Source organism: Chelmon rostratus, chromosome 10 (assembly GCF_017976325.1).
Source record: "Chelmon rostratus isolate fCheRos1 chromosome 10, fCheRos1.pri, whole genome shotgun sequence".
Classification (NCBI taxonomy): Eukaryota; Metazoa; Chordata; class Actinopteri; order Chaetodontiformes; family Chaetodontidae; genus Chelmon; species Chelmon rostratus.
This window is the reverse complement of record NC_055667.1, coordinates 5282514-5859229: the sequence shown is the minus strand read 5'-3', so window position 1 is coordinate 5859229 and position 576716 is coordinate 5282514. Positions and strand designations below refer to the sequence as shown.

Sequence of the window (576716 nt, the reverse complement as noted above, 5' to 3'; positions counted from 1 at the left end):
AAGGCTGAGAAGACTACCAACTATCTACTATCCGACTCAGTTTTTTTTTTTGCACAGCCATGGTGTATGTGATTGATATTCTCTATCCAGGTCAACTTGTCAGTGCTTCTCCAAATTAAGGTCAGAAATTTCTGCCGCCTCCTGAATAAAAGATGTTGCTCCTTGTTGCATTTTGTGCTGGGAAAACAGTGGCTCTTTTCCAGCAGAAGACATGCGCCTCCTCACATGTCTTCCTCTGATGGCATGCTGATCAGGATTCCCTCCAGAGCGCGCCTGTTCAACAGTTCAACAACTCCATAAAGAAATTCAAAATGTCATGCCTCAGCCAGCTGAGGAAGCTGTAGCTGCAGGTGACACTAGACTGCCAATGTCTTGGTTATGCCTTTACCTAAAGTAATAGATGCAGCGGTGGAGAACCAGAGGATGAAATCGGGCATCATGCGAGCTTCATCCTATACCCTGTTGTGATTGTCGTTCTCTTATAGAGCATCATCCAGGGTCCCAAAGTGTCTCTTCCTGGTAAGCTTTTAGAACACATACGATCTAGATGCAAGAATTGGGTTAGCAGCAGGGCAAGCCGCTAGCACGTGCTCTCCAGTAAGAAGTCAAAAGACAGAGAGTTTGTGTCTTGCAGCTTTGTGTCATCTTGCACCTTTGCAGTTGTAGACATGGTGTGGGCCATGGCATCTTCAGACGCTTGACCGCATCCCTGCACAGAACAAAGAAAGACAAGGTGTTGCCAATCCGCCTCAGATGGTAAACACACAGTACCAAGACCTCCTCCTCTTCCTCCCCTCTGTCTTATACTTAATGTTAGTTTTTTGAAAATATTCCAACTGTTGCAGTGAAAGTGAATAGTCAGCGATCAGGGTTTAGGTATTAACATTTGACAAAAAGCATAATGTGAGCAGCACTATGCCTCATACAAAATGTATTTTATAATGCAAATTAGGCATAAATGAACATCGATTTATACAGATATAAGTGCAAAAATGTTTGGATGTGTTCTGTGCAGCGCCTTTAAGAGCGTAAAGAGCATATCATAAATAAAAACAAACACATAATGAAAGCCTACACTGGCAAACTGCTGTAAATTAGCAGTTTGTCTAACGTCAAATTTAGCCAAGGACCAGCGTTGCTTGCCCTGTAACATGACGTAATGCTTGTATACTGTTACTGGAGTAGTTTGTGTTATTTGTGCAGTTTATGTTATTCCATCTTTCAGAATGATGCTCCATGCCAACCACTATTTTCCAGTGGACTTTACACATAGTAAGGACTATGTGTAAGATTTAAGTTGTAACTTATGCTTGCATTGGAACTATTTGAGCTGGTGCAACCCTTAAAAATGTTAGAGGCGCATTAACTCTGTCCTGAATTAGAAAATATGTAGGTTACTTTTGAACTAAGTGTAGCTGGTGCAACCCAGATATTGTACAGTATTCATTGGCTGCAGAGTAATAATGTAATGATATGATTCTGAAATTTAGTCATGATTTATTGCGATTAACAAATGCATTTAGATGGATGGACATCTCAGCCTTTCAGAGCCAGCCCGGTGGCTCTCGCCTCCTTTGCTTGATCAGTTTTGGATTTTTTGGTTGGCAGATGGCAGCACAATAAACCCCAATCCAAGCTTCAAATTCTCCTTAGAGGTGACATCACAGTCACTGCCTCCATCTTTTTCTAAAATCTGTGATTAGACTTTAATCCTCCAACTGAGACCAAAAAGATATTTTATAGTCCTGATAATGAGCTTAAAAAGGACAAGGAGGACCAGAATATTACACAGTGCTTATGGTCAAATGTCATGCAGTAAAAACACACTTATCCTCAGTGCCTCCAATAATGCATTGTTAAATCTGCAAATGGCAAAACATTTTTGGGTGACAGACTAACTTAATGTCTCTCACTTAGCGGAGCTGTGCGATGCCAAAGGGCGAGAGGGGGGGGGGAGAGAGAGTGAGCCTTGCACAGATTTGGGAGTTTGGACTTTTACCATTTCTTCAACAAACTTGAAACCAGAGGCAGCCCCAGGAAAGCAGAAAACTGACAATTTAATTCCTCTCAAAAGAAGGAAAAACACTCCAAAGCAGGTTAAAACCCGGAGCCCGGAGTCGCCAGAGGTGATTTGCGGTGATGTCATCCCGCGAAAATAGCTCCTCATTAGCACCTCTGAAGCTGGTCGTATGATTAATCGTCAGCAAAGATTTACAATCCAATTAGAGGGTGTCTGGGTGTGGAACAAATGACTCACCTTTGAGGGAAACACATCAATGAAGAGACCCAAATGGAATTTTTTGGGCAGTTTTTGTGCCTGTGGCTGATTGATGCCGAAGTGAATGGGGGATGTTTGTCAGATCCAGAGGCCATTGCTCACCGGGCTGGGCGGCCTGTCATCGAAACATGGCAAGTCAGTAGATTCACACTTTATTCTTCACATCAAACACTTTGCTGGAGTGATTTTACATCACATTCTGTCGGAGACCGGCGACAAAAAAGTGGGTCTTAGTTAGAGCGTGCCTGTGAGTGTGCGTGCGAATTCATTTCTCTGGGAATGACTAATTTAGCAGCGAGCGCTTCTCCGCTCTCCAGCCTAGCCTGAAGTTTTAATCCCCACATTTGCATGGCTAAACATAGATCAGCCTCCACACATCCAGGCTGGATATCGACTCGAGGAATATAAATGCTTGTTTTGACTGCACGTTGAAAATGTTGATTAAACATGCATGAGCTCACTCCTTCTCTGTCTCTGCGGCGGCCTCTTAAACACTACCTGTGTATGATACAGCGAGATGCTATATGCACAAGTTCCCAACTGAAGTGAGGCAACTTGAGTGTTTTTTTATTTTTTTATCCGTGTTGGGGCCAAGCCACTCTGTGTTCCAAAGAGTGATTCAATTCCTTGCAAATGGGCTTCTCCAAGAGCTTCTTTGCTGAGTTTAAGGAGAGAGCTCACAGATGCGGAACGGATGCAATAACCGCCGACTCGCTGGCTGATAGAATAGCTTTATCACACACTACTTGCACTGTTGAGCTGCGGTATTCTATCTTGCTGGTATTTTCACACACACAGAAATGTACAAACACACACCAAAGTGCCAAATAAAAGACGCTCATATACTCGGCAATGAAAATGCTGTTAGATTTGTGGGAACCTTCGTCCATCCAGTCAAAATATACTGATTTCCATTTAATTAAGTGGAAATAAAGCAGTGTGTGTGTGCGTGCGTGAGTGTGTGTGTGTGTGTGGCTGGTCACAGTAGCTGACATTTAACACATCTCAGCATCTGCCCCCCTCCTCCTGTTTGGCAGAGCTTCTCGGCTTTTGGTGACGAATGTGTCTGAAGAAATAACCCAAGTTAACTGTTAGCACAAATGAATGGATGACAATGAAAAATGAATCTGCATTCTTTTCTTTTTTTCGTTGTGAGGGGAAAACACCATAAGCATAAAGTGACAAAATGAAAGGGACTCCGATAAGCTGATGATATTCAGTTTGTGTGTTTACATGTGCAACAGTATCTGGGTCACGATCAGGGTTTTACAGTATTTGCTCAGACTGAAAGTCAGAAACTGCAGCATGTAAACACCTCATCCAGGTCTCTGATGTCCGTCTGTCATGTGTGCAGGTCCGTCCTTGAGTCGGGCTGCACAGTAGTTAGATAGTGAAACAAAAGAAATATGATTAATGAGCTGCTTTCAAGCTGTTTGCCATTGCTGCTAACCATACAGAGAAGCTCAACCCTGCCGAGTTCAGACAGACGGACACCAGACAGGGTTCACCCTCAGCTGTTAAGGTAACTCACACAAATGAATAGCTCAGAGTTTGAGGAATAAACTACCTGCACACTGATGTTAAGAAATACGAACGACTGTGGTGTTGCATTGTCTCGTAGGGTGATCCTGTTATTTTGTCCTCCTCCTGCATGAGAATTAACAAAACACTGATGTGACATATGACTATAAAGCAGAGCCACTTAATGTTGTGAAGAGCCATTTTCATTCACAAGTGTTTTATCTTACCATTAGGAGTTGACCTAAATGACGCTAAAAGCCTGTAAGACTTTCCTCTTAAGAGCCGTTCAGTTAGCTGCTGAGAGCAGCTTTTAGCAAGGAACAGAGACAGCTCCCAGGCTGGGGTCAAATATATGTATTTTTTTTTGCTCAGAAGGTTCATAACTGAGCGAAATGACCCAAAAGTATGTAAGTGGCAGCCGTGATAAGAACTGTTTGAATTTTCTAAATACTAAGGAAAGGTGCTTCACTGCTGCCTGTCCTATCGATGCACCATTGGGCCGTCCAGGACAGCTAACGATCAACATGTCGTCCACAGCCTGTATCTGCCAAAGCCACTTCAAGGCATAATCCAGGCAACATTTCAAGGTATTTACTCAGTTGTGCTTCTTAAACTATGATATGCAAAGACTTATAATCAGTATATTACACAATGTGTCTTTCAAGAAATGAAACGTTTTTAGCCAGAAGATGTTTTTCGTCCGACATGGTTGAAAGTTAAGAACGATGATATGAACAGTGGTAGATTTGAAACATGTTAAGTCTATCGACAATTATTCCCATACAATCATACTCATTTGGCTGTAATCCAGATATTGAACCTGACTTGGACATTCATGGGGATCAACCATGTGACCGTGAGTCTCAGCACAGAGGATCCATCCAGAATGAGTGAATCTCAATGTGTCCTTTGTGCTCTGTGCAGTCTTTTCATTGTACCGTGTTTCCACTGTATATCACACAAAAGCTAAATCTTTACTTTCTGTGCTGAGGAAGAGCCCCCCCCCCCCCCCCCCCACACACACACACACACACACACACACACACACACTGAGCCTGTTGTCCCACCACAGTCAGGTTTAGTCACGTTCATGGTGAGTCACCAAAACACCAAAAGAGCACAAAGCGAGATTTCGTCAGGATGCACTTGATAAGAATGGCACGTTTTTTTCCCACTTCACAGGCGCAAAGCCCCAGTATGCATCATGCATACCACAGAAAAACAGCCTTTTATGTTGACGAGCACGGGACAAATACTCTTATCTCGAAAAATCAGTCAGACGTTATGGTGAAATGATCAGTCTGTAATCTAGCCACTGTGGTGAGCACTCACCTTACAGCAGGTGGGTTTGAATGTACAGGGTCGTGCCTTTCTCTGTGGAGTTTGTATGTTCTTCCTGTGTTCCTATTTCTTTTACCATCAAAAGCATGTATGTTAGGTCAATTCTCCTCTTAGTGCCCTTTACAAAGGTGCTCGCTTAGAACTGGAGGTGGTCCCTGGGCGCTGCACAGTGGCTGCCCACCGCTCTCAACACTAAGGATGGGTCAAATGCAGAGATCAAACCTCACAGTACTGTACTGCGGATGGTTGCACTAAACTTGATTTGAAGCCCGAAACCCCAGATGGTGACCCCTACAGGCTGTAGGGTTCACTGCAACAGACAACAGGACAAATAGGATGGTTAGAAAGAACATCTGTGGAGCCTGAATGTCCACAACCAACATCACGTTAAAAGATGGCACTGAGAAGAAAAGCTCCAGGAGCTGAAGAGCAATACTGTGGGAGGGTTCATATACAGCATAACTACAGAAATAACTTCCAGTTTAATACTAATTTTATTAAAGGAAAACGCATCTGACATTAAGGATACACAGTGTATGCACATTATTACGCAGATAGATTACAATATTTTATATAACTTATACTCTGTATTTTCTTCTCCATTTGAATGATTTAAAAATAATAAAAATAATAACTTGCCTTGAGAAATGTCGATTTTCCGGTGTATCGATGATTGAAAATTGGAATACTAGTGTTTTTTTTTTAAAAAAAAGGCATACTGTATATATAATATCAAATAATTATGTACAGTATCTTCAACGGACAAGAAGGTCAAGTTCACCAGTTTTTACAATTCATCCTGAGCGAGACATGAATGTCTGTGGCAGATTTTATGGCAAGCCATTCACTGACATTTCATTCTGAACCAATAATGTCATCCTGCTGGTTGCAGGCCAGACGAAAGGTCAGGGGGTCAGCAGGGACGATGTATCCTCCGGAGACCTTGAATATCTGGACCACATTTCATGGCGATCTGTCAAATAGCTGTCAAATGCAATCCAGCAATGCAATCCAGTCACAGTTGGAGCACTTCTATGGTTGGATGAACATGAACCTCACCTGGTTTAATCATCAGTCTTAAAGATTAAAGATCTCCTCTGGACATGGTTAACATAGGTAATAGTTTTTCGACAAAAAAGAAGAAGTTCTATTATCTTGTTAAACTTAAAAGTTAAAGCAAAGGTTTTGCATTTGCTGATGGCTTCTTCTCCATAGCAACGGTGCCCGAGGCATTGCAGCGTCTAAAGCCGGCGGCCAAAATGACGGGCAAAACACGATTTCTCAGGAGCAAAGTTGAAATAAGTGAAAATGGTGGTTATAACACGAAGCTGTGGGCTTTTCCCAGCATGCAGGAGACTCGTGTTTCTATCTTAGGCAACACGGAGTATTTGGCTGAAAGAAACATTCTAAATGTTAACACGGAATGGGAAAAACACTTCCCGAACCAGTGGCGCCTGCAGCTTCGCAGCTCTTCAGAGATATCATGTGATGTGACAGCATTAGCTGAACAGAACAAAGAGGACAGACATGAACCCTGTCTGGTTCATCATGGCGGTTTACACACAGAGGTTCATGAATGCCTGTTGAGCAGTGTAATCAGCTGTTTTCAGCTGCTGTTAGCCAAGGCAACGTCCAGCATGGCTGTCAGAGCGCGTGTTATGTTGCCTCGTGATCAGCGTCTGCTCGTTTTTCATTACACAGATAATAATAAGACCGTGTTTAGCACATAAGTGTGAGTATGCTGTGTGTGATCTGGAGACAGTTCCTTTATTCCCACGCTGCTGACTGTCAGACATGTTCTTTAAAGCTGGCAGCAACTCGTGGGACCACAGCTAAGTCACCTCCTGGGTATTGATTTTCCTCTCCGTGAATGTTAAATGTTTATTAAAAGAGTTCAGCAGCGGCAGGAGAGGCATCGTGGCCGGAGGCGATATCCTCTCCTCTCACCGAGTACGCTCCCCCACTCTCTCCCCCACCAGCACGCCGTTCTCCCTCTTTGAGCGAACGCAGATTGAGTTCAGGACAGCTAGCCCAGAGCCGCCTTTTCCCACACGTCTCCGGGGCACTGCCCGCTTTCCTCAGCGCCCTGATGCGCCCCTCCTCTCGTCCACACAGGACCTTGATTACCTTCTCTCAGCCCAGCGGCTCTGAGTGGCCGGACGGGCAGGTCAGGAGTCCTGCTAACAATACGGGGAGCGGGGGAGACCGAGAGGGCTCCAGCTAGATTGACTGCTCGCCATCTGCGACCCGTTTTCTATCGGCTGATGGAAGATGACTTCTTTCTCTTTGGCTGAGTTCTCTTTCAACCAGGCGGGAGAAGATCAAAGAGGCAGAAGTGACAGCCAGAGTGAAACTCATTTTTGGATTTGAAGAGTTTATACAGTACTTTTCCTCCTTTAAACATGTTTCTTTTTCAAATGTCTCTGTCATTACTTAAGCAGACAGTGAAGGGCGGCAGATTCGCCCTTCATCTCACTGTGCTCCCTGTTTTCTTTGCATTAATCCACAAACTGAAAATGGATCTTTAAGCACGTATTGATACACAAATATTCCGTCTGATATTCTAAATTTCTCTACAGAGCTGTGTGCTTTCTCGAAGGAATAGACTTTTGAAATCAACGCGATCCAATCCTGAACTAACAAACTCCACCGGTCATTCATTTTTTCAGAAGCACACACTTGACCCCGTTTTCAACTTGAGCGGGTTAAATGAGATCAAAGCTGGTTGTGATGTTAATATTTTAGAGGGAGGGAGGAAGAGAAGCTGCGCTTCGCCATGAGCCGAAAGCTTTACTGTCAGTTTTGTTCATTGTAATGTTTGCTCCTGATGAGGAACACAGCCACTGGGGGATGATGGAATTAAGCAAGCCGAACTTACGCACTGTGACGCAACCCATCCTGAACGTTGCATGTGTACGTGAGCATTTTAACACGGTGGAGGGCATTAAAGTGAAGAGGAAGTTGTGTAAACATGTAAATACAGTTCAGATCAAATTAAACTTTACTGCTCAATTAAGTTGTAGAGGGGTTTTTATGATGAGTGACGCTGATGTTTTCATACAGCTTTACAGGCACGGGGTGAACTTGATTCACAGATTTCTCTGCCAGTCTACTGCGTGTCTCTGAGTGGGACCATTTCACCATGTATCATGTTCCATCATGAAATTAATTTGCTCTGTCTGACATATTCCCATCCAGATGCTAATTGCCTGCAGGCAACAGATGAGGTGGCTCACTGTGATTATAATCACAGATAAGATGGAGATTTTCATATTTTGCAGACAGCGTCCCGCCGCCTTGACCTTTCAGCTGTTTTCATGGGACTGCCCTGTTTATGATCGATACAGCAGCTGCCCTGCTGAGGCTTGGCCCGTGTGCTCAGAATCCTTTCTTTCTTTTGCCTCCTCCTCCTCCTGCTCATCGGCATGGTGGGGCTGAGTCAGTCAGGTTTGCTGTGTGTTTGGATGGCTCCGGGTTTTTAGAATGAATCTGTCAGAGCATCGTTTCCAGTGCTTTTCCATTTTTAGGTTTTTTCTGAGGCAGTTTGTCCTCCTGTCTGGTTTCACCAAGTGATGTGGCTGTGTCAAAAAGTCCCTTTACTGTGGTCACAAATGTCACAGTAAACTACATGATAATTCATCCTGTTCCTGAAATACGACTCTGTTTCCAAAAACGTCGGGATGCTGTGTTAAACATACATAGAGACAGAAAGTGTTCATTTGCGAAACACTGAAACCCCATATTTAATTAAAACAGCACAAAGACAACATATCAAATGTTGAAATTGATTTGTTTTTGAAAGTGATATCCTCATTTAGAATTTCATGCCAGCAGCAACACGTTTCTAAAAGTTGGGAAAGCGGCAATGAAAGACTGGAAAAGCAATGAATGCTAAAAGAAAACAGCTGGTGGAGCATCTCACAGCTAATGAGGATAACTGGCAACAGGTGAGTAACATGACCGGCTTTAAAAACAGCCCCCCAGGCTGAGTGTTTCGGACATAAAGGTGGGGAGGGGTTCACCACTCAACGTGAACTTGCAAAGAATTTGGGGATTACATTGTGTACAGAACAAAATGTCATTAAAAGATCCAGAAAGCCTTCTCTGGTCCTGAGCTCATTGGAGATGGACTGAGGTGAAGTGGGAAAACCAGTGGTCTGACAAGTCCAAATTTTAAATTCTTTTTGGAAATCATGGACGCCACATCTTCTGGGCTAAAGGGGAGAGGGACCATCTGGCTTGTTATCAGCACACAGGTCAAAAGCCAGCATCTGTGATGGTGTGGGGCTGTGTTAGTGCACAATTGTACAGGCACCATTAATGCTGAACCAAATATTCAGGTTTGGAGCAACACGTGCTGCCAAGTAGACAACTTCTTCTTCATGGAAGGTCTTATATCAGCAAGATGAGGCCAAACTGCATTGTACTTGTATTCCAGCAGCACGGCTCTGTAGTGAAGGAGTGCGGCTGCTAAACTGACCTGCCTGCAGTCCAGACTCGTCACCCACTGAAATCGTTTGGTGCATTATGAAACGTAGAATACAACAAAGGAGACCCCGAACTGTTGAGCAGCTGAAATCGTACATGAAGCAAGAATGGGAAAACATTTCACTTTGAAAATGACAGCCATTGATCCCCTCAGCTCCCAAACACAGAGTGTTGTTAAAAGAAGAGGTGATGCAACAGAGTGCTAAAAAACGACCCTGACCAACTTCTTAGAAACGTGTTGCTGGCATCAGATTCTATATGAGGACAGAATTTTAAAAAATAATAAAATTTCTCAGTAGGTGGGTTGATTGAACTACTCATCTAATCACTGAATATAAAAAAAAATGATCAATATGTCTTTTTTTTCCCTGTACAACCTTGATTATGCATCATAAAATACAGATAAATGTATTTTTGAAGTGCTGGGCCTGATTTATCCTAACAACCTGGTTTATTTTGTCCATGTAAACACAGTGAGCGTAAACCAGCGCCTTAAAATCAATTCATATTGAGCCTCCACTTCTTACCAAATTGCACTTTTGCAGTTTTGCAACTACAAAACCCCACAGATTCAAGAAGCAGCAAGTGAGAGAGTAATCTGTAGAGGCTGTAAAGACTCACACATCTCAGTAAAATAGCCTGTTATCTTTTGAATGAGCAGTAAAGTAGAATGAACACTTTTAATTGGTGCAGTGAGTCCAACTTTGAATCAGTGACTGATTCTTATACTGATGACATCCAGCATTATTAACGCATGCAGAACCGTGCATGCACCAGGAATACTGAGAGCTCCGCTGTCAGTATTGTTGGAAAGTTTGAGCTTTCAAAGTCATCCGAGCAGGTTTCATCAGCGGCAGCTGGTGAGAGCATTAATTGCCAATCAGTTGATCCTAGCAGTTTGCAGGGGTTAAGACCATCTCATCTACTTAATGTCATCCAGTGTCTCTCCCTCCTCACATTGATCGAATGTTGTTTAATTACCCACCAACTGTAGAGACTCAATGAACTATTAAATAACTTAATGATTTGGCACTTTCCCCCCAATAGCTCGGATCCAGCGAAGCGGCTCCCTGCACATATTATACAAATGACTACCGGCAGAGGCGTATCAGCCTTGTGCTCCTGCACTCGCACCAAACACATTGTAATTTCTATGAACCACAGAGGCCATGTACGCACCTCAGAGATCACAAACACTCCGGAGAGAACTGTTATCCTAAATTTGCTCTTTAAAGGGCTTTAAAAACACATATAAGACATTTATTTCTTCAGCACTGACTTCATCCGCCGAGCCTGTAATACTCTGAGCCTTTTAAATTCACCTGCATCGCACTGCCACCAACCACCCACCCACACCCCCCCCCAGAGGTGCTGTATCACCAAATTGGACAGGAGCGTTGCAGGCTTTATGGATTGGTGAGATGCCTACAGTCGAGCCCGCTGTGACCCGATGTGTCAACACTTACAGCAGGAATCGCAGCTACTGTTTCATGCCGCTGCTACCTGCTTTTTCTAACAGCTTAAGTGGAAAACCGAAAGTCGTGGATTATTAAAGGTGGGTAAAAGGCAGCCGGACTAAGTTGGTGCCACTGGAGAGATGTCAACCCGAGCCAAATGGTGGCCGAAGGCAGCTTTCATCTTACCGAGGATTCTTTTTAGTGCTTATCAGGCTGGAACCTTGGGAGCTCACACTGTATACTGTACACCAGCTATCTTGCCGGCCTGCATCACCACTAACAGTCACTCATTGCAAATGCATGAACATCTTACCATAAATCATTCAAACATCTCTGTGATCTTACCCTGGACTGAAAGGGAATGTATAATGTACACACTTACTAAAGGACCATACTGCTCGTTTTCTGTATTTCAGCCCATTAACTACAAATTGTGCATAATAACATCACCGCTGACCGCTTTCCCGAGCACACCGTTCTGGCAATTACAGAAATATGAAGCTTACATGAAGTTTTTGTTTTGTTTGTTTTCAGTAAGGTTAATGTATTATTGTTGCGCGCTAATGCCCTGGTTAATGCAAGGCATGCCTCATTTAACACTCCCCTTTTCACAAAGGTCATATTTGCTTATCATCTGCTTCCTGGGTTGAATTTTCCGTCGGTATTGCACAGGCAGTAAAAGCAATGCTTTTCTTTGACTGATGCGAGTGTTCCTGAGTGCAATAAAGACAGTTTTCAAAACAGTGCCTCAAGTGCTGCTCATATTGGGATTGTGCTCCTTATTGACTGGTGCGGCACTGTGCCTGTTTGAAACTTTCAGTACATTATTGCACACAAATGACAAAATCTGTCATAAATTACATTAAAGGCATTAAAGCCAAAGACTGAAAAACGCAGTGGTGTACAAATTGAGCTCACATTTTACCTGTAATTGATGAAACTAACTCAAATTGTCAATTTCGACACAAAGAAGAAGGTAAAATGATTAAACAGTTAATCTAAAGTTGCAGCAGCAGCCAGCTACCTTAGCTTAGCATAAAGACTGTAAACAGAGGGAAACGGTAACAAAATCTGCCTACTAGTACCTCTAAAGCTCTCAAATATGCGCTCACTTGCCTCTACAGTTACCCCCTGGTGCTGACATAGAATCAGTAAAATGGAGACTTGTTCATGCACTTTGGTTTTTGTACATGTTAAACAAAGAAAATATAAAGTGTCAATGACTGTAATGAACTCTACAGGTGCTGATAGCTGGATTTTATTCCTTTTGAAAAGAGCCAGGCTGATTGTTTACCCTCGCTTTATGCTAAGCTAAGTCTTCTTTCTGCCGGTGGTGGATTCATATTTAACCTGCAGACATTAGGGTGGTATTCCAACTAACTTTTAGCAAGAGACAAAGTAAGTGTAGTCCCTGAATGTCAAACTTTTTCTTAAAGTGTACTAATTTTACTCTATTAAAGAGTCTATTTTATAACATTTTGGAAAATCAGATTCTGATAATTATGTTGGAATATCTTAATCATATCTGGACAACCACGTTTTCATCTATCATCAGAACTGTATCAGCATTTCTTTCTTGATAACATATCTGAAATTAGTTCATGACTGTACGGAGTTTCACCTTGAAAAGTCATGATCCAGCTAACTATGAATATGCTGCACTTTAGTGTAATAGGGGTTGAGGACTTTGACAGCAGCAGTTTGAAAAACCTTTAAGGCAGCTGGCTTGTGTCAAACCAAGCTAACGCAGTTACAGTATCTATGTTGTGTAGACTGCAAGCAACCGCTTATAGTCTCAACAGCATTTAAAAGTTAAACATGACTGCAGAGTACTTTCTGTCTGATCTTCCCCTCTTCTTGTGTTGCTTTTTCTCCCATTCTTAATCCCTCTGATATATCATCCTTTCACAGCATCTCAGATTTCGCCTGCTCTGCTTTTTTTGTGCAACCCAGTAACGATCATTTTGCAGCAGCTCACTGACGACAGAGCACAAAAAGTGCATGTGGCTAGAGGTTGCAGATTTTGGTTGAAAACAGTTGTCGTCACCTGCCTGCGGTCCAAAGACAATAGGTAGCAGTTTTCTGGAAGCTGTCCAGAAGTGTTGGTCCTGTCTGTCCTAAAGTTCACAAAGACAGAGAAGGTGAGTCATCCATCCTCAGCCCTTTCCTTGATGCTGTGGCACAATCTGACCATCCATCCCTTCTCTCAGCGCCGCAGAAAGGCTATCCATTCATCCTCACTATGCTTCAGCATGACCATCCATCCATCTTCAGCAGGTTGCAACAAAACATTAGCATCAGTGCACCATACATCTTTGATGCAGAATACAAAGCAGCACATATAGGTTCCAAGTTTGTTCGGAGGAATATTATCTACCTTATTCAATCTATTTCATTTCCAAAGATTTCCAAGACCCAAATGTGATCAGAATGGTAATGAAGTCATTCTTTGAATTTCTGGAAACCTGGAGAAAATCTAAGTGTGTGAAGTATCTCTCCCGACTGTCAGGCAGAGATAGATAACTGTCTGAAGTTTGGAAAAGTTGAAGGAACTCATGCCCAGGGCAGTGATTCCTGGTGCTCCACCCTCACACTGCTGTTGGAGATTTCAAATGTCAGCATCTGAGGTTTGATTTGTCACATCCAGTGTTAGGAGAATATTTGTGGCCTGATGCAGTGCAAATCTACAGCGTCGCATTTAGAGGAGGCTGAATGTTCTGTTGTGGAATCACTTTTCATTGATGCTGATATAACAAGTGTGAGTTCAGATGAAGTGTCTGAGTACAAAATAATGAATCCACAATTGCTTAGTGGACTGCACAGTTCAGGATTGCTCCTATGCTGTATGCTTTATGAATGTGTTTGTCCATATACGCAGTATTATATATGCATCATGTACAGCAGCTAATGCTACAAATATACTAAGAAACTAAGAGGGAGAAAATGAAATAATACCCGACATGTGACTATTCATTATTCATTATTGATACTGATGATTACTCCACAGTCATGCAATAATGTTACTCAGGGTAACAGACCGATGATATTACTCTTCCTCACTACCATCCATAATAGAAGTTTCATCCTCAGTGCTCCTACTGTGAGCAATAACCTGCTAAAACAAAGGTAGTGGGACTCATTCCACACAGAGAAAGTTGCCACTTCAAGGCCCCTTCAGACACAATACCATTTGAGCTGGGGTCGCAGCTGGGTTCTTGTGGGCGGGCTTGCGCCACGACAGCTTTACGGCGCATCGAGCAAAGCGGCACTTGCTGTGTCGAGTGAAGGTCAACTTGGGTCAGCACAAAAGTTCAACCTGAGCTGCGTGCACCGCTTTGCTCGGCGCAGCGTAAAGCCATCGTGGTGCGGCAGGCCACCGGAAATAATGGGTTTCAGAGCGCCGCGGTGGAGGAGTTGTGTTTGAAAGGGCCTTAAGCCAAAACCTGCTCCATTCGAAACGAAATGAAGACTGAATGTATACAAAGGTTAACGGATGGTGTTGGATTTTTTTTTTGGCTGTTTTATCTCTAATCTGAGATTTATGGAGTGTGATGAAAAACCTGGTTGCGCGCAGCCCCGATCGAGGACTATGCAATGACAGCGATCGCAGAACCAGGAGATCAAAGTCACTCAGGAGTTCATAAAATTCATCACAAGAGAAATTTGAAAATAACATAAATGAAAGATACATAAATGAGACTACTGTTTTAATCATGACTCCTGCTGCATTATATCGTCAGCCGCCGCTGACGGCACCGAGCGCTCTGCGGCTGAGCGCCTCTTAGTCAGGGACGGAGGAAGTAATCCTGTGCCATCCTTGATTTTACACGGTTTGTATGGACTTCAAAGAAAAGTTTCTCGCTCTGAGTAAATCGAGTACCTTGTTACTTTACACCTGTCTGAAGTTGTTTTTTGCCACGCTGGCAGCAGCTCTGTGAGCGGCTGCTCCACTTTTGGTCGAGGCTAAAATATCTCGACTGTGATGGATGGATTGTTGTGCAATATATCTGTTTAAAATGGTCACTGTGTCAGGTCACCATTTAACTTTTCATCCATCAGGTCAACATAGCATGCTGACAGGCTAAACCAAGATATTGAACATGGTAAATATTATAGCTGCTGCATGTTAGCATGTTAGCATTGTCATTGTGTGAATGTTATTAGCGTTTAGCTCGAAATGCTGCTCTGCCTTGGCACGGTCTCACAACAGTGCAGGTGTGGCTACAGACTCTGAGCCCTGATTCCCAGCCTGGAGGGTGGTGCAGAATTGTGCTTACAGTGCGGTGAATTCATATTTCCACGTTGTTCAACACATCCTCTGAACTCTGAAGTCTTGTGAGAAGGCCGTCATATCATGATCCTGGATCGGGGTGAGTGAAAGTTATTTCAGTAAATGTAGAAATTAACACTGTGTGCTGTTGCCTTTTCTGACCGCTGAAGGTAATATTCTTGTAATGGAGACTTTTCAGCATTTATTCCAAACATTTGGTTTGAATCTCTTTGGGTGGTGGAGATGACAGTTACCTGTTGATGTATTATATTGGACTTTCTTGGACTATAAAAATGAAAATAAGCTCAAAATTGGTGGAAAAATAATCTTTAGACATATAAAAAAATAACAACAGGTCACCAGAATTTGGAAACAAGCATATATTATAGATATTCTAGGAATTTAAAGCACCTCCACACCATGCTCATATTCAATACGTTGAAGAGTGAAAGTCAGATCCTTTGGTTGGTGGTAGACAATGGTGCTGAATGAAAAGCTTCTGCTTGTGTGATATATTTGAACTAGGTCACTCACAGTGTGCAGAGCGGGCACAAAGTGACCATGCAGCTTGATGAAGAACACTTGAAATCAGCCCTGAGGCAATGAGACAGGTTCATTGAAAACAAAAGAACCATGAGGTACATTTACTGAGGATTTATCCAACGGTTTTGTTTACTAGCCTGCAGAGCAACAGGCAAAGAGCCAATAGCATGTGGCTTTGTGCATCAACGAAGTGAACAAATTGCTTGAAGGGAGACAAGCAACTTTGTCTTTGCCCTAGATTACTGAAATGTGTCTCCTCTGAATAGCCTCACTCTCAGTTTCATGTCATCTTCACTTCAAGTGCTACTTTTGAGTCAGGGTTGCCAATTTGCTCGACAAGACCAGACGAGACCTTTTGCCCCTGAGTGACACAAGCAGGTTCAAGTAATTTGAAACTTGCATCAGCTGGCGCACAGAAGTTGGGCTTACCAAAGCATCGTTTTCCCTCCGACATCATTCCCTAAAGATGTCATAGTAGTTCCTGCATACTCTCCCTCATCCTCTTCTTCCCCTGACTCCAGCCTTTTGCTATTGTAATGCAGGGAGGGAGAGCAGAAAGTATTGAAAGCCTTGTTTTCAGCAGCTGCTGTGTGTGTCTCTGTTGAGTTTTTCCTAATTACCTCCCAAAGGAGCCCTACTGCTGTCAGACAGAAAGAGAGGAGGGTGAGAGGAGCGAGGCAGAAGAGGGGAGACGGCGTAGGGGAAAGGATGGGAAGAAAGACAGTGTCGACGGGAACGGGAAGAGAGCAACACACAGTGAAAACAGGGCAAGCGCAGGGAAATAAAGGAGAGGCAAAAAGAGGAAGCATGCATGAGATCTTCCATTTAGCCTCAGTCTGTGACAGCAAGTGTAATGCCTCCATTTCCAGCACAGGATTTTTAAAAATGTATGCAGCCACTGTCTCCCACCGTCCCAAAAAACACTCCATCTAATAGGGTCTGTAACACTATCCTATGTGGATGTGCCAAACACAAAGGAACACTACCCAGGCACCTGTTGATCATATTAAAGCAGAAACTGGCTTAACACTAAATAGCTGTAGAAAGGAAGATATGAGAGCCTTATCTGCACTGACAGTGCTGCCTGTCATGCTATGTAAATTTTGCTCAACAGCCACTGCTGCGGCCACAAGTGGCAACTACAGTTTAATTGCACATTGAATTTCCCTTCATTTCCCAATCTCTCCTGAGTCACCTGCTTCAGAGACATTATCATCACACAGAAAGCAAAGTGAATTTCCACCTTCCACCACCACCATCGACTGCATGCATGTGACAGCTGGACTGTGTGTATGTTTTCTCCTCAAATAGCCAACTTTAGAGATGCCAGCTGTAAGATAGCTAGCAATGGACGCACCTACAACGCATGAAGGAGCAATGACGACAACCTTGGCAACTTCCCCTCTAGATATGGTGACAGCAAAACCACTTTGATGAGGGACTAATTGTGTTGAGTTAGTGGGGGAGAGCAGCAGCAGGTTCAGTCGACCAATCAGCACACAGAAAGACAGAAAGGTGAATGTGTGTACCTAACAACCAATCACTAATCGCCACTAGAGAACTCCTTCTCCTCTTTGTTCTGAATGACTGAACTTTACTATTAAGGTTTTTTTTTCTTTATAAGAATTAAGAAGAGTAAGTTTATTGTCTGGATCCTGTTTATCATTTTTTAGAAAGGAATGAATGTGATGACATCAATACGTCATCTATCATATTATAATCTAGTGTTTTTCTGCAGGCTTTAGCAACTTCCCACTGAAAATAGTCGGCAACACTGTGTGGGAGTGTGTCCGTCTATTGATGTTCAACTCTCACTCATCAGGAACTCAAGTTCTTTCTGTCATTCAGTGTCTCTCCTCTTCCCTCTCATCTCTGTATGTTCATGAGCGTCATAAAGCCCTGGGATACACACAGATTTCTCATTCAAGTTGAAGATTAGAGATTACAGCTAAAAAGATGTCATCAGGGGAGAGTAGGCTGATGTCAGGGTTAAGGGAGAAAGCAGGCTGAGATATCACGAGGGCTGCTGTGCTGGGAAAACTTAATGGGAGGAGTACTGTTTGTATGCTGACATATACAGTATAATCATAGTTTGACTTTGTAAAAAATCAGATGTTTAATTAGCAGGCGCTGCAGTAAATTCTTATTTGGTCGGATGGATGGAAGAAAACTTTGCTGAACGTTTGCATTGAGTCACAGAAGCTACTGGAACAGCAGCTGGATGACATCAGGCCTTTGGCTCTCCTGGTGAGTTATGGTGCGGTAACATCTTGTTTTACCTTCACGTAAAACCTAGAAATGAATTTCATCTGTGAGAGTAACACAAGTATTGAATATTCATAATGTCAGCAAACAGATTGTATGTCAGTTACACAGAAATATCTACCAAGGCACATTAGTATAGCTATAGCTGCAAAACCATTGGGGGGACTGAATCATGCAAGCGTTTAATCGCTTATGAGTTCAGTAGAAGTAAAAACTTGTTCACTTAAGTATCACACTTTTTTTTTTAATGATCAATTCCAGAATCAGTTCTTTGACCACTGAGGCTTGATGCTAACACATAATGGATGAATTATGAATTTATCACCGTTCATCAACTTTGGGCAGATTATCAAATGATAATGAATTACCATTACCAGAAATTCACACAACCACAACACTATTATCTTAAGCAACTCTGTTATACTTCACAGGCTTAACATAAACTAACATGTGCGCTCATACTTGCAGGCATATATTTCCTGTTTTGTGGAAATGAATCAATAGCTGTTGAGTTCACAGCTAACTCAGTCCTTGTTCTGCAGTTTACATGCTACAACTGACCAGCTAAAGCAACCGCAAAGGGTCAAAACTCAAACTCAGCCTGTCCCAGAGGGTTTAAAAATACACTGACCACTAGGTGGAGACATTGCGAACAAGGCGAGGGCAGCACATACATGCTGTGTGTGTTTGTTTGTGTGTGTGTGTATTACTTTTTTAAGGCACTATAGCCTCATGAGCCGTAACAACTAAATGTAGCCGTTTACTTTAAAAAGTACTTTATGTTCCACTTATATACAATATAAGTGCAGTATAGCAATGATGCTCCTGAAATAAAGAAAAGCTCAGAAAGCCTGAAATGTGATGTAGATAGATAGATAGACATTGTTTTTCGAGAAGTGTATGATTCAACGATATGATTTTTTTTTGACGTTCTAGTGTTGAAAAGGCAACAAAAAATTCAACAAATTATAATATCACAAGTTGTAGAATCACAATAGTTAAAAATCACATACATCATATTTACACATACATTCTGTCACCAAAGTAATTACAAGGGAGTTTACAGAGACTCTTAATATTATAAGAATCTCAAACCTTAAAGAGTAATGGCAAATTCTCAAATGGGCAAGTCCTAACATTGAAATTTACATTTTCAAACATAGTTATTTTTGATAAAACTTTAGATAAATAATTCAGAGTGGGCTTTAATTGTGTCGAACCCAAAGCATACCTGTCCAACAATGAGGCTCTTTGACCAGCATCTTGATATGCTGAACCTGTCAGATGGAAGGATTGTAAATAAAAGAAGCCTTTTGTGTGCATATAAAAAGTCTTTAATCCCTTTCTTCAAGGTGTCAATTGTTATGTCTCATCGTGTTTGTTAATGTGTTTTGTTCACCGGCGTCATGTCTTGTTATGCACTTCCTGTTTTATTGTGAAACCCTAACTCTCCTCTCATTTCAGACCATTGACCACTGTCTGTCTGCCCGCCACCCTGATTGTTTCCACCTGTTCCTTGTTACCTTGTGTATATACAATCTGCATCTCCCTTTGTCCTGTGCTGGATCGTCTTGTGTACCTTATCTCATGATCCAGTCAGTTTATGCCTTGCCCTAGAGAGCTTTGTCATTTTTGTTTTGCCTCGTAAGAAAACCTAGAGTCTTTTTGTTATTAAAACCAGTCTTCGTGCTCAAACTTCTTTCTGTGTTTTGAGTTTGCATTTGAGTCCAAAAAACCTTGAGCCTCAGAGCCTGTTATGAATAACAGGAGCGAAACAAAAGTGTCCCACTTACATGTTTGTTGAGTGTAGTTCTCCTTCAATGGAATCGAGGCCACTTAAGAAGAGACTCCACACTGCGGACAAGAAGTTGTTTATTCTGGGCTATTTTATTGGTGATGCAGATACACTGTATGTTCCACTTAAAGTACTTCTCATTGGAGCAGCTCCAGGTTTTAGATTCATTATTAACCCCCATTTTCATGACTGGAGGCTAAAAACAGCAAAAGGTCATATATGAAAACTACCATGAGGTCACATTGTTGCCTATTAAGCAGCACGTCCTTCTTGAAAAACCGTACAGGATTCTGGTCCTGGATTCTGGCACACACCATATGGTGACTCATACAGGATTAAGCTCAGAAAGTTATCGCAAATCACTGGGTATCCCAGGTAACATCAGTCTTTTGTAAAAGGGCCTCAGAAGGCTATATTAAAACTTTCCCACTGTGACAGATTTAACATGTTGGCTGTGAAAGTGAAGTGCTACTACTAAAGGGAATAATTTGTAAATTACATTTGAGGAGGGACTTCTCCTTGCTCAGCCATAATTTCTTCTGAGCAGGGCTGAAATGCTTCAGTTATATGTAATCTCTGTTGCAGAGTGATGTCTTGACAAAGCATTGGAAATGTAAAATAAAGCTCTTTAAAGGTACATTTTATTTCCCCAAACGCTCTGCTGTTATTAGCTGCCTTAATGTAGCTGTCCATGGTGCTGAAATCTGTCTACCAGACTGTATACATACAGTATGAAGGTGTAACATTACAGTAGGATTATTGTATCTCGTTAATTATCACGCTGTGAACATGCTGAAGTAGCACACAGTCACAGCCTCCAGTTTGTTACCTTGTGTATATTTCAAATGTTATTAAATCTAGCAGTGACAGTTTCTGTAAACTTCCCGGAGGAGACGTATTGTCAGTGAGTGCAGGTGTTGTCACTTTGTCATCAAATTAACATTCCCTTATGCAGCCCCTGTTGGCATCCGGAAGAAAATAAAGGACATATGCACAGAACAGAACAGAGAAGGAAAATGTAAGAAAGGGGGGGAAAAAAAACCTAATTTCCTTAATCGATGTTTCATTTTTTAATGAAAACATCTTTCTTGCCAGTGTTTTCCTAAATGAACCTATACTGGCATCGATAGGACGCACAGCAGACGTTTTGACTTGTCATAGATTCACGTGTGACGCTGTAATTGACTAAAAAGATGTTAAACAAAAACAGAAGCAACCAAGAAGAATAACTTACACATGTTGTACTATCTGCTGTAATAATAAAAACCTGCGTGTTAATATTAGGAGTTGTGCATATCCAGCTGTTGTGTATGAATATTTTGGCTGCTGTTTGATGCTGTTAAAATGGATGAGAGGAGCTGATTTGATTGGCAGTTACTGAAGTCCTGTCTCCATTTGCGGACATTCATCCTGCTCCACCCCTCTCCCAGTTTGCATTTAGATAGAGCAGGGCCAGTGTTTATCAAGCACCTCAATCGCTCTCTGGAACTGCACTGAAAGTGAACCTTGGACTTAAAGCTCTTGTGCATTAATCTCTACAGATATAGATATATCTATCTGCATATGCAGAATCTGTAGGCAAGGGACAAGATCCTGCTATGCAAGTCCAGCACTGTATATTTTATATACAGTAATATAAGCCAAATACAGACAACACAAGCCAACACAGAAACGAAATGACATATCCGATCGCATTATTTTACATTGGTTGTATTTGGGCCACATCTTGCGTGTATTGTGAATGTTGCACATATTGCTACACTGCTACTGTCATAGTGCTTTCAGCCTCTTGCTACTTCCATTTCAGTCATCTGTTCGCCTGCTCAGCCAGTACTTTTCCACTCACACTCCCCTTGCCAGCCACGCCCACCTGTCCACTCACCTGATCCTGATTCCCAATCAGCCCAGTACTTAAACTGCCCTCCGAGACTCGCTCAGTGCTGGATTGTTTCTTTTTGTCCATGCAGGACTCTCCAGCATTTACCCTGAGACTGATCTCTTGTTTCTGAACCCACCTGCTGTTGAGTATGTCTGTTAAACACCTCAGCCTTCTGTCTCAGACTGAGAGTTTTGCCCGGCACTTCTTGGTTCTTTGTCTGCTTGTGATCTTTTGCCGTTTGCTTCACCAAACATTTCAAGAGACTTTGAATCCACCTGAAAGACTGAACTGAGTGATATTTATCTGCTAACTGGATGCTCTGCAGAGTCTAATACACTGAGAGACTTTTCATTGAAGCTAGACTGTGGACAGAGTTGTCTTTTCTGTCACTGCCCATTCTGAAATTAATAAGAAATCCCTGTGCACTGGTGTTCCTGCACTTGGGTCCTAAAATGCATCTGTTAACTCACTCGCCCTACAGGTGGGAAAAATAATTCATCTCTGTAATTTAACCCAGTGTTGAGACATACACTGTCAACAACATAAACATACATATTCTAAATATACTAACTTGATGGATTATGATTGCAGCTTTTTTTTTTTTTTTTTTACCATATAAATGAATGAATCTGCTGATTATCTGAGGAGCTGTGTGAGCAGTCCAACTTTAACACCTTACAGCCAAAATTGTTGGTTGTAGCATCCCAAAATCCAAACTGTTTCTTTTACATCCTGTACAAGGTCAGTCAAAAAATGTAATCTGCCGCAACATGACTCTTAATATTCTCGCCATCTCCTGGGATGGCAGAACAATACAGGACACCTCTGGAGTTCAAACATCAACATCAAAAAATAGGCAGTCACACCCACCTGTGCCAGCCCTGTCAGCCAGTTTCAGGAGCACAGAGGCGTTTTATCGGGGCCACGTATCTGCGCCTCAGCTACGCTCAATCACTGTTCATCCAAATGCATGCAGATCAATAAGAATGAAGGTGTCACTACTCTTCACAGTTTACCTGACCGACTCTTCATAAATTAATTAAGGCTCATTACAATAGGCTATAGACAGACTAATTGAGTGGCCGACTGCTGAAATCACAGAGAAGTTCTTCTCATCAGTGTTGACAGTAAATACAGGACATCACTGTAAACTGTGCATTGATCCATTTATCCTGGCTTACATCCAGTGCCCAGACCCTGCTATGAGGAGAGTAAAGAGCACGTAGGTGACTTTTGAAGAAACACGCTCATTTCTCTGTGCGCGCAGCACTTGTATGAAGACATATTAGTACAAATTTGACCACTGTCTCAAAGCCATAAATCGGTCCTTATCCTCCTTACAGACATGAGACAAAACACACTGCAAAATCTGGAAATGCTGTAATTTAGGAATTAAATCCTCACTGAAATCAGGGAAAGCTCTAACACAACACCAAACAAACACAGAGCCCAGGATTTGGATTTGCACAAGCGTTGACTGGCTGCTGGTGGGGCTTTGCACTGCAGGGAAAATCAGTTATTGTATGGAAGAATCCAAGGTGGATTTCTCCTTTGTGAATTTACTCATAGAAATGAAATGGGATCAGGCAGAGGTATTTATTTATTAATATATCAAACGAGGGGCATTACCTCAGTGGCATATTATTTTCTCTTCTCCCAGTGCCCCCCCCTCCCCTCGACGGGCGGCATTAGTAAATGTGTGCTGACAGCAGAGGTTACCTTGAGCAGGCCGCTGGACCTGGGGGCTGTATGTCTTCATTTACCCCAGTATCTGCAGATGCCAGGGAAAAGGGAAAGTTATTTTCTGTGTCTGGCCCACAGGGAAAACTGAGGCTAACGATCTTGGCCATGTTGATTGTTACCTTGCTCCTAGAATAGCAGTTTTACTTTTAGGCGCAAGAGCCAGGGAGCGCGAGCGGGAAGGATGAGGAGCGATGGGTGGGGTGTGTCTACGTATATAGCAGGGGCAGAGGTGAGGGCTGGGGGTGGAGGTGTTTGGGTCATCAGCAAGACTCACACAGACACACACAGTGGGAGAGCTTTGAACCCATGTGGCAAGAGAAGCCAGGTGTGTGGTGTGATTACACTAAACCTGTGTGTCCACCTATTAATCATCCAGATTATTTAGGTCAGCCTTGACACAAACACCTTCCATGAAGTTACTATACAGTGTCCCATAATATCCAAGGGTTAGTATGTCACGAGGCTGCTAAGCGTGAGCAGGTCTGATGCTACCACACTTAGTTACAAAGTTACAAAAAAGAAAAAACAAATCCATCTAAATCATTCATAATGTATCGACAAAGATATTATGAGCTTGGAGAAAAAGTGCTGCAGGGCAGTCAAAAAGACAGAATTGGAGTAACCGCTGGCAGAAGCTCTAATAACCCCACTGAAATATTACAGCGACTTCCATACTGCTCAGCCAAGTGGTGACATGTCAGCAATAGAATCCTTTCTTTACCCCCTTCATCTTCCATATTTGTTATTCTGAAACAGACAGAGAATTCACGGGCAAACAATTTTCAACATCTGCGTTAACCGAGGCTGTTAATAGCTGAAGCTATTAAACTGTTACCTTCGAATAAATCTCCCGGGGAGGATGGCTTCCCCTCCGAGTTTTATAAGGAACTGAAGGATCTCCTAATGGAAAAAAAAACAATTTCCCCATTCGTTCTCCCAGGCCAATTATCAGTTATTCACAAAACAGGGAAAGACCCACTCAAGTGTGCCTCATGTCGGCCAGTTTCCCTCTTGAATGCTGATTATAAACTAGTGACCAAAATGATTTCCAAGAGGTTGAAGAGATTTCCCTGACTTGTGAATTCTGAATAATCCATGTTTATACTCAAAAGGCTTTCCTCTTAGAATGTTTTTTTTAAATATTATCCATTTTGCTCAGGAAAATAAAGAAATTTGGTTTTGATAATTAATCTGCAATGATTTAATAAAATCATTGCATTGTTTCTCTCAAGCTAGGATACTTCCCCATCTTTAAGGGCAACAGATGGGGAGGCCCACTTAGACCTGAACCTCTTGCACTCGCCATGCAACCTCTGGCTGAGGCAATCAGAGTAGACTCTATGCGGTTTTGAAATTGGACCTTTTACACACAAAATGTCCCTTTTTTGCCGCTGATGTATACATATTTTTTTTCAACAAATGCTGAAAGTGCTCCTGTTTAGTGGATATCTTGAGTTTGTACGTTCCTTTTAGGGCTATAAGATTAATCTTGGTGAGAGTGAAATACTACCCCTGTTAGAATTTAACTGACACTATTCAACATAGGTTTCACTTCAATACCTTTATTATAGTGGCAGACAAGGATCTGAAGAACATACACAGGTGAGTTTGTAGTCCAGAGTGGATTTAAAGACTTTGGCCACTTCATTAGGCCAAATTAATGTTACTAAAATTAAGATTTTGCCTACTTTTTTTCAGTTTCAATCCTTTCCTATTCAAGTGGTAATTTTTTTTCTTCACTGGACAAACTGACCAGATGGTTTACCTAGCGAGGTAAATCGCCCAAAGGTCACTATTTAGCAGAGATTATGCAACAGGAGGGTTGAAATGCCCTCATTTTAGATTGTATTATTTAGCCACACTGTCTAGATTTTTAGCTCAGCTGCTCGTTGGGGACCCCCACCCTCACCCTGAGCACCGAGAGGCTAGAAATAACAAGATCACTCCATTTAATATTTTATATAACAGGGATGGAAAGTCAGAATTATTGTCGTTAACCCTCATTGTTCATTTGGTCTAAACTTGGTCCAAAATACAACAGTGTTCGATGTGAGATGGTTTTTCTGTCTCCCAACGACTCCCTTGTGAAGAAATAGGTTTTGTCTTATGTTGTGCCAGAATAGATACTTTGAGTCTTCTTCTAAAAATGGCATCACTTGAACATTGTTATATTGATAGAATTTTAATGTCCTTTCAGTATTTAGTCAATAAATTTCAAAACCTTCAAGGACAGTGGACATTACCCAAGATGTCTCCCACCGAACTTCTTCTTCATCATGGTCAAACCAATGATAAGACCCATTTCTAATGTGTGTTACCTTTTCTGTCAATTCCTGAACTAGACCTATTCAGACTTTAGGTGTAGAGATTGATCCATACTTTGGAGGGTCCTATGTAGCATTGATGTTACATGTAGAATAAATTCACGATAATACTTAATCCAGTTCATATTTTACATCAGTAAATCTCATCCCTTCCAAGCTACACATGTTCAAACATAACCCCTCATCCCTCTGCTTGAGATGTGGTCTAGTTGAAGGCACTTTCCTTCATTCCATTTGACAGTGTAGTAAAGTACAAGAATTTTGGCAGGGGATCTGAAACGCCTTATCCACAATTCATGGAGTTACTCTCCCAATGGATCCTGAGATATGCCTTTTGGGCAACCTCTCAAATTCTAATCATACAGACAGTCATTCCATCAAGCTTCCAGAAATCCTACTGTCCATTATCAAAAAAAAATGTATTGCAATGGGATCTCCCAGTGCCGATTGGATTGTGGCTCTCATAAGTGAGCAGTTATGTAAAAGACAATTCTATTGTATTGTTGAGAACAGCGAGCCTTGCTACCAAGAGTTAAAAACAATCAAACAAACATCAACATCTCTAAGATCACTAATTAACACACTGTGTCTCTGTGTTTAACCGGTGTAAAATGTAAAAACAAGCAGTGTTGGTGCTAATGCATTACGAAAGTAACTACTTAAATACTGTACATCTGAAAGTATTTTCCAACACTAAGAACAACATTTGTGGTTTTAGGGGACCTACTGTACCTACTTTAACTATTTGTTAAAAGCCCTAACCACTCCAGAACAATCAGCCCAAAACCCCAACCCAAGGCATGTCCAAAGAAAGCTGTTCTTGAACCATTTGGAGGACATGCATGATTTTGGTCTCTTTTGAAATGTAACAGAGAGGTTTTATCCCCAGCAGTCAAAATCCCCACAAGTGTTACTGGCATTGAGTAATAGAAGTTTGAACAAACTGAATAAAAGGTTTTAATTTCCACCTGAATATCTATTTATTTTGCAAGAGGATTACGTTTGGGCCTCATCAGCTGAAGTTCAATAAAAATTGATCACAATACATCAGAAAATTCATATTTTAGACATTTTTCTAATGGCATGTCTGGGCCTTCTCCAGAAAGGCTATTTATATTTATCTAGATAAATATCTTTATCTATTTATGATGAGGCACTCAATATATAGGCCACCAATAATCTTGTGCTGCCCTTGTTATATGTCCCAATATAACTTAGCAGTATGCTAAACACCTTCTGTTCATCAAAACTCTGAAGACAATGATGTGTTGGTCCACAGGTTTATTGATTTGACAAGGTGTGAAACTGAGAACAAATAAAAGAATCATGCTTAGAATTCTTATTCTCTTTTACATGTTTTTAACATTGCATGCAGAAATTAAATTACTGTTTTTATCAGAAATCAAACAATTTCCTTTTAAACATCACATTCACTTAAAACTTATCTTTAAATGACAAATAATAAGTTGTAACAAACCACAAGAACACCTGAAAATATAACATAGCGACGATGCTTCGTATGGCATGAGATGTGAGCGGATGTTTTAAGATGGAAACAGGCTGCTGGATGAACACTTCTCCTTCACCATGTGCTTACACTTCCCTATTTACCTTTTCTCTTAAAGGGACAGTGTCGTCACACAAAACAACACATTCACAGAAGAACACTAACTGAAACCAGTAACAGAACAAATCTTATTTTGGTATACTCATACTTTGGTTACATGTTTAGGCCATTTTCTATACTTTCTCATTTCAAACCCTGTGTGATATCCCTATTTGCGCTATATTCCTTAATTTGGCTGTAAATTACATACTGAAGCGGCATATGGTAATTTTGGGAATTTCACTGGCTATACAAAGTGCCAGGCATCTACAGAATGGGTCGTGACTGGCTTGATTTTTACACTAAAGAATAGAACACCACCCTGCCTTTCAACACAGACTCTCATTGGGTATTGTCTGCTGCACAGATGAAATGGAAGATCTTAATTGGTCAAGTGAGGTGTCAGTCAAAACGTAGGATTGTGGCGGCCATCTTGAGACCAACATGTTGCCTATGCTTAGATGCTTACTGGGATAATAGGGAAAACATGGCAGATGAGTACATCTGCCGGCTAATTTCACATGATAAAACATCTTTCCATTGATTATTTTAGACCAAACATGTCACTGGATTGGATCGTCTGGACCTTTGCCCATGTAAAAAGACTGTTTTTGTTGGAGTGTTATCGATTGTTGGATTACTTTGAGACTTCATAGGTGAGTTGCCTCAGTTTTCCGACTTGTTGTTGTTGGTGGTGCGTTTGTGGTACCAGCTGTTCAGGCTGTATCTTGAAATGGTTTGTATCAATCAAATCACAACAATCTTAGCTGTCCAATGACTTATGGTATGACTATAAACTGATATGTAACAGCTGTGTACATAGATGGTCAATGTACTAAACACTCTGATGGCCCACAGACGGGCTGTGGAGTGTTACTTCAGCTCTTCAACTTCTTCACCAACAACTTATAAAACTCCTCTGCAGGAGTTGTCATACACAATTAATTTACTTTATCCTGTCTTACATAACATCACATTTCAAGCAAGATAATGTATGAATTTTGGTCTTCAAAGCAGTGGCTATTCAAATTAGTCCAAATATAAATACTTGAAAATATAATGCTATAGTGTATGTATGATAGATAGATAGATACTAATAAGACCAGTTCCTAATCAAATCCTTGACATTGTTCCTTGTTTGATGCTGACACATCATCCTTATCTGCTTTGAACAGAGCTCTACCCTCTAGCTCTTTCTTTTTCATTATAATGGAATAGATAAAGAGTGTGTGTGTGTGTGTGTGTGTGTGTGTGTGTGTGTGTGTGGACGGTAGGGAGCAGGAGTCTCAGCCACAGAGCCAAAATGAAGGGTTATTATAGTTAAATACAGGCTGACACTCTGACGGCTAATCCTCAGGGCGGCTATTATGAAAAAAACTAATAGGCACATCAGTAATCAGGGCAAAATTCATTGTCTTATCTCTGCCCGAAAAGCACCTCTAAATAGCACTATAACAATCACTGTAAGAGGATCTGTCCCAATATTTAGGAAGACGTGCAGATTGTACAATTGGTTCATGAGATTTAATAGAGTTAATAAACTCAATGAGTCACCTTGAAAAGAATTGATTTTGTTCAGATTTTACATCCTAATGACTTTACTTATCCTTGCTTTCGCTTACAGCTAACTGACCACAGGACAGGGAGTGGATTGCCTGTTGTTTTGGTTTTAAACTCTTTCAAGTCACTCTCACAGCTCTATTTAAGCTGCAGCAGGGCACTATTTTTTAGCAAAAAAGCTCTAATAAAGCCACTGTGTGCCACTTGCCAAGCACTAAGTGGTTGGCACACAAATTTAGCTAAGAGCTGGTGAACATAGTTGATTATTTAATAGCTAAAGAACTAGATTTTTTTTTCCTCAGGAGTTGGTGGAGACCAAAACAGAGCTAAAATCAAAATTCAATCAAAATGTGGCAATGCTGTGTTTACAGCTTTCTCTGCCGCCCTGAAGTGTCCACAAAATCAGTTAATGCAGCTTTACAGTACAAAAGTTGAAAGTATCTGTAACTATATGTAAAATATTTTTGAGGCCTCAGAATTTGAAATACCACCAGTCTCTGTCAAAATGGGTCAAACAACGGAGGTAATATTATATATATCACATTGGCAAGTTGTTATTTTAGAGCAACTACAGTGTGTGGTAACAGTCTGGGGAAGGCCCTCGTGTTTCAACATGTTTATCCCGGTGATGAACAATTTGATCTGGCTGGCCAGCTCAGAGCCCTGACCTCAGACCCTTTGGAGGAACTGGAAGTGCGAGTCAGGCCTCATCGCCGTACACCCGTGCCCCGACCTCACTAATGCTCTGATGGGAGTGAATCCCTGCAGCCAGATTCCAAAAACTTGTGGACAGTCTTCCCAGTAGAGTGGAGGCAGTTAAAGCAGCGCATCAGTGCCACTGGTTTCAGAATAACATGTTCTGTAATCAGACATGTGTGTAATTTTCAGGTGTCCACATACCTATGGCCATGGAGTGTATGTGAAACACTATTATTGCAAAAAGCCAGTCTTTGTCAGGCAAAGCGTGTTGACATATAACTCCTGTAGCCAAAGATGTTTCGTTGGTCATGAAAATGTAATGCTGAACAAACTGTATTGACATCTGAAGCATGTCTAGAAAATGTCAAGGGGGTGAACACAAGGCATCTTCATGTGTGTGTCCTCACATGCACAAGTGCACACAGTGTTGGAAAACATGCATCGTTCAAATCTATCCTGATGCACTGCTGTTAGCGCACTCAATTTATTGAATTGAGTTTAGTTTTAATTTGCATCTTAATTTGACCCTGGCAACTCTGACTATAGCTCAGGGTGCTTTTATTGCTCCCCACTTTGTAATCAGTCAGTTATTCATGAGTATTCTGAATACCAATGGTCTTACTCCTCCAGCTGCTGCGAGGTGGGAACATTTCAGACATCCATATTGTTCACAGGCTCAAAGTGTGTGGGTGTTAAAATTTGATAGCACACTTTTTTCTTTTTTTTTCTTGAAACCTGTTACAAAAACCAAAGATAAAGCTGAGAGTTTTGCCACTTTGCTGACAGATGCACTGTCACCCCTCAAGTGCTCTGAAGTATAAAATGCGATGACTTGATAACAGGTTGAGTAGAATGTGTCAAAGCCACAGTCAAGATTTGAGTTTACTCTCCGAGCATCATATGCTAAACACTGTTATGTGCGATATCTCAGTCTTGAGATTTTAAGCTAAGTTACTTTTTGTGTATTTTCACTCAACTTTAACTTACACTGACCTACATTCACCTAAATGCCTTGTGGCAAACCCCAGAGAGTGTGCCTGAATGAATAATTTAATGTGGGTGGGAGGTGCAACAGTGCTGCTGGAGTTTTTCCAGTCGAAAAAGCTAAAGTCACCGTTCCTGATCAATATTCAACTTGTCAGGTTGCCTGGCCTTATTGCATTGCTGGTCTATATTGCCAACTGTGGTGGGGAAATAGGTATAGCACCGCTGCATCCTCCACATTGTGTGATCTTGAGCCATGTCTATATTGCAGTGATGGTCGGCCAGCTCCCCGCTTTGATCCAGACCTGAAATATCTCAATAACTGATTGTCATGTCGATTGGTGCTGATATTCTGATATTCGTAGTCCTCAGAAGATGAATCCTACCTACCTTTGGGTACACCCTGGCTTTCAATCTGGCGCCACCAGCAGGTCAGAATTTTCACATTTCCTGTTAAATATTTCCTCATCTACTTGTGGGATTGGCACAAAATATTTTACAGTCATTGCTGGTTTCCACATGATGTAGCCTAAGTTTGTACCAGCACTTTGACATTTGTGCTTTTGAGTGGAATGTGTCTACAGCTCTTGGGTGGATTGGCACAAACACTGATTTTCCCCACAGGATGGATTTGGCAAATGATAGCCAGCTAACATGCTAAACCAAGATGGTGAACGTAGTAAACATTATACTTGTATTTAGCTTTAAGCACTTCCTGTCTTAGGTGCATCCTAACAGAGCTGTTACAGTGACCGTATTCTTATTCTTGTTGATTCTGATTAGCCTCATTGTTCTAAACTATACAGTCGCTACTTTCCCTTAAGTATTTTGCTTTGGATTCTGAACAGTCAGCTGAGCAGGAACAAGATTTGTGACTGTCTTACTGTGAGGTTGACTGCAGAACCCCCACAGCTATAAGTTTCTCTGCAGTAAACTATGAGTGTTTCTATCTGCACACAAATTACTATTCATCCTCTCCACTTTTTTGGCTGTAAGAATAGCTTTATCTGTTCTAAAGCTTTGCGAAAACCAGCTGAGGTGAAATAGCCATTCGTTTCAGTTGTGCTCCACATATGAATGAATGAACTCCTGGCTCCGTGCATATGGTCCCTTGCTTCTGGAAGATGAGTATTTCAGGACATGGCTCCTGTCTATGTATTGCCCTCATGCATGCGAGGGCAGGCATTCAGTGGCATGATAACTCACTCTGCTCGAATTACTGTCCACATCGCTCTCTGGCTTTACTGACTGACTGGAAAACCCAAAGGACGGCCCCTTCTGCTGGCGATGCCTGCCACACGCTAAGCCCCCATCTATCACCCTTGGCCATTTTCAGAGATTTTGTCCTCTTTCCCTTTCCATGCCTCCCTCTCTGGTTCTCCACGAGTCCCCTAGGCAGCGGCAGGTGCACTTGGGGGGCTATGGATGGTCTTTGCCAGGAGCTTGAATGAAGCCTTTATAGACTGGCTTTCAATGCCCCCCCTGTTTCCCCCTGTGCTATCATAGGAAAACCACTATCATCGCTGTTATGATCTACAGCCCTCCGATCGTGGCTTCTCCCCAGCAGACGATAGGCTTACAAAGACCTCCTGGGGGGTTGTGATGCTCCATTTCAATCAGGCTCATGAATCAGACCCCCCACCCCCCGACACCCCACCTCCTGCCACACACGCACACACTCACCACAGAGACAGAAACTGCATGTAACTTCAAGGCAGCCAGGCTGCAGTGACAGAGAACAGGATAGACACAGGAGTCTGACACCCCAGCTTTCAGTGGAATTACTGCAGAATTAAGCTGGTGAACTGAGAGGAGAGGAAAAATGAGTCAGCACAGCCTGTCATTGTCACTAGTCTAGCCTAACACCAGGGCCGATGTAAACCCAGAGATGCCAGTTAGCTCTTTAAAAATCTGCCACATTTTATCTAAACAAACATGTTATGCAACTGTCACCGATTGCTATGCAACAGTGATCCAGGCTATTTTCAGCTCATGGAAGCTTTCACATTTGCTGTTCTAAACATTCAGCGTCTTTATCTGACACACAGGATGTAATGCATCCAACATATGTGGTTCGTGGGACATTATTGCAAGAACTGGATGGTTCGCATGAGCAGGTATAGTCACCGTGGCAGAGAAAGAAATGAATGTTGGCCAGAATCCACTGGATGTGTTTTGTTCTGACATCTGCAATATGTATTGGAGCCAGCACAGTACCGTTTGATTTGATGTTTGCTTTGCCTACCGGGTGCAGACAAAAATAACCTGCTCACCAAACAGAACACTAAATGACTGAATACTGGATGATTCTGCTGCTTGTTTTTAGCCATGATAGCAGCATGGGCTGTAGGGATGGCAAGTCAGTCTGCCATTCAGTTGGTTCAACACTTTGATGCAGACAGAAATACCTCAACAGCTTTTTACCACAACATTTGATACAGACATTGAAGGTTCCCAGAGTGATTTATGGTGTTGAATGGATGAATGGATTGCCTTGAAATTTGTTGCAGACATTCCGGACATGTTCCCTTCAGCATGAACTTCAACAACTTTGGTGACCCATTAACTGTTCATCTGGTACCTCTATCAGGCAAAAATTTCAGTACACTTCACATCCTCGTGGCTTAGTGGGCTGTACTTTGTGTTTCATGCTAATTAGCTAACACGCAAAACTAAGATGATGAACATGGTAAACATTACAGCTGTAAGACACCTGCATTGTGTCATTGTGTTCGCATGCTCATGTTAGCATTTAGCTCGACGTACACTTGCCTAAGCCTCACAGAGCCACTGGCATGGAAGTCTCTGAGTCTTGTTTGAACATTCAGGTAGCCAGATATATCATATGTCGATACATATATCTGATGACACCTCTCCACGTAACTTCAGTAAGTTGTGTGTCTGTTAGCTTTTGCAACCTGCCACATGATTAACACTTCATCGCAACCGACACTCCAAAATCTTTGCATTAGATATTCATTGCATTCAGATATTTAATCAGTACACCTACAACAGCCCTGTAATAGCACTAACTCTCTTGAAGGTGATAATGTTGAGTGTTTGTTGAAAGTGTTTTAGAGACTTATTACTGGTGGCACTACAAACCTGGCTACTAATTTCGAAGGTGACACATGTTTTGACAGCAAAGACAAATAATGTATGTCTTAGCTGCAAACACTCTTCACAGTCCAGAGGTAGTCACTAACAGTAAAAATAGATAAAATTTTTGTTTCTTTTTTAATTCAATTATACCAAACTAATACCTTTTCATGCATTAACGTGTATTCATGGCGACATGAGATCCAAACAAATCATCTTTAAATCATGTTATTAAAAAATAACCTGTTGTCTTTAGTTTCATTTGGATGGTGCACAGTGCTTTTAGGGTGTGTAGGAGGAACATTATACTGGCTAGGACATTTGTGTGACTCCTGCTAACTGATCTCTTTGAATAGTTTGTCCTGAAGCTTATGAAGAGACAAACTGATTATTGACAGCTGATGAGTGAACAGTCATTTGTATTTGGCCATTATAGAACATCATTAAATAGCCAGAAGCAAGGGCTGAAATGAAATGGAAAGCATAATGGCATTATGTTTGTGTTGGGATCCAATAACATTTCTGTAATTTGCACTACAGTCTGGCTCCAGTTAACAGTCATGGTCAGCTGGGTCAGCGCGCACTGATGCAGCTGAGTGCTTCTGCCCTTTTGAGTTTCAGGTCATCTCAACTATCAATTGTTCCAATCAATTTGAATCTGCTGGAGAAAATCGTAAAAATCCCTTGTGTCTTTAAATGCCTTTCATTTCTGTACTGTAAAACGTTTGATAAAACTCACGGTGAGCAGTTTGTCTAGGGAGACGGGCAAACCAGTGTATGCCTCTCTATTTAGTTGTTATTTCCATGAAAAGGTGTTGATTGGACCAATTTTGTTCTCTGAGAAGTGGCACCACACATTACTCAAAATTAAGGAAAAATATCAAATCTTATTTTATTTTGTACAGCTCTGGATCGAATCAGCTTTGAAAGCAGTGTATTGTTACAAATGCTCGTGCATCATATAAGTATAGCATTGTTGACAGTGTATCTGGACACATATCAAATCATGTGAGTGGGAGTGAAATTTTAAATATATAGTGGTGTAGAAAGTTGGTGTTTCATTAGATGGCTTTTTATTTGCCGCCTTTCTTTGATGTGTGCTGACAGGCGTTATGGTCAGAGCAGGACAAACTGCTCATCATGTGTGGATGAAGTGCGAGCACAGAAGGAGAGGGTTAATCCTATAAGGTGCTTCCAAAGTCACTTCCTCATTCACTTAGAAATGAGCGCTCCCCTTCATCCTTCGTTGTAAATTCATGAAGGTCCTTTAACCATATGCAGGGACCACTTCCCATTTCATCTTCATTGCCGATGCCGTCTTAACGGAAAAAGCCCTTAGACGGGCAATTTGTTAATTATTAATTGACCCATCCACTTATGACCCATGCACTTTGTAGCGATGACGAAGACAGGCTTTTAGCCCCCACAATCTCACCCCCTCACATCCACGGCATGCTTTAGATTCAAGACCTTGACGAAGAAACAATGCAAGCTAAAGCCAAATTGCTGCGTTGCCCTTTGCACCAACAGGGGGTTGGGAAATATATTGACTTGAACTTTCTGGGAACAAATGCCCCCCACCCACCCACAGTGATTCACAATGATCTTTTATCAAACAACGCAGCAACATTGCCCTCCATCAAATTGGTTACCCATCAGCCATCACTTCAATCCAGGGGTTTTAGCTTTGGCACTGGCGCTCAATCACTGGTGCCTCAGTGGATTTCCCAAATGCACTGATCCTGCCAAAGACTCCATCGCCTTATTAAAGTGCAGTCACAGAGGCAGTGCTGTCCTGAGGTAAGATGCCTAAGTGAGGGGAATGAGCAGCTACTGACAAGCGAATTCATTACACCACTTTTGTTGATGGTGTTGTAAAATAGAGTGTGAGATGCTGCACAAAGGTCATCCACTCACACGTTTTTGTTGTTGGGGAGGGATCTGAATGACTGAGTAAGCTAGTAGCGATGCCTTGACCCTTCACTTGCATCCGGCAGGCTTATTGATTTTTCACAGAGAATCTTGTTGTGCTGGAACTCTGCGGGACAGGTTATGTGACAAGTACCTTGATGGTTAGGTTTTGTGTCTTGAATTGCAAGATTCATTTAGCGCAATCGTTGTGAGGAGAGGAATTTAAAAAATGATGAAAAACTTCACAGTAAAAAATGGGATAAGTGCTCACTCATTACTTTGCTGATATGTTACAAAGAATGTGCTTCATCTTATTTTTATGACTTTTTTGATGGAGTAAGTGGCTGCATTGGTGAACAGGCACTGTCTCAGCCTTGGAAGAAGCATCTCTTTTGTTGATTGGGCATCTACTGAGATGACTAAAGGAATACAACACTTGTCACTATTTGCTACTCCTGGGCCACAAGGGGGCAGAATGCAATAAAAATCAACTTCTTTGATATAGAGCCAATGTGAGAGCAGGAATTCCGGGTTCTGTTCAATTAGTGAAAAAAAAAGCTAATTTAAACCACATTGACATTTGCAATAAGGTAAATCGCTAAAGAAAATCCTGCATCAAGCCTCCTTTAACAGAAAAGACAAATTTCAGGCATGTGCGTGGAACTGTATCGTCAGGGTGGGCTGCCCAACATGCTTGCATAATGTAATAAATAGAATCAAGGATACGTAAACCTGCAACAAGCTCAGCTGCTGACTTGGATAAAACTTCAAAAAAAGATCTAACAATGCAAGAAAGCATACAACATATGGTCTCATTGTATGCACTGCTAGCTGCTTTCTTTGTGGGGTTTTATTCAATTTGGTGTTATTGATGCATCATCTGTCAGATGGTGTCAGACGTCCATCCTGTCCGTCTCATCTGTTACCCCCTCGAAATTCGCATCTGTCAGTGCTTTCTCTGCACAGACGATTTGTTTTTATCTCCTTGCACAAGTTGGTAGCAGGTTCCTCGCTGCTCTCTGCTGCCATGAGGACAATGGGATTTTGATTGAACAACATAATTAAACCAAGGACTTGCAGCACAGTGTACAAGATAGCGTGAATTCTGCATAAATGCCCCCGGGTATGTACAAATAACAGATACAGCCTTACTTTCACTATTCACTACAGGATGTTGTGTCCTTATTGTTGTGTTTAAGATGCTTTTTTTTTAACTATTTAAAGTGATGAAAAGTGATATGTTTGGTATGCCCTGTTTTGTTTGCTCCTGTTTAGCAGCTCCATTTAAATTAGCAGTGTTAAGTGAATAAAACATCCACAAGCACGCACTCAAACAGATTTTACCAGAGATTATTATTTGAAAGATAAAATGTTATTGTTATTAATGCTACATATCACATAATTCTGGGGGCAGCAAAACAAATAATTGGTGTATTAATAAAAAAGTTAGGCAATAATTGATTTTCCATCATTCTGTGAGCAACCATGGTCAGATTTGATCCTGCATGAGTCTGCAAACAGCAGGGCATTGTGAAACCAAAAGGAGTTTGTTACCTTGCTGAGAAGCTGAAGTTGGTTTGCATCCTGTTGCCCGCAGCTCTTCATCTAACAGCTCACTGGGGCTGCTCCGCCTTGTTCCATTACTCCCTGCAATGTTTTCAAGTGATCCGCTGTCAAAAATGCCGAAAGTGACCTTTGTCTTGTTTTTTTAGGCACATTTTTGATGAACAACAGCAATAAGTGCAGAGCTCACTGACAAACACACTGCATTTCCTGTGACTATTTAAGTCCTGTTTCACCAGTTGAGTGCCTTTAATGTGAAGCTGCAGGAGTAAATGTTCAGTTTGCGTTAGCAGTAACATAATACAGCATTTTTTTCTGCGAATGCCACCATACTGCTAATATGTAAATACTGCAGTTCTTTCATCAGTGGAGCATAGGCTCAATCACCATTGTGTCACCTCATTCTATGACAGATAGTGACTTACAGCCATTTATTTAATTGAAAATCAAGATTACATCTTTAACACTCAAAAGCTAATCTATATCTGATTGGGTGTGGTTTAAGCAGATTTAAATAACAGTGACATGACAGCTGTCATCAAATTCAGGTTCAAATTATACTGAACTGTGATTGGGGCACAGGAATAGATGACTACCCTTTCGTCAAATAAGCCCCACCCACCCTAAACCAGTGAGAAGTAAAGTCACAAAAACGGCTCTAAACCTGCACGTTCAAACAAGACCTGACCTCCTACGTAAGAAGCCGATTGAAAAAATCAGGGCTTTTTAGTACCCTTTAACTTTTCAGAAAAACACAAGGCTGCAAAATGAGCAATATCCACAGTAAAACATGCTCGGTGCTCGTATTTGCCAGGAGCACTAATTGGTCTCAGGGCTGTGCTGTGACTTTGTCCCAAAGGTAGAATCTGTCACGACTCGCACCATTAAATTTAAGGTACACTCTGACACAGTACAGGGTGAGGCTGTGGAACTGAATTGATCTTGTTATGTTTTTGATGTGACCACTGGAAACGTGTAGCTACTGTAGCTTGTTACTGTACACACAGTTGTTGCCAGACTGAGTGGATTTCCTGAAGGAGCTGCAGAGCCCGGTACATACTGAGCTTGAAAAAGAATCAGGGCTGAGTTGCCCTTTGTGAACATGACAGCCGTCACAGTGCCCACTGCTTTGCCTCGTGTTTCATTTTACTTTGATAAGCAAATAGTAAAGTGACCTCACTGAAATTGCACATGACTGCACAGAAAGCAGCTTGCATGAGATAATTCAGTTACATAATTGGAAAGACAGAATGAATTGTAATTTCACAACATTTCAAATTTTTGATGTACAAACAGAGAAGCAATATCCATACATTATCTATACACCGCTTAATCCTCTGCAGGGTCACGGGGGGGCTGGAGCCTATCCCAGCCATCTCGGGCGAAGGCAGGGGACATCCTGGGCAGGTCGAGAGAAGCAATATGTTCAATAAAATTTCAATAAAAACTCATATTGCAACACAAAGGGCTACTTGAGGGGTAAATAAAATGCATCTGCGATGCACAATGCAGAGTCCTTTTAATGCACAAGCTGTTAAGACTTTGCAGAAAGTACAGTATGTGGTATATTGCCATATTCAGTCTGCAGTGGATTAAACAATCTGCAACGGATTAAACTGCCACTACTCTGGTCCAAACCTCACATTACAAAACAAATGCTGACATTTTGAACACACAGCAAAATGTATATAACCCAGGGACTCATTATCCACATTAAGATGCTTAATTGATCCCAGAGTGATGACAACGATTGGTTGCGCTTGTGTTTTAACTCCTTGTGTATAAAATGCAAGCAGTGCAAAATCAAGTAATTGCCAGGCAGCTGCAATGCAATAAATGCTTAATTGGTCTGTTCGCACTGTTACATAGAGCAACACATATGACACTCTGCACAATGGTGCCATTCTGCCAGAAGCCCAAAGCACAGCAAGGTGAGAAAAGAAACTAGGCTGCAATTACGGTGCGAACTTGTTATGTGGGCTCTCAGCATAATTAATCAACCTTTACTCCATGGGGGTCAAGAAAAGGCTACAGTCGTCACAAAAGTATTGAAAGAAGCTTTAAGATGAAAAGCGACCAACCGACTATCTGTCAGCCACCTCTAACCTTTCCCCTTCGGTACCTTTAAACTCCGTAATTATACAATCCTGTAAAGAAACTAATTTCTGAAATAAATTGGCTCCAGACCACGAGCCCGTTGCATGTCAACTTTCAGCTGATGATGTCATTTATTTGCAGGGGTTCGGCTGGTGAGCACAACATTAGTGGATTTTGGTTTCATATGTATCTTTGCAGGAGGCTCCGTCTGTCTTACAAACAGAAGGAGGAGGGGGGGGGGGGCTTGTTGTAAATGTAAACATCCACGCTTGCCAACTCCCTGCCAGCGAGTATCGAATGGCAAATGCTCGAAGTGGGTGATGCATAATGAGAGCTGACGTGTTGATTGGATGAACGTACAGAAAGTCTTTGTCATGGTTTACTATAAGAATTGTGATTCATGCTTTCGGTGAGTGGGCTGGAGAGCGGACCACACAAGCAGTCGCATGCATCACAAATAAGTAAGAAGTCGGGGAAGTGTGAGTGTGTCAAAACTGAAAACTAAAGGTGTCCCTCAAGATTAAACACTGGATAAATTCTGTTTTGTGGATTATTTCTGAAAAATTAACCAAACATCTGCATAATATTATACAATTAGGGGAAGAGTGAGCTTCTTTTCTGTGGTTTTGGGGGCTTTTTGTTGTAGTAATGCCAAAATTAAGCCTGAAAAACCAAAAAACAAAAGAAAAAGGAAAAAGCATACCATTACCTGGTGTGTCTCCATCTGGCATATTGATGTTAATTAACACAGCTCGGCAGTGATGCTTTTCACTAAGGTGATTATTGTTTTTCATTCATGAGTAGTGTAATTACACTTAGATAAGTATAATTGAGTAATTTCATTCCAGTTACTAATCCCAGTGAGGCTCTGTTACTGCAACATGTTGGAGTCGGATTGTTTGCTATCTTAACGGGACTTTGGAAGAGTTGATATCAGTTTTGTCTCTGGAGGAAGTTACCCTGCAGTTAAAGTGGGAAAATTTAGCTCCCTGGCAACTAGTTTTCTTATTTATATGTTGTTTCCTCAGATAGCTGCTTAGCCAGGAATCTAAGATTTGCTCAGGGTTTGAACCTTTTTTTTTACCCTGCAGCTTTTTACCCTTCCTGGACAGATGAAGTGCTGTGTGCAGTCACCGGGGCTAAGCTAGATGTCGAAGGCCAGCAACAAACTCAAAATAGATGTCTGCCTGTTTATTAGACCTCAATTTGTTTCTACTTGTAAGTGTGTTAAATACAGATAATGCAGTATGTATGTGATGCCTTTGGAGATGCTTAAAGACACCTTTGATGGAGTTGGTCTGAGTAACAGAAGTCATACAATGTCTACGCAGGCTGCCTACTGAAACCTCTGTTGTTGTGAGTGTGAAAGCATGGTCGCAATGATTCGGTCTCACTGGTGATTGACTCAGTTCTGACAATTGATTTACAAATACATGGATTCACTAATGTCCACCATGTTCACCAGTTGTATCTGTCTGCTGTTAGTGCTGGCCAGGTAGAGCATATCCATCACAGTGGATCAGAACTTTAGTTTATCAGAGAGGAAATTGAGTGAAAAGAGGCTAATGCCGAATCAGATGACATGAATCTAGCCCAATTGAGACATTTTTAATAATTTTGTCATGGCCGACCACTTACCATGGCCGATTGTGAACGACATTTGGGCGTCTATACCCGTGTAGTGTGACATGCTGAATGACCTGGGAAACCCCACGACACCCCATTGAAAAGACCAGCATGTCATAATTTTTTTTTATTTCGACACCGCTCGTGTGACATTTTCCACGACATGTTCCTAAATAATTACCAATCAGGTGCTTTCTCCAGAGCGCAGTCAGGTAACCATAGCGAAGAGGAGGTGGAGGAGGAGGAGGAGGGATGCTGAGGTGGCTGCTGTCAGGTGGGACAACGAAAGAGAGGAAAAGTTTGTTGAGCTGTGGCAGCAGTACCCCTGCCTGTTTGATGTTTCCTTGAGGGAGAACCATGGCTGAGTCAAAAAAGACAAATGTTGGCGAGAAATAGTGGAGCACTTCATCAGCCCGGCGAGTAGCTGGCTCTCCTGTCATAACATCATCCCCGGTCCCCGGTTTTTTACAGTACACAAGACCACCAGCATCACACACAATGCCTCCATCAGTTTGATCGACAGTCTCCCTCCCCAATGACGTCTGAACTGTGTGATCGTGAAAATAAGGCGTGCTGTGATTGGTTGGGGTTTTACATGTAGACTTGAGAGTTTATGGCCCTGTGTATCTGTATCGTTAGATCTGACGCGGCGACCATCGTCAAAGACAAAGAAAGTCGATCTTCGTGCGCGTTGTGGGAATACCTGGGAAGATGCTGGCAGAGGAAACAGCTTCTTCTTCTTCCCTTGGAGTCGAGTTAAATGTCTGCTACATCAGAATTTCTTTCTCTTTTTTGATAAGAGGCAAAAACCTCACGAAGCGGATATAAAAATACTTCAAAATGTGCTTAAAATGCATTGATGGAAACACTGTAGCATTGTAGTTATTGATCAACTGTTAATATAAAAATGCTAAATGTAGCAGCTGAGCGTGCTCATAATCTGCCAGGAAAACAAAACCTAAGAGCACATTTTGCATTAAATCGGCATTTTGCTGTCCACATGGCATGAATTTGCCTTGCAAATCAAATTCCGAGACTTCCAGACTGATTACAGCTTGAGTTTTTGTGCTTCCTCAGCAGTTTTGTGGTTTAAAAAAATCCATACATGTATGTGACTGCAGACCTGGAACTGACACAGTTTAGGTGTCTTTCTTAAGTTCTTCACTCTTGCACTCTGCTGCTCCTCCTATAGTTTTTAGCTCCATTATCCACTCTGTACCTTAACGCAATCAAGCAAGATGCTAAATTAGCCTGAATTACACTTAGTAGAGCACTTAACGACCTTGAAATAAGCACTGAGCCATATGCAATTAATGTTATTAATGCTGAGAGCAGGCTTCCTCCGATTAGGAGCGTGTTTGCAGAATGTGAGACTTTGGCAGGATGAGAGTCATTCTGACAAACTCAACGGAAAGTCTCTAATCAGCGTGTCAAATCTTTTGCACCATCTCACACCGAAAAGTTTCATATAAACTCTTGTCGCGAACAAGACTGAACAGCATGTCGCACAGTTTTACAACTTCCACCTTGTGCCTGGGGAAAAAAACGGTGCTGCTGTCATCCACTGGAATATTGACAGCCTGAGACTCCACTAATCAATGCCTCTGAACATCGAACAAATGCACACAATTTTTCATTTGCTTGTTAGTAAAATCTTAGACATGAAGAATTTTGTTTGTTTCTTTTAAACTCTACGTACTTTTTGTGCATTTCATGTGTCACAAGTTAACTGCCTGCAGTGACTGTGGGCACAAAGTCAGTCTTTTTGATTCAGAAGAAGTAATAAGATTTAAATGTGACAGTCAGAAGCATTAACCAACAAGGTCAGAAAAAAGAAGTCGTCATTATCATTTCATGGCTTGTCTTCGGCCTTGCCTCTTCTGGTTTGACACCTCTGCTGACTGTGGTAGATGAAATGGCCACACTGGAAATGATTATTGTGGCCTGAGTGATAGAAATATCTGCAGAGGGGCTGAAGAGGCAAGCCTGACCTTCTGTCTGTGATTGCTAAGAGATGGACCAAGGACGGGGCATATTGACATGTTAACCTTGCATCAGAAAAAGTGTTAGTGTTGCACCTTTTTAACCAGGTGGAAAAAGAGAGACAGAGTTCTCTCCATGTCATTAGTTTAGAAATGGCCCTTTTTTTGACATTGTGTGGTAAATTTCTGTGTCTCCAGGCAGCAATGAATTGTTTTATCTCCTCCTAAACAATTCTCCGAGCATGTGATTCATTGTTCTTCCGTTGTCAGGTGGGTCTGACCTCGGAAAATCTCAACATCAGTGAATTAGCTCTGGCTAATGGGATACTTTGCACTCACATAACATAATGTTTTACATGACTCAGCTATTATGCAAACTTTCTGCTTACTAAAAGAGTTACTGTGCATCGGTGGGCATATTTACTGTACCATCCTCCAAACAGGAGATGAAGCTGGTGCAAGCAGGCACTGAAATATTCGTGGGTTGTTTTCACGCTGGCTGAACTCAGGCTGTGGAATTTGTTAAGCAGTGATTATTGTAGAATTCCTATTTACTCTTCATTAGATACATAAACTTTGCGATCACATGAGATGGTGTATGAGTTTATACGAGGTGCTTGGGTGTTAAAAACGATGTTGCTTACGTCGATGCTGCACAAGGGCGGCCTCTTGACAGGAAGTAAATTCCGGTGGTTTAAGGATGATGAGAAGCCCTGAATGTGAAGAAGGCCTCATCTGTCTCTTTGGTCATGTTTGCTGAGCTCGTGTTTTCTACCTTAATAACTCAACCCCCACGTACAGAGAACCGGACCTCCCTGACAGGGATCAGCTCCATCCGCGGCGCAGAGAGCAGGGGATGGAACGGAGACGGGCCGCAAGAGATGAGAGAAATCATGGAGTGGTAAAAACCACAGAATCGCTTTAGTGAAGTGGCTACTTGCTCTGTGAATTGGCTTTTCAAAGCTGGGACGGATTGTCGAGCAGACGGCAGAGATGAAGGAACTCTGGTAACATTCACAGAGGGGGTATGAGTGCACTAGATCACACAGCTGTCTGTCGGTCAAGAAGAAATTACCTGTACCCACAGAAACCACAGACGACAATACTGAACACCATCCAACGTTAAGGTATCAATAGCATAACAACATTAAAAACCTAAAGCTATGATACCATCAGCAGTGTTTATTAATTCATGCATGTGTTGCTACAGGAAAGTCCTTTAAAATGAAAAAGGGTTTATCACCCTGGGAGAATGAATGCACTAAATACATTTTAGTAATTGTCCTATTGTATTATGAGACATCTTCTGTACAAAAACAACATGGAAATATTTCATGTTCTGGGCAGCCTTTTATATATGTGTATGTTTTATGAAAAAAAAAAACTTTTGCAGAAGGGAGAGGTCGGGGGTTCGACAAAACAATTAAAACTGACCTTCTGAGAACTATTAATATTTGCAGAAAATAGACCAAAGTTTTGCTCAAGGTGAAGTTCAAGATTTTTGTGACCTATATGATATTGACATTTGGGAGTTTAAATAATGATTTCATATTTATTTATTTAAATAAGGACTAAAAACTACATGATGATGATACTATTTCAAAATGACCTCAAATGTATCTTTGGCATTTCTGTCCTGCAAAGTCTTGTTATTTATTGGCTAATATATTCGTAAATATATTAGCCAATAAATAAGTCTACATTTAGGAAATATCAGCTAATACAGTTTCAATAAAGTTGATGGGATTTTTCTTTGGTGAGTTCTACAAAACAAAACAGAGACCTCAGGACAACACATGAAGAAACTGAAGAAATAAAACCGGTGGTAAAACACAAAATGATAAATTCTTTATGCATAAAAAGGGTTGATGTAATGTATAAACTACTGGTACGGTTGTTAAGATCTCAGTCAACAGCAATGGATGGAAGGTGGACAAATTCAGCATAAACTAAAGCAAACACACGTTCTTATCAAATCAGTAAAATTCAGTGTTCATGCACAGTCCAAACTATTTCACAGATCTGTGTCTATAAATCAGAAAGAAAAACTTTGATCGCACCGCAGCCACGCATCTCTCGGTGTACTGCTGAGCTGATAGAAATCTGTGGTGTTGACATCTCCGCTCTAGCATTTCAGCGGGATTGCTCTGTGCTGAAAAAAAAAAAAAAAAATGATGACAGAAGAGTCAAAACAAATTGATGTGCTCCTAATCTGCATATTGATTGGGAACTTCATCAGGCATCCCTAATGAGCACACAAAAAAAGACTTTGAAGATGAGATTGGTGATTATGATGAAGTTGCTATTCAGAACCCTTCTTGGTCCTCCAAATCCAGAACCGCACACATAAACATAATCAATTACAGTGTTTCTCCTTCAGATCTACATGAGGGACCGCTCTCTGCAGATGTTTATTAGGCGGATGTTTTAAAGCTGATTTAAATGATAACAACCTCATGTCATGTTTAAAATGCTCTAACTATAGTACATCAGCACTGTGTCTGTTTTTACAGTTGTTGCTAAATGACAGAAACATACAGCATATCACTTTCCTCAATATGATGGTAAGCAAATATCCTATGAAAAGAAAGAACAAAACTAGGTGTGTACAGCCAAGTACTTTGGTGCAGTGGTGCTTTGAGTTAAATGCTAACGTCAGCATGCTAAAATGCTTGACAATGTTCACATGCTGCTAGGCAAGTATGATATTTCTCACGGTCACCATCTTAGTTTGGCATGTTAGCATGCTATTTGCTAATGAACAACATAAAGTACTTCTGAGGCTGATGGGAATTTCTGTAGCTTTGCACTTTGCTTGGTCATAAATCCGGCCATACTTTGACCTGACGATGGCGCTAGATGAAAAGACAGAGGATAATCAAGTAATTAAATATCACGCTGAAGGAAACATGTTTGTTTGTACCAAATTTAATGGAAATCCATCCAATAGAAACATTTAACACAGAGCCAAATGGCAACCTCTTGGTGGAGCTAGGAGAAGAGTCAGAGGTTCAACAAAAGTCAGTAGGATTCATCCTCTGGAGGCCACAAATGTCTGTGCAATTGTCCACACTATAGTTGTTATATGATATGTTGCTCTTGAACAAAGTGGCAGACTGGACCAACCTACATTGCCATCTGTAGAGCCACACCATTAGGATGGGCCATGGCTAAATACAGCGACAAACCATCCTCATTGCATCATAAACACAGCAAACGAAAAACAGTCGACCCTGACAACCCATATCAACACATCCCACAGCTCTGGGAGTTTCTACTAAAGAGAGCTCGCATTTTCTTTGAGAATTGTAAGGATTTGTGGCATGCAATGCTTTTAGTGTGTCCTCATTCCCTTGTGTGCTGTAATCCCATACCTAAGAAAGGCTTTGTCTCTCTGGGCGTATGTGTTCCCTGGTGTCCCTGAGTCAGCCATGGCTGCTGCAAACCAATTAAGTGCTGCTCTGGAGTCCCATTCCCACCTGACTGCCGGCCAGCATTTTCACTTAGCACACCTTCTTCTTCCCCAACAAAACACTGGCACTGTATAAACTGCGGTTACATTATACACCCGGGCCTGTTACGGTGTCGCCATCACTGTCATGGCTTCCTGGTAATGAACTGCGTTATCTGACCTCGGTGTATAAATGAAAGAGTGCTGCACGTTTCAACAGACAGATTCATTTTGTTTTCTGAAATTGCCTTTGACCATAATGACATCCTTTAATGACAACGCACAGAACGGACTGTTCATCTCGAGCTGAAAAGCAAGTTAGCACAAACATTTGGAGCAGAAGCTTATTTACAGTTTGTTCATTAATGGTTTTAGACCAGTGAAGGAAATTAGCAGCAGCCACCAGCCAAATGCTTGTAAAACATGACAGTGCCTGGTGGAGAATAATGATTTACTATAGGGGGTGGCTGCTGAATTTGAATATTTATTTGTGAGTGACTGGTTGATGTTCACATTTTAAAAAGTTAATTTCCCACCCTGGTTTGCACTATACATAGCTACAATGGAATAAAAGCACAATGAAATATGCATTAAATTGAATTTGCACTGAAAAACTGTGGAGTGACAGGGCCGCTCATGGCTGCACAACTGATTACTTCCAAGAAATTGCTTAAAACTGTATTTAAAAGCCTAATCACTTTTGAGTTGTAGAGGTAAGGAAAGTGATGAAAGGCTGGGAGGTTTTGCAATCAGGCACTTTTGAATTCCCCACAGAAGCATCCATTGAGCCAAAAACCCTAAAACCCTGATCATGTTTCTGAGAGCCTTGGCAGCCTGGCCATTTAAGACATCATAGATAAGTTCAATGTTTGCAAATCTAATGGCATAGTGAGTTAAACTCCTTTAAGATATTCAAATGCAACTGTTTTCCAGTCCAGACTTTTTATAGCTCAGTTGTGCATTCAGAGGTTTGATGTGCTTGAGACCATGAAGTTCTGGAATAACTTGATTGTGAAAAGATCATTGAATGCATAAACATATGCACAGCAAGGAACTGTAAACAGTGGTCAATGAATATAATTGTGTATACATTAAATTTGCTTTGGCTGCTCCGGTCACCATTTCTACTGCGAATATAATATTACATTAAGAAAGTGGACCCAGAGACTTGTTATCCATGCAGAAACTGAGAAAAAAAAAAGGTCAGGAGCATATAGAAGCTCAAGGGATGCTGTAAATTAAAGAAATAAAACAAATGAATGTGCTCAGTTTGTACGCACAGTTGAAGAATGAGGCTGTCAGCCGTGCCTCTATCTTTTTCCTTGTGTTCTCCTGTTGCTGTGACACCTGTGCACTCCTGTCAGTCTCTGTGAGTAAACATCCCAAGTCTCTTAAATTGCATTCACGTTGTCCTCAGTTGGCATCTCTTCCTTGCTTCTTAGTCCCTCCCATCGAGGATGCACGGAGAGATCCGTGTGCGGTGAGGAGAAACAAGAAAACATGTTTTTAGAGGAATGAGACATATTTTCCTCTGCAGCGTCACTGGAAGATGTCAATTTCTGGTGATGCCGGCAGCTGATCGCAGCGGGATCAGTTGTCCGTCGACAGCTGTAGAAGCTTTTGTTGAATTTGTGTCTACACACATTTGTACTGTACTAATACAAAAGAAGGGCAGGGGTGCCGCCCAAGGGGGGGCAGGGAGGCCATGGCCATCTTGATGCAATTTTCTGGCCACCCCACTCGCCCCCTCCACTCACTGCATATGAATAATGAGCTTCTCATGTGTTGCCCAATCACCAGCACCTCACCGATGATGTTGTGATGTATCAGATCAGTCCGATCAGCTGCAAAGTCCAGTCAACAACTGATAACCAGTGAGGGGGCATGCAGTAAAAACGCCCGTGAAGGCTGCTCTTATGTATCCTAGCTCATGTTTCCTTGGAGATCTATCCTCGCTCCTCACAGAGCTTTCACCTGCCTGTCTGTCTGCTGCTTGCCGGTTATCCTGCAACAACCTCCAGCTGGTGATTTTAATACGATGATAAAATAGTCGCTTAGCATGATATGACACTGAATAGACTGTCTTTTTGTGGTGATAGTGTTTACCCTATGAGGAAAGTGACAGCTAAGCTAAAGGGAGGAAGTGACATGATGTCCAGGCCAGATGACAAACAATGCACAGTTGGTTCACAGTCGGTTCAAGTCCTGCCTCTCACTAGGCAGATAGCCAATCACTCTTTAGGATAATGGGGCACTTGGACTGGCCAATCAGATTTCAGGGTGGCCAGCTCTTTCACCTGGACAAATGTATGCACAGTTTTCTTAATGGAGAGTGTTTTCAAATCAGTTGACTGTACGTACTAAATATGTGTCAGTGATAATACCAGATTAAGAGTATGTCCCAGAGTTGTGATCGGTTAGTGGAGGCATGTCTTACATTGATGAAACATGCAACTCAGAAAGTATTATCCTGTTTATATAATAGCCACATAAAGTAGGCTGGGTGGATAGATAAACTGTTGTTCAAGATATACATAATCTGTGCATCAGCACAGGTGAATCTTTCATCATTTTTACATCAAATTGGAAGACTTTACATTTTCACTGGTTCTTCAGTGATGTTTGATGACTTCAGATTTGACAAAAGCTGGACCAGGTGTGAGCTTAGATTTAGATTTATTTGTCCTTTACAAGGAAAATTGTCTCCACCCCCCGGACAGCCTCAGGGTTCAGATGATTGTAGGCTTGTGCTGGATAACTCCTGCACTCAACCTTTTGTTTTCAAGACTGCCCCGTCCCTGGTTTTGAAGTGTAGGTGGAGATATAATTAAATTCACTCAGGGTTTGTTTCGGGGCCTTGTAGAATTGCAAGTCAGTGTTTTAATCATTTTGTAAAACTAAATCCATGAACAATTTCATCACTTTGTAATCTTTTATTCTTCTCTGTGAAGTGAGGTCTTCCACTTAAATCTTCCTGCTGTTCTTTGATGTTTTCTTCCATTTCTTTCTCATTAGCAGGGGTCCGTTCTTGGGATGGTTATTCAAGATGTGTTTTAAGTTCATCTGTGTGTAGAAATACCCAGCTCCATTAAAGCTCTTTAGCTTCATCTGAACTGTAATACCGCCACATTAATTTAGAATGGCGAGTTAAGTAAACCTTACTCAAAACCGCAATATCTGGGTGGGTAAACTTGTGCAAAATTTCTGATCAATCCAAGACCGACTCCGTTAGAGGAAGAAGGCATGGCCCAAAAGATTCTCTTTTGCTCCCTGTACAGCCATCTCAACCTGTCCATTACTGTGGGCCTAACAGGGACAATAGTGACGTGAATAAAATCATTTCTCACTGTACCGTCTGAACTCCTCTGAAACTAGCTGTCGTCTGTGATCGCTTGCTATTATCCTGGAATAACATACAGTGCAAAGGTGGCCATTAGCCTTTCTTTGATCTCGCTACTAATTGGCATGGGTAAGCGTAGGATCTCCTAGAACATGGAAGACCAGTCTACCAGATAAGACTTTTTGCCGAGGTCTGGAAGGTAGTACAGGTAGCATTAGTGGCCCCTTCCTCAGTGTGCTTCTGTCTCTCTCTTCTCTCTGCAAAACGTGCTCTGAGTTACTTTTGTTACTATGTCCCGTTATGTTTGTTGACCCTTGTGAATCCTTTGTATTATCTCGGTTCTCATAGAGGAGGGAATCACAATGTGGTTGCCCCTGACCACTGAACCATTCTCTGTCACCTCTCCTCTCACCTTGAAGAAGTCCCTGAATACCTCAGATATTTTCCTTTCATAAGCTGGCCAGTCCGACTGGATGAACTTCACTCCCCGGGAGCTGGAGATCTATAGTTATTGTCTCATATTATGTGGTCTCTGACTCTTGCATCTTCTGTGGTGTAGCTGGTACATGGCTCAGGGCTGAGTCTAACCGTGCAGCCAAGCCATTGCTGGCAAAACTTTGCACTGGGCCACTGCAGAGAGAGTCAGCTCCTGCTAATGTCTTTCCTGGTGTGTACACAGCCTCTCCATTAAAACATGTGAGTCTCATCAGCAGCCCCTGGCACCTGATCGGGACATTGTCAAGGTCTTTATTGTTCATTAAGGGTACCTGGGGCTTTTGATCAGATCAGTGATCAGTTTAAAGCTGTCAAGTCCAATCAAGTATTTCTCAGTGCTCACATGTCCAAAGCACTAGTTAAGCATTCTTTCTCTGTTTGAGTGTACCTAGTCTCTGCATCCCTGAGTCTCCTGCAACAGCCAGTCCTGTCCTCACCATGCTGCTGCAGCAGGACCCTCAAAGCCTGTAACTGTAACTGACACCACAGTGGGCCTTTTAGCGTCATAGAAGTAGAGTACAGGAACAGATGATAAGGCAGACTGCAGTCTCTGGGAGGAGGTCTGCTGTGAAGGTCCCCACAGTCATTCCACCTTCACCTTCAGCAGTTCATAGAGTGGCTGTCCTGCTGCAGAGCGTCAGGAATGTTTATTCACTTAAGACTCTGACGCTGCACCTGTCTTAAAGGTTAGGGGTGCATTTCTGATGTCAGGAGTAATGATCCATTTATCTGTGGCTTTTTGCCTCACTGTTAACATCAGCCACCTGCATCCCTGGAAGGTTGGATGGGAGGCTAATTTGTTTGGCAACTTCCTCAGACTGGCGCAGCTGCTGGATGAGGTGCTAGCATCAAGTCTGCAGCGAGCTGGAACTTTTGCGATTACTGCTTTTTTCTGACACCCACGACCAGTCAATCACGGATGTTGATAAAAGCACATCCTTTCATGTATTAGGGTCCATGTTGGAATGAAGAAGTCATCAAACCTCTTCAAAACGGCCTTGTTGTCTTTCCCATGATCCTCATCTTCAGGAGCCAAATTTCTGTTCAGCTTTGCTGCCCATGCCTTATGAGCAAACAGACCTAGACTTCCCTGTCCCCTCTGTTTAGCTTAGTGTCTTGCCTGAAATCTAAAAATCTTTGCTTCCACTTCGGCCATTCTCTCGAGTGGCCAACTTAAATTCTTCTGGAGGATTCAACTTCCACATGTCGTTCCAGTCCAGTTACCTGCACCACATCTGACAACATGTAATGTCTGCTGGACAGCAAGCAAGATGAGGGACACAAATCTGAAACAGCAATCAAACACTAGCAACACGTAGTCTCCCACTACATGTGGATGCCTTTGAGGTACCATCCGTGTTGTTGGAAATTCTATACACTGATGGGAGGAAGACTTGAACAACTGGCCTTAGATAGCAGAAACAAATTAGCATTAAAGGACCAGTGTTTAACTTTCTACATTGTTTTCTTAAGCATACATAGGATACCTTATTTTTTACATTTTTGTACATTTTTAAATTCTTTTTGTGTTTGCCTATTGGCATAGTTGTAAGTTATGGTCTTAGGAGGTCTCCACTTCCATTTGCTGATAATATGGCAGAAATGTAATATAGTAATCATCAATATGTAATCATTCGTGTATAATCACCAAAAAACTGCTGTGCTTTCATTACCTCAAATTGAGCTCTTTATATCTACAGAGGGAGCGGGTCCTCCTCCAAAGAGTCTGTAATATTGCACCACCATGTGTCTTCCATAGACCAGAATGGACAAACCAAACACTGGTTCTTCTTCTACAGAGCACATTTTACTAGTTTTGTGGCCAGCGTAGTTTGCAGAAGGCAGAGGAATGATCATGTCATCCTGTTTTAGGCATGACGGGCAATGTTCCCACATCAATTATTAACTCCAAATCTCTCAGGGAAGGAAGACACCTGTCACATAGCACTAACTCTCACAGATGCCTGTTCTGTGAAAGGAAATAAGATGCACCAATAATTCACGCAAGGTGTCATGGGAAAGGGACGATGTGCATATTGTACACTGCAAGAAAGTGGTGGATACCTTCCAGCCAATCAGAGCAGAGAATTCCCTGTCACAATAGAATGAATAAATAACCATCACATAACCATTGAGATGCAGATTCCTTATCAATATGTACCCTAATTACCTATCTTAAGTGTTTATGTGTTACCTTATTGTCTGTGCCTGACTTCAGGAGAAACTGGAAATATTTCCCTGTTTTGCTCAGGAAAGGAGAAGCAATGCACTTAAAGGTTACCAGCTAAAACAGCTGTCCATGGTCAGCAACCAGGGTGGGCACAAAGTCAGGAGAGTGGAATTTTTTCTATGCAGAGATAATCTGTTCACCATGGCAACAACAGTGCTGTGTAGCCCAAGGCCAGCTTACTGATTTGGCTTCACAGTGCCAGTATAGTGGGCAGCCAGTCATTGCTTGGGAAGAAATAACTGTCACTGCTGCATCGCCACTCAATGGCACTCTCAGCCCACACTCATTTCCTGCTATTCACATTTGTAAAGTGTTGTACCGGCACTTGGCGACAGTCAATTGCATTTAAATTTCATGATATCTGCCTACTCAAAATAAATGAAGACATATCCAAAAAAGTCACTCTCATGACATACAGTAATCCATCTAGCAGATTAGGATCGATTTTTAATGGGTGTCATTTTTAAATCCATTTTCATTTTAACCCCTCTGCCAGTTTTATATTGTATAATCCCTGCCTTTGTGGTGTTTGGTAACCATTATTTAGCCCTCAGGGAATGTTGGAATATGAATCATAGCATGCCCAATTTTGTCAAAAAAGAAGCCTGAAAAGCCCAGGACAAACTCATTCTCATAAAAACCGCAACCTGGATGACTTCCTCTCCATTTCAAGGGCTCCTTAATGGGTCACTAAAGGTCAAGTGCAGCAAGTCACCTGAACCTAAGCATTGACATTTACCACTTGTACAGGGTTTAGGGATCTGAGGGACACATGAAAGAGATAATGCAGCAACAACAACAACAAAAAAAAGACCTCCCATGGGGAATCTAATCCCTTTTATTTAATATTTAATTTGTCTTCATGTTACCGCTGTAACATAATGTGGGATTTTCTGCTGCCAGACTGTCAAAATGTCTTGAAATACTGTCTTGAAAATCTACTGCACCTATAATCTGAACATTTTCTTTCCACATTTGTTAACCAACCAAATCGGACAAAGAAATTCTTTCCTACTTTCCAGCAGTCAAAATATTGCATACATAAATGCATGAACCCCTAGTGGGAGTACAACAGACATCTCTATGAATGCCAACAATTTTCACTAGATAAAAGGTAAAAACTGTAGTCAAAAGTGAAAAATAAAGTACACTGAATCGTCCTCCCACTACTTTTACATGTGCACAAAGATGTCTACTGTGAATCTACTGTGTGCCGATGAGGGGAATTTACAACACTCTAAACTCACAAAGACAGGTTTAGAGACAAAAAACCTTCATCCGTAATGTTGCTATCTATAATGCGAGCAAAGAATTGACAAATATGAAGAATAGCAATAATAAACTAGACAATGCCGGCGCTGCCGAAATTTTGACAGTGGCACGATGGGGCCGCTGATGTTATCTATACCACTGTTTCTCAAGCCTGGTCCTGGAGTACCACTGCCCTGCATGTTTTAGATGTATCCCTGCTCCAGCACACTCATTTGAATCAGGTGTGTTGGAGCATGGGGATACATCTAAAAAATGCAGGGCAGTGGTACTCCAGGACCAGGATTGAGAAACACTGATCTATACTAAATCTCCATTACATAATCTAATTTTCTGTTTCAATCTTCAAATAAATGACTGGTAAAATGGTATGTGTACTTTCTCTATTTCTACTATTTTAATTTATGCCGAATTAAAAATTAGATTAAAATTACAACAGACCGTGCCCTTGATGTTTATGTCTGCATTCTGCATGTGCTATGAATTTGAATTAGGCTGTGGGTAAACATACTTTAGTTTATTTACCCTGTAATGGTCATTTGTTTTGAAGGGTGCCTATTTGTCCTATGTGATCACTGGATATAGATTCAGCTTTAACCACCCTTTTAGTTACTTGCTACATCATTTCTTATAATGAGATTCAATTAACACAGTCGACGAAACAGGATGTCAGTCTTCATCCCAGCAGTTCAGGACACCTATTGGCTTAATAACAGCAGCGAACAGAGGCGGGTTGCGCCAAAACCTGCAGTGGGGAGCGGTGAAGAAAAGGGATCTTTTACAGCTCCCATTGTTATTAATAGAACCTTATTAATTACTCACTGAGGTATCAAATATAGCACAGACAACAGGCCTCGGCTCAGCTGGAGAGCGCCAGCCATGCAGCGCTGCTGACTGTGGAGCTGGCCCAGGAACAGCTGCTCAGGCCTCAAACACCTGAGTCCACAGTGGGCCAAGCAGACACAGCCCATCCTGCCCTCCATCGGCTGTGGATTAGCACTGGATTTGCCTTATCCTCGGCTGTGCACGAGTCAATGGCACCACCAATCTGCAAGCCTCTGAAGATCCATACAGGACATTCATTTGTTTTTTCTCTCTCGCAATGGTGGATTAAGAGTATTTGCTGGCTTTCCAGTGGTGTGCTTCATTACCTTGAAGTTGCTCTCCCTTTCTTGAAAACGATTTTCTTTACATTAAATGTTTCTCAAGTAGATTTACTGTGCACACCCTGAGACCCTCCAGATACGCACTAGTGACCTTGAGGTGTGAACATTCAGAGTTTTACTTGGGTCACCTGCCGCGTTGTGTTTTTGTAACCTCCACGGCAATCCTGTTGTGATCACAGGATTGTGTGGTCATGTGACTTGTGTGTGGTCTCTACAGTGGCCTCCAAGTTTCAGTATGAGGTTGCTGTGCCCAAAGCAGGGCCGACACCCTAACAGAGCCTCAGCGAAGCTCCGCACAGCAAAAAACCAGAGGTAGCACTGTAAGCACACAGAGCCACTGCGAAGCAGAAACTTTAAGTTCTTTCCTAGAGGTGAGAAAATGTCATTCAGAATCACATTGACATTTTTAGTTAAACAAAAAAAAAAAAAAAAAAAAAAAAAACCAGCCCTACATCACCTTACTCAACAGTTGTTATCTGGTTCATTCCATTTGTTTAGACAGGAAACAAAGACAAAAAAAATCACATTGTTCTTTTTAAATATTAAAGACAATTGAGTGTTAAATGTTATGAGCTTGTGGCCAACTCTGTAACAATGATGCAAACAAATGGATGCAAGACTGGGAGGACCAAACTACTTTGTGAGACAGCACAGACAGACAGCTTAAAAGTAGAAAAGATGCCAGACAAGACCATTAATTAATTCTGTATTAATTATTTGTGATTTAGTTTTATGAAATCAAGATTATATTAGATACTTATTTAACTCTGACGAAGGATGGTAAACCACCAAGAACAGAAAGGCCAATGACATAAACCTTCATGAGGTACAGAAGCAAGTGGAAAAGCAGCTCGCTCATAGATGATATCAGGCCTCTCTGTAAAATAAAAGCTTCAAGATTTCAATTAAAGTACAACACATACAAAAGGTGTGATTGGCTCCATCAAAAGAACAACAAAGGCATTTTTTAACATTAGTATAATTGATTGGTACACTAACATGGTACCATAAAATCAGACCGTGATTGAAACGGCTGTTCGTTTATCACATAACGGTGCTGCTGCTGAGCAGATCAGATTGACAGCTCAACAAAATCAATTAGGGATGCACATTAAGATGATGATCACAGGAAATAATTAAAAGGGAAAAGAGAAAATTACACATGCATTATAGCAGTGTCATAGAGAGCTGACGAACAGCAAAACGGGGCTCATTTCTCGTGGTGAGAAGAGGCTGAGTTGGAGGTAAAACAGTGGCTTTGTTTGAACAGAGAGGATAAAGACGAAGCTGATATACACATATCCTTAATTCTGATTGGTGCATTAAAAAATACCTGAGGTCACTTTCTTCCAGTGAAGTCTCACTTAGCACAAACAGGTGAGAAATGCATAACCAAAATACAGAAATCTCACAGTTTAAATAACATTATTATTTGACTGTTGGCTGTAAATTGTGTATTCATCCTAGCAAATACACTATCTTGCCATATTTAACTAAAAAGGGTTTGCTGTTAACCACTTAATGGCCTTGTACATCTACAGAAAACATTGCAGAGAAAAACAATGCACACAGTTTATTCCAGAAACAAGCCTGAACTGAGGGTGCCCCCACTCCCACCAGAAGCACTCTAGCTTTCCTGTTTGAGTTCGTAAATCTTGTATGACCTATAGATGTGGCCATCAAAATACTGTCAGCAATGATGGTCACCAAAATGCTGTAGGCCTCACGGCAGATGTTATAAATACACATCTTGCCTCTCAGGTACAGCAAAATGCTTTTATGATTTGACAGAACTGTATGTACATGTCCCCTTTATCGCAGGGTTAATGTGCCAGACTGCATTAGAGCTCCACAATCCGAACGTACTGAATATGCATCAGGCAGAGGAGGGCATGTACTGTGTGGGTGCAGCATCTGTGTCTTCTTTGTTTCTGATGAGTGGGCCATTTTCTGATGCCCAGTGACAAGCACCGCGGTTCACATCACAGGCAGGTTTCCAACCATGTGGCGCACAATGGCAAACTCGCTCATTATGCTGTTGAGGAACACAAAGCTCGCAACGACACGGACAAGGAACAGCAAGGCAATGTGTCATACTTGACCTCTGAATTGGACATTGACAGTGTTTGGTCTGTGTTCCGCTGTCATTTATCCCGTATGGTCACCTCCCTCAGTATGTCAACATGGAATTCATGAGAAGACTTCCTAACAGGAAGGTGTGAAGAGCATCCAGAGAATTGATTACCTTCAAAATATGATACACCTACTGTATAGAGAGCAAATCTGCAGTGTAGCTGTTTGGTGTTCTCCACAAAAGACTCTTTGAGAATTGTGAAAATAACAAATAGGACCGACCACTCACAAAAGACCCTCTCCCGCTCATTGAAATTGCCTGTGCGCCGCAGCCTTGCCGGTTGCCTCAGATTCCATTTCTGTAACCTTTTGTGGAATGCGATGGAGGATCAATGAAATTGCAATGGCTAAAGTGCTACGTATTGATCGCGGGTTGTCTGTGGCTGTAGTCAATAACCTGTAGATGTAACTGGGGACCAGGGGCGGGACAATCAACACAATCACATAAGGCCTCTACAATGTGTTTTCCACATAGGTTTGCCATTAAGATGATTGCATGGCTTGTGAAACGCTCAATAACAAATCTAAAGGAGACCATAATGACAAAAGTTACTTTGGGAACGAGTTTCACAGTGCTGAATGCCACTGTGCTTGGAAAAGGGACATTATGTAGAGATTATGTGTGTATGTGGCAAAGTTATGCCTCATTTCGAGGAATTGTAATCACTGTTCCTACGGTGGCAAGTTTACATACATTAGTCAAACATAACTGATCGCACGATCAAATTGTAGAGTGATGTTGAGAATATTACCTGGCAGTCAGCCAAAATATCTAGCTAAGTAGCATTAGTATTAGATATCATGGATGCAGTATGTTGCAGTTAGCGTGGCCCGAAGAAATATAGGCGAATGAGCACACATAGTTTGTGTCTTGAATTATTTAATTTACATACTTTTCACTTTCACATTCACTGCTCGCTCGAATGCTACCAGCAGCCACCTGCAACTTTTAAGGCGGAATATGTTCTTGCATGTTAAATAATGCTTGAGTTGACATCGATCAATACATCTTAAATGTCAATGTGACAACTTTTCTATTCCATTTGTTCATTGGCTCTGGTGTGTGACAGCTTTAATGATCATTGGATCTTGAAGCACTTTAAAAACGTATACGAATTTCAGCCAGGCTACGCAAACTGCGAACTGCAGCACTACACCTATTCCTTTAGCTGATGATTATGGTTGGGTTACTTGCTTGAAACCAAACTCCTTCACTGCGCAGTTGCAATCATATATTCAATTCAACACCTCACAACTGGCTACGTAATTGTGACTGAGGCTGGTTGAATCCAATTTAAGTTCAGTTCAAACCTGGTTTTATTAATAAGTCTTTAGGTTTTTAAGTGTTCTCAGTGCAGATAATAAAGTCTATGCAAAGGCCCTGGCCCTTTGAGAAACATATGACCAGTAAATTACCAAAAAGCCATTTTTTATAGGTCAAATAGCCTTATATGTGTGCAAAAAAGTATTTCTTTTAATTAATTGTTTTGGTTAGGGTTTTATTCAGATGCACAGTAAATTCACATAGCAGTGATAGTCATGTTGAGGAATCATTTTTGTCAGTGATAGCAAACGCGTTGGCCTGTTGGTTGGTTGTTTGGTCGGCCCATCCACCACTCCAAATATCTCAATTATTGTAAGTAATGCCATGACATTTTCCTTGTTCATGGTCATCAGAGGATGAGTCCTACATACTTCAGAGATCCCTTAACTTTTCATTTGGCGCCACCATTAGGTAAAAATTGGAATTTCTTCAATATTTTGGGTTAAGACCATTTATATAGTTACCTTGTGAGGCAGCTGGATTCACTTGAATATGGGCACACAGGAGATCATGGGAGCTGAGAATCCATCTCGCCAGGCTTCAAGCTATGCGTTTGTGGCCAAACCACAGTCACTTCTAATCAGGACCAATCATGTCCTGTGAGGAACTAGCGGCAGCTACGGCCATGGTTTTCGTTCGAAAACAACAGTGGCGCCTCCTAAAACGGTTCATGTAGATGCTCTAAAGCGTCAGTTCTATCAGAACTGGAGAGTATTTCTTCACTGAAAGAAGAGCAAAGAACGGCGCTGAAGGCTTCTCTCCATGGGAGTCCTACTACAACATATGGTTCATTGATTTGATTGGTTGAAGTTAGCCTGTGATAGACAATGATGGACAGATGGTTCATCCAATCATCTGCCAAGTTTTTTTTGAACGTGCCTGCCCTTTTCCAGTTTTCAAGGACGACTTCCCAGATGGTTCTGTGTAACAAACCATCTGGCGCGTCAGGTTATATACCTAGCAGAGCTGAAATAAAAAGATCCACAGTAGGTGCTACCTGTTGTGCAGATCTGTTTGTTTCATGTATACTACATATTTCTTTGATCCAGCACCCATCCTGATGGGAAATTGGATATCGTCTTTTTCAGCATTTCTTAATATGATCATATACCTGACAAACTAATGACATTTCCACCAACCTGTGGTTTGTCTTTAGTGCTAATTGGCAAATGTTAGCATGCTGTCTCGCTAAAGTGATATGGTTAATGTTGTGTAAATTATACCTACTAAACGTCAACATGCTAATGTTGTTATTATGAGCATGTCAAAACGCATCAATTACTACGTTGTAGATGCTTGCATTTACCTTGTGTTTAAATGATGACATTTAGTTAATTAAAGTTCATTAAATGATCCTTTTTAGTGCTACCTAAACAGAGATCGCACATTAGCGGATGGCTGGTTGTAGAGGGAGGGCCTCAATGACGCATGTAGGTTTAAAAAGCTTTTGCTCCACTTTACCAGACTAAGCTTGAATTTGCATGACCCCATCCACCTGGAAACCAGAGTGTCACAGGAGGTTAACCGACCTAAGCCCCGCTGAGTCAGGCCTCCACAGAACGTCTAGGATTGTCAGCACTCTGAGGTTAACAGTCAAATCATGTCAGAGGTGCTTTAAATCTCTTTTTCAGTCCCTAAAGACTCCAACGTCTCTAAATCTGTAACTGGCAACCCAAATCAGTTAGCAATAATCAATCTGTCAGCTGGTAAATCTTCTGAATGTGGCCTAACAGTAAAACAAAAATGCAGTGAGCAGCTCTGATGTGGACAGCAGGCCTCGGCCGGAGGAACGTTGGCCTTTTGCTTGAGACACACAACCACCAACTAGATTACTTTAAGTTAATTAGATTTTTCCTCATCAGATATACAATCTCAGAGTTGTTTATCACCACAGAAGCGACATGTTCCCTCTAATTATTATGTAGTATTGTTTGTGCGAGTCCGTGTTCAACAGTGGGTGCAGTTTTTTTTCCGAGGCAATTATCTCTCCAGTGTGTTTATCTATCTTACTGTTTCTCCAAGTTGAGCCTAATAAATATGTATGATTAAAGTAACCAGGTCTTTTGTTACTTCATGTAGAACTAATTAGAATTTAATGACAGTTTTTAATGCTGCTGAATCCGGTTGGCAACCAATTAATCACAATTTTATGAGCAATATATCGCTACGTTTATCACTTAGGTGATGATAATATGAATACATTTGTGAACGATGCTGCTGAAAAACCCTTTGCTCCGCTGATGGCCTGTGACTTTGAGGAATGCTTCTGTCTGGTCTGTTTAATCCTGTTGGTTGAGCCAAATATTACAGTAAATACAACCTTGTTTTTTTCTTTTGCCATTCAAGAACAGTTGCTTGTTTACCACTTAAACTTCTAATGAGCCTTCTTGATTGTTAGACTGATTCTCCCCCATTTCAGCCCTTAAAAAGTAGCCGAATTGTAAGCAAACTGAAATTGGACCGACACTTGACATAACAAGAAAAAACACATTTAAAGGCTGTTTCTTTTTGTAAGAGGACCAGTTCATCTTGTAGGAAGTACTAAATCATAGCAGGGCAGCAGAACATGTGTCCATTGCATAGATTTTACACTGCATGTCCAAGCCACTGGGGATCGGCCTGCTCACATCATCAAAATGTAAAACCTGATCTTGAAATATCGGCCAGTGACCCAATCAATATCACAGCCCAGGCTGCAGATGCATAAATGAACTCTGGCTGTTGTTGGAGTGCAATATATTTACAACCAGGGATTTAATTACTGAGCTGTTTTTCTTGTTGCAGGCTATTTTATATGTTTAAAGCTAAAGGCACTTTGATGAGAAACATGCGAAGAGAGAGGCACCTAAATGACTTCACTGTTTGTTACAGAGTGGGAGAGATGTGAGGCGAAGGCACTGCGTGAAAGCAGCCGTCCAAAACATCCATAAATCTGCCTAGAAATCACAGAGAAAGACGCTCCTTATATACACTGAACTGAGAATGAGCAGGCTTAAAGTTTTTCCTCATTATCAAGGAATAATAATAAAGCAAAACTTCCCATCTGTAGACTACAGAACAGATTTTCCATTTCATTTCTGACATTGTTAAAGTTCCACACTTTGGTCAAGTGATGACAACTGAGCTGCCTCCATGACAACTGTGCAAAATCCGTCTGTGTGTTGTTTTGTTCAGTTGTTAGGGTACGAGGATGTGCTGTTTTTGTCAAACTACTGTTTCCAAAATAAAGAATTAACTTTGATGCTCAAGTGCATCGATGTAGTCTATTTGATATGTGTAGACATGCATAACATGCATAGTCCTAATCATCTGGATTTATTTTAAATAACCTACAGAGTCAGACATCCAAAGGCCATCATATCATATTCATGGAAATAAATAAGGTTTGATGACTTGGCTTGATGAGGGTGAGCACTTCAGACACATCATGGTGCTTTTATGATCAAAGTCAGCAAGGGCTCAGTCTGTGTTTTCAGGGGGTACACATCTGACATCAGCCAAAGAGCGTTTGGTTGGGTGGCATGTGGGGTAAAGACTAGATTGCAGCAATGATGGCACAAAGACAGTACGGTTACAGGAGGCCCTGGGTGTGAAGTTATTTAAGGAAGAAATGTGATGTGAATTAAAGACCTGCAAAATATCACAATTTCTTTAAAACTGCCACTGTCAGTAGTTTTTGTTGTAGGAATTGTAGTTGGAGAAATGTAGAGTAACGGTGAAGCCAGTGGGATTTGTGAACAGATTCAAGCTGCTGGAAGATTCGCAGCTATAACCACTCCAAGTTAGAGTAGCCTGATTCTTTAATGCCGTGCTGGCATAGTTTGCACTGAATGATTCAGCATAGTCTGATAGTAGCTGCACAGTTAATTGGCTGTAGAGGCTTACACTGGCCACAGTATTAATGTTTGGGCAGCTGGGTGTTGTGGTGGGCGATGGTGGTCCAGGTCTGCTCCTGTATGACAGGCGCTGTGTGGAGCAGGGTGTTCTGTCATGGTCAGTGCTTCCACTCTGGATAAAATAAAGCTTAATAAAAACTGTAAATCTGTGCATAATGATTTTCCGCATTCTGTCTCAGTCTCGTCGGTGCATTGATTCATGTGCAGCACCCTTGCTTTTCTGTCGGGATTGTAAACTCTAGTTTAATGAGTGTATTTGTTGCAGAGAAAACACAAAATCATGCAATAACACAAACTATAGACTTTTCTTCACAGCATAGTCCGGAGCTAGAAAATGCTATATACAAACAATCACATGCAGAAGGTAAGTACCATGTACGGCACCTTAAATCACACACACCAGACTGCACATGGTCAATTTAGTTCTTTTGTTGTTCAGTCCCACCAGTGTTGGAAACACATCACAATTACTGGATTCGTGGTGAGGAGACAATGAGGATGTGCAGCAGCACAGCAGGGACAGGAGGGTCCCTCAACCAACAGTCACTAAATTTTATAAAGGATCCAGCCACCTCCGTAGTGTTCATGTGCACACATACTGTGCTGTAGGAATTTGGAACATACAGCCACAGAGGAAATCTGGTCGCATTTAAATTTCATATTATATTGATAGAAAATTTCCCCAATACAGTATATTATGTATGTAACGCAATTTCACATTAAATTCAAGCAATGTGAAGTCACAAACCCACAACTCACACAGTGACCTCCATTAAAATAAATAAAGCCAGTGTAAAATCTTTATATCAGTGACATTTTGCAGGTGAATCATACCCATTAAAGGAAAATTGTGGTATTTTCACCTTATTCTGTGCAGGACACAAATGTAAAGTTAGCTTGACCCCCAGTCAGAATGGCGACAATCATGATACTTAGACCCAGGAATTTACCTCAGATGCATTAGATAGTATACAGATGTAGTACAGGCCATTATGGAACATTTTAAAGACAATTTAATAATTAATTCATAAAAAGCTATAATACGTGCAATGTGGAGCCATTGAGCTGTCCAATTACTTAACACAGGCCTACTGCAGTGTGCACTGCACACGCAAATAAGAAAAGATGTGCGTTCCACAATTCCACAGAGGAAAAGAATCGCTGGTCCAAAAGTTGCTCTGTGTAATCCATTACAATTGTGGAACAGAAAGGATATAGGCGGATACAACTTATATATTATCCCTTAATTTAGGGACTTGGAGAGGAGGCAAAAAGAAGTGTTTAGGACCTCTATGGAGTAATCCCAAAACTGGGTGTTTAAGTGAACCTGTTACATGGAGCTATGACACATCCAGGAGTGTGACTGTATGTATGACTGAGCCTTGTACCACATGCTTCTATCCTCTGAACCGGGCAGGTCAAGGTCGGTGCTGATGACAGTTAGCTGACTGATTTGGCTACGTTGTTCCTGTGAGCTCCTCTTATACCATGTGAGCCCCGTGTGTACATGAATTAATACATATCGCCATGGGCGTATATTTATCCTTTCAGCAGTGTGCAGGTCATTTTATGCACTCACAACTCCAAGATGTTCTTTTCATGCTAGAGGACATGACTTCCTGAGGAATGATTTACCCACAGAGACATGTGAAGTAATTTATCAGTCAGACCATTACAGATCCCGCTCTTCGATTTGAGTCGTCTCCACACTGCTGTTTACCTTTTCCCATCCTCCAGGGCACGGTGTGTGGGGAATTGCAGAAAAAGAAGGATCCATTTTTCTCCATCAGATAGCACTATTTCAATTTAGGAAGCTTTGTTTCCATTTTAGCTATCTGAACTGCTTCACTGGCTGAGGGAAAAGTTTGCAAATCTTTGTTGATGAGACTATTTTCAGTGGCAGAACAGAAACTGCCAAGTGAATCCTCTTGATAGCAAAGATTAATTACTATTGAGAGTGCTGTTGGTCTTTTTGCTGTCTTGATATGCATGCAGGGGCATTTGGTGAGAAAATATATTTTATTATGAGATAAGTGGAGACGGCGTCTATCATGGTTCAAATCTGTGTCCTGCAGGGGTATGTTGTACCAAACATATTAACATTTCTGCAGCGTCTGAGTTGTGTTTGAATAGGGAGCATGTTTGGGTATGGCATGTTAACCTGGTAAGAACCACTCAACTAATTTATAAACACATTCAGTTCAAATGAAGTTACCCAATATATTCAATATGTCACATGCATATTGCGTGCTGCTCACTGCTCCAAGCTGATGAACAGGAAGTGAGAAGTTTCAGGGCTTCTCAAAGTCTGGACCTCAGTCTGCGTCAGGGCCGAATGGCAAGTCAGCCTGGACCCGGCCCACTCAGTAAGTGGTCAACTGGTGGCCTGTGAGCCACATGTGGCAGGTTAAAACGTCCAAGAAAGGGGGAGTGTCTAATCTTACTCACCAGTGGAAGAGGGCCAGTGGTCCTGAGAGTGACCATTGATTAGCCTGCCCCCCCAGGGAAGAAGCCAAAAGTCCATAATCCATAGTTCACATGTTCTGCAGAATCATGTTATTCTCTAACTCCATCCTCTCCACTCTCTGGACCCACTGGCAAAACCTCTTGGCTCCCAGGCTGTCCATTCCCTGGAGCACTGGCTGAACTACAGCACGTAACCCTGGGATTGTCAGAGAATCACTGAGGTTGTCTATTAAATACAAGAGGCATCACTTTGATTTTTGTTGGCCAACTGATGTATTGAGCCAGAAACTGATTATTTTTTTCTTGGTGTCCTTGTTGAGATCAGGATTCATCCATCGATAGTTGAACTGTGGGTTTTGTATTGAGCACTGTCTGCCTTCTTGGTGGAGGTCTGAGAGCATTTTCTACTTCAATATCTAGTTTTTTAGCATTCTGTTCACACTGATATAGAAAACTCAAAATAATTTTGTAAGAAAGTGATAAAAAATAATCAATAATAGACTAACTAGTCCTTTTTTTTTTTTTTTTTTGAAAGTCCGACCCTCATGCCACCTGCTAACTTCTAACCCTCGGGCAAATGTAGTTGAGGACCTCTGCCATACCATATACCTTGTTATGAAAAGGCTACAACAACTTAGGAAGAATGTAATGTTTTCTCTTTTGAAATAATTTTCAAAAGAGAAAAATTGGTGAATAAATTGTGAGTGATTTTAGCGTCGCTGGAGGACATTCACGGTGATCCTGTCCCCACATGAATGTAATGTTAGTGTGGCCGATTTCCTTATGGTTGACATCATTGCCATGGCAACATTGACTGCTGTCGTGTGTGACATCGGAGAGTTTGCTATCAGCTCCTACATCATAGATACAGAACATGTCTCCTTTTCCCCAAGAACACAATTTCTACCATTAGGGTAAATGTCATTGTAAGAATACGTCTGAACCTCGTCTTCCTCTGTTTGGTGCTGGTCCAATCACAAGAGACGGGATTTGAATTAATTGAATTGTTATCACCAATCATTTTGGACCTCTGACCTTAAATACATAGCAATAAATAGCTTTGACTACTATGTTTGAAAACCATGTTGGTAGTAGTAGTTTCAGGGTGTAGTCTTCTTAAAGTGCCCTGAACAACCTATATTAATATCTTCATGGTCATACAATTGGTTCAGTTCATGTGCAGACCTGCAGGAAACTTGCTGGCCTGGGTTATGTTTTTAGTGATGCATTTCCATGTGTACTTTTCAGAAGTTTTTATTTAACCTGAACTGCTTGTTCATCAGGTGTAAACTACAAATAAGGAATACTCTGGCCTCCGTGTATTCTCCCCCCGCCACTCGTCCAATCCTTCGCTGCTCCTTTTTAAATTAAAAAGGTGCAGTTCTTTTTCAGATCTGAGAACGTGCTCGCCCATTTCATTCCAAACTCGTTCATCACTTTACTCCAAATCTGTTGTGTCGGTTATTTCGCTTTAGTCTCCTCACATTTACAGAGTAGATTCATGAGGCCTCGTGGGAGAAGAGCAAGTGTTTCACTCAAGTTGATAGATTTTCATCTCACGTGAGTGCATCTGTGCTCAGTTTGTGCCACCCTGAGTGCATCAGTGTGCATTCTCACCCACTGGTGTCTTTTTGTTGACTTTGTATGCAATCGAACTGCCTCGACCGTACGCTGTCTGAACACATCTTGTCGCTGTTGGTTCATTCATTGAAGCCACTAAGTGTAACGCCGTTTTCGACACATGTTGCCGCATGGTGCTCTGCCTTATCTGTGTCCCGTAATGAGTAAATGCTTGCAGGTTTGGTGGCATGTGGAAGTAGATGCTACGTTTTCTACTTGTGTTAAATCGATGCTGTAAGATGAACAGTATTACTGTATGCTCCAGACATGGATTGCTGAGGTCCTTCAGGAGCAGAGTCTGCAGTGTTGGCAGTGGAGATGACACCTGCAGGCAATAAATTGACTGTGGGAATGTCTTGGACGTCCAAGGCACCCGCTCCATTAGATAGCTACTTGCTGTGTTGGCCTTATACCTTCATTTTTATTGAAAAATATCTTTCGGCTGAATGTGACTGATACATTGACTTTTCCTTTTAAGACATATTCTCTACCGCTGCTTTCTGTCTGCACGGGACTATTTTTCACCTCAGATTATATTTTAAGATGACGAGAATCATTGCTGTATTTGGCCTAAAACTGCAAACTGCAAAACAATCCAGTTTTGTGCCTGTTGGTGGTTTGATTTCAAACCATTTTAGCTATGCTTTTTGATAAAAGGTATTTTCTGTTTCATTTCCTATTTTAGATTTTCCTTCAGAAACTGTGACTTGCCCCCTAAAGATTTGAGACCTGACATGGACTTGCCCCCAAGAACTTAAGCCTTGATACTGGACTTGAACTTCATCCTCAGGACTTGAGACTTGACTTGGGCGTGCCCTCATAGACTCGTGACTTTACTTGGACTTGCTCTGAAAGACCTGAGAACTGGCTTGGACTCACACTCCAAAGACCTGACTGAGGCCAGCGCTCAAAGACACAAGACTTGACATATGTGCACTCTTTGAAGACTTGAAATTTGAGATAGACTTGAATCTAAAAATGTAAACAACTCAGCCCCAAGTGACCAAAAAATTAATTTAGGCAGCTTTAAACTGACCTCTTCTCCACTGCAGTGCCATTATCTGCTGTTCTGTTGAAAGATTTTCATGTCTGTTCTCTTAAGTAGTCCCCTTCTGTCCTCTGGACCCCATTTTTGTTTCACTCTCTCTGTTTAAGTTTCTTCAATTAAAGCTTCTCACACCACTGAGCCTTTGGGTTGATGCCACTGAATCTGATGTAAAGCCTGTAAAATGAAACATTTGATCAAGCGAGGCCATGAAAGCAACACGGTCAGTCTGAGGAACATGTGTCAGAATCAGTGGAAATATAATTAGAGCTGTCGCATTACGTTCGGATCGCTGACATATTGAGCCCCCCCGACTGCATTATTCATACATGTTATAATTCTCACCCATATGGATGCCATTCTTACTGCCAGTTTTGGCACTGTGGATTATGCCGCTTTCCCATTGTGGCGGGGCTGAGATATTGCACTGATAAATTAAGTGGCTGTGTCATTTGTGGAGTATAAATGGAATGAACCCAGGAATAGAGAGGTCTTTCATCTTTTCTGATAAGACTGTCCTGATTACATCTAAATGTAGAGCAACATTTAGAGGACTATCAATCAAGTGGAACCATGAAAAAAGGGGGTGGGGACTGAAGGAATTATGCCCCTAAATGGCCTCCCTCCCTTTAATTTCCTGTGACAGTGTGCATTAGCTCTCATCACCACCTTACTGCCATTAGACTGGCAAATGATTATGGCTACTGCCTCCACCAGCAGCAGTGAGGGAGCTAATGTAGCGTTTTCATGGTGTTTTCGTCTCACATCCTGCCCCTGTGATGCCGCCTTTGCATCTCTGCCTCTTTTAAGTGTCTTTTTAGACTTTTTCCAGTCTATCAGATTCCATTCATTTTCACTCTTCTTTCACTCAGAGCCCCATCTGCCTCTCGGGCCCTCAGGGCGAGCCTTTAAAAAGCTGTACGTCTTTTCCGTGTCCTCTCCCTGCTAAGTACAGTAACTGGGGTCAGTCAAGCTTCAAACTAACTCCGTGTTTGAGCTTCCTCACACAAAGGAGAGGACTGCTTGTAAGTGTTGTGACGTGTTTGCTTCAGCTCTGGTCCTCGCGGTCTTTGAGGGAGGATGGATTTTCATCGCTCGCCGGATGAGAAGATGGCGTGTTTGTGTGTGATTGAGGTAGAGAGAGAAGGACATTTCCCATGTGCCAGAGAAAGATGTGTGATTATGCGAGGTATCTCTGAAATTGCAGGAGCCATGAATTGCATCAAAGACTATGTTTCCCATCATTGACGATGAGGTTTGTCCCAGTTTAAATCCCCACCGGACGCCTAATTAAGATCTGCAGCTCGTTAGCATTGTCATTTACTTTTTCACACGCTGGCATTCACAGAATACCATTGTGCTGTAAGCCCACCATTATGCACTTGTGAGTGTTTACGCTGCAGACGTCTTTTATTATGGAATTTACAGTGTATGTCCATTTATCACCACTGTAACTAATGGCCTCGATGATGGATTGCAGTAATACCGTGTCTATCACTAGGTCCTTAAGTCCTCTTACTGTATATTGTGTTGGTAACCCATCCCATCTATCTTCCCCATCCCAGCACCCTGCTGGGTGATACACAGCACATTTTCCGTGACCACGGCCATACACTGTGTCATGCTTAATGGGGACTTGCTGCTGGTGTTGACAGGGGAAACGCACAGCAGAGCCGTGTGCTGTGTTGTTTGGTGGGTGACATCAAACTCTTCCTCACTTGATTTGTCTGTCTCCACAGAGAGTTTTGAGTTGTTTTTTTTTTTAATAACTCGCTGAGAAGTCCTTGGGCAGAACCGCCAGCCTCCTGCCTCATGACCAACATGTAAAGACTGCAGCCTTCAAAAAACAGCGCCCTCTATGGTTAGATTCCCAAAGAAAGCAGTTCATCTGTATCAGGCACAGGTTTCCACGCATACAAATGTCACTCATTTGAAATGACGAACAAAAACAGGTAAATGTGTGGTGTCTGATCACAGGACTATTTGTCCATCTATCTGAGGGCAAGCAGTCCGTCCACACAGTGTCAGAATCATCTGTGTCAAAATCAAGCTCAAACGTCTCGCATACGTTTTTAAAATGACTTTTTCAAGCTACACCTCTTGTTTGCAGATGGAGAAAATGCTTGCTAAATAGACCCCGAAGGAAAGATAAGCACCTCTAAAAACAGGAGCGTGCTGAATACTTTTTCGCAGAGCTCCACGTCTCAGGCCTCCTTCCTGTCTCAGACAATGTAAACATCAGTTTCTGACAAACGGTACGTTGAGCAGTACAGTAATATAGCATGAGAGTCAAAGGCTAAATGTCATGTCTGCAATCGAATGTGTCCCACAGTCATAATGAAATTGTTCGCCGTGAACTATGGACCACAGATCATGTCAAGTGACAGCCTAATGCCCTCATTACAATAACAGGAACAGTAGCTCTCCTGGTCACTCAACAGGCACTGATAAGACAAGGCTTTGCACTGATAGAGCATAACAGATGTCTGTCTTGTTGAACTAAAGGCATATTTCGCTCTAAATCTAAATACGAAAGTCAGAAATGTTGAAAAAAGACAGCTAGAAAAGGAATCAGATCATATTTAAGCCTGAATAAAGACTTACATAACACATTTTCTATACTCAACCCTAAATCTTACAACACCTCAGGCTTTACACAAAAGACCAAAATTTACGCACACAAAGTTTCTTATATCCGAACTGATGGTGCAGGTACAGGAAGTCTGAGGAGCTTAGCTCCAGCTTGGTGGCTTCTGCATCCACAAAGGCTCACTCTTGAGAAATGGCTCACCACAGCACCCATCCAGTCCGCCCACACAAGGATTAAAAAGTGTTAGGCGTAGCATTATGTTTCCTAAAATTAAGACCGCATTTCACCCGCATCCCGTTGCATCCTGCAGCAAAAACAATTTTGTTGTAGTGTGTCCTGGGATTTACAGTGAAATCCAAGTGCTGCAAACTTTGAGACTATATTTAAACCTTCCTGACGGCAGCTAGTGACAAATGTACATGTAGTTATGTTAGTGTACAATGGGGAACAACGTTAATGTCTTCACTCACTAAGTGATTCTGATGCCATTGCATGCTCACATTTGCGCTTCTTGCTTGCTTTTATGAAATAGATCTGACAACGGTTCCCATCGTCCCACCAGGAGGGTGGAACAAATATATCCACTTTAAAATCTGTCATCTAATGACGTCTAAGAACTTTTGGGAGGCTAACAGTAACTTTGTAAATGTTACCAGTCGTACAGGTAAAGTAATGCTCTGCTTTAACAGTGTTTATTTGTCCTTTTAAAGAGTCCCCTGCTCAGACTTTTATGAGTGACAGTCTCATTCACAAGTCAGTTTGAACATCTACCTTTCATTTGCAACTCTGTATTTATAAATTACAGGCATTTCTTACGCTGTCATCTCAGTCAGTCAGCTGGATGTTCAGCCTATTTGCTTCTACCAATCTCATTACGCAACAACCTCCGTTACTGTAAACAATTATCTCGTTTTGTCAGACCGTGGAGCTTCTTCCTTTCCGGGCCGCTCTCAGCTGTCATTTCACTGCTGCATTTCCACACCTCACTTCCACCCTTTCGCCTCCTGTGTTCTTCAATCATTCAACTCCGAGGGCCAAATGTGTGCACGCAAAAGCCGTGCAAATGCCGCTTCCCCCGCATACACCCTTATTTGTAAAGACCAAGAGAGTGCAATGAGAGTTTCCGCACCTCACACATACTACAGATTAGGCACACATGGTGATCAGAGGGTGATACGATCAGGTGAAGGTGGAAAAAGATGGTGACATGCTGAATCTAATAATAAAACCTAGGTTGTTTAGCTTAGTGAGGCTTGTATGCTTGTTCTTTTGCGGTCTACTGAGCAATCTGATCCTGCTAAATAAAGGCACATTGATTACTTTTGAGTGACAAATTTGATTGGTCCCCGTGTTCATAATCATATTTATCCCTCATTGTGAAAGATTTAAAGCACTGAACCTAAACCATTGATTATATTCTGACATTTGATGATGACGGCTGAAGTAAAACTGTCGATGATGGTTTAAAGAACATGAATTATTAACATGGGCATTATTAATAGCCTCAGTCATGAAATAATGGTTGTACATAAGGATGGCTGCTATTGCTAATGCAACACAGATGGTAAAATATCACTGCTGCTTTTCCAGTCTTTTGCATGACAGGTCTAAAGAAGATCTGAGTGGAAATCAGAGTCAGGCACATGTGCCCAACTCCATAAAGACTAAGATTTCTAGAATGTGGTGACAAAAAATGACCAAAATGATCTTTTGGAGATGCATGCAGCACACAGCCAGGTGACAAATAGATTGAGTGTCCACAATTAAAGCCACAAGTCACAGCAGCTGAACAGTTTCATTGTATAATGACGCCAAGGAGCATTCTGTGGGCAGTAGCAGTGACTTAATACGGTGAAGACAGAAAACAGAAAAGAGTGACAACGCTCCTGTCAGTTTGATTGACAGTTGCTTCACCCGCCTCCCCGATGACATCTGAACTCATGCGTGATCGTGAAATAAGGCGTGCTGTGATTGGTCAGAGTCATACGTGCCAGTCACCCAACCAACACGCGGCAAGAGTTTCTGCCTCTGTGATCGTTAGATCTGACACGATGACCATCGTCAAAGACAAAGAAACCATGCCGTCTTCAATTCATCTAGTGGTGTAAAAATTAAATAAGATTTATTTTTTTTTGGAAAGGCATCTACCAAGGCAGCCTTAGGATGTCTGTATTCGGTACATTTTGAGTCTGTTGGATCAAAGCAGTAGGAGGCTGGTTGTGTGCTCTGTGAGTCTCAAACACACACAGTCTAACATGACAGGAGCAGGAGGAGCGCAGCGCCGACCATTGTCAAGTTTCCAGTAAAATGTTAGCAGTGTGGGACGGGAGAATTCACAGGCTGAGTTATTTTACAGACCAGTTGCTCAGAAGGATTCACAGGAGACTTATTTTGGGTTTAGTTGGGTTATTAGGTTTTCACACAACAACAGTCTTTTCATGAAAAATGGTAATGTAATGGGCTTATTGGTACATTTACAGGCTTTGGGCATGAAGCCCGATGAACTCAAGTCTTTTCCATTATGAACCGGATGAGTCATCCGAGCGTCTCACATACCTGCTTCGTTCAAAATACATCAAAACGTCTTGATGTGTTTCTCGCAGGCGCCAAGTTGTCTCTGTTATGTATTATAAATGTGACAGTGCATTGCTGTTCTATTCAGCCGTCATCAGGCTGACAGGTAGGGGACATCATTACGACTGGCTTCAAAGGGAGAGGGGAAAAACAACATGTCTGGCCTTTGAAATACAATTCCACAGGCGGTCAAAGTTAATACCCCTAACACCAGCGAACAGACACATTTTAATCATCATGTCCCCATCTCATATCTTGTCATGTATAGGAGATAAGATTAATAGAGATGGCCAACAGCTGCCACCCAGGGGTATAATGTCGAGCCTGTGCCCTCAAGCTTGTTGGCAGCACAGGGATAACAGACTGTGACAATAAGAGAACTGAAGAGCAATGAATGTGATTTCAAAGCGTGAGGCAGACAGAATATGAGCCGCAGTTACAAGGAGCGAGTAAAGAAAAAGATGTCATCGGCGACCAAATGAAACGCTGCCTCGTAATCCACTCTGCTCACTGTCGGTTAGAAATGACTTCAGATTTCCAACACATGTAATAATGGCGTAGAGGTTTTAAAATATCAATACGTCACAGCCTGATCGGCTGTGATATGGGGATAGAACAGTGACTGAATGAAGGCATCACAAATAAAATGTGGCACTGAAAACAAAGCCTGGACTGAGAAAAGGAAACACTGGGACTGGAGCACTTTCCACAAGTAAATAAAAAAACACAGACATTAAACATTATTTCACGTCCTTTTGATATTTTTGTCTTTTGATGTGTTTTTCAAAGACAATCTTCTGGTTTTGTCGTCATGTCTGTTTATTTTTCCATTGCCTCACAGCTATTTATTGGCCATCACAGCAGCAGCAGAGACTGACTGCATGCAGCACCTTTATTGGCATAATGGGAGTGTTTACTTGGATGGACCGGTGGCTAGCAAGTTATCCAACAAGATAGAAATGCTAACTAAAATAACTTTGGTGTCTTTTAAAGGCGTATTCTCTGACTTCAGTTGAGACTACAGGCAGCAGAAAACAGGGAACTGTTTCTGCCCAGTTTCCATTATTGGAGCTAAATCTAGGCTAAGCCCTCTGAAATTGATATTGATCTCATCTGACTGAGTTTAATGACAAACCATTGCATCTCTGTCAGACTTCCTTTTAACCTGCACTTTTTGCAGCGCAACAAGCTGTAGGTCAAGCACGGCGTTGACACGCATCAACTGACAGGGCTGAAATGTGTTAACAAACAGAGCAGAGTTATCTGTCACTGAGCTGTATTTTCAGCCACCTGACAAATGCAAGTCCAGTTATCACTCCTTAACTCCGTTTTGGTCTCCATAACTCCAGATGAATACTTCTTAAGCTGCTAAATGCTGCACTGTGTTGGCCACGTGGTCTCTAACTGTTGTGTGTGTCATCTGGTGCTGGGCCAGTAGCGTACAGGACTTTGTCAGAGCATTTTCATGGAAATGCTGCCTGCTGCGGGTGGAAACAGCATCGAGGAGAGCGAAGCAAAACTGTAAAATTGTGGGCTGGAAAACAAGGACCTAAAAGATAAGAGATGTAAAAAAGAAGCGTGACTGGGAACTGCAGCGTCAGCCGATAACTCTTAACATGGTGATAATGTGTTGATATGAAAGGCCTGTACAGTATGCAGCCTTTTCATCTGTTTTACATATTTTCCAAGAGCATCAGCGAGTGAATCCAGCTTGAGCCCTCAGGGCCGGTGACAGATGGACAGTAACTGATACACCACAGGTCAGACTGTTGACCCAGGTACTGCAAGCCCTTGTCCTATTGTGTGGGGAAATGGCTCACAGAACATCGTTCGTCATTTTTTATAGTCGGCCTGCAGATCACCATTGGCTCAGACAATCATCAATTTTAACGGCCAAATAAAACTCCTGGAAAAATGCTGACAACAAACAAAAACACATATAAAAGAGACAGTAAAAACAGGGAAGTCAAGCACTAAAGAAGATATTTGTATTATGGCAGCTCCCTACCCTGAAAAATAAGTCTCAGTGTACTCATGGTGATAGATAGAGCGCTGTAGAACGTGGTAAATTCAGAGGAAGTGTGAAATTATTTTGAGAGCTCAAGAAAATAGCATTTCCAGCTAGCAAATCCCTGGCCAGAATTTTGCCTTGGAAAAAATGCATTTACAGTAAAGAAATCTGCCATGGTATCATTCCTCTGCTTGCAAGTAAGTGAACCTCCCAACATGAAAATTTCCCCTCAGTATCTCTTCTCTATATAATGCTTTAAACACCTTCATTCAGTGTGTAGCAGTATCTCTGTGTGGGTTACAATGACCAAAGCGTTATTTGGTGTTTGTGCCCTGAACCCCTCTGCTGTCTGGTAATTGTGGCGATGCATCTCTCCTGCCTGGTGATCTCTGGTCTCTGACTGTGCCCTAATGGGGATTTTCAACTGTGACCGGGGCAGAGGCCTCTGATTTCACAGCCCTGTCAGCCCACATTACAGCATTTCTAATAACTGTCTTTCTCGCAACAGACACTCAGTGTATATTTTTCGAGGTGAGATGCCAGCTGTGGAGGCCAGCAACAATGAAGTTAACTGTGAGGCTTTATACACAGTACACCTCGCCGCATGTGAATTCCCCTCTACTCTGTGACAGTGGAATGATTCTATAGAAATGTGATCTATTACTGACTTCTAATGAAAGAATAGGCTACTTATCAGATGACAGCAACTTCACCAGTGAATGAATCAAAAAACATGTCAAAGGGACGTTTAAAAAGCTTTTTTAGCGCTGAAAGTGAGAAGGAGAAAAAGAGAAGGTATTTGGGCATCTTGCAGAAATGTCCCTTTAGCTTGTGTGCCTCCATGATGGTGAGCCGGTGTACCTGTCTGACAGGTGAGCTGAGAGGGTCAAGGAGACAGGCAGTGTTGTATTAGTAGTGCAGAAGATTTCGCATCGCACCATTTAGCATCCAAATGAACCGTTCTTGACATTTCTTGCTTACGATGAAATGATTCCATTGTTGCATGCAACATTCTGACCATTACATGCACAGACAGGAGCCGACGCCACCTTTACTAGGAAATATAAAATATTTTAAGAAAGAATTAAATAAATATTTTCTCCTTTTGCTTACTTACTCTTCTCAAAAAGAGCACAGGACATTACATGGCAGATCTGTATCTGTAAAAAAAGACACAGATACATTCTGCACACTGCAGCGTACGCCTTGTTCAGTTCTTTATGGCAGTGTGCTTAAACCATCACTGCTCTGCTCACACCTCCACCCCAGCATCCACCTGTAGGCTCTGAGTCTCCTGAGTCTACAGTCATCACTCCCTGCTGTGCTGAGCTTGATGTTTGGACAGTCACAGACGCCAAATATCAACACTGCTCCATGTATGTTAGCTGAATGAAATAACTTCATTATTGAACTAATCTGCTTTGGGACTAATCCCAGTTTTCTCCTTTCATAGAGATTAAACATATCATGATGTATTAACCTCATAGACTGCGTTTTTAAAAGTCATTTTTTGGATTATATTCCATTGGTATGACAAAGGATAGCTCTTGTTTTCTATCATATCCATAATCTACATCAGTTTTCCTCCGACTCTCTGTGACTGACTGCAATGAGTGAACAGAGCAGTGCATTCCTTTACATTGTGTAGTAGCAGTCTGGATCATGCTCCTGTACTGTTTCAGCTCAGTTACCTTCTAAGTGACCCTCCACTATAAATGCTGAAGAGCCTTTTCTTAGAAAAGGACAAGAATTATTTCAGAATCCCTCATGAAATCCCCTCCTAAGCTGTATCAATATTAACTGAACTTTTGCAGCACATGAGCAATCACGTCTGCAGGCCTCAAGCTTGAGAGGTCATCTCAGTCTGGTTTATTTCGAGTAAAATAAAAGGCCTTAAGAGATATCAGCCCAAAAACTCCTTAACACCCTTTCATCTCCTTTGTATCATCCCATCCTGATTGCAGTGCAAGGTGCTGATTTAATCATCCACATTGACCAGCTGCTGGCTGGTATTTGACTTTGTCTCCTCTGCTCCCTGTCAACAGTTTATTTTCTGCCTGGGCTGAGTGGCAGCTACTTTGCCTTCTGCCACATGCTTGTCAGCATGCAGAGACTTGCTGTGTCAATATCTCTTAGTCCCAAGCAGATACACATCTAAAGGGCAGCGCTGTGAGCTGGGGGGTTAATCAATTTTATCTGACCTTAATTTATACAGAGTAAATAATGAACTGGCCTCCCTGTATTAAACATTAATAGAAAAATCATTCAGCAGCGGGACGGGATGGGTGCAGGTCAGGCAGGACGGGGGTTTTCTTTGGCTCTTGCAAGCTTTGCAAGCGACAAAGAGCAGTGGTTTCCAAAGTGGAGTTTTAGGGAGCAGCACGATAGGTAGATAGATTATAGTGTCACATACCCAGGGGTGGACACAACTTTTTTAGTCCTCAGGTGAGTACCAGGAGATGGTGTTTGGTGCTCACCCCATTCACAGCGTGGTCTTAATAAACACAATCTTCCTCGCTGTCCTCTGTGTCTCCCTCAGCGTGCCCAGCTTCAGCTTCCTGCGCAGTAGATGATGAAGATGCACCTCCCCGTCCCTGGTCGATTAGCCGTCCCCATCCACAGGTCAACAGCTGGCTTGGGGTTAAATGTGCATCAGGGCTGAGAGGCGAGTGTGTGACGAACGAGATCTGTAGCTTTAACCTCTTGACGCCTGAATTTATTTAGAATTATATTAAAAAATGAATTCTTTGTGTTTTTGCTTTCAAATTGATCCTAAATTAAGAGGAGTTTGTTAATTTTTCTGTAGCACATACAATAGATAGAAATTTAGGTAGGTTCACCAACTAGAATAGGGTTCAAACAAACAGTATATGTCCACTTTTTTCAATGCTTAAATGTTGTAAAAACATCTTTTTTGTGTATTCAAAATTCATTTATTTCATCAAAACAGCCACAAACTTACATTACATTGTAACAACTTTGACCGGTCCGACGAGAAACCAGTGGTTGCAGAAGGTTCCTAGGTGTGTGTTGAATATGCACATGCATTAGAGGAATGCATGCGCGATTCGGCTGCAATGTGGATTGAAGCTGTATGATGCAAACTCACGACAATAGGCGTTAAGGGGTTAATTATGTTGAGATGTGAGAATCCCCTCTCACATGCTGCACCGCTCAATGGCAGTCTCAGAGACGATCTAACCACCTTGTTGATCCTGGAGTAATTCACTATTTGGACCAAGTCACACTCAGAGCACGCTGCCAAGTGTTTTGCAGCTCGCTTTAAGCGCATGCATTCTCTCAACGGAGTCTCTGTCAAGTTGCAGGGTGGTTTTTCCAATCCATCAAAGAGCAGACCCCAAAATCCAATGGACTGCAACTTAGCTCTTTACTCCCCACTGATAGCTTGTGTGATGCTCTGCATTATCCGTGTTGCCCCTTCACATTGATATGCACCTCCGACATTCAGTCCTAGCCGCTTCAATGACGCAAAATCCTCAGCATAGGAGGACGTAGGACCTGTGTATTTAGCCTGATAAAATGCTAGGAGAAAAGCATTACTCAGAGCTTGCTGTTTCTTTTCACCATTTAGCAAGTGGGCGACTTTTCAGCTTGACTGGCTTGTTTGTTAGCAATAGCTTGTGCCACATTCATGTGCTCCTTACTCTGTTGTGTTTATCAAATATTAAATGAATAAAAGTCTTTGAGGCCGTATAAAACACACTTCTTTTGTCTGCTAGCGTGGATGCTCGCTGCAGTCCACGTTTCGACACGGCACGCAGTGTGTGCAGAACAAATGAGATATATTCTGACTCAAAGACAGGAAGTTAGCCTAACTCTTATGCACTGATCATGCACCATACAGAAACAGGGTTTTGCTTGTGAATCAAATGAACTCATTCCTCCTTAAGAGTCATTCAAAAAGAGATCAATAACAATGCGTCAGCAAAACTAACAACATCAACAGCATCATTTTCACATATATCACTGGGGAAGCCCTGCACTGGAGGACGTTTTGCTATTGACTCTACATTTTTCACTTCAACGTGGGAATTTTTGACAGCACAGAAAGTAAATACAGTGTGCTTGGCAGCAAATAAGGTTTTCAGCCTTTCTTATGTTGGACTTTGACTTGTCGTAGTAGGAAAAGCAGAGTAAACTGCGTCAAACTTGTAAACTTGAGTCAAAGTGTTAGAATATATATAATATATATATAATATATAGTCAGGAAGTCAGGACAATCAGAGACCGACATACAGATGTTCATTATGTCCATTACAAAAAAAGACACTCAAGAACACTAAAAATCTCATTGTGCATTTAGGCATTTATGCAAGTAAAGTTCAGTATGTAAATACCTATTATAGTTATAGTCTATATAGTAAGTGTAATCACTGAACATAATGAACATAGAGGGTTTTTTTATGCTGAGACTTTCAGGATTGTAATTTTTCATGTGTACAGCGATGAAATGCTCCATCACTTGTGAAAGCTACAAACTAACTTCTTGCATTTCATGCATTTCAAGGCCTATAGCCAGAGGGTATGCATCTTCCTCTGCGAAAACACTTCTGCAAAGGAACGTGTTAAAAAAAAAGGAAATGGATGCTTTCGTACTAAGATCAGGTTGCAGTGTGAATGCTGAACATATTCAGCCGTTTATCTGCCTCTGTGGAGGGTATAAGCAAGCCACAAAAACAGCTTAATCTGAGTTGTGGCTTCGCAAATGTAGCCACTTACCTTAAATTGGCGATCCTCAGGATTTCAGTCTTGGTTAATTTGGTGACACAGCAAGGGCAGTTTAATATCACAGCAAAAAGTCGGCTCGCTATGGAAAACATAGATAAAAAAGAGTGCAATCATTTGCAGATAAGTTATGTTTAAGTAACTTGCCTTTCCAGGATGCTCCTTTCATACCCAATCATGATGCCATCACCTGTTACCAATCAACTTGTTTACCTGTGGAATGATCCAAACATAAAATACTGTAAATTGTCTGTCCATATTGGCTATATTGGTCTCAATTGAGAGTATATAAAAAATATATGACAATTGCATTGTACATGTTTTACACAATGGCTGCTGTGGGCAGCTCAGGCAGTTTTCCACACAACGGCAGGGCACTGTGAAGTCGGACAGCACAACTCGTGACAGCTCGTATTACTTGTCCTACCGCGCACCATTCTAATAACATCACTCCATATATTGGTGAATGAAGTGTTACAGATACAAGGTGGGTGCAAATGCAAAAATAACATCCAGGATGTTTAAAATCTTTCCACTTTAACACAGAAAGTCAGATAAGTCAGATAATAATTTTAAGGTTCTTTTATTAGTTTTTAAATGTCTTAATGGTCTTGGGCCCACTTATTTATCTGACATGCTTTTATCATATCAACCCTCGCGGGTCCTGAGGTCCTCCGGCACTGGACTTTTAATTATTCCTAGAGTTAATACAAAAACCCACGGGGAGGCTGCATTCAGCCATTACGGCCCTCGACTATGGAATAGCCTGCCGGAGAGCATCAGGACTGCAGAGACTGTTGATGTTTTTAAAAGGAGGCTCAAGACTCACCTTTTTGGTTTGGCCTTTAACTGATCTCTTTTAAACTTTGAATCCTTCTATTATGCTATTTTTACTTCTTATATTTCCTATGACTTGTTCTTAGTTATGCACTTTATCAGTATTACATCTTAAAATCTTATTACTTTTATTTATTACTTACTATTTATTAGTTATTTATTTGTCTATTTTTCCTCTACATTTTTTACTTTCTTAAAGCTTTTAATTTTTGTGCATTATACCTGCTTTAATCTTGAATTTATTTGGTTATTTATCTATTTATTTATTTTTTCTTTAGTCTTTTAATTTCTAGCTTCAGTGTTTCCTCATGTGGGGGCCTCCACACTGGGGTGTATGCCCGGTCTGCCCACGGGGGCCGTTGCTTGGAGGCCACCTGGGCCCGAGGGACTTGGGTGGCTCTGCATTAAGTGCGGAGTCTGCCCCTGTCCATCGGCGTCTGGGTGGTCTCTGTGGCGGCGCTCCCGGTGGCCGCAGGCTATGGCGCTTCCCAGTGTGGATGGCTCCCATAGGTGTTTCCTCACATGGTTCCTCAGTGCCCTGCCATGTCTCAGCACTGTGTGTGTGTGTGTGCGTATGTGTGTGTGTGTTTTGTGAGTGTTTGTGTGAGCGCATGTGTGTATATCTGGAAGTGGGATATTGTCTGTCATATTATGCTTTTATTCTCTCTGTTGTTGTATTCTTTTATCTTGTGAAGCACTTTGTGTTGCATTTTAAATGGATGAAAAGTGCTTTATAAATAAAGTTTGATTTGATTTGATAAGGAGTTACATGTTATTTTGTTACCAATCAGAACAGATATCATTATCATCTTGTGCTGCGACTGCACATCCTGTAGTTCTTCTTAATCCCTTAACCTTTCAGCGTTTGTTTACCTCCACAGCCATGTTCATGTTCCCTAAACCTGCCTATCAACTACATAATCCACAAGATGTAATATCATTTTGCTATAGTTGAGTGAATTTTTGGTGAAAAGCCTCTTCTTTGTCCATGTAAAACTATTCCAAATGAGGGCTGGCGCCATGTAACAATGTGGTTCTGCTGTGCTTTGAAAGAATGATTGTATGCTAAGAGGGCTTTGATTGGCCTCAGTGAGAGCTGCGTTGCTGCTGTTTTCTGACGCACATTCGCAAGATGAAAGGGTAGAACAGGAGGAGAAGAAAGTCAGATAGGAGAGAGAGGAATGGGAAACCGTCACAAAAACAAAGGAACATATGGGGTGGCAGGGCCTCAAATTGGGTGGTTGGGTAGGTTTGACTTGGTCCTCGGTTATAATTTAAAATTTTGACTTGCCTGAAATGGCCAGTGCTCTCTGTAGAATTGGATTTCCCTGTTATATCAGCACAGAGCTTGAATAAGTTGACTTGTTCGTGATACCCGAAGTATATGCACTCAAAACTAAGGAATTTCCACACAGTGAGGACAGTGTATTATTCATATATTGGACTGTGGTTTCCACTGATAAGCTAACAGACTGTGGTCCAGGACCTTTTCCTTTGCAGGAAAAAGGATTTTTCTTTTTTTCATGCAGCTGTTTAAGATTCATGGCAGGATCACAGCATTCACTGATGTCAGTCTGAAGGCAACATCCCAGCTTTGCTGCACCACCACTACCTTTACAGCTGCAGCAGCATTAACCATGTTTGATTCATTTATGCTGCTGGTCCCACGACACTGACGATAAGATGATTCATCATCCCGGCTTTGCTTTTTTACACTGAACCAAACAACGGCAGCGTGACGCCGCCGCAGTGTATGATTTTAGATTTTGCACGCAAATTAGGCATGACGCGCAACACAACAGCGTCAAGGCTAGCTGCTTTTTAAATACCCCAGTGATGGGTTGCACACATAACATGTCATGAAGATGTCACAGCGGCGAAGCAGACTAACGGCACGACATGCCCGTCTTGAACAGGCTGTGTGAAAGGGGCCTTTGGTTACGCTGGCTTATCTATTTATCAGAGACAACTCTGCGGGAAATACATGGTTGCTGTAAACCGACACAGGTGGTTGCAGGATGTCACTTACAGTGGGACTGCTGATTATTTTCAAAGCAAGCACACTAAAGGTCTACTTGGTATTTTTCAGTGTCAAAAGTTTTCTTATCTTAAGTCTGAAAGTTGGAAGAGCCTGGCTTTAGTGAGGATTTGGGGAGAGCCATTCAACCAAAATCTCCTCTTGAGTCAGGGCACTGCTGGGCGCATGCCAGAGTACATGTAGCATGACTATGCAAAGAGAGGACATCGGCCTTTGGGAAGAAGAGCAGTGCCAGCCTGGGGCAAAAAGCAAAAAACTTTTTAATTGAACGAGCTGCAATGAATTCATTGTCTAGCTGTATAATCCTAAAGAAATACAATCAAAACATTTAGGAACAGTTTTTAAAACTTTTTTCAATGCATGTCTAGCCTGAGCAGGGCCCTGACGCCCTCTGTTGGCCCGCCGCCACCGGTCGGCCTTGTGGAAGGCCGACCGGATGGCAGCACTAGATAAGCCCTCGATTTGTACTCCCCACGCCACAAGCCTTGGCTGTTGCTACAAGCTTGAACTCAAGTTCTAAATTTACTCGGAAGAGATAGCAGAGAGAGCCAAGCTGCACAAAGACATCTGTAATATAGATGAAACAAGCCAAACATCCAGATCACTGACAGGATTGCTGGCGAGGCGCCATGCCAAACAGGTCACAGCCTGGTGACAACAATGGTGCTCGTCCCCGTTTTGGATCCATCTCCTCTCGCTCTGTCTTCCTGAAGAACATTTTCTCGGCCTGTTTCATCAGGGACGCGCCACCAGGATGTCAGAGTGATAAATAGGTCTGGTTACATGCCAGAAGAAGCCGTCTGCCTCTGTCACTCGTAAGCAGACCACATCAGATCTGGCTCTGTAGCCAAAGAGGCTTGTAGCTGCCTGAACAGCAGGCAGTATTTTTCCATTTAGTTACGGAGAGATTAGTTCGGAAGATATATTAGTTTTCACACACAGTACGTGGAACAAATACAAGCCTTTTATTAAAAAGTGAACTATTGTCCAGTCAGTGTCTGGATATGATGCAGTGTGTCTGACTGCAGATTCATTGCAGCACTGATCAATAGCGTGCATGTTGTCTGTGAGAAGCCGCATAATATGAACTGATTTATATGAACTGGCTACACCCAAATACAGAACACATTATTATTTCTTCTTCTTCTTCTTCTTCTTCTTCTGTGTTTTAGTGCAGAGTTCAACATTTAGTATGTTTAGTATGTATTTAGTAGAAGTATATTTTGTCACGTTCAAAGATATTACACTTTGGCTCAAAATATCATTAACGTGAAGCATACAAGACAACAATTGTTTTATATATAAAAATACTTTTATTTGTTTATGGATACATGCATTCAACGCTGGATTATAGTTTTGACACCATCAGGGCTGCATGCCTGTCAAGATAGACTGTGTTCAGGGTCAGATTTTGTGAACACTGGCCAGAAATTATGAATACTGTCTTTCAGAATTACGCCCCATGCTTGGAATTTTGTAATGAGGGGCAAAGCCACTCGGTCTGTAGTGGGAGAGGAATAATATATTTGTAATTCATATGTATAGAAAAGGTTCAGGGGAATGCACGTGTTCAGCCCTCAACAGAGATGAGAAGGAAGTGAGATGGCTGGCTTAAACCCCTGGGTTTAATTCAGAACGTCAAGACTTTTTTTTTTTAGAAAAGAAAATGAAAAGTGAACAGTCAATTGAACAGTTACACTAATTACTAGGTGAATAAATAAAATAAAAAAAATGCAAATAATACAAAATTAAATTAAATAAATAGGTGGTATCTATTTAGTTTGTCAATCTACTTTATATTGCAGTAATTAGCTGTGTATACTTTGCATAACTCACCAGTTTTGATAAAAATAATCCTAATAATTTACATTAATTAAAGCTTTTATCAATTACTTTAGCAGTGAGAGTTGACCAGCTAGATCAATCAGCTGCAGTGATGGTGATGCAGTGCTCTTAATTCACTCATACTAAAAGGAGGAACAGTTTCACTCCAGTCTGCCAAGACAAAGGGGGCCAAAGCAATTTACATCAGTGGGAGAAGATAAAAAAGACAGATGGAAGGGAGAGAGAAATAAGCAGGGAGTGTTTTGCTGGAGGAGTTTGCAGGGAGGTTTCTCTAAGGGTTCTCCACATGAAACTCAAATTCAAACCTCTTGCTGTTTGTTCTGAAACAAGGTGGGAGGGGCTGGCGACGGGTAATCCACCCATGATAACAGGAGTACAAGATGAAGACAACGCACAAACAGAGGAGGGAAGATGAAGGGCTGACCAAACCTTTGGCAAAGGCGAGTTGGTTCTCTTCTTTGCTGTGGTCGTGGGTGTGTAAATGGTCAAAACTGTCAACCATCAGATTTATGTTTTTACATCTCATAACTCAGCCCAAACACTGGGGGGCCATGCAAAGCTGAGGAACCGTGACCGAAAGCGTTTGGTCGGCTTGGTGTTCAATCTGGTTGGTGGAACAGCAGAAAGGTTTTGATCAGCTGATTTTGGGGCCTGGCTGGGCTAGAAGAAGAAGAAGAAACTGGAGCCAGACCATGGATGCCTTGCAGGTAATTAAAATTTTAAAATGAACACGAAGTTCTGCCAACTAACTCACTCAACTCATTAAATTAAGTTTACTTGATCAGCATATTAGAAGATTTCCCAGCATGCATTGTTTGAGAGTTAAAACTCTGCAGAGACTCTTTATTGCAGCTTGAAGAAAACATATTTGATGGAAACCTGCTGTCTGTCTTGTTTCTTTTCATAATCGTGAAAATGATGGAAGCGGCGATGAACATCAATATCACATTCATTCCACAGTACAGGTGTAACGTAGCAGTCACTGTGAGGAGCCTCGCATGTTGCCTTTGGAATAATCGCAGAACAAAGTGGCTCCAACAGGAGCAGCTGCAGTTCTTCATGTCAAACAGAAAGTGTCAATGAAAAGCAGAGTGACTGAATGGTTGCTGATTCAGCTTAATGTCTTAAAGAGGCCATGTTATTCTCATTTTTACTTGAACAGATTTACAAGCTTTAATGTTCAAAAAACATGTTATTGTTCTCATACTGCTGCTGATTTCCGTTGGAAATGCTCACACGGGCTTAAGCAGGGATGGCTCGCTGTTTCCCCTCAGCTCTGTCTGTGTTTTTAGCTTCCAGCTAACTACCTTGCTACTACTAACTACTACTCTTGTTATGTAGTTGGCTGCAAATGAGGCCTTGTGTTCACACAGTTTCTCTAGGCCGTCAAATTAGCATCACAAAACTAGTCCAGCATGGCTGCTGTCTGTGCAAGAAGCCATGTTCGATAATAAAAGCTGAGCTCGTGCCGCAGTATAGAGACACAGAGAGAAACATGAGAAAACAGTTGCCGGCATCAAACCTGGTACTCTCCAGCACACGCCGGCTGCTCACCGAGCGCCTGCTGTCGACCAGCACCAGTGAACAGAGCAGCTGCGTGTGCAGCTCATGAGCGCCTATCAGAGCTTTTGGCAGTTCTGCATCCTCCACGTGCCATGTACTGTTGATCACTCACAGGTCTACTACGCAGGTAAAACACAGTGTGTTTAATTCCAAGCATCACAGATGCACATGTTGAATGTAAGCTGTTGTTGAAGAGCAGATCTTGGCTGGAGGATAGAGAGGATTATCTTGATGGTCACTTGTTTATTAAAAACTGGAAAAGAACTTGATTTATTATTCACGGTGAACCGATCAGGTTTTCATTCTCTTAATGATTAAAATATGGGAATGCTGTGGATTGGAGCATGCAGTGTCTGTGGCCAGTGCCTCTTCCCCCTCTGTGTGGGTGTTACTGTGTGTTAGCACAGACAGTCTCATTTTTTGTTTTTGAGGGCGACCGGTTGCCCCCCCACTATCCGACTGAAGATTTCGCTGTTGGACAACTATATCAGCCATTAGGAATGTGCTCGACTTCCGATTTTAAAAATACGACCTCGCAGCCTCTTTAAAGGCAGCATCTATGCTCTTTGCAGCAGGAATCAGTGGAATTTATGTGGAATCAGAGGATAATTTTTCTGCCGGCTCAGAAAAAACCCTTGTTTACAGCAGCATGAGAAACCTGAAGGATCAGTTTCTTTGTGTAACAAAGAGCTAACCTTCGAGCAGGCTGCTTCTTTGACCTGAGCAAGAAGAGGGCTGAAAAGAAGAAGGAAGAAAGACGGTGATTGGAGCAGAACAGCAACATCCCCCCACCTCCCTGAAGTCCTCTCAACCCCTCAAGGCTGCCCGTACCGGACCCAGATGGTCTGTCTCTGCTTAATAACCCGCCTATTTTTCCATCAGCAGGGAATGATGGGGACATACAAGGCCAGGTTAACTCAGGTTAACCTGGGAGTATTTCCACTGGGGTTAACTGCTCTGATCCCAGACAATTCCGAACACCTCCCAATTAAGGAACCAACTATAGCCATCCACTTTTTATCCCCAACACAAAATCTTTTCCCCCCCAAAGGTCCGAGGGAATATCGGGTTGCTGGGAGGTAAATAGATGGTATAGTGTGGCGGGTCTTTTTTTTCTTTTTTTGTTTTCCCATCCAACAGCAGCCTCTGTGCTTAAGGGATTGATTATGGCTCCCATCAGACCAGTGTTTGCACACTCTCTGATCCCCTAATAGAAGTGAAGGTAGCTGCAAAAAGAGCACAGCATTTAGCTCTGACGCTTGTGTGTGAGGGGAAGGGGATAAAGACCTCAGTGGAGGAGATGAATAACCCCTTCTGCTCTCTCAGAGGTGCCAATTGAGTACCAAGTTAAGAGTTTAAATTAAGAGATTCTCGGTGCGTCAAATGAGCTCCTAAATAAGCAAAGCCCTTTAGTTCTCTGTCATTTGGGTGCATGAGTTGAGGGGAAAGAGCATGTTCTTTTTTCCAGTGATGTTATTCGAATCAAATTCCAGATCTCCTTTTTTTATTCTCCGCCCTTTTTCGACCACAAACCTCCAACACGTCAGCTTGTGGTGCTTTAACTTTTTAAAGAAGATCCTTCTTTTCCCCTTTTCTTTGGACGTAGTTGTCATCCAGCTCACTAATTAGCTGTCACGAGTTCTTCAGAAAATCCATTTATTCCTCACTTGCATGAATATTGCAGGCTTCCATTTTTAAAAGCACTTGCTATGGATTGCTGAACGTTATCTTACCTCCAGAGACCTCTCCGTCGCACATCGAACAGTTCAGCCTGGCGTGTTTGCATTCTCCGCCATGTGCAACATACAAATATTTGTACTGCAGACTACCTTACTCAGCCGTTCAACACTCGAGATGTTTAGCATTTTGCTGCATCGTCATGCTGTCATGCTGTCAACATGACACAAAAATCCGCGCAGAAAGCTTGGGAGCCGGCTCTCGAACATGCTGCTTTATCCCAGCATTCACTGTGTTTGAAGGCAAAGAAACCTGTGGAGACACAAGGTGCCATTCAGTGCAAAGGTCTATTTCCTGTTTCGCTCAGAAATGTATACAGTGCACACTTGCCAACCCTCCCAATTTTCCAAGGCGCCTCCTGTTTGTCACTGCCCTCACCAGGTTTCCTCCCAGGGTCACAATTCTCCCGTATTTCTCTCAATTTCTGATGAGTTTTCACACCTTTTTGTGTATAAGCCCTGCGTTAACAACGCAGCCACACCAGATCTCGTTTCATGCGATGCACGTGACGTGACGCAGAGAGCTGCTCGTGCTTCGTCCTCCCCAGCGAGTGAGAGACAGCGAGTACAAAGAGATGGAAATACTCGAGCAAAACTCAGACATCCTGGAAAGAAGAATTTCTGTTTCCTTCAGACAGTTTTACGGAAAGAGTCTTGTACTTTTTCCATCAAGCACGGGGGTTGCACCGGCATGAATCACCATCGAGAGGCAGACTGGGATGGTTTTAGGTTTTGTTCGGTTATTTCCTGTTTTATGTTAAAAAGAGTATCTCCTCATGTTTTGTTTTACTTCCTGCCTTTTGTCTCTTTCCCCGTGACTGCAGATTAGTTTCACGTGTCCCCTCATTAGTCTCCCCTCCCTTGAGTATTTAGCCAGTGTGTGTCCCCTCTTTTAGTTGTTATCTGTCATCTGCATTTGTTCCCTGATGTGTTTTTAGTTTGGTCATTTGTATTTCTTCCTGCTTTCGGGGATTTTGCCCCTGCCTGCTCCTGCAGTTTTTGCCTGCCTGTTCTTCAACCTGCCTGCTGAACGTCACTTTCACTTCTTGAGCCTGTGTGCATGTTCTCTCTCTGTCAAGTCGATAAATGGTTTATAAATGCCAGAATCATTAAATTGATTGCAAGAGTGCACATTCTGTGATGTGATGTCACAGTGCCACTATTTTCGACTATCCGTGTCCGACCAGTTGGCTCGCCTGCAGTGGAAGGTCGACATAATGGAGCAGAGAGTCAGGACCGGCACCAGGCCAGGTCCCACCCCGCCGACCAGCTCTTCAGTGCCAGATGTGTCTTCAGGACACGTCTCCTGGCGGCCCCGCTCTCTGCCCCCCTCTTTGCTCCAGAACGCCAGACCGGGCCGCTGGCTTTGATTCCCTCCTTGAATCAGGTGTAATTTAAACGAGGGGCTGAGGTGTGTGGTGGAGCAACAGCATGCAACGCGACCATTTCTGTACCTAGAAGCTTAGAGAAAATGAAATATAGTGGTGTTGGGTTAGGTTTATTTCCACCAGGGGTTGTGGGCACAGGTCCTCACTTTTCATATTAACTACTTTTGTCATAGTTACATTTTCAGTTTGGTTTCCTCACTAAAACCTCTGCAAGCCTTTCTTCCTCTACAGCCATCATAATTCAGATAAGAGAAGATAAAAATACTGAGTGCTCATCTTGTCACTTTTAGTTATTACTATGCACTCACAGAAACTGACCTTTACTAGCAGCAGTGAGCATTTTGCAGACTTTAATTGCCCTGGGTTTGCCTCTTAGGCTATGTGCAGGTTACTGTCAGTATTCTCCTAAAACTGAACATCCATCAGACATAAAGCAGTAAAGCACAGTGCTCTTTGTAATAAAGATTCAAATACAACACTCGTCTATTTTCAAGTGCGATCCCTATTAATGAAAGCTAAATATGATTTTGATCGGAGTTAGTTTATTAATAATCCCAATGTGCATATCACTTCACTTTTATTTCATACTTACACTTTATTAGACTTTCATTAATTTGGGACATTAATTCCTCATTAATCAATTTCATAATAATTCTGTTATTTGCTAGATCAATAGGAATATATATATTAAATACTGAAAAAAGCATTCCTATGTTTTTGTTTGAAGACCCTCTGACTTCATGTGTGTCCCCTTCACATACATACACATACACCTCAACTACATAGTTGCTTTTCTTCTCATACTTTATCTTTAGTTAATAAGCCCACTACCACATTGCATTTTCTGAAGTGAGAGTGTCTGTATTAAATGTATCTGCAAAATGTTTATTAGCAACGCCTCAATTTTCCTTCAATATCTGCTCTTTGCATTGGTTTCATTAAATTCAGGCAGCTAAAACACTTGGTTAAAGTTCAGGAAAGACTGCGGTTAAAGAAAAAAATGTCAGCAACGAAGCCCAGCATGAAAAGGGATGCGGGGTTGTCGGACTGCAAAAAGCTTTACATACATCACCACCAGCTCCTCTCACTGTGGCCGCACAGTGACGTCACTTGATAGAGACGAGGCTGTTCATCCAGCTCCACCCCGGCTGAATTAAAACAAACAGGCTCTTTGCTGGTGCATTCAACACTTCCATTGCCCGGTTCACTTTAGCCTTACAGGAGTCTCTCTCATGGAACACGGGCATTTATTTACTCCTGTGACAGCAAGTGCACAAAAGCACCTGTAATTAAAATATACTGTGGGAGGATAATTCAATAGGAAAAGTGCACTGTCGCCAAAATGCAACACCTATTAAGTAAGAGTCACCGTCTTTAATATAATGTCTTGAGTGTTTAATAAAGATAAAGCATGGGTTGCTCATGCTATCAGACCGCTCTCGCTTCCTAATTGATCCAACAGAAATTGTCCACCTGAACGTAATTGGATGAAAAGCTGTTGATCCATGACGCAGCCACGGTCTGCTGCTCAGGAACCTCTCTGCTGAGAAGCCACTCTGCCGAGGAACCGTCTTCTCCTCCTCCGCAACACCCTTTCATACATTTGATTCGGCTACAGCGGCCCTTCAACGCACACGCTGTTCACATCAGCTGAACATTAGGAAAATAACAATTTAGAGTAAGTACAGCTTTTCAAAGGAGTGTTTTCATGTCAAAAACTAGAATTTTTTTTCCCCCAACATACTGAGCCACCACATGTGAATTAGTTCACTGATGGTTGGGGCTGCACAATGCTCCTCCTTCATCCCCTGTCAGCACTGGTGTTTGTAATTGAAAATAGCTTTAATTACGTTCAGTGGAGGGGTGGTGGTGGTTGCTGTGAGTAGAGTCAGGAGGCTGTTCAGCACAACATGAGGGTCTCCAGGCTGAGGAAAAGTAAGCCAAACAAGCACAGCAAATTACTGTCATTCTCCTCTGACTGTGTGTGTGTGTGTGTGTGTGTGTGTGTGTGTGCTTGCAAATCCATCTGCCTATGTCACTGCCATTCACTGCACTGAAGATTCACTGTGTGTGCGTCCCCATGTGTCTCCTGGGAGTGTCGTCCTGGGAAACTCGTGTGCCGTAACTCTGTGCGCGCCCATAAATCTGGGATTATTCTGCACAGATGACTGAACATGTCCATCTACTCGCGCATGATTCAGGCAAACTAGCCGTTCTCCCGATGCGCTCGCCATGGTCCCGATGATGACTGCGGCTCATTAAACCCCTCTCCATAACTGCCACCCACCCACCCACACACACACACATACAATATAAACACACACCCACATTTTAGAGAGAAATTGAGGTTGCTGTGTCAGTGGCCGGGCGGTGAGGAGCCTTGGACCAGGGGAGTAATTGAGATGGCCGGTGAAAAGGGGAGCGAGGCTTAGACAACCAGACACACAAATTCCTGGCTGCCGTCCAATTATACCCAGCAGCCTCCACTACCTCCTGAACTCCAATTACAGCCGGCAAAGCTCGGCTGGTCAGAGAGCCTGTCACCCCTCCCTCCCTCCCACAACTGCCGGCAAGAAATAGCAAAGTCAAAGACAATGTGTGATGTCTTCTGGTGCCTCAGTGTGTCGGAATGTGTGTGTGCGTGATGTTTTGAGCACAGCTAACAAAAAGTCACTGGTTTATTCAGAAATACCAGGTTGCTTTACGGAACAAATGAGAATGGAAGCTGCAGAATAAAGCTCATTACATTAAAGGACGCTTAGATTTTAAAGTCATTCTTTGACACAGAGACAAAAGGTGGACGACTGAGGAAGCGCTGGTGCACTGTGCGTGAGTCTTCTTCACTTGTACTTCACCACATTTTCTTTGTTACAGACCGAACCACGTTCTGTTAATGTGGTCTCTTTAAAGGGGTTGTATAAGTTTCAATGAACATCTCTATTTATAGCACCACAACTTAATTTCATGTAGAGACAAGATGAGAAAATCAGTTGAAAGTGCTGATGTGAGGCTTTTTTATGATTTAGAAGAGCAAAAGTACATGTAGACTTTCAATGAAAAGGGCACAGATATTTGGGACTCTGTAATAACATTTTGAGTGCTTATCACTAAGGAATTGCGCATTTTTATTATTGCCTCAGTAATTTTTTTACTTGCATTTTGGATTCCGGCATTTTCATATTGTTACACTGATAAAATGAGAAGTCAGAGTTAGCATACACGTGGGGTAAGGACAGTTTTAAAGCTGCAAAACAGAGATAATGTATAGAAAGATGGCAGAAATGAACGGAAGTGAATTCCAGAGCATTTGCTAATGCATTATGGATCAGATATAAGGTTTTATGATTGTTATGATGTTATGAAAAATCTCTGAGGCCAGTGTTTATTCTGGTCCAGTAGGACACTTGTTTCGTCTTTGTAACTCCTTAACTAACCCCCAATGAACCTTTTGACCACCAGTGCTCTGGAACAGGCCTACGGAGAGTTACTGCTAACAGTTCAGCAATTAACGAATAAACTGTAGCCTCAATGGATTTTTGATCCCTTTATCCATGACTTACTAACATTTATTACCAAGGCTGGGTGAAGTGGGCCACTTCCTCCGAACCCCTAAGGCCCCAGGCTGACAGTGTCAATTGCTTTGAGGTCATCTGATTACATTGATATTAGCTAAAAAGGTGACAAGTTGCTCCTTCATCTTTGCATCATCTTGAGGTCCTGTCTTGAAGAGGGACCCTATGTCATAATCATGCTTTAATGGTGTTAATGTTAATGCTTAAATTTAGAGCCAGATCCTCTGCAGCCTTTTTCCAAAAGATAGGCAATGAGTCTAAAAGCATTAGCTACACATCCCTTTGGCTGGTGGAGGAGAAATACCAGCCAAAAAGCATTTTTCATATCAGGAAAGTTGCCCTTAATAATGGGTGCCTCAATGCATCAGCAGTCTAATAATAATCTGATTATATACTTATGTAATACTCGCACATTTTGGATGCCTGACTGTTACTTCTATAGCATAGTGTCTTTACATTGAGGTGTTAGTGCTTGTGATGATGTGACGAACTGCAGCCAAGTACCCAGTGAGGTACTTGTATATGAGAACACATACAGCATGAGAAAACTGAGATCACCACTGAATACAGCATGTTACACTGAATGTCTCCATGCTAGACTGAGAGGTCACTTATCAGCGTATGCACTCATGATGGTGAATAAGGTAATTAATTATATATATTGGTGTTTGTTTTATATCGCTAAAGTTTTAACCTGCTAAACCATAAAATAGCTCTGTGAAAGCTGAAAGATGTCCATCCCAATATCATTCATATTCACACATTGCATTAAGCACTGTAGGAAGGCTTCATTTTCAGTCAGCCTGCCGCTACGTCACACTGGCAACAAGCTCCGGCTTTCCATCTACATTTTTACATTCATACATCTTAAGGCAATTATTGGGGGACGAGTCTGCAATCCTTCATGGTTCAGGGAAAGCTAACGCGATGCCGCAGCAGCTGCAGCAGCTGGTACAGTGGCTGAACTGCTGTGGGGGTTTCAATTTTCCTCGTCACTGTGCCAAGGATGTAACAAAGCAAAATAAAAGTTGCTATCAGAGACAACAGGAAACCACTTCTGACAATACGTCAGAAGTGGTTTCACTTCCCAGTTAACATAGAAACCAAAGGCTATGGAAAATAAGCCTAGAATCAGTTGAAGGCAAACATCTGAGCAAACTGTGTTTGTGTATGATCACTCATTTCAACCTATTTCAACAGCATGGCTACAGGTACGATATCTACATCCTCACCGGTCACTCCCCAGGGTCCTGAAGGCCTGATTTGATGAGGCCCCTAAATGTTTGATGAAGCTAAAGTAAATCCAGCTACTGATCTACATTGCTTGCTCTACATACTGTAGAGATGAGCAATATGCAGCTAAAACACACCAGGAGTTCTACTAATATCACATGCAGGAACCTTCATCCATTTGTACGTGTACAAGCCTTGAATCCACTGGTAGAATTTGGGTGAATGTCCCTGAACAGCTGAGTGTGTTTGCAAAAGCACAATTTATCAAGAGAGCAGAATGAACATGCAGTGTATAAGCTGCCATCCATTAAAGGTTCATTAATCAAAGCCACACTTCATAATACTGTGATGTTAATAATAGATCAAATGAGTACATGTGATGTGAAAGGAGTTGTGTGTTGAGATGAACCCATAGAGAATTATCACCCGAATCTGCTCAGCTATAGGTAGCTTTTTACCCTCTTTAAGCTCAGCATGTTCTTTGGCTCATAAACTCGACTGTCACCACCTGGTTTTCTGCCTCGGCAGGCAGATGAACCCACTGTGCACTGCCTGCCCAGCACCAAACAGCACACAGACAAGGTTATGGACTAGCTGGTGAAGGAAAAAGGCACGTAGCAGCTTTAGAGACAGACATTTCCCTCAGAGCTAATAGGAGAGTGAAAACTGCAATTAGATTCCTCAGGTGGAGAGAGACACGAGGCCACGAACGCTGATGTTTCACCGTCAACGTCTTATCAACTTAATTAGGTGCTGATATGTCCACTGCCCCCACATTGTCAAGAAGTGAACATCTAAAGCATGGGTGCAGCTTAAAGGTGCAAAGCTAAGATAATGGCTGACGTATTAACTAGCTAACACAACAAAGAAAGTTAACCAATGAGACTTATCAGGAGGGTCGTTCTCCCATTTGTGGTCAGCAACGCGCATGGCCACGACTGTGCAATGATTATCATTCATAGTTAATAAATAGTTTTATGGGAGCTCTGTGAGAGCGGTGTGGAAATGAACCAGCAGCAACGCTACCCGGCCATGTAGGACATTTGATGACAGTGGATCAAAGTGGCGAGAACTATGATTTATGACATATATTGGAGGCCCGTGCTGTAAAAAAAACCCCAATGATATCCACAGAGCAGATTAACAGCAGCAACCAAGATCCGGTGTTTTCAAATGTAAATGAGGCCCAGATGGAAACCGCTACATACATATAAATACTCTTGGGACTTTCAAGGGAATTGAATGAGTCGGAAATGCTCAGCAAATCTTAAAATATGTCATTAGCGTTTACAACTTCACAAAAGTTGCTTTATTGCTTTGTTGTTCTTCTTCGCCGACAAGGTTTATTGTTCTATTATCTCGCTTCCTGCCCCGACTTCAGTTTTCTTCTATTGAACAAGATCTTTCAGTCATGGCCCGAGGAGTCTTTGAAGCTTGCTGCCTTTATCAAATATAGCTGATCGTTTGCTGCGCATTGCTGTATTATTGTGTGGTTGTATGCACCCCCCCCCCTCATTTGTCCTTTGGGACTCATAACCAATCCCACCGTCATGACTGATGCCTTCATTTCCCAGTTTCCGCTCGCATCTAAAGCGATACTTGCTCTCCTTTTATGCTTACTCAAAGCACCCTGCCAGCGTTTGTGCATCAGCGCGATATTATTCAAAACAGGTTGTCGTAATGACTCCAATCTGAGTGAAGTAGCTTGGTCTCAATTTGGGCGAGTGAGAGTTTTATGAGGCTCTGGCTCTGGTCATTGCTTTTGAGAAGGGCTTTGAAAATAGTGGTCAAACTGTAAACTGAACTGAGACCATTTTAATGTTATTGGCCATCCAAATACCCCTTTGGGGTACTTTTGAATTCCTCGCTGCTTGTGTGTGTGTATGTGCTGTAGCAGATGGAAATGTTTATGACTTCTTGCATAAGGCGACGAATGTGAGCGGCACTTATGGCTTTGCAGTTCAGATACCATGTGCAGTGCCACTGCCTCAGCTGTGTTCAGCTCTGTGGACAGCTCCATTGGCTTTGCACATAAAAAACACTGAGCCTGAACTGGCCCATTTACTCTAAAGAACATAGGACTTTGGACAACTTTGGATTGCCATCACGTTTCGACTGTGTAAAGGGCTGTTCGGGAGTATTAGAATTTCAAACATGACCAGCATTAGGATGGTGGGGTAGTTATTTTGTCATAACCATAAACAACAATATCCAGCTCATGGAGGGCATTAAATTGTTAGCAGCAGTTGAGCTGTATTCTGGCTAATATGACATCCGCAGTGGTATTCTCTTAATTTTAGGTCTCACTCACACTGAACTCAGTTGAATGTAAGAGATGAAAACATAAAATGCCTCCATAACACTGCATTCATTTTTCATTATCCATCCGTGTCCCTGAAAGTGTACAGAAAAACACTTCCCCTTCATAGACTTCAACATCAGCACTTCCAGAAACCTTGGGTTTATCTTTGATTCACACATAGACTTTGAGAAACACATTAAGTCAGTGATTAAGTCCTGTTCTTTTCATTGAGGAAACACTGAACTACACCCCTTCTTTCCAGCAGCTGGAACAAATCAGGCATTGTTTTGTCTCCTCTTGTTTCGACTATTGTTGCCGCGCTTGTTTAAGCCAAGAAGCTGCAGCAAGATTACAGTTAGTTCAAACTTCTGCCGCACGATTACTAAGACTCCACAGCATTACTCTGGTGCTGGCTTTGCTGCACTGGCTTCCTGTCAAATTTGAAAATGAATTGCTTTCAAGGCCTTACACAGCCTGCTTTCATGAATCTGTATCTGGTTACTGGGCCTCTCAGGTCATCAGAACAGGGACTCTTGGTTGTGTCCCACTCAAAATCTAAGACATTCTCACTTCCTACAGTAGGCTTCGCTCAGGATAACAGCGTTCAGATGTCTGCTTACAAAAGTGCAACATGTAGGAATGCAAGACTGCCAAAATGTTTCACTGAATAATGAAGTGATGATATTTTGAGGTTGAGTAATGTTGCTTTCAGCAGATATCCACGCACAATGCCTTCATTAGTAATGCAGATAGTCAGCCAACATTTACAGGCACTCATTATGCTTTTTACTTGGCTGGAACAGTGTAAATAACTCCACAGAACTGTATCAGTTAACTGAGAGAGTGGCTTTAGTTCCAGAAGTCAGGCAGGCACAGTGACGCCTGCAGCTGTTCATACATACATCTGTATCAAATGACACATGATGAAATGGGTTTGTGTTTTCTACAGTAATGGCAGCCTATCAGAAGACTTACCAAGTACAGTTAGCGCTGTAATAATATACAAGCTATGTAGAGTTTGAATAGAGACTGGTTAACAAAAAATCCAACTCCCATGATCCTGCTCTTCTTCGCCACATCATTAAACTACATCTTTGATTGCGAGACCCCACACAGTGGAAATTACATATTGCACATGTACTGCACTGTACATCGCACTGTCCTTTTACTGCCTTATTATGATTGATGTTCCATTCTAACATATTAAGCCAACTAACAGACAATCAGACAGGCGAGAAGGACACCAGGAAGTCAAATGTATGAAACAAGAGGAGAGTTAGGGTTTCACAATAAAACAGGAAGTGCATAACAAGACATGACGCTGTGAACAGACACATCAACAGACACGACGAGACATGACATAACATCATCTGGAAAAATGCTATTCCACAAATGAAAATTTAAAAAGAGATGAATATATTTAGAGCAACAGAAAAACAATATTTCCTAATTCGTCTGCCTTCTCTGCTCACAAGATTTAGCAATTATGCTCATTTAACTCTTATTTAATGAAGGAATATCAATGACAAACAGGAAACATTCCCAGTGCAGCCCTGGTACAGTCGCCATGGCACAACCCTTTGCTGATGCACCACTGGAAGCTGTTTTGTGATTTCATGAAACAATATGAGCAGTACAGCAGCTTTGGGTGCCAGATGTCCCGACTTTTATTTTAGAGCTGTATTTACAGCAGTTTCCAGCATTGGGACACACTGCTGTATCAACAGCTATTTAACGTCAAAATATTTACTGGAAGGCTTTAGTGTGTGTGTGCGTGCATGTGTGTCACAAAGTTATATCTACAAATCAGGTTATAGTGCAGCGCTTTCGGAAAATGTCACCACAGTCCTGTTGTTTTTGGTCTTTGCAGACCCAGCTTCCCTGCTAGACGTCCCAGCAGGAGCCTAAGTGCCTAGTTTGCCAACTGGCATGTTCCTGCTCGCAGCCTGGACTGCAGCCTAATTATGCATCTTAGGTTCTTTGTTTTTGTCAGAGTCGCTGAGTAAATTCTCCTCTCAGTTCCCATTTCCATTGCTTTCCGCTGAGTGAGACTGACTGGCCAACTGGCGAGAATCCGAATTCATTGGTCTGATGGGCATATGCATATAGATGATGTTCTCTTTCCACCCACAAGGTGACCTTTCCAACACGTATACAGGGAAGCGAGGGGAGAGCAAGTTGTGCTTGTGCTGCTTGAGATGTGCATTAAACGCAGACTTATTTTTATAGCCCAGACACATGGAGATGAAAGATCCATCGAGCTCTCCTTTTTGATGTCAAACCATCTTCAGAAACTTTTGCCTGTCCAAACTTTTCAAAAAGCGGCTTTCTGTTGTGTCACTTCTGAAAAATTCACCTGTGTACTCTGAATATCTGTAGCATTATTGCAGGGGCTCTGCTGTGTCATCCAGGCTGCTTGTTTCCTGCTTGTTTCCTGTGACCTTTTCCCGTGCCCCAGCGTTATCCATCCTCACCCGTTAATGTACTGCAGTTGTTTGTGTCAGCGAAGGTCATTTCATACAATTTATGAGGCCAATTGAGGTGTCTCTGGCTGCTAGTTTGATTCCCGTGTTGAAAGAAAGTTTAGGTTTTTTGAAACTGAATTTGATGCTGTTGTTCATGGATATGTGAGTTAGTGTGATTTGATTATTGTTGATTTTTTTCTGTTTGTAGGTGACTTCAGGTTCATCTACAGCAGGTTCACAAACACAAGCCTGCGAAAGTACAGTTCATGAAACACACTTATACATCATTATTATGAGGTAGGAGTAAATGAATGCAAGCATGAAAGACTGCTGCGATGGAGGCAGTCAGAGCAGGGATGGTGGGGTGTTAGCATCGTAACCGGTCAGTCAGTCTCACAAAAACACAAAAATGAAAAACTTTGGCCGCTTTCTCCTCATCCTCATCCTTGTTGTCTAAATTCGCTGGGTTCCACTCTGCATCATCTTACAAATGAGATCGTAAATGCCAACTCCAGTTGCCTCCATGTTTACTTCTGTATGAGGAAGACTGTGCATGGAGCTCCAGCTACATTTACACTGCAAGATATTTTCTTACCAGGCATATTTTGTGGTAGAGAATTTCACTTGTTTCAAGTGTGTTTTTCTTAATTATCTTAATGATATATTATATGTTCTTGCTGTTCTTGCTGAGACAGTTCTGCATAACTAAATGCTTGAAGCACGAATTTCCAGAATTATAAAGCTGTTTGATCGACAGTGAGGAGTATAAAACTGCTTGCTGAAGTCAGAATTTCTTTGTATCCAGACAGATGTATTTGTCTTCAGTCTGCACTACTTTTTTTGTGGTGGGTTCTTTGAGACGAGATGTTTTTGCTTGTTTTAAACATGTAGGTGGAAAATTTCCTGCTTCTTTTGGCAAACCATCAGTCGACCAGCCAGTGGACGTTTCTGATATTGATTTAATTAAGCTGCCTATTGACAGCAATGGTAACAGCAAAAATAGTAACGTTAATGAGTGAACAACCAGCAAGGCAACTCAACATTTTGTTTATTTCAACACAGTATAAGATCACACAAGTCTTGTTCCAAACACAGGAATACGTAACTTCCAACTTCTTGACACATGCAGAGCTCCTGAATGGAATGTTGATGAACTGACTATTGAAAACTCTGTTGACTAAGACTCTTCTCATGGACTGATGGTTTAGTTGAGTATTAGGAGGCAGCCCTAAGTGGATAAAAGTAACCACCGACAGGACTCAGGAAGCGAACACTGGTCTCTGGAGTTACAGTCCTGCCCATTATCTGCCCCAGTCACTTCCCTATGACTCTGGTGCAGTACATAAACACAGCGCTTCATTCACTTGGTTTGTCAGCACAACAAAGCTGGCAAAATAATTTTGTAATATATACACAGATTTTCTGGAAGACAGGGTTCAAATAGGCCATACAATCACATCTGTTTTGTGAAAGGTTTTGATGGGATTTCATTTCATTGTTAGATAGGAAGATATTGTGGCAAGCCTCAGCTCTCAGATATGAGGAGCTCGGGCTGAGAAAGGCTGATCTCATTGCAGACAGGTTGTTTATTGGTAGTTTTATAATCAACATCTGTATGCATGTATAAAGGGGAGAAGCTCAATTTTATCTGCAGCAATAATGGAAGTGTGGAAACACTGTGGAGCAGAATGTAAAACACAATAACAAATAGAATGAAACCTACGTCAATGAGTGTGTGGCTCGTTTTCTACCTGCCTCACATAAGCGCACTGATCATGGATTTAAGTGTCTACTAATGCCGGCATTATTTACAAATGAGAGTGCAAGTTGACTTCATCTGAAATTAAAACATCAATTCTGCATTGGAAGAACCAGGTTAGATGGATCTATATATATATTTTTGGCCTCCAATCCTATTTGTTCTGATGACGTTTTCCTTGCCAGACACATATATTGCTTGAATGGACAAACAAAGAGCCAGAACTTGTGCTTTAAAAGGCTGCCACATGGTCTTAGCTTAAACCTGAGAGGATGAGATGGGATCTGTCATATAGTGTACGCTCGAACAGAAAATCACCCTGCTGGTGTTTATCCTAACAGACCAGGTGGCTGAGCAGGGATCACACTGAAGTTAAGGTGGGGTAAAAATCTACTTTGGAGTCTGAGTTGTGGCTCAGAGCAATGCATCAGCTTGTGAGGCAGCACCTCTTCACCGTTAGCTGAAGGTAAACATCGAGATCTAACAGCAAAGCAATTTATTTTCACAAAGACAGAGTCATAATAAGCTTCTATTTTTTACCACTTTGCTAAATACAACTGGGCAAAGAGCCTGCATCATAATCAAATTTACAGAGTACCTCAAGTACTCTTTGGAAGAGTTCAGAATTATTGCTGTTACATAATATACAGTATATCCTAAAACATATTGGAAGCCAATTCTGCTGCCAACCTTAGACCCTTTTCTTTAACAGAAAATATAAATCTGAAATAAATGCCAAAGTCAACGGACGGGAAAGTAAAAAGCAGTACCTCTGGGGCAGCTCCAGTCTTCACCCACTCCTCTGTGTCCCCTTGAGAGGATGACATTGCAGGACACCCAATGGAGCAAATTCTATAGCAATTTCTTCATTAAAATCTGAGCGGGAAGATGTCACAGCCCAGTCAGCTGGAGGATTTGCAGTCCGGTAAAAATCTTTATTCCTCCAACATGCACTAACCTTTGTCTTCTTACTGTGCTGAGGCTAACATGACAGCTCAGATAAGAATAAATCAAGAGACAGCGGTGAGAAAGCAGATAAGGAAATTGTGGCACATCTGGTAAAATACTGTGGTGACAGCGGCATCTGATCAGATATGAGTGTGTCTGGAAGTTACAAAGGCTTTCCTCAAACCTTTGCAACAGTAAAACAGAATTCCAACCTGAACTTCAAAAAAAAGGTGAAAAATAAAGTTGGATCCTGAGCTTTTCAGCAACATTCATGCATTCATGCAAGATGTACACCTGCACAAGCTGCACATCCCCATAAAGAAATAGTGAATGTGCCCTGTATCCCTATATGGGTTGTATTGTTATTTGATTATGACATTGCATTAGTGTTTCTTTTAAGATAACTCTAGTAAAATTAATATAGTCTGGGTTTCTTTAAGCTAATTCATTCACAGTTCACCTGGTCAGATCAGAAACAGCCAGGATGTTATAAATACTGAGGTTCAAGTCCCTGACCCCAAGGGGTTCAGTCATTCTCGAAACGCCTTTCGATGACCAAATTCTAATATATCAAGTATTCCACTTGAGAATACTCAACTGGAATACTTGAGAATACCCAACTGGAATACTGAGAATGTAAACCGCCTCCACCAGGTTACTAAAACCCCCAAGTTCCCAGGAAAAGGTACAGAGGACATGACCTCAGTGGCAGCTAGGGTCTTGAGTCAGAACCATCAGGGGTTTTCGTCAGTTGGGGAAAAAGCCAGGCAGTTTCTTTTTCTGTTCAAATTCACACAGAGATCCCATCACAGAGGTTTAGAGTTGGACAGAGTGGGTGCCGTGAACCTGTTTTCACTCCCAACTCCCCTGCTTGGCCAGGACCCAGTTTTTAAGGCTCTACGTATCCCTTTAGCGTTTAGCATTTTTCAATGTGCATGTACAACAGACTTCTATAGACAGACCGATCTCACTCCCAATATGTCAAATGATGTAGTATAAAAGGTGAGAAAAGTCTACATATGGAGGAGGTTGGGTTGGTTGGACTGGTCAAGCCAAGGCCAAGATTTTCACTCAGCTGACCGACACAATCCATGTGCAAAACTGACACTAGAGGGGTGTTCAGAGCGTCATAGTTTAAAGGGCAAGGCCTCTGACCAAGCGTCCGTTCGTGACGAGAGAGTTGGTGCTGTATGTGTGGTGTAACAGCCTCTTACAGGAAATGTCACAAAGATTAGTAGTGTTGCAAATTATTGCTGCCATTATTGGTCCATTCTTGTAAATTGCATCATTGCATCACAACAATTGCATTGCTGCCAATATCATTGAAGGACAGAAGAACAGTTCCTGTGTACAGTCATACAAGGTTTGTTGGTGTAGCTACTTCCTGGTTTCATAACTATACAGTAGCACAAGTGTAGTGTAAAAACAATGTCAGCAAAATACAATAATAATATAATATTCTGTACGTTCACTCATGTTTATTTGCTCCTTCTACAGGCCTCTTCACTTCTATCAATACATTTTCCTGCTTTCATCTTTTATCCCATCACTTTACAATTAAAGTGACAACTCCTTCCGAATCCTGAAGTAAAAGCACAACAACAAGTACTGCTCATCTCACTTAAACTCACAGAAGCCAATCACCGACCGCCATCCCATTAATCATTCTAATTAGTTACACACCGTAGTCCACACGCAGCCTCCAGCTCCTGATGCTGATCAAGTGGCGATGGTCAGGTGGGAACGTTGCTCATCCTTAAAATCAGGAATTGACTGCCTGAAGGAGTTTCCACCAAAAAACTCTGACTTAACATGTTTTTTCTTCAATCCTGTATGACACACATTTTCCCAGCAAGACAGTATATCTTTTGACAGAATAAAAACACGTTCTTCATCTTCTGTATGTTCTGTCATTACCATTAAAACAAACTCTTTCTCAGTTCAGTAGGTCACAGCTTGATTCAGTCTGGTATGACATGTAGCTTATTGTGGCTAATGTTAACAAACTTAACTCAGAAGATAGGTATCGGAGGGTCAGCTTGCTGAATGCATTTCCTGTGGCTGTGGTCCATTGTCAGGCTTGTTTATCTCAGCTTGCCTGATCCTGGTGTTCTCAAAGTGACTGGCTCAAAAGAACCTTGAGAAAGAGAGAAGAAATTCAAGGTCTCACCCTGTAGTTGGCAATTGTGGCCACAGCTCTGCTGTTTAACGAAAGCTGCATTGTCTTGCTTTGACTCTGGACTTGAATAAAAGCTAAATTCAGTGTGGCACTGTTGGGGAATCGGTAGTAGGTCAGCTTTTGAAAGGCAATTTCGTCCAAATATATAAAGATAAGCAGACCCCCAGGTGGAAGGTTGTATCCCAAGAAATGAATCTGAATTATGAAGGAGAGACAGTATCCAACCGGAAAGAAGAAAAGTTTCAAAAACTGGCAAAAAAGAGTTGAATTAAGTTGAAAAAAGTTGGACAAAGATTACATAGAGATGAGACATGGCTCTCGGAGTAATGGAGGCAAGCTGTGATCGTCTATCTCACGAAGAATCCCCTCAGTAAAATGATTTAACCAAAAAAGGAAAAGCATCACCAGTGCAGACGGCTCCCTCTATTATATGAAGCAATCACTGCTCACAAATCTTTCAGTCTAACCAGACAAATGGAACAGAGGAGCCTGCAACCTGCTTAGTATTGAACACAAAAACAACGAAACCAACTCCTCGTCGGAAATATAGACACTTGACAGCACACAAACCGGCAGGAAATTAAGCGGGAGGGAAAACGAGAATACAGTACCCAATGACACGTCTTCAAGAGGTAAACTAATGCTTATTTAGTCACCCGCAAACCAGCTTTTTGTCACAGCCTCGTCATCGTGTGCTCGGTGGGAATACACAGCAGCTTTGCCGCCGACGGCTGTGGCAGCCTATGAAAAGTTCTCCCTCCTCAAAATTAGCCCGCTCCCTCTTTGATCATGGGCCCTGACAGATCTGTGGCAGACAGCCGCCATCTTTTTATAAACAAATGAGTCATGCAGCTCGGTCTCTCGTCACCTGAGCCTTGCCTTGAGGCTGCATTCTGCGATGAACGCTTCAAGGTGGGGGGGAAACGGCGGTGTTTCTCTGTTTCACAGTGGCTGGAGCATATGGCATCACGTGGCAGCAATTCACAACAGCATCGCTGCAAAACATTTCATTCTGGCAGCAAAGAAAAGTGTTTTTCTCCTCGCTATTCAAAATCCATGAGCTAGGACTTCAAGTGGGACAAAGAGAAAATCATATCAGCAGCTTTTGCTCTGGTGTCTCTTCACTACAGGTTCAGCTGAAGAGGGGCTTTAAGACCGAAAGCTGTTTCCAAACCCATCCATACAGTATGAGCCACACTCCAATATGAAAACAGCTATTTGACACATCAAAGTGTGCTAACAGGTCTTGGGGGGTACAACCACGTATGAGAAAAAAAAAGTTAAACAAGAGTGAAAATAAAATGAGAACAAATGTAGAAATGTGGAGCTTAAAAAAAGGTGAGGTTATCAGAGCTCCTCTGTAGCCTGCTCCTCGTCTCTGCATGAGGCTTACGGCTCGAGGCTGCATTAGCCACCACTAGCGCAGCACACCTGAATCTCCAACTGAACTAAGGTAAACACCCGGTTTAAAGGATGACCGTGTTGACTAAAACAGATGTTAGCCCTGGTTCTGCTGTGTTAATTTTGATGCACTTAAAAAAAAACTAGCTTGAGTCCAACAGTGTTAAAGGAGCATTCTTTGAATCTATTAATCAGTATTTTTCTGACTGGAATGATTTGTCTCTCTCTGCAGATCTGCAGAGCTTTTTAGCCTATCGTGGCTCATTGCTTTGGTTTTACAGCCCATTTACTCTACTTCAGTCTTAGTGCTCTCATCATCCCTTAACCTCTGATGACCACACTCTATACTACCTGCACAGCAACAAATGGAAGACAAAGGTAGCAACTACCTAGTGAACATGGTGGAGCATGCAGCAGCTAAAGAGACATGTTTTTTACAGATGTTTGGTGGATATTAATAATAACAGTAATACCGATAATAACAATCCAAACGTGGCTAAATTTAGCAATTTGCTGAAAGAAAGCAGAGTTTCTCAGGAGTGGAAGACGAGTGAATGATGACCTTATCTTCACTGGTGGGTAAACAGTAAGGTATAAGGTGATAAAAGAGCAGGGCTATCAGCATAAAAAACCCTGCCATTTATAAAAGACATTAAGAAAAACTTAGAAGATTGTCATTGAAAAAAATATCTAAATGTAAAAATAATTAATAATTTTTCTTTAGTGGAAGTTTTCGAGTGTTTTTCAGAGTTTCCAATGCGTGTTTCAATGCCATTGTTTCATTTTCAGATCAAGTTTTGTTTTTAATGGCAAATTTTATTCTCACTGCCAAAATATAAAGTCACTCTTCTGACTCCGTATCTGTTTTATCTGGATCAAAAGGTTCAACAGGTTTTGGCATCTGGATTTTGGAGTCCCACAAGGATCCGTCAGGAGAGTTCTCCAAAGCATAAACATGCCACTGCCTTCTTCATCTCTCCCTCTTTTTAGGGTATGAATACAACCCGAAAGACTTGGTTATTCAGAGTGCACAGCAGAACACACTCGCTCTGGCAATGAAACATTTTGCCTTTTGAGGATTGCTGTCAGAAGTCACATGTGAAGATGACAGCATGGCCGGGCTTATTCCCATCTTCATACTTTCTTTCTTTCTTTCTTTCTTTCTTTCTTTCTTTCTTTTTTCTTTCCCTTTTCTCTCTCCTCTCCATTACCTGCCCCCATCCTCTCCATGTCCTCCACCAATACCCCCCCAACCCCCCCGTCACTGACCCTGAAAGACAGAGTGTCCTGTTCTGTCTGTCTACCATTGTCTACCAGCACAAGAATACCAATGGCCAGCGGCTCAAAGCAATCAATTCCTTCGAGGTAGATCCACTGTGTGCCTGACATCAGCCTCCCTGATTATTGTCTCCAAACGCAAGCCGATCAATAGCAGCCACCACCTCCGCCTCCCCACCACAAAAACCCTGGCATCGCACTTAAAGCCCCTGCTTTTTAAAGCGCTCCCAGCCTCATCGACCACAGTTGGAACCTGAGTCCCACAGAAACCTGAATTGTTGCCTCAGAATGACTTTGATGCGGTTGTTTTGTGAATAGAGTTGTTAGAAGGGGGATTATCTGTACTGTATTGAAGAAAATAACTTGACAGCCTTAAATGATCTCTGCAGGGCAAAAAAAAAAAAACCCTGGAATCACTAACTTCCTTGGCAGATGTGTCAAGTTGGCAGCGCTACGATGGTGATACAGCGGGCGCTCAAATGGGGGCATTAAGATTCTGCCAATGCTCTGCAAATCTTCACTGATGTGCTGGGTTACTGGGGGTGATGTCAAACCACTGAGCAGTACGAATGGTGTTCAATTGAAGCACAATAACACGATGTTACAACTTTTTATGATCTTTTTCCCTCATCCTGCCAAGAGGGTAATGAGTGGATTTTTTTGATCTACTTCTGCCAGTGGCTTCAAAACAGCTACTCAACTACCACGTTTCATGCTGCTTAAAACAGCATGATCAACTGTGGTGCTTTTTCCATCCGATATTTTCACTCTAAATAATGTCTCGGCCTAAGACGTGTTCTTGATATTCTAAAATGATGAGTGAACATTAGTGTCTGCTTGAAAGACCTGGATGGAGTGAGAGAGAAATGTTGCCAACATGTGCTGCGTCATACTGTATTAAACACATTCAACGCCTGAAGCAAACATGGGGCTGTGTTTCTGTAGAACCACTGCCGAGAGTTACCTGTCCTTTGTGGACATTTGTAGGTTCCCTTCAGGGGCAATTTATCAAAAAAGCCGACACATTAAAGTAACTGTGACAAGCCAAACCACAAACCTTGCCCTCGGCTTAAATGCTTGTACACTAAAAAAAATAAATAAATACAGCTGACCTCTATGATTACAGCTTCATTGATAAAACTTAACTGTGCTGCTGGGCGTCTATCCAAACAGTCAACAAGCCTAGCTCAGTCTAAAAGCGGCATATATAGTAAGAGAAGGTCTGGACTTCATGCTGTGGTGAGAGGCTGTCTGTAAGTGGATCACATTAATGTATACAGTTACTATTAATACTGACAAACATCAGAGGATCAATGATGTCCAGTATTTGGACCTTGAGTTCAGCTTTTTTTTTTTTTTTTTTTGCTGAACTACTCTTTCCATGTTCCAGGATGAACTGTGTGCTCTGCCTGCTTAGAGGAAGATTGTGGTAAAAGGAAACTGTTGACTGGAAAGCCAACATTCCTCACTCTGTTGACCTAACCATCCACCTTGACCTCTTTCATAAAGGCGTCAATGTGCTTGTAACAATCCAGTTCATGCGACCATGTCAAAAGACAAGTATGTCTACCTGCGCTGCACTTGAAGGGTGGACTAAGGCCCGGCATCGTAGCCTCTTCTTCTTCTTCTTCTTCTTCTTCCTCCTCCTTTATCTCTTCACGTTTTCTCTCTTACCTCAAAGGCATTCACAGTGTTGCATGTTGTACAAATGAGAAGTGATCGCAGTAGTTTCTTGGGAGAAAAGTTCACACCCTGCTCTAAAATCATTTTCCGTTTCTAACTTAAACAGCACCTGCCTTGCACTTTCCTAAACACAGGTGCTGAGGTGAAGAGTCGAGTGTGTCGCCGCCGCAGCAGGAGGTGCAGAAAGACCCAACTGTGGCTGATACTAACTGACCTTCAGCCATAGAGGAAAAAAAGAACAGCCATACATAACTGCAGCTGTAAAAATAATGACTGTAGGTCTGCTAATTCTTCACAACTTTAATTTTAAGATTTCCCATAACTTTGCTCACCGTAGTTCACCCAGACTGCCCCTACATAACCAGCAGAAAAATCACTTACATCAAGGCTAGACGTTGCCTAGAGATAAGATCATTTGCACATCAAAGCAGGGTCTATAAATAACGACTCATATGTGGTTTTCTGCTTAAGTCATACTTGATTGTGAGTCTGTCTAAGAAATGAAGCCACTGGTTGTCATTATTTTTCTGATTAGCGTGAGTGAATCTGTGTTCGTCCTGTGACCACTGACCAGGATTAGACTAATGAACCAAACGGAGCCCTTTAATGAGCATGATGGATATCCTCCAGTGATGGAATGCGCCGGCGATATGAAAGAATTTATTTCATTTGCACGCTTTTGAGCACAGGGGGACGAATGGAATAACAGCAACACCTGTTCGATATGATGCAACCCAAAACCCAGCACGGCGCTTCATTGCAGAGAGGGCGGTTGTACAGGATTGCACTGCATTGTGCAGTCGTTGCATTTGTCTGTACCCTGCATTCATTTTTCTCATTCAGTAAGATTGAAAAACTGTAATGGTTTTAGTTGATCATGATGGTCTAAATATTGTTGACCACATGAAATAATACTTAAAATAATCCCTCTTAAGTTGTTAATACTTGTCCCTTGATTGCATTAAATACTGTAATCTAAAGAAATGGCATCCTGTATAATATATCCCACACAATAGTGGGTGAGCTTCATCTGTTTCACTGACAAGGTGGAAATTGTGTCTTTTCTATAGTGCATGGTGATGTGCAGTAATGTGTCTGTGTGTACAGTATGCAACTGCAGCACAACATAATGCCAGGTTCAGATATGAGCTATCAGCCTGATAACAGCCCGATCAGACAACTGTAGGGCGCTGGGAGCAAAAATAATCACCGGATGTGACAATTGATTGTTTTATCCCTTGTCAGCAGCTTAAAAACTGAAAGCATTACTCAAACCCTAACAGCCACCTGTTGAAAGTCACAGCAGCTGCCAGAATCAAAAGGTTAATCAAAAGGTTAATGATACCAAGACCTCTGTTACCACAGAAACTCTGTGTCTTCAGTTGATTTGAATATTGTTACTGTTGTGCCTGTGGTCGCATAAGTGTACGGTCGAGTGCATGACTGACTTTTTTTCTCCACACCTGGGCAAGAGAAAGATCTGGACAAAACCTCTCTCTATTTATGCTGTATATAAAGATATCTGTTTTTACTGAAGTGGAGGACTCTGCTGTTACGTTGACTACACACTAATTATCTTCACCCAGAAGGCTGTTTAAAAAAACAGCGAAATGCTCCTTCACGGGACGCACCTGAATTCGTGGAGTGTGAATTTATGCATGTCCTCATATGTGTGGCTGCGCATATGCAAGCTCGTGTTCGCCTGTTTGTTTGTGTGTGCGGGAGCGTGAAGGGAAGCAGGATGGCCTCAAAGGCACATTGTGTATCAACTGGTGACATGCAGCTAGGTGAAAGAGCGGCCTCCAAATCCCTGTTTTAACAGGGGCATGCAGCTGCCCCGAGGACACACAGAGCTGTACACAAACCCCGCAGACAAGCCGTGTCCAAACATTTCTCATTTTGTAACCGTCCAAGCTAAATAACCCTGCGCCGAGCATTGCTGAATAATTGCGTTTGCCCTGTGTGAAGCCCGCCAGGAGAGCAAAACATTTATAATAACTCCAGCACCGCAACATCACACTTCAGAGCTGCGGCAAGTGTTAGTCATGTTGTATTGTTAAAGCAACCAGACAGACGTGTTGAGCTGTATAGCTCTCTCACCACTGGAGGAGAGGGAGTCTGTGCTGATGCACTTGACTGAATGCAGAACTGTCTGGCCTGCCCGACAGACAAGCACCTTGAGGGAGGGGATGTTTTCAACTTTGTGCACATAGACTGTCTCAGTTCTTTGTTAGTGGTGTCTGTTAACTGTGTGGCTCCAGCGGGCACAGCTGTGTCACCATTAGGCTGCAGCGCTGTTTTGTTCTGTCCTTCACATGGCTTCAAATGCATTTGTTGATGTGCTTAGATTTTGTTGATTTGTTCATTTTTCCTTAATTTGTGTGCTTCTGCCATGTGTAAGCAGGCTGTGCAGTAAATGTCCGCACAAGGTGTTTTATTTTGAAAATTGACTCTCTGTCGTTCCTTTGTCTGATTTCTTGCCTGGTTTGATCTGCTCTGAGCTTCTGTCAAAAACCGGCTAGCCGCATATTTTAAGCGGAGCAGAGCGGAGGGCCGTTTCTGCAACATGTCTGAAACGCCCTGCAGCGCGCCTGGTGGAATCACAAGCGTTGTCTGGAATGGCTGCGATCAGCTCCGGAACACGATGCAGGCCATGCCCGGTGGAATCGAGCCATTACAGGCGAGAGAGAGACAGAGTGATGAATACCACATGGTATAACACAGCTACTGTGCTGTGAGTGACAACTATGAATCAAACAACTATGTGTAATGTGAACGGGGTCACATGCAGTGACACATGCACAAATAATTTGCATCCAACTCTACAGCTCCATGGAATGGTTTAGCCTGCTACAGCTCAACAGAATCAGCTTTATTATCCAAGTATGCATAAATACATATAGAGGGAATTTGACTTTTTACATTCTTATAGCTTGTTGTTTAATTGGGTTTCCAACATACAGACAACAAGAATCTCTGCCGTCATCAACTTCATTTCCAGCAGCGGTTGGCAATTCTGCTTTCAGCAGCCAGCTTTCATAAATCACCTGCCCAGCAGCAGGGCAGGCGGACAAGGTTACTGACTACCTGGTAAATAAAGTGGATCTAGCTGCTGAAGAGTCTTTTTTTTTCTCTCAGGAGTCTAAACCAGACCTAAAATCACAGTGACTACTGTGTTTTTATTTAACAATATATCTCCGGCAGTGGAACAATGAACAGCTCTCCTGCTGCAACATACTGGGGAAATTGTTACCCAAAACTCTGTCCAGATGCAGGTCCCTTGAAATGAAATGCACAACAGATCAAGTTATTTTCTTTACCTGATGAGTTGGCTTGGTGCTGCAGTGTGAGTTAATCGCTGGTCTCGTTTGTTAGCGCTGGAGTTTTGGGCTCCACTCCAACAATGTTAGCTAGTCGCTGTGTGAAGGGTTTTAAACAATCCACACACACGCACATGCACACACACACAAAAAAACATTCTCTGTTTGTTTTTAAAGGTTACTACAAGATAATTCTAGCATGTGCACACTGTACACAGTCCCAGTGCCAGAGGAGAGTAAGAGGCCCTGACGATCAAAATCTTTCTCCTTTTTTTTTGACTTTGCAACAATGGATTCATATGCAATAGTTCAATTCTACGTACATGTATATATTAAAAGACTACCATGAGATGATGCGCCTATTTACTGTATATTTTAACGATGACCCTTGAAATTCCATTCAGTCGATATGAATTAATTGTAAGCCGATTGTGTAGCCTGTTATTTATAAGAATGGCAATGTATGCTAACGTCATGTAGTCTCACCCCACTATGAAACACAATTCAAACACAAACAGTCAGAGGCCTGAGTCAGTTATTGGTGCAAAACAAAGTCACTGAAACAGCACCTTGCGACCGTTACATCAGCGCCATAAACAGCACCACACATCAAACAAGCAAGGCCACGACGGCGTGCAGCTCAGGGGACGTTTGATTCTGCTCTCACATGTCTAATATTGGCAAACATGCACTGAAAAAGACCCAAGATTTTTAACCACCGAAAGCTGGGAGACAATTCAGGAAAACAACTTACACAGAAAATTACACAGCAAATATGATTGTGGCCTATTTACTACACTCCAGTGGCTCAGGCTGGGCCTAATAAAGCTGCAGCCAGCGTTTCCCACATGACTGGAATCTCCACAGTAAACTGTCGTTCCTCTCTGTCTTGAATCTCTTGGTCAAATCTTTCTCTAAAAGGAAGTTGAATTAAATGAGCTTTCCAGGAGTGTGAAATGCTTTTTCATCTTTCAAAGTGAGAAAAGAGCTCTCACAGCCGTTTACCAGACACATTGAATCCAATGATGCATGAGCCCTAAATTATCTCCCAGGGAAACAGTACGCAGCATCGTCCTTCACAGAGTACTTAAACCAGGATCTGTTTGGTACCATGAGCTGGTAAAAGTCCTGAGGTCAGCTGTTCGGGTTTATCCACTCCGACCGTCGTCGTCATTGGGAGAAGGGCTGCTTACAGATGCATCCCAAACACATTTCCCCAAGTTCTCTAAGTGGCAGAGCTGAAGGTCCGGTTCATTGTCATCTGGATGACAGGATGTAAAAGACGAAGAGGTGGCCTGGAGGGTGAAGAGTGACCTGAAAGAGGTTGCAGTGTGGCACCCAGTCACACAAAGAACGTTGTGTGATTCATGCACAAAACTGTAAATTGGATCATTTTACTGCTAAATACAATCAACTTGTTTCATGACAAAAACCGTAAAAGCAGCACAGTAAACTGCATTTGGATTGGAGAGGCAACCGCACAAGCAGCCAGTTGGGGAAAGTGTCAGGGAGGGCTGGCTGCCTCACCACATTCAGTCTGGATGTGGCCTGAAGCTGAGGCATGTTGAATCCATGTAAGTGGCTTAAAATACACATTCTCTAGGGACGATGGATCTCTTCTAATGACAACTGTATATTCTATGCGATGTTATTTCTTCTCAGACATGGAATGCAGAACGCTGCTGGCTCCATCTATCAGGAAAATAATGGCTTTTTGGCATTCGAACATAGGTACATTAATGTTCTGTTAAGGCTCCCTTCAAACATGATTTGAAGACTATTGCTGCTAGAGCTGCATCGCCTGCTGGAACGCTTTGGCACCTGGTGCATGAGAGGGAGCATAAGAAATGTGTTACAGTGCTCCTTTGAAGGCACAACAAGACATGCAGATTTCTTTCAACTTTCTGCTGTACCTTTCTGTTAATGCCAGTCAAGTCTACTTCAACCATGTTGGAAGTGTTACGGAAGCATTTCTAAGACTGACCTAGAAATACTGCCAACATATTTTTTTTTTTAATGGAATGGTAGGACTGTTACGAAGTTTACTGATAAAAAAGGAAACATTCTTCAAAAAAAGTGCAAAGTTGTGACTTGTAGCAGAGCGTTATTCCACTATAGTATTGATCTTTTACTTTAAAGATTTTCCAACTCTGATTGGTAACTGCAGCAAAATAACAGCAGACAAAACGATGGTGCAGAAATGCCGGCCAGGACTAATTACTGTAATAGCTCAGTGTGCCAGTATTGTGTGAAAAGCACAGTATGTCTGTTTTTCTGCAGGCAGGGTGCTGTTATGTGTAGCATCATGCATAGTTACAAAAGGAGATAACAAGATGTTGCCACTTGCAGTGGAAAGGAGTCCATTAAGGTTGTCATCTGACAAGGAAAAGCACGGTGTGATATTAGGTTGCAAAGAAATAGCAAAAGTACTGGGATGAGAAACCAGCAGCCCTCTGAAGGTATTTCCCTCTCAAACTCATATTCATGGCTTTACATTAGGTTTAATGGTTTGGATGTGAGACAGAGGGAACCCTGTTTCTCCACACGCCAAAGGAGTGGAGCTCGGAGCAGACAGGATATTTACTGCTTTCATTTTGTTTTGAGACAGGGGCTTATTGCTTATTGTGTTCTATTATTACTGCCTCCAACTGGGGCTAATTTATTTAGATTAAACAGCACTGTTGTTTCTTTAATGCCTTTTGTCTAAAAAAAAGAAAGAAAGAAATGGGGAGGGGGTGGGGTGGGGTGGTGTCATATCATCTGAGGTTGGCCGAGGAACAAGATGTTACCAAGAGATTGTTTTATAGAGTAGCAGAGAAATGAGGCATTACCAAGTTGATTCCAAAACATGGAGAAAACAGCTCTGACTGTTTAGCCTTGAGGTGTTTGTAACATCACCAAACACAGTTCTGTATTCTTACAGAAGATTATGCATCAGTAATAATGTAAGCTACTTACCCATCTGCAAATATACATGAGGTATGCAGATACCCCCTGCATGTAGACACATGGCTTGGATAATAACATTTACGTCCATTCTTAAAGCTCGCAAACTCCAAACCATCTCCAACATCTTCACAAAAGGGAGCGTCACACAGTTAGTCTGAGAATACCCAAACATTTACATGTGAGAACATGCGTTCATTGCCATGCAGCCCATGATCGTTGCATAGCACAGAACTGACAGTCAAAGGGACAGTCAACAGTTTGTTGAAAAAATAGCAAAAGGATAAAGTTTTACAAAGACAGTGGCTGAACATTAATTGAGATGAGTGATTCCTGTTTTGTTTCTGTTTTTAATAGCATACTTGAATTAACAGAAATTCCTTGTTGGATGGATGCTAATGCTAATACTAGCATGCTAATGTTCACTGATGTTAACTTGGTTAACAAGTTGGTATGGTAACATCTGCTGATTAGCACAACAAAATATTAGTATAAAATATAGCAAATATCCCATGAAAAGTAATAACAAGGTTACTAAAGCCATGCTAGCAGCTCCTTGTCCATTTTCTCATGCAATGACACATTTATGACTGATCATGTCGATCAAAGAGGACACTGACAGTGCATGGACAGACAAGTTGGAGCAGCACAGTGCAGCAGCAGCACGGTGCAGCACTGACTTATTCAGACCATCAAGTGGAAAAGAAAAAAATATGCACATATGTTTCATATTGCAATTTATTCCCATGCATGATCTAGTCTCAGTCAGCACAGTTTCTCTCCTCCTCTCAGTGTTACTATGGTTACGGCGAATGCCCTGTGTCGCTCTAAAACTTTCTCATGATTCCATGATTTTAGGTTTGTACGTCTTTTAGTTGAGAGAGGAGCACACACATACTACTCCAACATCAAAATAGACCTTTCATTATTGTAGAACTTTGACTCACTTTTCTGCTCAATTTCACATCTATGACAAATTGAAATGTTCATTTAAAAAAAACAACTATTATTGGGAAGTAAATTCAATTTGAAAATCTAATCATCAAATGATCGTCACGCATTGATATTTATCATAGCTCTTATTTATCAGACAATACCATTGGTTGATATTTTAATGTAGCTGCCGGTGTGCCAGAAGATCAATTGCCTTTGTAGCCTTCTCAGTAAATATGTGTAAAAAGTATATGTGTGTGTGTGTGAATAAAAAGTAAATATATTAATGAAAAAATGTGTAAAAAATGTGCAAAAGCACCTGTGACATAATTAATAAATTGATCTTAGAACTCTTTCCTTCTGTTTCTAGGCTGGCTTTCTAGTTTAATAAAATTTAGTTGTTTTCTGGGTAGTTTTCAGTCGCTTTCAGCTTGTACTGTGCTTTTTTTGTAGGCAGTATGTGACTTTGACTGTTGTCTACTCTGTACGGACCACAGGGAGACTTGCGACCACTTTGTGGAAGCTAATGGGGATCTGAGAAAGGAATAAAGAATGGACCAAATAACCCTGTCAGCTCCTCTGCCTTTGAACAATGTGTTTTTCTCCTTCATTTACTTTTCATACAATGTTACTTTTTGTCGATGTAGCTACTTGCCATCCCTCCAGACTCTCCTCAGAGTCCCATTTTTCAATGCCCTGTTCCTCTCTGACCTCCCAACCCCACATTTCTCCAACAAAATAAGTCCATAAATTCACTAGAATGCAAGAAAACAGCCTCTGAAGTTAACAGTTCTGTGGGGGAATATCCCTGATACCCTGGTTGCCCATTCCCACTCCTGTAAAAGTAGTTGAAAAGTACCTATCCAAGGAATGCCCAAAGCAAATTGAAAGCTGTTCTTCAGCCATCTGGAGGACATGCATGGTTTTGGTCTCTTTTGAAATGCAACACTGTGAAGTTTTATTCCCAGCAGTCAGAATCACTGTAAATGCTACTGGCATTGAGTGATACAAGTTTGAACACACTGAAGCAGAAGGGTTTTATTTCTGCCTCAGTATTTTTTTTATTATTATTATTATTTTGCAAATACATACCTGCAGATGACTATATTTGGACCTTATTAGCTGCAAGACACAATGGGAGATCAGAGCCGAGCCACAGCAAGAAGCCTTACACTAGTCCAAGATCAATAAAAATAAATAACAAACGGAAAATAATTATTTTACAGAATGTTTTTCTAAAAGTATGTGTCGTGTTTTCCAAAAAAAAATGTATTCAATATATTTATCTAGATAAATAGCTAGATTTATATTCAGGCAATCAATATTTACGCGACTAATATTATATTGAGGCCATTTATGATATTTATCATTTGAAACCCTGTGTAAAATCCCTATCTGCACTGAATTCCTTGATTTGGCTGTCAGTTACTCACTGAAGCGGCATATCCTCATTGGCTATACGAAGCGCCAGTCATCTGTACAATCTGTTGCAAATGGATGGATTTTTTCACCGAAGAAGGGAATTAGAGTTCATACTCTGTCAATATGAGCTCTTGCCGGCTATTGTCGGCTACAGAGATGAAATGAGTGCAGCGTCCTGTCATGATCCCGTTGATTAAGTGTTGTCATTTCCTGTTTTATGTTGAAGGTTCACCTGATGTGTCATGTTTTACTTTACTTCCTTTGTTTTCCCGTGACACAAATCAAACAGTCACCAGACTGTTTGATTTGTGTCACCTGTGTCTCGTTGGTTGCCCTCCCCTGTGTATTCCCCTCAGGCTTTGTCAGTTCGTCTTCGTTCCTTTGTGTCAACCGTTCCTGTCTGTGTGACTTGTATCTCTGGGTTTCTGGGATTTTTGAATTGGATTTAGTTTCACTGTACTTTGCCTGCATTGGACTCTCTTAGTTTGGAGTTTGTTTGCCTTATCTGATTTTTGCTTTTTTCTCTCTGGACGTGTTTAGTCTCTCATTTTTCTCTTCTCTCCCTTGTTTTAGATTATGTTTGCCACATTGGACCATTCTGCGGTTTTGATACGTCACCTGCCTGTAAGTCTTGGATTTGAGTTGTATTATCCTAATAAATTTGATGAACTGCACCAGCCTTGCTGTGTGGTCTGCATTTGTGTTCGATCCTTGTCTGTCTGTGACAGTACAAAACTGGCAAAGACTGAGGGGGAAACATGGACTTAAATACACAGGGGAGGACAACAAATCAAACAATCACTACAGCGGGAAAGTAAGCAAAAGATGACATATGAGGCGAACCTTCAACATAAAACAGGAAATGACAACTAAATCAACCGGATCAAGACATGGCCATCTTGGCATATTATCATGCTAACATTTGCTAATTAGCACTAAACACAAACTACAGTTTAGGTTGATGGGAGTTAGTTTTGCAGGTAATTGATCACAAGTCAAAGTATTTACCAAACTCAAGCTTTGGTCTGCTGATGGCGGTGAATGAAAACTCAGATCGGTGGTAACTATTCATGACTATCAGTAGCAGATTTCATGGCAGTCCTGCAGGTTATGCCATGTGAAAACTAGTTGTTGAGATGTGTCAGCCCAGTACCGCAGTGACCCTTTAACACTGGATCACAAGTTTCAAGTAAAGACTTTGTACTCTTAACATCCCAACAGAAAACAGAATTTTTTTGTGATCTTGAAAATTTGTCTGAGATTCAAATCATAGCCCACGTTGGTCAGTACCTGCCATGAGGCCTGTGGACGGACCCCTGCTGTCATATGGCCTCATAACGCCTCTTAAAGTAGCTGGATAGAATTTCATACTTTGAACCTTGATTCACATCCCTTCTTCCCAGCCAGAGCCGCCAGACTTAGCGTGGCCTGCTGTAACCCCTGACCATGAATCCCGAAGTCACTGAGTAAACTAACAGCATTTGGTATGTGACTAGAAATTCAAGCCCACACACACACGCACACACACACTCTCCCCTGACTCTCTCACCTCAGAGTGTCTCAGCTTTTCTCACTCAGTGAGTTGTATTAAATAAACAGTGGCTGTAAGCTGCTGGGCTGTTACTGCTAGCATTCTGCCTTCGCCCACCAAACTTGTAGGATTAATCTCTCTTAAGGTCTTCACCAATAGACTGAAGTGAGCGTTTTGCTTCTGAACACACGATAGTGGCCGCACATTTAAAATATCTACAGCGAATGGTGTAAATCAAGATTTGTCGTGGACCCGTTAATGCGTGTTCAGATGTTTAATCAGTGGACACTCAGTAATGCGGTCTGGGCAGAGCTCCTGTTTGGCCCCAGAACAGCCTGAATTCTTTGTGTCGTGGATTCAACAAGGTGCCGGAAACATTTCCTGGAGATTCTCCAAGTTGACATGCCTCATGCGGTTGTTGCACATTCATCCTGCTAAACTTCTGTCCAGCTTGCTCAGAAAGTTGCTCTATTAAGTTGAAAGCTGGTGTCTGTGGAATCAGCTTGAGATCTCATGTGCAACAAGGTGCATTAGTAGCCATTAGATGATGGGGAGGCCGTGGCCTTATAGAGACGCACATGGTCGGCAACAACAATCTTTCCCCTGCAGCTTACATTTGCCTGTCTCTTTGGCTCAAACAGTTAAACTCTTGACCATCTCGACATTCTTCAGTTAATTACGTTAATAAAGCACATAACTGGCAGTTTGGATATTTGCATCAAAGTTCTGATCCTTAATTTTGTAGTCCTGCTTGATTTGTCGACACCGAACATATTGTTTCCTGTGGCTGCCTCACAATAATATCCACCCCTTGTTTCACGAGTTGAATGCTGTTATTGCGAAGCAGCAGCAGCTGCTGCTTAATTTTCAACATGCATTAGCAGTAACATAATACAGCTCTCGTACTCCTGTGAAACAGTGAACAGAAAACATTTAAAGCTGATACAAAAGAGATCAAATAAAAAACAGACGTGTGTGTACGTGCACGCGTAATCTGAATCCAGCACAGAAACGGCAGACTAACTCTGGCGACTAATAACTAAGAAGTAATTGCAGACTGTAAATGCATCGAATGCTCATTTGGGAAAACATGCAGACCATAAAATATAGCAAAAACAGGATTTTATTTCAGGAAAATCTTTTTCAGCTGTACCTAATAAAGCAGTTACTGAATATACATACTATGTATAAATGCAACATTTCCTTGATATGCACTACCTCACAGTTTATGGAGGATTTAATGGATAATGGGCTGTAGTCTGCAAATTATTCTGCAAATATTCTACAAATAAAACATGTGAAAATGTTTCTTTAGACAAATTTATGAAGTCAAACTCCCTCTTATTAACTCTGTTGGGGAAAAAAAAGTATTAAGCACTACTGTTTAAAATGCACTAATGAACATATTCCCAATGGAGTCGTGGTTTCCAGCCTTTCTAAACTGTTGTTGAGGCAATAATCGAAGTGTTATTGCTTTTGAATTGACGCATCAACAAAAGTAAAATGTGCCAGAGAGCACGAGAGGAAACACAAATCCAGTGCCAACCTCCAGCAGGGAGTCAAGGATCATTGATGTTTCTGCTCAACAGCATGTACACTTTCTGCGTGGCCAAAAAAGAGCCACAGATAACTGACTGACCACTTTGTTCATCTAAATATTTTATAGGCCCGCTGACGGTCCAGTTAACGTCGATTAAAGTGAAATTAAAACGCCATGAGCTGGATGATTATGCTCAACTGAAAAGTGGCTGGTGTCAGCAGTGATCGAATGCACGACGCGTTGGTTCCAATAATATTGGAGGGGGTGAAACAATGCTGAGTTTAGGTTTAACTCGTCCTGTCAAGAGTCCACCAATCCTCATCCCTCTGCCGTTTGCATCTTCTGCTTCACTGTACTATTTCAAGAACTTCTCTGTGGGTGAAGCGTATCAAATTTTACACAGTCGGTGTAAGAAAATACCATGTATTCTGCTATGTCTACCACTGGATAAACAACGAACCAGGACTTTTTCTAAAGCCTTTTTTATCTCTTGTTCTGTCCTTGAGTCTGTAACAGTCAGTGTCTAAACATAAGAAAAAGCACATGAAAATAATCCCTTAGACCCAGGAGCAGCACACACCGTGCAGGCAGGGATTATTGATCCCATGTCATGAATAGGTAATAGTGAGAAAGCATCTTACTCCAAAAACAAAACAGTTTTTCCTCTCTAGAGGAAGTCAGACAGTGTTGTCTGGCTTTGTCATTTCAACAGAGACAACAGACCTGACTGGATGTGTAATGGACGCTTGCTGCTTCTCAAACATGGTGAAACTCTCCTAATGACATATCTGGCAGAGGGCTTTAATTTGGCTCCAGATGTCCCAGCCGCAGCATATTTTCTTGTCAAATAATCATCTGCTGATTACGGTTTCAACAAGTTTTATTTTTCAGGGCCATATACACAGTTCAGGGCATTCGTTAAACATAAGGGAATCTCTCAAAAAAGTTTTTCTTCTCGTAAAACCTTTGAAACCAAGACTAATTTCACAAGAAAAAAATACAATTGAATGATCTGTCTTTCGCAATAGACCTGGTAGTTTTGCTGCTGCCTTGCTAAGTGTAATATAAGGGGTGGCTCATCGTGGCCAAGATGAACTAATGTTATCACGCTTAAGATATTTGCCACTGGACACTTGGTTTGGTAGATGTTGAACATTTAGCTAGTGTAGAATGTTTTTAATTTGCCAGATCATCTCACTGAACAGGTTTATACGTTTAACCTGAGAGGCGCCGTTGCTTCTTCTCTCCTCCGTCCAGAGAGACCTGTTCCTCTGGCCATCAAGCAACAGGTGAAACAATACTTATTGGGTTGATGCTATAGATTAATAGGAATACTTAAGTGGCTTAGATGAAAAAATGAATTTGCTATCAATATAGTTACAATATATAACTTCTTCACTTCTACTTGGATGATTTATTTCGGCTTCCCTTCCCTCTCTCCTGCAGAATGGAGCCTTGAGCCTTATTTTCAGTATTTTTCATTGCAATGCGTCTGATTAAGGTGTCATGCTTGATCTGGTATTATGGGCCTCGTTCACAAATTGTATGTTGCTGACTTCACTCATTAAGTTACTTTTTCTATTAACGTTCATCACCGTTTTTTTTTAATTGATTTAAAGTATTTAGCCTATAAGCAGTCACATTCATTTGTTCATTTATTTATATGTGTTTAGTTAGTGGTTATTTTGTGCAGTTCTCTAGCAACCTTCAGATTGAGACAAACCTAATTAACTGGCTATTAGATTTTCTCTATCAAACGATGGAGCCCCAAGGTAAATTTAATGTGAGTCAGATTCGGTTATTAAATACAAATACTATTTCTGATAGTGGTGAGTGTAGCTCTGTTAGTGAACTCTGCCAGTGAGTGTAAATCTGCCTGAAGTGCCTGAGTGTGTCTGCATGTTTACGCCACATTTAGAATTTGCTGTTAGTGTTTTAGCACATCTACAGCCATTTTTATTTTCTTTTTTCTTGGGTACACAAGACCGCCAGCATCACACGCAACACCTCTGTCGCTGTGATTGACAGTTGCTTCACCCGCCTCCCCGATGACATCTGAGCTCGTGCATGATCGTGAAATAAGACGTGCTGTGATTGGTCCGGGGTCACACGTGTAGTCTTGCCAGTCACCCGACCAAGACACGGCGAGATAGTGAATACCCTTATGGTTCAAATAGGTTAAGATAGGAAAATGCTTGATTGCTTGGAGTCCCTAAAAGGACCCATGTTACAGAAAATGCTGTCTGCATGTTCTGGACCTGTTTTGAAAAACTGCAATTACTAAACATAACTCCCGCCTTGACAATCCCCCTGTGGCTGAAATAAGTCAAGAAATGAAAGTGCCTGATTGCTTTGACTCCCTGTTACAGAAAAATAAATAAAGAAATAAAAATTAAACTCATTTCCTAACCTTTAGCCCACATCTAGAACCGGATGATCAGAATTAATAAAGCTTGCATTGTTTCTTACAGTAATTGGAATTAATTGTGACGACCATAATCAGTTTGTGAGACCTCTATTCCCAGACATAATATACTCGGAAACTACTAATTCAATAATTCAGCTCCCTTCTAGGAAAGCCATCTACGACCAAACAGTGCCTGCTAACATCAGCAGCCATACCTAGAGCCTAGAGGCTCAGTGTCTCCCTTTAAACGGGAGGTATTAATCTCAGAGTTTGACAGGTTAAAACACTCCTCTGTGCAACTGAAAACACTAAGCGATTGAACTGCCTCTGTGCATTGTATACCGTATATAAGCATCCCCCCATTTCAAAGTAAACCCCTTTCACAAATCCCAGAGTGAAATCCTAAAGGGCCAGCCCCTGGCTCTGGCCCTGGGCTGTATAGTCATCCATTTAAGTGCACAATTAAAAATTAATGTGACCAGAGGGCAAGCTAGAGGAAACTGGACAGGAGGAAAACTTACAGTTTATAATGACAGAGTTGTAGTAAAGAGGATTCAGATCAGCTCAGAATTTCCCATGAACAAAGTTATAGCTACTTACTTCAGATCATTTCTTTTGGCTTCGCTCTCAGCTGCTGAATGAAACCTTAAGCCTTATTATAATATTTCCGTAAAGATTTCACCCACTTGTTCTTTTGCTTTTGCTTTAATTGATGCATCTGATTAAGATGCCATGCTTGATCTGGTCTGATGGTGTCCATTCACAAATCTGCTATGTTGCTGACTGCAGTCATTCAGTCACTTATTCATTAATTGTTCATCGATGTATTCCTATTCATTTATTTATTTATTTATTCATGGAAGCATGAAGCCTAATAAATGCCATTTGTTCATTTTTTTCATAATTATTGTGTGTACTTCACATTTATTGTGTGTGTAGTCTTTGAAAGTGCTTACTTTGTAAGAATTGCAATCACTGTACATGAGAGCTCCATGGCGACCTTCAGATTGAGACTAAATCAAGTAATTCCCTATCAACTTTTCCCTTTCAAAGGGCTGCACCCCCAGATGAATGTAAAAGAAGTTAAATTCTGTTCTTTAGTATAAATACTGTTTCTGATAGCCAGAGGTAAATGTGCATCCGACACGTGTATTTTAACAAAGTTCTTTGTTATAATGATTTTAAATCATTCAAGGCTAAATATGGCATCTGAACCTCACATTGTGTGTTTGTGTAACACCTTTGCCTAATTTATAAAATTTAACAGGTAATCTGGATCTTTCGTTTTTGTTGTTTTTTTTTTCCTCCAGACCCCTCTCCCTTGAAGTGGAGTCACTCATGTCTTTGCATTGACTATATATGCAACTATGCTGTTCCCACACAGCAAATGACGCTTTTACATTTAGGCTGTTTAATTAACAATCAGGATAGCCAATAGACCACCCTACATATAATTATATAGAGTTATTTTTTTGTAACTCAATGGTACGATAATTTTAGCCAAACGAGCATGTATTAGACCTATATGGGACACTGTCAACTCAGCAGATCACCTTTGTTTTCGAGCGGTGGCTGGTGCCTCTCAGGGTCGGTGTGAGAGAGATATGTCTCTATGGATGAAACCTGGCACAGAGCATCATCAGGCTGTTTCAACAGGAATCCCCTTGTGCTCTCTTTATTCTCCTCCTGAGGGTCATTGTGATTCTTTATATGCTCGTTGAAGGTTATTGTTACAGAATTAAGCCCCTTTTCATCTCCTTTGATGAAGAACGATGTGGGTTTGAGCTGCCGATTGCCCTCATTTCCCCTGAACCTAAAACCACACTTTGACGCATGATGAACTCTCATGTGGAGTTCTTTGTCTCTGATGCCGATGGCTACACTGTTGCACACTGTAACACCCTCACACCAACCTCCAAACTGTTTGGCGACCCATTTTACTTGCTTGATGTTGTTCTGTCCATTTTTTATTTCCAGTTCACAGACTTTATTTTTACATGGCTCTGCATGTGGTCTTTTAGGTTCAGCAGGTGATTTTTCTCCTGGAGGTTTGCACTGCTCAATCCACTCCTCCTCCTCCTCCACTACAGAGATCTATGAATGTTTCCATTTTGTAGCAGTTTGCTAGCTGGCTCACTAGTTAGGGTAATGTTTTTTCCCCCTCACACGCAGAGTGTTACTGCATTGTGTAAAAGAATTAGAAGTCATTGCCATTGTATACTGTTATTACATCATGGCTGCATCCCAATCAGACTGCTTGATTTGAGCTCTTTCATAAAGGATATGACTACATGTGCTTGGGGACATTTCATGAAGCTGTTGTCCAGAGACAGTTTGTTAGCAAATGACTGCATTCTGTCTTTATTCACATTTTCAGGGTTGTATAAGCTTGCGATAGTGTGCTGAGGCATGTCAGGCACAGCAAAGTGACTGCATCTGATGCTTTGTGTCAACAGCAACACATGGTCCTTTCATCCTAAATATGTCCTCTCTCTGACTTCAGGGCATTCCAGGGGCCTGCCTACGGCCCAGCCGGCCCCCTCGCAGCCATCCGCAGCTCCAGCTATCGTTCTGTTTGCACTCTTAGCTTGTTGAAGGCCATTTTAGATTCTGCCGCATGTGTTGAGTGTCAAAGAAAATTTCCCTGAGTGCATTCTGCCCTGATGGCTCCGGCAGTGTGCGGGTGGAGGTTGTTTCTGCTTGCTTTCCCCCCTTTCTGTCTCTGAGGAATGCCAAAGTGTCACATACTGTCCATAATTAAGGCATAAGAGCCAGCTAGGTTGATGTTTGCAATAAGAGTGTCTCTGCAGAGGTTGTTTTTTTTTCCTTTAACACCCAGCTTCACAGTCTTACTAGGACTTGACAGCTGGTCACTGGCAGCTGGCCTCATCTTCACCTCTGTGGTAGCTATTAGACCAGAATGTATGTGTTATTCATTTCACTCGCCCTCATTTTTTTTTTTTTTTTTTTTTACAGCTGGGCTGAGTCTTTGGACCCTGTAACCTTAAAGTTGCAACTATAACTTCTATAACCTTTACATCACCCAGGGGTGCAGGACCTGTGCTCACATCATATTGCAAAGCCTCCTGATATTGCCTTGGCCTAGTTACAGTTCACCATCCCAATAAACTTTATTTGTAAGTGTCTGACTTATTAATGAAATAAAACAGCATTGCGGTGTCACTGGATGTGGTTTGTTGCATAGGCACGGGGAACAATATCACTAAATGACAGAAGAGAAGGAGAGAAAAGAAGTGAAGCAATATTGTACTAGCTCCAGGCCTCAGGCACTTAATACTGGTGGGTGAATTTGGTTGCCAGGGCAACAGAGCATCCAGCATTGCAGAAGTGCTTAAATACATTTTTTATGAGATTGTATAAAATGGGGGGAAGAAGGTGAACTGAGAGCAGTGGTGTCACAGTGTTCTTGCGTAACTGCAGGAGAGCTATGGCGAGCGCGGCAGCAGGTGGGCAGGGTGGTTCCTATATCTTCCACTTCACACGGTCACCGTGGCGGCGTGCTACTGTTGTCAATTATAACAGGATCATTTCATAATCCAGCAAAAATAAATAGCCCCAAGGCATTGTAAGCAGGAGGTAATCGTAGAAAATCCCCCATGTTAATAGCAAGTGGAAAAAAAATCTAATTGGCTGTTATGTTGTGTTTGTCTGATATCCTAATTGGTATGCATGCTGGAAGTGTAAAGGGAATGGATCCTGTGTTGACATATGGAATACACTTTAAGCTACATTACAATACAATTATTCCCAGGCAAGTTTTTTCCTCCCGCCGTGTGCTCTGTCGAATAATTTCCCAGCTTCAAAGGTACATCAAAAGCCTCAGTGGCTGCAACTTAAATCTCACAGTTGGCTGGCCATCAAATTGTGTACATCAGTGATGATGATAATGTCTGGTAATAATGGTTGTAACGGATGTCAAAGAGGAAATACGGGCGACATTACAACATCAAAGACAGCAGCTCTAGCAGTTTGAGACAGGCTGAGAGAACCAGGATGAAAGACAAATTCGCAGGCCTTTCCAATCTCCCTCGCTCTTTTAAGGAGCCAAAAAAACAGCTGTCAGATGGCTTCCAGCTCTGTGGCAAAATGTTTTGGTTCACCATGCAAGAGTCCCTGATATGATCCCAAAAACTGCATTGCTCAGTGAAAGCTTTATTCAGCGCTGGATGATCAGAGAATCCATTTCCAGCTCGCATCCGCCTCAGATCACCTCCAGTATCGGGAGCACTCAGCCAATAAGTTGCAATAGGGATCTGAAGATGTTTCCCAGAGGCGGAGATAAAACTACTAATCCTTTTGCTGACAAAATAAAGTGAAATTGCTACTTGATGCCGAAGGATAAGTTTTATGTATCTAGACTGAGTGATCTACTATAGTCTGGCTGAAGCCATATGGTGTTCCACAGGACCCATCCTTCACTTTCACAATCCAGGAAGAGGTGTCTAGGGCTGGGATAAGTAGCTGGAAGGCTCCCCTGTGTCTGTACTCTCTAGGTGGATTGTAGCCCCTCTGAGTAGCTTGTCCCACTAATTACACCGAACCAACCCCCACGCCCACTCACTGCTGTCCTGCGTTTTCAGATCACACCTCTCTGTAGCTGCCTCCTGTCCTCTCCTGTCCTGATTCTTTTCCTCCTGTCCTGATTTGTTCTCCCAGAGGCAATGACCATGACATGGCCACTGCGCTACATAATGAATTTTCGTCTCTTAGCCCTGTTCTTTCCTTCTGCTTCTCTACAACCACTCTCACTGGGATTCCCACTGGCCATTGTGCTAAATACACTTGGAGATATTTGGCTAACCCAGCTCACTTTCTTTCAGATTCCAGCTTTTTGCCCCTCACTTGTCTCTCCACCCCTCACATGCAATGACACAAATCCCTAAAATTAGTGGAACTCAAGAAGAGATGCACAGAAAAAGGAAGAACAAATGGTTTAATAGAGCCACCCTATTAATCTTCATAGGTTCTCAGCCCAGACTGTCTCAACCCATTGTCTTTTTTTAATCAATGCTTGCCATCGTTTTCGTCTGCTTTTGACAGCAAAATTTAACTATGTGCAGGGAAAGCTGGTAGTGTCTGAATGCACTTTTAATGTTCTGTAAATACTTTTACAGACTTAATTACTTTTTGCTCTCATATTTTCTTCAGCTCATTGTGCCTTTTCTGGAAAAGTCCCAGACTCTTGTCTGATGTCTTTTTTTGAATAAACATAACAATGCGTGGGTGGTCTTGAGTTCAGCTTCTCGGGCATCACTTCCTCACAGTCTGATCCATCTATAATCAAAAGCATTTCAAAGCTCGTTGGGGTTGATACAGAGCATGGGAGGAATTATACTGACTAGGTCTCATCCCAAAGTTGAGTTTGCACATTGATGACTTAGATAACATGTATTTCTTAAAATCGGGGTCAAGCATAAAGCAGTTCTAATGTTGAGAAACTAGTCACATTTACATTTCAGTTTTTATTATGGCTTCATGTTCTCACCTCTTCCTGGATTTCCTGGGGAGCTGTCCTTGGCCTTGTCCTTGGTGGCTTTTTTCATCGGCTCTGCCATCTGAAGAAATATATCTGTTAAATACAAAGAGCTCATGTGATATCTTCTGACTGTTCACTGTTAAAAAATGGAATAACTCATCATAGATCATGGTGCAAGGGCTAAAAAGGATACACTGTCCTCCACATTTGTCCAAAGAAGGCTGCATGTATCAAAAAGTTTGTAACAGGCCCGGTCTTGTGTGTTCAGTCTTGAAACCTGGACTACAGCGCCTGCAGAGTTGGGATGCAGTCACAGTTTGCCACCCAGCTGAAGGGGAAACCTAACATCCATCCGACACATCACAGTACAATGTCATGTTTAAACGTAGTTCATATCTGCAAACCAAACAAGATCTGCAGATCTCGCAAATCCAGTTATAAAAAGTCATAAAGATATAAACAGTTTTTCTCCAATAACTTTTTTAGCTTAATATGGAGAAGTAAAAAAAAAGCTTGTGAAGTTCTAGTATATTGAACCAGTTTACTGTAATAGATTTTGGCAGATAGAGTGTGGAGCCTGAGGGGGAACAGAACATCAGACAAATGATATATCAGACCTCGGAGAGATAAGTGTTGGAAAAGTTTGTGAGAAGTTCAGATTCACTGATATATTGCTCAGTCTTTGGCCTTGCACTAGATTCAAAACAACATTTATCTTAAACCAGGCTCAGACATACAGTATGTCAAGCCATCTCAGTGATACACATACATTTTCAGGCCATTGCAGAGCAATAATGATTAACTGAAGAAAAGATCCCGGCTGACGAGTTACCACTGGAGAAAAAAGAGCACTTCACGTGGCAGACGGTCGATGATGTGAAAGCAGCAACAACAGATTCTGATTTAGCAACAAAAACTATTTGTTGACGACATTCTGTCACAACAAAAAGCGAGACTAAGTGGTAATGACATTTCAAAACGAAAGCTACAACATGAACTGTGTGCATGTGAATCTTGACTTAGCTCCTTTGTCACTAACCTAAACTAGAACAACACCTATAGCTACAACTGCACGCATCGAAGACAGCTGCAGCTTTGGAGAACTTTGAAAATAAAAATAATAAAAAGCACAATGAAAGTCAGGCTGAAATTCAACAGATAAGAATTGGACCAAAACTAACTGTAATCAAATCAGCATCATGGTCATTAAGCACAAAAGAAAAAAAAAAAAGAAAAGATGATCTGATCAATTTGTCTGTCTTTCTTCTATGCCATGCAGCTCTCCCCCTGTCTCTCTCTCTCTCTCTCGTTGACTGAAACTTCCCTGTTGTTTCCAGTCTGTGGTAAAAAGCAGAATAAGGGCCAGAATTTGTATTAACAGCCACAAAAAGCAAGCAAGGCTGAACCAAAGAGATTTGTCTATTTCAGCACCAGGGACAGCGCCATGCAGCTAAACAGCGCTGCTCATGGCTCTGAAGTAACAGCGCCATGTTTCAGAACAATGTTTGAATGCTGTCTGTTCTGCATTGCCATGAGACACCTATATCTTGGGCAATAGGGTACACAAAGCTTAAACTGGGGGTGCAAAAATCACAACAGCACCCTTGTGCTACCAGGCATGACTCAACCACTTAAGTGTCAGTATCCTGTAACGATGTGGTTTTGGGTACTTTGACAAAATGTTCTAATCTAATCCCACAAGCACTAGTTAGCTGCTCTGTGTTTAGAAGCATACCGCCACCCGGTGGTGCAGTGAGTCTCTGGTTTATGTGCTGCCTCTGTTGGTTTTTGGGGGAAATTGCATTGACTTACATGAATTTCCTGGCAAGTTACTCTAACCATAACCATAACCATAACCACTACCCCAACCCCAACTACTGACCAGAAATCATCTGTCTTTTAATTGGGGACACGTCTTTTGTCCTCAGTTGCACCAGCTGTCCCCCATTAACTAGTCTTGAGTCTAAAATGTGACCCTGAAAGTCACACACACACACACACTTTTTGGCCCCTCCCCCACTTCACATCTGAAATGAATCTGACACCCTTGGTCCTGGTTCAAAGATATTGAATTTATAATCTTAAATTATTGACATCATATGAAAGTTTAACAGCGAATGACGTGATATGCTAGAACAGAGGTGGGGAACCTTTTTCCTATCAAGAGCATTTCAATTTTTCATAGGGGTGACACACCTGAGAAGCTTATTATGCATATGCGATTCACTCACTCAAATGTCACACTAATCTCTGTGTTGCCTGGAACTGCTGTTTTTGGCAAGGCCTCTGATGTCACATTGTAGTGATGATGAAGAGCAGCAGGTTGTTGCTTTGCAGCTCAGTGATTTCATGTTGGAGGTTGTCAGGAACATCAGCTGGTTCCACATTAAAGGACAGCAAATATGTCCAGATCCTTTTGTTTACTTTTCATATCCTTACCTGAAGCTGCTGGAGCTTGAGGTTCAGCTCTGAGAGGTGCCTGGTAATGTTCAGCATGAAGGCCAAAGCGCACAAACGCTTGTAATCACTGAGTTTCCCCCTCCGGCATTCATCTCCATTGATTATTCCAGACACTTTGGAGCAGTTTTACTTTGCACGCTGCTCTCAGCTTTGCAACGGCACCAAGGTATTACTTCAGATATTCTCCTTCTGAATGAGGTTTCAGGTTCTTAGCTATTAGCTCACTAACCACAAAACTGTCCTGTATAACACTCTGTCGGAATGTTGTCTAGTGAAAGCTGCTTGTTGGGCATCCAAACTCCACCAAGGAGAGTTAGTTTTATCCAAACATATTTGACCTTGCAGCTCTTTGAAGCTTGTTTGTTTCGAGCTGTAACAACTCTTCAGGTTTTTTCATCATCACAGACTAACAGTACGGAAGCCGAGAACGGCCACTGTTTTCTCGTGATAACGAATTATTATTTTGTTATCTCGAGATAACAAAGACCGCTTTCTCGTGATAACAAATTAATTACTTCGTTATCTCGAGATAACAAAGACAGTTTTCCCATGGTAACGAATTAAATTATTTGGTTCTCGGCTTCCGTATAGCCTACACACAGAGCCTCCAACAAGACGGCAGTTGATTTGATGACAAGGGAACACAGAGCCGAGGCGGATTTCTTGCCGAGTTTGGCTCCGGACAACTCAGAGTTGAGTGAGGAGAGAGGAGTGCTCACAGAGCTAACATTAGCGCAGGTGCTGCTAACTTTATGTTAGCAACGGCAGCTGCAGTTAGCTCTCAGTTTAGTAAGGAAGCTGCTGCAGTCAGTCCACCAGGAATTGCCTCGGCATTGTAATGGTCTCTGTCATCGTTGCTGAAGGCTGTGTGTTGCTCCGGTCCGGAGTTATTCATTGTAAACGTGCTGTTTGTTAGGATGTCTTACTGTTAGCAGCTAATTTGGCAAGATGTTTGCACAAGCGTACTCAAAATACTATTAAAACTGTCTAAAAAACAGCTATCACAGAACAAAACTTGGTCGACATGAGTGAACACAGCATAGAGCAGTGGGAACGTGAGTGGGAACAGCGCTCGTTAGGTCTGCTGACAGCAAGGTTTGCTTTGCTAGTTACTGTGATTTTAAACACAAGTTGTTGTTCACAATGTATCGTTCATCATAAACAATCGATGCTTAGCCTGGCGGGGGGGGGGCAAGAAAAGCCTGGCGGCCCTCTGATTATACTACTTCCTCTGATTATAGACACATTTTAAGTTGATCACTGTAATGCATTGTGCCGCACTAACCATAATGTAAACACACTCATCACATCACTGCTAACAAACACTTTATCAAGCTACATTGTGCTAAATTAGCACTCGTTAGGTATTTGTCTGTGTAGAAACCCCGAAATCGAGAACCAGTCTATGCTGCGAACCAAATTAATTCGTTATCACAGGAAAACGGTCTTTGTTATCTCGAGATAACAAAGTAATTAATTCGTTATCATGAGAAAACAGTAAAAAAATATATTTATACAGACCTGGCCGTTCTCGGCTTCCGTAAACTTAGACACACTGGTTTGCCATTTACTTCTCTTGGAAAGTCTTTTTGCTGACAGGTGCCAGGATACATGATATCAAGAGCATGGTGTGTGTGTTGCATTCAGGGACCACTTGGAATGTGATCCAACTTACATTACCCACCCGCACAGAGCCATCTATTTTGTCTTCTCTTAGGGCATAATTAAACAGAGATTTCATCATAAAAAGGACAATTAATACTTACCGGAACAAAATGAATACAGTGTCCAGTGAGTGGCAGGATGAGAAATAGAGGGCAAAAAACATAGCGTATTCTTTTGGACCAACTATATTATCAGCCTAATGCGCTGTATATTCTTGCCAAAAACAAAAACAAAGTCGGGTGCCAAAATGAACACTGGTTCTGAAAGCAAACTCTGTGTTGTGTTCAGCTGCAGCTTTTACCATCTACAGAATCCTCATAAAGCTTCAGTGTGTATTATTGGTAGGTCATCCACATCTCCAAGGGCCAGAGTTTTAGTAATAAGACCACGGATTTGTCAGTCATCCCCCTGTCAGATGAAATGATGTAACCTTTTTTCATTCTCCCAACAGGGAGGTCTGATGACAACTGCACTGTGCTCGAGTGTTCCCCAGCACTCGTCACTAAGATACTTCAACTGTTCTCTCTCTGGCCACTTGGTGAAAAAAAAGGCTCCTTAGTACATCCACGGATGTCAGGAGGTACTCTTCTTTTGAGAGTGTCTGTCTACCCAACAGGCAAATCCAAAGAGCGATGCACTTTTGGAATGATAATCACCTCACAGTGGATTTTTGGACACCCTGCAGCCTCGCTGATGGACGAGCTATCGAATCAGAAAGATGACAGATGTTTCCCTGAATTAACACATTCCCCTCCAAAATTCCCCTGCTGCTTCAAAGTCCAGCGTATGAGTATGATTTGTTGTCAAAAGGGACAGCAGGAGTGACATTTTTTCTTTTCAAGTCCCTTTTTAATCAACTTGCACAAAGGTGTCAGCTGACAGGAGGCAGGAAGAGGTGGGAAAGCCAGTGTCAGATTTGAATCCCTCACTGACATTGATTTAATTGAGATCTCTTTGAGGTGAACCTCCAAATAATGAGATTTAAATCAAATTCAGCCTTTAGATTTGGAGTTTCAAAGAAAACTAATGACATATATAGAGGATTAAACATGAATAATAATAATGTGACTACAGGCTTAATTAGTATCTTTTAGCTCTGCAGGGTCACAGAGAGACAAATGTCACTGTTCAATCAAAATGTAGCTCAGATATCTTTATGAATCGCTGCCCAGAATTTTAAAGCTGCATCAGGCAAGAATATGGTAAAACAAAGCCCTCACTCTTAATAACCAAGTGACCAAGTGAGATCCTGTAGATTCACCCTGCAACATCCAGGTTGTGAGCATGCTGTGTGCATGTTAGTGACATCATGTTGGAAATAAACTCAAATGTAAATTACGGTATTTGTTTTATTTTAACTTTGTGATGGCCTAATTTAGATGTTATTGCAGATACCTGCTGTTAACCCAGCCTTAGACTTTAGCTGATCATTAGCCTGTTAATGCCAATAATCTGACGAAATACACACAGTTAATTGTGAAACATCCTAATATTAAGTTCAATAACTTCAAAAGTCACGAACCATGGCAACAACAGCCATGGTTCATCACTTTACTTTTTTGCATCCCCTGGAAACAGATCTGTTGTCCTCTGTGAGACTTGCAGGGTCTTCCTGTGTTTGTTATGTTGTATTTGCAGAGTGTTCATGTATTTTCAGCGCTCTTGTCTATTTGACTGTGTTGTGAGTATTTGCAGCTTGTCCTTGTATTTGCAGTGTGTTTGGTTGAGTTGTGTGTCGCGCATGTGTTGTGAAATTAATGATGTTTTCTTCATTTCCTGAGCTCTCTCAGCCACTAAACTAAACAGGCAAATATGAACACTGCAGTTTTACAGATTAGACAACTGCAATTAAAATAAACTCCTGCGCCCACTGAACCTTGTAATGCCTCTGGACCTCCTTGTTGCTCGACCTGTAACAAATAAATGTTTCCAGTGTTTCTTGCTCGTCCTCCACCACATCAGCCCCTCTTTTTTCAGCTTTTATCAACCACATCACAATTATTGGGCTTTGTAGAGAAACATCTGACGCTCAGTGTGTAGTGTCAAGCGATATAGCCACCAATCCAATGGCTAAAGCCAGCAAACGAGAGGTCATGTATGTGAGATCAAAGACACGGCTGGACAGTTGCTAATGTGCACATATGCAGCAAACTCGATGGGGGTTCTACTATAAGTGGTCTGCATGTGGTTATTGACTGTGTTGCGGGTGAATTGCCTCATGTTACGCTAGCTCACCGTCACCATCTGCAAAGTGAAGGACGGCTCAAATTTTTCCATCAGTGTTAAAAACATTCAGTGTTTTAATCACAACCAACAGAGAGTGAATGTGACCCCTGATATGTACATCGTGTGATGACAAACTGTTGTAAGCTGCGATTAATTATTCATCGAGTAATATTATAGAGACAATGTGCATTTAGCAGCAGGTGTACACAATATGTGACATCACCATGCTTGTAAAAGGTACGTCATGGTTACAAAATGTGGAAAGAAGATTTGACTGGATGCGTGGAGTCAAAGCACTGATGCAGATTTCAAACCCCATCATGAGCCACGCCGTGTTGTCCACCACTGGAGAGCGTGTTGTATGGATGAAAGTGCTATATAAATAAAGTTTGATTTGTACGTTCTCATTGACTCTCAGCAGGCAGGAAGTACACGAGGTCCAGCACCATTTAGGGACATAGAGTCATGGCTCAAAAGTTTTCTCCTATTTTGTCAAGCAGTAGTCTCAACAGACGTCAGAATCCAGCTGAACTAGTCCACTATTTAACTGAATTACTAGTCAGATTGTACCTTATGAGCATGTTCTTCCTTACATACTATAAAGCAATGACATTGTTAAGTGGAGAAGGCTGACTAGTTATTACCAGTTTTTACCAGCTATATTGGTAAATTTCTGCTCCCCTATGAGCCAAAGCGCAGCCTCAGATCTTCGGACAGGGCTCAGCTGGCTGTTTTTAAGTACTGGCTCAAGACTAAAGGTGGCCCAGCTTTTACATTCAGAGCCCCTTAGCTCTGGAGCTCCCTGCCTGAGAACCCGAGGCGAGCGGAGTCAGTGATATCTTTAAAATCGCTTCTTGAAAAAAGCCTTTTATTAATGCTACCAGCACTCTGTTTTTTAAAAAATCTGTTTTTTATCATCATTGTTGCTCCTATCTTTATTGTTGGGTATTTTATTCCTTTTTATTTTGTATTCTCATAGTTATAGTAAAACTTTTGCGCTCCTTATGAATGCTGGTGGCAAATACGTAGAGCAACATGTAGAACGTGTGCAGGGAAGAGATGCTGTTAGATTTTCTCTGCAGAAACACCAAAGTTCTATAACTTTCTTCCTTTTCTTTAAATTTAACAAATGAGTGTCAGACTTTGGCTGATGTCCAGTCTCGGTGAGTTAACATGTTTCAACCTTTTCAATTACTTGCTCAGCAGGTTATAAGGAGAGAATGTCCGAAGACTTTGATGGTGTAAGCCGATTTTCTCCTTCGCTTCAATCCTAATTGAGTTTCATCGAGCCACTGATTGGATCCTGATAGGACTCTGCCATCATCTGATTGCTTGCCAGCTGTAATTTCTCTTTTTAATCTAATTAAATCAATTGGCAATGTTAAAGAGATTTATTACTACTAAGTCTTTTTCACAATTCCTCTGAGCTCGGGCCTTTATTCATCATAATCTGGACCCTACACTCAATTAATACAGTACAATGACATTATGTTTAATTACTACAAAATTGCTTACATTTAATTATTTCTGCTTTATTGTGCATCTACAAAGAATGATTATTTAAAGGCCTTAAATTAAATCCTTTTTTTATATTATTATTCAAGAACAGATGCTTGCACGTACCTCAAAAGCAGACTGATTGTAATTGGTTTAAAAACAGTCTTGAAATGGTGTTATCTATTGTTTGTTTAATCAACTTTTGAAGCCAGTTGGAAACCAGCCGCTGAATACTGCGAACCTCAACTGTGCCGCCGAGCCTCAAAATGGAGGTTAAATTGGCAGGCGAGCTCACAGTGGTTTACGATGCCCTGAAACACAAAAACAATCACTTCGTTTTGTCACGCTTAAATTCCTCTGGAACGATACTTCAAATTCCCAAGACGTGCAGTCTCTACATCAGAAACTCATTACACGCTGATTAATAGGCAATTAGACAGCAGAGAGCATGTGAGTCAGTTCAAGAGATATCGCACACCCTTTGTTATGCTAAATAATAAGCTAAAAAACAGGGATTTTTGGCTCTGTAGACTGAGGTATGCTGGTTTATTGCTGTCATTATATCATAATTTTCCCTCGCGCTTCAAAATGCTCTCTGAATGTACGAGCAGTGTTGGCTTGAGTTAGACTGCAATATTAGTTTACTGAGTTATACCAAAATTTAACTTTTATTAAAAGTCATCTGACTTCATCAGCCAGTGTTGTGTCACATTCCTACATATGTATGGATATCATAAAGTTTGTTTAACTTCACTCTTTATGGGAAGCAGCCCTTAAATGATTTCTTCTAATGCAGTTAAAATGTTCAATTAATTCCGGGGAGTTTGGCTTTTCTGTTTCAGGTGAGGACGTCTTAATATCAAAGAAACTGGGTTTTGGATTTGGGCATTGCACCACAGGAGTGCAGGGCGTGCCAACGAGATGAGCTGTAATTGAGTGTCAAACAATTTATGCTTCATTATCCCTCCTAAATATTAAGCTACATTAAACAACTCGTATAACTACATTTAGCTGATGACTTACAAAATGATGGACCGTGTTACTTTGCTCTGAGGCATTCAAGACCTGCTTTAAAAAAACAAAAGGGGCTGCACTGGTGGGGCATGTTGTTCCAGGTACAGGTGATGATGGAGCTATGTGTAGAAATGCAGACAAATGTATAAGTGTGTGTTACCCTAGAATGAGCTCTACATATCTCCAGAGGGGAGCGGGTCTCTTAAACAGAGTCCACCATCGTGCACCACCATGTTTCTACAGTAGCTTAGAACAGACAAACAAAGACCTGGTTCTGTACTGTAGGGTTGTCTACATGCTTGGAAAGGGAGGGGTATTCAGTTGGTTGCAGTATGCAACCCTCCTATGTACCGGTCCTTGAAGAGATCCCAAATTTCTGCACATCAGTTTGTAAAACCATGTGGAAGAGTTTACAGTTCTGGAAAATTTAGTAAGTAAATTGACAAATGAGATCTGAAAAAGGTGAAAAAACACTCTGAGGATGTCAAGGTTTGTTTCCATTGTTGCATTTAAAAGGCAGAAAAACGGATTTTGATTGTCAGGGATCGCCCATGAAAACCAACTGCCGTGCTAGCTACTCTCCTCTGGCTCTGGAGTAACACAAATATTTGAAAAAAGTCTGCCAACACTTGTGTGTGTTGTATCATTTGAATGCCAGAAATAAAGCACGAATTTGATCCTATCGAAGAATTTGAAAGAATTATTGACACCAACAAGTAAAAGTTGTAAAAGTATTCCATCACCCAAACTGCAGCAGTGCATAGCCCTGATACAGTATATTGGGAATGTTAGCGGCCTTCAAAACCCAGATGAACACTGGTTTGCACTGAAGGCAGTAGCAGTTTCTAAGCGCCGGTCCCTATCCTGCGTGTCTGTCTGCAGACTCTGTTGTAATGAGGCCCAGGGAGGCTTAAAGCTGCATATTCCACATCCCTGTGGTCCTCCGAGCTCGGCCCCTTCATCTCGGCCACTAATCCTTCCTTTGCAGATTCCCAAGGTAAGGTAAACTGAGGGAACAGTGCAGTGGTTGCAGTTCAGCAGTGCATGTTAGGGAACACTTCTGATATGGGTTATTGTAATTCATCTCGCATGGGGAAAGCTGACTTCGGGATACACAGACGTTCTGGATGTTAAAAGACTTGGCAATGCAGTTACGGTGGACAGTTTTGAATATTTTTTGAGTCCCATTTGGGGATTAGACAAAAAAAAAAAAAAAAACGTGCATGACTTTGAAGCACTTGTTGGAAGTTTTCTTTTCGTCAAGTGTTCTTGTTCTTCAGTTGTGCGAGGAAATCTCTCAGATCTGCAGACTGGGGCCACGAAGTGAAGGCAGCGTTACGTTGCTGTTCATGAAATCACACTTGAATTTGTTTAGCAGTGTGTTTGTGGGCCTTATCGTCTTGTACCTAAAGATAACCCTGATCCTTCAAAATACTGCAGACACGCCACAACAGAGACATACGGAAAATTAGATGTTGCCGTCTCTGCTCGTCTGTGTCGAGTGTTAAGGTGTATCACATGTCAACAGTACACAGGGGTAGGCTGGTAGCAAAGAAATGCTGTAAACAACAGACAGCAAGAATATACACAACCAGAAAAACAAATATGGACGAGGTCGAAGACATCATCTTTTATTGCTTTATTTATCTATTTTTTTTTCATTGCTGTATGAATATTAGATGTTTCCATAAGCAAACAGAGATATCAAGAGACTCCTCTTCAAGGGAAGCAGATGAATGGTAAAAATAAATCCCACGTCAATCCTTCACTTGCAGTAGGAATGTTTGTTAAAACTTTATGTACTATTGATTTGGCTTCATCGCAATGGCAAGGCACAAGTTAAATGAAAATATCACCTGATTTGCACCAAAGCAGGCTTCCCATACTTCACATTCCCAGTTTGTCTGTCTGTTGGTCGGCCACGACAGCTTCACTCACAGTTATTACAACCATATGTGGCAAAGTACAATGTTGAGGTGCGGATCTTTTCTTGTGTATTTCCTGTTTTAAGAGCCAGCGCCGTGTACAAAAACTTGATTTCTTCTCAGGGCACTAATAGAACAGGTATGAAGCAGTCAGCCAAGAGTTTTTCATTTCAGCAACAACATTTGTCCAGAATGGCACAGCCCAGCTTAGAGTTAACTTCTGAGCCTGGGACGTCACTTGTAAGGGGGGATTTTTTTTTACCTTGCTGTGTTAGGTAACTTTCGCTTAATTAAAGTCTCTGAATACCTTCCCTGCCACTGATTAAAACGTGGCGGCAGAGCTCAGTCATGCTGTGCAGCCACTGCGGGACAAAGATGAAGCCCTCCACCTAAAGCCCCCAGTGCTCTCATCTGTCCCTGCTCTTAAGGTGGATCTATACAAGCAACGACATTTCCTGTACATGTGCAGTCCAACACGCTGGGTGGCCAGTGCAGATTAATTAGGAAATATTAGTGCAATCATTTGTACAGTATGTGACCTCATTTCCAACAATAACAGCTTGTTGTTTGCCCCCATGTTTTCACAATGCAGGACAACTTTGATGATTTATGAATGAATCATCATGTGTTTTTATGAGCATGCTTAACTAATTCAGGCCTTGCCTTTGATGGAAGAGCACTGGGACAGTTATCACATTACATAACCTCTACCCAACTCATTCAAACACTTACAGAGTGCACGGCGTGTGTGGAGGTTTGTGCGCGCAACTTCAGAAAAACTGTGCCTGCTGCGAAGCAGGAATTTCAGGCACACACGTTTCTGATCTCCCCCTTGACAAATCACTTTGATGGTGATTCGCTTGTCTGTTTGCATTCACAGCAACTGTCCTGAATTTTGCACAAGTCAATTTTCCCCGCTTGTACGCATGTGGCGCTTTAAAATTGTCTCATTTCCTGCCTCAAACTGTCAGGGGGCAGAATCCAACATGTCATAGTTTAAATAATTATACCTCAGTAAGTGGCATGATGACTTTGTAGCTGCCGCTCAGGCTTATGCTGATTTATATTTAAATGATCATTTACGATGTACCTCGCCTTTGTGTTTTGCTCCATTTTTGTCATATGGTTACTATGGAAACAAAGACAGGAGGAATGCATTTGTTTTACATTTGCTTTTTTTAATTCTGGTGGCGGCTTCAAGTGTTAAGTAAATTCTGGGCATCAGAGTGAGGTTTATTTTGCTGGGTCTCGCCCTTGTCAAACTTCCTGATGTCCACAATCCACAAACTATCACGGCTGTAATATAACAGCAGCTCACGGACGATGAATTCCATGTACTTTGATATATGAGATGATGCATATCAGGATAAATACAGTACATATGTTAATCAATACCTCCTCTATTAGCTCCTTAATTACCGTGACAAGTGCAAATGCTTACAGTTTATTTAATGTTTAATCAGGTTGACACATTAACCCACCCTACCCCTCTGTTCTCTCCACACACACACACACAAGCAGACCATTAGTTTTGAGCTGACCCCGCTCTAATTCACAGTAATTCTTTGTGACATTTAACTTTACAGTGTTGGTCATCCCTGGCATCTAAAAATAAACGGCACACACCTCTAAAATACCATCCAGAGCAAAGTTATGCTGCTGCTTGAGTTATTTCATAATGCATCAGCAGATAAGAAGCTTTTAGAGCGGCTACAGTAAAGTGGACTGTCGCACTGACTGCCAAATGTATCCTGAAGGAATTATTAAATTGTTTATGCTGAAAACAATCATAAAACACAAGTGAAAGAAACTCTTTAAAGTTGCATATTACCTTAAGGTTCTACATTAATCATCCTGACATCAACATTACCACATTAATCTAAGACGCTATGATGATTACAGTAAACACACACGACTGTTTTCACAATAGTCTTTATTTTGCACTCTGAGATCCCTCTTGAAGTGACATGAAATGTGCTGCACTGCTATGCAACGCAGAGGCTGCACGCTTTCAGTGAATAGCAGCGACAGATGGCGGAAGGGCTGAATGCATGTTGGTTGGTGGCAAAACTTCAGCTTTGTGGTGGTCTTCAAAACAAACATATACTGGAAGTGATGGAGGATGGGAGGTAGAATGATGGCTGGCAGGCAGCAGGGAGGCTGTTGGGGAATGTCTGCATGCCTGAATTTTTACAGACACTTGCACTGACAATTAAAGATAAGGGTAACCAAGGTAACCAACACTCGTCATATTGGATATTGGATATACATTTGTTTACTTATTCTTCAAATGATACTAAAAATACTGAGCAACACAGCTTGAACCTTTGTGCGACAGCATTTCTCACCTTAAATACATTTATTTGCATTGTAGTAAAATCAGCACCATACTTGGCACTTTTTTCTATGCTACCTCTATAAAAAATGTAGGACAATTTTCTAATAACTTACATTTAAAAATAATAACCTGAGTCTACCCGAACTGTACAAAGCCGTTTATAAACTGTGCTCTCTGACTCATAATCTGTACCCGTGGATTTCATTTGATTGATTTCCACTGGGTCCATGTCAGGACTGTCTCATGCGGTGTGTCCCCGCACTTTTAAGTACTGTGTTGACCAGTAGTCATTGCTGAGCTGCTGAGCTGCAGAGAAAATCACTATTTTATGATCACAACTTTGTCGGACAGAATTAATGAAAATGCAGGATAATGACAGCAGCTGTGCTGTGAGATTGACTGTACTGACATTTAAAACGAGTGATGACACAAGAGGCTATAACATCAAAAGGCTGCAGTATTCAATCCAGTCACAAAGCATTTGTTACTATCTATCTATCTAAATGAGCTGCAAACGTGTAGGTTATTTATGCTTGTCAAACATGATCGATGTCAGCGAAACATCTCTAAACTGTGTTGTAAAAGTTAACCATAGCATGAAAGTTCTGAAATGTTTCCAGCGGACACTGAAAGCAGGACTCAACCATAACGTGACTGCCAGGTTTGCAAATTGGTACAGCTTTGTACACTTTTTTTTCTCAGCTGACACCATGAAGCTTTCCAGCGCATAAAGGCCTTTCCCTGACCAGAAGGATATCTGAACCCAGTATAAACACTGAGCTTTGTGTAGCAGAATGTAGGGTCCATACAACACATGACTGCAGACGTCATTTTACAACTCCAGCGTACTGTATCAAATTCTTAATAAACTGTATTCCCAAATCCCACATCCTTTTCAGCTGGAACTGCTACCCTACTTTCAGCCGTGCTCGTGGTGTCAGCGAGCGGTAGAATGAACAGAACAGAGCCTTCATTTATTTCCCTCGTCACCAGCGCCCGCATGAATGGCACTCACTCTGTCAATTACTATGCCCTCTGTCAGTAATAGGAGAAGGGTGTTAATCATTTATTCATTCGTGAAGGAAATTCTCATTTTTCTGGAGGTCGTAGGTCAGACTCCGTCACAGAAAGGCACCCTGGAGATGGGGTTCAGCGTCTTGCTCAAAGACACTCATGTATTGAATGAGGAAAACTGGTAGCTGGGACCGATAATCAGGAAGAAAGATCTGTGAACATCAAGATGTAAAAAGAAAGATTATATACACCATCTCCTCTCTCCCCTGATCAGCAGCTGAAACTGTGGCGTTCCAGCAGAGTTAGCAGCAGTCCTCATGGCCTCATTCTGTCATCCTTCTTCCAGACCTTCACAACTGACCTGGTGTCTGTTCTAATATGAATTATCAGCTCCTCCGATCACTGTTAAATCAATCAATGTTACAGTGCTTATACACTTAAACAAACAACAAACAAACAGACTAATCTTCAGTTGTGCCACTGACACCTTTCTGCTGTGATTGTATTATTCTAACCTCCTCAAATGTTCACCGATATCTTCAGGTGGATCCTCTCTCATAATTAGTTGAAACCAGTCTGCAAGGTCGACATTATAAGCACTGCCTGATCCTGCATCACACTGTGCTTTATCAATGTTTGAAATGAGGCCCTGCATCAGCACAGTGGCTTGCAGTTACTGCCTGCTCGATTCATGTAATATCCTGTTTGCTGGCCTCCCAGCATCCACTCTGAAACACTTGAAGCTCGTGCAGAATTCATCGAAATACCTCCGCACATCCAGTCCAGGATTCACTCCGAAGCCTCAGCCTGCAGTCACTGCTCAGCCGTCCTTTCCAGCCAGGTATTCACTCTGACCGGCCCGACTCTTTCCATTCACGCTGTTTCAGTAGTTAAGTGATTTGCCGTTGTCAGTCAGAGCTGCACATCCTCTCCAGAAAGCAGTCTCAAATTAGACTCAGTCAAGACCTCCTACAACACCAATTCCAAAAAAGTTGGGGCGCTGTATAAAAGTGAAATAAAAAACAGAATATGATCACTTGTTAATGAAATGCTAGAGTCTTCCTGAGCCTATAATATGTCCAGGATATCCCATAATATCCTTTATACAATCATGTGTTCCACAAAGTGAAACCATGCTTGTGAACGACTCGAGGATGCTCCTTTCACACCCTGTCATAATACCTGTGAACCTGTTTACCTGTGGAATGATCCAAACTATCCCAGTCTTTAGTTGCTCCTGTTCCAACTTGTTTAAAATGTGTTGCTGTATCAAATTCAGAATAAGCTGATATTTACAAAAATCAATGAAGCCGATGAGGTCAAACATTAAATCTAGCAAATGACCACATTCTGAAAAGTTTTACACAGTGTCCCAGCTTCTTTGGAGTCAGGGTTGTATATGGCTGAACTGTGTATGTTACATGAAAATACTGTATTGTCACTATGAATGATGATCATGATTAATCTAAATTCTAAAAGCTTTTTGGTTTAGATCAGGCATGTCAAACTCATTCCATAAAGGGCTGTGTGGCTGCAGGTTTTTGTTCCAACCAAGGAGGAGCACACCAAGCCAACCAATCAACATCAAGGGATCACTTAGTTATCAGCTGAAGACTGAGATCAGCTGATTAATTGATTCCAGCCAGGTGTGCTCTTCCTTGGTTGGAACGAAAACCTTGCAGTCACACGGTCTTTTATGGAATGAGTTTGACATACCTGGTTTAGATGAATGATTGTGCCGGTGAAACACCAGATTATGTGGAAAATCAAACTACCCTTGAAAACATTGCAGTTAAAATAAAGCATTTTCCACACTTTAAACTTTGTACGAACACTGTAGTACACATGGTAGATTAGAGTTAATGCTCACTGAGGACTAGTGATACACAGTTCGTAGTTATATGTGCTGGCGCTGTAGTTTAATCCGGGGACCTGTTTGGCTCATGAAAAATAACATTCTGATTAATAGCAGATGTGTTGCTTGTTGGTGTAATAGAGTGAAGCGCACCAAGCACAGCAGCGAATCTTCATTGATTATTTAAATCTCCCAACATGCCGGCAGGATCGGTCAGGATCTAATGTTTTTTTTAATGATCTGTGTTCTTCTACATATCCAGAAGATCACACACACAGTCCAGGTTCAAAGAGTGAAAATGTTTGGAGTAAAGCAGCTGCACTGGTAAATCCTGGACTCCATTAGAGCTGTCTGAATAAACTGATCTCAGAAGCTAAAGTCTGAAATCTCTTTCCTTTTCTTCTGGCTGGCTTCACATAGATTTATTTTAAAAGAGCAACAGCCAATAAGAAGTCTCCTACCTTTGGCTTGCGGGACCAATGGTCTGACTTCAGCACTCAGTCATTCAGTCAGTCAGTCATGCACAACTGCGCTTGGAGAGCAGAGAAATGGCCTCTGAGCCTCTTTCTGAAACAGGTTTCCAACTTTCTCTGCCCTCTCCAACCGTGAGCCCTTCTTAAACCAGAGCTGTAGCTTGCCTGGCCGCCCCCAGCCGTGACTCATTCCGACTTTAGATAACAGCATCGAATAAATGCTTAAACTCTACACTGACACCTTCAATGTAAGTAATTTGGGCTACATCATGAATGATTTTATTTCCACTAATATCCTAACAAGCGAATATTTGTCTCACTTGAGCAGCGTTTGGGCTTTTTGGAACATAACTTTAAGGGTACGTCTGCCTCTGTGAGAACAGCCTTTAGTGAGAAACAGACGGCCATGAAGGAGACTGTCTTAGCCTTATGGCTTTCTGTGGCACGTCATTAGTCTGCCTAATTAGATAATAATGACTGCTTTCCATTACAGGCTAGTGTAGTCCACATGACGCTCAGAGCTCCAGACCTCCTTACCCGTGCCAAGGCGAGTCAACTCAGCTGACAAAGTAGTTCAGAGATCACTCTCTCGCCCACATCCCTCTGCTTTTATGTCTTTGTGATTACTGACACAAACAGTCCCTCTTCTTCTCTTTTTGGCATCGTAAACTGCTGCCAGCATCAAGCTCAAGCTGAAATGCTCTTCTGACAGACAAGCAGGCTGCAGCTACTGCTGGTGCTGTACCACATTTGCTCTCAGCAAAAAGATGTGAGGAACGTCGCGCATGAAAGACAGGGTTTCTCAAATACTTCATATCTCTTGAGACGAGGCTTGATTTCTGCAGAACACACACGCTATAAAGCGCTCTCAATCAAGACAAATGAAAAGGAGGGTCAACCATGGTCCCCTGTCAGTGAGCATCTCAAGGCAAACAATCAGGTGTATTTTCAGCAAAGCTATATTCTTTTGTCTCTTCACACATTGTTTCTTATAATTTGCGATGACTGAATTTCCTGCAATATATATCTCAGCCCACAGAGATGACTAAGCTCTTGTGCAAATGATGAAAAAGTGGCTAAAATGAGTTTGGGAGGCTTTACTACTCACAGTATCCCTGCCTTCAGCTCATTTTAAATAGTGTGTGCAACCAGGCTGTGTGACTGTGTTTTTTCACAAGTCTCATTTAAAAATACACAAATTATGCAGCAACATGAATGTATTTTACAGCTGTCGTCAATGCACAAGTGAATGTAGGGTGGAAAACCGCCATGATTATAGATCTCTGTAGGATTTCTTTTGTTAGTGGCTGCAAGCTCATGAACTCTTAACCCCTTTCCCAAAGTAACTTTCAAGTCCTCAGCTATTCATGTCCTCAGAGAAGTCAGGGGAGATGAAGTCTAGGTCAGAGCTGCATGGGTGAAAATGAACAGGGAAAGTCTTTCACAAGTCAGTCACGTCACTCATCACAGAATGCACCAGGTCTGCACTCATGTTTACGGCCAGCTACAGGTATTCAGAGAGGGCTCATTTCATGGATTCTTGTACAAACTTGGGTGTACTCAATAAGAACAAAGGCACGTGTAAAGCCCTTTTCATTATGTACAATGTCCTTCTTCTTACTGGTTATGGATTATGGACACCAGTCTGTGATTATGCATGTTTCTGTAGCGTTACTAGGGGCAAATATGGTTAGACCATCGGGGTTATAGGTTTGGTGACCCACCTTCAAGTGACACTAAGAAGATGATCTGTTCCCATATATGATGCTCAGCTTTAAGGGGCTAATAAGGCTTACCGTTGCCTACTCTGGTGGTCTTATGAGAGAAAACCCTTCCGCTCCACAATATCTTTCAAAGAACGTTTACGGATTATGAATACATTTGCGCCCCCCTACGCCTGCGGGGTTTGGTGAAGGGGAGTTTTGCGGCTTTGTTGTTACTTAGGCTGCTTTTTCGCGTATTGTTGAAAGTGCTACTTTTAGCAGCTCCAGCGTCTTCATTTTAAATTTACACTACTGTCATGATGCAAAGCACACAAAGCTTATAACACATTTATAAACTTGGAGTAAAACACCTCATCATTTATTATTACTGAATCAACTGTGCAGTATGTGTCAGTCTATACGTTATGGTTCAACACTAGATTCAAAGTTTCTGGTGCTACTCGTCGGATTATGGGTGAATTGGAGTGCATACATAAACAGCTGTATTAACAATGAACTTGGTTAAAGCTTCTGCAATGTTGTCATTGTGCTGTAGATTATATGCTAAGATGTGCTATAGTCATACAATTGATAGGAGAAAACCTACAACTATTGTAGACTGACACATAAAGGAGTGCGTTCAAAATCCTCTGTGCAGCAGGGAAGTGATGTATTTACAGAATCATTCAAAGAAGTCCATAGCTACTGTGTGTTAGTGGAGTTGACGGATCTCTTTTCATCCGACATCAATCAAATGCAACGAGGAGATAGTTCATTCTGTAAGCTTTACACTTAATTCCAACCCATAGTCATTATGACCACAATGTATAACCGCTATTCAGATTAGGCAAGTGAGGAATGCGTGAAGAATCAAAGCAGTTTGAATACAACGGATGCTTTGCAAACCGGCACTGCCTGGATGGAAGGAGAGCACACATGCACAGCAGCTTTCAAGTAATCAGCGTGACGGTATCAGAGGGATTAAACTGTGTCTTTAAGATGAAATATGAGTACTTTGAAGAGAGTACATGTGCTTGTGTGAATATTTCATAAGCGTGAAAGGCACCTGGGGAACCGGTGCTGGTGTTGATTCAGCAGATTCACTCTGGAGCGAGATCCATTGGAACAGGTTATAAATAAGCTCTCGTGTCACTGGCTGGAGCTGTGAGGCAGTGCACTCAGATTGACCCTATTTAAGGTGTCAGCAACACAGCAACGGACCTCATCACCTAGAATCACTCTGGATGATGGAGTCTGACCTGCTGTGCATATACAGGTTATATAGATATAGATATAGATATACAGATTATATAGATCAGAAGTATAACATAGGTATGAAACACACTCCACCAAAACTTGTCTCGTAAATACTATGTTTATATACTGCTACATGGTTTTGCCAAAGGATTTAGTTTTACTGTAATAACATAACATATAGTCTGGCTTCAGTCGTTGGTTATGAAATACATTGGCAAACGAAAGATGGCAGCGTGGTCTGATTTGCTGCAAGCAGGGAGAGACAGCACTCTATACCCGTCCTTGAACTGCATGTAGCACTTGTCCAGGGTCCGCTCACCCCTGGGGCCGTTATGTGTTGCTGAAAGTTTGGCAGCAGCAGTCTGAGGTCAGCCCTGTTGAAATCCCTGGCCACTGGGCAGCGTCTCCATGTTCAGCTTGGTAGCTAACGAGGGCATCGTGCAGCTCAGACAGAGCGGTGGAATGCAGATGGCACTGAAGATCACTGAGGTGAACCCCCGGGGGAAGACAGACCAGGCGCCATTTGTTGATCAGGAGCTCTAGGTTGGGCGAACAGGAGCTTGCGAGAGACACGATGTTCCTGCTGTCGCACCAGCTTTTATTTACTATGAGACATATTCCTCTGTCCATTGATTTTCCGGAGTCTGCTGTTCTGTCCATCTCTGTCTATCTTCTGTTCTGGCCACGGGCTTAAACTAAAAATGTGCATAATGGATGGAAACCCACCTAATATGTGTGAAGTCCAGAAAAACTGCATTGACAAAGCAGTCATGGATTGAAACTAACCAACAGGGATAGCACTAGTTGAGGGATGTCTTGCTTCAGACAGAAACCTACACACGCACAGGCAGACATCATGAAAACACACGCAGAATTTCCAATCTCATGAACATTACAGAGAAAATGTGCATCAAGTTCATATTAGTCTCCAAGCATGCGTTCATTACTGCAATTGTCATGTTGAATAAATGTAGTCAATATATGGCTGCAAGGAATGTAATCAGTGTATTCATGACACATAAATCACCACTGTAAATATTCATTAACAAGACCTAATTACCATTTCAAAGTCAGTGATAATGGCCATGGCGATATGGGGACAAGAGAGGCCCTCAGTTTGAATCAAAACAATTTAAGGGGTTGATTTCCTGCAATGAGTGTCAATTCAGCTGATGAAATGAACGTTACGCTTCAGCAGCCTGGGAGTATAAAAAATGACTCTTGTCCACTTGAAGGAAAAATTCTCCATCTCTGCACTGCAAATGTAACCGATCCTACCTGGAAAACAGGGGGAAAAAGGAGCGGGTCGCATCAGGCAATCAAACAATCAATCATAACTAGACACGAGAGGGCCAGTGATCATCCCTATACAAATTCAACATTTCAAAAGCACTAAATCACAGCAAATCACCCCAGCTGACAGAAAGTCATCCCACCCACCAGCAAAATAGTTCAGCTAGTGTTTTTCTATTTAAATGCAAATTAAGTGACAGGTTTCTCACAGGCATAGAGCCCCTGGCCATGGCGATTAGTCTAATTAAATATTTCATTTATAAAAGCAGAAGAATTGCTTGTGGTGTCAAGGAGGTTCTTCATCCAGGCCAAACAGCAACAAATGCACATATATTCAAGATTCAAGATTGCCTTTATTGTCATTGAGCATGGACATGTCAACGAAATTTGCATTGCAACCCCCATGTTAGAAAGAAAGATAATAAAATAAAATAAAGATAATAGAATAAAATAAACTAACATGCAATAGAAATATGCATAAATGCAATAGAAATATGCTAAGATGCAGCTGAATATACTAAAATCTATATACCAAAATGCAGCTGACATAAGGTAGGTGTGTGTGTACTTAAATGTTAAGTACACAGAAGGTGCAGATGGAGGTGGAAGTGAAGGTGTAAAAGTGCAGTGTGCAGAGGTTCACAGTTCTCACAGTCTCTCACTCCAGTGAGGGGCTGCTGGGGGTGAAAGCTCTAACAGCTCTGGGTAAGAAGCTGTCCCTCAGTCTGTTAGTGGTGGTGTGGATGTTCCTGGCAGGGTGGGGTTGTGGCTGGCGACCTGAGTGTTTGGCTTGTAGTCCATCATGGTTCTGATGCCTCTCCACTTGTTCTGTGGGTTGTTGGTATTGAAGTGATCTTCAATTTTGTTTTTGTACCAAAGCTTGGCCTGCTTAATTCCTTTCTTCAGCTCTGCTCGAGCCCTGCTATAAGCCAGCCTGTCACCAGCTCTGTAGGCAGTATACCGGGCTTGCAGCAGGGACCGCACTGTGCTGTCCAGCCATGGTTTCTGGTTGGGAAACACTGTGATGGTCTTGACGGGGAGGACAGCATCAGTGCAGAACTGAACATAGGACAATACAGATGATGTGTACTCCTCTAGGTCTGCCTCTTCTCTGAACACAGTCCAGTCTGTAAAGCAGTCCTGAAGTGCAGAGGAGGCCTCCTCAGTCCATATCTGTACTGTCCTGGTGGTCGACTTTGTTCTCCAGGCCAGAGGCTTGTAGGCAGGAATAAGTTTCACTGAGATGTGGTCTGACATGCCCAGGTGTGGAGCTGCGACAGCCTTGTAAGCAGCAGGGATGTTGCAGTAAACTTGATCCAAAATGTTGCTGTCTCTGGTGGGAAGGTTTATGTACTTATGAAATCCGGGAAACACCGCTTTCAGTTCAACGTGATTAAAGTCCCCTGCCACAATCACAGCCGCCTCCGGGTTGTCGTTCATCTGCCCGCTGATTAGGCAGTACAGCTCCTCTAATGCTAACTTAGCATTAGCCCACGGTGGGATGTAGCTTGAACGGTCGACATTTCACCGCCAGGTATTCCAAATCAGGAGAGCAGAATGTGCTGAAGGTGTGTGTGGCTGTAGACCAGGCGTTGTGTACATACAGCGCCAAGCCTCCGCCTCTGCTCTTACCTGAAGCTGCAGTCCTGTCCGCCCAGAAACGGAGAGCGCCCTGCTATCTCCACCACTCCACCAGGTCTCTGTGACAACGGTAACACAGCTGTCCATCCGGTGAGAGACTATCCTTAGACGGCCCTCGTCGATTTTGTTGGCGAGAGACCTGGTGTTAGTGAGGAAGAGACTGGGGAGAGCCGGTCCATGAGGGTTAGCTTGTAGCCTAGCACGCAAGCCGGCTCTCTTTCCCCCCTTTTGTTTACAGTGCCTCCTCCATCTCCCTGGCAATAGTGGGGGGTGGGCTCTGGGGTCCGTAGCAGCTCCAGTGGAATAAAGTCCAGTTTAGGGGGTGTGTGGAGTCCGAACTGTACTCCAAAGTTCAACAGTTCGGACCTGCTGGACTGAGTCAGAGCTTCCAGAAGAGTAGTGAACATAGATATGAGTAAAAACAAACAAACAGAAACGTAAACACGGGAGCTACGAGCCGCTGCGTACAGTTCAGTCCACGTGATACAGACATATAGGTGACATAAAATTGTCAGGTGCAGCTCCCCAATTTCTGCTGTTTTCACAGATCTGTTTTGGATCTCATTAAACATGTGAAGACCTCCAATTTATAAATGATCTGACAAGCACTTTCATTGAAGCATACAGAAATCTTTACATTATGAATTCATCTTACGTCACCCATTCCATCACTGGACTCTACAAAACTGCTATCGGTAGCTGATTCTTATAGTGTGGCCGTATCTGCTGAGAGACCATCCTCGTCAGGTGAATATTTCCTGTTGCTAAAGCACATTCTTATGTCCACTGCAGCAGAAAAATACCACTGCGAATACTTTAACTAAGCTAGCCAAATGGGCATTATACTGACCAGACCAGAGGCTGACGTTGCTCACGTTGCTACACACAAAACAAGTCTAGAGGATCAGAAGCAGAGGATGCACTTAGACCATGTGATCAGAAACAGATTCAATTCTTCTTTCATCCCACAATAGAAACATGATATTCCATATGCTAATGTTGCAAGATAGTTGAATACAAAAGAAACATTTAGATTAAGCACATATGTCCAATCCAAACAATGATGGCAATAATAAATCACAACCATAATACATAAACTCTGCAGAGTAGACACAAAGAAGAATAAAAAGCAAAAAAGAAGAATTAGATTGCATATGTGTGTGGGTATTATGTAAGCAATACAAAGAGCACCGGTTTTCCTCAGTGCAATGGTGTAAATGAGGAGGTTTATGAAGATGATGCGAGGGTGTGATTAATGCTTTATTAAGTCAACTGTATGTGACTGGAATGCTGTGACTAAGGGAGCTAAAACTGCTAAACGTGCTACAGTCGTCATAGCTTTCATTTATCATCATCTTATCTCTCTTTTAATAAGAGTTTCCAGAGTTTCACAGTTATATTGTGTTCCCCTCAGCTGCAGAGATGGAATGGACTCAATTTAACCAATCAGTGTCTTGAAAAAATGACTATAAATGAAAGTATTGCTTTTGACTGGGCTTTCTTATCACTTTGTTAGGGAATTGTGTCTTCTAATTCAAACTTTTCTCATGTTTTTTCATATATTTAATATGGAATTCCACTCTGAGTTAATTGGTAAGTAGGTAGGCTGTCTAAGCTCACCCTGCTCAAGCTTTCACCTAGAGCCAATTTTAAGGTCAAAATAAGCCAAATACCCACTATTTGTGCTTCAGGTGAAATGAACCTCTAGATTGCAACTTGTGGTGGCCAGTCATTACCGTCACCAGTGTCATGCTCTGCCACAACATGGATTTTGCATGCATTCATTAAACATTTTAGCATATTAAAAGTAAATGAAGGGCTACACTGATACTCACAGAATCGGAGTTACATCCAGTAACTACTATTGTCCTCACTTTCATGCTGTCTCCGGTCACATAAAGACGTGGAACGGAACATCATGAGCAACAAACGCCAAGTTCTCTGTGGGCTGCAAGAACCAACACAAAAGACTTCATCAACTCACATTATCCGAGGAAATGAAGACCCAGGGGATGAACTTGATGGAAGTGTGGAAAACAGTTGTAACATTTCGCTGCTAATGTGGCAGGAGCATCTATTGTGGACCCACACGCTGGAACAATATTAAATATTGAGAGACAGTCAAGAGAAACTGTTTATCATTTAAAACCAGTTTAATTACCTGAGCATTAGGTTGAATGGTTTTGGTTTTTGTGTAGCCTCACATAGCCAGAGCGAACATTATCGCCTCACTTCACTCAGCAACACAAGCTCAGCTGGATCTGTCGTTACAGGAAAGCCTCCTCTGCTGTGTGCTGCGTCAGGATGTGTGTCTGTGCTTTCTAGACATGTCCCATGGTACACTGACTGCTGTACTTCTGTAATATTGTTAGGCTGCCCGAGCGATCAAATAGGAGGAGATGGATGATGGCTGTGTGTAAAAAATTCATTTTTTTTGATCGCACCAGGTACACAAGTTTACCACACACAGACTGCTCCTTATATGAGGGTGTATATACCATTTACAGAGTCCAACACGGATATCCACACGCAGAAGTGTACAATTACTTACAATAACCCAGAACAAAAAATATAAACAATCTGTATCACCTACATTTTGCCTAGACCTATAAATACAACTAAATATCTTACATAAATAAATACATTTAACCCTTCTGTTGTCTTCGGGTCAATTTTGACCCGTTTTCAAGTGTTTGCATATCATAACTATGGTTTTCTCTCATATAATTGCTTGAAAATGACATGGATGGTTCCATACTATGCTCTTTGCAAGTAGAATTAATTATGACTATATAATTTGAATTATGTGTGTTTTATTAAAATTTATAGAATCTGTGGTCTTCATGGTCAAATTTGACCCGGCCACAATAATTGGTATAATGGATCATACTATTGTGCTCTCCAGTACAATAAACGCACACGCACACACACGCACACACACACATTTATACTTCATGCTTTATAAACAGTCAAACCACACCGGGTCAGGTGTGACTATTTGCTGCCATTACAAAATTTTACATTATTTCAAAACAGTGTCCTGGCTAAACTTTGACATATGCCAGTCTGTGATAATACATCAATTTATGTGCCTCAGATCATAACCATAGTAAAAATAATCAGAATTTCTGTTTTTTTTTAAATCAAAAATGAAGTGTAATTTTTTATAAATTACATCTATTATATCATACATTACAAAAATAAGTGTAAAATATATGTTGATGTGTTGGAAACAAGTTACTAAAAAGGTTCAACACAGATTTTGATGATTATTTTATACTTCATGCTTTACAAGCAGTCAAACCAGACCGGGTCAATTTTAACCCGGGAAGACAAAAGGTGCATAGTAGATGGGAAGACAATACGAGGGTTAAACAATCGGACCTCCCACATGGTCCCACTCCCGTTGTTACCCTCCCGGAACTAATAAAAGGTGTGCAAGCCCCCGGGGAATTCTTATACCTGAACACCCTGGGAGGAGGAGAACAGGTGGAGCGCATGACGCAAACAGTTCGTTTTAAAGTTACATTTAGCTCAGCATGAATTTTCACACTATACCCCGCTGTGCACATGTGACTCAAGCCGACTGCAACATCAAACAATCAGTCAATAAGCATGTTTGTTAGAATATCACATGTTTATTTAACCTGTGTTCTCATACATATATGCCAGTCTGTTTATCAGTTAAACATCCTCACTGGTAATCTATTCTATTGACTGCAGATCTAGTAACGGCGACTCGTCATTACAAATATACAGTGCAGGCCAAAAGTTTGGACACAACTTCTCATTCAATGCGTTTTCTTTATTTTCAGGACTATTTACATTGTAGATTCCCACTGAAGGCATCAAAACTATAAATGAGCACATGTGGAGTTATGTACTCAACAAAAAAAGGTGAAATAACTGAAAACATTTGCACACTCTTGGCATTCTCTCGATGAGCTTCAAGAGGTTTTCACTTCACAGGTGTGCCTTATCAGGGTTAATTAGTGGAATTTCTTGCCTTATCAATGGGGTTAGGACCATCAGTTGTGTTGTGCAGAAGTCAGGTTAATACACAGCCCAATTGGACAACTGTTAAAATTCACATTATGGCGAGAACCAATCAGCTAACTAAAGAAAAACGAGTGGCCATCATTACTATTACTACCAATGAAGGTCAGTCAGTACAGAAAACTTCAAAAACTTTAAATGTGTCCCCAAGTGGAGTCGCAAAAACCATCAAGCGCTATGACGAAACTGGCACACACGAGGACCGCCCCAGGAAAGGAAGACCAAGAGTCACCTCTGTTTCTGAGGTCACCAGCCTCAGAAATCACAAGTTAACAGCAGCTCAGATCAGAGACCAGATGAATGGGTTTTATTCCTAACCTCTGTCTAACTGAGAATGAATCACATTACATTACTAATTAAACCACATTATGAGGCAGGTTACTCCTCCCTATACCTCACTTTATTCCTACTAGCCAATAAACACACTGTTCTTTTTTCTTTCTTAAAATATGCATTGTTAATAGAGTGAAAAGAGGTAGAATCACGTTTTGAATGGAGTATCCCTTTTACTTTAAGACTGTGTTATAATCTCTTTACCGTAAAAAAAAAAAAAAAAAAAACGAATACTGACATGTACATTTTAGGTCACATCACCATTATCTGTAATCGTCAAGGCGTGTGACATGCAGAAAAACAATTCAAGAAACTACAAATGTAATCCACATTTATCCACACCTGAGACAGACCCCCCTTCCTGCTGCTGCATTGCTTTTTTGGTTTGTGTGCACATGCATGTGTGTGCGTTCATGCGTTTGGCAAATTACAAAAAAGATGCAGGCAATTAATAAGAGCAAACTTTGCTTTGTGTCACAGCACATTTTAGTGTGTCTTTATCCTTACTTTTCTAAAGAGCAAACCAGAGTTTGATTCACAGAGGACGCTATCAAGTGGCTTTGAACAATGTTGCCAGACTCCTGGCAGAGTGGCTTCAAGTGATTCTTCTCAGTCCCCTGCAACCTCAGACTTAAAGCTGTGCAGGAATTTTTGTGAGCAGGACTTTTTTCTTAAGCCTCAAGGCGGCTCTGCAAATCTATCCAACGATTCTTCTTCCTTTAAAACCAGGCTGGACATCCTTAAATGCCACATGTGTGTGAACACAAACGTGAAATTTCATGGCTGACGACAACACGAGGAAGAGGGGATGAATGAAGCAGTACAAAGTGTACTCGAGTGTTCCCCGTCTGTTTGCTGATGAGATATTAGCATTCATATTTTGTTTCAAGAGGGAGGAGAGCATGGCGATGCCTGCAGAGCATGAAGTTCTCCCGCCTCACCAGCCTTCCCCCTCTTTTTGAAAACTTTCCTCTCCTGGATCCTCGGGAGATGTAATTACTGTGCAGTCAACTTGTAAGACCCATAGTCCCGGGGAATGCATCTCCCTTATCGACCATTCGTGGTTGTTATTTTTAACGGCTCGCATCAGAAAATGGCTGTTATGCAGTTTTCCTGTGTTAAAATGTATACCGCGCTGTCACAGTCAAGAGAAGTAAGTAGTAATTCACAAGGTGTGCGCAGACAAAGTATTGTGGGGGATTTAGTGATTCAGCAGGACTAATTTTGTTTAGACTTGAGTTGTGACATTTAAAGGGTTACACTATGACTGAGAATATCATGTGTAATATCACACACAGATGGAAATATTGATCAGTGAGCAACCATGTGCCATACATCGCCATGCCGTAATATTTCAGCTTTTATTTTCCAAGCAAAGAGCAGAGAGTTGACACAATCTCTTTAATGGTGCTGCAGTCAATACAGAACTGACTTCCCTAATAATTTGTGCCTCTCCATGGCTCATTGGTTTCATATTGAGTTTTATAATTTTGTGAGTCATATGGCAACAGTGGAAAATGATTGTTCTGGTCTCTGCAGACTGACTGTAGAAAAAGCCTCGCTTTTGTTCCTTTCAAGTATGTTTCTCCAGTGTTCCTTCACCTTCTTCTCCTTCAAAAATCAATCTATAAACCCTGAAGAGGATAATGCGCATGTAGTCTGTATGCATTAACTGTGGATTGGCATTCATTGTGTTTCATATGCATTTAAAGGAGCCAATTCCAGGCAGAACACTGCATGCAGTTATGGTATGACATTGGTTATTAAGTGATGGAAACACAGTGCTTATGAATGCTAAGGGTGTGTATTCCATTCTAGGAGATGCCAATTCCACAAAACCATCATTGAGGTCATGTCAGTCCTAAACTCCTGTGCTCACCCTAGCATCGTGCAAACATCTACTGTGACATCGCAAACGTTTTCTCTCCCTTCGGACGCTACGGAATACTTTAGAAATTATTCAGGGTGTTGCGTTATGCTGATGAGAATGTGAGTTGCGCCACTTAAAAGCTCCAACGCATGTTTTATTAATAACATATGCAAAACACGGCCGTCCAAAGCTGTGAAAACTGTGCAGAGAAAAAACTGACACTGATTTATATCTCCTTGTCAGTTTATGCGACAAGGAGATATAAAGAACACTCCTTTGTGATGAAGAGTGATTTTTTTTTTTTTTAAGAGGGGCTCAATAGAAATCTAGTGCTCAGAAAAGTAGTATTCAGACCCCCTTTTTTTTAATCCGAGACATCATCAGAATTATGGTTCATTTCTGTTTGGAATAAGACCATGTGGAGGTAGGAGAGGAGCTTTTGAAGACTTGAGCCAGAGACACACTCTGCACTGGCTTAGATGCTGCCTTTCAGTATGTTCCTTGATCTCGCAGCTTACATAATATAATTAAGTAGTTTAAGCTGGGTTTATTGACGCAAACACTGAACGCAGCAGTGTCATGGGGGGGCTCTGATGGGATTCCCCCTCCAGCCCTTCACCCACCACACTCCCCCATTTCCCTCCTCAGAATGTGGATTGATAACAAGAGGGGGAAAAAAAACAGTCTTCCTTGCATCACTGTGCCAGGGATCGCCAGGAGGAATCGGTTTATTCCGCAGCTCCGCGCTCTCGTTGGTCTGCCAGCCTCACTTCCTGCTGGCTGCTGCAGAGGAACAGCGAGCAGGTCGCCCCCCAGATATCGTCACAGGGAGAACGGGGCAGCAGTTAAAGCGCAGTGAATACACACTGCGGGATCCATTCCATTTGATTATTGCGCCATTTGAATTATTTAACACAAATGCAGAATTGCTGGTGGTAGTGGGCGGAGGCGGAGTATCAGGAATAAGTGAAGAGAGATGAGGAAAAAATATAACTGTGCAAATCAAACCCTGAGTGCTGAATTTTAACGATGAAATGCATTATTCATGACTAATCACTTCTGGCAGTGATTGCGTGAACACAAATTGCAAGTGGCGGGGAATTGACAAATGCGCAACAAACACGACGCATTTAAAATGTAAATACTTCTATTAAGCCACCAACATACACGAGATAAAGTTGAAATAATCAGAGGTGCTGTGACTTTTGATTTACAGACACTCAGCGGGAGGCTGTCACGTCTCCACAACAATACAGGCTCCTTATCTCTCCAGTGGAGAATGAAGAAGACTGACAACTTTGCAGAAGACACTGATAGCCTTCTGCATATGCATTCAAATTTCTGCTCCAATAAACAGAGCTTTCCAGGGAAAAAAGGCGCTGTCACAACCCTACTAATATTAATTAGTTTTGCCAAATACGTTTTAGAGGAAACATAACTTCGCATGAAGCACTTTTTCCAACTCAAGTGTATGAAGTCAGGGTGGTTGGTCATAAGAAGCACAAAACTTTGGCATTGGAGTTCCTCATTTCCAGTTCCTATTGTTTCTAGGTTAAAGCCACAAAAACACTTAAGATTAAGGTTTTGGCTAAATAATGAAAAAGTCAATATATCTAGCCTGTCATGCTTCAAGTCAAAGTCACCTTTTTCAGTATATAACCAAGACCATGAAGTGCCTTAAGTTGCCTATAACCAACCATCACAATGTTAATTATTCTTTATTTAAAGACGCACTTATGAATATTTCAATGACAACGTGCACAGTCAAAGAGATGAACCCACAGAGAATGATCACCTGACTCACCCCACAGCTCTGTGGGACGTTTACTTAACTGCTATGGTTCACTCAAACCTTTCTCTGTTTCCAGTGAAAAAGCTCGCATAATTCAACTTTAACCTGTCCAGAACCAGCAGCAGACAGGCAACGTTAGCAAATAGCTATTGACCATAGTGGAGCATCTAACAGTGAAAAATCAACATATTTCCTTTAGGAGTTGGTGGAGAGTTAGAAAGGAGAGCTAGAAAGGGAAGTGAATATTTAACTTTGTCAGGTGGTCGGAAAAATGACTTGATTGCTAAAGCTGGTCCATGTCTGCTGAATGTGTAAAATGATCATTCTTTTCTAATGTGTTTGCCATAATAACATTATAAGATGACAATATGTTAATATTGTGTTTACATCTTGTTCCAATGCCCCCAAGTGGCCAGAAAATGCATTGACAGCGAACGCTATGCAGATAGGTTCAATGTAAAAATGTTCCTCCTTATTGTGAGAAAAAATGTAAAAGTTCAAGTAAGAACATACCAGTAAGTCAAATAATTAATATTACAGTCCAGTTGAGATTTCCTGAGGGGATGCATCTCCATGACTCCATCCAGGATCAAACATTGCACCTTACAAACATCCTCATGACACTGGTGGATTCCTAAAAGCTTGTTCAGAGACATGAGAGCCCAAAACTTCAAGATTAGACCTCAACATGTAGCACCCAGGATATATAAAACCCCTATCTGGGTCTGGTTTGGATGTCTCATGTCAGTAATCAGAGAAATGTGTGGCGGGACTGGAGAGGTGGATGAACCCTGAAGGTGGGAGGCGAACCTATTTTAATCCGGAGGAATTAGCTGTGAAGATGCAGAGCTTGTGAATGTGTGAACGCCCACGTCACATGTCAGGGAAAATGAAGTGTGCTCTGTCGCAACTGTGTTACTGGAGAAAGAGGGCTGTCAAACGAGGAGCGACATACCTACTCTATGTTTATGGTTTGACAAGGCTCTAATTGCGATTACTGTATAGGTTTCATTATGAGTGACTTCTGGGAAAACACTCTGTCGTGGCGAAAGGTGAACAGCAGCATTTAGAGAGCGTAATCAGAAAATTCAAAGGTTTTCAAACCTTCTTCTGCTGTGCAAAGATTGACCGATTAGCCCGTGTGTTTGCCATGTAATGCCCTCACTAAAAACCCATTTTCCATTCATAAAAAGGTGCTTATCTTCAAATGTCATTTAAACACAGAGGAGTCAGAATCATCTGGCCAATTCATCAGAGAGGAAATTACACAGTCGTAATGGAACAAAACGTGTCCGGGCTGACAAGGACATGGAGACAACCCGCGATACTTTCTTGATAAATTATAAGACTCGGTTCTTAATCCAATCTTATCGTGTGCTGTACCTTGTTTCAACATTTAACCCACATATGCCTGTGGAGCACCGGGAAAACAGGCAATTACATAAGGATATTAGATGACATTAATCATTCAGGTAGCAGAAATGTTTGCTTTGATTTATAGTGAGTGGCTTTTGAGTTAAAGATGGTGGAGATTGTTCCATCAGCAAACAATTCAATCACTCAGTGGCATTTTCTCATAGAGGGCACAGGGGATAAGGATAAGGAGAAGGGGCGGGTGGTGTACATGGAGTAGTCGGGGTTGAATAATTAACCGAGCCTTGGGGGAGGTCTTTGCATACTCTTCAGCATCACAGCGAGGGCCGAGAGAAACGACCGTCTCATTCCTCATTCATGAAAATGGCCCGCTTCCTCCCCAGTCATATGGCTCCAGTCTAAAAATACTCCAGAGGTCATTTGCCTGGCTTATTACGATCAATATTTCTTTGCCGCCTCCCCCCTAACCAGCTGCTCCCAGGTGGGAAGCCGCTGCGCTCAGAAAAGCTACGCAGCGCCGAGGGGGTTCAGTAACGGTACGAGGCAAGTGCACGAGGGTCAGATCTGAACGGCAAGCCGTGACAGGAAACAGATTGCTGATTTGACTTAACAGAGGTCAAAGAGTTGCCCACGTTACAGGCGAGGTTAGACCAATATATTGGTTTCTTAAGAGTGTGGCAGGCTGCTGTTGAATAGCGATTAGCAGAGTATGAGCTGCTCAGTGCTGCCTGCACTGATATGACAGAAGTGAGGATTTGATTTTATTTGACAGTGTCAGGAGAGTCGCTCTGTCAAGTCTTGCCTTCAGGAACCTACCAACACTGTGCAAGAGTTTCAATGTTATAGGATGATCTAAATGTTGGATTCTAAAGGACTCAGATTTTAATGTACAAAATGGCCAGTTCCTTTGTGGAAACAACATAGTAGCAGATGTACCACTGTGAAATTAAACCTAAATCCACAGGCAGGCGCAGTCTATGAAAGGTTTCAGAGTGGGTGTGCTCGGGGCCTGTGGGACTTCATTTGTGTGCAGGTGGCAGTGCCGGTAATTGGCATGTTTGCAATAGAAACCATACAGAGATAATTGGCCCGGCTTATGTTTCTCAACGTGATGCCGAGTGCCGTGCAACGCTCTGTGCTTACATGCGTTTGCGATGCACTAGGCGTCAGAAGAGAGTAATTGTCAGAGTTCAGGGTCACTCAGGAAGCAGCGGGGAGGCCGATGTGACTAGCAGGAAGTCTGAGGCATTCAGTGGTACACATGCTGCCCAGATGGCTTGGCTAAAAAATTCCTGTCCAATTGTTGCAGGTACAACTTCCTCGGTTCATTTCCAAGTCTATAAAAGAAATAGCATCCTGATGGCAGAATCAGTGTCATGTATTGCTATCATCATGTAGTGTAATGTGGCCGAGAGGTTAGCTCTATGGCCTCACAGCGGTGAGATACGGCCCTTTCTATGTGCACGTTGCTCGTTTTCGCGCTCTCCTGGGTTTCCGACCACACACAATATATAGATTGTGCACTTATGAAAATCCTGTTCCTCACCACATGCAGCAAACCTGCAGAGGCAGTTGACTGTTCTATCATGTAAACTACCGTCTAATGGTACCCAATTGACTCCGTAATGAGTGATCCAACTGAGATAAGTCATGGTCCAGTGTAACACACTCCCCCCAACTTGCATTTGCTGTATATATTAACTCAGCTCAAGAAAAGTGACATAAATAAGAGCAACAGATGCTGAAATGTACTCAACCACAGTAAACAAATGACTCAACAACAGTAAACAAATTACTCAACAACAGTAAACACATTATTCAATAAGAGTAAACAAATTACCCAACAGCTGTTAACAAATTACTCAACAGCTGTTAACAAAATACTCAACAACAGTAAACAAATTACTTAATAACAGTAAATACATTATTCAGTAACAGTAAACAAATTACTCAACAGCGGTAAACAAATTACTCAACAACAGTAAACAAATTACTTAATAACAGTAAATACATTATTCAGTAACAGTAAACAAATTACTCAACAGCTGTAAACAAATTACTTAACAACAGTAAACACATTACTTAACAACAGTAAACCAATTACTCAACAGCTGTTAACAAATTACTCAGCAGCAGTAAACACATAACCACACAGGCCGTGCAGGAAGTGTCCATGAAAACATACCGTTACAATTCTGTTGCCTGATAGAAACCAACTCCAAACTCCACACCCCCAGTTTGTAACGCAGGCTCTCTGTTCTATATTTGCATTCTACGAGACCAATCCGAGATGAGATATGATGTCATCAGAGGTATTCTTCCAGACTTCCTCCCTCCAGAGCCGCACAGGCTGTGCAGTACTCATGATGAATAAATCAGTTGCATGTGTAAAATCGATGCCCCTGTAAGTCTGTCACTGGCAGAAACGAGTTAAGCTCAAACATCAAAGTCAGAGTGTTGGCTTCTGCTAGTAACAACATGGAGATTTTCAGAATGGTCACCAAAGAGTCTTTACCAGAGTGTTTTGTTTTTGTTTTTGTTTTTGTTTTTGTTGTTGTTTTTGTTTTTGTTGTGTGTGACCCTGTTTGCTTCTTATGTTCCATCCACACCCGTCCTCCAGGGATTTTTTCATACCTTAAGTAACATCAGGGTCAGCCACAGTTTCACTAGCTTCTCTTACTCAATGTAATCCACTTATTGAAGGTTTTCATTTTGTATGAATAAGTTCCTCAATAAATCCCTGAGATTTACTAAACATATCATAAGATAAATGAGTCTTAGAATGTGGATATGAATCTAATTATATGAATGTGAATAAAATAATAACACTGACTTTTCTTACAGAATTTGAAGCATGTCTGACTTTAATAAAGCTACACAATTAATGTGCTACTCTTAAAGAACTTGCAGCCCAATTATCTGTGGTAGTGTGTGTGTTTCTCACTCGTGCATGATATCCATGTTCAGCAGCTTTCTCTGCTGTCTGAAAACAGTCGACGCTGCTCACTGTCCATTCTCATATGTGTCTGTCAAACTGCCAATGTTTAGACTGTGACCATCTCGGTATTGTTGGAAACACCGTTTGGACGTCTCTGTCTGGACAAATGGAGTGAAATGTATGACTTACTGTTGAACAGGTTTATGTTTCAGGGTTGGATTTTTATTTATTTTCATTGTTATTAATATTTTGTTAATATGTGGTTTTCTTACATCTGGGACAGAATCTGTTCCAGTTTCACTTTGGCTCCACTTCCTTGCGTGGACCTAGATTTTCTTTAATTTGTTGACTAAATCTGCAGTACCTTTAATCCTAGTGTTGTTTGCAAAGGTCCATTTTTTTATTGAAGTATCATTTTAATTATGTTGTGGAAAACATTCATTATAATATTTGCGCTTATCCTTGAACGTCAATTGAAGTGCTCCTCTGAGTAAAAAGAGAGGGAAAAAAAAACTTAATTTCCTGATGCATGCAACATGTGTTGGTCTGACCAGAGCAGTTACCTGATACTTGGATTTCTTTTGAGAGCCAACAAAGTGGCCCATTGGGTCTCTTATCTACACCGTTGTGAGAGCAAGTGATCCCATTTAGGCTGTTTCCCTGGAGAGGCCACACAAACTCTAATGCTCTGCTGAGCATCTGCTGTAAGTGAAATGTTTGCCCTGTGACAGACAATTCTCTGCAAAGCCTCATCTCCACAGCAGCACCTTATGCTGGGTGCTTTGCTGCCAAGCCCCTCCAAAACCCACTGCTCTTATTCATTTACTCCTGGAATGGTTTGACAGTCAAAGCCAAATTACTCTTCACTATATTGCTCTTGGTTTCAGTTCATGTACCGCTGTATAATTCGAATGACTTGTCAGGCATAGACACATTCAGTGGCACAAGTATTTTGAGTCTGAGTCCCACCTCAAAGGACATATTTGATCAGGCCCATGCAGACTTTCTGGTTGTGAGGTGTTACACACTATTAGCAGACACGATCGACTTGTACGTGCCTGACGTTCCGTGAGGATAATAGCTGTCAGTAAGCGTAACTGTCCGTGGTGGTGATCATAAAAAGAGGAAGGTTGTGAGAGGTCCCGATGTGAGATAAATATTTCATGGCGATTTTAATAAAAGGCTTAACAAGCTGAATTATTGAGGGGACAAGTCTCGAGTGAACTGCACCCAGAGCTAAACGGGTGTATGTTTAATTATTCAACCGGACGCGTTTAGCTCCAAAAAAAATCTCATCAAGCTAACAAGTTGGATGACCTCCTCACTGCTTCCCAAAACCCTTCATCGAGAAGTGAAATATGTCTGTTCCTTGTCCGATATTGATTCACATATAAAACTATAACGGATGGATCCATGAGCTATGTTTCTCTTTCCTTCTTTTGTTGAAAAGGAGCAAAGGATCAAAAGGCTAAATCTGTCATATCATTTTCTACAACATCACACTCTACAAAGGGGATATTTGCAGTAGCAGCAACAGCATGGGAATGAAAACCCGGCATTGATTTTTGACTTCTGACCTTCCATGTGATCACCGTAATTGAATCGTGACCAATCAGAATCACAAAATTAGTAAATGGAAGATGCCCAACGCCTGGTTCACTGCTAAGAAAGGAATCGAGAAGAAGCTTGAAGTTTGCTGCTTGCTGAAAATAAACCAGAACAGTGAACAGTGGTAAGGGTGGAGGGACAGCCCAGGGCAGGCTCCAGAAAATTTCCCCTATTTTCAAATCCCAATGTTGACAGGTATGCAGCAGGAATACAGGCTTATTTATACATTTGGCCTCATTTTGTAAAACCTTTTAAAGTGTGAGTACAATTCATATGCAAAAGGTTTTATTTCACTAATGGAAAAACTGAAGAATAGCCCTTAATGTATAGATCTTTAAAAAAATTAGGCAAATCTATTAATCTAGATTTAAAATGTTTACAGCAACATTTGTTATAACTTCATGGCCTGTCGGATGTTTAAATGTGTTGTGATGTTGTATAGCTACTTGGCTCATCTTGCTAATCATAATGTAGGTCCAGTTTTAGACGTACAGGTTGTCTGTAGGTGAATGAGCCAAACAAACACAGGACTTTGACTCAGGAGACTGCTGTGTCCCTTGTGAAACCAAAAGTGAACATTTCCTAATTAATTTTAACTTGCATAATGTACTTACGTAAGTAAGTTTTAACCCAAACCATGATCTTACCTAACCAAGCAGTTGTGTTGCCTGAACCTAAGCAAACCAACACAATGTTAACTACATGACAGCGACAGTCCAGTATGATGAAGGTATTGTTCAACCTAAACTTAAGCAAACTGCGACCATTTCACAACATTAACCGACAAAAGTCCAGTAAGCTCAAACAGTCAGACGTCATTTGACCTATTCAATCATTCATGTATGAGGATGGGTTGGTTTTAAAATTGACCCTCCAATTACTGCTACGATATTTAGCACACTGGATATTACTCGATCACCAATAACATGCAATACAGTTTTCTTTCTTTTTAAGGCTTGAAAACAATCGGTATTTTTAGCTGAGCTGGTTGCAGTGGCTCAGCTGAGTCCATCATTTAGTAGTTGAAAATATGTCGACAGAAGATCTTGAAAATACTCAGAGCAGTGGGCTGAAAGTGGAAAAAATTCTGGATAAAAGCCTGGTAATGATCAACAGCCCCATCAACTCCCCATAGACATGTGAGTCATTCTGTGTTATGAGTCAGTGAAATAAACTGCACCTTTACTCCAGCAGAACTGTTCAGTGCCCATTCTGCTCAACTTGGACATCCTAAAGTGGCTCTTATCAATATATTTATATTGACAGTGGGCCAAATGATTGTATGTAATGTGAAAGATGTTTCTCATAGTGATCAACCCATGAGCACTTCAGCATCTTTCAGCTCCCTGTTTTGGTTTTTACAGCCCACAACTGTTCTGATTCAGGCTCACCATGTCGTCAACCTGCGTTCCAGCAGAAGCAGGCAGCTGTTTTCAGTGAAGAAGCTCTGACAAACAAACAATAGACAGATTTTTCTATTTTCTCAGGAGCTGGTGGAGACCAGAGCAGAGCTAAAAAGAGACTAAATATTGACTTAATTTGCCAGGTCACTGGAGTGAATGCTGATGTTGGTCTGTTCCAGTTGTCCTGAAGCTTCACTGTTTTGGTTCACATGACCGGTTTTGTTGCTTCTTTTTCCTCTTGAGGATGATTGGCAGTTGTCAAAAAACTGGTCTTGTTTCTCGTTGCGACTGCATTTTCTTTTTTTTTTTCAAAAGTTAATTTCAAATTCGCCAATTTAATACTTAGATGGAGGCACGGCTAATGTTGTGTTAACAACTTGTTTCTGCTGCCTTGAAGTGGTCAGAAAATGACCTCATCACCTACTGTCTGACTCCTTTGGGTGTGAAAGTGCGTATATTTGCTGCATGGTATGAAAGTGACTGCCATCCATCTTTTCTGGTTTTTAGTATTTTCTCTGCTTCACACTTGTAGCACGCGCCTACCTGCCAAAGTGATTAGAATTCAGAAACACACTTTCCATTATAAAGCCCTCGAGATGATGTCAGCATAATCAATAATGCCATTACCTTTCAATTAGCTGCAATCAAGCAGAGTTTAGTAGATTTACACTGCAATAATATCCCTCAATAAAATCAAGAAATCCTTTCTGAAAGTCAAGGGATGTACCTGCCTCCTGCAATCTGCACTTCAATCTGCTCTTTACCATCCCTCTGACATCATTAATGACATCTCAGTGCATCAGCGCTAAAGTGTCTCTTCCTGTGATCTCTCCTATACCTTTGCTTTTTTCCTCTTGATCAACCACAGTGATGAATCTGTGCACTTTCTCGCTCCGACCAAACATCATTTTACACCAGAGGAGGGCCAGTATTTGGAAGTCTTCCAGGTATTTCAGAAGTGCGTGCTTGATTGTGGCATTAACTGCAGACCAACCCACCATAAAGGCAGAGATTTTACATCACCTTAAAACTCCTTTTCCTGGGACACATCATGCTTTATTACTTTTACTACATTTGATGTACATCGGACCCTTCGCTGCCATCAAAAAGAAAACTTTCCCAAAGTTTTCAGAAGGCAGTTTTTAAGGAGTGCACATCGGAGGGAGAACACAATCCACTTTGATCACAACATCTGTGCTGTGGTACTTCTGTTCCCTGTCATGTCATGGGAGCAGCTGAATGCTTTCTGTGAGAGCCTCTAACCAGGACGGGGCGTTCTCCTTATTTATCCACCATGGTTTCCCGCTGGCGTGAAAGGGCTGCCGGTTAATTTTTAATTTCATCCTTTGAAACACATCAGTAAAGTGGGTTTCCTAATTAACCCCGTTGCCTATGCAGATTGAGGCCTGAAACAACACAAGCCTCCAAAGTGTTGCCTGTTTTACTAAGACCTAGTTCCTTCACCTAAAGCCTTAGCATCATCACTCAGCAGCAGCAGCATAAACATCCCCCAGAAAGAAGCTATCCAAACATTGATGTTTGTTCCATTGGTCAAAAACAGAAAAACAGCCACATAATGGCAAAGTTTACTTTAGTGAATGATCTCTTTCTTTTATCTTTGTGGGTAAGATTACTGCCTCCTTCAGCCCCCCTGCTGTGAATTGGCCTTTTTCATCCCCCTTCCCTCCTTTTTCATACCTGACAGCAGAAATAACAGGCCTGACGATGGCCGCGTGTCTGCTGTATGAATAGAAAACACAGCTCACATCAACCCATAGACCTTGTGCAGAAGACACTGCCATCCATTATGCTGTTATCTCCTGTTTGGGAATTGAATCGGGTGAGAGGAGTTATACAGTAATCATGCTGCCAGATTCTATTAATTTTGTGTTCCAGTGAGCATGATGCAAACAGCCTGTTGTCCTCGCTGCCACAGCATTTAAACCTGTCCCAAAATGCTGAAGACTGTGTGTTGAAATGTGACATTTTATCCTTGGTGTCGCGATGAAAAGAATATTTAATCAAAAGGCTACTTTGAATCTGTGGAGCTGGACAAAATACAGAAGAGAGGGGGGAAAGAGACACAGGAGGGGAGAAGGTTTGTCACCTTGTTATAGGTGTTTTTTAATCAATACTTTACAAAGCTGGAAACACTGCAAGGTTAATCAACATATTGGCTCCTCAGTCATACTTGGCATAGGCATAGACCTTTTGTTTTCCCTCAGTGGTCAAAGAGATTTTACTGAAATGAAAAAGGTGACCTTACTTTTCTTATATCGCAGACTTTGCACTGCTCTTAAATCCCATGGTGTTCCAGGGAATAGCCATTTGTTAATCATCCCCTTCTTCTTATTGTATTGACCCAGTCTCAATCCACTGGCTTGATCCTGTTTATCTACTCCAAACTTGTTTTATCCACACTTTACTTTTTCACCAGCGACATCTGCGTGGAACAGAAAGCACGCGCTAAGAAGTCAAAGCGTATGCTACTAAAAAAAGCAAGATGGAACAATGTCTGTAAATCCTTAAATCCTCAAAGAACATCAGTTAATACATTTCAAAAGCATGCATCGATTCTAATTTAGTTCACATGGCAGATTTTAAGCAGGCACCATCACCCTCGGCTGAGTTGGGACATCTCCATATGTTTTCTGATTGCTCGATGACTTGTGATCCTACGTGAGAACCCTCTTAAATAAACTTTTACAACAACTGTTTGGAACATTAGGGAACATGACATTTCTGATTAGGAAAACAACTTTCAAATCTAGGGCTGAATGACATTGGTGTCAAAACTATTCAAAAAACCAAAGCCTATAAAATATGATAAAAATCCCATGGCTAGGCATCACCTTTACTACACCCTTTATGTTTGCTCATGAGGGGCTGTTTTCCTAAATAACTTATCAAATGTATGTTGGCTTTCCTGTGGATATAATAAAAATGGCTGAATGGGGGGAAAATACTGGATGTGTAGAATGAAAGAGGCAGTTGAGAGTGTAATGAGAGTCTGATGAAAATGTTACAAATCATTAGCTGTGACATTAAGCATCAAATGTATCTCATCAATGTGTAAGACTCTTAAATGACAGTGAAACAGAACTTTCCAGAATTTTATGTTGTCTGTTTTATGCATTTTTAACTAACAGGGGGGCTTTGCAGGGAGCTATGGAGCCTGTTACTGAACAGGAGCATAGGTATGATTTGCGCTTTCGTGTGGTCGTACTGATTGAGGACAACCAATTACTGATCAGCTGGAGATTTTAGAAAAACAGTCAGAAAGGCGGAGGTTTGATGCAGCAGCCAAGAAAACAGTTGTGGGAGCGAGAAGAGAGACAGACAAGGCCTCAGAAGGCAACGATGAGGAGAGGACAGATTTATTTTTTTTCACAGGACCTGATTTAAAGGAGTTAATGGTCGACCTTCTGTAAAGAGTCCTGCTGATTGTACTGTTGTAGGGGGAGGAAAATTAGTTTCAGCGTTTCACATATTAGCCTAACAAAAAATAAATATTGACAGATTGGGTTTTTTTAATTATTGATTCACTGATCAACAAACAAGTTGTGTCAGTTTGACTTTGGTGAATAAAACTGGGGCCGCTTGACAGCAAATTCCCAAGCTGCCTTTTGTTGCCAGTCCGTTCCTGCAATGAGCTTGCATTAACGTCATTATCATATACTTAACATTTGAAAGTTTTTCAACAATCACTTATTTAAATATTATTTTGTCATCCCTGACATTATCCAACAGTGTGTGTGTGTGTTTTAATGCATTATAGGAGGCAAAGTAGGTGCCAGGAATATTAATAAACAACAGAGCAGAAACATTTTAATATTTTTATCCTATTTTAATCATCAATACAAGTTAAAGGGTGGATGTGATGAGACATAAATTGCTGATCATTTCATTTGGCTGATTTCAGCCACCCTGACCAGCCTTTACCACAGGCTATGGGCCATGTATGATATATAGAGCACAGCAAGAATTAGCTGTAACTCTAGTTTGGTCAGACATTGAAGCTGAATTGTGTCGAATCAGCTTTGGATCACAGTGCATCGTACCATTACAAATGTATCAGGGACAGGGACAGCTCCCGACACTTTACATTAAATAGTTGATCAGATGCCAATGAGATACTGAATGTTTTGGAGGAAAAAGCTTTTATTCCACTGAAAAATGAAAGTATGCCATTTGTGTCACAGACCCAACAGGGATGTCCTTAAGGAACTCTTTTTATTTGACCAGCAGCAAGTCGATCATTATTATTATTACTATTTCTTGCAGGTAATTGCAGTTGCAGGTAATCAACATGTTGAAAATGCCTCATATTTCTTGATTATTGCAGGAATATAACAATGGAAAACGCTGACGTTAATATTTTGCATATAATTACAGCACAAAAGGATATGACTGGCAATTTTAGCTATTGTTGGCACTGTCACCCAGTGCAACTATGAGGCCTACTGATGTGTTCTAATGTGTTTTTCATTTACTAAAGAATATGGCAGCCTTATCCTTTTGCCATCCAGATGAAATTTAGACATTTTGGCCTCTGGCCCAACCAGCTGATGTTCCTGCACCTCCAACTTGTCCCAACCTGGATCTTGCACCGTATTGTTTCTTTCAATACCTTGGCTTTAGCTATGATGGTGGCTAACGTTCCTCAGTGAAGTCAAATTCAGCCTGAACAGAGAACTCCTCTTCCAGTTGTAGGATCCTGAAGATGGCGTTGTTCATATGCTCAGGAGGGCTTTCTTGCCTGCGTCTCTGTGCCCCTGGATCAGAGACTTTCTCACCAACAGGCCTCAGGTGGTGAGAATAGGGAACATAACATCATCCTCTCTGGTCCTCAGCATGGGCACGCCACAGGGTTGTGTGCTCAGCCCAGCCCTCTTTACCCTGTTTACTAACGACTGTGCTGCCATCCACCCCACCAACACAGTCGTGAAGTTTGCGGACGACACTACAGTAGTGGGTCTCATCTCAGATAACAACGAGACCCACTACAGAGAGGAGATACGCCAGCTCACCCAGTGGTGTTCAGCCAACAACCTGGTGCTGAACAAAGGGAAGACCAAGGAGGTCGTTGTGGATTTCAGGAAGTCCAGGAAGTCGGATCACGCCCCCCTCCTCATGGACGGAGAAGTGTTGGAGCATGTGGACAACATCATGTTCCTGGGCCTTCACATCACATCTGACCTCTCCTGGTCCATGAACACCTCCCGCCTGGTGAAGAAGGCACAACAAAGGCTCTTCTTCCTCAGGAAACTGAAACGAGCTGGACTCTCCTCTTGGTTGCTCGTCAATTTCTACAGGGCCACAATTGAAAGCATCCTCTGCCTTAGTGTGACAGTGTGGTATGGCAGCTGCACAGCACAGGAGAGGAAACAACTGGTGGTTAAAACTGCACAGGGCATCGTGGCCTGCCCCCTTCCTGACCTAGACTCTATATATGAAGGCCGGGTCAGGAAGAGGGCAAGATCCATCGCCATGGACCCCAGCCATCCAGGCCACAGACTGTTTGCATCGCTTCCATCAGGAAAGCGGTACAGGAACATCCGCACCACCACTAACAGACTGAGGGTAAGCTTCTTCCCCAGAGCTGTTAGAGCTATCACCCCCAGCAGCCCCTCACTGGAGTGAGAGACTGTGAGAACTGTGAACCACTGCACACCGCACTTTACACCTACACCTACACCTACACCTGCACCTTCTGTGTACTTAACATTTAAGTACACACACACACTAAATTATATACATTTTAGTATATTGGCACATTTCATTTCATTGGCATATTTTATTGTTTACTGTTTATATACATTTTAGTAAATTTCAGCTGCTGTCAGTACATTTCACTGGTATATTTTATTCTGTTGGTACATTTCACTGATATATTTTATTGTTTTTTGTTTAGTATAGTAGTATTATATATAGTAGTATTTTATTGCCTTAGTATATTTTCATTCTGGTATATTTTTAATTGCATTTACGAATATTTTTATTGCATGTCGGTTTATTTTATTGTAGTTATCTTAATTTTATTCTTTCCAATCTTTCTAATCTTTCTTATTATCTTGTTTCTAACATGGGGGTTGCAATGCAAATTTCATTGACAAGTCATGCTCAGTGACAATAAGGAATCTTGAATCTTGAATCTTGCCCTGAGCTGGCTTGGAGTCCTTCAATGATTAGTGCCTATCCATCCTCGACCAAACTGCACCGTTCAAAACCAGGAAACTAAACTCAGATGACCTCTGATCAAGAGACTAAGAGACTCTGCAGAAAATGACAATGAATGGTCAAAACATATACAATACCACGTAACTCCCTTAAAAGTTAATGCTAATTTTTCACAGAGTAGTTAAGGAGGCCGTAGAGGATAACTTTTCTGACCTGCTGTCCAGAAATAATCATAATCGTTATCAGTGGTCCCTCCACTTCTTTTCCTGTTCCTGACGCTGAGCGGTCCGGAAAACTTCTTGCTCATTTTGTAAAAAAGGTGGAGGATATCAGGTCCCACATCCAGCCTGACCCTCACATTCTTTCCATTCCCCATGTTAATGCTGCTGCTTTTACCCAGTTTCAACCCATCAATATGTCAGTGTTAGAGAGTACAGCCACTCGTATGAACTTAGATATCATCCCCACTTAGCTGCTCAAAGAGGTTTTGCCCACTGCTAGCCCTGTTATTTTGCAGATTTTTAATAACTCAGTTACCTCTGGTTCTTTCCCAGACAGTTTTAAGCATGCCATTGTTCACCCATGGCTAAAAAAAAACTTAACCTGGACCTTCTGTCTTTATGCAACTACAGACTAATCTCCAAAATGTCTTTTTTATCTAAGGTTCTGGACAATGTAATTTCATCCCAACTGATATCTTTTGCTAATACTAATAGTGTTTTTGACTGTTTCCTGTCCGGTTTCAGAGCACTTCATAGTACCAAGACAGAATTTGTTAGCTTATTAATGACCTACTGCTAACTGCAGACACAGGTGACTGCTCGATTTTAGTTCTTTTAGATTTAGGTGCTGCCTTTAACACAGTTTATAACATCTTTTTTACATCATTTGGAGACCTGGGTAGGCATCAAGGGCTCGGCTCTTAGCTTATTATGCACATACCTCTCCAACAGAACTTTTTCTGTCACTCTGAGTAACGCCTCTTCCTCGACGGCTCAGCGGTGTCCCTCAGGGCTCAGTTCTTAGTCCCCTTCTTCTTAACTCGTTACAGTTAGACCAAAACTCTGCAGCAAGAATGGTCACTAAGATCTCATATCGCTCTAACATCACCCCGATACTGATATCACTGACCTCATGAAATGTAGGATTCAATTCAAGATCCTCCTCCTCATCTGTAAGGCTCTGAATAATCTTTCTCCAGAGTATATTAGTGAACTACTAATGCCCCATACTGCTGCTAGGCGCCTCAGGTCCCCTGAATGAGGCCTGCTAGTTGTACCTCGCTCGAGACTGAAAACACAAGGGGACTGAGATTTCACTGTCCGGGGTCTCAGGCTGTGGAATAATGTCCCCCTGAGAGTCAGCTCAGCTAACTCTTATGTGTTCACACAGCTGAAGATCTATCTTTTCTCTAAGTATTCTTGAGTCATGTACACTTTTATGGGTTGCAATGCATCTAATTGATTTTTGGTTTTTATTTTGGCTATTATGTCCTGTTATAAAGCTTATGTTGTACTCATCTTTTGTTCTTTTGTCCTTTTGTAAACCACTTTGTAACTTTTTGAAAGATGTTACATACGTACATTTTGACTTACTTACAAAGTGGTCCTCTACTGCCACTGTATGATGCTTGAGTGCCTCTCAGTTTTATCCAGTGTATCAGTGCTTTCAAGTTATACTGTGTGTTTTGTACTTAATCAGCTTTGCCAGTCAAGAACATAATGTTCTCAATAATAATGTGTGGTGGTCGTGTAGCTGTGCTGCCTTGTATCACTGCTTGGTTCTGTGCATGTTCACAGAGTTTGTCTTCTAAAAAATGTATTTTTGAAAACTAAACACCCAAGATCCTTGTGCCAAGCCAAGTCATGAGGGTCTGTGACTTCCACAAGGTAAAAGGTGTTGTTCAGCTTGATGAACTGGTGCCGGTTCTACAAACCACAGTCAGACTGTTGGTTGCAGCTCTTTCTCTAACAGCTCACTGCAGCTGATTCTTCCTCCTCCATTCCTCCCCTGCAAGATTTAAAACAGAACGGCTGACAAAATAGCACAGATCATATTTATGTTTTGTGTGGACCAATTGTTATTCTGCAATGGCATTGCCAACAGAGCTCTGCTACCTCAGTACATTGCATCTCCTTTAACTGCTGCACAACAAAAGCTTTCTGCTGGTATGCTGATGGGAAGCTTTTAATATGGACATGTTCTTTCTCTAGCAGTAACTTCACATAAATCTGCACCGCGTCTGAAATGAAGAAGAAAAGTAAGGTGGGATTTGAAAGTACATAGTGGTAGTAGTAGTAATAGTCGTAGTAGTTAAAACAACGTAAGTTTATTCTATAAAAGCTGAAGACAGCAAAACCATTAATAACAATGATTTCTCTCCAGTCTCCAGCATAATCACGCATGCTTGGCTTCGGTTTGAGGGAGGGGGTGGACACAGGTTGGACCTGCTTACAAGCCGTCCAACTGCAGCACACCTCAGTGTGTTTATCTCCTGCTGTGAGGCCACAGTGGAAATGTTTGGGTGCAGCATGGTCTAAGCATGGTGGGCCATGTGAAGCACGGGAAATATGCTGTATCAATTCTATGAAAGTTTGCTGTACTGTTCCACTGTTTGCTGTTTTATATGTTTAATATGGAAAGCGTCCCATGTGTGGAAATGTGTTTTGGTCATTGTAATCATGTTTATTGAATTTATGAATTCAATAAAAACAAAGGCCATGTGACTTATTTGCTTATTTGGTGCACATATAGAGTGACTCTATAGTAGGCAAACCACAATGAGATCCGCACAATGTATTAGTGTAATACAGCTAAAAGAAAGGTGCACTGAGGAATATAATTTTAGGATCCCAGAAAGTCATGTTGTTTAGCTTGTAAACATGTTAAACTTTTAGGTAAATACATCCTATCGACATCAAAACTGATGCTGAACTCTCTGAAACACATTTCAGGCTACAAATGAGTGTCCTTACATCAGTGTACTACGAGGTGACATTCATCACCACATCCAAAACAAATATTTTTGCTTTTTCAGCCTGAATGTTTGTCTGATCTTTTGATTTCTTTTATGCATGCTTGGATGAAAAGAATACCCAGCTGTGTACATACTTGCCAATGTAACCTTGAGACATAGGACTGCTGTTTGAGGAGTCAAATTGTGTACCTACTGTACCCCCGCTGCTGCACTGAAAATCACATGCTGATGACTCAAAGCCTCTGAAGGTTACTTTTTCATAACAAGGAAGAAGAAGAACCTCAAACAAATGGAAGGGCAAAAACAGTCTGTGTTTACTCAGCCTTTCGAATTGCAGGAAGGTGCAGCAGCTCTTGTCCTTTTCACTGCTAAATCGCTGCCACGGAGAGGGCTTCAATTACTTTTGTGTAATCTTACCTTGATTTGGTTTAGTTTTTAAGTAGATGATTACCAGAATTTTAACTATTGCAAATGTCAGCTCAGTGAAACGTACCCTGAAATAACAGATTTATATCAATTCTCACCACTGGATTCGGTTGAATTTTACTTCATTCCTTTTCTAAATGTAGGCCTGCAGCAATGTTGCAGCAATTGCATCTAAACTTTCCATCAAAGCTTGAATACACTGATCATCAATGCTTAATAACAATTCCAGTTATTCCAAAAGCAATCACACAAAAGCACAATATGGATCTGCTTCACACCCCTACCACCACCCCGCCCCGCCACTCCGCTTACACACATTCACTTATATTAAATTTTACATTATTAGAAAGCTCTGGAAACATAACGTGGCCATGTGAAGGCTTGTACTCATAATGTCAAAGTTTGCGACACGTAAAGTTTGATAAATAACAGAGTACTGTAGTCTATATGGTTAAATATGTTCCACACATGCTCGCAGGCTGCTGCTAGTGAGAGTTATAACATAACTACACAGGTTGTGGATGAAATAAATTTAAATAAAACATGACGGATCCTCATATTCTTGTATTATTGCTCTTTGCTCAGGTAAGGACAGTGTGTCGCTGTTGCTCCACTGTTGTCTGGTGTGTGAATGGAAACATATTAAAGATGCTAATGCACATTTGACAGCATCACCTAAACGATTATTTGATTGACATGATTATTTTCGTCCACTTCGCAAAAATGGATATCCAACAAATGGCGGCATGTTGAAATAGTAATGCATGTACAACGATGGCTTGGACAAATGTTTCCAAAGCTGCCTCTTTTTTTTTTTTTTTTTTTTTTTTTACAGTCAAGACATTTTGACTTTCCTCAGTAGGAAAAGGCACCGGTGTGAATAATAATATGAGAGGGGTGTTTCATAAAACCAGATTACCCGTTGAACCAGGCTGTCAAAGTGTCAAAAGTTATCTTAAAAAAGAAATAAAATCTTAAAGGCAATAAGAATATCCAACAGAGTGAAGAGGCAGACTAACTTTCTGGGAATAGATTGACAAGAATTCAATAATGTAATCATTCATCTATGCAACAAGCAAAATAGCTTATGTGTGAAATGTAATGACACTGTAATACTGGCCTCGTTCATCTCAACAGAGCTAATGTGTTCTCAGCTATATCAGTGGAAACTGAGAGTCTTTGAAGTAATCCCAAACAAGAAGGAGAAGAAAAGGAAAGGGAAGCCCTGGGAGGCACTGAGGATTATTGAGTGACACCTGCCACAGATATGGATCAAAACCAGAGGGGGGGATTCCTACTGGCTGACATCTGAAACCTGAGCAGAGACCAGGCGCAGCATGAAGACTGACACTACACAAGCTGAGTTAATATTCATTCAGCAGCTGCGTTTGAGGTTTTCAGCCTCTTTCTCAGTGTGCGTTCAACAGTCTGCAAAGTAGCTGTGTTTACGTTTCTGCAGGTGTGTGTGTGTGTGTGTGTGTGTGTGCTGGCAGGTAATTGTTTCCATGTGGATATAAATAAAAGATTTAAATGTTGACTTTGCCAGCACAGCCTGTGTTTCCGGTCTTCAATTCATCAGATTTTTATCTGTTTTGTTTTAAGCAAAGGGACTGAGCGGATAGGAAAGTCATCACCACCCTCAGCTTTGTTCAGCCACGTACCGTTGCTCTAATAATACGCCTCATATTTCAATTTCAATTTCAAACAAATTTGTTTTGTTGATTGTTTTTTTTTCTTTCTTTTTCTTTTTTGCACCATTTGAGGTGTTTTGTTGCACAGAAACCCCTCAGGGACTCAGTAATCAGAATCAGTAATGCTTTTCCGTGAAACTTATGCTATGATTTACATGATGAAGTAAAAAGCTGAATGTCAGTGTTGCAGCTACATATGAAGGAGCTGTAAGTGGCTAGCCATGTCCCCCAAAGAAACGACAACATGAGCCGTTGTTCAGACGACCATGATCTTTCTCCAACCTGAGGGTACTCCATCGATTTTATACATCAATATTTGTTTACAGGTCTTGCAGAGCACTGCTGCATATGTGGATAAAAGTTGTATAAAGGGAGCCGCAAGACGTCTGATGAATTGGCTCAAGTGACACCTGATTCAGGGTTGACTTTGAGTGTGAGAATGAAAGAAATACCTTTTTTATAGGCCAGCAACCTCACGTTCATGCATGTATTGTTGAAAAAAAAAAACAGACTTAGAGCATAAATAAATGCTCCAGGTCGCGGTTACACCTGTGAGACACAGCTGAGGAGTGAGCCTGCACGGGCAGACAGGTGCATAGATTCAAATTAGAGTGTATCTGTTGAGGAGTGCAAGTAAAATGTGTCTGACAAAGCTTGTCAGCAAGAGTTCCTGTAAAAGCAATAATAAACTAACGTTGCCATGGAGACCAGGTTATGCTTAGGCTATAGTAGATATAGCATTGCAAACCATCATATAGTGCTAATTTAGTGTGGTCAGTAACCCATTACTCCACACAGACACTAATACTGTAAAGTAGCATTACTATGAAATGGCAGTAACTAGTAATATACTACATTTTGAAAACAACTCACCTACACATTGTGTAGGCGTCAGGTTTTGACAAGGAAGAAGGACGTGGAACGAAAAAGTCGATATATTTGACTGCCACCCTACCCTTTTAATCAACTTCAACTAAACACAACCAAACCATAACCTGAATAGTAAATATGCATTTTTTCCCCTCTTCCAGAGATGAGAAGATGATTCCTCTCATGTTATTATCCTAAATATGAAGCTATATCCAGCAGGAAGTTAGCTTAGCATAAAGACGGGAAATGGGCAAAACTGTAAGCCGGTCTTTGTCCAAAGGTTTAAAAAAAAGCTGCGATCAGAACCCTTTGAAGCTCACTTATTAACACATTATATCTCATTTCTGTGATCCGTACAGAAAGATGCACAGCGGAGATTACATGTCATAGTTTCACACACCAGACGATTTCTTGGTCGGGAGCAGTGACCTCCTCGAGTCTTGTGAGGTTGCCAGGGAACCAGAGGAGACTAGAATATGAATGTCTTTGTGAGGGTGATTTGTTTTGGTAAAGCACTGACATGGGTCAGTCTGGAAGGCAGTTACAAATGTTTTTTGTCATTTAATTTGGATGACTTGGTGGGTTTGGCATGGCTGTTTTACACGAAAGTGAGCAACTGAGCAATGTTCAGAGAACAGATGGATTAGGGGTTACTACCAGGACATTCTGCAGGTTACTCTGCATTTTGGCAACTTTAATGGAAGCTGAAGTTGGAGTCAGTTGTAACCTTGTGGTTTTGGCACCCGCCAACTGCCGCTCGATTTGCTCGAGAAACATGGTTAATTGAAACTCATGAGGTGGGGATATATTTTTCACTGTATTGATTGCATTTCACATTTGCGAGGGTCCTTCATTTCATAAAGTATCCCAAATGCCTCAGCCATCATTAAAATGTGTCCGACTCTTATTAAGAAAAAGACCCAAAATCAATAGAGCCAACAGTTATCGTTGTGACTGGACCAGTGCAGCTGCTTTTCTCGGCTTGGCTGTGTGTGGTTGGGAAATCACTGAAGTCTCATTAACAGAGAGTTATTCCATACAGGCAGCATTATATACAGCAATTACTGCAGTCTTTATGTTGTATACGTACTGAAGCTTTTAGATGTAATAGCGCCTCATTAATCTCTTTTACTTTATTTCCAAAAAGTCTTTTTGCTTCTATTGTTCTGTTGCCAACATTTTGTATTGATGAAAGAATAAAGTGAATACACAGTACAATCACGGAAAACATGCACCCTCAACCGAAGTGATGATATTTCAGGAGATATTTGGCAGCTGGAAACCTGCCCCCCATGTGTCATTACACTGCTACTTATCTCACCATTCTCCTACAGCGTGTGACTAATTTCAGCCTGAGCTGACTTGGAATGTCATCGTCAAAGTCAAACCTCCAGCTTTTGACAATTTGCTGCGCACTGCAGAGACCACAGAAATCCAATCCAAATCCAATTTGGCCTGTGATTGATTACCGTGCCCACTACTTAATTAGGTGGGCAGCTAGGCTAATAACTGATGTAGATACCTAGGAGCTATTTCCTTCAGTTTCCATGTAAACACACTATTGACCTTTGCAGCCACGTATGGCCATGTGGCATCGCTCATCTGTCACTGGCTTGTAAAAGAACACATCCGTCCCTAATTCCACTAATATGCAGATAATCTGCTAATTCATCTCCCGTGCCTGGAATCCTTTTGTAAATGAATTTAAAGATTTCACTCCACTTTGCACTGTAATTGTTCTTCTGATTTGTGGAGTGACCTTTGAGGAAAACCCTCTTGACCACATGGCAATGATCGAGCAAGGGCTTTAAAGGAGACAGAGGAGGCCGTTTACTCATATCTGGAAGCAATCCTGTGCTTTTATCAGACACATGACAGCCTCCTGGATGACAACCAAGGTGAGCTAGATAAATACATACAGCTAATTCAAGTTCAGAGGGAGCACCCGGTCGCATGTGACGTAGCTTTAGACAAACAGTCAATCTGCCACGCTGACCTGTGATTGTCGTGAGTAAACGGACTCAAATGCAAGATCATTTGCCGCCCCCCCGCCAAACACTGCGCACACAGCAGCAGCCGAAGCGTGAGAACCACTCAATAAAACCATCTAGAGCCAGGTGTTTAAATTAATGCACCACTTTCCATGCACAGTGTGGTCAAAAGGGAGGTGAGGATGTGTGGATACTTGCCTGCCTGCTGCACATGATGTGAGAATGTCATGAAGAAACGGGGGCACAGAGAAGAAGAAAACCACAGAGGACCTCTAAACAACCCTTTATTTGAATCCTTCATGTTTTTAGTGCAGCATAGGTCATATGTCTCACTAGGATTCAATATTTTGTAGGAGTGTGTCTATTTTAATGTGCTTTCCAATGTGAATTTATTTAAGCTCAAGTGAATGGGTTTACCCAATACATACAGTACATTCATACTGGAATAGAAAAAACACTATAAATTTGACATCCTCATTTTTCATCATCAATCAAAGGGATACTATAGCTGTAGGTTTTTTAATTAAGCTTATAGAGGATTTTTCAATTCGATGATGCACGTGTAGTCCTGCCTTTGTGCTTACGCACGGAGTCCCGCTGCAGTGTTTGTTTGGAATCAATCATGCAGACTTAATACCGCACGGCCAGAGCTGCCAGTTGCTGGCATGAGTTACAGCATAAGATCATTCTTGTTGGATATCCATTTTAAAGGGGCGCTCCACCAATAGCACATATAAAAATCAGTTTACTTGTCATGGGGAGTACCACTCAGCCTGTGAAAACATTGTGAAGTGGTGGGTCACACACAGGATTTTCACTAAGGAGAGTGGAGCTCATGTCCCATGTGAAACCAGAGGTGAAAACAAAAGTCAACGATTTTATCTAAAACCTCACAGAGTCGTTTTGGTGCCTACACCCAACCAAACATTAACCATTTTGTAAAGTTACCACAGCTTTTAGGTGCTTTACTCATACTAAAGGTCTCATAGCTAGGATATCTTGACCTCTACAAATTGAGATTTCAGACAGTGGCATAGTCCAGTTGTAGTATTATCACGGCCACAAGCTTCAAAAAGGTGGGTCTTCATCTAATATGAGCCTGTCAAAAGGCAGACGCCAGGAGCCAGAGTAGTATAAGAAAAGATAAGAACGGCACACTATGGATTAGTAGAAAATTACCGTCTCCTGTAAATAAATTCTGGAACAACAAGAACTAAAAGGTCAAGCTGGAGCCACAGTGAAACAGCCATCCCGGCACTGCGCGAGCTATGAAAGAAAAACATCTGGACTTTCTCTTGTCACCGTGCGTACATATCTCCAAAACACCCACATCAACAGCCGACCTCTGTTTTGTAGTCATATGTTTGGAGTGCTGAGTGTTCTTCTTGAGTGACAAAACCATTTCATGCAGACTGGAGAGCATTCATTTATGCAGACTCTTGACTGATGTCAGCTGGACTGACGGGGGATGAAAAGCTGCAAAGAAAAGATGGGGGCATCATACCCAGCAGCACCGAGGTGCCGGCACATCAAAGAGAGAAGCGAGGCTTTTTGATACAGAGGGGAGGATAGCAGGACAAGCTTCAGCCCTGACAGTTCACCACAGTGTGCTTTTGTAGATTACTGTTTGGTCTTTCCCAGGCGAACGCCGCACAGAAGGTAAGCGCAGACGAGCTGACACAACACACATCGGGGTATCTCTCCACATTAGCTGAGAGAAACAGCAGAAGTCAAAACAAAAGTTGTGTCAGATGTTTGCAGGGATGTAACTCAGGGTCAACGCACAGCAGAGAGGAGCACTTACACTGTTAAACTTTGATGATTCGATCAGTCTCTCAGCGGGTTCACTCTGCGAAAAACTTTATCAAAGCACCATGTAAAATAAAGCCACGCGGTATAACATACAGCGCAAGGCAGTGAAAGTCACACTCCCAAGTTCTTCATGTCTGTTGTACTGAAAGAGAGCAAAATGCAAAGTAAAAATAGTGCCATATATGTGTGTGTGTGTGTGTGTGTGTGTGTCCTATGTTTTATCCTTGCTAATAAAACATATGCTAAATGAATTTATTATGATATCTTGCAGCTGGTTTTTGAAATTTTCTGCCAATTATGCTGTTAAAAAATGTTACCTTTACCCTCATTATGTTTTTTAGACACATGGCCGCGTCTCCTGGATAATTATTCAACTCTGGGTTAAATCAGTGCCAGACATATGTGCATATTTATACCGTCTTTATGAAAAATCAAGTTTGTTTTTCCCTCAGTTTGCCATGCTGAATACCAGTAAATACCACCCATAAATACTGCCCAAGAGTCTCAGTGGCCATTGCAACTGTATTACAAAGAATTCAGCCAGAGACATAAAATCTTCAGTTTTTTTTCTTTTACTGAATAAACCTGAATTATTTTTCATACGGCTGATCAGTGTGTGTACTAATGATTCAACAAGGCAGGTTCTCGTCGCTTCTAGAATGTAAGCAAGTCGCCCTCCTAAAATGTTGTTATAAATATAGAAATAAAATAAAACCTAATATATAAATACGTTGCTGATATATTTTCATGTAGAATTAATACGTGTTCATATCAAAATATTGAATGTCCTGTAAAACAAACTGTATGTGAAGCCTAACCTAACCACGTAGTTTTGCCATCTAAATCAAACCAACATCACCTGAAATGTTTCTCAGCAAGCTTTATGTTGAAAGTGTGTCCAGAGGTTGCATATTTCTTATTGCTGCCTAGACCATGGAGTGACAAGGTGTTGTTTTCGCCTTGACACAAAATGTGAAACAGATACGGGAGACTGGCATGGACCAGTATTCCACGCTTCAGCATAATACCATCATGGACACATGAGACCCCAAACACTCAGACTTCCACAGCGCCTTATTGTCCTTCCTCATCAGACATTTGCAAAGCTTGTCTTTAAATGTTTTAAAACCTTTGCTTACAGAATTGTACTTTTCTTGTCCTCTTTTTACTGTTGCATTTTGCAGCACTTTAAGTGACCTCGTGCCATCACTACAAAGGTTGAAAACTTCATGTATTTTCACAAGGATAGAAGTACACGCACACACAACATGTCTGTAGAGAGAGCAACTGCAAGGACTGCACTCAAACATGCAGCCTGTCAATTAAACGTAACTGACATGTTTTCCACTGAGGAAAAAAGCTGACCTCCCTGGGCTCCATCTACCCCCCACAACTCACACACATCCGTCTCCACTTATCTCAGGGGATCGTGAGCACACCAGCCTTCAATCTACAAATAAGCCTGCTTAATTATAGGTAACTGCTGGCTCCGCTTAAAGCCATGAATCATATTCCATAACGCTGCCCGCTATCGATTTGTTATATCTCATTGTGATAGCTATCAACTGTTTAAATACAAGCAGCAAGCTGAGAGGCTGAGGGCACCCGAGCCCATTGGTGTAAGATGGATGGCTCCACAAGGCCTGAATCAATATGTACCCCACGCAAGCTGGGAACCAAGCTAAAGACTAGCTGTTCACTTCAAAATGAAGGAGAAGATTCTGATTGGTCAGGTTGTTTGAGGCAGCCCACAGCTCTGCCGCATTTCAAGATTATCACACATGTGCTGTTGATACAAACACACGTTTATGTGTCTGACACATGAAAGACTCAGCCAGTGCTTTTCCCAGGGGAACAGTGAATGGTACAGATGAAAGATTTGATACACATGTTCCCTGCATGAAAAGTAAAAAATATGGCTTCCCACCATGAAAGTGTTCTGTGGGAGACGTGACTCAAAGAAGGAAGCCATAAAAAGGCATGGTTAACTGTAACAGTGCAAACTGTTCCTGTTTCAATCCCAAGTAATTATTTCTGACATTGAGTATAACGGATCCTCACAGAAGCTGGGTTTAGGGATTTTCAAGTTCTTGCAGTTTTAAGCTTATCTGAAAGGACCAGTCTGTAAGATTTAGGGGGATCTAATTGCAGAAATAGAATATAATATTCCTAATTATGTTTTCATTCATGTATAATCACCTGAAAATAAGAATCTTTGCCTTAGAATGAGCTCATTATATCTACAGAGCGAGTAGGTCTTCTTCTAAGGAGTCCAACATGTTGCACCGCCATGTTTTAACTCAGAATGGACAAACCAAACACTGTTTGGTTCTAGAGAGCCCCTTTCATGTTTCATGTAAGTGTCACGGCCACCATAGGCTCTCCAGGAGGCTTTGAAAGGAAGGGGTGAGGCGAGGAGTATTCAGTTGACTGCTAGATGCCAAGAAATTTGCAAAAAGCAGCAGACCAGGTGGCGAAGAATGTTGAACCTCCAGCTGCTAAAGACCAACGTGTAATTTCCAGGACAAAGGGAAGGAGAATATATACTGGACTTAAATTTGTCAGATAACCACAAAACTCAAAATGAATGCCAAGGTTCACTGTTTAAATATCCAAAAAACAGTCCCTTCCTAGAGTTACTACATTGTAAAGGATGTGAGACAAAGTTTTAAAAAAGCGCACAGGAAGAGTGATTAAATAACTCTTTTTTTTTAATCCTTATTTCTGTCCAGTTCCTATATTCTTGTCCTGATCCAGATGCATCCTCTCAACCAGCAGAAATCTGATATTATTCCTTAATTGAGGTCACTACTAAATTACAAGCCGCTGCTGAGTGTCTGAATCGAGCTCCGTCTGGCTGGGGCTGAATCTGTGTGAAGAGTAATGCAATGCAGATTGGAAGCAAACAGTTTAACAACAGCGCCACAGCTCGTGTTTTCAGCTTCACCTGCAAAACGCAGACAGAAACGCGTCACCGAATGGGAACAGCCCACAGACAGACAGCAGAGGCTGCGATAAGGTAAGAGCTTCTGGCTCCTGTAAGCAGCCTTCCAGTCTTTCATCTGATTGCGTATGCATATCAGTGTCACACACAAACAAACACTTGCATTGCCTCCAGAGCTCACTGTGTTTCTGGGTTGCCTTTGTGTGTCTTCCATGAGATTGTAGCCGCACTCGCTTCCAGCCCTCCAATACAATACTCCCTCAGTAGGAATAATTTAATTTGTTGCGATTTTCCACATGGAACATTATCAACGTGAACAACACTTGAGCAATCACTCAGTAATTTTGTTCAGGCTATCCAGAGAGATTAAGGAAATCACATCTCGGAGGAAACGCGAAGAGCGCGAGGCTCAACATGCTGTTGCAGCGTGTGACTTCGCCGAACACCGCGCTTAATTTGCGTCACTCCCAAAAGTTGGTGGCGATTTCTGCTCCTCCGCCCATTCACAGCGCCTCAAGAGGAGGCTGGTAATCACTCCAATTAACGTTCTTCTAATTAAGGCTTTGCTCGGTAGTGCCTTAATGGATCGCACAATGCTGACAAATTAATCCATGCTCAGAAAATAAATCTGATTTGACAAAGCACAAAATCATTAACCTCATGACCCAACGACGGCATCCAACAGAGTGTGTAAGAAGCTGTGATTGGCTGCAGCTGGGGACGGGGCTCTTGTTTGTTGCTGTGATGTTTTACAGGTGTTATCATGTAAGGATTTGCTATATGGCAAAAAAGTATATAGTGTGCTTTTTGTTCTGGGGCGGTTTGTCATGGTTTGGGTGAAGGAACTCTTAATGCTATTTTAGACAATGGTGTGCTACTAGCTTTGTAGCAACAGTGTGGGGAAAGCCCTTTTCTGTTTGACAATGCATGCATGACGATACCCTCCTGCACGAGATCGATGTGGAAGAACATGAGTGGCCCGCAGAGAGCCCTGACCTCATTCCCATCCAACACCTTTGAAATGAACTGAAATTCTGATCGTATGCTTCTCACCCAACATCACTGGCCAGCCTCAGTAATACTCACTAATTATTCCAAAACTGTGTCGAAACCTTTCCCAGTGGAGTGGACGCTGCATGTTAATGGCCACGGTTTTGAAATGAGATGTTCAACAATCACATATGAGTGTCACGTTTGGGTGTCTGTTTACTTTTGGCCATGTTCTGTGTTAAAATGATGTCTGAGACAGTGTGCGGTGGCAGATTTCTTTTTAAAGCAGTCAGAAACACAAAGAGTTAATGTGAGGTTTTGGTGTCAGCCCTGAGAATAAAACATGCGGGGCTTCTTCCGAGCCTCACCATTTTGTGTCAGCGTTGAACAGTCATACAGTTCCACGGCATTGTTCTCTCTCTGTCTCGCTCTGTTTTCCTCAGACTCGCTGCACTGCTGCTGCCGCTCTCTCTCCACCTACATGTTTACAGCGCAGAGACGCCTTTTGTTGGAGGCTGCTAAAAGCCATTCTGGGAAATACAGGAAATTGCTAACTGAAGCAAAAGTTGACAATGCAGGTTGAGGGGAAATGAGTACACGAAAAATGTAAATCACGACACCTCAGCGGCTGGAACACAAGCTGGAAATCAGACAATTGTGATGTAGAACAATGTCGGAGCATCTGAGGGTGGATTCATGTCACTCAGGCTGGATCACCGAGCAAGTACAGAGGGCTCCAGACCCACAGGGACCCCAAGTCCCAGTTTCAGTGCATGACAGGGGCTCTTGGTAATTTGATTATTTTCAGATTTGTTAGGCATTTTTCACCTTTACAGTACAACATCGACCATCCTGCATAATGACCCTGTCTTGTAGAGGTGCTCTGTGTGAAAACAGATACTCTTAATTACGTAATGTCATGAAACTGCAAAGAATGGTCTTCTGTTCCTGTCTATACTTCCAAAGAGTTTAAGGCGACAGGCATATACACAATGCACAGAGGCCATGGTGCTACTGCATCAGATAGCAAAATTTGAACCCGGTCACCCCAAACAAACATGGTGGGTAATCTGTGACAACAGCCCAATGGGAAGACCAGAACTTTATGCATGTTATTATCCGTAGATCTAATCCTAAAACCAGACAGACAGTCAGAGAGTCTTCCCCCGCACTGCGATTACTAAATTAAGCAGTGAATATCATGCGTTGTGGTGCACATGGCTCCCGACCAAAACAGGTCAGCCAGAAAGGGAGCAGAGATCCACATCATGCTTCTGACTGCTTCCCCAAAGTCTCATAGTTTAGTTACTGCAGGCGCAGCATAGAAAATCCCTTTATTCAGCAGATAGGAGGGTTTCTACCTTCTGAAGAAACTGGATTCATAAGCCACAGTTGAAAAAAGAGGGTTTTTAAGCTTGTAAAAAGTCAGACAAAGGTAAGTAATTTGAAAAAGGACTCACAGACCTGTCCAGCGAAATATGACGATCCATTAAAAGTGTTCTTGGCCTCATGCTGTTGCTTATTATATAAAAAATGAGCTGTAATCACACACAGCAGTATTATGATTTGTTGAATTAGTTTGTGTAAATCGGGTCAACGGTCATTGAGACATACATCACAGAATCAGGGAGCCAAACAGATGACTCACATTTTGCTGAGGTTTGGGTCTGAGCCAGTGTGTGCTGGTCATAATGGGAGCACTTTTGAATTATACAAATGTCATTAGCATATATTCAGATTTCTACGAGCACTCTCCCCCACACTTTGCATAGCTTTGTAAAATTAGCCGCTATCAAGAGATTGTTCCAGTCTCTGAAATTTTTCAGTGAATGTGACCTTTAGCGATGTTTGCCGTGGTAATCTGGCAGCGGAGGAATCCTCGCGCGATCATGCCCTGCACTCACACACACATGCGTTCTCAATAATTCAATGTGCTCCCAGGAGACGCTGGCAGAGCAGTGATCTACAATGTGGCCCATATTGTGAATAGCACTTAGACCTCATCCGAGATATTGTTTGTTTGGTGCATAGTCAATATGGTGGCAGCTCTATCTCCGTGATTGATAAGGTCCTCGGTATGAGTCCCAGCTTTCCATTAGAGGAGAATGCCTCCCGCTGATTTATGCTGTCATGCGAGAAGCTCATTTCCCCATAATCCTGTTTTTTAACCGTGTTTACAGTTGGGCTCCGTTCTCCTCAACCAGAAGCTCCTTTCGACAATCCTCCTCCTTTCCTTTGTCGTCTAGCGTTCCATCATTAAAGAGTCGCTAGCTGCCGTGCTCTTGGGAGGCACATTAGGTGTTGAATACACTTCTTCATTTCATTTATTTACTCATTTGGGCAGAGCGCGGCTCACCGTGCTAGGTGGGTTTGTGTGGTCGCGGGCTGACACACACTCTTCACTTGGCGTAGCGCCACGAGGGACGCCAGCGAACAGCTGTTCCTGGAGCGGTGGGTTCTCCCAGCAAGGCAGACGGAGCTACCGGAGCTACAGCGTGTGTGTTTCTCTGTGTCTGCTCAGTAACTTAACAGCCAAGAGGCCATATGGACACTCTAATATTTATTTATTTTTCTCAGGAATAGATGAACTCTTGCTATCATTAGCAAATTCAGCTAAACGCAGTGTCTTTCCATTTCGGTGTCATCTCGGTATTGAATTGTAATTACCTTACAAGACATTTTGGTTCCTATAGCAATCACGGCTTTTTACAGTGTGCTTTTTTTTTTTTTTTTTTTGAGAATTGAACAATCACCTGAGTGAATGGAATTGTTCAGTGACTGGAAAATTTCAAACTCTGTCCCCTTGAGCTCTTGCTGCTGCTGCAGCGCCACTTTCTGTTTTCAAGCAAAGCAACGTGGATGCAGAGAGAAATTACAGCAGCGAGGGTAAATTGCTTGGATATTTAATTCTGTATGGATGGGAGAGTGCAGCGGACTGCAGGGAGCCAGGAATTGTAAATGCTTTTTAGTATACTGACGCGTGTCCCTTCTTGACTTTCTGAATTCATTGTGCACATTTGTGATTGTAAATAATGTGCGGTGTTGCAAACAGCGAACTCCCAGGGCGAGGAAACTCTTCCCTGATGCAGCCTGTGTTAGTCGGCGAGAGAAAGCCCGGCTAATTGAATTCTCCGGTCCAGCGGTGAAGATGGCCGTGCACAGCAGCCAAAGTGCTGCAGATACTTGACTCATGACAGAGGTCAATTAAAGACTGGAGGCCCACCAGTGGCCAAAACAGCTGACTGGAATTTATAAACATCACAAATTTACGCTGTCCCACTGAGTCTCAGAGGAGACGCAGAGCAGAACAAGCTCACATGTTCAAGTTACTATTTGACACTCTTCTTCATGTGGTTTACTGTTCTTCCACCCCTCTTTTTCCATTTCCCTGTCTCACTTATTTTGTTGGCAATGTAATTTCTCCCAACATTTCTGATCCTTTATCTTCTTCACCTAATAAAGGAATTACAGTAGGATGCTGTGATGGATGGATGGATGGATGGATGGATGGATGGATAGATAGATAGATAGATAGATAGCACAGCAACAAAAGGTACACAGGTCATAAGGCTCACATATGAAAGATATTAAGTCACAAGCAATGTTAACACTAACACACAAACATCCAACACACAAAATATTCAAGAGGACATAAGTGGAAGCCTGTCTTGCCACTAAATCTAAAAACAATATATTCAAAATCAATTGAAAAGGTTTATAGAATACATATAAAACTATCATCTTATAAATAATACTGAAACCACGACCCATATATCAGGAAATGGGCAAGTATCATCATTTAATGGGCTTGTGCTAATCGACTTATGGTTTAGCAAGACTAAGAGTCTATATTCACTCGAGCAGCTCTGTGTGAATGCAGTTAGCGTGACTTTGAGCTAAATGCTAACATCAGCATGCTGACATGCTCACAATGATGATGTTTTACATGAAAATCCATCCTGACAAGAAAAACAATAACAGAGGTTGTCTGTGCAAGTAGGTTACAACGATTCACATGTTCGTCTATGGTGAGGCAGTGACCTCTAGTGGTTGTAGTAGCTGACGGGAGTGAGGGAGGAAGTCAGGTGACATAGTATAAAGACAAAGAAAGTCTGGATATGGAGAAGGTGAGGTGGATGGATCAGTCAAACAAACAGTCACCCAGCAGACTGCTGCTCATGTCCTTAACTTATATAACATACATAACAGTAACATACTTAAATCAAAACCTGATCTTTTCCTAAACCTAGCCAAGTAGTTTTGGTCCCTAAACCTAAACAAACTGCAACAATTTTAATGTCAATCATCAATCACGATGAAGGTGCGGTATGACAAAGGTCCAGTGCCTCTGTTGCTGGTGATCATTTATGTCATTTTGGGAGTCATTTACGATCAACTTATTCAGCCGTTTTAGTATTAATTAGTATGCTAGTAATTGAAAATAATTTGGGCCTAATGATGGCGCTAGAGGACATCAACCAAGTTATTAGAATTCATTCTGTGGGAAAGACAAATGTCTGCACCACATCTATCTAATAGCTTTCAAGATATTTCCTTCTGTGGTGGATCAAGTGACCAACTGTCTGACCAACATCAGGATCACTTGAGCCTCATCTCTAAGAATCGCCTTTCATTGGTCCCATGAACTAATGTGATGCACAATCTTTTTGGTTATGTGGCCAATTTACCAATATATTTATGCTCTATCGTTGGTTATCTCTTGGCTATCAACACAGTTGTTGCCAGACTCTTGCATCAGTGGCATACTTTTCTTGCAGGCTCTTCATAAATGTTTTGCACGAGTCTAGCTTGTACAAAGGCCTCTGCAGGTTTTTCTGTCTTCCCTTGAAGTGTCAGAGACACTGTAAACTTTGGAATGATTTTGAGACTGCACAGACGACTTTGACTCTTCCACTGCCTCAGTGTGCTGTAATTGCAGAAAAGACTGCTTTAATTTCCTGCACACAGTGTATGATGCGCACTGTGAATTATATCTTGTTTTACTGGGGCTTCATATGTTGTGCCGAGCTCATTTCACCTTTTATAAAGTTTTGACTCTCAAGTTTGAAAGGATGTGTGAAGACATTAATATCCAGCTTAATGCAAAATAAAAATGCGTGTGGTTGTTTATGAGATTTCCCTTGTTGCTGGAAGAACCGTTGCCCTCAGGTGGTGTGTAAGCATTACATAACAGCCAATATAGGGCAGTGTGGGATGGAGCTGCAGAAGACTCGAGACAAGAAAGCAAGCGGTGGCTTTCTCCTGAGACCCACATGAGAAAACAGAGAAATGCTCATCGTGATGCATTGACAGAGGATGTTTGACTATCACATAATTGAAAGCAAAATATGGAGTAAGGAAATAGAAATAAGACATTATTTTTGAATAGATAACAGTATTGTGAGGTTGTGGGTGTGAAGTCAAACTCCCTCCAGTAGCGGCTGTGACAAACGGATGTCAAAAACCTCGGTATTTGGGAGTTGTTGAATGTGCTCGCAAAACTTTTGAGCATGGAGGAACGCACGAGGCGTCGTAGTATTTCATTTGACGAAGCCTTTTGAACTCAACTGAGTCATTCTTTTCCCTGTCTCACTGAGACAATCAATGAAGGCCAGGCTAAGAGGAGGAGAGTGTCCATGTTTTATTCAGTCTCACAGAGTGATATCAAGCCTTGTTGGAAACCCCCGTCTTCCTCCCAGGGGAAGAGTGTTGTGGTGTGCTAATGGATTTTGCAACAAGGGTGCAACTCTGGGCGGTTTGGAGATGCAATTATGCCGGTAATAGTGGTGCCACTGCAAAGTGAATGCATCAGCAGGAGCGAAAATGATCGTATACAAGATCCCAGCAGTGTGCAGCATGACAAGTTTAATTGCGTGTCTCTAATCCTAACCTCAAATAACATTCTCTGTGCACTGCTAGAGACACACTGCATTGTCACGATGACATAGATGGACGATTATTTCAAGATTATCATCATTTCCAACATCAAAATTTGATTATGACAAGGTGGTTGTAGAAGGAAGTCATGTTTTATTCCACTGAAAGACTATAATTCATGTAATGCATCATAACAGTCCATTTTCTTTGTTATTTGGGATAAATGTTGTGAGGAGGAGGCTTTTACGGTGTCAGAGGATGATTCTCACTGTGTTCACTCCTTGTACAAAATGTACCCTGAGCTGGAAAAACACTTAAGACACAAGAGGGGGAAAAAAAAAGCTGGTGAATATTTCACTCCGGAGTTCATGTTTTGTTTTCGAACACGACATATTGTACCAAGGACTGAATAATGCAGACAACCTTCAAAGAGGCAATAGGTAATAATAATTCAAAGGACAATAACAGCGAAATGCTTGACATGAAGTTATTGTTTCTTTGATGTGGAGGTGCAGATCTCCTCTCCAAACATGTGTTCACATGATAAGCGCTGTGCCAGGAAAGGGAGCTGCACACACAGCCATGCTCATAATCTGCCTATGATGCTTTTTCTCCATTGGAGCTGTTATAATGACGATAGAATCAATATAAAATGAGGTCAGTGGAAGAGGAGTCATTTTGTGAAACAGTGTCATTGGTGAACTTGATTCAATGATGATCCATGTGTTTATACCAGCCATGTGTCGCACATGGTCCACAGTGTCATACAAATAACATTCAATTCAAAGCCAATCTGAAATGATTTGATTCAGCTGCCTTTTAACATGCATCCGGCCCAATTTCAAGAGAATTTGATATTTTTACTTCAGAAAAATGAAAGTGTATTAGTTTTGAGTAGCTGCATAAAAAGGAACATTAACCTTTTTTGGGATTTTTTTTTTATTCACCTGAAATGAAAAGACAGTAATCTGCACAGCTACATAAACCAAAGTACCGGACAAAAAATTCAACCCGGTTGTGGCACTAAATGAAAAGTTGCTGGATGTTACAAGAGTTAATTTAACTTAAAATCAAAAATGTCTTGGGCTCACCACAATCATTAGGATTCATCCTGTCAGAAACACGAATGTCTATAATAAATTTCATGCCAATCCGGCCAAACCTGTCAACACTGGGATTGAAAATCTGAGAAATGTCCCGCCACTCCTACCATTGTCTACATGTAGATTATATATACACAAAGTTACACATAGTGAATCCTAAAATCAAGACAAGACAAACACTTGCTTTAAAATGTCAGCACAAAGAGGATTGTGTTAAAGTCGCAGGCGGAGCATGTGTCTGCACCCCGTGGGCGTGTTTATGCCTGACAGATTTGTCACTTTTCCTTCCGTGTGATACACTAAAATCCCTGAGGCGTATTACTTATTGGCACAACTCCATCAAGTTGCTTCTTCTTCTTCTTCTTCTGTGCCATTTGAATGGATAACTCCTCCTCAACAGATGTTACAGCTAATGTTCTACGCACTGCCACCTGCTGTCCCGGAGGGGAATGTAACAAACACATCAAATAGGCGGTTATGCCTTCTGTCAACGCTACAGCGAAGAAAGGTTAAAAATACAATAGATTTAAGGGAAAATATGCAAAGGGCAGGACAGCGGGAGAGAATGGTAAAATATGGGAGAGTAAAAGAGAGAGCTGACAGGTCTGAATCCATCCCAAAGTTGAGGAGGATCTCCTTCTTAACCAAAAGTGTCAACCTGGTGGTCGCGTCAGTAAAACGTTAATCGGTAAAGAAGTGAGAGGATGGCCATGAGAAGCAACTGGAAACCTCGTTAGAACATCGCACCGTGCAGTGGCTAACATCTGACTGAATGCACCCAAAGGGGGAGCAGCCGGGGAGTCTCTCACTGAAAAAGTTGAACACTGTTAGTCAAGGTGAGTGCACCTTCACTTTTTTTTTCAATAACACTTACTTCTTCTATTCTATATTCTGTCCTTTATTCCAATGATACTTAACTTTCAAAACTCAACACTATTTGTCAAAAACCAAGCTATGAAATTCAGTGCAGGGAGGAAAACGCTTAAGCTTTAGGAAGCTGTTCTATTGTTTGTGTGTTCATAAATGGGTAGTTTTGGATTACTCACAGGTTCTGAAGCATAAAGCCACCTGTCAGAATCTAAAGATGAATACAGAACGGCGTTTGAAGGCCGACACTTCTTTGGCAATAGCAGGGTGCATATATGCTATTATTCAGTCTCACTGAAATTTACCAGTTTTATGACCAAAACAAAGGCGCTGATACTGAATTCATGTCATTTTACCTTTGGACGGATTGACATTAAAATGACTTCAATCTCAAGGTATGAGTCCGGTCTCGCCCTTACTGTGGACTATGCAATTACTGTCAGGGCTGCACTCAGAGCAGTGAAAAGTGCTGGAATACAAGCTGTTCTTGGCGTCATCTTCTGGGTGTAAGAGCAGCAACTGTCAGTAAAGCGAGAGTGTTGTTACTACAATACCTCTGTGTTCAACGTCTTTGAGATATCCTTGATTAAAACTGACATTTTTTAAAATGATGTGCCATTAGTCAGCTTCTTTAAATCTGAACATTATTGTAGGAAGAATTATTACTTAACCCATAGAATATCAAAATTTGAGAATACAATCACCATCATGATTTTAGGTCTACAGACTTATAGAGAATAAAATTTACATGCTTTCTACATTCAAGCAGCCATTATCTTCCATGTATTTCAGTACATAATGGAGATCAGTCAGCAGATGCTTCAAAGTTACAGTATGGGTGCTGCAGTGCAACTGACAAACAGAAGCAGCCGTGATGTTCACTCTGACGGATGAGTCGGGTTGATTTCACACTGTAGTGAAATAAATAGAAAGCAATGGCTGCCCATTAGGAAGGAACCAGACAAGAGACAAGAGCAACACCAGCAGCTCTGTGAGGCTGTACTGCTCATTGTAATGACTATCAAATCACACGATGGACACACACACACACACACACACACACACACACACACACACACACACACACACATTGTGAAACATGGAAATTTGTTATTATAAGTAGCTAAAAGTCCAAAATGAGCCTACCACCCGTTACCCACTTGGTTCCCCCCAGTGTGTGACTGACGTGTGATTTCGCCCTTGGATGACAGGTGAGATCCTCTGTAGCTGAAAAAAGGATGGCGGTCACATGCTCACAATGTCAATGCTTGTACAGAAATAGCAGGAAAGGATTACGTTGTTCTCCATCTTAGTTAAGTTTGTTAGCATGCAACATAAGATACAGCAAAGGCTGATGGGAATGTGATCCCTCTTTTGATGGTGTTTGAAAGTTAGACCAGATTATAGCATAAGACCAAAGTCACTATATTGCAATCCATTCAATGGAGATCATGAGTGAGTTTAATCACAATGCAATTCAATAGTTAATGTAGTCAATGTATTTTACTCTGGACCCAAATGGTAGGACAACTAACCAACATTGTAACCCAGGAGCCATGCTGCTAGCGAGGCTAATAGGTAATTAAAAACATTTAAAGCATAATGATAATTACAAACTTGTACAGCAGACTTCCAAAAATCGCCAGCAGCAATGTAGAGGCGATTGTAGTAAATGGATTAAATGTGCAAAATACTCAACGTGCTGTATCATAATTGAATGCCACTGTCTGAAGCTGAGTAGAAAAACAGACAAGAGCAAATCACCATATTGGTCTAACCCAAGTATAGAGTTATCAAAGGGAATGTAAAATTGCTTCGTGGCTGTCATTGCGGCAAGACAGCGGCTGTACCTGAGGCTGCCTACAGGCCAGGTCTGCTCCACTGGAGTTTCCCCAGGGCTTCTCCCCACCACCTGCTCTCCCAGCTGTGATGGAGCAGCTCCAAAAGCCCTCTTTAATATTCTGCCATCCACAAGAAGGGGAAAGGAACTTTAGTCTAGCTCCATTTGTTTCTGTAACTCAATAAGTGACATGATTGAAAGGTACAGAGAATGAAAGAGGATTGTCTGGGGAGCCTGAGAACGTGGCTTATCGGAGGATTATAGACACTCCTGTATTTTGACAGGCAGACAGCGGAGAGCAGATACCACACCTCCATAGCATCTGGAAATGGAGGGAATTTTATGATGTTGACGATACAAGGCTTTTCTGAGGTCTCACCTGATCCCCCGCTGCCTCTGGTTATTGCGTCTCTCCAGCCACACACTCTTCCCCCATGGGTGCCTGTACAAGCCGTCCGTGAAACTCATACATAACAAACATGCCTTTTCATGTTTGCTTGTGTTCTCCCATTTGAATGCTTATCACAGGTGGGATTGTGCTTCCGCTGTGTGAAACACTGACATTTGACTTGACTTGCTCATTACAAGAAGGCACATGAATATTAAAACGCCGTCACAGCTCGGTGCCGGTGACTGGCAGCTCCATTTGGAATTTGCTATTCTGTCACAAACAGGACGGAGACAGAGAGCATGGCAAAGATCAATAACTTCTCACTGTGCTGTTTATTCCTACCAAGAGTTTACTTTTACAGCACTGTCAAAAATGAGGCCCTGCGATGTGCGTTATTCACAGCAGGAATCGGTCTTTTCTATGTGAAAACACTGGCTGCTCTACATGCTGTCAGCTCAGCTGGTCCATTAACTAGCTGTGTTGGACAGGGTGCACTTCACTCACTTGAATATACTGACCAAGCATACTTCACAAAAGAGCAACCAATTAAGCCGCTGCTCTTAATTAGATGAAAGGGTAGCGCATTGATTGATAACGGTATTTTACTTCTTTTATCCTGAAATTATACTCTCATCTGTCTACTTAAAACTGTTGTGTGTTGCTGTGTTCAGGACATTTCTGGGCTGCAACATTTGGGCAGTGGGTGTGCAGCCCGCAGCCAATCACAGCGCACAGGTGAGGTCGGGACTTAATAAAAAGCCAGTGACCAGGTGCCAAGAGGAAGCTCTGAGAGTGGCTCACAGGAGTCCAGAGTGAATGTATGTGTCTTTGCTTCCCCTCGTGTTTTCACATTGACTTCAGATCTTTCCGCCTGTAAAATTCTCAGCGGAAGGCAAAAGACAAGAGTCATTTTTCTGGCGACGTTGTCACCAGCAGTGGTTGACCTGTTTTTGTTCTTGTTATCGTCAGCTGAAGACATCTGTATGGAGCCTGACAGGTATCACAGGGGAAAAAAGTGAACGCATGAATCACTAGTATCTGCTCTTGTATTTAAAAAGCACATATATGGTATGTACAACGTATGTGGGGTTTTTTTTAAGTGAGTCAATGCATGTCGAAAATAGCAGTTATTCTTTGTATTAATACTTTGCTGTTAGCTCAACTTCCGGTTCATCATTAAATAAAGCTGAAATAAGCCTCCTCTTATCTCAGGGTTTCTGCAAGTATTAACAAGCTACATTTCAGACTTTTATGACCATTTGAATGCAAGAAAAAGACCAATTTCATGTCCATACTGACCAAACAAAAAACCATGGAGGAAAATGTGAATTACTTGCAAAGTAAATGAACATTTAACATGGACATTGAACTGAGCATGACTACATAGCACAGTGTCTGCAAGAGTGTGTGTTTACAGGAACTAGGCTACAGTAATCAGAGCTCTTCTCCTCCTCGCTGTTCTTGAGCTCAGCTCAACTTTTCCTGGCAGCCCCTCCACAGAGCATTTCACTTTGTTCTGAGCTGGGCCACCCGATTGCCAGCCTTGCCCTCAGCCTCTTCTGCAAACCGGTCTACATCTCTGGCCAAACTTTCAGAAACCTCTTGGACGGTTTTCCTTTTCGATTTTCAGCTCCTGCAGGTGATCCTCTGTAGTCTCTCTCTTCTGGCTCAAATTTCTAAACGTGTACATAGTTTCACTTACCTCCAAAGTGGCATGTAGGGCAGTAGTGATAGCAGCCTGGCAACCACTTAACTACATAACCTACATACCTGTGGTAGAAGCACAAAAATCAAGGGAAAATGACCAAATCAACAAATATAACAAAATAGCAGAACACACATTTCTGAAACTGCCCGGTGGTGTAGAAGCCATGCAGAAAACTGAACTAAACTGCACCACAGACGTGAAGTAATCGAGCCGTGGCTCGTGGAATCAAGCAGTCACAGTGTGATCAACATAGATTTTTCCCAAAAACACATTAAAAAGTGTTACTGTTAATGTAACACCAACTTCAGAATCCAATCAATTTTCAAGAACTGTCCTCCAATGCGAGAGGGCGTGATGAAGTCAGTGGAGTCTGCATTTCCAGCTCGCCTCTCTTCTCCCTGCTGGTGCAAGGCTGGACGAGGCCCTAATGGGGGCAGATGAGAGGCTGAGCTCAAACGAGCAGAGATGCCAACCCTGTGTTGTTGCAGAGAGCTGGCTTGTTATTGAGGGAATTACTCTTTCACAGCAGAACTTTGGGGGTGAATGGGGTTGAAATATTTTGTATGTCTGCCTCAGATGTCTGCCTACCTGGGGAGAAATTCAACTTTTTTAGCCCCTGGGCCAAAGCCAGCAGGTGGGTGAGACACCTGCTGGGTAAGAGTGGGAGGCTTAATCACAGGCTGACAAAAATGATATAGCGAATCGGTGCAGTTGTTACAGCTGAATGAGAAGAGGCACTGGTGAACAATGTGCCTCCTGCCTGAAAACACTAAGGAGTCAGTATGATCGTATTCAAAAGCCACGTTAGACCTCATTAGCATACAAACATTCACTCCCAAAAGCCTGGGGTGAGGCTGTTGTGACTTTTGCTTCATGCAATTGGATAGCTATTCATTACTGTACATACTGACATAATAATTCTGTACTGTCTGCACGACAACTCCCCGGAGCCAAAAGGACACATCGTGTTCGGCACACTACATAAACTTGCTGATTGGTTGCCATGACCTCTACATCAGTGCTTTCTTTAAATTACAGAAGCTCCTAAATATAAGAAATAAATAGAAAATAAGCCCCAAACTACTTTGTTGTATATTCTTACTGCAAACAACTTTTTCAGGCAGCAGAGGAATCAGCAGAATCTGAGTTCAAACATGGATATTTTAGGAGAGTTAGTTATGGTGCACCAAGTCAGCTTTGCAGCAAAGGGATTCACTGTATAGTCTCCTAAAGAGAAATTCAACTTTAAGGGTTGATCTTGCATTGCTTTAGACTCATAAGTTGCACTGGAAACAGTTAGACACGCTAGGTTTTTCATGCATCTTTTAGCAGCATCAGTAGGGGTGAGGCTGCTTGGCTTCACAAAAGACCACCTTTAACATTCAGTAGATCGAGATTGTCAAAGCTCGGCAGGGGAGATGAGTTACCTTTAAAGGTATGGGGAAAATATTTTTACAGTCCACCACTTTAAACACTTCTTTATGGGCTTTACTCTTCGTGACTAACACAATGTTCTCCTCACTGATGTTCTGCATCACTGCTTTGTAAGGAAGTTCCACAGCTCATTCTTAACCCTGGACCCCCTATCAGGTTTATCAGGTCCTGGCTGTAAGTGGCCCTGAAATGGGCAAGGTTTGCCTCCACTGACAATGTTGAATGCTAATACATTAGAAAAGCTGAGAAAGAATAGACTGGCTGATGATTGCTCAGTTTAATAACTGAACATGGTTAAAGGCTAAAGAAAGCTAAAGAAATCCCCAAATGTTGTTATACGCAGATGACATGTTACTATGTGTTCAAGCCTGACGCCTCAATTATTTTCACCATTCCAACAAGCTATTTTGGTAAATACAGGAATCTGGGGAATTCTCTGGCAAGAATAAAAAAGAAGTTTACTCAATGAAGTTTAACAACTGGCCCAAACTCCCCTTGTCTATGTGTTCACCAAATCAAACTGGAATGTCTTGTCTCACCTGCGTACCCACATTTTCAGATCTCTCTCTCTGAAACAATGACAGTGAGTCATGTCTACAGCTTCCCTCAGAACAAGGTTGATTTTATATCTCAAAATACGGTTACAGCTTTTGACTGGCAGTTTTTTTTGTTACAGAACACTATGAAGGTACGGAGGCTGACAAAGTTTGAGGCTTTATTGTAACTGGGCCTCGTAAACCTGTGTCCCTGAATTATGATTTCCTCACCTGGCCTTGAACTTAAATCCTCTTTCCTATGGCCAGATAAACAGATTATAGTAAGTGGGGACTTAATAGAAGATAACACTGTGGACGTTGGAAGAATTTAAGGAAAAGATTAACCTACCTGACTCCCGCTTTTTTTAGATATCTCCGGGCTAAGAGTTTGATTTTGTCTGTTCTTGAGCCCTGCAGGGGTTGTTTATTTCAACCCTTGTACACAAAGTAAACAAAATGGCACCAAAATGATTCGATTTTACAGAACATGGGAACTGTGGGAAGAGGAGATAAACATGGCAGAGATAGTATGTGCAGTATGCATCAGTAGAGCTGTGTTTACTGACTTGTTTATTAAAAAAAACAGCTGAAATACAAATTGTGAGATAGACATCATGTTGTCTGAGTGAAGTGATGTGATATGGACTTATTGGACTCACATTAGAATGGTTTGTGCTGACTGCCATGAACTGGTAATATTTCATATTTACCACCTTGTTTGTGTGTGACCAACAGCATGTTTTGATGTCGTATATACGTGTTGACTTTACTGAAGAGGATAAACATTTGGAAGTACTTTTCCTTTCAATTCAGCAATTTACAGCCAGTGAAACTCAGTCTGAAAGGCAGTGGTTGCTGCACGTTCTCCTCAGTGACATCATTTGTTTAAGACAAGTACACCAATGTCTCAAAATGAATGCAGCTATGATTTGTTGATGTTGAAATTCTATATGTAGATGCCATATGCTGAAAGTATTCAGCTGGCTCATTCTAGCCTGCCAAAGAACTGCCAAATAAAGAGCTACAGCTTCCAACAAAGAGACGGACTGCAGTGAGTCTGCAGTTAAGTGGTTCACCTGTGCTGTACTGGAGACATTTTGCCCAATGCACAACCCAACACGGCTGACTGTCCTTCCTGTCTAAAGAGTAAATAGTTGTAAATGCAGTTTAGGATATTTAGTCATGCATCCATAGTCACAGTCAATTTTATTCTTAATTCTTTTTCTGCCACAAACTCGCAGCTGGTGTTTTAATCCATTATTCAGGAGGATGTTTGATTAATGCCACATTGAAAACAGGAAGCTGTTCTGTTTCACTAACACAGTTGTAGAAAACTAGCTAGCTGGCATTACAACCCTCTATTACAGATAAATGAGCTGTTATTCATGTTACGGATCACAAAGTGACTTTGAGCCGCCTCAAAAATGCACTCAACAGATTGAATTTGCTGCTTTTCTCGGGAAGTGTCAGCAATTTTAATGGCACCATTTATACAGACGAGCATTTGATTCAACAATCCGCTCTATTATTCATTTTTACAGCCTTGGACAGAACAATCAATATCTGTGAAGATGAACTCTGTCTCCGAAGCGCAAAACTGAAACCACAATAACACGTCATCCTGCTGCAAAATGTTAATTTGTTGTTTTAATATCCCAATTTTACTTTCTAGTTTTATGAGGTGAAAACGGGGTAATGCATCATGTAAAATCCCCCCAGCCACACTCTCCCTCTACTCCCAGATACCTCAGATGTACCTCAATTAGCTGTTCTCCTCTCATGCTCTACCTCTACCTAGTCTTCTGTGTTTATGTCTCTCAGCTCTATGTTGATTTGCTGGATCTGATGAAGGCGACAAGACTGAAACACATTCAATTAATTCTGAATGCACTTCAGAATATAAGACTCCTTCTATAAGGTCACTTTCTGACATGTTGTCGATAGTATGAAAAAAAGGGAGAAGAGGTGATGTTTTCCCATAACTATGGCTTTCATATATCATAATGATGACTCAGCATCTCATATTCATTAGATAAATTCTTAATTACTAAAAGAAGATCTCATCAAAAACAAATCTTGAGCTTGTCATTAAAGATCTTTTTAGAAATGTTGAGATACAAATCTCCTAAAACATCTCCTGTATTTTTCCTTCCAAGAAAACAATTGAATATACTATGAAATAAGTACAGATGCAAACATCAAGCCAAAACTAGCCACTACTTTGATACGCAGCTTGCAGCCTTTGGTCAGTTTTACCAACGCAGATATCACACCATCTTCTGTCGTTTTCATTCTGCATGCTCGCCATAAACATGCGTGTCTGTCAAATGGTCAAAGAAAATACGATCAGCCTTACCAATTCTTGGCACACACACACAAGAACACCCTCGTGGTGTCATTAAGTGACTATTTATTTCGATGCAGCTCTCTCCATACACACACCAACGCCGAGCAGCGCGCAGTAACATACTTTATGCCTGACAGAGAGATCTTAGCTGAGCACATGTGAAATTTACATACAAGCACGATGGCTTGAGAATATAATTCGCATTTTTCCAATAAACAGGGTGAATTGTAGAGTCAGGGGCCAGAGACTGGTGTGTAAGGGAGAATGAAAATGAAACAAACCTGCCCTTCAGCAGGCCCGATGTTCACGAAATATACATGATGTGAACAATAAATGTTTAAAGCTGTCACTTGTTTTCTCTTTCTCTCTCTCTGCAGTAAAGCAGAGTCAGAGCAGCTAAAGCTACAGCAAAACCTTCAACATGAGTTCAGGCACAGATCAGATGTGAGGTGGACATCTTCACAACAAAGGCTCTGAAGAAAAACATCAGCTGTTAGTGCTAGGATGGCCGACCGGCAGCGGCGAGCGCAGGCAGAAAGAGAAGCCGCGCTCAACTTGTCATCACTTTTTCAAAGTTTGTTTGTGGCCAGCCGAAGATCTACTGAAGTTTCAGTCCAAAGAAGAGGCACTAATGCTGCGGCTGCCTGCAGTTCAAAGTCAGCACACTCCAGCTACAAAAACATATATTTTCCCACTTACCTGTCATGATGTCTGGCCATGCAGATAGCTTTGCCTCCTGCCTCCATCCCAACACAATAAAGGTTTGTTTGTGCTCCTCAAAGCATTGAACAGTTATGTTTGAAAGAAGTAAACGCAGCAGTGACACAGTTGTAACAGCCTTTGGCGCCTGTCCCCACACTGGGTGGGTTCTTGCTTTGTTTTTTCCTTGGACAGGCCACTCATGAATTAAACATTTCAGTCTGGCTGAATTTCAACTACACCACTGACGTTTATCTACTTTTTCTTTTTCATTTGCTAATGTTGTCGACAAGTTGTCCAATCTGCAGGTTACTAATTGACATCTTGACCGTATTTGGGGGGATTTCTCTCAACAAGATGAGATTTTTTTTTGTCTCAGTGTACAGATCGATCCCTCCTGTGCTTCCCATGGCTGTACTCTAAGAACCAATACTGTCTCAGAAATGTTTTGGATTCATAATCTTAATCTACACTGCAGACGGGGGGACTTATAAGGCTTCTGTAGGTATCGTTTGGCCTTGAGAGAGCTGTTATTCAGCTGTTATTGTTGGGCTGCACCTCTCCAAAATGCTGTCTAGGTTTGGTCTGAATTTGGTGCACAAACATCATGAAGTAACACTTCATGCTGTCACGGCAGACTGACAGTTACAGATCTACCGTCCACTTTGTACACCATCACCCATTTGCGGCTGCCAAAAGTTATTTGGAAGCTTGACAACATGTTGACGGTGGGAGAAATTTTAGTGAGAGGTCAAAAATGTTTGACGTCTTGAAATCATAACGAGTGCCACTGTTGAGATCGGACTTGCGTGAAGCTTTTCTATTTAGTGCGTGTGCATAACAGAATCTGTGATTTCACTCTCATCAAACCAGCTAACCAGACAGGAATCGCCTTCTCTTCCTTGTATTTTAGCAGCTACTCAACCAACATTCAAGCGTTTCCTGTTTAACTCACTAAAATAATGAAGCTCTTAAAACCACAGGGCCTCTCCACAAAACAGAGGCTCAAGATTAAGCAGTAATGCAGGACTCACCTCACTTGATTTTATACTATAATGGTGCAATTTCTCAAAATCTTCAGGAAAATTAGGAATTAATGAAATTGTCTACAAGACTCATGGTGAACCAGGGGCTTCTGGGGCCTCTGTGGCTCTGCCACCAACCTTGACCAGTTGGTAATGATGACTGACTAAAATATGAATATCTACTAAAGCCCCTGAATACCTGGCTTCCAATCCTACATTTGTTTTTACAGCATTAAATGTCCATAAATTAGACACCATCAAGGTTTAAAAATAACATCTTTATGTATTATTTATTATATTTATTATATTTGGTACATTGAAACTGACTCCACTCCACTTTTTTTTCCACAACGTGCGCACAGCCGGAGCAGCGTGAGCGACATGTTAGCAGAGCAGCAGTGGCACCGGCAGATGCATTCAGGCACGGTAATGAGTGTAGGTCACTCAGGTTTTGGCAGCACGCAGTCATTATAGTTACTCGCTGGAAGATATTGATCATCTTACAGCATTAATGTGAATAAGTCATTTGGGGCCTTGACTCTCTCGCTGTTATCAAGACATAGAGCTCTGTGGTTGTTCTGCAGCACGCAGATGTTATATATCAGTGCTATAGTAATCCATCGGTCACACGCAGCCATGACCATTAACAGAGCTGGCGAGCACTCATCCTGCATACGCCACCACTGCTGTGCTGTTACCCTCCACCCTCCTCATCTATGAGCACTTATACATTAGTATTAATTAATTCTGTGTTGGATAAGTAGGGGTATGTAGTGCAAGTTGTCTTTATAATTGCTACTTTGAGCACTCTGGGATCAGAGCCACACACTTTATCATGATGAGCGTGCCTTGACTGGAAGGATCAAAATTGGCATCGCACCCATTTAGTACTTTGTTTTTATCACGACCTCCAGTAAACCTGCTCTCCATTTCTAATCAATAAAGAACAAATCGTGCCTGTTCATTCATAAAATAGCTGTGTGTAATGAGACTGTTTAGACAGCGGAGGTACATCTTTTCTCCCCCCTTTTTTAAGACTATATGAGTTTGGGTAACATTAATTAAACCTTGGTGTAATTATGCACACAATGACACAAAGTTACACCAATTAATGAGAGAGCCTTCATTTCACGCATATGAACAGCGCAAATGTATTCGTGCATGTTGTTGTTCAAAATAAATGTTGTCATTTGCTGTGTTGCTTTGACGACTTTGAGGCCAAGTGTAAATTTATTCAGTAATTAAATGGCAGGTGCTGCAGCTGACACAAGATAAACTATACAATTTGTTTAGCTCAACTTCACTAAGCAATTTAATGCTGATTTCTCATTATGTCTTAGTCAGAGAGTTACGGTGCCCACATGTTGTCGGCGGTGGCAGCCAACAAGGCGAAGGCTCCACCTTTGGCACTTCGGTTGAATGTGACGTTGCCAGAGTGTTGAGTGGATTTCAGTTTGCCCCTGCAGCACGACGCTCTGTGCCCTATCTCGCGGCTAGCAAATAGCAAATTATTTATTATCTGAAGGCAGCTTTGTGTAGAAATCCTTGTTGGAGGCCTGTAACACCATCAAGTCTCCAAAGCAGGTGTCTTACCATATGCTGCATTAATTACACAAAAGTCTTTAATGACTTATAACACTGCTCGTTACTGAGCTGTATGGCAATATGCCCTCTATCCCTTTTCTCTGGCCCTGGTGTTATTTATAGCACACATTACAGCCTCAATAGCCGTGGAGAGACATGAGTGCCTGGTATAAAGCAGAGAAGTGAAATTTCATGTTCAGGGAGGCCCGGGGAGGGTATGAGATAGAGCAAATCCAATTGTTTTCAAATTATTCCCATGTAGAACAGCATCTGAGGCAGGCCAAGAAAAACCAAGTAGTCAGACGGGATTATTTTTTCCACCGCTGCGTACGAGCATCCAGGACATTAAAATTACCCCAACTCAAGGGCAGGATAATGGTCATAGGGCCTGATCACCGGCCGTGCAATTATTATCAAAGTCCCTCCGAGAGCGGACGTGTAGTTGCGGATGTATCTTTCAGGTCTGCTCACTCTGTATGCAGTCAGAGTGTATGTAAGAGCGGGTACATGCTGTGTGCACGAAGAGGATCCACTGCTCCCTGTGAGGAGGACTTTCAGCACCATGGACAGCAGCGCTGCAGGAGGCAGCCGAACACGACACGCCAGCTCCCGACCAGCGCTCCTCTGACACGACCACTGCGCTAAAACCACAACCAAGCCGCTTCTGTTGTCGAGGGCGAGTTCCTGGCTTTGCTCTGCATGGACGACACACTGGACAAGAGCTCTGAATGGATGCTATGAAGCCCGGAGTGTTTACTGCTTCCTACACTGCAGCTAGAAAACCCACATTTGGGCAAAAGGGGAGGAAGCTTGGGTGGAGCTGACGTGGGACAGGAAACAGGCAGCTGAAAGTATGGATGGACTACATGAAGTGCAAAAATTGTACTTTCTGAAGCTCATTGAAGAAGAGCAAAACACAGCTGTTCTCAAGAGCTGGAAACCAGTTCTAATTCATGATTGGTCAAAACTAAAACTTGAGGAACAGAGGCTAGATAAGTACTGGCAGCTGACCAGCCTCCTTCCAACATAGGAAAGCTACATCCTTAATGAATATTTGGACAAAAAAAAACTCTATTTAATAAAAAACACAATTAAGGATGCAACATCTGCATTAATGGAGGATGTTTTTCTAGATTCATGGTGTCATTGACTTGACTATTTTAGAGAGACGTCAAATTTAATTTTCAATAAAATGATTTAAGCTCTAAAACCCTGTAAAAGCCACAGCCACTGGTGGTCTATGACATTGTGATAATGGCTCACAAAGCTAATCGTGGCTGGATGGCAGGGAGCTTGCTAGCTTAGTTTGCTGGTGACAGAGCTGGGTCAACAGCGGCTCTCTCAGTTCATTTTGAGAGATGTCCAAACTTTACCAGAAAGCCTTTGTTACAAGCGAGCGCGTGGAGTCTGAAAGATGTGAGCATTTACCAGACAGGCAGGCCCCCACAAAAAGATGCTCCTGGCTGCATTATGGGAAATGTAGGATCCATTGACCCATACTAAGTACTAGAAGCCAGGATAAGAAGCTTCAGCAATTTTGATTCTGACCATTCTGTTTTAATTTGTCTCTTGTGAGTCCTCCAACTTTATGGAAGTGGAGCAGCAAATCACTGGAGCAGCCATTTAAAACTGGGCTTTTATGTGTTTGACTGAGATGTTCTACTAATTTGAAATTAGCATTTAGATCACGCGACATTAAAACTCTCCATTAAAGCCAAGTAACCCAGTGATGAACACACACAAACTGGAGCTTATCATGGGGTATAGAGTGTGAATACTGTATGAGAGCATCTTATTTTACGTAGCCACAGTGCAGCAAGGTGCTGATAGCCCATAAAACTACATTAGTCAATTCACTGAGTCTTTTATTTCAATGTGGGGACACCCGCTGTTTTATGAACTGTGAGCTTGTCCAAACACATTGGATCATTTTCTGTCTGAAGGCTGGATGAACCTCCGCCGACCCCGAGCACTGGGGGCCGACCGGGGGGCTGTGGATGGTGATGCTTGGCCCGCTGCCCGGAGCCAGGACATGCAGTCTCTGTGGGCTCGGGGCACAGAGACTGGGCTGACCTTAAGGAGCGCGGAGTACTCTCAAAGTCTACAGTGAGAAAAGGATCAAGTACCGACTTCTTAATTTAGGACAGCAAAGTGCAAGATCAATGTGGCGTCAGGAGACGAGGTGCCGGAGCGCAAGAGATGTGGAAGAACGACTGCGAGGTCACAGAGGGGGTCCGGAGCTTGAAGGAAATGGCAGCTTGTCCACGGGCGGCAGGAAAAGCTGCACACAAATGGAAAAGGACAGCTGATGACAACACAGTCAGCAATGCTAGAATAATTCACATTAGACTATTGCCTGTAAAATCCACAAGGCATGCTTTGCTTTGTCCCGTAGCAGGCAGGATTCACCACTGGTTCAATGATGTGGACCTCCACAGCTCTGACTAGTCCTGAAGACTGTCACGCAATGCTGCAAAAATAAAATGAAGTCAAAACAGTAAAAAAGCTCTCGGTCATTTTAACGATCGACTGTTCAAACCTTCAAACTTGCCAGGGACACTTCAGCGGAGTCACGTAGCTGTGCTGCTTCTCATTTCTTCTGTTGGATTCGTCTTCAGATCTAGAACTACCTCTCTTCCAAGCAGGAACTAAACATACATTAACATGTAGCCATTGTCACAAGTCCTGGTTTTGTTTCCACTGTTATCTGTCCACTTGTTCCCTGGAAATAAATCTGCTCAGGAGACGGTACTAAACGTAAGATTCACATCAACATTAACAAACAGTAAAAGCCATTTTGCTGCTGCATCTGTATCAGGTAGGATAATCAATAACCAATTTGCCTTTTTAATAGCATACTTTTAGAATAATCTGTTTGTAAAAGAAATGGGCTGTATTTATATAGCAACCACTCATTCACACACACATTACGTTACAGTACACTGATGGCAAAGTGCCACCTGCTCGTTACGAGCAGTAACCGTTCACACGATGACACAGCATCAGGAGCAATTCAGGGATGAAACCACTGACCTTCCAGTAAGGCGGATGGGCCATGGTTGTGAGATGTTCAGGTTACAGGAAGCCCCAGGACGGGGTTTTTAACTTCCTGCAGTGGAAAAGGGCGAGGTGAGTAGCTCACTCCCTGTTCTTCACTGCACAAAAGTGCTGTTAACCACACCATTCAATCTTTACGGTGAAATCTTCTCACCTTATTTACAGATTCTTCCAACAATAAGCTTTGGAAATCTGCATTAAAGCAGACGTCACCAATTCTTTTTGGAAATTTGGAGAGACCTCCACCAAAACTAGTCAGTATGGCTGACACAAGCAGATGTCTGTTTCCACCTCCAGCAGACGGGACAACATTAGCTTTTCTTTGGAGCCGAATCTCCGGCCACCTGATGAATGCTGATGATGCTATGCTTTGGTCTTCACCAACTCCCGTGAATAAAAAAATAATCTTTTAATTATGTCTTTAGCTGCTAAACTCGGCTGCTAAATGCTGCACTGCTGTCACCGGCTAGCTGCTTACTCAATCAGTCTGCTGTTTGGTGCTGGGCAGGTAGCATACGGACAATTTATGAGAGCGTTTTCCACTGAAAACAGCTGCCCGCTGCTGCTGCTGCTGCCGGAAACTACGTTAATGGAAGCACTGAGACAGAACCAAACAGGAACGCTGCGGGCAGTAAAAGCAAACCAGTGAGCTGAAAGATGCTGAAACACTCCGCAAAGGTGAGAGGAGGTGGGTGATAATTACCTGTGGGTTCATCGCTATGAGCCGTGCTTCACATTATGCAGTCATTTCAGACATTGTTTATACAGAAATGCATTTATTCAGATTTTGCAGTGAAAGCAACCTTACAATACCGACCACCTACCACCCTTTTACACTGTATGATGAGCACAGCACCGTCAGGTATGTTGATTAATCTTTAAGCACCATACAGCTCAGCTAACAGGCTTGCTGAGAGCCGACAGTCACTGACAGCTGAACCTCCTGCAGGACTGGGTCAGCGATGAAGCTTTTTGTCTTGCTTTAACAAGTGCTTGGAAAGGGGCCACGATTTAAGGTGAGAGCTTTCCATTCTGGGCTGGATTTTATGGAAAGGTTGTGAACCGCCTCCACTCTGCTATAAGAAATTACCCGAGCTCTGACCCTTTGTTGATGAGGTGGACACACAGACGAGGGCCCCATTCATCTCCCAGGGACCCGCCGCTCACTCATGAATATTTACAATATTTCTTATGCGGCGCGCTTCGGTCAGTAGGACTGCACTTAATAATCAACATTGACGCTACAGGCTCATAACTGCATATTTAAGTTTTGTCTCCTAGCCTAATCTGATAAGGCTAGGATCAATTTTCCGGTCACAGTGGAACACAGGGACTCTGAAAGGCAGCGCGCTAACGGATGATCTTTGTCTGCGTCTGACACATGACGCTTTGACTTTAAATGCAGCGTGTAAACGTAAAAGGACGAGGCGGAGGCGGGAGGCGGCTTTGTAGTGTCTCTGATGTGACTGATTATGTTTCTGTACATCTCAGCCTCGCTAAGTGGCTGCTCACTCTGATGTGCCGTGGTTACAAAGCGAGGCAGAGAGGTCTCCAGCAGGTCTGAATGTGTGAAGTCAAAGGCAAAATAAAAGGGAAGAGCTCTTGGCTTTGAACACAGCGCTCACTCCTTCCATTGTGCTGCTTTTCCCAATTACGGCAGGCCATTCTGCTGACAGACGGAAAGTGCACTGTGACGCCCAATCAGGACTCCATATTTCACCCCCCCCCCCCCCCTCTCTCATTTCTAACTGATAGTATATTAAAGCAGAAATCCGGTGGCTGATTTTCAAAGAGACTTGATTAGACCCAGGAAATGGGACATGATTTCCCATTTAAAATTCATAACAGGCTAACACTTAAGTAATTCAAATCCCCTCTACCGGTGGTGTCTGCATCAGATTGAATAATTTCACCTTAACTGCATCAATCCATTTCATTTCAATTTGATAGCAAGCAAACTGAGTCGCAGCACCCTTGTGACTGTGTTTTCTGTAAAAGATTTGCAAATCCAAACACAGGCCCCGAGAGTGTACTGCTGCTTGTAATTACATTTGGTTGACCTTCCAGTTGGCTGTAATTGAAAAAGGGCGGCTTAAATGAAGATGCTTTTGTGCATATTAATTTTACATTAGTGTTGATGTTGATGTTCCTACTCTGTTACCTGGGTTGTGATGAATACAGCAGTGCACTATGATGGCGCTGTCTGTCAGATCTAGTGATCCCTGATGAAAAGAGCAGAATATAAATGCAACATTGCTTATAAATCAGTCCTTCAGAAGACTTCAGTTCAAATCAGCTAAACCACGACCATATGTAAATATCACTTTAAAAAGGACATCAATGTTCCATAAAGAAAAAGTATGAAAGTTTAGAACAAAGAAATATTGCTCCTCTTATAAAGGACAAGTGGTATTCATAAGCAATAAAACACATCTTTGCTCAAGTCCATGTACTGACATCTAAAGTTTTCTGACTTTTCCCTGGACTGTTGTAACACCACACCCAAGCACGTACCAGAGAAGCACTTTGTGTCATCACAAAGCTAAAACAAGAAAACAAGGGGGGGCCTGATCTTGATTTAAAACCATTTTTCTGACTAGAAGTGCTGAAAGATGTCGTGAATCTGCAGCATGGCTCCGGTGATGATAGCATCGGCCTGTCGGCCGCAGCAAACGAGCCGAGCAGAACACGACTCTGTGAGTTCGTGCTGTGATGACCTGCTGGCTAATAGCCATAAATAAGTCATTATATGCAAAGCGGGACTGCCATGGCGCGACACCTGAATCAAAGTTGTAAATATATACAGCAGACAGAAGCATCAGTGTTTTGTGAATCTGGGGGTGCTGCCTAAAGTCTAGTTCAACTACTCGACTGGTCCAACTGTAGATTTAGAGTAGTCATGAGAGGATTTGGCCTCTGCAGCAACATTTCCATTAAGACTTCTCTTTACAACAAATCATCAAAGACACACTCCTTCCTTATCTTCCAACTTAACTCAAAGAGCATCAGCAATGTGACTTGTCTTTTAAGATCAGAGTCCCCAACCTGGGCGCCCTCACTGGGCCTTATCAGGTCCTGCAGTTTGTCAAAGCAGCGTGTGGCGCGCACAGACCGTCCCTCTTCTTCCACAGCGTCCAACGTCTTGCGCTCTTTGATTGAAATAAAGAATTTGGAGGGCACCTTGTACTCGTGTCTTAAGAATGCACTCTCACGCTTGGCTTCATGAAAAACCTCTAAAGATGACAAAAACATTCGTTCCCCCAATGCGGCAAAACTCAAGCAGCGAGGAATCCACTCATGTGGATCAGACCTCTCTATTTAATGTGGGTGGCCGCACGGTTATCAAAAAGGAATATGTTACAATCTTGGTGTTACCTTTGATCCAAACCTCTCATTTAACAAGCCCCAGAAAGCAATATCCCACAGAGCATATTTTCATCTCAGTAATATCTCCACAATCTGTAATTCCCTTTCTACCTTCCCTAATGTAGTTAGACCGGCCCATGCTGCTGCAGCGAACTGTACTGTGGTGGTCCCATCTCCGGATGCAGAAAAGCACACATATTTAAATCATAAACTTCTCGATTTCACATCGTCATTCACTTTGTGTAACTGCTTCTGTCATAAAATCTTTAACAGGGCACTGGCCCTCAATATATCTTGGGTTTATTATCCGATAAACTCACATGAACTCTCCATTTTACAGCTGCAGGAATTATTGTTACCCCGTGCCCAAAGCAAACAGCTAGCAATGGAAGTTTCTCCTTTCTCACGGCGGCAGGACTTCTTTATTTAATTGGCACAGCTTTCAATCTACCTCGCTCTCAGCTGCTCTCCGTCTCCTTTCTCGACTTGAGCTAATTTACAGTTTCAATTTAGGCATTTAGCTGACACTCCCATTCAAGGTAATTAACAGCGTGGGAGCAAGTCGCGGAACACGTCGCTGGACATCATTTTTAGCCGTTACTGTTAATGCACCGCTGGCCCAGTTATAGGATGATCTCTTACCTGAAGACCACCACAACATTATTTTGGGCATTATTCCTCAGCTATACAATAAATTAGCAGCAACGAGCACTGACATAAGGAGGACAGTTATTGTATATTTAAACTTTCACCAGTATATAGTATGCAGGCATAATGATAAATAAAAGAGAAAGCACAATGGCGACATTCAGCTCAGTCTTTACAGGTACTACAATAGTGGGATGTTCAGGCAGAGCGGCCGTCACCGCTCCATTATTCTGTCTGACAATGCCTTCCGTTTTCTGTGGGGGGTGGATTTGATTGTACCTGAGCCAGATCTACACGGATGCTGCATTTCCTGCATCGTGGCATTATCAGTGTTGTGATGGACACAAAGAAACAACAGAGGTGTCGTTTTATGTACACAAGACAAATGAGCCAATCAAGAAGACGGAAGCAACAACTGTCATCATTATCCTCGTGATAATGCGAGGACGACCGGGTGAAACAGGTGGGCTGGGACAGCTGTTGTTAGCTAATGCCGCTGATGATAAACTAAAAAGTACATTCATTCGGGGTATATTCTATTAGATGCAGATCAACTTATGGTTTCGAAACCAAACAGGCAGAAAATGAATGCTGATAAACAAGCCAACACTTTAGATTATATAAACTACTCAGCAGCAATTCAGTCTGTAAACAGTGATGGACCGTTCACAATCTACAGTTTGGAAAGTAGTTTGTTGAGCCTTTCTTTCCTGTTCCTGGTAAGTTTCTTTAAAACCTTGTGTTTCTGGCTTTAGAGCAGCGTCGCCGTGTTCCCTCTGTGCTCGGCAATGTCAACAATCTCAATCCGACCGACGGCAGCCGTTAACAGGAACACCAGACCTACATGAGTCACCGAAGCGGGTTAATACGAAATAAAGAGGAGGAAGACGGGCAGAAAGAAACTGTTTATCCAGTGTTTATTTGTTGATGGTGTTTATTCCCTTTTCCAGCCTGACCTATTTCTAAATGAAATTCACTGTATGCTCACTGTGTACATTCAGTACAGACAAGTAAATAGAACAAAGTTGATTGATCTATTTTAAGGAGAAAGGTTGAGCTTAAGGACAGTATTAGTATTTCTTAAATTATTGGTTGCACAGGCTGCGTTATTTCTATTTATGATCATTTCAGATGGGAGGTCACAGTTTACCACCTTATTTATTGACTGCTGCCTTGGAGGAAAGAGAGACTGGTGAGAACAACAGTGGGGATTCGCTGCATGTGTAAGTCTGCCATCTACTGAGGAGCGTCTTCAAGCTGGATGTGTGTTTGCTGTTTTGGGATCAGTGACGCTCCCTCAGCCAAACACGCTTCCTTTTGTGCTCGCGGCTCAGGGAGGGTCCTGCTGAGAAGGGTAACGAGGTAATTGAATTTCAATTTGTTAAGGAGCTCCATTTCGCTCTTCACGTCTAATCTGACCCAGGTGCCCCCCTCCCTGAGATAAAACAAGACAGCTGCTTTAACTTTAGCGCTCCTTTCATTTCCCTTGCTTTCTTCTTCCTGTTTCATTGTTAGAAATTCACATTTTCATGCTGTTGAAGACTTTTCACTGGTTACATCAATTCACTGTTCTAAAGAGTCATTTAAACCTGTGGGTTTAATCTTAAGCATGTTGCAGTCCCAGCTACACCCCTATCAGCGATGCCACAGCAGGTGTTTCGCCTTTGACAGCAGTTGTGACATCACAGATTAGGGCGTGGCGAGAAGTGAACAAGCTCTGATTTGTCTTCTATTATTTCCATGAGATTTGTCAGTGAGAAGCGACTCCTCTGCTGTAATCTCTCTGTTTTCTGTTTAATGGTCTACAGCTTGAATTGCACTGCAGAGACACACACAGACTCTCCTCCCTCCTCTGTGAGAGCGCCGATCCAGGCCAGCGGTGTACATGAGGAGGAGGGCTGGTTGCTAGGTTGCATATTCCTCCAGTTACAAAGCTCTTTGATACCTGCGTCGCTGTGTTCTCTCATAGACACGCACCCACTCACATGGCTCAGGCCAGGCACCTACACACACACACACACACACACACACACAGACATGCACCAGCAGGTAGGCCTGGTTTTCTCTCTGTCAGGGCAATAACAGGTACCCTTCACCCAGCGAAATATCAAGGCAGCCTCCCTGCTGCAGGGCAGCGAGACAGCAGCCGTCTAACCACACTAACAAGGTGAACAGACAGTGTGAGCTGTTGTGGCGGGTGTCTGTGCTCCTTCAGGAGGAACCGCCAACAACTGGACTGGCACCGCTAATAAGGTGTCAGCGCCGCTCCGCCCCTCCCTCAGAGAGCAACCACGCAGCCCTCGACGAAGGCTGCTGCTCCGACCGGGACGCAGGTATCAAAACCGCAACGCAGAACACACCTGACTCATCAGCCTACAGTGAATCTGTAAAAGTAAGGCGCCAACGGAAAACAGCATCCCATCCCTGCCAGACACGCTGCGGATCCTTCTGCCCAAATTGGGGATGGATGGCAGCACGAGATGTTCTCCACACACAGGCAGCGAAGCATGGAAACATGACGGCTGTTCACCATCTCCACCCCAACAGACACGGGGAACAAGCTGTGAGAAGAAAAGTTCAGTCACTTGTGCTGTCTTTTGAAGGATAGGTTCAGATATCTGAAGCCCATCTTAATACATGCTGCGAGTATGAAAGCGCTCTCTGCCGCTGTGACCAACATATGAGAAATAAGGGACCGGATCCACAGCCCTCATTTTGTGCAAAAATGCACATTAAAGTTGAGCTGAAGCTTATATGAGGATTTAGCCTGGTTCCAGATGTCTGAATCACTGCCCACATCTCAGATGTGCTCCGTGATTCACAGTTACCCCCGGTTGGAGGAACAATCAGAGCTTGGTAGGCAGAATTAAGAATGGAGACGTCATCCTCCTACATGGCTAGGTAGCTACCTAGCTGCACCCGTTTGTACTAAAAAACCCAGAACTTTGAATGCACATTTACACTGAATGAGGGCAGGGCATGTGGTCCCCTACTTTTTTCACACAGTTGTGCTAGAAAAAGATCACCTCTGAGCCTGTGCGAACAGGAAGACCCACCAATAACTCTGTCACCATACATGTATGCACGCATTGTATTAAGACACACTTAAAAGAGATCCGACCCCCCTCCTTTAAGCACAGATGCACAGAGCATCTTTTAGAAAGTCAAAGGCCACTACAGGGAACAAACGATTGAGTGAACACAGCTCTAATGTGCATTTCTGAGAGCTGTTAACATATTACCATAAAACAGAGAAGACAATGAGGCGTCTGCTTCAGAAGATGTTAGGAAAGGTAAAGATGAAGTGCATCCGGCTTGGTTGCCATCTTCTTTTTATTGGCCTCTGCTGCTGTGCTGAGGCTTATTTTGCAGCCTGCATTTTAATGAGAGAGAAAGGGAGGAGGGAGGGGATGGAGGGAGTCGGGGGGGGGGGATTGTGTAACTGTGTTACATAACACAATGTGCATGGCCTCCTCTCCCTCCCTGTATCTCAGACAGCGAGACACAGCAGAACGGGGAGGAAGGAGAGAGGGAGGGCTTTAAAAGGGTGCTGGTGTTAATGAGGGCGATCTGAAGAGATGTGTGCCTTGCTGGAAAGTCATACCTCATTACGGCACTGTTTCTAATAACGGCAGTGATGAGGAGAAGTTGTTTGGGAGGCGAGGGGATGCAGAGAGCGGACCCCTGGCTTGTCTGAGATTAAAACTCAACCATCGAGTGGCATTCAAGAGGGTTTGCTGGGTAATTAAAGTCGATAAAACGTTATTGCTTTCACCCTCGGACACCGGGTGCATGGTTGTCAGACATTTGCCGGACAATTCAGAAGTGAAAGATCACGATTGGGATTTAGCTTCGTCTTGCTTTGCTGATAACAAAACAAAAATCACAAATGTATTCAGTGACTTTTGCAGATTATTCCTTTTTGTCTCTTTCTTGCACCCTACTTTTCGCTTGTGAGCATAAAAGTACTTTTATGTTTAGTCTCCGCTTTGCTTCGGTGTGTAGCTTAGGACTCTAAGCGTTGTGTTCACATGTCTGTTTACAGCTTTTCAGAGAAAGTAGCTTTGTTTGCTTGTTTTGAATTCAATATGTTGCCCTTATTTCAGTGAAGCTCATCAAGCCAAACCTTCTCATTCATTCACACAGTGCACAATACTACAGCTTGGACAAAAGACTGAAAAACAATCGGAATAATATATGTGATAAAAAAGTTTATTCTCATCATAAATATATCTACTACAAACTACAAATGACAGCTCATTCGTAGAGAAAGACAGAAAGCACACATCTGCCAGCATCATCGGTTCATGAGTAGTTGACTTTCACACAGAACGTCTCCTCCGTCTTCTCCTCCAGGTTGTTCACGTAGACCAGTATCTCCACCGAGCCGGCACTCTGGCTGGGGGCGAATCGAAGTCCGATGGTGTAACTTTCTCCCCCGCTGATCTGAGCACAGTGAACACAGCAAACAACACGTCATATTCATCTGAGCACTGGGGACGGGTTGTCGCTCCTCTCTTTCTCTTCTGCTGGTTCTCACAGTGACGATCTTTGCATTTATGATCACTTGTAGTGGGAATATCTGAGAGTTTACGGCTTGATTTGATATTGATTTCTGGGATCAATATTCAGTTTAAAATCAGTTTCATCAGTTCAAGTGTTTATATCTATCTAAGGTAAAATGCTATTATTTGTTCAAGGATGAATCTGCAGAAGAATGCTGAAAGAATAGTCTGAACTTCCCCTCCTATGATACTGAATGCATTATTGTTAACTGATGTGATGTCACCAGTGCTAGGTAGAAACATTTTTTGTGGAAATTAGTAACTTATCAATAAGAAGTTTTCAGTTATTGATCTCAAACTTGTTAAAAGTAGCTGATTCCTTCCCTAAAGTGTCTTTCAATTAACTTTGGCATTACAGAGGTAGAGAAGAAGACAATGAAGAAATGAATAAATCAAAGAAGGAAAGAAACATCTTATTGTCATTAATAGACCAAATAACAGCCACAGTAATCTGACCAGGTTATCTTCCAGTATACAGGTTCCATCAAACACACCAGGGTTCTGCAGACCTGGACCCTTTCTCCAGGCGAGATCAGACAAGACGCCACGCTCAGGCTCCTTCACAGTGCCCATGTAGTAAGAGTCCCTACCTGCTGCCCGGAGAACTTCAAAAATAAATTTGCCCATAAAATAAAGATTCCCACTGATGTTAGAAAGCTTCGGGGTCTTTCTTAAACAGGAAAACACACATCTAACTTGAGAAGTACAAGTCGTTCCTTCCTGTTTTATCTGTGGCCACTTGTCCTCTGTCAGCGTCCTCTTTGCACTAAAGCTCAGAGGTGTTTGCCTCTTCAACAGCGTTCGTCTCACTGACTGCGGAGCTTTGAACTTTGTTCACACTCTCTAAAGCAAAAATCCAACAGATTTGGTGTCATTACTCCGGTTTGGGTAAAAACTAAAAACATAAATAAAATGTTTTAAAGAATCTACCAGCTTTAAGTAGGGCAGCAGGAATAGCACTGCATTAAAATACTGAAGTGTTGACATTGCATTGTTTTATTGTAATGTAATAAGTGTTCTGTATATGAAGCAGAAGCTCACCCACACAGTGTTAGTGTGTATCCTCACTGTGGGCTTCCACTGATATAATGAGGCTTGTCTGAAACCGCAACATTATTACATGAAGAAGCCCCAAATGGTTTGTATTCTTCATTCTTCTAACAGCCTGACATCGCACTCTTTGTCTTTAGTCCAAATTACCGTCTCTCCAGCCAGAGAGCCATTCTGATCATTCTTTTATATTGAAGGCGCACAATGCTTAATGTTTTACTGCTTTTCTTGTCAGGGCTCATGGCGTGCAAAAGGTCTTTATTTGGTCATTTTTCTGTTCTTCCCAGTATTTCAATCAGACCAGAACTGTCTTCTAGTATTTTCTGTAATAGCCGGCAACAAATGTATAGGTCAATTTTGGGGATTTATGCTGTAATCTTCCCCAAAAGCACAGCAGTATTGATCTCTGCTTTGCTTTTGCTCCTGACAGCTGCTTTTATCATGGCGAGGTAGTTACATAAAAAAAAAAAGGAAAGTGGCTCCACATTTGCTTAATGCTACGGGCACAGTAAATTCTTTATAAGACACCTGGAGCCTCGCTGACAGGATGGCAGAAAAACAATGGCTGTTTTTCACTCTCCCCACCTCCTTCTGTCTAACTGATGCAGTGTCTTCTGGACAGCAGCAGCCAGACTCTTTAATAGTTTATGCGGAAACAGACTCTCATTGCGTCCCGTTCATTCATTTGTTAATTCAAAATGCAGCTCTTCCATTTGTTTTGCCACTTTATCACACCTCAGCGAATGAAAGGCAATGACGGCAGTGGCTATGGTACTTCACTTCTGCGTGTGTGAGTGAATCAGCCATTAGATACACTGGGGCTGACAACATAACAATACAACAACAGCATAATGACTTTGACATATTCCTCCTGTTTCCTTCTGCAGGCAAACAAGGAAATCATTCACTTGTCTAACAGCTGAGGAATGAACTGTCAACATGAGAGGCTAGAAATCGCTGATGTCTTTTACTCACCTGCCAAGACGACAGGAAATTCCTTCATATCTGTCACAGTTAACACTAAAGGTTACCTTTCCACACTAAAGGTCTTATTTATCACAATCTCTGTGTCGGTCAAAACTTTCTCCAAAAAGTTTACAGTGTCAGTGTGTGGCAGCGTGGCCAATTCCTGGTTTTAGCCGAGAGTGAACCAAAACTGATCCTGAAGCTGATACTAGGCTAAAATTTCACTGTGTGACATTGCAGAAATAATCCAAAACTAAAGTGTCTCCTACTCACACCGACTCAATAAGTCTATATTGTGTTCTGGCTGCAGCACAGCTCCATCATAACTCTGTCACGGTAGAAATCTCCACCAGAACCAAGACAGTAAAGGCACGTCTACACAGGCTGCATTTCAGACGTGTTTTTCAGATGTTTGTCTCATGCGGGCCTGATGGAACAGATACGCTTTTATTTTAATCAATACAGCAGTCTGCACAGGCCACACAGAGGCTCATGCTTCACTGGTGCTATATGCATATAACCGCACCCCCCTCCCATGAGAATTTTATGCCTCGGGTATATTACTTTCCATCTATGTGCATAACTAAACTCATTGTGAGTTTGCTCTGTACGCTGCCGAAACGCAGGTTGCCGACACTCAGGACTGTGCCTGAACGCATCCTGAGCAGACGCAGGTGGAGGACTGAAGCTGCCGCCGCCTCTCTGCTGTCATCTGACTCACGCTGTACAGGCAGTGCAGTCACTCAACGACCTGTTCTTTGGCAGCTACGTTTCCAATAAGGTTTACAGGCATATTGCCAAATTGTGTTTTATGAGCATACTGAAAACACATTCATGGCTCATTTAAGTTTGATGAACAGAAACTTTGTAGCTGTACTTTCCTCATTTTAATTGCAGTATTACAACAGGTCATTTTCTTTATTTTGCGACTTCCTTTGTTCGGAAAAAATGAAATGCATCATTTAATATTGTTTTCATGTCAACTGTCTATAAATATTGCCAATGCGGAAGCTGTAGCCCTGAGTGGCTTTGGAGGGTTTTACTGTGTTACAGAAAATACACTGACAAAGTGAAAGGCTGGGTGTCACTGTGAAGAGAGGAGGGGAGAATGTGAAACTATGCAACAAAGGCAACCTAATCATACTCACAAAAAGCCCTGGGAAGCATCAAAAACTGATTTTCAGGCAGTGAAAAGACTAGTCATTGTTGCTTGCTGTTTGGAAAACACTCTGTGAAACAGTCCTGACAGCAGTAGCGAGCACTCAAAGGAATTCCATCTTCTAATTAAAAATGCTTTGAATTTTGACTTGTTTACATATAGATGAAATATAATTAAGTGAAAGTAGGCGGAATAAGACCTAAAAAGCTTACATTGTTGTTTGTTAATTTACAGTGATTTGCTAGAAGCTGTCTGTCTTCTGCGTCTCAGCTTTCTGACATTATCACCGGTGGTTTGGACTTCATGGTAAAATACTGGAAAATGCCAAAAGACACCTCAACTTCTAGCTTTGTCGCAAGTCTTTGTCATTTCCATTATTTTATTCTAAACAGGATTAAAACAAACTGGTCCCATTGGTCAGCTAATTATTTACAGGTGATTAGAACATTAGTCCCATGCAGCTACCTGTACTGATTTGGCTCTTTTGTCAAGAATGAAGGTTCCCTTTTGAGTTAATCAAACTATTGATTAAATGAGAGTGAGAGGACCGCATGACTTCCTGTCTTATCTCACCTGGAATTTATCCTCTTTGAACTGGAGCAGGTCTGGATGGTCAGAGCGGAGCAGAAATGTGCGGCTGCTGGTGTAGGGGTTGGTGTAGGTGATTTTCCTGGAGCTGCCACGCCCACTGCCAACCGGGACACATACTTCAAATGCCTGCGCGCGCACACACACACACACACACATGCAGGCAGACAGACAGACAGACAGACAGACAGACAGACAGGTTGGCACTAAATCTTTAGGCCATGTCTCGAAAAAATCCAATGCGCTAATGATATCAGATTTTTTTTTTTTTTGAAGTTTACACTAGTAAATGCTGTAAAGCTTGCACGTTGTGCTTCAAAACCACCTTTTGAAAGACATGTTTGAGTGAGTGAGATTTGAAACAACCGACTTAGGTGTCGTGCTGCCGTGTGCCGCAACGACGCTCCGCCACTTTTTCAGTGAGGACACAGAATATTCACAGTTCACATAATCTGGGTGAAATTCATATAAGTTTTTCCAAGATTGATCCAATCATCACTAAAGCTGTCATGCACAAACAAAATTACATGGAATGGAAAATAAAAAAAATGTCATAGTGACATTCAAGATGACTGATTCATGACGCCAACTCATGCCCTGACTAACATACAAGGAAATAGTCCACCTTAAAAGCTAACGTTTACAAGTGAAGATCAAATGGCAGCAAAACGTCCTTACATTCTTCATAAACGTTACAAAGCCAGCCTGTTAAACTTGTGCTGCATTCACAATGCCTGCAGGAAATGAAAGCATACTTAGCTACATTTTCATAGCTCATTAGATGAGCTTGACCTGCACTGTAACATTTTCCTCACAATGGATATTTTGAATTAAGGAAATCAAATAATTGACAACACAAACGACTTCTGTTCATTCATGTTTTTAGCCTTGTGATTGTGGGGACAGTTGTATTTGACAAAGGTATGTAAACTTGCCACCGCAGGAGAAGTGATTACATGTCCTTCACTTATACTACAAATAGCATTACACCTCTGGGATTAGACTAATGTAGGCATCACATTGTGCGCAAAAAAAATTAGACACTTAGCTGTAATGTGAACATAACCTTCGATAGTCAGTTAGTCGGTTTAGAGAGCAGGCAGCAGTATAGAAGAGGTTGGCTTTGAGTGCTGGCCTGGGATCAGCTGTCCTTAGCCTTTCCTTGACACCATCCATAAAGGGAATGGGAATGTCCAGCTGACCCTGGAAATCACCAGAGCGGTTCAATAAGCACTCAGTGTGACTCTGCGTCACCGTGTGTTAGATGTCCCTTTAAGGTTGAGCTGTCCATCATATCACTGCTCTTCAGAAGACTTAAGTGATAACTGATCTCATGTCATGTCGGCATTTACCATGTGAAAGTAAGGCTCGCCAGTTGGAGAGCGATGGCCACACTGTTTGATCTGCGAGAACTGCAGTGCAAGAGCTTAAACCGAAGAGGAAGACACAACAAATGTGGTAAGAATGGAAAAAAGACTGCTCGTACTGCACCTTGGACAGTACGGGCCGGTGGACGTTGAGACAGAGCAGCCAGGCGGTGACGAGCCGCCGGTGCTCCACATCCACTGCGTTCACATACAAGAAGCGGCTGCCCGCTCGCCATGGCTGCACCTTCAGCTGGAGCTCCTGGACCGCTGCGGGAGGCAAAACAAACACACCCTCTGGGTCCACCTGCAGAGAGGGTGTTGAGAGGTGGGGTGGGGTTAAGGGCAGTAATTGGGTAGGTTTTACAATTAATAGAGAGAAATAGAGGCATTGACCAAGTCACAGAAAGAGGTTACAAAAAAGTATAGAAAAAGACAGAATTAAAGGGAGAAGGTGGTTCCAGAGTCAGAGGAAAATAAAGGAGGTGTACAGATTACAGGAGAGAAAGGGTGAATGAGGTTCAGAGTAAGAGAGAGGGTGCAGACAATGAAATGAGAGGAAGTCACAGAAAAGTGACAGAGAGACAGAAGGATGTGAGAATGAGATTTACTGCGCAGCTCCTTTTCAATCTGTTGAAAAAAGCAAAGCTATTCTCTGGCGGTGAGCTTTATCCTGTTTTATAAGACTCCTCCAATACATTCCACAGTGAGCTAACCTGCCGAGAGTCAGATCAAAGCATCTGCTGATGCATACGGTGAAATCTTTAAAAAAAAAAAACCCATCCGTCGCTTTCTTAGCCTGTTTCTTCAGGGTGAATGTGATTGGGCCGTACTGTACGCACCCATGGTGGCTGTGACAGTCCATTATTTTTCTTTTTTTTTTTAGGAATATGAGTGAGTAATATGCAATGCCCCTTTTACTGCAGCTCTGAGTGAGAAGCACTGTCAGACTCTCTCCCCTCTTGGACCAAGTTATGCATAAGAAACGACCTATTTTAAAATAGAGGGCAATCTGACACTCCTGGAACAAATTTTCTATGTTCAGAAAGCACATGACCATTGCTAATTTTTCAGATGGTGTCAAATTGTGTCCCAACATGACATGATTGCAGGAAGTAATGGGGGAACCTAATAAAATGAAATGACACGAAAAGACCAATTTTTCTGACAATTTGCATTTCTACATTCTTGATAATGACTCAACCTGGGGTTATTGCAAAAGAGACTGTTGCTGCTCCATTGTTTCCTGCTGCTGAGAGAACAATTTGCATGAAATCACTTTTGGATATGTGGTTTGAAAATTGCTAATATAGGAGAAAAATGTCAAGACCAAGGCATCTTCTGGATCTGATTGGATTTGGAAGATTCGAGGTATGATTTGAGCTATTCTGATTCCACTTTTTCTCTTCTCTGTATGTCACTTCCCGTGTGTCAGCTGTGTTTTGTCCCAATTAAAAAACTGAAATCATTAAGAAAGGGAAGACGAAGACGTAACTTGCACCAACGCCTCGTTTTAGATGAGTTGGCTGGGAACATGTGCGAGTATGGAGGATGTACATTTGCCCCAAACATGGAGCTCACCACCTTAAACTACTACGACTGCTCGTCGCACACTCTTGATCTCTTTTCAAATCATAACTCTGAACGAGACTTATGCATGTGACTACAGTGCAGATGGGTTTCCAGTATTTCTGGCAGTCATGAAGAATCAAATACAGCTCTCCACTAGAGGTCTTCATGGGTCCAAAATCCAAAAGTTGCCCACAGACAACCTCCCAGAACCTGTCATACAGAAATTGGGCAGACCCAAATACAGAGAAAACACCAACGCTGGCGGCAGCACGATGCTCCACCAATTAATGAGCAGCTGGTGTCCAAAAGAGCAGCGATACGTGTCAGTTTTCCTGCACATGTGCCTGAAAAAGACACATTTTGTACTGCAGTGGTCATGGTGCACACAAGATTAGAGCTGGTGGAGGATCTGCTCGGATCCACTCGGTTGTTAGACATATTGATAAACAGATTGGGACACACAGTGATACAACAGGACCCTCCCAACACAATTAGACTAAGTGTAATTTGGACCTGGCGTGACTCGGGTACCAGCTGAGTTTAGTTCTGTTTCAGCATGTGTTTAGATGGCGGGGTGTGGCCCAGACTGGAGTTGTGGCGAGCTGACTTCAAACTCCAAGCATGAGGCAACGTCATCATTTCTTTTGGGACCACAATCAATTGACAGTACAATTAAGCTGCTGTCCAATTAACCGACACAAAAAAGTGCATTCAATGTTAAAATGCCCTTGAAGACGTGTACCTGAACTTCCTGGTGGTGTGATGAGAAACACTTGACCTTGCGAATGGCCTGCCTCCCCCTGAGCACCAGTGATTGACAGCTCCGCTGACCAGTCACACAGCTGACATCCACCCGCTCCAGGAAATGCACGTAAATCTGCCAGATCTGGGAGGGCGCTGCCATCCACTTGTCACTACAGAGAAAAACATCATCAGGAACAATTACGCTGAGGTCCTCTGGAGACACAGCGGGAGCAGCAGGAGGTCGGAGATGAGGAGGGCTGATCTACGGCAGTGCTGGCATTTTAATAAGCAGCAGCACCATCACCATCGTCATCCTCCTCCTCCTCTCGCTGCTGAGAAGAAGGGAATTCAGTCTCAGTGTCCCTTGCTGACTCTGAGAGCTGTGAGTGGGAGGCGATGTAGTCACCTACTCAGCCCTGCTCTGTGACAACAGCACTCAAGGAGCATTTGGGGATATTTGGACTAAAATTCAAGTGGTACGGCTTTTTAAAGGCAGACACTATAGCACTAGCATTGGATTGACAATGCTGGTGAGTAATACATTCAGGTTTTTTTTTTAATATTACACCTGCCACACTACAGTAGGTGGTCTTGTAATGCTTGATTTTATGGGTTTGGTAATTTCTTAATAACGTCAAAACGCGGTCATGAAACACGTCTGAATTATCAGCCGGCCCTGAGCTGCAGACACAGGGGACCTCAAAACCCCCAGGCTCACCATGCATCCATTGGTTTGGGTAATTTGAGTAATTGCTAATTAGTATGTTAATTTTTTACCACTAAAGTAAAACATTAACTACAAAGGGTCCTCCATTATTAGCTCATCTTGTGGCCTGGTCTTGTGGAAAGGGCCATATGTCAAAATGGGTCCCTCTACAAGACAAGAGGCCATTTAACTCCTCCTCTTTCATTCTTAATTTACATTGGGCTCAGATGGTGCATATTCCTGAATAACTCTGTGTTTAATCTACTTACCACACTACTACACACACTACTACACACTACTACTCGAACAGAGGAGGACTGGATGAACCCCGTGCTCTCAGGAATATAATATGGAGACTGCTGTGTGCACCATGTTTATCCTCTAAAATTTCTTGTTATTGCGCCCATTTCCTATACACATTTACATATGACTTTGATTGGACAGAATCCAACCAAAGTTTTCGACCGGTAGTAGTGCTATGGAGGAATGTTTTTTTGAGCAGACTAACCTGTTGTGGTTGTATTTCGAGCACTCATTGAAAACCTTAGTCAGGCTTCAACGAAACATATAATGTGCTTTGATGGGAGACACTGAATGTGAATGTAATTGTGTAAATTTACCAGAAAGGTCCAAAGGGTAACTTAAAACAAAAGTTTCTAACAGATAACTAATCTAACGTAGATCAGTTCTGCAGTAAGTATGTAACCACTCAGAACGTCATCATACCCGACTTTTAATAAGAGGCAGACAGTGACCCTGAATATTAACAAACCCATACATAATATTGCTCTAATCCTGATGGAGATTTTAAAAACTAGGGGACCAGTTCTGCAACTTCAGGCAGTCAGACCACCAAACCTCCATCTGATTAGTTAATTAATTCAAGCCTGCATGAACAATTTAATTAGTCCAAAATAGAATGCTTCTTTAGGCTAAGCTGTGTGTGTGTGTGTGTGTGTGTGTGTGAGACTGTGTGTGTGTGTGTGTGTGTGTGTGTGTGTGGGGGTGTGTGTTTTGTGTGTACAGTAAATAATACATACGTGAACACCATCACAAAGAACATTTTTATGTGTGGACTGGGACTCCCTGGCACTTTCAAGTACACATCCTGAGGCTCCCCTGGCACCTAGACAGAAGCAGTGGAGAGATGGTAAGATGGAGAGGTAAAGGGAAAAAAGAGGCAGAAATAAAAGAGACCCCACATTAACACTTTAAAGGTGCACGGCATGGTGTAGGGGCAGGCCTTTTAGGTAACAAAACAGCTTGCAATTGATGACAGGAAAGCCAGAATAAAGCCCCCCCCCCCAGTTCAGTCATCAGCTCCCTTGCTGATATTAGAGTGGGGCATTAGTAAACCTAAGAAAATAATGTCATTCTCTTACCAGCATCCTTGTCTGGCAGATGATGTTAGGGTCACTGCAGCGGACAGAAATGTGAGTCCTCACATCTGGGCCTCCAACTGGTTAACCCCGGTTAAAGAGAAAAATGTAGTAAACATCTCAGCTAGACGGCCTATTTTAGCAGTTTTAATGAATGAAATCAGTTCCTCATCTAGCTGATCTCAAGGACAACTTTAATGTGATATAATTATACATACTAGCATATATTCGCATAAACATGCATATTATGCTGTGCTATTTTCTTCATCTTATCGATTTCATTTTTTTCTTGCTTTTCATTTCCTGCTCTGGAAATAGAGACGCCTCTCTGTTGTTATTGCTCTTTTTCGTGATCGAAATTCTATTATATTGCAGGATTTGTTTTGGTCGATATTTTAGTAAAAAACCAATAAAATGAAGGTACAATACATTATTCATTCCCATCTGGTGTACTGTAAATATGTTCTCGTGTTTGTGCACATTTAGGGACGCGTTCTGCTCCTCTGGGAGCAGCAACAATATGCAAATAAATAAGATGCAATAAATCCTGCAATCTAGACACCATCAGAGGAGGAAGGGTAGAAGCTGTGACACAGGGAGTAATGGCTGATGGGGGGTTACCTGCGCTGGGGTCATGCCAGGGCGGCAGGCGGATGGCTTTCTTGAGGAAGCAGAGCTCGGGGTGGTAAAGGCGGAAAGTCTGATCGATAACGTGAGGTGTCGGCTCCACATTCACCTGGCAGATGGCCATCGGCTTGCCGTCCTCTGCACTGAATGTAACCTGTGGTGGGGGGGGGGGGTGAAAGGTCAGCAGTATCAGCAGCATGCCACTGAAAACAGCATTTATGTCATCGTGGGGCAGGAAGCTCCTTGAGCCAAACTAATATAGCGGTCATAGATGGGTAGAAGCTCCTTACAGGAGAATTACAGTTTTACGACGACTTGGTTCTTATCTTCATATCATTTCTGTCGCAAAACTTCAAGCAGTTTTGCAACATTGTCTAAACCAGTGGTTCTCAACCATAAGCTTCCAACCCCTTAAAAATCCTCTTAAGTTATGGCCTTACTGCACGCTGACTCTGCTCATGCACTGTGAGCAGCTGTTTCATTTAAAGAATGTTTAAACTGGGAAGAGTATCAAGTATTAATTTCAAGACAAGTTTTTGGGCAGAAATATATATGTATTTTACTTTCTTGAATTAGATTTATCTTTGGAACCCTTGGGAGGGCCCGACCCACAGGCTGGAACCACTGATCCAAACCACTTGATTAGGAGGTAAACATGAAAGTGAACACACGTGACATGGGCACACAAGTACAGAATGTTAAGGTTGAAGCAGGATGTAAATTGTGATGGATGTTTACAGCGGATACGTTTACCATTGTCATCTTCTCTTCCAAATGACGAGTGCTTGTGCTCCACCAGACTTCTTGATAGTGACTACAGATAGGAATTCATAGTCACAGTAATGAATATAAGACCAAAGTTGGACTAATAATTGGATTTTTTTCTTTAAGCCATGGTTCGCAGGTCATGTATATTTTGAGTTATTTTCTGGCTGCAACAGGAACTAATTTATTCATTAGTTCATCTGTACTTTCTCTCCCTTTTTCTGTGTGTGTGTGTGTGTATGTGAGAGAGAGAGAGTGTGTGTGTGTATGTGTGTGTGTGTGTGTGTGTGAGTGAGACTGCCAAACAATACTGGCTGTGTGTCATTAGACATTAGAGAACACCTACATTCTAATACCTTGACTGTATTTAGTGAAATACAGAAGTGGGATTGCCATGTTTTCTTCCTGAGGCACTTCAGCTCTAAACAACATATACAGCTTTTTCAAAAACAGCCTTTGAAAAGTTTTATTTAAAAATTCACCAGAGAGCATGATGATGATGGAGCACGATGTACACGAGAATATAAAAGTTGGCTTCAATCCGACTACTGGAACCCCCAGACATGCAGAACGTGCTTTGAAGTTTGCTGCATTAAAATAGCCCTCAGGATCTGTGCACAAATGTGTTCATACATATACACTAATTATATATGGTTACATAGGATAGCTGATATATACACAGATGGCGACATATGTAAACTTATTAGAACTGCTAACTCTCTCACTCACCATCATACCCTACACTGTCTTAAACTAGTGTTGCTGCCTTGATGTACATGATATAATATGTCATATAGGTGGAGTTGAGATTAGAGATTATAGGCAACATATAGCTGAAATGCAGGATTTGATATATAAAAGAATGTTACTAATGAGCTCCAAAAAAATAAAAACAGCTGCTTCATTACATACTATAGCACTGAGGGTAGAGGTTTTTTTTTTTTTTTTACTATTTCACACAATACTTTGGTATAAAACTATTCAGAGACATGACAACGTGGCCAAAGCATCACAATATCAGTCAGTCTGTGAGGCTTTCTGTCCGACATTTGGGCTCACATATGGTTTATATACCCCGACAACTATGGACAGATAGTCATGAAATTAGCTGTGGATATTCATGGTCCTAGAGGATGATTTTCATCGTAATGGTGACCTCCTGACCTTATCGCTAATGCTACTGTCAGAGTTTACCGTGAATCAACACTTTGGTCCAAGACAAATTTATCTAGAAAATTTATGTAGTGATTCACATGAAATGTGCTGTGAATATTCATGTCTCCGGTGGATGAGTTAGTATGTTTCAGCAGACCCCCTGCCTTTGCAAATGTGCAAAAATTAGACCAGAATTTTCCCTTGTGCAAAAAAAAAAAAAAAAAAAAAAAAAAAAAATTCCTGGCCCAGATTGCTAAGAAATGAACTGAGCTCACTCATGGTCCCCTGAGGATAAATAATTTCCAGTTTGGAAATCCCACAAACATTATGTCAACATAAGGCCAAAATCTGCCCCAAATATATTTCAGAATCTAACTGGCAGGTTGCCATCAAATTCACACATTTGGAATGACCTCATGGCCTTTCCTCTACTGCCATCATCAGGATAACTTTATAGTTTTAACCTCACTACAGATTAACAATGTTCAGGTGTTCACATACTGGAACAGAGATTCCACCCCAGCAGTTTGTACAGTTACTTCTTACATACATTTATAGAAATAGACAAAGTAAATCTACACAATGCTATAATACAAGAAAATAAGAGAGCCCCTAGTAATAAAGAGGACCTTCATTACAACTACTACAACAGATTTAAATATTTAAACATGAGTAATGGACCACACTATACGTCTACATTTTCACTGATTCACAAACTCAGAAGCTGATCCCTGCCAAACAGCAGCTGTCCAAATGGTTGATGGGTCAGATTTGCGGGCCCATGCTGACCTGCAGGAGTGGCCCAGATCTGGCTCTGGTGATGTGTGCTGACTGACAGCGGTGCCAAAGCTGGCACCCTGACAGCTCTGCTGTTGGGGCTTGTCAGTTTTAGCGGGACACAGATTTGATCCAGACCCGACCTCTTTGACCTCTTGACAGGATTTTTGCTCAGAGCAGCAGTGCTGACACTGACACACAAATCCACACACGCACGTACCGTGGGCAGACATACGCAAACGCTTGGCAGACTGGCAAATATTTCATCACCCTGTGCAACGGGAGCGCTTCAGGGTACTGTACGAGACATGAACAACAGGATTATTGCAGGTTAGCGCACAGTGATGGCTATCTCCTTTTAAGCAGCATAAATGTGCCGATAATGTAAGTCTAGATACGAGGTCACATCTGTCGAGCGAGGGCAGAACTTCTATTTAAATGGATTCATGAGGAACAGAAGTTAATTTTGGGGACAGCTGTAGCATACAAGGGCAGCAGAGCACATTACGTCACACAGAGTACAGAGCGCATCATCTTCTGAATAAGCCCATGCACATAGTTTCTCCTTCCTCTAAACTTCTCACTTAAGTGCATCAATTGGGTAATTTAAATAGTCTTACTTCGGAGTAATACTATATATACATGGTTCATTTAAAGTAGATTAGCCAGACGTGTCAAGCTGTCCTCCAATCGGAGATAGTTTAACTCTCCAGCCTGACGTTTGCCGGCTGGAGAAGATAAACTATGTTCAGTAAGATAAAAGTGATTTCCAGCATATAATTTTGCTTGACAATCTTGTCTGGCTAGTGTAACTTTTTAAATAGTTGACACTTCAAAGCATTCTTTGTGTCTGAGCTGCGACTGTGTGAGAGAGGAGAGGAGGGAGGAGGCGGTGCACTGCCAATCCGCAGAGAGTTGCCTGGGAGTATGTGTGTGTACACTGCTGTTAGACTTGTATGTACCAGAAGGTTAACCCAACTCAGCTGCAAATCAGAAGCTTCGCACTGCACACTGAGTTTAGGTGGCTTTATCTTCCTCTACTCTGCTGAATTGAACAATCAATTTTTATACCCTAAGATGTTGAAAATGTTTAAAATGGACTATGTTAGAGCTTTTACCGTGGCAGTAAACATTCTGTACATCTACAGTGCATCTCAAAGCCATAGCTTACTATAATTCCAGCCTGGAGACAAACAACCTAGGGATTGAGAAGCAAAAGACGACAGAAGCAGATAAAGATGTTCCAATACACAGAAAATATTGCACAGTGCATAAGTAGCACTCTGTACCTTGATAGTCTTGGCAGAAACAATATTGGACAGATTCTTCTTGGCCACCTGAGAACCCTTGCCTGTAGGTAGGAAGCTTGGTCCCTGTGAGGATTTGATTAGAAAAAGAACAGTTATCAAAATTGATAATCTACCAGAAAACAGCAAATGACTGCAAAGAAAACATTACATCTGCATATCAGGCAAGAAAACTGTAAATGATCACAAGCAGAAGAGCACCAGAGGGTGTGAAACCCCCTCGTCATCTGCAGGAGATAAGAGCACAGCCTACATAAATGATTTTGAACAGCCATTCTGCCATCAATCTGCAGTCACGTCTGAGTTGTCATTATATGTGTATGGCTTGCCCTTGGAATTGATCAGCTTTTATTAATAATCCTTGAGGTGTTCTGACATTTATATCAATGAAATTTAAACTTTTATCACTCTTCCACCTTTTATTCATACGCCAAAAGCGCATCTTTGGACCGCTCAAGGCCAATCAATTTTAAAAGATTTTTTTGGAAATGGAATCAATAAACAGAGTTACTGTTTTATCTGCAGACAGTAACTTTGATCTTTCATCTCTGGTGATGGAAATATGCAGTGACTAAGAACGAATCCAAGCTTTTTCAAGGGTTCAAGCAGAACATCTGCGACTGCTGAAACACAATCCCATTCATCATTTCAACATTTCCTAAAACATGGTTTTAAAGGTTGATCAGTCCTAACCGTTCCATCAGCATCAAGCTCTGCTCTCCATTGTACCTGAAGGGCCATGGTGTGGTCACACAGGAAGCTCTGGTATTTCAGGGGAATATGGACGCTCTCCTTGGGCCGGAGGTAAACCCTGGGACCTGGGGTACCCTCCTCCAAGTGGAACATGTTCTCCTCCAGTGGGGTTGGAGTTTTGGTTAGTGCTTTGAAGTAACCCCACTCTTCTGTGTTAGTGATGACACTGGGTAGAAAGATTAAAGGACCGGAGTGAGATGAAAGCCGGCTCTTGTCTCTCTTTAAAGGATCCATCCAGGATCAGAGTTGGACTTGTTACACCATCAGGAACGCTGCGCTATTCATTACATCCTGCAGTATGATAAGACGGTACTGAGAGGAACAAACAACATACCGATCTTTGCCTGACTTCAAGTCTTAACAGGAGTTGTGCAAAAAATACTGACCGTGGTGGGAGAGAAAAGGTTGCTGGATTACTTAAATCAAAGAAAATCATTTGTATCATCACAGAAACATGAATGTTCTCAGTAAATTTCAGAGCAATCTGGACATTTGATTTTGCGGTATATACAGGAAAGGTCATAGAGTGTGGTATGGGAAATTTTAGCCTGATGGTGGCATCAGAGGGTGATCAGTTTTTAAAAAGAATGGTTGAAACTGATGCTTGGTTGAAACAGAGGCTAAGATATCCTGACATCTAATGCCAAGTATGGGTCAAGCTCCAAGATCACTGGATACTACACTTCCAATGATCCTATTCTTTAGTGAGACCCTGCCTGCCTGGTAAACACCTTTGTCTTTTTAAGGTCTGTCAGAGCAACAGGAGACATAATACAGTGCAGCTACTTTCAACAGGCAAAGCAGTACTCCCTACAACTAGTAAATTCATCTCCGTGGGTTTGAAATGCCCCTTCAGAATTCCAGTTTCTAGAGTTTATCCCTCCAACTTCATCGACACATCTAAGCTCACTCGGTATCAAAGGATGATGGGCAGCTCTACGGGAAATAAATCATGAGTGGGATAGGAAGATACGTGTTTATATCTCATAAATCCAGTCAGCAAATAAACTTAATGAAAGCACCTTTCAAAACATAATGACATTTTCAAAAGTTATTTAAAAAACACGGCACATATATTACACATTCATGCAATTCAGATTACACAAACACGTTGTGTTGAGTGCAATAGCGATGCCATTTATCTTTTCGCATTTACAAAGATGTACTGAACTGTCACGAAGCAAAGCAGTAGCAAAGCAGTCTCTGCTGACAGATAACCTTAAACCTGCAATTACTGATTTTTTTTTTGGTCACTTGGGGGCAGGGGAAACAAGTTGTCAACACATATCATCTCATTTTAAGTTGATATGACAAATTGTTGCTTATTTACATATCCAGCAGTTATAGAGCAACATTATCATTCATTATCAGCGTTGCGTCCATGACCCATGTGTGAACAGGGTAAGTCCAATACTCACTCTCTTTTCACTTGTTTGTTGGTCCCTACCACCTCCTGAGGGAAATGTCTGGCTGTTTAGCTGCTAAATGCTCCAAAATGTTCACCAGGTAGTTGGCAACTGTGTGTCTGCTGAACAGATCGTGTACAGTGGGTCTCTTTTTTAACTTTTTCACTGAAAACAGCTGTCTGCTGTGGCTGAAAATAGAGCTACGAGATAGGTGAGAGTGAACCAGAACGGTGAAGTTGTGAGCCAGCCAGCTAAACAGTGAGCTGAAACTCATTTTGGTGATAATTCTTTGTAGGTTCATCACTTCAAGTGAGCCCTTTCAAACTGTGACATTACTATTTGATACACTATTATGACAAAAATATTGATCCACTTAGCCACTTTAAAGTGCTGGGTATTTTTGTGGAAACAGGATGTTTGACGAAGGGAATATCGTTTATCTTCGATATGTTGCCATGGGAAATGATGGGAAGTATTCTTACATACGGATCAAATCTCTCCAAGCACAGCATCTAAAACAATACAATCCCTCTAGTACAAACAAACCATACTGATATGTGACTCTTACAGACTGATTGTAGTAATGTTACAGTTGAGCAGTCAGCACAAAAACACAATGCTTTCCGTTTAATTAATTAATTATATTAGATTTCACAAAAGTGTATAAAGGTCAGTGAAAGACCTGCCTCCAATCCCCAACAAATGGATTTCCAGGGAGAAAGCAACAGGAACAGGTAACACATTCCAACAGAGGGAGGTCTCGTCTCCACTCTTTCCTCTTTCCTCTTGAATGCAAAAAATTTCACGCTCAAACGCATAAAGGGAAGTGCTGCTTTAAACATCAAAGGTTCCTACCCATGGGCATGGAGAGGAGAATTTCCCTCAATAGGAGCATGAGTTTATGCATTTTTCAGGGGCCCACCTCGCTAACATTAGGTGAGATGCAACAGTCAGTGCCATGAAACTTATTTGGAGATTCCCACCTGTGCACGTGGAATGAAACATTTTGCCTGTGGCTTATTACGACAACAAAGAGACTGTGTGTGTGTGTGTGTGTGTGTGTGTGTGTGTGTGTGTGTGTGTGTGAGAGTGTTTAACTTGAGCTTCCAAAAAGAAAAAGCATGGGTTGATTCATTTTTAAAGAAAGAAAATAGAACAAGGTGGGAGGTGAAGAGGACAAACTGCCTCCGATAAATAGAGAAAACCAGAGAAGGAACAAAATGAACATGATCAAGAGAGAGGAGTGAATGAATTGAGTTGAGAAAGTACAGAGAAGAAGACAGGAGGTAATGAGAGGGGGGAAACAGCGAGAGAGAAAGCAGCAGCATGGAAAGCAGCAGAGGAGCTGGAGTCTGCTATCTCTCTGTCAGCCAGCAGTCATGGCTCACACTAAGCTCTGTGAGGCCAAGTGTAAAAAGTAGCCATGCAAAATGAATGGCAACAGGTAGCAAACGTGTCCTCCATGTCAAGAGGAGCCTCCAGGCTCTAAACCACTGCAGACATCAAAGCTACAGCTAGCCTAGCCTCTCTCTCAGCGCACGCCCTTCAAAGCCTGGTGCTGGATTTCAGGTTGAGGGTCAGGCTTTTTTCTGTTTGTTTCTGTAGAACAAAGGGCTAACCCAAGGCCTCGCTTGCGCTCTCAAGAATGCACCTTGTCAAATATTGGTTGAAATATTGACAAGGAAGTAACGGCAGAGTAGCCTCGGTGCACTGACCAAGCTACGGTTCACGCAGCAGGATAACAGGGGTACAGGGGCGGCTTTTATTGTTTGTGTACAAAATCTCTAGCCTTTCAAAGACTTGACAGGTCAGTTTAAACATGCATCTAAAACATGCAATATATACAATATCTGTGATTACCACGAATTCAGATCCAGGGTTTTCTCAGGAATTCTCACCAAAATCAACTTCCTTTGCCACAGAAGATATTTAGAGCATGTTTTTGTGTGCATCTGTGCGATAGCATCCCTTAAACTGTTGTTTGTACTCAGACTAAGCAAACACTAAAACCTGACCTTGAAATGCATTATTACGGTTATATAACTGCATCCTTAAACTGCAGCTGTTTCCAACAGCGACGTGTCATCCTGAAATGGCAGCTTACTGTTCAGCTGTGTAGCAAAATATTTTTTACAGTGAATAAAGAAAAGAAAACTATGCACGCAGTTCAACAAGTGGATTAAACAGACATGCAGGCTCCCATCCCGAAACCAGAGTGCAGAGCTGCATTCAACAGGTGGAGTATTGAGTGCAGAACATCAGTGTTACAACTAAAGAAGAGAAATCCCAAACTTCCTGGTAAAAAGTGATATAGACCCAGAAAGCATTCTGTCATCTTAATATCATTCAACTCTGATATTGACCTAGGTAATAATGACTTGGTTGAATTCTCTTTGTATCACCTCCTCATCTATTCCACAGAGACAACAATACAGCAGATCAAAATCACACTTCTTCATATACCTTCAAGCTGGCAGCTTTGCTTCCAAGCATTTACCTACCAAGGCCAAATAAGGATTCTACATATGAGCTATTAAATTTGAATCCATTTGACAGGGGTTTCATTTCCAACACATACAATATTATCCCAAAAAAAATACGGGAAGCCTGGGAATGGGATCTAAAAATGGTAATCCCTGAGGATATTGGGCTAAATTGCATCTCTGCTAGACTTCCTCTTTTTGTATGAGACACGGGTTAATTCAGTTCAAGGTGTTCCACAGAACACATTACTCCAATGATTGACCACTGACATTAAATATACCAATCTGTTAACCCCACCTGTCCTAGATTCAGTAACCTAGTTTCGTTTGGCCACATGCTCTGGTCCTGTCTCTCTCTAGTCATTTCTGGTCAATAGGCAGTTTCACCATATAGCACAGGTAGGTAACTGCCCAGGGCCTCGTCCACCAAAGGGGCTCGTGAATTTGTGTTTCCTTTTTTATTCAATTCATTAAACATGTTCCTTTCTTTTCACACCAAACAAAAACCTGGATGGCCTGCAATTTTTTGTCATTGAATTCAGACAAAACTGAAGTTATCGTATTTGGGCCTAAACACCTTAGAAACTCACTATCCAAAGATATCGTGACTATGGATGGCATAGCTCTGGCCCCCAGTACAACTGTAAGGAATCTGGGAGTCATCTTTGATCAGGATATGTCATTTAATTCCCACATAAAACAAATTTCAAGGACTGTGTTTTTCCACCTACGTAACATTGTAAAATTCACTTTCTGTCTCAAAATGATCCAGAATTGTTATTGCAATTCCTTACTATCAGGCTGTCCCAATTCACTGCACTGGCTGCCTGTAAAATCTCGAATAGAATTTAAAATCCTTCTCCTTACCTACAAAGCATTAAATGGTCAGGCACTATCTTATCTTAAAGAACTTAAAGTGCCCTATTACCCCAGTAGATCATTGCGATCCCAGAATGCAGGCTTACTGGTGGTTCCTAAAGTCTCTAAAACCTGAATGGGAGCCAGAGCCTTTTGTTATCAACCTCCCCTCCTGTGGAACCATCTTTGAGCTATTGTCTGGGAGGCAGACACCCTCTCTACATTTAAGAGCAAGCTTAAAACTTTCCTCTTTGATAAAGCTTACATTTAGGGCTGGCTCAGGCTTGCCTTGGACCAGCCCCTAGCTATGCTGCCATAGGATTAGGCTGTCGAGGAACTTCCAACGACACGCAAACCTCTGTTCTTCTCTCCCTCTCCATCTGTATGCCTTCCTGTCCTATTAAGGCATGTTACTGACTTGGCTTCTTCCCCCGAGTCTTTGTGCTTTCTTGTCTCACAGCTCCAAATGGAGAGCGGCTGAGCCTGGACTACCTGTTCACCTGCCTGCATTGTTATTAGCTATGCTACCATTGTCATTAGATCATTAGTGCCGTACTATGTTCATATACTATCTGCTATTAATATGTTAATACATAACATACATAAATATATCACACAGGCATATACCATGCCATATGTACTTTGTATACCTATAAATCTATTTGAGCTTTCAAAACTGTCATTTCTGTCCAACCCCGAACCTCTCTCTATATCTCTCTCTCTCTCTCTCTCTTTGTCTGTCACCCACCCAACCGGTCGCAGCAGATGGCCGCCCACCCAGAGCCTGGTTCTGCTTGAGGTTTCTGCCTCCTAAAAGGAAGTTTTTCCTCACCACTGTCGCCAAGTGCTTGCTCATGAGGGAATTGTTGGGTCTCTGTAAATAAAGAGTTTGGTCTGTACCTGCTCTAAATGTAAAGTGTCGTGAGACAACTTTGGTTGTGATTCGGCGCTATATAAATAAAATTGAATTGAACTGAAATGATCATCTGTACCAGAATAAAAATGGACGATTCCACCTGGACTTTCGACCGTTGCATTTGCGCCAAATTAAATGAGGCAGTTACCAGAGCAACATTTTGGAAACACCTCAATCTTAACTTAATATAATATCAACTCATAATCCTACAGAGCAGACTCCCTGAAAACACGATATGCAGCACGTCCAAATATATAACAATACGAACTGCATTTCACTTTGTTTCTGTAACTGCCTTTTATTTAGAAATTATTTGCTGTTTAGCCTTTGTGTGCTGAATATTAAGATGCTGTGTATATTTGCTGCTTCTGTTTACTTCCGATTTTTTCTACTGCTGAATATGGTCGGTTATTTGTACGGAGAACTTAATATATATTGATGTTATTAGAGATTAAGATGTTATAGATACTGTGCTTGTGCTTGTTTTCACTGGTGGTTTCCTCTGCTGAACATGGCCTGTCATTTAACTTTATCTGCTGATACTAATCATGTGACTTCTTTCACAGTGATCATGGACGGTCATATAAAACAAGCAACATCTGCACATCGGCCGTGGGGGAATAACTGGATGGTTATCACACATCAATCACTGGCACAAGCCTGATGTCAGTCTGCCCCTCGCACTGACCGACGGTTCACGACTGAAGGTCATGTGAAGTTCTTCGGTTAGTATTCTCATCCGGGTCTGTCCTTTAGTTCGGTGGCTTTGTTAACTTAAAGGTGCTGCCTTGAACTGGTCCGAATCACTAAAATTGCCCCTGGGCCCTGAATATTCAACTGCCTGTCAGTTCCATGTAATAGATCTCTTGAACCCAACCCACTCACCACCATCTTTGGAGTGGAGACTCATGCCACAAATGCGTAAAATAAAGCAATAGCATTTAGTAGCCCCACAGCATGCAGCCTAATTCTCATGAATTGAAAATCCAACACACACACCCCTTCAAGAACAGGATACAGGAGGCGTCCTTGCTCCAGCGTGAGAAAATAAGACATAGACTGAGTGGTTTCAGGTTTTCTAATACCTGTAAAGGAAAATACTCTCTGATACACCATGCTATATGCCATACTACAAGTAAAGTTTATACATCAGATTTATTCTTTTAATCATTTTTATTTAGCATTATTTATTCATAGCATTGAATTTTTTCCCTTTTCTGTATTCTCTTCTCTAGATTTTATTGTTCTGTAAATTCTGCCAATTTCTTGAAGTTAAACAAGGGCAAAACTGAAATTCTACTACTCAGCCCCAAAACAAAAAAAGAAATGCAGTTAATAATCTGGGGAAATTAACTCCCTGTAGTGAATCTGCTGAAACTACAAGTTTTGCCGTTATCCTAGATTCAGATCTAAGGTTCAAGTCTCACATCAACAAGGTGACGAAAACTTCATGTTTGTTAGAAACAAAGCACGACCATTTATAAATCAAAAGATGCTGACAAACTGATTCATGCCTTTATTTCAAGCAGACTCGATTACTGTCATGCTTTATTTACTGCCCCCCCCCCCCCCCAAAAAAAAAAAAACACTGAGAGGCTTCAGCTCATTCAAAACTCTGCAGCTCGGCTATGAACCAGAACCAAGAGGAGAGAGCACATTAGTCCAGTTTTAGCTGCTCTGCCCTGGCTTCCTGTAACATTCAGAATTGATTTTAAGGTCCTCCTCCTTGGATATAAAGCTCTTAATGGACAAGGACCAAACTACATTTCTAACTCCCTTGTTCACTATTTGTCTTTGCTGTTTTCAGGCAACAGATATAAGAAAATCAGGGATGCAACCTTTGTCCATTATGCCCCAAATCTCTGGAACACACGACCTACAGACATCAGCAGCTCGCTCAATATATTTTTTTTATTTATAAACTCTTGAGCTTTGTCTCACGCTTATGCACTGCTGCACTTCCTTCACAAAGTTGTTGATTTTATGCATTCTATGTGCTATATCTTAATTTCCATTAAACTCCAATTGAAACTGCAGGAAGCAAATTTTTTACAATTTACGAGGAACCAGCAACAGTAAATGGACATGATTTGTACTGAAAGATGGGAAGCACGTGTTCTGGGCAGTGCTGTGCCTGGTGAACTGTCAGAACCTGACTGAGCGACCTGAATTTGACTCTCGAAACCCACAGTGCTGCAGTAGAAACACATCAAATGAGAGGCCTCCTTGCTAATTTACACATTTCTGGCTCTTGGTGGAGGTGGCAGACGGTTTGGTGTAAAGTGTCACGCTCCCTCATCAGGAAATAAATAAATAAACTAGCAGGGTGCTAAGCCGACGAGAGGACAGATGCAGGGATTGATGACTCTCAATTAGACCTGTTAGGCTCGGTGGCCGGGCTAATGCCATAATGATTCATCCATGGCGCACTCCAGCCTTTGTTGATCAGCGTGATATATGTTAATCCAAAGCTCAGGCATGAGCAGAATCCATAACAAAAGATTCAGTGTGGGGGGATTAACAACGACGGTAACTGAAGGAAACAAACACGACATGGATACCAAGAACGGGTGATCCAGGAAACGTCACTCATAATGGCTGCTATGCGTGGATTAAAGGGGCTTTTTAGCATCTCACCAGCATTATGTCTGCATCTGTGTCAAGGACAACTGATTGTGGTGCTGAAGGAGCCGGAACGTTCTTTGTTTATAGGCCGACAGTATGTGCAAGAACAATCGAGTGAAGCGTAGCAAAAGCCTGAATCTATCTTCTTTACTCATGCAGACACACACATGCAAAATGTGGCCGCTATTTGTACTGAACAACTCATAATTTATCATGTTTATTTCTAAATAAAAACACACACGTCAAAACTGTGAACAAAATTTAAATGTGCAAGGCACACACGCACACACACGAACACACACACACACAGACACACAAAACATGCTGTCTCAACATTTGAAAATTCTCAGACTAAATAATGGACCCGCCGCACACAAATAGGATGTGCCAAAACAGTTCATAAAACCAATTTCAAACCCTAAAACAGGCACACGTGCAAACACACATGTTAGTACACACCTACATGTGCATGCATCACATCAAAAGGCTGTGACTCAGACTCCCACAACCTGAATAAAACACACAGTCACACAACCAAACGTCTTCATGACTTCATCTTGACTTTATAGTGTTGATTTTATATTTTGAACATCTGAAAACTTTTTCTTGGATGGGATAGGATGGATAGGTTTGCTGCTCCATAATCATAGGCATCACCATCCCTTCCTTGATATTTCTTCACGTGGAGCATTTCAGAACCTGTTTATGAGCTGAAATTGCTAATTTTTCTGTTTCCACTCCACTGCAAGAACCATACAGGCTACACAAAAATACTGATAACAGCTAAAGCTGGACAGAATTGCTGAGACCAGTCCAGCCCAGTGCAGCATTACAACTTTAAAACGTAGAGGTGACAAGGACAAAGGCAATGAATGTGAATGAAGTTTCATGGAACTCCAATTTAACTTTTGTTTCAGTGGCGGCCTTGGTTTCAAGTGGCCTTCCAAAAGCAGAGCTATGACTTGGTTGGTAGTAAATGAACTCAATACAGAATTAGACGCCACTCTTTAACTTTCTAAACACGGCTCCAACAATAGCTTCGAAACCATGCATTAAGATTGATGACAAGGGTGTAGAAGGCCAGCTTTTTTCTTCTTTCTCTTGTGTTATCAATGGATAATATCCAGTCTAACATTATTTTACTGCTCTTAACTGTTTGCGTTACAAAAGACCACCAGCTTTCGCATCAAGACTGAAAGTTTTTGAGGAGTGAGTGAAAGGCTAGACCATCACGTGCAAGAACAAAGCTCATCTCCCGTTGGGGAGGGTCATGTGCGAGGACGCAGCATCGCTTCCTACAGCAGGATGAAAAAAGGTTCTAAGAACCATCTTCAGAGATAAACCATTACCTTTGGAAACACATCACGAACGTGTGAACACAGTTTCACGGTTGGGGCACGGCTTGTTACTGTCTGATAATGGAAAAACACACGCTGTACAGCACAGAACAACACAACTCGGTAGGTGTGCTAGACTGGGGACACACCTACAGTATAAACATGTTAAATCCACCCAATTTGAAAGATGAAACACATGACTAACAAACACATTAATGGTTTTCTCAGATTTCCTCTTTGTCAGTGGAGAATATTATCACACTAAACAAACATTTGGGTGGCAGCCTGACACCACCTCACTGTCAACTCACTGTTTGCGGAGTCTTACCTGAGCTCAGGGTCGTCACTGTGAATGGTGACCGTCTGAGGTACATTAAAGGGATTCTTAAGAACAAATTCCATGTACTCAGCAGAGCCCAGGCTGGTATAGAGCACGTGATGGGTGGTGATGGCCTGGCTCAGCATGTTGGCGATGCCCTCCGCCTTGCTGCGGTCTCCGCTGGGTTTGATCTGATGGAGTTCTTTGGGTGGCCGGGCTTCCTTAGTCCGATCCTAACACACAAGAACAATGGCAAATACTAAGACATATTTTGTGCAAGGAGAGATTATTACCGACATTTTGGGTGTACTCTCTCTCTGGTTTAGATAATCTGGCTAAACTGCTGGCTAGTTTAAAACCCTCTGATATCTTCGTAGTGATGCTGTGTTCCCGAATCTCAGCAATTACTTTGGTAAGTACAATATTATCAGAACTGAAGTAAAGTAAGAAAATAAATCTTGGTGGAATAAAACAGAGTTTTCTCTGTGACATTTCAACAACACATTCTTCATGAACAATAACTCTATGGCTACATTCCGATTATAGTTGGAACATTGTGGAGTTGGAATCAAAGCTCGGCAAGCAGGTAAGCTTAGTCTTGCACACTTTGCCTCATTGTTTAAGTCTTGTGAACATGAAATGACCTTTTCTGAACCTTTAAGAGAATATTTTCAGTGGTTTGTCAACAAACGTCCACACATCCACAATTTCCATAAGCCTTAGAACACTAACTGCAGGTATTTGGCTGCAGGTAAAATAAACAGACACACTGTCTCTACTTTGTTTTTCTTTTTGGGATACTTATACAGTTTATGAAAACCAAAAGGAATCCATCAATCATTAAATTAAGCCCAGAAAAAAAGTCAAATCCAACTTGACTACTCTTAAAATCTTCTTCCTCCATGAGTGCTTGGCTGTTATGGGGGTGTGAACAAACCGAAACACAGGTCTTATCAGAGGAAATTCAATGCGTAAAATGTCTCAGGCAGGCATGCACCACAGCCAAAATCACATTTAGCATGTGTGCCCATGGGTGAAAGTACAAGATGAGCCTTTGGGTAGGAGAACAATTAACACCTTCTGGTACAGTTGCTAAAACACAGAGGGTTGGAGGGCACGTCGCCATGAGAATTGTAACACTGGCAGGCTGTTTGGGAGACGCTGCTCGCCTCTACGAAAGCTCCCCCATGACATGTTTCAGGGCCAGACTGAAAGCTGCTCTTGCGCTGTCTTTGTTGTCCGTTTGAGACTTAAGTGAAGACGACACAGGGGCAGGGCACTGCGGCTCCGCTTTACAGTTAAGCAGCTATTCTTGTCTCCCCATTGGCTAAGTGCAAAGTTTGACCTCACCGTGATCTTAGTCGCTTTAGCATCTTCCTTGCCCTCTCGCTGATGCACGGCAGCCATGCAGTCGAGCTTGCGGCGCTCGCCGTCGGGCTCGTTTAGACCGTGCTCTCCGAGCACGACGGTGTCAGCTCCGATCCCGCGTCTGAACGACGGCACGCGACCTCCATCTATTTCCAGTCTGTGTGCCAGCGCGGTGTTCTTCGCTGTGAAGGAGAAAACAGGCCACAATCATGAATATATTTACTGAACAGAGTAGAATCTAATCTCTTTGCCATTTTGACCATATGTTCTAAAAACCCTCCAAATGTCCAAGGGAGAGAGTTGTGACAGATTAAAGTATTGTTGGAGCACCAGAAACAACAGCTTGCACACAGACAACAGTCAAACAACTGGCACCGCTACAACTGGGCCAAAGCCCTACTGCTGGGAAAACAGACTTGCTCTCTCCTCACCAATTATTTTCACATCCATGGCAACGTATCCTCTGCAAGCACCAAAATATCTAATTAAAACACCTGATTCATCTACTCCTCACCAAACAATCCATCCTCATTTGGGCTGAATCATGCAAATTACCCATGTTCTTTAAAAGCTCTGAAAAGAGAATGTGCCTAATCCTGCACTTTGAACAACACAAGCATTATGAATTTTTTAACAGCCTAAATTCCCTCATAAACTGTGAACTTATTCTGAGATCAGACAGAAGTTCTTGTATGGCTGCTCGTGTTTAGACGTTTAACATCTCAGAACCCGAGCTTCTTTTAAGAAAAGGGTTTTGTAGAAAAGTAAGGAAACAAGAAATGCAACAGTACAGTAACTTGGATGTGTAATTGCCACCAATTATGTGGAAATGTGTAAAGCACTGTTCTGCTCATCTCCCAACTTTCAACAAATGTAATTGGCTGAGAGGACGCAATGTACCTTAACTTAGGAGAGCAACAAGCAAACTGACACATAGAAATAAGACAAGATCTTCAGCATTTTGACAGTACACCAGAAGCTCAACCAATCAGCAAACAGCCCTGTATCCTCAACTAGTAGTAGAGTATTTGAATAAGAACAACACATCAGAAAGAGATGGAAAGGAAATGCATTCACTAATGTATGAAGAGAATTATATTTGCTACATATAAAGCATCTGCAAGAGTAAATTTCCATTTTTGTGCTCACACATACATGTTTTTAAATTCTCTTCTCTCTCTGTTTTCCTCTCCAAGTCACTCTTTAGCCCCAGACATTTTTCTTAAGTCTCCTTATCACAGAAGCATCCGGTCGACTGCCAGTCACCAAACCAGATAGTGTCTGGCTACACCGCTGCTGTGGGACAGGTGAGGGACTGAGCGTGCACTCACGACGCAGCTTCACTGTGGCTTACTGCTGCGACTGGACTCCAGTGAAAGCAATTAGGCGCATTGTATGTTTAAACGGCAAGGGAAGGAGTTCAGTGTGCAAGAGAGACAAGAGTAGTGGTGGTGGTGCTGGTGGGGTTGGGGCGGAGGAGGAGAGTGAGATAGGTAAGAAACAAAGCAAACAGTGAACAGACAGCGTTTGCACAGTAGCCAGAGCTGTGAATAAATGCAATGAAAAACAGTTTAGAGAATACATTCGGATTGAACATAAGCATGCATGGTAAACATGTTTTATACAGTATGTTTGTTTGTTCGGGCTTCCACATGCAAATTTTGTATCAATGTATTAGTATGTAGTGTGCTATGAGCAAATGTTTGTGAAATATAATTACACAGTGTTTCCAAAGTCTGTGCTCCTCAGAGCGGCCTGTAATTCTAGACCTGCCAGACTTACTTTATATCATTATAAGCAATTATCTGCTTGTTTTCAACTTCTAATGTGATGCCTTTTACAGTGTGTGTGTGTGTGTGTGTGTGTATTTGAGTCACAGTCCACATTTTAAGTACAAATTTAGGAATACACACCAGTTGACTGGCGACAGCTTCTCTAATTGAGGAAAAAATTGGTTTCCCCAGTGTGTGTGCGTGTGCGCACATACACACACATGCACAAAGCACAAACAGGACTGTGGCTAGCCACCAGAGATGCTTCTGCAAGCTCAATTAGGCAGAAAATTGAGTGGTTCAGTGGTGCAGCCAACAGACAGAATGTGAAATGGATCCGGTTGAGCTGATCAAGGCAGGAGCATGGTCACCGCCCAAATAAAAGCCACTAATTGCTCCGCGGCGTAGAATACACACATGTGCATGTGTTTAGACATACGCTGGAAGGTGAGTGAGGAAAACGTGTGCACGGTAAATGAGAGTGAAGTTAAATGATATGTTTATACATCGACACAGACAGGGTTCAGTGGGCTGTGGATTAAAGTGCTTGCCATTGAGTTGGAGGATGTTTCTGGAGGACAGGCTTCCTCCTCTGAAGCCACCAGTGACTTCGCGAGGTGTGATGATGTGCGAGTGAGATGGCATCACGTCTGCTGCCCTCCTGCTGCTAGGATCTACTGGGCACCCTGTCGAAGACAAAGACAGTTTTTAGTTTGACATCTAGTATCTGATTATACTTACACGTGAGCCACCCAATAAGTCACTCTTAATAAATGCAAACTCACACACTCACTTTTAGGTTGCAGATTCTCCACTAGAGGGAGCTCCGTGGTGCTACACATGCCAACAACTGACACTTACAGGCAAGAGAAATAGCTACTTCAAGTTTGACACCTGCCACTTGCAGGCAATGAGTGTTACAGGTCCAGTTTTGACTGTGCTTTTGCAGGTCTACACTTGTATCACCTGTGAGTGAAAATTGAATAATCAGTAATAAAAGGGAAATTGCTGTACCACAGTAATTCAGAGTGGACAATAGCTGCTACAACAGAAACACAACTCAATACGTTACTGTAAACATCTAAGAATCAAGCATACCATTATTATAGTTTGTCAATTGATCAGACAAGTTTTTTTTGTTCTCTGCATCTGACCATGTAATTTTTTTTGATGATTTTGTTGAACAAACAAAAGGATGTCCTGCCTTCACCTTCCTTGTTGACAGGTGGGGCAGGTCAGCCTGGAACTGCTGGGACTGAGGCGTTGAACCTGGGTATTACCTGGATGTCATGCCTCATGCTTTCCAAAGAAGAATAGCAGCAGCTTGTTCATGAGCAAAAAAACTAACCAACGAACAGGCGCCCCTACAGAAGTTTCAATGAAGAATGATAGCCTTGCTTGTTGTTTAAGACAAGATAAGAAAAAAAAATATTAATTCCCATCTGGGGAAATTCGTGTGTTGCAGGCAGCAGGCAATAGTAGTAGTAGTAATAGTTGTTTGATCACATGTTATGTCTGAGGCTATCTCTGTATCACTATCAGGATAATAACTGGTGGAAGCACAGTTGACTCTGAAACTCTTGATTTGATTCATTCTATTTAAAGACCAAATCAGTGTAACTCCAGCAGTGACTTGAGCTGCGGGAGTTTGCCACTTCTTGAAGTAACGAGCCAAACTGAGATCTGAAGCCAGATCTGGCCAGACCCCCCCCCCCTACATAAAGACAAGCCTACAGCGGTTAATTAGTAGCCTGAAATTGCCAGGGAGGTCTGGACACAGAGAGCTTGTGATGCTGCCATGCTGATTGATGGTTAGTGTTGGCTCCTGTCTGGTTTGGCTGCGTGCTGAGTGTCAGAGATGCAGTGAAACACCAATTTTTCTGGAGGCGGGGGCTGACCACAGCATTACAGGGCTTTCCTTTAAAGAAGAGCTTGAGTTTTGAAATTTCTAATTTTCTAAGTCATGTCATTACAGCTTTATAAGTCATTGTTTGGATGGCTAAGCTGACAGTTTTGGGTTATCCTGCAAAACCTGCCTCTTGACAACTAGACTGCCTTCAGTTTTCAACCTTATTTGTCTCCCTTTCTTTTCCTAAAGGGCAAAATCATCACATTCCCCATCTTTTTTAAAGGCATGTGGATAAGTAAACACTCCAGGGTGCACTTGTACAAAGACAGTGAATGATGGTTGATATTAAGTTTTCTTCTAACATTAATTCATCCTGCACAGTCCCTACAGTACAGTAGTTGTGGGAAAGGCTTGCTCATGCTTTTGAACAGTGTTTTATACACATAATACTTGTTATGAAAGTGTGACAGGTAATTGCTCACAACCACAACACCAGCCCGCAGCCATGCACCATCTTCACAAGAGCATTTTCAAATACCACGGGTCAAAAGACTTGTTTTGTGCAATTTACAGGTACACCGAGGCTCACACTTGGGATGCGTATTATACAATTTACAACAGTTGACTGAAGAAGTAATTAAAACTAAAGTTTACAGCTCTTTAAATTACAGTGCACTTTGACACAATGCTCCCATTACTCCCATCAGTGTCTAGGCTTTGGACCATCACAACATACCCAAATTAGGTGCTTAATTGTAGTGTAAGAAGTTTGAGCATTTCCTAAGAGGCTCTGGGATACCTCATCCGGGATGCTTTCATTTGAAATATGGTGAGTGCTGCAATTAAGTGGCTTTACTGGCCAGAACTGACACCTCAGTGAGCCTGTAGGAGTTGTAGAAGGGGAGGCAAAAGTACCCTCCAAATCTTCCAGAGGCAAAGTCCTTCATCAACAAACTGATAATGGGCGGCAGCTAAATGAGTAATGGGGAGCTGATGTTGCCATGCAAACAGACACAGACAGCGCAGTTCTGCAGATTAATGGGTGAGGTGTCTGCCGTCCCAATGCATTCCCCTCATCATCCATCACTCTTCCGTGGCCACACGACTCAGCCGAATGTATTTGTTTGAGTTATATTTCCCAAATATAACTGTGAAGACATTACGTCCGCCATCACATGAACATCTCAAATCAATAACAGAGCCATAGAGATCTCATTCCCAACACCTCATTATGGGCCTCTCTCAGCCTGCTTTCTTTTGTGTTGAGAAATGCTTTGATGATGGATAGAATTATGAAATAAGCCTGCAAGGACACGATAAGATGAACACCCAGCGCTACTCTCCCACAATAAAAACACATGGACTGACGACAAACCCACCCGTGACCCTCTGATTTAATCATTCAATCATTTTAATTAATCGGCTATCGCTAGAACCATCATTAGGCTCATCAGATAATACCTACTTTAGTGCTAATCCAGGTTGACGTGGATGTCTTGCTCTCGGTCACATTATCCGTCCCTAACTGCTGAATCACACTGGCAGATTGTTTAGACAGTGCTGATGATTCCCATCGCTGAAATGAAAGCTAATACTCCGGGTCTGTGTTGCAGAGAGGAAGCCCAGCCCGGCGCTGGCTGCTCTGTGGTGTCTGTGTGGAGGAGAGTAATTGTGAGCAAAGTGCCAGGGGGCTGAACTCTATCAAATTTATTGACTACCTCTCTCTGTTGCATGACAATAACACTACTCGGCACAACCCCACCTGCCCGCCCCCTTTGCTCTGCTGGCAGTTCTTGAGGTTAAGGCCACAACAAACCACTGATTTACTGGCCCTCAGAACAAATGGGAGCAAGCGCCGAGGGGGTTTCAAAGTAGTCTGCAATATTCGATTTCTTCTGGCTCCCCGTTCCAGGCCACTGACCTTTCAGAATAAGCAGATTCCCCCTCACCTCAGGGCTAAAAGCAAAGTTGATAAAGTTGGGCCTTAATTCGCCAACAGCAAGAGCTTTTAATGAGTGTGACATACTGTATGTGCAACCCTTCGGGAAGTCACCTAGTTAAACTAATTGTTAGGTAAATTTCACTGATATTTTGTTCCACTAGTGGCAGCTTTAGGGTGGATTCTCTCTACTCTCTCCTGCTGCAACAGCCAGTCTCTTCAGGGCTTATCTGGCTGCTGCAGATGAGAAGCACTGTGAGGTCTGGAGAAGGTTCTAATCTGTCTCCTCTACTGTGCTGAAGCAGATACATGCACTCTGTTTGTGTGTGAGAGAGTGTGTGCATGTGTGTGGACAGAGCAGAGGAGAGCAAGAGAAAGTGAGAGTTAAGAGAGAAATGATACAGACACAACTCAGTCAGCAAAATGATTTTATTTCAATAGGCTTTTCCTTCTGTCACATATGGGCCTTTTTACTGTTGGCAGATATTACCGACATGTTTCCAGATTGGGTATTGAAAGCATTCACTGTCTTAATCTTTGGCAATGAAGCCAAAATTACCTTTTTATGAAGCCAAACTCAAACGATATGTGTGTAAGATAGAGTTGGACCATCAAATTATACTATTATATAAACTGCTGCAGCCTTGGCTCAGACATACTTGCTTGGGTTCAGTCACAGAAAAAAAAAATGTAAGTCATTATCAGCCAAAATAAGCACTAATTTTGCTGTATTAAAGCTGCCCTAATCAATATTTTTCTAAAAATGGATCACATGCCTGTGTGTAATGTGAAGGGGATCAGTCATCGTGATGAACCCACAGGGAATTATTATCAACTCTGTAGTTGTATGCAACTTACTATCTTTCAGCTCACTGTTTTGGTTATCCAGGCTGTAATTTCCTGTGAAAATGGCTACATTCCTAAGTTGCTAATAACAAAAATGTTAAATGTAAAATTTTTGCTTCTGACATGTTCCCTTGGGGGCCAAGACTTCTGGTCTTTTCAACTCGCATAGATTTATCTTTGCCTCTAGGCCAGGGATGTGATCCTGCCCGTGAGGCAATTCATAAATACAACATTTTTTCTAGACAGCAGTTGCCTTTTTTCAAGAAATAGTAGGCTCAGGCAAAAAGACTATCACTAGAAACTGGTTAAAGCCCAAAGCACCTACAATTGAAGAATGGACCAATATTGTACAGGATATTTACACATTGGAGAAATTGACATTCACCCTCAAAGGCCAAAGGGAATCTTTTTTCAAGATCTGGTCAAAATGGACAGAATATGTAAAACCTGTAATCTCTGTGAATTGAATTTGATTGTCATATGAAAGGTTGTCATGCCATACATTACTGTTTTGGTTTATGTTAACATACACACTTTAATGTGTTTTTTTTTTCCTGATTTGAATAATTGGAGGGGTTCCCCCACTCCCGCCCACATGTTATATTTGTTCTGTTATGTTACTAAAAACCTGGATTAGCATCCTGCATCCACAACGCTGATGTGGACATTGAATTGTATCCAGAACTAAAGTTCAGTACCATCTGCTTTTCCAAATAAAAATTGAATTGGAAAAAAAGAAAATAGTAGGCTGAAATGTCCTTCTGAGTGGTCCTGGCACGCAACACGCATGTAGCGACTGATCGCGTGTCAATGCACCATGGCAACTGTCAAAAAAAGAAAATAGCTGCAGAGTGTCACGCTTTCCAAGATAAATGGACAAATAATAATAATCTTTTGATTAAGTAAAAGGCAAGCCAATGTGTCCAACTCAGCTGGTGGGGGCGTGTTTGCAGAGATGAAAAAGGCCAAAGTTGACAGTCATTACACTTACAAACTTGTTAAACTGGATGAGCTGCAAGGACAAATGCACTTGGATAAAGCTACCGATCTTTGGCAGAGTTTGGGCTCCCAACAAGCAGCAGACGGAGACAGTGTTATGAAGGAAGGTTTTGTGGTGAGTGAGCTGATATCTCAGAAGCTGAAATCTCAATCAGAAAGAGAATTTGTGAAGGTGTGACTTGTGGCCGCTGTGGAGCTGCTGGTACCGGACAAACTGTTTCAAAGTGTTAGTTTGTCTGGAATAATTCATAGAGATGAAGGAAAGTCGTGGAAACCAGGTGATAGCAAGAATCTGCGTGATTTGACCTTCATGGTGGGCATGACATGTAGCAATGACCTACTAGTGTGAGCACTGCTTTCAAAACTCTTGCAAAGACTCCGTCCTGCTCAAGACTTAATGATCAACCTTGGAAAACCATCTGCCAGTCGCATCAGCATCATCATCATCATCATCATCATCAGTACCATTTGACATCAGACACCTCTTCAAAAAAAAAAAAGTAGTTCCAGTTACTGAAGAGGATGATATATGCGTTCCATCATTTAGCCTGGCGCTCGAAGGATGTTATTGAATTGGCCCTTGATAGGAAAAATGTTTCCCTCTGCGCTGGGCCGGTAACTAAGGGTTGTTACCAAAATTATTAAGGATTATCCTCCAGGAACCATGAACACCTGTATCAAATCTTATGGTAATTTGGCTCGTACATGTCAACAGAAGCTTACTCTGGATACAAGGATTTACAACATTGCCTTCCTCAAGTCCCACTGCTGGCAGGAAAATGGTAATGTACACACGTAGACACAAATAAACAAATACATCTGCAGAACATGTGAGACAGAAATGTTCAGGGCAAGTGTGAGCATACAGAATCCCAATGAAGGAACCATTGCTTCTGTGTTCTGTAGATATTTACCCCTCTGTCATATGCTTTGTTAACTTGTTGTACAGCCTCACAGCCGTAAATCTATGAAAAGAGCTTGTCTTTCCTTGCTTCTTTCATTCTTTACTTTTTATTTCATTAATCCTTTACTTTCTAAAGACCTTTGTGACCTGTCTGTCATCTACCTGTGTTGTGTTTGCTTGCCTGTTTGTTTTAGGAGGACAACATAGATTAATCACCTTTAACAGACCATCAATTACACCACAGTATCAGACTTTGGAAAAGCTCTGGGCTTTACATCATATTGACATCAGGGATTATAAAGACCATTCAGTGTTTTCTATCTTCTATCTTTGGGACAAAGTTGCTCACACATACTGATGACTCTGCTTTGACTCAGCAGACTGTGGGCCAAGTAATCATTTCGAGAAGAGCTACGAAATAGTCATACCAGCATCCAAATGTCGAGCTTTTGCACAGTTTTCAATTGTTTTACAGTTAAACATCTCTCTTTAATGCATTCCACCTCTATCTTCATTTTCCACTCAGAGTTCATGTGGATTTAGCAGATGAAATCAATAAAGCATCGTAGCTTTCCTCTGGATTCACCAGTCGATCAGTTTCACGGGACGAGCAGGTGGTCGTCATGGCTTATACTCTCCTCATCTGCTCCTACAGTTCTCTGTATGGGAGCAATGTTTTCCTTCCTCGAGACCCCATGCCGCAAAACCAAACACCACATGTTCCAGCGACGATTTTGCAACTCTCTATTATTCTGATTAAGCCACTTCCTTTAGTCCTTTACTAGACTATTAATAAAAGCTGCTTTACAGAATGATTGAATAGGCCTGACAGCGCATACCATTACCATTTAATTAATTACATGTCAATCATACCTTGTGATAATTAAAAAGGATATCATTTGGTGTTTCACTCTTTTTCATTTGGAAATGACAGTCTGCCACTCATTTTTTCCAATAAAGTCTAATTCTGATGAATTCCCAGCAGGAAATAAAGACATGATTAATAACACGCATGACTTAAAAAAAGAAAAGGGAGAGAGCCACATGTAGTCAGGACTGAACTGCTTGTGAATTTTAGTGGCATAGCTGTGGGGGTCCACATGATTATACAAATAAATACAGCATATCTGATGATTTGAAATCATATAAATTTGAGATGACTATTACAGCATGTCTTACATGGTAAATGTACAAGGATGGACATTCTCACGGCAGTCCATCAGTACAACAACAGAGTCATGCTATACTCACCACTCTGCTGCTCTGACTTTCTCCTTTCAACATAACTGCTGCTTTCATTCCCTAATTCATTTCAATCACTTCCCTTCTGCCGCCTTCTGAAACTCAACATTTCCTCTAGATATTTCAAATTAAAAGCCGAGTGGGAATGGGAGGAATTATGCCCTATGAGTCACTGGAAGGCTTTTAATGTGATACATATGTGTGGTGAAGTGTTGAGTATGATTGACGGCCGCTTAACAGCAATAACCCTTCCAGCAAATTCAAAGCAAATAGAGAATGAAGTCAGCACAGCCTGCTATGCTACACTGTTATACTGATGGAATTAGTGCTGTAGAGATGTAGAGTATGCTGCATTGATCAGAAGAACAGGTAAACATGGAGGGAGTCCTGAGTTTTCAATGACTGGATTGTTAATAAATATAATAGAAACATAAGAAATTAGAAACAAAGGCCTCTGTCTTTTATGTGCCTGTTTCAAATAGGCCCTGGTCAATATTCAAAGGTCAACAGAACACATTAAACTAGTCAATTCATCTTATAATAATGCATGGCTAAAATTAAATCAGCACATTCATCTGAATGTAAAAGGTCCTCACTGAAATTTCAGCCTCATTGAAAAAAGCTTTTACTGCTATGTCTCCTGTTCCTGTCACACTGCCACACACTTTTTTTCTTTTGTCTCGCACTCTGCGTCATCGACCATTTTCAAGCAACCTCCCTTCACCTCTCGAGCTGAAATCCAGGAACTGCATCTGCACAATGTCAACACATAAATGCAGCCGGCCTTTAAGCTCGGCCGGCGTGCATTTTTGAGCCCATCCGGTGGGGATTTAGAACCGGCAGAGACGCCATGTAATCCTTCTATTAAACTTGAAAATCAAAAAAAAATTGGAGTTAGAGGGTTCTCACATGATGTTGGTGATATACTGTACCTGTCTGCCTCTCATTTCGCTCACCCTGTGTCATCAACCAACCTGTCCACGCTCTGCTACACCTGCCTGTCTATATGTCTGCGTGTATGCATGAGTTCATGCCTTCTTGGCATGTATGAGTGATCTGATATGCACACATGCGCGTGTGTGTGTGTTTGTGTATGTATGTTCTTCCTATTAAATTTCTGTCAAAGTCTTCATACAACAAATCCATTTGTCATACTGTGGGTAACTTCTGACCCCCCCCAACACCAGTGAGTTTTAATGACCGAGCTTCGCATCCTTTACCACCCACCAAATAAGAGCGCTGATTTATTACAGCTTGATGACTGACGCAGAGAAAGAATGAGACGCACAGAGGATATAGAGGTGGTGAGAGAAGACAACAAACAGCCAGATAGAGGGTGGAAGAGAGAACGTGTGATAGAAAGGTAAGAGGTAGATGGATGAATAGGAGAAAACAGGAAGACGGTAATAAAGAGCGAAGAGAGAAGTGTGAAAGGCAGCGACAGATGGAAGCAGAAACAAAGAAAAGTGCTTGCGAGTCCTCCCTCACCAAATTGATTCTGACTGTCGGCCAGGCCGCCTGATGGATATCTGAGCCTTGATTGGAATTTACATGCCAGACACAACCCTCCTCCTTCCATCCCCAGCACACCTAATAACCCACTGCGCTCTCAACCTGCTTTGAGTGATAAGTGCTGGCATATTTAGCCCCAACAATGGCACTCTGCAGAGTTTCTGAGGCTGGGAGAATGATGCATTGTTTATGAGAGGGAGTATCGTTTCAACAGTTGATTAATGGCAAGCAAGCTATCATCAGCTGGCATCGCGCTGTGGGGGCGCGCCAGACCCAAATTGGATGAGTGCAAGGGAAGAGGGAAGGTGTTCAGTTGCTAGACGGAGTGGAACTATCACATCAAGATATTTCATTCTGGCGCAGTGTTTGCTTTGCGAGCCTGCACACCTCCAGAAAATGGGAACTTTCAACAGCAGCAGCAGCAGCAGCCCTGGGGATTCACTGTCATTTTCCAACTCTACACATCAATAAGAGTAAACAGACAACATTACTTCATAATCTGAGGCTCCAACTGGAATATGACCTGAATATAAAACACTCTTGTAAATATTTCAGAGGTAGAAAGAGATTTGGGTGATACTGAAACTGGATTTTTCTTTTGAAAGCTACGACAAATACAAGTTCTTCCTTTCGTGGCCTTCATCACATTTACATTCATGTTTTGGTAATGCAGCTACTCAGCCATTCACAACAGCCCTCTCATCCCATGCATCCCATCACTCTCAGCCCTCTTCTGTGTCCCACTGGGGGCAGTACTAGATTGGGTCTATTTGATTTACAAGTTTCACCATGGGGGTATGCGCTAACAGCAACACAAAGTGAGACAACAATCTGGCTGGTCAGATGAATTTTTGCCAAATACTTTCATTCATCAGGCCCTAGTACTAATCACAGTACACATGTTCTCCCATACCGTATATCCATTAACAATCATGACTTCAGCATGGCAGTTCTTATTCGTCTAGTCTGTGGACCTTGAGTTGAGATCATGTGTCACACCTACGGAAGCTGTTTGGCTGGCCTGTCCATCTGTTCATATTCTATGTTGTTGTTAGCCATGGCGACGGCAATATTTTGGCCAGCAAAGTAGGACTTCAACAATAAAAAAAACAAGAAAAAACACATTTCAAAAACATGCAACATACCTATGTTGCCTGTGCGTATGTGCAGCCGGCCCCTGACAATGGTGTGGACTGTCATGGGACTGAGGGATGACCGCTGGCCCAAATCTGTGCTCGTCAGCAGGGTGTCCTCTCCCACGTAATCTGTGGTCAGGACCTCGACCTCATGAAGGGCCTGCACTGCCGCTTTACCTTGACGCAACATGTACTGGGGATGCAAAATAGGGTGTGAGGAAAGAAAATAAAGTGAATTTATTAAGAAGTATGCCATAAACACAAATGCACAGATCAAGACATGAGGGGGAATGACTAAAGGAAGCCAGACTAGCAAAGAAAATGAGAGCACATATACACTAGGAACGGTTAGGAGAATGAGTTATTGCCAAATGAGGGTCAAGTTGAAAACAGCTCTGCCCTGTTGTAAACTACTTCTTTAGTTATTTCTCATTACATGCTTTACAAAATTCATGTTGCAAAACAAATCAATTCTACATCAAGTTTGGCAAAAGCATTTCGGTCCAATCAATAGATAGCAGAGCTGAAAAGACCAATTTAAAAAAAACTTAATCTGTGGTTTGTTTTTCATTAAAGGTGAAAATAGAGAACTTGCTTGGGTCAAATCCTGGAACACAGAGTACACAGGGAGCAACACAAATAGCACTGGGTTAGTTCAAAACAAGGCTGAGCTTCATACTAGTGCATTTCTTTCTTTTTTTTTTTTTTACAGATTTTAAACTCATGACCTTTTCCGAGTAAAAAACACTTTTTAAAAACAGCCACAACATTTGCACATCTCATTAAATAAGGCATTTGTGCCTTTTCCAGTTGACAAAGAGTAAAACCATTTGTAACATCTATTATGACATGTTTTGTGTTGTTAAGGACACCTGGGTAATAAAGTGTTTTTGCATTTGACATCCAATTATCAGTAGTAGTTTTCTCTGCAACGTCTGGTTCACTCTATTAAATGTGTTAAAACAATCTGCAAGCACTGCATGAATCCACGACAGATGCACTGCGTTACGATGGAGGTCGACCATGCATGTGTAAGAGGTATGTGTTTTCTTTTTTAGTAATGCTCAGCTTATTGTGATGAACTCCAGCTGAGTGGGGTTCAGAGGTTGTGTTGAAATACCACAACTAGTAATCACAAATGATCACTTTCATCTCCATGGATTCGAATCATTATCTTCTACCTTGAGCTCGATGGCAGTAGATCCTATCAGGAGCAACGAGTCGCTGTCCCAGATGTCGATGTGCATGGTGTGGAGGGCGAGGTAACGGAGGAACCAGCGCTTCTCTCCTGGCCTCAGGAAACCCTCACCTACTCTGAACTGCACCTGCAGGCCCGGAGAGCCTAGACAATAAGAGGAATAAGGGAAAAACACAGACAAATTGAACTATACAAGAGAAGGCTCATGAGTGCTGCACTGTCTAATGGAAATGTGAGCACCTTGAGCACAGGGAATACAGAGACAGGACAAAAATGTGTCACTATCCAAATATTAATGTACTGCAATGTAACACCATCCTTGCCTTTGCTGGCATATTGCTGTGTTTCTAGCCTTGCTAATGCCATCAACTGCCAGTCAGAGGAACAGCATTAAATTGCTGGCTATCAGGCATATCGCTTAAATATCGTGAATAAATTGCAGCACCCGCACATAAAAACACTGCTAATCGCGCTATTAGTGGTTGAAAACTCCACAGTGTACCTATAATTTAGCCTCGTTCAAGACTTCTGAATCACTTCCTACATGTTTGGTTGGTTCAGCAATTCAAGTCAGTGTGGTGTTGTGTTACATGACGCCTGTTTTTCCATCTGAAGGAAACAGGCGACAACTGGCAACTGGCTACAACCATTAATTAAAGAAATAGAAAAGTATCACAGAAAGTGACAAGGTGCATCTGCATTGGTTATCCTAACAGTCGGCAGGCAGAACAACACTTCCATCAGCATTTTTCTTGGATTGTTGCACTTCGATTGGTCAGGGCAACAACCTCCAAGCCCAAGTTTGGATGCAGAGATGAAAAAAAATTAGTTGATTTATCAATTATTTGATCAAAAGAAAAATGGCAGCTATTTTGATGATTGATAAAACACTTAAGTCATTCTCTTTAATCCAAACAGCCCCCATTCCAGCTTCTAAATTGTGGAGATTTGCTGCATTTCTTTGTCTGATGCATAGGTGCTGGAGTGTTAATAATGCATTATTGTAATGTAATGTCATGTATTATTAACTTTCAACAGCCAATTAATTGAGACCATAATCAGCTGATTCACTGATAATGAAAATAATTGTTGCAGCCCTGGTTGGATGTCATCAGGGTTATCAGGGCTTAGACACCACTGTTATAAACCCTGGGTGTGGAATCTGAAAGGCATGCAAAGTGTGTTGAATCCTGTTTTTGGAGCTTGATCCGTACCAGGGAATAAAAGTCAGGGTCCCTCATCTTTATGGAAGGGCCACACTAAATCCCCCTTTAATTTATCACCCATTCATGTGATAAACTGCAATGACGGCAAATTAATATTTAGCACCTCAAAAGTGCTGTACAGTCTGAAAAACTGAACCAGTGTATTTATGTCTCTACCGACATCAAAGCATGTGCTGTAAAGACGCACGACCTGCAGACGTCACGGATCTGATCACTATTTTAACTTATCCTTCCATCCAGATGGCTTTGCATTTGGAGCAAAGCCATAATACCTGTAACCAGCTGCCAGACTTATGGACAGATCTGAACTAGTGCAGCACCCATCTACTGGGAGTCATTAGGTCTGATGATTGCACTGCATGGGAGTACAATAACCAGGGAGTATGAGGCCATTTCATCAAATCAGAAGCACCCTAGGGTTCCTATAATTCAAGGAGATAATGGCGCATAACACACTAAAAATCTCAATAGTGATTTTATAAGCAGCAGGATAAAATCATGGCTTTAATCAGCACATCAACAATCAACACTTTTGGACCTTTAAGAGGGCTGGATTTTCCTTTCTGGTTTTCTTTTCTGAAGAAATACTACACACACAGTTGGAGCGCTGAGCCTGCTCTACGGACAATGGATTGCCCTAAATCTCATTAGACATGTATTATTTATAACGTCGGCCATTTGTTATTTTGCCCACTCCTGCCTGTCACATGCAGGCGCAGCCACACCAGCCACTTCATTCTGATTAAATCAACTCAGAGTAAAAGCCAACACTCATTTTGGGAATGTAAAACAGCTGCCCTGTGATTCTGTGATGAGGGCTCTGCCTTGTACCGGCTTCAAATCTGACTCATCCTCTAACTCCAAGCGCTTCAAATGAAACTGACCCCATCAGTGATCCAACTCAGCTGGTGAGTGGGTACCATGTACAGTCAGCTGCAGCCAAAGCCCGACCTGCAGCGGCTTGTTATTGCTACAGCGTGTGTTTGTGTGTGTGTTAAAGGTGCGAGCGTGTGACCGTGTGCCAACTCGACTTCCAGGACACTCCCCCACAGCCCCCCCCAGCTGCATATCAAAGCCCCCACGCTGTCTTTCTCTCCGTGAGGTGAACGGGCCGAGAAGCAGGATGGACAGAAGCGGAGTAATGAGGACCTTTGGTGACAGCCCCACTGTTTAAAAGAGACCACCAAGCCCCTCTGACTCTTTGCACACATGAACTGATAGAAAACTCTTTTCTTTTTTCAAACGCATGCACGCACACACATTCTCGCATTGTGGAACTAACTCTCTGCTTCTGTGAGATGCACTGAAAAGCATATACTGTAGTGAGGTTCTGCTTCCGTCTCACCAAGGCAGAAAAGCTTCCGAGACAACATTTAGTCCATCACAGATGCGAAACCTCTGCACTGAAAGGCAAAATAAAATTCACCTGGGTGGACTGCAGCTGCTTTAAGCCAGCTGAGGTAGGTTAAAATCCACCCACACTAGAATGTTTTTTTCTGATCAGATATCAGAGATGATACAAAATATGCTTTTCTTCTAAAAAAAAAAAAATGTTCTGAATAGGGGAACCTTTGTTTTCTCTAAAGTACTCAACAATGACAGCGACAGCCACCAAAAGGCCATAATAGGCTTGTTTGGCAGTACTCAAAGACAAAGAGACAAGAGAAGATACACAAAGACCAAAGCAGTCTTTATACTTCTGTGCTGCTTAAGAACTCCCTTTCCTTTAACCTAACCTACACAGACTCTCCAGCCCTCCCAACCACCCGCCAACTCTCTCCACTTGGACCATTAATTCTCCCAGCATGCTCTGGGCTTGTGTGCAGCGGACGGGTGGCAATAAGAACACAGAGGGAGAGAGAGGATGTGCCGTGTGTGTTTTTGTGCTCACAAGCGGGGAAGAGCTGACATATCTGGCCCAAGGGTTTTACAGGATTGTGTGCGTGTGTGTGCAGCTAGGTCTGTACCGAGGAGCGGCACCGAGTCCCCCCCACCCCCGCCCCTCACTCACACACACACACACACACACACACACACACACACACACACACACACACACACACACACACACACACACACACACACACACACACACACACACACACAACCTGGATGGCCTGCCTGGTGTGTACACAGCAGACCAGGCAGGCTGAAAATCCTGCCGGGGATCAACAACTCTCAACAACGCTGTGAAGGCTGCAGGCACAGAAAACAGTGAGGATGCACAGAGTGTACAGACAGATGCAGAGACTGACGCAAACCAGAGCATCGCTGTAGACTAAGGCCACATTTACAGATTTATCCGTGGGAACACATGGGGCCATTTAGGGTTTCTCATTGCAGTATCAGGGATATGGTGCATTTCATTTGGTTTGATATTTACTTTTAAATTACTCAACACTGACTGTTTTCTACAGGAACACATAAAAGCAATAATCCAAGACTTTTCTGGATGCATTTGCATTTTTCATTTGCTAAAGCAAGCTGCCCACACATCGCCTGATATATTATCAGATGAAGATGGTAAATATGAGAAAAACAACAGCATCAGTTCTTTCATCAAATGCCCAATGATGATATATGCTTATGTTCATATGGAAAAGATCTCTCGTGGCAGGAATTAAGACTCTTGCCTGTTGGGAGCAAGGGAGGAAAGTAAGGTGATGTTATTTTAGAGCCCAAAGTGCAGAGGATGGAGTTTGGAGTATCTGATGATTATGTATTCTGCTGAATTGACTAAAGCTACACTAACAAATGTTTTGAATGCATTTCCTTCCTCATAAAACATCTGCAATGCTGATTTTGCCAAATGTTTCAAATTCAGCATTGTTTGCATCTATGTTTACTTGCTAACAGTCTAGCTTTTCCCCGCTGTCGTTGGCGCATTGCAGCACATCCTGGCGTTTTATCCACACCTGTAGACCAGTGGAATAGTGTAAACCCATCGAAGGAATGTGATCGCATGAACATGCGCCGATGGCATAAACGAAACAGGGATCCACTCATGTCAAAGGAGAAGCTACTCCTTACAGCTGCAAAATCTAAAAACTAATTGCAAATGTTAGGAAGGCGGTTCGAGGAAATGACTTAGATGTTGAGAAAAACATTTTGCTTTTACTATGAGAAGTTTCTCAAATTGTTGGTCATGCTTCCATCAACTAGGTGCATATTAGCTTATTAGTAGCATATTGGCTCTTTATTAGTCATTAAAAAGAACTTGTTAATGCATTTTTACGTAGCATAGGGTAATTCACGTCTAACAACTTCCTTACTTACTTACTCACTTACTACCAATAAGCAGTAATTAGGATGTTAATGAGGGAAAACCTTTAGTTAGTGGCCTAGCATTTGTCATACAGAATAAGGCATTAATAAGTGCTTTATAATAACTAATGAAGAGCCAATATGCTACTAATATGTATGCTGATGAGCAGCAGGCTCATGGTGAAATACTTGTATCCTAATGTAAAGTGTTAACAATAATTTGTACTCATCCTATTGGCTTTATGACTCCAGTTACTGAAGGTACAGAGCCAAGAAAAGGAGTTTCTGGCGAGTTTTAACCCAACACAGAAACCCTATACACGCATGTTTGGTGCATTGTAAGCTGGCTATAGCTAGCGTCTGATCAGCTGGTGCATTGTTTGTGGTATAAGCTGAAAACTATATTACTTGATCTTAACAGATGCCCCAAAACCAACTGGCAAGTCACAGACATGTCAATCAAACACAGTCTGTACAAGCAGTCAAGAGAAGAGTTCCTATCAGACGAGTGAACACAGCTGTGTGGGTGGGCCCTGGCTGCGTCGGCCATATACAGGGTTAGTCCAATGCCTGGCAAGTAACTGCTAAAAATAGCACAGTTCACATATTGATCTGTTGTTACCATTAGCTACTCAGAACTTCCAGTGTGTCCCACTGCTCCTTTTCAAATCTTGTTGCAACCTCGAAAAAACACAACCAGCAGGAAGCAAATTGCATTTTCTTTTGCTCTCTGGCGAATTCTTTTAATTGTTCAGTTTAACCGTTTGAATTGCTTGTGCATAGTTGTAAACATGCCACACCTATTGCCTAAGCAAAATCAGTCGGTGAGACAGATCATTTTAACTTACATAAGATGAACAGCAGGATGCCAAACGGCGGCTCATCCTCTCTCAGTCTCTGAGTGCTTAGTGCCACAGTGGGAGAGAGTTAGAGGGCTGATTGTCTTCTGGGCTGTGCATCGTAAAATGACTGGGAGAAACATACTGTCTATAATGGGGGAAAAAGGGAAACTGCATATGCTTTCAATGGTTTTGAAGGAATCCACAAATAGTCAATTCCTTCTAGGTTGTCCCAATAGTTGAAATAAATGAGGCTCTACAGTCTCAAGGGGTTGAGCCAGACTCTGCAACTATTTTGAGTGGTGGACACCACAGAGGTAAGTACTACATGGCAAAAAGAAAAATACAACCAACCAAACAAACAAAACACGGCTGCTTATTTTACATTTTCTCAGGCAACACTGAACACCAACAGCTCATCTCAACAATGAAACATGGAGGGAGTAGCAGACAGCACCGCCTCAGGGTACGAAGGCTCATGAACCACTGGGAAAAAATAAAATAAAATCAATCAGCCCCATGCTACACATGTTACAGAGGAAAATCATTTTGCCTGTTTTTGGGTCACTCACCTTCACAGTGACCCTGAGCACAGCAACAGAAAGGCTTAAAATCCGTCACAGAAGAGCTTAAAAGTATTGACAACCAGGAGTGTGCAACGGCAAAGTCATGACCTTAAATCTACTGAAGAACTGTGACTAGAGCTGAGCCATTCACACAGTTCTAAAATGTTAATGACCCATCGCTGCTCTTCTGCCTAGACGGCAAAAGCTTTAGGCAGTATTACGTTTTTTGGCCACTTGGGGGCAGAACAGTGACATTTTCCTCATGAAGTTGATCTGTTGATTGTGTTAGCAACCAACTCCTTATTTGTTCCATTGTTAATAATGAAGTATTGATTAGTGCAGCTTCAATGTAAGACCATATAACCTTACTGAAGAGCAGTAACTAGGGACACAAGTGACAATTAGGACAATGGCACATCGAATGTCACTTAATTTCCTAAAACTGATAGACAGACATTATCAGTCGGTATCCTGACTAAAATCAGGTGAAATGAGAGCTGGCTTGCTATACGCTAGTGGTCCCATCATGAGGCTGTAGTGGCAAAACCCTTGAGTGTGCACAATTAGGCAAGGATGTATTTTATTGCTTAGAAATTCAATGTTTCATTTCTAACATGAAGACTGCTATTAATTATTGTTTAATCATTAATTAATAAAAGGAAAAAAAAACCTTGCATAGTCTCACTTAATCAAATAATGTCAAAAAAGCCTCCTTGATGTCTCCAGTAACGAGGATTGTTTTATCTGACTTGTTTTATCTGGAGTGCTTTGTCTTTGTCTTTCCTGCTTTAGCATCGAAATGAGAAGCAAAATCGAGTTAGCTTCCAGTTTCCGCTTATTTTCTCCCTCATGCTCTCGATTTATCTTCTGTTACTCTGGTTATATGATATTTGTTTGAACATCAATAACAGTAAACAAAATAGCTGTCCCTCCAATAAAATCCGAGACAGAGAACCTAAAATGGTTTTTGTGTAAATGTCTGTTCAGTCTGTGTTCATAATATGATTTATTTAATAGATAAAGTTTGTAACATTGGGAGCAATTAGAGCACAAATTTAGATAATATCCAAATGTTCACAAACCTTTCTCATATCTGCTTGTAATAACATTACAGCAAAAGCAGTTTAAATGTCACAGCAGAAGCTTGTCTGAATCCCCTCAGATGAGCTAAACTTCTGAGTTGTAAATTCATGATTTAATCCAGCACAATGACACCTTCACAGATAGGGTAGCTCTTATTTGGACATGAACAGCACTTTTGTTGGTGGTTGCAAAAGACAGATGAGTCAGATTTTGGATACCTGAGGAAACAATTACCTGATTAAACACTAAGAGAAGCTGTGTGTGAACAAACTGTTAAATGATAACTGCAGTGCTTAATCCCTGAAATAAGAAAGGGAAGCTTTGGTAGTTCCACAGTTAAGAGTAAACAGGTGGAAAGGCGCCCAGCCTGAGAATATATATGGAAGGATCCGTCTGAATGTGAGAGGGCTTTGTGTAAACGCACACTGGATGACACAGACTGAGCGAGCTGCAGAGACAGACAGAGAAATACTGACGGAGTTAGACTGGAGTGTATGTCTGGGGAATGTAGAATATGGGTAGGCGTAGGATTGGGGCGGGGCGGGTGGTGGGGGGTTGTTTGTGTGTTCAATATCACGCTCTGTCAGAAGCTGTAATATCTCTTCCATTTCATTAGTTGTTACATGAATAGACTTGACATCAATCAGCGCCCGCTCGGCTGATTGAAAGAGAAGTGCCTCAGCATCAGAGAACATCATGGAGCATCATGGAGCGAGCTTGCAGTTTGTAGACACTGATTGTACAATGTAAACCTGGAGAGGCGTAGAGACAAATCACAGCCCGGCTTTTATCCAGAATCTGTAACAGATGTAAGACTCCAACACTGTTTGGAATCAATTCCAGGGGCTTACAAGTGTGGGCTTGCAGTATGTTTTTATATAAAGTACATAAATGCATTTTCCCACCTTTCGACACAGACACGACCCGCCAAACAGCCTGAATTTGTCAGTTCATTTTCTCAACCGTATCACCACACGTTGATGCCATTACTCAACATATTTCGCTAACGTAGATTGGTTATCTCAAGCAAGTTTAAAGTCTCTGCAGTGTCATACCCTGCTAATGTGAATGGAAGTCAATGGCTGACGACGGGGAAGCAAAAAAAGTATTAATTCAAAAAGCTGTGGTCCATTTTAACTGCACAAGTCGTCATTTTTCAGAAGTGGATCCTCACCAGAGTTGACGGTGCCGTCTTTGTTGATGGAGGCCAGCACACAGGGAAGTGGATGGCCAGCCTTCTGTTGAGCCTTGTCATTGGTCAGTAGTTTGAGCTGTTGCGATGTCACTGGTGGAAAGCGATAGAACTGGAAGGTGAAGTAGATGTTGTCGGGCCAATCAGCACCAACCCCCACCATTGGTATTCTGTCAAAAGACAGAGGTTGATAAATATTCAAAAAGTAATGAACACTTAAAGTCCAATGTCTGAATGTAATACGACAATGCTGCGTGTACATAAATGCACAAGTGATTGATTTACTACCCCCGCTATTATCAATTAAACACTAACTGTGATACTTTTATTACAAAACCTATGTGGGGAGTAGAGTGGCATGCATATCTGAAAAGTCATGGTTGAAAATGTCATTAACATCCGGGGAGAGTAAATCGCATTTCAGCTAATGATTTACCTCAGACAATTCCAGGAAAGAAAAAAATCAAATATGCATGTCTTGCACGTCCGACCAGAGCCGGTAATTCAGCTTTACAGCTACTTAAAAGTGAAAACCCAATAATCAAAACGAGGATTGGAACTTAAGGGGGTAAATCAAACCTTAAAAGTGGCTATAAATTGGACTGGTGATTGAGTAGGTACAAACTCAGCACTACACCTTTGATTCACAATAAGCTGATAGCTTGGCTCCTTCTTAAAAACTAAAGGCAGCATGAAACCTGGTTATTAGACCTGTGGAGGACTTGTCTGTGTATAAATCTGGTTATATTCTGTTGACACAAAGGGAATTATTGTATGTGTTTCCGTCCTTACTGGGAGGAAGAAAAGTGTTTGTGACGAAAAGAGCTCCTGGTGTCGTGTATTCTTTTTCAGTGTGAGTTCACACACATCAAACTGCTGGCGGCCCACAAAAGGTCCCGGTGAGCCTTCGAGCTCTCGACCTACCATTGAACGCATTAAATAATGAGCTTCTTTCTGCTACCGTCTGATAAACAGATTAGCAATCAGTCATCGGGTATTCAATCATGAGGAAAAAAGACGAGGCATTTGAAAACAAATAGGGAGTGGCTGGGAGGCCCCCCCATGACCACATCAGGGCCGCAGACTTCAAAGTGGAATCTAATAAGAGCAGTGTGTGACCTCCCAGTCAATCACACGCTCTGATATTCCACTGTTAAAGATGCTGCCGTGCTGCATCCTCACAGAGGGGCTGGCATTAATATTCATTCAGCAAACAGACAATATTGATAATTATGGCGCCCGGGTGAGAGATAGAAATTACATTTCCATCCACAGGTTCCCTGTTTGCCTGAGTGCTGCTGCCGCTGCCTAACCCCTGCCGCGCATACTTGTGCTAATTATGAGGAAACCCCCAACCCCTTCTACAACCAACCACATAGATAACCAACGCATGTTCAAGTTTCAGGTTGCTTAAGGTCACCTTGAGGAGGGAAAAAAAAACAAAAAGTGCGATTTCATACTTTCACAACAAACAAATGAAAGTAAAAATCCATACCTTCTGATATTAAAATATCTGCTTTATTTCACTGTCTCCAGCTGATAATATGACACTTTGTTTCAACTTACCCAGAGGCTGTAAATATTTGCTGTTATAATCTTACAATAACAAGATTTTCACTATCAAACTTCCTTCCAACTGGCCTGCAGAAAGGAAGTGATTTAATTGCCAGCTTGTATGTGACAAACAGTGGAGTGCTGCTGTGCTGGGGAAAGCTGGAGGAAGAGAACATGCAATTACTGACTGCTCTGTTCTACCTGAAGTCTTCAGCCCAATGCGTGCATGCACAACTATGGTAACATGGTGGATTAAAGTGGAACCAGGAAGTGAGTCTGTAAACTGTGACTGTTTGGGTAATAATTTTATTGTTTCCCGTCATTTTTTTCCTTCAAATAAGTTATCCTGTAATGGGCTCAAATTTCATCAAGACGTCACAATACTGCCCGTCCGTTCAATTAAGTTTGGTTTAGTCTTAAAGGTCCTGTGTAAGATTTAGGGGGTCTATTGAAAGAAAAGGAGTTTGTTTTCATTAGTGTATAATCAGCTGAAGAATCGTGCTTTCGTCAGCTTGGAATGAGCTCTTCTCTGCTTCCACAGGGCCCGCCATATTGCACCACCAAGTTTCTATAATAGCCCAGAACGAACAAACCAAACAAACCAAATGTAGGGAGCTCCCGTTGTGTTCTCCTACATGGTTGGAAAGGGAGGGGTGAGGCGAGGGGTATTCATTTGGTTGTAATTTGCAACCTCACAGCTAGGCACCACTAAATCCTACACACTGGACCTTTAATGTGGCCGCAATTTAAACAGTAGAGCTAACACAACACTGCGTCTGATTTACATATGTCTAGTTTCCAACATACACCAGCATGAACAGGAAAAAACAAACAAACAAAGAAAAACAGTTAGGTAATGTTACCATTAAATTACAAAACTGTCCACCAAAACAGATTGACATAACAAGTAATCTGAAGATATCACTTTGGGTGATCGTGGAGGATAATATCTGACATTTCAGAACTCACTCAAAAACAATGAGTACGTGAGAATTCAAGTCCTTGTTGTCTGTGGTTAGCCATCCTCAATGGCACCTGAGGCTCACAGCTGACACATCATACAGACAGAGAAAGTAGTGACAGAAGGGCAGTCGACATGTTTTGATCTGGGGAACTTGGTTGTCCTTCCAATAAAAACTCTTTTGATCTACAAGATTCATGCAGGTAACATATTTCTTATTAATAAGTGTGAATTTCACCAAAAAGGCGAAGTGTTTGCAGCACTGCTACATGACTACATGGCATCCCATGGACTACCAAATCTAAATTCAAGTCAACGAGTCCGCTGTCATTTCTCCATCTCTCAAGTTTGAGCACCCTCTGGTGAATCTACATGAAGTTAATGGCATCTGTTATCATGCAGGAAGAGCCAGAGCATTTTATTCCAATTCTAATTGGAAACAAAGCAGCAGATCTGTCCATTGCATATAACACTGAGAACAGCATTATGCGTCACATGTCTCTCAGCAGCAAGAAATGACATTGCATTGAGGACGGCACACAGGAAGTCATGGCAGCATGGCAGCGAGTCTATGATGAACAAGACAAATGTGAATCGGGTTTATCATACTGCTGACAGTGCTGATGACAAGATAGAAGGACACAAAGAGTGTTGTGCCCCCCCCCACTGTCAGCCCCTGACAGAGGGGACACTGGCTCCAGGGTTTTTGTGATGGGCCACTGACAGATGTGCTATTCAGCCCATGTTGACAGGAAATGCGTTTGTGCTTTTCTGCAATTTGTGAGCGTATGTCTGCACGCTGCGTATGGTTATGCACTTGACATGTGTTGAGGATGACTGGAAGGACTTTATGTGTGCATGGTTAAAGTGCATTAAAGTTTTGGCTGCAGTTAAATGAAAAAAAAAGAAAAAAGAAAAAAAAAAAGAAAGAGAAATCTCCAGGCAAGCGGTGGCCTCATCCTTGCCCCTCGACCATAATGTATAAGGGATGTATCTATTCCTGTACACGTTGAAATGGCCGGTGGCTCAGTGTGCAGTATGATGTGTAGAAAGTGCTGTCAAACCAACAACGGTTCTGACATTTCTGGAAACATAAATTACCATATTTACAGTAACACATAATCTATCATAGCATCTACACTGATATTTATGACAACAGCAAATACACTGTGCAGTACATGAGCTGCTATCAGTCAATAGTAACACTGCAGCCTCTAGTGACCCAGCACGGTAGGCCTCACCTGGTAAATGCCAGAAACTGGAAGACCAGCAGGTTTCCCTGTAGAAGATCAGTCTCTTCACGCTTGGGGTCAAAGGGCAAAGGCTCTGTGGGGTCCAGGACTTCTGCCACCTGCCCGCTACAGTCCACGATGTCAGGGAAGCCAGCGGAGTAGAGGTGGGCCTGTGAGCTCCTGGAGCTGACTGAGAGGGAACTAGAGGAGAAGGGTTAAATTGGAGCAAGGTTCAAGTATCAAGAGCGCACATCCATCATTCACCAAGCTGAAAAGACTTGAGTGAACGCCGCTCCCGATGCTTTACGAGCAGCAGGAGGTAATGTGTTCAGTCCCTGGTGCACTGGCCTCAGTTGGGTGATTTGTGGTTGTAAATGAGGCAGAAAATGTTTTTTTGGATCTGAGTGGAATAATGTGCTGCTTTATCATTTCAGACCCAGCTCAGTTTATCTTGGATCAGCTCCATTCTGACTCAAGATGTTTATCTTCAGGGAGATAACTTCAAGTTACTCACTTCATCAGGGGGCTGTGGCTCAGGAGGTAGAGCGGGTTTTCCTCTAATCAGAAAGAGCCAGGGCCCCTCCAGTTAGCATGTTGAAGGGGTCTTAGACAAGATACTGAACTCCAAATTGCTAATGATAACTGTGCCACTGGGGTGTGAGTGTGCATGTGAATGGATGAGCACAGAATCACTGTGGGACACTTTGGATAGGAAGCATTGTATCGCTCCCATAGAGCAGGTGGCACCTTGTATGGCTGCCTCTGCCATCAGTTTATCAACGTACGTGTGAATGGATGAATGTTGACACGTGTTAAGTGCTTTAAGTGGTTGGTAGACTAGAAAAATGGCATATAAATGCAGTCCATTCACCATTCATCTTGTGAAGCTGTACCTGAATTTCACTACCTGGTTGGACGCAGTGAAACAATGATTAGAGCGCGTGAGGATGTCAGCGATATCCGTCAGGCAGCGGCACCACAAGAACGCTACGAGGGAGAGAGACCGGGTGCCAAAAGCACTCCCTCAGGATTTTCAAGCATAATTGGCAGTTATCTCTAATCATGGTGGCCACCTGTTTTTCCACAACTATGGTAACATTCATAACTTATACTTTCAGCACTGACACCAGGCACTCTGGATATGATAAACACAGTGCACAGATGGCTGGCTAAAGTGCAAGCACAGGAAAGTGAACAATAATGTTTGGGTTTATCACAACCGTAACGCTGCCCGTGTCCAGTTTTGTAAACAGTGGAGCCCACAGTGTCACGAGGAGGAAGCCTTGATCAAACTAATTAAGGCAGCAACAGTGAAGAAGACAGTCGATTGGGTTTTCCTCTGCAGCTCTGTCAATTTCATGCTTTCCCTCTCTTCCCCATCGCTCAAAGTTATATCTTAATTTAGCCCCAGTGGATTAATATTCAAGCCATCATTTTTATTTCAAAAGGGGCTCAATCAGATATGCACAGCAACTTCAATTAAACCTCTTTATACTTCATTGTTCTACTCAAAGAAGTGGGTCATTCCACATCGAAAACAGTCAAAAAGATGTTTTGGCTCCGAGTGAAGAGGCAGAGATGTTTCAGCCCACTGAACTGAACAGCATCGTGTCTGGATCCAAACTCTGGGATTGGGAAACTGTTTCGATGCCAGCTGCTTATTTACAGACTCTCTGCACTAATGCAAAGCCTTGTTTCTGAATCACTGTGCCCATTATTTGCAGGATGTATTTCCTCATTTCGTGTCCCACCTCAACATACCTGGCTTCATTACCGCTGCCATTATGATATCCTCTCCAAACTCTATTATTAGCTGCAAAGTCAACCGTGAACTCATTTCAGTGCAACTCTAAATCAACTTCAAAACCTCCTTACAGCTGGATTTAATGATGACTTTTCACACGAACAAACAACGCTGAGACGATAACAAAAGTTGGATGTAAAGGCTGCCAAATTGATCTCTTTAAATTGGCTCTGAGCTGAGTCCTCCTATATAATAGCATTATGCTACCCGTGAACACATGCTGCCAATTAGTGAGCCGATCGATATCCTTCTGTAGACAGCAGGACAGTGAAGTGTTTCAGTAATGAAGGACTGTACTAGAGTTCACACCGAGATACCAGGCCAGATAAAAGCACACATGTTAAAAGGATGTTTTAAAGTGCTTTAGTTCAATAGTGTCTCCTATCAAACATCAGTAACACTCATGTTACCCTCCTGTGCTGTGGTGAAATGGTGAGTCACACCAGAAACTGTGAGGAGGTGCTGATCAAAGAAAAACGAAAGAGAAAAGGAACAAAATGTGTTTCAAACTCCAGCTCCATGTGTATTATACCAGGTGGCCAAATCAAACTAGTTTCACATATCTGGATAATACTACATGTTCTTTTTACACTTTGGTGCTGACCACCAATTCAGTATACAGCTGCTCATGATGAGTATCATCATACTGGCCAGCGCTTAACGTTTTACATATAACAGCCAACCTTTTTATTGCAATTCATGTCACACAGTGAATACCATCACCAACATAAGGTGGTATTATGCTTAATTCTCATACAGCATCAGTGATAGCTTTGGGTTTCAAAGAGCAGAATGGTGAAAGCTACTGTATTCAAGACCAGCTTATGCAAATCACTAACCTTACCATGAGTAATGATGAATCAGAGGCAAAGAGGAGAGCATGAAATAACATGTTAAAAGGAAACAAGGTCCAGGATGCTGCCCTGAAATGTATTACAATATAATAAGACACAACAAAAGCCATTACTTATTTTTTTTTTACTTTTCAACTCTTTCCATGCAAATATCACTGAATGTAAAAAAAACTCACAGAAAGACATTTTCTGGATTTAGACACAAACAATTTTCAATCATCCTTTTGAACCTGACTGTATTTGTTCAATACAGCCTCAACAAAAACTGTCATTGAGGCATTTTGCAAAATAATACGCATTTGACTTCATGAAGGAGATCATTGTCCACACCTGAAAAGGCCAATAGAGGGGACTCACCTGGGCACATTCATCCCCAGGGTGATGACAGGGGCATGTACGGGGGTGAAGGGCAGCTCCTGAAGTTGTTCTCCCTCCTGAGCTGAAGGTGACACTTCTCCGTCCCGCTGAAGGTTCACTTCCAGGTGCGCGATGTTGCTGACACCTGAGCAGGCCTGGACCAATGGGATGATACAGATACAGAAAATTAATTTAAAAAAAAAAATGAAGAGGTCATTTGAAAACTGCTTATGAAAAAGAATTCAAACAACACTTAGGGTGGACGGTTTTTAGTTTAAGTGATTAAAGATGTCAGGAAATGTCAAGTGAAGGTGTCTGCAGTTGGGAATGGTGTTTCCATTGATCACTTATGAGATGGACATAGTAAACTAGAGAGTACCAGAAAGATTTCCTCCAACAGAGAGGTCTCTTTAGTCAACACAAACTATTTAAAGTCAGGTGCAAGATTTCTTCCTCACCTTCCCACTGTACAGTTTACAGTATATAAATGAGATGTTTTTGCACTGTCGCTGCAATGTAGCAGCACACCTTGATTTCTGCTATTTTATATCCACGTTCTGTTGGTTTTTTTTCCACCAAAAGTCCCTGAGAGGACCATCCAGTGCCTACCATCCCATCATACAGAATGACATACAGGCAAGACTTATATCATTACAGGTTGATTATGCAAAAATGTGGGCAAAGTGCAACAACATGAAACGCTTGCAGTGTCGCACAGTTACAGGCAGAAAGGAACCCCAAAAGAGAACTCCACTAAACATAATTGGCAGCTGGATGCATGGAAATCACAAGTAAAATTATATTATAGAGGCTTGGAGCAAAGCAACATGGCAGAAAGAAAGCCAACGAGCCAAACACTCACAGTACAACACACTTACAGTAGATTTAAACGCCTCTGACACACAGCAGCCACATGTCACAGAAGACATAACGAGCTTACCCTGTTCTGTTTACTAGGCCCTTGTGAATGTCTGTATTGATTGTGAGCGCCCATTAGAAAGATACGAGCCAGTAAACATCTTTGTCCATCAATATACAGTCCTAAGATTAGCCAGCAATACTTTCCTCTCAGTGGTCTTCTCAGACACTTGACTGCACATCTCTGCTGAACCAAACAATGCTGCAGCTATAGAATCCATTACTTACTGTCTTTTGCAATAAATACATGGATGAACAATAATTTCTTGACGTCAAATGAAGACAAAACTGAAATCCTTCAACTTAAACAAAAAAGAAATGCTGTTAAATAATCTGTGGAAATTAACTCCCTGGAGTAAATCTGGTAAGTTTTGGTGTTATCCTACATTCAGATCCAAGTGTCAAGTCTCACATCAACAAAGTGACGAAAACTTCATGTAAAGTACGACCACTTTTAAATCAAGAAGATGCTGGCAGACTGATTCATGCCTTTATTTCAAGCAGACTCGATTACTGTAATGCATTATTTACTGACCTCCTGAAAAAAAAGGAAAAAAAAAAACACTGAGAGGCTTCAGCTCATTCAAAACTCTGCAGCTCGGCTATGAACCAGAACCAAGAGGAGAGAGCACATTAGTCCAGCTTCAGCTGCTTTGCACTGGCTTCCTGTAACATTCAGAATTGTCCTCCTTCTCCTTGGATACAAAGCTCTCTCTGGATTACAATTTACAAGGAACCAGCAACTGTAAATGGATGTGTTTGGAACTGAAAGAAGGGAAGCACGACATGTGAATCTCAGAATCGATACTCTGCTATTCATATTCCAATGTGTGGAAAACTAGGAGACGTCTGAGGCAGAAGGTGTGACTTTGTCTCAGCAATGACTCCCTACAAGCTGTCCTACCAATTATAAAATCTCTACTAACAGTATGTTATTGAATTGAGAGATTTCCTGAATGTAACTCTCTGCATGTTTCTTTTGTGATAAACTATTTTATTGCTACTGTGGATAGTGGATATCTGCTTTTCTGCCCTTGTTATCTGCAAAGACCTCTGTGGTACATGTGTTTGTTAAAAATACTCGGCTTGAGGAAAATACATCACCAAGAGAGAGTGGTAAGGTGTACCAATGCACTTTCTCAAGTCACTGAAGGGCAGAATATCTCGGATAGATTGTAAAGAGATGAATCAGCTCAGGTGGTATAACGTTTTTCTGGTACCTGAATTTGGATATCTGGTGATACGGAGTACCGATCCAGTACCAGTGTTTAATTAATAAGCTGTATGCCTCACTCGAAGAGATTGGGATCACTCCATTATGTGTAAGGCAAATCAGGTTTAACATTTCTTTGTTTCTTTGTAAAACAAAATGTAACAAATAAATACATAGATATACATTTACAGAGATGCTATTCATTATTAAAAGAATCGTGCACCAACAACTCAAGCTTAAAACAATACTGCTGAAGAACAAATGTAAAAATTCAATCACAATTAAGTCACAATTAGTGCAAACAAACTCAATAAATGAAATCATAATTCACATAAACAAGTAATTGCAGAAAACAAAACATTCAAAATATACAGGAATCAAAATTCTCTATAAGATTCAAGATTGCCTTTATTGTCATTGAGTGTATAAGCAGTTAGCGCTAGACAAAGATGTAGATGTAAACACAGAAATGGATTAAATAGATCGGCCCCATTGTCACCAATACCCGGTCTATTTATGAAAGGCTATTTAAGTCTGATATCCCATATCACTATGGCACATCCCTATCCATGTCTCAGTACTTTTCCATTACCCTACCCTGCCTGTGGCCCAGAGCCCTTTAATTCCCAGTGAAGATGCACATCTTTAAAAGTGAGTCTATGTAGTTATATAATTTATTAAAAAAAGAAAGAAGAAAAAAAAAGGCTAGGCTATTTCCAAAAACAGCTACTTTCAGCTTTGAATTACACATTCAGAGCACGAGTAAGTATTCATGGCAGGAGGACAGTGTATGTGGGATTGACTCAAAATAAACTACAGTTCACTGTATGAAGCAAAATGTCAGCCTGTGCACCAGTGTGGTTCCCTGATGTGCTTCAGATCGTTTCTGGACAACAAAGCACAGAGAAATAATCAGGCTTCCAAAACATAGACATTACTTCCTAGTCGGATCAATTCATTGTTGGTTTTGGTCATGGGATTTGTTGACAATAAGAAAATACTGTCAGCCTTAACCTTTGAAAACTTAAAGACTTAATATTTTAAGTATTTCATTTGGTAGCACTTATTTTCAATGAATGAATGGAATTGAATAGCTGGTGTAACCTACAGAATGTTTGAGTCAGTGCACAGCAGGTCAGTTCAATATGCAAAAATGGGAAATCTGCCTACGGACAAGCATACAGTTCAACATATCTTGAGAACAAAGTTTCCAATAATAAATTCAGCCTGAATTGCTACTTGCTTGGGTTTGAAAAGAGCTTTCAAGGACATTGCAGTTAATTAATATTTAATAACTGCATTTAATGTCAAGGTAGTCAATGACATTCTACTTCTTAACAGTATCATTTCTTGTTAACCATTTTTGCTTCTATGTTCTTCACAATATCAGCTTTTTAGGAACAGAAGAAGATCTGTAATGCCTGTGGATCAATTCAACATTTCAGGCTTTTTGTTTTTTTTTGGGAAACAATGATTCCCTCTCCACCGTCATTGACAGACACGCAGCTGGAGGGGTATTAGCACAGATAATTAGCTAAGGAGTGCTAATGGTGTCATTTTCCAGTCAAGTGTTTTTTATTCTGGCGTTTGTTACACGCATGTGGTTCAGCCGGCCTATCAGGGGACATGCAAGCCTGCGCATTATTGGGCTTTCCATCAAACATGGTAATAACCTCGACCAAAGTCATGCTGCAGCATGCACGTCCATGTTCCTCCTCTGATCAAACAGCCTGCAACAAAACAACCCTAAGGGATGCCGAGGCATGTTGCAGAAGCTTTAGCATGTTTAAAAGACTCAAAGTAGTGGCTTTATACAGTATCTGAACCTGCAGCTGTGAAGCCTGTGCTGTGTGATGACATGTGAGTAACTACTTTTCATAGGCAGTTGTTTTCAGTTACGGACAAGGACAAATGGAGGCATACACAATGAATTCTGCATGCAAAGAGAATGTCACAGAAACTCACTGTATCATAACTGAGAAACTAATAGGAGCCAGTGGACTAGGGATGTACAGTAATGCATCATACTTATCCACAACTTTAGTGTTGACAGTGTTTTTCAGCTTCCAACAGAGCGTTATACAGTACCGGCCGCAGAGTATGAAACAAGGAACCACGATCAAGCAACTGTCGCCTGAAATTAGAAAAATAAACTAAAATATATAAAATCATATCAGGAAATGTCCCTTACTGAATGAGGAGGTACAGCATTTGTTCGTTTACTAATAAAAAGTTTAAATCATGAGGCATGAAATACACCCCATGCTAAATTTAATACAGTGGGGGGTTTTGCAGCTACAGCCTTCCTTGGCCTGGTATCACCAGTATGTTATGTGGCTAATGTTAGCAAGTTTTAGATAGATAGAATATTACTTTGCAACTGATATTACTGAGCCAGTTTGTTTTATGACTCTTCTTCACTTGTGTTACTCTTACACACTGTCTAGCATTGATCAATATGCCACAATTTCCATTTGTGCTAACAGTGGCAGCTGTTAAGTTAAGTTACACTGTGTAGACTCCCTTTAACAACAATAGTCTGCAGATGAATTCCCTGAGCTCATTAATAATATCAGCTAAATTGTTGGCGTAGCAAAACAGTCCAGTACTTTGCCCTCTGACCTATAATGAGAGATAAAAAGGGATGGAAAAAAGGGCCACGCAGACAACTAAAAAACAATGTGCTGCCCTAACATAACACAATATGCTAATATATTAACTTTGCAGCACAATGAATGGCTGGTGAATCAGAACAAAAACCCCGGTGTACTAGTTCAAAGGTTAATTCTAAAATTACCACAAAGAATTTTATCATATTATGTAAATCTGTGCGCAATTCCAACACAACATTGTGAAAAATGGCTGCAATATCTTGGGAGTGCTGCCAAGAAGTAAGGACATTTCAGATTTAAAACTTCTCCAACTCTGATAGCTGGAAGTCAACGTGTGCTGTATGTGCCAAACTGATCTGCACAGCAGATGAGGAGAAACCGATGTGTTGTCGGATATACAGTAGATAATTAAAGTAGGTATATACTGCACATGGTAATAAACACAATAACTATCTGTAGGCATAAACAGCTTTGTATATATGTATGTTTTACACTATATTAGCACACTGATTAAAAATATTACAAATGATTCTCATTTGACTCTGAAATCTAAAATACAGGATGTTGTAAACTTTTGACTACCAGCGCAGCTATAGATAGATGAAACAGTGGGGTCTAATGTAATAGATAAGTTGTTCTGACAGTTCCACAGCACGACCTAGTCAGTCTTTCAAAAATTGAATTGGGCCTTTTTTTAGACGTATTGTGTGTCTGATTATATTGTTATCTCCAGTAAGCCTGATCCACAGTTCCTGGATTATTCCTGCAATATGATTCATAGCTTAAGCTACTGTATATGGATTTCAAGCATGAAATATGGTAGAAACCCATTAAAGCTACTGCTGTCTAGTTAGAATATGAGCAAAGTGCTGAGGTGTACAAGCAGGTGGACTGCACGGCCAGGACGGCTTTGAAACAGCCTCACAATCTGCTTTGATGACAAACGGGAATGAAGAAAACTTGCGAATGAAGGAATGAGACAATGATTTACTGTATACACATAGAATGTTCCACATTATCTGTTTAAATGCTGGACAAACTACTAAGACTAAATTACAGTTCCTGTAGCTACAACTAAATTCCGAGAAATGCAGTTAGCGACTGAATCCAAACGTCCCTGCACCTGTGGGCTGATGAACTACTGAGTCCAAAGACTGCACAATTCATCAGGTCTGCAAGGGGCCTCAAGCACACTTTCTGCTGACACTCAGAGAGTCAGCCCTGGGTGTCGACCAGACTGTCGTGGTAAAGTGAGTGAGATAAGAATGAGGGCAAATATCCCGGTTCACTCGTTGATCTACGTTTCAATCCTTGCCTAGGGACATGAGCTTTTGGTAATGACCAAAACAATTAGACTGCAGTTACAAGCAACCGAAATGAGTTTTCATCGCAGGGTGTCTGGGCTCACCCTTAGGGACAATGTCAAACATTTGGAAGTTGTCTTGAGTAGAACTGGTGCTCCTTTGAATTGAAAGAGGAGGAGGTCTGGGCATCCAGTAAAGGACAAAGGACGCCTCCCTGTGACAGACCCAGGACATACTTGAGGGACTATGTATCCCTCCTGGCCTGTGAACGCCTTGGAACATCACAGGAGGAGTTGCAGGAAGTAGTGTACCTGTATCTTGGCATAACCATTCAGAAAGTACTCAGAGAGGGACCAAAGCCCAGTGCCCTCACAGATTTCACATGACAGTGAGCAATTTAGACACCCCAAAATCTGCAAGGTCCCAGTCCCAAGGGTAACTCACATGTTGGATGTCATCTGTCTCCTAAAGCTATTTGTTGCATACTACAGGACTAACATATTTCCAGCAGAGCTACTTTGCATGAGATGTGGCATGAAGAAGAGCAACAGAGATCACCTGTACTGTTAAGACAGAAACAGACTACAGCACCACCCATTGCTTTAATGTGTGAGTGAACTGAAATCCCAGTACTGCTTAAACAAGAGCAATGTGTTCCTGTAGTGAGATTTTCCTACATCAAGACATCGTACATACCATATGATAAGATACAGATTGACTTTGATAAGCAGAAAAATATTCAGGGTTAATCCTGGGATTACAGCGTTATGATTTCTTCTCCATTCTGTGAGATTTTACCTCACTTTCTACTGTGCAGTGTGCTGATTCCCAAATATATGCATCTTTGTGGGTGAGCATGGTTTAAATTGGCAAAGACAAGGCGGCTTTCAAAGGGAAAATGACTCTGCCTGCTGATTCTCAGCAGCGAACACCTACAACTGAGGGTAAAAGATTACCCTTGTGTCATTTCAGGAAATTATTCAGAGCTATTTAACATCAGCACGGTATGGCTGACTTCCTCATTTCTGCTATCCCCTGGCTCAAATAATAGGAGTTTGTTCAGGTGCACAAAGCTTGTTAGCAAGTAGAGCCAGTCAAATATTTTCTCAGATTTATCATCTGGATGCTATTTCACAGGGATCTACATGGTTTCAATAAGACTGCGCTTGGTTGAAACAGCAGCATTTGCTAAAGACTGTTCACACTGGATTTGACCTGGTGTGGTGGTTCATAGAAAAGTTCACTAAATAATTTTAATATAATTTTAAAACTATTTTATTTAACCTATGTGGGCCTGTACCTAAATACTACTGCCGTGACCCCACACAGGCCATGAATTACATTTCAGAGTTGGAAAAGAGGCAGAAAAGATGCGGCTGAATGTGGAAAACAGGGTTAATCATAATTAAAAGTGGCCCTGGACAAGGCAGATTAAACATATTCTCCCAGAGGGCAAAACACAAGGTTATGCAGGATACTGGATACCTTAAGAAAATTGAAGTACCCCTTTGTAGAATGATTTGAAAAGCCAAGTCAAAGCATAATGTTTCTTTTGATTAAAAAGATGAAAAGGAGCAGCTACAGCAATTCCAGCAGCTCCAGTAGCTCCAAAGACAAAGAGTGTGCTGGGCTGGCGCTCAGTTTAGAGGTTTTGTGTGTGTCTCCATGTGTGTGAGATTGGGAGCAGAGAGCTGTAAAGGTGAGTGCATCTTTGAACCCTATTAAGTGACTGTCTGCATATCCTCGAGGATGTTTAAAGGCTTACCATGTTGTGTGTTGCTGTGTTTGAATGTGCACCTTGTGTGTCAAGGCACCTATGACTCTCTTTTGCTTCATGCTTGTGCATTTTCCCCAGCGTGTACGTATGTGTGTGAGCACAAGGCTACGTGTGTGTGTGTGTGTGTGTGTGTGTGTGTGTGTGTGTGAGCGTACGGGGGTGGAAATCTTACGACATGTGACAGCTGGTGGGCCGATGCCAACGGGGAAGGATGGAGCAGAGAAGGAAACGACTGTTGCCATGGCAACCCCGAGCTGGAGTGGCTGATAGTCGGGTAGCGTGAAGTAACTGCCAGCTGAGACAGTGAGAGCTGCAAAGAAACAATGCAAATGATTCGCTGTTATTATTATGGTTATGAACAACAGGGCTCAGGACGATGCTTTACGCCGGAGAGACACGTGCGATCTCAGATGACAACAACGGACCATTACACTGCTTTGGCACTTATAAGCCCTTCTCGCTCCACCCGCTTCTCCACCCACGATCCTTCAACACTGTCATCCCCAAGCAGGTCGAATTCAGAACTGCTTTTCTGCTCCCTTTTTGCTGCTGAAGACGTTTGATTGGAAACAAAAGAGAATGTAGCTACGAATCTGAGATCCTTACAGTTTTCTTAAGGGTCATACAAGGGTGGCAAACAGATGTCAATCATTACAGATGGTGGACTTTTGGATTCCACGATTGTCCCACCTTCCAGCACACTAGGTGATAGATCAATCAGCAATAAAACAATAGTTTGATTATTCTACATTCAGGCAAACCAGAGTTCATCTCGTTAAGTAAAAGAGAAACAAAGCTACAATGTTTAAAACAGCATCATTGACTTTCTGGTGCACAATATTCCTCAATAATCCGAATGTGTCTTTCAGTTTGTTCGCATCTAACAGTCACAGTGTTTGTGAGCGTTATCGAATCTGTTATGGTCAAAACGAATAGCTCTCTGGGAGACAATAAAGATACTGTATTGAACCCTATTGAGCAGTAAATCAGATGTTCACTTACCCGTTGACCTGTTAGACACATGCACTCACTGACTCTGCTATGCTTGCGAGGACATTACATTCATTTACATGAATTCCTATCAACCCTAAAAGGGATCAAACACTCCCATTCACTCCACATCTGTTCATCCATATCAGAGAAAAAAAGGATGCAATCCACACATGTCATGCACCTCATGATAAACCACTAGCATAGCGCTAACATAAGGAACTGTTGCTGTGAGCTGAAGGAGGAGAGAGCGATATGATTTGCTTCAGGCTGAGACAACTTTGTGGTTTAATGGCAATGGTTAGAGTGGTTTCCATAGAAACAAGTGTCAACCTGTTCCACAGCATCATAGATAGCTGCAAAATTGGAAACAGGTAACTTCTATCTATATTATTTTATATCTACATGTTTACCTTAACCTTGATCACAGATACGAACCAAATCATAATGTCTAACACCCTAAAGCCCAGTTCTCCCCTTGAATTTATCCTTTAGTAGTTTTAAAGTTGGAAAACTCATCTTATTCCACACCGTCTGGCAGCATCATATATATTCTGTATCAGCTTGTTCCAAATCTCCATTGAAGATATATGATGTTTACTCTGTAGGAAGTACTTAGACAGAGGACTCCACGTTTTTGATGACTGCACCAGTCCATCAAATAGAAATATTCTAGATGTCTTGGGAGTCATTTTCTGCACATTTCCCCAAAATTCACCCTGACAATTTGGTTGCTGCTTGGAAGTGTCAGGCTCTTCACTAGGATTAAAAAAGTTCTGTGGGTTTGAGCAATGTTTGGCTGTGCAGCCTGAGCTCGTAATGACTGAACCACAGGCAGGTCAGTGAGGTTGAGGGGGTTAAGCTGACCGCAAAAGCAGCTTCTCCTCAACAGGCGGTTGGGTCACCATGCAGGGAAAGTTGAGGTAAGAACATCTAGTACAACTAACACTGCTTGCAATACGCCATAATATATGATGCAACTAGACAGTCTTAGTATGAGACCAAACTAGGCTTGACTGGAGTCTTCCTGTGTTGAGTTTGCAAGTGTCCTCCACACTCCAGAGGACATTCTTGATAGAACTGCTTTAGATCACAATTCAATGAACCACATTTACAGAAATTCTTATCAAAAAGGATTAAAAGGCAAATATCTGTTGAATATTTTAAACTCTAAACTATCTTTATCTGCCTTGAATAGTTTAGTTGAGTTGAGTTTTTATTTCTCTGTCATGCCAAGCATCTGGCCTACCTCCAATGGGATTACAAGATAAAGAATATGTAAGGGATAATGCCCGACGAGGTGTCCATTATCAGAAATGAATGGACGACGCAGAGGCGTGAACCGTCCTTAACTAACTGAATTCAAGATGAACACAGGTGTTTGCCCTCAACAGCTTTTTACAGTTACCTTTTAAACCCTTTCTTTTTGGAGTTTAAATACTTTGGGTGGAGCATTGTTTTAAAAGGAATGGTACACACTATATGTCTTTGGAATAGAGCAAGCAAAGCAAATTGGTTTGACCAACTTACGCAAGGTTTCAGAGTGGATATCTTCATGTGAAACTGCTGGCCACTCCACAGTTCACACACTCGCAAATACTATGTTACTGTAGGTGTAGGTGTAATCCTAAAATGAGCTGTTTTGGCTGTTAGGACTGGTCAAAATGTCCTCACTATACAAAATGTCCTCAAATGTCAAGACCAGTGGGCTGTCACAAGCCAGTCCTCACAAGTGTTGCTAAGCCATCACACTTTACACACACACACATGCATCTCACATTGAGTCATCACATCCTGCACACAGAGAGTGTGAAAGACACCACACTCGCTCTGCATGTGAGGATCTCTCTCTCTCTTGACACACACACACACACACACACACCAAGAGAATACGCACAGAACGGCAATTAGTAGTGGCATTGCTGTGGCTGCCAATGTTCTGAACTCAGTCTGTTTGCCCTGACAGCCAAGCAGATCATCTGTTCACATTCTGGCTTCATGGGATCTGCACGTGTGTTTGTATATGTGTGAATACGTCCGCGGCATTATATCTGTCTACATGTACAGTATGCGTTAACCTCACTTCTCTCCTTTCTGTGTGTGTGGTGCGTTTTAATGTGTGTGTGTGTTTGTGTGTGAGAAAGACCTTCATGAACGTTCACTTGGCTGTCTCTTGACGATCAGTGTAAGTGTATGTGAGGGGGAGAGACCAAGGGGTTTAGCTCGTCCTGCAAAGACAGAAAGTCAGAGGCAGGTGTGGTTGAAAAGGGAGGAGGATGCAGAGGGACATCCAGTGAAAAAGATGGACAGATTACTGGAAATATTAAGAACAAAGGGTGGCGGACTCGAGCACACAAGAGAGGAAAATATTAGAGATGCATGAGAAAGGGGAGTACCAAGCCACAGTGTGAACAATGGGGGTTTGATGTGAGTAATGATGAGTGATAGCTGCATGTGTGAGTGTGACAAGTGAACATAAAAAGTGAGGATGCGCAGAACGGAGTGAAATGCTGCGAGAAAGACAAAGACAAAACTGAGAACAGATAAAAACTGGAGCAAACAGAGATATTAAACACGACAATCATTGATTTAAACATTTTAATAGGTTTTAGGAAGTTGAGCATAAGCACTGCTGGACCTGAAATTGAATTTAACAAGGTAACAAAAACCTGATCGAGCCTAAAATACGCTTAACAACAGAGCAACAGAACAGCATAAAATGGATTATATGAGAATATGTTGGTATCTGCTTTTATCAGTAATACGTCTGGGAAAGAGCTTCATAGTTAAAGGACAATATCGTGATTGTGGCCAGAATGCCGTTGCTTTTCTATGAGCTCACTACAGACTTGGATTTTGGTCAAGGCACTATCAAATATGGAAAGATGTGTTTTGTACCAAGCAAATCGCAAATCATCTGTTGGTCTTTTTTGAACGGCAAAAAGACAGCCCACGCTCCATTTTCTTCATGCATCAAAGTTTTTTCCTCAATGACACTGGCATGCAGAGAGCATATTAACCAGATAAAACCAGTGAAGAGCTGGCAGCCTTCAAATACAATATAACAGCTTCCATTCAGATTTTCCAAAAACAGACTATAAAGCCGCCGCACTGGTATAACTACGCAGAAAATTCAGTAATCATGCGGGAAGAGGTAAGAGGCTGAGCTGTGCCCTCTGAGGTGTGATTATCCTAAGGCAAACACCGACGTTAACAGGAATCCATTGCAGTTTCGGAGAAAACTATTTATGCTTTGTTTAACACAAAGATCAGTCGTTGATACCTCAACATTTACTTCATAGCATGAAAATCAGTTTCGACTACATGTTTACAATTATATTTACTCCTTTATTTTCTAGTGTTAAAGCAGAAGGAATCAGGCTGATGTGCTAAAACAGAGTCGCATGATAAACATTGCTGAGAAATCTTGAATCCACTTGTTTCGAAAAGACATTTGATACAAGGACAGGGCACTAACCTCCACTGTGTGAAGGAGATCTGGAGAAATTAGGTCTGACTGAGCCTCTACCAGCTGCCAAACAGCCCTTTGCCAGCGACAAACTGAAACATGGCCTCACCTCTAGCCCACGGACTGCAAGACCACCTGGGTCAACAGAACACGAGCATGACCCTGAAACATGACCGCAGCCCGATGCGAGAAATCATCATCAACTCAGGCAAACAAACTCAGCTGCTCTCCCAAATGCTGGCTATAAATACCACAGGATCCTTAGCATTCTGCACGAAAGCAAACACAGAGTGTCAAGGATCAATAATTTATGCGAGCAAGAGAAAGTTGTCAGCTCCAACAATGCCTACAGACAGAGCGGGAGCATACGGCTTGTTTACAGAGCCATTTCAGAGAAGGATGCCATTGATTAATCAACGCTCGACAGTCATGTTGAAGAGGAAAGGAAAATTCTGTTGAACAGGCAAAATCATTTTCGGATTGAAAGGAGTGTATTTTTATAACAGTATCTCTGAAAGGGTAGGCGACAGAGAGATAGGGAGAGACACAGAGACTGTATTTGTGAATTTTGCAGCCACACTTGAGTCGTGATGAATTATAGGGTGACTGCCAACAGCAGTGGCATGGCTTCACACAGTGTTTTCTGTTTCATTTCTTCATGCAGAATCCTGGATGGCCATCAGATAGATATCTATGCTGTGCACACCGAGCAGCCAGCACTAATGACTGCTCTTTTACCCCTTTATTTACTATGAATATGTATGGCAAGGTGAATGTATGGGACGCTTAAAGGAAAACTTACAGCAGTTTTAGTTTGGCCACTTGGGAGCAGCACAAAAAGCATAAAACACAACATCATAGTAAAATAGTTGTTATAACAAACGTCTGAGCGAACCTCTGTCTGTTCACACATTCAGCAGACATGCATGACAAGCATTCAACTGCAGTTGGGTTTTCATATACCCAATGAATGTAAGTCAAGTATTCACTCTCCTTTTGGCTTTGCTTTGAACTCCACCAGCTCCTGAGAAAATATCTGGCCTGTGGCTGCTGGATATTTGACAGCCTTCACCAGCTAACTTGGTCTGCCTGGCGTTTGGTGCCAGGCAGGCAGCTTACAGAGAGTTTATCAGAGCTTTTTAGTTAAAAACAGCTGCCTGCTGTGGTTGGACACCAGATGGATAAGAACGGTGTTTGCAGGTGAGGAAACCAAAACACTGAGCTACCGGAGGCTAGTAACCTCCTTTCATAAGATACAGGCATTTAGAAGATTAAATGATAGTCATTTAAAAATATTTCTTAGTGCAGTTTAAAGGCAAGATTAAACTTTTGAAGGAAGAAATTACACAATCTCCTTATGTAAAAGCTCAATGTTGTACCTGCAGCCTTAATTGGTCTGATATGACAGAGCTTGCCGTGCCTAATGTAGCTAATGTTAGCAAACTTTATATAGAAACAACTGGGAAAATAATGCAAAGGGTCTGTTTGCATGCTTGCATGTGGTTCCATTCCACTTGCTCTCAGTGAGGTCGGCTAATGGTGAGGTCTGATGTGCTATTATGCTTTAGTCTTCCCTTGTGGCCTCTGTTGTTCTGACATCATTTACATGCTTTCTTGCTTTAAATAAGAGCTCATCAAAAATGTTTTTTTCTGTCTTACAATAGATGCTTCACCTTTGCTGAAAAGCTAATTGATCTTTTTGGGCAAATTCGGTTGAACTCTAACCCTTAAACCTCAGAAAAATTACAGAAGCATCGGCTAATTTGCTGTGGAAACACTCAGAGGATAATTAAGGATATTCAAACAAAAACACACAGTTATATAACTACAATGAATTGTGCCTGTTTGGTGGGCCGGACGTTTTTTGAACTCACAGTTGAAAAAAGACACTGTGCGTGCAGAGCAATATATCCAGTTTAAGCACCACTGTCTTCCAGTGTCATCCCCTAAGAGCTGCCCAGTATGACCACAGTTGTCTCTCGTTACCCACGGGGAGCTGCCCACTTGCAGGCTTCCACCACCCTCGCTGCTTAATCAAAATGAAGGTCGATTTGTAGAGTTCATGGGTGCAGCGCTCCCATAGCTCCCAGCCCCTGTTGGTTCAATTTAAAATGAGTCGACAATACAGGCTGTGGCTCATTTTGGCCCACAGAGTTAACACTGAAACAGAGCTGATCTTTCTCCTCCTCCTCCGCTGTGTGGCACAGCGTTAGTGTGTGTGTGTGTGTGTGTGTGTGTGAGTCCCTGGCCTCATCCTGAGAGAAAGTAGCATCCATCACAACTCCCAGTCTCCACTGGCACTTCCACTTAGGCTGAGGGTTGATGGTAACGCCCAATAGCTTAGCTCAGCCAGGACAAATACACACAAAACACACACACAGCAGCACACACTGTCGGTATATGTTACATACGGTCGATGTGCGGTATCTTACTAAGAACGGGATATTAGTCAGTCACCGTCGCCCACCTCATATATGATGGATGGATGGTTATGATGCGGCTGAATCTATTACTGCAGAATTGATCAGTATATCAGCTGGCTGTGGGAAGCCTCTAATATATGCCGATGCTAATGTGACATTTAATCTGATGTGATGCATCTAGGCATGGTTATCATCATCAGTAATACCTTTACTTCCCCGATTGCTGTGGTGATTTAAATGTTTCGTGATTGACACACACAGATATTTTGAAGTCTTTCACCAAGAATAACATTTTCAACAGACACACACCCGCACACACTTCCATTTTTCTTTTTCGAAGCCAGCTTCATACATATTCAGTAACACTCTGGCTGCAGGATATTTTGATAGATCCAATCTTTCTGGAATCTGGTACAGGTGAGACAAAAGGTTGTGAAAAACAGAACTCTAAAAAATACTTCTAAACACGCCTCTTTGTACCAGTGATGCATCCTAATCACATTGTTGTAAATAGATCTGGGACAAATCATGCATTTTTTCTGACATTTTTTTTTAACTTATGGGCTTGACCTGCAATTTATGCCGGCAAATCAGACACAGCATGACTGTGGGTTAGTCGAGATTTATGATCTTTGTCTGAATAGCAAGGAAGGGGGGGCTGTATCCACATAGAGGGAACTGCTAGAGGGGCTTCCTGATTCTGTCATGCAGCCAGGAATCACTCCAGGCCGGCTGAGAACTGGAATCTATTCATATTGTTTTCCTTTGACGAGTACAGACAGGAGCCAGATAGCATTGGAACGCTCAAAAAAAGGAAGTTATTTTAATAATGTTTCTTCACTTGGAGGTAAAGCAGAGGAAAACATGTGTTTCGACACTTGGTCGTGAACAAAAAATCTACTTTCAGTGTGCAGAACATGCAGCGTGTGTGATTTTTCTCTCTGTTGCTGATCTATGTACTGTATAAAGCAGTTCTGAGCATTCCGTAGCACAGACGAGCACTTTGGGATGAAGCTTATATTGTGAAATTTAACAGTGGAACTTTTTTCAGGTACCGACTCTGTAAAGCAATCACAGTTTTAACTTACACCTGAACATAAGGTCAGGCATTTGCAGCTCTACCACATCATGTATAGACAGCATGAGGCCCATTTGAATCTACACTTAACACATTATCTCTACAGAACTGAAAACTGCACTGAAAGGATCAAATGTAGCTCTATTCATCAAGGGAAATCTGATTCTTGCTTTTACGTGCGTACATAAATAACAGTTGTAATCAGCATGGCCTGCAACTGAGGGAGCATATTATTATTATCAATACATTTAGCTTTTTATCACTAAACTTCATTGTTTAGTTGATAAAATGGCAAAGCAAATGATGCCAAATAGCCTCCAAAATGTATCAAAGCCGTAAGAAATGGCTGAAATTCAAACATTTATTGAAGTATTTATAATTATATGAAACGTGTTTTCACATAAAGCTGGTTTTACTTGATAATTACTTTAAAGCTGTGGTAATCAATACTTTTCACATTGACAATGGATCAAATAACGATGCTGATGTGCTCCTAATGGTGAATCCACACAAAAATGATCAGCTACTTCACAGTCCCCCGCAGCTCTACACAGCGTTTTAGCCTCTTTTAGTTCATTGTTTGGTTTTCTGGCCTTGTTTCCAGATGCAGCAGGCAGCTCTTTCAAAAAGCTTTGAGAAACCAAATGTATGCTACCTGCCAAGCTCAAAACAGTAGACGTACAAAGTTAAGGAAGGATTTTCTTACTTTTGAGAGAAATGTGAGTACAAAAAGCAGCTAAAATACTGGCAGTGGCTGTTCATTTGAGTAGGTGACAAGGTGTCTTACCCCGGGGCCTTGAGGAGACTCTGGTGGAGAAGCTGGTGGTACATATTTTTTACCTAAAAAACACAAGCAACACAAAAAAAAAAAAAATGACTCCACCTTGCACAGTGTAAACAGAAACAGTACAAACTAAGTGTAAAGTTTAGCTCTTTTATGTAGTGCTCTTGTTCATGGATTCACCTGCATATCACAAGGCTACGTGCTAACAACTCCGGTTCAGTGTTTAACAAGCTCCGCTGACATTGTATGGCAGCAGTTATTTTTACAGCGTGGTTAGACATTCAGTGGAAAATTAGCTGTGAGGGGGAATGGAAGTCGACAGTAAACTGTCATCTTTTCAGATTGCTTTCTTGTTTATTAGATTTGCAGTGAGGTGGCATCCTGGGGTATAAAGAATATAATGCAACGAGGAGTGCTGAATAAAGTAAATAACTACGCAGAAGACGGGGACACCAAAACTACTTACAGACAAATCTATCCAATTTGACACGGATCAGAAGGCACAGTTCAATTCAGATGTCACGCTGAGTTTAAAGTCCAACAATACTTCCTGAGGTTTTTGGTTGGTAGCCATGGTAATACTGAAATGAAAGTCTTTCCAGCATCTCTTTGTCCTCCTCTCCCACTCTTTCTCACTCTCTGTGCTGGGCTTGACTGGCCTTTTGGAAATTGCTTCAGTTGCCTGGGGTGTCTTACTGTAGCTCCCATCTGTTCAGACTACATGCACATAGAGTGGACACGGCGCAGGACTGGCTGGCTCTTTGTCACTAATGTACTCTGGCACCCACCCCCCCCCGGCAGCCATTTTGTTTTTAGGGCTTTCCGTTTCCTCACTGTTTTATGTCCCGAGCCGTTGGCAAATGTGCTCCACCTCATTAGCTGGACTGACGTGCAATTGGCCGTTTATTCGTGATCAATGAGAGGCCTTCTCGACAGCTGAGCAGCTGTATGAGAGGAATATACCAGCACCTACACGTGCACAACACACCAGGGATACAGAGGAATACATTTAAATATGCAGATACAGTGTAATGCATCATTAAAATTCATTAATGAACATCTGTGGAAAAACAGCAAGATGCCCATCACCCCCCCCCAGCTTATCATTAGAAGTGGAGAGTGATGGTCATGTAAACACTGTGGGTTCAACTGAATTACAGATTCATGAAAACGTATCGATGAGAATTTCCACCCCTCCACTAGAAGTCGAGTCCATGTCCATTCTGAATAACTCAGTGGTTCATTCTGAAAACATCAGATTAGCAAACTGTCGTGTTTCTAACACATTCAAAGGTGGTGAAACACAGCAAGCTCATCAAACATGCATCAAAGATACGAATTGCATATTTCAGACCGGCCATGAATTTCATATTGGTGTAAATAAGCGATCTGCAATGGAAAGCAGCACACTTCCGGGCATGTCCATGCACCCACACACACACACACACACACACACAAGATCTGGGAAAAACAAAGTCAAGGATGATTAAGGCACTGAAATCAAAGAATGACAGAGATTCATGATATCATTCTCCTCTGAACACTAGCCCAAATCATTCTGGCTTCTTGGGCGATCCTCTGAGGACACTTGAGCGCTGATTAAAATGTCATTAATAGACTTTGCCAAAAGCCTTCTCTACACACCCATGAAGTATGCCCTGATCAACACTATTCTTCTCTCCCAAGATAAGTTAACAGCATCATTAGCGGGGAAATCATTGAGTATAGAGCCAGGGTCCACTCAAGCTCTTTCTGCTGTCACCGGGATTGAGTGGCTGTGTGTCGTGTTTACTGCACTTTTAATCAATTTACAGACAGACGCAGAGCAAATCAGCAGTTTGGGTTTCAGAAAGAGATGCAGACAGTGGCACATCGTTTATCTCGGGCTGTGCGCGGGATGTGGAATATTTAATCATAACTTTGTTTCAGTGGGAGGCCTCTTTAAAGCTTGGGGTTCGGGAGTTATTTTTGGATATCGTGGAACGGTCACGCATAATTGGGAACGACGGAGGAAAAAGCTTCTGTTTGAGAATTTCAGCAGCATACACTTATAACCCCCTTAAAGTCTGAAGAGAGAAAAAAAATAAACAGGGACTTGTTTCAGGTTTGTTTTCACATTTTTAATCACCGCACATAGTAAGCAATGAGCAGCCAATGTGCTTGGTGACACGAGTGGCTGATGTGTGATGCTGCAAAAATGTTTTTCAAATGCACGCTGAAGCTACTCTGCCACAATGATCTCACTTAGAAGGAAAAACAGTATGTCATTGCCGCTGGGAGTCATGTAATTGAGCCTGTGAGAGTATTTTTAGAGATTTGCTGATTTTCCAGCACAATAATAAAAAAAAAAAGTTCATGGAGGTTTGGAGTTTGAGACAACGCAGAATTATGGGAGTTGGTGGATGAGTGAAACGCAAAACCCTCTCTGAGAAATAAGGCTCCATGCTCACATTGTAGAAGTATTTGCTACAACTATATTTATTATATTAAAACTATATCTGAGAAATTGTGCTTTAAGTGCTTTGTTAAAGCACAAATGATGCTTAATTAGTAAAACAAAGGACTTTAAATAAGCAAAGAAGAAACAAATTAGCTAAGGCTATGATCAAACCCAATGTGTTAGTCTCATTGCACCACCTTAAAGGATAATTCCACTTTATTACAACTTGGAGCCAATTTTTTATAGGTCTGAACATCATTAGGGACACGGGGCAACGTCCCGAGTCACTGGCTCCTACAGCTATTTCATAGCTGCAGGAGCCAGTGACTATATTTATTATATTAAAACTATATCTGAGAAATTGTGCTTTAAGTGCTTTGTTAAAGCACAAATGATGCTTAATTAGTAAAACAAAGGACTTTAAATAAGCAAAGAAGAAACAAATTAGCTAAGGCTATGATCAAACCCAATGTGTTAGTCTCATTGCACCACCTTAAAGGATAATTCCACTTTATTACAACTTGGAGCCAATTTTTTATAGGTCTGAACATCATTAGGGACACGGGGCAACGTCCCGAGTCACTGGCTCCTACAGCTATTTCATAGCTGCAGGAGCCAGTGACTCGGGGCGTAGATAATTTTGTCGGCTCAAAATGACCCTCGGCACATTTTGATATCTCTTACGGTTTTCGAGCTATGACCATCGAAGGCCGACGTAAGACGCAAACAACTGCGATAAATTTCCCATAAGAAATGAATGGGGAAATTTCCTCAAATTTCAGCCTTTTTCAATTGTCCGCTGCTCGGCCATACTTTGTCCTAGAGACTTCATTCAAACTTTAAAACGTAGATAATTTTGTCGGCTCGAACACACCCTGTGTCCCTTTCAAAATTTCCCAGGGGGAATTTTCTAGTTCTTATTGCTGTATTCATTCAATCAAGTAATTGCATTGATCTAAGAAGCTTTTGTGGTTATCTGATCATTAACCTTTAACCTAAAGCATTCAACACATTTTCACCTGACGGTGGTGCTACGGGATAAATCTGGGGATTACCACAGTGAGTAGTCTGATGGGGACATGAATGTGCAGCACGATTCAATTACTGACACATTTCACTCAAAACCACAAAGTCAACCTCATGGTGGCACTAGAGAAAAAAGTCAAGGGTCAGTGCGCCAATGTATCAGCTATTGCAATGAAAACCTAAAAACTGAAAACTTGATCTTCAACTGGTGGTGCTTTCTGTCTGTCCCGCAGGATATGCATGAATTCTGAAAATTACTCTGCAGTGGAAGAGGCACAGTCCGTCTTGAGAGTGATCCTCGAGTGGCTTGCACACCACGGGTAACAAGCCAAAAAGTCCATAATTCATAGCTCACCCACTCTACAGAATCAGACTATTCTCCAGCTCCATCCTCTTTTCTCTGTGAACCCACCATCAAACTGCTTGGCTTGCAGGCTGGCCGACAGCAGCACACTGGCTGAACTACAGGAGGTGGCTCCACAGATCCACTAAGCTTGTCTATTAGATGTAACAGACATCACGTAGGGTTATTTTCATTGACCAACTGTTGTATTGAGTCCCATCGTGAGTATTTTTGTTTGCTTACTGGGATTCCAGAGAGGGTTTTTTTTGTTGTTGTTGTTGAGATGAGGTCCCAGTCATTGGTAGTTGAACTGTGGGTTTTGTATGAAGCACTGACTTCCTCCTTGGTGGAGGTCTAGGAGCGTTTTCTTGTTCAGTATCTAGCGATCATTATGGATTTTCCTTGTTTTTTAGGAATCTGTTCACACTAATATACTCATAAAATAACACTAATTTTGTAAGAAAGTGATATTATTAAGCAAAAAAGGCTGATTAGGCCGAAATATATTCATATTTAATGTGTACAGACAAATGTTTGTAAAAGACTTCATGGCAAACCACCGAGTAGTTGGTGAGATACTTCAGTCTAAAGCAAAATGTTGAATGGGGTAAGACACTTGAATGGCTCAAAAGATGAGCAGTCCGATAAACAGACAGGTTCATCAAAGATAAAATCAATCAAAATGGAACTGTTTGTTGTAACAATCCACCACTTTCTTTTGACAGAGGGACTCAATGAATACTAGCTGTCACTGACTAAAAATAAAAGCACTAAAAATATCAGCCTTAGTATTTACCTTGAAAGGATTTAGTCAGAATTAAAAGAGCGAAAATACTGGCTGTGTGTGTGTGTGTTGTTGTCTATGTGAAGTTCCCCTCGTCGAGCAGACATAAGCATGAGGATGCAAAAAAATAAGGCTTGTTCAAGATCAAGGACCCCTAATGGACAGCCAAAGTCTTCTCCTAGCACTTTGAGTTTATCCCGTTATTCCCCTCAGACCCCAATCATGAAGTGTGCTAATCATGCAGAGAGCAGGTGGTGCAATTGAGATAACACTGCAGAGGTGGGGGCCGCATTATATGCACAGGACAGGCTAGTTTGATGCTTAGAATTTCATATGATTACACCTGGGTGTTGCTGCACGCTTGAGGTGTACCTACAAAACCGATTTGCAGAAACAGACCACACACTTTCTGCTCCAATAAGCAATAACCTTTGTCGTAGAGAAACAAAAATCTGGCTCCCTTTAAAGCTGTGAGCAGCAAAGAGCCCCTCAAATGCTTCTTGGAGGAGAACTCTTCATATTACCTGGCTTCGCTTCCTTTCCAAGTAATTAATATGTGCTTAAAAAGCCATTATGGATTAACATGATGATTTACCCTGTGAAGGCGATGAAGGTGATCTTCTCAGACGTGACACACCCTCCTGCTTTGTCCTCAGAGGGGCCTTCGGGCTGGACCCCTTCCTCTCCAGACTGGACGACAGCCGAAACGTTATCGTATCCTTCGCCTCCGAGACCTCCTTGAGAGGACAAAGTTTCAGACATTGCAGTAATACACACACACAGAAAAACAGTTTAAGAATGAACAGTTTGGATTCTGACAAAGCTGAAGGAGATTTGTGGTCGTGATGTGTAGTTGTTTTAAAATACCTAAACTGAGTGAAAATCCACTGCTAAGGTGCGAAAAGTTATGACAATATTTGCACCCTTCAGAATTTTTTATATTGTTATTTGTAATCTGACCTTGTTGAAGTGCTGTGTGAGGGCCTTCCAATAAACACAGCTCATCAAATATCTTAATGCATCACATAATGCCAACAAACGATGTGGAAGCTTTTGTCTTCCGGTAAACAGCTGAAGTCGGCACCTTGTCTTAACACCTTTCAACGCACTCTTTACAGTTTGTTCCTTCCAGAAAGATGTTTATGTATGCTGTTGTGACACCTGAGCGGTGCCTGGTGCTGAGAGCGGCGCAGGGCTCTGAGTGTTGGCAGACATCTCTGTGCTGTAGACCATGACTCCATGAGGGTTTGGCGCTGCACCTCCTCGCAGAGCAAGCTGTATCTCTTCCCCCTTCCAGTCAGCCGGCTCCTGGAAGGGGGACCAAATCCCCCAACGAAGGCACTGCAGGAAGGCCGCTCGGGATGTGGAGGTGGCAGACAGCTGTGTGGCGGAAAAAGTCACAATATTAGAGGACATTCAGACGATCACATGATTATTAATGGCTTCATACAAGGAAACAACCTTGATTAATTAATTAAAGAGCCTTTTTTAAAGTCAAAATCTTGTACTTTTCTTCTTTTGCCAGATCCTGGCCTGCAATTCTGTTCCAATATGTCCACGATGTCAAATGTCAAATGTTTACTGACAGCTTCCCTTATTTTGTCACAGCGTCAAAACAATCCATTTTTCATCAGTTTGAATGAGCAAGGCTTCAGGTAAGTGCTTGCAAAACAACAATCGAAAAAGTTTTGTCTGCATTTTATGTCACTATGGTCAAAATATGGATCCTGGAGTGTTCCATTGGAATAATCACAGACTTTTACAGTGTTTAATTATAGCCCATTAACAACCTGATGAATGTAATACAGCAGAATATTAGAAATTGAAGATGTATTAATGTAATGTAATTCAATGTGTCGAACACAGAACTAACTGTGAAAAGCTTTCAAATTTCACTGTGTGTTATTCTACAGGCATATTAAAGTCCATCTCAAAACTGACCCCCATTATCTGATCACAGCAACTGTAACTGGGCACCACAGGTCTGTCAAGCTTTTCTTTCTTAATTTCTCATAGAAACTACTGTCGGTGGCGGGAGGACGATAAATGATCAGAGAAATAAAGACATTTGTGGTGATAAAATGATATTTAGACCAAGACACTCCAATTCCTAACAGTTTGACCAATGGACTTCATTTCACTGGACACTCTCTTTCACATAAATCATAACTCAGCCTCCCCTTGAGCCCACTCTGTCTCTCTTGTAAATGCTAAATGAGGCACTTTTGCTGCTATGCTGCTGATGGGGTGTTTTTTTCGTGAAGCCAGAGTCTCAAGGAAGTCTAAATTAGAGTCTCTGTGATCAATGTTTCCACATTGACAAATGTTTAGGAGTGGGTTGATTGATGTTTTCAACAGATTTCCAAACTGAACTGATCTTTACAGGTCTTAAGAAGAATTTAAAGAGCAAGTGAGCTATGAATGCACCTGCTCTGCCTGCCGCCACCTCGGCTGCAAGACGTAACAAACACTCAAAATCAAAGAAATCAGCTTTCCACATTGCCCAGTATTAAAAAAAAGAATTTGCTGAGCTGCAAAAACGTGATTAAAGATGCAGATACAGATGTACGTACAAAATTATAAATGGTCTGACTTCTCTGCTCAGACAGTTTGTCAACATAAAAATCGCTGCATATCAGTTCACAACAAAGCTTGACTAAAAGGGAACTTTATCCCAGCAACTATTTGAGAAGTGGATACATACAGTCTATTTAAAGAAATGGTTGATTAGCACTCTGTCAGCACTTAAACTCAATTGTACCTTTCTGTCCTCAGTCAGTGCTGTGAACCTCACTTGCTGTCAGCTGTCACCTGTAACTACTTTGCTATCACCAGTCTGTCCTCATGTGCCTGCAAGCATGCCTGTTATTTTTGTTTTGCTTTTCTTGTGTCAGACTCAGTTATACATTTTACATATATTGTATGTGCTTTTTATGTCTGCTCTTCCGCTTTGCATGTTTCAGTTAGTGTCTAATAATACAGCAGAACTTATCTTATTAGTTTCTATTTCTTTTGATTTGCATGTCTTGTATTATGAGCCCCTGTACCTGCACCTGACAGTGTAATGTTATGGTGTCCTGAATGATGTTTTTAATATTATCTTTTCGCTTTATTATTGTTCTGCATGCTTATAAATGAGCTCAATAACTCTATTTTCAATCTTATATCTTGTTTTTAGGGTGACTTTGTAACATCTGTCCTGGGACTACAGATAAAAAATGGCCTCTTGGTATTTACAGCATTGTTTATTAATGTGCACTGTCTCCATTAAATAAACCAACAAAAGCAAATAAATATGCTGAAGTAGTGTGCATGTGGCTTCAGTCAGAGCAACACCGGCCATCTAAAGACTTGAAGGATGCTGTCTTTTTTATTGCCTTTTCAAAACTAAAAATATAAGAGAAAAATTAGCTTGTTAACTAGTTACCTGCAGTATGGAACTAGCATATCGTTAGCGAATTTCATTATTTTGCTGGGTTACAAGTTATGTTAGAAAAATCCCTGTTCATATCCGTTGTGTGGGTGTAGCAATGGTCACAGATGCTATGACAGAGTAATTTCAGAAACTGTCGTACAGTTGCATGCGTACATACACATACTGTTACTCACATATGTACTGATAGGTTTCCATTCTGTGATAGCTTAATTTAAAAGGTGCTCTAATTTGTGCATGCAGCTTGCCACAAAAGAATACAAGTCCGACCCGCAGAGCAGCTGGAGGAGCTCTGATCGTCCAGCTGATACGTGCTGGCAGGAGTCATGTCTCATACCTGTAATAACCTCTGGCTCTGTCTGTGCTGCTCCTGCTGTCTTTATCTTTCCCCTCGCAGGTCGGGATAGGGAGCCATCCAGCCTGATGTCTTGTACCTGGGCAGCCTGGGCCTATCGTAAGTTATTTAGGCTGGCTCCACAATCTGCCCGTCTCTCTCACCATCATCATCTATCTTTTTGTTCTTGTTTTTCCATTTGGTTTCGCCTTCACGTTACCACATATACATTCAACACTGCAATCACACAGACTACAGATTCATTTGTTTTGATATTGTTATGCTTTTGTGCTGGTTTAAATCAGCACAAGTAATTTCTGCTTTAAATCCTGTGTGGTCTCCTCTCCCTCACTGAGCCTGGGCTGTGACACACCAGAAACAAGAGAAATGCTAATGTTAATTTCATTTTGCTGCAGGATGGGTTTCAGAAGCGTCTATGGATTTCTGACATCCTGGTTTGCTTTTTGTTTAGTTTGGGGTTTTTCTGGCTGTTACTGTGGGTGTTTTGTATTTTTTATTGTAAGTGTTGTCATCATCCACAAAAGAGCAAACTACAAACTTTTGAGAGACCACCTACAGAGAGTCGGTGTTTGATATTCAAAAGATACAGTAGATTAAGTTTTCCTTCAGGCAATTACTTTTAAATACCATGCCCTTCATATGGAAACACGGCTGTTGCCATGCTGCCTCACAGACTCTGATGACAGTTGCTCACAGCAGCAGTTTGCAGCCTAATGAAAAACTACAGTTAGACGGTAGACTAGTACTAGGTACTATATATCTGGGGTTTAGACATTGCAAAGTCAAGGTTTAAGTGCCAAAAAAAATTAATATTACCCCCCCATCAACAACTGGATCTCTATCCATGTTCCTCAGACTACCAACAACATAAAAAATTTGTCTCCAAATTTCCATGAAGAAACGATCATCACCACTTTGGAAATTAGAGGAATAAAGGGTAAAATGAAACTGTCATGATTGTATATGGAGTGATAACATAGTGTGAGCATTGCTTCACGCAAACAAGTAACTAGAAGAAAATGCTACGAGGAAAAGCGTCATTTTCCCAGGATATCGTACCCAGTGGTGGACAGAATCCCATAGTGAAAGTGAGGCTTACAGTGAGCCATTCGAAATGCTGATGGGGTCATTATTCTAAAGCCATTATACTGTGCAATCAACATTTACTTCAAAATGATACGGTAAAGCAAAAAACGTACCTATTGCAAGTATAAATAATAAATTACAGCGTTCGCCATTTCAACTAAATCACTCAGGTACTCAGTTAATCACTTGAATAATTTAGAAAGCAATATGAAAATAGGTCAAATTTGCTACAAAGCCTTGAAACCAATGCACTGCAGGGGGTTACATATTAATATATATGATTTGGTCAATACACTTGGGCACACATACGGCTCAGGAGCAGCTTTGCTGTGTTTGAATATGATTTACAATCACTCCAATCGCGCCCCTGCTTTAGCCATCCCAGGACAAGCAACAACAAGAAAAAAAAGAAACCTTTTGCTTTAAATCATCCACAGAGGACTCGGAGGAATCGATTAATAAGCTGGTCAGCCTCAGACAATTGTAATCAATCATAGGTGGGACAGTACAGAATACAAATGCAGCCTGCTAGTCCACATCGTTTCAAGACAAAGTGGAGCTTATAATGGTTCACTCAATGCTTACAATTCCCCTGAGCACAGTTTTTACATGCAACACCATAATCCAATACTATAGATCATCATTCATATAAGTCTCTATTCTAAATGTCATGCAGAGTCCATTAGATGGTTTTATGGAGAGCAGGGACAGTCTGCAGTGGTCCTGAGTCAGATTGTGCCAACAAAGATGTTTTGCAAGTGCTGTTGAAATTAGAAATTAAATTTCTTTGTGTTATGAAACAGCACCGTTAGATCAAAATGTTCTAAAATACTTGTTACACAACTGGGAAAAATAATCATATTCAGCATCTGAGTCTTCAAATTCTGGCTGAGCATACTGCTAGATATGTTCTTGACATGCTGTACTTTATGATCTGTCCATGTACGAGACGGCAGCAGCAATACTAACAGCCAAGAGGAGCAGAACTGGTTTCCACTGAATTCAAACCAGACTTGAAACTCCAAACTCTGTTATAGCATCGAACCACCTGTTCTTTCAGAAGCACAGCTGAGCAGCTGACAGGAGAGCAGCTAGAAAAAGAAATGTCTTCACCAGGCTGAATAATATCAAAAAATCACTGGACAAAAACGGATTTCCAGTAAGCTCCGCGATGAGTTGACCAGATGAAAACAATGTTTTTCTTTATTGATTCATTCATTCTCTTTCTATTCTATTTCCTCCCGCCACCACAGCTCTATTTGCCCACAGAAACAGGAGAGTTAATTGTGATATACAGCAGTTTGCTGGCAGTAATAGTTCCCTGGAGAGGAAAACTAGAGTGGCATCACATGCAACTACTATAGGGAAGATAACACTGGTGAAACAACAAGGACCCTGGACAAGAGTCAGTGGACAGCTGGAGAAAGATTGAGGAGGTCATCCATATCTAAAAACCATCTTTGATCAAATGGGTTACAATTTCCTCTCCACCAGTCTCCATATGACAACGTTTCACTTCCTGTGATGACAACAGATCAAAGCAAACTCTGTACGCTGAAGACAACAGCAGGACGCAGCTGAAAAATAGTTTCGCTAGGTACAGAGGAAGTGTAGACTGATATATATGAAGCACAGTGTTGGTACAGGCGGAGCACTGAAGTCACACTTGATTGGCATCAACTGTTTGAAATACGCTTCACATCACATCATTCAATCATATTCATGCAGGTGGACATAACAGACTATATAACCTCACACTGTTATCTGTTACCCTGGTGATAAGAGTATGGGTATTTCCTAAAAGATTCAGCATTCAGTATGACGTCATTATAGAGACTGAGTTTCTGTCAGCACCGGCTCTGACTGATTCCCAGCATCCCTGCAGACAAAAGTCGTTATTCACACAGCCCAAAGAGGTCTTTGTCAGGTATACAAAAGCATAGATCATTTAAGGCTTTTAAACAAACAATCAAGGCTGCCTTTGTTTTTCGGGTGAGAGCCGTTTCAAAATGTCAGATTAATATGCATTATGCAAAGCAACCTCGCTGTCAACTTTGCTTGCTAACAAAGCCCAAAGTCAAGTGTTCAGATACTGGTTAATGGAGATGACATTTTGCACACTACAGCTAGCGGTGCACTGCAGCAGGGACTAACCGTGCTAAAGCTGCAAAGGTTAAAGACCAGTCAGCCTTGTAGATAAATCAGAATATTCACCGCTTTTTTGCTGTTGTTGTTGTTGTTGTTTTTCAAATACAAATCAACAGATCCAAACCCACAAATATTTTAAACTTGCATTTCCACAGCCATTATTTGGAAATGCCAAATCTCTTAAGTCTGCGGGTGGCGCTGGCCTTGCCTATTCAATTTGTGCCGCGCCTTTAAAACCTATATACAGTACATACAGATCAGGTCATATGCACAGTATTGATGTTGCTTCACCCATTTAAAACAGACCCAGACGCAGATCAATACTCCATTCCTCTCGAGAGGGAGTTTGTTTCAGACTATAATTTTACCCCCAAGTAGCACAGACATTAACAGCTATTTCTTTGAATTGTAACTCCAGAAATATATGGCAGCCATAAAACAGACAGCAGTATATTCCCCCTTGAGGCACTGCCTGTTTTCAATCTCATGGGGCTGAATTAATAACATGCTTTATACGAAACATTCAATCAAACAAGTCTATTTTCAAAGTGATGATTTTGTAAAAATGATCCAACTACAGAAAGATAATTTCATGGCACAGGGAGTAGCCAGTAAAAAATGTGAGGCAATTTATCTAATGTGTCTCTTCTTTTTTTCAAGCACTCTCTGTCTCTAACATGTCTGTGCTCCCACAGAACACAAGGGAAAGAACAAAATGAGTGTCTAGCACATGACCCAACATCACTTCTTGTATTATTCAATGAATATATTGAGTTGCAGGGATGATTCGGGTGCAGAAATGCTGGCTGAGCTCTGAGAGAATGAAGGAGACAAAGGACCAATCAGGGGCCTCTTCCACAGGGACGCCCACAGCCTAGCAAAAAGCTTTTATCTGTCCGACACTCAATGCTTATCGCACGCTTTCAGTCTTCCAATCATGTGAAACTGAGAACGACTCTATGTTCGAAACTACACTAACTCCGAACGAGGAAAAAAGGGGAAAGAAAAAATACATGAGCCAAACAGCCGACGAGATTTAAGCACCAGTGCTTCATCACCACACCATACCACAAACACATGCCTACTAACACACGTGAAGTGAACATCCGTGACTGGGATCAAACAAGTAATAACGGTCAAAATGGAAGGATTAAAAGACAAAAACCAAACCTGCAATTCTACAATCACAACAATAGCATGCAAACTTGCACAGAACTAAATTAAGTAAGAATTCCCTTTGAAACGCAAAGCCGGTAGTGACATGAATCACTATTAGGATTTCAGTGCAGTGGTTTTAAAGTGCTTCGGAATGGGGTGATCTACATATGAACTGCATAAAGCGCTGACAGCCTGTGCTGGCAAACAATAGGATTGAGGGAATCTCAAAGAGACTCTTTAGTTGTGGTTTGAGTAAACAAACAGGGATAATAGTTTCATTTAAAGCCGGGCAGAAAATTCACATTATGCATGTAATCCTTGTACGCAAACAGTCCACAACGTACGGAGGCATACATGAGCTTAAGAACAACAATATGCAGTTCCTTGATTATGTGACAGTGGAGATCAATGTTACATCAACATGCGGGTGGAGGCAGTTTAATGGCATTGTGGTGAGCATACAGTGCTGCAGGAGGTAGTTAGCTGATGTATGCATGTGCTGAAGGCCTCCAGTGAGAAGAAAGTTGCCTAGAGGGTCAAACACATTGACTCATTCTGAACACCACAGTAACTCAGTGAGTCTTAATCAATGGCGGAGACTGTTGGTGACAGCAAAGAGACATCAAATCAATGACATTATATTTCAGAGGAAAGAAAGTATGACTTTTTGCACTCGCACTGTTTTGGGCAGGAAACATTCAAATTAATCAGGGAATTTGCCATTTGAATTAAAAGTTGCTTTCAGAACTGTTTGCTATGGTCATTATGTCGGACAAGGCAGAATAATCAATAGCTAATTTCCCCAAAGTGTGATTACACTGTTGATTTGAGTGTTAAAGGCTATATGTAAAATAAGAGTCATTAACTTTGGCTCAGAGAGTAACCAAGCGCTTGTTTCAACAGTGCACTTGGGAGAAAAAAAAAAAACAGAAGCGGTAGCCTCAGGCAAAAACAAGGAAGCAGCAAACTTTTTCATAAAGTTGTACTGAAAACAATAACAGGCGATGTCACCGCACACATAATTGCTCCAACTGGCAAAGCGTTTTCTTAGGGAAGAATCCATCAACCTTGTTTAGAAGTGTAAAATATCGTGCTGCAGCATCTCCAGACAAATAAAAAAAGTGTCTCTGTATCAAACATACTACAGAGTGGAAACTAAGGTCTCATGTCTGTAACCTGGAGCAAGAAAGGTAATCATCAAATTTTCGGGGGGACACTGATGAACAGATAAAAAAAAAAGATGAAATTATCAAAAGGTGACAGATGGCGATTTTTGCACATCAAAGACCCCGTTCCCAGCAGACGAGAAGAACTGGAAGCAGAGACAAAACCAGTCAAATTCACCACCTCTTACTGAAAAAAGCATGAAAGGTCTTTTCTTATAAAAGTAAAAACACCACTAATTATGGAAATAGTTAGGATTTCAGAGCTGATTTTGCTATGCTCATTTAAATTTTACTAATATGCCCAAACATAAAAAAAAGCCAAGTTTGTGATAAGCTGAGATAAAGCAGCTCGCAGGAACACGGTTTTGGAGACGCTCAAAGAAAGTGGCAAGACGTTCAGCGACTCTGGGCTTTCTAGAGTACAGCAGGAATTAATCCTAAATTAGGGGGATGTGAGCATTGATGGAAGACGGAGTCTCACAGTTATTACTGTTACTTCAGTCTGTTGGGCTGTTCAAGTCATTATTTCAGCCAAGACCCTGTGACAGGCACCGGCCCACAGCTCCCGCTACTTATTCTCCACAATCAGATGCCCTGGAGGAAGTGAGGGGAACATGCACCGAGATCATTAACTTAAGAGCACTAAAGCACTCACATTTTCATCCTTCTGCACAAGCAGTCCAAATGAACCCAGCAGGCTACTGTGCTTTATTCAACTCACCAAGGCCAGATAGGGCTTGGGTAGAATTACGCTCAGTCTCACATCTAGCCTCATTGATGGCAAAACTTCAAGGAGATGTTCATGAAAGGCATGCTCTCTGCTCAGGCCAATTTACTGTGAATGTGCACTTTTTTTAAAATCATCAGTTGGGTGCTCTTCTTCCAAAAAAAAAAAAAAAAAAAAAAACCTGAGGACTAATACAGACAGAAGATACACATGCAGAAGCGATGATGCTTAAACTGCATACGCAGTGAACAAATCGTTGAATCTCTCAATTAGAATCTAATACTTATTTGGTTTTCTTCTGGAACAGTTGAACAGATTGTACTGGGACACATTGCATCAGAATGTTTTAAACCCATTGCCAGTGTTTTTGCTTTTAAGAAAATTACAGTTTAGACAAGAACCAAATAATTGCCGAGTGTTTTGGCTAGCGGCCAAGTTTTATGGACGTTAATGTTGTTTCGTCAGACACCACTGCTTGGAATATCTCAACAAATGTGGAATGGACTGACATGAAATGTTGTATAAAGGTTCCTGGATCCCAGATGATCCTAATAACTTGATCTCCAGATGTTTCCTCCAGCATCACCTGCAGGCTGACATTTCCAGGACAGCATGAAATGCCATGAAATTGCATCCAGACATCTTTTCCACACAGGATGAACTGCAATCACTTTGGCGATGCTTTAACTTTTACTCTTGCACCAGCTCAAAAAACTGCACAGTATTTTGGTTATAATACCTGTAAAACACTGCCATCAGCCTAAGCTGTACTTTGTGTGTAGTGTTAATCAGCAGGTAAAAAATGTGCGTGCTAACACACCGATTAGAACACTAACCTTGAATATTGTAAGCACTACCTGCTAAAATAGTATCTGTAGCTTCCTCATTTACAATAGCAGACTGCCTTTAACTCAGAACAGTAATATAAAGTACCTGAGATGATTATCTCATGTACTTGATGATTATCCTCAGATGGAAATTGAAATCACCAAAGATAATGATAATGCGAAAGATGACAAATAACTTGCTGAAAGCAAATGATAGTGGGTGAACATGCGAGATTGGTTAAAATCTGCCAACACAATATCTCAGCCATGCAGTCTCGAACTAATCTCACGGTGATATTGTCAGCTTTGATGTAACAAGACATATAAAACATCAAAGCTCTGTCAAACTTGATGTCTGCAGATATTTATCTGCTCTGCACATGAAATCTGATTGACATTTTGCAAACACAGAAAGCAGCATCTGTGTACCCTAGCATGTTTGGATCAACCAATTTAACATAGTATACTGTTTACACTTTGTCAAAGAAAAATCAGAGGAAATACAAGCTAGTGTGGTATGTTATACACATTCTACAGAAATATATACAGGGATATACAAATGGGATACTCAATGTTCAGCTATATTGGTTTCATCTGTCAAATCACAACATTTTTCTGGACTTGAAATGTGTAGAAAGGACTGCTGACTTACCAACAAGGCACATGACAAAACTGACTGCTTAAGTCACATGTCTTTGTTTCAAACAATACAGCATGAGGAAAGCACTGACACAATGATGGATACAACAACTCAACATTTTTCACCGTTTATTATCCAAAAACTGGATTTCACATCTCTATTATTGTATTTGCAATCTGCAATGTGGAACGATGAACAGCTAAAACTGAATTTTGCACAGCTGCTCAGGCCTGAAATGGCTTCAAAATGCCATTGACCACTTTATACAACTGCTGTTTTAAATGAAAATCATTCAAGTGTGGGCAGAAACTCCTCTCTATTTGAAGCAGGGCCTCAGTCTGAGGTGACCATCCACATGGCAACCATTAGATGTGCAAACATCATTGCCACTGCCTCCCTGGCTGCCAGGGCAATGCATCCGTCTGGAGAAGGATAGCACTGCTGGCAGGCACTGACAGGGTAAGACTCACTCTGGGCCTATCGCAGGGGGAGATTGATGCACTTCTCAGTGGGGGGAGAGCTGACATTCATTTTAATTAGGCGGGCGAAATATTGTCTCTGCGGCATGCAGCTTCCCTTGCCTTACCCTCAACTTCTCTTCTCGTTGTGAGAAAGGAAAAGGGACCTCCAGGGATGAATGACCTCCAGAATGGGCCACAAATCAGCTAAATATATCACTTCTAAATCCCGGCGACATTACTGTGCTTAAGATGTTTGATTAACATTTAATTAACATTTGTATGACATTTCAGATCAGAACCAAACAAGAATATAACTGGTTTCTTTGATGAGGTCCCCATCAGTGGGAGGACTTGGTGTTCCCATGTCATGTACTGTTATTAGTCAAGGAAACTAAGACTAAGGGATTGGTTCACAAGTTTAGGGGATAGTGTCATTGTAAACAGAGCATTTTAATGAGCGTGTGATTGGGGAGAGTTTCACAGGATGCTTTTCATTCATCAAACACCATTAAAGCCCGCAGGGACCCACAATAACCACGCGAATGCACATAGACACACACACACGCATGCACAGATGAACTGCACACAGCAACACACAAACAGCCACTTAAGGGAAGTCACAGGAAAAACACACAGCAATCTATACAGCATGTACCTGTCGGTGAGCCAATTAAAATCCAAACAAGTGTCTCTGTGGCACAGAGGAGAAGCGTACACCAACACCTTTAATAAACCCAGCCGCTAGCCATGTCACTGCTTTGTGCTCCACATACTGTTTATCTTCCATCCCCCGGCAGTGACATCTGAGACAGGGGAAGGAATAAATAGATAATTAAGAGAATGGGATTTGTTATATATCTCAACTAATGTAAAGCTTGTTTACAATGCGTGCTTGTGTAACATTCTTGACAACAATTATTAAACCATAGGATGAGAGTCAACAATAAAGTATGCATGTTGTAGATTTAATACTTACAGCAGAATTTTCAATATATAATTGAAGGACTTGCTTAGTATTTATTTACTTTAATTCTCGTCTTGTTTTTTTTTTCTGTTTTCTAGATTTCTGTTTATGCCTTATTTTGAAGTTATGTACAAAATCATTCTAAATGTTCGAATTAGCACATTAAACAGACTTCACTTTTTCTAAAAGTACAGAGACAAGACGGAACTGCAACTCTGGCAGCTCAGCAGGCCTGTCAAGCTTTGGACTTCTCCTCATGCTGAAGCAGTGTGCATGGGGCTGTGGTGAGAGTTGTACTCTGTAGTCTGAAGTTTTGCTTTGGATGTACTTTTTTTAAGCCTGTCCAAAGTCAAAAATCACAGAGCAAATGTGTAGAGAATTGATTAACTAGTATATTTTTCTGCTGCATTTTCTGCTTAGCTAACTAGCTTACTGAAGTTACAGGTTCCATTAAAAAAAGCCCCTTTTAGGACTAGTAAATCCCTATAATTATAGGCTGAAAATATTAAAAAGTTTATCAATTCATACAGCTAAAATTAGCTTAAATAAAAGGTTAGCTGCAGCTGATAAAATCTGCAAGTGATGTCATTTCAATAAACAAACTTGAGGGTCGCTGGCTACAAATAAGAAGCTTGATGTTGTCTACCACTGTCTTAAACAGTCGCTAAGACGGCAAGGCTTAGCAAACAGTTGTGGCAGATGTCAAGGAATGAGAAGAAAAACAGAACCACATTTTGAGAAGGGCTGGAATTATCTGTGCCAGTGACAAAACCCGCCATAATGTACATTTCCACAGCACTATTTCATCAACACAACGACAAAGGTTTTATTTGTTTGAATAACTGCTCTTAAATAAAGGCCCAAGCCACTATTTGGAAATGTGCAGAATATGTCAAAATAAGCTTCATTCATGGAGTGTTAATACATGTGCACGCACAAAATAGTAACACTGGTAGGATCCAGCAAGTGTTCACTTAAAATATCCATAGGTAGGAACAAGACCTACCAGTGGTTTGTGGAGAAGTCTAAGCTATGGAATACATGAGACTGTTTTCTTCTATCATTTTTATCCTAGGTCCAAAACAGTGTGGTCTAAGACAATAACAGCCAGTCAGATTGCTTTCCAGTACGGATACTTCATATTGCCACATACGTGATGCTTGATATACTCTGTGTAGCAGGATGTTCTCCAGTGGCGCCAAGCGTCTGTCCAGTCACACTTCAGAAACTGCTGTGATGCTCATGTCTCCAGTCCTGTATCCTCGGCACTCATCAATCTCATTGATTTGGGAATCACTCTCTGTCACCCCCCTGAGAGCCAACAGATGTTTTAGAAAATAAGACAACACTCACGAATGGTGCCCAATGTGTCCTGTAGGTGACCACCACAACAAACATCTTGGGTACTGACAACCATGTTTTCTTTCAGCTGGAATGCTGCTTTATATAGCATGCGACAACGGGCATGCTGCCAAACTCAGTCCTCCGTCTGCATATAACCAGATGAAAGCTCAGTAAAGGGCAAAACACTGAGTACGTTTAAAGGTCATGCATTAATGGTTGCACTTTCTCAGATGCACAGTAATCGGCTGTGCCATTCATCAAGCCCAATCTGGGTCAAAGGTGACACAACATGAACATATGATGTGGGTGACACATTCATTATTGGTTGTGCGCCGGCCCAGCTACTCAAACTGAGAACCCATTTCAATACATGACACATATCACAACTGCTACTATCCTTGTTCAGCAACACAACTTTGCTGTAGTGTAACAACTTGGGAGAATTGCCAATTACTGTTCTGAGGAAGTGATTCGCGTCTGACAGTCTCAGAGGTGTGACGGTGCTTAGTGAGAGTATCAAACCAAGTTTCTCCTCGTTACATGTCCCTCCCATCCCCTCGGTCTATCTGCCTATCTGCTTTGCTTCCATCCTTCTGAGACTGTGACCTACGAGCAGTCACTCATCCCCCATGTCAGTGTTGTGGATGACTGCAGCTGTCACGCCCCCTAATAAATTGTTTCTTGGCAAAAGGACAAAGCTGTGCGGGGTTAGCAGCGCCTCCTGCCTCCACTTCCCCCAGACCAGCCCCTCCATTAGCGATGAACTAGTGCTTGTCAGTGGAAGAAGGCAGACAACAATAAGTCCCATCGTCTTGCATTAGGCCATAAGCAACTGTATTACATGGCTCAATTGATGAGCAGGCTAATGGTGGTTGAGGAGAGGCAGCGATCGGAGCGGGCCAGAGATGTCTCAGATGAAGTTACGGCTGGGAGAAATTGGTGCTGACAGGCCACAATTAGGAGAGCCGTCATCGCCTGGCGTCAGCTGTCAGTGACCCAGGTATTCACACAGTGAGTAAATCATGTACTGTGGAAGGCGTCCACTTACACTCCTGAGTGGATCACTGAATGCATGATGTACTGCGGTGGATATACCGTTTTTTCCACTTTTCAAATAGATGAGTATGTCGAGGAGCTGAGAAAAGAGCAATTAAAAGTTGTTTTACAAGGATTTGCTCTTTTCAGCGCTCTTGTGACTTAAATGAAAGAGGGATTACTTCTGCACTGGTCGTAAATGGACAGGGACATATTGGAATTCAACACTGAAAATCAACTAATTACAGGGTCGGTTTACCCCAACTACACACCCAAAACCATTATGATAAACCCAAACACCTTTTCTCTTATACCTTTCATCCTTGATGTGATAGCAGGTGGCTGTATATGGGGGCACTGTACCTGTAACTGTACCTTACCTCTGTCTCTGTTTAAGGATTGTCTTTGGTATCAGCTGTGAATGGCCTCAATTTGCATCCAGCTGTTGTGGGCCCTGATAGATAAAGCTCTATCAACATTCAAGGCTAAAATTCTGTCGACACACAGAGAAATATGCAGGCGCATTCTTTTCATCTCAATTACTGTGGCACTGGGTGCACATTCAGAAACTTGTTTTCCATTGACACGCCTTGAATCGCCTGTTTGCTTTTCAGTACTTCCACCTGCTCCCCTAGCCTTTCAACGAAAAGAACAGCAAAGCAAGTAGCACAATGTCAGCAACTGCGCTGCGTTGGAGAAGCTCTCCAACAATGTCAAGGCAGCTGTAATTACGCACAGCTGTGTCCATTTATAACACCTGGATTATCATTAAATAATCACATTTATATGCAAACCAACAATGGCAGATACCATCATGAGATGTCAGAATGGCAGCAGGTGACTGAGCTTACAGCGCACATATCAAAACACATTTTACAAACAGCCTCACAATAAAGGATCAAATGAAAAGAACATAATATGGCACATCTATCCATCCATTATCTATAAGGTATAAGCCAAACTGTAGTATCATATTATCATATCCAATCCATGTTTCAAACTACAAATTAATATAGTACATAAACTAGCAATTACAGTTATAATATGGTAGGAGATGAAGGAAATTAAGGCTACGATCATCTTAATATTTTGGGGTGTAGTAATCACTGAGCATGGCAGCGTGGAGCAACTCTCACACATACTTTCATGTGGCCTTTCTTTTTCGCACACAGCTTCTCTGGGTTTCGTCTTCAGTAAACGGCAGAGCGACAGGGAAAAGTGTGGCTGGAGTGGACAAGGGAGGACAGGGTTCCCATGTGTGCAGCCAATCAATGCATAAGAAGGGGAGGATGCTGGGTAATACAATGGAGTCCTCGAGGAGGGAGGGAATAGACACAGAGAAGGAAATAGTAAAACAGCAAAAGGAAGGAGGAACCAGGAAGTGGACAAGATGTATTGGAATGAAAGAAAAGTTGATGGTTTGAAGTTCGCTGACCCCACACGCCCTCTGAGGACAGCCTATCAGACAAATTCCCAGTTCCTCTCCTCTCCCCAGCCTCCCTAATTTAAATTGTTATCTCCATCCCTCTGATTGCTGCTAAGGAGCATGAAAGAAGTCTGCTCAAAGGCTCTGAGAGAGACAGAACGCGACACAGAGACAAGACAGAGAGAGCGACCCAATCATAACTAACATCAAAAATACCAAAGAGGACAAATGACGACATAGCATGATTTTCTTTCTTCATAACCAAAGGCAATGAGGGCAGTGCAATTTTGTAAAAGGAGGCCATCCTCGCTCTTTGTCTTGCAGTGAGAAGCAGACTTGCTTTTCAACACAGTGAGGATTAAACATGTAGGCAGTCTCAGAGCACCAAGTGATTGCCTCTGGATTGCAGGGGTTATGTTTTAGGAGAGAAGGGATTTCAACAAAATTGTTTTACTCTTTTCACCCACCTTAGCCCCCTAAGAATACATCCAAAGACATAATTCTATTTAATCAGAGGAAAGAACAACAGTAAGGCAGACTACATGTTCCTGCCCTCCGCCCGTCCAAGCACAGCCAACAGCAGAGGAGGCAACCTCAAGTTGAACTACACAGCACCATCTAGTGGCAATGTATACAGTCAGAGTCAGAGCAACGCCGGCAACCATGGAGAACAAGTTCAGTACTCCATTATAAGGGACTCTAAATGAGACCGTCAAGGCATCTGTGTGTCACACATGGGTGAATCCACATGCACAATAACAGTGTGTTTTTACACATCATTTCTATACTCATGTGTGCTATTCTATAATCCTATAATTCTATATTATATGTTTAATCTTTTTCACAATTATATATCATATGTGTGTATACAGCACTGGTACCTAGCATTAATATTTCAGCTTTTAAGGCTATACGCAGCCATTCAAAAACTCAAAACACTCAACATATTAAGACATGTTTTAATTGCAAATTTTCAGCATGTATTTTTTCTATATTCTATAATATTTTGAATTATTTTATGTCATGAAGTGTATTCTATTCCATTATATTACCTAATGTGTGATTATACAATTAACCATTGACAGAAGAGGTATAGTATGCTGCTTGATGTTTATGATTTTATTTTTCCATGTATAGTTTACTCTCTTCTTGTTGTATCTGAATACATCTTTAGATTTATGGTTTTCTACTTTTCCTTTACTCTGTCGAACCTATTGTGTATCTTTATCTGGTTTGTTTTTTTGTGCTGTGTAACACCTAATCCTGGTCGCAGCCTCTTTGTTTGTTTCCCATTTACAGAGCCAGGACTATGTACAAAAAACAGATTTTCTTTCAGTGCACGCACAGAACGGACATCTAGTGGACCGTGAGGAGATATTCCCTGTATGTCAAACTCAGCAGATATCAACAATCTTTCTCCAAAATGATTCAGCCCACTTTTAAATAAAGTCCATCTTCCATCCAAAGCAACTTGGCTGTTTTTTCAGGTTTAAGCAGCCGTACAGTTCCACACGAGACCGAAAAGTGCAGCAATCAGACTTGAACCCTCACAATTGTTTTTCACAAGTGGTGTCAAGTGGTGTGAAGTGCTGTTGACAGTGTGCAGCTGCTTGCCCTGAAGGCACACCTTTGCTCAACACAGCTATAACACCTCAAATGCATCACATCTCTGACAGCTGTGATACAGTGCGTGGACATGTACAGTGTCCCGTCACGCTCTTCTCAGAGATGCAGAGACTGAAGTTTGAGCAGTCAGCTGATAACACAGGAGCCTTTTGCAAGATGCAGTGGGTGGTCGGGTGAGGTTTAGGGTGGCGTGGCTGCTGCCGTCTTCAGGAGGCAATATGTACCAAATCCTTATCAGTCAACACCCAAGATAGATCAAGCTCTTGCTCACGAATACCATATGCACACATCAGCACACATCAGCACTCACACACACACACACAACTCCACTCCCACACAGAGACAGAAATTACTCTCCCCCTGCTAAATATCTCTCGCCTCATCAAACATTCATGCCAGAGAAGGCGAAGGTGGTGAAGTAGAGTGAGATCTTTTTTTTGTCACCCACACAACAGTTTTTGCCTCGCTATTCTGGGATGATGTAGACAGGCATCAGTTGGTGGTTTTATCAGGTTTATTAGAATTTCTCTGTCCGATTTACCGCTTTTCATTAAAAGCAAAGGAAGCTTATCCCACTGGGAGCATGAGCGTTCTCAATACATGTCATGGCAATCTGTCCATTGGACTAAGGGATGGATTAGTGCTGGTAGGAACCACAGGAGAGCTCATGACCAAAATGGTAAGGGCTCATTCTTTTTAGAGCACAAACGTGCTCAACATTTCATGTCAATCTGCCCATTGGATGGCGATATCGCCATGAACTAGTGGACATTTTGGTTCAATGATGGCACAAGACGAAGACTCAGGAGGTCATCAACAGCATCCTGTATGGAACTTGCAACTCTACAGCAAATGACATGGGAACCTTACCATGATCAACACCGTTATTCCTTCTTCCTTCAATCCCTTTGTGATCGCTGCTGAACTGCACCACTCGCCTCCATGTTGGCAGCAATGGAACAGCAGTGTACTTTTGGAAAAGAGGCTGGCAAAGTGTAAGTGCAAGCTGAATCAAGTTCTGAACGGCTGAGATACGTTTGCTCAGGTTCACAGAGCTGACAGACTCATAACACACACCACATACCTGTGTGCTGATTGCAAATGCAATGCTTCCTTTTGTTGCCTGTTGCTATCAATCTCTTGTGCCAACTACATGTACTATGTACTACTTCAGCTTTACAACTTCCTTGTTCATTTGGAGTGTATATCAGCCTTTACACTACCCCACTGATAGGGCTTGTATTTCCAAAACCAACAACTGAAACAAATGCTCTCAAAGCGAGCACGCACTCATATGAATTTTAGCCACACTAGCAGCGTAGCTCTGGGAATGGCAATGTCAATTTTTTGGTCGGTTGGTCAGTCAGACTTTGGTGATCCCCTGACATTTAATCTAGTGCAAACAGCAGGTTGACATTTGTGGTTTTGAGTGAAACTGTTTGATGGATTGCCATAAGTTTTGGTACAGACATCAGTGTCCTCCTCAGAATGAACTGGAATAACTTTGGTGATCCCTTGACTTTTCATCTAGCACCGTCATCAGGTCAAACTATAAATTTGTTTTTGATCAAATTGATAGAAAATGAATATCAGCTGCTCACAGGGTTGCTAGGACGGCTGGAGACTCTTGGTTTTGTTTTTTTCCCTGAATCTGTTTTTTATTCAAGTCACGAGCTATCATTATAACAGAGACATTTAAAGCATCTGAGCAAAATAAACCAACACAACCCCAATGAGGACTTGTGTCGAGAGACTAGGTGTGTGGGAGATTGCTGGCAAAAACATTTGAAGCTATGAATAATTCTCTACATCTGTATGCTTCCCCATAAGCAGTGTTTACTGCAACTTTCAGATAGCACATATAGGTCCTCAGTTGTAACAATCACTCTCTGGTGATAATTCAAATCATGACAGCTCATGATCATAAGTAACATGGGCAAACTGCATGCAACAAAAAGGCTGATATCGGTGAGCTACTCTATGTTTCATGCTCTGAAACATGTCGAACTGCAGAAGACTGTTGTTTTTTTCCCTACAATATAATTCCCAACAATATCCATTATGTGTCAACAACAATCACTCCCATCCATGGTTTAAAAAAATAAAAGGGGGTGGGGGTGGGAGTCCATTTGCAAGAATAGGTGAATTAATCCATAAACACAAATGTACCATGGTGCGCCGATGACCGAGTGGCTGGTTGTTTTTCTGCGGCTTTTAATTGGTGATCTGGTGACCCCTTGCTTGTAGAAAGTACGACACCCAGCAGACACAATGCAAGCCCAGCCTTGGCATGCATTAAGTGCTGAAGGCTCACCCACACACATAATTACCTCAGTCTTTCTGAGGTTCTCCATGCCATGAGAGGTTGTTAAGTGGGGTGGCTTGAATTTAGAAATGACTCCCCTGGGGATGTGTAGACTGTGTCGGTCTGTCACAGGTGCCAGATACTGGTCTATGTAAGTCATGTGGACAGAGGGGAGACTAAATGACAATATTTAATGGACGTAAGATGTAGATTTTTTTTGCTAAAATCTGACATATTGATAATCTTCTCCCTACCAATAATGACCAAATGAGCACTCAACGGCAATGACTGACCATTATTCCATTTTTGACTGAAGCCTGATATCAACCATTACATCGACAAATCAACAAAATGGGTCAGTCAGCTTTCTTCAGGAGGTAGGGTCATGTAACTCCACAGGGCACATTTGAGAAAACATGCTCCAACCCTTCCTTTAAGCAATTAATATCTTTTTAATCAAGGTGTATTTTTTCAAAAGAAGAAAAAATTGTTCCTCAAACTATAGTTTGTTGCACAATTAAAAGACAGCAGTGGTTTCAATGAAAGACCCCCAAATTTAGGCATCAATGAGCCTCCACATGACCAAATATGTGGATAAACAGTGAAGATAAGGAGGAAGCAGCTAACTCGGCTCAAATCATCATGACTGGATTTGTTCTCCTCACTTCCATCTATCCTTCTATCTTTCACTCTTGTCTGTTTACAGAGGACTTATGGCCAAGGATGCCTTCAGTAATTTCCTCTGGGAGATGCTGGCAAGAGATGGATGGAGTGACACTCCAAGGACAAGAGCGAGGTGGTGAGAGAACAAATGCAGGATTAAGACAGGACAGTGGGGTCTGTGTGTGCGTGTGTGTGCAGATGTCTTTCTACATCTATTATTGTGAACACCTGTTTGGAGTTTTGTAACGTCAGAGGGATTGAAGAGGTCATTCTGGTCTACCCTGAATTCATCAAGCTAGGACTTGGGTTAAAGATTAGCATTAAGTAAGGTTTAGGACTCAGCGTATACTGCATGTGTGTCTGTGCGTCCCTCTTACCATCGTCTCTCGGCCAATTGGAGCGGAGAAGACACACTCCAGCTGGAAGATGATTGCCAAAGCTCGGTGGTTGGTCAGCCTGAGCTCCAAGCTGCTGCGAAGGCCCAGCGTTTGAGGGAGGGATGATGTTGCCGAGCTGAGGAGCAAAGACACACAAGCACATTTAGCGAAAGAGTGAAGCATGTGCTAAAAGAGAGCGAGAGAGAGAGGCGAGTAAAGAAGCTATGATGAGACCCAAACAAAGACTATTTGTGCTCTCAGAGCCATTAGTGCAGAAAATGACAATTGCTGAAGTAATATGTTGAGTCCACTTATTTCTTTTGATAAAGTTTTAGTTTTTATTAATAGGAAAATAAATCAATGTGCTGGACCATTTACACTCGCTGGTTAAATGTTCCCTGGCAGGCACTGGCCTCCTGTGTGAGCAGTGGAACAGCACTCTCCGTATTCGTCATTCACAGTTTGCATACACCATAGACGGGAGCATACTGTGGAGTGCTGGCGTGTCACGAGGTGGGGCCGAGCGCCTTTTCCTTTTTCGCTTCACGGACTCTCTGGAGAATGGAACAGGCAAGCACTTTTTTTTTCCCTCCATTTTTTCTGTCTCTGTCTGCTGTCTGGAAGCAGCAGGCATAACGCAAGCGAGGCAGAGTGTCAGTTTCCACTGGCAGCGCCCAAAAAGAGGCAAACATCGTAATTATTGCCTACTCTGGTGTTATCATAGTAAACCACTTCTACACAAGCATTTTCTTCAGAGAGAACGGAAAAATAAGGAATATAACAATGTTACATGGACGATGATGACGATAGTTGTTACACATATAATACAGGAAGTGAGCACGGATTGTTGGTCAGCCTGTGATTGTGTTGATTATTCATTTGCATTGTTTGCAGACACGTTGCCATGCTTATAAGACACCCGTATAATCATCCACATAATGGCCATATTAGCCAGTGTCTCATTTGAAGAAGAAAGCACAATACATGCTGATTCAGATAAGAACTGAAAAGGGGGATCATCTCTAACTGTCTGTTTGAGTTTTGCAGCATACTTCTTTGGGGCATTTGTGCCTTTATTTAATAGTCCTAAGATGCCTTTTACTTAAATGTGTGAATGATCAGCTCATGAAACTGTAGAAGACATCCCACCAAATCATACTGGGGGCCACATCTTAAATAAAGGACCTAACACTGGAAGAAAGGTGTGGAAGAGTATTATTAAACACATCCACTGTACTCAGTGGATGTGCTATTGATGGCAGCTGATACCATGTGCACAGCATTACACTTTCAATTGGCTGAGTATTTTGCAGACAGTACTGTCAGCACAAATACATTTCTTCACACCCCTCGAGGTGGACATCAGTAAGCCACGACAGATTACGTGCACAGAAGAGTAGCAAAATTATGACATTACAATATGGTCACAATACATTCCCTAATGTTTTCTTTTGATATTTTATATAGTGGTTTTGTAGTATTTTGCATATCATCCGAGGAGAGAAAGGTGATAGCATGGCTCTCTCGTGGCAGGATTTGCATATTCTCTCTTCATAACTTGCAGGAACAGAATCCTCACGTTACAGGCGTGACAAAAGCAGTTATGCTCAGTGTTGCACCCTGACAACTCATTAAACCCGAAACTGCTGGCTGTTTACTTGTGCCGGTCAAAGGTTCAGTCGCTCACAACATTTATGTCAGGAAGTGCTTACAAAGATTTAACAGGGTTCAATTGGGTATTTGTGACAGCTGGTGTAACCAAAACACAATGATTTCTAACACACAAAGTATGCAAAGGATCCGGCTTCTCTACAGCTGATCCATTAACAAAGTGTAGGGACCAGCTCTGATTCTGAATCTGAGGACGTTCAATTTAAGTTTGATAAAATAGGGAAGTGTGCCTTAACACTGTTATTCTACATGGAACTTTATGAAACTGCACTCATTTAATTCAATGTTTCTCATCCATATCCATCCATATGTGATGTGCAATGCATGTAAAGCAAAGCAAATTCTCCATTCAGTCTGTTGTGCTGCGCCTCTCCAGCTCTTTCTACGCCTGACATGCTAAAACCATTCAATCCATGTGTTTTACTGCTTATTTAAGGCAGACGCTGGTGACCTCGCGCCAGCAGATCCACTTTGACAAGGTTAGCGTCATGTTGTCCCAGTTAAACCCAGGGGCAAAGGCAGCAGGAGCTATATCTCCTTGATTGGTTATAAAGTGCAAATATGCATTGGAATGTATTGCAAGGCTGTTTTATGAGGGTGGAAGCTTGTATGGAACGGAACAGTGTGTAAATTATGAGGCTGGGGTTGGCTTACGACACGGAAGGTCTTATCAAGCATATAGTGTTTGTTCTTTGAGCAAGGTCAACGGAGTGACATACAAAGTTGCATACAAAATATAAACAAAATGCATTTGTTTCTACTCAATTCTCTATAGAATGTAACTGTGTTAGCATGCATCACTAAAAGTGCGTTTTTTGTATTTTAGACTTTCTGCTACTTGTCATCATGCGGCGCTGGACCGCCCATCAGTTGCCTTGCTCAAGGACACTTAGACATACATGGACAGAAGGAGCTGGGGATCGGGCAGTCAAACCCTGGGATTAAAGGACGACCAGCTCTCCCTCCTGAGCCACAGTTGCCACACAAGCCTCTGAACTTTACTGGAGGGATGAACTCCATTCTTCTGCAAGACACATGCTCATTTGGTGTGAGGTGGAGAGCGCTAAGTCTAACACAGTGCTCCAAAAAAAACACATGTGTGGGTTGAGATGTGCTGAATATTCAGGCCATAGCATGACTCACATCATTTTCGTACTCATCAAACCTTTTAGGAACCCCTTGTGCCCTGTATGGCAGCAGCTGCACTCTTTATGCTTCTTTACCCACTTCCTCAGATTTTTCCTAATTCCTAATTTGTCGGCCGCCTGTAGGAGTCCAGTTTGAGGAAAAAAAAGACAGCAGTATATGAAATAACTGCTCTCGAAACACTAAATGTGGTAAGGAAAGCACAATGTGAAACACACCAAATATACGCTGTAGATAGAATGAAGAGATGGAAAGAATGGAGCAAACAGGCACCAGGAAACACCAACCAACATTACAAACACATGAAATTCATACCAAATGATACCAGTTTTTGCTGATTTAACAGGATAAACCTTCAATCACTTGTCTATCAGCAACAGGACCAGCGCTGGGAGAGGCTGATGAAACACCATAAAAGTACTCCTGAAAATATTTTTGCACATCTGTGGATTTTGTCTGACAGAATGATGCTCCACCGTGTCCTGTAGCCTATAGAGACAGCTCCACTGTGGATAAAAACATGTGTTCCCTCTGCTCACCTGTCCTTGACCAGGCTGCTGTGCTTGGAGACGCTGTCTGCTCGGCCCCTGGCCCCCGAGGCCAGGGCTTCCAGCACCACCACCTGGGGCTTGTCGAGGAAACACCAGCCATTGTGGACGCCGACATGGAGCCTCCTTTCCTGAATGACAACCGTCTTCAGTGCACCTTCTGGTCCTGGCTGTTTCTGAGAATCAGTGAAAGGATTACAGTTTACATCACAGTTGTGAATAGACTATATATAGAATTAATTACTATCTCATATATGTTTGCAAGTCTGCTTGTCTGCCAGTAAACAGGACATCTCAAAAGTACTCAATTAAGGAAACATAGTCTATTGTGATGTATAGAAAATTAACATATCATATGTTAATCAGATACATATTATGCTACAAACAGTAAGGATGAGGACATGTCCTCTGTGGATCCCTTGTGAGGCAATTACAAGGACTCAGTGACAGAGAATTAAAATGAGGCAGTTCAATCAACCCTCTGACAAAACACAAACAACTTCCTGTTGTCCACACACACGCCTAAAAAGAAATGGACCCACATGAAATAACCTACTGCAACAATCCTGTCTAAGTGAGTGTTTTCATGGTCTTTTAAGGATAAAACTGGTTTATTCCAACCTGGGTCTTATATCTGTAGTTTATTTCATTGTTTCTATCTATTGGATGTTGATAAAATAAGTGTGTGTCATACAGTCACCACGGTTTTGTCTTCATTTTTCAAAATATAATGTACATGCTAATTAACCAAAGTTGAAAAAACAAGTCAACAGACAGTGGTTGAGACTCTGCTGCCACTAATAATGCTCAGCTGACTGACAACTCCTCAGTGACTGACTGTACACTCTCTAGCCTCAAAGTACAGAGCCACGCTGAGCTCGCCTCTCGTCCCACTCCTTCCCATTTGTTTCGTTTCAATCTTTTCCCTCTATCCATCACATCTCTCACTCCCACTCTCCCTCTCTTTTCTTGTCATTCTCTCTTTCTGTCCCTCTCGCTGCTTAAACCTTCTCCATATCCACCCACGCCTTCTCAATCAAATTAGCATATCAATTCAGCTTTGGGTTTTTCTTTTAAATCAGCAGGAGCGGGAGCAGCCGGCCAGCCTGCCTGGCTACTGTACAGCCCACGTACACCACAGCTCGCTGCTGCTCTCCTCATGTTACATCTCTGCACTGACAGACTCCATCCCCTTCGCTGCCTGCCTGTTTACTATCTACCCTCCTCTTGTTATCGTCGCTCATTCTCTCACAAGCACAAGCCGACATGTTCTCTGCGGTGTACCGTATTTTTCTTTTGGTGATGCGGATGGAAGATTAGAGTTCTTGTCGTAACCTCAAGTGATTCCTTCCCTTCTCCATTTCCTCTCAAAAATGTCTCCAGCAAGTCCTCATCTTAAGTGCCGTCGCACGAAAAAGCAGTGCTAGTACAAAATAGTGCAATTCCGGCAACAGAAGGGGGACAGGTGAAATCTGAAAATCTGAATTGATATGCTACGTTTTCATAATAAATAGACTGCAGCGTGTTTTGTGGAGGTTTACTTTTTATTTACCTATAAGAGGATGCAGTGACTCACTCATGCGATGCTCTATGTATAGTTTGTTTGGAATCGTGTCAGCTCTCATTTGGCTTTGGGAGTGTTACATAACTGTCTTCCAGCTGGATCACATAGGCTAAGGCTCCATTCAATTAACGTTTGTCGTCTGAGTGCCAAGACTAAGATGCGCCCTCGCAGAGGAGCGCACATCGCACGTGTCAATCTGGGACTCTGCACCGTGCCTGCACCGTGACGAGCAGGATAATTACTAATTACCAGAGAAAATCATGAAAAAAAAACAACATGCATCAGATCCCTGTGTGCACAAGTTTTTGCAAATGAAAAGGGAAAAAAGAAAACTGCATGTATCTTGTTGACAATATCAGGACATACTATCTTATTTACACATTCACATTTACTTATTTAAATACGTAGATTACAGTTCTGTGTGACTGGACTATCTTGTAATGGTGTATATACTGCAGAGAGAACAAAATGAAACTTCTGTAACACAGTTGATTTGATAGTTTGCTGTTGCTTTGCCAGGTCGTTTTTGCTGTTCGTGTTCAGTAAATACAGTAAATACCTATTTGTAGCTATTGTGTTCTGAGTCATACAATGGCGTATTCCAATTCCAATTGGCTGAATTGTAGGTGTGGGTTGTAGCAGCAGTGAGAATTTGGTCCTAAATCTCTGATATAGACAGACTTTTGGTGCAGGATGTCTTTGGCTGACAAAGCTCTGAATCGGCCATTGGTGGACCTGAAGTGCAATCTAACCAATATTTTATTGGGGACAAGCCCTGAATCCGAGTCTTTAGCTGTTTTCAGTTTGAGAGGCAGAGTTATTTCACTCTAACCAATGAGCAGTGACAAATCTGTGCACCTATGTCATGTCCAGTTGACAAATACCAAATACTGAACTTATCGTTGATGGAGGAAATATGATGTAATTTAAGAGTTGCTATTTACGTAATTCAACTAGCAGCTGCGTCCATCTCAAACGCATCATTTTTTGTTTGGAATGGATTCTGGCTCTGACACAGAAAAAATGATGTCTCTATCCTTAATCCTGCCCACAAAGATCAGATTGGTGCAGTTGTTTCTTCAACCAAGGAAACGGTCGCCAATGAGCAAAACACCAGACCTACGGTATTTGAGTTATAGGACCAGGCTACAAAGCCACAGTGGGACCATCATCCCCCAGACACCCCTCTTCTCTCCCTAGTTTGCATGCTATCATGTCTCTATCTCTCTCCCTTCATGTGTTTGTCTGTCTCTCCTATCTGTTTGAATGCTGTGCTGCCTCTTCTGTGTTTGTGTGGCCGGTCCTCTTTTCCAGGTCTCCATGGATCAGAGGAGGAGGTCCCACCTATTTGGTGACACCTGAAGTTGCTCATTGTCTTCCTGGATTCATACTCTTCACTTCTATTTTAAATCTGCATATATCTGTATTGTTGTCATTATAATTACCATGATGTATATCATGATTTTTTTGTTGATCTATTCTTTCCACACAGCATCTATGGGGGAATGATCCCTCTTCTGTTGCTCTCCCGGACGTTTTTCTCATTTTTTCCTGTTAGAAGTTTTTTGGGGAGTTATTATTATTATCTGGGGTCTAAGAACAGAAGGTACCGTACTTCAGGAAAATTGTGATTGGTGACATTGGGCTGTCTAAATAAAAATGACTAAACTAATTGCACTATATTAGCATACATCTCAAAATACAATGTGTGTATTTACTTGACTATGTATCCCAAGCATCTTAGACATAGAAATGTTCCCCAGGCTGAATAAAGCCCTACTTTACCTTACCTCTTATCTTGTGCTAGATCATTTTTGGCTAGCTGTATTTCATACAGCTCGTCTAAATTGTATAGTTTTCAAAGCGAAGCGTCACCTCGTCTTTACATTAACATATCCAACAAAAATCGTGCTTTCGGCGAGTGGCGGCAAGCAGCGCAAGTATGACAAGACATCTGTAAATAATTGCTTCCAGTGACATCCAGATTATAATTATGATTGTGTCATTTCCTACACCGTCTGTCTGCTCCCGCCTCTTTCCTCCACTGCAGCCAGAGCTGTGGGAGATGACAGGGATACGGCTTTGTCTCTTGTTGGACAGGTCTGCCACGAAGTGTTTCAGAGTGAAAATAAAAGAAAGACAGAGAGAAAGTTGTTTATAAGAGAACATCAGTTACAGCGCTGCTTTCTGCTCTCTGCATCCCTCTCCTCACTCCCCTCCTCCGAGCTTCTCTTTCATTTATTTTTTTGCTCTTTTTTCTCACTCCGTCAGTTCCCCTCTCTCTCTACCTCTCTTGCTCGCTATCCTCTTTCTTCTTCCTCTCGCCTCTGTCTGCTGCCGTCACAGATTTCTTCCTCCCTCGCCTGAAATATGAATATTTTAGAGCTAAGAAGCTTAAAGGGAACAATGAAATGGCCCCCAAGTTAAATTATACTCCATTTCCAGAGTCACAGAAGAGGGACTTTTCTGAGTGATGAGCGCACCGGTGCCACGTGGGTGTGTCTTTCGCTTCTTCACACACACATAAGCTTGTTGTTTCCTGCTTTTATGTCAAATTTGTGATATTCCCACAGATCTTGCTTTTTGAATTGCTAAGCCAGGCAGTGGCACCATAACCGATCGACATGGTTCCCTCAGTGATCACAAGGTACCTGGGTTAGAAAGAAGAGCAAGTTATTTGTAGCTAATGTGTGTAAATACATAAAAAAAAAAAAAAAAAAGTATCATTAAAGGAAAAAGAAGGGGGAAGCAGAATGAGACTAATTTGCATGCTTTTGGAGGCAGTTTGTTTTAGAGCTTTGTTAACAGAGTAAACAAAAGCAGTGTGTTGTAAGAGAAGAGTTGGGGGTGGGCTTTTTGTCTCACAATTAGACTCACTCCATTGTGGGTGCTGTAAAAGGGAATCTAAACATTCTGCTTAACCACCCATTTCCTGTTGGAAAAACAATAAAGTGAAAGAAAACGCACCGAAGTCAGAGCATCACTATTATCTGTGATGGCTACTCCCATGGCTGTTATCGTGCAGCGCATCAAGAGCAAGCCAATACCGACTTTATACCAATACAGCCTTGAGGGCTCAACAGAAATGTTTCTTAAAGTGTAGAACCCAGATTTTACTCTTTCTGCAGTCTCAAGGAAAAATGACCATATTCCTTTGAAATCTGTGTTGGGGATAAAGGGCTCACCAGCAAGTCAAAGATAACTCTGCATGGTGGAAAACACACCTTATCTTGGAAAGAAAAACCGTACTGAAAATACAGGCAAGATATTTCTATGGAGGATTGTAGTGCATGCTGTTTGCTGAAGAGGTTTGCATTTGATTCCAGTCCACATGAATGGCATTAACTCAGACACATTTTTGTCTTTTTTATTTTGGAGGCTGTGATTTTTTTTTTCCTTCCCTCATCTGAATATCAATCCAAAATAAAATGACAAAAAAACCTCTGAAGTACAGAAGTGGGAGATTATTTCCTTACTTGAGTATTCACACCTGAAAATGCATTATCGTTGTCAAACATTAACAACAAAGATTCTTTTAGATTCAATTTACCGGTCCAACTGCTTTTGGAGGTAGCGGGAGACAGAGGGGTGAAGATGACGTGCTAGTAAGCAAAATTGATTTCGTTGGGGACACTGTCATTTGAATAAAATGGAACTGCTGAAAAAGAAAGGAAGTCATTTAGAGGAAATTTAGAAATAATAGCAGTTGGAAGAGAAATGTAAAGCAGGCGGCAGCTGCCTCATTGTGCAAGTTTGAGGAAAATGAGTGTAGATTTTCAGAGGAGGATAAATTAGTTTCTGAAGGTTATTTCATTGTGCTCAAAGGGCAGGATATGAAGTGAGAGAGCAAGCTCTCTTTAATAGCTCCAACTGGGACATAAGAAGCTCCAGAGAGGAAATGGGTCTTGACCCTGTAATCACTGAGTAGGGACTTCATAAATGGTCGCAGCAGGGCTTAGTGGCAGTGATCAATACGCGAGTCAGAAGTCCCAATATGGTCTCCTGAAACCTGTTACCTATGACCAGAATAGTAATATTCTCGCATCCGACGCCAAAGAGCATCTTCAAGCAGAGACAGGTATTCTAATGTTTTGGCTTTTCAACTGTTGGTCGGACAAAGGAATTTGAAGATGAACACGAACAAGACGTCACCGAGGACAACTGAGAAGAGCATTTTTCAGTATTTTGTTCAAATAACGAGTGTTATATATATATATATATATATATATATATATATGTTTAAAAATGGGGATAACAACAAAATCTTTCTGACAGTGTCTTCCAGAGGTCATTGATAGTGGTGTATTCACTTGTATACGAATAAAGTGACAGATTCATTGTAGTTGTGCTGGGGGGGAGTACTACGGTTGGAGTTTGCTCACTGACTCTCTACAGCTGTGTACAAAATCACCGCCTATTTGTACCTACTGCACAACACGTAGTACAATGTGTCTCTCACTGTGGCATTTATACGCATGCTCAAAAATCCCCAAAATGGTGCAAAAGAAGTAGCACCCATAGAATGTGCACAACTACTAAACTACTAAAATCCTGCAATACAGTGCTTCACTGATGGTACGTAGGAAAAATGACTGACAGGATTGAAGACACAGTGTAAAGCTCTCCATTGAAACCCAGTTAAATAGATGCCTTTCCAATTCTTTTAAGGAAAGAACATAAACTCACAGATGTATGGAATCTAAACAGATCCAACTGCACGTATCTGGACTGAGCTTGAGTCACAGAGCTATTCTGTGTCATCATCATCTCACTGGGAGGAAAATATCTTCATGTTCATTTGGAAGAACAGAGTTCAGCTGGAATATATAATCAGCAAAATAAGAATTCTATGACTCATGGGCTAATTACATCTTTTCTGACTTATCTTGACAACATAATTAATAATGTTTCTTCTCGTTTCTGATAAGCACCATTATCTCACATTATATTTGATTATCTGTTTGCCCCATCTTATATAGATGCTTACTTGCTTGTGAGTGCACACAAACACACAGAAATCCAGTATTAAAGAGGGTATGCAGGGTACGTGTGATGCCAGTCCACAAAGCTGCACACTTACGCATGTTCAAAAATCTATAACAACCAAAATGGTTCCTAAACTTATTCAACTACTAATCTAGCAATAAAATGTAGAAACGCCTTAGCAGAGATGGGTTTGATTTGCCTATTATTTGATTTTATTACACAGGATTTTGCCGGGGACTGCTAGTACAATTTAAGTGCCCACTGTTCTGACCCAGCTCAATGGGCTTCTAGCTGGCTCGACCAAGTGGTTCTGACTTAAAGTGCAGCGACCTGAACACCTGGACATTTATCATAGTTTATTTCACTGTACTGTTTTCTTTGAGTTTTCATTTATCAACCTCTATTTATGATGACAAAATGGCCCAAATAAACTCTTCTGTTCAGCTTGGAGTGCACACTCTGAGCCCTCTTTAACAGTTCAAAGACATACTGCACTAAACTTTCCCTAAATTTATGACACATGCTCATAAACATGATTTTGAATTTCCAGTAGTTTGCCACAAATAATTCTGATATTAGTTCGGCTTGATTTGTTCTCACCAGCACCAACTCCTGTGTTTGGCAGTCTCTTTAGGTTGGGGATCTGTGTGGATTGCAAGCTTGTACGTAACATATACAGAGTTTGCCTATTGTTCTTCATAGCACAGAGGTTTAATAGAGAGTTTGATCCGTCTGGAGTCTAACTGGCTCAAAACACAAAGTTATGTCACTATGCTTCATACATTTCACTTCACTCCGCTTCACTTTAATGGCCAGATGACCTTAATCAGTGGAATTTGTTTTCAAGTAATGTGACAAATTGCTTAATACACACAGTGTCATTGTGTTTTCTATGTATACATCGCATTTGTATAACTATTTGCCAAACACAATACAGATGTTTGTTCATGTATAGTGAATTTAACATATAAAAAAAGTAAGCATTTGCTTATTGGGTGTAATAAAATGATTTTTAGACATTGACTTGGTTTTTCTTCAGTGTGCAAGCCCAAACAACACTTCCATTTACTGGGTTTTAAAAATAGTTTATTTAGACATTATTAGGATTTCCACAGCTACAGTACTGGGGTTTGTGGGAAAACAAATAATGAGGAAGTCGAGGCGGAGAGTCAGACTTTTCTGCATTCGTCACAGGACATGATCTTTGTCATGGTTATTGACTGCACGAGAATTGCTGGTGACTGTAAGTATTTAATTTTGGTGAAATATGACCGTGTTTCAGTCCTTGCCATTTAATGTCTTCCTTTATATATATAAATATATATATAAGATCAAGCACTAATAGCTACAAAAGACTTGCCATGATAAAAGCTAAAGACACCTGGGTTTGCGTCATAGCTTTTGCAAAGTAGATTTTGTCTTTCTGTATTGAACCATTAAAAGCTGTCAGCTATTTGTCAGGAAGTTCGTGTATGCATACCGTGTGAAATGAATGTGTAGGCTGTTGTAAAAGGTAATAATAACTCTACAGATGGAAACTGTCATCTCAAGAGGTGTGTGTGTGTGAGAGAGGGAGAGAAAAAGTAAGAGAGTGTGAGTGAGAGGAAGCAGGTGAAATTATGTCCCACCTGAGTTATGTACAAGCCAATTACCCAGTGAGTTACACAACTCTGGCATGTTTGTCGTACCTCAGAAAACAAGGAAACAAAAGAAAAACGCCTCTCAGAGTTTTTGTGACTGCCACATCTTTCACACAGTCATAGAAGATGCTAGTTGGCTGTTATCTTGTCGTTTTCCATGTTTCAACCAACTGATAACACGGCAGTCAGGACACTGACCTACACGTGTGTGTGTGTCTGTGTGTGTGCGTGTGTGCGTGCGTATGTGTTGCTGCCCACACAGAGGATGTTAGCTCCCCCATATTGAGGGTGAGTCATCCATGGCAAGAAACAGTGGCAGCATCATTAGCATGCCACTCTCATCCTCCCACTCCCCTACTCCTTAACAGATTTTAACTGGCACAGCGCTTCCACCGATAAATCACTGTTGCTCTACTGCTGCAACACTCCCATAATTCACAACCAAAAATATTAAGGCAAACACATACTTATACACGCCCCCTTCCCATTTCCCTTGCTATCTCATACCACTTGTCCCTAAGCATAACACATCTCAAGCCAGTTTCATCCACTGCACATACCACGCCAGCGGCACATTATTGCTTCCACTTAAAATGAAAATGAGTACAAACAGGACACAAACATGCAATATAACAACCTTGAAGGACAAGGCTGGAATAAGTCCACGTAAAGAAACTTACATGCATTAGTCCATCGCTAAATACTTTCTGACTTCCTGCCATATTTGTAGCACTCAGCTCCAAGCCCATTTATTCCGACTGAAGACAAAAATCTCACATCAATCACTGTGATTGATCTTTAAAAAAAAAAAAAACGACCCCACAATTTCCTAAAACATCTGGCCATTGTAGTTTTTTTTAGCAAAAGTTACTCAAATAGGAAGAAACAGCACATTTGGGGACTATTTTCAGCTGAGGAATAACATCTCTGTGGAGCGCTCTATTGTGCTCTATTGAGTATTTACAACAGTCAGATAGTGTATGTGGAAGTGACTCAAAATAAATTACTGTGCCACAGGGACCAGCAGAATTCACAAACAACAACCAGCTATATTTGGGATGAGATGACCATAACCTGCCTTCTGTTGGACGATGTCACTAGGATGTGACCTGCAACTTGCGCTATAAAGACCCATGTCACGCAAGGTAAATTAGAAAAAACTTTGCCGTATGGCATGCCGTTCTTTCACAGCATTTGCCCTGAGTAAAGCTGCAGTGACTCCCTTGTCAGTGACTTCCAGTCATGCAAAACTTGCAATAGTTGAGATCCAACCAGTGATTGATGGATCCTCCTTTAAAGTTTATGAATCTACCTTCCCTCATTTAACCACTGTGCATTCTCTGTCTTGTCTGACTTATAGGGTCCATAACCAGTCGTAGTCTATTTCACCTATTCATCAGATTGTCAATCATTACGTAGACCTGCATTTCATGAATATTTGATGTGAGCCAAGTACATTAAACCCCGTTCCTCTGCAATGCATGGATTGCAATGGTTACAGGCCTAATTATGATAAGGAGAAGGCAGTCAGCTCGCACATTCAGAGGTGCAGCCAAACTCGGTGTCCTAAGGGAACGATGTGTGAGACGCCTCCTATTTGAGAAATGTTCAACCTCCTTTGTCTTTTTTAGAGTACCACGTCCACAGGGGCAGTCCTACTTTGAGTGAGTTTTCTTCTTTTAGGACAAATGAAAACTTCCTGGAGCTTTGTTGCCAGAGTCTTTCTCCATTTATTAAATCAGCCTACGGCATTTTGTTCTGCCTGCGGCGTGGCATTGGTCCTCGCCTGCTCCTTCTCCTCCTCTTCATCGTCTTCTGTCCTCCCGAGTCTTTTGATCACAAGCCAAGATGTTACATAATTTCTGACAAGATCTCAGACCCTTTCATCAGGAGCGATAAATTTCATTGAAGATGTAGGTGAACAGTTGCTACGGGTCATTTGTAGCCTTTGACTCCACTCAAACTTGGGGAAGACAGACATGTTCAAGGAACATTTTTTAACTGGAGGTCAGAGTGTGTTTGGAGAGGTTCAAGAGCACAGTTCAAAATAGCCTTGTGCTCATTAAAGTATGCTATGAAAGCTATGGAAAGTAGCAACAGTAGTTCACATGAAAAGCACATCAACTAGGGCACCGGCTGTTTAATATATGGGAAAGTGGACTGTAAAGAGAAGCCACACTCTCTTTTAGTTTGAGAGGCTAAAAATAGCAATGCTTATGGGGAGATTATGTGAAGACTGTATGTCAGACTAGCAGCCAGCATAAAGGATTCGTCTCATGCTGCACTGTACATTCATCCACTGCCCCATTCCTCTTCATTTTCCTCACTCCATTTCTGCCTTAATACCAATTTAAGCACAGACAGGCTGGTATGTCACACACACACACACACACACACACACACACACACACACACACACACACACACACACAATGCTAAAACTGAGTTGGCGGGTGAGGTGTCAGCATCACTTCAGAGACAGCTTGATGACAATCCAGCTGGAGTCACACTTTTAAAGGTCACACACAGATCACAAACACTTCTTCTTTCTCTGTCTATCTCTCTCTCTTTCACACACACACACACACACACACTTTAATTAAAAGCTGCAATCAAGCTGACTTCTGCATGTATTAACACCTCTCACAGACATGAGAATGTCGTCATACCACTAAAGTTATAACGGTCTACGTAACTTAGGCTGGTTGTGAAGACCTTCAAAGAACATCTCACAAAGGAGAAAAAAAACTGTGAACACCAAAATGAGAATGCAAATGATTCTTGCTTCATGCATACATAACATGTCACTTACCTCACAGTGGGAAAAAAAGACAAAGTTCTTCCCTACTTTCCATCATTGGTATTAATTAGACAGAGTTGCTGCCAAAACCCACTGCCATGCTGTGTGGATGTCAACAGAAAGAGCTGAACTGTTTACCAGTTGATTTACATTCCAAACCTTGCCTATTGTCATGATGTCTGGGTAGTGAGTACAGCTGTCAATGGTTAATCATTAATCTGTGAACTACTGGGAATATTTTTTTCCGGTTATGCATGGTCCATAAATTACTATAAAACACACACACACACACACACACACACACACACACACACACACACAGTGTGATGCACTCCAGTCTGAGGCCATCAACCAGTTAGTGTACCATATGATTAAGACCCATGTGTTGCCAATCAGAGTTGTAGAGAGCGAGGAATTCAACTCGGTACCTCAAGCCTTAGTATATTACGCCATCAAGAGCCACTGTGACTAAATGGATTGAAAAAAATTAGATGGATGAGCTAAAAGTCAAGCTAGCCAGGGCAGACAAGCTAGTTCAAGCAAGCCGAGCAAATTAAAGGAATTTGTGAGCAAGCACACAAATAAGATGGAGAATCAAGTATAATTTAAAATGCGAGGTAAGGAATAACCTAGGGTGATATAGCTTTTAAATATTTTCAATAGACAATGCCCCCCCCCCCCCATCTGAATCTCATTCCAGCGTGTAACTTCACTACAGTGTTGTTCTTCATTACAGTGTCGTTGAGGGTTAAATTTTATACGCTGAGTCTGTATTTTGATAATACATTGCATGCTCATTACAATTCTATTTACTATATATATACACACACATACAAGCCTGGTCAAGTTCTTAGTCCCACTCACAGTCCCTAGAGACTTTACTGGCCCTTGTCCTGAGGATGGTGCTGGCAGATGGCTTTGTACCTTTGGGAGTACAAAGTGTGCCTCAGCAAATGTAATGGCAATATGCCTGGTAAATTAGGATTTTTCTTGTGACTCCGTTTATTAATTAATGAATTTATTCCCCTCTCTCTCTTCCTCCACTTCTTGCACACATAACTCACGACACTGTTATATTGTTGATCATTACTAGGTCTCACTGCAGGGCAGCGTAGATGTTAGTGGAGGCTGATTCTCCGTAAAGCTTCCCTTTAAATGTAACTACATTTAAATGGGCTTGACAGTCCGCAAAGAATGGACTCCCTCTTGAGAAGCTGTGGGCACTTCTGGAAGGGAATCAAAGTTGGACCAATGAAAGGACAGCATCCTACCAAAATCGTCGGAGGGTGGCCCGAGGCAGGGGTCACCATTACATGCTCAATAATATCCTAAAAGGAATAGCTGAAAAAGGAAACAAACCTAAACTGACCACTAACCAAAACACCCTAATTTTCTCCTTTTGTTGATTCTGTTCTTGTATGTAATTATGCTCTCCTCGTGGACTGTGTAATAAATACAGGACAGAACCACTAGAACATCACTTATGGGTTTGTAGACCCACGCTTTGGAGCACTGAGATGACATTATGGCCATCACCAACTTGGTTTTTTGTAGCCAAAGTGACCATATTTGGATGATGGAGCTGGGGAGGATACGCATTGCCACGCCACATCAAGTGAGAAGTAGGGTCATTTTCTCATAAGCTTACATGTAGACTGACATAAACAGCAAGGAGGGGCCCTTACATAATGATTTTGTAATCTGAACACCTTGTCAAAAGTTGTAAGGTTGTCTAAATGATGTCAAATTATTGCTTTTCTTTCATCAATTTGCCTTTCTAATGATGAACAGCTATTTGTGTGACTCTTCAGAGGCCATTTGATGTTGATCACATTTTTCTTTGTGCTTGCTGTTTCCCACCTGTAGGAAACACATATTTTGGAAATTTGTGTAGTAAAAAAGTGGTCTATTTAATCTTGCTGAATGTTCTCAGATCACAATTTTGGTGTTATTTTGGCTTAAAAACCATGTACTGTGAAAGGGAAATAAATGTTTTCAGTATAAAGATCATATTTTGCAAGAATGAATGAATAAATGTTGGAAAAAAAACAATCATTTTAACTTAGTCTTTTGCAAGTCCACAGCATTTTCAAAATAAATTACTGCAATATAATTGCAAACCCTCGAAACAATCATTTTCTTTCACTGTTAACTCTACAGTACCATGGAGACTTTAAACCACCTTTTTATGGCATTGGCTCTTTCATGCAGATTGTTCACTCATCCATCAAAATAAGCACCTAAGCCCAAAGCCACCTGCACTTCCGTAAAACAAATGTTTGGGCAGTTATTCCATCTTAGGTACACTTAGCATGAATTTACAAGGTAGAGGCACAAGCACCTTCCAATTAATAAACTCTAAACACTCCCTCAATCCCCTGTGTTTGAGGATCCAACCCAGCAGTATCAAACAGCAGCAGGAAAGAGATACGGAGTGACAGTGTTGTCATATCAATTCTCATCCGTAGCAAAGACACGTCTCACTTAGGCTGAAGTGAACAGATAGGGCCCGTGCAAAGCCAGTGTACAAATAATTGCTAGTCCATAGTTGCACCTGTCAAATACGGTTAACCATCTGGGTTTCCATAGACAAGGAAAAGGAAAGAGAATAGATAAGCTCCATTTAGTTTCAGAGGTGATGTGTCTTAAATTGCAGTGGCAGCTGTTAAAAGGCTTGTGCTTGCACACTAAAGAAATGGAAAGTGAGATAAAGGAAAGCATCGGGCTGGAGAAAATATCTTGGCAGAGGTGTGTCAAGGCCACCGTGGCCATCTTTAATTTGGGGAGTGAAGTAAATTGCGACAAAAGAAGGATAAAATGTTAACAGGATTGTCTATATATAAGATGATTTGTTTTTCACTTGTAAGCATACCATAAACAGTTAAAGGATGTGAGATGAAGAGGATACTTATTTGCTTTCGGAGTGTGTATACCTCAAGATTTCGATTTCGATTTTTTTCAACTAAACAAGCATGTTCTTAGGTGCACAAGCAATTCAAAATGTTTGTGTGTGTGTGTGTTACAGTAGCCTGGCCGTACTGTATTATGGCAGTCAGCATTGATCAGCTGCAGCAGCTGGCTCTCAAACTTCTCCAGGGACGGCTGGAGTGAGATGGTCAGTCTGTTCAGGGTGAAGGGCAGCATCTTGAGCAACTGAGGTCTCAGCAGAGCATCTCCTGGCGACAGTACATAAGAAAATAGCATCAACATTCAACTATGGCATGGTGTTTACATGATTATATCATATTCACAATACTTCTGTGTCTAAAATGGGATTTTTCTTCCTGTGGTTTGTTTTCGGTCGGGCAGGTCTGTTCCGTGGGGACTGCCGTAGAGGATAAACAACAGGAAAACCACCATCTAGCAAAATAAATGTGTGAGACCAGCTGTGAAATATATTTCCGTATTTTCCTATTCGTGACCCATTGGCAAAGTTCCCTGACATTCTCCATCATCCCCAGAAAATTTATCATGGCATCCCAGCAGTTCCAGAAACCTAAAAGAGAGAGGTCAAGTGGAAAATACATGGTTCGATACAGTGTTATAGCCACGCTGATTCTACTTATGTGTGTGCGTTATCTTAGAAAGTGAGCTTCTCCATGTTACTTTATCAGTCGTGTCAACTCAGAGCCAAAGGCTTAGTTTCTAGAATCACTTGCTGTTTCACAGCAGCTTTACTTATTAATATGACTGCCTCACCCTGGACTCCAGAGACGCTTCACTTCAAATGCTACACACTCCTAGAATGTATGTTCAACCTTCACCTTTGTCGTTTGTATTTTTTTAACCACGCTCGCAGCTGCTTCTGCGGACGACAACATCAATCTGTTGGTCAGCTGGTCGGTCCACCACTCTGGTGCAGACGAAAACGACAGATGAGACAGAGTTCATCTGGTTTTCATACAGCGCCACTAAATGAGATGCAGGGATCGCAAGGGGAAGTATTTTCTGCTGCTGAGCTTAAAATATTTGTTGAAGAAATAAGAAGGCCTATAGGTGAGGAAAGACTGATTTTGAGTAACATATTTAACTCTTGGTTCAACGTCTGTATAGAAGGTAGGGTTTCACCCTCGCAAAGCTGTGATAGTAACTTAAGTCTCCCATCATAACAAGGCTATTTGAGACAAACACTGTGAGACTGTAAACTACTAACCACTAATCAAGCTGATTTTTCCGTATGCAAAATAAGTTCCATCAAGCATTCAGTTATTTATTGTCACATGTCGGACTTCTTCATGGATATATTCATGAGCTGGATGGGGAAACCCTTTTTGGCAGCAAATGTTTACACAGTCAACCCTGACTCTTTGATTGTGAATATATTTGGTTCAGAACTTCAGCAGCAGCTCCATCCAAATGACTGCTCCATTGATTTGTGGTGAGCTGCCTGATGCCAATCACTGGAATACTTTCGCCACAGAGAGAGATATCAATGCCTGTGTCAAACACTCTAACAAAAATGCTTTCCGTCTGGATACTTGGCATGAATTGAATTAACAGGTTGAAGAAAGCATCTCAGCCGATGGATGAAGCAAGCGAGCGTGTGAAGTCCACAATCACCCCTTTCAGACACAACAAAGAGCAAATAGCCGGTGTGATTGTAATCTCTTCAAGAGTAATGTAGTCATCAAGCATTTCATTGCAGAACTTGTCTCTGGAGTGCAGAGTTGGACTGTTCTGAATGCAGCGTGAATATCAAACTGGTGGCTGTGGTTTTAAAAGGCAGCTTAGGTCTCTGCTGCTCACAGCCCCAGAACATGAAGAGGATTAGCCGGCTACCATACCTCCCACTGACTCCCAGTGATTACAGCTCTGCACTGTCAGACTTCATTACATTGCCCCTTAGAAACTTACTTTCTAAGCACTGCAGACATTTCAACTTCTGATGGAACTAAGTTTCCAGAAAAGGCCACTATCAATTACCATGATGAATGTCCTGTATGTGATTTTGACAGCTGGATAAAGGCAAGTGAGCAGCTGCTGAAATACATTTGTTTGAATTTACGTAAACTTTTTGTTCACTTCAACTATTTGTTGACCTGTTTGGATCATAGACTAATTGTGCACCACGATCGTCTGTATAGTATCAGTAGTGTAAGAATCAAAGCAGCTCCACTATTGATCACTGAATCTCGTATAAATCTTTAATGAGCTGCACATAGCTGCAAAGTAAACACAGACTTCAGATCTGCACAGGCAGCCTACATACAGCATACACTGACTGTTTCACCAGCCTAGATTTTTATTTGGACTAATCAGACTACCTCTTGTTCAGCGTGTTGTCCTTTACATTCACTCAATTAATATGTGCTCCTTTCAGACAAGGGTTGTGTCAAGAGAAAAAGCTGAGAGAAACTGAGGAAAAATGTTGCGGGCAACATGGGCAACATGGACTATAAAAGATGGAGAGCTGGAGGTGAATGGACTTCATAAGAGTGAGTTTAAAGTCAGACGAGCTTTGGCTCCACACTGAAACCCAGATCTCACGGGTTGTAAAATAATTCTTATAGCAAAACACAGTTTTAGCATTTGCTAGCAACTAATTTTGGTCAGTTTATTTATTATTATTCCTCCCGCTCACATACGTGATGTTAACAATCATGATTCCAGTCATAAAAAACTAAAGGTCCAGTCTGCAATATCTATGGGAATCTGTTGCAATTGGAATTGGAATATAATATTCATCAGTATGTTTTCATTAGTTTAGAATCACTTGAAAATAAGAATCCTAGTTTTTGTTACCTTCCACATATCAGTGTGTAAGAGTAGCATAGCTCCATTACAGTCTTATAATCTTGTCAACTAAGGCCTTCCAATTGAAGGAAATGAGGGTCAAAGATTCTAAAACTTCTGAAAAGAGTGAATGTGTGTGTGTGTGTGTGTGTGTGTGTGTGTGTGTGTGTGTGGGTTAGGGATCATTCTCTGATAGGAAGTCTACCTGTTGGGGAAGCTGCAAGCCCAGGGATGTTCTCATCTCCTGATACAAGCACATTCTCTGGAAGGAGGTGCGTCATGGAAACCAGCGCTGGATGTTTTTTGATCACACAGTCAAAGCACGCTCCATCAATGGTCATCAGGACACTGCTGTCTGCAAAGACATGAAACAAATTGCTGTAAAATTGTTTTACAATTTTATATTAATTTCACAATATACAGACAAACTGCTACTCTGAATCTAAATGAGTTAGATAATGATATTCCACCCCACCATCATCCCCGACCCACCCGAAGAAACGTCATCTACCTCCTTGGTGCGTCAGTCTAATATTTCCCCAGAAGCAATGAGTCACCTGACAACATGGCACCTAACTCGCAGACACTTCCATTTTTCAATATTCCATTTGGGCGTTGGTGACCTAGGTGCAATGTTCCATTACACTGCAAGCATCGTTTTCCAGGCTAAACTGAAATGACAACCATTCAACCTGGAAAATGCCCTCCTCCTGAAGAGCGCTGCAGTGTAGATGAGGCAAAAGGTATGAGCAATGAGCTAGACATTGTCATCTTTCAAGCAGGCCATCCAATGACAAGTGACGACCCACAATTCCTGCCATCAACACAAAGCACAGAGCACTTGGAAGGTGAGCAAAGTGGTGTTTGATGCGCTGTGTATGTTGGCTTCCTTCAAGCCTGAACAGCATCACACTCTGTCACTCTGACAGGGTTAATGATTGTACCTTCAACAACATCAGTGACAATCAATACACGAATGCTGTTTCAGCAAGATGACAGTGAGCAATCTGTGGGTGAGGCGTTATAGGTAGTGAAACGCTGGTGATGTGACTGATGTCTGAGAGCATTTAAGTGCTGGGATGTGTTTTGGAAAATGATCAGCATGGCAAACAAAGACTTAAGATGATGATAGTTTGTTGTAGTTTCCTTCCTGTACGTACTGTAGGATAGCAGCATGACAACAGTATGGCACCTCTGAAGAAGCAGACAACCTTGTCTAACTGATAAAATTATAAGCACCTGTATAATTTAACACAATCTAATACAACAGTTCTGCAATAAATACTATACTAATAAAATGTCTTTGTTATGTTGTCAAACTAAAACAGATAAACTCCTTTGTTTCCAGTGTAAAAACAATGGCAGGCCTGACAAGATGCAAGCAGCATTAGAACTTCAGTTTTATAAGTGGAGAACTCACAGTCTTAACAGTCTTCATAGGTGGTGTAGACTAAGCATGTATAATCATATATGCAGTATTTGGCTAAAAGGATTAAGATTGTTGCCAGTCTCCAAGCTTAGAAACACAATATTGTTTCTACGCTTGGTGCCTTCCACCAGACATATGTTGTGGGAATCTCAGAAGTGTGACACGCAGAGGATCATCTACACATTAACAAGAAAGAGCCATTAAAGAAGCCTGCCTTCTTTCTGGCTTTAAGTTTTGTAGAAAATGATTCATTTCCAGCAGGACAATCACCCTAAAGACGCATCAAAGCGATGCCAGGTCTGTTTGATGTAAAAGGAAGAGCGAGAATCGCTGACTTGCAAGGATTTCCATCGACCACCACATACCTAAACCCCAAACATTTTAGGGAAAACATGAAACGAGTAAAGATGAGACACATTTTAACAACACAAGACACTGCTGGATCCTCTGAAAGAGTGCTTCAGTGAAGAGAATTTTCAAATTCTGCAAACACTTGGAGAATCAATACCAGGGTTCAAGCTGTGATCAACATAAAACAACGGGCAGACAGACAATTGACAAAATTATGAAAATCAACAAGACAATAAAGGCCAGACTATACTTTATACCACATTCGTCTAAGAGCATATATGTGATGTAACTTTGCCATCAGTCCAAAGTAATTCTGACCAGCAATCAAACTATACAGCCACAGCATCAGCATCAGAGTTATAATAGAAAGCACTCCACATCCCCCAGTTTGGAAAAATGCTGAATGTAATCCACACAGCAGCAGTTTTTCTCTCAGTAAACTGTGTGTATCAGCATTTAGAACGTCAGTGCATTTTTTTTCGAGTTCTGACTGCCTTCCAAACATTGCCCATAAGAAAAGAAGTTTAACGCCTGGAATATAGACATAAAGTTCAGACTTCTGTAAGGAAGAAAACAAGTTGTTCTGATATTGCCCACTGGTAGCCTCACAATGGATTCTGTTCAAAAAATGATTGAAGACATGAAGTGCACTTCAAAACAAACTGGTGAATCCACCACTAACATATTTATGCTTCTGCTTAACATTTAGGAACCACAAAAGCAAAACGTCTGTAATCTTTTTACTAAGAAAATAAAAGCATAACAAATGGATCATTGTGGGATCAGCTCAATGGCCCAGGTGAAAAGAAGATTACATTTAGATGTTAAGATGTTAAATTTACTTGCAATAAATACTTGAGGGAGAGGGACATTTTGTTAATAAAGGAGTTCCTTTTCGATCATATAAAATGAAAAAATGCGGACAGCAGATGAGTTTACAGAAAGGATGGGTAGAATGTCCATTTCTGCTGTAGACAGCTTTTCATCAATTTTCAGGGCACAGCCAGCGCCTTTATCTTTAAAGTCAATGAAAGGGGATTGAGAGGGGAAGAAGATGGAGTATATCACTGTGTTCTCCTCCTCTCTCTGTCCATGACTCATCCTGGCCAGACCCTCTAACTCTCTCAAACATATAACTTACTCCAAAAAAAGTGCTTACGTCTAAAGCCAAAAAAGGGAAAATGGTTTGGGTAAATCTTTGAGGTTGCAGCACAGCGTCAACTCTGTTCTACAAACGCTTTCAGTGGCGACAGCAGCTTTCATGGAAAAGGTGCTTCTTACCATGAAACACAGAAAAAGTAGGGTGGGTATGAAGGGAGAGAAAGGGCGGGAGAAATCAAACAGAACTTTCTTGACACAGATGGTGCCCAGGTGTCGACAACTTTCTCATCATTTATTTCTTGTTATTCATTATGCATCAAGCTTGGGTTTCAGTCAGATGCTGTGCATAGATTAGAAAAAATACCCCAAAATTTCCTTACAGCAGTGGTGTGGTACCTCAGAGTCAGTTGAGCAGCAACTTGGCAAAAGATGTGAAAGCAAGGAAGTGGGGGAAAAATAACCCAAAAAATGGCTCAGCATCAGACGAACAGAGGCAGTGGTTTTGGGAGATGGGTGAGTGGGAAAGAAGAAAGTAATAAAGATGAATACCAATGGGGTGATTTTTGAGAGAGGGTTTTACTGCCAACTTCGGTAAGAGTGAAGGGATTTAAAGAGGTGACTTACAAGATTCATTCGTTTTCTACATTTGGCACTAAGAAATCACCACTTTGGTACTGCTCACTGCTCAGAGATCACTTGTCAAACACTGAAGTGGAAACCCCAGCCTTCATCACAACGCACAACGAGAACAATTCAATATTTGGTGATTTGGGTTGAAATGATTAGGTGATTAATTGGTGGAGGAAAAACTGCATTCAACATTCCCAGTTTCTACCTTCTTGAATAGGAGAGTGAGCTTTCTGTGCTTTACTTTTCTGCAGACTACTGTAAATTTTTGGGTTTTGGACCGGTGGTCAGACATATCAAGCAAGCTGAAAAACGTCAACTTGGGCTCAGGAAAATTCTGATGTGTATTTTTCACTGACTTCCAGACTGACACTGAATTTCTGAGGCCGAGACTGATAGCTATTTGAGAATTTACTCATGTACAACCAAGAATCCAAATGATGCTGGGAACACTGTAAAACGTAAAATAATAATAATAATTCGTTCCTGAGCCCATGTATTAATCTCCTTTATACAATCAAGTGTTCACAAAGTGTTGAACCTCGCTCCATCCTCGCTTGTGAACGACTGAGCCTTTCCAGGATGCTCCTTCATACTCAACCATGTTCCAAACAGTTAATCTTTAGGAGCCCATTAAATAGAAAATAGCTGATGGGAAAGTTCAGAATCCAAAAACTAAACAAACAACAGCATGCAGCAATACATGTGTGTCACATGTCACACAGACAGCATGTGGCTTAGTTAGACCAAAAACATCATTGCTGTTGCGTAAAGATGATGTGTAAAGAATTTCCATGCCATCGGGCAAAAGCTGAATTGGACAGTAAGTGAGTCGTTGACAAGACCTGAACCGCAGTCAATATAAAGTACCGGGTCCCAGTTGAAGCTGGTGCTTCAGCCCCAATGCCGAGCTGTCATTTCTTGTTACATGCTTATCAGTCAACACACATGCTAATACCAATATATATATCTTTGATGAGATCATATCAGACAGTATATCACACCAGCCTGCTCTAATTTATAATTAGCACCACCAAGCAGTGATTAGGAGATTTTAGGCAGCACAGATGAAGCCATGCTACCACAAGCGAGAATGTGGCAGTGCAAGAGAGTCTGCGATGAGTCTCATCGATCTGAGGAGCGTCACCATGTCTTTTGGTGAAAGGAGAATTCCAGTTATTCAAACTGGGGTCTTTATTTCATAGCTCTGACCACCATTTTTATCCGTTACAATAATATTGCACCCAACAAAGTAAAGCAATGATGAAAGGAAGAGAAGCACAAGCGGTCAGACGAGTCAGCAGCTAAAACAGATTATCTAAAACACTTCATCTGTGTGCACCCCAAATGTTCATAATTCTTCTTTGCAAAAGAAAACCATGCGTGTGCACAACTACTGTAAGTACTGTAGGTCAAAGTTGAAGAAAAAAGTTGATCTGTGAACTATGGTAGATGTTTACCACAGAGAATTTAGGTAATTCTTTTTAGGTGAAATTATTTTCTGGTCAAAATCAGTTCGGCTAACCTGGGGATTTGTTTAAAACTTGACTGCAGAGGTTTCTGGCTCCATCAACCTTCAATTTAGCAATGACACCGTGTTCTAAGACTGTAACAAGTCATTTGGTGAGAACAATGTTATTATAAGAACAGGTATGTTGCCCAAGACTATGATAACAAGGTCTAAGTGGTAAGAAATCAGAATAATCCTTTAGCAAAGTTAAACTTTGTGTTAATGTGCCTGTCCTCCTTATTCAATGAGGGTTTTTTTGCTACTCAAGATACCTACACAGTGGTAGGCGGGTCTTGGTCTGTTTCAAATGAAACTGTTGGTGGAAATGCTGGCAGATGGTTTTTTCGAGGGAATTTGCCAAAAAAAAGGTTTCAAGGAGTGGTTATAGTCTGCATCAATACCGTTCTCTATCTAATCAATAACAAAGGTGAACCTTGTACATGAAGACACACATGGAAGAGCTTTTGTTGATTAAGTTGTAAAGGAGAGTTTGGCCTGGCTCAATGCGAGCCTAAAGTGGAACGCGTTCCAAGTGGAGGAGCCACAACAGGGGAAAGTGCTGTTTAACTTCATTCTGTTTGTTGGAAGTTTGAAGTTCACCCAAACAGCAATAAAGCTTGGCGTAGGTGGTGAAAACAAACACTTTCGTGGGATGCCTTAGAGTTAGATATGCAGGTAAAACCCCTTTGAAAGCACTAGCAAACCTCTTTATCTTAGCCACAAAGAGGCTTTTTGGGATGTCAGTGGCAAAATTTGTCATGGTGCTACCTTTCTGTCCCCCTCACACAGACAAGCACACAATAAATTGATTCATCGTGGTGTTGCTTCAAATTAAGATATGCTAATGTGAACACAATGTACCATCTGTTTGTCCTCTCATCACACTAAGAGAGCCCCACAACAGCCCTCCACCCTTCTCATTCCATTTTTGCTTCTCTCTACTGCTTCCTCTTTTCTCCCAGTTGGCCGAGAAGAGGAGCTTAGATCAAGCCAATGAGCTTACTGCTTCCCTCCGTGCTTGTTTCCTCCTCCTTTTTTTGCCTCCCATCCTTTAAGACTTTCAAAAGCCCCAAGGCAACTTCCTTCCCTCTATCTTCTCTCCTTTTCCCATTTCCTGCCTCTTGACCCTGACTCCAGTTTTGACTTCTCTGCCACCACCACTCTACTTCTTTCTTGCCCATTTCACTGCTTATTTTTCTGTTTCAATTCAGATTGACTTCTTTCAAAGTTATAGTTCTGCATTAAGGTTTTCTCCACTGATCTATAGCACTTTGCTCAGTTTGTAATTAAAATGTTAAAACTGTGTTTACCCTGAGGAGTAAACTTACCTTTATTTTCTGCTGCAAAGTAAAAAGTGTTATCCAAAAATCCCCTTTTCAGAGTAATAAAAAAGCTTGTGCTTTTAGCAGCACCACTTCGTATTTGTTGACTGTTTTTTTTAATCTAATCTATCCATCTAATTATATAATTGAGTGATGTCAATTTAAAAACACGAAAATTGACAAATACTTCCTACTTTCTTCCTTCCTTCTTTCTCTTCTTCATGTATTAATTTCCCTCTATCTAGTCCTCTCCATTCATTACCCTGACCCAGAGGGAGGGATGTGTGTGTGTGTGTGTGTGTGTGTGTGTGTGTGTGTGTAACTCAGCTGGTGGCAGAGAGCCTGGCTGCAGTACATAGACACATGTAGTGTTTGGCACCCACCTACTATATATACCCTGCTCTGGCAACCGACTACATCCCCCACACACACCACACCATGCACATATACAAAAACATGCACACACCCTGGCAGTGGCGCTTCTCTGCCATGAGTTACACATTTCCAAAAGGCCTGTTGTGAAGCTGGCACTACCATTGAAACACTACAGACTCTGTTATGACAGAATTGTGGAAGACCTCAAAAAATGCATCCATTAAAATAAAATTTCTGTACGAACATGCCTCTTTGCTTCCTCATTTCCTTTTACATGCATACAGTACCTATTTTAAAGGATAAGTGTGATATTATTCTGTATGTTTCTCACTGTTAACAAATGTGCTAGTCCATCTCTCAGTATTTCCCCTGTTCTCTAACGTATGGGGATGAGAATCTTTGGGAATCTCACAATTTGATTCTCAATTCATTATGTAGAAAAGGGGGCACTACTTGCTTACTCTTCCTCCAGCGTACGCTCATGAACTGGCAGTGAATCTAACGTTGTGATAAAGGTCAATTTGGCCCAACAGAAATAAACAGAACCAAAGCGTGTGTGGGAGTACACACCTTTGGAAAATTCTCCTGCTTGCATGAGAACAATTAGATGAAAGTGTAATTTACTGACCACTACCTCTGAATCTGGCTGTAGAAGTACAGAAAGAAAAGGGTTCTCTGCTGTGCTGCTTCTTCTCTTATTAATGTCCCCAGCAGTAACACCACAGTAGCACCAGGGAAACATATTGTTATCCACAATGTTGCACTGGCGGCAATATTTAGAAATCAAGGGGGGCGAGATATTTTCTTCCCCTGACCAGAGTTGGGTAAACATCTATAAAGTGAGCCCCAAGCCCCATTAGTTCTGAAATATCAATCTGTAAAAACAGGTCACAAACCTATAGTTTCAAAAAGGCTCAGTAATAACCAGCAGTGACCATTAGTTCTAAGCAAATGTTACTAAACAGTGCATTTGTTAGGAACTACTTTCACCTGAGGTTAAATACATTAGTGAGTATGTCTAACACTAGGAGTAGTGGGATCAAGTCAATGTGAACTACAGTGTGTGTGTGTGTGTGTGTGTGTGTGTGTGTGTGTGTGTGTGTGTTTATGTGTGTGCCTGTTCATTGTAATGTCACATACAATGACATAGCTCCCTGATGTGTTTTTAACACAACAATTCTACAGCAGTAAGATATGAGGCTTTAGCTAAAAATAGGTGTTAGTAGCATTAATTAATTGTTGGTTTTAGGTCTTTTCAGAGGATTTGTGTGCAACAAGTAAAATACAGAAAATAACTAGGCTTATCTTAAGCATTTCACTTACCAGCGGTGGTGAAAGTCAGAAGGTGAAGCTGAAAGGAAGCACATAAAAAGGAGAAAAGCCCTCGAGGAAATCCAGCTATATGCTGCGAAAGATATTCTCATGAGCAAAGAACATGGTGTTTATTTTTTGCTAATGTTAAATGAACTGCAATTTAAAAACCTTTCATACTGTAACAGTCAATTTGCCTCTCATTCACACACGCTTGGGGTTCAGTGTCTTGCTCAAGGGCACTTTAAGATGTCGTCAGGAAGGGCTGGGGATCGAACCAATGATCGTGCAATAAACGGACAACCCGGGCTACCTCTGGAGCCTGGAGCACAAAAGTGTAGTAAGCAGTTGGCATGTAACACAGCTTGTTTAGAAATTGGATTGCCTCTTTTCCATTGGCTTTTCCATTTAACTCTAGTTTCCAGTCAAGGCTGTGTGTGAGTTTATTTGTGGGTCCAAAAAATGTGTTAAATTTTGGCAAACTGTGTGTACCAATTGATTTATTATCGTAATGAAAAAGTAGCACAATATAAGTGATTTAGCATGAGCATGTAGACATTTTAGGGCTAAATTGTTTTCTTTGTTCAAAACACAGGAATGTTTTGTTGATGTTCCAGTTTACATGCAACAACATGTCGTCATGGCATCGGCTACTACACCGAAAACCTAGCTCTTGCTGCCAAGTTTCAAGTTGATGACAACTGTGGATCAGACAGTCAGTTATTCTGTGAGGCCTGCTGCTAACACATAATTGACTTGAGTGGGCTTTTGTGTAGAAGATTTTGCTTCTCTTTGTGCCATGCTGCGCTTTGTGCTGTTGTACCTTTCACTTGAGAAAACATATTGTAAAAGAGATGTGAGGCTCAGATGGAGGCTCAAAGCCAAATAAGCAGCATGTTTCAAAATAAACAAAGGATAAGCACTTAAGATTTGGTTAATGCTTGCCTTGCATTATATAAAGTTGTGAAAAGCGAAATAATCTTTTTTTTTTTTCTTTCCACCTGGTATCCATGTTGCCATGCCCACATGACACCATTTACTCATTTCTTTTGGAATACATATCTAACGTTACCCAACATACAGACAACAATCATTCAAACCACCATTTCAAAGGTGGAAGAGAAGTGGCTTGTCCCGCGACAGTTCGTCCCAAACATTTCAAGGCTTCTATAGGAACAAAGAACAATACTCACAGAGATTCCCAAAAGCACAGATTGAACATCACACAGAGGCAAAACAATCTGACATTAGTAGCAGAAACAATGTTTTTTAGAAGCTCTAGAAGCTGGGCCCTATGGGAAGGCAATGACGGTCGGTCCAGTTTGAACCTGTCTGTCAATCACGGTGACACAAAGTAAACACACATGATAAGTACACTGATAGCAGTCTTTATTCCGACTGTGAGAGGAACCCAGTGAACACATTTTCCATGCAAAAGTGTATCAAATGATTGCCGGTGCATGTTGTGATGCAGCAAACAACTGTCAGTGGAGTGTGGAGACAAAGACCACACGTTGCAGTGCAAACAGTGGACAGAATGCTGACCTACCTGTGTACTCAAGAGGATAGAGTACAATTGCTGGCCTCGGAACAGAAAATAAGCACCATATATACAGAATCTGCACAGTATGCACAATGCTGAAGATGTAATAGGAAACACATTGAGGTTTAAGTCACCAAAGACACAAAGGGACGAATAAAACCTCATGCTAGTCTATAAGACTGCCAATCAATATTAGCTTCTTACAACAAGTTCTTTACAATGACATAAAATCAACAAAAAGAAGAGTGTGCTGTCTAACCTCAAGCTATATGTATGAGGATGCCTCAGACAACCTGGGGGCCGTTTCGATCATGTCAACACCAGCATTTGCACTGCATAAAAAATTACATTAAATCCCATTACAAGCCTAAATACTACAGTGGTCAATGTAATGTGCTTAGTTGCATATCTTATGTGAAAGTTTGGTGCTGTGATGTTACTGTGATGTGGTATTACATTACATTTTGCTCATTGTGATAGAGAATCATAATGTATGTAGCTTGAACCTACAAGAAACAATGGCATATACCATACATATCACATTACAATAAAGCGTCGTCCATGTCCATTTTAGGATGATATCTTCAACCAGCAGCTTGCTTTACGACTACAAGGAAGCACACTCCTTTGAAATGACAATGGTGTGTGACTCTTGCTATCCCTTTAATATGGCAGACATGTGGAAATACATCTATTTATAGTTTAAATTCATTCACTTTTATTCAATTCAACTTCTAACCTCAACTTCATTTGCAAGACATCAAGAAGTATTCTTCTATCCGGAGATACGGTATTTTCAAAAACAAAGTTGGGGAAACTGAATAATGTAGAATTTATAATGAATGAAGAATAAAAATAATGTCAACCTCCAGGGCATGTTTTCTCATTATAATTCTTTCACACGATCAGACATGAATGGCCGCTACGAAGAAATGTACTTATTTCACTCCAGCATAAAACGGCCTTAGATATTTGTTTCACTTCACAAATTCACTCTCAAAATGCTTCACACATCAAGCAGCAGACACCGAGACTATGTGTCTCTGTCACAGTGGATGAGAATAAAAGCGATATCAAGAACTGGAAAAGGGTTCTGACCATAAAAGAGCAACAGAAAGAGTGGCAGCAATATGGCCCTTAAGACAAAATAGCAGCGTTTCACTAAACAACAGGCATGTGGTTAATAATTCAGTGAGCATAAAAGTCCGTTTGAGAGAAGGTTTTCTAATATTCATGTGACATGATAGCCAAGACAGGAACTCTGGCTCTCACTGGGCACAGTGTTATTCATACTGTGAGGCACTACAGTGTTTTGTAATTCATAGCTTTGGTTTTTTAGGCCAAGCGAGGACAGATCTAGACCAGCCCTGAGCTTCAGTAGCTAACTCAATAATTCAAGAAGATTTGTTCTCAGCTGCTAAACCGATGTTAGTCTAATATTCAAAGATAATCCATTCAATGGTTGTGAATTCCCCAAAACAACTTACACCCAAAGCCAGAATAATAACCAAACTGTCAACTTCCGGCAAGGAGATCCACATTTATATTCATTCATTTAATCATAAGTAATAACTTTCTTCATTATCTTCTATATATGTAATTGTTAGCTGTCAGGGAGAGTGGGAGAATGCAAGGACCTTTAAAATCACTCAAAACATGGAGGACTTGATAATCACAACACACTGAGCGTGGCTCTCTTAGAATACTTTCATTTCATTTTAAGGCAAATGCAAGGGGCAAGCCTGTTATGACTCCTCTGTTGGACTGACCTTACAGGACAGCTGACCCTTCTTCTCAGATATACTTGACAGATAACTTTTCTTGATGCTTTTTCACATTGTTGTTGATCCAAACACTGACTGCTGGTGTCCTATCTCCGCACTAATTATGTTTTTCTCTTCTTATGTTTTCGTCTTCACATTTCATTGCCCATTATACTGCTCATTATATTGATTTCTCGCAGCGCCTACTGCACACTGGGGGTATCTTTTTTTGAGTTGCAGTATTCATTTTGTTTTTCCTCATATGGTTCGCTCTGAGATTTCAGAGAAGGTTTTTCAGCGAGGTTTTAGGATGGCCGTGCCAGTTGATCTGGGTTAGAGAAGTTAAATGTTTTGCTATTCAATCCACTTTATTTTAGCATAAGCCATCACTGCGATACCTGATGCCTGATCATTTCACTTTTTGTTAATGTAGATTCATTCTCTGCCAAGCTAAACTGACACAGCAGATATCATCCTTAATGGATAGGAGAGTCTCCAAAGGTTACGCCTGATGACATAATACCTTCAGACTTGATGAAGTGTAAGTGAATCACTGGTATGACATTACCATTGGGACAGTTCGGTTTGCTATAACATGGCAAAGTGCCACTGCACCTTTAATGGTCAACAGTGTTGTCATGCGTAGCCGCAGGTGATGTGGTTGCCCAGGTTGACACTTCAGAAAACATAAGTTCTTACTGCCCTGAAAATAAATACTGTTAAACCCTGCATACATGTACTGTGACCCTCTCAGCTTCCCTGCCCCATTACTCCAGGAACAAAGACTTGAAGTGAATAGACTTAATACATTCTTGCAAAGCATAGTATATAAAAGGGGTCCTTACAGTCAACAGTGTCCTTCAGCAGGGGGTGAAGGAGGCTTCTGGGTGATCCATGGTGTAGGTTCAGCCTGGGAGATAAATGAAGCCAATCTGAATGACTGACTCAATGACGGGAGCTGCTACAGGTGCACACATAACAGAAATGTGTGTCTATTGTTATGCTAGCAATATTTAATTTTTCGTATAAAACTAGTGTCTCTCAACCAAACCATCTCCTGGCTACCCCCTCTAAATCCTGACTGCTGACAACAGAGCATTGTAGCTATGCAAGCAAACAGAAAAAAATGGACAATCATCACAGCTGAGCTACACATTATAGAAAAGGTTTAAGGTATAAGTATACGTACTAGACCAAAAAAGCTGGCAGTCCTGGGATGATATTTAAGCAGCAATGCCCATACCACCACATACATACCTGTCCTTCAACCATCTCCTCATGAGAAACCTCATTAATGCCTGGCTGGTGTAATTAAGAATGGACTAATCACCTTCTGTCCCCATCAGCAGCCTGAGCTTCTGGTCTGTTGGTAAAAAGCTCCAGGAGAGTGAAGCCTCGCCCCAGGGCATGCTGGGAGCTGTCTGGCCTGGGCGACAAGGACACCAGCTCCAGAACCACCACCGTGCTGGGCAACCGCAGGGACGTATGGAAGTACAGGACCTATATATAAGACACAGAGAGAAGAAAGATTATCAATCCTCCATCTCTGATTTGTTCAGAATGCAGCACAGATTTGATCTAATGCCAGTGTCTGTGATCTTGACCCAAGACACACTGAATTAAAAATCATTGCTGTTGCACTTTCGGTCTGATCCGGTTTGTGTTCTAATGACATCATGGACCCAGATACCATCTTAGCATCACAGGATTTAACTAGTAGATGGAACATGTAGTTTATAAGAGAAACTGTTACAAACAATTACTTGGCAGACCTCCACACTTCTCCACACTTAGTATGTGCTCTTTTAGTGCAGGAGAGACAACATGTGGCAGAAAGAGATAAAATCAAGACGGGTTATATGGCATGTACCATAATAATGGCCAATAGCAGCATGATGACAATCACTTTGGACAAAATACATATAAATTTGACACACTGAGGTCAATCTCCATACTGCAGGTCTATCAAAGGAATGAGCCAAACATCCAGGGTTGACAAGAATACCTGATATCCCTGGTGAGGATGTGACACCAAAAATCCCACATCAAGAGGCCGGTATGTCCCCCTGGTTAGGAGACTCTTTAGGATTATGTGTGGGGTTTGACCTCGCTATTTTTACACAAGTTCAGAGGAAGACAGCCAAGCCTTTTGGGAGGCTGTTTGTAGTCCGTGCCAGGTAGATGCAATTGTTCACAGAGTCTGATCTGCCATTCAAAATGGAAATAATAGGCTACAGCAGAGCCACACTGATTTATATGCACACAGTCCTGAATATGATAAAGAGACCCACAAATTCTCTCTGATACATTGGTCCCCGAGCACAATAAAGCCTGTTATTTTTCAAAACCATAAAGAAGAACATGACAGTGTCAACAGAAAAAAATGGCATAAGTAGACATGAGCTACCTTGAAATACAGAGTCAATTTCTCCCGGCCCACTGTGGCAGAGCCTGTTCATCTTTAGACCCAGCTATCAGCTACCACAGAGCCGTATATTCAAATTCAGAACCTTGGAGGCATTCCTATTTCGGCCACATCAGTCTTATCTCTGTGCAAGGTGAGTTTAAATTACTAGTTTTTTCAAATACAAACATTGCTGCATACAAATGCAAAACGTGGGAGGAGGAAGATACTCTTGAAGCTATGGTTTGTTTCACTTATCTGCTTGCTTGTTTTCGTACATGCAATTGACTTTGCCTCGCCGATGACAATGCTGAGATTTACAAAACAGCTTAAAAACCGGTGCGTCTGCTGAGATGAAAATAGTGGTCATTGAACATTAACGGGCCAATGAAAGAGAATGGGATGAGTAACAATACCGGGTATCTGAACACAGATGATCTGAATTTGCGAGGACATTTTTATTGCTGAGCTTTCGATGGAAAATTGGAGAGAAATTAATTTTGAAATATTAATTCAACATCTATGTTCTAATCTGACATTTGACTAATTTCTCAATAATGTTACTGCATATTTCTCATGTACTCAGCATTTATTCTGTGTGTATGCCAAGCTGGAATTCAGATAGATATTCTAGCAGCAGCAAACACGGGCTGAGCTGAGAAAGTAAAAATATCCCTCATCCCAAGATGCATGTCATTCAGTATTCATGGAGTGAAAACTTAACTTTCACTCAGTTTATTTATTTATTTTCCCCCAACCTTAACTCCCAAATCAAAGCTACATCTTTGAATGAACTTCTCTTGAACTTACCCCAAGCAGTATAAACAAGAGACTGGGGGGGGGGGGGGGTCCTATTATTTCTATCATGTTCACCCAAGTTTCCTACCCCTGTGATAATGTGGAATTTGCATTGCGGTCAAAGACGTAGTCCCAAGCCTCAGAGCAATCCAAACGTGGACATTGTTCATGACGGATTTCCAATTCAAAGGTAGAATTCCTTTTTCATCTGCCTCACTGCTTTGATATGCCTCCAAATTCATTCTGTTCCAATCTCAGGAAAATATAAATAAATAAATCCTCTGTCCCCACAGACCAAAAATCTCCCTTGCTCAATTTGTAATAATTCAGATTTTCAAAGGATGTAGTCAATATTCAAGAAAACAACAATGACTGGATGAATATTTGCAGACAGACAAGCTGAACTAAGGATAAAATGGTGTCAAGTGTTTTGAATAAATATTTCTACCTAAATTTATCTCAGATACATGAGCTCATTTGTACAGTTTTCCCAGTGATGGTACAGCACGCTTTTATCTTTTTCCAATACAAATTCTCGGCTGGAGACTTCTTCGCTGACCTGTATTTAGATCCTGCTTCAGAGCAGAGGTGGTTCTTCATCCTCGACCAACTGTATCGACTGAGTTGGTTGCATAGCCAGCAAAGTGCGTCAAATGTGCAGTTATGCAAGTGGCAAGAAGGCCAAAGGCATTATTAGCTTCAGCTTCAAGTGCTTGTGTTTACTGCTATGTTCCTGTTCTTACTATTGATCTGATGAAAAAGAAACCTCACTGTTCTCTCATCCACACAGCTTTGCCATCACTTGTTATGCTCTGCTATGAAGGCAATCCTCTTGGTATGTTGATCTCTTGTTCAGCACAGTGGAAGCCTCCCAGTCTAGTTCTAGCAACTCAATACTAAATACACTTTTTTATCATTATTATTTTTGGGGGCATGAAAAGGCTGAATGAATCTTGATATCATCATCATATGCAGGAGTTGTGGGAAGATCTTTAACAGCAGCACCTTGTGTGTCTCATCTTTTCTCAGGTTTTGGTAGATTCCATTTCAGTAACGTTTAATTTTGTGCATACCAGAGAAAATTTGAATGAACATGATTAAAAAAAACAAGTTTTAACACCATAACACCATGAGTACACTATTTCCTGTGCTGTTTCAGTCCTGTAGAAACACACAGTGTGTTTCAAAATCCCACTGTATGCTGCATTTAGTGATCTCCATTGTATATAATTCTCCGAGGCAGTGCTGCAAATAAGATATGAATGTGCTGTAATGTTTTGTAATAACAGGAAATGAGGCAAGGCCAGCAGTCAATTGAGTTTCGTTTTGTTTCACAGTGGATAACTTACTGATATTTGCAAATGTTTGAGTGAATTAAGACATTTGGAGAAAAAAATGAATTGTGAATTCTGATGTACATACTTTTACAGCCAGAGCTATGGGAACATATTTGTTCTAGCATTCAAATACTCAACACTGACACTTACCTCAGTTTGCCTGGGTAAAGCTCCAAATTTCTACTATTGCAAAACCAACATAATGCACTACACTTTCTTTCCCAAAGCTCTACGTTAAGACGTTTTTATGAGATCTTGCTCCTTCCCAAAGCCACAGGAGCACTGGGAGATGTCGTTGAGAAAACAGCTTGCATTTGCAGCAATGCCAGGCGCGGCATATGTCGGACCTAATGAGAGGTTATACGCCGCAGCGACTGTCAACAAAGCAGTAATCGATTCTCACAGGGGTAAATATCCAACCCCCCATCACCCCCCCCCCCCCCCCCCACAAACACATACACAACTTGAGTAAAGAGGAACGAATGGCAATGGGGTGACATTAAAACATCATCAGCACACAGGCATGTAGCTTCCCTGTCACTACAAACAACCAGTTGTCTGCAGCTTCTGGAGGTTTCGTTGAGTGCCTTTTGTGGGTGACAGAGAACTTCACCATGACAGGAAAGAGGCAAATGATCGCAGTGAGGGAGCAATGTAGAAAAGAGAGAACGAGGGAAATTAATGGCAGGTATGACTGCATTGCATTACAGTCACAATATAAATGTGTGCATGTTTATCCAACCTATGCCACATACTGTGAAGTGTATGCAAACACGCTGATTGAGGACAGAAAAAGTCACTAAACACATACCAACACATTTGTAATAATGTTCATTGTAATTAACATTATTACTATTCTTAAATGTTTGCCCTTCCTTGTTGGACTACACAATCTTTGTCATTATTACTTGATTGTAATTGCTTTAATACAGCTTCAGTACTTATACTATCAAATGTAGAATGAACAGAGATTGTGTCGTTTTAAACACGGGGTATGGAAAAAGTATTCAAATATCCAAACTTTTGACAACCGTAGTTACTATTAGAGCCATTAAACTGGATCCAAGTGTGGGGTGGTACTCATGCACTGCCATAAGTCATTATGGATCTGTTTCATAAAAAACATGTGGATCTACTTAAGGACATATAAGAATAGTGGAATCATTTGATGTTACTGTCTGATTTATTGAATAAAATCAATGCACAAGTTAAAATATATTCATACCTATATTTGGTTTAAAGGCTGTTTTAGTACTACACTAAACCATAAAGCTGACTATTATTGACTACTGAAAAGTGATAACAGAAACTGTATTACTCAGTAACTTGGAAAATATAAACAAAAACTTGCATAATAGCTTCATAGAGTCCTATTACTGACTATTGGTGCTAAACAAGCAATTATGAACCTCTCATAGTGCTATCAGAGTGTAAAAGATGAGGCTAATTCTTCCTGTTCTCTCGAGGTGGTCATTCAAATGCTCGACTTGTGGGACACTGGGCAAGCACTGAAGGGAGGAATCACAGGCATTGCACAAAACAAAGAGGCTGCAAATGGGCACTGGTTTTGCCTAGAGAGGTCCAGAGCAACTGGAGTGTAATTGACAGGGCCCTGCTGTTTGACCCCTGGAGGCTTCCCAAAAGCAAAGCAAACAGGGCATTTCCATTTTTTCAACATGCTGGCTGGGAGGCTGGAAGCACTAGTGTCACCTACCTGTGACTTAGATAATAGGCTTGCTCCACATGTCTGCATGCCTGTTTTAACCATTTACATTACGCATCTACATGTATGAAAGCATGTGTCTGCTTGTGCATGTGTCTCTAAAATGAATAAAGACTGATCATACCGTATACAAAAAAGCACATGCATACACAATCAGGCTTTAATGCATTATATAAATGTACATATAACTGTGTGCTTTTGTTATATACCATGTGCCTTCACCCTGGGACTTTGTTTTTAAAGGCAAAAACTCAAAGTCATAGCTCAGCTCATGAAGTCCTATGAAGCTAATTTAAGTGAGCACATGCATGCAGGAAAATTCTTGGCTGTAACGCTCTGATACTAGTTTTGGCAGCATAGCCAACGCCTTGAAGTGGAGGGGGAGGAGAGAGGGCAAAAAAGGGAGAGAAGGAGACAGAGAGAGAGAGACAGAGAGAGAGAGAGAGAGAGAGAGAGAGAGACAGTAAGTCATTTGACAGGCACAGAACCAGCGGGTATCAGCATCACAAATCCTCTCGGTGTGAAATTTTGTAACTGTCACCAGCACAGGAAGAGATGAGAGATGGCGGTGTGGATGATAGAGAGGAAAAGAAAATGACAGCTATGGAGGCCCCAGGCTTCTTTACGGTCAAAAATGTCACAGGATCACAGATAGGACTGAGTATACATATGTGTGGCAGTTGAATCGAATAGACTTTCAACAAGCTTCAACAAATGGACCTGATGTGAAACTGACCCGTGGAAAACCTACGAAAAAACAGACCCAATCAAAAAGGAAAACAGGCCATCAAAACCATTGTGCATTAGACCTAAGGATAAATAATGCCAAACTGAGTGAAAATGGCAACAATGGCAGCAACATCAGCCACCAATAATGAACAGAATAGCAATACATGATCCAAGAATCTTAAATTTTTTGTGCGATTCAGATAGGCCTACTGCTGTGCTCGTCACAGTTTAGCTTTGTTGGTAGGATTAAGAATGGAGGCCTCACCGTTGTGTGCCAGACCCAGAAACACATAAATAGCCACAACTAATGACTGAAAAAAGAGTGAATGAAATTGACACAGACAAACTGGCTGCTTTAAATTTAAATGTAACAACTGTTAAACACTGTCGGCACTTTCGTCTGCACCATAGCAACTGCTTCTGTGCCACCTCAAAAGGTCATCAAGGGCACAGATATGTCAGTCTACTGCTTGTTTGGGGCTATAATAATACCATCTTGTGAACAGAAAATTTAAACAGGATGTCTGGCTGATTGATGAAGTTAAACAAAATGACAATTACTCTGATTATCAGGCTACTCTGGTGCCCAGTCAGGCCTCAGTTAAAAGGAGCTGAGTGGTGAAGATCTATGCTTGGGATTCCTCATCTAGTCTATAAAACACTACCATTTTACTGTATCCATAGAGTCTCATTCACTAATATGCCCACAGAAATGATCTTTTATCCTTTATGCTCATGACTGTAAGGACAGCCATTTTGCATGATCGGGGCTATTGAAGTGAAGGAGGTAGCTATTGAACTTGGAACTTACTGAGAAGTTGAAGACAGAAAAAAAGAGGCTTGGGCTGTATTAATGGAAGCAGTGAGTGCCGTGGCCCCTGAGGTGTGCAATGTGGCTGACGTCAAAAAAAGCTGTTTGATATTAAAGTTGTCATAAAGACAAAACAGAGAAAAAAAAGGAAAAGAACAGGTGGAGGACAGAGAAAAGCTGATTTATCAGCCAAAGATGAAAGGACTGCAGCAATTACTGGAGAAACAGCCCAATTATGTGGAATCCCTCCAAGGAATGAGGGTGACAGTGATGCGATTTCTATCCAGCAAGGACTTTCATCGAGCAGTGATTCTCATTTTTCAAAAATCTCCATTTGAGGCTATTTTAAACTACAGAAAACAGCTAGTGATGCTATTTAGAAGTGACCAACATTTTATTTTCATTCTAGATTAGGATGCCTGTCCTGCATGTGTACAGTTGAACCTCAATACGTTTCTGGTACTGACCAAAATGTGACCATAGCACCAAGAACTGAAAACTCTCAAATACTGAAAGTTGGCATTGGATGTCATTTTATTTGTTGTTTACTTACTGTTTGATCTGATAGTTCCTGATTGAAAAATTTTCAGATGATAACAAGACCTAGTGGGTATCAGCCGCAATTTAAAGGTAGAGAATAAAAACATTATGGTAACCAATTAATTAATTACTTGTAGGTAGAAGAGTCATGTACAGTAGTACTACCCTGACAGCCCATCCTCACCAGGCAAAGCGTCATACTGGTTGTCTAGATTTACTTTTTTGTTAGGCTGCAATCTCTAGTGGCTGTAGTAATTACAACAGAAGCAAAGTAAGTGAGTCCGGTGACATAGTATAAAGAGCAAGAAAGTCTGCAATTGGAGAAAGTGGGGTGGAAAGGTTGGTGAGACCGCTGTTCATGTCCTGTGTGAAACTTAAAGTCAGTGTTGACTCAGCAAACTGTGACTGTTTCGCAATGTTTACCATGTGATGATGAATGTCTGGTTCAACAAACATCCAGTACGCCTATTGCTGGTACTGTCCAACGGTCATGTGTCGATTTGGGAATGGCCCTATACATTGTTTTGGGAGTCATTAGTAATCGACATTTAGGTATGAGGACATGTCGACTCAGAATCAGAATAGGATTTATTGACCAAGTCTGGGTGCACAAACAAGGAATTTGACTCTGGTTTAAACATTGCCCTCAATGTACTTGCATGGGAAAAAAGGACATACAGCTCAGTGAGGAGAAAAAAAGAGAGAATGATACGTTAAGTAGTGCAAAAATATAAAATAAACAAATATATACAAAGAATGAAGAGGCATTAAAATGGTATTTATGTTGACAGCGACAGTGATGAATGAACTGTCAGTCACTGACAATATTCAGTGAACATTCGAATATATTAATTTCTATCATTTTGGGCCTTCTACAATAATAAATTATACATATAGTATTAAAGTTAAGTTTCAGTTTTTACTATAGACATATTGTACACAGGGTGTTGTCAGATTTGCAAGCACGCAATACTAGCAATTAAAAGCATTCTTTTTTAGAAACGTGTGAGAGACGTAGTTTACTGATGAATTTCAAACTCTTTCCAGTACTGCATCGCCAGCAAAGCAAAGTAAAACACATTCAGAGAGGATGAAAGTGCATGAAAACTCCAGGTCTGCTTACAAGCTTTTCTGGCTCGTTCCACCACATCTCATGGTCTTTAAAGGCAAAGTGGCAAAACTTCTCATCTCTAATCACCAAAGACTCTGGTTGAAGAAGTCTAGCCTGAAGTTTCTCTTGCTAAACTGGCTCTATGTCTACTATCTCACAGCGCTAGATCTATGACTAGTATCATGGCTGACCATCTTGCTACACTACAGCAGCATCAATTACACATCAATGGCACATCGATGCCACACACTCCTGTGCATTTTTTTTTTGCCTCCATTTGCTCTCATAAAATGTACTCTTAATCATGAGACACTCAGCGGCTTTGTAGCTTATGGGTCCTCTCGATGTCAACCCAAGAAGCAACATTAAAAATAAGTCAAGGTGAAGCAGGAAATGTTTGTTCTTTGTGCTGCTGTTTGGTGGAAAGCTTAAATTGTGAAGCAACAAAACCAAGTTGTTAAGCTTACATTAACAAACACTATCTACAACTCTTCAGAGCTTCAGTCCCAGTTAAGTGGCTTGATGATTAGTGATTAGTGGGAAAGAAATATTGGTTTTATTTATTGAACATGAAACTGGAAATGTCAAGGAAATTTTGCTCTTAATTTTTGCGATATCGACATGAGTCAAAGCGTTGGTCAAGGGGGAATTTCGACCTGATGACTGTACTAAAAAATGTTGGGGAGGAGTCACCAGAATCTTCAGATAACACCCCGCTAAAGACTATGAATGTCCAGCCTCCACAGCAAGCCCATCAATGTTCACAAATCAATTGTGTAATTTAAAACAAATGCCACTTGTCTGTTGTCACCTGAGAGAAACAAGCAAATTCTTTCTCTCCAGATACAACACAGGGAAGGCAGACACTGATAAAGATGGATAATGGCTCCAAACGGACTCAGGTATGACAGATAAAGCTGAAAACTGACTTAAGTCCTGAAAGCAGAGGGAATGCCGACTGTGAGTTACATGTCTCCTGACAGTTTATATGCCCTGGATCATAGCCAACACTAAGCTGCAGCAGATGAGAAATGAACTAGATGAAAGAACAGTAGTAGTGTAGTAACTCTGACATTCCCCTTATAGTGCTAGTTCAAACCTATTGTCAGCACCAACACTGACTCCAGTTTCCCATAATACATGCCTGCACACAGTGAAAAGCCCCTAATCAGCACAACTCCCATAACCTTTTCCCTGAGTCCCTCTTCCTCGATTTTAGTTTCAGTGCCTCTGGTGTTGACTGCCTTGTCCTTGACTCCAACAAAATCCAAAGATCCTGCATTCGACAACATCCCCAGCTTTGCCAACAACAGATCTCAGCGCTCACTGGGTAAAGTCTTAGTTTGTCACCCAGGTTTTGGTCTCCTGACATTTTGTAAATCCTGTCTGAAATGCCTCACAGACAAACCGCCGGCACTGACTGCGTATGCTGGAGATGCATCACAATAGGGGAGGAATGCTGGAAATATACAATGATGAAAGGATCAGAGGAACACGGCCAGACTTCAGACTCAAAAAGGTAAAGTTGGAATTGACATGTCAAAGCCAAGAACAACAAAGTACAAGAGAGACAGAATCTCTTTCTTCCCCTCTGTCTCAGTGTCGTTCTTTTCCTCTCTACCCCACACACAGGCAATGCAGACCCACAGGAGAGCTGATTGCAGAATTACAGGGACGAGCTCAGTGTGTGTGTGTGTGCTTGTGTGTGTGTGTGTGCTTGTGTGTGTGTGTGTGTGTGTGTGTGTGTGTGTGTGTGTGTGTGTGTGTCCGTGCATGTGTGGAAAAAGGGACTGGCAGTTAGAGAAACAAGATAGGGATTGAAGAAGAAGAGTCAAGTAAGAATTGAGTCAGTACACACCACCCACAATAGAAATAAGTCTCTCTCACACACACACACACACACACACAAACACACCTAACACCTCCTCGAGGCTCTCGTCTTTCCCTAATGTCACCTCAGCAGTAGCTGTTGTGGCCCTTGAATTTTCCAGACAGACAGACAGACAGACAGACAGACAGATGCACACGCACACATGCACGCACCTACAGTATATAGCTGTGTATTATGGGGTGTGCCACTCCAGTGTGTAAAGCTGTTAAGCAGCAGCTGCTTTGCTAGATGTTTGGTCCCCTTGGAGCTGAAATATTGATCAGTTCTCAGGCAAGGCAGCAGAGTCTGCGCCCCCACCATCCCCATGTATAATTGAAGTGTATATCTCTTAGTGTGGCATGCCAGTTGGGAGAAGGAATTAAGCCCCGAGGTAAGCTGAAGGCCTGTCTGTGCTGCCATAGCGGCTCCTTTGTCCATCAATCATATGGCTTTTCACACAGGCGGGTTTCATAGGCTTGCTACATTTACTGAAGGAAGTGCCATGCCTTGTAAAAGAAAATAAAGAATGGAAGACAGAGCATAACAAGACTCAATATAGGTTCATGTTTTACTGCTGACCATTTATCTGAGCACTTGGCAGTTCAACAGAGGGGATACCAGACTGTGTTGGGCCATTTTGGGCTAACGGGCATTCATACAGGAGCAAAGTTCAATATGTTGAAGGATAAGGCAGGTGTTTTGTTGTCAACAAATTTCATGAAAAGACCTATGTTCATAACAATCAGTCTTGGAGACCTAACTTTTTAAATATGTTATTAGCAAGCATGGAGCAAGTGCAGAGCCTAGTCAGGATAACTGCAGTCACGTGAGCCATCGCGAAACCCCGGCCAAGACAGCCACTGCAGCCACCACGGGGAGCACTCTGTGTGTGTTTGTGTGTGTGTACACACACACACACACACACACACACACACACACACAGTACAGGCCAAAAGTTTGGACACACCTTCTCATTCAATGCATTTTCCTTATTTTCAGGACTATTTACATTGTGGATTCTCACTGAAGGCATCAAAACTATGAATGAACACATGTGGAGTTATGGACTTAACAACAAAGGTGAAATAACTGAAAACATGTTTTATATTCTAGTTTCTTTAAAATAGCCACCCTTTGCTCTGATTACTGCTTTGCAGTCTTGGCATTCTCTCGATGAGCTTCAAGAGGTAGTCCCTGAAATGGTTTTCACTTCACAGGTGTGCCTTATCAGGGTTAATTAGTGGAATTTCTTGCCTTATCAACGGGGTTAGGACCATCAGTTGTGTTGTGCAGAAGTCAGATTAATACACAGCCAACAGCCCTATTGGACAACTGTTAAAATTCATATTATGGCAAGAATCAATCAGCTAACTAAAGAAAAAGGAGTGGCCATCATTACTTTAAGAAATGAAGGTCAGTCAGTCCGGAAAATTGCAAAAACTTTAAATGTGTCACCAGGTGGAGTTGCAAAAACCATCAAGCACTACCACGAAACTGGCACACACAAGGACCGCCCCAGGAAAGGAAGACCAAGAGTCACCTCTGTTTCTGAGGTCACCAGCCTCAGAAATCACAAGTTAACAGCAGCTCAGATCAGAGACCAGATGAATCCCACACAGTTCGAGCAGCAGACCCACCTCTAGAGCAACTGTTTAGAGGAGACTGCGCGAATCAGGCCTTCATGGTCAAATAGATGCTAGAAAACCACTCCTAAGGAGAGGTAACAAGCAGAAGAGATTTGTTTGGGCCAAGAAACACAAGGAATGGACATTAGACCAGTGGAAATCTGTGCTTTGGTCTGATGAGTCCAAATTTGAGATCCAACTGCTGTGTCTTTGTGAGACGCAGAAAAGGTGAACGGATGGATTCCACATGCCTGGTTCCCACTGTGAAGCATGGCAGAGGAGGTGTGATGGTGTGGGGGTGTTTTGCTGGTGACACTGTTGGGGATTTATTCCAAATTGAAGGCACACTGAACCAGTATGGCTACCACAGCATCCTGCAACGACATGCCATCCCATCCGGTTTCCGTTTAGTTGGACGATCATTTATTTTTCAACAGGACAATGACCCCAAACACACCTCCAGGCTGTGTAAGGTTTATATCTACCAATACATTTGCCACACTGGTAATATGTTTACAATTTCCTGCTAACGTGTACTCATGCTCATGCAAAATAAGGAATGAATGAGACATAGTACATATTTACAGCATAGAATGCTAAAAGAAGCTCAATATTGAATGGAGTGAAAACTTCCAAACACCGACTATATCCAATCATCATACCCATCATACTGGTAGAAAAAACACAATAACAGCACAGCAAATAGAGCTGTGTATGATGGACATTGCATCACAGAGCAGAAATATATATCCTGATTCACATTACCTGCTGTTTAACACACAGCCGATGAAAAAAAAACATTCTGCTTTAAATCTGACTGTTTACAGACAGACGGCATAATTACACAGCCGTAGCTACAACCAATATTTACAAACCAGGTGTGAAGCATAAATCTCAAAATGAAACTGAACACATACATAGGGAGGCAGTGCAGATTGCTGTCAATGGCTCTCTGTGGCGCTGTGCATTTTTGTGTATGCCATGTCCCCAACTTGACAGTCTCTGAAGCTTTCCACGTGAAAAAAACACGCTTTATCTGTCTTTTTATCAAACCTCCACAGTTAAGCCAGTTATGCAAATCTACAGCAACAGGTTGAAGAACCCATAGGCTACAAAGTGCAAGCCATGCATACAAAATAAAAGGTGATAATTGCACCATTACAGCAAACACCACCCACACGGTTACACATTTAGTTATCCTAATAAATGGTTGATTTGATAAAATAATAATTCTCTGCCAAATTGCTTAAACAACCTGCTTAAAAGAAAAACAACTAGTGTTTAAGGCTGTTTTCTAAATTATTGTGATAACGGCCCTAAACTTAGATGGTGGACATGGTGAAAAAGTATACCTGCATACCTCGGCATGCTATCATGCCGACTTTACAAGCTCAAACCACCATATATTGTGCATGGTCACATTTCTCGTCAGTGGCTTTACTGTCTCAATTGTCTGACATCAGAAGTCAAAACCCCACAGTTGTTTTTCCTGCCTCGACTACCACAAGACATGATTCTGAACAACAAATATTGAGTGGAGCTTGAGTTTGAATTGTTTTGCCAAAGTAACATTTCCAAGGTCAAGAATGAGCATTGGAGCTTAAAGGCTCTGCACACTCGCAAAGTTGTTTCCAGTTAACTTAAATAAATGCATCTCTGCTCAGGTTGACGCTGGGCAGAGATATGCTGGCAATGAGATGATGTCACCAATCTCAATATACAAATAAGAGTAAACGAGAGTTGCCATAACAGGTGCATCTAGAGGGGGAGAGAGATGCACTTTTGTGCTGAAAATAGGTCTAATCAGGCAAGGAGAAAACACCTGTGTGGGTGGATCATGGGTGTGCAGGGCAACTAGCATGATTTCATACTGTTGCTACTCATTTGTTAATGTGATTACTGATTACTTTTTCTTTTGATGAACAGTTACTTTTGTTGGCAGTAGGGATGGGTACCAAAGACTGGTCTTAATTTGGTACCAGTTCCTGATTTGTCAGGGTTAAAATACTGCTCTAGGGCAGTCGGTGCTTCTAGCACAACATCCTTCATTCATTCATTCAATTAATGAAAAGTCTTCTAGCCATCTGCTAATGATACGTTTGTAAGCACTGTGCAACTACATCGTGGTGCTGTTTACAACAACAGGTTCAAATGTGTGGGCAAAAGAGTGGGCTATCTTTAACAAAGTGAATGAAAATCCAGCAAATGCTGAGCATGCATAACAGTTGTTGCACAATGAAAAACTGTTCATTTCTTTCAGATAATGTCCCTCTTTCATTTACAGAATTATGAACAAGTATCAATAAGAGTATCAATATACATGGAAAAACAATGAGCAGTGCCAGTGAGGAGGCAGAACTAAAGCCCCCTATTTGTATAACTTGTCTTTATAGCATATTTCAAATTATTCTGATATGGAGCCTTTAAAATCCCTTCGAAAGGCTGTTTTTTCCTCAGTTTCACTACTTTTATTTACTTCTGTCTAACTCAAACCCCACATTTTATGTCTTTGCTTGGCTACTCAGAAATGCCATTAAGTGGCATGTCAGTATTACCATACTGCGGTGCCCCAGAACTGATAACTTTTACTACAGTTTAAGGGTTCCAGCCTAAACATGTTCTGTAGTTGTTGTTTTTTTTTTTTTTTTTTTTTTTTTTGGGGGGGGGGGGGGGGGGGGGGGTTGCCTATACCCCCACATCTTTTCAACACAAAGCAGATATCTGCATGCATCAATTACGTTTAAAGGGTTATCATAGCACTATGGTGTTGGTACTCTAGAGGAAGATCAGAGAAGCAAAGTCGCTAAACGAATTCACTAAATGTCTAAATCAGTGGCCCCCTCCATCACACATCACAGATCTTTGCTTGTGTTCAGCCAAAGACTCCTAAAAACTTATCAAAAGGGAGGAACCTAAATCATTCCCTAACACTTCATTCTTTTCTCGTGGATTGAAATAAAGAGCTGACAGGGGAGTTAGATAATCTCACCTTTTCTTTATACACTGGAGAAAAGGGCAGAGCCTCATCCCATGTGACAGCTGCATGGACATGCTTGAATAGATGTGAATCATGTGTGCAATCATACGTGAGAGACTGCAAAACACTGTATGCATATAGCACACAACAAATATACCAGAGTCAAAAGAGAAGTTTTTCTTCAGCTGAGCCAGCCTTTCTAGGGTATGTGTCTCATTTTACAGACCAAGGCAAAAATGGGAGGGGTGGAGGCTTTAACTTTGTTAAAGCACTGACAGCTTAAATTTGGCAACTTATTGTATGCTTTAAGGAGAAACTTGTACTTTACAGGATGAATGTGACTACTGCTACTACTGCTATTCATTACTCCAAGCCCAAGTCTGAACCATATGGGATTCTTCACTTTGAAACCAGTTTGCTCTTTAAAGAACAACTATTCAAGAAACAAAAGCGGAGGAATTGCATGACTGATGTTCAAATGTTTTCCCATCGGTGAAGCACTGTCTTCTGCTTTTCAGTGCTTTGAAGTCATATAATAAGGCTGTGTGTGTGCGTGTTGGTCCTTACGGTGGTGAGGGATATTGTTTTCATGACATTGTAGGGACTCAAGACATGATAGTCCACTCTGCTTTGTTCTGCTACTCCCTTTATTTTAAGGTTAGGTTAGGGTTAGAGGGTTAGCGTTAGACATGTGGTTAAGGGTGAGAGAAGGGACAAAGGAGTAAAATAAAATATGCATGTGTGTGTGCGTGTGTGTGCGTGTGTGTGTGTGTGTGTGTGTGTTACTCCCAGTTTATTCTGTGCAGAGCTACCAAAGTCATGCCAAATAGCATTTGGAGACCGAGAAAAACAGAGGTTGCACGGACAGGAACAAAACGTGGCCTTTTCTCTAAAGCCCAGCTGTCGGCCTGATAATGTTGCACATATGAGAAGAAACCACTGGCTCCCTGTGAAGACAGGGAGTTCAAATGGAGTGATCACAGTGAGAGACAATGCAGAAAGATGCACATTTTTCTGTGCCTCCTCCAGTCTCTCATCTCCTCTGTATGCGCTGTCTGAGGCACAACATTGCCCTCTACTGTCTACAGCTTTTGCTACCTTAAATTGAGTCTAGCAAGGAGACCTGTAAAAAAGCTGTTAAACAATCTGAATCATCACGATGATGTTAGAAAACCAGCCACTGGGAAGAAAGTTAAGGGTAGTATGGGTGATTGAGGACATACTGGACTGTGTACCACGATAAAAAAAAAAAAGCTACCATGAAGACACAGGCTGGTTCACAGGCCGCAGACTGACATGACAAAATGGTCTCAGTATCACAGACCAGTCAAAAGAAATAACAAAAATAAATATAATACTAAGTAACAATACACTACAATAATATAAAGTTCCTTCTGTGCATCCAAGCCAATAGACAACTAAAGGCCTAAATTTTCAATATGATTTCCCTTTGTTGGGCTATACTTGCTGCATTCAATACATATACACAGCTTTCACAAGACTTGAAAAGCATAAAAGTATTGACAAACCTATCAAAGTGCCCTGAAACATGCATGCTACTTTCAAAACAAAAGCTTAATAAGTCAGATTTGACAACTCAAAAACAGCTTGTAAAAGCACACAAAAAGCAACAGACGCCGTCATTGTCAAGACGTCTTGCCTCTGCTGAAGAAGAAAGAAAATCCAGAGACAATGCAAGAAAATAGATTTCGTAAGAGTTCTCTCTTTAATCACTTCGCATCTTTGCTTTCCAGCCGATATTAAAACCAATCCATCATGGCTGACTGGGGGGAGGTGGGGGCCTTGCAATTTTCACTGTGCTTCTGTAACTCAGGAGAGGATCCCCCCTCTGACATTATTTGGATATCAAACAGCAATTTGCCACTCATAAACACCAGCATGAATACGAGTGCATCGGGCCAAATCCAATAAAAAAGCTGGTGCAGCTCTTGCGGCACGACACAGAGAGGGCCAGGCCCACTTTATCATCCTGATAGGATATGATGTGGTTTATATTATTACCCTGGATGGATAATGGGATTAGGACGCTTATTGGGATACCAAGTGGGTTTTTATGCAGGCTATGACTATTATGGTGGATCAAAGTAAGGCCGTACACTGTGAGAGATTGTTCGATCAAAAGAACATCAAGCAGAGGAAAGGACAAAAAACAGATGGTGACAAAACTGGAAATCAGAAATTGCCATGGCTGTGACTCATTGATGTCTCTGTAAAAAAGACTTATGCAACACTCTGCATTTATCAGCCAGCTACAGCTCATGGTATTCTTTCCATTAAAAAGACTTTCTCAAAACAGCTTGTACAACAGCTCACACTGTAAGCAGATCAGGCATCTTCAACACAGCAAGCTGCAGAGGAGCTCAGCAGTGCTCTGACGCAATCATAAAACAGTGGGTGACTGGCCGCCAACCGGGACATACAGACTCTTTCAGATGTTCGATTGAGAGGGAACACAGATATCCAGCTGCTCCCCTGATATCTCTTAAAAATAAGAAAATGACTTGGAAGAGATGGTAAACATGATGCTGGGAGACACTTCCTCAAGGTATAAGACTAGGGGTATGTAGGGGTACATACCATTACTATTCAACGTATTTACTCATTTCATTTGACAAGTGCGAGAAAAAAAAAAAAAAAGTCACAGTGTGTCATGTCACAGCGTGTCATGTCACAGCGTGACATCACAGCGTGACGTCACTGACATCACCATGTGATGTCACACTGTGATGTCACTGTTATCTCTGATTTCACTGTGATGTCACTGTGATGTCAGTGTGTGATGTCACAGTGTGTGATGTCACTGTGATGTCACTGTGATGGTCATTTCTAATTATATCATTCTGAGATATTAAAATCATCGTTTGTGGGGATGCATGATAATTATCAGGCTGATAACAAGAAATTATGACATCATTCCGATAAGTCCGATATCATCACGAATAGCCCCGATAACATATGTGTTTTTGTCAGCATGGCAGTGCCTCGCTCCCACTATGAGACCCGAATGGCCTGCAGTGAATGCTGCGTTCAAGTGACGTTGGCATAATCAGAAAAACTCTTCTCACTGGGAAAAATCAAGAAAACCCCCTCATGCCAGAAAACAACTTGTTAACTCGGTCATAATTTTGCTAGTTGCTGACTTGAATTAATATTTGCAGTTTGCAGTTTGTGATGTCAACGCGTGATGTCACCGTGTGATGTGATGTCACAGTGTGATGTCAGCGTGTGATGTCACTGTGTCATGTCACAGTGTGTCATGACATACCATTACTATTCAACGTATTTACTCATTTCATTTGACAAGTGCAGTGAATGCTGCGTTCAAGTGACGTTGGCATAATCAGAAAAACTCTTCTCACTGGGAAAAATCAAGAATACCTCCTCATGCCAGAAAACAACTCGTTAACTCGGTCATAATTTTGCTAGTTGCTGACTTGAATTAACATTCGCAGTATTTTTTCACATGTTACACACAAGAAATAGAAACATGAACTTAAATAGGCCGAAAGAATGACTGGCAAACGAGGGAACGGAACAGTGTGTGATGTCAGTGTGTGATGTCAGTTTGTGATGTCACCGTGTGTTGTCACCCTGTGATGTGATGTCACAGTGTGATGTCAGCGTGTGATGTCAGTGTCATGTCACAGTGTGTCATGACATACCATTACTATTCAACGTATTTACTCATTTCATTTGACAAGTGCGAGAAAAAAAAAAAAGTCAGTGTGTCATGTCACAGCGTGTCATGTCACAGCGTGACGTCACTGACATCACCATGTGATGTCACACTGTGATGTCACTGTGTGATGTCACTGTTATCTCTGATGTCACTGTGATGTCACACTGTGATGTCAGTGTGTGATGTCACAGTGTGTGAAGTCACAGTGTGTGATGTCACAGTGTGTGATGTCACTGTGATGGTCATTTCTAATTATATCATTCTGAGATATTAAAATCATCGTTTGTGGGGATGCATGATAATTATCAGGCCGATAACAAGAAATTATGACGTCATTCCGATAAGTCCGATATCATCACGAATAGCCCCGATAACATATGTGTTTTTGTCAGCACGGCAGTGCCTCGCTCCCACTATGAGGCCCGAATGGCCTGCAGTGAATGCTGCGTTCAAGTGACGTTGGCATAATCAGAAAAACTCTTCTCACTGGGAAAAATCAAGAATACCCCCTCATGCCAGAAAACAACTCGTTAACTCGGTCATAATTTTGCTAGTTGCTGACTTGAATTAATATTTGCAGTTCGCAGTTTGTGATGTCAACGTGTGATGTCACCGTGTGATGTGATGTCACAGTGTGATGTCAGCGTGTGATGTCACTGTGTCATGTCACAGTGTGTCATGACATACCATTACTATTCAACGTATTTACTCATTTCATTTGACAAGTGCGAGAAAAAAAAAAAAAGTCACAGCGTGTCATGTCACAGCGTGTCATGTCACAGCGTGACGTCACTGACATCACCATGTGATGTCACACTGTGATGTCACTGTGTGATGTCACTGTGTGATGTCACTGTTATCTCTGATGTCACTGATGTCACAGTGTGATGTCAGTGTGTGATGTCACAGTGTGTGATGTCACAGTGTGATGTCACAGTGTGATGTCACAGTGTGAGATGTCACAGTGTGTGATGTCACAGTGTGTGATGTCACAGTGTGTGATGTCACTGTGTGATGTCACAGTGTGTGATGTCACTGTGTGATGTCACAGTGTGTGATGTCACTGTGTGTGATGTCACTGTGTGTGATGTCACTGTGTGAAGTCACTGTGATGGTCATTTCTAATTATATCATTCTGAGATATTAAAATCATCGTTTGTGGGGATGCATGATAATTATCAGGCCGATAACAAGAAATTATGACGTCATTCCGATAAGTCCGATATCATCACGAATAGCCCCGATAACATATGTGTTTTTGTCAGCACGGCAGTGCTTGGCTTACTATGGACTGCCCTTCTTCAGTTTGTTTACATAGACAAGTCTAAGTAAGGGATCATGTATCTTCCTTCAGGATGACGCGACGCTTCTCCGTATGAAACTGCTCACTATACGTTATCCCGCTTAGAACACGGCTTACTACTAAAGCATTCAATAGTGTGACACAAAATAGTGATTAAAACATATTTTATTGATTTAAAATGAGTCTACTCTTGCCTGTCACCGCTCTCACTGCGCAGCGGCTCTGAAAGTAAACACGTACGTTGCGTAGCAACCGCCTCTCACTGTGCGCAGGCCAGCAGGCAGGAAAACTTATTTCTTTACAGATATTCAGCGAAATCATGTCAAATGTGGAGAAGTGATGGGATATCCCAGACCTGAGAGAGACGTAGCTGGAGACAGAGTTTGGTTTACCGCTATTTTTTCGGACTGATGGATAAAAGTCCTGCATCAGCTGATTTCTGCTTTCAGCGTCAGACATAAAAAAATTTGTCTCCAGTTTTGTCTCCACTCAGCAGTCTTTTAGCAAACCGATCGTCCATGCTGTGTTTCTCTTGGTGTTTTTTTCGTGTCTGTCGGCTTCAATCTGGTCAATCACTGCGTCCTCTTTTGTGTCTTAATATCACTCCTGCTGTCGGTCCAGTTGTTCTCCGGTTGCTCTTTACTTTTCTCATCTTTTTTGCTGGGGACATCAATCTCCAGCCAAGTGTTTGGTCCTCTCCAAACAAATTAAAAATAATGTAAGGAAAATGCTCCATATTATGCCACTCAAATCAGCTGGCGATTTGTTATTGAGCTTGGTACATTAAGGGATTGCCCCTTTAGTCTGACTGTTAGGAACACGCGATTGACCAATCAGAATTGAGTATTTAAGAGCGCCGTCTTCTAACTTCTGTCAGTACGATATGCACTGTGCATTATTTTTGTTGTCATTGAGGAATGCACTTTTTCAGTTTGTTTAAATAGAAATGTTTGAATCTAACTTGTGCCAGTGCATTAATTTTCTATGTATATTTATTTTTTGTAAACTTCTGGAATACACTTTTTTAGTTTGAAATCCTGATCCATGTATTTGCATCATTTCAAGGGGCCTTTATTTTTTATATCAGTAAGTAATGCACCTTATTTAAATTGATGTGAGATATCAAATAGGTTTGTTTGATAGCTTTAAGAACATGTTTGAGAGGCTTACCAATCGTTTTTCATTGGAAAAATAAATATCTCTTCATTTAAAGAGTCAAAACTGTTTTTGGTTTTGTTCGTGGTATTGATGTCATGATGTTAGGTATATGTGTGTGTTATCGGTTATCGGTATCAGCCTTTAGGAGCTGAAAGTTATCGTGCATCCCTATATTTTCTTTAGTTTCTTTTGGAAAGCTGTTTGTGCTCTATGCTTACCAAGTGCTATGTAAATAAAATGTATCATCATTATTATCTGTTTATTGGATAATGGATAATTATTAAACATTATTGTAAAAAATTCACGACATGTGTCAATGATTTTTTTTTCTGGGGCTGACCCCCAGGCTTCACAGCAACGTTGACTCCATGGCAACAGCTTTGATTGTCAGTCATTATAAAGCACTTTTTATTGACTGTTTCTTCGGCTCCCTGCTTTCATTTGGTAAATCAAAGGAAAGTATGATGTGGTCATACATCATTGGTTTTGAAGGCTGTTTGGTTGCAACATAGTTGACTAGTTGCCCTTGTGTCCTGTTTCCTCAAGACCAAAAAGGTTCACCACTACAGAACATGGACTACAGGACCAGAAGAGATCCTAGTGATCTCTTCTGGTTGTTTTTGTTTGTATATATACTGGGAGACTTCATCAGACAGTGGATCAAATCTCAGTACTTGATCTATACCACAGTAACAGCCGAAATGTGTCTGTTGGACTCTCAAAACCTGTATATAGGCTGTATCACAACTAGTCTTCTTTACAAATTCACTGCTAAGACACTTGCTGAATTCACTGATGCTGGTCTGTTTTAGACTGAACGGTTGCTTGTGTTAGGATAACATTTAACATTTGAGAAATGCCTTTTGGCAACACGTGACAAGATGTTTTTGCTTTTGCAGGTTCAACTCTGGTCTTACTTTCATTTTTTAAGACTTAATAATTTAATATAAGCATGATGACCTAGACCAGGCATGTCCAAACTATTCCACAAGGGGCCCTGTGGCTGCAGGTTTTCATTCCAACCAAGAGAGAGCAGACCAGGCTGGACTCATTTAATCAGCTGATCTCAGTCTTTAGCTGATAATTAGGTGGCCGCTTGATTGGTTGGAACAAAAACCTGCAGCCACAAGGCAGTTTATGGAATAGTTTGGATATGCCTGACCTACACTAAATTGGTGGAATAAAAAATATAACAGAATAAGTTAAACATTCCTCAAACTAGGAATTTACCTGATAAGTAAAATGCGTTAGAGTTTACAAAGTTCTGTGGCGTTGATCGACAGTGTCGCGTTTGAACAACGGAGGCATCACCACTTTTTAAAAGTAGTGTGGTGCCCACTTAGATCTCATCTCCTCACATCCGACTAGAAAAGCTCCCAATTGCACTGCGACCTGTAAAGGGTTGTTCAAAGCCATCAACTGTAGCTTTACCTATTGTACAGGATACAAGCCACCAAATTAGCATGGACATGACAGGCCGGAGGGTGCCTAGCTCAACAAAAGAAGTCCTTTCAAGCTCAATGGATAGCATGACGACAATCTGATTTCTGGCGTATTTCAATATCAGTCTTATATATTTTGTCTTTTGTGTCTCAAGACCTCCGTAGCTAGGACATTCTCTTTAGCATTTTCAAGAAGTAATTGGAAATTTCGTCATCAAAGCATATCTTTCAAAGAGTGCATCACACAGTTTGACATCAAAAATTGTTTCTTTGTTCCTATTATCTAATGATGATTACAGAGGAGAAAAGACACAAAGAACAATGGTTGGGAAAAGTAACAAAATTTTAAAAGCGAGACAGTAGACTTCGGTGTAACTCAAACCCCACATTTGACTGAAACTGCAGGCCAACGTTCATTCACATTGTCTTACAGAGAAAAACACATTACAATTACAAACGCAAGTCAATAAACCAGTTAGTATTTAGTGTTCCTTCTTCAGAGGAGCTCAACCACAGCAGAAATATTACCACTCCCAAACGGGGATATTAACTTCCAATAAATACTACAGTAAGTACACGTAATTGCACCAAATTTATGTCCAAACCATAAAGTACTGGCGTCTTAATGGTTTGGAGTTGCCTGTTTGTCTTGATAATGTAGCCAACAAACAATGCCTTCAGCAACACAATCTGCAATCTCGGCTAAAAGTGATGACATGAGGAAACAAAATGAAATTATCACATCACAAGAGGAGCTGTGCTTCAGGCTCACAACAAGCAGTTGACTCCACAGTGAGTTTGTCAGTGGAGAAAAGCAACTTTCTACAAAAACATATTCACAGCTGAACCAAACATTTGGTTGATAGTGCAGACTATAAAATGTAAAAATAATTCTGAACAATCATTGTTTATAACAAATTAGTTCAATGTGACGCTTATTTTGTCTGACCAACAAGTCCAAAATCAAATGGCAGCAATTGTGTACTTCATATCCTTAATCAGAAAGTGTTTGGATTTTTTTTTTTTTTTACTGGATAAGTGACTTAAAATTAAAATTATTCTAAATTAAAAAGATGTGGTTTGGATTCCTGGCTCCTGCCTCTGTGTGCTGCTCTGTAATTCAGTCTAAAACTAAATGTGGCCATGGACAGGCTCCACACAACTTGGTCGAGACGTTCAAGGCGATTGATGGATACAGTTAAACCAAAAGGTCTATTTTGAATTCACTGCACCTCTCACAGGTTTTTTGTACCTGCTGCTAACAAACTGCCACTGGTTCTTAGCATGGTTGCCGAATCTGTCGATCATGAAAGTTAAACCTATAATGACAGTGACAGTGAGATGGTACAAGTGTTTGCTGTTGTTCACTTGTAATGATGAGCAGAGAACTAATGAGTTGCAACTGTGCACAAATTAAAAGAGGCAAAAAAACTGCCATGAAAACCATCAGATGTAGAATTCTTCTACCCACTACATGCAGACTGAAAATCAATCTTTTCAATCACATCTGTTCAGTGGGAGTGTGAAAACTGAGAAGGCTGAGTTGAAATGGCAAAACACAACAAACTCCCAACAATGTGAGACTGCCAGCATTTCACAATTAGTGGCTGCACAACAAGTGAAACGAATGAACAAGATGCTTTAATGTTTTTACTTGGTTCTTCCAGAAGTTACAGACATTCAAAGGCAAGCACAACTGTACTGTGGACATGCCCTCCACACTCATGGTCCAGTCATAAAGGTAGCTAGAGCAATGGTGACGTTACACTTCCATGCTACGAATATTCAGTCCGTTTCCCCATTCACTTTTATTGAAGCCAGAACTGATGTGCTCAGTCGGCCGACAGAAACAATATGCGGTGTTTGAAGATGGAGAACTTATTGTTATAGCCTGTTTCATGACAGTCACACACATGCTCTCATATACTGTTTACAGTTTGGGAGCTCTTATCAATAGTTACTTATTACTCACATAAAAAATGTGAAATCACATCCATTTTGGGGGCTGAGTGAGGGGCATATTTCTGGACTGTGTGGGCGTGTATACACACTATGCTTGACTGACATCTGTTTGACCCTCCTATTAGCACTGCTGCACTTGCTAGGCTGTGATAGCTCCCTCCTGTAATATATCAGGGCAGATTGGGTCACTGTGGGCAATATTCTGATTTTTATCAGATTTTTCCATCAGTATGATTAATTACCTTTTTGTTATCTAGATAAGGCAAAATAAAAGGATTTTATCCATATTGCCCATTCTTAGTGGGGTTGTTTGCTCATGTCAATCACTGTCAACTAAATCCAAACAAAACCACACTCACAGAATCCTGATGGAGGAGCTTTTAAGAATTAAACGCTAAATAAATAATACCTATGAATGTTATATTTCTGGACTTTGTTAAACATTGTTATTGTTAACTATTTAATATTATATTGAAATGCACAACTGCCTGATTGATCCACTATTCAGCTGATTCACAGCTGATACAATTTATACTGTATCCATAATTTTCTGATGAAAAATCCTGTAATATTTCTTATTAGTTGTTGTTTCACATAAAAATGTGCTCTTCTTCAACATGCAGGCTTAATGGGAGTTGGTAGAAGCACGTATTGGCAATCAGGGCAACTTGCTGAGTTTAGGCTGGCACAAAGAGCAGAACACAGTCCAATCGCCACTGCTAATTTTAAGCGTTGAGTGATGGAGCTTTGAGTTGGTTTTCATTCATTGATGGCTGTGCTAAATTAATGTAATTTATGCTTGAATGGGCTTTGATTTTACTATATAATCATTGACCCACTGCTTATCAAAACATAAGAGGAGTTTAAAACTCGGTAAATCATAGCTGCAGTCATCTGGCCTTATTTGAGTGGAATGGCTGTTATGAGAAAGATACCTCATTGAAGGAGATCTTGCCGTTTTTCATCCTCTGAGGTCGGCTCTTCCATGTTTTTCCAAAGAAGTGCTGGTGTTTTCTATCAAACAGTGTCACTCGCAGCTGGTAGGTGACATCTTGTTCCCCCTCTGACATCTCCTACAAGTAAAAATGGAATACACCTACATTAGTAAAGCTTATCTTTGCCATAAAAGATATGTATGTATGAAAAATTAAGACCCTTAAATCCTCCTGTTTAACGTTCCCAACCTCTCGGGAAACATCCTTAAGCGAGTTTCACTCCAGATCGTCATCGAAGATCGAAACCCTAAATTCTGCATATATTCAAAAGACCAATTAACACGTTATCAACAAAACTTTTTGAGATGGAAGGGGGCAGCACGCAGTGGGTGTGACACATTTGTGCGTGTTAAGGGTACCTGCAGTGGTGTTTGGTGGATTATCTCGAAACCGAATTTACGAGGAGATCCATCGCACGCTCACACTGGTATTCTGTACTGGTCAACGCAATGGACATCTTGTTAAAACGCAAGGTCACCGTCAATTATGAAACTTTTTGGACGGAGTTTCGCGAGGTCTCTTCAGACGCACTGTAACGTTATCATTAAGTAGAGGGGACACATGCTGTTAGGCCTTCATCATATCTTTGCTATGTAATGACAGCCCAAAGTCAGTAAACTCTACTCCACAAATTACAAACCACATAGAATTTCGGTGCGTTTAACCACGACGGTATTTCTACCAGGAGCAGAACTGTTGTTACATCTCTTTCAAGCATTTAGCGTTAGCTGTGAACAGTCACCTGAGGGAGGTGAGCTGCAGAGAGCCGGCTGAGGCTGAGCTGGAAGCCGTGGGACTGGGTGAAGTGGCTTTCCACTGCCAGGCGGACTGTCTGGCTGGGCGGGGGAACCAACCGACTTCTCTCAAAAACTTCTCTCCAGCCGTCCGCCATGGTGGATATTGCTTCTGTTTTGACCATATTCTTTACGAGTTAGTAATGTCAGTATTATCTCATCTATCCGTTTGGATTTTCAAACCCGCGGCCGCCATATTGAAATCGGTTTCTACCACTCAGTGCAGCGGGTGACACCAGTAAATGAATTACTTCATCAAGAGTATCTCCGAGTAGACATAATAACACAGACAGTCAGACTTTAACGTGAGAGGAAAGTTCTTGTACATTAAGTTGAAACGAGATGAAACTGAACATCTGAACTAAATTTTGTAATTCTCGTCTTTGAACCTCAAGACCTTTCATTTGGTATTTCCCATCGTGCTGCATCAGTTTCTATGGTAATGTTCACGTTGCCATGCAGGTCTACAGTCCGCTTTTTTTTTTTGTCCCGCCCTACTCTGACTCTGATTGGCTATACCTTCTTTGGCTGGGTTGCTTAGGCTTTTGCATAGGGAGTGAGATTGGTTAGGGTGTGGCTGAAGCTGAATGTATCAATCTACGAAACATGTCAAATACAGACATGGTAGGATCATGCTCCATATAAGTAATGCTGTAGATGACATTACAAATGATTCAGGAGAAGCCATTCACACAGTCAAGAAGTGAAGTGCAAAACATTTTGACTCTGCTTTTTCAGTGGACATTTGGACAAGGACATTGTTGACTGGTTCCTCTGGGTGCTGGATTAAATTATTCTTATGACATTTCTGGGAGTGCAACCCTTTCTTAAAAGCAAACATCAAGCACTGGAGGTAACTCAGTGGAAGAGTTGGTATCTACAGAAGATTACCTTTGCCTCCCATATGTACTGTAATACAGTAATATTTGAGTATTTCCTGACACTTTACACTTCTGTTTTACTATAATGTAAAATGACAGCTCCCTATTAACCAACTATACCATCAAAATGCTGCTTCCACATTTAATACTAATGATGAATCATTATAATTATGGTATGTAGACTTAATAATACAACTCCGACTGGGGCCAGTCTTGCCTGCATAATGTTGATAATTCTTATGTGCTTTAACTTTTAGTAGTAGTAGCAACAAGGTGTTTATTTATTGGTGGTTTAGTAAAATATCTGAATACGTTCATGTACAGTAGCTTCCGATCAAACAAAAACAGTAGAGGAGGAGAGACACTAGAGGGCAGCAACACACCATGGCTGCGTGTAGTCAGCCTGAAGAGAAAGAAGACGGAAGCGGTAGGTACAAACTGAAAAACAGTGCAATGTCAAGAATCTTCAAGAAAGATAAGCCCGTGAAAATTAGGAGTTGCACTGAAAACAAAAAGTACGGAGTCGCAGCAAAAGATGTGAAGGAGTTGCTTAAAAAAGGCTGTAAATTATTACAGGTAAGTCGTCTTGTGGTTTGTGTTTTTTAACAGTTGTAAAAGTCACCGCCCGTTCCGCTTTCTCTTCCTCGAGGATTTGGTAAAGAAAACAAAAAGTCAGTATTGTTGGTAAAGAACAGAAACGTACAGTTGTTACATTGGAGCCACTGCCGGCTGGTTTCGGGGGTGCTGTGAGCACATTTTCAGTGTTGATACACAGAACTGTCGTTGTTTGGTTAAGTGCTGCTCGAGCCAGCGGCGACGGGTCCCGGTCAGGGTCACGTTCACCGTCAAAAAGATTTGGCGAATCAGAAAGTTATTTTGTCACAGTACGTTCAGACGACTTGACGATACAAGATATGTGATAGCATGTTCCTGACACAGTTATCTGCATTTAAGATAAGACATATAAGAATAAAAAAGGAGGATTTAAGTCTTAAAGCAGCACACAAACAGGCCAGATAGGTGGCAACAGGCTACAGATAATTAGAAAATTAATCAAGGTTAGAAAGCTTCATAGAGGACATTACTCTGGACTAGTGTGGATAAATATGTATGTACAAAAACACGTGGCACAGCAGATACTTCATAGCAAAGATAATTTAAACTTGTGCTTCTCGAAGTGTGTCTCAGGGTTAGGAGCCATTACTGTTCATCTTCATACAGATATTAATATCTTAATTTGCACCAAAACACAAGATACATGAGATAAATGTATTTAGTTAGTCTGCTCTGTGGTGTAAGGCAACATTTAATCTATAAAGAACAACAGGAACTGGGAAGAAGATGTGCAGTATGTTCTGTCATCATAACTCGTGTCTGCAGATTGCAACATCTTTGATGAGAATAAAGCCGACAGTTACGCAAACTGCTTTTCTCCATAGGTGGGTATCACAGTACTCCGAGGGTCATAGTGTAAGACAATGAGCGAGAGATAGCAGCTGTTCCCGTTGAATCATTTTAAATACATTCTCAGTTGATATATTTTAGTGAAAATTGCGCAGAATTTGTGAGGCTTTGTCTGACACAATTAAAAGAAAAGCAATCCTTTAGGGATGAAAAGAACAAAAATATCATAACTTGGGTCTAACTTTCACTTGAATTTTAAACATATTATTGTTCTTATTGTTGTTTAATTTTATGCTCATTTCCAGTTGCCACTCTCTGGTGCGCATGTTTGTTTGTATGCTGATGGAACAGAGGTGACAGAGGGATACTTCCAGACTCTGCAGGACAACACTGAACTTGTTCTTCTCTCCAAAGATCAGACATGGAGCGGAGGAGGTGAAGCATCCTCAGACACCATTAAAAAAATCAAGACAAATGCTTCAGTTTTAAACATGTGTGTCTGTATGTTTAGAGCCAGACTGTGTTGTTTTCTACCCCTTATTCTAACCCCTGTGCTTTTAATTTCAGTTGTTTATGACATCGGCCAGTTACTGAGCACAGGCTTGCACAGCGATGGCCTCCTTGAGGCGGCAAAAGGCCTCCTGTCTGGTGAGCCGGCTCCGAAGAGGCGTAAAATCCTGACTGACCTGGTGCTGAACCTGGATGACAAATCAGAGCTGGAGAGCAGAGAGGAGGATGACGACTGGTTCAAAGGTACTAAGCACAATGGAGACGCTGGCCATCCACACAGCTTCATCTGATCGGTTTATGTGCAACATATTGCTGCCACGACAACATGAAAAAACCTGAAAATGTTCTTGTTTTAAGGAGATCCTTTGCACATTAAAACGCAATATTTTTCTTTTATAATGATAAATATATATAGGGATGCTATATCTCATAATCTATTAGGAAGGAAGTCATGAGATTTTACATTCATGCTACCCTCAGGACGAACTTTACATCTTTAGCTCTACCGCTGTAAGGCTGTGAGAGATACTAAATTCTCAGGTTGGAGTCTGTTCCACCAGGCACTTTTCATACAGTGTGATAGACTTAGCAGCCTCGAGGGATCACGATCAGGCCTTTAGACTCAAGATTTTTAAGACATTTGGTGCCGTTAGTCTTAGAACTGGGAAGCTTTGAATGTCTGTCATCAGCGTCTAACATTTTTATGATTATTATTATTATTTTCTCCATTATTTACACAACTATTTCTACCACTTTTCATGCAAGCAACCAAGTGCAACACTGTGAATGTCTCCCTGTAGGTATTTTTCTATCCTCCATGACACATGTCATATTGCAGCGCTGAAATGTGATTCACAGTCAAAGAAATGTCAGGATAGCAGCTGGAGAAGGAGCCTGATGAGTCAATTAATGACTTTCAAGACAAGAGACAAGCAAAACATATCCGGTGAACCTGAGTACTTTAGGCTTTTCTTGACATTTGATTACATGTTCCTGCACTGAAATTTGTTACCAACAAAGTCCCTGCATCAGAATTTCAAAACCTTCCTACATTTGAGTAGCTGATGACTGAAGAGACGTGAACTGGACACAAGAATGACCAGGTCAGAAAAGGTCAGTGTGTTGCTAACTGGTCCTGAGGGGATTTATACTGGACATGGCCTCTAAATAACGTTCTAAATAGACACTGTAGCTAATTTAGCAATGACAAAAACATGAATGTGGTTTACAAAATGTTCCACAAACACTTGAAGTGACTCCAAATTCATTTGCAGTTGAGATTATGAAGTGGGGTTTCATTCCAGGTGTTGCAGATCGATTCAAGACAAAGTCCGCCTACATGAAGTTCAACTGTGAAAGCAGGATACGAAGCTACATGAATGAGGTAAAACTCCTAATCTGCTCAAGGATCATCAGGCATCTGGCATAATGTCTAACACTGTGGTTTTCCGTCTCTGTTCTCAGGTGGTCGATGCCACCAAAACCATACAGAAGGCTAAAGTCAGGGAAGAGTTTCTGAAAGCATCAAAGAGCCTGAGGGAAAGGCTGAAGGCAGCAGGGTTCAACGGCTGCTACTTTGACAGGACTGAAAAGGAGCCACAGCGCCTCTGTACTCGGGAAGGATGGTTTACCTGCCAGGTATTACTGGAAGAAACCAAAGGCGCCGATAGGCCTACCGCTGAATGAGCAAGAAAACATGACAGATTTTGAGATGTCAGACAAAAACCCTTAAATCAGCAGAATCCGAGTGGCACTCTGGGACAGAGCATAAAAAAAAAAAGTTGTATTGTGATTTTCAAAGAATTGGACCTGCTTTTGACCACCTCCACGCCTCTTCCTCTCTGTTGCCTCCTCAGGGATCATTTGACAAGGAAGTGTGCTCGTCGCTCCACTCCATCAACCCCTACAGCAGCTACGAGAGCAGGATCTTCTTCAGCACATGGAATCTAGACCACAGGTTGGACACTGAGTCAAAAAAGCGTTTCACTGTCACAAAGGACAAACCAAGCGCAGCTACATGCTGGCTATTGCTGCCATATTTCAAAACACTCAGGACTTCTGCCTTTCTGACCCCATTTCCACCTGTTAGTAACATGCTATCTGTTGGGTAGACAGTGATCTGATAAAAACCTATTTTGAGGGTCTTGTTGGGGCTGCATTTTCCAGTAATAGGCCAAACTATAGAGCTACAAGTATGTGGAGTATTAACTGGGACAAGATAACTTGAGATATTTCTTCATTTCGTTTCCAGGATTGAAAAGAAGAGGACAGTCATTCCCGCTCTGCTGGAAGCTCTACAGAATCACAAGAGTGCTGACATCAACCTGGACTACTTCTACCGCCTGCTGTTCACCAGGGAAAACCTGAAGCTGGTTCACATCGTGTGCCACAAGAAAGGAGCCCACGACCTGCTGTGTGACGCCAAGGAGATTTTCCGACAAGTCAGAGGGAAGAAAAGGTGCTTGTTTGAATATTAACTCGTACTTTTATGAAAAATTTGTTGTTTTTTTTTCATTTGTATCAACTGTGACAAGATAATGTATCACACTGGTCAGTTCTATGAATAATTAGCTCACATCCACAAAGTGACTTTGTTCTTTTACCTCACTTGATTTTTTTTAACCTATCTAACCTCATGGTATTCTGCTTTCTGAGCCAGTGCAACCTGCAGAGTTTTAATACAGACTGGCAGCAATTTGTCACACACAATTAATTACACTGAAACAAACCCTGAAATCATGAAAAACATTTATTTGTTCTTTGTGTTGGCACGGTGTAAAATGCGTGAACTGATTACAATGACTGAAGTACGAGGCATTCACTCAATCAGAAAGTTGCATAGAATACGAAAAACATTTCGCATAAATAAGGCAGTACAAATATATAAAACATTTGATTGGATGGTAAGAACAATCAGCTATATACAAAATACTACAAGATTTGAACAGCACAAGTGCATTTACTGCTGAGCTGAAAGTTAGATGACACATTCAAAGTCAGGTTTAAGTTATCGTCAGTTAACTTTCACTTAACTTCAATGTTTTGAAACCATTTTTTGTCTATAATTTTGTCATATTTGCATATCTATCAGGGATAACTGCTAGCTACAGTGATACATATGCAGTATATACAGACGGATGTTTTGTATGTTGAGCAGCTGCCAAACTTGAGCACACAAAGATGTGTTGAGGAGAAATATTAGACACTTGGTGAAAAATGGCTCATTCATCTGATACACTGAATATGTGATATTAAAAGCTCTCAGTATAAACTGCTCTTGACGTGTGTACGCTCCTTCCTCACCACTTTCATACAATCTGAAGCCAGAACATGAAATCTATCGATATACTGCTTTCACCAACATGTGGCTTTTGCATTTTACATTTTATCACTTGTCATCTGTGCGAAACATTTGAAGTTTGTTATTCTGATCCAGCACTGTTTTCACAAGGCTAATCTCAAGATGCACACTTGCACTCAAATGATGAAGCAGTTTGTTATGTGACTGATTTGTCTAAATAAAGTGCTGTGCCAACACACCCTCCAGATGAGACCGAAGACGACTATACCAGGGGTGATGTGAGCATAAATTCCACAATAAATAATAAAACAAGCACTACTGTATTATGTTCATCACAAGTAGCTATATTAACCCCATTACTATAGCTATGTTGTAAAAATCAGAAAATGAAGAAACAGTATTCAGGCGTCAGGCCAAATGTTGAATGATATTTGATATTTCTGTGTGTTTGGATGGTTCTTGTCAAGTCAGAAATCGAACATTTCAAAGTGTACCTTCAAAGAATTTGATTTTAAAACAGGTAAAGTCATAAATGTGGTCATCATGTCATGTCATCATGTGGTAAACCTGTTTCCTGTATCACTTAAGCACGTGGCGGGGCACTGGAGGAAGGTTTAAGGCAAATACAATACACACATATAGTGTTGGCTTGTCTGTAAGTGACGGTCGTCCAAAAGCAGATTCAGCTACAGCAAGTTCAAGTCACTCACGTCTCAGGGGGCAATTTCATCACCAGGTACTCACGGGCATCGTCACACACGATATATTTGTGACAATGATTTTAGGGCAGATTCAATGCTGGGTTTGAATAAGTGGTTTTACCTGGCTGCTTTTTCCTAAGTGCTGACCAGCACAGCTTTGAGTCCACCACAGTCATTGGTGCAGTTACTTTTCACTAAGTGCACCCTCTGTCATCACGCTGCAGACTGCCGAAGCCCACCTCCTCTTCATCGCTGTCCTCTCGTGCGTAGTAATGTCGTCTCCTGCTCTCTCTATGAACACGTCCAGAAGTTGATGATCTCTGAGGAAAGTCCTGCAGAATAAAAAAAAAAAAAAAAAGTGTGTCATTTATTCAACAGGGACAAAAGCTTCACCTAAACAACAATCAAACTATCCGCTGCCACATTTAATAGCAGCTCAGATATCTCACACAAAGTCCTTGTGATGCATGCGGACATCAATAGCATTAATGCTTTCAATATAGCAGACTCAGTCATTTGGCAGTGAGGGCTTTATACAGTAAGTTTACAACTGGTGCAGTCACTGTGGTTGTGAGAGCATTCTGTCTTTACAGCTGGATTAAATAAATCTCTTTTGTATTACTGCTACAGTCAAAATGACTTGTTTGATAGTTTTCCTGGTCTTTTCACAGGAGAACAGTAACTAGTTACCACATTGGCTAATAAATGTCAGACAGAACATAATGGTGAATACATGTACGCAATGTTGCAAACATTCGGCAATAGGCAGCGTGTCTTATTTCCAGCAGCAGGGTTGTGTTCATTGCTGCATGTCCTGTACCTCTAAAAACAAATCGTTCCAAGAGATTTCACTGTAATGTGTACCAGACGGAGAGCATGACAGACCCAACCAGGGCTGGCTATTGTTTCAATATTCTTGAAATTTGCTGAGAAGTCATGAATTCATAAATGGTCAGATTCAAACGAGCTTACTGATGTTACCTGTGAGTATAAGTGGAAGTTGATGGATGTAAAAGTGGAGAGCCACTTATAACTGTGCCGTATGCTGGCACTGTAAGGCAGGAGTTGTATCCTCAAATATGCGCTTAAGTGTTAACATTTAATCTAAAATATATTGCCAGTAGAACATACTTCATATTCCCATAGTCCCTGTCATGGAGATGACCCAAAATGCCTCACCTGTACGGCATCCAAGTTTCCAAAGAACTGCTCCACGGGAAGAATCTGGTTACTGTCGTCATCTGGGAAGATGCTTTTGCCGGGTTCTTCACAATCCATGTCCTCGGGCTCCTGTTTGTCTGCGGTGCTGTTCCCTCTGCAGCCGTCCAAATCCAGCCCCGTCCTCAGCTCGTTTTCTTTGCCCTCCGGCCCTTCGAGCTCGGGTGATGCCGAGCATCTCCTCCTGCCTGCCGACTGTTGGCATTCACAGCTGATGTGAGAGAGTCTCTCCAGAGGACCGTCTGCTTTACTGTAACCACCGCCTGCTGCACTGCTCTCCGCTGCTGAGTGCATCTTTGGACTTTTCATACATCTCCTCCTTGTAGCAGAAGCCTGGTGACACGAAATTAATCATCTCACACTTGTAATGACACAAGGCATACCAGCAAGCCCAATGTGTGTGCCCTGCATAGTACTCAGTTGAAATGTTGAAAGAGGTCCAACATGGTGAACACAAACCTTTCTGGTGCCTTTGACCTCAGAGCTGCTCTTCCTCTTTCTGGGTTTTAGGCTGCCGACTTGACCAGGCATCTGCAAAGCACAATAAATTGGCTGTCTCAGATGGTCACTGAGTCATCTCATTTGAGTTCAGCATATTCAGGATGTTACACATCAATCAGTCACAGATAGGTTGTAAGGCAATACTTTTACTCTGACGATGTGTTGAAAATGTTGACATTTGCACCCCCAAGACTGATATTTATGGCTGGGTAGAAGTTCTGATTCATTTGTATTTTCTTGTCAAACACTGATATGGAAAATATTCATTGTAATGTTGAAATTTGTGGGGTCTTTTCAGCAGGCAACATTCATCCACTCTCTGTGCCTTTCACCAAACTTCACATTTTGAGTGATAGCTGGTGGGGTGAGTGGTTTAAGATGTTTTTAGGACATTAGGACAGGATTCAGATAGTGGATGTTAAAGGGGAAAAGCAGCTCTTCACCACGGCTCTGTGCAGTCCCCCGAGCTGCTGGAAACCCCTACACTCCCGCACACTACGCTGACCAAACTCCCTCCAAAATGTTGTACATCTAAAGTCATGCAACGACGTCAGACTTTATTCAACTAACGTTACATGTGCACATTTCAGGCGTGTCCAAGCCGAGCCGAATTGAAGCTAAAAACAGATGGTCCACACTGGAACTATTAAAACAACACCAGTTATCCAGTAAAGTTACTGAGCTTTCGGAAATCCAATTCCATTTGCGCCGTAGATAAAGAAGCCACCACGGGGAAACCTACGGAGCCTCGCGGCAGGTCACGTTTCATGAACAAATGGAAGTCACATGGCGCAAGAACGACTTCAGTGCTGAGTGTAGTTACGATGACACAAACCTGGAGGTTAAGGTAACAGCTAAGACCTGACTAACTGTTAGAGCTAGCAAAACAGTGTCCGATAATCGATGTCGACATATCAGCTAACGTTACGAGCTAATAAGGTTAGCAGGATTGCTATGAGCTACCGGTAACTTATTTACGACTGCTGCCTGTTTGTTTAACAGCCCTGCTAAACACCTACCTTGTGCACCATTTGCTAATAGCTCCCGACCCCGGTATTAAAGGTTCCACTATTTTGTTCGCTATTAGGTTTCAGGTGAATTAGATCGACTTTAGCTAGCTACAGACAACAACAACAGTAATTTCACGATATGTGGCGTAGTCGCCTCAGTGTATTTCCTGTGGGTGAGGTTCACTCAGAGGTCAAATCGTCTCGTTTCTTCACCGTTATGTTACTGTCACTTTCACCTGACTTTGCATTTCATTCATCATTTCTGTTTGGATATTTTTACTGTAACATGTCTATTCATAATTTTCACGTTTGTAACACTTAAACGCCCCGGTATTCATCCGTATAGAATGCCCATGATTTTATTTTGAAGGCAAGCTCACTCATTTCCGCTTTTACGCCCGCTCACTCAAAACTTCTCATCCTCTGGCGACCGTCAGCTTATCAGGAAGACTTTCTTATATACATCCCAATGTCGGGTCCGTAGAGTAAACCGCGTTTGTGTCAGTGTAAATGTGTGACGGGAATGTTGGTTGAGATAAATTCTGTTGGTTCGGCTTTTGGTTTGACTGGTCGTGTGAGGTGACAGGCAGACAGAAAACACGATGCAATTCATGCAATTCCCCGAAATGTCCACAGGAGGGTGCTACAGGGGTTCTAATCTGTGTGGGAGCAAATATAAACATGTTTTATTTGTCATATTTGATTACTGCTTTCACAATCTTGTACTGTTTAGACACTTAAAGCAAATGCCTAACTATGTAACAAGTCAGAATATCTTGGAGCTTGTCCATTCCAATAACACCGAAATACTTTCCCTTTGTTTTTAATGCCACTCCTTTACCATTTGAGATACTTCTGATGTTGACTATTCCCACTGTTCCACCTGTTGCTGGTTGTAAAACTGCTTCTTCAACAAGACAACCACAGCCCCTTTTTCAGCAAGATATTGCACTTTTAATAATACACTGATGTGGAATAGTTGAACAGAAAAGTTTGGAGATTACCCTTTAAATACCTGTTAACAAATGAGGTGAGGGAAGGTGAGACATCATCTGTTGTGTGAATACATTTCTGAAACAACGAATTATTATTATTATTATTATTATTATTATTATTATTATTATTATTATTATTATTATTATTATTATTATTATTATTATTATTCATAATAATAATAATAGATATATAGATAGATAGATTGATAGATAGAATTATGGTCCTGCATACTGGGAAGTTTTTCCATTTAAATATGTTTTCTTTGCTATATTTGAAGGACAGTGAAAGATAATGTTTTGTTTTAATGTACAGGCCAAATTATTTCATATTTTTATGGTCTTGTATTTAAACATAAACCTTTGTTCTGTGTTTTGTTCCTTTACAGCTTTGCTGTGTTTGTATTATGTTGCTTATCTACAGTATCTCTTTGTACTCCCTGGGTGAATTTTATATAGCCGAATGCAATGTATAATGTTTAATAAAGTTTTTTTTTAAGTTCATTGTTTAATTGTTTCCGTGGTTTCTAATAATTCCTGTTCTATTTTACATGTGATGGTATGATTTCCAGTCATGTCGTCTGATACTAGATACAAAAAGCCTGTATTTAAAATAGATCAAACTCTCTGCTGATCGGCACTAACGTGGTGGACACCTGGTGTGTGTGAGAAATGAGAAACCTGCTGATCCCAGATCAGTGTGGATCATTAGGGGGAGGAGATATTTGAGAGAGGGGGGTTGTGGGAGAGAGAGAGCAGCAGGTTCCCAGTCAGTTTGAGTGGAAACAGGGCAGAGAGGAAGAAGAGGAGGAAGACGCCTGCGGACATGCTGCGTGTCCTGCATCAGTTCCCCACACCGAGAGGCGACGTGTGAGTCCACTGAGCGCCGTCATGGGCAAAAGAGGCCCCGGGGCCACTTCAGTGTCAGCGCTCTCACGACACGACCTCAGGGGTCCAAATGAGCAGGGGCGGCGGCGGTGGACTCAGCTCGGACGCACAGTTGTGAAACACTATGATGTCAAAAGGTACAGCGTCTGAGGGTCTCTGGGCGCCGCAGTGAGAGCCATGGATCACTTATTCCGGAGAAAGCGGGTCGGTCTGCTGAAGCCCCTGCTGAGTCTGTCTCTGGTCTTCGCCTCTTTTCTCATGATCCACAAGCTGAAACTGGCAGAGAAGGACGGAGTGGGAGTCAAGCACGCGAGGGATGCCGGCTGGTGCGGATCCGAGTGTTTTTCATTCAAGAAGGGGGTCGTGAAAAATATTTTGGGGAGCTCGGTCTCTCCAGCGCCGAGCAACGATTTGGACGCGCAGAGGGTCTCCAACGGGACCCCGGCTTCCTGGGACGCACAGGTTCTCAACTGCAGCGAGGACGCGTCGGTGAGGACCAAGGACTGGTTCCGGCGCTTGGACCCGAGATTTCACCAGTTTGTCCTGCACCGACACTGCAGGTACTTCCCCATGCTCATCAACCACCCGGAGAAGTGCGCGGATGGAGAGGTGCACCTCCTCATGGTGGTCAAGTCCGTTATCGAGCAGCACGACCGGCGGGAGGCGGTGCGCAAAACCTGGGGCAAGGAACACACGGTGGATGGGAAGAAAATCAAAACTTTATTTCTTTTAGGGAGCCCGACGACCGGCAAAGACACCAAAAACCTCCAGAAACTGATCGAGTACGAGGACCTGATCTACGGGGACATCCTTCAGTGGGACTTCATGGACACCTTTTTCAACCTGACCCTGAAAGAGGTCAACTTTCTCAAGTGGTTCGACATCTACTGCTCCGGCGTGCGGTTCATATTCAAAGGAGATGATGATGTGTTCGTGAACACTCACAACCTGCTGGAGCTCATCGGCTTCAAGGTGGAGGAGCGCAAACAGGCCGACTTGTTTGTGGGGGACACCATCTCCAAGGCGATCCCCATCCGAAACCGGCAGAGCAAATACTACATCCCCAAAGAGCTGTACGATAAGCCATACCCCCCGTATGTCGGAGGTGGGGGGTTTCTAATGTCCTCCCAGCTGGCCAGGAGGCTCTTCGTGGTCTCGGAGGACCTGGAGCTGTACCCGATTGACGACGTGTTTTTGGGGATGTGCCTGCAGAAGCTTCACTTGGCCCCAGAGATGCACCCGGGCTTCAGGACCTTCGGCATCACCAGGCGCAGGGTGAGCCCCATGAACAGCGAGCCGTGCTTTTACAAAAACCTCATCATGGTGCACAAGCTGAGCGCGCGGGAGCTGCTCAGGATGTGGAGCGTGGTGCACAGTCAGGAACTGATCTGCGCGCAAAGAACCTCCATATGACCGCCGACAGATGATGAGCTGTTAGTGGGACCACACAGAGGACTGATCAGACATGATGATCTGGACTGGATCTGCTGAGACATGTAGTGGGGGGGCTCTGTCGGACATATTTCCATCAACACAGTGGTTTTACCAACTCAACATGTGATGATGCTCACGTATGTTGAAAACTTTCTGTATGTCAGATTAAAGCAGGGGAGCTCTCGTGAACAGGTTAGATTCTCTGTCCTCGAGCCCTACTCCGCATTTTCCATTTTGTGAAACCACTAACATGCAGCCCCACAGTGCGCACGCAGCCGGAGGAAGACTCTAGGCCTCTTCCTCTTGGTGCCATTTCCAGATGGGAGTTCCTTCACTGTGAATCTGGCTTCCAGTGTCGATGCAGAGGCATGGGTGTGATGGTTGTAGTGCGTGTTTGTGCAGGCGTGAATAAGACTTGACTTGTTACATCCAGGTGTTCCTCTGAAACTGCTGATTTTATCCACAATTTGACTGATTTCAGGAGCTCAGTGTGACTGTCAAAGTGAATCTGTGGGCTCACAGCACGCAGCACGGAGCAAACATGCATTCATAGTGGAGTCGTTGTTTAGAGTACTGACATTGTACAAATCAAATGGTTTGATTTTTGTAAGTTAATATATTGTTTCATCTTTTATTGTATTTTTTAAGAGTTAATTCATATGTGTCTGATTTGCAGAAAACCAAAGAAACCAAAAGGGCTGTAATGATTTTTATGTAGATTTATGTATGATAGTGTAAATAAAACCAGAGCTCTCTGTCAGCTTTGTAAATACAGAATGAATGTTGCAGCATTTCATTCATACTGATGTGTGAACAGCTGGAGAACTGCATCACACTGGGGGGAGATTTGAAATAAGATGCAATATTAAGCTCAATGCAGCTTTATTTAAACAAATACAGATACTCTGACAGAAAAAACTATTATTCTTCAGAAAATACTGACTATTATGCACATAAAAACACAATAAAATATCCACTGTTACAATAGTCCTCGATACAGAAACATTAAGCCAATGCGATGGCTTGGGAAGTTAAAAACTAAATATACTTTCTTATACATCAACTATATTGCCGCTGTGAAGTTATTCCTCCGCTAATACAACTTTTAGTGTTACCACACACATCAACACAATACAGAGTTTACCTTACCAACACCACCTCAGGCTGTTTAAAGGACGTTTCTGTTCTGGGCTGAGGGTGAATCACAGAGTACAATCAACTTGGTCATAACACTGCGTCATACAACAGAAGTAGCAAATAAAATGAGAGCGTGAACTGTGAATCTAACTGATGTCTGTCTGAGCTCTATAAGTCTGACTTTGTGGTTAACGTCAGTCTAAAGCCACTGAAGTGCTTTAAGGTGTTTGCTGGGGTCAGCCTCGGTCATATTCAGCAGACATCAAGAAGACCTGAAGAAAAACAGGTGCTACACAAATTCTCCTGTATACAGTGCATTCAACACCAGTGTTCGTGATTTAGAGCAACAATTCTGTTAAAAGTCTACTTTCCATCACTAGACTTGTAGAGCATATAAAACTGTGCTAGCCACTCAAGATTGTCAGTAGGCGTTAAGCAGGAAGCTAAATTAATCCGCACCGTACAGAAGAATCAGCGGTGAGGCATCATCCCTTTGGCAAAGTGCTAATTGATTCCCTCTGTACAATCTATTTAAGACAAGACATGAAAATGTAAACAGATGGCAAAGCAGGAAGCTGACAGTTGTCGATGGCTTTAAGACCGAAGCATCATCTGCTGGAGCGGTGCTAAGAGGCAAAAATCCCCTGCTTGTAACTAAACCTCAGTTCGTTTCCATTCCTGCAAGCAGTGTTTCTAACTGTCAGCCATCGTCGTCCCCCTCTTGTAAGATGTAGTGATTGATTGCATATTTAATGACACTGCACTGCTTATCCATGTGAAGCTCTTAGCCTGACTCATCCTGTGCAGGTGGAGATTCTACACAAGTGATCATTCATTTTAGCCTAATTTATATCCTGAGTTTTACTGAAGAGTTTGTGGTCTAAATATCAATTTGACAATGCTGAAAATCTTTTTTTCTCTAAAAATGGCCACTTATTACCATCTTCAAATGAAAAGTTTTTAGCAGTATTGGAGAGCTTGTGCAGCTTTAAAGGGAACCTCCACACATTCTGCACAGAGCGGTTAGTTTACCAGCCTGTGGAAACACATGTTTAATGTCTCCTGTGGCTCCTGAGGAGACGCATCTGAGGAAATAACCCTAATGATGTCAGAGTGATGTCATCAGGATTATCTCGGCTTGGGCTCAGAGCCAACACTTTATAACAGAGAGCCCGGGCTTCAAATGGAGCGGGTGGAGTTTGTGACATGCAGGTATTTTGGCAGACAGACGGGGTCTAATGAGAAGGAGAGGGACTAGAAGTCAGGATATCTCTGCCCACTGCTGCTTTTTTAAAAATCTGCCTCCTCCGAGTCACCCAAACTTAATGGAAGTGCAATATTAAATCAATGAACGGCCCATTAAAGTGCCTCAAAACTGAGATATCCTGAAAGGAGATGTCAGTAAACGGCACACAGTGTGTTCACGTCTACTAGCCCGACAGGTGTGTCATGCCAGAGCTTTGACGTAGAGACACAAGAGGCAAGAGATCAGCTGTCTCTTCTCTGTGCAGACTCTCTGTCTGTCTCACGGATCGTAACGGGACTGTTTATTTAGAGTTAATGCCGTGAATCGCCAGCATCTCAATAAGTGGATACAACACCGTGTTGTAATGCCAGTTTGCACAGAAGCTGATGAGACAGGAAGATTTCCTTTTTGGTAATCTTACAAAAAATAAATAAATAAATCACAAATCAATATTGGTATTTAAAATGCAAAATGTTGATGAATACATCTGATTGTTTTCTAAAAGTGCCGACATGCAGGAAATATGGGAGTGGGGTGGGGTTACTACACAGATGGTTGTTGCTGTTGGGTTCCTCCCCTGGGTCCCCTGGGGGCTTAGAAGCAGATTCAGTGCTTCCCTGGTGGATGTCCTCTGGCCAGGGGTGCCAGGGCTGGGATCCGACTGCCTCTTCCCATGGGCCTGGCTCTGGCCCCGACCGACCAGGCCTGCTTTAGCTTGGCTCCACCAACAGCCCTGCCTGGAGACGCGCACGCACACACACACACACACACACACACACACACACACACACACACACACACACACACACACACACACACACACACACACACAAATCCTTACAGCAAAACTTTGTAAAAACTACTATTTACCAGTAAACAAAGCAGCCTGCATCACTTGGTATGAGTATAAACAGGCAGGTTTCATGAGGTGAGCAGCTCGTAGTGATGTGGCTGCACTCTGGGAGAGATCAACTACAAACTGACTCGGAGTCTGTGCTGCGGTCACATCATATGGCTTACTTCCAATATGCAGTAAGCTACTATACGTTTTCTACCCTAGGGGAATTAGAAAAAAAGTCTCAGATCATTTACTTTACTAAAAGTAGCAACGCTTCTTGTTAAAACACACACTTAATGTACAGAAGAATTAGCACCAAAAGAACAATACCAGCTGATTTCCCTGCTGTGTTTTATAATGGAGGCGGCACGAAGAGCACCCTCACTAACATCATACAAAATTAATACACTTTTATGGAGTAAAAGATAGCAAGTGCTACATATTTAATGAGGGGAGCTACTATTTAGGCCATCATCTATTAACTGGATTAATCATAAGACAAGATGTGTCGGGTGGCTTAACACCTATGATAAAGTACATCCTTCGGGAAAACCCTGAAAAGCAAACACGCTCACTGGTGAGCCATTTGTCCCTTCAGAGTGTTATCTTGTGTGCAGTAACAAAAAACACTCTTGTGTAAAGACGCAATTACAGAGTGCAATCCATCTAATAGCTGTTGCTTAAAATGGGTTGTGATGTAATGAAAACCTTAGTATTAATAACTTTAATATGTTTAGCGTGGGGCTCTGGTGAGAGTGGTCACTCTGGAATCAAGACGGTTATTGAAGTAACGTGAGACGTTGTTTTTCAGTAAAATACCAGGAAACTGGACCAATACAACCCGACTCACCTGTTTAGAAAGCAGGATTCTTGTGATATGACACGAGTGTAATGTGTCAGACATTAACAACCGACTTTGAACCGCTGCCATGATTGCGAAATATCATCCAAAATGGATACACAAGCGGCCACTACACTCGGCTCCAAATTAAATCTGCCACTATTTTTATGTGACTCCTTCTATGTTCTGAGACAGGAAACCAATAGTGGAAAAGCTGCGACACAAATTTTTGGGAACAAGCATGGGCACTTTGTGTAGCCCTCACAGTGAACGTTGGGGAGGTAGGTGTAAGCACAGGGAGTATGAATGCTTTACCTTGTGCTGGCTGGGTTCTCTGGGACACCGCAGTCCTGCGTGAGTTTTGTTTACAGCCCTCTCTGCCCATGAGGTGAGCCTTCCAGGCCTGGAACAGGGACAGAGTAGCTCAGTGAGTCCATTCCTCTCCCGGGCACTTTCTTGATCGGGGCGAAGCCCGGGTGACTGTAGGCCCAGTCAAGGAGCGAATGGCTGCCCTCCCTCCCACTAACACTGCAGTCTTTCATTGGGTCTCTGCTCAGAGCTCTGGCAACCAGAGTGTCACTTCTGTGAGGTTTCATTATTTTTGAAGGGTGTGTGTGTAGTGAGAGACTGCATGTTGGGTATCAGATTTTACATGAGATCACAAATTACAACTAAGGCTGAATAAGTGTTGCTGTACATTAGGGCATATTCTCAATATCTCTCATACAGAGACATAGTTAGACAGGAAGTGGTTTGCAGAGATTAAAAACAATCAAAATCCAAAACATTGAAAGCCCTAGCACCATGTCTTTTTTTTTTTTTTCTTTGCCAAGGCCAGTCACAGTGTATGTAGACCAACAGACTCATATTTCTGATAAGCACAGTAACAAAGGATAACAGGCATTTTTCATAGCATGATATTACATCACAGCAGGAACAGCACGGATAATAGATGTAATTAATATCATTCCAGCTACATGTGCCAGATCCAGTATTGTGCATGCTGTCTCAACTGGCACGGCTTACTGGGACACTGGAAAAAAGACCAGAGCTACCATTACTGATGTTAGTTACACCTGTAAGTCAAAACGTCTGCTATTAAAGAGGCCACTAAACACAACATCAACTAATGCAGGAAAGTGCTGCTCTGTATGGATTCAGACTTTTAGCCTGATAAACATCTGGCCACATCTCAATCAGTGACAATCAAATCAAACAGGTGTTTTCCAGCACCTCCAGCACATCACTGAGTGGGTGTTTAAGGTTATACTAAATGTAGTCTGCTGTGTCTTATAGTTATTCCAAACTAACTGCTGCCACTGCTTAATACATTACTTCTTGTCACGAACTGTTTACAAGTCAAATAAAGAGAGCGGCAAAAAAAAAAAAAAAAGGTTTAGTTAATTAATTAATTTCTGTTCAGCTTTTTTTTTTTTTTTTTTCAGACAGCTGACGCGTTCCTTCTGGATCGGCCAATCAGATATCAGGAGCGACATTATCAAATTCTGAGCGCTGGACTGTTGTTCAGACTTTCATTTCTGGACAGGCAGAGCCAGGACAGGTGCTGGCCCGGCAGCTCTTGTGTCTCCTTGACTTGCATGATTCATTAGACGCCACAATGACAGAAACAGAAGACAAATGAAAGGCGACACTGTTACACCTTTGAGTGGGGCAGGAAATCTTGTTCGCTGCATTTTGAACTTCTCTATCACCAAACAGCGGACTAACACAAAGGATTAGTGATGGATGAGCAGCACCAAGGGCACTGAAATACGAGTTTACTGTTTACAAAGATAAGATCACACTATTTTCCCTGAGGTTATGTTATGTAATATTCAACACTGAGTTTATACTCAGTGTCTGCTCATAAGCTTGAGTGACAAAGTTTGCTTGAGTTTCCACATCTGTTGATTACTATTAAAATGAGATTACAGGTAAGTCTTTAACCCCAACCTTTTCCTGTTACAGATCAAACATTTCCCACATAATAACACAACATGAGCCATCTCAGCAGGAAAACCGCCACCACTGCTGGGATGAAAGGAAACCTGAACTTGTCTAATCTTACAGCGAGAGAATGACTCAGTTTTTCCAGCGTTTATAATTAGTACCAAAAGAACCGCACTGACAGGAAAAAGATTTGGAGAAAGCACGGCTATCAAAAATGGATATCAAAGTTTTAGCTGCAAACAGCTAATCTGGACATTTCTTTTCCTTCAGCTAATAGGAATGTGAGGAATGTGATTCACTTCATCTTCACAAATGAAACAGGCCATTAAGAACAAAGGCTTCGCCTCCTTTGAAGTCTTTAAAGGCCAACCACAGCGGTGTTTTACCTCAACACCTGTTTGCTTCTCAAGCCCAGTATTAGATGCTTTTGCGTTCCTGTGTTGGTATAAATGAGAGAAAATAGAAAAGCTCACTGGGGCTCTAGTTCTGTAAAAACCATACTAAATTCAGCTTGTTCTCCCTCTCGTAAATTTGATTACCTAGGAAGCAGCTTTAGACAACTTGCTTTTTAATTCAGCGAAGAAACAATTAGCATAAAATAGCATCGGCTGCAAAATTCACATTTCTTTTCTAGTGATGAAAGGGACACAGGTGTTCCATGCCACACCTTTTTGTTGCTTATGCCGCATGCTGTACATCAGCTCAGAATTTTCTTTAATCGAGCCATCGCTTCACAAGAAACACACTCACAGAGATGCAGGTGACACAGTCGGATCTCTCGAATCCAACATCAATATACAAAATCTCACCTCTTCTCCAGGCAGGAAGTTGTTGTGACACAAAGGACAGTGGTTGGATGCTTTGCCCGAGGTTGGGGCTAAAACAGAAACAGGACACCTTTAAGCCACCTGTTATACGATAAGAGAAAAGTCCCCCAAAACTAAAGAACAGCATTAAATACAATACACCTCTGAGGAATGGGAACATTAGGGCCAACACAATGTATTTTAACTCAGTTTCAGGTTGTGTTAAGCCAACAGGGGTAAGAGAGACTTTGGACCAATACAAAAGGCTCAGTGGTGTCAATTATGTATGGAGCCATATGGCTTGTGACAGAGATGTGGTGAAAGTCTTGATACAGTAAGCCTCTCTCTTCAGGTTAGTAGCTACAGTAAGAGTAAACTGGAAAAAAAAACAAGGAGAAGATCCGACAGGAACAGCTGACATCTGATTTCTGATAGTAAATACTGGTAATGGAGCTTGGTAGTTTTCCAAAAATCCAAAACCAGCCAACACTACGGAAAAAGTGCTGACTTTTGATTTCCTTCCGGGAAGTATTGCGAACATAAAAGCATATCTTCAGGATCATGTTTTTCATGTTTTAGAAGTGTCTTGATTGTTACCAGAGAAGTGCTGGTACCTGTCAGTGGACGACTACTCAGTAAATTATTAAATGAGACAGACATCTCAGCTGCACTGGGTGCTAAATTAAGATCAGCCTCATGAGTCCAGGCTGTGGACAATCAAGGTAAAAACCAAGAAGATAAACACATGAGCCAAAGTGTGTTTATCTTGCTGAGGTAATTGGTAAATCAGTGTTTCAGGAAATGTGTCTTTTTGCAGCAAATGTAATGGTTAATCCAAATGAGGATATTATGTTCTTTGCAAACCCTATGGCCAAATGGCCATTCTTATTAAATAGATAATATCAAGCTCAGTCACCAGTAACTGTGGGAATAAAATAAGAGATAAAATAAAACTTTATCAATCCCATGCCAGGGAAATTCAATTATTTCATGCAGCAAACAATAAAAGATAGACAGCGAAAGATAATAAAAAATAAAAGAAAATCACCTGTATGGTGCTCTGTGGAGATTTGTATGACTAGCAAATGAGCTGACTAGCTCCACAAGTAGTCACTTCTCTAAGTAAGGCCAGGTGTAGGATTTGATGACAAGGATCTTAACTCTAATACACAGCCAAAGTAACCACATAGTTTTTTAGTGGAATCTTTCTGAATGGCCAAGTCAATGACCTGACCTCAGTCCAACTATGTTTCTCTTAAAGTCGACCACGCTGAAGGCAAAACACCCCCACAACAAGCAAATGTGCAGCTGGCTCCGGTATAGACTTGACAGAGCTTCACCAGGGAAGTTGCCACGTCTCTGCTCCACCCAATCATTTACTGTGAAATATCTAAAACCAAATATTCTATATGATATATGAATATAGTGGCTTTCTGTTAGATGATGTTGACTTCCTGTTGCCTGTCATTTAAAATTGGGGATGATGTAACAGGATGATGAAGATGTAAACACCATCAAATTGCAACACTTTAACCTCAGAGCCTTTGTCTCATTTCACACCTTATAAGATGGAGTAAAAACAACAAAAAATGATCATAATGACCATGACTCTGTGTTGTAGCCGATAATGTGACCACATTGCATTCACACTTCCAAATGCTGGAATGTGGAACATGAGAAAGCAACTATTATGTAAAACACAAACATGTGACATTGGCAGCGCATTTGCATAGATGAAGTGCATGTCTGTTTACTTTGTTCTCACCTTATATTTTGGCTGACGTCATGTCCTGTGAGTTGATTAATGCGGCCTTCAAATATTGTAGTTGATATGCACATTTTCAAAGCTGCAATAAATTGCATCAGAGAATGCTGCCCTTTGCCACACAAAGTGTGACAGTAAAGCAGTGTTGGCGGAATTTATGTTGGATCTGTCAAATATCTGATAAAGATCTGTGACATTCACATCTTGGGTGTCCACAATTCTGGCTTGACACTTGTGTTTTATGTCATACCCCTATCTCGCTCCCATTTTCCCTTTCTGAGGCTCAGCCCAACAAGGACAAATAATAATGAAAAAATCATCCTATTCAAACAAAACCAACAAACTGCATGACTTTCATCACAAAGCAGTTTCAGAGACTTTCCAATGGCATGAAAGAGTGAGACTGAGAACTCACGGTTGCAGGCAGGACCGTGGACAAGAGTAAGATCTTCAGTGGCGACGGCCTCTGAGCACTGTGGGCACTGGCTGAACTTGGACCTGCTTTCACATTCAGTCAGTAGGTGCTCTGTCAGACTGGCTATCTCGACTACCTGCAAACACAACACAGAGCTGTACAGAAGAGCTTTAGGAGGTGATTAAACAGCTGAGCTGATGTTCTTCTTTCAAGTGTTCACGCCAACACTTTTGAAAATGTAACAGGCTACCTGTCTACATTCATCGCAGCGTCTCAGCATAGGACAGTGTTTCCAGTAGTGAAGGTCCAATCCATCCGCTGTGAAGGACTCATCCTTTTTATCGCAGAATATACACAGGCTGAAAGATCAGATCAGGCTCCAGATCAGAGCAAATTCCTTCAAAGCACTGGCACACTATCAACATAAAAACAAAACACTAAAAAAGAACTGAGTGCATGAAAATTGCACACTAATACTGTGAAAGTGAGAATCTATTTTTGGCATCTTAAAGGTACATTGAGTTATGGATCACTTACTTGTCCAGATAGTTGATGGATTGTTGGACACCAATACTGTTTGTTACCTTGTTCTGGGGTACTTTTGTGACAGCTGGAAATGGAGAAGACAGTATCAGTTACTTGTCAAGACTGCACTACTTGGAGGCCACCGATCAGTATAAACCAAATGAGACCAAACTCTACAAGAGAAAGAAACTATACAGGCCTTACAGAACTTAAACATGAAAACAAGTTTGGGTATATTTATGCCAAATATATAAGATTTGATACCTGGTTAATGGGTAATTTCCTCATGTCAAGCTTTTAAGTTTTACTGGCAAAAGTAATAAATACATCACTCACACTAACCTAGCTACAAATCAACATTACAGTTGTAACTAGCAAAATGTCCTTACTGCTATGTTTGCTGTTATATGGTTACTGATTCTGATGTGCCTGCACTCTGTCTCTACATGATCATGGCAGAAATGACTGGCAGCATCAGTGTCATGCCTTAGATATTGCTATATTGCTTTCAAATGGAGTGTTTATGTCTGTTAGTGGCATGATTGAATGATGACAAAAGTGATAAATGACCATGGGCTCTCCCATTTATATCACAAGTCATGACCTCAGAGCCATCTTCAAATAGCATGTTGCTGTTTAGTACCATAACACAATATTTCTTCATGCCATAAAGCAATCTAAATCAGACCTGGTGCTGTACAGTGTGTAAGGACGTTCGACTGAAGAATCTTTGGCGTGAGTTGGAACAGAGGTGCTTTTTTCAGCTTTTTTCTATTTCAGCATGTGTACCTTTGCCAGCTTTTTGAAACTCTTTGTCAATTTTGGGAGCTTCTTTCTTGGGCATTTGTCCTTTGGTGTGTTCATTCCCTCTCTCCTTCACAAGTGGACAGAGAAGTATAAATACTTATCAGAAAGACGTCAGAGAAGAGATGCTATTACACAAAGAAAGCTCTATACAAACTTAACAGTGACTTTATACATAGACAGTTTTGGATAAATGCTGGAACTCCTTTTCATATTATATTAAGTACCAGTGTTGTTGTCTGTACATGTGAATAACTGAGTGTCTGGCCACCTATAGTGTAAAAAGGCTGTTTGGAGTCAGAAATACAAATTAGTAGCCGTTACAGAAGTGACATAATCGGTCAGATGACATCTCCACCTACTGTGATCTCTTTCAAGGCAGCCAGCTGTTCCTGAAGAGAGTGGATCTCCTCCTTCTCTTTTTGCCCATCCTGCAGACCACCTCTCTTCTTTAAAGTCTGGGTGAAAAGTAACAATGGGTCAACCTTATAGTCAGAGTCAATGTGCTTCTTTCTCTTATTCATATCATTCCAGCATCACAGATCCTTCTCGCTCACCACCCCAGCTTTCGTTTCGTTATTTTCTTCTTTTTAAAGTTGCATGACTTAAAGCTCTGCAGACTCTGACTCAGATGCTGTGGTGACGTGGTACGGCTGTTTTGCCAACGACTGAGGCAGATGAGCGCATGATCACACATTTAAGCAGTAGAGCACTACTCAACAGCGGTCATTGCATTACAAAAAGGCTAGGTCTCTTGGTGAGCCACAGACTTTTAGGTAAAACAATATTTCACGATGCCAGTGTTCCAACACAAGCTGGCTTGTTTACTGGCTGGATTTGCAGTTACTCTAGTTCACGACAACAAATGCTAACCTTTACCGCATTGGTGTTGATAATATGAAAAAGGCAGTCAGGTGTGTTGTGCGATTTGACACACAGTTCAGTTGGTGATGACGGGAAGCAGTTGAAAGTGCATGCACAGATCTGGCATGGGTAATTTGTTTAACCCAATAAGTGAAACGCATACATGACTGCCTGTGATGGCTTTGGCAAAGGAAGCAGCGGAGGCCGTTATCTCTCCGTGCAACACGAAACCCTGCCTGCCTCCTCTTTCTTGTTACGGTCAGCTTAAAAAAATAAAAAGACATGACATCATGCACTCTCCTCGACAAAGCTCGACTCTTTTCAGAGTGCTCCCATCTGCCATGTCTGACAGTTTCACTGTCCACCTACCAGCTGCTCCTCGCTGACTACAATCTGTTTTAAATAAGTGAATAGTGTGAACACACACTCGGCCTGGCAGTTTGTTCAAAATGATTTTAACAAAGTGCATGCAGACACCCATATAAATGTCAGAAATGTTACATTTTGTTTGATAAAGAAACAGGAGATTTCTGTTATTTCTAATATTCCTTCTTAAAGTGAAGATGATGTTAAATACCTACAAGAAATTCTAAAAAGAAAGAAAAGAGGAAAAAAAAACACTTCTTGCCTGAGTCTCCATCGGCTTTCCGTCAATTTTGGCAAAGCCATCAAGGAGGGTTTTGTAGAGGAAGTTATTCAGTATGGCAGCATCATTGGCTGGAAGGTAGCCGAGAACAGCAGCTCGGTGCTGCTGGTACATGGATAAGATGATGCGCACTGCCAGATCTCGAACTGGTGGTGCACTGTGCTCCAACGCCGCTGTACAGAACTGACAGTGGAAAGCAGGCTTTCTATTAACATGTGAACACTGAGCAAGAATTTTGAGTGACTGTTTACTGTTGAAAAATATGACGCAGTGGACAAAGATACCTTTTTTGTTGTTGGCATGAAGCTTATTTTGAACAACAAGTAAGATTAAATTTGAATTGATAAATAATTAAATAAATAACTCTTCTACACACCTTGAACTGAAACAGTATGTTGTTTCCATTGGAGATCATAAACCTGAGCAGATATCCACTCATACATGCACTTAAGTAAGTGGATTGCAGTGGTTTCTACACAGTTATCTAATTTCATAAGTGTCATACAGAGTAGAAACCAGGTTTCAGTGATCAGGATAGCAGACTATGGAAACTTGAGTTCCCCAGCTAGAAATCTCCTGAAGAAAGCCAGTTTCTTGGCAATGATAATGCAAAACAGGGTTTTAAATCTACTTTTTACCAATCTACATGTGGATGACAAAGATTTTCAGACTGTATCCCTGCAAAGTAGTGGGATGAAAGATCATTCCAATAGCGATGTATTCATATCCTCTGAGTAAACCTTAAACTAACACAAATTGCTTCCAGATGTCTAAATATGTTGGTTTCCAGTGCAGAGCCTTTTGAGTGTAAGGTTCACGTGTGATATAGGGAAATAACTGGACCTGCTGCAGCTTTCTTAGCCTTATGTAAGGCACTTTAAATTGCCTATGTGAAAGGTGCCATACAACTAAATTTGCCTTGCCCTGTCGTACTTACAGTATGCTGAAGAAACAGGGCAGGCCACAGAAAATATTTACTGCTTGTTTTTTAACAGACAAAAGTCAATGTTTTACAAAGCAGTGCTTGACATATTTGCAGTCTTTTTTCATCTGCAAAACAGCAACACTGTTGAGAAGGTCCTTTGATGGGAGTGCACATCATGACGTAAAAAGAGCCCATCATCCGACATAATCTCTGTGAAGAGACTCATAACACAATAGCAGTGCTGCCATTGGAGAGCATTAACATTCAGAGGTAAACTGTGGACAAAGGCCGCCCATCCCTCTCTCAACAGGCTCAGTGACAGCTTGCCATTATTCTCCGTTGTCTCTGCTGACCACTTCTCATTTTAATTACAGGGAATTCAATCGCCCCCTTTTTTCACTCTGTTTCCCGCCTCAGAGCAGATCACTCAGGTAACACTGGACGAAAGAGGAAAAATGCTCAAACCATGGCTGAGCTTACACACATGAGCTAAAAGAGGCAGACACTAGTAAAGGTTTCAGCTGTGAAATGAAGGATTCAGCCATTTAACAAGTGTCTTCAGTGTACTAAATTAATTAAAAGATAATACCTGTATCTGTTGTGCAACTTATTAATTTGTGTTTGAGGGCAGCTACTACCACCAAACCAAATGGTTTATGCGCAGGTTTATACGTATATTGGTGGGATTAACTCTATAGACGTGCGTACATTTTCATTCATATTCAGAAGAAAATGAAAAATACAAGACTGAATACCAATGGCACATGCTGATGCTTACACATCTAGTGTATCTAGCTCTATGGATTGCCTGAGAGGAATTTTTTCTCACAGGAATCAAGCCCTGAACGTTCTGTACTTGTGAATTCAAAGATATTTTGTTGGTGCAACATAAGAGTATCAGACCAGGTCTCATAATCTCTGTTCGCCTGGTTTCAGACAACTACAGCGAGTAAAATCAAGAATCAAGGACATTTTTTGAACCATGGGAATCTTAGTCCACAGACCTTATGGTGTCAGCTATTGCAATTCTGTTGTCGTTGTTCTGGTGGCTGATAAAGGCTTGATGATATGCAAAGTTCCTGAAGTTAACAAAATCTGCTGTAAGACGGTAGGCAAACTAGAACCAAATCTGATTAGCACAGTGGCTTATCAGGTGTATCAACATCAAAGACAAGACAACTATTTCACAATCCATTCCTCATTAAAAATGAGTTTCCGTTTAAATTTGGCATCTCCTACTTCATTATTGCCAAACTGTTAAATGTGACAGTCAGGAGAAAAAGCAAGCTGTCGAGGAAAGCACAGCCATCCTGTCACATCTCAATCAAGACTGGAAATGTTTCCCAGGCAAATATGAGAGGCAGCCAACACAAAGGGGACAGGCTCTGAGAAAGCATGCACAAACATGCAAACACAGGCTATCCAATGCCACCTGTGTGGCTTTGGTTTCAGAAGGCAGAGAAACTCAGAAGACAAACCTAACAATTTGCTCTCACTGATAAAAGCTGTGTAAAGTCAAGAGGAGGGCTGAGTAGAGGGGGATGGGTGGAGGACCGGTTGTAAACTAGAGAGGGGAGGATGGGACAACTCGTCCTGCGCAGCCTGGTCAACAGTTGGAGAGCTTACACGCAGATATGACGTCACTGCTGGAAACCAGCAGAGCGCAGGGGACGTAAAGTGGATGCCAATGGTGACAACATTGACTCAGCTGACTGGAGCTTGCTGACAGCCTATTTGACTAAAATGAATGGCCACAGGAAGCCAGGGAGGGACTGCTCCCCTTTCAGTTAGTCACATCATAATTACTGAGCCAAATGTAATAGAAAATCAGCTCAATGGACGCCTGCTTCTACAGTGGAATAATACAGGCACCATACTGAATGTATTTCTACACAGGACATGTGCTGTCATGTTATAGGATATAGGATATGTTAAAATTGCTATTTCTAGCTTGGAAAGAGTACAGTTTAAATTTAATCTTGAGATTTTACAGCTATAAAATCCCCTGAAAACATCCAGGATATTTCTAAGGTGGTGGAAAAAGCTTCAGAAACCAAAATTTAGACACTGTGACCCTAGAGTATGAAGGACGGGGAACAACAATTTTTTTTGTATCAAGATAACGGAATAATGATCTTATTATCTTAAGATTTAAAAATATAATAGAAACAAAAGGCTAATTTCTCTAATTCAACATAATTCATTCTTGAGCTAAGAGGTCTAAAAAGACAGTTGCAAACAGGGCCGGCTTACATATCAGGAAACGATTCAAACTCATAATTAAGGGTGTCCACATCACTAAAAACAGTATGGACAGATGCATTTTGCACGATTTAGGTCCTTTACCATCATGACATTCTCCAGGGTGAAGCCAGAGTTCTCCACACCCAGTTTAGCGAGAAGCTTCTGGAGCAGCTCGGCCCGACTCTGAGCCAGACGAGAGGGGAAGTTGGATTTGAAGGGCTTCACCAGCTCACCAGGGATTACCTGCAGGTTGCGTACATCCTTCAAAACAGCAATTTCCTAAAAGGGGGGTGTGAGAAAGAAACAATGACTTTGAAATTTGACAGTGTAAAAGTCAAGCAATGTCATTGTATATGTACAGTATGCACCTTTAATTTGAGCAATATGTGTGCTGTAAGCCACCAACCAAATATCCTTTACATTCAGTAATATGTGTGCTGTACTAACATATCTGTGTGATGCTACACATGGTGATTTGTCATTCAACACAAGTATCTGTTAAAGAGACAAGTCATGACAGAGAATACAGATGTACAATTAAAGTGGGACGGAGGAGGGCGCTTGGAAAAACTTCTTTCAGTTGTTTTAGCCTCATCAGGTGAGAGGAATGTACGTCGGAAATATGGGACAATACACACAAGCGTGAACACAAACGTGCACACACAAACAGACAAAAAAGAGAGGAAAAAAACAAAAACATGTAATTTGTCCTCAACATACAAAGAGGCATTCAGTCAATGCTCTAACAGAGCCCCAAACAGATCCAGAAGGGCCGGGCGATGATTTCAGAGGGCCGAGACTCATCGCAATGGCCTGAGTTGAACTCTTTGAAACTGAAGTTACTGTAGCTCGTGAAGACATCCTCCCTTTCTTACTCAACACATACACACACCCATCCATGAATACACTGCAATACATTTCACTTAGCAAACACACGTCTCGCACGTTCACACAGACTTAGACATTTGCTTCACTTACATCCTGTACGTCATCACTCGATCCACCAGAAACACTTCCTGGTCTCACCCACCAGTACAAGTGAAAGAACAACAGTCCAGTACAGTGCACAAATAAAAGCACCCAAGCTAACTGCTCTGTTCCAGTTAAAGGCTACAAGGAAGAAATCCAGTTATTCAAGGTGACTACAACAGGGGGCTTGTCTGAAGGCTGGTGCAAAGCATGATAACACCTCAGGTGCTTCCTAACTCACCCTGTGTATATAGATACAGTACAGAACACTGCAGCACCCAGGAAGTGAGGCCTCTGTTATCACGAAAAGCTAAATTAAAACATTTCAAGTTCCTTTTATAAATATGAAATAACTTCCACACACTAGGATCTGCACTGAGTGCACTGATGCTAACTTGATTTCGCATTTGCATGTAACTGCCCTTTCAGCGCCTAAATAAGCCTCTAAGACAGGTGAGCTGTGGACGCTAAAGCTCTAAGAAAACAAAACGAAGCAACACAAATACCTCTAACCAACAAAATCTGACAGGTAGGGGCTAAGACGCGTACCACCAAAAAAGCACCATCCCTGGCTTGAATCCTGCCATGGGCCTATGTTCCACACTCCTATCATAATACTATAAATCAGCTCATTCCCTTTAACAGTATTAGCTTCATAATATTATCAAAGAATGACATTTGGTCTGGCATTTTTTTTTTTTTTCCAATCCTGATGTCCTGCTTCTACAGATGCTCACACAAATGAGCTCGGCCTACCTGGGCAGACTCAGTCTCTGTTTCACTGTTAAGAAGTTAAAAGCACTCTGTACCTTTTATTAAGAGACATGTCTTTCTTGGAAGAATCAAGAGCAGTATATTCCAATAAAACTGTTGCCTCAATCCAAAAATACAGAGATAGACAAATTAAAGTGCCAAGCATGCATGGGCAATCTTTTCCAAAGCTTGCCTTTGGAGGAAAGCTGGATTGAATTTTACACACAATGAGGCTGTTTCTTCTGTTTGCTCACTGTGGGCCGTGTAAATAAGGCGTTTTTCTAGTCATCATTTTGAATGCAGAATCGTGGGTGCTGTCTATTAAGACTGATTTCAGGAACAAAACATGCTCCATTTGACTGCAGCCATTATCTACGTTCATTCACATACAAACCCAGTTAAGCACACAAAATTTCAGTTTGTCCTGCAGGTGCGTGCATTCACAGTCATTGACTATGGCGTGTTTCATGTGTATTTATCTACTGTGGATACTATTCATAACAATGACAGCATTACATCACTGACTTCAAGATTGTTTATTGCTTGGATAAGGAATTCTGCCTTGGGATGCAATAAAATTTGTAGTAAAAAGTACTCCTGTAAAGAGGAAGCCAAGAGTACAACATGCATTCAAACGCATCTCAAATTGGACACTTTCTCAAGCATGCCATCAGTTGCTCCCAAGATCAGTGATGGAAAATCTCCAGCCCTCAATAAATCAAGAATTGAGACAAAGGGTTGTCCACTTGTCCACATTAAAGACAGTGAAATAATCTAAGATGTTGCATTGCACAAATGATTATGCCATTATGAATGACTCTCTCCTCCCCCACAAGGAAACAAGCATAAGAGCATGTACAGGAGCTCCCCGCTGTAACTCCTCTCTTTTGATGAAAGTGTGACTCTGCATAGTAAAAAAGCAAACAACGACATTTTTCAAATTCAAAAAAGAAAATTAAAACGAGAAAACAAAAATATTTTAGAAATCTGTCAAAAACCTGTTTCAAACTAAAAATTGTGTTGTTATTTATCAGGCAAATGACAAACTGGAACAACTAAATAGTCCTTATTCACATATATTAATCAACAATCTTAATATTTTGTATGACCTCCTCTGGCCCTGTTAACAGCTTGCATTCTTGCTGGCATTGTTTTTATGTACTTTTCCACAGTCTCTTTTGTTATTGAGTTCCAAATAGTTTCTAGCTGTTCCCAGAGACTTGCTTTGGATGAAACCTTTGTGCGATCTATTTTTGGAATAGGAATAGGAATCAAGTCTGGACTTGGCCAGTCCGTCAGTTCCAGTACTCCAGATTCCTTTTACTTGGTCAAGTAGTCTCCACACAGCTTTGCAGTGTGCTTGGGGTCATTGTCTCCTTGGTAAATGAACCCACGACTGATCAGGTTCAATCCAGAAGGGATTCAATGATGCACCAAGATGTTGTGGTAGACCTTCTAGTTCATGATACCATATATTTTAACTAATTTCCACATGCCGTTTCCACAAATGAAACCCCTTATCATCATGGAATCTCCACCGTGTTTCACTGTGGGTGCAATGCATCTTACATCAAAACGTACTCCAGCTTTTCTGTGGACATAAACACGACGATGCTGACCAAAGAGTTCAAACTTGGACTCGTCTGTCCAGAGTTCTTCCAGTCATCTACAGTCCAGTGTTTGTGCTCCCTGGCAAATTTTAGGCATTTCTGGATGTCTGCAGGCCTCAATAATGCAGCTATTCTTCCCTTTAAGTCTTGTTCCTTCAGTCGTCTGCTGATGGTCATTCTAGAAACTTTCTCAGATTCTGATCTAGGAGCATTAGTCTCTGCCTGAAGATCAGCAGTAGTCTTCCTTCTGTCTCTAGTACTTGAAATCTTAAGATGGCTGACATCTTCTTCAGTTAGCTTTCGTTTTCAGCCTCTTCCTTCGCGCATTTTATCAGTACGAGTCTCTGCAATCGAGTCCAAGGCATACTTGACCACACTGTGAGAACACAGTATGTCTTGTCCTATTTGTCTCAAAGGCCATCCAGCATCATGAAGTGCTTTGATTCGGACTTTCTCAAAAAGTTTCCTACACTTCACCATTTTGAACAGGAGTGAGGAATTTCATACTGAATTCATGTTTTTATACCCAAATTTGAGCCATCACACTGGAATTCTCAGAGAAGTCAGAAATTAATCAATCATAGCATACAGCCACTAAAACATTTTTTTGTTCAGGAATACAAGTAAATAACTGTAATTTGGCATCTCAATCGAAAAATAATACGTGCTTTGCTATTTTTTTATGCTTTTTTGCAAAACAGTATATGTGAAAATTCATGGATAACAACAATAATTATATTTTAGCATTAAAGACATCATTTGATTAAAGCGCTTGCATATACTGGTGGATTAACCATTACAGAAACATAACAAAATATTTTGGTAATCAGCCATACTGTTAATTTAGGGCAGCAGTGGCAAACACCATAAACTGGGTGGTGATCTAATAAATTTGTTCAGCACTTTAAATTTTTAGACAGTGGTTCTGTGACACAGATTATGTTGGAGGCAGTTTTTTACTGTGTACTGAAAGACGGAAAAATGGAGCCAAAAGACAGCAGTGAAGAAAACCTTCTGTTTTAACCTGATCTAGAATGAATCAAAACCTAATTTATCTTTTCTGATAAATTAAGGGTTTTAGAAAGACTTTAGAAAGATCTTTTTTGATGACTATATTTCTTGGGAACACCTTATCTTGTTCAACCAGCTGGCGATATGTCATTTCTTACGTCTAAAAAAGCCTGTGCAGTTTTATCTTTAATTTTTCCATTATCAAGCCATTATCATAGCTTGTTACTCAACTGGCTTCAGCCTGTCAGGCTGGCGACATTTAAGAGTGAGGAAGTGAGTTAACACAATAGTGGATCATTGTTCACTGTGTATGATTAGTTAATGAGTAGTGGCAGTATTATTATTTTGATGTAATATTTCTTCTGCATGAAAGGTGAGTGGCAGAGAGGGACAGTGTTTTATGTTCACACTCCTCCAACTTTAATACTATTGTATACTACCAGTCAAAGGTTTGGACACAGTTACACTGACATATGGTTTTTTCTTTATTTTTATTACTTTCTACACTGCAGATTCATACTGAAGACATCAAGACTATAAAAGAACATGTATGGAAAGTAAAAAAAAAAAAAAAGGGTTAAACAAACCAGAACATGTTTTATATTTTAGATTCTTCGAAGTAGCCACCTTTTGCTTTGATGACAGCGTTGCACACTCTTGGCATTCTCTTAATCAGCTTCATGAGGCAGTCACCTGAAATGGTTTTCCAACAGTCTTGAAGGAGCTCCCAGAGGTGCTGAGCACTTGTTGGCTGTTTTGCCTTCACTCTGTGGTCCAACTCATCCCAAACCTTCTCAGTTGGGTTTAGGTCAGGTGATTGTGGAGGCCTAGTCATCTGACACAGCACTCCCTCCCTCTCCTTCTTGGTCAAATAGCCCCTTACACAGCCTGGAGGTGTGTTTGGGGTCGTTGTCCTGTTGAAAAACAAATGATGGTCCAACTAAGCGCAAACCAGATGGGATGGCATGTCGCAGCAGGATGCTGTGGTAGCCATGCTGGTTAAGTGTGCCTTGAATGTTGAATAAATCCCCATCAGTGTCACCAGCGAAACACCCCCACACCATCACACCTCCTCCTCCGTGCTTCATGGTGGGAACCAGACATTTGAAACAATCCACTCACTTTTCTGCATCTCGCAAAGACATGGTGGAACCAGAAATCTCAAATTTGGGCTCATCAGACGGGAGTACAGATTTCCACTGGTCTAATGTCCATTCCTTGTGTTTCTTGGCCCAAACAAATCTCTTTTCTTTTTGTTGTTGTTCTTTCTCAGTAGTGGTTTCTTTGCAATTATTCGACCATGAAGGCCTGATTCATACAGTCTCCCCCAAACAGTGTTGAGATGTCCCTGCTACGTGGACTCTGTGGAGCATTTATGTGGGCTCTAATCTGAGCTGCTGTTAAATTCCGGTTTCTGAGGCTGGTAACTCTGATGAACTTATCCTCTGCAGCAGAGGTAACTCTTGGTCTTCCTTTCCCGGGGCGGTCCTCATGAGAGGCAGTTTCATCATAGCATTTGATGGTTTTTGCGACTGCACTTGAGGATACATTCAAAGTTCTTGAAATCTTCCAGATCGACTGACCTTCATGTCTTAGAGTAATGATTGACTGTTGTTTCTCTTTATCAGCTGAGTGATTCTTGCCATAATATGGAATATAACAGCAGTCAACTAGGGTATCAACCCTACTTCTGCAAAACACAACTGATGGTCTCAAACACATTAAGAAGGCAAGAAATTGCACAAATTAACTCTTGACATGGCACACCTGTTAAATGAAAACCATTTCAGGCGACTGCCTCATAAAGCTGATTGAGAGAATGCCAAGAGTGTGCAAAGCTGTCCCCAAAGCAAAAAGTGGCTACTACGAAGAATCTAAAATTTAAAACATATTCTACTTCTACTGTTAACTACATAATTTCATATGTGTTACTTCATAGTTTTGATGTCTTAAGTATGAATCGACAATGTAGAAAGTAATAAAAAAAACCATTGAGTGAGAAGGTGTGTCCAAACTTCTGACTGGTAGTGTACATATTCCTGGTATTTATTTATTTATGGTCTTTCTTTTGTTTTGTTTGCTGCAAGGGTGTATTGGATTCATTTCTAGTGTGTCTGGTTTTGCTGTCATGCTGTCTTTGTCACTGTTCCACCCTTGAGAGTCACCTCATGGGATAGGGAGGTCACTAAAACCCATTTGTGGTTGCTACAAGTTCCACCCTGTTGGTATGTGCCAATAAATCACCACAATTTCAAATTTGAAAAACACAAACCCATAAACAAATGAGATCAACACCAGGGACATCAGCAGCCTCTTCAGTTCATTTTACACTGCATGCCACTAAGACAAGTTTTTGTTGAGAAATCTGCTGGCTTGCTTTGGAACACAATGCAATGTTGTTTTGTGACGTAAAAAAGAAAGTGGGTGCTTATTTTTCAGACATTTTCAGACAAATGCTTTCACAGAGCTCTACACGAGGCAAGACAGTGGAGGGAGTGAAGGCAGATTTTGAAATCCTATTCTCTTCAATTAAAAGCAAAGCTGCTTAGGAGGCAGAGGGCAGACTGACAAGAAGCAAAGGGTGTATGGAAATCAAATGGTGCCACTGGTGTCATGTAGGTGTCAGTCCAGTGTGTTACAAAACCTGTATGAAGGCAGTGGCAGTGGACCGCAGGTGGCTGGCTAAATCTCCGGTCCTGGCCAGCAGGTTGGGCCAGGTCTGCTCCAAGCAGTGGGCCAGCTCAGCCCGGCCAAGCCCCAGACCTGGAATCAGGTTGCTCAGAAGTAGCTGCAGCAGCTTCAAGGAGGCGTGGAAAACCTAAGGAAAGAGCCAGTGGACATTAAGCTCCAAACCTGGAGAATTTTCAAAGAAAAGATAGCACCAGAGTGACGTCAATTAGCGGAGAGGCTAGACTTGGCAATGTTTAAATTGAGTTGGTTAGAGTATGCAGATGGAGAGTGATAATCAGTAGTTGTGAATGGAGGTTCTTGTTTGTTTATCCATGAGACAGTGGAAAGCAAAGATTCCACACCTGCTTTTTACAGGTCAATTAAATTACCAGAGCATTATCCATATTTGTGAAATTTTGTGATTACTTGGAAGATTTATATTGGAAATACATATAACACCCTGGTCTACTCTCTGACCCAGCACAGACCACTGCATTCCTAGAGAAGGGTGTATTTAAAATGAACTGAACTGAAGCACATCTGTGGAGCAGCAAATTAACCAGTTAACATCTTAATGGAGCATTCTGTGTGTCACTGTAGCTAGGAAAATAAATCACTAGAATTATTGAAGCACTACCCTTTTCATTACCATACAAGCTGTAGACAACTTCCAGAGAGGAGTTACAAGGCCATCCTTGTCAAAACTGTTTGTTTAAGGAAGCCAGGTCAGGGAGAGAGAGCTGGGGTTGTATATGGTACAGGAGGATCATTGTTAAAGGTTGTGTGCTCGTGATTTAACAACATGAACGTTAGCTCTGTTTGTGACAGGAATCCAAAGAATATGATTATAAAAAGACTGACAGTAACAAAGTAAACATATCCATAAAACCATAATAAGGCTGCTTTACTGGCAGCAGTTTCTGGTCAGTTCACTTGGACATTCCACAAAAAGACAATTTTCTTTTGAGGAAATGACTCACAAATGACGCTTTATCCAGGAGGGCCTTTTTCACCAGGAAGACTGCGGCTCTTATCATGTTTCTAAGTTCCTCTCTGGGTGTGATAGGGGATACCTCCAAAAGCTTCTTGTGCACAGCTAGGAGAGCATCCTCTCTGTAGGACCAGGTTTTGGAATACGCCCCAGCTACCTGGAAAAGAAGAGAGGACAAAACATTGGCCGAAGGGCAGGAAAGATGACAGACCACATGACGGATATCACTTATGTTACAGCAGATGTAGATAGAGATACCATGTATATATAGATCATATATCACAAACTGCTATATCTGCAGATATTAGTTTATTAACATAAATCTTTTCATTAACAATGCCTGAAAGCTGCGCTAATCAATATTTCTAGTATCATCAAATCATTGGCTTTTATGAACTGCAGTGTTTTGTTACTTATGCTGACAAATATGCCAATACAAATACATCTGGGACAGCTAAAAAAGAGAAATCATTTCCAAAAGATTATCCTGAATGGATGCCAAAAAGCATTTTTCAAAGAACATATCTTGAAATAAAAACCCCTAAGAAAGTTAAACCCTTAGTTAACTTAGCTTAAAACTTAACAAAGTTTTTCCACCTTTTTTTCTTCTTACCAGGCTTTCTCCAAAGACCTCTATTGGAAGGCCAGCCTCTCTCTGTGCCTTCTCCGTGAGGGACTCTGGCTCTCCGCTCATCTCAGGGCTGCGTGGAGTCCTTTGGGCATCAGGTTCGGGCAAGTGCTGCTCTACAGGGTTCTGGATGGTCTCCACAGGCCGGTCTTTCCTCTGAAGGGCTGGCACCGGCATCTCATCATAAGATATACTGGTAACCTGTTAGCACAAGCCAAGGACATTGGTATCTAAAGCCTGCAACATAATATTTACACACATTCTACAACTTTCACGTGTTTAATTACATTAATAGGTACCGTATACATATTTCTCAGCACACAAAAGAGTACATTTCCGAGAGATGTCTCAGTTCAGAGGCTTGAAGAAAAACGATCTACGCTGTCAAGTCTGAAAAGGATGTCAATCGTTGATCATTCAACATCACGATGACAATGAATATTTAACCCCCTCTATACAAACCCAAGCTCCAACCAGTCAGCACTGTCTCCTGTGCCCAGGTGCCAAATAGCACTCAGCTGCCTCATACAAGGCTCAAAGCCCTGCCTTCAGGCCAGGTTGGCAGCCGCTGGAGTCAGCCAACTGTTGCACGCTTTTAATTAAATATTGAAACCCAAACCTGCAGTAGGGCCGGCCTCTGTAGGTCGTGAGTAAAGCATAAAAGCCCCTGTTGGTCATAATCTCCCTATGTACTCTGTGTTCCAACACCACAGAGGCTTAAGGCAGGAGATGTGTTCACAAGGTGCTACATTGGGCTAGATTATTTTTACAATACAGGAATACATGCAAGCAGAACGAGCTACAGGTGGAGCTGTTTAAAACTGGATCATTAAAGGGACAAAAAGAGAATTGTCATCACTGACCATCCAGTCATACCAAACAAGTACTGGAAAACTTATGACTGTTTTGAAGTGTCTGCAGGTGATCGGCTTGTTTCACACTGTGTAAAGAGGTTGTGATGTGCTGCATCGTTGACTCATTTGGTAAAGTGGCACTTACGTCTATCTTGGGTACAGCGGCAGCGGTGCGCGGTGTGCCAGGTTGGCTGCTTAGTTTAGATGCAACTGTTCCTGCGTCCGCCCGTTGGTTCTGAAGAGCGTTTGTTTTTTTCTCCTTCCTGAATGTGTCTGTGGACACAAGGGGCTTGGTAGGGACTGAATGGTGGCTTGGAGAGGGCTGAAGGGAGGAAGGATCCTGGGCTGGCGATGGATCTCTTGCTCTCGTGATCTGGTGACATGATGGAAGGACACAATTCAGACAGAATGAGTCATGATTTTTTCCCATATCTTGTAATTTTTCATGTTGTTTAACACTAACACCTCTGAGTTTTTTGTTATTACACAGTTGAAGCATCGTCATCAGTGTTTGATGACCGACCAATGTCATGTCCAGCAGGTTGTGGACCTCCAGCTGCTGGTAGACGCTTCTCCTGTACTCCTCCATCAGCTCCTTCTTCTTCTTAGCCAGGTCATAGTCTTCCTTTTTGATGGCGCACTGCTTCTCTACATCATATCGAGCCAACCGCTCCCCCACCTTGAAGAGCCCGGGACAGGGAGAAGTAAAGACAGCCCTGCAGTGACACTGCGAGCTTACATTGCATATTTAGATGGGTAAACACAGAACCAGGACTGTATGTCATAATATTGTCATGATCTCATGTTGTCTCAGATTAATGTCAGTTTGTCAATCTTGGACTAAAACTGTAGTGGATGTTTAAAATGTTTACCTAGCACTGCTGACAGCTCAAGGGATTATTTTCAATTGTCTGCGCTAATAATAATAATAATTACATTTTACTAAGTCAATTGCTGATATCTGGTAATGTAGTGGCATCCCTACTAAAAGGTACTAGAAACATGAGCAGTGCACAGTTTGCATTTGAAATGAGAGATTATCGCCTACACTTGAGGTAACTTTCAGTTTTACCTCCAAATAAGGTGACTTGGGTAGTCTGGTCAAATCGTTGGCTTGTTTATGACCCGACTGATTGTCTGAATGCTCATGCTTTTTACTGCCTTGGACCTCATTGTACTGATGTCACTGAGTTCTCAGAGCTCAGTAATTAGTGAAGTGAGTACAGTGTCATCATAACCAATAGAAACAACAGCCCAAAACTGCACAAATAAGAGCCAAGTTGTAATTAACCAGAATTATTCTTCAAACCAAACTGGAGCTGGTTTGGGGATTGGACTAGACTAATCACGGGCAGCTCTGCCCTGCACAATAATACAGCCCTGGTGCCACATAACAGTAAGAGTGCCACATGGTGAATCATTAGGATTTACAAGTTGGAAATTTGACGACAACTTCCAGTAAGTCAGCCACATAATTTCTTCGTGAGGAAATTCCATTAAGCTGAATTAAGTTGCTAACCAGGTGCCAAGCGACACAGTCTGAACATCAGCACTTCGCCATTCTGCACTCTCTTTTGGACAAAACTAAAACACGTCAGGTTTTTCTGTAATTTATATTTAGGATCATCTCCAGCAAGTAGTTCTTTCTACTCAATAAGCCTCCAAGCAGGAAGAAACACACTGTTCTATCGTCTTTCCTTCATGTGTGTTCACATATGATGTAACACCAAAAAACATTCTCTGACATCCTGAGTGTGTGATGACAAGGATTTTCAGCATAACTATCTTGCCAACTGCTTTGTTCAGGATGCTAATATGCCATGCCAACAAGATACATGTGTGCATGTGTGTTATCTGGTTACAGAGAGGCTTGTGGTTAGGCGTGGGTGAGACACTACCCAAGGACCATCACCACAGCTGCTGAGCTTATTAAGTATTCATGGTCAGCATGGCAACACTGTATACAAAGGAGGTCTGTAACAGGAATCTGAACAATGTTTAACGACTACTGTTACAAACAGTGGTGAAATTGCACAGGATATGTGAAGAAAACTTCACAAAGTTGAGATTTGAAAGAGAAAAATCATTGAAAAATCTACATGTTATCAGTGGCAGTGGATACATGGGGATATTTGGACCTCAATCATTTTCTGATCACAGTAAAAACATTGCTTACAGTTTCCAAAACTAGTTTGCTGTGCATGACGTACATACTGCATGTGGCTTAAAGGAATAGCTTGACTTTTTGTGAATGTGCTTTTTTGTTTTCTTGCTGAGAGTTACATGATAAAATTATACCATTGTCATGTCTGTGTGCTTGGATCTTGTTGCTTGTTTCAGTCTTGTTCAGCATGTACAGAGTGACACACACACATGCATGGAAATACACTGGATTTAGTTATTACTCTGTGTATTGATGTTGACATTTCATTCATTGCCAAGATCCCTATTTCTGATTATTGTGAAGATGAATAATGACTGGTGAATACCTTTCCTCCATCCACTAATGGCTCCTGCACAAACCAAAAAAGGCAATCGATCTGGAATCTGGATCATGGAAAACTGCTGCAGTTTGTCATTTTACAAGAAACAGTCAAAAAGCTGAATGACAATGGAGGAAAAGCAAACTACATGTTCACTTCCACATTTTTAAAGATCAGGTTATAATTTACCATAATGCAGTCAGGAGAGAAAAACAAGCCCATTTCTCAAAGATCCCAAAGTGCTTTTTTCCACACTTGACAGTCCATCCATCAACTGCTCACAGTTATACAATAAGTCACCAACTCTTAAATGCTTCAATTTTGTAAAGAAAAAAAGAGCTTCTATTAGAGCCAGTATTGTAAAGACATACAGCCAATCTCCCTGGGAGCTCCCTGCTCACAGGCCTCCATCTACGAAGTCCTCCTTTGATATTGTGTCAGAAGATGCCATCAGTTAAGTAAGCAGAATGATGTCTTCTACATGTGTTCTAGACCTCATCCCATCTAAGCTGCTAAAATCCTGCTGGCAAAGCCTCTCTCAAGTAATGAGTATAATAAATCCCTATTAATTCAGGTACCTTCGCCACATCTTTCAAGGTTTCAATGGTAAAACCTCTCCTAAAGAAATCCTAGATTAATCAGAGCTAAACAATAACAGACCCATAAATGATTATCTACTTTTCCTTGGTAAACCTTCAGAGAAAATTGTCTGTAATCAACTACTTGTTCATTTAAGTCTGGTTATTGAGCAAACCACAGCACAGAGACTGCCCTTCTGAAAGCTGTAAATGACCTGAGAATGATTGTGGATGCAAACAGCGTGGCTGTCCTCCTTCTCTTAGACCTCACTGCAGCATTCCGTACAGTCAACTGTGATATTTTATTTGAGAGACTTAAGAATTGGGTGGGTCTGTCTGACCAAGTATTGGCTTGGTTTGAGTCATATATAACTAAGAGATGTTTGTCAGCCTGTATGTATCAGAGACTCATGGTACTGAACACAGTATTCCTCACAAAAGCATCTTTGGCCCATTTCTGTTTTTATTATGCTGCCACTCTGAAACATTATTAACCATCACCATCTCAATTGTCATTTTTATGCTTTTGATGCACAACTGTACATCCTTCTCACCAAATGACGCTGCTGCACTACATGCTCTCATTGCCTGTCTCACTGATATTAATGTAAGGTTGGACAAAAACATTTTAAAGCTAAATTAGGAAAAATAAGATTCTTTTAATAGGAACCAACATCAGAAACTTGAAAGTGAGTCCAGACTCAGATTTGAATTTGAATTCTCGTTTTTACAAAGTCAACTCTGAGCCATGCTGAGAGGTGCTTGCTTTCATTAGCCATTTAGACTACTGTAATTCCCTTTGTACTGGATTACCTAGAAACCTAGAAAACGTTTCACATTCCACGACTGCTTAAGACACTGCGCTGGCTACCTGCGTCTTATAGAGTTTATTTTTAAGTTCTTTTACTTGTTAATAAATCTTGAAATGGTCTTGCACCACCTTACAGCAGAGATTTTCTTTCATTTTATGTTCCAGCCAGATCACTAAGGTCCTCCGTTGCTTTTCTTTTAAACGTTCCTTCTGTGCCCCATAAAAGTACCGGTCAGAGGGCCTTCGGTTTGTATGCCTCTAAACCGTGGAACTAACTGCCTCTGGATATGGGAATGGCAAGCTCTCTCTGTGTATTAAAATGAAATTAAAGACCTATCTTTTTAACCTGGCTTTTCATTTGATGTAACATTAAAGCCTTAGATAAGATTTAATCAATGTTTTTACTCTATTTTATTATCCCTCGTATTAATTCTATATTATTAATTGATTTTTAACATTTTGTTATTTTACTGCTGTAATTTTTAGACTAGAAAACATTTTGGTGAGTTGAGTAATTCATACATTGTATTCGTTCAATCCTTACAAAAAACATGAACTGCAAAATAACCCCTTTAAAAATTAGGAGCTCATGTAACTTGAAACATATATCTTTTGAATGCCTTAAATATTAATCATTCCAGACTTTGACCATACTGCTCAACCATGTGAGCAAATATTTGGTGTCAGTCTACCAGTGCCATCCAGTCAGCCTCCCAGGAGCTACAGTACCTTTTGCAGGTCTGCAATAGCCTGCTTTAGATTCTTGGCCTGCTCGAATTTCTCCTGCCGGACCATGTCCTGCTTCTTTTGGTCCAGGAGACGGATGATATAGGCAACTTCGGGGTCCTGGTACATGTCGAAGGCCAGATCATCCAAGGGGCAGAAGGACTCACATTTGCTGGGTACCAGACAGGAAACAAAGACATCAAACATGTGAAACAATTAATATACTGGAACATTAAAACTTTCTCCACAGTGATACAGTTCTGTCAGGTCTGAGCTTGAGTCTGAGCGGTCTTGTTACACTTGTGAGACATGTTGACAGAAGAGTTGATTTAGTTTTCAAATTCATTTTGACATAATGCCAGTGTAAAACACGTGTCATTAAATGGGCTCTGTATTGTGCAATTCCTGATCAAAGGGGAAAAACACTGACCAACAACCCCCAAAGGGTGAGACCCTGAGGCGAAACGTCCCTTGGGGGTTCATATATTAAAAGAAAAAAACAATTTCGAAATGTGTTTTGCTCTTCGACAAGCCGCCACCTGCATTGTCTTCAAATGCGAGTGACCTTGAATGCCTTATTGGTTGGCTTCCAGACTAAATGGCTTTGTTGAACAATGTTATTGTCACAAGACAAAGAAACCAGGGTTCAATGCACTAGCCTCACCCCATGAAGGTCATGTCCATGGAAGCCTCCAGCTGAGTACTGTTGAGGTAGTGTTCGATCAGCTGCTCTCTGCTTGGCTGGGGGTGAACAGATGGACAAATCACACACTTGTGCATATAAGCTCTTGTATGACTTGTTTTCAGATCCCGTTAGCTTCAAGGTGACCCTCAACTTCAACCTGTACCTTGACCTAAAACTAACCAAAACACTGCCCGTTTCAAAAGTGAGGATCAGCCAAAATGACTTCACCAAAAAACTCCTTGGACCTCATAATACAAGTAATAAGAAAGTTCACACACACGTATATATGAATCCAAGCCCAATCATTAATAGACAGTTCTTGGCTATTGGAGACTTGTAATCCACTATGAGAACAGGAAACAGAGTCTACTGATGTCATTTCTTTTTGTAGTGCAGCAGAGCATCAAACCAGCACTGAATATGAGGAAGGACTAACTTCCTGGTAGAGAAGAGCGCCACTTCCTTTTAGCCAGTCATAAGTAGGAACAAGAACAACGCTGCCCACTTATCTAGTCATGTGTATCTGATATGAGAAGCTAAAATATATTCCAAGAGGACAGAGAGCAGCCAAATGTCTTTCCCTATGTCACTATTTCAAATAATCTGGTTTATTGGGTAATTGATTGATTAATATGTTACTAATCTATTCTGAGGTGTTAATGTCACTTTATCTTCATCGGTCATTAACACAGTTCAGATCTGATGTTGTTCCTGGACCATAAGCGCATCTGTACGTCATGCTAATTAACTACACTTCCTCTTAAACCACTTCTTAAAGCATTAGTTTACCCAAATGCCAAAAAAAGGTTTCTCACTAGTTGTACGATGAAATATGTGAAATGTTTTGGTTTTAATTATCCAGGTTTTCAGGTATCTGTTTCTGAGAATTCAGCCGCCACCCTAATACAATGAATGGAATTTAGTCTGCAGTGTGCACAGCATTGAAAAATTATATTTGAAAAATTCAGCAGCAATATGTGTTTCCAGAAACAATGTACATTGCAGCTCTGGAAAAATCCTCAGGCAGCAAAAGGCATAGTCCCGGTGAAAGCTGGTGATAATGAATTCTGTAAACTATCCAGAGAAACTGCGCATCAAATTCGCAACACATCAACAACACATCTCGAGCAAAAACATCACTAGAAACCCAAGTAACCCAGTCTGCGAACAAGGACAGGGAAAAAAGCTCAACAAACAACAATAAAACCTAATAATAAGAATAAAGGAAATGTATCAGAAGATTATGCTTTCAGTTAAGTGGTCCATCAATCACTTGTTAAATGAGAAAGGAGACCACATTTTGACACATCACAGTAGGAAAAGCACAGGGGTAAATAATAAAATAAATGATGACTGAATTTCATTTCGCCGCTTCAGCTTCAGGGTGCTGGTGTTGCTCATGCTGGCTCGCTGTCATGGCTTACTGGGACACAGAGCGGTATTAGTAACACCTGTGCTTTTCCTACAGCGGCAAGTCAAAATGTCTGCTGTGATAAAGGCCAATTACACTGCCATTTAGGGCAGTAACATGCAAACAACACAAAAATAAATAAAGTTAGCTCAAAATCTAGAGCCTGCCTTGTTTAAAGTTCGGAGACTGGCGATACTAGTTGGAGAATGACAGAATGGAAAGAGCAAAAGAAGAAAAAGCTTTGACGTCAGCAGAGCAGATTTACAGGACGATGGAGAGTTAGTGGAGGTCATGAAGGCAGCTTCAGCATCTTTGTGTCAGAAAAAAAGCCATCATGCTTTTTCAATGCCGTGAGCACCATGAACAAAATACATTCATCTCCAACGTAGCGGACTGGAGGCAGAAATCTCAAAGACACAAAGACAGACATCTCTAAACCTGCACCATCTTGATACCCCTAGAGGGAAGTGAGTTCATAGTCCAAACTTCATAGTTTGGATGAATGGACACTTTAAAGCAGCACACACTTAAATAAGCTTTCTCCCTGCATCCACACCACAGTCTCCCTCCACAGAACAGACACAACCCATAGAACAGATATACAGTGCGAGAACAAGATCCAGCCGACCCTCCAGGTAAGATCACCGCAGTGGTGGGGGTGCTCAGAGTCGGATTAGTGGAGCAACAATGCAAAGCCTGTTCACTGGAATCTGTGCGAGTGTGTGTCCGTGTCTTTCCATGTCTCTGTGTCTGTGTGCATTTTAAGGTGCTCTCCCTCCTCCAGGACCTGTCTGTCTGCAGGACTATCTGATTACACTGGCTAACTAAAAGCCTCCTGTGCAATTACATACTGTCCTGTCCTTTGTGTCTCGTTACGACATTCCTAACACATATACAAACACATCACACCAAAAAAACCTGTGCAATATATGCATTATATCTATGCAATCCAGTATATCCTCGTCATAAAATTCTTTGATGCAACAAAACCATCAAATACTGCCTAAAAACATAGGTAAGTTGAATCAACAACTCTAAGACAGTCTAATCTTACTCTTTTCATTATTCAGAGCCATTGCACTGGATTTGCATTATATTGTGTAGGTGTTTAATTTGTCATTCCTCACATGGGCAAATAATGCAAATACATGAACAAGCATATATGATGTACAATAAGAACGATATGCAAGAAATGTTATGACCCGTTTTGTTTACCAGACCTATTTCCCATTTTAACATGCCAAAAGTTCAAACTGCCATAGTGGGTGGATGAGGAAACAATCAGTCAACCTTATTCTAAGTGACCGATGACAGAGCAACGTCTCACAAAATCACAGCACAACAGCACCACCTACTGCTGTGCAGGTGTAAGTTCAGTGGTGGGTGACAGGTGAAGGAGTGCGCTCACTTACAATTGTGTGAAAAGCATTGCCATCCAAAGAATCTCCCAGAACATTAATGGCAACCAAAGCAACCTGAAATTATAAACAGATGTTGGTGAGGTGGTTCAATGAAACAGAACTGTGAGAGAAAGGCAAAAATTAGTGCATATAACATATGGATGAGTGTTGGATGTTTAGTTCTAGGGCTGGTGATATTACATATTTTTTATTATCAGAAAATCACATGAAAAGACAACGTGACAACAATATTGACCTAGTATTTCTTATTCCTCTGTGTATCTAAGCTCCATTGTAGTCCAAAAACTGTTGAAAATACATCAGCAAACCACACTGGCTGACATGTTCTTTCAGTACCATGAACACACACACAGTAGTTTATCTTGAATCAATCCCAAATAAACTGTCCTGTTGCTGTAAACACAGATTAAAGCACCAAATGTGTGTTAATCTGCTGCTGAAGGCAGTCCTCAACAAATTAACCATTTACTCAAGTTTGTGAAATGTGTTAAAGGCCATAGTGCCCAGCTGCTTTCAGAAATGATTTAGCCTGATTAAAAATGAAACCATAAATTTGAGACCTGTTTTTTCAGCGGGAACAAAGAGAGCTTGAAACTGAGTGGCACAGACAGTGGAGGGAAACACTGAGAGGCAGACAAACACTTTGTTGGTTTTGTTGTTTTCGTGGGATTTGCTACAAGCTACGAATCTGGAAAAAAACAGCCTTTAAATGCAGAACAGCAACTGTTATATTACATTCATGGCATATTACAAAATAATGTTTTGATTAATAGTTTAGTCTCTAAAAATGCTAAAAGGCCATCACATGATATCAGAGTCAACAGTGTTGTCTTGCTGTGTCTGATCAACAGTTAGAAACCCCAAAGGTATTCCATTTAAAATACAAGACCAATGGAAGCTAAGCACTATATTCTGGTATTTTGACTAGATAAACAAATTGAATCCATTCATATTCTTTCAAAGAATTAAATAACAATTTGACTGATCATTTTAGCACTATTGGAAATGAAAACGCAAATGAAGCTCGTGAAGTATGAATTTAAGAAGATGATGTCAAAAAAATAATTCGCACATTATTCATCATATTGCATTTATCAGCTGAATTTACTGTAGTCTTTTCACCACAACACATAACAATAATAATGAGACTCTAAACTATCATCTGAGATGGGTACTCTACCCTGTGTTGCTATTGGATACTAGACTGATAGCAGGCTAAGTGCTGCTCAGAGCCTCATGCAGCAGCAATCAAGACAAAATAACCTCTATGTGTTTCAGTCACTTGAATTTCAGGAAAACAGCTAATGACTTGAAATGATCTCAAACACACGTTTGAAGGACACTGTTTACAGAAATGGCTGCATCTAGTGCTGCTGTAAATGGTAGGACTGCATGTCTTTGAAACAAGATTTTGTTATTTATTACTAATCAATGTAACCTAATTAGCTCTGAAAGGCTCACTAAAATATTTTCTCACAACAGTGCATTGCTACGGTCTGCCAGTGTACCTGACTGTAGTGATTGTAACGGTTGATGTGGTTCTTGTGGAAGGTTATTCTCAGGTATGTTCCGATGGCGTCAACATGCACTGACTTCAGCTCCCGAGCTTTGAAGCCTGTCTTCTCATTATCTGACAAAGGCACGTACCTGTGGTGAAAGTGAGAGTGCTGCTCTTCAGTTCAACTCTTCTGCTGAGATATACAAGACTAAAACACATTGCTACATTTTAATTCTGTGATGATATACTGTACAAATATTTTACTTATCTAAGTGGGCTAATTCAAACTCGATATTTAGTAGCAGTGGGCAACACCTGTGCATAGCGACCAATTCAACTTCCTTGGGCAAGGCTGAGGGCAGGTATATTCCTAATGAGCATGTATTTTGGCCCAAGGACATGCCCCTCATGGTCCCTATAATTTATGGTTCTAAGACCAGATACTGTTCCATCAACATCCACCTTTTGATATCAACCTATGACACATTATTGCTGATGGCTGTTTCACTGTAACTAATGGCTCTGAATTTGTACAGCAACATGCCATACCCTAGATGCCTGTTGGAGATCCGAGATAACTACTACAGAGCTTGTCTGCATGTACCTCTTTTCTGGTGTGGTCACTTATATGCAAAGTAAAAATCAGATGAAAATAACAAGGCAAAGTGTCTAGGGAGCATCATCACCAGATGCCTGAATGAGACAGTCCTTGCTAGAAGAAGCCAGCAGACAGAATTGGTCATTTGATCACATGAACACCACAAAACGACCTGTGTTGGTGTACACTGCAACATCTCAATCTCCTAAACCATCATGCATTAACCTAATGTGCTATTCTAGTAAAAACACACAAAAAGGTGAAAGTCAAAACCGAGCCTAAAGTCTACAGTCTCACCCGAGTCTACGAAGCTGTCCAGGGAACCCTGGTGTGCTCATTTCAGGAAGGGTGTCTCCAATGTGGAACTCCACCTCGGCTGGGATCAGGTACTGGTGGGCCAGCAGCTGTAGCTTCCTCACCCTACTTCTCTCCACCAGCTGGAGGGTGATGTGCTGAGGGTAGGAGCACAGCCTGCAGAACAGTTGATTAACACAATTTTGAGTTTCTTTAAGAGGATAGAAGAAATGTACAAATGTTCTAAGAAAACTCATAAACTCAACGGGGGGTCGGTCGAACAGTTGGTCCACAAAAGATTCTCCACCCTTTGGTGGACACAGTTTTCACCCTAGGAGGCTGAAATGTGGCATGGAAGAGTGAGTGTGTGTGTGTGTGTGTGTGTGTGTATGTCTATATGTGTGTGTTTATTCATGACAACTGGCGATGAGAGTGGCTAAGGGCTAAAAGGCACATATCTCCCGATTCGTGGAAGATTTGCACAAGATTTTGTGGAAAGATTGATCATGGGCCAAAGGAGCTGCTGATTAACTGTTCATGCATGGTGAGGTTGTGTATGTGTGAATGCATGAATGGGTGGATGCATGCACGCACAGGACGCAGCTATGGCAAAAACACGCTTGTTTATTGCTTTTTTAGCTTAGGAAGAAGTTGCCATGATGATGAATGTGACATGCTTTTGAAAGTGCAGCACTGTGTTAATATACCTGCTGGATCTCCAGCCACTGACTGTAGGTGCATGGACCAAAAGCTCCTTGGCACTGAAGTTCTCCTCATGACTTGAAGAGTTGACCACAATGAATCCTATCTTTCTGGGCATTTCTCTGATGGGCACTGATACAACACAAACAATTCAATTAGTAACAAGGATGAATGTAACAATGATGTTGAGTCCACAATTATCTATTCATTTTAGAGGCCTGAGCAGTCCAGTTTGCATTTATAAACATCTGCATTTTTTATTATACTGGTATAATGCCTAATTGATTGAATAACTTTATTGTTTATCAGATACAGAAAAAAAACAAAGGAGAACAAATTAAAGTGAAAGCACTTATTTCCAACATGATCTCAAGCTGCTCTACTGACAATGAGTGACAAATTAACAATAGGCTTCTAAAGTGTATGTTTAGTTTAAACCAAGTAAATACACTCTCTTTATGCTGGGTACAGACTAAAATGTGTCCATAATTCATTTCAGTAAGTTTACTTTTTCTCTGCTCAGATATTTCCAGCTTTAAATTTAGCCAATTTTAAACAGCATTATATTTAGGCAGTGTTCTTGTATTGGTGCTTGTGTTCAACACTTGAGAACTGTGACTTCTTTTTCTTAATGACAAACTGTTTTTTTTTATGAAAAAAGTATACAGTTGTTTAGGTGTCACTCACATTTAAATAATATCTTAGAGGACTGCCACAACACTTTGTCCATCGAAACCGCTTACAATTTATTGTTATTTCCTAATCCAGCTAAAAGTATTTAGTGTCACAACACACCCTTCTACCGTATGATGCTCAACAAACTTGTCAGCAATGAGACAGCAATTACTCTGTTTGTTTACACAGAACAGAACAGAAACAACAGATGAATTTCTGAACAGAAATTTAAGAATGGAAGAGAAACATTAAGCCTATTTAACAAACACTGGTTATCATTGTGAAACTTTACTTTATTAGCATATGTGTGCTGAATGTACGGCAGTAGCTTTAAGTATGAAAGCAAGAGGCTTTAAAATGTGTTAAAGTATTTACTTTAGTGAATTCAGACGGAAAATATGAAACGGCCAGTTTACTGCATACAGTTGGCATATGGTTCTCTTTAAGGAAAATCTTTGTTGAATGCCACCTTGGAGAGGACAGAGAAGTCCTTCTTACCGACTTGCTCATGTTAGGCGGGGGGCATTAGCTAGCTAACTTCTAACTACCCAATCAGCCAACATAGCTAGTCTTACAGTAGCTACGTTTTAACGTTATTTTCACCGGCTAAAATCCACTAAATGCGCTGACAACTGTCATTTGTTATCCCCTACCCTTTGTTGGTATATATTTTACAATGAAGAAAGGTTTTCTTGCGCGTATTTTAAAGATAGCTTACCACGAACATCACCGTAATGTTGACAGTTAGTCTTTCCATCTCATCTCCATAACCACCGCTGACAACAACCAGCGCGGACATGCGCAATAGAGGGATTGTCGCCGTCGCAATGGATTGTGGTCAATCTAGTTTTATATGCGTGCAAGTAGGTTTTGAGATCAGCAGTTAGTTGGTAAAGCCAGCTTTAACATCTCTGGTTGTGTTACGTTTCTGCCTACTATGATCTGCAATGGTCATATCGATAAACATCCAAAAATACATTTTTTATAGAAATTTTTCCAACTTCTTCCTGGTCCACGGGTGGAGCAGAGCAAATGGCCAAAGTTACAACAGGAAGTCAAATATTTGGCAAAATAAAGGCATTGCATGTAGCGGTAGCTTCAGACTCGTCAGCTCTTAAAGTATAGCAGCAAATCTAAGACTGGCGATATACATATTGTACAAAAATAAAAACATATGCCACAAATTAACAAGAGATGCACAGGCCTCACAATAACAGCTCACAATTCCTTAACAAATGAAGTTTTCATGGTAGCCTAGTAATTCTTTCAAGTTGTTTTTATGATATTTTTTGGTATATTGACGCAGGCATGTACATTTACCATGCGAACTCTTAATGTCCCGGACATAATAATTTATTTTGAAATATTTAAACGGATATAAAGTATTTTTGCCCATCTTGACAAGTGGTGTCTAGCAGCATGGATGACATAGAGAAGTGGCCCGAAATAGCGAAAGCAGCGACGGGGAATAGACGGGAACTGGTTTTACAGGGTCCATCCGTTGACGGGAGAATTTCCTCAAATGGGGGTCTAACCTCTGCCATCTATTCCCTCACACTGCTGAATTATCTTGAGGTTAGCCAGAGCCCGAGTCTGACGGCGATCCACGAGGACATCCGGCATCTGACCAATCTCCAAAGCCTCATTCTGTGCAGGAACAAGCTAGCCTCCGTTCCGAATGTCTTCGGTAGCCTCAAGTCCCTGAGGGTCCTGGACCTTTCAGTCAACAACCTCGGGGTTTTACCAGAAGGAATCACTCAGTTAAGGGAGCTAAACACTCTCAATGTGAGCTGTAACAGCCTGGAGGTGCTGCCAGAGGGACTGAGCCAGTGCACCAAGCTGTCCTCCATCAACATCTCCAAGAATCGCATCACACGTTTCCCCGCTGACTTCTACTCCGAGCGACTGGATCTCCTCAGCACACTGGTCGCTTCTGACAACACCATCGACCAGCTGAGTGGAGATATCCACAAACTAGCTGCTCTGAAGGTCGGCCGGGTTTCAATCCAACACCAGCTCCTGCTCACCGAAACATAAACAGAACGACATGATTGTAAATGTTGCATGAATTGTTGGTGCACCAAGCAGCGCTTTACAACTTATCATCTCATCTCATAGTTTCGGTTTTCTTTAAGAATGCATCAAATGTACTCCGAATTTAAGAGGAGCTGTCACGATGTTTATTGTATATCTTGAATTATTGCTAACGAGGTTTTCCTGTAGTTATCAGCCAATGTAACACTAAAATGTCAGAATTTTAAACAGAGTTTGGCGGGTAACCGCCACACAACCATCTTAAATGCAAAATACTCTTGTTACTACTTGTTTTTCCTCAACATAACATTTGTCCTCCTTGTGTCTGTCTCCCCAGGTGCTGGATCTCTCTAACAACAAGCTGAGCGAGATCCCCCCCGATCTGAGTGACTGCCCCAAGCTAAAGGAGGTCAACTTCAAAGGCAACAAGTTGACTGACAAGCGTCTGGAGAAGATGGTCAACGGCTGCCAGACCAAGTCCATCCTTGACTACCTCAGGGGAAAAGGGAGACAGGGAGAGGATGGAGGTGATGCAGACGGGAGTCGCAAGGCAGACAAGGGGAAAAGGCAGCAGCAGAGGAAGAAGAAGGAGAAGGTGGCAGATGAACAGGAAGAGGTGGAGGAACTGAACAAGATGGTGGTGAGGGTTCTCCACGTTTCAGACGCTCCTACAGCGCTCACAGTCAAAGTGAGTGCAGAAGTGAAAGATGTTCGACCGTATTTGGTGTGCTGCGTGGTCAGAGGCATGAACCTAAAGCCTGGGAACGCTCTCAAACGGTTCCTGGTGGCTCAGGTAAGATCAAACCCCTCACAAGGTGGCATACATAGGCTCATTTTGTCTGCATGACTAATAAAATAACAGTGTGCAGTTGAGTGCCCAAAAAAGTCTTACGTGTTGTTTTTCCAGACAAAGCTCCATGATGACTTGTGCGCTAAAAGGACCACCGCAACCATTGCAACTCATGACGTGCAGCTTCTCAAAGCTCCCTTGATTTATGATGTCAAATCACCTACCCAGCTGAAGGTGTGTGAACACAGATTGGTGGGCTCAGTATTTTCCAATTTCAATCCAATTCTTATGCCAGCTAGACATTAAATATCTATCCTTTGCAGTCATCAAATAAAAAAAAATGTTAATCAGAGTTTATTTGTGTGTGTGCTCAGGTCATTTTTAAATTTGTGATTATCACTGAAAAGCTCTTAAAAATTTCCGAATTTACTTAAGAACACAATGTTTGTTAGATTGCGCCACTGGGTCGAAGGGAGATGACGGCCGTCGAGCTGATAAGACACCTTCAGCTGGAGGCTGATGAGCTGAGGAAGCAGAAGAAGAGGCAGAACGTCAGTGGCCTCCACAAGTCAGTACGACTTAGGACTCCTGTACAGCATGAGCTTTGTCTCTGTCTGGAACAGTGTTCTGAAAGATCCTCATTAGTTGACTGCAGGCTGGAGTTAAGGCAGGAGTTGAAACCTATGTGTAGGACGACACTTTACATGAAAGTGGTGCACAAGACATCTGTATAACCTGCTTGTTGTTATTTTTGAACACAGGAGTACAGTGTGAGTACGTTGGACCACAGCTGTAGCCTGACTTGGTTCAACCTCAGTTAAGGCATCACAAGTGTATTAAGCTCACATTGTGTCTGCAGGTAGTTGGAATCAGTGTATGATAAAAAAAGAAATGCAGAAAAACTAGAATGTAAAGATACTGATCAGTGTTTATTACATATTTAAACAGCTGATTGTGGTACTTGACATCAGTATCTTATAAGCTCATCAATACCTCTAATGTTTCTTTCAATCTGTTAAATTATCTGTTAAATCATCACGCACTTACATTTGCTTAAGCCCTTTTCATACTGTTGTCTCTCTCAATTATGTTATTTTTTACAGATACCTGCAGATTCTGCAAGGAAAAGCATTCTATCCCTGCCTAGTGGATGCAGAAGGTCACGTGATCTCATTCCCACCTATTACCAACAGTGAGAAAACTAAGGTGTGTACGTCTAACCCATAAGAGAGCGATCCATTTTTACTGCCACTCACTAGAATTGATGTCGGCAGAAAAAAATAACACATCTGACATGCATGTCATCTTATGGCTTGTGCCACACTGCCTTATTGTAGCCCACAGTGTGTCTCTGTGTCAGAGACAAATAATTACATGATCGTCTGATTGTACTTCACAGATCAAGAAGACCACCAAGGAGCTGTTCTTGGAGGTGACGAGTGCAAACAGCCTGCAGACCTGTAAACATGTTATGGACGCTCTGATTGTAGTAAGCTTCCGTTTTTCTCTCTTTTCTCTGTCATTAAATAGTAAAAGTTTATTACAACTTACAAGTTAGGTCACTAAAAACATTTGGACTAATCCTGAAGTTGATCATGAAGTTCCACAGCTATCATGAAAGTGTGTCCAGCAAAGAAATGTTAAGTGCACTCTCTTCCTCCTTTTCTACCCTTGTTTTGCACTGTTTTGACTTTAGTGTTTAGTTTGAAACATTTTTTCATCTTGGAGGTTTTTGAACAAAATGCATCAAAGAAGAGAGACAATCTAAGACCTTAAGGTTTACACTCTGCTCTTTCGACAAATCGCACATTTAAAGGGCATTTCCTGTTTGTTCACAGAAAATGGCCGAGTTGAACAAGTTCACAGCAGAGCATCAGGAGGAGCCGGGGTCAGATGGGGAAGGGGAAGGCCCACAAGAACCACCCACCAGCCAGGAGACCTCCAGCGAGCTGATCGTCCAACAGGTCCGAACTGTCGACCATGACGGCAACCTGAAGGTCGTCTACCCGTCGAAGACGGACCTCTCCGAGGACATCAGCAACTTGACCGTCATTTGGTAGTGGAGCTCCGGATAACCTCTAATGTTTACACTCAGAACCGTGTTACATGAAGTCCTTATAATGGATTATCATGGGACATTAAGGCAAAAATTACATCCCTTTACTTCAGGGAGTGCAGAAAATCTGATCCTAATAGGAATTTTTGTGATTAAAACAGCATCCAGCAGCAGTTTGACTAGTAGTAAGCGTTGCCTGTTAATGAATGAACAGCTGTGTACATGTGTAGTAATACTTCAATAAACCCTCCCGCTTCCTGAAAGCATGACTAACATGACAAACTCTATCTCAAAATATCCATATTTTTGTATTAATTACAAACTGAAGACAACTTGTCTGTTGGTGAAATTCATTTTGTTCAACTAACATTGACTTAAACTCTGGACTGGTCACATGTATCTGTAGAACTGGAAGATTTGTATGACTGTTAATCAACCTAAAGTCCCCCTCCAGTCAGAAAAGTTGAATGTTTGAGCTTCACTGAGTAGAATGATGAATGTGCACAGTTTTACACTTGAAGGCTTTTTTCACGTTCATCTGCTGAAGTTGTCTCTGCGCTAATTGAAAATCTGACTTCAAGAGGCGGGCCTACAAGCATGATTTGTGACATCACACCAGGCGTTAGCATGCGTCTTGGGTGATCCGATCATAAGTGGACAGCAGAGACACATCGCCTTTCATACCTGTGTCTATCATGCATCTCTAGGGTGCTGAACTTGTGTTCAGATTTCGTTACTGCCTACGTCACGTCGGCAAGACAGTCAAATGCTAACAGCTTGCTAAGAAAACAAGACTGTTGAGAACTTACATAAATGTACGAACTATTCCACTGTTAAGATTGACAGGACAACAGCTGCATTAGCATTTACGCTATGCTGATGAAGTGTGGTCACACCTCGACAAGTGGTTTGAGTGATCGGACCACGATGCGTCTTGGTGGTTGTTTGCACTCATATTTAGTGCTGCCCACTTGTGAGCCAATCACCCAAGATTCAGGCTAACACCAGGTGTAAACAGGGTCTCTTTCTAGTTGGTGTGGTGATAATACTTTTTTTTTTTTTTTTTTGCAAAATCCATCAGATCACATATTTTTATGTATGCCTTAATACATGTGTGGAGGGGATCTTTAAAGTGTGACACTTTCCCTTTAAACAGCAGCAAATAATGTTTGAATTGCACTCAATTAAATTTTATTTAAATTTCGTTTGCATTCATTGCATGTCAAGTGCATCCAAGGTGGATCAGTTTACCTGACAGAAGCAGAAGGTCCAATGATGGTGACCAGACACCTGGGAAAGAAAGGTCACTCTCCATCGAAAACTTTGTATAAAACTTTATGGGTGAAACTGTTCCGTGTTGGTACTCGGCTATAGTCATTCTGGAACCAGCCAATGGATAAAATGAATAAACTGACAGATCATTCATTTAGTGCATGTTTATTGTGATATGACTGTGATTTCAGTTTGTTTACGAAGGCTGCTTTGGAATGACCCCAGGATCTGCAAAAGAACCGAAAATATTCGCTATATTAGCTATATTATTCGCTATAATATTGCTGCATTAGCAATCAAAGCACTCAAGTAGAATGATTTCTTTCTGCCATCACTGTGAGATTTTTGCTTTCTTTTTTTTTTTGTAGCAGTTGGCTGTTTTAGCAGCAGTGTGATAGCAACACTATCTGGACAGACCTCTGCATCATGCATTTCCCCATCCCTTAATGTGCACCACAATGGCTGTTCATCAGCATGAACAGCCTTTAAGATACTTACATTGGCATACATAAGCTACCTCCAGGTACTTGTAAGTCCCAACACAGGGGTCTCCGAACACTGAGTTGCTCACCATGATAGTACAGTGGTTTTTCCCATTACAGCTGTGGATACAGAGCGATGTGAGTGAAAACAGACTTGGATGCGCCTATGACCGTATGAAATATGTTCTTTAAAGTAGGTGAAAGTTGGTGGCAATTAACCTCATCAGACCTGAGTTAGAAAGCTCATTTCTTTATATCTGTGTTTTTCTTCCTAATTCACTGAGGGAACCTTGCAATAATTCAGACTCAGCTATCTATCTGTGCCAGTAGCAAATTGCCTCTTGAAGTCTTGATTTATTTCTTATATTTAACAAAGAGCGTGCAACTTTACCTTTCAGCAACTTTACTCGTGGGGGCTGAGCAGTATACATTCTCAAACTGAGAGGCAGGCCGTTGGTAAAAGCATGTGGTCTGGTCGCGACGTCCATAGTCAGCACCGTAGACAAATATTACCTGCCCTTCATCTGACAAACAGAGGAGGGAAGAGTGGCACAGCAGAGAAAACGGAAATGCAGTTGAGAAGCCGGCAACCAAAAGAGCAACTAGAAACTTATTCAGGAAAGTGTTGATATGCAACAGAAATGTAATTATGCTAATGTTTGTCACATTAATCTTCCATCAATGCAAAAAAGAAAAAATGTCGTCTTACCGCAAAACAAATGTGCCAGAGAGTGCTCACATGCAACGAGGTGAACTGTCAAAGTAACACGAATAAATCATATTAGATAATCACACCATAACACTTGCAGCTTTGTTTCACTGTTCATTCCATGCAGACATGTGACTGACTTGCTGGGAAGCAGGTGTAGTTGGTTTCCAGGTATTTGTAGATGCCAAAGCAGGGATCAGGGGTTTGGACCACATTTATGTTCAGTTCGCACACCTTCTTTCCATCACACCTGTGGGAAAACATTAACAGCATGTTTTTAGCACAAAGCAAAAGCACACTAAAATAGTGTAAATAAAATACTGTACAAAGTCAGCCTTATTTGACTTAACTATTTAGTCCCCAAACTTCAAGTATGGAAAGTAGCAGCATTGTATGACTGGTTCCCAAACATTTGGTTTAGAGTAAACAACACAGTCCCTGGAGGATGAATCCTGATGACTTTGGTCAGTTTTCTTCTAGTGCCTCCAACAGGTCAAAATCTCCAAATACCAAACCATTTGTATGCTCAGTTTTGCCCTGGGACCATAAATGGCATGGTGCCATTTCGCTCAGGTCTCAGACTTCCTCTCTCAAAATAATCTACTTGATGGTCAGTCGGGTGTCAAGGCCCGCCGTTCCACTGAAACTGCACTGCTGTCAGTGATACAAACCCTGTGGCCAGTGAGAAGGGATGTCTTTGCTTGAACTGTCAGCAGCCTTGGACATGGTGAAGCAACAAATCCTCCGATCCACCCTATCTGAACTAGGCATCTCAGGTATGGTGCCGCTCTGGTTTGAGTCCTACTTCACCTCACAGCGCGATCATTCAAACTGGTAAGACTGGTAAGTGTTGCTTTCTGAGTGTGTATGCCACCCAACTTCTTGTAGAGGCTCTGGTTATCTCTTGTCTTGACTACTAGTCTGTCCATCATTAGTAATACAACTGTAATGGGACCATGAGCATGATTAGACTTTGTACTGAGAAAAGTTATACAAGCACGAACATTATATATGTATATAGTATACATTATTATTATATGATTTAGCAAATTTTGCCCTGCTGTAAAACTAATCCAGGTATAATGCCAGCAGAATATGCAAATAAACCTTAAAATGATGTGTCTTCAGGGGTTTGGGTGATGAAGACTTAACATAGAATGAAACTAAGATCTTTCCATTTCACCTGTGGTGCACAGTGTTAGTGACTAAGTCGAGGATATCTACTGAAGCTCAAAACTCAACGACATTGAGTCATTGACCTGACTCACTGCCAGCAGTAGCCACAGTTACAATACGCAGAGTAAAAACTGTATATTTGTATTCTATTATTGTGCATGCAATGTGTACCTCTTCCTGAGGATGTTCACTGTGCCCTTTTGAGAGCACTGTGTATTGACAAGCTGTTGTTTAGGTCGGCCCTCACTGCAGGTCTCTTTGTCTGCTCGTCCATACAGTGCTTCCTTCACACGGATCACTCCGTTGTCTGTTAGGAGGAATAGGGTAATAAAACCAGTGGGAAAGTTTTCTTCTTATATTTGTCTGATGCTGTAGCTGATGAAAACTGTTTAAAGAATACACTTTATAACTCCTGTCACTCCTAACATAAACATCAAAATGATTCTTACATGCTCAACTTTGAAAAAGCTCCTAAATGGTTATAGCATATTTCAAGTTATTATGACAACATAAATTCGAGGGTGTAGAAACATGGGGATGGGGCACTCTCTGACTTTTGCTAAGTTCCAAATGTTTACACACAGGAGTGTCATACCACAGCTCAGGCGCTGGACATTGTTGCTGCTGCCACAGGTGATAACTGTCTCTGTGGAAACAACTGAAATGACAGATATGAAAGAGTAAGATGAAGTGTGTTCAAGCCACAAACCGTATGCAGAAAATAAAAGCAATCTAATATCACATTCATAGTCGTTTACCTGCTGTCATGAGTGAGCATGCTGCTGCCAGCACTGGAAAAGAAACATCACTGTCAAGCTGTGTCAACCAAACATTGACAACAATCATATAACATATTTATTATATTGTTCTATCAAAGTAGAAAATACTTTTTTCAGAAGGGTTTGAATGAAAAATGTTTGAATGTATGTGAAATTAAAAATGCCATAAATATGGTATGTTACCTTTTTCTTATTGGCTGTTACTCAAATAATCATCATTTGATTGTACATACAAAATACACATAAATCATCCTACACTACTAAGTTGCAGCCAAGCCATTTTTCTGGGTGATATAATCGGTAACGCGAGCCCAAATCCTAACAAATTTTACAATATGAGTCAGACGAAGGGTATGTAATCTTCAAACTACAGAGAAGCATGCAAGGGATCCACTTGTTAAAATGAAAAAATCCCTTTCAGCTATAATCTTACAACAGTAAAGCCTTCTGCGAGTTTTCAGAATGAACAAACAGCAACTGCACCATCTGGAGAAACTTTCTCCCAATAGTTATCCTACTTAATAAAATATTTCCACTCATAGTCTTTGAAAGTCCTCCAACCTGAATTACGCTGTCACAAGTAGATGAAACGGATGGAAAGATTATATTGAGTCTGGTCTCCATAAATGAACATGATGCATGACCTTCAAAATGAACAAGTATGTACTATCCTGAAACTCCAATCAGATGCATTAAAACTTTTCTTTAAAACTAACTTTAATACTTTTTAACTTTAATAAAACTAATTTTAATAATTGTTTTATTTAACTGAATTGGTATTAAGTCAGTTGTGTACTCACACAGTGTGGTGCTGAGTCTGAAGAGGAGCATGGTTTTTAGAGGATCCAGTCTGAGGTCAACAGCGGGACTAATGGTGGCTGAAACGGACACACCTGTATTTATTCTGCTTCCTCGAAGAACTTTGCCTTACATGCAAAACAACAGCTTGATCTTGCACAACGAACCCTCTGTGTAAAATGCACACAAAAATGTGTTCCCTACAAGGATGTAACACTAAGAGAACAATGACTTCTTGTACACAATGTGAATGACGATGATGATAAGAAGAAGGAAAAAGATTTCCCATGCCGGCTCACATTACGGAAATAACATGAGGTGACACATGCAAAAGGCACTGCACAAAACAGAGAGTAAAAGTGAAATGACAGACAGCATTGCAAAACTCACAAGACGGGTATTTACTAAGAGGATGGGTTGTTTGGCGATCAGTCACCCACCAGTCCAGAGATGGTTTTTCCCTCTGGTTTTTCCAGCCTGACAAAAAATAGACTCATTCATGTCTCTTCCCGTCAGCGGTCCTGTCTCTCACATCTCCTTCCTTGAAGAAGTGCTCTCTGTCTTTGAGATGTATGTAGACTGCAGAGTCTTGTCCTGAGGAGTTAACATCATTTCTTAGGTCATGAGCGTGTGTACCTGTTCAGTCTTCTAATGTATGTGTGGACCTCCTTACAGCACCATATGCTCAGTTCACAACTTAAAATACATTCTTTGGAATTAAGTGGCTCACTTTTCAGAGCAGCTGGTAGCTAAACAGGTTCTGCTCTTTGCGATAAGTTCTGGGTGCTTGACACACAAAAGAGTTGTTGTCATGTTATTTTCTCAGTGGACTTCCTGGAAAACTATAAAACCCCTGATGTTATCTTTGCTCTGTGGACCAGAAACACCAGTCGCTGAGACAGAGAATCTGATGATAGGATCCATGAAGCTTTGCATGTGCACATTTCTTCAGATTGTTCTTAAACAATTAGCACACATTAGCCAAACCTGATCACAAAGTCACAACATGTAATACATGTGTTTTGCCATGTTATTGTCACTTCTTGATCTAAAAAAAGGAAAAAAAATGGCTTCAGCTAAATATTTACGCTACTAGTTGTTTTACTTCAGCATGTAAAAAATACACATTTTACCCCTCATCAGCACAGAGCTTAAATCAAAACAATCTTTCTAAAATCAGGAAGCAATGCAACTACACTAAAATCTGAATACATTTGGATTTTTGCAGCCTGAGGTACAATTTCACAAAGAGGGGTCATCTTTACCTGTCAGAAACGTCGCTGATGAGGCGTGAGCAGTCAAGTATTTTGGATCTGAGAGGCAGGCCAGAATAGGGGGAGGTGGAAGCAGTGCTGATGCTGAAGTGCCACGAAAATACAGTAATGCTCATGTTTGTCTTATTAATGTAATGCAGTGGGATCTTACAGCACTGCAGATGTGCCAAACAGTGCTTGCATGTCACTTGGTGAACTGTGAAAGTACCATGAATCGCATTAAACATGCATTATTAGCTCTAACACACAGTCTGTGTCAGAAATCTCTTGTCTTGATCTTCCTCAGATCAGACGAAGAACAACAAGACTTCATGGCAAACCGTGCTTACATACAGTATATTTCCGGTGTTGTTGAAAATCTTTGGACATACATGCAAACAAATAAACAAACAAACCCTAAGCCCCTAAATAAAGCCAGTGAAAACAGAGAAAAATCAGTTCAGGGTTTTGCAGCTGTGCTTTAGTTTCATCCTTGCTGGGAGGCAGGTGTACGTGGTCTGCAGATATTTAAAGGCATCCCTGCAGGGATTATGTTCTGGAAACATCTGGGCTTAGTTCACACACCTTTTTCCCTTCACACCTGCAGGGAGAACACAAAGACCACGACTCACGCAGAATCACGACAAAACTGGAATATACTGCAGCGCTGTGATTGGACCCAGTGTAAGAGACTAATTCTGTCCACGTTCTGTGACGAATTAGTCACTGTTTTCATAATGAAGCTTAAGAATAATACAATAAAAAAAGCTAGTTAACACAGGTGTGTACCTTCTCTTGAGGACATCCGCAGTGTGCCTCAGAGAGCAGTCTCTCCCTCACTGATCACGCAGATATCTGTCACACAGCAATTAAAATGATCACATGAACCTCACCGGCAAACCAAGCCAGCTCTTTAGTGCTGCCAAAACAAATAAGTGGCACGGCTGGAAAGAAAGTTTGAGAGTAAACAGAGTCATACCACAGCTCAGTTGACGGACATAGTTGCATTGACAGGTGGTAACTTTCTCTGTGGGACACCTAAAAACAAATGTGGAAGCATTAACACTAAGGTACATGGGTGAAAATATATTCCAGCTCTGACAAGCAGACAGGTTGCTGCCAGCACTGAAGAAGGCACAGTACTGTTAGATAGTAATCCAAGCATAAAAACAGACGCGGTCAGTAAAAGATTCTTAATAATATTTTTACAGTTTGAGCATTTGGTCTCCACAAACACTTGTAGTTTATTTTTTATAGATGCTAGAAGGATTTATTAGAGGGGCATTGAATTGAATCCTGAGTCTGACAGGAAGTCAGTTTGGTTAAGCCATTTAATTGTAACTGTGCTGCAGCCTCTTGACTAGGAGACAAAAAATGCAGAATTTGTTACAGCTGCTGAAAAGATAAGAAGGGGTGGCGTTCGGAAATGTTATCAATTGGAAAAAAAAACAAGGCTGAATAACTGACTTAAGATGTTTCACAAAGTTAAACTGGGGCTGAAAAAGTGCTGATGTAACATTTCAAAAGTCAGATTTGGGGCCAGGACAGGCTTCTTGCTTTGTTGCGATTTACGGTAACTGCAGAATACAAGGAAACGAATCTCCTGAAGTTATTTTAATCATCAAATTTGAAAGTTTCCTGCTGAATAAACTGTAGTGGTGACACGCTGCGTAGTAATGCAGTACATGTATTTGCTTACAGGTAACGTAGGTAATGCATATAAATGTACTTTACACACTGATGTGTACATTTATATCAGAGAGAAACAGATGCGAGTGCAGAAAAGGAGAGTCATGTGCAGGACATGTTTCAGAAAACGTCAGGCATAGTGGGAGAAAAAAAACAAATAGTCTCCAAACTGGGTGGAAAACATTGGCGCCTACAAGTCTGGGGACGAGGCATGTGAGGAGTCGGTTTGCAATGGTTTGAAAAAAACATACAAACCAAAAAAACAAGGGTCAAGGTATACCAGATTGGGCCTGAGATGGGAGCACAATCCTCATTGGCTCCATCGTAGAATTTGCTGACCAAACAGAATACCCCAAGATGTTTGACAAACCAGAATTTATTTATATGGACAAGACATTAGGCTTCATCCTTTGGGCACTCTGTATAATTGTGCCAAACTTCATTGAAATCCAAAAGCCGCAGATATAAACCTCATGGGGGCCAGACTCAGTAGACTTCATCCTCTGCGGGCCATGAATGACTTAACCAACTTTCACGGCAATCTAACCATGAGATTTTTCAGACTGGACCAAAGTGGCGGACTGACAGATCGACGCTGCCGTCCTGAGGGCCATGCTAGCGGCATGGCTAAAAGTAATTTCCAAAACACTTCATTTAAAGTTATTTTCCATCTGACATTTATTTGAAGTGTCTCTTATTCTGTAGGTCGAGTGACATAACAATAAAGCAACACAATGGCTGTGTTAACCTGAGGCAGTGGCCATACAAATGAAATACCAGCAAATCTAATTTAATGGCGACCACTGGTGGCAGTGGAGGAAACTAAAAGACACACTGAAGGTGTTTGTGAGGTCTCAAGTCTTCTGTGACTCACAAACACAACCTACTGGATCACTTGCAGCCTCACATAATTTAACTCAGTGGTAGCACACACAGCAACACTAGCACGCTTATGTATGATGACTACAGGATGTATGTTAATGCTGAAAACATAATGTCATATAATATGTAGAATTTCCGTCCGCCTTTCAGAGAGATGTACCACTAACACCGCTGGTGGGTTGAGATTTACGTGAGGGTGGAGAGTATAGTAGCTGTGTGTCAATACTTCCCAACTATCTAGTTAATGGAAAGTCTTTCCTCACCTCTAACTCCACTTTCACAAAATAACCTCCACAAAATTGCCATTTTGTTAACAAAATCAGTGTATTAAAGAGACTTGAAATAAAAGTAATCATCAATTTTCCACTGTCTACTTTTGAACACTGACATCTGCTACGTTTTGATAAGACACCAATTATATAAAAAAAGTAACCTGAACCACATTTTAACATATTTTTTTTATAGATTTTCTTTACAAGATAGAACCTACTCCCAATAGGTATATTTAGAAAAGTTACCAACTATTAAAAATACAGCAAGACATGACAAACAAACAGACATGATTGTGTCAGTAAATGTACAACCACAATGTGGCAAATTCATTGACTTTGCAACTCTTAATATCATAATCAAATATAACATAATCAAAAGAAATTACAATCATGCCTTACGGCATTAAAATAGACTGAAATTGCATGAAAGTTGAACGCAGAAGTGTTAAGCTGAAGTTCTCCGCTATGCTTGGCTTTGAAAGTAGAGAAGTTTGCGAAGGAAGTTAAATGAACCAGGCATTTGCTTGTAGAGCCCTTTTGCAGAGTTTTGGGAAACTTCATGGTTAACCTGGAAATAAGCACAGTCAATAATCAGATGTGTCAAAGTTTAAACTAAAAAAGTCAAGACTGTCAAACAGAGCCCCAGCTAGTTTTGCTGGTATCGTAAAAGAAGCTCACCATCATCAACATGGTGACCAAGTCATCGGTAGCAGCATTTTCCTCAAGAATACGGTCCAGTGTCTCGACGTACCAGGAGCCCGACTGGGTGTCTCTCCAAGAAACGTATCCTGTTTTAGTTCCGCAGTCAAAGTGGCGTTAGGGAGACATACACAGCAAGTCAGGTTTCTCTATAGCTCTGGGTTAACCCCTTGACGCTGATTGTCGCAAATTTGCATCATACCGCTTTAATTCACATTGCAGCTGAATCGCGCATGCATTCCTCTAATGCCAGTTTGTGCATATTAAACACACACCTAGGAACTTTTTGCAAGCACTGGTTTCTCGTCGGACCGGTCAGAGTGAAAGAACCCCTGTTCTAATTGTTGTTACAATGCAATGGTTGTAAGCCAATTTTGTGGCTGTTTTGATGAAATAAATGAATTTTGAATACACAAAAAAGATGCTTTTACTACATTTAAGCATTGAAAAAAGTGGACATATAATGTTTGTTTGAACCCTATTCTAGTTGGTGAACCTGCCTAAATTTATATCTATTGTATGTGCTATGGAAAAAACTCCTCTTAATTTTGGATCAATTTGAAAAGCAAAAACACATAGAATTAATTTTTTAATATAATTCAAAATAAATTCAGGCGTCAAGGGGTTAATGATTGAAATAAACACAGATTCTTGAATGCCACACGCACCGGGAAAAGTAGAGTAGGACACCAGAATGTCACTCGGGGTTGGCAAAGTCGCTCTGGCGTCCGGTTCATCGGACATGCTCAGAGAGTCGCTGCTGGATGACATCGGGATGGCGTCCGTCTGATCATCTTCTCCACCGATGGATGGTTCGACCTCATCAGGGGACACCTCAAAGCCGGTGTCTCTTTCACCTCAAGGTCAAACACAAAGGTTTCCCCCTGAGATCACTTTAAGTGCCCGTGCAACCTTTGAATGCTGTCAGTAGGATTGTGGATTTTACAATTGTTTTGTTACTTTGAGTTATTCAACAGTGTGTTCAAGGTTAGCTACCTCCTCCACAAGCCTGGATGAAGAAAAGTTTGGGTTTGCCCTGTAAAGAGGGACAATGCTGGCCATTGAGGTAGTTTGTGATATACTGAACTGGGACATGCTGTCCGTCCACGCCGTACACGGCACCAGGGAAGCGGTTGTGGCTCACCTGTACACAACATTAAAACACTCATTAGGTCTTACGAGTCACCCTGATCTGGACTCGAGTAGGCCAGAGACAAAGGTGTGACAGCATTATGTATACATGTTACTGACATTTCAACAATTGCTGGTACAATATTAAGCCATGTGTAATTCCAGAGACTGGGTGAAAAACGAATGGAGGACATGTCTTACCTCAGTCCCATGGGACAGCATGATGACCACGCAGCAGTCATATTGTGAATGGTCCTTCTTCGATAAAGCTGAGAGCGCATGCTTGATTTGCTGTAATGCGGAGACGACTGTTAGCTTTACAGCCACGGGCTCAAAGGCTTAAATGTGGTTTAAGGACACGGAAGCAAGAGAAGTGAGTCTTACTCTTTGTTTCAGGTTTGTCTTCACCTCCACAATGAAGTTGAGCGCCTGGAATCTGCTCTCCAGCTTGTCACAGTCTATGTTGGAGCCTTTGCGATTGTTCAGCTCGCTCTGAGGTTCAAACTCCACGTTGTTTATGATGAGGCAATGCCCGCATGGGCTGGAGTCCATTTTATAGCTCTGACACACATATTCACGGAAAAAGGAAGCAGAGAAGCTAAATATAATAAGCTTATATGGCAGGCTGTGTCTTTCTATGGACTGTACGAGATAAATAAATGGTGCTCACCTGAATACTATCCCGTCTGGTCCTGCCTGCTATTCTTGGTCTAATGTACTCCCTTTCTGGTGCTGTGACATAACATCAATGTGTGTAAACATACAGGAACTTTCCAGACTCTCACCAAAACGTACATTAATGACATAGCTTACATGGACTGGGAGTAGTACTGGGCCTCTGTACTGGATAGACAGGGACATCATATTTTCTTTGCTTATCCACATCCATCGGAGAAGCTTTTAAAGAAACAAACAGCACATACTGCATGTGAGCAATAAATTACAACAAAGAGAGTTACAAATTATTGTAAAAATCGAGGCACACTTACAAACTGGGAGAGGCTGGACAACAGGGCGAACAACCTGAGTGGGTGTTGCAGGCTGTAGCTGAATTGTGGGAGCTTCATTCTGCAGGAGATCCGCCAAACTGTGCTGACCTGTCTCCTGAAGGCACTCCAGAAATAATGGAAAGGCTCGACTCCCGCGGGTCTCCAAGTCCCGGACTAACTGTCTGGCCTGGTCACGTCTGGTGCCAGAGCTCTGACAGGAAACACAGATGCAGGTGTGTTACCAGTATTACATGGAATGATTGTTAAATGGAGTGTTGCTCTGAGCATTTATGACCACCGTACAAACAATGGGCAATTAACCCGAAACTGTGGGGACCTGCATAGTGTTACCTTTATCTCGTCGATCATGTCTTGGGTGAAAACTTCTTTTTCAAGGAGGCCATCATACAGTTTTGATGGGTCCAAGTCTCTCACGAGATTGATCCTATTGCGCTGGAGAATCTTCTTGTATTTTTCCTCCATTCAATACAACCGCCCTCAGTGAGGGGCAGAGGAATACCATACAAGCTGTAGCTAACTAATTTTGTTGCGATCACAGAGTCAGTCGCTACTCTAAAATGACCGTTTGTGAGAGAGAAATAAATATTTGCTCCTGTACAAATATCACAACTTTCCTTTTCATTTCCCTTATTTGTGCTCGGTTGCGGTAGCCATTTCCTTGTTTACATCACTGTTGTCTGTGATTGGTCCATTCTGAGAGTACAGAGGGAAAAAAAGAGGTGCATTTGATTTCTTTTACCGCGCGCCGCTGCCACACACGACCAACGTACGTCGATACAGTCAACCTAGAAATCGCGGCGCGACGAGCAATACACCGAGCACACATAAACGAGGCATAAGGTTCCACCGAATACTCAATATCCCAATGTTACTTTCGTCGCTGGGTGCCTCCCCCTCTACTCCTCAGCAGCAGCAGGTTGTCAGCTCGCCCTGGAGGGAGGAACTGTGGGATGCTGCTGAACACACCCTTTGCATTTCGCTGTCTTTTCACATCAGCGTAAACCACCAAGCAGAGGAACATCAAAACCTTCAACAAATATGTGGCGCAGCACCGGCTGACAGCGTCTGCTTGAGGTGACTGGGACCGTAGAGCTGTTGCGTTGAGGCAGACAGACAGACAGCGAGATATTGTAGCAACGCAACTGACCCTAATGAGGAATAACTGCGTGGACGCTCTTATCCTCGATGAATAACGTTAATATGACAACCCAGTGACATGTCAGCAGGGTTACGATATTGTAATAGCTGGTGCTGTTGTTGACAAATATGACCCATCTTACCTAGCTTCTGTAGTTAGCATGCTATAATGCCATCCTATTTAGCTATCCGGTTGTCTTCATCGTGCATCATTACAAGGCTAATGTCAGTATGGAGGGAAGGCTGTGTCAGATTTGAAAGTCACCTAAAGACTGACATAATTTCAGGTCTGAACATCCTCAGATTGGTGATAGGTCTTCTGATGTGTTACAGGTAACTGTGATGGCAGGGTCAAAGATGTCTGTGCAGCTGGCTGTAGTGGTTGTCCTCTCAGTACTGCTGACAGGAGCAACCCACGCCGGCCCTGAGATGGACCCATACAAAATCTTAGGAGTTACCAGGAGTGCAAGCCAGGCTGAGATCAAGAAGGTCTATAAGCGTCTTGCAAAAGAATGGTAAACACATTTAATATGACACTGCCCTGTTTTTATGGACCTCAATCAGTTCTTAACTAATGAGCATCTTCCTCTCAAGGCATCCAGACAAAAACAAAAATCCAGGGGCTGAGGACATGTTTATCAAGATAACAAAATCTTATGAGGTTAGTCATTTAAAAAAATGGAATTCATCAATAAATTGTGCAGCTGGTGCATAACACTTAGTATCATGTATGTGCATTTAAGCTGTGATAGAAGCCAACAAGAAGCTCCAGAGGAAGATAGACATATACATCAGACATATTGATATTTGTTCTACCTTAAATCCAGATCCTGTCCAATGAGGACAAACGGGCCAGTTTTGACCGTTATGGACAGACTGATGACACCCAGCCATATAGCAGCGGTCGCTACGGTCATCGCCATGACAGCTTTTACTTCGACGAGTCCTTCTTCAACTTTCCCTTCAACAACAAGAACCACAGGGATTTTGCTGACAGCAAGTACATATTGCACTTCAACCAGTATGTCAATGACGTGGTGCCTGACAGCTACAAGAGACCATACCTGATAAAGATCACCTCTGACTGGTGCTTCAGCTGCATCCACATCGAGCCTGTATGGAAGGAGGTGGTGCAGGAGATGGAGACTCTAGGTTTGGAACAAGCCCATAAATCATCCAAAGTTACCCAGCAGTGCTGCTGTCTATGGAATTGCACAGAGGGAGTTGATGTGTGTATGTTTGTGGATATCCTGTCTTTGCAGGTGTGGGAATAGGTGTGGTGGATGTTGGCTATGAGAGACGGTTAGCCAATCACCTGGGTGCGCATCGCACCCCATCAATACTTGGAGTCATCAATGGCAAAGTGACATTTTTCCATTATGCTGTAGCAAAGGAGCACCTGAGGCAGTTTGTAGAAGACCTTCTTCCTCAGAGACTTGTGGAGCGGGTAAATATCTGCTAGTGTTCTGTTGAGCATTGCTTAGACAGTCAATTACAGGAAGGAAGGCTAAACATTGTTTTAAAGACGTAAAACGTTGGTATGCTGCTGAACAGATCTAGAATGGATATCCAGAAGATGGATTGGCGTAAATTCAAAATGAATGAAACATTGTGCATTTTCTCGGTTTCAGGTCACCGACAAGAATGACCTGCAGTTCTTGAACAGCTGGCATGAGCTCAACAAGCCACATGTTCTCCTGTTTGACCAAGTGCCTGTAGTTCCTCTGCTATACAAAGTAGGCTCTTGTCTTGCAGTTACTCAATGTGAAATGCACCTCAGGTGCCACTGACGGTAACTGCATCGCTAACAAAAACCCGCATATAATTTATCTCTGCATCTCCACAGCTGACAGCTTTTGCTTATAAGGAATACTTGCAGTTTGGCTATGTGGACCAGGGCCTTTCAGAGACCGCCAATCTGCAGAAACAGTTCAATATTAACACTTACGCTCCAACCATGCTGGTCTTCAAAGAGAACATTGACAAGCCTGCTGACATTATACAGGTAAATTACAGCAGCAGGGAGCTTGAGGAAAGAAAGTAGCTCCACTTTCTCTTCCTGTTCACCGTTATCTATGTATACACCAACTAGTTAGACCTGTGTTCACTGAATGTGGTTGTTTGTTCTCTGCAGGCCAAAGGAATGAAAAAGCAAATTATTGACGAGTTCATGTCAAACAACAAGTTTCTCCTTGTGCCGCGGCTGGTCAATCAGAAGCTCTTTGATGAGCTCTGTCCTGTCAAACAGTTCCATAGACGCAGAAAGTAAGAGAACCTAATACTTTATTTTTTCACATCTGTTCACACGGTTAGTTGCTAGTTTGCATTTGCTAAGTTACTTCACTGTCCTTCCTCCCCTCAGATACTGTGTCCTGCTGATCACAGGTGACGAAGAGACCTTTTCTCTTGGGAACAAGGCCTTCCTCTCATTTGCCTCCACAAATGCCAAAGAGGTTGTTAGATTTGCTTATGTGTACCAGCGGCTACAGCAACCTCTTTGTGACATCCTCATGCAAAACAAAGACAGCGCACAGTCACCAACCCAGGTACACTCATACATGCCCAATGCTACAGCTGCCAGTTCCACTGTGAAACCACAGGATCTATGGGGATCTGAGAATTGGTATCACTTTAGGATGTGGAATGTATGAAATTAATTCAGCATATTTGTTTTGATAATCAAGAGAATAATGTATTAATGCACATGAGAGACAAGTAATTTCAAGGGTTATTCCTGAATTACACCATAAAAACAAAACAGGACACTCAAAAAAGTCTTTTAATGATCTTTTTTTATTTTCTACAGAAATCTTTGTAAAAGACACTTAACATAATGACCAAAGCCCCCATAACAACTGTTATCCATACAAGATCTTGAGTGTTTTTTTTTTTTTATATACTCAGGTGGTGATCCTGGAGAGGCGTAATGCTGCAGGCAAGGCCTTGTTCAAGCCAGTGACCGCCTGGAACGGCAGTGAGGAAGACAAGCAGCATCTCCAGGAGGAGCTGGAGCGACTTCAGAGAGACCCGTCCATCCTCATCCATGACGCCATGCTGCCCGAGCTCAACAACGAGTTTGCCTCTGTACGTTCCTTTTGAGTAAAAATAGTGGGTTTGAACAATGCCTGTCTGTGCAGCCAATGTTCCTATGACCAAGTACTGTTTATCAAACACCAGCCCTAAATGTGTAACGCTCTCACTCTTCAGATGTTTGTCATCCGATGGATCTATGCATCTTACGATTATCTCTCCGAAGTCATTGATGATATTCTGCATAACAACTGGTAGGTTTCTGGTTTCTTTCCTTCTGGTTTTATTTCAGATTCAGCTAAGCAGTTCCATGTACATGAAATAATTTGATGTGAAAGATTCAAATTGTCAGACGATGCACTGCAAAAGTATTTATTTGCATTTAGCCTCTGTCTGACCTAATGCACCAGATGGCTTGTTACACAGAACCATCTGGGAAGTCGTCCTTGGAAACTGTTTGGAAAAGAGCAGGCACTTTCAAAAAATACTTGGCAGGTGATTGGATGAACCATCGGTCTGTCACGGGCTAACTTCAGCCAATCACTCTTTACTCTTCTTTCAGTGAAGAAATATTCTTCAGTTCTGATATAACTGATGCTATCGTAGCATCTTATGCTAATGTCTATAGGTGCCGCCATTGTTGTTGTCGAACAAACAGTCACTTCTCTGGCTGTCGTCCCACCCAAACCACGCCTGCTTGTAGATGCCAGTAGTTCCTCACAGGACGCTGATTGGTCTAAAACAACTGTTGTTTGGCCACAAACGCATAACTTGATTCCTGGCAAGATGGATTCTCGGCTTGCGTGATCTCGCACAATCTTATGTGATCTCGTGATCTCGCGAATCCAGCTGCCTTGCAAGGTAGGTAGATTATGATGGCACGCAGATGCAAATGCAGTGTGTCTTGTTGCACTGAGACATCTATGATGATTTGCAGGCGTGAGATGATGCCTCTTCTGTCCCTCATCTTCTCTGCCTTGTTCATCTTGTTTGGAACCGTTGTCATCCAGGCCTTTAGGTTGGTTGTTTCACCACACACATTTCACTTGAGCAGCAAAACATGTAACTCCAGCAACATCACCTTCTCCTGGAATTAGTTTAGACATAGCATCAAAGAAGATAGAAAGACAAGCCAAAGAAAACAAAGTACAAATGCAATTCAATTTTACTCCACGTCCTCTTTTGGCAGAACCTTATTTCTTCTTTTGGTGTGTTTTTCAGTGACTCAAGTGATGATAAGCAGACTAAACCAAAGGCAAAAGATGGAACCAAAGCTGAAAATGGGTCACCAGGGACCGGTGGCACTTCAAGGCAAGAATAAATTTACTATTTACATATTTTATAGAGTGCAGGACTGACCATTATTCTGTAAGTTCTTTAATTTTGCTCCTGATTTTCAGTCGGCCTCCCAAGAAGAACTTTGTGGAGGTGACAGAGCTGACGGATATCACTTACATGAGCAACTTGGTGAAGTTGAGGCCGGGACACATGAACATAGTGCTGGTTCTCACTGACGCCTCCAAGAACATCCTGCTTAGCAAGTTTGCCAAAGAGGTCTACTCCTTTACCGGGTAACCTAAAGATTCGTTAGAAAAGAACATTGTTGTTGTGTATGAAACAATCATGTCAATCGTGACAGATTTTTCATCAAATTAATTCTTCCAACTCTCTCCTAGGAGCCTGACGCTGCATTTCTCCTTCCTGAACATCGACAAGCACAGCCAGTGGATGAACACTCTGCTGGAATACGCCCAGGACGCCACGCAGATTGATGCAGACGAGGATGATTGCGGAAACCACAAAATGGACTACACCGGCTACGTGCTGGCACTTAACGGCCACAAGAAGTACCTTTGTTTGTTTAAGCCCGTCTACACTGGGGAAGACCTTGACAGTAAGTCATCTGAGGATGAAGGCAGTACTTCAGGGGGGAGGTCGAAGTCCAGTTCCCGCGACGACCACCCACCGCGCAAATCCAACCGATCCCGCAGCATATCCACCCTGCAGATCCACCACAAACTAGACCGCCTGGGGTTGTGGATGGAGAGGCTCATGGAAGGCACTTTGCCGCGCTACTACATCCCCGCCTGGCCAGGACTAGACAAGATCACCTCCTGTAAGTAGATGGAAGCGAATTAGTACTTAGTATTTATCCACTGTCAGACTCCCCTTGTGTTAGGATAGAGCTGCCTTTCTTGGACTTGAGATAATTAATATTTACATACGTTGGGTTAATATTCCAAACTTGGCTTGAGTCCAAGTACTGTGGGTCAGATCCTTTAGCGTACCCCTCTTCCATTCATTGCATGCTGTTTTATATACAGTATATTTAATTTAGGCAAATGCTGCTGCTACAGCCTTGTGAACAGAAAACAAAATCACTGTGGCCACCTGTACTCTCCTACCCTTATTTTCCTGGTGTTTCTACGTTCTATTATTATGGTGACTGCTGGGGAGAGGCAGGAAAAGCAGGGAGAGACAGGGATGTCATACAGCAAGGGCTGCGGGCTGTGATCGAGCCCAGGCCACCACGGTCAGGACACACCCTTGTTGCATGGTATGCGCTCTACCAGGTGATCTACCAGGGCGCCTCCTCCGCTGCCGTCATGACCATCAATCACATCCACACACACTAAAGGAGGCAAGATAACTACCTTTGTCTCCATTGATGAATACTGTGAATAGAGATGCATGACTTTAACACGAAATCTCTTTTTTATGCATCTCAGCCCCTTTTCTCCATTATATATTATCTCCTGAATGCTGCCTCGCTTGTGCAATATAGCATACTGCTGTAATGACAATGCCTTTTATCATGGATGTCAAGGGTTTCTTCATGTTCTTCCTGATCATGCGATTACATCAAGAGAAAATCATTGTTTTGTTACATAGAAACTTTTGGGGTTGTGGTTTAAAATGTACTTTGCTGCACGCAAGAATTATTTAGCAGCCTTGGTCTATTTCAGAACCTCAGTTAGCCAGTAGCTTTATGTAGCAAACATAATGAACATAATTGCTGTCCATTTCATTTTCTGAATGTTTTCCAAATGGAAAAAGATTGACTGACATGTTATCATCAGATCATCTTGAATTGTGTTGACATGAAAGTAAAATCAAGCTTAGTGTGTGCTTGCTTGATTTATTAACTTGTTTTGTCACCATTAAGTGAAAAAATATTGTTCATACAATTTTGTTGGTACTATGTAAATATTGTACGTAATCATGTATTGGACCTGTTTTCAAGAGTACGTATAATTTGGTGAATGTTTCACACGGATTTATCCAAATGCTGTAGTTTTTGTTTTTTGTTTTTGTTTTTTTAGTTAATATTGAATTTAGAAGTGAGTATAAAAGATGATGTCTGCTACTGTCATATGTTTCAGTTGGTCTTCAGTCGTGCATTCATCCTCTTGTTGGTTGCAATATAATGCTTTATGTTTGTCAATTAAAAAAGAAAATAATATTTTGTCGCAGAATGTGCGTTTCTCATCATCTTATAGAGAAATAACGTGCCATATTACTGTGCTGTCACTGGGTGGCAGTCCCTGATAATCTCTGTGATCCAAATCGAATGGACAAAAATTATGCTTATTACTATTCATATTATTTAGAAAAATGTAAATCAAGACGTGTATTTCCATGTTGGGAAAAAAGCGTTAATTTTCAATTTTGAATGTAACCACGTGTGTATGATTTTGACAAACACTGTTCATTTTAATGAATCGGTGGCTTTCAGTGAATTCACTCGCTAATTTCTCTGCTGATGTTTGCCTCCTGCATGTACAGGGGAGTTGTGTGCGTGCAACTGATGGAGTCTTTCTTCTGCAATTTGTCAAGGTTGCATCTTTTTGAAACCACAAAGGACAGTTAAGAGCCATTAAAGGTATCAGAAACAAAATTTTGTGAATATGCTGCCAACTAGGAGTTAATTATATGCTTTTTTGCTTTTCACAGCAGACATTTTGACTGGTCAGAGGAGGAAAAGCACAGTTGTTACTGACAGTAAAACGGCTTCTCTGTTCAATTGAAGTGTTGAAATAATAATAATAATAATGACAGCGTGGCAGTGAGCCAACATGCACAACGGCACTTTTGCACAGAAGAAGTTCTCTTCCTTTGGCACAAAACATCCCTCTGCCTTTTTCCAGCATGATGGAATGGCGCCCTTTCTCCAAATCCTCCAGAACAGCTTCCACAGCCTCCGAAGTAGCATCAGGAACTTCTTATATACTTTGTAGGGTATACCGCTTGGGCTGTTCTGGCCTTCTTCACCACCTCTCAGACCTCCTTCCAAGATGGTTAATTGATGTTGTGCTGTTTTTCTGGAGTCTTTGTGCTGACAATGCTTGGGTTGGCATCTAGGACCTGGTCTCTGTAGCTGTCATTGTGGGTCTCCCTCAGGAAAGCTTCCGCATCTTATCTGGAACTGACTGTCAGCTTTCCGAATTTTGCTTTTCCCAGCAGTGTCCTGGTGAATCCGAAGGGGTCTTCTTCTTTATCCTTCGTCTCTGTGTAGTAGTAGTTCAATTCTGGCCCTTCCGATGTGTCTGTCCTGTTGAGTCTCTCACCCTCTGCCTCTCTGGAGACTCTGGGGGTATAGCGCTGATATATTTTTGACAGAATCTTGATCTCTCTTCAGCTTAAATTCAGTGCAGTTCATAGTGTTATTTTGCACAATCATCTATGCAATGCAGTTGGTGGTCATGAATTTGCAAGTGTGCTCATGGTTATAAAACATTTTAACCATCATTATTGTTGGGGAAACAAGCTAGCAGTGTTGATAAATTTCATTATTCAGTTGTTACTTGTCAGACAGCCAGTCAGATTGTGTTTCCACAAAAGTTCCAAGGAACTACTTCATTGTGATAAATTCTACTGTGTTTATTGTGATTCATCTCCATTCATTGCTATGAATTTCACTGTGTCCACTGTGGTTAATGTAATTGGAACCAGCAGGCAGCAGGCCATGTGTGTCTGTGTGTTGGTGTAAACATGTAAAGCTAAAAAAGTTTGATAGTCTGAACCAAAACACATTGAAGTATTTAAATACAGATAATAATAATACATTTTATTTATAATGCACTTTACATTAAAAGAAATCTCAAAGTGCTACAGAAAGCATAAAACAGTACAACAACACAAACCAAACAATGTAACATATATTAAAAAAAAGGCTAGGGAAAAGCATTTGTAAAAAGGTAAGTCTTTAGGCTATGCTTAAACGAGTCCACAGTCTGTGGAGCTCTCAGATGGTCTGGGAGAGCATTCCACAGACTGGGACCAGCCAGAAGAGGAGGAGCAGAAGACTCGAACGCCCATGCTGTGCAGATTGGTTCTGGGGACCTTGAGGAGGTTGGTTGAGCTGGAGCGAAGGGTGCGTGAGGAAATCTGGGGGAGGAGAAGTTCCTTCAGGTAGGCTGGTGCATTCCCATGTACACACTGGTGGGTGAGGAGGGAGATCTTATATTGAATCCTGAGGTCCACAGGGAGCCAGTGTAGTGACTTCAGGATGGAGGTGATGTGGTCAAATTTGCGCACCCTCATCAGGATCCTTCAGCCCTGTTCTGGATGTATTGGAGCCTTTGAATGCTCTTGCTAGAGACCCCAATGAGGAGCGCATTACAGTAGTCCAGCCTGGAGGAGATAAAGGCGTGTACCAGTTTCTCAGCATCTGGCAGAGAGAGTGCGGGGCGGAGCTTGACAATGTTCCTAAGGTGGTAGAAAGAGTTTTTACACAGATGCTTGATGTGGGTGTCAAACGTCATGTGGGAGTCCGTTCTCACACCCAGGTTGATGACTGCTGCGGAGAGTGGAATGACCTGACCAGCAAAGGTGATAGAGGTTATGGGGGAAGATCGTAGCTGATGTGGAGTCCCAACCAGCATGGCTTCAGTTTTGGAGCTGTTGAGTTGTAGGAAGTTGTGATTCATCCATGCCTTTGTCTCCTCCAGACAGGTTGTCAGTGTGGCTGGAGATGGAGATGGTGAAAGGGCTGAAGGCGGGGTGGGCTTCATCCTGATGTAGAGCTGCGTGTCATCAGCATAGCAGTGGAATGACATGCTGTGCCTGCTGATGACACAGCCGAGGGGGAGCATGAATAGGGTGAATAAAAGGGGGCCAAGGACAGAACCCTGAGGGACACCACAGGTGACAGGCTGTGTTGAGGATTTAGCACCTCCAAGGGCAACTCACTCGGTCTGTTCAGCCAGATAAGACTGGAACCAGCTCAGAGCCAGGTCACAAAGACCAACGGTGGAATGCAGGCGACGCAGGAGGATGGCATGATCCACTGTGTAAAACGCTGCCGATAGGTCGAGGAGGACAAGAAGGGATGGACATCCAGCATCCGCTGCCATCAGCAGGTTGTTGGTCGCTGCGGTGCGGAGCTCTCCTCTTCCTCACCTTGTGATGGTCATCCTCCTGACGGGTACGTGTGTGCAATCCGCTCTACCGGCTCTAACCCTGCCCCCTCTGCACGCCACGTCAGCCAGCTGCTGTTATGCCGGTCTGTGTTACCTGCTGTTTTGCCGGTCTGTGTTACCTGCTGTTTTGCCGGTCTGCGTTACCTACTGTACAATTATTTGTTTCTACTCATCCAACCCTGCACCTCCAGCGTTGCTGTTGCCGGCACTTATTAGGGTGGTTGCTGTTCTTATCCTGGGCTGTGCACATCTTAGAGTGTAATCAACAAGGGACTGATTTTTATTAATAATAGTTTCTCTTTTAATTGTGTTGCATGAATATTGGGGTTCTGTTACTTTTACTAGTTATTATCTTAGTCCTTTGCCTTACGTTTGGATTGCTTTGCATGTTTGTTTGCTTTACTTCTTCTTTATTATCATCTTTCTTTGGTTGCTTTGCATGTTTATTGGCGTTTATTATTTTTGATGAATTCAAGATTATTTCTGATTATCTTTGCTTATCTGCTGTGGATTATTTGACCGTTTTCTTTTGTTTACATGGGTTTGGTTCTGTTAATTTGTGTGGTTCATTAATTTAACCCTGATTTAAAACCCAATTTAATTGTCTGTCCTTTTTTGTGTATTTTGTGGGGGTTTGATAATTTGTGTGGTTCATTAGTTTAACCATGAGTTAAGCCCAATTTAGTTATTTGCCAATTTAGTTATTTGCTCTTGTGTTTATTTTGTTGGGTTGGTATAGGGGTGAGTGCGTGAATGTATGTGTGTGCAGAACAATTTTATTGATGAACTGTGTTAAACTCATATTGTTAAATAAAATGAATGTAATATTTATACTGGACCCAGTCTCAAGCCTTCATCAGTAAAACGAACTTGTGTGCTATAACTACTGTGGAAAGGGTTAGCATAAATCTCCAGGTGAAATTCCTGGGGTGGCGTTGTCGGTTACTATTGTCAAATTGACTATCAATCTCTCAAACTAGCTGTTTGGGTGTGATTGGCCGAATCGAAATTCTTGGAATAATTACTAAATTAGATCCATCATTCACCCCGACCCCCTCTGCTGCCACAACTGCAAGGGGAAGGTTGGCAAGCATGGCCATTCCTGAGTTCGGATGTCGAGGATTCTCTGCCTATTCAGTGAGGAGGATGCTCACAGGGAGAGAGAGAAAGGCAGCAGCTCGCAGAATGGGGGAGGCAGAAAGAGCCTCTTGCTGGTTATGGAGCAGGAGAGAGGAGTAAAGGAGTAAAGCTAAAGTCAGGAGGAGGAGATGGGCAGTGACTTGGCCACCACTGCCGACCCACCTCCGAGAGGGTGTTGTGGTTAAGGGTCGAAACACCCGAGGAACGGTGGCACCCACCTGACGACATCAACTCCTCCTGGTCAAGGCTACATTCTCTCAAGGTAAATGTAGGAGAAGCATCTTCAGATGTATGTGCTCTCGAGAAGTGCGTCACCAAATCTATCCCCTTTCTTTGCCTCCTGTAAAGCTATATAGGTCTCAACCTCTGAAGCTGGAGGCCAGGTCTGGACCACTGGGGATGCTTCTTTGTGAATCAGTTTGTGGCGCATCTCACTTCTGGGGCCCTAAAGGAAGTGACACACCTCATGCTTGTGGACCCTATTCTCTTCCTGTTGGCTCATAGACCTGGGGATGTCGCGTCAGCAGGTGAATTCTTCTCAGCAGGATGAGCTATCACCTCCATTCTTGTATAACTGGATAACTGGCGTTGGCAGTGTAATAGTTGTTAAACAGTTTACGGTTGTGAAACACTAAAATGTATCTTTTTATACTGTATATGCAGATCCAAAGTAAATGGTTTGATCAGACTGATCAATTGATTGAAGGGAATGAGGTGAAATGTCCTCTTTTATATATGAACCAATATCTGAGTTTTTTCCTTTTTAACTTTTATAGAAATTGAGGTGTGGATTGAGATGTTTATAAAAACAGAGGAGACAAATTATTGATGAGGATATATCTGTTTATTGATTCACTTCAAATGAAATCAGAGTTCACAGATCTTTTGAGAGTGATGTCACCGAGGCTTGACATCCCGGTGGAAGTGACATCGTCAGTGGGAGAGTGACGTTGTCACGGCAGCAGAAGTGACAGCACATGGCTGGGATCATCACAGAGGCTTGGAACATACAAAAGGTTTCTTGTCTGAGCAGACAGCTTTACCTTTACATGTAATTAAAAACAAACAGACAATTAGAGCGGCAACATGTTATTTCTTTCAGTCTCTTTTTTTTCCTCATTTGGTCAATGACACATCACATTGTAGTGAAAAGTGTCTATTACAGTTTCCAAAAAGTAACAAATGTGTATTTTTCTTCTAATCTAATGTATAAATAAAACATAATTCAAATAAATGAACTAATAATTAATAATTAATGTAATTAATTAATGACAATAATGAGATAATCAGTGTGTACCTTTGCTGTTAATCTCAGAGCAATATTTTCCTTCACTCCTGGGTTGGAAATTCTCCTGAAAAAAAAGGGGGTTTTAAGGGTCAGTTCACTCAAAAAACATCTTTTACCACTGCTGAAACCTTTTGCCACCATTCCAACACAATGAGGGTAAACAGTGTTAAAAAATGAATTGAATGTCCCGGTTTCCTAATATAATTCTGTGTATCTAGCAGTCCAAATTCCACTCTCAAGAGGGATAAATATCTTTTTAATGTGAGTAAAAAATAAATAATATCATGGGGATAGCAGCATCACATCCCATCAATTGTTCAGTTGCTCACCTTTGCTGAACTAACTTGTCCAATCCAAGCTTCTTTGTTTGAGCCAGCCCCCTTTTTAACCATTTCTTTAACAAAGTCCCTTTCGGCTTCGGTGTCTATTTTGGCCAAATCCCCACCCGCAGCAGCGCAGGCAGCCTAATGAGCAAATCAAAGAGTGAAGCAGGAAAAGTGAAAAATACAGTCATATAGAGATGGTGTTAGTTGTATGAGGGCACAGGATAGACCATCTACATATGAGGACTTACTCGACTTAATAATTATTGTAAGAACAAGCAGTGATGAATACAGATGATGACAACAGTGAGGCAGTTGTGACTGATATTGCTCCACAAAGTACCTGTGCATCATCCCATGCCAATTCACTTAACCTGACCACGTAGCACCTGTCACGAAACTGTCTCCATGGAGAAGGGCATCCACCTTCTTCTGGACCTGCATGGCAGAGGCATGGCAGGAGAAAAATTAGATTGCTCTCACTGATGTTTGTTTGTAAATGTTGCCAGGCTTCTGCCAAATCATGTGGGTATCTTCCAAAGCATGTCTTTTTAAAACAATATTCCCCATTTTTCCCAGGATAGTTTTTCCTTGCTGAGCCACAGTGAAGGGATGCTTCAAAACCAAATGTAACTTATCATTTTTAAGTCAAGGAGGAGTCAGTGCCTTCTGCTGATAAGAGGCTGAGGTGGGCGAAAGTAAATGAGGAGGAATAACTGAGGTTCAGGCACAAGAGCTTTACAACAGCTGTTTCAGACTGCTGGATCATTTCACTGACCTAGACTACATCTATCTCCTGCCTAAACTTAACCATCTCCACCAGTTTTCTAGTCCTGCAGCTGATTAATGTTATATGAAATTTGCTTCAAGTTGAATGAGCGTTCCTATGGCAGCCCAGCGCTAATTTGAAATGATTTTTTGACCCGTAACAAATATAGTTAATGCTGACTTTATGGGCAACCCAGCAGAAAAACTGTCCAACAACAGCTGGAGGGCAGAAAAGTCATTTTTGAAACTTATCAGTCTTGGAGTCTGCAGTCACAATTCTAGGAAACACCAACCTTGAGCCTGTGGACACAAAGAAAAAATGACACTTGGAACTGACGTGGTCATGTTGCCAAAAACACATTTTCATTTCAATGTTCTTAATAATGTCATGTTAAAAAGTCAAGAGCTGCAGTGGGACTAAGGGTTTAGGTTTTAACAAGACCTTAGCTCATTGAAAATGATTATATTGTGCATGTTACTTACATTTGCTCCAGTCCACAGTCCACTGGTCAAACAGAGGATCACACAGAATAAAAGACCTGATGCCATCTATGTAAAGATATAAAGAGAAGAAAAAAATGCACCATGAAGACGATTGCATTGTCTTTACAGGAGACTCAATTCCTAAAATGCTATTTGATTTCAGAGGATGATGCAGGTGGACACTAAATGTACTTGATAATGAACAGATCAAGAACCTTTTCTGTGTATATACATCGAAACAGCTGATACTCTGATGTGAAGGCAAGAATTAAAACCCTACCTTGCTGTGATGATCAGATGAGGTTTCCTTTGCAGCACGTAGAGTTGCAGGATGTCTTGGATAAGGAATCACAGTCTTTATATATCTGTGTGCAATGCCTCGGATCATGTGATACTATTTAGTTTGTATAATGAATTCTTGGGGAGGAAAATATGCAGATCAGAGAAATTCGATTTTCCATGCCGGATTGGGCGGGGAGCAGCCGAAAGAAGGAGAATGTAACGAATTCTGAATAATGTGCACAGACTTTAAGAAAGACCAGAATACTCTTTCAATAATGTATTAGAAAATAAACACACAGCATTTGGAGGCATCAGCCACAGCACTTGCTTCAGAAATTTGAATGTGGGTTGTAATTCTGAACACTGATTGGTTGACTGGCATTTTGTAGCAGTGTGTAACAGTTATGTATTTGCATTCTGTTCATTAATTTCTGCATACATGTTGTTTGCCGGGCAGGTAAATGTGGCACGTGATGACATCAAATACATCAACACCAGTGAAGAGAACCAGTCTTTCAAGAGAACATTGACAAGCCTGCTCACTCATACATGCCCAACACGACAGCTGCCAGTTCCACTGTGAAACTACAGCATCTATGGGGATCTAAGAATTGGTATCACTTTAGAATGTGGACTGTATGAAATTAATTCAGCATGTTTGTTTTGATAATCAGGAGAATAATGTATTAATGCACAGAGTTGAGACAAAGTAATTTCAAGGGTAATTCCTGAATTGCACCATAAAAACAAAACAGGACACTCAAAAAAGTCTTTTAATGATCTTGTTTCATTTTCTACAGAAATCTTTGTAATAGACACTTAACATAATGACCAAAGCCCCCATAAAAACTGTTGTACAGAAGATCTTGAGTGCTTTTTTGTTTTACTCAGGTGGTGATCCTGGAGAGGCGTAATGCTGCAGGCAATGCCTTGTTCAAGCCAGTGCCCGCCTGGAACGGCAGTGAGGAAGACAAGCAGCATCTCCAGGAGGAGCTGGAGCAACTTCAGAGAGACCCGTCCATCCTCATCCATGATGCCATGCTGCCCGGGCTCAATGAGTTTGCCTCTGTACGTTCCTTTTGAGTAAAAGTAGTGGGTTTGAACAATGTCTGTCTGTGCAGCCAATGTTCCTATGACCAAGTACTGTTTATCAAACACCAGCCCTAAATGTGTAATGCTCTCACTCTTCAGATGTTTGTCATCCGATGGATCTACTGACAATCCCACAGGCGTAAGGGTTCAGGACTCAAAATGCAGAATCTATACACAAAAGAAGTGTGTTTCACAAAAGTGTGGTTTATTAACAAAAAGCGCACTCAGGATATCTCAATACAAAACTAGAAATGCAAGGCAAACAAAGTACAAACAATAGGCGCAAGGTTCTTGACAAACAAACAAACAAAACTGTCAAAAGACTTTCAAAATTCTCAACAACAAAGTAACAAACAAAAGGCACAAGGATCCTAGGAAACAAACTCTTAAACTACTAACAAACACGACAAGGGTCTCTAGGACTACTCACATATCTTAACAATGCAAAACGGGCGGGGTAGACAATCAGACAGGAAGGACACCAGGAAGTCAAGGGTCTGAAATGAGAGGAGAATTAGGTTTCACAATAAAACAGGAAGTGAAAGATGAGACATGATGCTAGTGAACAAAACACATGAACAGACACGACGAGACAAGACAGTACACCCCCCCCGAGATCAAGGTTTTGTCCACAACGAAGCTCGTTGGAACCCAGGACCTCTCCAGTCCCAGGTACCTTGTTGGTGCGTTGCGAGGAGCTTCTTAAGTGTGTAGACGGGGCCTCCATCCACCAGGAGTGGAGGTGGAGGTGGTTCGGTTGTGGGTATCAGTGGGCTTGCTCGGTTTTGGTTTGGAAACATGGAAGGTGGGATGGAGTTTCATGGACCTAGGCAGTTTCAGATCAGATCCTGGGTTAATGTCTTTGGCAATGGAAAAGGGGCCCACAAAACTGGCTGCCAATTTTCGAGAGTGCACATGGAGAGGGAGGCCAGAACTTCTGGCCCTGGGAATACTGAGGAGCCGCCCTGCGATGTGGCGATCAGCTGCTGCCTTTGCCCGAGCCTGGTTCAGGCTCAGCATGCTCCGAACTGCAGCCCAGATGCGCCGGCATCGTCTCACCAAAACGTGGGTTGACGGGACGGTTACTTCTCGCTCGTTAACCTCGAAAAGAGGGGGTTGACATTCATACACACAATGAAATGGTGACATACCAGTGGCTGTGGTGGGGAGAGTGTTGTGTGCATATTCCACCCATGTCAGGTGGTCGCTCCAAGAAGTCTGGTTCTGTGAGAGTAAACAATGGAGGCAGGTCTCTTGGTCCTGATTCATTCTTTCACTTTGCCCGTTAGAATGAGGGTGGTAACCAGAGGTCAGGCTCACGTCGCCCCCAGCATCTGACAAAACTCTTTCCAAAAGTGAGAAATGAATTGAGGCCCTCGGTCTGAAACAACGTCCTTGGGTAGACCATGAATGCGAAATATTTCCTTTATCATGAATATAGCTGTGTCTTTGGCGGAGGGTAACTTGGGCAAAGTAATGAAATGTGCCATCTCAGAAAATCTGTCTACGGCCGTGTGTACAGTGGTATTACCTCTTGAGGTAGGAAGTCCAGTAAGTCCACTGAGAGATGGGTTCATGGTCTCTGCGGGATGACTAAGGGTTGTAGCAGTCCAGTAGGATTCTGATGGGGAATCTTGTTCCTGGAACAAATTTTACATGCTTGAACGTACTCCATTATGTCCTGTTTAAGTGGGGGCCACCAGAATCTTTGTCTAATAACAAATTCTGTCCGTCTCACCCCCGGATGACATGTAATTTAGGATTTGTGTGCCCAATGAATGACCTGCGACCGAAGCCGGTCGCTGGGACAACCTGCTGGGATATTATCACACTCACTAGCTTGCTGCACATCCTTTTCTATTTGCCAAGAAACCCCGACTACCACACAGTTCAGTGGCAGAATGGATTCGGGTTCCTTAGCGGCCGGTTCCGTTTTGTACAGACGTGACAGAGGGTCCGGTTTGGTGTTCTGAGAGTTAGTCCAAAAGGCATCACCAGGTACTCGTAGTGGCCACTGGGGGTATCAAAACCCTGTTTTCCACTCATCCCCCTCTCTGATGCGGATCAGGTGAAAAGCGTTGCGGAGATCCAGCTTGGTGAACCACTGGGCCTGTTGCACAAGCTCAAATGCAGAAGTCATTAGAGGCAAGGGATAATGATTCTTGACAGTGATCTTGTTTAACGAGCTATAGTCAATACAAGGCCTGAGAGACCCGCCTTTCTTGTCCACGACAAAGAATCCTGCCCCTGCGGGAGAGGATGAGGGCCGGATTATACTGGACTTGAGCGAAGCTTGGATGTGATTATCCATAGCCTTACGTTCTGGAACTGAGAGGGAGTAGGGAATAGGAGAATCGGTGGCTTTCAGTAAATTCAGTAAATTCTATTCCTCTGCTGATGTTTGCCTCCTGCATGTACAGGGGAGTTATGTGCGTGCAGCTGATGGAGTCTTTCTTCTGCAATTTGTCAAGGTTGCATCTTTTTAAAATCACAAAGGACAGTTGAGAGGGATGAAAGGTACCAGAAACAAAAGTTTGTGAATATGCTGCTATCGAGGAGATAATTATACAGTCATTTTCTGTTCAATGCTCCTAATTTGTATCTTTGTCTGAATTTTATTATCACTATTTCCTGGTTTGGATGTTGGGCTTTGAAACACTTTGGCGGCGTGTTGTCACACGGAAGAACGTTCAGAAATGGGACCACCACTTTTTTTCTTTTCACAGCATACATTTTGACTGGTCAGAGGAGGAAAAGCACAGTTTTGACTTACAGCAACGGCTGCTCTGTTCAATTGAATTGTTGAACTAAGCCATGACAGCGTGGCAGTGAGCCAACATGCACAACGGCACTTTTGCACAGAAGACATTTTAACACGTCACAGGAGCACATGTGTAAATAATGAAAACTGAATTCCATTTATTTAGTTACATCTTTGGATGACACACACACATAGATATTTACCTATACTCACAAGCAGACAAGGTGCTGCCAGCACTGACGGAGAAACAGCAACCATCCAGCTTCCTTTGACAAGAAAACACATTTGAGGATCCACAGGTTTATCAGCCCCAGCGAACCTCCACAGAGCACAACTCTATGGGTTTTATCTGTATTTAAATATTTCAATGTGTTTTGGTTCAGATCATCAAACTTTTTTAGCTTTACATGTTTACACCAACACACAGACACACATGGCCTGCTACCTGCTGGTTCCATTTACATTAACTACAGTGGACACGGTGAAATTCATAACAATGAATGGAGATGAATCACAATGAACACAGTAGAATTTATCAAAATAAAGTAGTCCTTGGAACTTTTGTGGAAACACAATTTGGCTGGCTGTCTGACAAGTAACAGCTGAATAATGAGATTTATCAACACTGCTAGCTTGTTTCCCCAACAATAATAATGGTTAAAATGTTTTATCACCATGAGCAAACTTGCAAATTCATGACCACCAATTGCATTCCATACATTATGCAAAACAACACTATGAACTGCACTGAATTTAAGCTCAAGGGAGATCAAGATTCCGTCAAAAATATATCAGGGTGAGAGACTCAACAGGAGCACAGTGACAGCTCACTCAAACAACATTAACTGGGGAGGTGTTGAAAGTAAAGTGTCATTGCGGAAAGACCTGGTGAACTCCAGGCAGGAAGTACTCTAAAGTCTTGAAGATCTCTCAGCACCTTTAATAATAATAATAATACATTTTATTTGTTAAAAGCGCCTTTCAGGACACTCAAGGACACTGTACATCACAAGAAATATCAAACAACAATACGATACAATAAAATAAAATAAAATAAAATCCATCCATCCATCCATCCATCCATTCTCTTCTGCTTATCCGGGTCGTGGGGGCAGCAGTCTAAGCAGGGAAGCCCAGACTTCCCTCTCCCCAGACACTTCCTCCAGCTCTTCCGGGGGACCCCGAGGCGTTCCCAGGCCAGCCGAACGACATAGTCCCTCCAGCGTGTCCTGGGTCTTCCCCGGGGCCTCTTCCCGGTGGGGCATGCCCGGAACACCCTCCCAGGAAGGTGTCCAGGAGGCATCCGTTGAAGATGCCCGAGCCACCTCAGCTGGCTCCTCTTGACGTGGAGGAGCAGCGGCTCTACTCTGAGCTCCTCCCGAGTGACAGAGCTCCTCACCCTATCTCTAAGGGAGCGCCCCGCCACCCTGCGGAGGAAACTCATTTCAGCTGCTTGTATCCGAGATCTTGTTCTTTCGGTCATGACCCAAAGTTCATGACCATAGGTGAGGGTAGGAACGTAGATTGACCGGTAAATCGAGAGCTTTGCCTTTCGGCTCAGCTCCTTCTTTACCACGACGGACCAGTACAATGCCGCCGAACCGATCCGCCTGTCAATCTCACGCTCCATCCTTCCCTCACTCGTGAACAAGACCCCAAGATACTTGAACTCCTCCACTTGAGGCAGGAGCTCTCTTCCAACCCAGAGGGGACAAGCCACCCATTTTCCGGTTGAGAACCATGGCCTCGGACTTGGAGGTGCTCATCCCAGCCGCTTCACACTCGGCTGCAAACCGCCCCAACACATGCTGGAGGTCCTGGTTCGAAGAAGCCAACAGGACAACATCATCCGCAAAAAGCAGAGGTCCCCAAACCAGACTCCCTCTGGCCCTTGGCTGCGCCTAGAAATTCTGACCATAAAAATAATGAACAGAACCGGTGACAAAGGGCTGCCCTGCCAGAGTCCAACATGCACTGGGAACAAGTTTGACTTACTGCCGGCAGACCCTCACTACCCGTTTGGGCCTGCCAAGTCTGTCCAGCTTTCTCCTCTGCCAGCGGATCCAGCTCAACACCAGGTGGTGATCAGTTGACAGCTCAGCCCCTCTCTTCACCCGAGTGTCCAAGACATACGGCCGAAGGTCAGATGACACGACCACAAAGTCGATCATTGACCTTCGGCCTAGAGTGTCCTGGTGCCATGTGCACTGATGGACACTCTTATGCTTGAACATGGTGTTCGTTATGGACAAACTGTGACTAGCACAGAAGTCCAATAACAGAACACCGCTCGGGTTCAGATCGGGGAGGCCGTTCCTCCCAATCACTCCTCTCCAGGTTACACTGTCGCTGCCCACGTGAGCGTTGAAGTCCCCCAGTAGAACGACAGAGTCCCCAGTCGGAGCACTTTCCAGCACCCCTCCCACAGACTCCAAGAAGGGTGGGTACTCTATACTGTTGTTCGGCCCGTAGGCCGAAACAATAGTGAGGCACCTGTCCCCAACCCGAAGTCATAGGGCAGCAACCCTCTCGTTCACCGGGGAAAACTCCAACACATGGCGGCTAAGGTGGGGAGCTATAAGCAAGCCCACACCGGCCCGCCGCCTCTCACCGCGGGCAACTCCAGAGTAGAAGAGAGTCCAGCCTCTCTCAAGGAGTTGGGTTCCAGAACCCAGGCTGTGCGTGGAGGTGAGCCCGACTATCTCTAGCCGGTACCGCTCAACCTCCCGCACTAGCTCGGGCTCCTTCCCCCCCAGCGAGGTGACATTCCATGTCCCCATTGCCAGATTCTGAGTCCAGGGATTGGGCCGCCGGGGCCCCCGCCCACGACTGCTACCCAATTCCCACCGCATCGGCCCCTTCTGATCCCTCCTGCGGGTGATGGGCCTACTGGAGGGCGGGCCCACGTCGCTCCTTCGGGCTTTGCCCGGCCGGGCCCCGTGAGCAAAGGCCCGGCCACCAGGCGCTCGCCTGCGAGCCCCAACCCCAGGCCTGGCTCCAGGGTGGGGCCCCGGTAACGCCAATCTGGGCGACGTAATGGTCCTTGTTTTATTTGTTTTCATAGGGGCTATGGACTTTTACTTTTTACTTCAGTAATGCAGTCAGTAAGGGAGGAGGGTGGGAGAGTGGAAGATGGTTTACTTGAGAGGTAGAGCTGGGTGTCATCCGCGTAGCAGTGGAAATGAATGTTATGTTTTTGGAAGATATTGCCAAGGGGGAGGAGGTAGATAATGGAGAGCAGGGGCCCCAGTACAGAGCCCTGGGGTACACCTGTACTGACGGAGGAAAGGTTGGACCGGGTGTGAGTAATGCTGATGGAAGATAACCTGTTCAGTAGAGTGTTGTCACCTCAAGACCTCAGGAGGGACCCACATGATGCCACCCCAAGAAACCAACCCCACCCTGCAAGGAATTGAATCATATGGCCTAAGATGAGCAACAACAAAGAATGGCAACAAGTAGACCAAGACCACAACAAAATACTAGAAGACACACTAGCAGGGACAGCTGAGAAGAAAGTCAGTATTCTCACAACAGTAACCTACAACCTGGCAAGGAAGCATTTTGGAGTCGTAGAGAAGAGAGGTAACAGCATGTCTGCGCACCAGCAAAGCAAAGGAGAGAGGGAAAGCCATCGATTAGGGGGAGAGATCAAGATGCTAAACAAGCAGTTCAAAAGAGCCCAGGCTGATTAAAAGGAAGGCAAGCTGGATTTGGAGAAAGGGCACCATTCCATCATGCTGGAAGAAGACAAAGGGATGTTTTGTGCCAAAGGAAGAGAACTCCTCAACTATTGACCAATTCAGATCAATCTCACTCCTTATGGTAGAAGGATTTTTTTTTCTTCTGTACGAGCCAAGAGGATGACCTCATACCTGTTAGAGAATGGATACATCAGCACTGCGATTCAGAGAGGGGGAATCCCAGGCTTCTCAGGCTGCCTGGTGTCATGACCCATGCTTGCATGCCGGCGTTTTGTTAAGTTTCCCGTTGTGTGTTGTCTTTGGTTTTTGTCAATCCTGTTTTATTTTGAAGGTTTATGTTATGTTTCTTGGGTTACTTTACTTCCTGTGTTTTCCAGTCCTTGTGATTGATGTGTTTCACCTGTGTGTCATTAGTGTTCCTGCCCTGTGTATATAAGTCCATGTCTTCCCCCCAGTCTTTGTTGCGTCGTTGTCTGCGTCACTTTGTGGTCTGTTTTCCCTTATTGAATCCCTTGCCATAGCCATAATCATAGCCATAGTACCTTAGTTAGTGTTTTGTCGCGTCATCTTTGTCCATGTCCGTGTCACTGTTCATGCCTGTGTTTTTCCCTTGGTTTATCTGTATTCATGTTTGTGCCTTGTTCCCGGTGAGTGTTTGTTTTGTTGTTACTTCTATAGTCTAGTTTTGTTGTTTTGTTATCGCTAGTTATAGCCCATTTTCAGTTCTTTGTTAGATTGTTCTTTTGCTTAGTTTTTATTTCATAGTAGCGTTTATAGCCTATTTTCAGATCTTTGTTAGATTGTTCTTTTGTTTTGTTTTTATTTCATAGTAGCGATATTCTCCTCCGAGTTTCCAGGAGTGAATTTTGTTTCTGTTGTTCTGGTAGTTTGTTCTTAAGGTCTTTTATAGCCGTTTGTTCCTTCCTCCTTCGGGAGCATTTTCTGTTCTTTATTTTATACATTGATAGTTGTTTCTAGTCTTGTCTTTGTCTATAGTCCTGCCACGTCTTGTGTGAGTTTAAAGTTCTGTCTTTGTCTATAGTCCTGCCACGTTTTGTGTTAGTGAGTTTCTTTTGTTGTCTTAGTCTTTTCCCCTGCTCTGTTGAGCTTGCATCTTTTGTGATTATTCATTGTTTCCCGGTGTTGTCTTCGTTCTCTGTGTGAACCTAGTTACCCTAGTGTGTGTTTATTCATGGTTCCCTGAGTTTTGGTTTACTCTGATTTTCTTTGTGTTAAATAAATTTGTTAATTTATATCTATGTCCCTTGTGCCTGCGTTTGGGTTCAACCCCTTAGTTCCCCTAAGTCCCCAACTTCCTGACACCTGGAACACACAGGTGTCCTCAGTCAGATGATCCATGAAGCCAAAACCAGCAAATGCAACCTGACTGTTGTCTGGCTGGATTTGGCCAATGCTTATGGATCAATCCCTCACACCCTCATCCATGCAGCATTGGACCACTACCACATCCCTCAGCACAATAAGGGAATGATCACTGGCTATTTTGATGGAATCCAGCAATGATTCAAGGCAGCCCATTTTACAACTCAGCAGCAAAGTCTAGAAAAGGGTATCTTGGCTGGCTGGACAATCTCCCCCATCCTCTTCGTCATGGCAATGAACCTCCTAATAACAGCTGTGGAAAAGGAAGCTTGGGGTCCAAAAATGGGGGCAGGCACCCCCAATAAGAAGTTACATGGATGACCTTACCGTGACAACCACAACCCATGTGGAGGCAAGGTGGGTGCTAACGGTTCTGGGCCACATGGCAACATGGACCAGAATGAAGTTTAAACCAAATCTCCTGCTGAGATCTGTATATAACACACTCCCAACCCCAGCAAACTTGCACAAGTGGGGCATGAGACCTCACTGCGCAGGCTCTGCGGGGGAGAGGGGCACCATGGTACACATTTTGTCCAGATATAAACCAGCACTCACACAAGGAAGGTACAGGTGGCGCCACGACAAGGTGCTCATGACACTTGCTGACATCTTAGAGCAGGAGAGAAAGAAGAAACGCCAACCAGCCTGAAGAGGCTAAATAGATCATCCTTATAGAACTTGCAGTCCCATGCGAAGAAGGGTGTGAACAGGCCTTTGAAAGAAAGAACACCAAATACCAGGACCTTCTACATGACTGCAAGGGGAAAGGTTGGCAAGCATGGCCATTCCTGAGTTCGGATGTAGAGGATTCCCTGCCTAGTCAGTGTGGAGGATGCTCACAGGAAGAGAGAGAAAGGCAGCAGCTCACCGAATGGGGGAGGCAGCAGAAAGAGCCTCTTGCTGGTTCTGGAGCAGGAGAGAGGAGTAAAGCTAAAGCCAGGAGGAGGAGATTGGCAGTGACTTGGCCACCGCTGCCGACCGACCTCCGGGAGGGTGTTGTCGTTAAGGGTCGAAACACCCGAGGAATGGTGGGACCCACCTGACGACTTCATCTCCTCCTGGTCAAGGTTACATTCACTCAAGGTGAATGTAGGAGAAGCATCTTCAGATGTATGTGCTCTCGAGAAGTGGGTCACCAAATCTATCCCCCTTCTTTGCCTCCTGTAAAGCTATATAGCTCTCAACCTCTGAAGCTGGAGGCCAGGTCTGGACCACCGGGGATGCTTCTTTGCTAATTAGTTTGTATCTCACTTCTGGGGCCCTAAAGGAAGTGACACACCTCATGGTTTGGGAACCGATTCTCTTCCTCTTTGCTCACAGACCTGGGGATGTCACGACAGCAGGTGAACTCTTCTCAGCAGGATGAGCTATCACCTCCATCCTTGTACAACTGGATAACTGGCGTTGGCAGTGTAATAGTTGTTAAACAGTTTACGGTTGTGAAACACTTAAATGTATCTTTTTATCCTGTATATGCAGATCCAAAGTAAACAGTTTGATCAGACTGATCAATTGATTGAACAGAATGAGGTGAAATGTATTTATTTAAGTAAGTAAGTTTTTTTCCTTTTTTACAGTTACAGAAATTGAGGTGTGGATTGAGATGGTGATAAAAACAGATGAGACAAATTATTGATGAGGATATATCTGTTTATTGATTCACTTCAAATGAAATCAGAGTTCACAGATGTTTTGAGAGTGATGTCACCGAGGATTGACATCCCGGTGGAAGTCACATTGTCAGTGGGAGTGACAGCACATGGCTGGGATCATCACAGAGGCTTGGCACATACATAAGGTTTCTTGTCTGAGCAGAAAGATTTACCTTTAAAATAAATTCAAGACAAACAGACAATTAGAGCGGCAACATATTATTTCTTTCATTATTTCTCTTTTTTTTTCTCATTTGGTCAATGAAGCGTCACATTGTAGTGAAAAGTGTCTATTACAGTTTCCAAAAAGTAACAAATGTGTTTATTTTTCTTCTAATGTAATGTATAAATAAAACATAATTCAAATAAATAAACTAATAAAAACACATCATGTAATTAATTAATGACAATAATGAGATAATCAGTGTGTACCTTTGTTGTTAACCTCAGAGCAATATTTTCCTTCACTCCTGGGTTGGAAATTCTCCTGAAAAAAAGGGGGTTTTAGGGGTCAGTTCACTCAAAAAACATCTTTTACCACCGCTGAAACCTTTTGCCACCATTCAAACACAATGACGGTAAACAGTGCTAAAAAAATGAATTGAATGTCCCGGTTTCCTGAGATAATTCTGTGTATCTAGCAGTCCAAATTCCACTCTCATGAGGGATAAATATCTTTTCAATGTCAGTAAAAAATAAATAATATCACGGGGATAGCTGCATCACATCCCATCAATTGTTCAGTCGCTCACCTTTGCTGAACTAACTCGTCCAATCCAAGCTTCTCTGTTTGAGCCAGCCCCCTTTTTAACCATTTCTTTAACAAAGTCCCTTTCGGCTTCGGTGTCTATTTTGGCCAATTCCCCACCCGCAGCAGCGCAGGCAGCCTAATGAGCAAATCAAAGAGTGAAGCAGAAAAAGTGAAAAATACAGTCATATAGAGATGATGTCAGTTGCATGAGGGCACAGGATGGACCATCTACATATGAGGACTTACTCTACTTAAAAATTATTGTAAGAACAAGCTGTGATGAATACAGATGATGAATACAGTGAGGCAGTTGTGACTGATATTGCTCCACAAAGTACCTGTGCATCATCCCATGCCAATTCACTTAACCTGACCACGTAGCACCTGTCACGAAACTGTCTCCATGGAGAAGGGCATCCACCTTTTTCTGGACCTACATGACAGAGGTATGGCAGGAGAAAAATTAGATTGCCCTCACTGATGTTTGTTTGTAAATGTTGCCAGGCTTCTGCCAAATCATGTGGGTATCTCCCAAAGCATGTCTTTTTAAAACAATATTCCCCATTTTCCCAGGATAGTTTTTCCTTGCTGAGCCACAGCAAAGGGATGCTTCAAAACCAAATGTAACTTATCATTTTTAAGTCAAGGAGGAGTCAGTGCCTTCTGCTGATAAGAGGCTGAGGTGGGCGCAAGTGAATGAGGAGGAATAACTGAGGTTCAGGCACAAGAGCTTTACAACAGCTGTTTCAGACTGCTGGATCATTTCACTGACCTAGACTACACCTATCTCCTGCCTAAACTTAACCATCTCCACTAGTTTTCTAGTCCTGCAGCTGATTAATGTGACATGAAATGTGCTACAAGTTGAATGAGTGTTCCTATGGCAGCCCAGCGCTAATTTGCAATGATTTTTTGACTCGGAACAAATATAGCTCATGCTGACTTTATGGGCAACCCAGCAGAAAAGCTGTCCAACAACAGCTGGAGGGCAGAAAAGTCATTTTTGAAACTTATCAGTCTTGGAGTCTGCAGTCACAATTCTAGGAAACACCAACCTTGAGCCTGTGGACACAAAGAAAAAATGACACTTGGAACTGACGTTGTCATGTTGTTGCCAAGAACACATTTTCATTTCAATGTTCTTAATAATGTCATTTTGAAAAGTCAAGAGCTGCAGTGGGACTAAGGGTTTAGGTTTTAACAAGACCTGAGCTCATTCAAAATGATTATTTTGTGCATGTTACTTACATTTGCTCCAGTCCACAGTCCACTGGTCAAACAGAGGATCACACAGAAAAAAAGACCCGATGCCATCTATGTAAAGATATAAAGAGAAGAAAAAAATGCACCATGAAGACGATTGCATTGTCTTAACGGGAGACTCAATTCCTAAAATGCTATTTGATTTCAGAGGATGATGCAGGTGGACACTAAATGTACTTGATAATGAACAGATCAAGAACCTTTTCTGTGTATATACATCGAAACAGCACATACTCTGATGTGAAGGCAAGAATTAAAACCCTACCTTGCTGTGATGATCAGATGAGGTTTCCTTTGCAGCACGTAGAGTTGCAGGATGTCTTGGAAAGGGAATCACAGTCTTTATATATCTTCTCTGTGTGCAATGCCTCGGATCATGTGATACTATTTAGTTTGTATAATGAATTCTTGGGGTGGAAAATATGCAGATCAGAGAAATTCGATTTCCATGCCGGATTGGGTGGGGAGCAGCCGAAAGAAGGAGAATGTAGCGAATTCTGAATAATGTGCACAGACTTTAAGAAAGACCAGAATACTCTTTCAATAATGTATTAGAAAATAAACACACAGCATTTGGAGGCATCAGCCACAGCACTTGCTTCAGAAATTTGATCATGGGTTGTAATTCTGAACGCTGATCGGTTGACTGGCATTTTGTATGGTGAGTTGTAACAGTTATGTATTTGCATTCTGTTCAGTAACTTCTGCATATATGTTGTTTGCCGAGCAGGTAAATGTGGCACGTGACGACATCAAATACATTAACACCAGTGAAGAGAACCAGTCTTAGTTAATTTAAACACAAGATACTTGTGCTCAAAAAGAGGTTTCATTCTCAGTGAAGAACCTTGGAGCTCTAATCTGCCTCTATACATGCCGAAGAGCAGTGATTCCTAACACGTCTCTGGGGGTCATCAGGTGTATACCTCCCTTCAACGGTGTTTCGCCTACTTAGTCCCACTACACCTCCAGGAGGCTAGGCGGTGAACTCCGGCGTCTCAGAGTCACCCCCCCTAGTGCCAGTTCACACTGCTCCTACACAACCCAAACAGCACTGCCACGTTCAACTGACCCAGGAGATGCTCCAAGTAGTGGCCAGTACCGATGCTACCATTTAGCTAATGCTAATGCTAATGCTAACCGCTAAGAAGAACAAAAGAAGAGAATACAGTTTTGATGCTACCATTTAGCTAATGCCAATGCTAAATGCTAACCGCTACCTGCTAAGAGGAACAGAAGAAGACAATACAGCTAGATTCACCTATATTGTTAATATTAACTGCTAGATGCCAATACTAACTGCTAAGATACTATCATACTACCACCGCTTTAGCTATTGTTAGCTGCTACAATGCTACCACAGGCCTAGATGCCACATGTAACTGCCATTTGCCGCACTACCATCTACCCCTGCCTCTCACCAACTGCACCAATAAAAGCGGGGTGGGAATACAAACCCTGGTTTGGGTAGCGGGTAGAAAATAAAGAGGTAGAATCAAAGATGAAAGTAGGGATTGGATACAGACCCTTGTTCGGGTAGGGGGTAGAAAATTTAGAGGGTGCTGAAGGTGGAGGCTTAATCCACAGACTAGATTTAACAGCCTCGTCTAACATTTCCTTCAAGTAGAAAACAAAACAGGAAAACAACCAAAAAAAGACCAAACAAACAAGCCAACTCTGTATCTTACAACACAAACTCACCTGAACAGGCCACATGGTGCCAAAGAGAGACTGTAGCTGGCCACACCCCCACCTTATCTACACGTCCTCCTTCTGGATCTCTTCCTGTTGGGAGAGCGAGAAGATGGGGCGGCGAAAGCAGAGCAGAGGAGAGGTTTGGGGAAAGCAGAGCAGATGAGAGGTGTCTTGTTCAGACTTTAATCTCTTCTCCTGCCGGATTAGGCATGCATGTCCTCTGCCTCCCCCCACTCCCTCACTGCCCCTATTTCACCCCCCAACTACTATTATTTCTCCTTATCCATATCCACTGACTAGACCGAGCAGCCTCATCTGACATCTCCCTCACTGTCTTCCTTAAGTTTTGCTCCTGCATTCGCAGTTCTCTCAACAGTGAAACAGCTGACCCTGCAACAACACCTCTACACCCCACTTCAACCGGACAAACCCTGGTCCTCCATCCCCTCTGCTCAGATTCTGTCTTTAAATCTGCATACCTAGTCTTCTTCCTTTCATAAGATGCCTCCACTGAATTTTCCCAAGGGACTGTTAACTCAATAAAATACACAGTCTTTTTACTCATGGACCATAAGACAATGTCCGGCCTCAGATTACTTTAAACTTTTTCCTGGGGCACAACTAGCTTTCCTCCCAAGTCGACCTGCATTTGCCAATCATCAGCCCCTACCAGGCAGCCACCTACCTGCCTTCTCCCTGACTTAGCAGCTCTATTTTTCTCCCCCTCTCGAACAAACTGCACACCTAACCTCTCCTTTCTAGAACTTCCAGAATTCACCTGCTTCCTTCCCTCTTCAATGCCTGCGGCTAAGCTTCTCAGCACCTGATTATGCCGCCATGTATACCGGCCATGTGATAAGCTAATTCTACAACCTGACAAAATGTGCTTTAAACTTGCTGTACCTGAGCAGAGTGGGCACGATTGATCGCGACATACGATGTGTTGCCAACACATCGTCCAGAGGTCCCTCCAACTAAGTTTTCTCTTCTAAAAACCTTCCCAATTCAACCATTGTCCCTGTTTGGCCTGACCAACTGCTTTTGCCCCCCTTAACAACTCCTTCTGCCTTCGCACCTGTTCCACTTCAGGCTTTCTTTTCTCTTTTAGACCTGCTTTGCTCCACACTGGTTTGCCTTGGCCAAGCCCCAAGCCTCCCCGGCCAAATTTCCGCATGCCACAATCTCAGTTTTCCTGGGAGCCCTGACTTATCTATTCTCTCCAGCCCTTCTGCAACATCCTTTCTAAATTGCACAACCTGTTCAACATCATTCAGGTCCATTATCATTATACCACTGTCCTAGACTCTTGACTGATTTCTCCCTAATTGTTGGGATTTCCTCACCATCTATAGCAAAGTTCCTATCACCTACTTATAGTATATTGAAATACTCCTTGACTTACTAGGCTTAATCTTCATACTAGTCCACTTAAGATTCTGATTGACTTTATCTAACAACTTCCTTGTACATGGCACTGTTGAAGTCAGCAGTGTCATATCATCCATATAAGCCCTAATTGGTGGAAGACGCATTCCATTCTCTCCCTACCTACGACCCACTTGGAAGCCCTAATAATTACCTCCATAGCCATTGTGAAAGCTAGCGGGGATACTGTACATCCTGCCATAATACCAACCTCCAATCTTTGCCAGCCTGTTGTGAGCTCTGCGATACTTGCACACAGTCTGATGTCTTGGAAATATGCTTTCACCAAGTTAACAACTATCTCCAGCACTTTAGAGTAGTGAAAGGAACTCCAAATAAGGCTATGTGGCACTGAGCCAAACGCATTAGCCAGATCTAAAAATACAACATTCAAGTCTCTTTTCTCCCTCTTAGCTGTCTGAATCTGATGCCAAATCATGCTGGTATGCTCAAGCACCCCGCAAATCCTGGTATCCCTGCTTTTTGCACAGTCGAATCTATCATACCATTCCTTTCTAAGTAATTAGCCAGCCTCTGTGCGATGATACTAAAGAAAATTTTTCCCTCAACATTTAGGAGAGAAATCATCCGAAACTGGCTAAGGTCCGATGACTCCTTGTCCTTAGGGATGAAGACACCTCCTGCCCTGCGCCATGCTCTTGTAATACTTTGTTTCTCCCAAACTATTCTCAGGTATCTCCTTAGTGTCCTTAAGATGCCAGGTGCACTCTTATAGACACGGTAGGGGACTCCATTAGTTCCTGGTGCCGAAGAAGCCTTTGCATGCCTAACCACCTCCACAACTTCTCTCCACCTAGGTGGGCTCACATCCATCTCCTGCTCGACTTCCCCTAATGGTGGCATGTCAGGTGGAAGACCTATGTTCCTATTCTCCTTTGAATCTTTAAAGAGAACATTGACAAGCCTGCTGACTTCTAAAAGTAGTTCCACTTTCTCATCCTGTTCACCGTTATCTACATATACACTGACTAGTTAGACTTGTGTTCGTTGAAAGGTCACCTCACTCCTTTTTTTCTATGTGGTTGTTTGTTCTCTGCAGGCCAAAAAAATGAAAAAACAAATTATTGACGAGTTCATGTCAAACAACAAGTTTCTTCTTGTGCCACGGCTGGTCAATCAAGCTCTTTGATGAGCTCTGTCCTGTCACACAGTTCCATAGACGCAGGAAGTAAGAGAACCTAACACTTTTTAACATCTGTTCACACTGTTTGTTCCCAGTTTGCATTTGCAAAGTTACTTCACTGTCCTTCCTCCCCACAGATACTATGTCCTGCTGATCACAGGTGACGAAGAGACCTTTTCTTTTGGGAACAAGGCGTTCCTCTCATTTGCCAGCACAAATGCCAAGGAGGTTGTTAGATTTGCTTATGTGTACCAGCGGCTACAGCAGCCTCTTTGTGACATCCTCATGTAAAACAAAGACAGCGCACAGTCACCAACCCAGGTACACTCATACATGCCCAACGGTACAGCTGCCAGTTCCACTGTGAAACCACAGGATCTATGGGGATCTGAGAATTGGTATCACTTTAGGATGTGGAATGTATGAAATGACAAAGTAATTTCAAGGGTAATTCCTGAATTACACCATTAAAACAAAACAGGACACTCAAAACAGTCTTTAAATAATCTTTGAAATAGACACTTAACATAAAAACCCAAACTCCCATAAAAACTGCTTTATACAAGATCCTGAGTGCTTTTTTTTTGACTCAGGTGGTGATCTTGAAGAGGCGTAATGCTGCAGGCAAGGCCCTGTTTAAGCCAGTGACCTCCTGGAACGGCAGTGAGGAAGACAAGCAGCATCTTCAGGAGGAGCTGGAGTGACTTCAGAGAGACCCGTCCATCAGTGAAGATTATTCTTCAGTTCTGATATAACTGATGCTATAGCAGCATCTTATGCCAACGTCTTTAGGTGCAGCCGTTGTTGTTATGGAAAAAGATTGACTGACATGTTAAGATTAGATCATCTTGAATTGTGTCAACATGAAAGTAAAGTCAAGGTTAGTGTGTGCTTGCTTGTAACCACGTGTATATGATTTTGACAAACACTGTTCATTTTAATGAATTGGTGATGGAGTCTTTATTCTGCAATTTGTCAAGGTTGTATCTTTTTAAAATCACAAAGGACAGTTAAGAGCTATTCAAGGTACCAGAAATAACATTTTGTGAATATGCTGCTAACTAGGAGTTAATAATCCAGACATTTTCTGTTCAGTGCTCCTAATTTGTATCTTTGTCTGAATTTTATTATCACTGTTTCCTGGTTTGGATGTTGGGCTTTGAAACACTTTGGCAGCGTGTTGTCACACGGAAGAACAGTCAGAAAAGGGACCACCGCTTTTTACTTTTCACAGCATACATTTTGACTGGTCAGAGGAGGAAAAGCACAGTTTTGACTTACAGCAACGGCTGCTCTGTTCCATTGAAGTGTTGAAATAAGCCATGACAGCATGGTGGTGAGCCAACATGCACAACGGCACTTTTGCACAGAAGACATTTTAACACATCACAGGAGCACATGTGTAAATAATGAAAACTGAATTCCATTTATTTAGTTACATCTTTGGATGACACACACACATAGATATTTACCTATACTCACAAGAAGACAAGTTGCTGCCAGCACTGACGGAGAAACAGCAACCATCCAGCTTCCTTTGACAAGAAAACACATTTGAGGATCCACAGGTTTATCAGCCCCAGTGAGCCTCCACAGAGCACAACTCTATGGGTTTTATCTGTATTTAAATATTTCAACGTGTTTTGGTTCAGATCATCAAACTTTTTTAGCTTTACATGTTTACACCAACACACAGACACACATGGCCTGCTACCTGCTGGTTCCAATTCGATTAACCACAGTGGACACGGTGAAATTCATAACAATGAGTGGAGATGAATCACAATGAACACAGTAGAATTTGTCAAAATAAAGTAGTTCCTTGGAACTTTTGTGGAAACACAATTTGGCTGTCTGTCTGACAAGTAACAGCTGAATAATGAGATTTATCAACACTGCTAGCTTGTTTCCCCAACAATAATAATGGTTAAAATGTTTTATCACTATGAGCAAACTTGCCAATTCATGACCACCAATTGCATTCCATAGATAATGCAAAACAACCCTATGAACTGCACTGAATTTAAGCTCAAGGGAGATCAAGATTCTGTCAAAAATATATCAGGGTGAGAGACTCAACAGGACAGAGACAACTGAAGGGCCAGGACTGAACTACTAGTACACAGTGACAGCTCACTCAAACAACATTAACTGGGGAGGTGTTGAAAGTAAAGTGTCATTGCGGAAAGACCTGGTGAACTCCAGGCAGGAAGTACTCTAAAGTCTTGAAGATCTCTCAGCACCTTTGTCACCTTAAGACCTCAGGAGGGACCCACATGATACCACCCCAAGAAATCAACCCCAACCTGCAAGGAATTGAATCATATGGCCTAAGATGAGCAACAACAAAGAATGGCAACAACTAGACCAAGACCTCAACAAAATACTAGAAGACACACTAGCAGGGACAGCTGAGAAGAAAGTCAATATTCTCAAAACAGTAACCTACAACCTGGCAAGGGAGTGTTTTGGAGTTGAAGAGACGAGAGGTAACAGCAAGTCTGCGCACCAGCCATGCAAAGGAGAGAGGGAAATCCATCCATTAAGGGGAGAGATCAAGATGCCAAAGAAGCAGTTCAAAAGAGCCCAGGATCTTGAAAGATGAAAGGGAAGGTATCAAGGACATGACGCGTCAACTCTGGGAACGCCTATGTAGAGTATGTAGAGTACCACGAAGAAGAAGAAGGATCAAAACAAAAGATCACAGTTCACCAAAGACCCCTTCCGATTCACCAGGACACTGCTGGGAGAAGCGAAATCTGGAAAGCTGATTAGTTCCAGAGAAGATGCTGAGATGAAGAGGCTTTCCTGAGGGAGATCCACAATGACAGCTACAGAGACCAGGTCCTGGATGCCAACCCAAGCATTGTCAGGACAAAGACTCCAGAAAAAGAGCTCAGCATCAATGAACCATCTTGGAAGGTGGTCCAAGAGGTGGTGTAGAAGGCCAGAACAGAAATGATTCAAGACAGCCCATTTTACAACTCAGTGGCAATGTCTAGAAAAGGGTATCGTAGCTGGCTGTACAATCTCCCCCATCCTCTTCGCCATGGCAATGAACCTCCTAATAACAGCTGTGGAAAAGAAAGCTCGGGGTCCAAAAATGGGGGCAGGCACCCCTAATAAGAAGTTACATGGATGATCTTATCGTGACAACCACAACCCATGTGGAGGCGAGGTGGATGCTAACGGTTCTGGGCCACATGGCAACATGGACCAGAATGAAGTTTAAGCCAAATCTCCTGCTGAGATCTGTATATGATGCACTCCCAACCCCAGCAAACTTGCACAAGTGGGGCATGAGACCTCATTGCGCAGGCTCTGCGGGGGAGAGGGTGATGGGGATCTCCCACTGCCTCGCCAAGGACCAGATACTGACTGGATCAGGGTCAAATTATAATTCTTTGCCTAATTCTTAACTCTTAAAATTATCACTTATAATCTTAAAATTCTAAGTCTTAGGAGAGATCAGCTTTTCTTTAAAAAATGCACAGAGTCTGGAAAAAGAGTCAGAGTCCAAAAGAGTTGAGTCCAGGGAGCTTTATTCTCTTCACAGATCAAAAAGCCCAGGCAAGTCCTGCCAAAAAAAAATGCCCCAATTCTGTTCTGGACATCACCTTTTATACATTTGTCAAGGGGCTTGGCCATACAGTTTGGCCACATCCTTTTTTATCAAATTACATCTTACACTGATTTTATTGGTGTTTTCACCGAGGGGGGTCTTCCCCTTTAATGCATAATGAATTATCTCTGACCTAGTTTTCTACTGGGATCTTAGGAACTTTCCAGAACATCTCCTTGTACTAAATTCAGTAGGTTATCTCTATTTTAATGTTTTTATTGGTGTCTAGCCAACTCTTAGGACATTTTTTAAAAAGATTTACATAACAGAACATAGGCCAGGCCAAGCAAAACAGAGATAGTAAAACAGGGATAGTATAATCAAGCAAAACAGAGGTTTCACTAAACAAACATAGATATAATCTTTAAGTAAGATAACATGTACAGAAATCCTCCTCATGTGCCTGTCTTCCTCTTGCCCCTGAGCACAGAGTGAGCACAGAATGGACAGAGTGAAGAGACACAATCTTGTTGTAAACCCTCAGACGGACACTACAAGGGGCACCATGGTACACATCTTGTCCGGATGTAAAACAGCACTCACACAAGGAAGGTACAGGTGGCGCCACGACAAGGTGCTCATGACACTTGCTGACATCTTAGAGCAGGGGAGAAAGAAGAAATGGCAACCACTTCAGAAAATAGCATCAATCCAGTTCGTAAGGGAGGATAGGAAGCCAAAACACACCACATCAACAAGAACCAGTCTGCGAAAAAAAGCCCAATCATGAAAATGAAGGTCGACCTGGGAGGAAGACTGCAGTTCCCCCAGGTCTTCCAGATAACCCTGAGACGGGATGTGGTATTGCTGGTTATGGAGCAGGAGAGAGGAGTAAAGCTAAAGCCAGGAGGAGGAGATGGGCAGTGACTTGGAGGGTGTTGTCGTTAAGGGTCGAAACACCCGAGGAACGGTGTCATCGACATCATCTCCTCCTTGTCAAGGCTTCACTCAAGTCGAATGTAGGAGAAGCATCTTCAGATGTATGTTCTCTCAAGAAGTGGGTCACCAAATCTATCCCCCTTCATTGCCTCCTGTAAAGCTATATAGCTCTCAACCTCTGAAGCTGGAGGCCAGGTCTGGACCATTGGGGATGCTTCTTTGCTAATCAGTTTGTGATTCCGCACCTCATGGTTTGGGAACCTATTCTCTTCCTCTTTGCTCACAGACCTGGGGATGTCACGTCAGCAGGATGAGCTATCACCTCCATTCTTGTACAACTGGATAACTGGCGTTGGCAGTGTAATAGTTGTTAAACAGTTTACGGTTGTGAAACACTAAAATGCATCTTTTTATACTGTATATGCAGATCCAAAGTAAATAGTTTGATCAGACTGATCAATTGATTGAAGGGAATGAGGTGAAATGTCTTTTTTTATATATGAACCAATATCTGAGTTTTTTCCTTTTTAACTTTTATAGAAATTGAGGTGTGGATTGAGATGTTTATAAAAACAGAGGAGACAAATTATTGATGAGGATATATCTGTTTATTGATTCACCTCAAATGAAATCAGAGTTCACAGATCTTTTGAGAGTGATGTCACCGAGGCTTGACATCCCGGTGGAAGTCACATCGTCAGTGGGAGAGTGACGTTGTAATCTCAGCAGAAGTGACAGCACATGGGTGGGATCATCACAGAGGCTTGGAACATACATAAGGTTTCTTGTCTGAGCAGAAAGATATACCTTTAAAATAAATTCAAGACAAACAGACAATTAGAGCGGCAACATATTATTTCTTTCATTATTTCTCTTTTTTTTCCCTCATTTGGTCAATGAAACGTCACATTGTAGTGAAAAGTGTCTATTACAGTTTCCAAAAAGTAACAAATGTGTTTATTTTTCTTCTAATGTAATGTACAAATAAAACATAATTCAAAAAAATGAATTAATAAAAACATGTCATGTAATTAATTAATGACAATAATGAGATAATCAGTGTGTACCTTTGTTGTTAACCTCAGAGCAATATTTTCCTTCACTCCTGGGTTGGAAATTCTCCTGGAAAAAAAGGGGGTTTTAAGGGTAAGTTCACTCAAAAAACATCTTTTACCACTGCTGAAACCTTTTGCCACCATTCCAACACAATGACGGTAAACAGTGCTAAAAAAATGAATTGAATGTCCCGGTTTCCTGAGATAATTCTGTGTATCTAGCAGTCCAAATTCCACTCTCATGAGGGATAAATATCTTTTTAATGTGAGTAGAAAATAAATAATATCACGGAGATAGCTGCATCACATCCCATCAATTGTTCAGTCGCTCACCTTTGCTGAACTAACTTGTCCAATCCAAGCTTCTCTGTTTGAGCCAGCCCCCTTTTTAACCATTTCTTTAACAAAGTCCCTTTCGGCTTCGGTGTCTATTTTGGCCAATTCCCCACCCGCAGCAGCGCAGGCCGCCTAATGAGCAAATCAAAGAGTGAAGCAGAAAAAGTGAAAAATACAGTCATATAGAGATGGTGTAAGTTGTATGAGGGCCCAGGATGGACCATCTACATATGAGGACTTACTCTACTTAATAATTATTGTAAGAACAAGCTGTGATGAATACAGATGATGAATACAGTGAGGCAGTTGTGACTGATATTGCTCCACAAAGTACCTGTGCATCATCCCATGCCAATTCACTTAACCTGACCACGTAGCACCTGTCACGAAACTGTCTCCATGGAGAAGGGCATCCACCTTCTTCTGGACCTGCATGGCAGAGGTATGGCAGGAGAAAAATTAGATTGTTGTCACTGATGTTTTTTTGTAAATGTTGCCAAGATCGGCTGAAGATAATCGGAGGCTTCTGCCAAATCATGTGAGTATCTTCCGAAGCATGTCTTTTTAATACAATATTCCCCATTTTTCCCAGGATAGAGTTTCCTTGCTGAGCCACAGCGAAGGGATGCTTCAAAACCAAATGTAACTTATCATTTTTAAGTCAAGGAGGAGTCAGTGCCTTCTGCTGATAAGAGGCTGAGGTGGGCGCAAGTGATGAGGAGGAATAACTGAGGTTCCGGCACAAGAGCTTTACAACAGCTGTTTCAGACTGCTGGATCATTTCACTGACCTAGACTACATCTATCTCCTGCCTAAACTTAACCATCTCCACCAGTTTTCTAGTCCTGCAGCTGATTTATGTTACATGAAATTTGCTCCAATTGAATGAGCGTTCCTATGGCAGCCCAGCGCTAATTTGAAATGATTTTTTGACCCGTAACAAATATAGTTAATGCTGACTTTATGGGCAACCCAGCAGAAAAGCTGTCCAACAACAGCTGGAGGGCAGAAAAGTCATTTTTGAAACTTATCAGTCTTGGAGTCTGCAGTCACAATTCTAGGAAACACCAACCTTGAGCCTGTGGACACAAAGAAAAAATGACACTTGGAACTGACGTTGTCATGTTGTTGCCAAAAACACATTTTCATTTCAATGTTCCTTATAATGTCATGTTAAAAAGTCAAGAGCTGCAGTGGGACTAAGGGTTTAGGTTTTAACAAGACCTGAGCTCATTGAAAATGATTATATTGTGCATGTTACTTACATTTGCTCCAGTCCACAGTCCACTGGTCAAACAGAGGATCACACAGAATAAAAGACCTGATGCCATCTATGTAAAGATATAAAGAGAAGAAAAAAATGCACCATGAAGACGATTGCATTGTCTTTACAGGAGACTCAATTCCTAAAATGCTCTTTGATTTCAGAGGATGATGCAGGTGGACACTAAATGTACTTGATAATGAACAGATCAAGAACCTTTTCTGTGTATATACATCGAAACAGCTGATGCTCTGATGTGAAGGCAAGAATTAAAACCCTACCTTGCTGTGATGATCAGATGAGGTTTCCTTTGCAGCACGTAGAGTTGCAGGATGTCTTGGAAAGGGAATCACAGTCTTTATATATCTTCTCTGTGTGCAATGCCTCGGATCATGTGATACTATTTAGTTTGTATAATGAATACTTGGGGCAGAAAATATGCAGATCAGAGAAATTCGATTTCCATGCCGGATTGGGTGGGGAGCAGCTGAAAGAAGGAGAATGTAACGAATTTTGAATAATGTGCACAGACTTTAAGAAAGACCAGAATACTCTTTCAATAATGTATTAGAAAAAAAACACACAGCATTTGGAGGCATCAGCCACAGCACTTGCTTCAGAAATTTGATTATGGGTTGTATCTCTGAACGTTGATCGGTTGACTGGCATTTTGTAGCAGTGTGTTGTAACAGTTATGTATTTGCATTCTGTTCATTAACTTCTGCATATATGTTGTTTGCCGGGCAGGTAAATGTGGCACATGACGACATCAAATACATCAACACCAGTGAAGAGAACCAGTCTTTCAAGAGAACATTGACAAGCCTGCTCACTCATACATGTCCAACACGACAGCTGCCAGTTCCATTGTAAAAGTTTAAGTTTATTTACTTTATTGATCCGAACTGGGATGACTGGGAAATTATTCTCTGCTTTTAACCAATCACTGGGGAAACACACACACATGCAACATGCAGTGAAACACACACAGGAGCAGTGGGCTGCAATCAAGCGCCCGGGGAGCATATTGGGGGGGTTAAGTGCCTTGCTCAGGGGCACATCAGCCGGCTAATGGAGGGGGAGGGGGACATTTTTCTGCTGGTCCGAACCGCCGATCTTCCGACCACAAGCCTCTTCTCCAACCTCTAGGCCACGGCTGCCCCCGAATATGACAGGATCTATGGGGATCTGAGAATTGCTTTCACTTTAGGATGTGGAATGTATGAAATTAAATTCAGCATATTTGTTTTGATAATCAAGAGAATAATGTATTAATGCACATAGTTGAGACAAAGTAATTTCAAGGGTAATTCCTGAATTACACCATAGAAACAAAACAGGACAGTCAAAAAAGTCTTTTAATGATCTTGTTTCATTTTCTACAGAATTCTTTGTAATAGACACTTAACATAATGACCAAAGCCCCCATGAAAACTGTTTTTATCCAAGATCTTGAGGTCTTTTTTTTTTTTTTTTACTCAGGTGGTGATCCTGGAGAGGCGTATGCTGCAGGCAAGGCCTTGTTCAAGCCAGTGACTGCCTGGAATGGCAGTGAGGAAGACAAGCAGCATCTCCAGGAGGAGCTGGAGCGACTTCAGAGACACCCATCCATCCTCATCCATGATGCCATGCTGCCCGAGCTCAACAATGAGTTTGCCTGTGTGCGTTCCTTTTGAGTAAAAATAGTGGGTTTGAACAATGTTTGTCTGTGCAGCCAATGTTCCTATGACCAAGTACTGTTTATCAAACACCAGCCCTAAATGTGTAATGCTCTCATTCTTCAGATGTTTGTCATCCGATGGATCTACTGACAAGCCCACAGGCACAAGGGTTCAGGACTCAAAATGCAGAGTCCATACACAAAAGAAGTTTGTCTCATAAAAGTGTGGTTTATTCACAAAAAGCGCACTCAGGATATCTCAATACAAAACTAGAAATGCAAGGCAAACAAAGTACAAACGAAAGGCGCTAGGTTCTTGACAAACAAACAAACAATATTCTCAAAAGACTTTCAAAATTCTAGATAACGAAGTAACAAACAAAAGGCGCAAGGGGTCTCTAGGACTACTCGCGTATCTTAACAATGCAAAACAAGGAATCAAGGATCTTTTCACAGCTAGTAAGGTCAAGGCTGGTTCATGACGTGGCACAAGACAATCTGGCACAGGACAAAGGGAGAAGTGGACTATATGTACACGAGGTAACAAGGAACAGGTGGAAACAATTAGGGCTGGGTAGACAATCAGACAGGCGAGAAGGACACCAGGAAGTCAAGGGTCTGAAAAGAGAGCAGAGTTAGGGTTTCACAATAAAACAGGAAGTGCAAGACGAGACATGGCGCTAGTGAACAAAATACATTAACAGACACGACGAGACATGACAGTACCCCCCCCCCCATCAAATTGTTGTTTTTGAAAGTCTGAGATCAAGGTTTTGTCCACAATGAAGCTCGTTGGAACCCAGGACCTCTCCTCTGGACCATATCCTTCCCAGTCCACCAGGTACTGGAATCCCCGTCCTCATCAAGCAGCTCCTCGTTACGAGGAGCTGCTTAACTGTGTAGATGGGGCCTCCGTCCACCAGGTGTGGAGGTGGAGGTGGCTCGGTTGTGGGTACCAGTGGGCTTCCTCCAACCGGTTTTAGTTTGGAAACATGGAAGGTGGGATGGACTTTCATGGACCTAGGGAGTTTCAGATCAGATCCGAGCCGCCCTGCGGTGGCGATCAGCCGCTCCCTTTACCTGTGCCTAGTTCAGGCTCAGCATGCTCTGAGCTGCTGCCCAGATGCGCCGGCATCGTCTCACTAAAGCGTGGGCTGACGGGACGGTTACTTCTCGCTCGAAAAGAGGGGGTTGATATCCATACACATAATGAAATTGTGACATACCAGTGGCTGTGGTGGGGAGAGTGTTGTGTGCATATTCCACCCATGTCAGGAGGTCGCGCCAAGAAGTCTGGTTCTGTGAGCATAAACAACGGAGGCAGGTCTCTAGGTCCTGATTCATTCTTTCACTTTGCCCGTTAGAATGAGGGTGGTGACCAGAGCTCAGGCTCACATCGCCTGAATTGAGGCCCTTGGTCTGAAACAATGTCCTTGAACCATGAATGCAAAATATTTCCTTTGTCATGACTATAGCTGTGTCTTTGGCGGAGGGTAACTTGGGCAAAGCAATGAAATGTGCCATCTTAGAAAATCTGTCTCCGGCCGTGAATACAGTGGTATTACCTTTTGAGGTAGGAAGTCCAGTAAGTCCACTGAGAGATGGGTTCATGGTCTCTGTGGGATGACTAAGGGTTGTAGCAGTCCAGTAGGATTCTGACAGGGAATCTTGTTCCTGGACCAAATTTTACATGCTTGAACATACTCCATTACGTCCTGTTTAAGTGGGGGCCACCAGAATCTTTGTCTAATAACAAATTCTGTCCGTCTCACCCCCGGATGACATGTAATTTAGGATTTGTGTGCCCAATGAATGACCTGCGACCGAAACCGGTCGCTGGGACAACCTGCTGGGATATTATCACACTCACTAGCTTGCTGCACATCATTTTCTATTTGCCAAGAAACCCCGACTACCACACAGTTCAGTGGCAGAATGGATTCGGGTTCCTTAGCGGCCGGTTCCGTTTTGTACAGATGTGACAGAGGGTCCGGTTTGGTGTTCTGAGAGTTAGTCCAAAAGGCATCACCAGGTACTCGTAGTGGCCACTGGGGGTATTAAACCCTGTTTTCCATTCATCCCCCTCTCTGATGCGGATCAGGTGATAAGTGTTGCGGAGGTCCAGCTTGGTGAACCACTGGGCCTGTTGCAAAAGCTCAAAAGCAGAAGTCATTAGAGGCAAGGGATAACGATTCTTGAGAGTGATCTCTTTTAAAAGGCTATAGTCAATACAAGGAACTGTCAGAAAAGGGACCTACACTTTTTTTCTTTTCGCAGCAGACATTTTGACTGGTCAGAAGAGGAAAAGGATAGTTTTTACTGACAGTAACAGCTGCTCTGTTCAATTGAAGTGTTGAAAAAGTCAGTGGCAGTGAGCCAACATGCACAATGGCACTTTTGCACAGACGACGTTTTAACACATCACAGGAGCACATGTGTAAATAATGAAAACTGAATTCCATTTATTTAGTTACATTTTTGGATGACACACACACATATATATTTACCTACACTCACAAGCAGACAAGTTGCTGCCAGCACTGATGGAGAAATGGCAACGATCCAGAAAGAAAACACTTTTGAGGATCCACAGGTTTTCAGCCCCAGCAAGCCTCCACAGAGCACAACTCTATGGGTTTTATCTGTATTTAAATATTTCAATGTTTAAAAACATTCAAAGCTTGACATGTTTACACCAACACACAGACACACATGGCCTGCTACCTGCTGGTTCCAATTACATTAACCACAGTGGACAGTGGAAATTCACACACACAGTAGAATTGATCAAAATAAAGTAGTTCCTTGGAACTTTTGTGGAAACACAATCTGACTGGCTGTCTGACAAGTAACAGCTGAATAATGAAACTTATCATCACTGCTAGATTGTTTCCCCAACAATAATCATGGTTAAGATGTTTTATCACCATGAGCAAACTTGCAAATTCATGACCACCCATTGCATTGCATAGAATGTGCAAAACAACACTATGAACTGCATTGCATTTAAGCTCAAGATGTCATGATCCATGCTTTGCATGCCTGTTTTATGTTGAAGGTTTTCTTTTTGTGTTATGGTCCATTCTTGTCACATCCTGTTTTATTTTGAAGGTTCATTTTATGTTTCTTCTTTTGCCTTACTTCCTGTGTTTTCCCCGATTGTAATTGTCTGATTTCACCTGTGTGTCATTAGTTGCCCTCCCTGGTGTATTTAAGCCTGTGTCTTCCCCTCACTCATTCTCAGGTCGTTGTCTGTGTTTCCTCGCTATGTCATGCGCCTTGTGAGTGTTTATTCTAGTGTCGTCTGTGTTACCTTGCCATGCCAAGTACCTTGTCAGTGTTTGTCCAGCGTTTACTAGTGTTGTCTATGTTCGTTTGCCAAGCCATGCTCCATGTAAGTGTTTTTTAGAGTTGTCTTAGTCTTTAGCCTAGCCACAATCCTAGTAAGTGTTTTTTGGTGTTATATTGTTCATGAGCCACACCACGTTCTTTGTTAGTGTTTATTCAGTGTTCCCCTGTGATGTCTTCGATTCCTGTGTTATGCCTGACTACCCACGGGTTTCCCAGTGATTTTTGGTTTTGGTCTTTTGTTTCGTTTTCTCCTTTTTTGGACTCAAGGAGTTAGACTCCATTGTAGATTTCCTTTTGTTAACGTTTTGGGACTTTGATTTTTGATGGATTATTACCTGCCCACCTGTCTTTACCATCACCTTACTTAATAAACTCATTAGAATAACTCCAGCCCTCCTTCATGTTTGCATTTGGGTTCAATCCTTGTTCCCTTGAGACCCTACCTTCCTGACTCGACAGAGACCAAGACTCTGTCAAAAATATATCAGAGCTGTACCCCCAGAGTCTCCCGAGAGGGAGAGGGTGAGAGACTCAACAGGACAGACACAATGGTAACAGCCAGGATTGAACTACGACTACACAGAGACAGCTCACTCAAACAACATTAAATGGGGAGATGATGTTTAAAGTTTAAAGCAAGGCTCTATCAGCATGGTCTGTAGCCAAGACTCTTGTGGCTGCTCACTGTGTACAAAGTCCCAATGAGTGTAGGATCAACAAGTACCTCAAACAGCCAAAACAAGAACCAGTCTGCTAAAAAATGTCCAATCATGGGAAATGAAGGTCGACCTGGGAGCAAGACTGCAGTTCCCCCAAATCGTCCAGACAACCCTGAGGCGGGATGTGGTATTGTGATCTGAAGAGGCTAAATAGATCATCCTTATAGAACTTACAGTCCCATGCGAAGAAGGGTGTGAACAGGCCTTTCAAAGAAAGAACACCAAATACCAGGACCTTCTACATGACTACAAGGGGAAAGGTTGGCAAGCATGGCTGTTCCTGGTTGAGTTCGGATGTAGAGGATTCCCTGCCTAGTCAGTGTGGAGGATGCTCACAGGAAGAGAGAGAAAGGCAGCAGCTCGCAGAAGGGGGAGACAGCAGAAAGAGCCTCTTGCTGGTTCTGGAGCAGGAGAGAGGAGTAAAGCTAAAGCCAGGAGGAGGTGATGGGCAGTGACTTGGCCACCACTGCTGACCCACCTCTGTGAGGGTGTCATCGTTAAGGGTCGAAACACCCGAGCTACAGAATCCAAACACAAAATGAGCTACAGAATAGATGGGTTAAGAATCTGTCTGACAGAGTGCTTACCCAGCCGGAGAAGGAGGTTTTAGCTAAAGGATTGAACTTTGCCATGACACCAAAACAAGTCCCAATAGTTGATCTGATAACGGCAACAGAATCAGCTATAAAGAAAAACAACCTAACGGCAACAGAAGGCGAACAGCTCAGGTTGAAAGTGTCGGCAGCTCTCTCCAACGCTAAACCTCCCCCTCCTAACCTCACCTATGAGGAAAGAAAAGCCGTGACATCACTGAGCAAGGATGAAAACATCACAATCTTGCCAGCAGACAAAGGGAGATGCACGGTAATTCTAAACACTAGCGATTACCATGACAAGATTCTTTCACGACTCAATGACAGTAACACATATGAATGCCTAAAACGAGACCCAACCAGCGGGTACAAATGAACAATCATAGAATATCTGCAAAGTCTGCAGAAAGATGGAGCCATTGACCGTTTGCAATATCATCGGTTATACCCACAAGAGTCCATCCTGGGCATCTATGGCCTCCCGAAAATACACAAAGAGGGAGCGCCTCTCAGACCTATTGTCAGCAGCATCAACTCTGTGACATACAATATTGCTAAGTTTGTGGCCAACATCTTAGCACCACTGGTTGGCAAAACGCCACACCACATCCAGAACTCAATGGACTTTGCAAATAAGGTCCGGGACTTGAAACTACACCCATCCGAAACAATGGTTTCCTTCGATGTCACATCGTTGTTCACATGCATTCCAACTCAGGATGCTGTGGAAACAGTGAGACAGCAGTTGTTACAAGACAACACTTTGCAGAACAGAACTACCCTTACCCCAGAGCAAATATGCCAGTTACTGGAACTCTGCCTAAAAAACACCTATTTTCAATTTAGGGGAAGGTTTTACAGGCAAAAACATGGATATGCGATGGGCTCACCAGTATCCCCCATTGTGGCTAATCTTTACATGGAGAACATGGAAAGAACGGCTCTGAACTCTTTCAAGGGAACAACACCAAGTCATTGGTACAGATATGTGGATGACACTTGGGTAAAAATCCAAAGCCAAGAAGTGCAAGCCTTCACCGAGCACATTAACTCAGTGGACAAGAACATCAAATTCACTCGAGAGGATGTCAAGGACATGAGTTTGCCTTTTTTGGACTGTGATGTCCGAATTGGAGAGAACAGGCGCCTCAATATTGGGGTTTCCAGAAAACCTACTCACACAGACCAGTACCTCCTTTTTGACTCACATCACCCACTGGAACACAAACTAGGTGTTATCAGAACTCTACAACACAGAGCTGATAATGTTCCAACCAGCCAACAGGCAAGGGACAAGGAACACAAACACCTGAGGGGGGCCCTCAAAACCTGTGGTTATCCCAGCTGGTCTTTTGTGAAAAGTTCAGCTGCTTCCAGGAAGAACAGGGTGACAGAGGAAGAAAAGAGGGACAGACGACATAACATCGACATTCCATATGTGTCTGGTGTGTCAGAGAAGCTCAGGCGTATCTTTAACAAACACAAAATCCCGGTACATTTCAAACCTGGGAACACTCTCAGACAAAGGCTGGTGTACCCCAAAGACCGGACACCTCACACTCAGAAGAACAATCTGGTGTATGCAGTCCAGTGCAGTGAGGAATGCACAGACTTGTATATTGGGGAAACCAAACAGCCACTGAGCAGACGCATGGCACAACACAGAAGGGCTAACTCTTCAGGGCTGGACTCAGCTGTTTACCTGCATCTCAAGGAGGAAGCACACTCCTTTGAGGATAAAAATGTGCATATTCTGGACAGAGAAGACAGATGGTTTGAAAGAGAGGTAAGAGAAGCCATCTATGTCAAGGTTGAAAAACCATCTCTGAACAGAGGGGGAGGTCTGAGACACCACCTATCTCCCACATACAATGCTGTCCTTTCATCTCTCCCTAAGAGATTCAAAGATTTAGCCTCTGAAAACAAAACAACAAAGCCATTCACACATGGCTCAAGGAGCCTCCCAATGACAACAATGGGACACTAACGAGGCTAACGACTGTCGTGAACACCAAAGGGTTGCACCCCACCCCGCCTGAATGGGGGGATCGCTTGCCTCACAATAGAGTGATACCATTCTTGTTTTTGTGGGTTGGTCTCACTCAGGGGATAAATACTTGAACCTAACACCATTGCATTGGACTAGAGCTGTCCTATCTAGTCTGATTGCGTACGAACTGATGAAGCCTGCTCGGATGAGAGGCAAAACGTCTTCTAAGACAAACTGACGAGGTCCAGTTGCGAACGATTGAATGCCCTAAAGCTTACAATGACCTGGATGAATGAGAATATTCACAGGCACCCGAGGAACGGTGGGACCAACCTGACAACATCATCTCCTCCTGGTCAAGGCGAATGTAGGAGAAGCATCTTCAGATGTATGTGCTCTCGAGAAGTAGGTCACCAAATCTATCCCCCTACTTTGCCTCCTGTAAAGCTATATAGCTCTCAACCGCTGGAGGCCAGGTCTGGACCACTGGGGATGCTTCTTTGCTAATCAGTTTGTGGCGCATCTCACTTCTGGGGCCCTAAAAAGAGTGACACACCTCATGGTTTGGGAACCGATTCTCTTCCTCTTTGCTCACAGACCTGGGGATGTCACGTCAGCAGGTGAACTCTTCTCAGCAGGATGAGCTATCACCTCCATTCTTGTACAACTGGATAACTGGCGTTGGCAGTGTAATAGTTGTTAAACAGTTTACGGTTGTGAAACACTAAAATGTATCTTTTTATCCTGTATATGCAGATCCAAAGTAAATAGTTTGATCAGACTGATCAATTGATTGAAGGGAATGAGGTGAAATGTCTTTTTTTTATATATGAACCAATATCTGAGTTTTTTCCTTTTTAACTTTGCAGAAATTGAGGTGTGGATTGAGATGGTTAAAAAAACAGATGAGACAAATTATTGATGAGGATATATCTGTTTATTGATTCACTTCAAATGAAATCAGAGTTCACAGATCTTTTGAGAGTGATGTCACCGAGGCTTGACATCCCGGTGGAAGTCACATCGTCAGTGGGAGTGACAGCACATGGCTGGGATCATCACAGAGGCTTGGAACATACATAAGGTTTCTTGTCTGAGCAGAAAGATATACCTTTAAAATAAATTCAAGACAAACAGACAATTAGAGCGGCAACATATTATTTCTTTCATTATTTCTCTTTTTTTCCTTCATTTGGTCAATGAAACGTCACATTGTAGTGAAAAGTGTTTATTACACTTTCCAAAAAGTAACAAATGTGTTTATTTTTCTTCTAATGTAATGTATAAATAAAACATAATTCAAATAAATGAATTTATAAAAACACGTCATGTAATTAATTAATGACAATAATGACATAATCATTGTGTACCTTTGTTGTTAACCTCAGAGCAATATTTTCCTTCACTCCCGGGTTGCAAATTCTCCTGAAAAAAAAGGGGATTTTAAGGGTCAGTTCACTCAAAAAACATCTTTTACCACCGCTAAAACCTTTTGCCACCATTCCAACACATTGACGCTAAACAGTGTTAAAAAATTAATTGAATGTCCCAGTTTCCTGAGATAATTCTGTGTATCTAGCAGTCCAAATTCCACTCTCATGAGGGATAAATATCTTTTTAATGTCAGTAAAAAATAAATAATATCACAGGGATAGCTGCATCACATCCAATCAATTGTTCAGTCGCTCACCTTTGCTGAACTAACTCGTCCAATCCAAGCTTCTCTGTTTGAGCCAGCCCCCTTTTTAACCATTTCTTTAACAAAGTCCCTTTCGGCTTCGGTGTCTATTTTGGCCAATTCCCCACCCGCAGCAGCGCAGGCCGCCTAATGAGCAAATCAAAGAGTGAAGCAGAAAAAGTGAAAAATACAGTCATATAGAGATGGTATTAGTTGTATGAGGGCCCAGGATGGACCATCTACATACGAGGCCTTACTCTACTTAATAATTATTGTAAGAACAAGCTGTGATGAATACAGATGATGAATACAGTGAGGCAGTTGTGACTGATATTGCTCCACAAAGTACCTGTGCATCATCCCATGCCAATTCACTTAACCTGACCATGTAGCACCTGCCACTATACTGTTTCCATGGAGAAGGGCATCCACCTTCTTCTGGACCTACATGGCAGAGGTATGGCAGGAGAAAAATCAGATTGCTCTCACTGATGTTTGTTTGTAAATGTTGCCAAGATCGGCTGAAGATAATCGGAGGCTTCTGTCAAATCATGTGGGTATCTTCCAAAGCATGTCTTTTTAATACAATATTCCCCATCATAGAGTTTCCTTGCTGAGCCACAGCGAGGGGATGCTTCAAAACTAAATGTAACTTATCATTTTTAAGTCAAGGAGGAGTCAGTGCCTTCTGCTGATAAGAGACTGAGGTGGGCGAAAGTAAATGAGGAGGAATAACTGAGGTTCAGGCACAAGAGCTTTACAACAGCTGTTTCAGACCACTGGATCATTTCACTGACCTAGACTACATCTATCTCCTGCCTAAACTTAACCATCTCCACTAGTTTTCTAGTCCTGCAGCTGATTAATGTTACATGAAATTTGCTACAAGTTGAATGAGCGTTCCTATGGCAGCCCAGCGCTAATTTGAAATGATTTTTTGACCCGTAACAAATATAGTTAATGCTGACTTTATGGGCAACCCAGCAGAAAAGCTGTCCAACAACAGCTGGAGGGCAGAAAAGTCATTTTTTGAAACTTATCAGTCTTGGAGTCTGCAGTCACAATTCTAGGAAACACCAACCTTGAGCCTGTGGACACAAAGAAAAAATGACACTTGGAACTGACGTTGTCATGTTGTTGCCAAGAACACATTTTCATTTCAATGTTCTTAAAAATGTCATTTTGAAAAGTCAAGAGCTGCAGTGGGACGAAAGGCTTAGGTTTTAACATGACCTGAGCTTATACAAAATGATTATTTTGTGCATGTTACTTACATTTGCTCCAGTCCACAGTCCACTGGTCAAACAGAGGATCACACAGAAAAAAAGACCTGATGCCATCTATGTAAAGATATAAAGAGAAGAAAAAAATGCACCATGAAGATGATTGCATTGTCTTAACGGGAGACTCAATTCCTAAAATGCTCTTTGATATCAGAGGATGATGCAGGTGGACACCAAATGTACTTGATAATGAACAGATCAAGAACCTTTTCTGTGTACATACATCGAAACAGCTGATGCTCTGATGTGAAGGCAAGAATTAAAACCCTACCTTGCTGTGATGATCAGATGAGGTTTCCTTTTTAGCACGTAGAGTTGCAGGATGTCTTGGAGAGGGAATCACAGTCTTTATATATCTTCTCTGTGTGCAATGCCTCGGATCATGTGATACTATTTAGTTTGTATAATGAATTCTTGGGGCAGAAAATATGCAGATCAGAGAAATTCGATTTCCATGCCGGATTGGGTGGGGAGCAGCTGAAAGAAGGAGAATGTAACGAATTCTGAATAATGTGCACAGACTTTAAGAAAGACCAGAATACTCTTTCAATAATGTATTAGAAAAAAAACACACAGCATTTGGAGGCATCAGCCACAGCACTTGCTTCAGAAATTTGATTATGGGTTGTATCTCTGAACGTTGATCGGTTGACTGGCATTTTGTAGCAGTGTGTTGTAACAGTTATGTATTTGCATTCTGTTCATTAACTTCTGCATATATGTTGTTTGCCGAGCAGGTAAATGTGGCACGTGACGACATCAAATACATCAACGCAGTGAAGAGAACCAGTCTTTCAAGAGAACATTGACAAGCCTGATGACTTTACAAAGTAGTTCCACTTTCTCATCCTGTTCACCGTTATCTACATATACACTGACTAGTTAAACTTGTGTTCGCTGTAAAGTCACTTCACTCCTTTTTTTCTATGTGGTTGTTTGTTCTCTGCAGGCCAAAAAAATGAAAAAGCAAATTACTGACAAGTTCATGTCAAACAACAAGTTTCTCCTTGTGCCGCGGCTGGTCAATCAGAAGCTCTTTGATGAGCTCTGTCCTGTCAAACAGCTCCATCGACGCAGGAAGTAAGAGAACCTAACACTTTAATTTTTAACGTCTGTTCACACCGTTTGTTCCAGTTTGCATTTGCTAAGTTACTTCACTGTCCTTCCTCCCCACAGATACTATGTCCTGCTGATCACAGGTGACGAAGAGACCTTTTCTTTTGGGAACAAGGCGTTCCTCTCATTTGCCAGCACAAATGCCAAGGAGGTTGTTAGATTTGCTTATGTGTACCAGTTCTGATATAACTGATGCTATAGTAGCATCGGCAGGAACACATCCAGCACCACCACACTGAACACGGGGCCCCCCCAAGTATGTGTGCTGAGCCCACTCTGCTGACCCACGACTGCACACCGTCGCACAGCTCCAACCTCCTCGTCAAGTTCGCCAATGGCACAACTGTGGTGGGTCTCATCAGCAACGACGATGAGGCGGACTACAGGAGCGAGGTGAGCCGCCTGGCCTTGTGGTGTGAACACAACAATCTCTCTCAGAATGAGGAGAAGACGAAGGAGATTGTTGTGGACTTCAGGAGAAGACGCCCCCAGTATGCCCCCCTTACCATCAATGGTGCTACGGTGGAGAGGGTAAGCAGCACCAAATTCCTGAGTATGCACATCACTGAGGACCTCTCCTGGACCACCAACACCACATCGCTGGCCAAGAAAGCGAACCAGCGCCTCTACTTCCTCCGCAAACTGAGGAAAGCTAGAGCCCCGGCCCCCATCATGCACACCTTCTACAGAGGCACCATCGAGAGCATTCTGACCAGCAGCATCACTGTGGCGGCCGCATCAGCTGCTGCCCATCAGTGTAAGTATTTCTTTGTATTTATCACATTTTACACTAACGTTTCAAGTAATGACACACCACATAGTCTTTTGAGTTCATACAATACACTTTATTTTTCCTGTCAGTTTCTATTTGGTGGCACACAATTTAGTTAAAATAGATTATTATTTGCAAAGTAATACTTACCTTTTGTTTCCTGAGCTCCTTGGGCTAAAGGCTGGAAAAGCGGAAGAAGTTGGCCTTTTAAGGGTGGTCAGCAGGAGGGGCGAGGGAGCCACTGGGGAGAAGGAAGAAAGAGGGGCTGGTTTTGGTTAATTGGTTTAAAATCTCTTTGTTGTTTCTTGTGTCAGTTGCTGTGAGCTGATTATTTCTTTGTTTATCATATATTTTGCTTTGTTGTTAGTTATTAGTTTGAGTATCTTTAAGTAGTCGGAGGTCTTAGATTTAATGTTGGTGTGGTCCCCTGTGTGTCTGTCTAGGACTAGTCCATGTCTATATAGCCCCCTGGTGTGTCATTTGTGTCAGGTCTTTTTCATTCTGTTAAGTTGAAGTTATAGTTTTGTACTGTTTGGTTGACCTCCCTTTTGATTTTGGGCCCTGTTTTTTGGTTGCTCACATTTCTAGTTAAGTTATGTGAATTACTTTCTTTCTGGTTTATCAGTTTATTAAAGAAAAATTCCTTTTTTACACCTTTGTCCTGTTGCCTTTTTGTTGGGTGTTACGGCCTTGGCCGTATTGTTCTGTTCTTTGTTGCTGTCCCTGTGTTGTCCTTTTTGTTTGTGCCCTGTTTTTGTGTCAGAGTGAGTGTTCTTTCTTTTTGTAGCAGCTGTGCTGGTCCTGCCTCCCAACGATTGATGGCACAATCTGATTGGTCCCTGCAGCTGCCTCTCGCTTTTAAACCAGAGTCTTCCCCAGTTGCCGGTGGGAACCTCGAGTTGGCAGCAGTGGCGTTTGATTTTGGCATTGAATATCACAAGCCTTGTCCCCACATCTCGTCTTGTAGCTTTGTATGTTAAATAGCTCTTTGTGGTGTTGTGTTTGTTGAAAAGACTAATCTGAACTTTACTTTATTAACTTTGTTGCACTGTATATATATTTGCACTATTGTGGCTCTTTTTCTTTTCTTTATTGTAGCTGTTCACCTGTACATCAGGCCTCTTTTTGTCCAGTAGATAATAAATTTGTGGTTGATTTTTGGTACCTCGTTGAGAATGATTTTTGATTTGGAGACAAGGTTTGGTCTTTTTTTCGTTCTCTTTTGTGTTGCATCCCTGCTCCCCTAGGCTGGGTCATAACATAAATTGGGGGCTCGTCCGTTCCTTATTCTATTTAAATAAGTTTTGTGGTAAGTTTGGTTTGTATATTTTTTGTTGATCAGGTAAGATGGCTCTCGATTTAGATGATTTTGGACAGAATCCTGCGTTGCATAAGCTGGAAAAGTGCACAAAAGCAGACTTGTTCCTAATTGCTAATTTGTTTCGTATTGATGTGCCTGTAAGTGCCCGTAAGGCTGAAATTAAACTGTATTTGACAGTTCAGTTGGTGGAGAAGGGCATTGTGAAGCCTGAGCATGAGGCGGTTGGTGCGTCTGCTCTTGCAGAGGAGTACGTGGAAGCAGGGACTGCCACGTCTACCAGGAGGAGGAAGTGGGAGCGAAGGCTACCACGTCCACAGCAACTGTCAGCGCCCAGGTGAAGGTTGGAGCGGAGACTCCTTCAGTTAGTCTGGGAGGCGCAGATCCGATCGCCCTGATCCAAGCCGGGGTAGATACAGAGGATCTGAAGCTGGCCCTCCGCCTGAGAGAGGTGGAGCTGCAGACAAAAACCCGTGAGGTTGAACTCATGCACCTCCGCATACGGGCCCTAGAGCTCGATGCGGTCAACCGCAAAACACCCGCCATCGTGAGTATGCCTCTCCCCTCCACTACCGACCAGTTTGATGCCAGCAGGCACACTGCACTAGTACCTCAGTTTAGGGAGACTGAGGTAGATTCATATTTTAATGCTTTTGAGCGCATTGCAGCTACCTTGAAATGGCCCAAAGATGTGTGGAGTCTTTTGCTACAATGTAAATTGGTGGGAAAAGCGCAGGAAGTCTGTACAACCTTATCTATCGCTGAGAGTTTGTGCGTGAAAAATCTATTCTTTTTGACAAATGATGCGCCGCCAGTAAGATTAGAGACTTTGCTCAGCTCTGTGAGTTACTCTTGTTAGAGGAATTTAAAACGTGTCTTCCAGAGAAAATTGTTGTCCACCTGAATGAGCAAAAAGTGGATACATTGTCTAAAGCTGCTGTGTGTGTGGATGAGTTTGCGCTGACGCACGCTGTCAGCATTGGTAAACCTGTTAAAAGCCCACCTAGAAGTCCACAGCGCTCTGCCGCTGCTAACAGCGATGAATGCTTTTACTGTCATAAAACAGGCCATGTAATTGCTAACTGTCCTGCTCTCCAGCGTAAGAGGCAATTGAAAAGTGCCAAGAAGCCAAAAAGCATTGGTTTTGTGCAGCCTGCTCCTGCTCAGCCTCCGGTCAACACAGACACTGCAAGTGATGAGGTTGACGAGAGTTACAAACCTTTCATTTGCAAGGGTTTTGTCTCTCTGACGGGGAAGGAGGAGGATCAGGTGCCAATCACGATTTTGCTGCAAACATTGTTACCATTTTCAGCTGATTTTTTTTGCGGTTCTGATGCTCTGGTGTGGGGAGTGAAGATGAACGTGCTGAGAGCGCCACTCCACACCGTGTTCCTGCGATCGCCACTTGTTTCTGGCATGGTGCAGATTGGATTGTGCACTAAGTTGCCTGTGCAAGGGGTTGCCATGATCCTCGGCAATGATCTGGCAGGGGAAAAGGTCTTTCCGAACCCTGAGGTAGTTGAAACCCCTGTTGCCGACTCGCGTGTTTTTGTTTCTGCTGCTGTCAACCCGACTTCTGTGTTCCCCGCTTGTGCTGTCACCCGCGCGCAGTTGCATAAATTTGGTGATGTGTTGGATTTGTCGGAGTCATTTCTGTGTTCCGAAAATGTTGAAAAAGAAACATCAGCAGAAAAATGTCAAATGTCTGTCTATGATAACCTCGTACCAGCTGACGCTAACATGCATTTCTCTGTTTACAGATCTGAATTTATCAAGGCGCAACAGGCTGACCCGTCTCTGGCTGGTTGTTTCTCATCCGTGGCCACCACGAACGCTTCCAGTTCCTCTGTCTACAGCGTTAACGATGGTGTGTTAATGCGTACCTGGTGTCCTCCTTCCTCTGTAAATTTGGGATGGGAATCAGTGCAGCAAGTGGTTGTCCCGCAACAGTTTAGGTCACAAGTTCTTAGCTTGGCGCACGATAACTTTGCAGGTCATTTAGGAATAAAAAAGACTTACCAGCGCATCCTGCGGTATTTCTTTTGGCCAGGCTTGAAAGGTGATGTCACAAATTTCTGTCGCTCATGTCATGTTTGTCAGGTGTGTGGTAAACCAAACCAGGTTATTCCTCCGGCTCCACTACAACCCATTCCAGTCTTAGGTGAACCATTTCAGCACATAATCATTGACTGTGTGGGTCCGCTTCCTAAATCCAAATCCGGCCATCAGTATCTGCTGACTTTGATGTGCGCCGCCACTCGGTATCCCGAGGCAATTCCGCTGCGCACACTGAAAACTAAAGCTGTTGTCAAAGCCCTCATTAATTTCTTCTCCTCCTTCGGGTTGCCCAAGTCAGTTCAAACAGATCAAGGTTCAAACTTTCTTTCCAAACTGTTTGCTCAGGTCCTGAAGTCGCTGTCCATTCAGCACCACAAATCCAGCGCATATCATCCACAGTCACAGGGCGCGCTCAAACGTTTTCATCAGACGTTAAAATCTAAGCTCAGGAAATATTGTTTGGAGTCAGGAAACCGTCAGGAACCGCGCGCAGCCCTCTTTCAGTGTCCCAGGGGAAAATGAAAGATAAGTTTGACAGGAAAGCTGTGCAGAGAAAGTTTGAGGTAGGCGACAAAGTGTTGTCACTACTGCCAATCCCCGGTTCCGCCCTCCAGGCAAAATTCTGTGGTCCGTATGAAATTGAGAAACAGTTGACACTGTGACACTGATTATGTTGTGTGCACACCGGATCGTCGGAGAAAATCCTGTGTGTGCCACATTAATATGTTGAAGCCATATTATGTTCGCTCCCTTGCTACTCCTTCTGTTCTTCCATCTGTGGTGTCCACGGTTGCGCCGGTGCCTCCGTCGGTTGTGCAGGTGCCGCCGTCCCAGTGCAGCCCTGAGAGCGATGGCTTACATCTTAGGCACGGAGACTCGTGCACTCGTCTCCAAAACTCAGAGTACCTGAAAAATTTGCATCAACATTTAAACCATTTAGACTCACCCGCGAAAAAAATTATTTGTCAGTTACTCGAAAATCACCTACCTCTGTTCTCAGATACTCCATCCAGTACCACTGCCATTTCTCATGACATTGATGTGGGGGATAACGGTTCCATAAAGCAGCACGCTTACCGTGTTAACCCCACAAAGCGTGCACTCCTCCAACAAGAGGTTAACTACCTGTTGGAAAACGGATTGGCCGTCCCAAGCTCAAGCGCATGGAGCTCTCCTTGCATTTTGGTCCCAAAAGTGGACAAAACTGCGCGGTTCTGTACTGACTTCAGAAAAGTCAATAATGTTACTAAGGCCGACTCCTATCCTCTGCCCCGAATGGAGGATTGTGCGGACAGAGTTGGTGCTGCCAAGTTTGTCACAAAACTCAACCTACTAAAAGGTTATTGGCAAGTCCCTTTGACTCCCAGTGCTTCAGATATTTTAGCATTCGTGACTCCAGACAGTTTCCTGCAGTATACAGTGATGCCCTTTGGTCTCAGGAATGCCCCAGCCACTTTTCAGCGACTGATGCACAAGGTCCTATGTGGTGTTAAGAGCTGTGAAGTGTATCTGGATGACATTGTCGCATATTCTGACACGTGGCCTGAGCATATGGCAACTTCTTTGCTAGGTTGGAACAGGCGTCCCTCACCTTGAATCTGGCCAAATGTGAGTTTGGTCGCGCCAATTTAGGCAAGCAGGTGGGTCAGGGTCAGGTGCGGGCCCTTGCTGACAAAATCCAGGCCATCCTCGATTTCCCTGTGCCTCAGACACGGCGTGAGCTTCGTCGCTTCTTAGGGATGGCTGGCTACTATCGTGGGTTCTGTAGGAACTTCTCTGATGTTGTGGCGCCACTCACTAGCCTAACCAGCACCTCTCGGCCATTTGAGTGGTCCTCTAGCTGCACAGAAGCTTTTCATTCAGCCAAAGCTATCCTCTGCAGCACACCTGTCCTGGCCGCTCCTGACTTCAAGCATCCCTTCAAAATGGAGGTGGACGCGAGCACCAGCGGTGCAGGAGCAGTGCTGCTGCAGCAGGATGACCGCGGTATCGATCACCCCATTGGTTATTTTTCAAAAAAATTCAGTAGACACCAGGTACAGTATAGCACCATTGAGAAGGAAGCCCTTTCGCTGCTGTTAGCCTTACAGCACTTTGAGGTGTATGTTGGCTCCAGTTCACCACCTGTGGTGGTCTACACCGACCACAACCACCTTGTATTCTTGGCCCAGATGAGAAACGGAAACCAGAGACTCATGAGGTGGTCCCTGGTGCTCCAGGATTTCAACATAGACATCAGGCATAAAAAAGGCGCAGATAATGTGTTGGCTGATGCTCTGTCGCATGTCTCTTCCTAAATTATCAGGCATGGTAGGGGATGCCTGATAGTTAGGGAGGGGGGTGTTACGGCCTTGGCTGTATTGTTCTGTTCTTTGTTGCTGTCCCTGTGTTGTCCTTTTTGTTTGTTCCCTGTTTTTGTGTCAGAGTGAGTGTTCTTTCTTTTTGTAGCAGCTGTGCTGGTCCTGCCTCCCAACGATTGATGGCACAATCTGATTGGTCCCTGCAGCTGCCTCCAGCTTTTAAACCAGAGTCTTCCCCAGTTGCCGGTGGGAACCTCGAGTTGGCAGCAGTGGTGTTTGATTTTGGCATTGAATATCACAAGCCTTGTCCCCACATCTCGTCTTGTAGCTTTGTATGTTAAATAGCTCTTTGTGGTGTTGTGTTTGTTGAAAAGACTAATTTGAACTTTACTTTATTAACTTTGTTGCACTGTATATATATTTGCACTATTGTGGCTCTTTTTCTTTTCTTTATTGTAGCTGTTCACCTGTACATCAGGCCTCTTTTTGTCCAGTAGATAATAAAATTGTGGTTGATTTTTGGTACCTCGTTGAGAGTGATTTTTGATTTGGAGACAAGGTTTGGTCTTTTTTTCGTTCTCTTTTGTGTTGCATCCCTGCTCCCCTAGGCTGGGTCGTAACACTGGGTCCCTGACAATTGGTGGCAGTGGTGGGATAATCCAGTGATGGACATTGGTGAAATTTTCTTTTTCTCCTTTTTTTTTTTTCTGTCTTGTTTTTTTGGCGTGAGCCATGCGGGGAGGAAAAGGAGGCAAAGTTTCCAAACCAGCCCATATAGATAGAGAGGAGCAAATGGATGATGGAGGTGAAGAGCATGGAGCTGCTGGTGGGGCAGTTGGCACTGAGGGTGGAAAGGACAAGGAGCCTACAATCTCAGACCTGGCAAACATTCTTCAGGCCCATATGGGGCAGCAGAAGGCTCGAGAGGCCCACTGGGATAAAGAGGTTGCACGGCAAGACCAACGATTTAAGGCCCTTCAGCATCAATTTAGCCTCCTCCAACTGGAGGTACAGCAGGCACAGTCTTCTGTCTCTCCCAGGCCGAGGCCTGCACCACTGGAGAGGCCTCATGATGACACAGACGCGGATGGTTCTTCATCAGAGAACCATCATGGTTCTCTCTCAGTGGCAAACCAGATGAGACACCCAAAGAGTTATATGTAAGGCTGAAAGAGCTGTACGGGAAATGGGTTCAACCACAAGGTAAAACTGTTGAAGAAGTTAATGAGATTCTTATACTTGAACAGTACTTACGGATGTTGTCTCCAGAACTTCAGGTGTGGATTAAGGAGAGAGATCCACAGACTGCAGCTGAAGCTGCCTCTTTGGCGGATGTCTTTGTGGCTGCTCGACGGAAAAGCCAGTCATGGTCATGCAAGGGATGGAAAAAAGAGCAGTCAGGATCCTGTCCCAATCCAACATGGTCCCAGACCGGCCAGTGCGGGCAAGCCCTCTGTAAGGGAGAAAACATTCACCCATAATGGCCCAAAAGCTTCTGGTAGAACTATTATTTGTTATTTGTGTGGACAAGAGGGCCACACTAAACCAATGTGCCCTCAGAATCCAGTTAAGCTTTCTCAGACTTGCTTTGTGCCCAGGGAGAGGAATGAGCCACTTGAAATGGTGAAGCCTTTAAAGGAGACAACTGTGGAAGTAAATGGCCAGAATCTCAAAGCCCTGATTGACTCAGGAAGCACACAGACTCTTGTGCAACGCAGGTATATTTCTCCTCATGCCATCTGTCTTACTGAAACCATACCTATCTGTTGTGTCCATGGGGATGAGAAACCATATCCAAGTGCAGATGTCTACATAAAAGTGCGGGGGCATACTTATCTGTAAAATGTTGGTGTTGCAGATTACTTATCACATCCTGTTGTTTTGGGTGATGACCTTCCAATACTGCTTGACCTGTTACAGCCCCAGGTTTGCAATGTTGCTCTAACTCGAGCTCAGGCCAAGCAATCAGTTGAGAGGGAACCAACTCTGAGTGCTTTACCATTTTATAATGCTGAGATTGATGCAGTGCCAGTCAAGGAGCACAAGTCTCGCCAGCAACGGAAAAGAGAGAAGTTTTTGCACACAACAGTGACCCCTTCTTTGCCACCAGAGCCTGAGGTACCACTGGGTTTTAAGATTCCAGGTAATATTGTTGAGCTGCAGCACCAGGATGAGAGCCTAGCTGAGTGCCTGCAGAAGGCTAGCAGGAGCAAGGGAGGGGAGAATGAAGATGGGTACTGCCTACATAATAACATTCTGTACAGACAGCATGGGTTGGTAAAACAGCTGGTGGTTCCCAGAGTAGCCAGAGAAACTGTTTTGGGTCTAGGCCACTCTATTCCCTGGGCTGGCCACCTGGGGAAACATAAGACATAGCACTGATCAGTCATTGTTTCCACTGGCCTGGTTTACGTAAAGATGTTGCTATTTTTTGTAGGAGTTGCCCTGAGTGTCAGAAAACATCAGCCAGGTTCCCTACCAGAGTTCCCCTGCAGCCTCTTCCAGTCTTCGGCACCCCCTTTGAACGCCTGGGCATGGATATTGTAGGCCCCGTGGAAAAGAGCAAGTCAGGTAACAGATTCATGTTGGTCATCACAGATTATGCAACCAAGTACCCAGAAGTGTTCCCCCTGAGGTCAGTTAAAGCCAAAGCTGTTGCATTTTGCCTTGTTCAGTTTTTTTCAAGGATGGGGTTTCCCCAGGAAATATTGACTGATCAAGGTACGAATTTCATGTCAAAACTGCTTAAGGATGTGTACCAACTGCTTGGCATCAGGGGACTGAGGACAACACCTTATCATCCACAAACTGACGGGTTAACAGAAAGATTTAATCAGACATGAAAGCAAATGCTCCGTAAATTTGTCAGTGAAACTGGGTCGGATTGGGATCAGTGGCTGCCCTACCTCCTGTTTGCATATAGGGAAGTTCCACAGGCCTCCACAGGCTTTTCTCCCTTTGAGTTGCTTTTTGGTCATGACATGAACTTTGACACTCCTGAAAGAAATCTGGGAGGGTGACACAAGTAACAAGGAGCCTGTTAATGTTGTCAGTTATGTCCTCCAGATGAGGGAGAAATTGGACACGATGACCATGTTGGCTCAGGAGCACATGGTGGCCTCTCAACAATACCAGAAAACCTGGTATGACCGAGCTGCCCGGGAGAGGGAGTTTCAGCTGGGCCAGAGAGTACTGGTGATGTTGCCTACAGAGGAGAGCAAGCTTCTTGCTAAGTGGCAAGGGCCATATGAGGTAACTCAAAAGTTAGGTCCTACCACTTACAAAATCTCTACTCCCGATCAGGGTCGCGCCACCCGAGTTCTTCACATCAACCTACTGAAGGAGTGGGTCCCAAGACCAGAGAAAAAGGCTGTGATGCTCATCAGAGGAGTCCCAGATGAAGAGGTGGAGGAACAATATTAGCCTCTACCAGTGACCTCTGCCCTTGATTTGGGTCATCTGTTTGAACAACAGCAGTCGCAGGTGAGAGCCCTCTGCACATCTGAGGTCTTCAAGGAAAATCCTGGTCATACAAAGCTGATAATGCATGATATTGTTCTAAAAGAAAATGCTGTCCCTAAGCGCATGAGTTATAGGATTCCAGAACGCCTCCTTGGACCATTGAAGAAGGAAATTGACTTAATGCTCTCCTTGGGTATCATTAAAGCCTCCCAGAGTGAGTGGTGTAACCCCATTGTCCTGGTTCCAAAGAAAGCTGGTACAATCAGGTTTTGCATTGATTTCCATTATTTGAACTCCATTTCCAAGTTTGATTCCTACCCTACACCACGCATTGATTACCTAATTGAACGTTTGGGCAAGGCAAAATACCTCACCACTATTGATCTTTCCAAAGGCTATTGGCAGGTTCCCCTTTCCACTAGGTCCTGTGAACTGACTGCCTTCAGGACACCTTGGGGGCTCTACCAGTTTACTGTCATGCCTTTTGGGCTACATGGCGCACCTGCTACCTTCCAGAGGCTCATGGATAAGGTACTGACTGGTTTGTCCCATTTTGCATCGGCTCACCTGGATTTCATTGTGGTCTACAGTAATAGCTGAGAAGAACATCTTGAACATCTTAAAGTGGTTTTTGAGTGTCTTTACAATGCAGGTCTCACAGTCAATCCAGCTAAGTGTACTCTTGCCAAGAGTGAGACAGAGTACCTCGGATATGTCATTGGCAATGGCGTCATTAGGCCGCAGGTCCAGAAAGTTCAGACCATACAATCCTGCCCTTTGCCTCAAACCAGAACTCAACTCAAATCCTTTCTGGGGATGTCAGGTTGGTACCACAGATTTATACCGAATTTTTCCACCAGGGCAGCTGTGCTGACAGATATGACCACTCTTAAAGGGCCCAACCAGCAGGCCTTGAGTGGACACCCTGTGTTACATTGCCCTAACTTTCAGCAGCCCTTTGTCCTACAAACTGATGCCTCAGATCGAGGGCTAGGTGCAGTCCTCCTTCAAGGTGTTCCAGAGGACCGCCATCCTATTGCCTTTATCAGCCGGAAACTCTACCCTAGGGAGACCCGTTATTCGACAGTAGGCTGTCAAATGGGCTTTGGGCTCTTTGAGATACTACCTCCTGGGAAGGCAGTTTATTCTGGAAACTGACTACAAGGCGTTGAAATGGCTGGACAGGATGAAGGACACAAACAGCAGAATAACTCGCTGGTACCTCGCTATGCAGCCCTTCAAGTTTGAGGTTAATCACCTATGCAGCAATGGACCATGACCACATCCCTCAGCACATTAAGGGAATGATCACTGGCTATTTTGACGGAATCCAGCAATGATTGAAGACATCCTAATTTACAACTCAGCAGCAAAGTCTAGAAAAGGATATCGGAGCTGGCTGTAAAATCTCCCCCATCCTCTTCGTCATGGCAATGAACCTCCTAATAACAGCTGTGGAAAAGGAAGCTCGGGGTCCAAAAATGGGGGCAGGCACCCCCAGTAAGAAGTTACATGGATGAACTTACCGTGACAACCCATGTGGAGGTGACGTGGGTGCTAACGGTTCTGGGCCACATGGTAACATGGACCAGAATGAAGTTTAAACCAAATCTCCTGCTGAGATCTGTATATGAATGTATGTATACACTCCCAACCCCAGCAAACTTGCACAAGTGGGGCATGAGACCTCACTGCACAGGCTCTGCGGGGGAGAGGGGCACCAAATACCAGGACCTTCTACATGACTGCAAGGGGAAAGGTTGGCAAGCATGGTCGTTCCTGGTTGAGTTCGGATGTAGAGGATTCCCTGCCTAGTCAGTGTGGAGGATGCTCACAGGAAGAGAGAGAAAGGCAGCAGCTCACCGAATGGGGGAGGCAGCAGAAAGAGCCTCTTGCTGGTTCTGGAGCAGGAGAGAGGAGTAAAGCTAAAGCCAGGAGGAGGAGATTGGCAGTGACTTGGCCACCGCTGCCGACCGACCTCCGGGAGGGTGTTGTCGTTAAGGGTCGAAACACCCGAGGAATGGTGGGACCCACCTGACGACTTCATCTCCTCCTGGTCAAGGTTACATTCACTCAAGGTGAATGTAGGAGAAGCATCTTCAGATGTATGTGCTCTCGAGAAGTGGGTCACCAAATCTATCCCCCTTCTTTGCCTCCTGTAAAGCTATATAGCTCTCAACCTCTGAAGCTGGAGGCCAGGTCTGGACCACCGGGGATGCTTCTTTGCTAATTAGTTTGTATCTCACTTCTGGGGCCCTAAAGGAAGTGACACACCTCATGGTTTGGGAACCGATTCTCTTCCTCTTTGCTCACAGACCTGGGGATGTCACGACAGCAGGTGAACTCTTCTCAGCAGGATGAGCTATCACCTCCATCCTTGTACAACTGGATAACTGGCGTTGGCAGTGTAATAGTTGTTAAACAGTTTACGGTTGTGAAACACTTAAATGTATCTTTTTATCCTGTATATGCAGATCCAAAGTAAACAGTTTGATCAGACTGATCAATTAATTGAACAGAATGAGGTGAAATGTATTTATTTAAGTAAGTAAGTTTTTTTCCTTTTTTACAGTTACAGAAATTGAGGTGTGGATTGAGATGGTGATAAAAACAGATGAGACAAATTATTGATGAGGATATATCTGTTTATTGATTCACTTCAAATGAAATCAGAGTTCACAGATCTTTTGAGAGTGATGTCACCGAGGATTGACATCCCGGTGGAAGTCACATCGTCAGTGGGAGTGACAGCACATGGCTGGGATCATCACAGAGGCTTGGCACATACATAAGGTTTCTTGTCTGAGCAGAAAGATTTACCTTTAAAATAAATTCAAGACAAACAGACAATTAGAGCGGCAACATATTATTTCTTTCATTATTTCTCTTTTTTTTTCTCATTTGGTCAATGAAGCGTCACATTGTAGTGAAAAGTGTCTATTACAGTTTCCAAAAAGTAAAGAAATGTGTTTATTTTTCTTCTAATGTAATGTATAAATAAAACATAATTCAAATAAATAAACTAATAAAAACACATCATGTAATTAATTAATGACAATAATGAGATAATCAGTGTGTACCTTTGTTGTTAACCTCAGAGCAATATTTTCCTTCACTCCTGGGTTGGAAATTCTCCTGAAAAAAAGGGGGTTTTAGGGGTCAGTTCACTCAAAAAACATCTTTTACCACCGCTGAAACCTTTTGCCACCATTCAAACACAATGACGGTAAACAGTGCTAAAAAAATGAATTGAATGTCCCGGTTTCCTGAGATAATTCTGTGTATCTAGCAGTCCAAATTCCACTCTCATGAGGGATAAATATCTTTTCAATGTCAGTAAAAAATAAATAATATCACGGGGATAGCTGCATCACATCCCATCAATTGTTCAGTCGCTCACCTTTGCTGAACTAACTCGTCCAATCCAAGCTTCTCTGTTTGAGCCAGCCCCCTTTTTAACCATTTCTTTAACAAAGTCCCTTTCGGCTTCGGTGTCTATTTTGGCCAATTCCCCACCCGCAGCAGCGCAGGCAGCCTAATGAGCAAATCAAAGAGTGAAGCAGAAAAAGTGAAAAATGCAGTCATATAGAGATGGTGTTAGTTGTATGAGGGCCCAGGATGGACCATCTACATATGAGGACTTACTCTACTTAATAATTATTGTAAGAACAAGCTGTGATGAATACAGATGATGACTACAGTGAGGCAGTTGTGACTGATATTGCTCCACAAAGTACCTGTGCATCATCCCATGCCAATTCACTTAACCTGACCACGTAGCACCTGTCACGAAACTGTCTCCATGGAGAAGGGCATCCACCTTCTTCTGGACCTGCATGGCAGAGGTATGGCAGGAGAAAAATTAGATTGCTCTCACTGACATTTGTTTATAAATGTTGCCAAGATCGGCTGAAGTTAATCTGAGGTTTCTGTCAAATCATATGGGTATCTTCCAAAGCATGTCTTTTAATACAATATTCCCCATTTTTCCCAGGATAGTTTTTCCTTGCTGAGCCACAGCGAAGGGATGCTTCAAAACCAAATGTAACTTATCATTTTTAAGTCAAGGAGGAGTCAGTGCCTTCTGCTGATAAGAGGCTGAGGTGGGCGAAAGTAAATGAGGAGGAATAACTGAGGTTCAGGCACAAGAGCTTTACAACAGCTGTTTCAGACTGCTGGATCATTTCACTGACCTAGACTACATCTATCTCCTGCCTAAACTTAACCATCTCCACCAGTTTTCTAGTTCTGCAGCTGATTAATGTGACATGAAATTTGCTACAAGTTGAATGAGCGTTCCTATGGCAGCCCGGCGCTAATTTGAAATGATTTTTTGACCCGTAACAAATATAGTTAATGCTGACTTTATGGGCAACCCAACAGAAAAGCTGTCCAACAACAGCTGGAGGGCAGAAAAGTCATTTTTGAAACTTATCAGTCTTGGAGTCTGCAGTCACAATTCTAGGAAACACCAACCTTGAGCCTGTGGACACAAAGAAAAAATGACACTTGGAACTGACGTTGTCATGTTGTTGCCAAAAACACATTTTCATTTCAATGTTCTTAATAATGTCATGTTGAAAAGTCAAGAGCTGCAGTGGGACTAAGGGTTTAGGTTTTAACAAGACCTGAGCTCATTGAAAATGATTATTTTGTGCATGTTACTTACATTTGCTCCAGTCCACAGTCCACTGGTCAAACAGAGGATCACACAGAATAAAAGACCCGATGCCATCTATGTAAAGATATAAAGAGAAGAAAAAAATGCACCATGAGGACGATTGCATTGTCTTTACGGGAGACTCAATTCCTAAAATGCTATTTGCTGTCAGAGGATGATGCAGCTGGACACTAAATGTACTTGATGATGAACAGATCAAGAACCTTTTCTGTGTATATACATCGAAACAGCTGATGCTCTGATGTGAAGGCAAGAATTAAAACCCTACCTTGCTGTGACGATCAGATGAGGTTTCCTTTGCAGCACGTAGAGTTGCAGGATGTCTTGGAAAGGGAATCACAGTCTTTATATATCTTCTCTGTGTGCAATGCCTCGGATCATGTGATAATATTTAGTTTGTATAATGAATTCTTGGCGTGGAAAATATGCAGGTCAGAGAAATTCGATTTCCATGCCGGATTGGGCGGGGAGCAGCCGAAAGAAGGAGAATGTAACGAATTCTGAATAATGTGCACAGACTTTAAGAAAGACCAGAATACTCTTTCAGTAATGTATTAGAAAATAAACACACAGCATTTGGAGGCATCAGCCACAGCACTTGCTTCAGAAATTTGATCATGGGTTGTAATTCTGAACGCTGATCGGTTGACTGGCATTTTGTAGGAGTGTGTTGTAACAGTTATGTATTTGCATTCTGTTCATTAACTTCTGCATATATGTTGTTTGCACTACTAGTGAAGAGAACCAGTCTTGACAGAGAACATTGACAAGCCTGCTCACTCATACATGTCCAACATGACAGCTGCCAGTTCCACTGTAAAAGTTTAAGTTTAAGTTTATTTACTTTATTGATCCCAAGACTGGTTAAAAGCAGAGAATAATTTCCCAATCACTGGGGGGAAACACACACACATGCAACATGCACCATGCAGTGAAACACACACAGGAGCAGTGGGCTGCAATCAAGCACCCAGGGAGCATATTGGGGGGATTAAGTGACTTGCTCAGGGGCACATCAGCTCCAACCTCTAGGCCACGGCTGCCCCCGAAAATGGCAGGATCTATGGGGATCTGAGAATTGCTTTCACTTTAGGATGTGGAATGTATGAAATTAAATTCAGCATATTTGTTTTGATAATCAGGAGAATAATGTATTAATGCACATAGTTGAGACAAAGTAATTTCAAGGGTAATTCCTGAATTACACCATAAAAACAAAACAGGACACTCAAAAAAGTATTTTAATGATCTTGTTTCATTTTCTACAGAATTCTTTGTAAAAGACACTTAACATAATGACCAAAGCCCCCATAAAAACTGTTTTTATCCAAGATCTTGAGGTCTTCTTTTTTTTTTTTTTACTCAGGTGGTGATCCTGGAGAGGCGTATGCTGCAGGCAAGGCCTTGTTCAAGCCAGTGACTGCCTGGAACGGCAGTGAGGAAGACAAGCAGCATCTCCAGGAGGAGCTGGAGCGACTTCAGAGAGACCCATCCATCCTCATCCATGATGCCATGCTGCCCGAGCTCAACAACGAGTTTGCCTGTGTACATTCCTTTTGAGTAAAAATAGTGGGTTTGAACAATGTCTGTCTGTGCAGCCAATGTTCCTATGACCAAGTACTGTTTATCAAACACCAGCCCTAAATGTGTAATGCTCTCACTCTTCAGATGTTTGTCATCCGATGGATCGACTGACAAGCCCACAGGCGCAAGGGTTCAGGACTCAAAATGCAGAGTCCATACACAAAAGAAGTGTGTTTCATAAAAGTGACCGTCCCGTCAGCCCACGCTTTGGTGAGACGATGCCGGCGCATCTGGGCAGCAGATCAGACCATGCGGAGCCTGAACTAGGCACAGGTAAAGGTAGCGGCTGATCGCCACCGCAGGGCGGCTCCTCAGGATTCCAAGGGCCAGAAGGTCTGGCTGTCAACGAAGGAAATCTCTCTCCATGTGCACTCCCGAAAGTTGGCACCCAGGTTTTTGGGCGGAAGAAGACCACTGGTACCCACAACTGAACCACCTCCAGGCCCCATCTACACAGTTAAGAAGCTCCTCGTAACGCCCCGACGGGGAGGGGGATTCTAGTACCTGGTGGACAGGGAAGGACATGGTCCAGAGGAGAGGTCCTGGGTTTCAACAAGCTTCATCATGGACAAAACCTTAATCTCAGGCTTTCAAAAAGAACAATTTGATGGGGGGGACTTCCTGGTGTCCTTCTCGCCTGTCTGATTGTCTACCCAGCCTTAATTGTTTCCACCTGTTCCTTGTTACCTCGTGTACATATAGTCCACTTCTCCTTTTGTCCTGTGCCAGATTGTCTTGTGCCAGATCGTGAACCAGCCTTGACCTTACTAGCTCTGAAAAGATCCTTGATTCCTTGTTTTGCATGGTTAAGATACGTGAGTAGTCCTAGAGACCCTGTGACCGCAGGTCATTCACCACACAGTTCAGTGGCAGAATCGATTCAGGTTTCTTGGCGGCCGGTTCCGGTTTGTACAGACGTGACAGAGCGTCCAGTTTGGTGTCCTGAGAGTTAGTCCAAAAGGCATCACCAGCTACTCGTAGTGGCCACTGGGGGTATTAAACCCTGTTTTCCATTCATTACCCTCTCTGATGCAATTCAGGTGATAAGCGTTCGGAGGTCCAGCTTGGTGAACCACTGGGCCTGTTGCAAAAGCTCAAAAGCAGAAGTCATTAGAGGCAAGGGATAACGATTCTTAACAGTGATCTCGTTTAACAGGCTATGGTCAATACAAGGAAAGGCCAGAAAAAGGGACCAACGCTTTTTCTTTTCACAGCAGACATTTTGACTGGTCAGAGTAGGAAAAGCACAGTTTTTACTTACAGTAACGGCTGCTCTGTTCAATTGAAGTGTTGAAATAAGCCATGACAGCGTGGCAGTGAGCCAACATGCACAACATTTTAACACGTCACAGGAGCATGTGTCCAAATAATGAAAACTGAATTCCATTTATTTAGTTACATTTTTGGATGACACACACACATATATATTTACCTACACTCACAAGCAGACAAGTTGCTGCCAGCACTGATGGAGAAATGGCAACGATCCAGCTTCCTTTGACAAGAAAACACATTTGAGGATCCACAGGTTTTCAGCCCCAGCAAGCCTCCACAGAGCACAACTCTATAGGTTTTATCTGTATTTAAATATTTCAATGTTTAAAAACATTCAAAGCTTGACATGTTTACACCAACACACAGACACACATGGCCTGCTACCTGCTGGTTCCAATTACATTAACCACAGTGGACAGTGGAAATTCACACACACAGTAGAATTGATCAAAATAAAGTAGTTCCTTGGAACTTTTGTGGAAACACAATCTGACTGGCTGTCTGACAAGTAACAGCTGAATAATGACATTTATCATCACTGCTAGATTGTTTCCCCAACAATAATCATGGTTAAGATGTTTTATCACCATGAGCAAACTTGCAAATTCATGACCACCCATTGCATTGCATAGAATGTGCAAAACAACACGATGAACTGCATTGCATTTAAGCTCAAGATGTCATGATCCATGCTTTGCATGCCTGTTTTATGTTGAAGGTTTTCTTTTTGTGTTATGGTCCATTCTTGTCACATCCTGTTTTATTTTGAAGGTTCATTTTATGTTTCTGCTTTTGTCTTACTTCCTGTGTTTTCCCGCATTTGTAATTGTCTGATTTCACCTGTGTGTCATTAGTGTGTCTTCCCCTCAGTCCTTCTCAGGTCGTTGTCTGTGTTTCCTCGCGATGTCATGGGCCTTGTGAGTGTTTATTCTGGTGTCGTCTGTGCTACCTTGCCATGCCTAGAACCATGAAAGTGTTTGTCCAGCGTTTACTAGTGTTGTCTATGTTCGTTTGCCAAGCCATGCTCCATGTAAGTGTTTTTTAGAGTTGTCTTAGTCTTTAGCCTAGCCACAATCCTAGTAAGTGTTTTTTGGTGTTATCTTTGTTCATGAGCCACACCACGTTCTTTGTTTGTGTTTATTCAGTGTTCCCCCGTGATGTCTTCGATCCCTTTTGTTTCGTTTTCTCCTTTTTTGGACTCAAGGAGTTAGACTCCATTGTGGATTTCCTTTTGTTAACTTTTTGGGACTTTGGATTTTTGATGGATTATTACCTGCCCACCTGTCTTTACCATCACCTCACTTAATAAACTCATTAGAATAACTCCAGCCCTCCCTCATGTTTGCATTTGGGTTCAATCCTTGTTCCCTTGAGACCCTACCTTCCTGACTCGACAGAGACCAAGACTCTGTCAAAAATATATCAGAGCTGTACCCCCAGAGTCTCCCGAGAGGGAGAGGGTGAGAGACTCAACAGGACAGACACAATGGTAACGGCCAGGATTGAACTACGACTACACAGAGACAGCTCACTCAAACAACATTAAATGGGGAGATGTTGAAAGTAGAGTGTCACTGCGGAAAGACCTGCAAGAACAACAGAGGGCTTAATATCCACCAAAGCCGAACCAATTGTGGAAAAGAGGGATCACAGGTGCAGTGGGCAGCGGTAGCACCTGGTGAGATGCAGGTGAACTCCAGGCAGGAAGTACTCCACAGTCTTGAAGATCTCTCAGCACCTGTGTCACCTCAAGACCTCAGGAGGGACCCACCCGATGCCACCCCAAGAAACCAACCCCACCCTGCAAGGAATTTAATCATATGGCCTAAGGTGAGCAACAACAAAGAATGGCCCAATCTAGACCAAGACCTCGACAAAATACGAGAAGAAACTAGCAGGGACAGCTGAGAAGAAAGTCAATGCTCTCACAACAGTAACCTACAACCTGGCCAGGGAGCGTTTTGGAGTCGAAGAGACGAGAGGTAACAGCAAGTCAACGCACCAGCCAAGAAGAAGAGAGAGGGAAAGCCATCCATTAAGGGGAGAGATCAAGATGCTAAACAAGCAATTCAAAAGAGCCCAGGCTGATGAAAAGGAAGGCATCGAGGACCTGACGCGTCAACTCTGGGAACCCCTATGTAGACTCGGAAAAGCAGTAAGTACCATGAAGAAGAAGAAGGACAGCGAGAACAAAAGATCACAGTTCACCAAAGTCCCCTTCCGATTAACCAGGACACTGCTGGGAGAAGCAAAATCTGGAAAGCTGATCAGTTCCAGAGAAGATGCGGAGGCATTCCTGAGGGAGACCCACAAAGACAGCTACAGAGACCAGGTCCTGGATGGCAACCAAAGCATTGTCAGAACAAAGACTCCAGAAAAAGAGCTCAACATCAATGAATCATCTTGGAAGGAGGTCCGAGAGGTGTCTAAAAAGTCTAGAAAAAGAAAAAAATCGTAACTAGCTGTACAATCTCCCCCATCCTCATCAATGAACCTCCTAATAACAGCTGTGGAAAAGGAAGCTCGGGGTCCAAAAATTGGCAATCTGACAACCACCAATAAGAGGTTACGATGACCACAACCCATGTGGAGGCAAGGTGGGTGTTAATGGTTCTGGGCCACATGGCAACATGGGCCAGAACGAAGTTGAAGCCAAAAAAATCCAGAAATGTGGCAATGAGGAATGGGGAACTGACCAACAGATTGAAGCTGCATGTTCAAGAGGAAGTGATGACATCAATAGAGGTGAACCCAACCAAGTGCCTCGGGAAGTGGTTTGATGATTCACTTACTAACAAGAACAACATCACCGGTACAGAAAAGCAGACAGAGACATGGCTGAGGAGGATCGAAAAATCAGGGCTCTCAGGGAAGTTTAAAGCAAGGCTCTATCAACATGGTCTGTAGCCAAGACTCTTGTGGCTGCTGACTGTGTAGTCCCAATTACGTGCGTAGAAAGAATGGAGTGTAGGATCAACAAGTACCTCAAAACACGCCAAAACAAGAACCAGTCTGCTAAAAAATGCCCAATCATGGGAAATGAAGGTCGACCTGGGAGCAAGACTGCAGTTCCCCCAGATCGTCCAGACAACCCCGAGGCGGGATGTGGTATTGTGATCTGAAGAGGCTAAATAGATCATACTCATAGAACTTACAGTCCCATGCGAAGAAGGGTGTGAACAGGCCTTTAAAAGAAAGAACACCAAATACCAGGACCTTCTACATGACTACAAGGGGAAAGGTTGGCAAGCATGGCTGTTCCTGGTTGAGTTCGGATGTAGAGGATTCCCTGCCTAGTCAGTGTGGAGGATGCTCACAGGAAGAGAGAGAAAGGCAGCAGCTCGCAGAAGGGGGAGGCAGCAGAAAGAGCCTCTTGCTGGTTCTGGAGCAGGAGAGAGGAGTAAAGCTAAAGCCAGGAGGAGGAGATGGGCAGTGACTTGGCCACCACTGCTGACCCACCTCTGTGAGGGTGTCGTCGTTAAGGATCGAAACACCCGAGGAACGGTGGGACCCACCTGACGACATCATCTCCTCCTGGTCAAGGCTTCACTCAAGGCGAATGTAGGAGAAGCATCTTCAGATGTATGTGCTCTCAAGAAGTGGGTCACCAAATCTATCCCCCTTCTTTGCCTCCTGTAAAGCTATATAGCTCTCAACCTCTGAAGCTGGAGGCCAGGTCTGGACCACTGGGGATGCTTCTTTGCTAATCAGTTTGTGGCGCATCTCACTTCTGGGGCCCTAAAGGAAGTGACACACCTCATGGTTTGGGAACCTATTCTCTTCCTCTTTGCTCTCAGACCTGGGGATGTCGCGTCAGCAGGTGAACTCTTCTCAGCAGGATGAGCTATCACCTCCATCCTTGTACAACTGGATAACTGGCGTTGGCAGTGTAATAGTTGTTAAACAGTTTACAGTTGTGAAAAACTAAAATGTATCTTTTTATACTGTATATGCAGATCCAAAGTAAATAGTTTTGTCATACTGTGGTGAGGTTTGTCTTGTCATGGGTTTTTTGTCTTGTTATTTCCTGTTTTATTTTGAAGGCCTAACTCTCCTCTCGTTTCAGAGCACTTGCCCTTCCTCATGTGTCCTGTGTGTCCGCCCTGATCACCTATTGTCTCCACCTGTTCCTGATTACCCTCCACGTGTTAAATAGTCTGTGTCTCCCTTGTCTTGTGCCAGTGTGTTTTTGTCCGTCAGCGATTCACCCGAGCCTGTCTTCTCCCTTGCCCGTACCACAGCCACAGTTATTGTCCGTAAGCTCTTGTTTCCTCTTCGTGGGTTGTTTTTTGTTTGTAATTTTGATAATTTAGTTTTTTGGTTCTTTTCTCAGCATTCTTGTTTTCCTCATTATTGAGTGATTTTCTGTTGTATTAGTTTTGTCTCTTAGTTTCTATTTACTCCATTATTTCGGAGTTGATTTGAGTTCAGGGTTTTTTCTGATCTAGTCTGGTTTAGTCATTTCAGTTTGCATAGCCGCTTGAGTTTGCCTCCTTCAGGAGTGTTTTTTGTTTTAGTTTTCATAGCCATAGAGTTCCTTAGTTATTCCTCTTAGTGAGTGTTTTCTGTTCTTTGTTATTTTTCTTATTACAGATATTATTATAGATATAGCCTTTTGCCTAGATTAATTTCATAGCCGGTTTGTTTAACACTTCGCGAATTGGTTCTTGAGTGTTCAATAAACTTCGGTGTGTACTGATCTCTGCGTCTGAGTCCTCTTCTGAGTCCCGGCCTGACAAGTTTGATCAGACTGATCAATTGATTGAAGGGAATGAGGTGAAATGTCTTTTTTTATATATGAACCAATATCTGAGTTTTTTCCTTTTTAACTTTTATAGAAATTGAGGTGTGGATTGAGATGGTTATAAAAACAGAGGAGACAAATTATTGATGAGGATATATCTGTTTATTGATTCACTTCAAATGAAATCAGAGTTCACAGATCTTTTGAGAGTGATGTCACCGAGGCTTGACATCCCAGTGGAAGTCACATCGTCAGTGGGAGAGTGACGTCATCACGGCAGCAGAAGTGACAGCACATGGCTGGGATCATCACAGAGGCTTGGAACATACATAAGGTTTCTTGTCTGAGCAGAAAGATTTACCTTTAAAAAAAATTCAAGACAAACAGACAATTAGAGCGGCAACATATTATTTCTTTCATTATTTCTCTTTTTTTTCCCCTCATTTGGTCAATGAAACGTCACATTGTAGTGAAAAGTGTCTATTACAGTTTCCAAAAAGTAACAAATGTGTTTATTTTTTTTCTAATCTAATGTATACATAAAACATAATTCAAATAAATGAACTAATAACAACACATCATGTAATGAATTAATGACAATAATGAGATAATCAGTGTGTACCTTTGTTGTTAACCTCAGAGCAATATTTTCCTTCACTCCTGGGTTGGAAATTCTCCTGGAAAAAAAGGGGGTTTTAAGGGTAAGTTCACTCAAAAAACATCTTTTACCACTGCTGAAACCTTTTGCCACCATTCCAACACAATGACGGTAAACAGTGCTAAAAAATTAATTGAATGTCCCAGTTTCCTGAGATAATTCTGTGTATCTAGCAGTCCAAATTCCACTCTCATGAGGGATAAATATCTTTTTAATGTCAGTAAAAAATAAATAATATCACAGGGATAGCTGCATCACATCCAATCAATTGTTCAGTCGCTCACCTTTGCTGAACTAACTCGTCCAATCCAAGCTTCTCTGTTTGAGCCAGCCCCCTTTTTAACCATTTCTTTAACAAAGTCCCTTTCGGCTTCGGTGTCTATTTTGGCCAATTCCCCACCCGCAGCAGCGCAGGCCGCCTAATGAGCAAATCAAAGAGTGAAGCAGAAAAAGTGAAAAATACAGTCATATAGAGATGGTGTTAGTTGTATGAGGGCCCAGGATGGACCATCTACATACGAGGACTTACTCTACTTAATAATTATTGTAAGAACAAGCTGTGATGAATACAGATGATGACTACAATGAGGCAGTTGTGACTGATATTGCTCCACAAAGTACCTGTGCATCATCCCATGCCAATTCACTTAACCTGACCGCGTAGCACCTGTCACGAAACTGTCTCCATGGAGAAGGGCATCCACCTTCTTCTGGACCTGCATGGCAGAGGTATGGCAGGAGAAAAATTAGATTGCTCTCACTGACATTTGTTTATAAATGTTGCCAAGATCGGCTGAAGTTAATCGGAGGTTTCTGTCAAATCATATGGGTATCTTCCAAAGCATGTCTTTTTAATACAATATTCCCCATTTTTCCCAGGATAGTTTTTCCTTGCTGAGCCACAGCGAAGGGATGCTTCAAAACCAAATGTAACTTATCATTTTTAAGTCAAGGAGGAGTCAGTGCCTTCTGCTGATAAGAGGCTGAGGTGGGCGAAAGTAAATGAGGAGGAATAACTGAGGTTCAGGCACAAGAGCTTTACAACAGCTGTTTCAGACTGCTGGATCATTTCACTGACCTAGACTACATCTATCTCCTGCCTAAACTTAACCATCTCCACCAGTTTTCTAGTTCTGCAGCTGATTAATGTGACATGAAATTTGCTACAAGTTGAATGAGCGTTCCTATGGCAGCCCGGCGCTAATTTGAAATGATTTTTTGACCCGTAACAAATATAGTTAATGCTGACTTTATGGGCAACCCAACAGAAAAGCTGTCCAACAACAGCTGGAGGGCAGAAAAGTCATTTTTGAAACTTATCAGTCTTGGAGTCTGCAGTCACAATTCTAGGAAACACCAACCTTGAGCCTGTGGACACAAAGAAAAAATGACACTTGGAACTGACGTGGTCATGTTGTTGCCAAAAACACATTTTCATTTCAATGTTCTTAATAATGTCATTTTGAAAAGTCAAGAGCTGCAGTGGGACTAAGGGTTTAGGTTTTAACAAGACCTGAGCTCATTGAAAATGATTATTTTGTGCATGTTACTTACATTTGCTCCAGTCCACAGTCCACTGGTCAAACAGAGGATCACACAGAATAAAAGACCCGATGCCATCTATGTAAAGATATAAAGAGAAGAAAAAAATGCACCATGAGGACGATTGCATTGTCTTTACGGGAGACTCAATTCCTAAAATGCTATTTGCTGTCAGAGGATGATGCAGCTGGACACTAAATGTACTTGATGATGAACAGATCAAGAACCTTTTCTGTGTATATACATCGAAACAGCTGATGCTCTGATGTGAAGGCAAGAATTAAAACCCTACCTTGCTGTGACGATCAGATGAGGTTTCCTTTGCAGCACGTAGAGTTGCAGGATGTCTTGGAAAGGGAATCACAGTCTTTATATATCTTCTCTGTGTGCAATGCCTCGGATCATGTGATAATATTTAGTTTGTATAATGAATTCTTGGCGTGGAAAATATGCAGGTCAGAGAAATTCGATTTCCATGCCGGATTGGGCGGGGAGCAGCCGAAAGAAGGAGAATGTAACAAATTCTGAATAATGTGCACAGACTTTAAGAAAGACCAGAATACTCTTTCAGTAATGTATTAGAAAATAAACACACAGCATTTGGAGGCATCAGCCACAGCACTTGCTTCAGAAATTTGATCATGGGTTGTAATTCTGAACGCTGATCGGTTGACTGGCATTTTGTAGGAGTGTGTTGTAACAGTTATGTATTTGCATTCTGTTCATTAACTTCTGCATATATGTTGTTTGCACTACTAGTGAAGAGAACCAGTCTTGACAGAGAACATTGACAAGCCTGCTCACTCATACATGTCCAACATGACAGCTGCCAGTTCCACTGTAAAAGTTTAAGTTTAAGTTTATTTACTTTATTGATCCCAAGACTGGTTAAAAGCAGAGAATAATTTCCCAATCACTGGGGGGAAACACACACACATGCAACATGCACCATGCAGTGAAACACACACAGGAGCAGTGGGCTGCAATCAAGCACCCAGGGAGCATATTGGGGGGATTAAGTGACTTGCTCAGGGGCACATCAGCTCCAACCTCTAGGCCACGGCTGCCCCCGAAAATGGCAGGATCTATGGGGATCTGAGAATTGCTTTCACTTTAGGATGTGGAATGTATGAAATTAAATTCAGCATATTTGTTTTGATAATCAAGAGAATAATGTATTAATGCACATAGTTGAGACAAAGTAATTTCAAGGGTAATTCCTGAATTACACCATGAAAACAAAACAGGACATTCAAAAAAGTCTTTTAATGATCTTGTTTCATTTTCTACAGAATTCTTTGTAAAAGACACTTAACATAATGACCAAAGCCCCCATAAAAACTGTTTTTATCCAAGATCTTGGCATCTTTTTTTTTTTTTTAATCAGGTGGTGATCCTGGAGAGGCGTAATGCTGCAGGCAAGGCCTTGTTCAAGCCAGTGACCGCCTGGAATGACAGTGAGGAAGACAAGCAGCATCTCCAGGAGGAGCTGGAGCGACTTCAGAGACACCCATCCATCCTCATCCATGATGCCATGCTGCCCGAGCTCAACAACGAGTTTGCCTCTGTACATTCCTTTTGAGTAAAAATAGTGGGTTTGAACAATGTTTGTCTGTGCAGCCAATGTTCCTATGACCAAGTACCGTTTGTCAAACACCAGCCCTAAATGTGTAACGCTCTCACTCTTCAGATGTTTGTTATCCGATGGATCTACCGACAAGCCCACAGGTGCAAGGGTTCAGGACTCAAAATGCAGAGTCCATACACAAAAGAAGTGTGTTTCATAAAAGTGACCGTCCCGTCAGCCCACGCTTTGGTGAGACGATGCCAGCGCATCTGGGCAGCAGCTCAGAGCATGTTGAGCCTGAACTAGGCACAGGTAAAGGCAGCGGCTGATCGCCACCGCAGGGCGGCTCCTCAGTATTCCCAGGGCCAGAAGGTCTGGCTGTCAACGAAGAAAATCCCTCTCCATGTGCACTCCCGAAAGTTGGCACCCAGGTTTGTGGGCGGAGGAAGCCCACTGGTACCTCTCTCTTGCTCTCTCTGGTCATTCCACCTGCACAGCAATGACACAAATGTCAGATAGCTGGTTAACATCAATTGATGACTCAATGCTAGTAGGTACAATATTACTTGACTTCAGTGCTGCCTTTGATGTGATCGACCATGACATTTTGATTTCCAAACTTATTGGTCATGGTTTTACTTCCTCTGCGATTAAACGGTTTACGAGCTACCTGTCTGAGAGGTTGCAAAGAGTTTATTTTAATGGTGCATTATCTTGTACCAAATCCCTGGACTGCGGAGTCCCCCAAGGAAGCTGCCTCGGACCTCTTTTATTTTCAATTTTTACTGATGATATGCCATATGTACTCAGTAAGGCCACATTGACTATGTTTGCTGATGATTCTACTGTTTATTATGCAGCCCCTACATGCTCAGAGCTTAATCAGGTTCTGTCTTGTGAGATCAGCAAATTATACAACTGGATCAAAACAAATAAACTTATTCTAAATATATCAAAAACAAAGAGTATAATATTTGGTTCTAAGTATAGATTATCAGATAATCCTAAAAATTAATATACAAATAAATGGTCAAACTATTCAGCAAGTAAAAAAGGTAAAGCTTCTTGGACTTTGTTGATGTGATCAGACCATGACAATGTGCAATCAAACCAAAGTTGTTGCCAAAATGGGTAGAGCTGTTGCCATAACACGTAAATGTGCACCATTTCTCAATTCTCAGTGGTTTAGTCGTGTTGTTTGTACATTGGTTTTATGTCATTTAGATTACTGTTCAGTTGTATGGTCTGCTGCATCAAACTGTCTGCTAAGGAAATTACAAGTGGCTCAAAACAAGGCTGCAAGACTGGTTCTTGGATGTTCTTCAAGAACTAGTGTTGCAGAAATGCATGAACGTCTTGCTTGGCTGATGGTCGTGGATAGATTATCTAGTAATTTATTAATATACTTTCATAGAATTACTAACACCCAGACTCCTAAATTTCTTTACGATAATATAATTTACTGCTCAAATACACATTTACATTACACTAGAGGGGCGAATAGTGGACAGATTACTCTACCCCTCCCTAAGTCTGACTCTATGAAGAGGACTATGTTCTACAGGTCAACTGTGTTTTGGAACAATCTTCCAGTGGTGGTTCGTGAAATTAAGGGAAAAACTGCATTTAAAAAGAGATTAAGAATGTATATGTTGTTATAAAAGCATCTTGATTATTTGATTGAGTGAGGTTTGTCATGTGATACATGAAGGGTGCGTTGCTTTTCATTGTTTTAGTGTTTATATTTTAATAAGTATTTTCAGTGTTGTTGTTTTTTTCTCTTTTAACAGAGATTGTGAGCAATTGATATTGTATTTATTGTGTTTTGCATGTATTGTGTGGACCCCAGGAAGACTAGCTGTCGTCTTGGCGTCAGCTAATGGGGATCCTTTTAAATAAACAAACAAATAAACAAACTGGTACCCACAATCGAACCACCTCCAGGCCCCATCTACACAGTTAAGAAGCTCCTCGTAACGCCCCGACGGGGAGGGGGATTCTAGTACCTGGTGGACAGGGAAGGATATGGTCCAGAGGAGAGGTCCTGGGTTTCAACAAGCTTCATCATGGACAAAACCTTGATCTCAGACTTTCAAAAACAACACCCTGATGACTTCCTGTTTTATTGTTGAAACCCTAACTCTGCTCTCGTTTCAGACCCTTGACTTCCTGGTGTCCTTCTCGCCTGTCTGATTGTCTACCCAGCCCTAATTGTTTCCACCTGTTCCTTGATACCTTGTGTATATAAAGTCCACGTCTCCCTTTGTCCTGTGCCAGATCGTGAACCAGCCTTGAGCTTTGAAGCTCTGAAAAGATCCTTGATTCCTTGTTTTGCATGGTTAAGATACGTGAGTAGTCCTACAGACCCTGTCATTCACCACACAGTTCAGTGGCAAAATGGATTCAGGTTTCTTGGTGGCCGGTTCCGGTTTGTACAGACGTGACAGAGTGTCCAGTTTGGTGTCCTGAGAGTTAGTCCAAAAGGCATCACCAGGTACTCGTCGTGGCCACTGGGGGTATTAAACCCTATTTTTGCATTCATCCCCCTCTCTGATGCGGATCAGGTTATAAGCGTTCGGAGGTCCAGCTTGGTGAACCACTGGGCCTGTTGCAAAAGCTCAAAAGCAGAAGTCATTAGAGGCAAGGGATAACGATTCTTGACAGTGATGTCGTTTATGGCTATGGTCAATACAAGGAAAGGCCAGAAAAAGGGACCAACGCTTTTTCTTTTCACAGCAGACATTTTGACTGGTCAGAGTAGGAAAAGCACAGTTTTTCCTTCCAGTAACGGCTGCTCTGTTCAATTGAAGTGTTGAAATAAGCCATGACAGCGTGGCAGTGAGCCAACATGCACAACATTTTAACACGTCACAGGAGCATGTGTGCAAATAATGAAAACTGAATTCCAATTATTTAGTTTCATTTTTGGATGACACACACACATATATATTTACTAGTCAGTGGATATGGATCAGGAGAAATAATAGTAGTTGGGGGGTGAAATAGGGACAGTGAGTGGGGGGGGGGGGGGGCAGAGGACATGCATGCCTAACCCGGCAGGAGAAGAGGTTAAAGTCTGAACAAGACACCTCTCCTCTGCTCTGCTTTCCCCGCCCCATCTTCTCCCCCTGCCAATAGGAAGAGAACCAGGAAGAGGAAGTTTAGATAAGGTGGGGGTGTGGCCAGCTAGAGTCTCTCTTTGGGACCATGCGGTGAGTTTGCGTGGTAAGATACAGAGTTGGCTTGTTTTTTGATCTTTTTGGCTGTTTTCCTGTTTTGTTTGCTTCTTGAAGGAAATGTTAGGGTTTGTTTTCCTGCTTTGTTTGCTTTTTGAAGGAAATGGTAGGGTTTGTTGCTTCTTGAAGGAAATGTTAGAAGAGGCTGTTAAATCTAGTCTGTGGTTTAGGCCTCCACCTTCAGCACCCTCTAAATTTTCCACCCCCTACCCGAACAAGGGTCTGTATCCAATCCCTACTTTCATCTTTTCACTCTACCTCTTTATTTTCCACCCCCTATCCGAACCAGGGTTTGTATTCCCACCCCGCTTTTTTTGGTGCAGTTGGTGAGAGGCTGGTGTAGATGATGGTAGTGTGGCAATCGGCAGTTACATGTGGCATCTAGGCCTGTGGTAGCATTGTAGCAGCTAACAATAGCTAAAGCGGTGAGAGTATGATAGTATCTTAGCAGTTAGTATTGGTAGCTAGCAATTAACATTAACAGTATAGGTGAATCTAGCTTTATTGTCTTCTTCTGTTCCTCTTAGCAGGTAGCGGTTAGCACGTAACATTAGCTAAATGGTAGCATCGGAACTGTATTGTCTTCTTCTGTTCTTCTTAGCGGTTAGCATTAGCATTAGCAATAGTTAAATGGTAGCATCGGTACTGGCCACTACCTGGAGCATCTCTGGGTCAGTTGAACGTGGCGGTGCTGTTTGGATTGTGTAGGAGCAGTGTGAACTGGCACTAGGGGGGGTGACTCTAGGACGCCGGAGTTCACCGCCTAACCTCCTGGAGGTGTAGTGGGACTAAGTAGGCGAAACACTGTTGAAGGGAGGTTTCCACCTGACGACCCCCAGAGACGTGTTAGGAATCACTGCTCTTTGGCAGGTATAGAGGCAGATTAGAGCTCCAAGGTTCTTCACTGAGAATGAATCCTCTTTTTGAGCACAAGTATCTTGTGTTTAAATTAACATTACCTACACTCACAAGCAGACAAGTTGCTGCCAGCACTGATGGAGAAATGGTAACGATCCAGCTTCCTTTGACAAGAAAACACATTTGAGCATCCACAGGTTTTCAGCCCCAGCGAGCCTCCACAGAGCACAACTCTATGGGTTTTATCTGTATTTAAATATTTCAATGTTTAAAAACATTCAAAGCTTGACATGTTTACACCAACACACAGACACACATGGCCTGCTACCTGCTGGTTCCAATTACATTAACCACAGTGGACAGTGGAAATTCACACACACAGTAGAATTGATCAAAATAAAGTAGTTCCTTGGAAATTTTGTGGAAACACAATCTGACTGGCTGTCTGACAAGTAACAGCTGAATAATGAAACTTATCATCACTGCTAGATTGTTTCCCCAACAATAATCATGGTAAAAATGTTTTATCACCATGAGCAAACTTGCAAATTTATGACCACCCACTGCATTGCATAGAATGTGCAAAACAACACTATGAACTGCATTGCATTTAAGCTCAAGATGTCATGATCCATGCTTTGCATGCCTGTTTTATGTTGAAGGTTTTCTTTTTGTGTTATGGTCCATTCTTGTCACATCCTGTTTTATTTTGAAGGTTCATTTTATGTTTCTTCTTTTCCCTTACTTCCTGTGTTTTCCCGCATTTGTAATTGTCTGATTTCACCTGTGTGTCATTAGTGTGTCTTCCCCTCAGTCCTTCTCAGGTCGTTGTCTGTGTTTCCTTGCTATGTCATGGGCCTTGTGAGTGTTTATTATAGTGTCGTCTGTGTTACCTTGCCATGCCTACAACCATGAAAGTGCTTGTCCAGTGTCTTTAGTGTCGTCTGTCTTTGTTCCCTGCCATGCCAAGTACCTTGACAGTGTTTGTCCAGCGTTTACTAGTGTTGTCTATGTTCGTTTGCCAAGCCATGCTCCATGTAAGTGTTTTTTAGAGTTGTCTTAGTCTTTAGCCTAGCCACAATCCTAGTAAGTGTTTTTTGGTGTTATCTTTGTTCATGAGCCACACCACATTCTTTGTTTGTGTTTATTCAGTGTTCCCCTGTGATGTCTTCGATCCCTGTGTTATGCCTGACTACCCACGGGTTTCCCAGTGATTTTTGGTTTATGGTCTTTTGTTTTGTCTACTCCTTTTTTGGACTTAAGGAGTTAGACTCCATTGTGGATTTCCTTTTGTTAATGTTTTGGAACTTTGGATTTTTGATGGATTATTACCTGCCCACCTGTCTTTACCCTCACCTTACTTAATAAACTCATTAGAATAGCTCCAGCCCTCCCTCATGTTTGCATTTGGGTTCAATCCTTGTTCCCTTGAGACCCTACCTTCCTGACTCGACAGAGACCAAGACTCTGTCAAAAATATATCAGAGCTGTACCCCCAGAGTCTCCCGAGAGGGAGAGGGTGAGAGACTCAACAGGACAGACACAATGGTAACAGCCAGGATTGAACTACGACTACACAGAGACAGCTCACTCAAACAACATTAAATGGGGAGATGTTGTTCAAAGTTTAAAGCAAGGCTCTATCAGCATGGTCTGTAGCCAAGACTCTTGTGGCTGCTGACTGTGTACAAAGTCCCAATGAGTGTAGGATCAACAAGTACCTCAAACAGCCAAAACAAGAACCAGTCTGCTAAAAAATGCCCAATCATGGGAAATGAAGGTCGACCTGGGAGCAAGACTGCAGTTCCCCCAGATCGTCCAGACAACCCCGAGGCGGGATGTGGTATTGTGATCTGAAGAGGCTAAATAGATCATACTCATAGAACTTACAATCCCATGCGAAGAAGGGTGTGAACAGACTTTTGAAAGAAAGAACACCAAATACCAGGACCTTCTACATGACTACAAGGGGAAAGGTTGGCAAGCATGGCTGTTCCTGGTTGAGTTCGGATGTAGAGGATTCCCTGCCTAGTCAGTGTGGAGGATGCTCACAGGAAGAGAGAGAAAGGCAGCAGCTCGCAGAATGGGGGAGGCAGCAGAAAGAGCCTCTTGCTGGTTCTGGAGCAGGAGAGAGGAGTAAAGCTAAAGCCAGGAGGAGGAGATGGGCAGTGACTTGGCCACCACTGCTTCTGTGAGTGTTAAGGGTCGAAACACCCGAGGAACGGTGGGACCCACCTGACGACATCATCTCCTCCTGGTCAAGGTTACATTCACTCAAGGCGAATGTAGGAGAAGCATCTTCAGATGTATGTGCTCTCGAGAAGTGGGTCACCAAATCTATCCCCCTTCTTTGCCTCCTGACTTGGCCACCACTGCTGACCCACCTCTGTGAGGGTGTCGTCGTTAAGGGTCGAAACACCCGAGGAACGGTGGGACCCACCTGACGACATCATCTCCTCCTGGTCAAGGCGAATGTAGGAGAAGCATCTTCAGATGTATGTGCTCTCGAGAAGTGGGTCACCAAATCTATCCCCCTTCTTTGCCTCCTGTAAAGCTATATAGCTCTCAACCTCTGAAGCTGGAGGCCAGGTCTGGACCACTGGGGATGCTTCTTTGCTAATCAGTTTGTGGCGCATCTCACTTCTGGGGCCCTAAAGGAAGTGACACACCTCATGGTTTGGGAACCTATTCTCTTCCTCTTTGCTCACAGACCTGGGGATGTCACGTCAGCAGGTGAACTCTTCTCAGCAGGATGAGCTATCACCTCCATCCTTGTACAACTGGATAACTGGCGTTGGCAGTGTAATAGTTGTTAAACAGTTTACGGTTGTGAAACACTAAAATGTATCTTTTTAGACTGTATATGCAGATCCAAAGTAAATGGTTTGATCAGACTGATCAATTGATTGAAGGGAATGAGGTAAAATGTCCTCTTTTATATATGAACCAATATCTGAGTTTTTTCCTTTTTAACTTTTATAGAAATTGAGGTGTGGATTGAGATGGTTATAAAAACAGAGGAGACAAATTATTGATGAGGATATATCTGTTTATTGATTCACTTCAAATGAAATCAGAGTTCACAGATCTTTTGAGAGTGATGTCACCGAGGCTTGACATCCCGGTGGAAGTCACATCGTCAGTGGGAGAGTGACGTCGTAATCTCAGCAGAAGTGACAGCACATGGCTGGGATCATCACAGAGGCTTGGAACATACATAAGGTTTCTTGTCTGAGCAGAAAGATTTACCTTTAAAAAAAATTCAAGACAAACAGACAATTAGAGCGGCAACATATTATTTCTTTCATTATTTCTCTTTTTTTTCCCCCTCATTTGGTCAATGAAACGTCACATTGCAGTGAAAAGTGTCTATTACAGTTTCCAAAAAGTAACAAATGTGTTTATTTTTTTTCTAATCTAATGTATAAATAAAACATAATTCAAATAAATGAACGAATAAAAACACATCATGTAATTAATTAATGACAATAATGAGATAATCAGTGTGTACCTTTGTTGTTAACCTCAGAGCAATATTTTCCTTCACTCCTGGGTTGGAAATTCTCCTGGAAAAAAGGGGGGTTTTAAGGGTAAGTTCACTCAAAAAACATCTTTTACCACTGCTGAAACCTTTTGCCACCATTCCAACACAATGACGGTAAACAGTGCTAAAAAATTAATTGAATGTCCCAGTTTCCTGAGATAATTCTGTGTATCTAGCTGTCCAAATTCCACTCTCATGAGGGATAAATATCTTTTTAATGTCAGTAAAAAATAAATAATATCACAGGGATAGCTGCATCACATCCCATCAATTGTTCAGTCGCTCACCTTTGCTGAACTAACTCGTCCAATCCAAGCTTCTCTGTTTGAGCCAGCCCCCTTTTTAACCATTTCTTTAACAAAGTCCCTTTCGGCTTCGGTGTCTATTTTGGCCAATTCCCCACCCGCAGCAGCGCAGGCCGCCTAATGAGCAAATCAAAGAGTGAAGCAGAAAAAGTGAAAAATACAGTCATATAGAGATGGTGTTAGTTGTATGAGGGCCCAGGATGGACCATCTACATATGAGGACTTACTCTACTTAATAATTATTGTAAGAACAAGCTGTGATGAATACAGATGATGACTACAGTGAGGCAGTTGTGACTGATATTGCTCCACAAAGTACCTGTGCATCATCCCATGCCAATTCACTTAACCTGACCACGTAGCACCTGTCACGAAACTGTCTCCATGGAGAAGGGCATCCACCTTCTTCTGGACCTGCATGGCAGAGGTATGGCAGGAGAAAAATTAGATTGTTGTCACTGATGTTTGTTTGTAAATGTTGCCAAGATCGGCTGAAGATGATTGGAGGCTTCTGTCAAATCATGTGGGTATCTTCCAAAGCATGTCTTTTTAATACAATATTCCCCATTTTTCCCAGGATAGTTTTTCCTTGCTGAGCCACAGCAAAGGGATGCTTCAAAACCAAATGCAACTTATCATTTTTAAGTCAAGGAGGAGTCAGTGCCTTCTGCTGATAAGAGGCTGAGGTGGGCGCAAGTGAAGGAGGAGGAATAACTGAGGTTCAGGCACAAGAGCTTTACAACAGCTGTTTCAGACTGCTGGATCATTTCACTGACCTAGACTACATCTATCTCCTGCCTAAACTTAACCATCTCCACCAGTTTTCTAGTCCTGCAGCTGATTTATGTTACATGAAATTTGCTCCAATTGAATGAGCGTTCCTATGGCAGCCCAGCGCTAATTTGAAATGATTTTTTGACCCGTAACAAATATAGTTAATGCTGACTTTATGGGCAACCCAACAGAAAAGCTGTCCAACAACAGCTGGAGGGCAGAAAAGTCATTTTTGAAACTTATCAGTCTTGGAGTCTGCAGTCACAATTCTAGGAAACACCAACCTTGAGCCTGTGGACACAAAAAATGACACTTGGAACTGACGTTGTCATGTTGTTGCCAAAAACACATTTTCATTTCAATGTTCTTAATAATGTCATTTTGAAAAGTCAAGAACTGCAGTGGGACTAAGGATTTAGGTTTTAACAAGACCTGAGCTCACTGAAAATGATTATTTTGTGCATGTTACTTACATTTGCTCCAGTCCACAGTCCACTGGTCAAACAGAGGATCACACAGAATAAAAGACCCGATGCCATCTATGTAAAGATATAAAGAGAAGAAAAAAATGCACCATGAAGACGATTGCATTGTCTTAACGGGAGACTCAATTCCTAAAATGCTATTTGATATCAGAGGATGATGCAGGTGGACACTAAAAGTACTTGATAATGAACAGATCAAGAACCTTTTCTGCGTATATACATCGAAACAGCTGATGCTCTGATGTGAAGGCAAGAATTAAAACCCTACCTTGCTGTGATGATCAGATGAGGTTTCCTTTGCAGCACGTAGAGTTGCAGGATGTCTTGGAAAGGGAATCACAGTCTTTATATATCTTCTCTGTGTGCAATGCCTCGGATCATGTGATACTATTTAGTTTGTATAATGAATTCTTGGGGTGAAAAATATGCAGGTCAGAGAAATTCCATTTCCATGCCGGATTGGGTGGGGAGCAGCCGAAAGAAGGAGAACGTAGCGATTTCTGAATAATGTGCACAGACTTTAAGAAAGACCAGATTACTCTTTCGATAATGTATTAGAAAAAAAACACACAGCATTTGGAGGCATCAGCCACAGCACTTGCTTCAGAAATTTGATTATGGGTTGTATCTCTGAACGTTGATCGGTTGACTGGCATTTTGTAGGAGTGTGTTGTAACAGTTATGTATTTGCATTCTGTTCATTAACTTCTGCATATATGTTGTTTGCACTACTAGTGAAGAGAACCAGTCTTGACAGAGAACATTGACAAGCCTGCTCACTCATACATGTCCAACATGACAGCTGCCAGTTCCACTGTAAAAGTTTAAGTTTATTTACTTTATTGATCCCAAGACTGGGAAACTATTCTCTGCTTTTAACCAATCACAGCATATTGGGGGGATTAAGTGCCTTGCTCAGGGGCACATCAGCTCCAACCTCTAGGCCACGGCTGCCCCCGAAAATGGCAGGATCTATGGGGATCTGAGAATTGCTTTCACTTTAGGATGTGGAATGTATGAAATTAAATTCAGCATATTTGTTTTGATAATCAAGAGAATAATGTATTAATGCACATAGTTGAGACAAAGTAATTTCAAGGGTAATTCCTGAATTACACCATGAAAACAAAACAGGACATTCAAAAAAGTCTTTTAATGATCTTGTTTCATTTTCTACAGAATTCTTTGTAAAAGACACTTAACATAATGACCAAAGCCCCCATAAAAACTGTTTTTATCCAAGATCTTGGCATCTTTTTTTTTTTTTAATCAGGTGGTGATCCTGGAGAGGCGTAATGCTGCAGGCAAGGCCTTGTTCAAGCCAGTGACCGCCTGGAATGACAGTGAGGAAGACAAGCAGCATCTCCAGGAGGAGCTGGAGCGACTTCAGAGACACCCATCCATCCTCATCCATGATGCCATGCTGCCCGAGCTCAACAACGAGTTTGCCTCTGTACATTCCTTTTGAGTAAAAATAGTGGGTTTGAACAATGTTTGTCTGTGCAGCCAATGTTCCTATGACCAAGTACCGTTTGTCAAACACCAGCCCTAAATGTGTAACGCTCTCACTCTTCAGATGTTTGTTATCCGATGGATCTACCGACAAGCCCACAGGTGCAAGGGTTCAGGACTCAAAATGCAGAGTCCATACACAAAAGAAGTGTGTTTCATAAAAGTGACCGTCCCGTCAGCCCACGCTTTGGTGAGACGATGCCAGCGCATCTGGGCAGCAGCTCAGAGCATGTTGAGCCTGAACTAGGCACAGGTAAAGGCAGCGGCTGATCGCCACCGCAGGGCGGCTCCTCAGTATTCCCAGGGCCAGAAGGTCTGGCTGTCAACGAAGAAAATCCCTCTCCATGTGCACTCCCGAAAGTTGGCACCCAGGTTTGTGGGCGGAGGAAGCCCACTGGTACCTCTCTCTTGCTCTCTCTGGTCATTCCACCTGCACAGCAATGACACAAATGTCAGATAGCTGGTTAACATCAATTGATGACTCAATGCTAGTAGGTACAATATTACTTGACTTCAGTGCTGCCTTTGATGTGATCGACCATGACATTTTGATTTCCAAACTTATTGGTTATGGTTTTACTTCCTCTGCGATTAAACGGTTTACGAGCTACCTGTCTGAGAGGTCGCAAAGAGTTTATTTTAATGGTGCATTATCTTGTACCAAATCCCTGGACTGCGGAGTCCCCCAAGGAAGCTGCCTCGGACCTCTTTTATTTTCAATTTTTACTGATGATATGCCATATGTACTCAGTAAGGCCACATTGACTATGTTTGCTGATGATTCTACTGTTTATTATGCAGCCCCTACATGCTCAGAGCTTAATCAGGTTCTGTCTTGTGAGATCAGCAAATTATACAACTGGATCAAAACAAATAAACTTATTCTAAATATATCAAAAACAAAGAGTATAATATTTGGTTCTAAGTATAGATTATCAGATAATCCTAAAAATTAATATACAAATAAATGGTCAAACTATTCAGCAAGTAAAAAAGGTAAAGCTTCTTGGACTTTGGCTTGATTGCACATTGTCATGGTCTGATCACATCAACAAAGTTGTTGCCAAAATGGGTAGAGCTGTTGCCATAACACGTAAATGTGCACCATTTCTCAATTCTCAGTGGTTTAGTCGTGTTGTTTGTACATTGGTTTTATGTCATTTAGATTACTGTTCAGTTGTATGGTCTGCTGCATCAAACTGTCTGCTAAGGAAATTACAAGTGGCTCAAAACAAGGCTGCAAGACTGGTTCTTGGATGTTCTTCAAGAACTAGTGTTGCAGAAATGCATGAACGTCTTGCTTGGCTGATGGTCGTGGATAGATTATCTAGTAATTTATTAATATACTTTCATAGAATTACTAACACCCAGACTCCTAAATTTCTTTACGATAATATAATTTACTGCTCAAATACACATTTACATTACACTAGAGGGGCGAATAGTGGACAGATTACTCTACCCCTCCCTAAGTCTGACTCTATGAAGAGGACTATGTTCTACAGGTCAACTGTGTTTTGGAACAATCTTCCAGTGGTGGTTCGTGAAATTAAGGGAAAAACTGCATTTAAAAAGAGATTAAGAATGTATATGTTGTTATAAAAGCATCTTGATTATTTGATTGAGTGAGGTTTGTCATGTGATACATGAAGGGTGCGTTGCTTTTCATTGTTTTAGTGTTTATATTTTAATAAGTATTTTCAGTGTTGTTGTTTTTTTCTCTTTTAACAGAGATTGTGAGCAATTGATATTGTATTTATTGTGTTTTGCATGTATTGTGTGGACCCCAGGAAGACTAGCTGTCGTCTTGGCGTCAGCTAATGGGGATCCTTTTAAATAAACAAACAAATAAACAAACTGGTACCCACAATCGAACCACCTCCAGGCCCCATCTACACAGTTAAGAAGCTCCTCGTAACGCCCCGACGGGGAGGGGGATTCTAGTACCTGGTGGACAGGGAAGGATATGGTCCAGAGGAGAGGTCCTGGGTTTCAACAAGCTTCATCATGGACAAAACCTTGATCTCAGACTTTCAAAAACAACACCCTGATGACTTCCTGTTTTATTGTTGAAACCCTAACTCTGCTCTCGTTTCAGACCCTTGACTTCCTGGTGTCCTTCTCGCCTGTCTGATTGTCTACCCAGCCCTAATTGTTTCCACCTGTTCCTTGATACCTTGTGTATATAAAGTCCACGTCTCCCTTTGTCCTGTGCCAGATCGTGAACCAGCCTTGAGCTTTGAAGCTCTGAAAAGATCCTTGATTCCTTGTTTTGCATGGTTAAGCTACGTGAGTAGTCCTACAGACCCTGTCATTCACCACACAGTTCAGTGGCAGAATGGATTCAGGTTTCTTGGTGGCCGGTTCCGGTTTGTACAGACGTGACAGAGTGTCCAGTTTGGTGTCCTGAGAGTTAGTCCAAAAGGCATCACCAGGTACTCGTCGTGGCCACTGGGGGTATTAAACCCTATTTTTGCATTCATCCCCCTCTCTGATGCGGATCAGGTTATAAGCGTTCGGAGGTCCAGCTTGGTGAACCACTGGGCCTGTTGCAAAAGCTCAAAAGCAGAAGTCATTAGAGGCAAGGGATAACGATTCTTGACAGTGATGTCGTTTATGGCTATGGTCAATACAAGGAAAGGCCAGAAAAAGGGACCAACGCTTTTTCTTTTCACAGCAGACATTTTGACTGGTCAGAGTAGGAAAAGCACAGTTTTTACTTACAGTAACGGCTGCTCTGTTCATTTGAAGTGTTGAAATAAGCCATGACAGCGTGGCAGTGAGCCAACATGCACAACATTTTAACACGTCACAGGAGCATGTGTGCAAATAATGAAAACTGAATTCCATTTATTTAGTTTCCTTTTTGGATGACACACACACATATATATTTACCTACACTCACAAGCAGACAAGTTGCTGCCAGCACTGATGGAGAAATGGTAACGATCCAGCTTCCTTTGACAAGAAAACACATTTGAGCATCCACAGGTTTTCAGCCCCAGCGAGCCTCCACAGAGCACAACTCTATGGGTTTTATCTGTATTTAAATATTTCAATGTTTAAAAACATTCAAAGCTTGACATGTTTACACCAACACACAGACACACATGGCCTGCTACCTGCTGGTTCCAATTACATTAACCACAGTGGACAGTGGAAATTCACACACACAGTAGAATTGATCAAAATAAAGTAGTTCCTTGGAAATTTTGTGGAAACACAATCTGACTGGCTGTCTGACAAGTAACAGCTGAATAATGAAACTTATCATCACTGCTAGATTGTTTCCCCAACAATAATCATGGTAAAAATGTTTTATCACCATGAGCAAACTTGCAAATTTATGACCACCCATTGCATTGCATAGAATGTGCAAAACAACACTATGAACTGCATTGCATTTAAGCTCAAGATGTCATGATCCATGCTTTGCATGCCTGTTTTATGTTGAAGGTTTTCTTTTTGTGTTATGGTCCATTCTTGTCACATCCTGTTTTATTTTGAAGGTTCATTTTATGTTTCTTCTTTTCCCTTACTTCCTGTGTTTTCCCGCATTTGTAATTGTCTGATTTCACCTGTGTGTCATTAGTGTGTCTTCCCCTCAGTCCTTCTCAGGTCGTTGTCTGTGTTTCCTTGCTATGTCATGGGCCTTGTGAGTGTTTATTCTAGTGTCGTCTGTGTTACCTTGCCATGCCTAGAACCATGAAAGTGTTTGTCCAGCGTCTTTAGTGTTGTCAGTCTTTCTTCCCTGCCATGCCAAGTACCTTGTCAGTGTTTGTCCAGCGTTTACTAGTGTTGTCTATGTTCGTTTGCCAAGCCATGCTCCATGTAAGTGTTTTTTAGAGTTGTCTTAGTCTTTAGCCTAGCCACAATCCTAGTAAGTGTTTTTTGGTGTTATCTTTGTTCATGAGCCACACCACGTTCTTTGTTTGTGTTTATTCAGTGTTCCCCCGTGATGTCTTCGATCCCCTTTGTTTCGTTTTCTCCTTTTTTGGACTCAAGGAGTTAGACTCCATTGTGGATTTCCTTTTGTTAACTTTTTGGGACTTTGGATTTTTGATGGATTATTACCTGCCCACCTGTCTTTACCATCACCTCACTTAATAAACTCATTAGAATAACTCCAGCCCTCCCTCATGTTTGCATTTGGGTTCAATCCTTGTTCCCTTGAGACCCTACCTTCCTGACTCGACAGAGACCAAGACTCTGTCAAAAATATATCAGAGCTGTACCCCCAGAGTCTCCCGAGAGGGAGAGGGTGAGAGACTCAACAGGACAGACACAATGGTAATGGCCAGGATTGAACTACGACTACACAGAGACAGCTCACTCAAACAACATTAAATGGGGAGATGTTGAAAGTAGAGTGTCACTGCGGAAAGACCTGCAAGAACAACAGAGGGCTTAATATCCACCAAAGCCGAACCAATTGTGGAAAAGAGGGATCACAGGTGCAGTGGGCAGCGGTAGCACCTGGTGAGATGCAGGTGAACTCCAGGCAGGAAGTACTCCACAGTCTTGAAGATCTCTCAGCACCTGTGTCACCTCAAGACCTCAGGAGGGACCCACCCGATGCCACCCCAAGAAACCAACCCCACCCTGCAAGGAATTTAATCATATGGCCTAAGGTGAGCAACAACAAAGAATGGCCCAATCTAGACCAAGACCTCGACAAAATACGAGAAGAAACTAGCAGGGACAGCTGAGAAGAAAGTCAATGCTCTCACAACAGTAACCTACAACCTGGCCAGGGAGCGTTTTGGAGTCGAAGAGACGAGAGGTAACAGCAAGTCAACGCACCAGCCAAGAAGAAGAGAGAGGGAAAGCCATCCATTAAGGGGAGAGATCAAGATGCTAAACAAGCAATTCAAAAGAGCCCAGGCTGATGAAAAGGAAGGCATCGAGGACCTGACGCGTCAACTCTGGGAACCCCTATGTAGACTCGGAAAAGCAGTAAGTACCATGAAGAAGAAGAAGGACAGCGAGAACAAAAGATCACAGTTCACCAAAGTCCCCTTCCGATTAACCAGGACACTGCTGGGAGAAGCAAAATCTGGAAAGCTGATCAGTTCCAGAGAAGATGCGGAGGCATTCCTGAGGGAGACCCACAAAGACAGCTACAGAGACCAGGTCCTGGATGGCAACCAAAGCATTGTCAGAACAAAGACTCCAGAAAAAGAGCTCAACATCAATGAATCATCTTGGAAGGAGGTCCGAGAGGTGTCTAAAAAGTCTAGAAAAAGAAAAAAATCGTAACTAGCTGTACAATCTCCCCCATCCTCATCAATGAACCTCCGAATAACAGCTGTGGAAAAGGAAGCTCGGGGTCCAAAAATTGGCAATCTGACAACCACCAATAAGAGGTTACATGGATGACCTTACCGTGATGACCACAACCCATGTGGAGGCAAGGTGGGTGTTAATGGTTCTGGGCCACATGGCAACATGGGCCAGAATGAAGTTGAAGCCAAAAAAATCCAGAAATGTGGCAATGAGGAATGGGAAACTGACCAACAGATTGAAGCTGCATGTTCAAGAGGAAGTGATGACATCAATAGAGGTGAACCCAACCAAGTGCCTCGGGAAGTGGTTTGATGATTCACTTACTAACAAGAACAACATCACCGGTACAGAAAAGCAGACAGAGACATGGCTGAGGAGGATCGAAAAATCAGGGCTCTCAGGGAAGTTTAAAGCAAGGCTCTATCAACATGGTCTGTAGCCAAGACTCTTGTGGCTGCTGACTGTGTAGTCCCAATTACGTGCGTAGAAAGAATGGAGTGTAGGATCAACAAGTACCTCAAAACACGCCAAAACAAGAACCAGTCTGCTAAAAAATGCCCAATCATGGGAAATGAAGGTCGACCTGGGAGCAAGACTGCAGTTCCCCCAGATCGTCCAGACAACCCCGAGGCGGGATGTGGTATTGTGATCTGAAGAGGCTAAATAGATCATACTCATAGAACTTACAGTCCCATGCGAAGAAGGGTGTGAACAGGCCTTTAAAAGAAAGAACACCAAATACCAGGACCTTCTACATGACTACAAGGGGAAAGGTTGGCAAGCATGGCTGTTCCTGGTTGAGTTCGGATGTAGAGGATTCCCTGCCTAGTCAGTGTGGAGGATGCTCACAGGAAGAGAGAGAAAGGCAGCAGCTCGCAGAAGGGGGAGGCAGCAGAAAGAGCCTCTTGCTGGTTCTGGAGCAGGAGAGAGGAGTAAAGCTAAAGCCAGGAGGAGGAGATGGGCAGTGACTTGGCCACCACTGCTGACCCACCTCTGTGAGGGTGTCGTCGTTAAGGGTCGAAACACCAGAGGAACGGTGGGACCCACCTGACGACATCATCTCCTCCTGGTCAAGGCTTCACTCAAGGCGAATGTAGGAGAAGCATCTTCAGATGTATGTGCTCTCAAGAAGTGGGTCACCAAATCTATCCCCCTTCTTTGCCTCCTGTAAAGCTATATAGCTCTCAACCTCTGAAGCTGGAGGCCAGGTCTGGACCACTGGGGATGCTTCTTTGCTAATCAGTTTGTGGCGCATCTCACTTCTGGGGCCCTAAAGGAAGTGACACACCTCATGGTTTGGGAACCTATTCTCTTCCTCTTTGCTCTCAGACCTGGGGATGTCGCGTCAGCAGGTGAACTCTTCTCAGCAGGATGAGCTATCACCTCCATCCTTGTACAACTGGATAACTGGCGTTGGCAGTGTAATAGTTGTTAAACAGTTTACAGTTGTGAAAAACTAAAATGTATCTTTTTATACTGTATATGCAGATCCAAAGTAAATAGTTTTGTCATACTGCGGTGAGGTTTGTCTTGTCATGGGTTTTTTGTCTTGTTATTTCCTGTTTTATTTTGAAGGCCTAACTCTCCTCTCGTTTCAGAGCACTTGCCCTTCCTCATGTGTCCTGTGTGTCCGCCCTGATCACCTATTGTCTCCACCTGTTCCTGATTACCCTCCACGTGTTAAATAGTCTGCGTCTCCCTTGTCTTGTGCCAGTGTGTTTTTGTCCGTCAGCGATTCACCCGAGCCTGTCTTCTCCCTTGCCCGTACCACAGCCACAGTTATTGTCCGTAAGCTCTTGTTTCCTCTTCGTGGGTTGTTTTTTGTTTGTAATTTTGATAATTTAGTTTTTTGGTTCTTTTCTCAGCATTCTTGTTTTCCTCATTATTGAGTGATTTTCTGTTGTATTAGTTTTGTCTCTTAGTTTCTATTTACTCCATTATTTCGGAGTTGATTTGAGTTCAGGGTTTTTTCTGATCTAGTCTGGTTTAGTCATTTCAGTTTGCATAGCCGCTTGAGTTTGCCTCCTTCAGGAGTGTTTTTTGTTTTAGTTTTCATAGCCATAGAGTTCCTTAGTTATTCCTCTTAGTGAGTGTTTTCTGTTCTTTGTTATTTTTCTTATTACAGATATTATTATAGATATAGCCTTTTGCCTAGATTAATTTCATAGCCGGTTTGTCTAACACTTCGCGAATTGGTTCTTGAGTGTTCAATAAACTTCGGTGTGTACTGATCTCTGCGTCTGAGTCCTCTTCTGAGTCCCGGCCTGACAAGTTTGATCAGACTGATCAATTGATTGAAGGGAATGAGGTGAAATGTCTTTTTTTATATATGAACCAATATCTGAGTTTTTTCCTTTTTAACTTTTATAGAAATTGAGGTGTGGATTGAGATGGTTATAAAAACAGAGGAGACAAATTATTGATGAGGATATATCTGTTTATTGATTCACTTCAAATGAAATCAGAGTTCACAGATCTTTTGAGAGTGATGTCACCGAGGCTTGACATCCCAGTGGAAGTCACATCGTCAGTGGGAGAGTGACGTCGTCACGGCAGCAGAAGTGACAGCACATGGCTGGGATCATCACAGAGGCTTGGAACATACATAAGGTTTCTTGTCTGAGCAGAAAGATTTACCTTTAAAAAAAATTCAAGACAAACAGACAATTAGAGCGGCAACATACTATTTCTTTCATTATTTCTCTTTTTTTTCCCCTCATTTGGTCAATGAAATGTCACATTGTAGTGAAAAGTGTCTATTACAGTTTCCAAAAAGTAACAAATGTGTTTATTTTTTTTCTAATCTAATGTATAAATAAAACAAAATTCAAATAAATGAACTAATAACAACACATCATGTAATTAATTAATGACAATAATGAGATAATCAGTGTGTACCTTTGTTGTTAACCTCAGAGCAATATTTTCCTTCACTCCTGGGTTGGAAATTCTCCTGGAAAAAAAGGGGGTTTTAAGGGTAAGTTCACTCAAAAAACATCTTTTACCACTGCTGAAACCTTTTGCCACATTCCAACACAATGACGGTAAACAGTGCTAAAAAATTAATTGAATGTCCCAGTTTCCTGAGATAATTCTGTGTATCTAGCAGTCCAAATTCCACTCTCATGAGGGATAAATATCTTTTTAATGTCAGTAAAAAATAAATAATATCACAGGGATAGCTGCATCACATCCAATCAATTGTTCAGTCTCTCACCTTTGCTGAACTAACTCGTCCAATCCAAGCTTCTCTGTTTGAGCCAGCCCCCTTTTTAACCATTTCTTTAACAAAGTCCCTTTCGGCTTCGGTGTCTATTTTGGCCAATTCCCCACCCGCAGCAGCGCAGGCCGCCTAATGAGCAAATCAAAGAGTGAAGCAGAAAAAGTGAAAAATACAGTCATATAGAGATGGTGTTAGTTGTATGAGGGCCCAGGATGGACCATCTACATACGAGGACTTACTCTACTTAATAATTATTGTAAGAACAAGCTGTGATGAATACAGATGATGACTACAGTGAGGCAGTTGTGACTGATATTGCTCCACAAAGTACCTGTGCATCATCCCATGCCAATTCACTTAACCTGACCGCGTAGCACCTGTCACGAAACTGTCTCCATGGAGAAGGGCATCCACCTTCTTCTGGACCTGCATGGCAGAGGTATGGCAGGAGAAAAATTAGATTGCTCTCACTGACATTTGTTTATAAATGTTGCCAAGATCGGCTGAAGTTAATCGGAGGTTTCTGTCAAATCATATGGGTATCTTCCAAAGCATGTCTTTTTAATACAATATTCCCCATTTTTCCCAGGATAGTTTTTCCTTGCTGAGCCACAGCGAAGGGATGCTTCAAAACCAAATGTAGCTTATCATTTTTAAGTCAAGGAGGAGTCAGTGCCTTCTGCTGATAAGAGGCTGAGGTGGGCGAAAGTAAATGAGGAGGAATAACTGAGGTTCAGGCACAAGAGCTTTACAACAGCTGTTTCAGACTGCTGGATCATTTCACTGACCTAGACTACATCTATCTCCTGCCTAAACTTAACCATCTCCACCAGTTTTCTAGTTCTGCAGCTGATTAATGTGACATGAAATTTGCTACAAGTTGAATGAGCGTTCCTATGGCAGCCCGGCGCTAATTTGAAATGATTTTTTGACCCGTAACAAATATAGTTAATGCTGACTTTATGGGCAACCCAACAGAAAAGCTGTCCAACAACAGCTGGAGGGCAGAAAAGTCATTTTTGAAACTTATCAGTCTTGGAGTCTGCAGTCACAATTCTAGGAAACACCAACCTTGAGCCTGTGGACACAAAGAAAAAATGACACTTGGAACTGACGTGGTCATGTTGTTGCCAAAAACACATTTTCATTTCAATGTTCTTAATAATGTCATTTTGAAAAGTCAAGAGCTGCAGTGGGACTAAGGGTTTAGGTTTTAACAAGACCTGAGCTCATTGAAAATGATTATTTTGTGCATGTTACTTACATTTGCTCCAGTCCACAGTCCACTGGTCAAACAGAGGATCACACAGAATAAAAGACCCGATGCCATCTATGTAAAGATATAAAGAGAAGAAAAAAATGCACCATGAGGACGATTGCATTGTCTTTACGGGAGACTCAATTCCTAAAATGCTATTTGATATCAGAGGATGATGCAGGTGGACACTAAAAGTACTTGATAATGAACAGATCAAGAACCTTTTTCTGCGTATATACATCGAAACAGCTGATGCTCTGATGTGAAGGCAAGAATTAAAACCCTACCTTGCTGTGATGATCAGATGAGGTTTCCTTTGCAGCACGTAGAGTTGCAGGATGTCTTGGAAAGGGAATCACAGTCTTTATATATCTTCTCTGTGTGCAATGCCTCGGATCATGTGATACTATTTAGTTTGTATAATGAATTCTTGGGGTGAAAAATATGCAGGTCAGTGAAATTCCATTTCCATGCCGGATTGGGTGGGGAGCAGCCGAAAGAAGGAGAATGTAACGAATTCTGAATAATGTGCACAGACTTAAGAAAGACCAGAATACTCTTTCAGTAATGTATTAGAAAATAAACACACAGCATTTGGAGGCATCAGCCACAGCACTTGCTTCAGAAATTTGATCATGGGTTGTAATTCTGAACGCTGATCGGTTGACTGGCATTTTGTAGGAGTGTGTTGTAACAGTTATGTATTTGCATTCTGTTCATTAACTTCTGCATATATGTTGTTTGCACTACTAGTGAAGAGAACCAGTCTTGACAGAGAACATTGACAAGCCTGCTCACTCATACATGTCCAACATGACAGCTGCCAGTTCCACTGTAAAAGTTTAAGTTTAAGTTTATTTACTTTATTGATCCCAAGACTGGTTAAAAGCAGAGAATAATTTCCCAATCACTGGGGGGAAACACACACACATGCAACATGCACCATGCAGTGAAACACACACAGGAGCAGTGGGCTGCAATCAAGCACCCAGGGAGCATATTGGGGGGATTAAGTGACTTGCTCAGGGGCACATCAGCTCCAACCTCTAGGCCACGGCTACCCCCGAAAATGGCAGGATCTATGGGGATCTGAGAATTGCTTTCACTTTAGGATGTGGAATGTATGAAATTAAATTCAGCATATTTGTTTTGATAATCAAGAGAATAATGTATTAATGCACATAGTTGAGACAAAGTAATTTCAAGGGTAATTCCTGAATTACACCATGAAAACAAAACAGGACATTCAAAAAAGTCTTTTAATGATCTTGTTTCATTTTCTACAGAATTCTTTGTAAAAGACACTTAACATAATGACCAAAGCCCCCATAAAAACTGTTTTTATCCAAGATCTTGGCATCTTTTTTTTTTTTTAATCAGGTGGTGATCCTGGAGAGGCGTAATGCTGCAGGCAAGGCCTTGTTCAAGCCAGTGACCGCCTGGAATGACAGTGAGGAAGACAAGCAGCATCTCCAGGAGGAGCTGGAGCGACTTCAGAGACACCCATCCATCCTCATCCATGATGCCATGCTGCCCGAGCTCAACAACGAGTTTGCCTCTGTACATTCCTTTTGAGTAAAAATAGTGGGTTTGAACAATGTTTGTCTGTGCAGCCAATGTTCCTATGACCAAGTACCGTTTGTCAAACACCAGCCCTAAATGTGTAACGCTCTCACTCTTCAGATGTTTGTTATCCGATGGATCTACCGACAAGCCCACAGGTGCAAGGGTTCAGGACTCAAAATGCAGAGTCCATACACAAAAGAAGTGTGTTTCATAAAAGTGACCGTCCCGTCAGCCCACGCTTTGGTGAGACGATGCCAGCGCATCTGGGCAGCAGCTCAGAGCATGTTGAGCCTGAACTAGGCACAGGTAAAGGCAGCGGCTGATCGCCACCGCAGGGCGGCTCCTCAGTATTCCCAGGGCCAGAAGGTCTGGCTGTCAACGAAGAAAATCCCTCTCCATGTGCACTCCCGAAAGTTGGCACCCAGGTTTGTGGGCGGAGGAAGCCCACTGGTACCTCTCTCTTGCTCTCTCTGGTCATTCCACCTGCACAGCAATGACACAAATGTCAGATAGCTGGTTAACATCAATTGATGACTCAATGCTAGTAGGTACAATATTACTTGACTTCAGTGCTGCCTTTGATGTGATCGACCATGACATTTTGATTTCCAAACTTATTGGTTATGGTTTTACTTCCTCTGCGATTAAACGGTTTACGAGCTACCTGTCTGAGAGGTCGCAAAGAGTTTATTTTAATGGTGCATTATCTTGTACCAAATCCCTGGACTGCGGAGTCCCCCAAGGAAGCTGCCTCGGACCTCTTTTATTTTCAATTTTTACTGATGATATGCCATATGTACTCAGTAAGGCCACATTGACTATGTTTGCTGATGATTCTACTGTTTATTATGCAGCCCCTACATGCTCAGAGCTTAATCAGGTTCTGTCTTGTGAGATCAGCAAATTATACAACTGGATCAAAACAAATAAACTTATTCTAAATATATCAAAAACAAAGAGTATAATATTTGGTTCTAAGTATAGATTATCAGATAATCCTAAAAATTAATATACAAATAAATGGTCAAACTATTCAGCAAGTAAAAAAGGTAAAGCTTCTTGGACTTTGGCTTGATTGCACATTGTCATGATCTGATCACATCAACAAAGTTGTTGCCAAAATGGGTAGAGCTGTTGCCATAACACGTAAATGTGCACCATTTCTCAATTCTCAGTGGTTTAGTCGTGTTGTTTGTACATTGGTTTTATGTCATTTAGATTACTGTTCAGTTGTATGGTCTGCTGCATCAAACTGTCTGCTAAGGAAATTACAAGTGGCTCAAAACAAGGCTGCAAGACTGGTTCTTGGATGTTCTTCAAGAACTAGTGTTGCAGAAATGCATGAACGTCTTGCTTGGCTGATGGTCGTGGATAGATTATCTAGTAATTTATTAATATACTTTCATAGAATTATTAACACCCAGACTCCTAAATTTCTTTACGATAATATAATTTACTGCTCAAATACACATTTACATTACACTAGAGGGGCGAATAGTGGACAGATTACTCTACCCCTCCCTAAGTCTGATTCTATGAAGAGGACTATGTTCTACAGGTCAACTGTGTTTTGGAACAATCTTCCAGTGGTGGTTCGTGAAATTAAGGGAAAAACTGCATTTAAAAAGAGATTAAGAATGTATATGTTGTTATAAAAGCATCTTGATTATTTGATTGAGTGAGGTTTGTCATGTGATACGTGAAGGGTGCGTTGCTTTTCATTGTTTTAGTGTTTATATTTTAATAAGTATTTTCAGTGTTGTTGTTTTTTTCTCTTTTAACAGAGATTGTGAGCAATTGATATTGTATTTATTGTGTTTTGCATGTATTGTGTGGACCCCAGGAAGACTAGCTGTCGTCTTGGCGTCAGCTAATGGGGATCCTTTTAAATAAACAAACAAATAAACAAACTGGTACCCACAATCGAACCACCTCCAGGCCCCATCTACACAGTTAAGAAGCTCCTCGTAACGCCCCGACGGGGAGGGGGATTCTAGTACCTGGTGGACAGGGAAGGATATGGTCCAGAGGAGAGGTCCTGGGTTTCAACAAGCTTCATCATGGACAAAACCTTGATCTCAGACTTTCAAAAACAACACCCTGATGACTTCCTGTTTTATTGTTGAAACCCTAACTCTGCTCTCGTTTCAGACCCTTGACTTCCTGGTGTCCTTCTCGCCTGTCTGATTGTCTACCCAGCCCTAATTGTTTCCACCTGTTCCTTGATACCTTGTGTATATAAAGTCCACGTCTCCCTTTGTCCTGTGCCAGATCGTGAACCAGCCTTGAGCTTTGAAGCTCTGAAAAGATCCTTGATTCCTTGTTTTGCATGGTTAAGATACGTGAGTAGTCCTACAGACCCTGTCATTCACCACACAGTTCAGTGGCAAAATGGATTCAGGTTTCTTGGTGGCCGGTTCCGGTTTGTACAGACGTGACAGAGTGTCCAGTTTGGTGTCCTGAGAGTTAGTCCAAAAGGCATCACCAGGTACTCGTCGTGGCCACTGGGGGTATTAAACCCTATTTTTGCATTCATCCCCCTCTCTGATGCGGATCAGGTTATAAGCGTTCGGAGGTCCAGCTTGGTGAACCACTGGGCCTGTTGCAAAAGCTCAAAAGCAGAAGTCATTAGAGGCAAGGGATAACGATTCTTGACAGTGATCTCGTTTAACAGGCTATGGTCAATACAAGGAAAGGCCAGAAAAGGGACCAACGCTTTTTCTTTTCACAGCAGACATTTTGACTGGTCAGAGTAGGAAAAGCACAGTTTTTCCTTCCAGTAACGGCTGCTCTGTTCAATTGAAGTGTTGAAATAAGCCATGACAGCGTGGCAGTGAGCCAACATGCACAACATTTTAACACGTCACAGGAGCATGTGTGCAAATAATGAAAACTGAATTCCATTTATTTAGTTTCATTTTTGGATGACACACACACATATATAGAGTCTCTCTTTGGGACCATGCGGTGAGTTTGCGTGGTAAGATACAGAGTTGGCTTGTTTTTGATCTTTTTGGCTGTTTTCCTGTTTTGTTTGCTTCTGAAGGAAATGTTAGGGTTTGTTTTCCTGCTTTGTTTGCTTTTTGAAGGAAATGGTAGGGTTTGTTGCTTCTTGAAGGAAATGTTAGAAGAGGCTGTAAATCTAGTCTGTGGTTTAGGCCTCCACCTTCAGCACCCTCTAAATTTCCACCCCCTACCCGAACAAGGGTCTGTATCCAATCCCTACTTTCATCTTTTCACTCTACCTCTTTATTTTCCACCCCCTATCCGAACCAGGGTTTGTATTCCCACCCCGCTTTTTTTGGTGCAGTTGGTGAGAGGCTGGTGTAGATGATGGTAGTGTGGCAATCGGCAGTTACATGTGGCATCTAGGCCTGTGGTAGCATTGTAGCAGCTAACAATAGCTAAAGCGGTGAGAGTATGATAGTATCTTAGCAGTTAGTATTGGTAGCTAGCAATTAACATTAACAGTATAGGTGAATCTAGCTTTATTGTCTTCTTCTGTTCCTCTTAGCAGGTAGCGGTTAGCACGTAACATTAGCTAAATGGTAGCATCGGAACTGTATCGTTAGCATTAGCATTAGCAATAGTTAAATGGTAGCATCGGTACTGGCCACTACCTGGAGCATCTCTGGGTCAGTTGAACGTGGCGGTGCTGTTTGGATTGTGTAGGAGCAGTGTGAACTGGCACTAGGGGGGGTGACTCTAGGACGCCGGAGTTCACCGCCTAACCTCCTGGAGGTGTAGTGGGACTAAGTAGGCGAAACACTGTTGAAGGGAGGTTTCCACCTGACGACCCCCAGAGACGTGTTAGGAATCACTGCTCTTTGGCAGGTATAGAGGCAGATTAGAGCTCCAAGGTTCTTCACTGAGAATGAATCCTCTTTTGAGCACAAGTATACCTACACTCACAAGCAGACAAGTTGCTGCCAGCACTGATGGAGAAATGGTAACGATCCAGCTTCCTTTGACAAGAAAACACATTTGAGCATCCACAGGTTTTCAGCCCCAGCGAGCCTCCACAGAGCACAACTCTATGGGTTTTATCTGTATTTAAATATTTCAATGTTTAAAAACATTCAAAGCTTGACATGTTTACACCAACACACAGACACACATGGCCTGCTACCTGCTGGTTCCAATTACATTAACCACAGTGGACAGTGGAAATTCACACACACAGTAGAATTGATCAAAATAAAGTAGTTCCTTGGAACTTTTGTGGAAACACAATCTGACTGGCTGTCTGACAAGTAACAGCTGAATAATGAAACTTATCATCACTGCTAGATTGTTTCCCCAACAATAATCATGGTTAAGATGTTTTATCACCATGAGCAAACTTGCAACTTCATGACCACCCATTGCATTGCATAGAATGTGCAAAACAACACTATGAACTGCATTGCATTTAAGCTCAAGATGTCATGATCCATGCTTTGCATGCCTGTTTTATGTTGAAGGTTTTCTTTTTGTGTTATGGTCCATTCTTGTCACATCCTGTTTTATTTTGAAGGTTCATTTTATGTTTCTTCTTTTCCCTTACTTCCTGTGTTTTCCCGCATTTGTAATTGTCTGATTTCACCTGTGTGTCATTAGTGTGTCTTCCCCTCAGTCCTTCTCAGGTCGTTGTCTGTGTTTCCTTGCTATGTCATGGGCCTTGTGAGTGTTTATTCTAGTGTCGTCTGTGTTACCTTGCCATGCCTACAACCATGAAAGTGCTTGTCCAGTGTCTTTAGTGTCGTCTGTCTTTGTTCCCTGCCATGCCAAGTACCTTGACAGTGTTTGTCCAGCGTTTACTAGTGTTGTCTATGTTCGTTTGCCAAGCCATGCTCCATGTAAGTGTTTTTTAGAGTTGTCTTAGTCTTTAGCCTAGCCACAATCCTAGTAAGTGTTTTTTGGTGTTATCTTTGTTCATGAGCCACACCACATTCTTTGTTTGTGTTTATTCAGTGTTCCCCTGTGATGTCTTCGATCCCTGTGTTATGCCTGACTACCCACGGGTTTCCCAGTGATTTTTGGTTTATGGTCTTTTGTTTTGTTTACTCCTTTTTTGGACTTAAGGAGTTAGACTCCATTGTGGATTTCCTTTTGTTAATGTTTTGGAACTTTGGATTTTTGATGGATTATTACCTGCCCACCTGTCTTTACCCTCACCTTACTTAATAAACTCATTAGAATAACTCCAGCCCTCCCTCATGTTTGCATTTGGGTTCAATCCTTGTTCCCTTGAGACCCTACCTTCCTGACTCGACAGAGACCAAGACTCTGTCAAAAATATATCAGAGCTGTACCCCCAGAGTCTCCCGAGAGGGAGAGGGTGAGAGACTCAACAGGACAGACACAATGGTAACAGCCAGGATTGAACTACGACTACACAGAGACAGCTCACTCAAACAACATTAAATGGGGAGATGTTGTTCAAAGTTTAAAGCAAGGCTCTATCAGCATGGTCTGTAGCCAAGACTCTTGTGGCTGCTGACTGTGTACAAAGTCCCAATGAGTGTAGGATCAACAAGTACCTCAAACAGCCAAAACAAGAACCAGTCTGCTAAAAAATGCCCAATCATGGGAAATGAAGGTCGACCTGGGAGCAAGACTGCAGTTCCCCCAGATCGTCCAGACAACCCCGAGGCGGGATGTGGTGTTGTGATCTGAAGAGGCTAAATAGATCATACTCATAGAACTTACAATCCCATGCGAAGAAGGGTGTGAACAGACTTTTGAAAGAAAGAACACCAAATAGCAGGACCTTCTACATGACTACAAGGGGAAAGGTTGGCAAGCATGGTTGTTCCTGGTTGAGTTCGGATGTAGAGGATTCCCTGCCTAGTCAGTGTGGAGGATGCTCACAGGAAGAGAGAGAAAGGCAGCAGCTCGCAGAAGGGGGAGGCAGCAGAAAGAGCCTCTTGCTGGTTCTGGAGCAGGAGAGAGGAGTAAAGCTAAAGCCAGGAGGAGGAGATGGGCAGTGACTTGGCCACCACTGCTTCTGTGAGGGTTAAGGGTCGAAACACCCGAGGAACGGTGGGACCCACCTGACGACATCATCTCCTCCTGGTCAAGGTTACATTCACTCAAGGCGAATGTAGGAGAAGCATCTTCAGATGTATGTGCTCTCGAGAAGTGGGTCACCAAATCTATCCCCCTTCTTTGCCTCCTGTAAAGCTATATAGCTCTCAACCTCTGAAGCTGGAGGCCAGGTCTGGACCACTGGGGATGCTTCTTTGCTAATCAGTTTGTGGCGCATCTCACTTCTGGGGCCCTAAAGGAAGTGACACACCTCATGGTTTGGGAACCTATTCTCTTCCTCTTTGCTCACAGACCTGGGGATGTCACGTCAGCAGGTGAGCTCTTCTCAGCAGGATGAGCTATCACCTCCATCCTTGTACAACTGGATAACTGGCGTTGGCAGTGTAATAGTTGTTAAACAGTTTACGGTTGTGAAACACTAAAATGTATCTTTTTATACTGTATATGCAGATCCAAAGTAAATAGTTTGATCAGACTGATCAATTGATTGAAGGGAATGAGGTGAAATGTCTTTTTTTATATATGAACCAATATCTGAGTTTTTTCCTTTTTAACTTTTACAGAAATTGAGGTGTGGATTGAGATGTTTATAAAAACAGAGGAGACAAATTATTGATGACGATATATCTGTTTATTGATTCACTTCAAATGAAATCAGAGTTCACAGATGTTTTGAGAGTGATGTCACCGAGGCTTGACATCCCGGTGGAAGTCACATCGTCAGTGGGAGTGACAGCACATGGCTGGGATCATCACAGAGGCTTGGAACATACATAAGGTTTCTTGTCTGAGCAGACAGATTTACCTTTAAAATAAATTCAAGACAAACAGACAATTAGAGCGGCAACATATGATTTCTTTCATTATTTCTCTTTTTTTCCCTCATTTGGTCAATGAAACGTCACATTGTAGTGAAAAGTGTCTATTACAGTTTCCAAAAAGTAACAAATGTGTTTATTTTTTTTCTAATGTAATGTATAAATAAAACATAATTCAAATAAATAAACTAATAAAAACACGTCATGTAATTAATTAATGACAATAATGAGATAATCAGTGTGTACCTTCGTTGTTAACCTCAGAGCAATATTTTCCTTCACTCCCGGGTTGGAAATTCTCCTGGAAAAATAGGGGGTTTTAAGGGTCAGTTCACTCAAAAAACATCAAAAAACATCTTTTACCACTGCTGAACCCTTTTGCCACCATTCCAACACAATGACGGTAAAAAAATGAATTGAATGTCCCGGTTTCCTGAGATAATTCTGTGTATCTAGCAGTCCAAATTCCACTCTCATGAGGGATAAATATCTTTTTAGCTGCATCACATCACATCCCATCAATTGTTTAGTCGCTCACCTTTGCTGAACTAACTTGTCCAATCCAAGCTTCTCTGTTTGAGCCAGCCCCCTTTTTGATCATTTGTTTAACGAAGTCCCTTTTGGCTTCGGTGTCGATTTTGGCCAATTCCCCACCCGCAGCAGCGCAGGCCGCCTAATGAGCAAATCAAAGAGTGAAGCAGAAAAAGTGAAAAATACAGTCATATAGAGATGATGTTAGTTGTATGAGGGCCCAGGATGGACCATCTACATATGAGGACTTACTCTACTTAATAATTATTGTAAGAACAAGCTGTGATGAATACAGATGATGAATACAGTGAGGCAGTTGTGACTGATATTGCTCCACAAAGTACCTGTGCATCATCCCATGCCAATTCACTTAACCTGACCACGTAGCACCTGTCACGAAACTGTCTCCATGGAGAAGGGCATCCACCTTCTTCTGGACCTGCATGGCAGAGGTATGGCAGGAGAAAAATTAGATTGTTGTCACTGATGTTTGTTTGTAAATGTTGCCAAGATCGGCTGAAGATAATCGGAGGCTTCTGCCAAATCATGTGAGTATCTTCCGAAGCATGTCTTTTTAATACAATATTCCCCATTTTTCCCAGGATAGTTTTTCCTTGCTGAGCCACAGCGAAGGGATGCTTCAAAACCAAATGTAGCTTATCATTTTTAAGTCAAGGAGGAGTCAGTGCCTTCTGCTGATAAGAGGCTGAGGTGGGCGCAAGTGAAGGAGGAGGAATAACTGAGGTTCAGGCACAAGAGCTTTACAACAGCTGTTTCAGACTGCTGGATCATTTCACTGACCTAGACTACATCTATCTCCTGCCTAAACTTAACCATCTCCACTAGTTTTCTAGTCCTGCAGCTGATTAATGTTACATGAAATTTGCTACAAGTTGAATGAGCATTCCTATGGCAGCCCAGCGCTAATTTGAAATGATTTTTTGACCCGTAACAAATATAGTTAATGCTGACTTTATGGGCAACCCAGCAGAAAAGCTGTCCAACAACAGCTGGAGGGCAGAAAAGTCATTTTTGAAACTTATCAGTCTTGGAGTCTGCAGTCACAATTCTAGGAAACACCAACCTTGAGCCTGTGGACACAAAGAAAAAATGACACTTGGAACTGACGTGGTCATGTTGCCAAAAACACATTTTCATTTCAATGTTCTTAATAATGTCATGTTGAAAAGTCAAGAGCTGCAGTGGGACTAAGGGTTTAGGTTTTAACAAGACCTGAGCTCATTGAAAATGATTATATTGTGCATGTTACTTACATTTGCTCCAGTCCACAGTCCACTGGTCAAACAGAGGATCACACAGAATAAAAGACCCGATGCCATCTATGTAAAGATATAAAGAGAAGAAAAAAATGCACCATGAAGACGATTGCATTGTCTTAACGGGAGACTCAATTCCAAAAATGCTATTTGATATCAGAGGATGATGCAGCTGGACACTAAAAGTACTTGATAATGAACAGATCAAGAACCTTTTCTGTGTATATACATCGAAACAGCTGATGCTCTGATGTGAAGGCAAGAATTAAAACCCTACCTTGCTGTGATGATCAGATGAGGTTTCCCTTGCAGCACGTAGAGTTGCAGGATGTCTTGGAAAGGGAATCACAGTCTTTATACATCTTCTCTGTGTGCAATGCCTCGGATCATGTGATAATATTTAGTTTGTATAATGAATACTTGGGGCAGAAAATATGCAGAACAGAGAAATTCGATTTCCATGCCGGATTGGGTGGGGAGCAGCCAAAAGAAGGAGAATGTAACAAATTCTGAATAATGTGCACAGACTTTAAGAAAGACCAGAATATTCTTTCAATAATGTATTAGAAAAAAAACACACAGCATTTGGAGGCATCAGCCACAGCACTTGCTTCAGAAATTTGATTGTGGGTTGTATCTCTGAACGTTGATCGGTTGACTGGCATTTTGTAGCAGTGTGTTGTAACAGTTATGTATTTGCATTCTGTTCATTGACTTCTGCATACATGTTGTTTGCCGGGAAGGTAAATGTGGCACGTGACGACATCAAAGGCAGTGGCGTAAGCCAGTAACGATGGGCCCCAGTGCAGGCTATCATGACAGGCCCTTGAGGTCCTCACATATGCACATGTAACCCACTCACTAAAAGTGATTGGCGATTATAGGGTTAACTCCCTGCAAGTCGGCTGTTCATTTGTTTTTACTTCCTCGGCACCGGTAGGAAAGTCCGATCTTCCACTCCGGAGTAGGACGGGAATGCACGAAGCGAAAAAAACGAGGAAGTCAGAGAAAAAACGCATGTGTGGTCAGAGTGAGAGCGCTAAAAACTTATTACTAAAAAGGAAAGAGGTTAAATGGTGCAGAACGTGTGATGCTGATGAGTGGTTCTACTTACCGTTACCTTGGCGAAGTCTGACGAGTGTGTTTATTTGTGGAAAACTCCGGTGAGTGACGAGTTCATTGCTGTTTACCTGCCTGCTAACGCGGCGGTCGGCTAGCACAGCCATCAGTTACTGTGATATTATGCAGTGAAGGCAAACTAAAAAAAAAAACAGTCGGAGCCTTTTTTTTTTTAGAGTGCTTTGGAAGTGGGAAAATGCTGAACTCATTATTTACTCAGTTGCATTGTAGGTGTAAGTTATCATTTAATATGGAAGTACTGTTAAAATTGGATAAATGGTAAAAATATGTTACTGTGTTATGTTATTTCATTGAGTGTGGAAGAAGTCCATGGTTAAATACTGTTAAGAAAATCTGCTAAATAATTATTTAGATAGAAATACTATATTAAAAAGTGTCCAATTCATGGGGAGATTATTTACATGTTCAAATATTGCTGTTTTTTTTATTGCTTGCTATAAGTGTAAAACTTAATTAAAAGATTGAAACTGCCATGATTGAATTTATGATAATAAGATAATTTGATTTATTGTTTTGCACAATATGTGCAGACTGGTTTTTGGTGACCCCTGATCATCTGAGAGACGTTTGATGGCGAGCCAGACCCACCAGAAGAACTCTGAGGCATCCTGTTAGTAGCCTGGCCAGCTACTACAGGGTCCTTAGCAGGATCATCGTGCAACATAAAGGATTTCCCAGATAAGGAGACCTACACACACACACACACACTAATACCTACCCGGGTAGTGTAACTCTGAATACAAGACTAATCACACAAAGAACATTATCAACACAAACGAACTGAAACTCACTGAACAAAAAGGGAGTGGATCCAAGGACATTATTTCTCTTTTAGATAAATTTATTTTTATTTATTTATTCATTTTTTTTTTTCAAAGAAAAGAGCTCTATTTTATTTGGGGTATTTTGAGTCACTGTAATTGTGATATTTTTGTGTTCTTTCTACTGAAATAAAACTGTCAGTTGTTTACCTCACTTATTCTCTGTTACTCCTTAGAACCTCGGCCAAATTTAACACCCAAGTGTTACACACACACTTAGATTTCTTTTTTTTTTTTTTACTGCATTCACCAGACCCATCATGAGAGCCTGACTGCCTGACCAACAAAATGCATGTTAATCAACACCTTCACCCAGTCCCACTTGCAAATCACCAACTTGATGCATCGCAGCAGCACAAATATCAGCACAACTGTCAGGATCACGCTGCGATCTGCTTCCTGCCCTGCAACAGGCTGATCCTGCGCCTGGAGCAGATCCTGTCAGAGTGCTGCTGTTCCCCCCACACACACACTGATGGGAAGGTTTACATTTAATAACTGCACACATGGTTGCAAATTTGCTCTTCATCGCTGAACAACAGCAAAACAAGTAATCCTTCATCAGAGACATTAAGTCTGTATATTGCCTCTTCTTTCTCTTGTTCTCTCCCCCTTTTCCTTCATATCGGAACAGTGAATCAAAACAGAACATTGGTCCACATGTAGAGGTTCAAACTGTCTGTTTTTAGCTGCTGTTTGGCTGCACTGTGTAGACAAAAAAATGGAGTTCACACTTTCAGGATCTAAACTGTTGCGCTCTGAGCAGCAGCAGCAGAGGCCAGAGAACTTGGTCATGGTGTCTCAGTGCACAGCTGCAGCAGCGCGTATGTGAGTGTGGACAACAACATATTACCCAGCGATCATCATTGCATCTGTGTATGACATGAATACCATAGAAAGTTTCTTCATAGTTTTTATGGTATATGTAGAAAAAGCATCATTTCGTTCTGCTTTGCTTAATACTGACTTTTTTCCCTATCCAGCACGTGCCCCAGTGCGGTTGCACTGGTTGCACTGTCAATAGCTACACCCCTGCCTGGGGGTAATGTGACTTTTTATAACAATGTTCCAGAAGTATGCACATCAACTAGAGTGCAAAGCGAATTTGTCTGAAGAAGACTCTGAGCACTAAACGCTAACGGTGTTGATAATGTATTGGTTTTGGATTGGTGTCAGCATGATACTGGACGTTATTATATGAATCGGGTATCGGCCAGATGTGACCTATCAACACTTAATGTGATTTCTTCATCAGTTGTTACACAAAAAATTACAGTTGAAGTTGACATTTGGCAGTAAACTTGTTAGCTAACCCTAACCAAATGTGTAAGAACTGTAAGAACTAACTGTAAGACAAAAATAGTTACAGACAATGTGAGGAGCAAAGGAAGCTGCAATAAATTGCCAGATTGCACTTGAGAAAATTTAGTTCTTACACTTACTACATATTGCAGGATAGTTCAGGTTTTTGATGTGGGTTTGTGCGGGGTACTCCATCAGTAGTCAGTGTATTACCAACTGTAGATCATTTCAGAGAAGCTATTTGCAAAGTGAGAGGATTGTCTTAGTTTAAGTAAATGTGATATTGACAAAATGTTAGCACTTTCCATCGCAATCAGACAGCCCTTTGGCACAACATTTTAGTTGTCGAACTTCCATATTCCCACACATAAGTGTAACTGTGCTGTGCACAGATCAGCTGTTTGGGTCAAACTTACAACAAAGGCAAGAAAATGAAAATGAGGGATTATGACAGCAACGACGAAATGCCGTTCACTATTGTGTGTGTTACGGCCTGAGGTCTGATTCTTTTAAACAGCTCTTTGTTACGGATGATAGGAACCAAGTTATGCTTGGTTCAACAAAACATGGAGAATAGGGCCCCCCATTACTATGAGGTAGAAATTAAGACTTCCACTTCAAGGCACTGGGCCTTGTTGTAAAAGTGGATAGGTCTGATGTTTTTTTCTCTTGCGGCTGCAAGGTTCAGCGTGGTCAGAGGCCAGATCAGACCCATCATGCAACAAGGACCCAGTCCTGATACATGGTATGTGCTGCACCAGGTGGGTCACCGTGGTGCTCCAAGTTAATTCGTCTAAACAGGACCAAAATTCATCACATGGGAAAAAAGTTACAAAAGCAAAAGAGAGAAACAGTGTTTCCAAAATCCCCAAATCCTCCCTTTGATAACATACTTATCAATTTCTAATATAGATATATGCTTTTGGGTTTTTTCTTTTAAGTCAAGGCCCCACATGGGTAATCTGGCCCTCGGACAGATGTGGTGGAGGACCCCTGCAGCACCTCACGTTATGAATGAGCTTCGTTACATTTTCTATCAATCAATAACTTGTTAGTGAGGTTGAATATACAGTGTAGCTGGAGATCATTCACAGAGATCCTGTCCCCAGATCAATGCCATTTTAATTTGGCTTGTTGGCATCGTTGTCATGGTGACATTAAACGCTGGACAGTGTGTTATGGTTTGTTCACACATTAACGTTTCACCAAAGAATTTGCTGTCAACAATCTGAGAAACAAAATCTGTCTCATTTTCCATGGGACACAGTTTCTACAGCTGGTGTAAATGTAGTTGTAAGAAAACCTCGTTCATATTAAGCAGCCAAGACATGAACTAGCACAGAAGTCTTCTATCCCTTTAGTAACCACAACATGGCCTTTATCACAATCATTTTTTGCTTAGTAAAGCTAAAAAATGTGAGAATGTACCGTTGTTTAAGTTGGAACGTCCCAGTGGTTATATCAGTATATAATTAAAATCGTGCCTGAATCCACACACAAAAAAAACCAACCCAAGGCTAGCGGCATAACTGCTGTTAGTGTGTGAAAAGCAAATAAGGAATTTGTCTTTCACGATAACAGTTCAGAAATGAGAGAAGAGAGAAAAAGTATTGAGAGAAAAACATTTTGTCCAAATTCCTCACTTAGAAAATGTTCTTATCAATTTCTTCACAACTCTGCCAAACTAAAATTCCACTCAGTATTTAGCACACATGGTCCATGTTTGCTTTTAAGACACAGCTCTCTTTTTAATGTTGGCGAACTTAAAAATTCTAAAGTTGTGCACATCTAATGTTTCTCGCCAGTGGAAGAGGTCCAGTTTGTCCTGAGACTTGATGGTCGGTCAGCTTGGAAACCCCTGGCAACAAGTCCACAATTCATAGATCACCCACCGGTCATCTAACAGGCCTGCTCGGTATCACAGCATTGATATATTTGCCAAAACTGGTGATGTTTCCAAGTCTTACCTCACAGACTAACTTTCAAAGAATAGCTCACAAATCATGAGGATAAAATCCACAAGTATTTCAGAAGTGTTTTCACAGTGAAAAACACGATTATATGTGCAACTTTCATGTGTAGGGTCAGTCTCTTATGTTGTTCATATTAAACAGCCCAGACGTTCGCTAGCACAGCACTCTTCCATCCAGAGCCAGAGTGTCTTTATCATTTGAAGAAACACCAGACGTCGCTCAGGAAAGCTAAAAATGTGAGAACATTGACAGCTCTCATGAAATGAGTGCGACGGTGGATATTTTACTATGTCATTAAAATCATGTTTAAATCCACACAAGAAAAAACCCAAAGCCAGCGGCATTATGTTTAATAAATGAAAAGCAAATATTGAATTCATCTTTCATGACAGTAATTCAATAACAACCGAAGGGCTGCACACCCGCCAGTCTCAATTTATCTTGAGTTACAAAATAATAATAGTAATACTAAATTTCTATGTGGATACAACACAAAGTGCTTTACATAAAAGTCAGCAACAAAAAATAATGACATTTTATTGTAAATGTATTATTGTCATGATTGTGAGAACATATTTTAAGGGTTTTGCAAATTCTCAAGAAGCCTATGTGGCCGTCCAACTTCCAGCCTTCAAAAGAACCAATGGGAGAAGAAGTCCTGGTTCTTTGGACCGAGATAAGCTGAGGATCCAGCTCATCGGGACAACAAGAGGACGTCACAAAACACGCATTAAGCACATTTGGAGGAGACTGGCTGCAGGGCTGCGACAGTGGCTCCAGATCCGTTCCTCTGCTGGTTTCCATCATTTCATTTTTGGGCTTTTTTTGATGACCAGTTCATTGTCACTTGCCGTGTATGTAGTTTTATTCTGAATTCTTATTTTTATACGTCATGCCTCTGCTTTCTCTCTCTCTCATCCACCACACATACCAAAATGCTTCACTTCTTCCCACTATGAAGCTCACCCCTCGTCTGTCGGAGACGCCCTCACCTACACCGCCCTGTGTAGTCTGAACACTAATTGCTGTCACACCCCCCATCAACCCACTCTAACCTGCAACCCTCGGTCTTCTGAGAGTAAATTACAAAGTCTAGTGAAACTGAAAGGAGAAGGGCCTTTAACAAGGTCCTGCATTATTACCTAATCTTGAGACCCTGTCTAGACGAATGGTCCTGTTACACTGTCTGTGGATGACAACTTGTTAAACCTGTATGATTTCAGTTTAAATTGTGCTCACACAGTGCATATTCCCATTTAAATATGATTATCGGATGATGTGGGGTGTCATTACTGCTCCACAGCTCATTTTAGCTGCACAAACCCCAAGTGGGTTAATATGGCCATGACGATGCATTCAGTAGTGCAAAGAGATCTTCAAAGTACTTCAAAGTCAGCTTTATTGTCAATTCTGCAGTATGTACAGGACAAACAGAGAATCGAAATTGCGTTACTCTTCAACCATTTGTGACAGGACATATATTAGAAAAGAGATAAATAAAAAAACTGTACAATCTAAATAAAAACTGTACAAACTAAGTAAGTAAAAACTGTACAATCTAAATAAGAACTGTACAAATTATCGCTAATTTCTAACCTTTCCTCTTACCTCAGCACTTTGTAAATCCAAACTTGTCTTCAGTTCTACCTTTTAAAGCTCTGTCTTCATTTTCCCATTAGGTCTGACCCTGCAACCCCATTCCTCTGAGCCACCAGAGAAACCACTCAACTGGAGCATAAAATTATATCACTAAGAACCACTTATACCACACTGTCAAAAGTAAAGCTGCACTCATCGCTCTCGTTTGCTGCAGATATGCAACAGTGCCTTGCAGGACGTTAAATAAAGTCTGTAACTGAGTGAGTGATAGATCAAGGCCAGGTTTGTGTGGGAGAAGTCACAGACTTGCTGTTTTACAGGGTAGCACCATCAAATTCAGCTTGAACCCTAATCCCAGCATTGTTGAAAAACACAAGGGAGGAGGAGACGTGGCCTCGTTGCTACATCGTGTGCGTGTCATTATAGGGCACAACAATCATCACGGTATTGCTGTCGTTGCAGACGATGCATGAACTGAGGAAGAAGTGGAGAGAGAGGCTGGACTGTGTCCACACATAAAGTGTTTTGCACACACTTTAGATCTCGCTTCACCAGCGGGTTTGAGCGTAGGCCGCCTGCTTGGTCGAGTGAGGCCTGCAGCAGCGTTTCCTTTCACCACAGTTCAACAACCAGTTTTTTATTGCACATGCCGAGGTCATGGCTGGCTGTTTTTAAGAAGGAAAGAAGCTAACTTTAAGTTAAAAACTAATTTTACATTAAAGAAAAACCTGCTGTATAAACTCATTTATTAATAAAGGTCAGTTTTCTTTCTTTTTGGCAATGCTGTATGTGTATTATATGATATCTAGGCTTTGGACAGTGCATTTATTGATTTATTTGATTTTCACTGGCATATATTACACAGTAACATTGAGATTAAGTTTAAATCTTCACAACAAAGTCCCAAAAAAGATTTGCCATTCATACCGGAATTGACTTTATATATACCTCAATATGATTTAAAGGTTTGTTCTACTCCTGGGTTTGTGTAAAATTACAGTTTTGTATAATATTGCATTCATTAATTAAGCATTATTTTAGGTGTGTAAGACAGAGAAAAATGATGCCTTCTCCACATACACATACAGCTAAAAGTCTATAGCCATGCCGGCAGTCATGTGAGGATGTATTGATCATTACACACAAAAGGTATATGAAGGAAAAAACATTGCTGTTCTCGGAAACCACTGGGTAAAAAACAAAACAACAAAAAGCTAAAGTTTGGCCAGCAGGTGGCACCAGAGGCACAGCAATGTTACACCACGACAGGCCATCCTCTGTATGTGGCTTTTTCTCTCAAGCTCATGTGTTGACTTGCTGCTCTCAGTTCTCACCTGTTTAATGTCATTTGCCAGAATTTCAAACAGACATTACAATTTTCAATCAAATGGAAAGTAGCTGTTGTGGGAGAAAATGGGATATTTCAGAAGAAAACCAAGGAAGCTCAGTGCTTGTGGAGCAATCATCCATATTCCAATCTATCAAGTTATCACTGGTTCAAGAATTCAAGCTTATCTACATCCACGTGATGTTAATTATGACCATGACTTATTTTTCTTCATTTATGCTGTCATGAAAGGACAGCAAATGTAACACGTTATTATATAAATCATACTGTATGCTGCTCATTTATACGTCTTCTAAGACAAACTGACGAGGTCCAGTTGCGAATGATTGAATGCCCTAAAGCTTACAATGACCTGGATGAATGAGAATATTCACAGGCACTTATAATGTCAGTCACTCAATAAGTCCAGTTTATCTTAGTAACAGTTGTTTTTATTTCTCTACTGCACTTGACCACCTGAGCTGCTGCTGTTCTCTGTGGACTAAAAGGTGAGTATGTATGTGAGGTGAATGTTAAGTAAAGACAGATCGTATGTTATTGTGTACCGCCATCCAAAGGTGAAAAGGGGAGCAGACTGCTTATGTTTGCCCTGTCAGTGCAGAGCCTCTCCATCACTAAGACTCCTGCAGTGCCTCCCTGTGACAACACATGGTAACTACGTAGCCAATCACAGCTTCATGCTGCGGTGAGAGTGATATGTGACAGGTCCTGGCCTGGAGCAGGAGGAACTGGCCTTTCTCAGTCTGCAGGATTATGTGCACTGCTGCAGCCTTCACACAGGAAGCAAAGGGAAAAAAAAGGGAGACCAGGACTCAATGATCCTGCAGGGCATCCAGGGTTTCCTTGACAAGAAAAGACAACGCTCCAGATCAGATCAGCAGGCCGGCAGAGCACAGGACAGGCTGCAGAGAGGTGGTCGTCTGGCTAAGATTCCACAAATACAACGCTTATAGTTTTCTCGACAAAATAACCTGTGAGGGATAAATGTTGGATAAATGAGAGACGATTTAGTCAGCAGGCCGACACTTGATAGTCCTTCTGTTCATATTGTGTTCCGTCTTACACAACACATACCTGTGTCTCTGGCAGGCCCCTGAAAGAGGAGGCCAGCCAAACCACACAGAGGCAGCATCACAGCTAAAGGAGCTGAACTGCTCCTAAAACAACTTTGCCACCAGGAGCCTCCTTCAACATACAGCTGCACCAAGTCATCTGGAAAACCCAGAACACCTTTTTCAATCGGTCCATGCTGAGATTAAAACATCCGCACACATCCAACAGCTGTGATGAAACCCTCAATGACCGAGGGGGCTAAGAAGATGATCACAATGGACAGGAGAAACACACACACACACACACACTTATCTTGTGTATCAACACAAATGTATGAAGGAATCAGTCAAGGGCAGAGGAGGAAGTACAAAAGGATTAGCATCAAAATGTACTTGAAGTGCTCAAAGTAAAAGTGCTTGGAACTAGTACTTTCAAAATAACGTGTAATATATTTCTGGATTATATTCTGGATTGATGCATTAATATCTTTTATGTTACGGCTCAGGCAATGAGGACTAGGACCCAGATGCAGAGTGGAAACGCAACAAGGTTTATTCAAAAAAACAAAGTACAACTAAAGACGCCAAAAACGGGAAAAAGAGTTCAATGATCAAAGTATCAACTATATACTATACTATAATAAATAACTCAGGGAAAATATGCGGAAATACAAACAGCTGGAACGTGGCTAGAATCTTCCTCAGGAGCGAGACAATACGTGCTACATGCAGGAATAATCTGGCACCGGAGGAGTGCTTGGACTGGGCTTAAGCAGCCAGCGCTGATTGGGCTGATTACTGTCAGGTGTGGTAGTCAGCTTCGCTCCTGAGGAAGACCGGCCCCGCCCCTGCTCATGCACCTGTGGGCAGAGAGAGAGAGATAGAGTGAGCAAGGGATAACTGAACAGATCATAACATGACACTTTTAATCAGTTATAGAAGAAATGAAGTGGAGTAAAAACATCTGCCTCTGAATTGTAGTGAGTAGAAGTAGAAAATAGCAAAAAGTAAAGTACAAGTACCTCAAATTTGTATCTAAGTACAGTACAAGTTTATTCCACCACTGAACACAGAAGCTATACTTGAGCTCAGTTAAATTGCCTCTCTTTTTACTGAAGGAAATATGAGGAAATATTCATGACAGCAACTCAAACAGAAGTTAAAGAAAAACTTTAACTGTCTTTTTGACTCGATGTAAGCAGATGGACAGATAAAGTCTTAAGTGGCTGCTTTGACGTAAGACCTCCTCAAGCTTCCTCTGATACTGACCTATTTTAGACACACACACACACACACACACACACACACAGATCTATATCTTTAACCTCGGTGTCTCCTGAGGCTGATTCTGCAGTTAACGTGACATCCTGTGCTACCAGAGTGCAGTTAAATCCACTCATTACCCCACTGTGGGATTTAATCTTCATGCAGGGTTTGGTTTCGAGGCAAAAGTCTAGAAAAGATAATAACAAGAGTTCCGACAAAGTTAGAGGTATTTTTGCATAATGTTCTTTAGTATTTCCACCTCCTGTAATCCCTCCACCTGAGCTGGTTGACTTAACGGGGAATCAAGCAGCCCTGGAGTTAAATCTAGACCTCAGTTTGACTCCTGCAGTGGGATTTGAGCTCAGTTTAATTGCCTACTGGAAAAAAATCCATGCAATTAACTGAAGCTGTAAGTCAAGGAACAAGTAAATCTATACTTGTTGAAATATTCATGTCCCCTGACTGACTTTTCAGTTTGATGAGTAGACTCTAGAAGTGCACTTTAGAATTGGAATTGATTCGTTACAGACCGACGTTGAGCTTCATCGAACAACCTTTACATGCAAAAACAACGAGTCATGAAAGTAACTAGTATCCAAACTAGCAGCATTAGCATTCCTTCTCTGATGTGTTAGCTCAGTCAAAACAGGAAGTGGTTCCTTTGTTTTCAAATGTTGCCACGATGAGGTCACTTCCTGTCTGTCCCTTAGGGCGGCCGGCCTCCTCCTCAAGCTCGTTTTTACTCCTCTAAGTAAGACATGTTGAGGTGGGAAAAAAAAACAAAACAGAGACAGTGGGGGGGGGGGGGTAAAAGCTGTTTTTGAGCCTGGATGTGTGGGTCTTTTAGGCCCTGTAGCGCCTCCCAGATTGCATCCTTCAAAACGCTGCTGGCTCGGCGGAGGCAATGTGATCGGATCCATGTGAGGTCCTCTGTGATGTGACGGTGAAACCCTCTGCACATCCACACCAGTGATGTATAGAGGAGACACTGTGAAGTGTCTCCTAAAGTCTGTAATGAGCTCCTTGGTTTCTTTGATGTTCAGTGATGGATTGTTTTCTGCACACCATCATGCCAGTTTGCAGACTTGGTCCCTGCAGGCTGTCTCAGCCTTAATGATTGTATTTGAAGGGTGTGTGGGCATGCAGTCTTATTAGTAAAGGGAGTAGAGGAGTGGACTCAGTACGTAGCCTTGTGGCGCGCCACTGCTGAGGTCAAGCTTGAAGAGGTGCAGGATAGAATCTGATAGGAAGTCCTTGATCCACATGTTTGATGATAATACAGATGAATGCACTGTGGAGGGCTGTGTTGATGGTATCCTCTGTGGATTTATATGCCCTGTAGGCATACTGGTGCTGGTCCAGGGTCAGGGGCAAGGGAGGATTTGATGTGTTCAATCAAAGAAAGAACTAAACAGATAAAGAATTGCAGCGAAGAAGGGAACAGGAACAGCTTTAATCAAGTGAGACACCAACAAACCCAGGTGTTGTAGGAAGGAAGTGGAACCTAAAGGGATTTGATGTGCGTCTCTCTAGTGTCCTATTCTACCTGAAGCCCCCTGACAACCAGTTCCACATATACAGTATGACACCCTATGGGACTGCAATGTAGGACTTTCTTTAATTGCACGTTAGCACTGGGTGAAAAAAAAATTACAATGAGACCACTGTAAAGAAACATGATCCAGGCTTCAGGTCTTGTTGCACAGAAGTTCAACAATAATCCACATTCCAGCATGTGAGGTGTAGCATCATGCGATGTCTAATGCTTTTTCTCTTGCTGCAATGAGCTCCCTGAGTTGTGAAATCCATCCTCATGTTGACACATATTGATACCCCATGGTGTCTGGTGATACTTAACTCAGCTTCCTGCTTTGTATTTCGTCTCCTCACTCAGCTACCTGTAGTAACACACCCCCGCCAGTAGGGCTTCTTCATTTGATGCAGTACTGGTCTGAACCTGTCCCAGCTGATGAGGTAGTCTGGTGAGGGCTTTCACCCAGCACTCCACACGCTGCTCTGACTGTACATGTTTTTTATTTTGGATAAATGGTCGTGAGCTGCAGTGTTTCTCTCACTGTGTCATACTTTTCCAAGCTAGAACCTAAAAGGCTGCACACAAACACTGAGACAGGGGAGGTCTGCGATGAACACTTTGAGACTGGAAACAACTGTTACCACTGATCACAACGGACGAGCCAGGATTTAAATACTGGGGAGCAGGTGGATAATTGGCTGATGTGTCTCAGGTGTGCTCAGGTGATGAGGAGGTGTGCGCAGGTGGAGCCAATCCTGTCGGTGTGACCTGCGTGAGAAACACACACACACAGGAAAAGACAGAAACAGAAGGGAAGGGGATTCAAGCTGCTGATCCTAACACGCTGATATCGTAAATGCAGAGATGATTTGTGTGACACATGGACAAACGTTACCTCTGCTCTAATAAAGCACATGGATTACCAGGACCTGAGTTTTCCTTTAGCGCCACCATGTGGTTAACATTTGTTGAGGTTTTTTACCACAAAATTTGGCACAGACATTCTCACATTTCTCAGGATGACATTCCCATCAGCCTCAGCTTGGACCTTTAAAAGTCTACTTCTAATTATCTGATGATGACTAAACTAGGATGGTGAACGTACAGATTAAATCAAGATAAAGGTCAGTATGTTAACATTGCCTTTGCTTCCAGACACAGAGCTGCGAGCACGGCTGGAGAGCCTTGTGTTAATATTTTGCAGGGAGGAGCTCTTTCTTCCCACCATCCTCTCTCACTTTCCTGTGTGTTTGTGGTTTAAACAGACAAAGCTCGAGGTTTCACACATTCTTCTGGATTGATTGAAGTTCTTCTGATTTGTCTCTGTCTCTTCCCTCGAGCTATTTTCTTCTTCTCGTGCATCTTGTTTTTCCAATTTTGTTTCCTCTGGCCTTTCACTCCTTCTTCTTTAAATCTCACTTTTTTCCCCCTCCAACCTACGCAGACTTGCAAAACATACCAGATTTGTTGCCACTTGGAGCCATATGGGGATTCAAGACAAACAAAAGGATGAAATGAATACAGCTTCACAGCAAATGATGATCAAATAGTGAGTTTGTTTAGTCTGCAGTTTTGGCTGCGGTACAGGGAACAGGGAGTTAACTGCTGCCTAATTACTTTCTCTGTATTATTCTAGCTTTCATATTGTGTGTATTCTCCAAATGCTGTCTCAACAAAACACCATCTGCCCATTCCCCCTAATGGGTAAGGACTCGTCTTAAGCTCTGCTGTATTCCTAAAGATAATAACCACTTTCACGGCTGATGTGTGTTAATAACATAATCTTATTCCCATCTGCGCAACTGCATTTATGACATTTCTGGGCATTAAAGGCCAGGGCAGTAATTCAAGAAGAGTGTAGTGAATCCCCAAATCAACCAAAAAGAATGGTATTGTTAGAAAAATGGCAGTTAATGATGCAGTGTAGTTTAGTGTAGTTTCCTATCCCCACAAAACCACTAAGTGCTTTGAAGCCTGCACTGTTTACATCAGCTTGCAGTTTTCGTAGACTCCTTATTTAGTGATATATTTCCACCTAAAACATGCAAAACTACCCCTAAAGTACTAATAGCTAATAAATAAAGATTATTTGTTGCAAGAAAGCACTTAAAAATACTATTACCACAAGTAGCCTAAACAAACACAAGTTGAGCCAGACAAAAGAATATAAGTGGTGAAGTGGAGACTTACCAGAAAAGTTATTAATATTCAAATGCTTATAATGAATTGTTTATATTTTCCTGATAATAAGTGGCCCACTGTGGTTGTCTCAGAAGCAAAGGCAGATGGAGCCTGAATTCGTTGTGCTTTCTTGTGCCTCTTCAGACCTCTGCATGATAAAAGTGCAGCAGTGGTGCTTTGAGCTAAATACTAATGTCATCATGTCACATGCACTCAGTGACAATGATAAAGTGTTGAGTAGCAGTGTAGTATTTACCATGTTTCAAATTCAAGTTTAACCTGTAAGCATGCTAATATTTGCTCATTGGAGCAACGCAATGTACAGCTGAGACTGATGGGAATGTCAGCTTTGTGTGTCATAAACCAATGTATTCATTGACAACCCCTCCCACCCCCTGCATGACACAGTGGGGGCCCTTAGCAGCTCCTTCAGTAACAGACTGCTGCATCCACCCTGTAAAAAGGAACGCTACCGCAGGTCATTCAATCCATCAGCTGTCAGATTATTCAACTCCAGCATCACTAAACATAAGACTGTGTTGATGTTGTTTGCCAAATAATCTGTTGTTTTCTCGTCATTAATGCCAACATATGCACATATCCTTACATTTTGTGCAATATTACATATTTTTTACTGTTTTGTATATTTTATTCTTCTGTGCAATAGTATTACCACTATTAATTATTATTTTTAATATGAAGGCAGCTTACATTGTTTTTTTTCCACAGTTATTGGGGCATCACATATTTTTTTCTCTTATACAGTCAAAAATTTCATTTTGCTTGTATAATATGTAAATATATATAGTCTACTTTTTTAAATTTTGTATTTAGTTTGTTTTGAATTTCTCTATCTGTGCTTCGATTTTTCTTCCCACTGCTATCACATGCTGCTGTAGTGCCCAAATTTCCGCGGCTGGGGATAAATAAAGTTTGATCTTATATTATCTTATCTTTTTCCTGTACGTGATCCTGAAGGGGGGGGCATCAAAGTCACGTCAGTCTATGTAAGTGAGATATTTCTCTGAAGAGCACAGCTGTAAACCTTAATGTGAGCCAGAGGAAAAGTCACCACAGTCAGCAGAATTCAGGGGTTCGGTATGCACCGTGATTTTGGGGTCACAGTTCAGTACTCTTTCAGTAGAGCAGAGGGAGAAGTGTGATATGATTTTTTATATTGAATTTATATTGAAACATGAACATTAGACTGTGGCTCATCAGTCATGAAGGGTACTGACTAACTGGGTCACCGAACTGAGGAAGTCACAACGTCCACCTGCACAAAACGTTTTCACCTTCATGCTGACAGTTTTTTGCAAGCATATTAGTTCCACAGCAGGTTTGTAGACTTCAATTGTAGCAGCAGTCACATTGTGAGAATTTGGTACCAACTTTATGACATGCTCTGACTTCTAACATGTCATGTTTAACAGTGTGATCTCGGACCAGGATGACCAAAAGTTTCACAATGCTTCTCTCAAGACTGTCAACTTTTATATGAAACCACAGAATACTGGGGGAAGGAAGGTGGATGACTGGATGTGTTCAGTGTGTGATAGCAAAGACCTGCTGGCATCCCATCTACTAACAACAGATATCTTGGTTTCTTTAGCTATGGCAACAGTTTTTGCCGAACCTTGGTGAGTCAGTTAATTTTAGTTGCCTCAACTTCCCTTTCTTCATTCATACATGCCGTTTTATAACTGTTCTGCCAAACTGCGCAAAGAACGCTTGACATCTGTGTTGTCCAAAGACAGGAGGGGGAAGTAAAAATAAAGGGAAGAAAAGGGGAGGATGACAATGACCATTTAACCCCAGTTCAGCACACACAAAATGACGAGAGAACAAACCACGCTAAATTCCAACAAACATTTATTTGTGAATTCTATGACAAACAAGAGGCAGTTATAATATCTCGTTTTACACGCTACATTGGTCGGGAAAAAAAAACTCCAAAAATCCCCAACCCTTTAAAAATCCATTTGGATCAAATTTCTCTCGTTTTACTCATTTAATGTTGCTGCTGCCCTGTTTTGTTTTTCATCAGCTTCGAAATGCACCTATGTACAGAAGAAATGCTCAAGCGTGGCCTAAAATGGGAGAGAGCTACATACTTCCACAGCGACCTGGTCCAGGTCAGCTGCTGACATTCAGCTTTTCTCAAAGAAATAAAAGGACAGAGAGAGAGAGAAAGTACAAACCTTTCCTTTCTCTACAAGCTGCAACACAAGGGGACTAATTTCCTGACTGTGTACTCATTTTATTTATCTTTCATTGCATTTTCCTTTTATTCAAGGAACAAGCGTTATTAAAAAAGACAGGAGTAGGTTATAGAAAGCGAATATACAGGCAGTCTCTAGTTAATAGTTTAGCTAACATTATGAACATCTGAGAATCCATGTACATATTGCCAGGGTGTGATGATCGTATGAGTGGCAGGGAAACACGTCAAAAAGGCTGGAAAGATTCATGTTACTTTACGAAGACATTTAGGGAGCAATGAGGCTCATGGTTTGTGCCATGCAACCTGTAAGAAATCATCAGTCATCGGCTGGTGATGCAGTGTGACCTGTAAAACTGTCTGTCATTGGCTGCAATGACGAGTACATATAACCTGAGGGGGAGGAGCAAATGTTAACACCTGTCAGGCAGGTGGAAAGGCTGGAGAGGCAGAGACAGAACTGACCAATGACATCGGAGTCAGAGAGAGATCTGGGTCTCACACTTAATGCGCCATTTCAGATTTTTAGAGTAAATGCACAAAAAAATATATATATATATGGCCAGGTTGCAGTAAATACAGAGGAGCTGCGAGATGTACTTCCAGCTGTGAGTTACAGGAAAAATTATCATTAAATAACTACTACGTTTTAAAGTAAAACAAACCAATTATTTTATGTGTTCAAATCAGTTAAGACATGAAACAACACGGCGGATTTTAACGTTTAACAACAGAAAACACCGGAAAAAAAAAACCCTTGGTCCGAATTTTCAACCGTTTGGAGGTCTGATCACTCCAAAGTAAAGCAAAACTAATGTCTAAGGCGTACTGAAACAATGACACTGTGATCCCTTATTGGTCTGTAACACGCATTGTCCGTCAGAACGTATGTAAGAATGTCGTAGAACCACTACTGAAGATTCATGTAAACACTAATCAGTCCACACCTACAGCAAGACGACTAATCAAGACATTTCATCTTCACTCCACACGCAATGAATCAGGATTTCGGCGTCGTCATGCAGCTTTTACTTAGTTGGAGCCAAATGTTTGCAGAGGAAAGGCACAAAGTGACCTTCTCATTGACAGCAAGACTAAATGACAGCAGGACTGAGGCCCTGGTACACAGGATCAAATATATTCAGAAGACTGACGCACAGTTATGTTAAGGATACATTAGTCTTATTTTCCGTGTCACTTAAAATTGTGTCTCAGTGTATAGCATCGGTGTAAAAAGTCTCAGAGGTAGAACAGAATCTGGCAAACTTTCTGGCGATCATGAATACTTGTTTGCATGAATGCTTGTTTGCATGAATGCTTGTTTGGCCGCGCTGCTGAGTTGGACCTTTGAAAAACTGACATTAATGTCACAAAAACATCTCGGTGCCTAAATGATTATTTGTAGTGGAATTTCGAATCATGAAATGATGCCGAAATCTCTTCTTCTTCTGCTTCTTCAAGTCTATTATGCTAAAAGTATATTTGTGTCAGGTTTGTGCTTTTATTTTGACGCATTTTTATTTGTTCAGTTTCATTTTGACAGAACGTTTGAAGTTTTAATGGCCGACTATAACCGATGCTGTAGTTTTGCAGTGTCTTCCAACTGCAGAAATGATGCCAAACCTAATATTAGGGTATGATAAAGTTTCCTTTTTAGTTGAAGAACATTCATCCTGGTGTGTGGTGGGAGAGACTGTGGTCGCTGCAGACAGGACGTCTGGCAGCCTGCCTCACACTCCACCAACAGCCTCCTCTGACAGGACACAGAGATTTCTGGCAAACACTCGGCAGCCATAACAGAGACCCCCAGCTTCTGGCCCGCAGTGAACGGAAAAAAGACGTTAGCTGCTTCTTATTTCTCTCTAAACGTGATGCTACTAATGTGCCTGAACTATTCTGAGTGTACATAATAACATGTTGGCTATGTAGTCAGCTGTCTTAACATGCAGTACGGACTGTAATTTGGGCCCTACATAAGGAGCTACCATTAGTGGCTAGTATTGTTATAAGTGGGAGGCGTATCATTACCAATCTGGCTTCTTTTAACCTCTTGGTTGGAAGAGACATGGGTGCGTGGATTTCAGCTTTTGTTCGGCTAATTGTACAAGTTTTACCAACTTTATTGAGTCGGTGTGCTGAAATTCAAAAGCAGTGTTTTCTAAAGTGTGCACTCTCAGCCGGAAGTGGAGCGGCTTCGGTCCTGTATCTCATCTTAGCTTTAAAATGTGCCAGACCTCCTGAGGAATACATCTGCTTTAAAATGTCAGCTATGAAACTAACTGCGCTGTGTATTTATCCACATTTTGGCAAATATATAATTGATGGAAAACATACTCAACAAATAGATGGACAGCAAAGTGGTGGAGACGGTTCTACTGCCTTTGATCATTGTTGGATATCGACATCTGCAGAGAAGCGAGCTCTGAGCTGTTCAGAGCCACCTCTCTGGGTGGGGAGTGGAGAGTCACAGTGATAGTAGGGAAAAAAGTGTTCTGACATGCAGGTCAGCGTTGCCGCTTCGCTCGGTGAACATGTTCGCTTTAACTGAGCTGAAGCCCAAACTCGAGAAACAGATTACTGCGTCTCCTTCCTCATCTGCAGCAGTACAGCACCAACAGCACCACAATCACCTGTTTTCAGCACTTCCCTCTTTTCTCTTGTTGTTGTAAAACACATGATCTGTATCAGCATCAGGTCAATTCTCTGACTATCCCAGTGGCTTCCAGTTGTGTGACGTTGCTGCGAAGCTTTTCAAAGATGGAAATATGATGGAATGTATAGAGGAATGGATATTTACTCAACCTTCCTAGCTGTGCTTTATGGGTCACTTGGACACGTTTCAAGGAGGTTATAAGTTTCCTGTGGTCTTAAACCAATCAGACTAGCTTGGCTAAAACTACCTGTTGAATAATTTTGGTCAAAAAATAAGGCGGCCTGTTCCTGTGGCAATCAGGCCAGTAGCTTTGAAGCGGCGACTGGTTCCAGACGGTTGGTTTTCTACCAGCAGCGAGGGCCGGAGTGGAGACAGGCAGCAGCATTCAGACTGTGGGTTTTCCTCACTGTGTTATTTAAATACATACACTGTTACTGTAATGCCCTATTTTAAACTGCTGACTCATTAAATGGTGCAAAGAGAAGGAGACATGCTGAACTGCTCATAAAGAAGCAGTGGAAGAGACATATTTAAACAGACAGATGGGCAGAGGCCTTGTTTAAGGAGGCAAACCCACAGCAGACTTCACACTAAGTAGCACCATGATAACTAAATAGAAACAACAGGCTAATATATCAGCAAAAACATCCATATAAAATAAATCAAACAAAAATAATTTACTTTCCAGAAATATAATAACCCTTAGTATAAAAAAAAGTGAACATATAGTGAACTATATTATATCCTGCTATACCTGTAAACCATTTGTCCTTCCTCCACTGTGGTACAGGACTTCAGTGTAGCTTTAGCACAGCCGAATTACAACTACACGCATATAAACAATCTTACCCATTAAAAAAAAAGGCCTGCTAGGTTTGTTTGTGTGTTTTTACATGAGTCCAGTTTTGGTGTGAGCTGACTAATAGGAAATCGGACAGGCACTTTGAATATCTGTTGATTGGCTGGAAAGAGGACAAACAAAGGGAGAGGAGACAGAAATGGAATAAAACCTCTTCCAAATAAGACTGTTTCCAGTTTACTGTATGTTTAACGTTTCCAATTCACCAGTAAGACTGTAACATTTTTCACTCTTGTACTTCTTTCCCAGCTGAGCAGACATCCGACTTACAGACATTTTATATCGTTGGAAGTGACCACGTAGGTAAAAACGGATATACATTTTCAATTTGGGAAAACAGCTTTGCTTGACTGAAGTTTGAAAATATGTAACAAAACGTCCTGAATGTGTTCCTTAAAAAGTAAAAAACGTCGGTGCTCGAAGGACTCTGACTGCAGATGGACAGTCGCAGCTCTTAGCTTGATGTTTCACAATGCTACATTTTCAAAATGCGTGCAGGGTTCGTACAGTAGCTACGACGTTGTTGTAGTACGACAACACACGACAACTGTCTGCGAGAGAAGAGCGGAGAGAAAGGAGGAAGTACAAGGAGAATATTTTAAAACCATCCCCTTCACACATTTACAGTACACATCAGGGAAAGACTAATGAAAGGAACGCACTGGCTGAATTCTCCTTGGGCGCGGTTTTAGAGTCAGCAAGCGTTTCTGGTCGATGGTAGGTGAGCATTTGGAGTTTGGAGACATCAGACATCATATCTGACGCCATGAAGCAAAGAGGGTAGGGATGCACTGATAAAGCTAATGCGCAGTAGGTTCAATATCATTATTGTTATTAAACATTTCTTAATTACAAGCCTGATTCCAAAAGAGTTGGGCGCTGTGTAAAACATCAATAAAACAGAATGTGATAATTTGCTAAACCTTTCTGATATATACACATTGGAAAACAGCAATATATTTAATGTGTGACCTCATTAACTCCATTGATTTTTGTAAATATCTGCTGGTCAAGAGCAACAAAAGACTGGGAAATTAGTGGAACGCTCCAAAAACACCTGTTCATTCCACAGGTTAACAGGCTGATTGGTAACAGGTGATAGTATCATGATTGGGTATGAAAGGGGCATCCTGGAAAGGCTCATTGGGGTTGGATGTGAATTGTCACGTGACATGAAAATTCAACAGCCTTAAGTTTCAGTACTTTTTCCACGAGCTAAAGGGAATACATTTCATGTGTTGGCTTCAGTTTCTGCAGCAAGACCCCAAACTAGTGTTTGAGGCACTCTGAAAACCTGGTAAAACAAGAGAAAAACATGATATCAGTGCATCTCTATCCAATGCCAAGTGACATCAGCTGATGGGCTTTTAGGTCAACCTCGAAGTCAGTCAGAAATGGTCCCCAATTAGTGTAACCAACGTAAGCTTTTCAGGACAGTGTGCTATAGGACTGTACACCGCATGTCTTCATCAGATCGTCAATGGTCATCAGAGGTTTAAGGATGATTCCTGACATCACTGAAGAAATATCTCAACAGGCACTTTCTGCCTGCTGTGAACAGTTCAAACTAAAACTGTAACTTTCCAATCAGACTCTGGAGGGTAGCTTTTCTTACATCTACAAGGTTTAAGTCATGGCTACAATGCCATGAAACGTCCCCGTATTTGTGGCCACGGTCCTTCTGGTGGTTCCACTGAAGATTGAAGAGCTTTTTGTTGTTTATTTTTGCCACTAAACGATTACGGTAGAAAGTCCACTCAGATCAGTTTTATGGTCTCATTTATGGAGCTCACAAGTCCAAACATCCATCAATAGAGTCCAAGTCTGGTCATGCTCAGATATGTAGTCCAACAGTCCTTGAATTCTTCCTTCTGCGATTGACTGTAATAGGAGACACATGGACAGCTGGTCTGCAACTGTAGCAAAGGTGTCATCAAGATGTTGCGATTTCAGACCTATGTCCAACAGTATTGTGCTCATCCATCAAAAAGGCATATTTGAATTTCTCAGCACAGCATGTGTGTGTATGACAAGGTTCAGAGAGAAATCAACTGAGCGTCCCTCCAGATTACTCCTCCGAGATGGTCTCTGAGCTGCGAACACAATGCAGAAGATCTTTCCAGCTGTGACAGATGTCTCCTCTCCCGTGTTATACTATACTCCCAAAGCAACACATGCACTTTCAATGCATATTCAAACCGGGACTACATCCTTTCTTTCTCTTGTTCATCTGCAAATCCAACATGGCTGCTGGTCCAACAGCATGACAGCAAGATGACGTCATCAGGGTGGATTCTACAGTCCAAAACTGACCATTTGTAGTACCTGCTATTCTGTAAATTTGGGGCGGGGGAGAGTTTGGTAGGTCCGGTCCTGACATCATAGTTTTACTTGTTAGATTCTCTTCAGTTCAAAGTTGTTCTTGTTTAATTTCATGTGTAAGATCATGTGTGTGTTTATGTCCTGCTGGTAGTTTTGTGATGGTGGGATCTCTTGCTTGGTTGGAGTTTCAGTCCTCCCTGTCCTTGGCATCAGAATGGTACAGTCCAAGACAAGTGTAATATTGCCTGGGTTCTGTGTGTGTTTATGAATGAGTGCATGTGGCAGTGGGTTTGTGGGGCAGTCTGTGCAGTGTGCGCGCGCATGTGTGTGTGTAATGTTTGGCAGTGCGCCTGTGTGGCAGGTTGTAGGTGTGTGTGTACATATGGTGATGTGAGAGGTGTGTTTTCATGGCAGTGGTGTACAGTGTTTGTGAAGAATCAGTGTGTGTGTGTGTGCGCGCGTGTGTGTTGGATGTGGCAGTAAAGGTGTTGTCACTCGTTGCAGGTGTCCACCTTCTCCTCAGCTGCCGCCGGAGACTCTTGTGGGCGGTGCTTGCACTGGCCTAACGAATGGCGAGTTGCTGTTCTTGATGGTCGGGCCGAGCAGGACGACTGGGCAGCACAGTCACAGGGTGCATCCTGGGAAAGGGAAAGAGCTCTTATTTATCAAAACATGCAGGTATGAATGTGTTTTTCATATTAGACATGAATTTCTAAAAAGAATTTGATCTTTAAAAATCAGATTAAAGGACCATACCCATGCAAGATTTAGCCCCTTAACAGGAAATTATGTTTTTGTCGACCATTTTCGAATGCAGTGTATATTTTTCCTCTCATCCCAGGCAGACATTGTTTAGCAGATGTTAGAAACTGGCTTCAGGCGGGAACACGCATGATGTTTGTTGACCCTATTCTGAATCAGAAATGGCTGTGATGACTGATCTGGCAAAGCTGAACCCAGTCTGGGTCAGCTATTGTTGACAGTTAGCTAATAAGCTAATGCTATAGGTTTTTCCTTACAGCTGCTGCATGTCCTTCTTATTCCGATTATTTTAAAGATGTAAACTAGTTTGTTTTGTTCAAGTTAGCAGGAATCTGTTCATCAAGTTATCGTTACAGGTAAAGCAGTGCAGACTGTTTCAACCAATCTGCACATAAACTGCACATTACCAAGCAATCACAACACATCACTGTCAAACATGAATTCCAGTTTCAGCAAGCTTCAAGAGTCTGAGTTGATTTTCAGTATTGTGCAGAAATGAATGGTAGGAAATTTAATTAAAAATCTTAAAATTTCAATAATCATTAATGTCATTTTTAAAACCCAGGTCAGTTGTTTCCCAATGTTGAGCTGTGATGTTACTGACAAATGTTATTTGATGTAAATGGGCTAAAATGAGCAAAACCACTGATATGGTCCTTTTGAAGTTGAAAATGAAAACACATTTCCGGTGGCCGCACCTCTGTCCCAGATCCTGCAGCTCCCGCGTTGCTCATGGTTTCTTTCCCTCCTCCCATGATAGAGACCATCTCCTCCCCAGCCGTCTGCCTCATAAACCTTTTATTGACAATCCTGGTCACATTGTCGTTGCCTCCGCCCAACCCAGCCCCTGCTGACACGCACTCTGGCTTGGGCTCATCCACGCCACTAAAACCCCCCAAGACGCCCAGACCTCCGAGGGAGTCTCTTTGCACCCTCTCCGCAGGCAGGGTGACTCCTCCCTGGGCACGGCTGCTGCAGACGTTCCTGAAGAACTCCTGGACCAGGCCTCCGTAGCGCTGAGAGCCGGGGTCAGGTCCACAGACTGCCACCCCGGAGGGTTTCCCTGCAGCAGGAGGCTGTCGTGCTGGACTGACAGCCTGGCTAGCTCCTAATGGCAAACAGCACGGGAAAATACAACGATTTCCAAAAATTGTGTTTGACGATTGATTTATCTTATTATTTACTAGCTGACTAGCTGATGCAACTGGACAGGGTCAGTATTAGTGGTCTAAATGTCTTCTGTGAATAAGGTATGCTTTCAATAAACTCTCCGTCAGACAGCCTCTTACCTCCGTCACCCCGCCAGAGCGACTCTGTGCTTCCAGAGTGCTCCACCACACTGAAGAGGCTGGAGAGGCCGTCAGTGAGACCGCTCAGGACGGGGCTGTCCCTGGTGGTGGTGGAGCGAGCCCAGGCCGAGCCTCCTCCTCCACCCATGGTTCGCTGCTGGAGGCTCCACAGGCTCCGGTCCCTGGAGGAGGAAGTCCCATCCAGTCTGGATGTGGAGCCTAAAAACAGAACCGTTGGATATCTCATTCTCCCAAATAATGATGCTTACATTGAAGATCTATGAACCATGTTAACAATCACAGACAGCTGACACGTCCTGTGATTAAAACCACTCAAACTCCAAAGACGGTGGAAAACTTCATGTGATTACCTGCAGACACTCGGCGTTGCAGTTTGGGTGATCCATACTTGGGCGAGCAGCACGGCCTCTCGATGCGGCTGTGAACTTTATCCAGCGAGGTCGATATCTGCCGGGTTCGTGCCGACGCCAGCGAGGAGGTGGTTGTTGACGAAGGGCGAGGAGACCAGGCTTTGGAGTGTAACCCCGACCCCCTGCTGCTGGGAAGGCTGTCTGTTTGAAGCCCGATGCTGACGTACTGTGAAGCGGTCTGCGTGGACCTGGTGGACATGCCGACCGCCTGGGCGGAGAAATGGAAGTGACGGAGAATGTTAAGTGTGTTCAGAGAAAGGGGAAATGCAGTGAGGAGTAATTGTAACAGCAACTGAAGAGAGACGAGTCTGAGGACATAGGACACTTTCCCTTAAACCTACACGAGCAACCTCATTGGTTGGTATACTGCAAAAATCTCATTCTCACAAGCAATTATTGTCTGTTAGTGAGTCCTGAATGTTTAATTTGCTTAAAACAAGCAACATCTGACACTCACATAAGCTGAACCCGTTTTCTACAAATCAGCTTGTTGTAATAATTTTTCAGAACAAACAAGAGTTCATAGTTAAGACACAAAAACAAGCCTTTTAGGATTAAAAATCGACTAAAATGAGTTGATAGGACGGAGAAATAATAAGGTAAATTCTATGACTAATTTACTACGACTTGTCTTTGACTTTCCCCTTATGGGACCTCTGTTTTTGAGACACTGAGGAATTTGAAACAGCTGAAACAACAACTTTGGCTCCTCCTGTAGCTAGACACCTAATTTTGTTGAAATTGAAGCAAGAATCACCACCATCACATACTCGGTGGATTAGAGGTCTTATGCAGTTTCTCCACCTAGAAAAAATAGAGTTTTCTTTCAAATGACAAGTTCTGTACATTATGGTTTTTAAATTATGTAGACAGACTAAAACTATGCACCCTCTCATAAAAGGGGGTCAAGATTTAGCCCATCTAATGTTGTTCATTCTGACCACATAGATCGTTATGATTTGTAATACTCTCTGAACAGGTACGTTTTACTTTTTCTTTCTCACTGTTGTCTGAAATAACACTGTTGAATCAATGTTTCTGTGCTCAATTTTGTATTATATAAAACATGAACTAAGAAGAGAAAAAAACATGAAAAAACCTTCATCACATACCTACAGTTATCTGATGAAGTCCCATGACTAAATAATCTTTGTTAAAAATAAAAGTAAGCTATACTTTAAGCAGAGCAAGTCTCACATTTTCAGCTTTTCATTATTAAAAAGACACTACCTGACTCCCAGGTTCCTTGGTGGATTTCCTCTCGAGAGAGGAGGAGCGTATGGCCTGGCGGACACAGTTGGTCATCTCCTTCATGTCGTCGCTTAAGTTGGCTGAAATCTCCCCGATCTCGAGGCCGTGGAAAGCCGACGAGGGCGTCATCCCGTCGACCAAACTGCTGGCTGAGCCACCAACCCCGTTGCTGACAATACTTGGGACAGGACCGGCAATACAGCCGCTTCTGCTCTCCAGGAGCTCTCTGTGCTGCTTGGACAGTGAGCTCAGCCACTGCTCGTACGAGGATGAAAAAGAGGATGGAGGCTCCAGGCTTTCAGTCGCAGCCATGGCTACGTCCGAGCCACTCAGTGCCGGGGAGGCGCTCCCGTTCTGGTTCTGCTGTGGCTCCTTGGCCTCCTGGTTCCTTCTTTGGTGCTCCATGCGTCGTACAACAGGAGGGCTGTAGTAGATCCGAATGCCGGTCCGGTCTGGAGCAGTGTAGCTCCTCTGGACAGAGTCCAGATCCAGCTCTGATGCCACCAAGCTGCTGCAGGAGCCACTAGGTCCATCCCAGGTTTTACAAGTGTCCCCAACCTCTGGGGTCTGAGAGGAGATGAGAGAGTGAAGACAAGAGACACCAGCATAAAGAGATTATCATGTACATTTTACAACACTGTCTTCAGTTTGGGGAGAGGCAAGAGGACCAGGACTTCTAATTATTGATCAATAGAATAAACTTAGCATAAAGAAATAAATCCAGCTGGCGTCTCACTACTCTTCCCAAAGATAAGTCAAGTTATAAAAGTAAAGACATCACAATAAAATCCACATTTAAAAACAGTTAATGTATAAAATCCCATCTAATTCACCTCGTTGGTCAGGTAGGTCCAGTTCTTCCTGGTGAGGTCACCCAGCTCTGGGCGAATCAAAACAGGCGGGACTGCAAACTGAATCTTCTCCTCCTGATTGGCTGTTCCGTTGACCTCTGGGCCGTCCAGCTCTGATGTGGATTTGGTTCTGTTCATTGAGAGAGGAGCGAGGAGTCGATGAGAAGACAGAGGTCAAATTCACACTCTGAGTTTGTTTAGGAATTTTCTGATTTAAGGATTCATTTCAAACTAGGCAGCGTAAGATAAAGGTTTTAAATATTACCTTGGTGATACCGTCCCATTAGCAACGACTGTGTCTGCGGAAGACTCGCCGCCTAATGACTTTGGCTGTAAGGACAAAAAAAAACCCCTGACTGTCAGTGAAAAAGAAATAACCGAGTCTACATTTTCACATCTTATTAGCATTTAAATGACCTGCATCATCTGAGCAAACTGCTCCCGTTGCATTTTACATTTCCACACTTTGTTTCACACCCTGGAAGACGTCCACTGCAGACACATTCCTTTCACTGCCATCCACTTCCTCTTGAGCCGTTTTCACAGGAGGAAGTGGAGACGGACTAGTATTCATCTGTGGCAGACAGCATGCAAACACACAGCATGCAGACACACACACACACACACACAGATGGTGATGCTGAGTCAGTGCGTTTCACACTCCGAAGCCATTTCCCCTCAGAGGAACGAGATGGAACGAGAGAGAGAAAGGGAGAAGGGAAAAAGACATTTGCAGGTAATCTCAGATGTGCAGACACACTGATGGACTTTCACCTGCAGCTCTCTGAACTGCAGACCAGGCTGCCTGGATGTGAACAGTACACTGACTGAAAACTACACACAAGCTGACTACAAACAGGCCTACTTGTATCTACGTATGAAAAAGTAGAAATTATGATAAGTTCAAAAGATAAATGCTCATATTGAGTGAACAGTGCATGAAGTGGTTTGCATGTGAGCAGAAATGTCTGAACAGTTAATTAAAAGTAGTGAGTTGCTTACAAATGAAGTTCAATTATTTAACTAATACTGAAATAATGTCCACTTCTAAATAATCAATAGTGTTAATAATATACAGTTAAAGTCAGTTTAAATGAACACATTGAAACATCACTGGCAGTGTCAGGGAAGGGGTTCTTGAGTTCATCTGACAGCTCTGATGAACAAAATGGTCCGACTGAACTATACAAACGACAGTAAATTGTATTTTTTGGTCAGATCCTATTTCTCAAAAACACAACTGCAGTCTGTACTGGAAGCTAAACACCCACCAAAACACCCAAATTCAACTTAAAATTCATAGAAAATTTTAAATTACACAAATAAAACTGATGCATTAACAAACACAAAATCTGGATCTCTACATATCTCCTATACTGTACATAAATCCAGCTACTTTTACACTGTCTGGCCTGATGGGGGCACTATAGTCAAATGTCAGACGTCTTTGATGGACCCTACAGTGTAATACAAGCAGTAGATAAGATTTGTGGGTGACAGAGCATGACACAGACACTATCAGAGAGACTGAGAGAGGGTGAATTAAAGTATGACAAGCTCTGGTCTCCTGCCAACTTTCCAATGCAGGACACAGCCACCTAATGGAAGCAGCGCGATGACACAGACGAGAGGAAGGAGGAAGAGGGAGATGGATGAGCAGGGGGGCATGACTGGAAAGGAAAGAGGGTGAGAAAGGGAGGACGAAGACGCCCTGACGCTGAAAACCTCAAAGGAAGCGGGCAGAGCAGACAGATGAGAGACAATAGAGGAGGACTGGCCTACTAAATGTGCGTCTGGCTCTTTATTTCTGTGCGTGTTTGTGGGATGAAAACCCTCACGAATGACCACTGAGAACAATGATGCAATTCCCCCTTCATCCCTCCCTGACATGTTGCAGCAGCTTGGCAGAGTCTGCGCTGGTGTGTAATGAGCAGATCGGACCGACCGCGTTTTTCCTGGTGAGCTCAGCTTAACATTAAACTGCAGCTCGACCTCAGCGAGGCAGTGACGCCAGAGAGAGGTTCTTCTTACTCACATCATGGCATAAGCAGCTGTGTGCTTACTGTCAGCAGCAACAGAGTATTCTGAGAGGAAAACACCATCCTACCTATCATACTAGGAGATTACAAATAAAGCATAATTTGTAAGGAGGGGGGCCCAGATGAACGCAATGTTAATCTGAAGTGTCTGTTATATAAAAAATAAATGACAAAGAACAAACTATAGTAGCTCACTGGGTCGCATTGTGTGATTGGAAAAACATTCATTCAGCTGGAGGAAGTGTTTGGATTCGACTGAGCTAAGCCCCTTTTAGGCACACTGTGACGCTGTCACTGAGTCGAGCACGGCGCGAGCACTGTGACGAATTCCCTGAACTGTGCGACGCGATGCTTGCGTCGAGACCTCGGGAAGAAAGCCCCGTCTTGGAAACACGATTCCAATCAAGTAGGCATATGATAGATATGCACTGAACCCAGCGGTGAGCGCGTCCTTGTTCCAAAGTGATCTACCTGGAATATGCTTTTGCTCATATTTGAATGTGCTTGGTTGGATGATGCTGCATGACGCTGATGCTGAGGGGGGAAAATGTCTGCAAATCTCAGTCTGAACACTGCCTTTTCGAGATAGCTGTGGCCCCACAAGCCCAAGTTTATAATTCAGTTTCAGAGAAACCTGGGAAATTGTTGGATAAGATTGAATGTACTGGGAGAAGACTACCGGGAAACACACATCTGATCAAAAGCCTTGATACACTTTAGATGTTCTTTTTATCTTCAACATACAGCCACATCCTCTCATATTCCACCAGCCAAGATACACTCGCTCCTTATCTCTTCTTCATCTCTGACATTTCTCACACACACACACACACACACACACACACACACACACACACACACACACACACACACACACACTCAGCCTGTCATACCTTCCCCTGTTGTGCAGTGGCCTCTCTCAGCCTCTGCTCCCACTGAGCTCTCTCCTGGCTGAACCTCTCCAGCAGCTCCAGCTTCTCTCTGCCCCAGTTCCTCTCTCCGATCTGAAGCTGATTGGTCCACAGGTAGGTCACAGTGGAGAGGCAAGAAGACGGGGCAAACATCAGAGGAGGAGGATGAAACAGCACAGACGTGGAGTGCACACCACCAGAATGTGACATGAAAACTTTTACCACCGACCTGAAGATCTCGATCAAACCATCTACACTAGCCACATTCAAACTTTGAGCTCTTATGTTTCCTTCCAGCCCAGCTTGATCCATGCTCACACACACATTTACCTGTTTAGTCAGGTCCATCACCGCTGCGTAGGACTCGGCCAGGAGGTGCTGGTGTTCTTCGCGCTCCCTCTTCAGCGCCACCTTCAGGTCTGGAGGTTCCAGCGCATCAGTGGCAGACAGAGCTGCTGCTGCCACTTTGCCTGTTTTGGTCTCAAGCTGGAGAAAGGAGAACAATACAGATATCATGGTAAACATCAAAAGTTTTACACCAACTTTGGGGTTTGAAAGTTGTGACATATTTCTTTTGTTGGATTAATCACCACTGTTAGAAGAAAACAGACGATTATTGACACAAAAACTGTCAGTAACATTACAGTCCATTTATTTGTTTTGCCTCTCAGAACTGCAGAGG

The 576716-nt window shown here is 42.0% G+C and overlaps 13 protein-coding genes and 3 long non-coding RNA genes across 19 annotated transcripts in view; 5 read left to right on the top strand and 11 right to left on the bottom strand.

Annotated features, from left to right (window-relative positions):
- Positions 1-215504: 215504 nt before the first annotated feature.
- Positions 215505-372152, bottom strand: nphp4 (nephronophthisis 4). Its single transcript, XM_041945704.1, has 29 exons — positions 371976-372152; positions 371174-371311; positions 346079-346248; positions 345594-345658; positions 333622-333771; positions 330723-330859; positions 316685-316869; positions 313329-313464; positions 292749-292967; positions 292183-292321; positions 286998-287050; positions 278423-278560; positions 270427-270581; positions 267421-267612; positions 263647-263834; positions 255478-255638; positions 254306-254489; positions 244421-244555; positions 242080-242279; positions 240739-240962; positions 230762-230951; positions 230015-230098; positions 226023-226182; positions 225405-225481; positions 225063-225148; positions 223315-223486; positions 221128-221307; positions 219622-219765; positions 215505-215754 (listed from the first exon to the last, which is right to left on the bottom strand). The coding sequence occupies exons 1-29, from the start codon at positions 372150-372152 to the stop codon at positions 215614-215616; spliced, it is 4380 nt and encodes a 1459-aa protein (XP_041801638.1). The 3' UTR covers positions 215505-215613.
- Positions 372153-373324: 1172 nt separating this feature from the next.
- dffb (DNA fragmentation factor, beta polypeptide (caspase-activated DNase)) lies at positions 373325-378426 on the top strand. Its single transcript, XM_041946540.1, has 7 exons — positions 373325-373484; positions 374618-374747; positions 374880-375065; positions 376127-376206; positions 376287-376460; positions 376679-376779; positions 377074-378426. Exons 1-7 carry the CDS (start codon positions 373362-373364, stop codon positions 377297-377299), a joined length of 1020 nt encoding a protein of 339 aa, XP_041802474.1. The 5' UTR covers positions 373325-373361; the 3' UTR covers positions 377300-378426.
- c10h1orf174 (chromosome 10 C1orf174 homolog) lies at positions 377559-381713 on the bottom strand. Of its 2 annotated transcripts, XM_041946541.1 has the most exons (4): positions 381563-381713; positions 380502-380573; positions 380004-380375; positions 377559-379156 (listed from the first exon to the last, which is right to left on the bottom strand). In XM_041946541.1, exons 1-4 carry the CDS (start codon positions 381572-381574, stop codon positions 379019-379021), a joined length of 594 nt encoding a protein of 197 aa, XP_041802475.1. In that variant the 5' UTR covers positions 381575-381713; the 3' UTR covers positions 377559-379018. The 2 variants fall into 2 exon arrangements, with proteins under 2 accessions (XP_041802475.1, XP_041802476.1); XM_041946542.1 differs by lacking the exon at positions 380502-380573.
- A 1649-nt stretch (positions 381714-383362) lies between these two features.
- b3gnt7l (UDP-GlcNAc:betaGal beta-1,3-N-acetylglucosaminyltransferase 7, like) lies at positions 383363-385606 on the top strand. Its single transcript, XM_041946310.1, has one exon. It carries the CDS (start codon positions 383611-383613, stop codon positions 384844-384846), a length of 1236 nt encoding a protein of 411 aa, XP_041802244.1. The 5' UTR covers positions 383363-383610; the 3' UTR covers positions 384847-385606.
- Positions 385607-385821: 215 nt separating this feature from the next.
- Positions 385822-422018, bottom strand: cep104 (centrosomal protein 104). The gene is made up of 22 exons (XM_041945934.1): positions 421960-422018; positions 420572-420698; positions 419868-420041; positions 418983-419121; positions 417466-417528; positions 414622-414698; positions 413961-414129; positions 409883-410038; positions 409505-409732; positions 408491-408706; positions 407867-408034; positions 406861-407034; positions 399976-400152; positions 396687-396887; positions 395557-395652; positions 395180-395264; positions 394403-394475; positions 394116-394224; positions 393866-394001; positions 391689-391756; positions 389245-389332; positions 385822-387987 (listed from the first exon to the last, which is right to left on the bottom strand). Exons 2-22 carry the CDS (start codon positions 420682-420684, stop codon positions 387857-387859), a joined length of 2841 nt encoding a protein of 946 aa, XP_041801868.1. The 5' UTR covers positions 420685-420698; positions 421960-422018; the 3' UTR covers positions 385822-387856.
- Positions 422019-422651: 633 nt separating this feature from the next.
- Positions 422652-427567, top strand: lrrc47 (leucine rich repeat containing 47). The gene is made up of 7 exons (XM_041945364.1): positions 422652-423230; positions 423613-424068; positions 424183-424299; positions 424518-424633; positions 425169-425271; positions 425465-425554; positions 425904-427567. The coding sequence occupies exons 1-7, from the start codon at positions 422661-422663 to the stop codon at positions 426123-426125; spliced, it is 1674 nt and encodes a 557-aa protein (XP_041801298.1). The 5' UTR covers positions 422652-422660; the 3' UTR covers positions 426126-427567.
- On the bottom strand, positions 427543-431853 carry LOC121612469 (L-rhamnose-binding lectin SML-like). Its single transcript, XM_041945365.1, has 10 exons — positions 431778-431853; positions 431340-431417; positions 430519-430551; positions 430356-430418; positions 429932-430067; positions 428725-428834; positions 428585-428629; positions 428267-428399; positions 427892-427995; positions 427543-427621 (listed from the first exon to the last, which is right to left on the bottom strand). Exons 1-10 carry the CDS (start codon positions 431836-431838, stop codon positions 427590-427592), a joined length of 795 nt encoding a protein of 264 aa, XP_041801299.1. The 5' UTR covers positions 431839-431853; the 3' UTR covers positions 427543-427589.
- A 2784-nt stretch (positions 431854-434637) lies between these two features.
- Positions 434638-438922, bottom strand: casp9 (caspase 9, apoptosis-related cysteine peptidase). Its single transcript, XM_041945799.1, has 10 exons — positions 438604-438922; positions 438253-438463; positions 438077-438160; positions 437934-437995; positions 437648-437824; positions 437465-437554; positions 437129-437276; positions 436801-436989; positions 436112-436221; positions 434638-436001 (listed from the first exon to the last, which is right to left on the bottom strand). Exons 1-10 carry the CDS (start codon positions 438733-438735, stop codon positions 435897-435899), a joined length of 1308 nt encoding a protein of 435 aa, XP_041801733.1. The 5' UTR covers positions 438736-438922; the 3' UTR covers positions 434638-435896.
- On the top strand, positions 438435-445834 carry LOC121612727 (dnaJ homolog subfamily C member 16-like). Of its 2 annotated transcripts, none has more exons than XM_041945797.1 (15): positions 438435-438485; positions 439744-439925; positions 440005-440071; positions 440238-440562; positions 440673-440857; positions 441042-441146; positions 441257-441415; positions 441545-441675; positions 441773-441956; positions 442315-442494; positions 442618-442694; positions 443378-443458; positions 443662-443751; positions 443841-444011; positions 444117-445834. In XM_041945797.1, exons 1-15 carry the CDS (start codon positions 438480-438482, stop codon positions 444562-444564), a joined length of 2391 nt encoding a protein of 796 aa, XP_041801731.1. In that variant the 5' UTR covers positions 438435-438479; the 3' UTR covers positions 444565-445834. The 2 variants fall into 2 exon arrangements, with proteins under 2 accessions (XP_041801731.1, XP_041801732.1); XM_041945798.1 differs by lacking the exon at positions 438435-438485 and adding an exon at positions 439219-439347.
- Positions 445835-451955: 6121 nt separating this feature from the next.
- Positions 451956-452928, bottom strand: LOC121612186. Its single transcript, XR_006007139.1, has 3 exons — positions 452865-452928; positions 452675-452681; positions 451956-452051 (listed from the first exon to the last, which is right to left on the bottom strand). It is a non-coding gene; the product is annotated as an uncharacterized LOC121612186 (long non-coding RNA).
- Positions 452929-456261: 3333 nt separating this feature from the next.
- On the bottom strand, positions 456262-477242 carry LOC121613400 (galactose-specific lectin nattectin-like). The gene is made up of 6 exons (XM_041946781.1): positions 477177-477242; positions 476984-476990; positions 476246-476340; positions 475909-476043; positions 475588-475642; positions 456262-456566 (listed from the first exon to the last, which is right to left on the bottom strand). Exons 1-6 carry the CDS (start codon positions 477240-477242, stop codon positions 456262-456264), a joined length of 663 nt encoding a protein of 220 aa, XP_041802715.1.
- Positions 477243-487253: 10011 nt separating this feature from the next.
- Positions 487254-504212, bottom strand: LOC121613367. The gene is made up of 4 exons (XR_006007182.1): positions 504145-504212; positions 503952-503958; positions 503213-503307; positions 487254-487313 (listed from the first exon to the last, which is right to left on the bottom strand). It is a non-coding gene; the product is annotated as an uncharacterized LOC121613367 (long non-coding RNA).
- Positions 504213-515876: 11664 nt separating this feature from the next.
- On the bottom strand, positions 515877-525012 carry LOC121613393 (galactose-specific lectin nattectin-like). Its single transcript, XM_041946774.1, has 7 exons — positions 524997-525012; positions 524717-524782; positions 524528-524534; positions 523789-523883; positions 523452-523586; positions 517450-517532; positions 515877-516015 (listed from the first exon to the last, which is right to left on the bottom strand). Exons 2-7 carry the CDS (start codon positions 524780-524782, stop codon positions 515877-515879), a joined length of 525 nt encoding a protein of 174 aa, XP_041802708.1. The 5' UTR covers positions 524997-525012.
- A 19258-nt stretch (positions 525013-544270) lies between these two features.
- LOC121613308 (galactose-specific lectin nattectin-like) lies at positions 544271-547415 on the bottom strand. The gene is made up of 8 exons (XM_041946648.1): positions 547344-547415; positions 546507-546561; positions 546227-546292; positions 546037-546043; positions 545297-545391; positions 544960-545094; positions 544668-544722; positions 544271-544408 (listed from the first exon to the last, which is right to left on the bottom strand). The coding sequence occupies exons 3-8, from the start codon at positions 546290-546292 to the stop codon at positions 544356-544358; spliced, it is 411 nt and encodes a 136-aa protein (XP_041802582.1). The 5' UTR covers positions 546507-546561; positions 547344-547415; the 3' UTR covers positions 544271-544355.
- Positions 547233-548344, top strand: LOC121613309. The gene is made up of 2 exons (XR_006007178.1): positions 547233-547392; positions 547900-548344. It is a non-coding gene; the product is annotated as an uncharacterized LOC121613309 (long non-coding RNA).
- Positions 548345-562310: 13966 nt separating this feature from the next.
- The window catches only part of soga1 (suppressor of glucose, autophagy associated 1), a 105646-nt gene continuing 91240 nt past the window's right edge, over positions 562311-576716 (bottom strand). For both annotated transcript variants that reach the window (XM_041945313.1, XM_041945314.1), the window contains exons 16-24: positions 576365-576520; positions 576017-576133; positions 573350-573414; positions 573067-573214; positions 572213-572800; positions 570923-571190; positions 570552-570770; positions 569961-570370; positions 562311-569138 (exon numbers count right to left, since the gene is read on the bottom strand). In XM_041945313.1, the coding sequence (XP_041801247.1) occupies positions 568992-569138; positions 569961-570370; positions 570552-570770; positions 570923-571190; positions 572213-572800; positions 573067-573214; positions 573350-573414; positions 576017-576133; positions 576365-576520 (2118 nt within the window). In that variant the 3' untranslated portion in view covers positions 562311-568991. The remainder of the gene's footprint in view (positions 569139-569960; positions 570371-570551; positions 570771-570922; positions 571191-572212; positions 572801-573066; positions 573215-573349; positions 573415-576016; positions 576134-576364; positions 576521-576716) is intronic.

Bases quoted from the DNA above. Each gene is read 5' to 3' on its own strand.
- b3gnt7l (XM_041946310.1), top strand. From the start codon at position 383,611: ATGGATCACTTATTCCGGAGAAAGCGGGTCGGTCTGCTGAAGCCCCTG.
- cep104 (XM_041945934.1), bottom strand. From the start codon at position 420,684: ATGCCCAGAAAGATAGGATTCATTGTGGTCAACTCTTCAAGTCATGAG. The intron at 410,039-413,960 runs GTACTGTAGCTC...GGGCTCTTCAAG, and splicing joins CTATTGCAGACCTGCAAAAG to GTGGGGGAGCGGTTGGCTCG. The intron at 408,035-408,490 runs GTAAGAAGAAAA...CTTCTTTTCCAG, and splicing joins AGGTCTTTGGAGAAAGCCTG to GTAGCTGGGGCGTATTCCAA.
- LOC121613308 (XM_041946648.1), bottom strand. From the start codon at position 546,292: ATGGCATCGGGTCTTTTATTCTGTGTGATCCTCTGTTTGACCAGTGGA. The intron at 544,723-544,959 runs GTGAGCGACTAA...CTATTTTTCCAG, and splicing joins GACAAGTTAGTTCAGCAAAG to GAGAATTTCCAACCCGGGAG. The intron at 544,409-544,667 runs GTACACACTGAT...TTTATTTTAAAG, and splicing joins CTCTGAGGTTAACAACGAAG to GTAAATCTGTCTGCTCAGAC.
- dffb (XM_041946540.1), top strand. From the start codon at position 373,362: ATGTCAAGAATCTTCAAGAAAGATAAGCCCGTGAAAATTAGGAGTTGC. The intron at 376,207-376,286 runs GTAAAACTCCTA...CTCTGTTCTCAG, and splicing joins TACGAAGCTACATGAATGAG to GTGGTCGATGCCACCAAAAC. The intron at 376,461-376,678 runs GTATTACTGGAA...TTGCCTCCTCAG, and splicing joins AAGGATGGTTTACCTGCCAG to GGATCATTTGACAAGGAAGT.
- c10h1orf174 (XM_041946541.1), bottom strand. The intron at 380,376-380,501 runs GTTTGTGTTCAC...TCGTGTCACCAG, and splicing joins AGGTCAAAGGCACCAGAAAG to GCTTCTGCTACAAGGAGGAG. The intron at 379,157-380,003 runs GTGAGGCATTTT...TTTATTCTGCAG, and splicing joins GAAACTTGGATGCCGTACAG to GACTTTCCTCAGAGATCATC.
- LOC121612469 (XM_041945365.1), bottom strand. From the start codon at position 431,838: ATGAATGAGTCTATTTTTTGTCAGGCTGGAAAAACCAGAGGGAAAAAC. The intron at 428,630-428,724 runs GTCAGTCACATG...TTACTTTGACAG, and splicing joins CTACACCTGCTTCCCAGCAA to TTCACCTCGTTGCATGTGAG. The intron at 428,400-428,584 runs GTAAGACGACAT...TCTGTTTGTCAG, and splicing joins TCTGGCACATTTGTTTTGCG to ATGAAGGGCAGGTAATATTT.
- nphp4 (XM_041945704.1), bottom strand. From the start codon at position 372,152: ATGGTCAAAACAGAAGCAATATCCACCATGGCGGACGGCTGGAGAGAA. The intron at 263,835-267,420 runs GTGAGGCCTACC...GTCTTTTGACAG, and splicing joins CAGTTTCTGGCATTTACCAG to AATACCAATGGTGGGGGTTG. The intron at 215,755-219,621 runs GTGAGATAAGAC...CACTGTGCTCAG, and splicing joins TCAAAGAGGATAAATTCCAG to ATCAGCGGGGGAGAAAGTTA.
- lrrc47 (XM_041945364.1), top strand. From the start codon at position 422,661: ATGGATGACATAGAGAAGTGGCCCGAAATAGCGAAAGCAGCGACGGGG. The intron at 424,069-424,182 runs GTAAGATCAAAC...TTGTTTTTCCAG, and splicing joins AACGGTTCCTGGTGGCTCAG to ACAAAGCTCCATGATGACTT. The intron at 425,272-425,464 runs GTGTGTACGTCT...TGTACTTCACAG, and splicing joins CCAACAGTGAGAAAACTAAG to ATCAAGAAGACCACCAAGGA.
- LOC121612727 (XM_041945797.1), top strand. The intron at 441,416-441,544 runs GTAAATTACAGC...TGTTCTCTGCAG, and splicing joins AGCCTGCTGACATTATACAG to GCCAAAGGAATGAAAAAGCA. The intron at 443,752-443,840 runs GCAAGAATAAAT...CCTGATTTTCAG, and splicing joins GGGACCGGTGGCACTTCAAG to TCGGCCTCCCAAGAAGAACT.
- LOC121613393 (XM_041946774.1), bottom strand. From the start codon at position 524,782: ATGGCATCGGGTCTTTTATTCTGTGTGATCCTCTGTTTGACCAGTGGA. The intron at 517,533-523,451 runs GTGAGCGACTGA...CCTGTCCACCAG, and splicing joins GACGAGTTAGTTCAGCAAAG to GTACTAGAATCCCCCTCCCC. The intron at 516,016-517,449 runs GTACCAGTTTGT...ATTGCTGTGCAG, and splicing joins TGGAGGTGGTTCGATTGTGG to GTGGAATGACCAGAGAGAGC.
- LOC121613400 (XM_041946781.1), bottom strand. From the start codon at position 477,242: ATGGCATCAGGTCTTTTATTCTGTGTGATCCTCTGTTTGACCAGTGGA. The intron at 476,044-476,245 runs GTACTTTGTGGA...TTTGCTCATTAG, and splicing joins TGGCATGGGATGATGCACAG to GCGGCCTGCGCTGCTGCGGG. The intron at 456,567-475,587 runs GTACACACTGAT...ACTCCCTCTCAG, and splicing joins CTCTGAGGTTAACAACAAAG to TTCCAGAACGTAAGGCTATG.
- casp9 (XM_041945799.1), bottom strand. From the start codon at position 438,735: ATGGAGGAAAAATACAAGAAGATTCTCCAGCGCAATAGGATCAATCTC. The intron at 436,222-436,800 runs GTGCGTGTGGCA...GAACTAAAACAG, and splicing joins GTCCTACTCTACTTTTCCCG to GATACGTTTCTTGGAGAGAC. The intron at 436,002-436,111 runs GTGAGCTTCTTT...GCTTATTTCCAG, and splicing joins TGGTCACCATGTTGATGATG to GTTAACCATGAAGTTTCCCA.